This window comes from Paroedura picta, chromosome 5 (assembly GCF_049243985.1).
Source record: "Paroedura picta isolate Pp20150507F chromosome 5, Ppicta_v3.0, whole genome shotgun sequence".
Lineage (NCBI taxonomy): Eukaryota > Metazoa > Chordata > Lepidosauria > Squamata > Gekkonidae > Paroedura > Paroedura picta.
Genome location: NC_135373.1, coordinates 53561817 through 54138532, shown reverse-complemented (window position 1 = coordinate 54138532; position 576716 = coordinate 53561817). Strand labels below are relative to the sequence as shown.

General features: G+C 42.1%; 2 protein-coding genes across 11 annotated transcripts; both read right to left on the bottom strand.

Annotated features, from left to right (window-relative positions):
- Nucleotides 1-23641: 23641 nt before the first annotated feature.
- On the bottom strand, nt 23642-87997 carry HGF (hepatocyte growth factor). 5 transcript variants are annotated; one of them, XR_013231088.1, is made up of 19 exons: nt 87751-87997; nt 75776-75938; nt 69734-69846; nt 67617-67731; nt 65095-65237; nt 63257-63377; nt 54738-54856; nt 48124-48292; nt 43812-43939; nt 42539-42641; nt 41020-41159; nt 39986-40024; nt 38842-38938; nt 35853-35927; nt 32172-32315; nt 31704-31810; nt 30874-31019; nt 25749-29516; nt 23642-25636 (listed from the first exon to the last, which is right to left on the bottom strand). XR_013231088.1 is itself a non-coding variant. In XM_077338021.1 (18 exons), the coding sequence occupies exons 1-18, from the start codon at nt 87815-87817 to the stop codon at nt 29355-29357; spliced, it is 2151 nt and encodes a 716-aa protein (XP_077194136.1). In that variant the 5' UTR covers nt 87818-87997; the 3' UTR covers nt 23642-29354. The 5 variants fall into 5 exon arrangements, 4 of the variants coding, with proteins under 4 accessions (XP_077194136.1, XP_077194137.1, XP_077194138.1 ...); XM_077338021.1 differs by having other exon boundaries at nt 23642-29516; XM_077338022.1 differs by having other exon boundaries at nt 23642-29516; nt 65095-65222.
- A 66777-nt stretch (nt 87998-154774) lies between these two features.
- Nucleotides 154775-574531, bottom strand: CACNA2D1 (calcium voltage-gated channel auxiliary subunit alpha2delta 1). 6 transcript variants are annotated; one of them, XM_077338003.1, is made up of 41 exons: nt 574351-574531; nt 569791-569867; nt 484182-484263; nt 471763-471879; nt 367674-367733; nt 345736-345780; nt 320854-320983; nt 286073-286204; nt 261886-261955; nt 261448-261498; nt 258664-258763; nt 245107-245265; nt 237665-237775; nt 227016-227094; nt 226106-226155; nt 225346-225435; nt 221049-221117; nt 218380-218454; nt 217630-217704; nt 215469-215525; nt 210982-211053; nt 209362-209433; nt 205893-205954; nt 199580-199656; nt 196838-196898; nt 193580-193677; nt 193193-193274; nt 192743-192805; nt 191652-191755; nt 189815-189892; nt 188412-188479; nt 185969-186007; nt 183557-183628; nt 177431-177583; nt 177298-177350; nt 175618-175673; nt 175382-175511; nt 173844-173956; nt 171715-171797; nt 169018-169106; nt 154775-160993 (listed from the first exon to the last, which is right to left on the bottom strand). In XM_077338003.1, exons 2-41 carry the CDS (start codon nt 569841-569843, stop codon nt 160933-160935), a joined length of 3291 nt encoding a protein of 1096 aa, XP_077194118.1. In that variant the 5' UTR covers nt 569844-569867; nt 574351-574531; the 3' UTR covers nt 154775-160932. The 6 variants fall into 6 exon arrangements, 5 of the variants coding, with proteins under 5 accessions (XP_077194118.1, XP_077194116.1, XP_077194119.1 ...); XM_077338001.1 differs by lacking the exons at nt 569791-569867; nt 574351-574531 and adding an exon at nt 558581-559012; XM_077338004.1 differs by lacking the exons at nt 215469-215525; nt 569791-569867; nt 574351-574531 and adding an exon at nt 558581-559011.
- Between the last annotated feature and the right edge of the window lie 2185 nt (nt 574532-576716).

Sequence of the window (576716 nt, the reverse complement as noted above, 5' to 3'; positions counted from 1 at the left end):
GTCTCTTTCCCTGTGACTTAACTCTAGCTTACCATTTGAGAAGGCAAATCTATATTATACCATTTGTTGGGTTTGCAGTTTGTTAGTGTCTATACAAGAGCCATAACAGTGATATGTGCTGTGCATGGTCCTTAAAGGCATTACATGACAGGGCTTTCCTCCTCCTACATCATTGATTTTGACGACAGGGATAGGAACACAATGTGGGTAAATCCATCTCATTGCTGTGGGATGAAAGCAGAGCAGAAGGAATTTATCACAGAGCTAACATTGCAGCTAGAGCCCTGTGTCAGTTCTCTCCCTCCCTCTCTCTACATTTTTCTCCTGCTCCTTCTTCCTGTTTAGGGTGGCACACCTGTTTAGGGTGGCACACCAGATTTTACTTCTCCAATATTCTCACAAAAAAAAACAGTGAAATAGGCTAGGCTGAGAAAGAATGACTGGCCCAAATCTTCATAGTGGTATGAGGATTTAAACACAGTGCTCACTTATCTTGGATCTGGACTGTGGTAACAATGAAAACTGGTATGCCCTGAGCAGTCCCTGTGGCACTGCCTGCCCTTCAGGAGTCACTTGGCACTGTTTGCTCAAGGGATGTTTTAATCTCCTGGTCTTTCCTTCATTATAATTTTCTATTTTTATTTCACCCTACCTTTTAAGATTGAGTCAAACAATAAAGTGCTTTAAAACATACATGAACTGAAGATTTTTTTAAAAAAATCACACACACCCTATCCCCTTTGCCAAATAAAAGTCAATAAACTTTGCCTGAAAAATTCTCAGAGGAAAGTTTGCCACCCACAAAATGAATGGCCCTGCCAGACATAAATCCTGTATTGGCAATTACTTGTTAACAAAAACCTGATGTTTTCCAGCAGAGTCCCACCCAGCTTGTATGTGAACCTAACAGATACCAGAGTGTGACTCTTCCTGAACCATGCTGCTCAGTTTGAAAGGAGATCCTTGAAAATCAATGACCATCATTTTTTTCAATTTGTCATTGGCCATGTGGAGGTTGTGGTCTCATGTATACTATGGTTTTGCAATAGAAAGGTTTTATTTTAGGTATATGGACTGGTCTTATGACTAACATCCTGTATGCTCAGCAGGGCCAAGTGGAAGTACAATTACTTTCCTTCACTATTCTTTTTTTGAAAATTCAGTAAAATCAAGGTTGTGAAAGAAGCTTAATATAACCACACTGGGAAACAGATGAGTTCCATTCAGTTTGCAAGAAGGTTGTCTAGCAATATCTGTGAGTCTCTAATATTACTAAGCCAAGCCATGTGGAGAACCGGTGCAGTTTAGTGCTTGAAGCGTAAAACTATGATCTAGGAGAGCCAGATTTGAAACCCTCCTTGGTCATGGATGCTGGGTGATGGCAGGCATGTTACACACTCTCAACCTAATTTACCTAACAGGATTTTTGAGAGGTTTAAATGGAGGGGGACAAAGGTGTAAGCTGTTTCATTTCCCTCTGGGGAGAAAAGTGGGGCTTAAATGGAGTGAACAAAATAGTGAGACATACATCTTTGTGATGTCTTTCAATGCCTGTTCAAACTGGAACCAGCCATTAGACATCATTGAGCTGACTCACCTAAAATACTTACCTCCTTGCTTTTCGTGATGCCATTAAAATACAGCAATTTGCCAATATAATCCATTTTTCCAAGACCCTTTGGGGATTATAGAAGTCATTCAACAGGGCCACTGACTGACATGGTAGTGCTCTGCAGATGAAAAAATAAAAATAAAATAACTCAAAGTAGATTAAAGTAAATGAAAAGCCCTAATTGGGCCTGAAAATGGTCCACAGGGGATCGTAATGATCATTTATTTATTTTACAGAATTTATACCCTGCCTTTCAGCCTTTATCATGGTCAACAATGAAGTGGCTGAAAGATTAAAAACACATATAATAAGGACATCTTGAAAACCATTAAAACCAAGCAAAATTACATAATTCAGACAATTAAAACCAAGTTAAATACATACACTATTAAATAAAGCACAGACACATAAAGGCATTAATAAAAGAACAGGAAGGAGGGGTTACTACAGGAATGCAAATGAAACAAAATATCTTCACCACTGGTAGAAGACAGCTACAGAAGTGGACAGGCAACTCTCTCCATAGAGAAATGTCCAGAGTTTTGTTGTCACAACCAAGAAGGTCTTCTCCTGGGCTGTCACCAAATAACCTCAAAGGATAGGAGCACCCAAAGCAAATTTACTAGAGATAGAATGCTGAATTCTACTTCCAACCCGGAAGAAGGAGGGCAAAAATAGACAGACAACTGGTTGTTTAAAAAATGCTAAAGATTGAACACAAAAGAATGCAGTCTCTATGTAAAGAAGCCATGGACATGTTCAGCAGCACTTAGAGTAAGAAATCCAATACAAACGGACAGATTTATATCTGAAGATTTAAAACCAAACCACAGGGCCATTTATTTAAAACTGATGTATCTGACCCATCCATTCATCTTATTTCACCAATGAAAATAAAGTCATTCTTATGTTTCATGAAAAAGTGAAGAGTGAATTAAATGTCTTGGAAGAATTTCAACGGCTGAATTGTTGACCAAATTCTAATCAATTAGGTCTTTTCAAATTTATCATGGGAATCAGGAATGAGAAGAGAGTACTTTGTTTTACCACAGTATTCTTTTATAAATTTTAAGCATGAAATCTTCTACTTTATTTATTTACAAAATGTATAGCCATCCCTCATCAAGGTCGCCAATGTGGCTAACAGTTTGAAAACATTAATAAGAAAAAATGCATCTTAAAAACCATAACAAAAACAAGAACACACAATTCAAGCAGTTAAAACCAAGTTCAAATACACATAGTGTACAATAAAATATACATATATAAAACCAGCAATTGAATGCAGAAAATTAGGTATATCACGGAGTGAACACCAACTGCAACGAAAGTCTTTACCTTATGGTGGAAGACGGTAACAGAAGGGACAGTGAGGTTCTCTGGGAGAGTGTTCCAGGATCTGGTGCCACAACGGAAAAGGTTTTCCTGATGTATGTAAGGTTGAGACTAAACAGCATGCTTTAAGATATGTGGTCCACTGGATTGTTATGAAAATAACAAAATGTACTTGTGAGTCCTAACTGAAGAAGCTTTTTGAAACAGTCAACATACCTGGGAGTGCTGTGGGTCTTCATTTGCTTATAAAAGGACACTTATCTTTTGGAACGTTTGTCTCAGCAGCCAACATTTGGGACTTCATGAAAATCTCTACCAGGCAAGAAAAGATAACCTACAAAGAAAGTACTTTCCAAAGGCTTTTCATGAAGTGGGTCGACTAATGACTTTTACGGTTATCATTGATGGCTGTTAATACGGTTATCATCGATGGCTCTTTTTATCCTTTAGCTGGCAACTGGTGGAACAGGTTGTCCTCTCAGCCAATATGCTGCTGTAGGTGCTGCTGGATATTTTGCCTTGTTTATAACGTGTTTCCACTCTTGGTGATTGGTGGCAGTAGTTTGGCCTTATGGATAGTGAATCGCTGGTTTCTAAGATCTTCCTCAATCTATTTAAGCCGTGTTTTCTTTGGTGTCAGTCAATGGATCTTCCATTCAGTTGGTCCTTCTCGCCAGAGGAGTTTATGCGGTAATCTGCTGGTTTTCATTCTGCAGACATGGCCAAACCATTGCTTTTTGGATTTGTTCTTTAATTTGTGTCTGGTTGTCACATTTTGTTCGAATTGTCTCATTTTGATTATGATCACATAGACACCCAGAATCCGCCATGGCCATTGCATTTGGAAGGTCTCGAGTTTGTTTATGTCAGGTTTTAGTAAAGTCTATGTTTCTGATACATATAGGAGGATTGGCAGGATTAATAACCGGAAGATACAAACTTTGCTCTTGAGAGAGATGTTTGCCTTCTTCTAGAGGTACCATTTGACTGTGGCAAATGCTGGTGTTGCTTGGCCAATCCTATTGTGGGCTTCAGTAGTAGATGACACTTTTTTTTCTTGCACCAATGAGCCTAAGTATTTAAATTCTTTGGCTTGCTCAATTTGGGCTCCATTGAGATATACATTTTTCAGTGATCCATCTGTGGTTATGACTTTGGTTTTGTCCACATTTATTTTTAAGCTGTAAGATTGGGCGATGCAGGCAACATCATAAAGGACGTTAGTAGCCTCTGCATCTGAATAAGCAAATATGGCACTATCATCTGCAAACAATAGATCTGTCAGGAAGTTGTTTTGGCCATATTGAACTCCATGTCTATTCTGTAATATTTTTCTCATAATGGCATCAACTATGATGTTAAACATTAGGGGAGAGGCCACATCTCATTTGCATATTCTAGTCTGGATGGTGATAGTTCAGTTAGAATTTGCACTTGGCTTAGAATCATAGAATCATAGAGTTGGAAGGGGCCATACAGGCCATCTAGTCCAATCCCCTGCTCAATGCAGGATCAGCCCTAAGCATCCTAAAGCATCCAAGAAAAGTGTGTATCCAACCTTTGCTTGAAGACTGCCAGTGAGGGGGAGCTCACCACCTCCTTAGGCAGCCTATTCCACTGCTGAACTACTGACTGTGAAAAATGTTTTCCTGATATCTAGCCTATATCATTGTACTTGTAGTTTAAACGCATTACTGTGTGTCCTTTCCTCTGCAGGCTTGTTGAACCATCTTATGCTGCTTGGAGGAATGTGATTACTTTGGGGGGCACATCTTCAGTTTTTAGTACCTTCTATAGAGAAGTCCAGTGTACACAGTCAAAATCAGATTTGAGGTCAATAAATTGACCACCCTCCTCCTTTTGCAGCCAGGCTTCGGTCCATCCTTTGTGGAGTTGTTATTTGTTAATACATTATATATGTTTTGAATATGAATCTCCACTTTTTGTACACAGTATTTTGTATATTTCTTGAGTGTATCTGCAAAAGGAGGCAAGTGAAGTGGACAACAAGACACTGGGGAAAGCATTCTACATGCAAACCTCAGCCAATGCACAAAATACCCTAATACAATGAAGGCCAGTAGCTAACTCTATATTTAGGGCAGACTCAGCCTGAATAGTCCAGCTTAGCCTGAGTGTGTGAGAAATTTGAAGCTAAATAGAGTTGACTACAATTATTACAACAGTGGGAGACCACCAAGGAAGACTGATATTGCCACATGGAGGAATGCAACAGCAAATGACTTCTACTCATCTCTTGTCTAAAAGCACCCTATAGATTGGGTCAGTTGTGTCTCTATGGCATATTCTTCTACTAATTCTAATCCACAAATCTGATAATTGAAGATCCCAAGACTGGGCTATGAGAGAGCTAGTAATGTATAGTGTACCAGACTAAGAACAGAGAGGCCCGATTCCACCATGAAACCAGTGAGGTATAGCAGTTTTGTCGGACTGTTGGAATAGGACCTGGGCAATGTTGTTCTAATGTCCACTCTGGCACTAATGGTTCCTGAATGGCCTCGAGGTAAGCACTCTCTCATAGCCTAGCCTACTCAGCAGATTGATTGTAAAGATAAAATGGAGCAGGGGAGGAGCACATGCTCTGCCCTCAGTTCCTTGGAGGAAGGGCAGGATAAAGATTTACTAGATAGCCTAAGCCAAATTGGAAAGACTGCAAAAATGTATCTCAGACTTCTACTACAAATCTGAGCATCAAGCCAGATTAACTAAAAGATTCTCTCCCACTGGCTTTCTTTCAAGACATTTCTGGCCTGCTTTAAGTGGAAATGAGCTGAGACTCCAATCGCAAATGCATCAGGATGGATCCAGCTCACAATTTTGAGTAGAACTTAAATTTGTATATCAAATTAATTAGAAACTCTTGGGTGAGTGTTTACATTTATATTTACCACCATGGAGAAATTTTAAAGATCAGTAAACAACATGACTTTACTCCTTAATTTTGTTATATTGCTTCACATCATTTCCTTACTGAGCTGTACAGCACACTGATTTTATTCCATTTGCTTCATTTTAATGCCATCTGTACAGATTATGAAACATGAACTTTAAAAATCTGCCAGATAACCAGGTTCTAAAAAATGCATCATTTATCCAGTCAGGTTTTCCATCCCTGCACATGTAGCATCACTCCATCCAATTCCAAACTGTGCAGGAATAAGCACACACATGCAGGGGGTTCAGTGGCCTTGCTTTCCATGTCACACTGTCCCAATCACCATTTGAAAATGTCACTTCTAAACAACCCTGCACAATTCAATAATAAAAGTCACATTTTGCATAAAGCTGAAATTGCTTACTGCATTTCACGCTTGTTTCCATTAGTGTTAGAAAGCTTACCCTATTTTCCCCCACACCCTCCCTGCCTCCAGAATCCCCTGGGCTGGGCTGTGATTGAAAGGGGACAGATCTGGATCCCCAAAAGAAGGAAGTATCATGGATCTCAGATACGCATAGTCACTCCAGATCAGCATCCTGGGACACAAGCAGAAATCCAGCTCTGTGGCCCACCAACCACAGGTTGCCCCCTTCCAACAATGGAACTTCAGTTGCATCAGCAACCAAACCCCATGACCAACAAGACACTGCCAAGAGCAGATACTGGGGCAATTAACACAGGCTATTTGCTGTGCCCTAGAATCTGTGGAAGTCCCACAATGTTTGCTAAGCATTATATGATGTGGCACTGACAAGTAGAGATTTGCAAAAAACAAATGTGGCATTTTTTATACCAAACCAAACCAGGCAATAGTAGCCTCGAAGCCTTCTTTCCTCGTCTTAATTTGCCCCTCCAGAAAGCAAACACATTAACACAAACCAATAAAAGTGACCCCCCTCCCCCAAAACAGATTCCCTTATGAGGAATAGTGGGGTAAAAGTCCAAGTATAAATTTTAAAAACCTTTAAAAAGAAACTAAAACCAGTTTGTATTCCGCACACATTAGACAATGCATTTTGGAAGCAGATTTTCCTGTTTTACACAGGAAAATCCAGCTGCAAAAGCACATTGAAAGTGCATTATCCAGTCTGTGCAGAGGACCAAAAAGGAAAAAGAAGGCCTAGTAAGTGGTCTCTTAATTTACCCACCTACAAGCCCCACCCAGACACAAGCAGCAGGCCCAAGGAAATAATGATAATAATGATGACAATGATGATGACAATGATGATGATGACAATGATAATAATAATAATAATAAAAATAATAAAAAACAGAATTGAAACAAGAACAAAGAATAAACTAAAGATGGCCTGAGGGCCTTGGAAACTGCCCGCCTGCCACCTACCCAAAATCCAGCACCCACCAAGCCCTAGTAAAAGCAGAAACGAGAAGAGGAAAACTTTTTAAAAGATTGTCCTAAAATCAGACCATTTGAAATCTTCTCCAGTGATGATCAGAGATTGCCCAGATGATCCTGAAATAGTGCTCTCGATGCAGGCCAGGCAGAGGCAGGCAGGCAGTCAGAGAGCAGCAGTGAGTCAAGGCTGCAACCACATGTCTGTCCTCTCTCCCCCAGACTCAACTAAGCAATGGAGTCAGGCTAAGCTAGACTCTAACTTTTATGCCCTCTGACTATGCACAGAGGAATCTCAAAAAAGTACCCACTCCTGTGATTGGCCAAAGAGCAGTTTTTCCCCAAACCTGCTTTCTGGTATGGGCTGGAAAGTGCTAGATGGGGACATACCAATGGAAGCAGGGACAGCAGGAAGTTGGGAATCTTGGGATGTGGAAGGGGAGGATGCATATCATCTCCCCTCCAAGCCACTGCTGTCACCATCTTTCATTCCAAACTGAGTTTTGTGCTGTAGATTAGGCAGCAACTCCCCCATAGGCATGAGCAGAGCATGGAAAGTGAGCACCGAGACCCCTGATAATGTGCTGGGGGTATCCTCAGCTGGGCGAGGGGGGCTGTGCTCACTACCCATGAGCACTTGGCACAGACAGAAGTGAAGATATACTCCTGCATCTGTAAGCGTGATCTCTTCCACTTTCTCTTATGGTGCTAAGATTGGCTTTCTCAACCAGAATTTCATGAAAACCTGGGCTTTCTTGATGGCCCTGGAAGGGATTCCCAGACAGGTGGAAATTAATTATATATTTAAAATGTGTTAAGCATTCATTGGGGGATATGACCATATATGGTTATGTCAACCCCCACTCCCAAAATGGCCAATGAAGGGCCTGGAGGGGGTGGGAGGAGAAGGTCACCAGGTGGGAATGTACACAGCTATGCTTCCCAGTCATATTCTATACCACCATACTACTTCTGAGGTTTCTGAAGCCTGAAGACCATTTCATGGGTTTCTCAATGATAAGATTGTGCTAAGACCAGGCCAAGCAAGCACCTAACCCAATCACAGTCCAGGACAGCTGATCAAGTGGGTTTTGGTAAGTTACCAGAGAGGACCATTTCACACATATTGGATAACACACTAACTGCACTTTAGAAGCTGCAAAAACACACTGGAAGTGTGTTATCCAATGTGTGTTGAATGCGCTAGAAGGAAACTAGTAGGCAGCCAGGCAGGGAAACAGGCAGTCTGGAACAGATCAGTGCCCCCTACCTCCCAATAAGAATCAGGTCAGTTAGGGGAGGTTTCAAACCAGGAGAGCTGGACACTAAAACCACCCAAAGTAACTCCCTGAGACTGGAACAAGTCCCTGAATGCAGGTTGAGTGAGAGGAAAGGAGGTAGGCTGAAAAAGAGAACTGCGTTGGGGGGGGTCTAAATGAGAGCTGGACAGTACAGGGGTCATTCCAGCTACACTGGTCTATAAAAATCGCCCAAGGCAGGGTGGCTGGAGGAGGAAAGGAGGCAGGTTCTCAAAGACAGATTACCCCCAAGGAGAAGCAGGATTGGGGGGGGGGGGGAGAGTTCTGATGGGAAACAGGGTAATAAAGCTAGTAGTCACCCTGCCCAATTACACTGATCTGGAATCAGCCCCCTGATAATCACAGGTCCCCCGTCCCCCAAGGAGAAGCAAGCCAGTGGGAGGTTTTCAAATGGAGATCTGGGAGTAAATCACCCCAGTACCTCTGGAACAAGCAGGGACCCCACCCCACCACATAGAGAAGTAGGTCAGTAGGGATGATTCAAATAAAGGGCAATGAGCAGTAAAGTCAGTGGGCAGTCTGTAAGCACACTGAGGCATCCTGAGACCATGGTTGTTGGCATGTTGTGCAGAAAGATGGAATCACCAACAGATGGGATGGGAATGTAGTCAAAGAGTTGCAAAGTACTGGAAGAGTGTTGCACAACTGAACTCAGAGCTACCAACATGTGACAATCCCAGACTAGTGGGATACATGGATGCAGAATGAGCAAGGGATACTACACATGGAAAGTCAACTAGTGAACACTTATTCTTTTGTGGTGGTAGAGCAGTCACAGCTGGAGCAGCAGGAAGCAAGACACTGTGGCTGTATCCTCCACTGAAACTGAACATGTGTACTCAGCAGAAGTGTGCAGAGAACCCAAGTGGATACTGTGCCTGATGCAATACTTTGGGACAGAGGAACCCAAACCAGAGCAACTCTTTGAAGACAACCAAGGATTGTTGCACAAACTTGCACAGATGTGAAAGTCCAATTCACAAATTAAATACATGGATGTGAGGTATCACCTACTAACAGACGTCCGAGAAGAAGGGCTTGTTGAGCTGGAATCCTGTCCTATAGATGAAATTATTGCTGATGCACTCACCAAGCCACTTTCTTAAGAACAATTTTAAAGTCTATGTAAGAAGAATCTTGTGGACATTGTACACTAGACCTTAAGGGGTGTTGAAAAAGCCTTGAAGGCAACAGCAAGAAGAAGATAGGACAGTGACATTAGCCCCTTATTTCCTTGTTTGTCTCCAGATTGTTACTTTTAGGGCAATTTTCTGCTTCTTCTCAGAAGTTCCCTGCTCAGTCTACCCTCTCTCTTAGCCAGAGATATAATTATGAACCAAGGTCTACCTCTCCTCTTTACTATCCAGTATGTTAATTCCTAAATAAACCTTTATCTGCTTTTTAATCCAGCTGTGCACTGTTGCTGTGTGTTAATTAGCCTGCCAACAGCCAGAGTGGTGGTGGTTTTACTTCCTGGTTTGGAGCCTCCCTTCAAAACGTTCATGGTTCAGTTTCCTCAGTGGGAATCCTGAAAGCCTTTTACTCCCCTTATTGCCTTTTCCCTCTCTCCCCTCCAGGAGGCACAGCAGTTTTCTACAGCCTCCCACCAGATCCAAGTAAAAAAAAACACAACTTAGGCTTTTTGCCCACCATTCCCTTGCAGACCCCTCAGTGGCTGGTTTGGTACATGGTAAATGCTATTGTGTCTTTCTACAAGCCACAGAATAAATAATGCTGCCTCATACATAGTGTCCACAAATATGTCAGTTGTTCCTATATAAGGTCCATGCAGGTCTTTGTAATCCCGTAATACTCATGCAAGAGAAATGAAATAAAAACTGGACAGGGTAACATTGCTCTCCAAAGACAAAAGTATTATTCAACCCATCATCTGGAAGTCATATCTCTATAAAGACCACAACATTTTAAAAATAATGATAAGCATAATAGAGTTGACTGTTTCTAAGCTATAGTTTCAAGAACCATCGCAAACGCTGTACTCTAGGTCTTCCTAAGTCCTACTGTGAGACCCAAGCAGCTCTGGCAGACAAGTATTTTTTCCCTTTATATAACCTCTTAGTGCTTGTTGCTGGGTTTTCCAACAGTCTCAGCTGAATGCGGGGCCTCATTAAATCATCCTCCAGCCACTACGGAGCATCTCACACAAACTTATATTGTTCTTCCCACATGTACACACACACATGCCTTGCTGCCAACAGCTGTTCTTGGTTAAGTTGTTTGCATACGGTCGGGAGAGTAAAAGCTCCCAGAGCACCAAGCCATTCTGCTCTCCAGGTTTATCTCAACATAGGAATGTCAAGATAAAGAGATGCCAGCTCTCCAGCTTCAAAAGAGAATGGGTCCACGCAGCCATGAACACAGCAGTGCCACAGTCAGTGGCCTTGTTTTATAGGGGTGTGTCTGTAGCGCTGTTGATGCAAGGCTTGAGCCAATGCATCTGGGCAATGCTTCAGAGCACTACGCTGGCTTTTATTAGCAACTCGCAGCCAGTCTTAATAGGTGAAAGACACAAGGGCACATGCTAAAGCCAGAATAAGATCACATGTGCCAATTGCCCCCATTAGCCTGGGAGAATCTGTCTTTTATGGCCCCAGACCATTACACTAGATTCCTTTTTCTTTGGGGAATGCCTCTCACTGTCTATTGTCAATTTGAATTTCTAGAATTCTCATTGTTTAGGGTTCTGTTATGCGAGGTGTCTGCCTCTCTATCCCCCCTTGTGCCGACAGTTGTTCTGGCATGGATAGGAAGGGTGTTCTTCCAGGTCTCAGAATGAAAAGTGGAGAGGGTCACAGACCCTTGTCCCCAATCTTCCCTGGGCAGCACATATCCCAGAACACGGTGCCCTCCTATGAGAAGGTCATGGGGGACAGGCTGCCACCTTCCCATCCCCCACATCACCCGAAGGCTAGGCCAAGCAGGGAAAGTTGTAGGGGGTGGGGGAGGGCTGCATGGTTCACACCCACATCTCACAAAGGCCAGGCTGCTCAGGGAAGGCCATAGGGGATGGGCTGCCTCCTTCCCACTCACTCCCATCTTCCAAAGGACAGAGTTGGCAGGGAAGGCTGCGGGTGGGTGGTCTGCCACCTTACCACCCACCCCCAACATCTTACAAATGCTGGGCCAGGCAGGGAAGGTTGTGGGGATGGGGCTGCTTCCTTCCTACCCATTCCATCTCCAAAGAGCACACCATCCAGGGAAGGTCATGGGGGAGCTGCCTCCTTCCCACATCTCCCAAAGGACAGGCTGGATAGTAACATCTGGGGGGACTGCCTCCTTCCTACCCTTCTACATCTCCAAAGGGCCAGGCTGTGCGGGGAAGGCTGCTGCCCCCCCCTCAAACACTCTGAGGAGATCACACCAATGGCCAGCTGCAGGGCTATGGGGCGGTGATGTGGCCCAGATCCTGTTGGGGAGGACTACTTCTCTTTGCCTTCCTGTGTCAGCTGTGCTTCTTTTCCACCTGATACTAACACAGGAGGCAAAGGAAGCAGCTGTCTTCCCTCCCTTCCCTGGAGGAGATGGAGGGTGAGAAGAAGCTGAGGATGGGGAAAAGCAGCAGGGTCTTTCAGAGAGGGTGACACCTCTTCCACATGGCAAGCTGCATGAAGATGAGTACAGGTAAGTCCCACTATTGGCCATAATTGCAAGAGTGTTCTCTCCCTATTGATGGCACACTCCAGGGAGGGCCAATCAGGCTGGGAGTGAGTTGTCTGCATGCAATTTGAATTGATTAGCCATCATTGAGACAGTTCTGCCTCCCTATCTGCATGCAATTTGAACTCATTGGCCCTCATTGGGCCAGTGCTCTCACCCTATCTGCATGCAGTTTAAACTGATTGGCCCTTAAACTGACAGATTATATTATCTAATATAATAAATAAATAAAATAATAAATAATATTGGTGTCACACCCCAGAGACAGCCAATCAGGTAGGGAGTTATTGAGTTTTATTATGTTTAGTGATAAGCTGTCATGTGTATGTACACTATCAGAATCCTGGTTACCCCTTCCCTACTCCCAACAGAATTCTCTGATTGAAATACCATTTCATAAATGATTCTTCCTGTCCCTTCTGTGCCCATGCATGTTCCATGGGGCAATAAATTAAAAGCAAAACCACAACAAGGCATACAGAGGCAAGCAGGAGACACCAGTTAGCATGTGTTTCTGGTTCTGCTGAGTTGAGGCTACTATCCAGGACATTCCCCCTGTTTCCCTAATTTGTGAGTTCACTCTTCCCAAATTGCATTACAACATCAAAACCATCTTTAGCTGAAGCTATGATTATTCCATAGCTGTAGCCAGCCAGCCAGCCCAGAAATCTGTGTTTAGTACTGAATTAGCATCAGGAGACTTAGTGAGTATTTCCACAAACGGCTCTTAAACACATATCTGAGCTCCTCAAGCTTTTGAGAGGAAACAATGCAGTGAGCTAACTTTCCGGCCTGTAATTCTCATCATAATCTTACAAAGCATCAGTTTACAATTGATGTTTATGTGGTGATGCTATGTAAAGCTATTTAAATTTGTTCCCCCACCCCTTCGTTATGTATTTAAAAAAAATGAAACCTGAAGTAATAGCAAAGATGGAAATACTAACATTTATTTGTTATAATGATCTTCTAGAGATGGATTGTTTATAGGTTACTGATCTGAGTTCAGATGAGATATGGTATGCATTCACTTATAATCCAAAGTGCACTGAAATATAGCTTGTATGCACGTAATGTATTGTATTGTGTTATGTAAAAATGAATGCAAAGAAAACAAAATGGCAAAGTTTATGTGTCTGAAACCCCAGTCCTCCAAACACTGGTTTCTTTTTGATTTTTACATAGCTGCCAGGCAATATGACAAATTAAGCAAAAGTAGGCAGAAATTGTACCTGCTACTTCATGGACTGGCCTGAAGGATTCTGTTATTTTCTAATCAAAACACATATTTCTCAGAGACCAGGATACCTTTCCAAAGTACCAGCTCTATAGAGTATTCCCTTATCCCTTTATTCTTTCTTAGACACTAGGATATAAAAAATTTCCTTGTTCTTCTGTATCACCAGAATACAACCTCCCCTCTTTCCCATTCTTTCAGATGGATTCCCATTTTCTCTCACTTGTAATTAAAATTCATCAGGGAATTGTTTATTTCTATATATCCACTCATTCTGGCAAGAATATCTATTGAACACTGACCTAAAAACTCAGCCACTATAGTAGCTGGTTATCTAATGCTGAGTTTCAGCATGTTTGCATTTTTATTCGCATGTATACATACATACATACATACATACATACATACATACATACATACATACATACATACATACATACATACATACATACATACATACATACATACACACAGCTGTTCATTTGGTATTGGGATCAAAACACCACAGTTCCATAGTTTGTTTGTTTTTTTAAAGCCGTGAGACCTTACACAATAATGGAAGTTTCAAGTTAGAAATATATTACTAGCAAGAAAGTCCATTGCAACCAGGAATGCAATGGGCGCTAGGACCCAGGGGACACCAGGAGGTGCAGATCTCTCTCCCTGTGCCTCGCAGCAGGAGGCATAGCAGATAATTAGGGCTGGTTAGTAGGAGGGAAGAAGGGCTGGTGTGCAGTTTGGGGCAGCTCTCTGTCTGTCTGTCTCTCCCTCCGTTGCAGCAGGGGCAGCTCTCTCTGCATCTCTCTCTCTGTCGGGAAGCAATGAGGAAGAATGACACGGAGAAGGATTTCCTGCGAAAGACCTCTCGAACAGAGAGGAATCCTTTATTTATACATACACGTAAATCATTTCAAATAATCCCGCGAGGTAGCGTGGAGCAAACTGATAGGCTTCAAGTAATCCCGCAAGGTAGCGTGGAGCAAACTGATAGGCTTCAAGTAATCCTTTTTACATATGAGGCAATTGCTGTGCTGTAGTATCCTGATTGGTCTAGGTTAGATGCAGAGGTGCAGCCTCAGAGAGCGTGGTTTGCCAACGCCCTCAGGCCAAATCTCTACATCTCCCCCTTTTTTGTTTTAAGGCAATGATAAGCCCGATACATGTTTTGGCGCTGAAAAGTTTCATGGGATTGGCAACACATTACCCATATTTTATCACTGTGATTTTTGGGTGTCCAATTATGAAATGCCGAATTTTTTGCATGACAACAAAAACAGAGACCTGGCATTGTGCGCTGATATCGAAATTGTTGAAAGCGCTTAACTTGTGAAAAGTTCCCTGCAAATAACTTTGATTTGTCTACATTTTGTAATTCAGCCAGCACCATCTCAGGTGAATTAAAGGGAGTGGGGATAAATGACATAGAAGCTACCGACAGATGGGATTCATAGATTAAAGACACATTTTTCCCATGAAATTGAAACATATACGCAGCATGGCGGACCCAGTGATTAGGCACAGACATATAATGCGGAGTGGCAACCCCACTTGGTAAAAACCCACACATACAACATAACCAAATAACAACAGAATTAAAATGTAAGGCTGTTATAACAGCAGCAAGAAAGTTTTCCAGAGTTTCTGGAAGTCCTTGGTCCTTGAGTTGCTGCTCGGCTTGATCAGACAGGCCCTTTATTGCCCCCCAAGTCACTGGGAGGTTTGGATGTCTTCCCTCCCCGTTTTCTCTTGACCACGGGCTCCATCTCCTGCAGCTGCAGGTTGAACTGAGGAATTGGGTTGCTTAACCCCTGATGCCAACCATTAAGTGCAGGGCGGACACAACAAGCAGGAACCCACCCAGAGGGAAGGGCAACTGCTGCGTAGTCCCAGCCCCAGGTAATCAATGGGACTGGCCCGTACCACCTCGGGTCTGGTAAACGACGGTATTGATCCTGGGGCCGAGGAAGAGGGACGTCGGTCTGGAAATGATGCTGAGTCCTAGCTAAAAATTGAGAATTAAAAGAAATAAGATTAACATGATTTAGAGTAAACAAAGTACTTGAAAGCAGGGATTCCTTGTCTAAAAGGGAAATCCCAATTCCCCTTTTTGTTTTAGTTTGTCGAGCATGCGTTTCAGGGTCCCATTGGCACGCTCTACAATAGCTTGACCCGTGGAATTATAGGGAATTCCAAAGACATATTTGATGTTCCATTGCGTGCAAAACTGAGCAAAAGCTGTGGAGCAATATGAAGGCGCATTCTCTGTTTTTAGGGTGCCTAGAACACCCATGACTGAAAATGCTCAGAGTAAATGTGCATGGAAATGTTTTTCTTTTTCTCCTTTTTGCATGGTAGCAAAGATGTACCCAGAGTAGGTATCAATGACTACATGGAGATGCTTCCAAGGGGAAAAGGGTGGAAAAAGAGTGACATCCATCTGCCAAACTTGGTTAGCTCCAAATCCACGGGGGTTCACCCCAGTAGTCTGATTGGAGCATTGCGGACATTGGCGCACAATAGCCTGCGCATCTGCCAAAGGAAGGTGGAATCCCCTGGCTAAGGCCTTCGCATTCTGGTGATGAAAAGCAAGGCTCTCAATTGGAGACTGAACAACAAATGAAACAAGAGAATCAGCTCAAGCATTTCCTTTAGTGAGAAAACCAGGAAAAGGCTGATCACATGAGCTACATACATTGGAGCTGATCACTGTTACAGTGATTTTTGTACAGCTAAAAACAAACTTAATAGTTGTTCATCACATACTGGAGACAAATATGAATATTCAATTACAGATAAAAGATTACAGAGATACAAACTATCAGAATTTAAATTAAATTAAATTAAATAGTTGAGACTCAGAAAGACCAGGGCCAATACTGCTGCTGCCAGTTCCAACCGGTGGCTGATTATCTGCGGACCTGTAAACTTACTGTACCATATACCATCTGGTTGTTGCCAGGTTAAGACTCCTGGTGAGGGAGATCCATCGGTAAACACCGTTAGGCCATCTACTGGGACATCAGTAATAACCCTTTTCAAAGAAAATGACAACTGAAAACGTTAGAAACAAGATAGAGCAAATACTCATTTGGAAGGAAACCTGGAGGCTTAGAGCTTTCATAGTGCTCAAGCATTGGACCAAACAAATTCAAAGAACAGAAAGGACTCCATGAGTCATCTCATCTGTTGAGGGCTGGAATGGCTGGAGCGCCAAGAGAGAGAGCTAATCTCCACATATTCCTGTGACAAAACAAACAATTGACCTGTGAAAGATAAGGCCTGTCTGATATAAATCAGGTAGCCTGAGTCAAAACCAAAATGTAGGTCCTCCTTTAAATAGACAACCCAAAAAAATTGACCAACAGAAAATATTCTCTTAATTACACATTAAAAAATTGATGTAATAAAAACTGTGGACACACTCCCCAAAGAGGTTCTGTGCCTTGTTTTTACCCAAAAGGTAGCAAAACATAAAATAAAGACAAAAGGATTTTATCTTATATAAAAATTTCTACCTCCATCGTAGCCAGGCATTTCCCTGACCTATAAATATTACGCAGCTAGACAGCTCTGACTGATAAAGCTCTATTGAGGCATAGCAGCGTTTCAGTGAGCATACTTCCTAACTGCTGACCAAAAATTTTAAGACAGAACTCCACTCCCCCCCTTCTTCCTTGAAGCGGGGGGGGGGGGGGTCAGGAAACAAAAGCTAAAGTTCTTCCTGGGCTGTAAACAAAGGATCATTCCTGTGCTACGGAAAACCTTTTAGTTGGGTAGATTAGTGGGTGATAGGTAAGAAAGCAAGATAAGTTTCTAACTAAGCTCCTAGCATAGGAACTGGAAAAAGAGAGCCTGATTCCAAATCGCTAAACAGCACTCCTGCTACTGCAGCTGGAGGCTCTATCAATTACAGCCAAATTTTAAATTTTAAAATGTCTTTAGGTGGCTAATCATCAAAACCATTAAAACATCCTTTGCTATATTTTATAAGCCAATTGAAAACCACTGAGAAGATCCTTTCTCAGGCTGCCACCCATCTAACCTCAGAAGGTGAGGGTGCTCGAGCAAGTACCCTAAAATACTAATGCAGATTGTGGTTTAATGCATATCGCTTCTAAAAATGCTTGCGTATAAGAACAAGACCATATAAATCTGTAGAGAGATGGAAAAAACCTGTTCTACAAAATCTTTCCAAAGCACGTTGTAGAAGAGAAGAAAGCTGAAAAACTAGAGAAAATGCATACTTTGTAAGAGGAACAGAAATTTTAATAAGGTCAGTTACTAAGAATTAGTGATCCCTGATAAAGATCGTTGCAAGCATCTGGAGAATGTACAATATTTCCGAGGGCTTTACCCTGAGTCAAAAGAAGCTTGGTAGTCACCTATGCCAAAATCCCAGCGAGATTTTATCATGCTTGCAATATCTGGATCACGGCCCAAATCCTGAATAATGCATCTATTTTCTGAAATACAGTTTTCTTTAGCTAATTTCTTGAGCAATTCAGCTTGGGCTTCCTGATTATTAATCTGTGCCTCTGTAAGGTGCTTGATGAAATCAAGAAAGAATTCAGAGACTTTCTGCCTAACATTAGTGATCCCCTCTATCATTCCTTGAAAATATGTTGACTGTAAACCATTTTCCTTTATACCTTTGTTCAACTCACGCAGAATTGAATAGGGAATGGCTTCCCACGTTAACGGGATCTGCCTGTTTTCCCCTTCCCCACGTGGTTCCCCCCTTGTTAAAGGAAAGAACGCTGGGGTTTCTCCCTCCCAGTCCTCAGAGAGATCGAGCTGACCGGCCTGACGGGCAGCTTGAATCACGTTAACGATCTGGGAGTGGCCCCCAGTCCTTAATGGCTGCGAGGCGACAGGTTTGGGAGCGGTCGGTGTAACGGCCACTGGTAAGAGAGTGGGATAGGGAAGGGGTGAAGGTGCAATATCTTTCAATAGCAGATTTCCAGCTTCTGGATTCATGACTTCCAGCGCTTTGTGTACTTTCTGCCATGTCAATAAGATCAGCATGGGAGCATGGGGCTCTGCCTTTAACTCCCTCCCTATTTTTTCCCAGTCTCCTAGTCTTCTGGTCCCCGCTAAAGGGTACCACGGGCACTGGCAAGATACCTCTTGTATCAGTTCCCGGAGGTCCTTCACCGAAATCGCCTCTCCTGTGCACTGTCTCACTGCCTGTTGCAATTCGTCAGCATGCTTTACCTGTTCCTTAGACAATGATTCCCCCATACTCACCAGGGAGCCGTAGCTGATCGTGCACGAAGACTCTTTTTCTGGTCGCGGTGAGCACAGGGTCTGGAATCACGTCGGGGGTCACCACTTGTCGGGAAGCAATGAGGAAGAATGACACGGAGAAGGATTTCCTGCGAAAGACCTCTCGAACAGAGGGGAATCCTTTATTTATACATACACGTAAATCATTTCAAATAATCCCGCGAGGTAGCGTGGAGCAAACTGATAGGCTTCAAGTAATCCCGCAAGGTAGCGTGGAGCAAACTGATAGGCTTCAAGTAATCCTTTTTACATATGAGGCAATTGCTGTGCTGTAGTATCCTGATTGGTCTAGGTTAGATGCAGAGGTGCAGCCTCAGAGAGCGTGGTTTGCCAACGCCCTCAGGCCGAATCTCTACATCTCTCCATGGCAGCAGGAGCCATAGCAGGTAATTAGGGCTCGTGCTTAGGAGGGCTGGTCAACAGCTGAGGGCAGCTCTCTCTGTGTGTCTCCCTCCCTCCCACGGAGCAGGAGTGATAGGAGGGAATGAGGGCTCCTGTTTGGTCTGGCAGAGCTCTGTGTGTCTCTCTCTGTCTCTGACATGTCTGAGAGGAATGTGTCCAGGGAGGTAGAGCAGGAGCTGTAGGCCAATCAGGGTGCAGCCAGCATTGTCCCTATTCTAACTTGGACACGTTCCACCTCCTAGGCTGTTTCAAAATTATATAGAGGAACCATGGATAAGGATGGATTATGCCTTTTGGTACAAGGTGAAAGCAGCCAACAAATGGAATACACAGAATGTAACAAGTAATCACCAAATGAATCCAGTCATGTTTAATAAACAGTTTAGTGAGGGGAAACCTCTTAACAGGAGTGTGCCAGTTTCCAACAGGATAACAAGCCCACTTGTTTTGTCAAGACTTTGTCAGTGCATAATGTAATAATCTGTGCCCCCCCCCCCAAAAAAACTTTCACTACTTACAAAGGGTTTATAATAGCAATGAAGGGTACATTTGTGGAGGGGGTTATTTGAAGGTCAAATAATGACTTCCAAAGTTTATTCCAATGAGTACCTGGGACCTCAGATGCCTACCCACACACTGTCTCTTTCAACTTGAAGCTTCCTTTTTATCATTGAGAAACCCCTGAAACATTCTTCAGGCTTCAAGAAACCCTGGAAGTGATGTCAGCAGGCCACACCTTCCTGTCACACTTCTGGAAGTCACATGTCATCAGAAGTGACATCCCCCAGACACTCTCACTGCTAGGCCAGGAACAGGGCTGGGACAGGCTTATGCAACTCCACTGTCTCTCTGTCCTACCCATCCAGTTAAGTTAAATTGAGAGTACTTACCTTTCTAGACTCCAGTCACGACCCTGTGCTTCAAGCCTCGGCTAGCAAGGGTTTGCATGGCCAGGCCCTTCCCCTTCCCACCTCCTCCAGGTCCATAATTGGCCATTTTTTGAGGGGTTATATCACCCAATAAGTTTTTATTATTAAGTAAATGTGTATGTGTATGTGTATATAAATATAAATATATTTTTATATATAGTTAAAATATAAATATTTAACAATTTAATATAAAACATTAACTCCCACTTAATTGATGAAACCCTTCCAGGGGCCATTGTGAAACCGCTTTCAGAACCAAGTTGGTTCTGTCAAAGGGTTGTGGACTTTATGATTCTGTGATTTACTCAGAATTGTCTCTGTGAATAGCTCATTCACACATGCAAGTCACCACTTGGTGCTCCAATCAAGTGAACATTCATCAGTATCCCAAACAATATTGACAACCCATGTATATAGTCTATATACAAATCAGTGAACTGTGTTATGGGAACCTATGAATTTATTGGAATCTGTTTGCTAGACACCTGTCTTGGTTTTCCACCCATTCACTGAAGCATAATATGCTCCAGAAGAAACAGAGGCATCACCTTTCTATCTGCACCCATTCAGATACAGCTGCCTCAATTTATAAGAGGATGTTTGACTTGCAATGGCCAGCATTTTGTACCTGGCCCCAGCATCTCATGGCAGCCATTTTACTGTGATGTCTATTACTTATCCTCACTGTTCCCAAAATATCTCCAGAGTCATCATGACTGGCATCCTTGCAATACATTCTTATAAATATCAGGGAGCCATCACATGTTTCTTGGACTGATTTCACAGATCTTCTACACTGAGCTGCCTTTAAATGTGGAACAAGTTTCATCTCTTGATCATTAGTTACTTCTACAGCAGCTGCCAGTGGCAAAATTCCATAACTCCTAGAAGTGTTCCAAGTTAACAAAGAGAACCTAACCACTAACAAGGCACTGAAGTTAGAGAGAGAGAGAGAAAGAGAAGCAGCTGATATACAAGATGCAAAAGTGTATTTAACAAGCAAGTGTTGGCAGAGAAGGGAGAACAGATACGTTGCAGCAATGAAACTCAGATGGTGTATAATTTCCTTTCAGAAAATGGCTGTTGTTGAGGCCTCAAAGTGCTTGAAACAAGACTTTGGTCAAAGGCCAGACACGGATCTTCTAATGCTGACCACCTGGCTCTCCCATTACCATAAGTGCACATGAAAAGAAATGTGACAAGGATTTATTTAATGACATTTATTTATTGATTAGATTTTTAGTTGCCACTCACCCAAAGGATCTCACAACTTACAATATTAAAACCATATACACAAGTTTAAAATAATAAAAAGGATAACATATTTATTGTTAAAATTAAAATGTTAAACTATTAAAATATGTGGCTAGCACCATGATATTGTCAAAAACAACCCAAACTTAGATAATACTCCGAAAGCCAATCTAAACAATTTGGCCTTTCACATCCTGCAGAAACTAAACAAGTCCAGCAGGGAACTGGTGAATTTCTGGTGAATTCCACAGGGCAGAGGTCACAACTAAGAAGGCAGCTGCTGCACAACTGGAGTAATATGAGCTGACCATAGGATTGCCATCTTCAAGGTGGTGACTTAGAATCTCCCTCTATTACAACTGGTTTCCAGGTGACAGAGATCATTTCACCTGGAAAAAATGGCCACTTTGGAAGGTAGTCTCTAGGGCATTATGTCCCATTAAACTCCTTCCCTCTCCAAAGCCCACCTCTTCAGGCTCCCCACCCCCAAAAATCTCCATGTATTTCCCAACCCAGACCCGGTAACCCTAGTTGATCACCTTCTGGTCAGTAATGTGGCCTTTGCAATCTGGATCACCTGCAGTCCCCAGAGCATTTTCAGGGGTAGCCCCATGTAGATCAGTCTCAAGGTGATTATTGCATGAATCAAAGTGGTGAAGTCTGGCCCAGTCAAATAAGGGGCCAACTGGCAGGCCTGGTATAGGTGAAAAAATGGTGACAGTGCTATGACGGATCCTTGTTTATGACACATGGTCTGTTTTTATACCTTTCTAATAATAATATGAACCTTGACTTAAAGATTTTGAGTCCTTTTATCTTTTTTCAGTATGAAAATATTTTGATTATAAACAATGTAATTTTTAAAATCACACAACAGAATATATACCATGCTGAAACTGGTTATTAATTCATTTTAAATGTTATTTTAATTTTTAAAGAATTTTTGTTATTTTTTAGAATCTGGGTGGTATGGGTGTGCAGGTGGCCTTTTTGCCCAGGAGCCCATGTTGCCTCTCAGCAGTGGCTTCTGATTGCTCCATGCCTTCTGTCAGGAACTGGAGAAACACCAGTGTAGAAAGACGCAAGAGTTCCAAACATATCTGTACATTACCACTTTATTAATTTGACATTTCTGTACTTTTTAGAGGCTGGAGGGCTCCTCTGGGTGCAAAGCATAAGTGGAAGATTTTGAAAGGTTTCAGTTGGTGGTTGAAAGTGCCACCAAGTTGCAGCCTATTTATGTCAACCTTGAAGGGATTTCAAAGCATGAAACAAGAGAAAGCCTGCCACTGTGCAGCAGCTTGGACTTCCTTGATGGTCTCCCATCCAAGGCAGAGTCTGCACTTACTTTCTTTATTCCATTGTCAATCCTGTTGAATTCAGATCGCTTTGAACTCAGATCTTTCTCTCCCCTCCCCCTCCCAATTGAAACAGGAAAGTCTTTTGCACGTGGTTAGGGAGGCTCAGAAGGTGGAGGGGGAGCCAAGCCTCTTTCTTTCTTTTCTTGAAGGGGGGGGGGAGAGGAGCCAGGCAGGGAGCCTCTTTCTTTTCTTGGAGGGGAGGGGGAGAGGATCGAAAAAGGCAGAGGAGGGAGGAAAAATCCAGGACTGACAGAAATTGAGAGAAATTAGGGACTTCTCCTTTAAGGCAAGCATGTCACATGATGTGTAGCCTATCAGAGGTTCTCTACCACGAAGCTTTCTTTTCCAAATGGATATTGATGATTTTCAGCACTTCGAGATATCGCACAATAAAGGTAGGGTCACTCCGGATCAATCCTTCTTGCTGCAGAAAAAAAATTTAAATCGCCCCAAATCCAAACGGAAATCGCATTCTGTGTAGAGGGCAGGGACTGAATCGACCTGGGATTGGAATAAAAGCTCCGTGCAGTTAACATCCAAGTATCTAACCAGGGCTATTTTTTCTTATCTTCCAAGATCTCATGAGATCAGGTTAGCCTGGGACATCCAGGTCAGGGCAAATTAAAATGTTCTATCAAGTTGCAACTGACTCAAGGTGACTACGGCCAAGTGGCTTTCTACTTTTGTTTTTTATACAAGCCACCTCCATCCTTTGAAAGTTCACCTTGCTATTTTCTGAACAGGCAGTTCCATTCTCCAAAATGAAGGGAGGGGCTTAATTAATGGATTACTAATTGAGATACTTCTGTGCACCTGTGATACACTTGCTACACAAGTGCCACAGGACCAACAATACACATTTTCACCATTTCTATTCAACACTACCATTTCAAATAAAGGTATCATACAGCATTTTGATAAAAATATTTTATTATTAATAATAAAGATACAAAAATACCAGTTTTAATGCCTAGTATGCTCTTAGTTACAGTATTATTGGTAACTCAAAACTGTTGTGTTGACAGGAAACAGATCTGTTTATATAGAAGAATATTGAAGAAAAAGTCAAACATTTGCATTTACATTTACAGCACTCTTTAACTGGACTGGCACTGCCAAGAAGAAATTTTGGGGCTATAAACAACTTCTTCTACCAGTAGTAATGCACCAGAGGATAGGTAAAAGGAAAGATATTTTAGTATATCCTTGCAGCCAACTTATCTCATCCCCAGATGGCTTTCAAGGCAGGAGACAAGAGAGTTTGTCATTGCCTGCTACTACGTAACAAGAAACTTCAGCGGTCTATCCAAGTATTTAATGAGGTCTAATTCTTATCTTCTAAGATCTGATGAGACCTTGCTAGCCTGGGCCATCCAGGGCAGGATGATGTTTTCCCCCAGAAATGGTTGGAAGTAGGGATGGGTGATTCAGCTCAGATAATGGGAAAGGTGGCTGAATCGTGATCTGGTGTTTCAAGCCACCTTAAATGCATCTGCTTAAATGCATCTTCCCTGCCTCCACTTGCTCTGGCAGTGCCTGAGAAGAGGGGGGAGGGAAGAGCGGTGCTCCGAACAACTGATGACAGGTGTGCTGCCTGCTCCCTTTAAAATACTCCCCAAGGTGGGGGGGGGGATTTAAAAGGAGAAGGCACCATGCATGTCATTATCAACTTTTAAGTATACAGACACTCTCTTCGTGTCCTTCTCAGCAGAGGAGATGCTCTCCATTGCCAGGGAAGGGGGGGGGGGCGGGGAAGCATGCAGGTGCAAAAAAACCCTGAAACTTTTCGGATTCAGCAGAATTGATTCAGTCAAATGTTTTAAAAAGTGAAGAGGCGTTCGTATGTTTCAGATTCGGCTAATAGTTTCAGGCCAAGTCTGAAATGATGAATTTTTTGTGTGCACATATCTAGTTAGAAGAGATTAGAAGAGACTTCTAACAGTTGTTTGAAAAGAGAAATCCAGCTCTATTCTGGCATTTCTCTTAGGAACACTCTATGCAGCAGAGAGAGAAAATAACTCTTAAGTGTGTATGTGGTAAAAACATAACACACACAAAAATAAAATAAAATATCAGTTACTTTGAAAAAAATTAAAGTCCTCTTTAAAAACAGTTGTTGCATATTTTGAGTCAAATTCCACACACAAAATAGTTTGTTGGGTTCCAAGCAATAGGCACTGAATAACAATTTTACCCTTTCACAAAAAATCTCAGTGCCTTCTTTTTATAGCATGTATCTCATCCTCAGAAGTTCCACTAGAGAAAAGTTTCACCACAGTCATAAAATAGCATGGTCCCAATTCAAAGAAACCACTTATGTACATATTAAGGGATTTCATGTGCATCTGGAAGTTGCTTGGTCATTTTCACTTGTACAGCTGTTATAGCCAATTAATTTCTTTCCTAGGTGCAGTTTTTAAATTTTAAGAGAAATAGTACTCCCAATAACGATATCTTCCTTGACACCTTTGTGTGAGTGCTGCAGTTGTAACACTTGCATGGTAAAGTACCATTGGTACCAACAAGAAATATTCACAGGAATAAATGAAGCACACATTCTTTGCCAAATACAATTCATTCTCCCTGTCCTTGCTGTTCAAGTTCCTTCACTACACAAAGGAGATCAAGGCCAAGTCACAAATTCATTTTTCTGTCTCCAACAATTAATGTCCTCAAATCCTCATTTACATGCAAAGACATGCACGGAGGGGCTGTTTTTAAAAAGCCCTGAAGCCCCTTTGTGCTCACAGATCTAGATGGCAAAATGTAGCTCCACAAATGTTTAGTGGGAAACATAAATGGCGAGAAACTGATTTTGAAATACAAATTCCTTTCATGATCCTAAGTATAATTTTGAATCCCAGTCCATAACATGTAAAAATATTGTGTAAATCAGGGGTAGTCAACCTGTGGTCCTCCAGATGTTCATGGACTACAATTCCCAGTATTCCACTTTTAAATGGAATCTACAGCTCCCAATTGTAGTGGATGAACATCTGGAGGACCACAGGTTGACTACCCCTGGTGTACATCACAGACGTTTTCCTGCAGCTCACCATACCTTGGGTATACCTAGCACTCAGAGCCAGCAACTAGCTGTTACAACTTTCACTCAAGAGCCACCAAGCAGGAAGACTGTGTGGTTAATCTCTTACTAGTCCTATGATCATCTGAAAGTTCACCAGGAGCCGCTTTAAATCACCGATTGTGCATATTTATCTCTAAGCACCCCTAAGATAGCCCTAAATGTAAGGCACCCCCCAAGTGGTTATAAACAATAGGTTTTTAAAAATTATTTTGTGCAAATTTAAGATACCCTTCTCCTTGTTCTTCTTGATGGAGAAAATCTTGTGTTCCTTTCAAGTAAATAGGTATATTGTGTGAATGAACTAGGAGAAGATAAGGACAGAAAAACATTGTGTGACAAAGCCCAGAGACAGCCTAATAGGCAAGCAATTACAGAAGTGTTAATTATAAACTTTGTACATCTCATTCCACTGAGACTCTGCTCAGAACAAATATTTTAAAAATTCTTACACATTGTCTAACAACCTCCCCTATATATATTTATATATAACATTATACTGCCTTCTGCACAGCAGAAGTTTATATTTTAACATCATTATTTTTACACCGAACATAACACACATATAATACAAAATGCCGACACATAGTATAAAGAGTACATAATTTTTGAAGGAAAAAATACAAATTTTCATTCCAGCCTCATTTTAGCCTTCAATAAACCTCACTGTTACTTTTATGAATCTTGGTACATACATATGTTTTAAAGGGAGGGGATAACATTTTCGAAATATCTCACAACCTGAGCCATAACCCTGTTAAATTCAATTCAATTTATGTAGATCCAGCTGCACTGGTTGTAATAGCCCGGTCAAAGTAGCTTAAATCCAAGAACTTTGGTTAACAGAGTGACTGGCTGAAGAGGAATCCAAGCATTGCATACATATACAACATTACCTCAATTTAAATTCAGAGGTGGAAAATTTACTTTCATAAACCCAGAGCTGGAAAGAACTACCATCGATCTGTAGACAAAGACTTCCTCTTCTCCCCACATCGCCTTGACTAACCCATGGTTTAGGATTGTTGGTCGCCAGGTGGGTCCTTGAGTTGTCCTGGGATTACAACTGATCTTCAGACTACAGAGATCAGTTTTCCTAGAGGAAATAGCAGCTTCAGAGGTATAACTCTGTAGTTTGTAGTTTAAACAGAAGTCCAAAATGAAATCATCTTCCCACCCAGTTGCCTCTCAACTCTACACTTCCTTGACACAACCCTCAAATCTCCATGAATTTCCCAAGCAAGGGTTGGCAACCCTACATGAATTCCACGGGGTGACTTATTTTGTCTTCCTGATCACTGCCCCTCTTGATGAATTTACAGAAACCATGACCATTACTGAATTCAACACGTGTGTTTAATTTGCTATTCCTTGCAGAAGTCCTGAGAAGGTTTTAGAAAAATTAGTTAGGAAAATTAAGCATAAAAGAATGACACTAGTACACAGGTTCTTATACTGTTTGTGGCATTATGTTTCGATTGCAACTGATCCTTAGTGCTGGGTAAAAAGGGGCTGTTTCACACATTACATTGTTCAGGCATACATGCAAAAACTAATGCAATTCATGCAAAACTAACCAGAATCAAGATTGTTTTGCAAGTTCTACTGAGCACAGGATTGGAGGCAAAGGCAATGCATCTAGCATCTATGTCTTCCAGAATGGAATTGTAGCTTGCATCAGCTACTGCCACTGCATCTACTTGAGCCTCTGCTTTCCTACAGGTTTTAGTGTTTGCTAGTTTGAGAAATACAGGCAAAAGCATGTTGTTAATTGGGTAAAATTTAAACTCTCCTTTTAGAAAGCTGTGCAGTTATACATGCAGTTTTGGGAATTCTAAAATTCCACTTTTAAAGGGAATCTACAGCTCACAATGAAGAATATTAGAATGCATATTCATTTTTATAAAGCAGGTGCCTAATATTTCAAAACGAGTGGCAGCTAGCTACTAATGAAAATGTATTAATTAAAATATGTTCTCCCAAGGTGGGGACAAAAACACAGACAAGTGAAGCAGTATTTATGGAATAGTAAGATTATGCCCACACATTTAATTCATATGAAAACTGTCAAGGTGTACTAATCCTAGGACTGCTAATTCCATGCTGGGAGATGCATGGAGATCTGGTGGTGCAACTAGGGGATGTTGGGACAGGCAAAGTCAACAGCAGGGTATAATGCCATAAAATCCATACCCCAAGACAGCCTGGGAAACTGATCTCTAATCTGGAGATCAGTTGTAATCCTAGGAGCAATTCAGACATTACCTAGAAGCTCTTACTACTCCAGATAATTAAATATTTGTTAATAACCAGAGATTTTATTCAAGATCTAACTTTGAGTGATGGAAAGAATAATTTTGCATAGATAGTCATTTCCAGTAAGAGAAAGGATTTAACATTTCAGTTTAACTGAAATGGTTGGGAAATAGGTTCAGGATGGAAAAATAGAATTACTTCTTTACTCTGCGAATAATTAAACTGTGGCATTCACCGCCAATATAGATAGTGAATGCTAAGAACACATCTTTAGAAGAGGATTAGCCAGATTCATAGAGGAGGGGTCCATCAATGGCTACTAGCCATGGAGACTGAAGAAAGCCTTCAAAATATAACATTCTCAACTTTCATGAATTTTTCAACTATACCGAATAACTGCAATATATGCATCTACTGCGTGGCAAAATATGTATCAATTTCCAAAACTTCTTTTATAGATAACTGCTCTGGGAACTCCTCTACATGCTGCCCCAGTTGTTGCTTTGAAGTTCTGTAAACATTTTGATTGAACAGAGTTAGTCTGTCTGGAATGTGTCTGTTCATGAACCAGCATGAACCTCCACAAACAGCTAGAAAATTCATGGAAAGTTGATGCCAGTTACATTGCACGAACTTGAGTTTGCAAAGCATGAACAGGCCAAAATTCGTATCAAACTTGAGTTCATGAGCTGGTTCGTCCCCATCATATGTTAGTGGAGCCATTCACAGAGTCCTGCAAAATGTATCAAAAATTTAATTAAAAATGTAATGTTAATAATGGCTTCTCTAAGCTACTGTCAGGTTATGTCAGGGATTGAAATGTAATTAATTTAACTTTTAAGTGGGAGAGATGACAGAGTTCCAGATGATGAATTCATGCATCAATTAAGAGGCTTACATTAGGCAAGAGGAACATTTAAAATAAAAAATGCTGTTTATGTCTCATGGACAAGCTGACCTAACCAGCAGCATATATAAGAAACCAAACATTCTAAATCCACAGAACACATCATCGTAAAGTAACTGTACGCCAGCAATTTTTTGCTTTCCTATTCAAGTATCTTCAGGAAATAGGTCCCCCTACCTGCTTAAAACCACCGCTCAAATCAACATTTATATTAGCACACCAAAAGACAAAATGAAAAACATCCATAAATATCAACAAAACTTGACTATCAAGTAGTAGTTTTTTTAAAAAATTGAGGACTCTCTATTACATTTCAGTTTCATACTTCCCAAAAGGTTCCCATGACTGGAATTTGTTTTCTTGGATAAAACATTCAACTACGATCTGTACGTCATTAAGATTTTATGTATCCATCTGAAGTAGTAGGCCACCCGGACAAAAACTGAAGGTCGTTTGGCACAGCCACGCCCAGGAATGATAACTCCCACAACTATTTTAATCCTGTTCTGTTCGCAGACCAATGGACCACCATAATCCCGCTGGAATAAATAAAAAAATTAAAATAAACAGCATGCACACAGAGAGTTTTGTGAAACAAAAATAAAAATTATAGACTGTGTGGTAAGATAGAGCCTGAGGGATGCTGTCATGCAGAAGCAGGGAATGTCTGATTACAATTCAGCCTTACAACACTGAAATTAGAGATATTTTTCTGCACTGATGTAACATACTCTTGATCAGGGGTAGTCAAAACTGCGGCCATCCAGATGTCAATGGACTACAATTCCCATGAGCCCCTGCCAGTGTTCGCTCCTGCTCTTGATGATTGATCTTGGCCTGTTCATCATAATTCAGCCTAACCTACCTCAATTTGTACATAAGTACTGTCAAAACTCAACAAACTTATGGTAATTCGGATGGCTTTCAATGCAAATGAGAAACAAGATGGTTTGCCAGTGCCTACTTCTGTACAGTCTTTATTGGTAAAAGGCTGAACTGACACTTTTTTGTGTGATGGTCCTCCTGCTATGTTATCTTATGGCCTAAGGACACTGATAAGTAGGTACACCTCAGCCTTGCTATCCAGGCACAGCTCCTGTGAGTGAGGGGAGTCATGGGATCCTTATAGAAGGCTCTGTCTCATTTGAGCCCCCATGTGCCTTGTACTAGTGGAAGAACTATAATGCATTTGATGCATTTTTTAGTAATACACTCATCCCAGCCAAAGGTTTCTGCAAATAACAAATATTAAAATATTAGCATTAAAATGTATGGCTATCACCATATCACTATTAAATTAAAACAGCCCAAACATATGGCTACCTTATAATGACTGCTCTATTGCTTGCAAAGCCTTTGAGACGTTCAGCACTTTCCTGGTATGGTTAAGTGTCACACTAATTCTTCTCATGTAACCCAATATTTGGATGACTTTTATGTTCTTACTGGTAGTCTTGTATGAACTACTCATCTGGTTTTCTTTTAGGCTATAGCTGATTAATTGGGGATGCCCCTGGCATATGATAAAACAAAGGGGCTCTGTATGAATCTAGCTTACCCAAGTATCCTACTGGATTTGAATGTGGACTCCTCTCAGCTACCCCAGAAGAACTTGGGGAAAATGCCCACTCAGGGAGATGCAAGCCTTGTTACTTCAGCTTTGCTTGTTGGGCAGGGGTGGGAGTGGGGAGAGAAAAGTTGGCATGATCAACACTTCATAACTTGAAAGCCCTGACCAAATGAAGGTCTCAGAGGAGGATTTTCTAAGGTAAGGTTTCTTGGTGGTAAAGTTTACTGAATCTAAATTTCATGTTCCTTTAGATTTAGAGATAGAAGACAACATTTCAGATTTTACACACAAGCGCCTACAGAGTTTCAACATCTTTCTTTACTTACTTCACAAGTTCCACTGCCAAGACGCTCAGCTCTGGCACACATGTCTGACTCTTTCAAGACCATGCTTCCTTTAATTCCCTGATTACACTGTTCATTTCCCACAATGATCATATTTGCTTCTCGAAGGACCCCATCAAAAGAGTTGTCTAAAATTGAAATACAGATACACATTTCAGATACTTCCTCAATGAGAGGGAGAGATACAATCCCTTCAATTCTTCTTTATGCCATCCATGGAAACATTGTTCTGGTAACTACATCCTACCTTAATTCTGCATCTGTATTAATTCACATTTTAAAAATTCAACAGAGTTGGTTATATATTATTACATACACAATTAACAGCCCAATTTAAGAAAAGATAAATAGATTTATCAGATCTGCACTTCACCCTGAGCACATCTTAATAGTTAATTCTCAAAATTGGGAACTGTTTTCCTAACAAAGCTAATAGCCACCAGAGGGGAGGGATATAGATTGGGAAAACAGAAGGGGGAAGAGTTAATGCCTTGCCTCCAATGCTGCAATTCAGATTCAATTCAGCCACATTTCTTTGCAGCAGCTTTGATAGAATTTTAAAGGGATAGGGGTTACTGATCACACATTTACAGCTCAAAGTCCACAGATTTCATTGAAAGCTACTTCCAAATAATTATGCTTAATATCACAGCATTAATGAAGTATCCAATAAAGAAACCATGCTACTCAGTGAGAGAACATAATTTTATTTGGGGAGGGGAAAATTTACTTCAGTGCAAGGAAGTGGGTAGAGGTCTCATCATGCCTGCCCACATCCATCTCTATCTTCCATTTAAAAACCAAACTCTTACCTTCCGTATGCCCCCATCCATACACACTACAAGTGGTCCCTTCTGGAATAGTACATCCAGAAACAGATAACCTGATGATTCCCACAGCCTCACTGCTGACTGCTGGTCTACAAGCAGGAAAACCATATGAGAAAGGAAGAAGAAAATTGTTCTTAAAAACAATTCCCTTTAAAACTATAATTCATACCACAATGGAAGTGACAATATCCAGAACTACATTTCCTATTACATATAGTTTCCTAAGAAGATCAAAACTTAATTTTGGAAGACTGTATGAAGAATCTTACACCACAATACCAATTTATGCTATTTCCAGTTACATCCCTTTCAATAAAGCCAGTGGCTTAAACCCTTAATTCCTCATCCCTAACCTAAACAGAGTCTGAAGGTTATTGCATATTTTATCATCTCATTTTTTTATTTTGAAAACAAGGAAGGCAAGTAGTCCATACAAATTTAACTACAAACCTAGAAAGTTTCAGCAGTACCAAGTCCGATCCTTTAGGGCCATATACCAGCTGGGAGATGTTCAGAACTTGTCTGTGTTTTTCCTCAAGGGCTCTTTCCACATTATATATTCCAAGCCAGGCTTGATAGTCTTTCAGATTATGTCTAAGAAAAGCAGAACACATTAATGCTTTGAAAAAGTAGTATCTGTTCACATCCTCCTCCTTGGTTCTCTTTCCCTTGATTACCCAGTAATGCTTTCATAAACTAAATTACTGCAGCTAAATGTAAACGAAGCAGCTAAGGGCCTGGTCAATTTGAAGAGCTACAAGTGAGTTCTAACAGTTTCAGAATTCGGCCCTGAGAGCAGTAATACAGATAGGAGAACTGGGAAAAGTTGGCAAGGATGAGTGGTTGACCATGGGGTGGAGAAACCTGGGGGGTGACCATGGATGCCTCACTAACACTCGAGGCACAGGTCAAACAGGTAGCTGGCCAGGCATTTTTCCATCTCTGCCAGGCCTGGCTACTAGCGCCCTATCTGTCCTCTGAACACTTGGCCACAGTGATCCATGCAACTGTCACCTCCAGATTAGATTTCTGTAACTCGCTCTACACTGGCCTGCCTTTGGGCTTGATCTGGAAACTGCAACTGGTCCAAAATGTGGCTGCTAGGGTCCTCACAGCTACACCTTGGAGGGCACATATCCAGCCAGTGCTGAGGCAGCTGCATTGGCTACCAGTTATCTTCTGGATCAGGTTCAAGGGTTTTGGTTTTGACCTTCAAGGCCATCCATGGTCTGGGCCCAGTGTATTATGAGGGACCGCCTATTGCCCTACGTCCCCTGCAGGGCCTTACGCTCTGTAGGGGCTACCCTATTAGTCATTCCCAGTCCCAAGGAAGCTTGCCTGGCCTCGACCAGGGCCAGGGCCTTTTTGGTCCTGGCCCCAACCTGGTGGAATGAGCTCCCCGAAGAGCCAGGGGCCCTGCGGGAATTGTCATCATTCCGCAGGGCCAGCAAGACTCTTCTGCCAGGGTTTCGGTTGAGGCTGGGCAGCAAGAAGATCTAGCCCCCCTCACAAATGTGATGGTTGCATCTGTCATCTGCCCCCTCCCTTTCCCTCCTTAGGGGGTGTGGAATTGGGTTAGCTATATTGAATTTTGCCGCCATTCTTGTCGCAACTTTTGTATTAATTGTACTATGTTTTATTGTGCTTTTATTGTTTTAGGGGATTGTTTTTTATGTGACCTGCCTCGAGCCTCCGGGGGGAGGCGGGATATTAATAATAATAATAATAATAATAATAATAATAATAATAATAATAATAATAATAATAATAATAATAATAATAATAATAATAATAATAATAATAATAATAATAATAATAATAATAATAATAATAATAATAGGTAGACAGAGATTTCCATTCAGGCAAAAGAAAGAGGTAGATCTTCTAAAGAAAGGAGAATTTCTCTAGCCAGTCAAACAAGGAGTTAGCTCTGACAAGTGGAGAGATCGCTGATCTGGTGTGGTTAGAAAGTGTCTTTGGAGACCTTAACAGTCAGTTAAAAACTGAAGGCAAGTACTGGAGTTTCAAGAGAAGGGGTTTGGGCACTGAAAAGAGTGTACTAGGCTTTTAGAAGTGAACAGAGTAATAGAATATTCAAAGTGTGCTGGAGTGTTTGGAACACATTGGAAAAATAGCCCTTATGATACTCATTCTTATAGCAAGAATCATAGCTGAATGTAATCTTGGCCTCTAGTGAAAGATCAGCCCAATGGGAAATTGTCCTGGTAAATTAAAGGACCGATCTACCACTAAGCATAATGCTTTGCAAGCCTTGGGCAAGTCTTATTGCTTATAGACAACAGGGAAAAACTAGACCACAAGCAATTTTGTAGGTTAAACAAAGTCTATGTATACTACAGTCTCCTAAAATATCCCATGCTGCAAAGTTATTAGAAGATCTCACTTGCTATTCATAAATGAAGATAGTTTTTAGTATCATCTTAGGTGGCAATTTCAGAATTGCCACCTCAAATGCAAATAAGGCTGGGACAATATCCTTGAAATAGTAACATACCACACTAAGCAATCTGTACCTTTGCAGTCCACAATTATGGAGAACCAAACCATTTTCAAATGAAGTAAAAGATTCTTATATGCAGTTAGTCACATGGGTGTACTATGTTTGACATAACAGTATTGCAATCATTTCAAATCAAACTCTTCCCCCTTTCTATTGGCTTGAATCTTCTTGATGTTGTTTCTAATGAAAGCAATACATCTAGATTTCCCCTTCATTTGGGGGTGGGGCTGAGTGTCATCATCATTAATCCCATCAATTCAGTCATTATCTTCTGCTGCATTAACCATAAAAAAGACATTCTGAAATTTAAAACACCCTCTTGTGAAATAGACCATGAAACAACTGGTATAATAGGATGGGAAATGATTTGGATGGTAGCATCTTTAAAACTGGTGTGTGTTAACATATGTCATTTTAGAAACAAACAAACATTATTTCCAGCATTCATATACATGTCCTGGTTTCATTTACTTCCTAATTTTATTAGATATTTAATCTGCTTTTTTAGGAATAGTCACAGCACAGAATATGGTTCCTCTTATTATACTCTGTTCTGTCCTAACAACTACCCTATGAGAAAGGTCATGCTGAAGGATGGGTCACTGCTAAACCTCCATGAAATACAGGCCTCATACCAGGGATGGAAGTAAAAGGCCATCCATCCCAGCAGCCCTTCACCATTCTCTGCAACCTACATGCTGTCATTCCAGTGGGCTGAAGAGAAAAAAATCATCACCACTACGGCATCCACCTGGGAAAAGAGCAAGTTGGACACTGCAGGGTGGCGTTGGTTTTACTTTCATTTCTCTGCAGCCCATTTGCTCTCCTCCAAGCACCCTGGCAATCTTCACTCTGCCTCATGCTACACAGAGAATGGGAAATGGCAGAGGGAAGGAAAAGCTGATTTAAGTTGCAGCAGGGGTAGAGAGAGACAACCCTTCAGGCACAGACATACTCTGGTCATTAATAAGGTTAGAGTTACATATATCTAATGTTAATAGTTTGGTGGGATAAATGCAGAGTCCAGTGGCAGCTTTGAGACTAACAAAGTTTCAATCAATAGTTTGGTGGGATGACACGCTGAAGTCACAGGGTACTTTTGGCTGATGGTACTTGCAAATATGGTACTCCGCAAAGTGAGTCTCAAGGCTCCAATTACTACATCACATAAACATATTTCTTCCAAAAGCATTTCTTTGGTGGCAGCAGCCTGTAGCAAGCTTCTTAGAACGTTATTGGGTTGGATTCCAGCAACTTTTTTGTTCAATCTCATACAAATCCTCTCCTCCCCAACATGGCCGATGTAAGTCACCCTATCCCCAACGTGCTCTTTTTGATGGTAAAAAGGACCTCCCTTCCCCTTTTCAGTTTATTGAATCAAGTCCATTGTCATGTATTTAGATTCTTAGCTAAACAGATATTTGGAATTTGATAATTTTTTGCACTAATTCAGTTTTGTGATTGTTGCATTTGTATGTTGCTTTTGTTTGAAAAAGTATCAAGATGGAAAACAGATCCTTACTGCAAAATACACAAGGATACCTATTTGTCACATGTTGTCTCTACTAACAACAACAACAAAAAAAAAAACAACAAAAAAAACACCTTACCGAGAAAGAAAACACTGCCGTGCTGTCAAAACCCAGTCCTCCTTTATTAATGAACCTCCACAGATATGTCTGCTCCTGTAGGGCAACAAATCGGAACAGTTTTTACTAGCCACAACAGCCAGCATATATTTCACTGCATCTTTTTATCCATTACTTTTTGCTCTTCACAGACCTTTGACTAGACAAAGCTGGAAAAGAAAAACACAACTTTCTGGTTGCTTGTATTTTAATTTAATTATTTCCTAAGATTTATTGACTTTAGGGAGAAACTAACCTGATCATACAGGCGTCTGAGAGCCAGCTTGGTGTAGTAGTTAGGAGTGCCAACTTGTAATCTGGCAAGCCAGGTTTGATTCCCCACTCCTCCTCCACGTGCACCTAGCTGGGTGATCTTGGGCTCACCAATAAAGCTGTTCTGACCGAGCAGTAATATCAGGGCTCTCTCAGCCTCACCTACCTCACAGGGTGTCTGACATGAGGAGGGGACAGGGAAGGCGATTGTAAGCCGCTTTGAGACACCTTTGGGTAGAGCAAAGTGGCATATAAGAACCAACTCTTCTTCTTCTAACAGTGTGATGCTGGCTTCCTAGAAATTTTAATTTTGTTTTCAGCCTACACAATGGATAGCAATGATACAGACTTTTCACCTGAGCATGAAGGAAGTTTTTTTTAATTTCCTGTATGCATGCTATTATTCCTTTTCTGCAGTTTAACACCACAAGTAGAATATGGGTCTGGCAGTCTTCATCTAAATGCTGCAGCCTCTAGTCAAGCAGAAAGGCTAAGGAACCAGGTGAGCAAGACCAGGAATATGCACAGGCAGTCCAAGGCTTAGACTAGCTCCCAACCCTATGGCAGCTGCCAACAGGAGTGTTTTGCCTTATTGTGGTTTGGAATATCACCTCTGATGCATCAGAAAACATACTGCAAAAAATAAATCAAGATGTGATTGTGTCTATAGCGGCGTCATGATTCTTTTTGTGTGGTGCTTTATTAAACGCAGTAGAGTATGCATGCATCAGTAAAACAGCACCCAAAATTGTCCTGAAGCAGTGACAGGTACAGACCAAAAGTGATACTCTGTCATTTTTGTATGTTCACATCATTACCCATAATGTAAGGAAGAAAATGCAAGATGAAGAAACTGAACGCTTTGCTATACTGTACATGCTCCAGTTCCACAATTCATGTTCAGAATCTGCCTGGTCTCTCAGTTGAATTATAACCTTGAGATAGAAAATGCATGGCCGAATTAAATCATAGAGCAATAATGAAACAGAATGCTGAAAGTCATCCCCAAGAGGCTGGATTCAGCATAGTGAGGGCTGTTTATACTCAGCTACACACACACACACACAAATATTCCACTCCATAAGAGTGAATCTGGCTGCTCACATGACGCAAATGAAGCAAAGCAAGATGACTTTATGTTAAGCTGGACTTGGATGCCTTGTCTCCCTCTCACGAGCATTTTCTTGGTAATCTACCTTGGATAGGTATAGGTAGCACTGGTTGCCTCAAGCTGCAGGTAGAGAAATATTTTTTTGTTTCCCTTCTGGGCTGATCTCAGGAAAGCTGCTTATGAAGGAAGGACTTGCTTCCTTGGAATGGCCTGTGCAATGTCTGAATTTCCATGACACATCTGATGCCTGGCCTCACAGCCAGCAGATCTGCTCAGGAACAAGCTCCTCATGGATGCAAGAACAAGGCCAGACTGCCATGAGAGGTATGAGTGGAGGAGCTCATGAGTAGAATCCCTAAGGGGGCTTTTTCCTTCCAATCCTCCAGATAAACATTCCCAATCCACATGAGAAGGATGATTCCAGGAAGTTAATGAGATCTTTTCCTCTTTGTGGAAAAGACATTTTGAAAGAACAGTGGCAGAATTTATCAGGGGAAGGGAATGACAATAAGAAGTTCCTCTTTTAAGAAAAAAAAATTAACTGGTATGGAAACAGGCTACAATTTTTGAAGGCATTACCCACAACACTTGAGGCCCATGTAGCTTAAAATCTTGTTCCTGAAACTTTGGTTCAGGCTTCAACCCTGCAAAATCTTTAGTGGGCCTCCTGAGAAAGTCTTTGCTTTCATAGTGTAGGAGTGTAGTGTCAAATAGTTGCACCTGTGTCCTTGAGAAGCTTCACTCTATTTGCACTTACTGATAAGACAATTGGCGCCAGTTGTCTCCAATTAACTTGTTAGGAGAAATGGGCCTTGGGTGAGATGGGTCGACATTACATCACTTTGATTTAGGATTGGCTCCTCTAACTTGACATTTGTAACCCCATTTGTCAAGTAGTAAATTGTTACGCCGGAGATGATTGGTTTGTGTGCCAAGACCCCCACGTGGGGATCAGCCATAAAGGTTGTGTATTGTAACATCCAAAAAGTTATGAAAGTAAGTTAGTTAGTTCTGATTTGGAGAGAAACTTTGTCTGTGCCTTTGTGAACCTGCAACTTTGAAATTCTGTCTTATCATCATGCCATTCTTGTGAGTATCATGTGTTAGCTGGATATACTTTATAACGTTTTTGTTTTCTCACTGCCAGTGTATAATTATATGTGTGCACCTTAATAAATAACAACTTATTTTTTAGAACTGTGTCAATTGATTCTGAGACAAGCTAAGACACAACCTAGCCCGCCTAACTTGTGCCATACTACCAACTAAGCCTTTTGACTGTGGGACTGGTCCCTGGACAGGGTCAAGTTCCCAGGTAATTCCCTGACAGGCTCCAAGACTACCTCTGGGTCTTGGGTGCTTAGGGACCCGTTCAGAGGTGGTGGCAGACTACCAGCCAAGGAGGATAGACTATCTGCCTTCTTGGGTTTTGTAACTGTTTTGTCTTCTCGTGTGCCACCCTGTTCTCTAAAGTCTGTGGACTTGGCTTTGGGGACTGGGGTGTGACCACAGCCCATCTTTAATTCTAGAAGCTTCCTGCGTCAAAATTATCTTTTAAAAATATCTCCCAAAAGAGTCATGGTTTACCTGTATGTTAAACTAACCATCCATCCTTTATCAGGTTGAGTTGGGGTCCCATTGACAACTCTCAGCTGTTTTGTCGAGGCACAAGGAATGACAGTCGCTGAAAGAATTTATAAGTAACTGTTAATGCATATGATATTCTTCTAGATACTGAAGGCTTCCAGAAAAAAAACTTTCTTCAAATATTCCATAAACCAATGAAATTGCTACTTATATAGTCATCCAGAGAGCAGCTGGTAGTGCTTTCTGGCAGGTGGGAGAAGGAAAGATGGAGTAATCAAGATGTGGGGTTGACATTCTGCTACTGGTAGGTATTACGTTGAAACCAGCAGTAGAGGAAGGTATGCTTTTCATCAGTCCCCTGTTCTAATGCAGACCTATGAATAACCTCTCAGTATGTTCTTGGGGATCCTGTCCTCAAGCAGCAGCATTGTAGAGAACATTTCAGACTGTAGCTGGACAGGAGACTTAAGGTATTGTTCTGCTGATGGAAAATCCTCATTCTGCCATGAAGCCTATTTGGTGACCTTGGGCCAGTCATAGTGTGTCAACCTAACACAGGTCACAGAGCTATTGTGAGACTAGGAAGGAAGCTTCTGGGAGAAGGGAAAGGAATGAACTATATAGATTAAAAAGATAACATATTGGATTTAGGTAAATAAAGGACCATCTTACTCCCAATGCCCTTTGTAGGGCGCATTGCTCTGCCAATACCAATAGGTTGGTGATCCCTGGCCCACATGATGTTTGCCTGGCCTTGACCAGGGCCAGAACCTTTTCTGTATTGGCCCCCACATGAGGGAATGAGCTCCCAGAAGAGCTGTGGGCCATGCAGGGTCTGTAAGACAGAGCTTTTCCATCAGGCCTTTGATTGAGGTCAGGCTGAGGGGGACATTGTAGGCCCCTCCTCCTAAACTGTTCCCCATTATTCCCCAGCTGGATCACATTTTCTTTTGGGGTATTGGCAGCTGGGAGGGGGAGGGGAAGTAGGTAGGGAACAGGTTTGGGTGGGAGAGTTTGTTTATTGTAATACGTTTTGTTATTTTTATATATGTATTTGAAAATTGATGTTAGCCACCATGAGCTGGCTGGTCAGGAATGGCAGCGAAATCTAATGAAATATAATAAATAATAAATTAATACTTACAGTCTGAGCTGCTCATCATAGGAGTGGCATCTCCTTCACCTAGATGAACAGCACAGTTTAATCACACAGTGATGATTCTAGTTAAAAGCCCTTTGTTTACAGTTATGAAAGATTTCTGTGAACTGTAGGCATAATAAGAATATTAAAACATTACATTTTTCCTGCTTTGCTTGTGACATATAGAACGTTCAGTGCTGCTTCTAGAATGAATGTTTACAGACACATCTTATTACAGACACATCTTATTAGTGTTTACAGACACATCTTATTAGTGCTCTCAGACACCATCGCTTTGTAAAGGGTGTGAAGGCCTTTTGACAACAAAGACCTGATGATTCGCAGAGTTGTGCCTGAATTCAGTTAATCTGAACAGGCTGAACATCAGCATATCTTCAGAGAAAGGCTTCATAATGTGGATCCTCTTTAACTGAATCCACAAACCTAGACTTGTGTAATCTCCATAGTGATTTCTCCACTTGTAGTCTTATGGAATTCCAAAATGCAGTCTACTTTCTGATTTCCTCTTTTTCTGTTCACATCAAGAGATGTACAGATGTCAGTTTTTCAGATGCTGTATCCCTGTCAACACGCATCTTGGGTTGCATCCTGCAGATCTGTTATGCTAACACCAGCACTTTCCTCTGGACCCTCTTGGATCAGGGGAAGATATCTTGTGATGGGAAAGTCTCTTTGTAGACTGGATCTATGGCATTTTTTTTCATACCATTATACTTTGTTATCAAACATATTCACATGGGAGTTTACCAATGAGCCCTTAAAAGTATGACCAGGGCTACAATTACAGATTAGCACATACTTGGTTGTGACTACTGGATAATTACAGTTGCATGGCATTTACTGCATTGTAACCTTAGTCAACAACACACTTCTCTTTTTCATCAAGAGCCAAACTCTAAATCTGAATGGTCATGTTTGTGAGCTAGAATCCAGCACACCCCATGCTTACTAATGACATTCATAAAGCGTCCAGCAATACTTTAGTGACTGACACCTCTCCTCTGCAGAGTACTTACATTTTGATAGAGAGCAGTAGTCCCAGGGGACATGAGGATCACTTGTGTAGCACCATGGACCATGGGCGTCATCATCTGGATTGCGGCAGTAATTTCTTTTCAGTTTGCTGACATCTGGCTCCTTATATATTGGCAGATGCCTATAAAGAAAATATATTCCAAGGATACCACCACACTTTATACACCTTATGTTGCTAAACGTAATTTTTGATTAAAATTTTACTAAACTTTAATGAGCATTTGGGAGGTGATGGCTTCTAAAAATCAGTGTGTAGTAGTGGCTAAGAGGGTGAGAGCAAGGTATGGGAATCTTGAGTTCTGCTCCCTACTCAGCCATGAGGCTAGGTAGTGGACCTTGGGCTAGTCACTCTCTCTCAGTCCTACATATACTTCACAAGGTTGTGGCAAGGATAACACAGGCACTACTCTCAGTTCTTTGAAGAAAGGGAAAGATACATAAATGGTGCATAAATAAACCAGAAATGAAAGCAAACCCTGATGCTAAGTGGCCAGCTTGCAGTGGTGACAAGAGACAGGGCTTCCTCAGTGGTGTCATCAGCCTTACTATCTTTTAGGCCACATTTCTCTTTATTCGGACACTTATGGTGCACTTCTAGTCTGAAGTCTATTTTATGATTGTTTTATGTTCTCTGTTAAATTGTTTTACTATTGTAGATACAAATTTTATGCTCCAGGATTTTCACACTGGTTTCATGCCCCATATGGGTTCTTTAACAGTTATATTTTGAATGGCTTGCTGTTATTTATTTTTCTATTATATTGATTTTACTTCCTGAGCTACCTTAAGCCAAAGGGTTTCCATGAAAGGAGGCTTCAACAGTCGGACTTTTCTGGACTTTTCAACAGCAGGACTTTTAACTGAAAATGTCTTCTCAAATATGCCACAGTTCAACATGAAATTTTAAAATGTGATTGAAATAACTTGTTTTGTATATCAATTTACAGTTTGCATCCTATCCCTTGGTTCGGATGACAGAATCACTGGAAAGGGAGGTTATTTCCCTTGATTTCCCCTTCAACAGACTCCCACATATACACTTGACCCCATGCTACTAAAGAGGGCTTGACTACCACAAAGAAATGGTGAGGGGATCAGGTGGCAAGGGGAATGGGAAAGTTCCACTCCACAAGCTGATCTTTCTGTATACAAGCTAGCATATCTTTATTCTTTGTTCAGATTGATTGAAAAGGCAATTCTTAGCATTTGTCAGGAGTTTATCAGGACATTTTATAATACAAATAAGAAAACTAATCTTCAGACTTTTCAAAACTTAACAGTTTGAAAAGAAAGGGAGGAATCCAGCAAAAGGCGAAAGGACTGAAACGGTTCTATTAATCGACAACACAGCTGCTACAAAGGACTGGATTCAAAGGTTCCTCCATGGAGGCAACCATTCCAGAACCAAATGAGTACTTTTTAGCCAACATGAGATATTTAAATTTTCTATAATAATGGAGAAGGAAGTGCTATTCGTGTTTTAATTATTTTTGTACATACCTCATTAAATCCTGAATGTTTTCATCCCACATGGAGCAAGTTAAGCCAAATCTTGTCTGGGCCAGATTCCCCATATAATTGGTCCCATTCCCTCGATAGCAATCTACACAAAGAGCATTTGGTTAAAATGTTGTTAACAAGCCTATTCAAATGTTAGCTGCAAAATGGGGGTAAGCAGACCTATTTAGTTTTTAAATTTAACACAGAATTTAAAAGCTGTGCCAGTAAACACACAACTGAGAAAAACTTAACCCATCTAAACATATATGAATTCAAGAACTGTTTGGCACCCACAAACATAAATAAGTAACAGGAAAGTCAATAAGTAACTTGATTTTGCTGCCTGTTTCAGTTGTACTGGGAACTATTCAGTCTAAATTGTAATTTGTTGACTATGGACACGGTAAGGTCACCAAATGCATGAACATGTCTAAGAGCTGCCAATGCATTGTTCATTTTGCAAGTGAAATCCAGATGTTTTCAGCAGGCCTGCTTATAGGATAAAACTTTAGCATATTACAAAGAGATCCTGGATTTTGGCAAGGACTGAGAAATGCAGTTACAATAAGCAGAGGAAGGCACACACTGCTACTAATTTTTTAATCATAATTGCGGTTTCACTTAATATGCATCATTGCTTAACATTAAAGAAAATGTTGTGTTTGTCAAGATCTGTGAATCTGTTCCACATTGTAACTTAACTGTCCAGGTCATTTAGTGCTATGGAACTGAAGTGTATCTTTAAAAGGAAATGTAAGATGACATCATGACCTAGCAGATTCCTTTGCAGAGTTACTCCACCCCAAACTCAGGGAAATCCAGGCTTAGACTGACAGATCTTTTCATAAGATTGTATTGTTGGTCTGACCTTGCAGCCTCACCCATCTGTCAGGCACGTGGACAACCCAGGCATACAGGTGGACAACCCAGGCATACAGACTCTGTGCCCTTGGATTAGCTTCAACACACATAAATGCCCTTTGCTGTTGAAGCTTCTGCAGAAAATAAACCAAGCAACTTGCCAAAGACACAGAAGTAATTCCATCACTCCTTGCCCGGGCTCTTCTGTTTTAAATATGTCACAAACAAAAGAAATACAATATGTAGACAGCATGTCCCCTACTGTCTCACACTGCACACAGCTTAATGTTTCCTGTCACATTCCTACCAGCACAACAGGAAAGCAGGTCTCATAGCTACAGCCTCCAAGGATACTAACACAGCCACTGCCACCTCACGTTGGAATAATCTTACCTAGCTAGATCAGACTTACCCCGCTCACCCGGCAGATCGCATTTCGGTATCTGGTAACAATACCCAATGCGAATGTTCGGGTTGGTAGTAAAACACCAGGGTGCCTCTGCTCCATCTGGATTTCGGCAGTAGTTCTCTCTTAGGTCCCTATAAAAATAAGCATATTAGCATACGCCAGATGTACTGCTGCTGTTTCTCATTGCTTTTAGGCTATACATGGCCAATAATCCAAGCTGCTTGGCATACCCTTGTCACTGTGAAAGAGCAGAACAAAATATAGTATGCACAGACTAATAAAATCTGGCAATTGAAAATAGATGAAAATAGGAAATTTACTTTCAATAGACCTTGCTACAGGATTTCACGTGAAGGTTAGGAACATTTTCAATGTAACCCCTTTTCCTTGTAGGGACCTTACAAGCACTGTTGCTCCAAATATATTTTTTCCTATTATGAAAAACTGGGATCAGACACATCTGAAACCCATTACAAGTTCTGCTTGCAGACCTATGCCGACAATAAACCAGCACTACCTCTTCATACATCGAACGAATCTCTGGTTATAAAGAGAGGGTCCCGTTAGTTTTATCACTGATTTAATTAGGAAACTGAAACCTAAGAGTATGAGAAATGCAATTAGAAATCCTAGACAGGTGTCCCCATTTGAATTGGGTTCTATCCATTTGGGACTCTGGAAATACCTCTGTTAGTATTAAACTGTCAGCCCCTTCCCATGTGTTAGTCTCCATTCTTCTGAAAACTTCTCTCAGGTGCTAAAGAGTCTTCTGTTTCAAAGGGCTTTTTTTGCCATCTGGAATCGTGATTGATAACTGACTGTAGAATAGGTGTGCACCCAGTCTTATTAAAACAAAATGCCTCCATCAAGCAGTCTAATTGGTTTTGTAAGAAGTGCAAGGACTAGTTCTGACATCTTATTTCTCCACTCACTTTTTAAAAAAATAAGCATACAAAAACACCAGAAGCCCAACAATGTAGCTCTTTTTCTTGAGAAACAGCCGCTTCATAATACCCATACCTTCCAAAATTTCTGGGAACATTGCACACTGCACACCCAAACTGGGCTTTTCTTATGTTTACAAAATCAAGTCTTCCATCACTTTGACTAGCAAAGGCTTATTTTAACTATGGTCCATTTGTGAAGCCAGGATTCGATTTGTGAATGATCACTCAAATCCTGGCCTGTATCAACACATTCTGGTTTCATCCCCTTCTCTCTGCAGCTGTGGGTGGGGGCAGTGCTGGGAACAAGCCATATATCCACATTCACACATCACATTAAACCGTAGTTAAATTACATGGTATAATCCCAATCTGATTTATAGCTTTCTATGTCCACTGAAGTCAATGGGCTTCGAAGGGTGTAATTCTACTTAAGAGACCAGCTTCAAACGAGCTTCAGATTCTGGCTGACCATAGTTTTTGGGGTACCTTGCACTCAGGACAATCACACTAACCATAGTTAAATTAAACCGTGGTTCCATGTGATATCTGAAGTGAACTTCTTGTGCAAAATGAGAGTAGGAAAACGTATGGCAAAAGGAGAAATAAAATTAAGAACTTTTTAATGTTGTACAGAGCTGTCCACAGCACCAATTTTTTTAAGAGCCAATTTCCCTAGACAAGTTGGACTGAACTTCAACTGTTGTCTAACATTCCTAAAGCACTTAATCAAAACTCCCAAGAGATTCAAGGAAATGTTTTATCCAACAAAATGATACAGGACTAGTTCCCAAAGTTCTTCCTATGTATTTATGGCAACCCCAGCAAGGAATTTTCATGGCAAGTGAGAAGAAGAGATGGTTTGCCATTGTCTCCTCCTGCATTCTTCCTTGGTGGTCTCCTTCCCAAGTACTGATCCTTTTTAGCAGGGTTAGTCAAACTATGGCCCTCCAGATGTCCATGGACTACAATTCCCATGAGCCCCTGCCAGCATTCACTGGCCGCAGTTTGACTACCCCTGCTTTTTAGCTACCATGTGATCTCCCCTCCCAAGTTTATTTTTAGACAAGCTCAATAGTTTCTTAAGAATGAATTTTTAGAGGATATTCCATATTAGTGTTTGTTTTTAAAGCAAAATGTATTGAAATTGGATTACTATTTCTGGGGAAAGACAAATCTGGATGGGTCATGCTTTTCTTTATAGCTCATTACACATATGTGGCTGAACATCTAAATTTACTTTATTTCAGTGCCCACCCACTGATTACCTCAGGAAACCGTGTAATTCTCAGCACTCAAACTTTAGCTAGAATTTGACATTCCCGTCACCCAGTTGTAATGAATTATTTGCTCTGCATGTAGATTAATCTCTAATATGTATTTAAAAATTTTTAAATAGAAGAAGAGCTCCCAGAATTACAACTGATCTCTGGACTTTCTTTCCTCACAGCTGCACAGCAACAGGGGAATATCATTTTAAAAATCAGTGGGATCCTGATTCATCTCAGAACTGGGGGGCGGGGGGGGGAGTTACTTCTCTCATGCTACAATTCTGAGGCAAATTAGGCTTCCACCATTAAAAAAAAATGATGTTCCTTCACAGGTGCTGTATGGCTGAAGGTGGGGTTGCCAATCTTCAAGTCCATGAAGGCAGCAATAAGGATCTCCTGACTCTTGGATATATATTGATTAAGAACTGTAATGTCAGAAGATATTCATCTGTACTAGCCCCTTTGCCTAAAACCTGCCTGTTCCCTTCCCAGGATTTTATTAGTCTTCAGCCAGTCCACAAGTTGCTAATAAAGAGACAGAGCAGAAAATAAACTTCCTGGCCACCGATAAAAAGCTGATTGGCTGGATGGTTTTGTCTTCCTTCTTATAAAGTGGTATTATGACAGCATATCATAGAATCATAGAGTTGGAAGGGGCCATACAGGCCATCTAGTCCAACCTTCTGCTTAATGCAGGATCAACCCAAAGCATCCTAAAGCGTCCAAAAAAAGTGTGTATCCAACCTTTGCTTGAAGACTGACAGTGAGGGAGAGCTCACCACCTCCTTAGGCAGCCTGTTCCACTGCTGAACTACTCTGACTGTGAAAACCTTTTTTCTGATATCTAGCTTATGTCATTGTACTTGTAGTTTAAACCCATTACTCCGCGTCCTTTCCTCTGCAGCCAACGGAAACAGCATCCTGCCCTCCTCCAAGTGACAACCTTTCAAATACTTAAAGAGGTCTATCATGTCCCCTCTCAACCTCCTTTTCTCCAGGCTGAACATTCCCAAGTCCCTCAACCTATCTTCATAGGGCTTGGTCCCTTGGCCCCAGATTATCTTCGTCGCTCTCCTCTGTACCCTTTCAATTTTATCTACGTCCTTCTTGAAGTGAGGCCTCCAAAACTGCACACAGTACTCCAGGTGTGATCTGACCAGTGCCGTATACAATGGGACTATGACATCTTGTGATTTTGATGTGATGCCCCTGTTAATACAGCCCAAAATGGCATTTGCCTTTTTTACCGCTGCATCACACTGCCTGCTCATGTTTAGTTTACCATCCACAAGTACCCGAAGGTCTCATTCACACACAGTGTTACCTAGAAGTGTATCCCCCATCCAGTAGGCATGCTTTTCATTTTTCTGACCCAGATGCAGAACTTTGCCCATTTTTCCATTGTGTTCAGATCTCATTGAACTCTGTCTCTATCTTCTGGAGTATTTGCCAGTCCTCCCAATTTGGTGTCTTCTGCAAACTTGATGAGTAGTCCCTCCACCCCCTCATAGAGATCATTATCTTCAAGCAAGTGTCATAGCTCCTGTCACATCTGAGTGATATTAACTTTGAAGAGTCGGGAAGAAGTCTAAGATAATGTTCATTTTTCTCACAGCTAGTCTCCCTGACACACATAAAGCCTCACAGTGACAAATGCCTTTATCTGTTCCCTCTCCCGTTTATTGAAAATTCTGTCTGATGCATCCCAATATGCATCAATTATGTTTATGTGCAAGAACCACCATACTATGTTTCAAGGCACCATCTGTCACTGTGCATCCCACCCCACACAAATGCCAGTGTCTCAGGCCAAACACTGATGCCAAATTAAATTGCTCATGGACATCCATGAAATTAGGCCACCATGTCTGTGGCAAGAATTACTCCAGTGAGTGTGTTCATCAGTATCACTATAGAAAATTCAGCTACAGTTTTCTAGCTGAAAATTATGTTTATACTATACCATTAGTCTAAACAACTCAGGATAGTAATGGTGTTGCAAGAGAAATAGAAGGGCTCAATTTATTAAACTGTGTGAAATTACTTTCAAGACTATAGTAATTTTGGGCTGCTACCACTACCACCAGACCTTCTACTCACTTGCATTTATAGTTCTCAGGTGTGAACTGGTGTTGATGAGGAGTCTGGGAGTCCCAGCGCTGGCACTCAATCCCACTCCATATGGTGTTCATGGTTCCACGGTAGCCCTCCCCTTGACCTTTGACGCACTCTGTAGTTTCTATCACTGTCACAGGCACCACATCCCGAGCTAGAAAGATAGATACATTTCTGTGTGGTCAGTCAGATACAAGAAGAACATTATTTAGATGTTTTATCTACTTCTGCAATATTCTTGATAAAGATACCTCTTGAAGCTTATCAGCAGATTGCAGACAGGGCTCAGTAAGAAAAGGTTTTCCAGAGAGATGCACCACACCAGACAAAATTTTGGAATAAAAAACAGGCCACAGCATTTATTGATTACAATCCAAGGAGTATTGGCAAAGAATGTGGGTGCATCTTGGAAAATCAAGCCACCCACCTGCTGCTCGATAACCATCCCACAGCAGACATGCTGGGGAAAACCTGGAAGTGACAAATATAAGTTTATCACTTGTGAAAGTCACAAAGGTGACTTTCTCTGAGACTACTTCCGCATGATCAATTAGGCTCTGATTACGATTTGTTCGCATCCATTTTTGTCCTGGTACTGCATGGAATTTGGCCCCTTCTGGCAGGGTCCCAGGGCTGTACTAGGACTTTGCCCCCTCAATTGGCCTGCATCAAGGGAATGCTCAGGACCCACATTCCATTTTTTGCTGTGGGATCCAATGGGGTGTATGATCATTATGCTGGACCATCCCCAGTCAGGCATTCCCAGCTATTCTACCCCCCACCCCCCAGCATCACTTCTGTCATCTACCTTCAACCTTCCCTGGATGATTGGAAGTTTTCGCCAAGCGATAACTGACAAGTGAAAAAAATGGCAAGAAGTTTTCACTTCCTGTTCCCCAGCTATTGTGTGTTGACACTAGTATTGGGGCAAATGGGGGGGGTATGCCAAAGGTTTCCCCATGCAGACATGGGAAAAGATCAGAAGAGCTATCCCAAGGCAAAACAAAAAACAAAACAAAAAACCGGGGGACAGTGTGGCATAACAGCTGGGTGAGTCCTCCATGTGGGTAAGGTCTGAGTGATACCATTTGACACCTGCGGTGAGCCTGAGCACCAGTCTTGGCTGGTGGCTCAAATCCAAAAGGAGGAGGAAGACACACAAGCCCATCTCCCCAATAGGATCCACTCAGATGCACAAAGCTGCTAGCTGAGATAAATTGACACAGAGAACCAGTTTGGTGTAGTGGTTAGGAGTGCAGGCTTCTTATCTGGCAAGCCAGGTTCAAGTCTGCACTCCCCACATGCAGCCAGCTGGGTGACCTTGGGCTTGCCATGGGGCCAATAAAGCTGTTCTGATTGAGCAGCAATATCAGGGCTCTCTCAGCCTTACCCACCTCACAGGGTGTCTGTTGTGGGGAAAGGGAAGGGATGGCAACTGTAAGCCGTTTTGAGACTCCTTCGGGTAGAGAAAAGTGGCATATAAGAACCAAATCTTCTTTGTCATCTTCTTCTTTGTCTTCTTCTACAAACAAAGCTCATTAAAATGTGTGGGGAGGGTGATCTGCAAAAAGCACATTGCTGAAGTCCCCAGCTAGCATAGTTTTAGATGCCTAGGCAGGATCTAAATCACTGCTTTGTGAAGCCTGCCTCAAATCTTCCCACGCTTGACCAGGCTAGTTCCTGGACCTGGGGCTAGCCAACACAGTTCCCCAAGGCTCCCATCTTATCTTACCCTGCCAATAATTCAAGGGTGGGAAAGTCTCCTACTGACATCCTCCAACCCAATGAAGTCATGGTCATGTTTCTTTCCACCACCACACTCCCAGCTTGCTTATAGATTCTGCATTCCTTATCTTGCCTGCTGATCAGAATGTATGAAGACTCTGGGTGCACATCTGTTTGGTATATTGTGCAAACTGGAATACAGATTAGTATATGAATTTTAAAAGTCTGCCACAACCTCTTCATTAAAACAAATCACAGGTCAGCATCTATTCTAAAGTAATTGACCTCCCAAGTCTCTAGCTCCACTTCAGTCAAGATAACTACTGCAAGCAAAATTAAACATGGCCATCAGTGCCTGGTGGAAGAAGGTCCTAAATGTGCCAATTTGACCCCTATGAGAAAAAGGCAACACGTTTGAAAAGCAACAAATCCCATCACTTAATGGTCCAAAGACTTTGCAAGTTTCATTTTTGTGTTAGTAAGAGATCTTCATTTCTGCAGATACGGTACGAATTCTAAGTGAAGTTGTATATTTGGAAAGCAATGAGTCTCTCTGTCTCAAGACCTTTCACAGATGTCTCTGCAATCTGTACTCAGTCTGGTATGGACTGCTTGTAACATAATTCTGGAAACTGGTAGATCCTCTGATGAGTCAGACAAACAGAAACAAGGTTTGTGGGTTTTTACTACTTATATGTTTCAGATAAATGATTTCTTATTGGCCAAATGCTGAAACAGGAGTATAAACAGAAGCATATGACAAATTCTGCTCTACATAATGCAGATCTCATTCCAACTACAATGGTGCTCCGCTTCTATTTTGAATGTCAACTTTATTCTTATTTTTTGAATTCTTATAAAGTTTGAGAATAAATAAATAATATTTGCTCACAGGCAAGAAAAACTACAAGTTTTTGGGTACATGTCTTAGGCTCTCGTGATCTGTTAACAGGAATCCATTAACTGGTAGTTCTAGAGACTGAATTTGGTAATGTATATAACGTGCAGAGTATGTATTCCCTCTGTTCAACTATAGCCTGTGCCCTCTAAAAGTCTATTAAAAGTCTGGGAAACAGAATTTACATCCATTAGAATCATAGAAGAAGAATAGTCCATCTGAAGGCATCTCAAAGCAGCTTACAATCACCTTCCCTTACTCTCCCACGATGGACATCCTGTGAGGTAGGTTGGGCTGAAAAAGCTCTGACAGGACAGCCCTATCAGGGCTGTGACTAGCCCAAGGTCACCCAGCTGGCTGCATCTGGAGGAGTGGGGAATCAAACCCAGTTTGCCAGATTAGACGCCACCACTCTTAACCACTACACCAAGCCGGCTCTTTAGAGTTGGAAAAAGTGGAAACATCCTGCTCAATTCAGGATCAGCCTAATGAACATAAGAGGGTGTCTCATACCAATTCAGACTATTTCCCCTGAAGCCTACTATGGCCTAGTCAATGAATAGTGGACCTCCATGGTGTATGCCAATACTTGCTACCTTTGCAACTCAACATGCCAGAAGTAAACCCCGGGATCGTCTTCAGATAAAACATGGGCTCTGCTCCTGAGCACAGCTCCCCTTCTTTGAAAAAAATTAATAATTTGATGCTTTTACAGTTCTTTGAAATCAGCATCTCCATATCTCAATATCTGCAACAGCATATTAGTCTTCAGCACAAGAGAACCATCACAGTCTGGGCTGATTCATATGTCATGTCTAGGGTCATCGCTGGGTTATTATTTATTTATTGTATGACCTGTGTGCAGCATAGCCAGGAGATCCTAGGATGTTCTAGCAGCCAGGCAAGAGATGTTCAAAGTTGTTTTGCCATTGCCTGCCTCTGTGGCATGACTCTAGTGTTCCTTGGAGGTCAGCCATCCAAATACTAGCCAAGGTCAACTCTGATTAGCTTCCAATGTCTGACAAGATCAGGCTTGACTGGCCTATCCAGGACAGGTTCCTCTGTATAACAGTCAGATGTGATGTGTGGGTTCTCCTCAATCCCCACACATATGGTACCCTATTAGGAAGAGAGAAGAAGATTCAGTCTCCCCCCCCCCACCTTCTGGTGCTGTTTGCCTGACCTGAAATGGTCTGGAGGCAGCATTATTTGGCCACTGGAAAAACCTTTTGAGTATATCAGGGCACACAGAAATTTCCTCAACACAGCAAACTATTTAAGGCTGGGAAAACTGTGAGAGAGTATGTGCTAAAACTCCCTCCTCTATACACACTGTAGTCCTGATCAAAATCAGACACCATGCATGCAGAAATTGAGGTGAACCTGCAATTTACGTCAGCCTTTCACACCGGGCAGAGAGCTCTGCATAACCCCAACATGTGAATAATTTACACAGTACAGTGTTTTACCAGAAACGCAATAGGTTATGTCTCGTCTGAAGCATTTATGTGCTGACATCGTGGATGCTAGGAATACAACATAGTATATTCAAAGCAAAGTGATGAGGATATCCAGGGACCACTGCAGAGAGGGTTTAAACCCACTGCTATCACCTTCAGGGCTACTGCTGCATTCTTCAAGTACTGTGTAGTACTGTCCTATGCTGCCATCATAAGTTTTCGTTGGAATCATATAAAATATTTCTATAGTAACAGTTCAAAGTAATTTCCTTCCCCAGTTGTTTGGTGTAATTTCCTGAAGTGAGCCACTGATAAAGAATGCCCATTTCCATGAGCTGGTGAATTCCAAACTAATTTCTAGGACAAAAAAGGCAGCATCTTTCCTCTTAAGACTTCAGAAGTTTGCCAATATTTTTCAAAAATAATGAAATTTTCTATTTCTAAACTCTGTTTTATTTCTTCTTTCAGATATTACCTGAGTTAAAATATTTTAGTGGTCATTCTTTCGTGCCGGGATCTGTCTCAATTTGTGCACTAAAATTTGCTTCTTCAGGAACAGTCCCAAATTGCCCCCTCATTTGCCCAGCAGCTAAGGCATCCCTAGAAAACTGGATTTCACTTACTGAGTGTTTTAAAATACTAAATTGCACCTTTGTTCTTGTTATGCCCCTTAATCCCAGCATGACGGGAGGCTGCCTCCATCAGACTCAGTGCAGAAAGCATATTGCAAATTTCAACTTGGGAAATAAGGGGAGGAAAGCCCAGATGTGGAAATGCTAGAGTTGACTTGCAGTATCCAAGGGAAATCCAAAGTGAGGCTAAAACAAGGTGTCTCCTACTGCAGAACTGGTCTATGTGCCCTTCTACACCACTGGCATTCTGGGCATAAAGTCTCAGCAAGCCACAGAATTCACACACTGCCAAGTACACTGCTAAGCAATTCATTTATAACACAGCAGAGAAGGCCAGATTAAAAATGTTTACATATACAGGAAAATGTGAGCGAGACTGGGTCTTCCACTGGAACAGCTTAATTTGAAAGTCAAACATTCAGGTAGCATTAACTCCAGCAATAAATGAACCAGATGTCTGTATTCTCAGGAGGAGGTCTTTCAACACTGTTCCACTTTCTGAAAGTTTAAAGAAAAACAATAGGCAGAGCACAGAACAGTCACTTCTAACCCTTTTGCTACCTTAGTTTATCAGTAGGCCAACCACTTAACACAAGATTGCACAGACTTCAGCAGAATAATTTCAGATTTTTCACATATATACAAACACTTGCTTTGGCCATATCATGTGATCTAAGTCAATGAAGAGAGCAATTACGCTAGGATTGGCCAGAGATAAAATTAAATCAGGCCAATAAATAACATGGTGGTTAGATATGATCAAAATGGACACTGGCTAGAGCAGTATTCAACTAAAAGAAGTGGTGAAGATTGAAAAATGTGGCAACAGTTGAGCCATAGAATCACCAAAAGTCAGATATGACTGAATGGCTAATATCATCATCATCATCCAAACACCCAAAACAGGACAATTGTAACTAGATTGTTGCTCCAAACCTGGCAACCATTGGAGAGATTGGAAGGCAGGGACTTGGGAAGAGGCATGTGACAGCACTGATAACAACCAGAAATTAACAACAGGAATCACCAGAAATTCAGCGGTAAAACCATAAAGTTACGTACCAGCACTGAGCCCAGTGGAGGTTTTTTAATCCATTTGGGAGCACTGGGAACATTGATGGACAATGGTGACAATCAACCGGATGCCTCTCACCATAACAACTCTACATGTAAAACTCTCCCACCAGAAGCTATATGAACTCATCAGAACTGTGATGGAAAAGATCTAAACACAGTGATTTTCAATCTGTGTTTCTAAGAATTCTGGGAGTTCCTGAAGAATTCTGGGAGTTCCTGAAGATAGACCACAAGACTGAGTTCCTAAACTACAAAAATGGTGGCAGCTTGACTACCATTACAACCTTTTCTGGCAATATGCATCTTCAGGACACAGACCTATCTGTGGTAAGCATTTCCTAGAACACATCTTAAGTGAAATGCAAGCAATCTCAGCCACAATAAAATCAGAGTCCACTAGCACCTTTAAGACCAACAAAGATTTATTCAGGGCGTGAGCTTTCGAGTGCAAGCACTCTTTGTCAGCACTCGAAAACTCACGCCCTGAATAAATCTTTGTTGGTCTTAAAGGTGCTGCTGGACTCTGATTTTATTGTGCTACTTCAGACCAACACGGCTACCCATTTGAATCTCAGCCACGCAATTCAAGAGGCAGCCACTTTTCACAGATACTCATATCTGGTATGAGGGCAAAGGAATAAATACTCATAACCTGGAAAACAAAGGACCAAGTGAAGCAAGAAATCCACATGATAGTGCCACCCAAGCCTACCCAAAGTATAACTTGGCTACCATGTACTTTGGCCATAGCCTTACATAGCTTTGGGGAAGGAAAAAGTAAGGAAGGAACATTTGCTTTAAACTCACCACATGGTTTAATTGCACAAAACTCCCAGATGGTGTTGGGGTCGAGAGTGTAGCACCACGGTCTAGGCTTGTGATCTGGATTGCGGCAGTAATTATCATCAAGGCCTTTGTCAGGATGTCTGCAAACCACAGCGATAAGCACATCAGCCAAGTCAGCCGGGCAACACACAGAAGCACCAAACAAATTGTCACTGCAGAGGATTGAGAGTTGCCCCAACTGGAATAAAAGCTCACACATGCAAGTGCTGAACACCTACAGATGGGAAAGAATGGAAGCCATCAAAGCAGCTCTCACACCTGGGGGAGAACTTTTCCTATCGGCTTCAGGACATCAAACAGGGTCATTCAGCTAATTGACTAACCTCCCAATCACCTCTGGCCTGACACACACACAAAACTGACTTATTTTGTCATCTTCAAAGGGGGCCAATTAAGAGTGGACAACATAAACACATCCTGCCATGCCACACTCATTAAAGATTATAGTTCAACAGCCTCGAGTTCAAATGAGAATGCCATTTCAATGAACTCCTTGCTAATGAGAGCTCTATTTTTAGCTTTCAGCCTAGTAGGGGCCCTAATTCTTCCACCATGGCAAGTAAGAAAATGGAAACGTTATTTCCTTCCACCCTCCTTTATCTTGTCAGAATTTACCTCCTTTTAATTGTTGCAATTTTTGTCTTAATATTATTGAGAAAACTGAAGGGGATAAACACAAGACAGTCAATAACTTCTTAAATGAATAGCATGTTATTGTTTTTTTTACACGTATTATATACAATATCTTGCGAATGTTAAATTAGATTCAGTGCAGATGTCAACTACCTTTTGGAAGTGCTAGCAGATGTAGTCTTCATGAGGTGATTAATACGTGACTTCCAATGGCCTACTGAGGGATCTTTTATCCAAAGAACTAAAAAGCTACAACGAAATATCATAAGCCATTTGATCCAGTTGGCAAGGGGCCAGTGGTTCCTTTCCTGATAAAATGCCTTGGAAAGCAATGCCAGAGTATTTGGGGGTTTCCTTGCCACAGAGCCAAAAGTTATTGTGATTAAGCTCTTTGAATGTATTATTAATTGTCAAACGCTTTATCAACCAAAGTGGGAGAAAAGAGCAAGGATACAATCGCACCTTAAAGACTAACACCATTTGTGGCAGAAGTGAGCAGAAACTCATGCAAGCTCATAATAGGTCACAAATGGTGTTAGTCTTTAAGGTGCTACAGGACTCTTACTCTTTTCTACTGCTACAGGCAGATTAACATGGCTACCCATCTTGATTTATCAGCCAAGAAGCTAAACACTAAGGTTGAGACTGGTTGAAACAATGCACTTAGAATCATAAAATAACAGAGTTGGAAGGGACCTTCTAGGTCATCTAGTCCAACCCCCCACACAGTGCAGGACACTCACAACCCTATCGCTCATTCACTGTAACCTGCCACCCCCTTCAACGCTCCACAAACATTTCAAACATGCCAAAAAACATGTTGTACAAAAAGGTACATAATACATTGCTTTGCTACAGCTTGCCCAACATCAGCCACTGCTGCAGCCTTCCCATTGGCTATTTGTTGTATTATGTAAACCAAAAACATTTAATGATTCAATACTGGCACTCACTAGAAAGGTGTCTCCCTGTAGTCCTTATGACATTCTCATTCTCCCTCAGTGCCTGGCAAACTATTAGGTCAGAATAAATTTGTGCATGCCTGTTCTCTCACTGCTTCATGGAAGTTGTAGCTATTCCTTGACAAAGACTTATCACTTCTAGGGACACTATGTGAGTCTCACCCTGACAGCCAGCTTGGTGTAGTGGTTAAGAGCGATGACTTCTAATCTGGCAGGTTTGATTCCCCCCTCCTCTACATGCAGCCAGCTGGGGGATCTTGGGCCAGTCACGGTTCTTTCAGAGCTCTCTCAGGCTCACCTACCTCACAGGGTGTCTGCTGTGGGGAGAGGAAGGGTAGGTGATTGTTAGGTGCTTTGAGACTCCTTCGGCTAGTAAAAGGTGAGGTACAAAAACTAGCTCTTCTCTTCTTCTTCAAAAGACCTGCTCTGACTGTCACAGTGAATGTTAGAATGTATTTTTTTAAACTTACCAAGGCATAATTTACCTTCCAATTTATGCAGGAAAGCATATAGAAGTGACTACTGGGCATGCATCAAGCTAGTCAATGCAGTGTTTGAAGAACATCATGCAAAATTACAGCTCAGCAAGGGGCTCAGCTTGCATGTAAACAAGTCATTCAATTATGATCATTGCAAACGACGATCAAGTTTATGTTGAAGTTCTCAGCATCTTTGAAAATTATATGTTATTCTAGTTTGGATATTGTTTCTCTTCCTTGGAGGCTGACAGTCCCACTATTTGAAATTAAATATAATTTTCAGGCTGTTATGCTATATGCAAATTTATGGAAGAACACTCCACTGAATTCCCACAGAGGATCAGCTGACCTCCCAAACAGACCCCATTCATTGCCTGCTGTACCTGAAAGGCTAGGGAAAAATTGAGGACATGGAGGTACACACTAGCATCACACCATCAAATACAACAACAACAAAATGGAAGTGGCATCATAGTGTTGGGAAGGCTCTATTTGCAAAAAGAACTATTGCAAAGCCCAGACTGCCCCCTTTTTGTCATGACATCATTTTTGTTTTCCTCCAAAGGTGACCTCAGCATACAGGCCCACAGGCATCATTCTGGCATGCCAGTCCTCACCCCCAAAATATTCCCAGGGGTTACAGGGTGGCAAACTGCAGTTCAGAAAAAAGGAAGAAATAATAGTATTCATCTCCCACCCTCCATCACAGGCCAATGGTTCTTCTTCCCCTGTGTCCTTTTGTAATTACACTTTTGTTTAAATTCCAGTAACTGCATTTAATGTAGATATGATTCAGCCTCAGAACTGCTTTACACTAATGGCTCATTAAATTCAGGCCTCCCCTCTGCTTGTACAACTCAGAATGAAATTTAGGTGATTATTGTAATGATTTGGTCCCAAATAACTTGCACTGGTGACTAACATTTTAAATATATGCTAATTGAGGTCAAGATGTCTATCTGGGCCACAAATCAAAGCACTGGGCCACAAATCAAAACATTTAAAGGCAAATCTCCTGTAATCTACACAAATTATTTTATTAGAATCCAGAGCATCTGTTTTTCATTTACACATCCTGGAATAGTAATTTTATAGACGAATTATTGAGAGATCCCCAAACATTAGCAATGGTAAATCACGGATCAAACTCCACCCCACCCCGTGATGCTATTCAACTGAATGTTGCCCATATTTATCTCACATTATAAGCTCAGGATCAGGTAGCCACTCCTTCCTTAGTCACCATGCTCCCACACCAAGGACTGTTGATGCCACATGTTGTAGTACTTTTTGTACTAGCCCAGCTTGAGAAGGTGCCGTCAGCTAGTACAGCTCTCCTGGGGCCTGGTTCAAAAGATGTGGTGGCTTTAACTTAAAGGTCTGGGAGAAAAGGGATTTTATGCAGCTCACTAATGCATTTTTTTATAAAAGATATAAGGGGCCAGGGAGAAGCTGTGGTTAATGATAATAATGCACTTTAATTTTAAGTGGTAGAGCATATGCTCAGCACACACAAGGCTCCAGCTTCTCTGGTTAAAAGGATCAACAAGAGAATGATGTGGAAGACCTCGACCAGAAACCCTGGAGAGACACTGCCAGTCTGAGCAGGTAATTCTGACCTTGATAGACCAAGGATTGAAGCCAGTACAGGACTGCTCCATGCGTGTGATTACATTAGTCTTCTGTTGTTCATGGTATATGAACAAGATGTTCTGCTGTGTATATGCAGATTGATTACTATCATGCTGTAATGATCAATGGTTAAGGAAACAATATGTCCTCTCACCCTCCCACATACAAGGATCTGCGCATCAGTACCACAATAAAAGCAGTGGCACAATGGCTTACAGTACTCCATAGCGGTTGGCAAATGTATGCTAGCTGGAGGTTATTTCATTCCATGGTTATTTAGACGTTGATGGAGCTGGTGGTTTTACTTATGTAAGCCCCAGAGGAGCTAGTGGAATTGATTATATTCTGGCTCCATTTTAATATCTTTCTCACTTGAAGCATTTAAAAGTTAGTGATTTCATGGGAAGTGATCATCTCCTGGTCTCTTTTTCTACAGACTTCTCTTTGGAACATTGTTGTGTTCCAACCCAAAGCTTTTCTCCCCCCCCCCCCAATCAAAATAAAGTTTATCAGTTATGCTGGAGCTCTAACCCCAGTGATAAAGCTTGAATTATAATGGGCTCCTTTCCTTGCTGTAACTTAGGTACTTTAGGTCAGGGGTAGTCAATCTGTGATTCTCCAGATGTCCATGGACTAGAAGAAGAAGAAGAAGAGTTGGTTCTTATATGCCGTTTTTCCTGACCCAAAGGAGGCTCAAAGCGGCTTACAGTCACCTTCCCTTTTCTCTCCCCACAACAGACACACTGTGGGGTGGGTGAGGGTGAGAGAGCCCTGATATCATTGCCCGGTCAGAACAGTTTTATCAGTGCCGTGGTGAGCCCAAGGTCACCCAGCTGGCTGCATGTGGGGGAGCGCAGAATCGAACCTGGCATGCCAGATTAGAAGTCCGCACTCCTAACCACTACACCAAACTGCAAATTCTGGGAGGGCCTCATGGGAATTGTAGTCCATGAACATCTGGAGGACCACAGATTGACTATCCCTGCTTTAGGTAACAGGGTTCTGCAGTCAGTTCCCAAGTGTATGACTTGCATGAGGGATTAGAAATATTTAGACCTCTCTGTGTGAAAAAGAACCTTGGCAGGACATCATTGGAAGCCAAGAGGAATAGCTGGGCTAATGATGATTGTAGAATAATGAAGAGACATATTCCACAGGAGCATTGTGAATTCTGGCTAGAGGCAGAGAGAGAAAAACTGTGTTTGGTTCTCCAGCTGTTTTTCATTACTTGCAGAATGAAGCCCCCTGCTTGCAACAGACCACAGCTTTAGCACGCTTTGAATCCTGACCCCCTCCACATCCCTCTGTGTAGTTCTGGCTCCCACTTTGCTCCTCCGTCTGAGTTCCCACCCTTCTCCATCTCGCTTTTGCTGGCACAGAAATGACGATTCATGCAGGTGGCAGCATATTGTTTTGGGGATTTCCCACAGGGCTGGCACTCAGCTCCCAGACTGCTCAGATCTGCTTGGGTGTTAATATACATTCATGGAGGTCTGCAAAGTCTGCTGACTCCATCAGCACAATGTACAACCCAGATGTGCTCACAAAATTAGTTTTCAAGAACTGCCGTTTCCTTGGCCACATGTTCTTCATAGCCCTTCTGACAAATCTTTATCTCAACATGATCCAGTAAATATCTCCTTCACAAAGTCCTGCCTTCCTGGTATGCTGCTCAGCAATGGCATTAAAACCTCAAGCGCTAAGCTATGCAAAGCCACCACAGCCACAGATAAATGACAGCGTGTCAAATGTGGAAACACATTATTGTGGTGTGCATATTTACTTGGAGAGGACCTGGTCAAAACTCATTTTGCCAACTCTGGGGGCAGTAGTACTTTCAGCTGTCTCTGCGCATTAAGCACCATCAAGTCATTTCCTACATATTGTGACGCTTTGAATAACCTCCAAAATGTCTTCTCATTAACAGCCTTGCTTACTGAGGTCTTTCAAACTGAGGTTACATGTGACTAAAAATGGGGTGGGGGACCAAACACCCTGCATGAGGAAGGTAACCTAAAAGATTGAGACAAAAAAAATTTAAACTAGAATATGGCTAAGCACGCAGTTCTAATATAAACACATGCCTTATATATTTAATTATACATTCAAAAGCCTTAAAATGGCATTTTAAAACCACATTCATATGGTTTTATATGTAAGTACCTATGCCTAGTATATGTACAAATGTCTACCCCCGAAAAAAGGTTAAAAGGTACAAATGATGTCCTAATTCAAGAACTAAAGCCATATTCTAGTTTCATTTTTTCTTTGTTTAACCTCTTAGGTTGCCTTGCAAATTGAGGACCGTGTGTTCCTTGACTGAGTCAAACTACCTCATGTTGGATCTTCCTCTTTTCCTGATGATTTCAACTTTTTCCTAGCATCATCTTTCCCAGTGGCTCTTGCCTTCTCATTAAATGACCAACATGTGCAGTAGCCTCAGCAGCAGCCTGGAAAACCCAACAGAAACTCCTTCCCTCCTTCCTCCCTTTATTTATTTATTTAGTTGCAAATTTGTATGCTGTCCTTCCCCAAAGGCTCAGGACAGCTCATAACATTATGTCAAGACACAAATATATACATTAAAATCACTTAAAAATCAGTCCAGTTAATTGAAGTTAAAAGCTATATCAAAGTCGCAACCCCCTCTCTGATGGGAGGAACACAGCACATCAAGAACTTAATAGTTAGGACATGGGGGGCATCAGTATAATGTCTGCTATGACCTCATTTCCAGGGGGAAATGGAAGTGAAGTCATGTCACTCTAGGAAAAATCTATGTGTAACACCAGAAGCTTTTAAAATTTTACTTCCATCATGTCTTGGAGGTCTGGCAATCCTACTACTCCCTCAGAATCTGCTGCCTATATCCCATTAAACGTCTTAACAAATAACATGACCTGCCGTACCTTTTAACACCTCTAGAAAGGTATCCCCAGCTAGGGTACCAGAAAATTAAAGCTGTCATGAAGTAGGATTGCCAGCCTACAGCCAACAACTCCTGGGAGCAATAAAGAGGTAGAGTATGAATGTAAGTGATAATCATCATGGGGAACTCTATAGTAAAACCATCACATTTTTGTGAATGCTACAGTCTGTGACATCATTTCAGGTTTTAACAGAAGGAGCATCAACTCAGAGACATGATGTAGGTGCAATGCAGAGTTGTCAACTTTAACTAATAGAGATTGTGTCAGAACAGTGGTCCTTGCTTTCCCTTCACAAAGCAAATAATCCTATTGAGGGTACAGAGACTTCTCTGCTGAAGAACCCTCAGGAGACTACATTTCCCAGTGTATACTGGGAAGAAGGAACAGCTGGTAAGCCAATTAAATCTTCAGTATAAATATACACTCAAAACTTTCTATATGGCTCAAACCACTCACTTGGTCTTTTCTAATCATACGGAATGTCATCCTACCTTTTTGACAAACTTTTAATGCATTAAGTAACTAACTACACAGCTTAAATAATTTCCCCAAGTCATAAATCTATAGTCAAACTTTACACAGACTTCCTTTGAAAAACCCATAAGATAAACATTAGACAATTTAGCATGGAACCTACTAGAGTTTTTGTAGGCAGAGGACCAGAATATGAGCACACTAACAGTTAATTATTTCAGAAGTGGCTTGTTTAATGAAAAATTATGGCTAAACTCATAAATGTACTTAAATTAGTTAAGCGTTTTTGATGTTTGTCCTTTTCCAAATTGTTTGTAAAGAGATTTCCTGGATATGTCCCATTAAAACCTGGATCTCTCACATTAAAACTTAATGGGACAATAAAATTACCTCATATTTTAATTCCATGCTTTTAGAAGACCCAAATAAAAATGGCATTTCTAGTATCCAATTATTATACAGTTGGAGAACAGACAATCTACATTTAACATGCTCAGATCTGGCACAAATCTACTCCTAAACTTTATTAAAATGAATGAAGATACAAGCCAAAATAGTTTTGTTGGGTTTTAAGTTAAGCCACACAATGGCACGCAACCATCTGCTTTGGTTTCAATTTTTACTCATGGGGTGCTCATAGATTACATAAGCACTCCCCCAATGACCCAATCAAACCTGTGTATGCTCAACTGACATTTTAAAAGGATATAAAAAAATGGATTACAACCATTACATAATGTTTTAGGCTACAAGAAAACCCCATATATGCAGAGAAAGAAAGAGAGATCCCAAGTCAGTGTTCCAAAGCTATTTATGACCCTTCATAAATGGATTTTGAGGCATAAAATCTGAGCAACTGATCTGAAGTGGAAAACTGGCAAATGATAAAATGCTGTACTTTGCAGGTAACACACTGTGGTTACACAAGAATGTGCTTGCGGTGACAGACCTCCCCTAACTTCTCTTTCTACAGTAGCTCTCTGTGATGTCCCCTTCCCCCAAGGCACCATTGGCAGCTGCAAGACATCATTGAAAAAAAGCCCCTGGGGATGGGGGAGGAGTGATAATTAAGAACTGGGTGAAATTGCCCCTCCCCCACTCTTATGCAGACAGAAGCATCACATTGGAGCTAGCTGATGCAAGACCATGGTAGTGGCAATTTCTCCCAATTCTCCCTTCTGCTATAGCCCAGCTGCCTGGTGGCTTTTTGTTCACACAGGTTCCACAAAAGTGTCTTCCCAGAGTCACACAGGGCAGTTGTGGGGAAAAGAAGTGGGGAAAGATCCATCACCACAGGAACCTTTCACTCATGCATCCATTGGATCCAGCCCATTATTGTTACAAAGTAGGCTAATGGAGAGTACTGTTACCTTTCTGGACGATGGGAGTGCCTATGTGGCCTCTGAAGGTCCCAACGCTGGCATTCCTTGCCAGTTTCTGTGTGGTCCATGGGGCCTCTGTAGCTTTCCCCATTGCACATCATGCATTCCACTAAAAATTCAGAACAATGTTCATTGATAAGGTCACATATGGCACAACATTTCAGTCTCCAGTTGAGGATATAATGTATGCAATTCTTGCAGTCCTTGTTAATCTCATATGGTCTCCTTGGATATTAAAATTGTTGCCCATATAAATAAAAATATTACAGTGGTAACAAGTAATGCTTAGTCACACTTATCCTGATAGAAGAGCATTTGGTCAAGAGTTGAAACAAACAGGACTATACACATTATTAGATATCAGTAGCATTAAAATTCCCTGTGCCAAAATGCAATCTAAGCAATATTCCTGAAGAGTTTAAAGACCATGCGAAGAACAGATCTGCATTACTAACTTCAAATTAATCTGAACCGGAAGAACAATGGGTTGAAGCCAGATAAGTTATCAAAGAAAAATACACAAACTATTCCTGTAGCCAAAAGAAAAGTCCTTGTTAATTTCATATGATCTCCTTGGATATTAAAATAGAGTTGCCCACTCAGTTTTTCCTATTGCAAAATCAAGGGTTCCTTCTTATAGAAAATCCAAGTGATTTCAAAGACAAGTCAAAATAATGTTAAGATTAGTCCTAGAGATGGAACAGCTCTTCCAGGACATCCAGTACAACCATTCACTCTCTACAGGAAATCCAAAGCTGGAGCATGCCTGGCAGGCTAGCTTGAAGACTTCCATACACACACACACACACACACACACACACACACACACACACACTAGCCTGCAAGCCTGTTACAGCCAGGAATGTAATGGGAGCTAGAAGTGGGCCCTTCGATGCAGCTGCAGCCAGCCAACCTTTCGGCCGTGCACACGGCAGTGCGGCTGGTCATCCTGGAAGGCAGGGGGGTCCAAGGGCATCTGGGAGAGCCCCCCATGCCTCATGGGAGCCCCTGTGGTAGCTGGGATGCCTCCCCATCCCTGGCTAGACAGGGTGGCCATGTTGGGGTGCGGGCTTGGCCGGGCCAGCGCACCACATATCTGCTCCCCTTGACAGCCAGGCTGCATCTGCCAATGAGGCTCCTGGAGTGCTGCGTGGCTGCCTTGTGGGGGCAGGCACTCTAGGGGCCGGCCCAGTCAGGGAGCACCAGCATTGCTGGGCGCATCCTGATTGGCCCATGAAGTGTGTCCAGCCAGAAAAGGAGTCCGGACACACTCCACCTACCATGGCTGTGTGCAAATATATATAACTGCCACTGTGTTAAGGAGACAGACAGACAGAGAGAACGAGAGAATGAGAGAGAACGAGAGAGAGAACGAGAACATTTGGACTAGGGGATCAGCCCATAATTATCTGACATTCAATCATTTTCCAAAGCAGAGTCACTGTAGTATTAGATCTGAAGGCATTTTGAGAAATGAGTACCAAGTTTAAATTTCTACTGCCTCTACACTAGGAGGCTATTGTGGGATATCACAAATGTATTCTAGACAATGGTGATTCCCTCTTATATGCACAGAAGAGACAGAAAACAGGGAGAAGAAATAGAGTAAAAAGCAGCAGCCAGCTAAAAAGCAAGATGGTGAGAAAATGGTAACATGGTAATGGAAAATGGTAATAGAGCAGCCTAGGAATTTTAACAGCTAACACAGGTCAAAAGATTTTTTTACTATCCGAAATTCTTCCATTAACTCTGGACGGTTTTAGGTTGATGCACAAAAATGAAAAACAGCTACTATTCAATTGTGGGGTGCTCCTTCTGGGCATTACCTTCTGAACAGAGAGGAATGTCACAAACTTCATGACGAATCTTTGGGTTGCTTGTGAAACACCAAGGCCCCCCTTCTTCTCCTCGGGGGTTCCGGCAGTAGTTTTCCCGGAGATCTTTACCTCGATAGCTCGAAGGCAAAAAGCTAGTTTTAAAATGACAATCATTACAGTATAAGCGCATGCAGGCTTTCTTGCAAAACTTACTACCTTCTCAAACTGTCATGAACCTGATCCCTCCTTCATGAGTAGTTTGAATCACAATATTTATTTTTAAACTATAATCCTGACTATTTACATACATAAGGAGATGTACAAATCAAAGCTATCTGTCTAAAACTCTAGAACACAGCAGTACAGAAAAAAGCAGGGAATTATATCAAAGATTTAGGGCCGCATCAGCTGCAATTACAATTTCAATGCAAATCTGTACCGAGAATTTGTTTATCATTCAAATGGCCTCTATTTGTATTACATAACCAGGAATCTTTAGCAGCAAGCTAAATCTCCTGAAATCAACAAACATGTCAACCTGAATTCCATTAATGAAATGGTTAGTTACATTTAATTCTATCAAGAAAGGTGTAATCTACCTTAGTTAAATGAGCAGAAGGAACTACATTCTAACATTTAAATTTTATCTAAGAATCACAGTTTGGGTCCTGAAAAATCTCTTTCACTAGTGATGGGGAAGCATTCTGATGCTCAAAGAGTCTCTTGTATCAGGGGATGGCTCTCCCACTGCCCTGTCACCAAAGGGAAGTACGCATGCTAGTAGAACCATTTTTTGTAAGATCCAACAGCTTGCTCCATCCCTGAAGCTGTAGACTGAAGCTACAGCTACAGCTCCATCCCCAAAGCTGAAGAACAAAAAGTATACAGTCTAAGCTCTACCATCCACCATCAAACTTCATTTCTTATCTTAAACTTCCTTAAATGCTGAAACTAAAACATTTACAAATTAACTACTTTGATTGTATACTGACATCCAGCACACCAGCATTTTCAGGTAAAAATAGGGGTGACTTCTTTTCAAGGGTAGCCCATCAAACCAGTATTAATTTTGCCCTCTGCAATCATCACATAATTCTTTCATGACCTCTGAACTAAGGACAGCAGCAGGCAAGCTTTACTGATGGGAATTACATTTCATGTTTTGTTTAACAACTAGTATGCTCTTGCGTATTTGAGTATTACAGGAATTCCTCCCCCTCTCCTTCTTCATCAAGTCCTAAGCTTGTAAAGATAAGCATTAAATAAAAGCCAGCAACATTCAATCCAGACTGCCCTACATATATTATTTTCACATTGATGGCATTTCAGAAGCCCAGCTAATACTGGAGAAGCCTTCTTGTTACCCAACAGCAAATGACTAAAAGAAATAGTTCCTTGTTAGAATTCTGGAAAAAAAAGATGCAGTCATGGCTGTCAATTATCCAGATCTCTCTTGCTGTCTAGGGCTTATTCACACTTATTGATGGCCAGCAGGTTAAGTGCCTTGGAAATTTGAAAGAGTGCCATCCATGTTGGCCTTGCAGGATGGAGCCATTTATGTACAGTATCTACACAACTGCCATAATTCAAGCAACTGAGCTGGCTCAATTAAGCCCCCCCCCCCAACAAATCTTTGGCAAAAGCAAGACTCTGAAAGAGCAGGGTTAGATCCTTGGAGGTTCACAGGCCTCTTTAGAGGTTAGTGAAAGAGGATCATTCTCAGGAAAAGAATTCTGTATATTTTAGAATCTTGAAATCTGTCCAGCATGTATATTCCTCTGCCACTACCCCTGCAATAGCCTGATGATCACGAAGCATGCTCAGTTGCCTCCCAAGGGCCCAGAATGTGAGGACACATCAATTACAGAGTTGGAGGACAAAAAGAGAAGGCAAAACTGGCTACCGAAGCTCCTCACAATTCATAGTATTCACATAGAGAGAGAGACAGAGTTCTTTGCCATTCTACAAGCTTTTTATTTCTATTACAGATCAGACACCAGCAGAAGAGGCATTATTGTCAAGCAACCTTAAGTCTCAGAACCTCCCTTTTTGCAAAGGGCCAAAAGTTCACTTTGCTGTCTCTTCAGACATTTAAAGCAGCAACAAATAAGCATAGAGAGGGAGAGAGAGAATGGGTATACAAGGAGAGAAAAGTGGGGGAAAGTCCCAGTGAATTTTGTAGGATTTACTTCTCTTCCATTATTCCCTCTAATCTTGGTGAAGGGGGAGGGAGCTCATCAATGCTTAATGGAACAGAGCTAGGAAAATAACTTATCTAGGAATCCAGTCTAATTTTAACCCATCACTTCACTGGATAAACAGCCAGTGTCATTTTGCTGTGTAAGCAAACACTTGCTGAAATCCAGAAGTTATGGCTACCAAGAGAGGACACTGGTTGTTGCAGATGACTCAATGGCAGAGTATCTGCTTTTCACGGAGAAGGTCCCAGGCTTTGAGAAAATGGCTGCCTATGAGCCTGCTGGTAGGGAGAGCTTTATAAGAGTGGGCTCTTGTGATCCCATCAATCTTACCTGTGTTCATGAGGTATTGTGGAATTCCATGCCTGACAACGAACACCACTCTTTGTGACTGATATTGTTCCTTTATAAGCTGCTCCTTTACCAACGATGCAATTTCTAACATAGTCTGTTGGAGATGTGTCAAAAACAGAGGAGCTTACATTAGCAAATAGCCCACCCCTGAGAAGAGCTTTTCTCCTGGCACGAATGAATGCTTTCCTCTCAAAGGTCTTGGAGGGAAGATTCCACTGTATCCCATACCACGCGAGACTCTGTCCGTGTGGTTCTGGCTGCCCTGACTCTGTCTCACACATTTTGTTATATTGCCCCTTATATGAGCAGTGTCGGGATGACAGTTTTGTTGCTTTGCTGGGAAACAAGCCTTCTGTAAGTAAATCTGCTCTCTGACAAAGACCCAGAGGTAACCATTTTAGTTGCCAGAGTTTTAACTAAGATGATTTTATAATATGCTGCCTACCTTGTATTTTATCTTTTATAGTTTATTTAATCATTTTAAGACCTGTTCGGTTATGTAACCCCATGGCCTATTTTATTATTTTGTTAAAATTTTAAACCCTATTTTTATATGTCTTATACATGTTTTATGCCAATAAAAGGTGACTGACTGACTGACATTAGCAAATAGAGAGAAATTAATCCCATGCACTTTGTGTGTGTGTGTGTGTGGGGGGGGGTGCCCTGAGAAAAAGTCAAAGCATTTTTCTTTGTTATTATGTCTTTTGAGGGAATTAAAATGCAATATTTTTGGGAACAAGTAATTCTGTGCTTCTGGGGACAGCGAGGGATTTCAGCTTCTGTTTCTGAAGAATAGCTTGCAGAACTAAACAGGCTGAGCTCTTTTAGAAAGAGAGAGATTCCAAAGCAATTTGTGGCAATAGCATTTGTGTGTCTGCAGCCTGAATCCCAAAGGCCCACTGTGCAAGTCCTTGGTCTCACATTTATTAGACCCCCCCCCCAAAAAAAATGTATTTATGTATATATACCTCACCTTTTCCCCCATGGGGATCCAAAGATGTTAACAACATTATTTTCTAATCCCCCCAACAGCCCTGTGAAGTGTTAGGCTGAGAGTTCGTCACTAGCAGGCATCCATTGCCAAAGGGGAATTCAAACCTAGCCTTCCTAGAACCTATAAAATGCTAGCTCTCAGTCAAGCCTCATTTTGCCCTGGATGAAGGTGGGGTTTATTTTATTTTATTTCATTTCATTTCATTTTTATGTTGTCAAGTTGCAGCCAGATTACAGAGCCCTATATGGTTTTTAAAGCAAGAGATGTTACATGGTTTGCCGGGTCCCCCCTAGAGTAGTTGGAGTACCTGGAAAAAGAGAAAGACCCAGTCTCATCACCAGCATAGCACAGGGAATATCATCCCATGAGCAATTTCAGGCTGCTACCATAGAGTTTTTGCCCAAATACCAGAGCATTTTCTGGATGTCATTGTTGTGATGATGTCATTCTCTGTGCAATCCCAACCAGAAGCCAGCCAGCTTACTGGCAGTTGGAGGCCAGGCTCATGGGCAGAGCTCCCTGCTTCTACTGGGGGTGGGTCTGGCAAGCCTAGGTTTGCCATTGCTTGCCTTTGTGTAAGAACCCAGGTATTCCTTGGTGGCTGACTCTGCTTAGATTCCATAATCTGATGAGATCGGGCATGGGCTATTCAGGTCAAGACTTATTTCACCAATAAAATTTATTTTCAAATTACAGCTGTGTCAAAAATTAAGGTAATTACACATTCTAAAGCATACGATTTACAGGCAAACAAAATTCACCATCCCTACAGAATACAATGACAGGCAAATCAAATAGATTTTCTTCCCCATAGAGTCCTATTCAAATACAGTTGCCAACTCTAGATTGGGAAATTCATGGAGGATGTGATCTCAGTAGGGGAGGAATCTCAGCAGGTTATAATACCATAGAGTCTACCCCACAAAGCAGCAACTTTTTAACCAAGCTTTAGGCTGATTCTGCATTGAGCAGGGGGTTGGGCTAGATGGCCTGTATGATCCCTTCCAACTCAATTCTATGGTCTCTGTGACCTGGAGGTATAACTTTGGGAGATCTCCTGGAGACTGGCAATCCTACATTCAAAATTTAAGCAACTTACCTTTGTTTTCATAGAGGTCAAATGTGTTGTCTTGTTTGTGATGCACTCCATTTTCTAGGCCGGTGAAGGATAACCAATGGCAGCGTTTCACTACTTTATCAAATGCAAAGGCCCTGCACAAAAGCAAGACAAATGTGTGATAAGTCCCTAGATGGTTTAAGTTTATATGAGAAGAAAACAACTTCAGGCACTTGTGTGTGTGTGCTTCTTCTAGTAGTGGAAAGTGCTGTCAAGTCAGTGCCAACTTATGGCAACCCTTAGGGTTTTCAAGACAAGAGATGAACAGTGATTTGTCATTTCCTTCGTCTCCATATCAACTTCTTTGGTAGTCTCTCATGCAAATAATAATGGGAACCAACCCTGCATAACTCCTGAGGAGATCAGGTAAGCCTGGACCATTTAGGACAGGAAGAATAATATTATTTTAGAAGGAATAAAGCATAAACCCCAGCTGAATCTCGTGTAGGGCCTCTTTGTATCTGCCCTGTTGTTTCCTTGTTCAATTATGGACCGAGACCCCCGAATGGCCTGATCAGATATCATTGTCTGTCTATGGTAGGGAAAACAAAGCTCAACATTAGGCTTACTGGGATGAAAAACAAATATAAGAAACTCTACATCAGCCTTTCTCAACTTTTTTGCCATAGAGAACCCCCTGAAACATTCTTCAGGCTTTGAAAAACCCAAGAAATAGTGTGATCATGCCCACCCAGGACCCGACCCCTTCCCATCCCCTCGAGGCCCGTCATTGACCATTTTGAGAGCAGTGGGTGGGTCGACATAACCATATATAGTCATATCACCCAATAAATGTTTAACAAATTTAAAAAATAAATACAAAATTTTTAACTCCCAACCATTCAGGTAACTTTTCCAGGGCTGTCAAGAAACTGGGTGAGAAAGCCTGCCCTTGCATGATCTAATAGCACGTCACTAGTTACAAGCTATACTGAAAGGGGAAAAAACATTTCCAGAAAGATTCCTCTGGAGAAATCTATTGGCAGTGTTGTTTTGCCTGCATATGGTACAGAAATACAAGAGACCACATAAAGCAAAGGGGCTCTGGTGTGTGAAAACTGTGGTTGATCAGCTTAGGAAGAATCTTGGGATGTTCCTAGGCTCACATGCTTCTCTTCCTTCTTTCCCTCTTGCCAAGTTCAGAGACTTCCTGGTCTGAGAAAGTTCATGGTCAGGCTGAAAGTTCCAACCAGCCTGAAACAACTCACTATGATTTGTTCTCTTGCCTGTGATGGAGGACTGTGATGGAGGATTTTGTGCTGCTTCCACACAAGAATTTATCCTCATATGGAGAGCAGAATGCCCAGGATTAAAAGGAAATGTGCACATTGATGAAAGGGAGACCTCAAGCAACATGGAGAAATCTGATATTAGATATCAGTGAATTTAGATATTAGTGAATCTATAAAGGTAAAGGTAAAGGTATCCCCTGTGCATGTCTGACCCTTGGGGTGACGCCCTCTAGCATTTTCTTGGCAGACTCAATACGGGGTGGTTTGCCAGTGCCTTCCCCAGTCATTACCGTTTACCCCCCAGCAAGCTGGGTACTCATTTTACCGACCTCGGAAGGATGGAAGGCTGAGTCAACCTTGAGCCAGCTGCTGGGATTGAACTCCCAGCCTCATGGACAGAGCTTCAGACTGCAGTCTGCTGCCTTACCACTCTGTGCCACAAGAGGCTCTTAGTGAATCTATACCAACAGAGAAAAAAGAAGTGCTGCAAACAGAAACAGTGCTTCTGAGCACAGTGGACAACATACACATCTGCAGAGCCAAATTTCAAAAAGTGAACAACATCAAACAAAGAAGTACCACCAAGAAGACTTTTATCTAGCAAAAGCAAAAGCTGATCCCGAGCCTTCCATATGGCAAGACATAGCAAGAATGTCTGAAAAAGAAGCAGAGAAATGGAGAAAAGCTGCAAAAGAAGAGACTCAGTCTCTGATCAAGAACCGAAAATGGACACTTACAGAACTGCTTCAAAGAAGAAGACAGAAGGATACAAGTGGATCTTCAAAACCAAGCATGATGTAGAAGTGGGAATACAAAAATACAAAATCAGATTGGTTTCAAAAGCATGCAGAAGACTGCGATGAAATCTTCAAACCAGTGGTGAGACACACTTCAATAAGAATGCTCTTGCGCATAGAAGCAGCCACTAAGATGCATGTGGAAACAGAAAAGCCTGCTTTTGTACATGGAGTGGGGAAACTGAAGTAGAGCACTAAAGGAGTGAAGCAGGCTGCAAGATGCTGAAATGAGAAAGTTTATCAGATACTAACCAAGGAAGGATATGAGAAAGGCAAGGCAGTATATTGCTTGTGTTCAAGCTATCCTTAAAACTATTTTGCTCCCTTATATTTGGGAAACAGCCTCCTGGGATGAGACTGTCCAGGGACCTGTCCATCCAGTTCCACCCTGACTGGCCCTCCCCCTCCAGCTCCTACCCTCCTTGCCTGCTAGAAGCCTTGTGGCTGCAGCCTTCATTGTCGCCGATGAGGAGAGATGCAGCGGCAGAGCTTTGCGGCCTGCAGGTACGCTGCTGCAAGGAGGGAGCCGGGGGGGGGGGGAGTTTGGAACCTCCCTGCAGGCCACAAAGCCCTGTCACTTGCTGGCAGGTGGGGGCTTTCCACTCACCTTAGCCCGGGAAGCACTCTCACAGTGGCGAGAGTGCTTGCCAGGCCAAACGGAGCCTCCTGCGGCAGCATCGCCGGCAGGGAAGGGGGGTTTCCACTCCCTTTAGCCTGCTTTGTGGGCCAAAGGGAGCCGTGGACACCCTCTCATGCCCTCCTACCTGCCGCCCCTTTCAAAGCCCAATTTTTTTAATGGGCTTTGATACTAGTAAAGACAAATTGATTTACATTCTCTCACACTTTTTAAGGTTTTTTTTAACCACACCTTCATTAGCATTTGGCAGATCCAAATAAAATGCATTTTGCAGTCAGTTACCCTTCCTTTTTCCCTTGATACACTGATCAAAATAAATAACTGTATTTCAGAATACAGAACCAGATGTTGTTATACTGAGGAAGGCTTGAAGCAAATTCCATGCAACAATCTGGGGATTTAACCTCTTTCAAATTTCAGTAGAGTTCAGAAATATTTGAAAATATTTTGTCCAAAATTTCTTTGAAACATATACACAAGGGGAAGTAACTGAAATAAACTGAAAGGAAGCGTTTTGCTTTGGGCTCCTGTCCAATGGGAAGGATGTTCCTGGTTGCTGAGAGCTTAATTTATGAACTGTGATAGTTCTCATGGATGTCACTGGGAATTTCTATTCTGATTTCAGCGACAAGCCATGGGGAGCACCAGGGCTGTTCTGTATTCTAACTAATTAGGGATAGGAATAGAAAAGGATGATTTACACTGTCGACCATTAACTGCTTTGAAAACTTTCTCCTGTAGAATGACTGTAGTTCTCAGCACTCAGTGTCTCTACCCACAGCCACTAGTGTGTAAATCTAGATAGACTGGAAACATATTTAGTTGCAATTTTACTACAAATAATTCTAATTTCTAGCCCAGAAATCACCACATCCCTAGAAACTCCCCATCAGCTATTACATCCTCCCCAAAAAACCTCAGCCCTTGCAAAAAATGAATGTTGTTTGCTTCAGCATGACAACAGCAAGTGTCTAAATAGCCCATACCACAAGTAGCAATTATCTTCCATATCCAGTATCCATATTCTATATCCAACCAGGTACTCTTGGAGTAAAGAGTCCAAAGTATCCCTCCGTTGTGGACCCCAAGAATTGACTTATAATGATTCTGGTTCTGAACATTTTGATGATAAAATGTGACTGGAAGCCACTGATGAACTTATCCTCCATGAATTTATCTAATCACTTTTTAAAGCCATTGCTCAATTTATTTATTTATTTATTTATTTATTTATCATACTTATATACCGCCCTCCCCGGAGGCTCAGGGCGGTTTACATCATAACAGAGAACAATACATAAAACAGTCTGTAACATGTATAACTGATAACTAATAATTGTAACCAAAATAACAGCACAATATAACGGTATAACAATATAGTACTACAAACAGGTCCAGGGCTTATTGATGGGATTCTGAGGGGGGTGGTTTATTTATTGAATTCTGAGGGGGGGGTGGGGGGGGAGCAGGGGCCCTTGGTCGCTGTTGATTATGTCTGGTCTCAGCCAAATGCCTGGTGGAGGAGCTCCTTTTTGCAGGCCCTGCGGAACTGTTTAAGCTCCGTCAGGGCCCTGATCTCTTCTGGGAGCTCGTTCCACCAGGTAGGGGCCAGAACAGAGAATGCTCTGGCCCTGGTCGAGACCAGACGGACTTCTTTAGGGCCAGGGATCCTTAGCTGATTGGAGGCAGTAGAGCGTAGAGCTCTTTTGGGGGCATAGGCGGGGAGGCGGTCCCTCAGGTACACTGGGCCCTGACCGCGTATGGCCTTGAAGGTAATAACCAGAACCTTTAGTCTGATCCGGAATTCAACTGGTAACCATTGCAGCTGGTGGAGAATAGGCCGGATATGAGACCTCCACGGTGTTGCTGTGAGGATCCTGGCTGCTGCATTTTGAACCAGTTGTAGTTTCCGGGTCAGGGCTGAGGGCAGGCCTGCGTAGAGCGAGTTACAAAAGTCCAGTCTAGAGGTGACCGTCGCATGGATCACTGTGGCTAGATGTTCCGGGGCCAGGTAGGGCGCTAGTAGTTTGGCTTGGCGGAGATGGTAAAATGCCAGCCGCGCTACCTTTGTGATCTGGGCCTCCATTGTGAGGGAGGCGTCCAGAATCACGCCTAGGTTCCTGGCGGAGTAAGCCGTAGAGAGCTGCACGCCATCCAGGGTAGGCAGGCGCGCTTCATGGCACCAGGTTTACTTTCTTTGTAAGATGAACTTATATGAAGTTGCTTTATCAGTCCCTTTATCAGACCCTTGGTCCGTTGAGGTCAATTTTGGCTGCTCTGACTAGGAGCAACTCTCCAAGGGCTCCGTTCAGGATATTTTACATCACCAGCTAGTTGACTCATTCAACTGTGGAGATGCCAGGGATTCAACCTGGGACATTTTGCACGTCAAGCAGATGATCTACCTCCCCCTATCCCCTTCTTGCCCCCCCCCCACTACAAGAAATCCAGTTAATGATCACCACCAGCTCTCTAGATGCTCTCTTACATGCTTAGGAACGGAACAAAAATGGTGGCGGGGGAATTAGTAGTGCTAAAACTACAGGATCTCACATAGAAAACTTACTACACAAAAACAGTCACCTCTTTCCCCATTCATTACCCACCTTCAGAAAAGACAAACAGGACTGTATTTTAACTGCCTGATCTGAAAAGATTGTGGACACTTTAAAGAAGATTTTATTTTTCCTTTGACAATGAAGCTTTGCGGCCGCACTGCAATGCAGACTGCGCCATTAAAAAAAAATCATCAGAGCAGGAAATGGAAAGGGGAGGGCAGGTGCAAGGGCAGGACAACGCTAGTGAGACTGTCATGAGGGGTTGCCTCTGGTTGCTCACTGATGGGATGTGAGATAAAAAGTGGCCAAGCCTGGACAGCCTCAAGATGCAGGCAACGACACGTGGAGGGGGCTCTAAAACCCTCCAGGAATCAGAAGCTGTTCAGAGGCATACTCCTCATGTGGAAACAGTCTGAATTTAGAAAGATTGTGAGAGGAAGGGGAGGGAGGGATGAGCCAGTGCTTGGCTTTTGTGGCCCAGGGCAATGCCAATTGCCACTTTCAGGTCAAGAAGGAATTTTCCTCCAGGCTACATTGGCCCAGGAATCCTAGAGGGTTTTTTGCCTTTCTTTGGGCATAGAGCAGATGTCAGGTGGGGAATGGAGGAGAGGTAGCTCTGCAGGGGTTGGGACTTAGATGTTTCTGTATTTCATAAAGAAGACCCCTCAGTTGCTAAAACTGAGCCAAGCTTTCAAACACCACTAATTATGAGCATGCAACATGCAATTGAACCAGAGTTGCAGTCTCTCCTACACTATGTTGCTTCTGTAATACTAAAACCAAATTAAGACACTGCTTACTTGCAAGTGAACAAAAGTCCTTTACTTCTGCTACATCGCTTGGCACACTGTTCAGTGGTGTTTAGCAGCTTCGTCTTCACTTTCAGTGTCTTGTCTGTCCTCAGTAACATCATGTCAGCTGTCTTTCTGTAGTCATGAAGAACATTTCTTTTCCCCTTGCCTTCTGTGGAAGGAACCAACAGACAAATGGATGGATGAATGGATTCATTTATCCAAAAGAGAGGAAACTGATGTCATCTGAGAATGGACTTGCAAGCACATTATAATGGATAATGTGAAAGTGCTGCTTCCCCTTTGCAAACTTTTGGTAATGGAGATGAGGGGGGTAGAAGGGTACCATGGCAGCACATACTAGAGTACACTGTATGTACTACTGTTTCCTGGAAATTCTGCAAAGCTATGAAAACTTACTTGCAATAAATGAGCAGGCAGCTCATTTATTGCCATTAACAGAACTGATCCACAGAAATTGCCGCAATATGTTTAGAACTAGTAACCCTACTAAACAGAGATTGAGGATCAGACAGAAAGCTTGAGTCAGAGGTACTGAGAGAAGAAACAATAGAGAAAAGAGGGGTAGAGGAGCAGTGGATGAGGAAGAAATCATCACAGAAGATGTAGTTCTTTGACCACAGGCAGATTTTTATAGAGAACTTTAATTGTGAGGCTGAAGCACTAAGGACACGGGCCCAGAAGTGAATCCCACTATGTAACAACTGTCTTGTATCCAAGTCGGCCTACTTGATTTGATCCCTTGGTATCTCATGTTGTATGATTCTGCTCTAACTTATACAGGATTTGTTGGGGGGAAATTGTCCAGGGGCTCATGGTGGGTCTTGGTTGCCCAAGGGTTTGTTACTTTGATTATTTTGCATTATGATCTTGTTGCAAAGAAAAGTAGACTTCACTTTCTCAACATAGCTATGAAAATCATGTTAATCTAGAAGAAGCTTGGAAAGTTCAGTGCCAGCAAAATGTCATGTTACTGCACTTGAAATGTACTCTGGTTTCTCCTGTTGCAATATTTCCTTCCTTCCTCTAAAGCAGTTGTCCCAGTAATAAACCAAAGAGTGTCAGAATCAGTCAGATTACAACAGGTTTCCTAGAAGAAGAAGAAAGTTAGATTCACTCCTCCCACTGTCTCTTCACTATGGGCAATTTTAAGATCAGCATCCACTGAGTAGTGTTCCCAGTTCTGGATTGAAAAACACCTGGCAATTTTGGGGGATGGAGATTAGGGAGGGCAGGGTTTGGGGAGTGGAAGGGACCTCATCAGGGTAGGATGCCTTTGAGTTCACCCTCCAAAGCAGCCGTTATCTCCAGAGGGATTTATGTTGATCAGCCACCCTGAGCCGGTTTGCTGGATAGGGTGGTATATAAATTAAATACATTAATTGTAATAGATGGAGATCTCCAGGTGCAAGCTGGAGGTTGGCAAGCCTCTGAATAGAGATGGACAATTCATTTCAGATAAGCTTAAAAGTACCTGAATCAGTGCTGATTCGGATACTTTTCAGATGTATCCGAGTTGAATCGCCCATCCCCATAGGTCAAACTGTCCTAATAAGCCTTGTCTGAATTGCAATTCAGAGATTTCAGCAGTTTAAAATATAAAGGGACAGAAAGGAAACAAACTTTCTGGCTGTAGCTCATCTTTCCCACCATTTGCCCTGCTCCCTGAGAGACCAATGGCAGAAGCCCCCAAGGAGAAGCTTAGCCAGTCATTGCAATGCATTTTCCCAATGCAATTACAATGAGGTCTACAAAGCTTTTTGTAGACTTCAGCCAAATTAACAGGGGGGAGGGAGGCATGGGGAGGGGGCGGATGTTTCAGCCAATAGGGACAGCTGATTTGGGGGAAATGGCTCTTGACCAATCACAAAAGGTTGTTCTTTTTATAATCCTTCTGTTGGCAGAGGGCATAGAAGCAAGGGTCTGACTCCATTGCTTTGCTGAATCTGGTGGGAGAAGACTTCAGCTAGTTTGATTGAGGGGGGGGGGGAGAGTTTTCCTGATTTCCATTTCTCTTTTACTTTTTTTTTTGGGGGGGGGAGAGGGATGTATGGCCAAGTTCTGTTTTATTTAATTGTTGAAGGGAGTTGGATTTCCTGTTTTGGGGCATAAGGGGGGATTTAAGAAACTGGATTGTTTAAAAATAATAATAAATTTTGGGTTGACTGACTGGTCTCCAGTTTATTATTTTAGGTTCTATGTTGTGAACTGGTTTTTGTTTTTTTTTTATTTGTGTTCTCCCTTTTGGGTGGTGGCTTTGTGTTTCTTTGCAAAGGGACAGAAGACTTCAAACCTGCTGTGTTTGGTTCTGACTGGCGTGTTCTGGGTCTTTTTTCTATGGCCAGGGGAGTAGCTTTTTTTTCTAGCTTTGGCCTAGTTGTTGCCCTCCCAATTTTGGGTTTTCCTTTGAATTCCTAAGGTTTGGTTTTGTCAAGGGGTGCTGGTGGCTACTTAATCTGTAGCCAGTGCTTTTCCTGTGCTTGTGGTTTCAGGTTGAGAACAGCTTAGGTCAGGTGGGTGTTGTAAGTAGTTTATCTTTTTTTAATTTTTAAAATGGTTTTTTTAATCACATTTACTAAAATTTCAAGATACTGCTTCATTTTGTCCCCAAATACGCTATGGAGGACAATATCAAAAGAGAAAAGGTGACTTCAAAATTGGCTAGAGCTCTAATTGATTAAAAAAACCTAGCTGTGCATCTCCATTGAAAGACAGCTGTCCTTTTACGGGAATTTCAATTTAGTGGCATCACCCCAAGGGTCAGAAATGACCTGGTGCTTGCACAGGGGATACCTTTACCTTTACCTTTTTAAATTCTCAGAAGGGAGTGAGCTCCTGCATTTCCAAACAGAAAAACTTCTCCCAATAGATTTTGTGGTCAGAGAGAAGGTTAGTGAAGAGTGTTAAACTTTTTAAAAGGATTTGATCCCAGCTCAAGGTTAAGTTAGGTCATTAAAATGTAATCACTTTTCAGAAATAAAAAAAGAAAAGAAGTAGATACGGAAAACAAAATTTAAGGTGAGGATAGATTAGGCGTTCCTCAAAGGGGCAAATAACTTTTGGTTGGGAGGGTTCATAAAATAATTTCAGAGTTTGTCCAGACGGGTGGCAGTGCATATTATTCAGTGCATCTAACCTCCCCAGTACAGTTAGTGACAGTATGACCCGGTGTGACAATATGTGGGCCAGGAAGATAACACGGAGGGCCCATGGGGGGAAGGTCATGAAGAAGACTAGAGGGATGGAGGGGGAAAGCAAGGGGGAGTACTGAGGCCACCACCCCCCTGCACATATAACTGTTCCACTGGAAACCTTATTTCTCTGGCTATACCGGTAAAGAGTAAAGAGTCCTTAGAAGAGACCTGACATTGAGGCTACTGCTACTCCCTGTAAAGCTGGTGTGGTTGCTGGCATTGGACAGGGACCTACTGCTCAGGCAGTGGCTCTTGTGGCTATCATTACTAAGGTTTGATGCCAGATAGAGGAATTTCTAATCTGTTATTTAAGGTGAGCTTCAGGGGTATGAGCTATCCAGCTCTGGAGCTCACCCCAGGGACCAAGAGTTTTGTGGAGGAGCTGTTGAAAAGGTTGGATGCTCCGCCTACTACATCAGTTCCTTCAGGGTACAGCAGGTCCTCTGAGAAAGGACAGTGTGGGGAGATGTGGTGCAAGAGGGAGAGATGGTGGTGCACTCCCAGGGGCTGCCATCTCAACCCCTTCCCTCCTCTGCCATCTATTCCTGCCCTTCCTCTGGACTTGCTATATCTGCCCCAAGCACCTTACAGGACATGACTCAAGGGGCTCCCGCAGCTGCTGGTCAGTGTGGGGGTGCCCACACCTCCAAGATCTGGGAGCACTTCCAGTCTATAGAGGATCTATGCTTTGCAAAGTTCCAGCTCTGTAGGGCCCAGGCCAGTCTCAATGAATGGCCTCATGAACCACCTGAAGGAGCACCACCAGGCACTACATTGGGAGTGTGACAAATTACTCCTGGGCTGCTTAGATGCCTAGGTGGTCACCACCAGCCAGCAGGAGGGTGGGTTTTCTGTGACCAGAGGTCTCCCAGAGCATTAAGTCATGGAGCTGTAAACTGCTTTGAGACTCCTTTGGGTAGTGAAAAACGAGGTATAAAAACCAACTCTTCTTCTGCTTGCAGTCATTGGATCCCTGTTCTGGAGCAAGACCTCTCCTGTGGGGACTAGGAGGTTAGATTAGTTCTCCTGACAAAATGGCATTTTTAGAGGGTGGACTTTATGGTATATCATAACATCTGGGAGAAATTGAAGTCCCTCCCCAGACAATTTTCCATGGCAAAGCTGCCAATCCTGCCACTTCACCATGATGTGGTGAAGGACCAACTATACACACTTGGTTTCAGCCAAAAGACCAAGAAGTGAAGAAGGACCTATTCCGGCATCTTCTCTATGGACAATTATCATACCTCTAATGAGAGGAGATTGATGTCACCTCCACACTTGAAAGGAGACTGTGGGAGCATTATGGCAGGGTCTCAGTTAATTACTCTCAACATTCCACAATTTAGAACGTTACATCAGCCCATGAATCTCTGATTTTGACATACTATACTATGTCTCTCTCCCCCCGCAATTCAACACAAATAAATGGTTACCACGTAAACTAAGCGTGTAATTCCTGTTTAGTCCTTCCATCTGTTAAATATCTTCATTATGTGATATTCTAATATGCTGCTCATCCTCTCTATATATGCATGGACTGGTGAGCCAGTTTGGTGGTTAGGAATGTGGACTTCTAATCTGGCATGCTGGGTTTGATTCTGTGCTCCCCCACTTGCAGCCAGCTGGGTGACCTTGGGCTTGCCACGGCACTGATAAAACTGCTCTGATTGAGCAGTGATATCAGAGCTCTCTCAGCCTCACCTCCCTCACAGGGTGTCTGTTGTGGGGAGAGGAAAGGGAAGGCGACTATAAGCCACGTTGAGACTCCTTCTGGTAGAGAAAAGCAGCATATAAGAACCAACTCTTCTTCTACCTTTCATTTTAATTTATCTGAAGAAACATGCTTGCACACAAAAGCTTATACCCTGGATTAAACTTTGTTGGTTTTAAAGGCGCCACTGGACTCAAACCTTGTTCTAGGCAGTCACTAAGAAAGTGAAGAAAAATAAGATCTACTTTCTCTAGTCAGCCTGAAAGGAAAATGAACAGGAACGGATGGACAGACACACACAAACACCCCATCCCTGTTCAGGCTAACTAGAGAAAATAAGAGAGCTTGCTTTTATATATATAAAGAAACTGTATACCATTTCCAGATTTTTCTTGGAGCTCAGTAAAACTAAAGGTTTGCCAGAGGGAAAGGTTGCATCTTTCACATTAGTTGGTGGAGTGCCAATAGATATTTATCTACAGAAAGCCCTACTGAGTAGCCAGTAGTCATCAACTGAAGTAATTTTTTTATTAAGAAAAGAATTTCATTTGGTATTGGGTGTCTTGTTTCAAATAAAGGGTTGGGCCCTTAACAGTCACATAAAAAAGATGGCCACTCGTAGGCTATTAGCAGATGGATGAAACTTTACTGAGAACTTTTCTGCATGACCCCCCTCCTCATGCCCCATACGAGAGACAAAGCTATGGGGAAAATTTTATATTTTAATATTTGATTGGGTGTTTAATGCTTAATTTAAAGTTTATTTTGTACTTATGAAATCTATATGTATTTTACACCACTGTAATCCACCCTGAGTTTTCTAGGATAGGGTACAATATAAATTCCAAAATAAATACACCTATAGCAATACAGGGTTGGAATCACCTGGTGAATATTTCATTAATTGAAGTGTCAGCATTCTTGACAGATGAATGTCCAGTCTTTGCTGATAAACCTCACTCACCCTCTAAGTAGCTGGTTCCACTATCAAGTTCCACTATGGAGTTGCCCGCTTTGGAGGGAGACTTCCTACTCTGAACCTCCAAGCTCTCACTGCTGCTCCACAGAGCAGCAGAAGTGATGGAAGATATCAGCACCACACTGATATTGTGTCCCATGCAAGCCCAGAACTGATGCCACAGTGTCAGGGTGATGGTCTAGGATTCATCTAGAACCCTGTGGTGCATATTCTATCATGCATGGTCACTTCCTCCAAGCACCACTCCTGATCAGTTTACAAACCCCTGAAGCCTGGCAACAAGTCATTCTTAATATGGCTTTACCCAGGGGTTTGGATAAATCCTAGAGCATTGTCCTGATATAGTGATTTAACTCCTGAGTTCATGTGATGTTGCAGAGTTGACATGATGCTAAACATCTGGACTGTATTCCTCACATTTCTCAAAAGTTTCCAGAGCTTGGCTTGCAAAACTCTGCTTTGAATGTGTTCCAGTTTGTGTATATGATCCTTAAAGTATTGCACTCAGGAATGGACATAAGACTAATGTGCAATAGAGAGGAACTAGTACTTCTTGAGACTTGGATACCCTACCAGGTTTACATTATATAATCCAAAACACTCCCAGCACTAACAACATGGAGTTCAACATCAGCTGATTTTAATGGACACCAACCATGACAAAGATTACCAAGAACTGTCAACAGTTTGAACACTTCTGAAGCTGCCATTTGTTTTTCTCTCAAAAGCCCTAGCCACAGAAGTGAGTTAGAAACAAAGCAAAGATTTCATCTGGAGCCTGGCTTTCTCATTTAGAAGCATCTGCCTTCAGCAGGGATTACCAAGGCACCAGGCTGTGCCAGATAATGGCAGCAACAGACAACACCATTGCAAATCTTCTGTCTTACATGACATCTCCTTTTCATCTTCTTTCAGGAATAGGGTTATGTACTCCACTGCAGGATGATAGGATATCCTGCCAGGAAAGTTTGTTCCTCTGATGTGCAGTTAGAGCCTACAAAACAGCAGGCTTTCTGTTCTGAGGCTAGAGCTTACAGGGCTTCCTCCTAATAAAGAACTTTGCCCGTAATCTAGAATGCCTTCACAATAAGGATCACAGATATTCCCTTATGTGGGAGACACTGTGTCAAGGATTCTTGGCCTGAACTTCCTGGGTCCCCAAAGCTAGTGTGCACAAGAAAAAAATTCCTTGTAAAATATCTAGAATTTATTTAAATAATATTCAGAAATAATTTGATCTCTATGCAACACACCACTTAAAACCCCCACTTCAGAATTGATCTTTCAAGGGGGTTGGCAGAAAGCCCAAGAAACAGCTGAGTGATGGGGAGCAGCCTGTTTCCCATTGCTCAGCTGTATCAGGTTGTCTTCTGCAGTCTCTTTAAAGTGTTTGCAGCTTTTTCAGGGAACAAAAAGGTTTTTATACCCCACTTTTCACTACCCAAAAGAGTCTCAAAGTGGGGTTTCATGCACCTCAAGGATGGGAAACTGGAGCACTTGGACATATTTAAAATGTGCAGCCAAGATGTTCCAGGTGTATGTGGAGGTGGAGGAGCTGACAAACATCTTCCTTTCCTTTCTGCACAACAGACACCCAGTGAAGTAGGTGGCACTGAGGGATCTCTGACAGGACTACTCTGTGAAAACAGCTCTGTTCAGACTTTGACTAACCCAAGGTCACGCAGCTGGCTGCATGTGGAGGAGTGGGGAATCAAACCCAGCTCACCAGATTAGAGGCCACCACTCTTAAAAGTTTATGGAAGTTCATGATGGTAGACCCATCACAAACATCAGTTCACATCACAAATTGTGCAAAAATTGTGATAAATCTTGTTTCATGATTTGGTTCATGCCTACCCCTAGTCAGGAAGTGCGGTCAGCTCCTATCCCAGAAAAGGCATAGAGGAGAAAAGATGGCGTATTTGTGTGTGTGTGTGTGTGGGGGGGGTATCTTCGCATTATATCAGAGATTCAATTTAAAATTGAGTCAGCACTTGGGACACACATTTGGGCTGGCTTAAAATGTGTTACTATCTAGCATTTTGTTTATCTCACCTTCCTCCATGGAGCTTAGGGCTCTATACTTGATGGTGGAGTGGTTAAGAACAGCAATTCCTAATCTGGAGAACTGGGTTTGATTCCCCTTCCTCCACATGCAGCCAGTGGGGTGACCTTGGGCTAGTCACAGTTCTCTCAGAGCTCTTTTCACAGAGCAGTCCATCCCTGGAGGTCAGTTGGAAGTGGGGTTTCATGCACCTCAAGGGATGGGAAACTGGAACACTTGGACTTTTTAAAATGTGCAACCAAGATGTTCCAGGTGTATGTGGAGGTGGAATGTGCATGTTCCCCCCTCCCCCCAAAAAACTGTGCTGTTATGTAGAAGTTGCATTATGTTGACTCATGTGAAAAGAACCACATGAAAAGTGAGCATATTCCTCACAAATCCCATACCCTGAACCAGCAGATTCTCCATCCCTTGCCACAAGCTCTCCCTGCAGACTCTGTTACTCCTCTCTCCAAAGTGTTTACTACAGAGGAAGGAAATAACTCTCCAACACGCAGATCTGTTTGCTGACAATTCCTGTGAAGGTGTCAGTGTTCTGATATGAGCAGTGATGTACATGAGAATTACCAGAGTCAGGATGGGATTTGGAGTTCTCCCAGAATGATGGCTTTGGAAGGTAAACTCTACAGATCTAGGGATGGGCACAAACCAGCCCATGAACTAAAGTTCATGATGAATATTTGCCAGTTAACGGTTTGCAAATTGAAGTTTGTGGCAAGTCAATAAGTTCAGGGTGGTTCCTTGCAGTTCATGAATGGATATGTTTCCAGACTGTCCCCACTCAAACAAAATGTTTACCAAAGCAACTTCAAAGCATTATGTGTGTGTGGGGGGGGGGGGTGTAATTTCCTAGCCTTCGAAATACCAGTAGATTCCCTGAACATTTGATGTATATAGTTTGATCTTCAGAATCTGCACCTGACATTTCCTCCAAAAACAGTTTCCTGGATACATCTTTGATAGGCCATAACTCAGACCCCCAAAGTCCAATCTACACATCACTTGGAGGGCATGTAGAAGACCATAAGGGGGAAATCCCCTACAAGACTGATGTTTCTAACATGAACAGGGTCCATTCCTGAACATTCTAAACTTGCACCTGTAAAAATGACCACCTGTAATTACTCCAGAAAGCACTTTCTTGATGGCACCTTCTTAGGGGTACTGTAACTCACATCCCATAACTCCAAATACCATCAAACAGACCCCTGTCAGACTGGTGTCTCTAGCATGCCAGGGAGATGTTCTACCACATCACATCTGAACCTGACAGTTCATTCTTGATATAACTTTGCATGAGATTGGTTTCTGATTTTTCATTTCTCCTGAGATATCTTGCTGTAGAATTGATGGGAAATTTTATTCTACAATTAGGAGGACCTGTACTGACTTGCAGGGGGCATCTCTTTTCCCCCTCCTCCACTATTTCCTTCTTCTTTTCTCTAAAAGCCTCCATAGGCTTTCCCCCTTTTCTGGCTTTCTTTCCTTCCCATTCCCCGAAGCCAACCTACCTTTACCTGCCCCTGTCTTCAACTCTCTCTTTTTAGTTTTCCATTTTGGAAAACTAGGGCTAAGCTGGCAGCACTAGCTGCCAGATCAGGCCCAGCTTTGAAGCAGAGAAGACACAAGGGTTTGAGAGAGGCACCTCACTTTCTCCTGTACCCCCTCCCCACTCTATTTCCTCCCTCCCTTCTCCTGGGTGACCCCATAGACTCACTTTCTCCTGCTTTTTATTCCCTTTCACCCACTCACCAACCTATCTTTCATCTGCCCGCTGTCTTCAGAAATATTATTTGTTTAATTCATATCCTGATTTACTTCCTAAATGAGACTCAGAGCAGCTTACATTATTCTCCACTCCTGCATTTTAGTCTCAAAACAGCTCTGTAAGGCAGGTTATGCTGAAACTGTATAACTGGCCCCTGTTCACTCAGTGAGCTCCCAGAACAGAACCATGATTCATACTTGGGTCTCCCAGACCCTGGCTTGAAGCTCTAAGCACTACACCCCAATTGTTGCCTGACTGTGGCGTGATTCACAAGCAGAATATTGACCATGCTATGCAAGGGGGGCCCTCTCATGTCTCTGTTTTACAAGGGTGATCATCTGGAGTAGCTTCCCTTGCTACGTTTAAGAATTGGTGTCACCAATGTGTCTTTGAATGGTCATAAAAACTTTTAAGCAACCGCTGACAATTAAGATCAAGAATTACACTGCACATCAATCTATATTTAAAACAATACCTGGTATTATTCCCATTCCTTTTACAGTTTGAAAAGATTTACCTTCTAAACAAGGTAAACTTAAAGCAACTCTGAGTTGTTTGGAGTCAGCATGAGGTAAGGAAACTTTCCCTTTCTTAGCTGGGATAATCAGTGGATGGGTCATTACCATTGTGTATGCACAAGAGTAGAAACATACAAGGAAAAAAGAATGCTGCAGATCACACAAAATCACTACCCTCATAAGATTATCTTAATGACACAAAAACCCAAGAGAGTCAGGACCAGGGTTCTCGGACATGGTCCCCTTGGCAACCCACTGGCCACCAGTACTTCCCTTGGCACCCCCTGAGCTTGTCAGGAAGTGGATGGGGCCACTGTAAGGCAAGAGGACCAGTATGCAGGGCTTTCCTTAGCAAGTGCTTCCGTGCCCCCTTTCAGCTCCCCCCCCCCTCCCAGGGAGCTATTCCATTTGACTCTGCCTCCTGCACACACAAAAGTTAGAGATGCCTGCATTATTGGAAGAATGTTTCAGCAAGTTACTTGGTTGGTATCTGAGCTACACAGCTATAAAAATGACCTGGGGGTGGAGGAGCAAGCTCTAAGTCCGTCACACCCTCAAACCAATCCTATTTACAGTCCTATTTACTGTCAAACATGCATTCCTCTGTCTTCTTTGCATTTGTTTTCCCCATACTATGCCCCTCTTGTTTTATCTATTATTGTAAGCCAAGAAAAAAGGCCGGATAGCGACGTTTTAAAAAGCAACCAAATAAATGCCTATCTGCTCATAAACGGTCTTGTGTAGAATCCGTCTATCCCGCCACACGCAGCTCTGTCACCCGATGGTGAACTCCGGCGAAGAGAGGCAAAGCGAAAAAGAAGCGGACACTTTTGGGAGACCATCTTCTGCCCAATAAAGCCCGAAAAACAAGGACCGCCAGCAGAACCCCCCGCCCCGCACTGGCACCGGCGAACCTCCCAAAATAACAGCTCGGCTCATCAGCCGTCCCCAGTTGTTGATTGCTTATTGTGTGCGCTTCCTGCTTGCCGCAGCCCCCGGGATGTGATTGGCTCGGCGGGGAAACGGAACGGGAACGGACTGGCTCCCGAAATAGAGACCGCGGGCAGCCGCAAGGGCATCCTGCCCCGCGCCCCCCGGCCCCCCCGCGGCCTGGGCCCTCGGGGCTCGGGGCCCGCGCGTCGCCCTCGCGCCTCTCCGAAGTTGTCCGGCCGGAGAGGACAGTTGTTTCCTGTGGTCCTGAGCGCCGAGGCCAGCGCCGACGAACAAGCGACCCCCCCCCCCCCCAAAGATAAAAAATAAAGGGCGAGCGGACCCAGCCCGTCGAGAAGTCTCCCGCCACAGGGCTCCGCTTTCCTTCTGGAGAGCGACGACAAACCCACGCTCCAGTTCTGTTTATACGGGAGGCAAGCGAAGCCGCCGCACAAGCCAACGCCGGGGGTCTAAGTGCCATGCCCTCTCCCGGCTGGTTTCGCGGGGAGGAGGACGCGGCAGTTCTCCGGTCGTGCCCCCGCCAGGACCCGAGGCTTGGACGCTGCACCTCCCCGCGGGCTGCCCGGCGAGAGCCCCCTTGGCAGCGTCCTACGGGCGAGGGCGATCGCAGGGTGCCCGGGAGGAGGCCGCCTGAGGGAGCACAGCTGACCCCTTGCCCGGCGCGCTTCTCCCGTCCCCTCGTCGCCCGCCTCCTCCGGGGAGAGCCGGGGAACCGGTCGAGGGTTGGGGCGGGCAGCGCGCGGCTTCGGCGCCCCAAGTCCGCGCGCGACTCACCTGCCGAAGGGGCGGCCAGGGCGGCGTGCAGGAGGAGCCCCAGGGGCAGGAGCGTGGGGGCCCACATGGGAGGGGGAGGGCGCTTCGGGCCGCTTCTCCAAAGGCTGCCCCCAGGAGGTGAAGCGGAGATGCCCAGCCGGTCAAGCGAGGGAGCCGCGCCGCTGTGCAGTGCGCCGAGCCCGGCTGGTGGCGTGATTCCCTGGCAAGCGCCCGGTCCCCACTCCCTCTTTCGGTAAGAAAGGGCTTTAACAACTGCGCCGCCCCCCACCGCCACCGCCACCCCTCCGGCTCTGCCTCCTCCTCCACCCCCCGTATTTCGCCTGAGCCAACCCAGGGAAGGAAGGAAGGCGAGCCGGAGGGCGCAGGGACCACCGCAGACATCCCGGCCTGGAGCTGACCCGAGCGCAGAGCGGGCCCGACGGCGTCTGGGTTGGGGCGGCCACGTGGCCAACGAAAGCGCTCCTGCCGGGCTTTCGGGCTCTTCTGTGCCAGAGCAAAGCTCCTTGCACGACGAAAGCGAGCGCGTCAGGGAGGAAGTGCGCACACCTATGGTGCTCCTGGCGGCCAGAAGTGGAACTGTTATGGGCTCACGGAAAAAATGTCCTTCGGCGTCTTTGCCCCGGCAGCCACGCTCCTTGCCTGAAGAATGCTAGCGTGTCAGGGAGAAGGGCTCACGGCACCTGCTACCTCCTGAAAGGGCTTGAGACTGGGGCGAATCTTGTACTGGTTGCCTCCTGTTGAATGTAATGAATGTTTAATGTGTCCAAAGGCCTCTTCATCAGACAGCTGAGCCCCTGGGTTTTTCAAACAGGAGCCCAGTGGGCATCCTTCCCAAGAAGGGATTGGGCAAACAGCATCTTTGGAAAGTTTAACCATCAGGTGACTACCACCACCACCCCCTCTTTCTCGCACACACACACCCCAGAAACATTCTCCTGGGGGTAATTTATACCCCTAGGATCTTGTAACAGAAAGAAAAAATACAGTCTCATCTTCTTAAGCACTCAGAACTCTCTTCTAAGTGAGGGTGCCAACAGTGGCATACCTACTCTGTTTTACACCTGGGACAAGCAGGTGGGCGGGGCTTGGCAATGTAAAGAACATAGAATCTCTTAAAAGGACAAGTCTCTTTGGTTTTTAACCTCAAGGCCATTGGACATCCAGGATAGCAGTGGGATCAAGTAATGCACATGGCAAACTTGGCCCTTTGGGAAGGAAAAGGACCCCCAACCATGAACCGCTGAATACTTTCAGACTGGCTGAACCCACCCCCCCCCCCCCCAGCCAGTGGAACATGAGAAGTAGGAGGCTGCTGCGTGCATGCCGCATATCACTCTCAGTCACTAAATAAAATAAATTGAACCTCAAATTGTTTAACAATAGCTTTCGTCTGCAAATGTCAAGCCTTGTTACTTAAAAAAATAGAACATTCATTGCTTCTATCCATTTTACAGCCTAATCCCTTTTTCTTTTTACAGCTCATACTACGTGTATCCCAACGCTAAGCTCCCTTCTTTACCTGCAATAAGAGAATGCAGTGAAATTAGACCCAAGAAATCTCGGCTCATGTTTCTGATTGGGGCCCTTGCGACAGCCATTCATTAAAACAAATTTGGCTTCTGGTCTGGTTTGCTTCCCTGAGCGGAGTCCCACACCTGCAGTCAGCCCACATTTCCACACACCTGGCTGCCACCACCAGAGCCTGGAGCAGCATAGTGAAAAACATGACAGTCCACTGAAGGAGTTTGTTCCCAGCCGTCTGTGGCATAGGAGGGGAGAAGCTTTCTCTACCTGGGTCTAGATTCAGGAGTGCAGCTGTGTGTGTGTTGCAGCGGAACAAAGTTTGGGTCCAGTAGCATCTTTAAGACCAACAAATAAACACTATGGAAAATGTTGGAGATATAAAGATGCATTGGGTTCATTTTATCATATGTGGTTGAGTTGTGAAAAGATTTTTAAAATATTGGATTAATGTACACATGGACGATTGAAAAAATGTTGGATTGTACGTTTCCAGTGCATTCAGAGTACATGTTAATGAGTATAATACAAGATTCAGTTCCTATGAAGGCAAAAGAACTTTTTCTCCATGCCACTATAGCTGCAATATTGTTGGTTGTGCAAGGTTGGAAAATATGCCGTCGTGGATGGGTAAAATGGGAGGATTGTGCAAAATGGTAGAACTAACGTAGTTAACAAAAGAGCAATTGAAGAGTTTCAATAACATCGGAACTACTGTATGGAGTTTATTAATAAGTAAACCACATATACATCTACATGTGATTAAGTTGCTATGATTGATGCCGGGCAAGAATGGTATCTTAATTTAAGGTGTAACTTGTTTCAGAATAACTTGTTTAGGAGGTTGGACTAGATGACCCATGAAAGCTTATATCTTGGATAAAACTATGTTGGCTTTAAAGGTGCCACTGGATTCACACTTTGTTCATCCTGGGCCTGTGATGCTGCCTACCCAGGATTCAATGGCTGGATCTTGCTTAGGGCAGCATATTCACCATTTCCTTTCACTCTTGAGTTTGCTCACCTATGCTCCATGCAGTCTATCGATCTCTTTCATATCTCTGTCTCCCCCCCCCCTACACACACACACACACATACGTATGAAGCCAATCTGGTATATATACACCCCACCCAGGCACATATACAAGTCTAAGAGTAAAGAAAGCTCCATTGAAATGTAGCCTTTCCTGTAGTACCAGAGTTGGCAAACCCTCACAATAACATTGATAGCAGTTTCAGATTACTCCCTGGTTCTGTCTTTCATCCCATTCTCTCGCCAAGAAGCAACTGGACTGCAAGAGGAAAGGAAGCCTTGAATCCTTCATATTTGATTATTTGTTTAGATTGTTTAAAAAAAATTCTTTCCTGAAAGGTTCGTGGTGGGTTGCGCTTCAAAACTAAATCCACCCAAATAGAAAAGCAAATGAAACTAGAACCGTGTTTGACATGTTTGAGCGCCAGACGCCCAACAGAAGTGCATTTTAAAATTCCAACTAGAGGATCGCTGGCTTCATCCCAAAACTGCATCCATTCTCAGCCACAGAGCAGCCTTGCTGTGCAGTCAGCCCTTCGATTGTCAACAAAGAAGGCCACAGCCCTGCCAAAATGACCCCCCATACACAATACTTTCGTCCCTACCACCACCGCAACCTTAAACTGTACACCCAAGTGGCTAGAATCTGGGAATGCACAGCCAGAAAACAAAAACCCAACCAAGCCTTTTTTGCTTTTAAAAAACATGCATGCGCTGTTGCAGTTGTAATCGCATAGGTGCAGTGTCTCCTGCATGTCGTTCTGATTGCCTTGTTTGTAATTGTGTGATCTGCCTTGAGGGCTAGTAAGAAAGGTGGGTTATACATGGAATAAATGACTAAATCAGTGAACTGTGAAACAGAAGGAGGAGGAGGAGGAGAAGAAGGAGAAGGAGGAGAAGAACTATGCTAGCTGGGGACTTCGGCAATGTGCTTTTTGCAGATCATCCTCCCCACACATTTTAATGAATTTTGCTTGTAGAAGAAGACGAAGAAGAAGATGAAGATGACGAAGAAGAGTTGGTTCTTATATGCCGCTTTTCTCTACCCGAAGGAGGCTCAAAGCGGCTTACAGTCGCCTTCCCTTTTCGTTCCTCACAACAGACACCCTGTGAGATGGGTGAGGCTGAGAGAGCCCTGATATCACTGTTTGGTCAGAACAGTTTTATCAGCGCCGTGGCAAGCCCAAGGTCACCCAGCTGGTTGCTGGCTGCATGTGGGGGAGTGCAGAATGAAATCTGGCTCACCAGATTAGAAATCCACACTCCTAACCACTACACCAAACTGGCTCATACTCAGGGGGTACAATTACTGACAGACCTGCTCCTTAGCGATACAGGTTCTTTATCATGGATGCTTTAGGCTGATCCTGCACTGAGCAGGGGGTTGGACTAGATGGCCTGTTTGTCTCCTTCCAGCTCTATGATTCTACAGTATGAAGCTGGACTTGTTTTGAGCTATGTTGCCAGTAAGATCCATCTATCAACATGCTCACACACAAGCCAATTCCACAAAACGTTTCTGGAAGAGGGGGTCTTGTAGGCCATCTCTTGCTCAGTGCCAGAAATTGAAAGACAAAGCAGGCCCCCAGCCTTTGGCTGCCCACCCTCTGCTGGAATGCCTCCAGCAAGGGAGAAACCATCAGTTCTAAGTCACTGATCCTACTGCTGAACCTAATTTGCTGTGAGGAAGCTTCTCCTGACGTTCAACCCAGATCTTTCTTTCTGCAACTTAAGCCTCTGAGATCTAATCTCGCCTACTTTCCCTACTCTGCTGTTTGACTGATTTATATCTCCATGCCAGGAAAGGCTGCATGGGTTGGATTTCTGCTTCTCACACAGCTAGTGTCAAGGTGCATAGACCTACGTTACCAGAGCCCAATTTTGTAATTTAAACCAGAAACTATTTATTTATTATTCATTATTATTTAAAATTTTATCCCACCCCCCTCTTGGCAGACTCAGGATGGATCACAGCACAATTATTATTAAAATCACATGAAATGTAATTTGAATTAAAATTGCCTGATACTGCCCATAACATTCCTGTAATGGGTTTGGGAGAGGCATCATGTAAACCTTCCCAAGGAGTATAGTTGGCAAATACAGGCAGAGAGGCCCATGAGATCAGATGTTCATTATTAGGTCTCAAACATAGATCTGGTGGAATGGCTCTGTCTTGCAAGCCCTGAAGAACTCTCTAAGGCTGGGATAGTCAACCTGAGGTCCTCCAGATGTCCATGGACTACAATTCCCATGAGCCCCTGTCAGAATTTGCTGGCAGGGGCTCATGGGAATTGTAGTCCATGGACATCTGGAGGACCACAGGTTGACTACCCCTGGTCTAAGGTCCCACAGGGCTCTGATCTCATTTGACAGAGCATTCGCCCTGGCTCTCGTTGAGGCCACTTTGACCTCTCTTGGGTCAGGGAGCCAAATTAGGTTCTAGTCACAAGAATGGAGTCCAATCTTGTAAATTACACCAACGTACTGAATTTTCAAGTGGGTAGCCATAATGGTCTGAAGTAGCTCTGTTGGTCTGATTTGTAAGAGCTAGTTTAGATGGGAGACCACCAAGGAAGTCGGGGTCACTATGCATTGACAGGCAATGGCAAACCATCTCTTGCTTAGAAAACCCTATGGGGTCACCATATGTTAGCTGGGAATTAACGGCATTTTCCAGCATCACAATTTGCTGTCCCCTTACACACTGAATTATTTGCATTATTATAGTAATTAATGACAGGTTGATTTTTACATTTTTATCCCACTGTCCTTGCAATGAGCTCAGGGTGATGAAGATTGTTCCTCTCCTCCCATGATCCTGGGAAGGAGGACAGTCTTACAGTGATTTCACCAAGCTCAATTGCAAAGAGAATATTCCACCTAGGAGGTTACCAAAGAGCATTGGGAATTTTAGCATGAAAGAGTAATATTTTAAAGCTATGATGTAAGTAGAATAATTTTATTTATTTATTTATTTACTTTTGGATTTATATCCCACCTCTCCCAACAAGTCGACCCAAGGTGGTTTACAAATAAAAGCAATAATAATACCCCATAAAAACAATTAAAAACTAACATTTACAACTAATATCACGATGGCGGTACAAATTTAGAGACACCCACACACACAAATTACTGCTCCAGCCATTAGCCACTACCATGGCTCTCACTGGTATATACAGGTTGTGATCTTCCTGAATATAGGGCAGGATCCATAGATCATAACTCCAGGCACCCCTCCCTGGGCAGAAGAACTCCACCTTGCTGGACCTGCAGAACCTTGGTAGTTCCGTCAGGGCCCTTAGCTCTTTTGGGAGCTTGTTCCACCAGGTTGGGGCCAAATGGGTGTCCCGGGAACCCAAGACAACCAGTATATTCATACCCCAAAACTACTTTCAGAAAACTAACCAATAAAAATACAAGTGACTTTGAGGTTCCAGAGAATGTAACCATCCAGAAACAATCTGAACCCCCCACCTCAAAAAAAAATCTCAAGCATTTTCATGCATAGTTAACAAGGTTTCACAAATGCAGGATGGTGATGCAGCACATATTATAAGCTCAGAGAAGGGGAACTATTCCCAGAAGTCAATGGACAACTCAGGTAGTAAAACACCTGATTTATCAGCCTCTGATGTCTTGCAAACTCATAAAGAGATCCTAGGAGAGATTATCAGTGAAGTTTTCCTCTCTGGTTTTGCAATATACCATCAGGTGCGCAGTGAGCTCTAATTATAGGCACTACATGTGGGAAATAGCAGGAAATACAAATCACACATGTCCAAAATTAATAATACCTCACATTTATATGGTACTATCAGCACCTAAAGTACTTCAAATTTCATTTTCAGTGCCCATGCATTCTAGTCGTGTACTCTTTACAATGACCCTGTAAGGTATACCAGTAGTGTCAATGTTGGTAGAGAACTGAAAGAGTGGCTTGCGTGATGCCACTACATGCATTTCCAGCAGAGCTAATGTTTGAATCAGAGGCCTCTCCAGTTAACAATTCATTCACTTAGCTGTACCATACTACAGTAACGTTGTCAAAATAATTATCAGAAAGATACAGCATCTTGTCTTCCTTCAAGCATGATGCTGATTCTTGGGACAAGGGTAATCTATATATCTGCTTCCCAAGTATGACATCTTTATGCAGATACCTAAATCTGCAGAGTGGGGCTACATTTACCCAAAATAGATTTTTCAGGAGAGAGATCTCAGCAGAATATAAAGTCATAAAACCAATGTGTTCCAACTTGTATCATGTGTTTGTTGTATGTATTATTCTGCCCTTACTGCATTGCTTTCTATTTTTGTAATTCTATTGGTTGTATAGCTTAGTATAGCATGTCTAATACTTTTTGCTTTGGGTCAAGTTCTTGTTTTAAAATTCTAGTGCTATTGTAGTGCTTATTAGATGCCTCATTATACTTATTGCCTCGACTTACTCCATAGGTCTCAGTGATAAAGAGGACTAAACATAAAATAAATATTCTTTGGATTTTATCATCAAGAAGATGCAGGAAAGCATCAGGAAATACATCAATGTGTACTATGTGGAAGGACATCTGTCAAAGTATCTGGTGAGCTAGTGGTGAAAAGTGTTGGGTCTATACCGTATCATTGGCTTCTTTCTTGTTTCAAGAAGACTACTTAGGTCATTATAATGGTTGTTGGGACAGAAAGCATTTCCCACATTTTCTGTAATCCATTCTGGGTTCTGTCACTGTTAAACACAGAATCCAAAACAATGTCAGCAGGATAAACAATGTGATTTTCCTATGCTGACATCAGGCCGTTATGCAAATGAAGTTTTCCACAATGCAAATATTAAGCAACCAAGGTTAAATTTGAATGTGAGGCCTCCATTTTTTCTGAGAATTGACAGGAAAATGTTAAAACAGTAAATAGGTCCATAGGCAGCTAAGGAAGGAAGGAAAGAGGTGAATTATCTGACTGCCAGCGTCCTTCTCAGTTCTAACCTTTCATGCAGCATATAATTTTTAAATGAGAAACACCCATGTTTTAGCCTTTAAAGTATCTATGTCCTTTGTTATGGAGGTCTTTTAGAAGTCCGCAAATGTGTGTAAAACTAGCCATGGTTATTCAACATCAGGGAAACAAATCAAAATTATTTTCATTCAAAGTTTGAGCAAGAGCCATTCAGGAAGAAGACCCCATGCTTTGTGACCCACCAGGAGCCATTGGAATGGGAGTGGGGGGATATAAATAACATAATAAATAAAATAATAAATAAAAGACACAAAGGCAAGATCCCCCCTGGCTCATGGCTTTGCTTAGAATTTTGGAGGTAATATTTCATGGCTAAAAGCTCTCAATAGGCTTCTCTTCCATGAATTTGCCTAACTCTTAAAAAAAAAAACATAGCTGCCACCATTCGCTGTAATAGTGAATTCTGCTTATGCTTCACGTTCCTTTTTCCATTGTTCTCTCACATATTCCAAGACATCAGAGAGAAAGAGGGAGGGGTCTTTCTCTGAAGGAGCCCTGGTTCAAATTAGATCTCTCTCAAAGTCACCATCAGGTACAAATACATCTGGAATTTGATCCCTGGACTGAAAAATAACTAGTAGGTGACCTGTAATTAAGCATCTACATGTTTCTGAAGAGGTCTGATATGTGGTCCCGTAGGAAGCCGTGGTGCAGAAAACTGGCTCCAGATCTGGAAATCAGCTTATAATGACTACCAGAAGCAAAATGACTAATATTATGACTGTTATATATTGCTTTTCAGACAATGAATGCCGGTGGCAGGGCGAAACCACTTCTGTTCAAGGGCGGCACACAACTAAGTGGGAAATGAAAGCTAATATCCCAAATTTCAATGGGATATTAAACGCTAAAGCCTTGAGTTTTAAGGAATGGTGAAATTATTCTACTTAATATTTTCAAGGCCAAAGAGTATTAATTAAGACAGAGAACCACAAATTCTAAACATGTGTGAATGCAACTCAGACCAAAAAGATAGAAACACAATGTCAATTATACATTTATTTAGAGTGCAGTGTTACATTACACAGTCCCCTCTTCCTTCCATTTATCCTCAAAACAACTCTGGGAGAGAGGTTAGGCTGAGTGAAAATGAACTGCTGTCATCTAAGAAGTTTCATGGAAAGCATGGAGGGTCTCTCATTTGTCCTAGTTTAACCCAGAGATTTCAAACCAGGAGAACTTCCCAGGGGCTCCCTGGCCTTTCCTCTTTATCCTGCCTTAATTGACTCAGTCACAAGAAGCAATTCCTAGCATTGCAGTGAAAGCAGAGAACTGACCACTTCCATTGACCAAGGGGTGGTATTCTCACATGGTTAACACGCCTGGGAAAGAGGGCAGAGCCTGGACAGTTACTCCTGACTGTCCTTTCTCTCCCCCCCCCCCCGAGTCCTCCTTGGGTGTGACAGGCAAGTGTGGCCAGCTGGCATCACTTCTGGGACAATTCGAGAGCTCCTCAAAGCCTGAAATATATTTCAGTGGCTCCTCCACAGTCAAAAGGTTGAAAAGGGCTGGTTTAACCACTACACCAGGCCAGCATTAATCCAGGGTTTCCCCAAGTAGGCTTTATGCTATGGAGGCAATATCACCATATGCATGATTCTTGCTCATGTGTATGACTTGTTCATTCCCCCACTCCCTTACGGACCTTGATGAAGGATTCTTGGTTTAATTGGGCTTAAAAACTAACTCCAGTTTTCCATGACATATGAACACAGGCATGCATGTCAGCTGGGTTGGTTTTCTTCCAATGAGCCAGGATTCTAGGATTAAATTAATGTTCTATTTAAAAAGTACACATGGTTAAAGGAATCACATGACCACAAAATTGTTGTTTTGCTCACATATCACACAAGCACAAGAAGCAAAATGCATCCACAGTATTATGTAAGCAAATTTCTAATGTATTATTTCCAAAGACGAAGAATGTGCTATTGAGTTGCAACCCTCTCATGGCAACCTCAGCCTCGAGGTGTTCAAGGGAACGGATGAGCAGAAGTGGTTTGTCATTGCCTTCCTCTGCATAGCAACCCCTGTCTTCCTTGGTGGTCTCCCATCTTGATTGTGGCTGACCCACCTAGTTCTCAACCCCTGATGCGCTTGGGCCAAACTGGGTTATTGGAGCCCTGACATGGATGCCCAGGCTATTTTGATCTGACTGGATCTGAGAAATGAAGCAGAGTTGGCATTGGTTAGTATTTGAATGGGAGACCACCAAGAAAGCCCAGAGTTGCTGGGCAGAGGCTATGTAGAGGCAGGCAATAGCAAACCACCCGTGTTCCTCTTTTGACATAAGTCAGCTGCAAATTGACAGCACTACCCACCACCATCTCCAAAGCCTTCATCCTGGGGAATAAGATTGGGTCCCCCACCCTTGGCCCCCCAGGCTCCGGTGTGCAGAACTGGACAGTGCCCCGAGCCATTGGAGGATGGTCCCCTGTTATTGTTTGTTTGCTTGCTTATTTATTTGTTTATTTGTTTGTTTGTTTGTTTGTTTGTTTATTTATATCTATACTGCCATTCTGACTGATTCCAATGGTTTGTTGCGTAGAGAGGAGTTTTTATTATGTACATTTTATCTGTTGTTGGGGGGTTGTTAGTTTTTATTAATGGGGTTGTATAATTTTTATATTGTATATTGTTCTTATGATATTGTTGTGAACTGCCACAAGCCAGCTTGCTACGAGCAGTGGTATATAAATCCCACAAATAAATAAGTCAATAAATCTCAAATTGAATTCAATCGTCCAAACTATTGGTCTCCACAGTGTATGCAGCTTATGAATACCAAGCTACCAAACATCAGATACAGCATTTATAAATTCTGAAGGGGTGCAGCAGGTAAGGAGGAAAAGATTCATGTGCAAAGGCTAAGCTTAGTCATGATCAAAGTAGAACTGCATCAAAACCATTTATTTTAAGAGCACTTCTTGGATTTTGGGGGGATTCTCAGATAACAGTGCCTCACATCAACAACAGATCTAGCTGCTCCTGAAAAATCCAAATGGGGAGTGGGTACTGCATACCACCACATCAGCTTTTCCTGAGCTGCAAAAAGAGATAGGTTTTCTATCAGATTGCGTTTCTGAAATTGGATATTGCTACACATATGCACTTTTACTCTTTGGAAAATACAAAGGAGTTGTACAAAACATTAGAACGGTGCTGAAATCCACTTCAGAAATTTATTGCCACATTAATGTACTAGTAAAATGCTGTGTAAAAATTGCAACTTATTTTAAAACCTGGAATCATTTTATAGTTGGTCTGAATAGGAAATGCAGCTGTACCAAGTGTGGTAGGACAGAAACTGCCAGGAAGGCCACTCTAGTTAACCCTTATAGATCCAGAAAATGCCATGGATGTCAGCAGTAATAGGGAAACATTCAAGAAAAAAAACTCAAAATCGACCAAGTCAATAATTGCCACAATTCATTTTTAAGTATCATATTTTATTGTCCTAATAAGACAGAATCATAGAATAATAGAATCATAGATTTGGAAGGGGCCATACAGGCCATCTAGTCCAACCTCCTGCTCAACTCATGATCAGCCCTAAGCATCCTAAAGCATCCAAGAAAAGTGTGTATCCAACCTTTGCTTGAAGACTGCCAGTGAGGGGGAGCTCACCACCTCCTTAGGCAGCCTATTGCACTGCTGAACTACTCTGACTGTGAATTTTTTTCCTGATATCTAGCCTATATCGTTGTACTTGTAGTTTAAACCCATTACTGCGTGTTCTTTCCTCTGCAGCCAACGGAAACAGCATCCTGCCTTCCTCCAAGTGACAACCTTTCAAATACTTAAAGAGGGCTATCATGTCCCCTCTCAACCTCCTTTTTTCCAGGCTGAACATTCCCAAGTCCCTCAACCTATCTTCATAGGGGTGGTCCCTTGGCCCCAGATCATCCTCGTCGCTCTCCTCTGTACCCTTTCAATTTTATCTACGTCCTTCTTGAAGTGAGGCCTCCAGAACTGCACACAGTACTCCAGGTGTGGTCTGACCAGTGCCGTATACAATGGGACTATGACATCTTGTGATTTTGATGTGATGCCCCTGTTGATACAGCCCAAAATGGCATTTGCCTTTTTTACCGCTGCATCACACTGCCTGCTCATGTTTAGTTTACAATCCACAGGTACCCCAAGGTCTCATTCACACACAGTGTTATCTAGAAGCGTATCCCCCATCCAGTAGGCATGCTATTCATTTTTCTGACCCAGATGCAGAACTTTACACTTATCTTTATTAAATTGCATATTGTTCTCATTTGCCGATTTTTCCATTGTGTTCAGATCTCGTTGAACTCTGTCTCTATCTTCTGGAGTATTTGCCAGTCTTCCCAATTTGGTGTCATCTGCAAACGTCATGAGTAGTCCCTCCACCCCCTCATCTAGATCATTAATAAATATGTTAAAAAGTACTGGACCGAGCACCGACCCCTGAGGTACCCCGCTACTAACCTCCCTCTAGTCTGATGAAACACCATCAGACAACAACTCTTTGAGTGCAGTTCTTTAACCAATTCCTTATCCACCTAACTATCTGAAAATCCAGATTGCAGTCCTTCATTTATCCATCAGAACATCATGGGGAACCTTATCAAAAGCTTTACTAAAATCCAAGTAAACGACATCAACCGAATTTCCACGATCCAGCAAACCTGTCACTTGGTCAAAAAAGGAAACCAGGTTGGTCTGACAGGACTTGTTGGAGATATTGTCTTTTATAGCATTAGGAATAGAAAAGGGAAAACTGATATAGAGATGGACTCAGCCACATGACTGAAAACTTCACAAAATATGAGTCTTCATTTGTTTAGCAATCTTTCCTCTATTCAATACTAATGCTACACATTTGTCAAGGCCAAATTCCATTGCTATATCCTTGCTAAATATCCAAACTGTATGTAGTCAACTATCTTTGATCAAGGCCTGTCTTTGAAAGCTGGTATCCTAGGTCTGTGCTGTTGAGAATGAACATGGTATCAGGTCAATGAGAAGGAGCAGAGATGTTAGTGAGCCTTTTTGGAAAATTCTTCATTTGATATTAACTGTTCCATTTCTTCTTCATTCACTATCAACCTGGTGTTCCATTTACTCATTTTGGATTAATGCCATTACAGTTTTTCTGATGCCTATCATTTCTAGTGTTTTCAGGATCCATTTATAATTCTTGTCATCAATCCAAGCAACATTCAGATTGGCTTTCCACTTTAAAAATTTTGTAAGACCATTTTTTCGACCAATAACTGATCTTTAGTGCCTCAGCATCTTTTGAAAATTCCTTTTTGTTCATGTGGTATGATTGAATTGAGTTGTATAAATTCTTGAATGAAATTGGCTGCAATTCCTGTCAGTAAGTTTAAACATTGTTGTGGGACAGGTAATGGGGCAGACGTGCCTTGGCACTTCTCCTTTCTCTTTGTTCTTCAGAATGAGATATGTCCTCCTGCCAATTATCCTCTCATCTACTTTTCTGGTATGGAGCACATCATTAAGCTGTCGCACCAGTCATGGATGAAGACTAGCCAATGTTTCAAGCCAATAGCTGTGGACTTTATTTCTTCTAGGCACTGTCCAGTTTTCCACTTCTTCTTTTTTTCAGGCTTCCCAGAATTATCCATTATTTGTTTTTCTTTCAGTTTGTTTTCCACATCTGTGATCCAGACAGCTTTTTGTTGTAATCTTTCAAGTTTCCCCAGAGTTTTTTCCAGAAAACTGTTGTCTTTTCTTTGTCTAGTTTTACTTCTACTTCTTCATCTCTTTCTAGTGATTTGTAGAACTGTCTTTGTTTGGAACTTTCCTACCTGTGTTGCTGAATCCTATGATTGTATCTCTTGATATTCTTGTTTATTGCAACAATTCATAATTTGATTCCTTCTGCAACTTGGGCTATTGTTTTTATATCTAATTGATACTTCTTCCTCAGGTTTGTTTTCCTTCTTAAATTTCCTTCCATTTAATGTCTTTAAGGCAGGGATAGTCAACCTGTGGTCCTCCAGATGTTCATGGACTACAATTCCCATGAGCCCCTGCCAGCAAATGCTGGCAGGGGCTCATGGGAATTGTAGTCCATGGACATCTGGAGAACCACAGGTTGACTATCCCTGCTTTAAGGCACATAAATCAGAACAGCATTTGTTGACATTTTCCCCTCCAACCTGATTTGCCACTTTGGTTTCGCCTTACTATTATTATCTGCCTTTTCCTTAATGTCCAATCCCAGTGATTTTTGTTGTTGTTACTACAGCTAGCAACTATATACATCAGCTTTAATTTAATATTTGTTGTGGGAATTGTTTCAATTGCTGCACTGATATTTCCAATGAATCTTGCAAGTTGTTTCTTTGATGTGCTAAGCATAGGTAATTTTTGTCATTCTTCTTTGTTTTTAATATGATGTAAGATTTTTGCCTTCAGTTCCTCCTGTACAGAGGTGAGGTGATAATGTATTGTCAGCATCTCACTCTTAATTAGAGGACTTTCAAGAGCAACCTCATTTCTATGACCTCTTTCCTAGCTCATTTCATTTATTTCTTGTTCTCCATGTTTCTCCTTTGAGTGGCCATTATTCCTATTTCATCTAGCTTTATTGCTGTAAAAAAGTTATTTTGCATGATAAAATGGCACTGATCTGCTAGTCACCGTTCAGTGATGATAGAATTTGTTCATATTTTATATCTCAAACATTTTTTTTCAAATATCCACACTCTCCTTGCCTTGATCCAAAATAATTTAGTATAATGATTCTACTTTCTTCTTAAGACCTTTTTTAAAAAAAATGTGGTGGTTTTCCAGCTGCTGTTTAAAAGGTTAAGCCTGACTCTTTAGCAGAGGCCTATCTTCCATGGGAGACCCTTTCAGCAGCTGCATTGCCAATAACATAGCCCTCTGCCCACTAGCACAACAAGCAAGCATGGGGAGGTGATGGTGCTAGTGGTTGTTATTTATAATCATTCTTTCTCACTGGGACCAAGGCAGTTTACAAACATAATACAAACTTTTAGTCAATCAGTAAATGCATTACAAAATTTGTTAACACCAGGCAGTTAGTGAGTGGATTACAAGCTCTGATAACAATCTAACAGTAAATATTCACAAGAAAGCAAAATAATGTAGTTGGGCTAGGAATAGAGATTAAAAACCCAGATTATTACTGTTGTTTATTGACACAATTACACTGTACTATCCTTATGTTCTCCTATGTTCTATGTAAATCACCCTGAGCCATAGGGGATGGTGGTATATAAATATAATAAATAAATAAACACTTGCAAACATATATATTTTAGACAATAAGAATCAATTAGGCACATAACCTGTTTGTTTAGGGCGACAAGACAATCAATAAGAATAGAAACTGTCTGCAGAGCTGAACCATTACAATGCAGCTTTGCTCTTTCTACAAGAATGCCCTAATAAATTATTCCGCTTGGCACGTTTTGCAACATGATAGGATTCTCTGGATCCAATAATGCTCCAAATTCAGAACATAAGCTTCTCCTGGTTTCCTTGTCATCTGCACTCCCACCTTCACCCACGTGTGTTAGGTGAATTAACAATGAGAAGGTACACATTTAAAGTACTCTCACTTCTTCTGGGTACAGTGGTTGGCTGGAACCACATTTGGCGATGTGTTGACATGTCACAAATCTTGTCATCTGCTTCCTGGCTGGAACTAAAATTGCATCTCAAAACCACATGCAGTTAGGTTATTCTGGGACAAATGGGCTGCCTTTGCAGAAGTCTGGCCAGGGTTTGAATTAACTATTATACCTCCTTTGTTAATGCCCCCTCAATTTATATAAGCTTTCCAGTTAGTAACATGAAGTCGCTGTTTCTTCTTGCTTTTTTTTGCAGTTTATTTCTCATCACAGTAATTATCTGGCCTTCATTTGCACAAATGCTCAAATAAAGCAAAGTGAAACAGTCAGAAAATGCCACAAATTGTTACCTGTAGTAAATATTACCATGTTTTTCTGTAGTTCTTCCCTCATAACATTCCTTCTAGGTTTGTCACTAAGAATTGACTCTATTTCTGTAATGTTTAAAGCTCCCATTTGCCTCTCCCCTCTCTAAAAACAAAAAAACACAACTTTCAGCACTGCAATTAGGAAACAACCATAATAAAAACAATCCACTAACCAACAAGCCAATCAACAGCAGACCGGCTAGATCTCAAACCAGTCCATAAGCCAGTTGGAACACAAATGTCTCTGCTGTTCTTCTAAACTGCTCAGTTAAGCAGAGCTTCTTAAAGAGTATGTTTATTATATACTTGTTTAATGCCTAAAATACCTTCCAGCAAAAGCTTCCAAACAGTTTAAATTTAAAATTGGAAAAGCCCAGATGTAGCCAGGAGAAATTATCTTACACTATTGGATGTTTTCTCAGGAACTGACCTGTGAAATTCCTGGTTTGAGTAACTCTCTTGCATCCCCCTCAGGGCACAGGACTCGACGTTCAGAGAAGTAGGAGAGGGGTCCCTCAGATAGTTTCTCTCAGGCACTTCATAGTTGAGGAGGGAAAATGCCTCCATAGTAGACTACATGCTATATATGCAGAAAATCCCAGGTTTAATCCTCTTCACCAGCTAAAAAGATCAACTAACTAGGAAAAACTGCACAACACTTAGGGCCATTCCGCACAACTTAAATGTAGCAGAAGTCTTACCTTTGGTAAACACTACTAATTCAAGGTTCCACATGACATTGCACACAATCTGCAACACTTCTGCAACACTCCCGCAAAAAGTGCTTCGTTGTAGCGCTTTACGGGAAATCTAGAAAAATGGATTCCCCCTGAGAAAACCGCTACACTTCTGCGCACAAGGTGCAACACATCAGCGAAAGGCATGTGTGTTCTCAATGTAGCGGTAGAAAGAAAGTCCCTCCCCCGCTCTCGCCGCCGAACTTCCGGCGAAGCGATCGCCATTTTTCCCCCTTAGACGGGGAAAGCAATGAACAAGCGAAGCTTCTCCGGCTAAAGTCCCTCCACAGAAGTGATTAAAAGTTAAACAAAGCTCCCTACTGCAAGTGTCTTTAAAGTTCCCAAGCACAATACAGCCCCTTGTTTGACACTGCCCATAATTTTGGCCACAAATCTCACCCATGGGGGGGGGGTTAACTTGAGGAGCCTATAAACAATTAAGCACCAGCCCCTATGCCTGCGGAAAAGGTCTTTCTGATACATTGAAGGAACGAATATGCGTTGCTACAGGTGTTTTCGGGTTTTTAAAAAAGAGTTCTTAAAGGGAAACATGAGCACAACAGTTAATTGGCTGTTAAGGGATGGGAGGAAGCGTGGAAAAATATCACCTCCCCTATTGCGATTTCGGCAAGACCGGAAACTTGTGCGTTACGAGAACAGCGCTAGTGGGAGAGCCTTTTTTCGCTAGGAACAGCTGTGTGCGTTACCGCAATCTGCCGCTTTTGCCTGCAGCAGTTTTCAATAGCACACAGATTTAGCCACATTGCCCTTTGTGCAGAATGGCCCTCAAAGTAGACAATAATGCCCTGGGTGGATCAATAATTGGATTCAATACCCGGCAGTTTCTTATGTTTGGAGATTATGAATAGTAACTTACACTAGTTAACGTGTAAACAACCCTGAATATGATTCAGAAACTTCTGGATTGGTAGCCAGAATTATTCATAGAATCTGAAGACTCTATTGAGTCTGAAGTACAAGATATTAAAAAGTTAGGAAGGTCTGTTTTTGTATTAAATAGGCTTAATTATCAGCAGAGTTTAGCCTTCTTGCTTCAGGAGATATCTACACAAAGTTAAAGTTGTAATTGTTGTTAGTAAACAGGAAGATAACCATTGTGCAAACATTTTGACCCCCCATGTTGTTTTTTGGTACTTGGGATGGTAACCTGACATCTGGAAATTATTGGAGAAACAAGTCTGAAAAACTACTGAATAAATTTTACAAACAAAGGTTTCTGGGGTTTTGGTATATCTGAGGAGCAAAAATCATTTTCTGTACTCATTTATCTTCCTAAGCTGATCCATTTTAATTATAAACCACCATCTTTCTAACCTTTTACTTATGTTAATGTGCCATGATGAGATTCCTATTTATCTTGCTGTGATCCAGCACTGATGAGCAGGGTACAGGACTATTAGCAACCCAGGTTGGAGGCAGGACAATTGGTTCTTGCTATTGTATGGACCAAGATCTTCTCAGGATTAAGTCCCAGTATTCACAGGACCAAAATAATTCACTTAGATTTAATAGTGATGTCACTGAGTAGAAATTCTTATGACTTCTTATAGTCCTTATCTGAAGGATCTTGGGTGATGACCAGACTTTCTTACCCAAAGTGTCTGGCCATTTATCCAAACATACCAACGCTCCTGACTGGGCTAGAATTCCCAGGCAAGGGAAGAGGAGTAAACATGGCTGCTAACAAATGAATACAGTGAGGCTTATTAATGATTCAGATTCTATTTATTTATTATTTAGCACATGTAATGTATGTTCTGTAGCCAGGAGAGATCTTAAGATTGTCTGGCAGCCAGGCAAGAGTTTTTTGGAGGTGGTTCGGAAGTAGGCCTGTCCCTGCCTCATGGCCCTGGTATTCCTTGGAGGTCGCCCTTCCAAGTGCTAGCCAGAGCCAACCCTCCTTTGTTCGTGAGATCTGACAGGATTGGCCTTGCCTGGCATATCCAGGTTGGATGCTTCAGCTCTGCCTGTTAGTAAAAGAAGGGCAGAGTTTGAGTGGTAGCAACCTACCCTGTACAATAGGAAGGAAGAGGTCAAGTGGGCAAGCCCCTCTCTCACACATACAAATCCCCCATCACCTCCTGCGCACTCTCAAGCAAGAAGCAGGAGGGGAATCATCACAGTCCTAAGTTTCCAAGAGATACTCAGCAAAAGAACATGGAAATCATTCAAATGTCATTAGACTTATTAAGTACCATTTTGCTTTCATTTATTCTTTGGCTATTTCATGCAAGTGAGGGCTTCCACATCAGCCTCCAAATTTCAATTTAGACAAAACATAGTGGAAACTTACAAAGGTGCAGTCATAGAATCATACAATCATAGAATAATAGAGTTGGAAGGGACCTCATGGGTCATCTAGTCCAACCCCCTTCACTATGCAGGACACTCACATCCCAATCGCTCATCTACTATAACCTGCCACCCCTTTGCCTTCACAGAATCAGCCTCTCCATCAGATGGATATCTAGCCTCTGTTTAAAATCACAGTCATACATCTGAAGAAATTCTGCTATTCTTTCATCATGTCATTTTGCTTCCCTCTATTCTTCTTCTTCTTATGTTTACTCAACAGCAGCAAATCATTAGCGCTAATAAGTTACTGAGAAATCATTTCAGAAAATGATTTAACAAGAGAGGGAAGAGGCAAGTAAACAGACCAAACTGCGATCACGCAAAAAACTGTATTAATTTATTCTTCAAGGATATATTTTAATCTTTGCAGGGATTTGCAGATTACAGGGATTAAAAAGGAGCCTTTAGATGTCAGCTGTCATAAAAAGCACTCTTTTTAAATAGCTTTTCTCATGAAAGGAATATTCAGTCATCTTTCTTGTTGAAAATGTATGTTGTACTAAAGGGCGCAATAATGTATGTAGACATGGTAGCTTGAAGTCCTGAGATGTATGTAGATGTGGTGGCTCAAAGTCTCACCTCTACCCATGATACCCAAATCTCAAATGGTACAATGATGTATATAGACGTGGTGGCTTGAAGTTCTCAGATGTATGTAGATGTGGTGGCTCAAAGCCTGAACTCCACTCATGATACCCAAATCTCAAATGCTACAATGACATATTTAGACATGGTGGCTCAAAGCCCTGAGTCCAACCCTAACAGCCAAAGACCATATCATGAAATGATGCATCTAGATGTGGTGGTTCAAAGCCATGTGATATATATAGACATGGTGGCTCAAAGTCCCAAATGGTGCAATGACACATGTAGATGTGGTGCTTAGAAGTTCTGAGTCCAACCCCCCCCCCCATCTCTGAGCCAGTGCTGTCAGAATCCTCTCCAAAGATGTTCAATAATTCCTTGCTTCTGGATATTGCTAAAATCTCTGTTTCCTCTTGGGAGAACCCCAATGACAAAGCATAGGAAGACGGCTCTGAGACCCCTGCTAGGGCAAGACTCTAGGGGTAGTAGGCTGGGTTTGGTGTCTGGGGATGGGGAAAGGGCTTCCTCCTCCCACTTGCACCCTCATGATGTTCACAAGCAGAAGGGGCAGGTGTATTTAAATGTGGGTCCTCTGGGGAGGCACCCAGTAACTAAGCCCCAGTGATCAGCTTGATCACAGGGACTTGGGTAGCTCATATCCCCAAGTCCACCTAGCTACAACCAAGCCCTGGCAACAGAGAGAATATCTCAAGCAAGAGGATAGGGGGGGCATATAAATATGGGTCCTCTGGGGAGACACCCAAGCTAAGCACTCAGCATGAGCACAGAGACTGTGGCTCAGAGCCAAGAGTCCACTTGACTTCACACCCAAACCCCAGCAGCAAAAACAGATCACAAGCAGAAAGCAAATCAATGGCTCTGGTCTGCTAGCTCCACATCTCTCTCTCTCAAGTCACCAGCCAACAAACAAGAGGGAGGGAGCAGAGCTGACAAATATATAACCTTCTGAGCCCATAACGTAGAATGGGAACTCTGGGATTAGTGGCCAGTAGTGCCTGTTAAGGTTTGGAGAGCTCCTAATGGTGTTTTTAAGGCTGGGGAACTCTGCCCCTTCCCTTCCTTCTAGTTTTGTAAACAGTTTAATTGATTGGCACCAGTCTGTCTCCATTCAAGAATTGCCACGCACAGCCCTAACATTTTGTGAAAGTTTATGGCAGCAGAGATGCCATGAATTTCAGTTTGTGAGCCATGAACCAGCTAAAATAGTCAGTTCGTTCCCATCCCTCTTCTTGATAATGGAAACTCCATGTGCAGTGGAATATCAAAAAGGGAAATAAAAGGAGTCCAGTGGCACTTTATAGATTAACCCAATTTATACACACAAAAACTTTAGTGAGTCAGATCCCACTTCATCAGCTGAATGAAGAAAGCATTCAAAACACCAGCAGTGCACTTCATGCACTTGATAAATTAAGTCTGACTCAGAAAAGTTCTCTGTGTTATGTGTTATCAAGTCTTGTTCAATTTACAGCCATCCTATTATTTATAGCTCTCCAAATCTTCCTATCATTAGTAGTTTTGCTCACGTCTTGCATACTTAAGGCTATGGGCCTGGCTTCCTTTATTGAGTTCATACATCTCATGCAAGGTCTTCTTCTTTTCCCACTGCATACAAGTCCTTGTAGCAACATTGTCCTTTTCAGAGAATATTGTTATTTTGTGAAGTGAAGTATGATAACTTCACTGTAGTCTTTTTAGGTTCTAGGGAAAATTCAGGCTTAATTGGATCTAGAACCCACTTGTCACAGTATCTCCTCCAACACCACATGCCAAATGAATCGTATTCCTATCACTGCTGTTCATTATCCCATTTTCCCATTCATTTATAGTAATGTGAAATAACGTAGTATGAATTATCTTGCTCTACAGTGAGACTTCCTTTCTGGTTTCTTCACAGCCGCCCTTCCAAGTTTCATTTTCCTTCTGTTTTCTTGGTTGCAATATCCTTTATAGTTGATGACTGAGCCATGATATAGAAAATCTTCAACCATTTCAATTTGTTCATTGCCAACCTTTAAACTGTGTAATTCTTCAGCAGTCTTTGTCTTCTTAATCCAGCTTTGGCATTTTATCCTTTAACCTTCATAAATGGTCATTCCAAGTCTTCACTATTTTGTAGGCCTTTGGAAGTTTTGTTGAGCAAAGTCTAGAGCAGGGGTAGTCAAACTGTGGCCCTCCAGATGTCCATGGACTACAATTCCTATGAGCCCCTGCCAGTGAATGCTGGCAAGGGCTCATGGGAATTGTAGTCCATGGACATCTGGAGGGCCGCAGTTTGACTACCCCTGGTCTAGAGCTTGGAATGGGCAGTGCTATAGAGGTGCCAGGCCATCTCCAGCCTAAAGAGCTCAGTCCATATGGAGAAAATGGTTGCTTTGGAGAGGGGACTTCATGGCAGTATACCTTGAGATGCCAACCTTCAGGTGGTACCTGGAAATCTCCCAGTACTACAACTAATCTCCAGGTCACAAAGATCAGCTGCCCTGGAGAAGATGGCTATTTTGAAGGGGAGAGACTCCATAAAAGCATACTTGCAGGTGCCAGCCTCCAGGTAGCACCTGGTGATCCTTTGGTTGTACAATTGGCTGCTTTGGAGAGGGGACGTCATAGCATTATACTCCACCAAGTTTCACACACACACCAAATCCCACTCACTCCCAGCTCCATTGCCACAAAGGATAGGCAAAAGTCTCAGCCACAGCCAGAAGAAGGAGGTGGCAGAGGTCAAAAAATATCTCAGCTTATTCCACCCCTGCAACCAAGCCTGAAGGGGAGGTCCAGCACAGGATGGATTGGGGGACCAAGCTGCCTCCTGGGGCTGGATTTCCCCCACTCTCCCCCCTTACCTGCAGTGGTGCAGTGAAGCAGCAAAATGTCTCTAGCCCCATCAGCTTCCTAGCCATGAAGGATAGGCAGAGACCTTACATGCAGCCAGGAGGAGGAGGAGGAGGAGGAGGACATGAAACACCTCAGTCCAGCCCAGCCCAGCCGCATAACCAGGCCTGAAGGGAAGGCTCAGCACAGGTTGGATTGGGGTGCAAGCTGCCTCCTGAGGCCAGACTCCTGGGGGCTGCAAGTGCAGCTCAGTGCCTCCAGTCCCCATCAGTTTCCTGGTCATGGAGGACAGGGGGAGACCTGAGCTGGAAGCCATGACCAGAAAGAGGAAGAGGGGAAGGAAAATCTATTTCTAGCTTTGTCCCACTAATAGGACAAAGGCAGTCTGCAGACTGCCTTTCTTCTACTGATGGTATACCCCCCCCCGAGTGAAGGTCAATTGCCTCCAGTTTTAAGGAGTGGGTAGATTATTTAAAGTATTTTATGCCACCTTTCCACCCAGTCAGGGTCCACAAAACAGCAAACATGGGAAACATGTATCCCCCCAAAAAAGTGAAATCTATTAAATAATTCAATTGAAAACACATTTGAAACAACACTAGAAACAAGGTTTCTAGAATGAGAGCACTAGAAGGATCTGTAGTGTCTCTTCCTTTTCTGAATCCATCTTAAACACCTGACATTTCTTGTTCCATATATGGTTAAAGTCTTCATTTTAAAATGCTGAGAATCACTTTGCTAATGTGAGAAATCAAAGTGTTGGTCCAATAGTTGATGCAATCCCTTTTTTTCTTTTCTTTTTTGAAATTGGAATGTAGATTATATCCAGTCTGGAGGCCATTGTTTTGCTTTCTATATTTGTTGGCATATTCTTGATAAAATCTTGACGGACTGAATGTTTGTAGCTTGAAATAGCTCTATTGATATCCTGTCACTCCTGGTGGTGGATTTGTTGCTCCCCTCTCCCCTTAGCTTTTATGGGCTCTTCTTAGGAGAAATAAATGTAAAAATGTCCAGCTTTTAAATTTGACTTCTAATCTGGTTACTGTGGCCTCTATGGGTACCATATTTTAGAGTTCAAGCTCACTGGGATATTTTAAATTCCTGAGTGAGTGAATTACTAAATGTATCAAGAGCCAACCAGTCGGTCAGTCAAGTCCAAGTGCCTTTTACATAAAAGCAGAGAAATATTGGTGTAATTGATATAAATGTGGGGGGATTTGTGTTTTCATGTAGACACACAAACGAGAACCCAGCCAGTGTTTTCTTTTCTCCTTTAAATAGTATACGATGAGGCAAGGACTGAATTAAGAGATGACAGGAAAAAATATTTGTGCAATAAATATGTAGTACTTGAGTGAACACACAGTTTGAGAGAGGGATCAGGAATCCTGGTAGGATTTCACAAATCCACAATTTAGCAGGACTATTTTTTTTGCTTGAGATCCCAGGTGAACTCAGGAAAACACAGGCCATCTTTCAGCTAGAACTATTTTAGATGGAATGAGTCCAGACGTATAATGTTCACCCCTGTTTTCACAGTGTCTTTACAAACTGATTTATGCCATTTAACTCCAAACACAAGCCCATCTGCTGACATCAGGCTTGGTTGACCACAGAAATGACTTAGGGCTTTTAAAGGTCTCTCTGGTATGATGTTCAGTTATTAGTCACCATCACCCCCCAAAAAAGTCATCTGCAATAAATATAGATGTGATAGCAGAAGACTACAGGCTTTAATAGGACTGGTGCACAGGAACAGCACAAGCACTGGTATCGCCTCTCTCTAACATAACAATTCCTTTTGGACCACAATCTTCTGCTTACTTGGGAGACAATTCCACTGAAATCAGTGTGGAAAACCCTAAAGTGGCTGCAAGCATCAGTTCTGACATGATTTTTGGTGCTCATGACAGCACTTGAAGAAAAGTTTGCATTACAGAGGATTGTGCATACATACTCATATGCTGTATGAACACCAGACATTGCATTGGAATGGTTCCTTACTGAAGAATAATCCAATACACTCTTAGAGGTATTCTGTCAAGACACAAGCACCCAATAGGAATTTCTAATCCCTCCAGTTTGGGAATTTAAGGACCATGTACCCTACACAAATAAGCAAGTAAAGATTCCTTAAAGTTTATGCAGATTGTTGCTGCATGTTGCACAATCATCCTTCTCCCAAAACTGGTTCTAGTGGTACCTTCTTGACAAAGAATAAACACATTGCACAGAAGAGAAGGAGATGTGGCTTGAAGCTATGCCAATGCACCATCACTACAACATCAAGCTGGTATAACTTAGCATGAAGGAGCCACTCAGTTCCCTTCAGCCTAACCTACTTCACCTGACAGAGGAGTAGAGAATGTTGTTGCCAGGTTCTTTGTATTCCCACCAGGGACAAAAGTAGAATTTAGCTCAGTTTAAACAGACAAGGCTTAGGAAAAATGTGTCAACTTCAGCTGCCCTCTTCAAAATATTCACTTCCAGCTGATACTATTATAATGGTTGGTTGATCTACTCACCTCCCAGTCTCCATTGTGTCCAATATATTTTTCTTTTCCCAATGACTATAGAAACAAGCAACAACTAAGCTGGCTTTCATTGGGGTATATACCAAAACAAAATTTGAAATTCTCATGCAGTCTTTGAACATTTCACCCTAAACCAGTTTGATTGCATATGCCAAGGCAGCATTTTTTTCCCTCATCGGCTTTTTAGATTTGTGTGGTTGATCCAAGAAAATGCTTCCATGCCAAAATGCAATTAGTACCAGCTCATCAGTATGATCTCTGCAAATGCTCTTTGCATATCATTAACATTAATGCAATACGAATAATACCAACAGAAACATTCTTTGGGCAGAAGGTGAAATGGAGGAAATGATACCAGCTACCCCTGCACAACAACAAAAATGTTAAGGGAAATCTGTTAATTTTAATTGGAAGCGCACAAAGTAGCAAGACTCTGTATTTCTAAGAAACTGATGAGTCTCCAATACAGTTTGCTTTTATGTCTTTAATACAGGCAACCAACTGTCCATGTCTCTCAGCGTACAAGTGCCTGGCTTTCCAAATGAGATAAATGGCATTCCTTAAAGGAGACGCTGCCATATTTTAGAACAAAACTTATTTGCTGGAGTGATGAATCTAGACTGGAGCTCTCCAGTGCCTGAATACTATCCCATTCCATTTAATATGGGAGGATTACCACAATTCATGCAATATGCTGTTCTAAAGGTTAACAGGAAAGCATCCAATCTCTTTCCCAAATGTCAGCCAAACGCTTTATAGATTTCTTCGCATCCCCCTTCGGCAGCCCTTTTCATCAAATTAGTGCATCTGTCCCTGCTATCAGCTTTAAACCCTAATGATGAAGTATACATTCCACAGATACGGCAAAAGAATTATTTATCTATTTAAGAGGTAACAGTGAAGGAGGCATGGAATCAATGGAGCCCTAGATCAAAGCAAATGCACAGGTTCTACAAAGAGGTTGAATTGTTTTAACACAAAGGATACAATCAAACAAGACAGAGTAATGATGATGAAGAAGAAGAGTTGGTTCTTATATGCCGCTTTTCTCTACCCAAAGGAGTCTCAAAGCGGCTTACAGTCGCCTTCCCATTCCTCTTCCCACAACAGACACCCTGTGAGGTGGGTGAGGCTGAGAGAGCCCTGATATCACTGCTCAGTCAGAATAACTTTATCAGTGCTGTGGCAAGCCCAAGGTCACCCAGCTGGCTGCATGTGGGAGAGCACAAAATCAAACCCTTCTCACCAGATTAGAAGATATTAGGAGAAGTTGGTTTTTATACCCTGCTTTTCACTACTGTAAGGAGTGCCTTACAATCACATTCCCTTCCTCTCCCCACAACAGGCACCCTGTGAGGCAGGTGAGGCTGAGAGAGTCCTAATATTACTGCTTGGTTAGAACAACATTATCAGTGCTGTAGGAGCCCAAGGTCACCCAGCTGGCTGCATGTGTGGGAGCGGGAAATCAAACCCGGCTTGCCAGATTAGAAGTCTGCACTCCTAACCACTAACCACTACACCAAGCCACCACTCTTACCCACTACAATAACGTGGCTGCTGTGGAAACTGATCCACCTAGATATTGAGACCCAACTTTTCTACTGAATGCAGCTAACAGCATTATTCTCTCTTGCTTCATTTTTCCTCACAGCAATAACATCATGAGGTAGTTTAGGCTAAGAGAGTGTGACAGGACCCATATCACCCAAAGAGCTTCTGTGGCAGAGTGGAGATGCAAACCTGGATCTCCAAAGTCTAGTATGATCCTTTCGCTGCACACACACAAGTAAACAATTGCACTTAAGAAAAAAGTACACCTACAGTTGTCTGGAATTCAATGGTGGGCTCAACTGAAGACACAGGCTGTAGCTAAATGACCATGATCCCTTTTGTTCATGCCCAATGCTTTGGCTGTACCCAAGCCACATAATCTATTTTTGTGTATAGCTGGACTTTCTTCACCTTCACCTGCAATTTCTTACTCCAGTAACTTTCCCAAACCTGGGTCTGTTCTTCTGGCATTTCATCAGTGTTGTCAGGTTCATGGATGGAGACAAGCCCTCCCTTTTTAGCAACTGACAGCATATCCATGGAACACGGCAAATAGTGCAAGCAATGTGTCTCCACATTTAAAAGGAAGGCAGCAGAGACACGGAGGGTACAAAATGTCCCCTCCTTTACAAAACAAAGCAGGGTTAAGAATTTCCCTGAGCAGTAAGAGCCACTGTGGTGTAGTAACAATATATGGCAAGAATTAAGGAGACACCCCTAGTAGTAAATAAATAAACCATATATTGTCCATATATAGTACAAACATATTTGGAATTTATAACTTGTGTTTACATATGTAATGCATGGAAATCTACAAAAACAAAAGCAAAAGAAATAGACCACTAAAAAAACTCTAATAGTTCTGAAACTCTGTTTCAAGTGTTGTATGAAAGAACTTGAAAAAGTAACTAAAAGTAAATTTCCCCTGATGAAGATGAATGCAAAATATATCAAGGAAAAATGCTGAAAATTTGGTAATAGTGGAACAAAATAAAACAACTTATAACTCTAGAAAAAATAACTTATACCATAAGAATAATCTAAAGAGCTTGTCAAAGGAATGGATTTAATTCAGTCTGGAAGCATTTAGTGAAATACAAAGGGCATTTTTTCAGATAGCAATGTATGGGAGGTAATTGTGTATTTAGTTCATCATAATGTGTTTTTCCTCTTTTTTATGCATTTATGTTGGTTTTTGTCATTTTTTATTGTCTAATGTATTAAAACTAATTCATTAAAAAAAATAAGGATCCTTTTTCTTATGCACCCATTCTTTCATTCCCTTCATTTGGCTTTGGCACAACCCCCATTTCTTGCATCTCCCAAGTTTTCAGCAAGAAATAACTGGGGGCATGTTCCACAGCTGCCTGGGATCACTGAGTAGCTTGTCCAGGTTCTATAGTTAATACCACTTCATATGAATGTGTATAACTTGATTACACAACTCCTGATGATTCGGAGCTGAATGTATGAGCTGCACGTGCTGGAAAGTAGTATATTCAGTATGTGAAATCTCCTGTGTGCTATTTGCTCTATATTGGCTCCTTTACACACGAAAGCCATCACTTCATATTGTAGTAGCAGGGCCGGAGGCATGAAACTTTTCTTTTAACTAAAAGCAAAGAGCAAGCAAAGTTCTCCTGTTCCACATCACAGCAATCTGTTTCCTTTTATATAACTGAATTTGAATGTTTTTCTTTCATCACCTGATGTTGTTCTCACCTAAATAACTAAGACTTTTACATTCTAAGTAGACATTGAATTGTCTGCAAGTTCAGAGAAGAAGAAGAAGAAGAAGAAGAAGAAGAAGAAGAAGAAGAAGAAGAAGAAGAAGAAGAAGAAGAAGAAGAAGAAGAAACTACTTCACTACATCCTTGGAGTCTGAGGAAATCCTTACTTTTATAATTATAATTATATAATTCAAAGGCCACTCTTAACTGCCCTCCTGCAATGTCTTGAAACAGAATTTACACTGAACACAGTGATCTTGTTATTAAAATTGGCTATGTGAAATACATTTGGAGCAGAAGCAAATGGCAAATGGTCACCGAAATGAACAGCTGTATAACCAACATAATTAACTAGCAATGGTTTTCTGTTGCTGAGGAATGAATCTTTATGTGGTCCCTCATGGATACATTTGGGGGGGGGGGGTCCCTGCATGAAGAAAAACAGTCAGTCAAGGGGACCCAGCCTTTAGCCATCCTCCCAAACCCTCTTCCAGCAAAACAGGGGATCTGCTTAGGAGTGCCAACTCTGGGTTGAGAAAATTTCTGGAAATTTAGGGTCAGAGTCTGGGGGCAGAGTTTTGGGAAGGAAGGTTGTTTAACAGAGATGTGATGTCATGGAGCCCACCATCTGAAGCTACCATTTTCTCTTGGGAAACTGATCTCTGTAGTCTGGAGATGAACTGTAATACCAGAAGAACTCCACACAACACCCAGAGGCTGACAAGCCTAGATCTGCCTGCCCACGCTGTGTTCTGTGTTCTGGATGAAACCAGTCCCCCCACCCCAGAGCAAGTTATAGAAATCCAATTTAGAGGTGACATACTACTTACATCGCATTACAGTCACATTGGCACAAATAAAAGGTTTGTTCTCCAAGTACTTGGGAAAGAGAATTGTCATTATCCAATAGAGGTTGTAAGTCGCTGAACTGTTTTGAGTTGAGAGCTAGATATAACCACTATTCATTCATTCATTCATTCATTCATTCATTCATTCATATCCCACCACTTTCTGTAGACTGGCAGGTTACATAAAATAGATAAAAACAGATAAAAACTAACAATGTTCCATTATTGTATTTTTGGGGCCTGTCTTCCAACAGGTTTTCTCTTGCTGTAAGTTCTCCTCTATGCTTGAGAGATGGATAGAGAATGAGTCTCAGTTAGTTACTCTCAGCATTCCACAATTAAGAAGGTTAAGTCTGCCCATCAATTTCCTATTTTTAGACATTTCCTTATGTCTACTCGTTGTCCCTATCCTCAGCCCTCCTGTGGGCTGAGAGACGGCTTGGCAGCCCTACAGGATACGCAATTGCCAGACTACAGGTTGCTCTGGGGACACAAGAACCCAAGCAGCCCACCTGCCTCCTTTGCCTCACGCAAGAGCAAGTGAACAGTCAACCCAATGCCTTTTGTTCTGAACCTACAGCTTAAGTTTCAGGGCTCAAGTAATAGTTAGAAGTCTCTCTGTGAGTCCAAAATTTGAACTTTTTGCTTGACCAGAAATCCTAGCAAGTGCTCTCCTAAAGCAAGACAGTACATAATTGTTGTTGTTGTTAGGTGCTAAGTCATGTCTGACCCATCACGACCCTATGGACAATGATCCTCCAGGCCTTCCTGTCCTCTACCATTCCTCAAAGTCCATTTAAGTTCCCACTCACTGCTTCAGTGACTCCATCCAGCCACCTCATTCTCTGTCGTCCCCTTCTTTTTTTGCCCTTCTTTTTTTGCCCTCAATCGCTCCCAGCATTAGGCTCTTTTCCTGGGAGTCCTTCCTTCTCATGAGGTGGCCAAAGTATTTGAGTTTCATCCTCAGGATCTGGCCTTCTAAGGAGCAGTCAGGGCTGATCTCCTCTAGGAGCACATAATATATTTTGCCAATTAAGAAAAAGGTTACAATGGAAGAATCTAGATACTCAGACAGGCCCCTTAAGTATTATATATTCCTTGTCTCCCTTTATTCCTTATTCTCTGCATCTCTCCACACTGAGATGAAGTAACGAAGAAATCCCACTGAATTTGGTAGGGCTTATTTCTCTTTTTTCAATTTAACTCCCCTTTTTTCACTTCCCTCACTTTCCATCATAAGTTAGTGTTAAATGTAAATGAGGTTCCTATCCAAATGTTCCCCCTGATTAGGGTTGCCAGCTGAGCAGCTGGACAAGATCTGTGGTGGGGACATGGGAAAAGATATCACAGCAATGCCACAATGTCATTCCCAGCCTGCACATTATTTTTTACCAGAGAGTTTTGGTGGAATCCTAGAGCATCACACCAAAGAGCTGATGTAACTTCCAGGTTTGTATCACAAAACCTTTTCCCTCCCCCTTTTATTTCCCCATGACTCTATCCAGTGACAAGGATTAACCAGGTTCTTATTGCTGCTTCCTGATCACGGCACAACAGACTCATTCACATGTCTGTCATCAGTTGGCCTGCAGACATGACCTGCCATACAGACATCATTTCATGCTGTTTTACTCGTAAGCCTAACTAAGGTTTTTTACAGTTTTGTTTGTCAGTATTCATCTATGCCTTCTCCCTGACTCACCCATCAAACAAGCAGACCATGCCAATGCAATTCTTCTTTTTAGAGCAGTGAATTAGGCCTCATGGTGATCTAGCAGGTAATATCTACATTCTGTGGAGTCCTCTTGAACACACCAACTGCCACATAAATAAAGAGATTTTTTAATGGATATTTAAATCAACAAGGAATCTTTGATTTCTTTCCAGTGTTTGCTTTCTATACCCAACTATAACAAAGAAGTAACTGTTCCCATTATAGCCTTACAATTAGCCTTGCTGGTTAAGAACTTTGGCCTCTAATCTGAAGAACCGTGTTTGATTCCCCACGCCTTCACAGGAAGCCAGCTCAGTGACCTTAGACCACACCTACCTCGCAGGATGTCTGTTGTGGGGAGAGGAAGGGAAGGCAATTGTAAGCCACTTTGACCGTTTATGCACTGGGAACTTCACTGCCCCAGATCCCATGCAGGAGCACAAATTGGGGGCGGATGAGGTGCACCAGGCCAAATGCTCCCCCATGTGGGTGCAGGAAGAGGTGGCGCAACCTGCCATGACTAAAACTCCAGCCTGTAGCCCAGCATGAAACCCAGTATGTTCTTCTACTCCCACTTTTAGTTGATTATAAGTATGCAGAACTTGGAGGCTTGCATTATTGCTTTTATTTTCCCTTTAATGCCGTTCTCTTGCTCAAGAGAGTACTGACAGTAACACCTCAATAGGGCTGTCAATGAAAAGCAAAGTTAAAATTTTTAAAATATATAGTTTGAAATGTTCCCATGTCATTGGACAATGTAGTGATTGTTGTTGCTGGAAAAGAACATCCTCTGAGTGAAACAGCTGACCTTTTAATGTTCCAGTTTGCCACAGAAATGAGCTTCCTTTTGAAGGGAGACACTGCAATGTTGCAGAGGAAACATGACTATTTGGAAGGCGAATGCTGAGTAAACAAATAGTATGCAGAGGTTCCTCTTTCTTGAGGTTGTTTGATACTCGTGGCTGAGGTACCTCAGAGTTATGAAACTTTCTGAATTCAAATCTGACACATCCACAAAGTGAAAGATTGACTTGGTTAAACACAGCTTTCCTATAAGATTTCACATTTCATCAGTGGAAAGCTAAAAAATCCTCAAGTCCAACATATTTCATCCATGGGATATACCAGGAATTTCTATACTACTTTGTGATAGCCACTCTGCTCAGACCCTGACAAATTCTGATTTTCTTACTGGCAGATCTTTTTTTTAAAAACTTTCTTTGGTATTTATCAGATGTTTCACCAAATCAAGAAAATGGGATATGATTTTTTTAAATTACAAAATGTTTCTGTTGCCTTTAATAAAGTGCCACATTGGTTTCAATGAAAAAAAATGGATTGGGGGGAGGGGAGCATGACTTCTTTGTTTTCTATTCAGTTTGGATGAATCTTAAGATCCATCACACAAGGGCTCCTCCTTGTCAGAGTTCAAGAAGACCAGAGAAATATTCTGAGGACAAAGGCAGATAAAGCACTTTTCCACTTGTAACATATCTGTTCTCTGATTGGTCAGGATGAAATCTTCTATAGCAGGGGTAGTCAACCTACAATTCCCATGGCTGGCACTTCAGCTGCAGCATCAACCGTCTCTGCTGGCAGCCTCCCCACATCTTCTTCATAGGCATTCCCATTGGGAATTGTAGTCCATGGACATCTGGAAGACCATAGGTTGACTACCCCTGTTCTATAGGACTATTGCGGCAACATTTCAGGCACATAACAAAAAAGACCTCAGCTTTATGGACATCTCCAGTATGTAAACAGCAGTATTGGGCAGGCATGGAGAGGCATTTGGCACCCTAGGACAGGACAGGACAGGCAGACTTATACAGCACAGTGCACCCAAGGAGTGCTTGGCACCCAGAAAAAGGCCAGCACATTGGCAAACAAGCACAGAGCTTTGTACTTGGAACCACAAGGAAGCAATGGCACAGAGGGAAGCATTTACCATCCCGAGAAAGGCCCATGGCATGGCACAGCCACCATACATGCCTTGTGTTAAACACAATTTCCCTCCTCTCAGTCAGTGCTCAAACTGTGAGCATGAGTGCTCAAAAGAAAACAAACACTTAAATAATAGTGCTTGGTAGAAATCATATTTAACAGTATATGCAATGCAATGGGAGGCAAATACATATAGACAAATGACAGATGATCAATGAGTGTTCACTCAGGAGGATTCACATACAAGAAATCTGGACGCCCTGCAAATTTTCACAGGAATGCACAAGAAGTGACACTTGCAGGCAGAGTTCTGATCTGGCAGTCTCACATTAGAGTTACCACAAAAGGGAAAGGGAATAGGGGGTAATTTCACCCTAGCTAAACAGTGGCACTCACACATGAGCAAAAATAGCAAATCAATCGTACTCCTTTCCATGTAGGTCAGATGCCCAGTAGCATGCAGTCTGCAAAACATGAGGATCTATGAAACAGGGCTAGCAGTTCACTGGAGAGTGAAACTGATTTTTTTTTTAAGTACAGGCAGATAGTCACAGTGGAGGGAACACAGCAGAGACAAGAGCTAGTGGGAAAATCTCTTCTGTGATGAGACCTGTTTAATTCTGCTGATTGGAAATATTCCCAGTCAGTTTCATCATCTTCTGACAACCACAGCCCAGCTTGCCCAGTTTGTGATTTGACAGCCTCTGATGTTCTCATTAACTTGCACAAAGAAGTTACCTACCCAGAACTAACAATGCAGTCCTATGCAGAGTTACTCCATGGATTTCAATGGACATAGGTTGGAGAAACTCTACATAGGAAGGCTCGGTTAATATCCCGCAAATCAAAAATAAGGGAGACTGGAAAAATCAGATTTATAAATATGCTCAATTAACACTCTGTGTAGAAACTAAGAATGGAAGATAATCATAGACAAGTCATTTTGGAGAAAACTGCAGTGTTTATTGCTTATAGGAAGTCAGGTGATCATATATAATTAAACACAATGGATTTTAAAATATGTTTGAAAATCAAGAGACCATAAAGAAGAGTATTTGCATGGGTAACTCATCAATTACAATGTAACCAACACCAGAATAAAACCCATGAAACCCTGCAAACAAATTCTTTAAAACCTCCATCAAATTTTAAAGAAAAGATATTCTACACTCAGCCAGGCGGGGGGGAATCCGTTACATACTTATTGAAGTGACTTTGAAAAATTCCAGATACGTTTTTTCATGCATGAAATATGATTCTAAACAGGGTGTCTGCCTGTAAAATTAATGTAAAATAATCCTTTTAAACCTGTAGTGAATGTTTTCCTGTTTTAACTATAAAATACAATACATAGGGAGACAACACTTTCCATCACAAATCATAAAAGCACTGAAAATCATGATGGCACTAAAATTAAGTTAATGGTAATGTTCAACCAGGAACATATGAGATATGATGTTGCATGTATACATGTATCTAATAATTTGCAGGGACTGGAAAAAACCATGATACCATAATAATCTGAGACAGTGTAACTGAAATTTACACCATGTGAATGACATGAGACGTTAAGGAAGAGTATTCTGTGTTTTTTTTGGGGGGGGGCGGTTAATTCATATGGGTGGTAGTAGAAATATCTATAATATTACACTGCACACATTTCTACAAATGCATTCCATATTGAATCATATGTGAATGTCCCTCTTATTATAAATTATTTCCCCCTGAATTTAGATCTATCTTCCAAGTTGCCTTTTACATTTTTTCTCATCCAGGGGGCCTTTAGGGAGCACTCCTTTTAATGGATATTTTCCCCATTTCCTCCTCCTTAATATAAACAGTTAATGGTCATATACACATTTAGTTGCTGTATTTAGATGCTTTAGGTAGACTTTTTCACTGAACCTGAAGAAATGTATGTTTCTCCGAGTCTTAGGAGGGAAGATGGAGAAGAGAGATGGCACCGGCTTGCCAATAAATCTAGGAAAACAAATGCCAAGCTGTGGTCTATATATGTGGGCGTGTATTTGTGCACGCATGTATGCTATACGGCAGAACTTCAGAAATTTTCTTTGCTTTTAGCAGTCAGTCCAAACTTTTAAGGACCAGACTTCGTTTTCAGCCTTCAAAGTATTCCTGATTTAATGACCAAATTTCTACTGGTTGTTACTATAAAACCTAATCCTAATGTTTCCATAGTTTCTCACAGGTGTATTCAAACCTTTGGGAGAAATTGTTGTACTACATAAATAAACAAAGGCTTTTATCACCATCCTAGAAAGATAAGCCAAACCCAACTTCCTCCTCAGTCTCTCATTATTCCTTTATCCCTGTAAAAATGGAACTCTTTTTTTCCAATGGAAAATCTGACTGCCACTCTTTCCTCCACTGGCCACAGGAATTTTGCAGATGCACGTGGAACACAAGGCTTAGGGAATTGCATCCCTCCAGAAGGCAAAGTTCCTTTCTGGCACTGGGATGGAAGGGGCTACAGTGCTGTGCACTCAAGGCAGGAGCAACAACAGGAAGTTGGGATGTGGAAGGATGCTTTCCTTCCCCACACTCTGCATCACTGCTGATGGAGGTAGAGAGCCCCACAAACAGATCAACGTCCCTGGGGGCATGACCTCTTGGAGAGTGGGCTGCCTAGGGCTCTGAACCAGAGCACCCAGAAAACAGCAAGCCTTTCTTTGAGGATCCTCCTGATCCCCCGCTTCTCCCTGCTCAAAATGTGCTTCTTCCACCTCACACTGTTATGTCATCCAATAAGCCTCCAAACGTTGCCTACATTAGGAACACTGCCATCTAGGGGTTGACATGTGGGTATTCCTTGACAGCCTCTATGAAGCAGGTGAAGATGAAACCTGACTGGTAGGGAGACAGAAGATCTGGGGGTCAGGGAAGAGTCAACATCTGAATATGTGTGGTCTTAAGCTGGAACAGGAAAACAAATATCTTGAAGAGAATGCAACATTGTAGTAGTAGATAGATAGATAATCTGTAGAAGAATTTCTGGCCCTCCCCTCCAAACTTTTTACCAAGGCTGGGATCACACATAGGACTCCCATTTTACTTCCCAGGGCTTAGAATTATCTGCCTCCAGCTCCAATTTCCTGCCCCGGAGGATCTGAAGAACAGGGAGAAAAGGGGTTCCACACAGTGATAGTCCAGGCATTTCCCCAGAATTCAGCCTAGATTATTGCTTGGAAATGACATCATATCCTCCCCAAGCATCTAAAGTAATGTTGGGGATCCTATTCACAAATGCAAGAAAACAGTGATAGAATTATGGAATGTGGGATTCCAGCTTGGAAGTTTCTTTCATGTTAAAAACTCCATGCAAACAGAAAGTCAACACAGCACCAGGGAAAATCTTCTATACTTTCCTCCTGTACTAGTTTTGTTTATGCTGGGATCTTTTCACAAAGGGAATGTTCCAAAATACAGTCCTCCAAACATGTGTTCAGATATGGTGCCCTCAGCACTGTTCCATCATTTTTGCCAGTTCATGCCCTCACAAATCAAGTCCAAAACAACCATCACCAGAATGAGAGGTCTCTACAACCCCCCAAAATATCCTCAATATATGCATCAAGGACCGCCAGGCCTCCTGCTCTGGTAGGAGGCCTCCTGTCAGTAGCCACATTTGCTTAGTTTTTTACCAATACCAGCAATGTTGATAGCCAAATGGCCTAATTAGGGTTCTTTTGCCCAGCCCCAATTAATCCAGGAACTGCTGCTTGCAGGCTTCCCTCCCCCCTCCAATTGTTTACATAAACAGTAGTGACACATTCTTCTTCCACTTCTGTAGCCTTGAGATACGGACTATCTCAGCTACAGCATAAACTTTGGTTTTGTGAGAGAGCTTATCAAAAACTGTATTCCAGAGAGGAACAGGCTATTTTCTCTGCCTGGTAAGAACCAAAGACTTGAACCAGCAGGACAGACCAGTATGTAGAATTATAGCCAATCCTTAATAACTGTATGATCAATCAGAAAGTTGCAATCATTTTATATACCATCATGACAACAATGATGTCTACATCACAACAGCACTTCCTCAAGCTATCATGTGGATTTTTGATCTTCCATGGAAGTGCTGTCGCAACATTGCCAACATTGTTTGCCAGCCCCATTTGTCCACCCCCAACCCTGGCAACTTACCCTATCTCAACATGACTTTGCTGGGACTTTTCCCATTTGGCTATCTAAGGCAGAAGCCTCCATCCAGGCTTTTCCTGGAATTGTGAGTCAAACTCCAAAAGAGGCCCATTTCCCCCTCATGCTGATGTTGGGACTGCTGAGTTAACTTTGGTATGTTTGTATGTCATTATTAGCCACTCTTAAGTTTAAAAATCTATTAATTACACCCTTTGCCACATTCCAAATAAAGGTTATAATTTTAATTCTTGTACAGGTTTGAGTGGATTAGCAAATACTCTGTCACTAATAGTAACCCACAAAGACCAGACCTTTCCCCTCCTTTTCTTCTTTTTCTTTTTTTGCTGAAGACATTAAACTAAAGAGTTGCATTGGAATGGGAGCCTGAGAACAAACTTGGCACCGCTTTCCAGACATGTGGGACTTAACAAATATGCAAACTGCATTTTAGTTTACTTTTTCCTCAGCTACACATGTAGGGGCAAGATCCCAGTTATTTATGAAAAGTGCTAAGGGCAATCAGTAATATTTAATCCTCACATAAAGTGTTACATTTACAGTCCACATAAACATTAAAATAATAAAGCAGTGAATCATTCTATTCATAGTAATAAAACTGCAACATTGACTGCATGTAATTCAAGGAAGAATATCTGCTGAATTCCCCTTCCCCAAAATACCTGCCCACTGAGAGCAATTTATATTTCTGTTCTTGCATTGACTGAGAATGAAAGTGAAATGTACTGTATTTGTACTGGACCCAATTTGATTTTGTGTTTATTTCACAAATTGAATTCTTAACTATGTTTCTATGTCTTTATTAGGTTATGAAAGACAATCTTGGATTTAGTCTGAATTTCAAGAAATTATTCCTTTCTGTGAGGAAAAAAAGGAGAGGGGATTATTAGAGTACATTGTTATATCCCCCTGAAGAGTTGTTCTGAAGTCTCCAGATATAATGTTTGAGGAACAATGTTTTTAACCAAGACTTAATAGGCTTTTCATTGTAAACATTCTATTATATGAGATACAATTAGTAGCTCTGATTCTTTTCATTAGGAGTGTCATTATGACTCTTGAAGTCAATGTCAGAGTGCATTCCAGTTCCTGAACTATACGGAGCACTCCATTTACTGACCAAAGATGCTCTATAATAGCTAACTGTTGGGACAATTTCTGCTCTTGAATTATCACTCATGAACACTGAATGGTTTTAAAGCACCAATTAAAACCTGTCTACTCCCATTATCTTTCTGCTGATAACAGGGTCAGGTCTCCAACTAGGAATGTTACTTATTTTCTTCCAGTGGAAAGACCCCCACCAATACCTCACTGCCATTTGAATGAGCAGTGGGAGAAAACAAAAAGAGGAAAATAGCATTGCACAATGGGGGTATCAATTCCAGTCCAAGCCCAGGAAATGACATCACTGCATTGAGGTGATGGTCTAGGAAAATCTTGGCCTCTATGGTAAAACCATAAAGATGCTTTTATTGCTACAACATCATCTCAGTGCAGTTTAGTCTCTTCTGGTTTGCTTGGTGTAGGGCTTTTGTTGCTGTTGTTGTTAGAAGTGATGTTGCATGATTTCTGCCTCCCCCTACCCCATCCCAGAGCCCAGCAATTCTCCCACCACTTGATAGCCAAGAAAGGGCAACAGAAGTCAACAGGCAACTCTGCTTAAGGTTCTGTTTAAGCCTTAGAGAAAATTTGAGAACACACTTATTTGAAAAAGACTCATGCCAAAAAAAATCACAAGTATTATCATTTAGGCAAAATTAGCAAATTAGCCCAGCACATAATAATTTAACAAGAGATATTGCCTGCAGTGTAACTAATTTTTCAATTAAGTCATATATTATTTATTCCTCACATATCCTACTTAAGATCTCACCTGCTGAAATGATGGTACTTGAATGCGTGAATTATCAACACGGAGAGGTTTCAATTTTGCATTTAGACTCTAATTCGTAAACCAGCCAGAAAGACACCAAGAAACGTTTAAGATACATCCTGTTCCTTGTTTATGTGCCATTCCCCTGTTGTCATTTGCTCTGCAGAAAAGATCATGGTCCAAAGATTTGGGATTTTTTTGTTTTTTTGTTTAATGACAGCAGACTCTTCTCTACCTCACCTAGAAGCATCAAGCATATCATTGCTTTTGAAATTTACTACAGGTCCTTCCGTCATCAGATTGCTAATAGGCTGTTTAGAACTCCCAAGGGTCCGACAAAGGAAATATGAGTTGTGGGTAATTGCTACAGCTGGAATTGCATTGCACTTCTGAAGCATCTTAACATCATTCTCAGATGTGTGAATAATCCATTAGCAACCCGAGGGAATCATTTGCTGTCACACGGAGCTTCCTTTCAAGATGAAGCTCCCCTGCCCCCTCCTTTTTAATATTATGCTGAGAATCTGTGTTGTAAAAGTATGTTGTAATCAGCATAACCACCCTATAATTCTCACACACCCTGGTCTTGTCTTTGCATATACACAAAACTGTCACCTACTTCATCTGCTAAAGCATATGTATGTCTGTCAGCAGAGGGAGGTGGACATCAGTTAGAGGCTTCAAGGAAAGGTGAAGCACTATGTGTCAACACACTTTTCCACTCAGGAAACAGCATGCAACACTAGATGGCATGACCTTTGTTAACAAGGATCTCATGGAAATCTGCAGCCAGCCTGCCATTTATCCTGAGGACACTAAAGGTACAAGCCATCATTACATGCACACCCTGCCCATCATAGTGATCAATATTTTGCAAATTCAATGTAAACAACAGTTGCGAAGTGCCTACAAACTATTTACTGATATATTTCTCCTTTTCCCCACTCTTTAGATAACACAATTGCATTGTGCTCAGTTTATTGGCAATTTATGTGGTTTATGTCAAGAAGGTCTATCTTTTTCCAGCTATAGACATTCTGGCCTTGTTCTGTGATGCTCTTGCAGCATTTCTCAATGCTAGGGTTGAAATTACGTGCAACTCAAACATATATGATGTAACAGGTTAGATTTATTCTTCCAGCAGGATGTCTGAATAATCTGTTAGGACCTGAACTATCTCCAAAAGGATAATGGAACTTCCTTGTTCCCAGCATAATTTGCCATTTTTCCAGTTAAGGAGTCAACACGTATTATCTGTTTCCCTGTTGTACAGATTAGAACTGGAGGTATTTTGTCCTTAAAATTTGCCTTATTAAATTATGTAGTCTTAATTCCAAGCAAACAGATCATTACACTAAATATTTTTTACAGTCAGTGGCATATCCAAGGTATGGCATGTACCTTGGGCATTATTTTATGGGGAGGCACTACTGAGCAGTTTCTATTAAAGTCAAACAACGCATCATTGGATAGTGATTATAAGAACTTGAGAGACGTACCAGGGGGTGTGGCTTGTCTCTGGTACAGCCTTAGGAAGTCAGCTGGAGGGTTCTTCAAGCCAGCCTCATGCTGAGTCCAGACAATGAGGTCCTCCCTAGAACATTATGTTCACGAAAGTTCTTTTTTACTCACTGTGGAATTAAATTGGCAGTGGATGTGCAATGGTAAAAGGTGCTTCTAAAGAGTGGAATCATGTGAAAGAAAAATATGACGCTCTGTGTTTTCATAACCTTGCTAAATGATAAGCTTTGTACATTTTATCAAAATATCAAAAAAATTTCATCCTGCCCTTCCTTCAAGAAGCTCCAAGCGGTTCTGCCGTCATCATTCTCCTTGCATAACAATGGGCAGAGGCAACGTTACTGGCAGAAGAACATCCAGTATTCTTCACAGCTGAGGGGATTTTTGGTCTCTGAGTGCTGCATTGTACAGTGCTGCATTTAACCTTAAATTACACTAAGTCACACACTTAAACTGCTACATGGGGTAGCAAGAATGCCTCAGATAGGAATTGGGGGGGGGGGTTCAGCCTAGAATCCAACAGCACACACGCATACACATACACTGTCTAACTTTGTTATTTGTCATAGTGAGGTAAAGATTAGGAACTGAATATGTCATGCAATCTAAAAATATGTGAGAGAGTTAACCCGACTTTTTTCCCCCAAATTGGGGTGGTGGTAAAGTGGTGGCCACTGGAGAAACTGACTACCCACTAAAACTCATGTTCCATCTAAACTGCCTTTATCTGTGGTCAAGCAGTCTTGTGTCACTTGATCTCATTTCCACCAGTTGATCGCCCAGCTGGCCACAGTGACCTCAAGTTCCTTTCACTTCCTGTTAATCCACAATGAGGACAACAATACGCAAGGCGGATGACTCAACAGAATCTTCAGCAACTCAAAATGCCTCACAAGTTTTCCATTTCTGCAGACACTGGCCCTACACAGTTATGCCCCCGCTCTTTCTCTAACAGCCATGAAATCCAGACAACATCCAGGCACATATCCTTTCCCCTTTATCCCAATAATAACCTTGTGAGATAGGTGAGGCAGAGAGTGTGTGACTGGCCCAAGATTACCCTGCAAACTTCAAGGCAGAATTCTTCTGAGATCCTAGTCCAACCCTCCGTGTAACACCAGGCCAGCTGTAAGATATAAGCTCTGAGTAATGATCTTAGCTGCTATTGACAAATTAAGAATGCTCTGCCTTCTAGGAGGTGGTGATGGCTGAGTGACACATTAAACTAGCCATGTCACTGTGTTGTTATGAATTTTCAAGAAGGTCGGGGAGGGGAAGCTGAGGAGACAGTCACTCCTCAGTGTCTGAACTGACGGGAACCTTGACTACTTAGCAGAGTTCTATACCAGAGAGTCACCAACAAGTAGCCTGCTTTTCCTGACGTTGTTTCCAGTTAAACACACTGCCAGTTCACTCTCTGAATTTGGTTCTGGTTCTGCACAAGCAGCCGTAGCTTCTGTTTGTATGTTGGCCTGCATTTAACCAGGCACTGGAACAACTGTTAGGATGTGCACCAGACTGCCAAGCAGTGCTGCAAGGTGGGGAGAGGAGGTGACAGGCCTCACTCTCCACCTCCCAATAAGACTAGTCCTGCTGCTAGCCAGGCAAAGGCAAACATTTTGCTTGGATTCTGATACAGACATGCAGCATGACACAGGGGCAGAGTGGGGTAGAGAGATGCTCCACACTGGCAGCATCCTTCCTCCACAAACAGAACACACCCACCACCAGACCCCCTTAATATTAGTGCATGGCAGTCAGTGGTGTTATGTCTGTGGGCATTTGGCCACTGAAGCAAATGAGGGTTTCTGCCAGTCAAGGAACTAACTAATCAAAAGAACCTGATTGCTCTCCTTAGAGCCAATCCGATTGCTCTTCTTAGGGCCAATCAGATTGCTCTGCTACGTGGCATGTGAGAAAACAGGGGGGGGGGCAGGCAAGGAATGAGCAATAGCAATAGAGTCAAAACCTCTAGACTCCATTAACATTCCTCAAAAACCGCCGAGGAGGGGTGGCTCGGGACCTGTGAACCCTTTCCCCTTCCATTATTTCCCCAGAGAAAAGTCACACATAAACACTATGCATGACAGTTAGCCCCACTAGAAAAGAAAGTCTGGACAATGTCCTGTTGGCATAGAAAGGGGGGGGAGGAATAAGGGATGCCAGTCTCCAGGTGGAACCTGGGAATCCCCTGGAATTACAGCTTCTCTCCAGACTACAGAGATCAGATCCCCTGAATAAAATGGATGCTATGGAGGGTAGACTTTATGGAAGGCTTTCTCCACCAGGGTTTCATGAAACTCTGGTGGTTTGTTGATGGCCCTAGAAGGGTTTCTTGAATGGGGGGAGTTAATCAATTCATATATTTAAAAAAATTGTTAAGCTCCCACCATCCCCCACTGTTGATCTGGGGGGGGGGGAATGTGGACCTGTCAGTCCTTGGGAGAATGGAATTTAGAAAAGGCTCAGCCTACCTTGTTATTGTTGTTGGCTTCTTAGTTAACCTTTTACTGGGTTTAACTGTTCAGTGGGTGAGCCCTTACTTGCATTAGAAGAAGCCAGTAAAAGAAGCCAGTAAAAATAATGAGGGGACTTGCAAGGACCTGCATTTCCCAAATCCCTTTTGCATTTCCATTTTGCTTGCCTTGGCTGAGTCTTCAGCCTCTCCCCATTCCTTCACTCCTTTCCTCCTGCTCACCTCCCTTCCCACTTTCCTCTTTCTGTTTCTCTCCTTAGCCCCTTTCCGCTCAATTTCCTTTTTTCACCTTTAGTAAAAGGTGAAAGATTTATGCGGTCTGAAGAGAAATCAGAGTGACCATAATCCTTCAAGGATAACAATCAAATGCGGTAAGGATATATTTCTGCCCACAAACTTAGTAGATGATGACATCTCTGATCAGAGGAAAGTAAAATGGTCAAACCATACACAGAGCTTGGTGGACCAAACCCTCAATAATGACAAAGAGTTGTCACATCTAAAGCATCGCTCAAAAGTGGACTGTGATGTCAAAAGTGGACTGTGATGTCAAAAGTGGACTGTGATGTCAAAAGTGGACTGTGATGTACTATTGTGAATGGCTGGCAGGGTGGCGGGTAAGGCTCCCCCTACAGCTGTGCACAATGTGCAGGCTCCTTCCCCTTTTGGAGGGTGCCAGATGGGTGAAGGTGACTCTGCTCCACTACTAGAGTGGCTGTCTTTGCTCTCACTCTCCCAGTCTGAGGGGTCACTGTTCTGGGGTGCTTTGGCCCCACCTGGTTGGTCCTTCTCCGTTATCTGCACAATTCTTCCCCCACTCTTTCCCTTCTCTCTATTTGCCGTTTCTCTTCTGTAATTTCATTAAAGTCACTCCTCCTCTGTCTCCCTCTTCTCTTCTTCTGTCTTTTGCTCTTCTCTCCCTCCTCCTCTCCTTTCTTCTCCTCCTCTGCTTCTCCTTTCTTTCCACTCTCCTCCTCTCTCTGCTTCTGGCAATTCTCCTTTGCCTCTCCATTTCTTCCTCTCTCCTGCTACTCTTCTCCACATCTGTTAATTCTCCCCCTCCTGTCTATTCCTCTCAGCTTTCTCCTTCTCACCATCTCTCTCCAACCCCTCCCTCTCACAGCCCCCCTTTTATCCTCCCGTCCAGTCCCAGGGTTCCCGCATGCTGCCCCACTCCAAGTCTTCACCCCACCCACTTCCTTTGGCATCTTCCCAATATGCTTGGGGCTGGGCTGCCGTGGCATGTGCCAGTTTGACCATGCTCATCCTTGTCTCAGTTCCCACCCACGCCCTTGCTGGGGGATGAGCTAGTCTTGCTGCTGGCCAAGCGAGCCAGTGGGGTTGTCTCCTTGGGCTTCTGGAGCCTCTGACTGCCAAAGCTCATATTGGGTTGCTCCCTGTTACCCTCCCTTCAGGGGAAGTGCTGGGGCAGGCTTGCTGCCTGCTTGCCTTTGGGCCGGCATCTGTGGCAGCAGCAGTGGCAGTGGCGGGTTTGTTCTCCCTCATTTCCAGGTGAGTTCAGGGTCTGTCAGGCTAGCTAGGCTTGGGGGGGGCAAGTTTGGGCTCCTAGTCCTGGCCGGGGGTCCCGGGAGACCCAGACAACTATGAAAATCTTGTGGACCATTTAAAATCCTTATTTACTTATCAAAAGTATGCAAAGCATATCCTTTCCAATGATGATATGTGGTTTGATGGAGAATGTAAAAACCTTAAAAGAAAACTTTAAAGATGTATCAGGGAAGCTAGAAAAGCCAAAGATGATTCAACATTAACTCACTTAAGGAAAGTCAAAGCACATTATAAAGAACTTTTAAAGAAAAAGAATGAAGAACATTCAATCAACTTTTGGAACAGTTTGAGTGAGGCAGTTAATAGTAAAAACGAATCCCACTTTTGGCAGGAATATTACTTAAAGATATTCAAGAATAGTATCATGAATGTAGTGCCCCATGAGCCATTTAATTTATTACCAGCATGGCCTTCAGTGTTGTAAATGAGATCAAGGCACTGATTTTGTCACTCCCATCTAATAAGTCCCTTGGAGAAGACCTTATCCCACCCGAATGCTATAAAGTTTTCTCTGAGTGGTGGGCTCCTGTGCTTACAAGATTGTTCTCTCAGATCAATGGTACTGGCAAAATCTCCCAGGGGTTAGATGATGAGTATTAGTATCCCCATTGACAAAAAAGGTTATATAAAACAACCCCTGTAACTATAGATCCATCAGCCTTTTGGTGGATCCAGCCATCAAACTCTTAAATACTAAGTGTTTTCTTCACTGCTTTATGGAGTAGAAATATGGGGCTCAGGGGATGATATATTGGCCAACTTAGAAAGGATCTAATACCTGTTCTTGAGAAGAACTTTGGTGTTACCAAAGGAGTCATGTGCAGCTCCTATGAGAAACAAGTTAGGACTACCCTTGAATTATATTAAACTACTAACTGGAACTTACTCGCAGCAACGCAGATTCTCTTGGTAGAAAGAGTCTGCTGTTTTCCGTGGAACAGGACAAAGCCGCTCAAATTTTCTTAACCATATCTGAGCGCAATACTCTACCCCTGATGATTTTTTAGGATCCACAAACAATCTTTGTGAATGGATCTTTCATATGGATGCAGTAATTGACTGCAGTGCAATGGCTCAATCTAAAGTAGCACCATTTTTAAGTCATTTAAAAGAGACTACCACAGATCCCCATACCTAATGACCATAACTTCCCTAACACTAAGAATGGCATTCACCAGATTGAAATTTCATGCCATGCCGAACGCAGATTGCAGTGGTTGATTCCTCCATACCCCCTGTGTCTTTGTCTTTGCATTTCTGATATTCATTTATTGGATATGAGGACCTTCTTCACTATATTACTGACTGTTCTCTGTACAATGACCCGAGAATTAAATTCATTAAGAAATGTCTGCCCACTGCTAGGGGCATAGAGAAATCTGAGCACTTAATCCTCTTGCTATCAGATACCAACCCGCATATCTCCAACAGATTTGCCCTATTTGCTCTTGCCACTAAGAAGATGGTGTTTTCCCAATAATGTTAATCTTGATGGTGTATTTTAGCCAATTTTCAGTCTTGTGATTTAAAAGTTAACCCTTTTAATCATTTTTGCTCCTCTCTCCTTCCTCTCTTTCACTTTTTTTGTTATGGGTCCATCAGTATGCTGTAGTAATGAATTTATTTTTCTCACTGTTTATTACTGTTATATTGCTATTTATGGTTACCAACTTTCTCTGTATTGTTCCTGTTCCTCTATGTTTTATATGAATCACCGTGATTCTCAGGGGAGGGCAGTATATACATATAATAAATAAATAAATAAATAAATAAATAAATAAATAAATAATTCTGTCTCTCTCCCCCATTTTGACACACACTGAAGCTTGGAATCCTCAGAAATGACCACTGAGATCCTATGACATCCTATCACAAAATCTCAGTGGTATGTGTGAAGCCCCATGGTTAGGGTCCTCCTTCCCCTGGGAAATGCCGCCTTCTTTTTTAGATGTTCTTCCCTGAAGTCCCAACAGTAATCAACCAATTACCTAGCATAGATCTAGGCAGCCTTTATTCCCCAATCCCTATCTGAACTTCTGAGGGAGGATCTTCGGAATCGAAAGAGTCAGAATATTCAGAAATATAGAGGCAAGGAAAACAAGCCTGAGGTCAGTAAGTTTAAAAAAAATCACAGTTTTGTTTATCCAAAACAACTTTTCCATGTTTGTGAGGAAACAGCATTGTAGAATAAGCACATGGGGTGTCAGAGGTTTGAGTCTTCTGAGGCAATTAAAGTACACTACAGATGTTCTTTCCAATTAAAGGATAGTTAGATTAAGAAAACACAAAAGTTAGACAGTTGCCCCATTGTCGGTAAAATTATTTGTAAGGTTAGGCAGGCAGAGCCACTGGTTTTGCGCAGCAGAAATCTTGGGAAATACAAGAGAGGAGCTCTGTTTTGTTACGTTTCATCCCGCCTAACCAAATCACTGGAATTAGTGATAGATTCCTGCAGCACCGAACAGACAAAGTCCGCCGACCTGAAGGATGCCAATTGGCTCCAACTACAGAAGGGAAGTTATTCGACTGACTCTCTTGGGCTGGAGAAGACACTAAGCAGCAACCATCTGCAAGAACAAGAGGTGGCAGGGGAGCAGAGCTTTAATAAAGCATGCCAAATGACCTGCTCTGTGTGATGTTTAAGCCAGAACTAAATCTGAGTCCCTTTAAGAAAGTTTCTAAGTACAAGGATTTTCGGGGCAGATCCCCTGGAATTATTCCTCTTGTTCTTTCCTGAACACAACACATTATTCTGTGCCTTTATAAGAACCTCACACACACTCCCCAAAGGAGAGCTTCCCACATTCTTGATCATACAATTTCCCACTTTCTCAGATGTGCAGTTTTTCAAAGAAGATGTCTTGTCAAAACTCCGGTGTGCCTTTATTAATGTACTGATGGAGAATTGTTGAGTTTTGCCTTTTTAAAATGTCATGTAACTTACTTCCATAGCAATCCTGAGCAGAGTTATACCCTTCTAAACCCACTAATATCAATGGACTTAAAAGGATGTAACTCTGTTCAGGAAGGCTCTGTTAAATTCTCACTGACATCTGACTCCTAAACATTGCTTCCTCCTAAATGGCATGGAGGAATTCAGTGCTGACCACCATTATTCCAAAACATTTTTGCCTTGCAGACCAAGAAGCCAACAAACCCACATATCGGTGGAGCTTGCAACTTAACAGCTGGGTAAGGGGGTGGGAGCTCGTGTGCTCCAGCATCTGGTCACCAGCCTCCTCTTCTGTTTCCTTTCCAAACCTTACCCCACCACTCCGCACGCACCCCAGATGTGTCTTCCCCTCCCCAGCCGGCCGCTTCTTGTTTCTGTCAACCTAGGCACCTGCACTTCCCATCCCCCCCAAAGAAGGGAGAGGGAGGCGTGTTCGAGGTCAGATCATTGGAGGCAGAGATATTGCTTCTTCACTTCCACCTTTTTCTTTTTGGTGGCCTGCCGGTTGCTCTCCTCTAACTCGCGCTTTTTAGGTTGGGGAATCCACTTTATGCAATTCCCCAACAAGCACTTTAAAATGGATGATTTAGCTACAGGTTTGCTGCCTAGACGCTGGATGTGGGTGAAGTGGGCAATGTCATGCAGAGCACCCAGAATATGACGACTATCTAAGGTAAAGATTTTGCTACATTTAACGGGTACAAAAGGCCTACAGAGCAAGAGACCAACAATGAGCTCCAGTTGCCCCTCCAATAAGCAACTATTTGATGACCACTTACACCTTGTCCGTTCTCACCTTTCTCTACCTGCATCAAGAGTCTTGTCTCATCTAAGTCCTGTCATGGGCCATGGCCTCCCCTACCAGTGTTTTGTATTTTTTCACTTGAACCTTAAATGAGAAGTGGAGAAAGTGGATTGGCTTGTGAAACTGAAAGTGGGTGAGCTGACGTCACATTAGAGTTAGTAGAAATTCAGGATTAAGGTTGCAGCTATCTCTGCCAAAACACACACACACACACCTCCTATGCAACTCAATTGACACCCACCACTATTTCCCAACAAAAGATGCAGTGGAACGACATTAAAACTCTCTTTGGGAAACTCTCTTTAAGATTCCAAAGGGAAATCCATCTGCCTCCAAATAAATAAATATAGAAGAAGACATGGATGTAGAGAGATCCCAAGGTAACTGCAATGGAAGCCATCATAATTAATAAACAGTCCCAAAGCCAAACAATTATTTGGTTCTCATGTGCCTGCTGCATTCTTCCAACCCCCCCCCCCCTTAATTGCAAAATTCAGGAGTATGGAGCATTGAACATGCTCTGGGTTGCTGGTCACAAGGTTGTGTGAGAAGAGTTTCTCTGGCAGTTTCCACTGGTGCTGTGGACATCACTTAAGCTGTATCTTAAGGCTCCTGGCCACTGGCTTTGGACACACATGTCCTTGCGCAATACTCGATCAAGCTGCTTGCAATATGGGCAAGTTGCTGGGGCATTCCCTCATCTGCTGTTATGATGCATGGTTTTATATTCCTGCCTCATGGCTTTTGTTTTCGGCCTGCACTCCATTGTTGAACAGAGCATGTGTTTGCTTAGGTATCTCCTCAAAACTCTCAATATATCTGTGGCAGGAGCTAAGTGCCTCCTGCACCCTTTGTTCCCCTTGTCTCCCAAAGAGAAGATTGTTTCCCTCTTGTCCCAAGAAACATCCCATCCACCAGTATTCTTTGAACTAGAAATCATGGTGGGTCTTGTGCAAAGAAGAAATGTACTTCACTGGTGAAGAGTGAAAATGGAGGTTCAGCTCCATCAGTGAGTGCTCTTATATTGAACATCTTTTGTTCAAATCTACCTACTCCCACCCAGGAATGTTTGAGAATGGTGGGAGCTTGAATTGAGAAGGTTCTCTGATACTGTGAATCTCTGTGAGGTTTCTAGCCCATTGCCACAATAAGAGTCTTTGACTTGGTGCAAAGATCAGCTTATTGGAAGTTATGGGCAGATCCTACAGAATTTGCCAAGCCTAAGGAAAGATGCCAGCAGGGCCACTTATATCACCTTCTGTCCACCATCCCCCTCCATGTACCAGTTTGAGCAGGAAAAAATCTTGGCTGAGATCAGAGAATATCCCTCCACAAAAAAATGAGATAAGATCTTGTGCCAGAAAGGAAAACAAGTTGCAAAGAGCACAATTCACACCTCAAAGCATCATCTAAGGAAACAAACCTTTAGCCCAAAGCATTCTAACATCTAACCCAGCATAACAATACATAACAGGTAAAGAGGAGTATCAAAGATAGAGCATCTTACAAATGACAGGAAAAGCAAAACCTTCAGCAAAATACGGAATGATTAATGGCAGAATCAATGGTTTCTGACACTGTTCTGTTGTAGTCACCACACGTGTGTGGAAATTGATGGTGAAAGCATATTTGCAACTATTATATCCTCCCTCTTAGGTGCACAAGGAGTAAATGGCCATGCAGGATTCCCATAAAGTCATATGGAAACCATCCCACGATCATCATGTACTAATTTCCTACATAACATAATACCATAAGAAAGTCATAACAACTGTCTACTATTCTTAGATCATTGATAACAGAAAACAAAATCATGTCTATTTCCCATATCCAATCCAATCTGTTCATAAAACATCGACAAATATCTCAAAAGTGTCATAATATTCCATTAAGATCAGATAATGAATGACTGCACCATCATCCAAAACAACATGGAGATCTCTGGGGGGAAGAAAAGGGAGGTGGGGAATGAAAGCAAAACTCCTGTAAGGTGCCCCAGCCCATCCACAAAAACTATAAATAAAATTATAAATGGAAAACAAAGGTAAGGAACTTTGTGAACTGGCACTCACACAGAGAATGCTACATGGAATTGTGCTGCCCATTTTGCCACCACATTATAATCTAGATGTATTACAATGGCAATAAATGGGCATAAATAAATCACTACCATATTTGCTTTAAAAAACATTATTGTATTATCTGTGGCCAATGGAGGGGAAGGAAGGTTGTCAACCTCCAGGAGGCATCTCGTGTTCTGCTTTTCCCTTCTATCTCCAGATAGCCATGATCAGATTTGATAAACTTTCTCCTTTGGAGAGTGGACTATTTGGCATAAGGAAGGAGAGATAGGCCTTGATAACACATCACCCAGCTCCATTACCTAACTCCCACATGAAATGCTATGCCCTCACCACAACAGGCATACATGCTCATACTACCCGCCCTGCACAATTTGTCACTATATTATAATGAGGCTATATATTATTGAGGAAAAAAACTGTGCTTTAAAACACTCAACATTACATTTTTCTAAAATGGTAGATATCTTGTGGAGAACTTGGATAGGGGCAGGAAGTGGGGTGAACACCTACCAATGATGATGCAAAGTGGCAATGAAACAGGAAAAAAATTACAATTCTGGAATTCCTCACTTGGAAACTGCAAGTTACAATTCAAAGGGGGGGGGGAACTGCAGTAAATGAGGATTTGGAAACTGTGGGATAAGGACGTACAAAAGTTGGCTCTACTTCTAGGGAGACCAAATTTTGTGCCAATTTTTTGCATTGTTCATGCATTGTTCACACACCGTTTGGTCATATGTGAAAATGGTTTCAGTTAAAATTCCTAAAAATTCCCAATGTGTTTCACCAACTAAACTTTGTCTGGTGAATCTGTAATATATAATATCCATTGTTGTTCCTCTATATATTTCTGAAACAGCCTAGGGAGTGGGACGTGTCCAGCTGTCCAAGTTGGAATAGGGACAATCAGGGTGCAGCCAGCTTTGCCCTGATTGGCCCTGCCCCTGCAGATCCCGCCCTCCGGCCCTGGACTCTAGCCTCTTTGCTCTCAGATGCCTCAATGTCTGGAGCCAGCAGCAGGTGAGAGGGCCCTGGGCAAAGGGTTGTTGTGGAGGGCTAGCTAAAGAGGGCCTCCTGGCCTGCTAGGCTGGGCCTGCTCACTGCCTGCTAAGGAGTTCCGTCTCAGCCCTGCTAACGAGCTGCCCACCCCCCACCCACCCCACTTGATTTGGCTGAGAGCTGCTGCCCAAAGCCACCCTCTCAGGGCCTCTTCTTAGGAACGGGCTTTGAAGCTAGTACATAAATAATTGTGTAGTTAAAATTATATAAATAATTACAATTTTATATTAAAGGTTAATCTTAATCTTTTAACTTTCATCCAAAGCCAACTGAGTTCTGGACAGCCCCCGGACAGACAGGATTATAGAATCATCGATGCTGACCTGGATGGAATAGATATTGGGTTGGAGAAAGCTTGCCACTACTTGTCTTTTGGCTTTATTTTTAGCTATTGTATGTTTAAGGGTTTTTAAGGGGTTTATGCTGTATTTTATTGGTTTTATGTCGTGAACCACCCTGAGACAATTTGTCATGAAAGGTGGTATAGAAATATAAATAAATAAAAATAAATATAAATAAATAAATAAATCTTCTCTTATTTACTGCGAGTTTCTAGTGGTTTTTCATATGGTTGATATCTTACAACTGCAGCTGAGTTTTCCACAGAGAGCACTGGAAAGACCTTTTTGAAGAGTCCATAACTGAAGAAGAGTTCGTTCTTATATGCTGTTTTTCTTTACATGAAGGAGTCTGAAAGTGGTTTACAATCACCTTCCCTTCCTCTCCCCACAACTGATGCCCCGTGAGGTAGGTGAGGCTGAGACCTCTGAGAGAACTGCTCTGTGAGAACAGTACTATCAGGGCTGTGATGAGCCTACAGTCACCCAGCTGACTGCATGTGGGGAAGCAGACAATCAAACCAAACTTGTCAGATTAGAAGTTGCCACTCTTAACCACTACACCATGCTGGGACTCCAGAAATGTAATCCATTCCCAACTTGAAGAAATTGTAGAGGGACAGATGGCTGTGAATTTGGCATGCATAGCCTGCAAGGCATCCCTTCTATACACTTTTGAGCCTTCACCTGACCTTCCCCCAAAAGCTCTTTCCTTGGGGCATCTTTTGGGAGCCATAATTCTGACCTCCTAAATCTAATGTACACACAAGTTGGAGAGCATGTAAAAGAGCATCAGGAAGAGGCCCCCTGAGAGTTTGATGTACAGGATCCACTCTGTATCTATACACTCCCTGTGCCTGTCATTTCTGCAGAAAGCTTTTTCCTGGGGTCACCATAACTCAGACCTCATATATCCAATCCTCACCAATCTTAGAGGGCAAGTATAGGAGAGTTAGCCACAGATCACCTTGGTGTCTCATAAACTGCATTTTCCCAGTTCATATCCATCCCTCAGAGCACTGACATTAAAAAAATGGTGTCAACTCACCCATTTTCTTCTGTCAGCTTGAATGAGGAGACAATGGATGAGGTGATGCCCATTTCTGGAACTGCTGGGCTGAGTGGTCCCTTCAGTTGTGGCTCATAGTGCCACAAGTCTATAGAGTTTGGCTTGTTTTGGGGCCATTTTCACTTCCCAGTTCCCTCCTGGGTGCTCTCAGCATCCAGACTGAGGTGGAAATCCAGGAGTCTGAATCTGAGTCCACAAGAGCCTTCTTTGTATTTGAAGTACATGCTGCCATCTAAGGCTGGAACACAAAATCAGTAAATCCATTTCTCTGCTCAACTACTTTGGAAGAGTATTTTAAATCAAGGATCTGTAAAGCGTCATATTTTCCTTATCTTTAAAGTAGCCTTCTGGTGCATGTAAATTAGCTTCTAAATGTTGTGGAAGATCCCAACCATGCATCTATTGCCTCATGTCTGTTGTGATCCTGAGAAGAAGCAATTTGCATTGGGAATGTAAAGAGAAGTGAGAATTTCAGCCTGGTGCTAGTGGAAGCCAGGTGTTCTGGCCTGCCAGCTTCTGGCGTCAGGTTTCCTATTCTCAAAAGTTAACAAGGCCAGGGGAAGTTTCAGCCTCATTCCAATCCGAAGTCAGGTTTCCATAAAATTAATCAAGGCAATGTCATCCAGTCCAAGGTCAGGCTAGTAAGAATCGATCAAGGTAGTGTTGGCAATTCAGCATCTGCTGTACAGTTGCATCCACACCTACCATGTTTCTCAAGAAATTTTATAGTCACACTTCAGCTTTTCAGACACAGTCCTACAAAGACTCATCTTTGCTAGCAACAAATAGCTGGTGTCAAGCCAGGAGGCATGCACTTTGCTTCCTCTCCTATATCTTCATGCTCAGCATTCTTCTGCATTGCTCTAAAGCTAGACTTGGAGGACTGGGAATGGCCAGCTGACTTTCACCTGCTGGATCAGAGCTGATGATTCTGCACCAGCTCTCTTGACTTAAGTCCTGACATGCCTGCACCTCATTTCCCCTTTGATTGGCTTCAGTTGTCTCTGAGCTGGCTACACAGGGCCCTTTCTATTCTGAAAAATCCTCATCATTACAAAGCCCTGGCTGACCATAGCTGCATGGTACATTCTGATAAACACAACACAGCCCATGGGGTCTGCTGCCTTAACAGAAGTGCCTGTTTGCTCCCACTATTATGCATGTGTACATTTGTAAGTGAAGCACAGATTAGGGGTATGCATTTAACTAAACTGAGTCAAAAATACCTTACTGGGATTTTTCAGGCATTCTTTAAGCCCATTATGGATTCTTCTATCTGATTGCCCCAGCCAATACTCTCAGGTCTGTGTGCCATGGCAAAAGACACCCCCCCTTCCCAGATCCTGGGGACATTTTCTGCTGTACAAAGTTTAAGCTACTCAGTGTCAAGTCTCCAGGCCCAGCAGGGAAAGACAAGCAAGAAGCGAGAACAGTTCTGCAGGGAGTACATAAAGCATGATCAAGGAAACCAAATTAAGTAGCCAGGAAACAAACACAAGCCAAGTCCAATAAGGGCAAGAAAAAGGTCTGTAGTCAAGAGAGGAAAGCAGTCAAGGAAACAAGACCCACTTTTGCCTCTCCCCTCCCTTAAGCCCCACACACATCTAATCATGCACAGCTGCCTCAGTTTTCAGAGTGGATTCTGCAAAGCACCTCAGAGACCAGTTCTGCCCTGTGCAGTTAGTCTCATGCTCCTGCACCTTTCCTGTAAGGCCAAGCACAGCTTCCTATGCCATTCCAACTTGATCAGTGTGTGCCAACATGCATTTTTATATGTAATGGTTAGAATGTCAGCCTAAGATCTACAGAACTCCATGTTCAGTTTCCCCTTCTGCTATGGATGCTTGCTGGGCTATTCACTCATTTTCAGCATACCAGGGTTATTGTTAAGATAAAATAGACAATAATTATGTAGGCAACCTTTGATCCCTGTCAGGGAGTAGGCAATGTATAAAAGGAGAGAGAGAGAGAACACATAAAACAACCAGATCTATCAATGATACCCAAAGGAGTTTCTCTGAAACCATAAAATTCCATGTAAGAGTTACTACATATAACTTGCTGTAAAGTTCTCATAGAAATCAACAACAAACTAGAGCCACATTCACTAAAATTTCTCGAATTATTTGCTGATTAGAGACGTGGAAAGAGATAGACTTTTAATCAGTTCTATTTTTATGTGACACATCTAAAATTGTATCCTCCTTAGCAAAGAATTCCAAAGGAACACGTTCACATTAAAAAGTTGAGGGAACTTACAGGAAATCCCCCTCCCCCAATGTGTGGTCAGATTACTGACGTCAATCTAGTGTTCGTGTGTGTAGCTCAAAAACAGATGTCAGTTTTCAACTGCTTTTTATTATAATATGGCTTCCGAGCTGAGTAACAGAACTGTAACATTGGAATTGTAAATGCATTATCACAGCCTCTGTGTCAAGTAATGTTTATATAAAAATCTGAAGCTTATTCTTTACAAGCAAGGGCCCAGTCATCTCTCAGACAAGAGACACAAGGGGATAGCAAAGGCTGTTTTTATAGATAAAGTGATATTGGTACCAGTGTGCTTTGATGTAAGAAGTGTGACACCAACAGTTAATTACCCTGAATTTAATATATAGAGGGAAGGATCACAAGTTGAGTTTATTGGACTGAATGATTCCTGTAACCTTTGTTCATGTAAAGTCATAAACTATGCGATAAATGGACAATGCATGCAAATTATCTTCCTTCACATAATGTCAAGTTTGAACTGGTCTTCCCAATGAGGCAAAGCCCACTATGGTTGAAAGCAAATAATCTAAACTTCTGGTAAAATGAGTACCCAGCTTGCTGGGGAGGTAAAGCGGTAATGACTGGGGAAGGGAATGGCAAACCACCCTGTATTGAGTCTGCCAAGAAAACGCTGAAGGGTGTCACCCAAGGGTCAGACATGACTTAGTGCTTGCACAGGGGATACTTTTACCATTATTATTATTATTATTATTATTATTATTATTATTATTATTATATGGTTTAATATATGATGATGGCCAGACCCCAATCTGGGGATCTGTGTAGTTTGATCAATGTGAAAAGAGTGGCATGGACCCGTGTCCACCATCCAATGTCCATGGAGGATGTCCAGAGGTCATTCCTTGGGACCTTCCCTAACCTTAAATAGGTTACAAGCCTTTTGACTTCTGCAGCTGAGACTGGAGGTCAGGGTGGGACGTTTCCTGTATTAATAGGTGTAAGGGGCATGCTCTGCAGAATAGCACACAGAAAAATGGATCTCCAGGTATTTTACAGGAACGTTTTGAGCCATTTGATTGGAATCCACCTGAAACATTTCTCCAAAAGAATGAAGCCTGAGTAAGTGGGAGCCACACCACATTTAACACTCACTTTTGCTTTTTAATTAAGTTTTTGTACTGTTGTTTTAATATGTATAAGGCAGAAGTACGTATAAGGGCAGCTTTGTTAATGTGTGACAGCAGAATAATAATAATAAAGCACCCTTACGTTTCTCTAACTCTTTCCCATACTTTTCCTCTCCTTCATTTTGTCCTGCTCCTTTTATGAACTATAAATCTATCCCCACATTTAATTTTTCTTCTCTCCTCTCCTATTTTTGCAGTCTCAGTCATCACCAATCCTAGTTGATGACTTAGAACTTATTTAATAGTAGTATAGGAGCAAACCTTTGTTAATATTATGAACTGATAATATTATGAACAGTTGAATTAAGTAAATTGGAGCTTCCAACCTGCAAGAAGAAACTGGGTAAATAATTTCAGTTTTTAAAGAAGTTCTACTGAATGACTTTATGAACAAACCAATTAAACATAGATATTATATAATTTTCAAAATGCTTTGGTTGATTTGGTGTGGGGGGAATTTTTGCAATTGACTTTGCTGACTGTAATATTGTCTCATGCTAATTTTTGTTAGATGATGATTCATTATGTATGTGTTACTCTTCCAGGTAGAAGTGTAGGAATCATTTTCCACATTGACAAGTGTTCCTGTTAGGAATACTATTATAACAGGAGGCAGGTGTGCTTGCAACAATTTTCTGATTATTGTTTAAATTAGGTATTTTATGTAATATTGAAACTAATTGTACTTTTTGAATTTAGGACACAACCACAGAGGAAAGGAACTTGCAAACGGCAAAACATCTAGAAACTGTTTGGGCTGGTCTCTTGGTATAAAAATAAATCTTGTAATACTGATTTTATAATATAGCCTTGGATAGGTTTGTTTGTTAGTACTCAATACTGAGCTTATTTCATGTTGTAACTGTAATATTATCTGACACATTTATACTTCAGGATTATCCCAGTAATGGACCTCTCCCCAGATGCACGTCACCAGACTTAAGATGGCTACATTTTAGGTGAACAATTGCTTCAGATTTATGCTGTGTCCTTCCCATATTATCTTTCTAGATTAGAAGGAGCTATAAATCGAGTTTTGTTTATTAACTAGAGCATTTAAATGCCAGACTACTCAATTTTGCATTCCAACAGGCTTGTAAGAATTACTACAGTTAAAGTCATATAGCGGAAAAATTAAGCTGTCCATGAAATCGTCTTCCCTCATTCCATCCGTGCTACATAAATCTACAGACTGACAATGGAAGAAACAAACCAGAGAGAGAAAACCAGTTTCTTTTTAAAAGTGCAAGCTGTTTCCATTTGTTTTAAATAATAGCAAATAAACAGCTCCTAACAAGACATTTACCTTTAAATAAAAATGCAGATATTTTGTATGGTAGATCCTAAACTGGAGAAATAAAGTATAGGCACAGAACATTTTGCATTTTCAGTGAACTGCAGAGCAGTCACATCCATTTGAATTTTCCAGGCATTCAAGGTGTCCTCATTTTGAGGTTGCTCTTGAGAGTCTTTATTTTCATACCACTTCCAGTGTCCCCTCACCAAATGTTTCCCATTAAAATCAACATATCTTCCAATATGATTTTTGCATTAGTGGAATTAAACTGGGATTAAAATGACATGTGAATTTAAGTCTAATTTTATTTTATTTATTTATTATTGGTTGATGCAATATGTACAGACTGCTGATCAGGTTTAAGGTTCAGATTTGAGGTACATGTCCATCTTGCAGCAGGGAAGTTCTAAAGAGCCTTGTGTGGGGACACTGGGCCACAACAAAGGATGCACTGGCTGATTTGTTCTTGAGACTACTGAGAGAGTACCTGGGGGCAGAGGTCCATGAGGTATATGAGGAAGTGTTGTGCCTCCTCCATTCTTCCAACAAAGACAATGATTAAGAAGCTGGTACTAGGGACAAGCATGAACTAGGGAAATATGGTTCAATTTAGAGGTTATAGTGGACCTACAAACTGAACAATATACCATCACAAACTAAAAAGGTTTCATAAGAACACACACACACAGTATGCTAGAGATACAGAAGTCACAGGAGATTTCTAGCTGACTCTCCTCTCTCTGCCCTCCAGTTTTGGTGAGGATTGAATATATGGAATCCAAGTTATGGCCCCCCAGAGAGAGTGACCGTGGGAAAGTGCTTTCTGGAGAAATGAAATGCACAGTTTCAGAAGGTTCAGGGGTGTATAGAGTGGTCCTCAGGCATAATACTATTATCCAACTCACAGAAGATCTCCAGCTGATTGTCATCTACCTGCCATTCAAATCTGGTGAAATTTGGATTTACAGGGACTGAGTTATTCCCCCCACCCCACCCCAGAAGGTGTCTGCATCCTCCTTTGCTTCCAATTGAGGGAAGAATGGCAAAAAAGCAAGGCAAAAAGCCCAGCAGCACAGAATCAAAATACCCAAGAATCCCTGTAGTACAATTTCCAGAGATTTGCACACCACATTCTTTTGCACTGCTTTCTAAACTTAGGGATTTTAAAATCATTTGTTCAGCCTGCATTGCTGATTCCCAAGCCAACATCTGGGTTTTCCTACAGCCTGAGATGTATTGCTTGCTTGATCCTTGGTCATTAAGGAACTGGCAACTTGGAATGGGAATCGAGTCAATTATTTTTCTTTGCTATAATATTAATCGGTGGTATGACTCAATAGACTTCTTTGTGAAATAGTTTCTATTTCCTATTTTTCAATAGCAACTCGTATTTTCTTTTAGATCTGATTTAACGTGAACATGTCATATTAGTCTTGCAATGTCGTAATATTTCAAATAGCAACTTACTTTCTGGTTCTAGTATGCAGTGGATAACACAGTCTTATATTTTTTATATGGGAGAGTAAGAGAGTAATAGAATTGTATCTTTTTCTAGACAGTGTATAAAGCAGCTCCCATAGTGTCTATTTTACTGTAGAAGAAAACTTGAGGCTACCAATATTGGCACTAAAATACCATGAAAAGATACCTCCATCCTACCACACCATTGAGCAAAGGGTATTCATTCTTATAAATTATTAAAATACTTGAACCATTCAGTGTAGCTCAGGTTTGAAGTCTTCCTCCAGTCTAAGGAGTCTTCCTCTACATTGAGTGGCTGTTCCAGTAAAGAACCTGAACCTACTGTGCATCAGTTTTACTGGATGCCCTTGAATTCTAGTATTTAGGGAGAGGGGGGGAATTTCCCTCTGTCAACTCTGTCTACTCTATGCATAACTTCATAAATCTCTGTCACATCCCCGCTTAGTCATCCCTTTTCTAAACTGAAAGGTCCCAGACTCTTCAAACTTTCATTGTAGGAAAGGTGCTCCAACCCCTAATCATCTTGATTGCCCTTCTCTGTTCCTTTTCCAGCTCTGCAGTGTCTTTTTGAGATACAGTGATCTGAACTGTATACCTTATTACAAATGAGGCCACACCATAGATCTATATAGGAGAATTACAATATTGGCTGTTTCATTCTCAGTTTCTTTCCTAATAATCCCTAACATAAAGTTTGTCTTTTTCACTGCTAGTTTGACACTTTCATTGAGCTAGCCCCCTATGACCCCAAGATCTTTTCCCTTCTCAGTCTCAACAAGTTCAAATCCCATTAGCCTATATGTGAAGTTAGGATGTTTTTGTCCCAGTGTGTATCACTTTACACTTAACAACATTGAACTTTTTGCCATATGGTTGCCCACTCACCCAGTTTGCAGAGGTCCTCTTGGACATCTTCCCAGTCAGCCTTGCTTTTCACCATCCTCAGTAATGTTGTGCCATCTGCAAACATGATCACTACACTACTCACTACACTACACTACTCACCCCTAGTTTACTGTTATACTGTGTTATTTGGTTACAATTATTAGTTATCAGTTATACATGTTCTATAGACTGTTTTATGTATTGTTTTCTGTTATAATGTAAACCGCCCTGAGCCTCCGGGGAGGGCGGTATAGAAGTATGATAAATAAATAAATATGATAAATAAATAGTTTCAAATTATTTATGAAAAAACTGGCCTGGGTTCTGATCCTTCTAAGACCCCCTTGCTTCCCTCCATTGTGAGAGCTGGCCATTTATTCCTCCTCTTTGCTTCCTATCATTTAACTAATTTCTAATCCATGACTGCTAAATTTGCTCAGAAGTCTTTGGTGAGATATACCGAGAACACCACAAATAGTTATTGAATGACTAATAAGAACATCTTACAACCAAATTCTTTTAACAGTTTGATTACATATTATCAGTTACAATCTTTATTTAACAATCCAGTGACCCATTGGTCTTGGGCAGAACCAATTTTACAAATACCACACTCTGTTTCCATCCTTGCATAAAGGTCACTGCTGCCAGAAATTTAGTCACAGCCCAACTAATATCAGGATCCATGTCAGTGAGCAGGAAAGGCACTGGAAACAATCAGCTGCATCCCCAGATCTACAAGGTACTACTCAGATGCTATCCACCAAAACAACAACAGGGTAAGCATTTAGCTTAGCCAGAAAAAGGCTCTGTGATATTTTGGGACAGTCATTGTCCCCAAATAAGAGGGAATGGTGAATAGGGGTGCAATACCAAAACCAGCAAAGATAATACTCTATGACAGGGATGGTCAAATTGCGGCTTTCCAGACGTCTATGGAGCACAATTCCCATGAGCCCCTGCCAGCATGCCCTCCTCTATGAGCTCTGACAAGAGCTGAGTGGTGGTGTAGTGCCTCCAGTGGGCTTTCTAAGGACAGTCTAGCAGCCTGTGGGCCAACAGACAAAAGTAATGAAGGGGATATATCATCAGTGATTGCATATTGAACTGGGAGTCTGTTCCTTTTGCATGCTTAAGCACTGCATGAATGCAAGAATAGCTGACTACATCTCATCATGTAGAGTGGCCCGATAAATGTGGCAAATCTCTACACATGCCTGACCTTTCTGCGGGCTGCTTGCATGAAGACTTCCTGTACATTAGAACTTATCCATGTGAGGAACCATGTATAAACAGAAGGAGGGTTTTGGTGACCACATCCTCTGCATGACTTAGGAAATGAGCTAATACACAGTCACAAAACATTTGCACTGCTTCCATCAGATGTATGAAAGTACCTTTTCTCAAAATAGAGACAGAATATATTCAAGGCCAAATGTCAGAAAACTGGCCGAGAAAAACGTGTCCTTTGTTATATATCACAGATGTTTTAGGAACATGAAGACAAGGTTCAGGATCTTTCCTTTTTTCTTTCCAAAGCAATGTGTTTTCTTTAGGATGCTGCCAACCATCGTCCAGCCCAGGATGAATGACCTCAGCTGCATTAATCATGCATCCCAAAACCACAAGACAAAACACCAGTGAAGTCACCTGAAAAACATTCAGATGACTAGACTTTTTTTTTACACCAGCAGATGTTTTTGCCTCAGTTTTGTATGGGCCTATGTAAAATGTATGTAACTTTGGGAATTTCCAAGGGTTTTGTTCATGATAGCCATTTTGAAAGTAATCGTTTGAAGCTTAGAAAGAAACAAACTTACCCCATGTTTTCAGTAGATGTCTTCCTGCCTTGTCAATGATCAGATGACTTCAGAAAGCTACAACCAGATGCTGCAAGTCACTGATTTCGAGAATCATTGGTTGTGACTTTGATCATGTATTTTGCTTTTTCAGCTTTGCTTGGGCAAACGGTGAATACCACTGTCAAATACAATTTGGTGGAGCTGTCTTTGCAACAATGGGCTTTGGGTGACAATTGGAAGAAAAGCATGCATTGGCTATAGCCCGTTTATTTCACACTGTAAAATGAAATCACCTCAACTTTATAGTAGAGATACAGAAACTGAGTAGGTATTTCTTTTCAACTTTTAAGGGGTAGGAATTTTGAAAGCTGTCATGAAAGTCAATTACTCAGGGGAAACATAGTTTTACAATTCAGTAACCTACAACAATGGCTTTTTTTAAAAGCTGTATGAAAAAGATATCAATTTGCATGAGTCAGTGTCTTCTGGAAACAATAAAGATACCTATCATGCTATTCAATGTTCCACTTACCCCACCCCCCACCCTGGCCATTTCCATTAAGGTGATAGCCAGATACCATGATATAATGAGTAACATTTTTAAGCAGTACAAGGAAATCTTTCAAGCTGGATAACAATAAAGACCAACATGTTTTGCTAAGAGGACCTAAATGAACCACCAAAGCAGAGAGGGGCTACAGAACATTAGCGAACAGCCTTGTATGACCTGCAAACCATTTAGCCAAATGCTGGCTACTAGCCATGTTTTGTGACCTGCTTGGTGCTAGAAACTGGATTCATTTCTTTTTTTATTTTATTTTTATCCACAGGATCTTTAAGATAGAGCTGTTCTGCCAGACCCATTGGTTGAAGCCTAGAAACACCATCACATGCCTGGACTCCCTACTTGAGATGCCCCCCAAACCTACCTAATTACTAATAAAGATGCGGTTGATGTGCCCTCTCTCTGGAGAGAAGGAGGCAGCCCTTCTGAAATGGTTGGATTGACTAAATCAGGACTGTATATGTTATTTTATGTTATATTTATTATGTTGTGAGTTGCCCTGAACCCCCTGGGGAAAGGTTGCATATAAATAGAAAAATAACTAAATAAATATAAATGAACGGAGGCCATAGGTGTCAGGAAAGAGGCCCAAGGTCATCAGACGGTTGCATATAACTTTTCTGTTGAACTGGAACCAACAGGCAGGACTCATTGGTATGAATGAGAAAGGCACCCTGAGTGTCTGGCCTTATGGCAAGGTAGTTGGCCATGCAACAAATGGGGCAAGGAGACCCTGTGGGAGCCGACCACAACTAGATGCTGATGGTCAGCTTTGGACTGCTGCAGAGAGACCCTGAGCTCAGAACCCAGTAACAAGATGTCATGAAAACCTAGGACCTATACTGAATTAACATGGCGTAAGAGCTCAAGAAGATCACTGCTGCAAAGGCACAAAAAAGGCAAGTGTGAAAGCTGCCCTGAACAGTGTGCTTACAAGACTGGAATCCCTGAAATTGAAACTACTATCAACCTGTAACATTTAAAATCCTTCCTTAAACATGGAGATAATAACAGATGACCAGCTTGGTTTCAGTAGCTGAGGTAGCAACTGCTGATAGCAGGGAGTTGGCTAAAAGGATTTGCTAGTATCTCACCTTCAACTTCCTATAGAAGCCAATGTAATAAGAATTGACTTTAAATCTGGAGTAAAAAATTTTGCAACAACCCCTGCCAGGATATTTCATTAATTGAGCTACACAAACCTAGTACGTTCTTGGACGGTTGGCAAGGAAATTTGAAATTTCATGAATTAGGATATCCTTATGTAAATAAATGTAAATTGAAGGCAGACACTAGAATTCATAAGAACACAGAGAAAAATAGGATAAACTATTATCTGCTGTTAGACAAAATGATTCACACCTCTTTGGGGAAGTTGTTCATGAGGGATATACTCCCCATTAAATTATCATTTTTATCCCTAGAGTGGAAACAACACTTTATTGCTTTATTTACAACTGCTGTACAAGAAGCTAGATCTGTTACAACTGCAATAAGTTCACTAGAACGGCATCCTGTCTCAACAACTCATATAGAGAAATGAATTGTTAAGTTAAAATTAACAAAGCTTCAGGAAATTATTATTTACTTGCTAAATGCTGTTGTTTTTTTTAAGATAGATGAATCCCCTTATTTATCCATTTATTCACCTTGATAAATTCTTCAGGAATAATGCTGAAGTCTTGGAAAAATCTAGCGTCATTCCCATTTATTTATGAGGTCCTGAGGATAAACCCAGCAATTAATTGTCTGTCGTCAATTATAGGGATACTTTATGCATTGTATCTACTTTGGCTTCTATTAGGCTGGGCTGAAACTCTATCAATAATAAATCAAGAACAATATGGATTTGCATAGGGTAGATCAAATATATCCTAAATTATATCCTAAATTTTCTGGTACATAAATATGTTAAAAGCCATAGCGGGGGTCTACATTTGGCCTTGATTGGTTTCCAGGTTGCATTCAACAAAATATTACATGAAAAGTTGTGGTCTAAACTCTGAAGATATAATATAAATCTTAGACTTTTATTTTTTACTCCAGCCACATTATCACAACATAAGCATGCACATATGTTATAATCAGCCTGGTCATCTTACTGCAGTTGCACCGGTGTGTAAAGGAGTTTGGCAGGGTTGTGTGTTGGTTCCTGTGTGATTTAACTTGTATTTAAGTGACATAACAAATACTTTTTCAGGCAGAGAATAAACATATCTTTAAATCGGGCAATGACAGAATTCCTGCACTATTGTATACTGATGATATAATTATTTCATTAACAAGAGTGGCATAAAAAGAGCCTTGCAGGCATGATTTAGATACTGCTCTGAAAATAAAGTATGTATAAATATCAGTAAAACCAAAGTAATTTCCTTTTGAACTTAATAGCTCAATGAAAGGAGATTTTAAAATGAACAATTTCAGTCATATAATATGGGAGTTATTTTTATGACAAATTACACTGGATGTTGCATATTGAATCTATCCTAGTTAAGGCCAAAAGGGAGGTTGAAGAAATTTCTTTTTTTTAAATGATGGGATCACAGTATATTCCGGTGGCGCTCCCAATTGTTTACCACTAACATTACTACCCAGCTAGTATATGCAGCACCAGTTTGGGTACAAGTGACTGCTACTCCTATTGAACTAATTCAGTTTAAGTTCCTGAGAACAATTCTCAAGCGCTTCCTTTATGGCTGTTAGATTAGAAACTGGTTTTATATCAATTATAAATTTGGCATGTCTATTAGCATACAGATTTAGAATCCAACTTCTGTTCATCAATGACCAGAACAATTTTCTCCACAGTTTAATATGAAGAACTTGGCTCAACTCACCAATTTGCTCAACCGAATAGATCAGAAGTTGACCACTTTTGAGCTTTCCCAAAATTAATGATGTAATTAGCAATTAATGATGGTATAAAATATATAAATATAAAATATATTCATTTACAGGATAAATTGGTTAAAGCCCACAGGGTGTGCTCTCTTCTATTTAACTTGGATCCAATGATCCCACATTAAGATGCATGTTAAGTATCTATATTAACAGTTCCAAGATATTGCCATGTATCAAGAAGATACAAAAACATTCCATCTAATTGTAGATTTTATCCTTCTTCCGCTAACCTGATTGAAACATTTTGTTCATGTGTTTTTATCACTGCAGATTCTATGTAAGGCATATTTCAATTTACTGGTATCTCTGTTGGCTGATAAGAAAATGTTTCACAAGCAGAAGACATTTACAATCCTATTGTCAGGGGGGTTAAAAAACCCTCAATTTCTGTAGTGAAGATTTAAGTTCTTCAATGAAAATACAAGCAAACACCCAATTCATAATTTATTCAGTTTCTAATCTTAGAACTGTAAGCATCTTAACACCAATGATGTACAGAGAGGTTTTATGTAATGATTAATTTTATATTAATGTTTTTATTTGATTTTATCTGTTTTACTTTGCTTCTGAATGGCCTGTGGGCCATAATGACGATTGACTGATTGATTGACTGCCATTCTGAGTTGCTTAAAATAGCACAATTTTTCTTCTGCAATCCAGGACATAATGCAAATGTTGAAATAATATCTTCATTAATGAACACCCAGTAGACAGATGAACGGGACAGACTTATTACTGAAGCTATAAAGGGCATTTTGTTACTGCAATATAGCCAATGTGACTATTCATACCACTTAGCTTTTATACAGCACTTTAGGAGGGTGCAAATTAGGGACATAAAATCTTCCAGCCACTATTCAGATGCCACTTCATCATAGGTATTCAGGTACTGGTGGTGTAACCGCTGGTGTGCTGAGTGATAGGTTAATTAGTATTTGTGTAGAGTACATTTCTGTCTTAAAGGACTCAAAGTCTTATTGGACTCAAAGTAAATGTGAGGTGATTTGGATTTTCTGTGGGATGCTGATTCCCAGTTATTATTGCCAAGGGGTGTTCCACACCATGTAAGCAAACGTATCAAAGCGCCTTTTGCATTCCAGCTCTGCTTGTACCATAACCTCTTACGTTTTTGTGGACCAAGCCTTAGTTTAATTCCAGAACATGGCGGTTGTAAAACAAAATCACTTATAAATTCATTCACACTTCAAAAGACACGTTCAAATGCAAGCCATTGTTAAGCATCTTCAATTATTTTCTGATATGTTGTGCTTGCTTACAAAAAAAGCCCCAATGCACCTGCATGCTCCCTCAGTCCTTCAGTCCCAATCCTCTTTTTCAGTAAGTTGGGAGGGGGGTACTATAAATTCTGTTAGCCAAACATCTCCCACATAAACATTTTTCTTTTAAAACATTATTTATAGTTTGTCTTTCTCACTGAATCTCAAAGCACATTATGCATATGCACATGCATACATGTAACTGCGCTTCTCTCCCTGAGAAAAAATTGGCCAAGTTGCAAAAGTTGTACAGTAGCAAGGTGCTCAGGTAGGCTACAATGATCACTGCTGGGCCTGGCCAAGTTATTCAAGTTTCACAACGTTGTTGCTGAGCTATAGGCATGTGGCATTATATTGTGTGGTAGCCACTATGACACCAGAGTGAATTGCACAAACTGTATGGTGGCAAACTGCCCAGTGGTTGTTGCTGGCCCTGGTCTTGGGATAAGAGAGAACAGGAGGGAAGGTCAGAATAGCCCTGGAAAGGGCCCTCAGTTTTACTTTTTACTTTTTACTAAGATCTGAAGCCTGGCAATATTGCTGTGTATTAGCAACACCCCACAATGGCTACTGAGGGAAATTATTTCTTAAAGGTAGAGACCTGCTTTTAAAAACTCCTTGATAGTGCTTCTGCTTCCCCTCAAGATTTCAGATTTTTCTATAAGCCTAGAGCTTTCCTCAGGTGTATAGAAAGATCTGTCTTGGTCTGCTCACAGACCCTTTGCCTGGATTTAAGTATCCACATATGGGGCCATGTCAATAATTAAATATACTAATAACATTTTTAACAATCAAATCAGCAATGGGGAGATGTCTACAATATTCTTGAATTTTGGATATGATGTAAACTATCAAAAGGAGAAGCTGGAAGTATGTTTTGGGTGGGCACAAACCAACAGAATGGGGAGGGGGTTGTTTGCAGCTATACAATGTGAACAATGTCTTAAGAATAATGTTATAAATACAAACAGTAACCATTCAACAGCTAGATTGATTGCATTCAGTTACGAGAAAGGATATCACAATGAATTAACTCTGGCATCAGATTTCAAATGATAAACTTTTATTCTGAATATACTGTTTGTCCACAATAATTAAACACAACAATCTTTAGGATTACAAATTTTATAACAGTATTATACAAATTTTTACAAAATGTTTTGCTTTTATTCCTCATTTCAGGCTAGTCAAGTTCCACAAAAGTGTTAAGAACACAAGAAAAGGAAGAAAAAACCCTCTCTGCCCCCCCCCCTTTTTTTGGCCAGAATGCACACTGGACATTTCTGTAAATATATTTCCCAGAAGCATGACTGAGACATTTCAGATAACACAAGAAGATTAGTTTCATTGTAGCCAAACTTGAAGTTCAGCTGGCATTTCCACATGATGGTGTCCTTAGTAATTTTGTTTTCTCTTCGAGTTGCAAGCTTTAATTTTATACATCAGAGCTACAGAGATCACAGGAGGGCTGCAGCTAACTTCTGAAACTATGGACTATTTTTTAAAATCCTTTTTACAATAGTCTACAGCAATTATTAACAATATTAACATGGTGGTATGAAAAACAAACCAGCAACCCAGTGACATAGCCTATAGTACCGTGGGGGGGGGGGGGTGTTGCCAGCCAATGGCTGGCACCTGGCAGGAGACTGGGAGAACACAATGACATCCTTTCCAGAGTGAACCTGGAAGTGACATCATGCCCCTCATGGACACAACGGAAATGCTATGATTTTACCAGTTTCCACTGAATCCCGGAATGGTGATGTCACTTCTTGGTTCATCCTAGAAGTGGTGCCATGCTGTTGATGCAACTTTTGTCTTCTTCACTCTCCTCCCCCATCCTACTGAGTGGTGGCAGTGGTCAAGTTCCACTACCCTAGTCACAGGCCCAAAGTATTAAGAATGGCATCCAATGTATTTTTCTCTATTCTGTAGATACAATTTATCACAGATTTTTATTTTGGTTTCCAATCTGGAATTACCGCTTGTATTGGATTGCTCGGGATGAATCGATGGTTTCAAATGAACAGCTATGGAAATATCCTAGGCCTGGCTGGACTTTGGAAAGATGATTGCTGATCTTTCTTGTTAGTTCCCATGTTGCATTTGTACTGTCTACAATTTTACACTGAGATTAGGGCTCAAACTGGCCTGTTGGGAAGCAAGAATGTGTTCCAGTCTGGTAAAGATGTGTACACATGCAGCATGATATGCATCAGCGCCAGGTGGGAAAAGGGCATTTGACTCCTCACGCACCCTAGGTTTTCACTGATTGAAACCGGCTATTATTAGCAGCATTAAACAAGAAAAGGATGTGTCTCTTAAACAAATACCCATCTAAAAAACTGCCTTTCCTCCATTAATACCAGCATCCACAGCATGGGAAGCTGAGTTTTGATTACCAAAACTAAGTGGAATGTTGAATGGTTAAATGCCCATTTCCCATGTGGCCCCAATCCAAGTCATAGTTGCATGTGCATGTAAATCATAGGCCCAGGCTAATGGAGATCCATAATCTCCATCATGTCTATTTTGGCTCTTAGTTGCCAGGATGACAAAGGAGTTTTTATGATGAGGACTGGCAGCAGGGACTAAATTATAGCTCAAAAATATGGTTGGCCCTCACAAGGAATAAGAGGCTACTACTACAGTCAATTTACCATAAACCATAAGAACAAGTCAATAATCTGTTGAATTAATATTAAAACATGAACAGATATTAAAACATTCTAAATGTTTCTATTCTGTCAGCCTAACATGTAAAAATGATTCCATAAGATGATCATCGTAAGGTAAACTGCAGCCACCCTTGAAAAGAACTGAATTTCGCCTGTGACTGACACCTCAATGCAGGAGGTGTAGACTAGTGTGGGAAGTTGCCACATAATTTGGGCAACCCAAATAATGTGGGAGTTGACCATGGGGGAGCAGCAACCATGCAGCAAAGGAACCAATTGAAGATTTAGGACAGATCTTCCCAAGGTTTGAGACAGAGGGGATGAGGAATGAACCATTTCCATGTATTTTAAAAGATACTGAAAACTGTAAAACAGCAAGTAACACTTGGGTTGCAAAGGTCACTTAAAAAAGGGATACTGCCTATTTGAACCCCATAAGGCCAGTGCTTAAAGTCAGTAAAAGGAAGCATATACGAAAACTTACAAATGGCAGCAACACTGTTTGTTATCAAGTTTAAGCAATAAAGCTTCAAGCATTAGAAATATGTAAAGAGATCATACTAAAATCTTTAATGGTACAAGACCTAAAAATCTCCTCAGTCAAACTCGTGAAATATATGTTATGTTAAAAACCTGATACAAATGTGGATCACACTCAGTGTTTTGGCAGTAATGCTGGTTGTTCCAATGGAAAAGAAGGAGAGTGGAACTCTTCTATCCGCCAGCGACTTGGCTTTCTTTTTCATTCACAAAATAACTAGAAGAACAGGAATAGTGGACAGACAGACAATATAGTTGGGGGTTCATTGAGTGGAACATTCAAACAGCTCCTCTATGTACCTTAGTAGAGTAGGGAAGGAGTCACACAAACAGCAATATACTTTGTCATAAATGCTATATGCAAGAGTAATATATTATAATCTGAGCCTCTCCCACCACTTCTCGCTTTAAAAAGGATGATTAGCATCAAGCCTGGTCACAAGACACAGAATTCACATACAATTTGCAAGATCCTTAATCCATTCAATAGACATGGTTATTTTAGAGCCATACTTTTCAGTATTCATAGTTTCAGTGAAAACTTGGGAGTGGACTGTTTTATTCATTCCTTCATTCCTTAAATTTCTAGCCTACCTTCCTCCTTGGACTCAAGGCATGAGTCCAATAATTTGGTGTGCAAGCAGCAGGATGAACCTCCTGATTTCAGTAGACTCCTCCCTTCAGCCCCTTGTTACCCCCAGATAACAGGCCATTACAGAGCATTTACCAACCAACAGTATACCTGGGGTGACTGACAAAGGCCTCTAATGGGAATAAAGGAGGTGAGGAGGAATCCCTGTTCAAGGAGAAGGCATCCATTGATGGTAGTTTGGATCCAAGTCATAGTTACAAGGAAAATCTCCCCCTCTCTGTCTGGAAAAATCTCAAGGTTTGGATTCTTTTTCCTTCCATCAGTGGCCAGCTGCTTGTATTTTCAAAAGGAAGACTAAAAACAGGTGGCAAAAGCCACAGGCATGACTAAGCTGATGAATGGTTCCCCCCTTGGAAGAGGGTTTCTCTCAGAATGTGGCCCTCTGTTGAGCTGCCCCCAGCTATAGGAAGGCAGCGCAAGGCTACGAGGGGGGAAAGCCTTGGCAGACTAAATGTGGCCAAAGGTCTTATGCTGGTTTACCAAAAAGTAAATCAGATTGGCTACATGATGATACCACAAAGCTAATTCAGAGTGAGAGCACTTGGAGCAGCCTAAAACTTTTAGCTCTTTTTGAGCTCCCTTCACTATGGCAAAAAGTACTGCGTTTTTGGGTTCAGCACTAATATTCATCCTTGGAGCTGGGAACTGAATGGGATAGAGGAAGGAGTGGAAAGAGCTTTATGTGACCTCACCTTTAAGTGCCTGTTCAGATGTTATGGATAATTAGAGTGGTTTTATTATTAAAGTGCTGGGGTTAACAAAAGGGACTGATGTCTCAATCATGTCTTCCTGATCACTCTTCCTTCAGCATCTGTGTCCAGCTGATGAACCAAATGGAAACATTATTTTACCCCACAGAGGAATTCTGAGGGTACCCCCTTCTCAGTACCACTTGTTATAGCAATAACCTTCCAAGGCACAATTTATAATGGGGGTCAGCCAGCACAATGCAAGCTTACTACTGACATTGCTCAGATAATAGTGAAGTTCTACTCTATTTGCTGAGAAAGCAGAAGCCATGAAAGGCAGCACTTGGCATGCCATTAATCTCTCTACAGACTGAAATTAAGACAAATAATTAAAACACACTTGTCAAAATCTTAAATGTTAAACTTAAATGTTAAATCTTAAATGTTTACCACCTCATGAATATCATCTTCATAAAGGTAATATTTCTTGAATATAAAGAAATACCCTGACTTCATGATTGGCTAAAGGCAACAAAGCTCCAGCAATGGCAGCAGAAGGGGCGGAATCTTTCATGATCCTTCAGCCACCATTTTGAGATCATTCCTTTTCCTGCAGAATTATTTCCATCTGTTCTTTTACTGTAGACCACACATATCATTAAACAAAGGATTTTGTTCAGCTCTTCACACTTCTGCCATCTCTGATTTAAAAAGCTAGGATGGAACCAAGGGTACTTGAAAACAATTCAGTGCTGGACATGACAATAGATGACATCCACACTAAAACCATGTGACCAATAAAACTGATTTTTAAATAAACAGCTGCTATGTGCTAATGCATGCCCATTAATTTCCATAAGAGTTTGTATTAAAAGGTAAAGTCATTAGTCAGCATTTTGCATTTTAAAAGGTTGCCATCATGAAAACAAAATAATTGCATATTGCAGCTATCAGGAGAATTGCACAATATTAGCAAAGTTGTACATTCATTGATTTAGCTGTCTTGCAATACTGACTAGTTCTGAAAAATGGGGGAAAGGAGACTAATATATTCTATTCTGTGCTGCAGCATTCTATACTGTAACCAAATTTACCCAGTAATCTGATTTCTTACCAGATTTGTATAAAAGCTTTTTAAAAAAAACTATTCACAACCAAGTACCTTTACACATATATAGAGATTCAAGCCTTCCCATTTGTCCAGGTTTTGCTGCCATTTTGGTGAAACTCAGCATTCTTAGTACATTATTTTTATGGTAAAATAAGAAATGCTGGATGATTTACATTCAGGTACTAAGAGGTGCTAATTTTTTCAAGGGAAAATCTTCCCCAGGTACAATTTGGAGCAGACATACACTTCAAAAATAAGCTCATATAATTTGGTTTAGTTATTTTAAAATACATGTACAGGGGATTTTAAATGAGCATTTTTGTCTGTATAAAATCCATCTCTTGCAGCTAAATGTACTATACCCCTTCTTGGGGGTTCACATTGCACAGTATATTCAGATACTTGTTTAACAATATATAATTTAAGATTAAATTGCATCACACTGCAATATTTGGTTTTTCACACAACAAAATAATCACTCAGTTACCTTTTCAATAAACGATACTGTACCATCAAAAGAAAACACCCCCACCCCAACTTAAAAAATTAAAACAGCAAAGCAATAGCTTCATCGTCATGCAAAATACCCTTGGAAACCGACGTTCAATATTCACAAAGACATTTTTTATTCACAAACTTTTCTTCTGAACATTTTTGGAGGAGTTGGCTAGCAGTAAGGAACTGCTCTGTTGATCACAGGAATCATGACGAGGACGCCAAGAACTGTGCCGTGAGGAATGGATACCAAGTCTGAGATGAAAACCACCTTCTCTGTTGCAGTATAACACTCTTAAGAACCTTTCAGGATTCTTATCATTTCTTTTTTGCATTTCATGAACCTCATCCAAGCTTAGCTAATGATCCATTCAGAGTACTTTTAGCGGAAAATATATATATAATTCATCATAAGGCATTTTAAGTTATGGTGGAACCTCTGTAGATGCCTAGCCAATGTTCTCATCATTCAATAAAACCATTCTGGATGAAGCTGAAGTCTATTCTGCAATATGCATACAAATGATGTTGAAACAGACAATGAAATGTCAGTGTTATAAATAAGAGTGTTAAAATAATGCCAGGGTTTTCCCTAAGTATTGGATTTTAAGAATAAAGAGTGTAAGATTAAATAAACAGAAATCATGGGGGGGGGGACTTTAAAGGGGAGCCCTTTACAAAAAAAGTCTTCAAAACCACAAAAAACCCACATTTCCTCAATAAAGCAGCACACATAGAATTCAGTTCCGATGATCTAGATGATGCAGCATTCACACACATCTACAGATCTGACACACCAACATGCAGTCACGATGGGTGCCTTCAGAGTCTTCCCCAAATAAGGTATCAAGTAATGGGTATCTCCATTCATCTGCAGTATAAGCAGACAAGACCCCCTTTTCCACATAAAATGGTAAGGAGGCTAAGATTTTGGCAGGATCTTGATTGGTTATGCAGATTTTGGTTTAGATAGGGTCATAACTGGCAATATCTGCTGCCAGATAACAGCCAGAGCAGGATCAACTGTATTCCTACCATTGACCATAATGAGGGGCTGAGTCCAGAGACCCCACCACAGTCTCTTGAATCTTCCTGTAACAGAAAAACAAAACAAAAAACCAGTCAGTATTAGTCAAAATTTACTTAGAGGAAAATAGGGTTACAGGACGATTCTGGTGGCATTTGTAACATCTTGATAGGGCTGATTCATGAGGGTTGATTCATAGGGCTGATTCTTACCCATCTAAACAGGGTAAGATTAAACCGCTCTTTCTATAGATAGATTTTTCTATAGATAGATTTATAGATTTTTTCATGAATGGACTCAAGTTGAGCCAAGGTCTTCCCACACCGGAGACCCAGCATCTGATATTTGTCACATTCTACTTGCCACAACCTAACCGAGTCCATTTCCACTTCCAAAGTTTGGGCTAAGTAGATAAACACTTGCGAACTTAAATATGCACTGAAGCGTAATAGAACATGGTCATATAAAAATAATAACTTCACAAAAGAAAAACATAGTTGCAGTCTCTTTATAGTATTTCACCATAAACACATGCAGTTACAAATGCACATTCAAAAAACAAAACCAAAAACAAACTAGAGAACTTTAGGAAGTATCAATACCACAACAGTAGATTGAAAAATAACATGATATGAACATATGATGAAGAAGCCAGATTGGTGTTCCATTTAACCCAGAATCATCTACTCCAGTTGGCAGGTCTTTCCCAGCCTTTTCTTCCCAACATTTTTAGCAGGATATGCCAAGGAGTAAACCTGCTACCTACCACTTTTATCAGTGAAACAGTGTAGTGGCCATATCTGCAGAACGAACACCACAAGACTGCCTCATAAACTCCTCTGGCGAGAACGACCAACTGAATGGAAGATCCAACGACTGGTGTCAGAGAAAACGTGGCTTAAACAGATCGAGAAAGTCCTTAGAAACCAGTGATTGACTATCCATAAGGCCAGACTACTGCCACCAATCGCAAAAAATCCAGCGGCACCTACAGCAGCATATTGGCTGAGAGGACAACCTGCTCTACCAATCACCAGCTAAAGGATAAAAAGAAGAAAGAAGAAGTGGGAGAGCAAAACAAACCATGGATGGCTTACGAGACAAGCAGATCTTCTCATATTGGGAAACCAGATAACTTGAGAAAAGAAAGGGATTCTATGGCCCCGAAGACTCCCCCCCCTTTATGGGAGAATCGGTCTAAAATCATGGATAATGGAGTCAGTCTGGCTGCATGAGCTTCCTCACTAGAGCAACAATCTCACTAGAGAAGAAGAGGAGCCTCAGTTATGGCTCCACTCTGTACCTGAGGAAGAAGTCTTAGAAAACCCAGGAACAAATCATGGAAAGATCTGCTCTAGACTGTTTTTTAAAGAAGCTTTTCTCCCATATGATTTTCTTCTGTGCTACTTTGCTGACATTCATTTCTGGTGCTTATACCTGTTATGCTTCTGGGACAGAACATAACTCAGTAACATGTTGGGGTGGGAAGGGGAGACATATATGTTTTTCCATTGGACAGCTTTCATTAAAGAAGAGGCTGGAAAACCTTGTCATACATGGTCCAGGTACTGCAAGAGGCTCCTCAGTTGCCATAGTAAAAGCCACTGCACAGCCCCTTCAAACTAAACAACCACCAGGGATATGACAATTCAGACACACACCTTTCCCATGGGATTATTTAAACCTTCAATCTGGAGATCCCTGCAGAAGTATAATTCTTAACTTTCCTCACCAGTGATCCTTCATGGAGCTGTCACAGTGAGCTAGCCATGGTCCTGACTGCAAGCTTCACGTCATGACTCCAGCCACATCTTGCCACTAAATTCTTAACCTATACCATTTCTGCAATCTAAAATTGTCTGGCCTCTGGAGGAGCCAGCCCAGTGCATAGTTCTGTGCCCAATGATCCAAACAGTCCGCATAAGGCCTAAAGAACCTAAAAATGAGAGAAATTAGTAGAAAGGCCAACGCAAGGGTAGGCATAGGTTCAGTAAACTGACAACCTCCAGCAGCCCACTGAACACATAGCATATCATCAGAAGACAGCCCATATTCAGTGAAGAGGTGGCAATACTGATCCAAAAGAAGTGAGTGCTAACATTCTGCCAATATACTGATCCAAAACGAGTGAATGCCCAGGGAAAAGTCCAACAGTAGCAGCCCCAGTTTTGTTTGCTAGTAAACTGAAAGCGGATAAGAAGAGCTGTCTGCTTGTAAGAATTAGGACCTTGTCCTAAAGGGCATACAGCCAAATATTCCCCAGTGAGATGCACTGAGCAAGGCTGACCAGTTACTGCAGAGCTAAGCAAATCATACTCCCCTCCTTATCAGTCTTGGAATTACAAAGAAGCACGAGCAGGGTAGTTCCTTGCATGTGAATGTCACTTTAATACAAAGCCTGCTCTGATCCATCATGCCTTGATACAGATACAAGCTCACAGCAATGGAAGGTTCCCAAAAACGCCAGTGTCCCAGCTCAAGCGATACTCACCTGGGGCCTTCTTTGCGACCACCCCTAGGGGAGAAAGCCTCAAATTTGACAAAGGAGGGGAACTGAAAGTGCCAGTCAACAGGTCAGCTGCACTGTCTTTGGCCACCTTAGCAGCTACAATATCTGGGAAATCACGGACTGATTTTAAATTAGCTGAAACAAAGGGCAGGAAAGGGCCCATGTATGGAATGGAAACAGAGGAAAGATTCCACCAATCAGTTGGGATATCACTCAAGGAGCAAATGCAGAGGACCTGGGCAAATGGGGGTATATGCCAAACCTAGCCCTGAGCCTGCTAAGTGGGAATCATTTGGAACTGGAGGCAGCAGCAGAGCCATTCTATCCTCCTTTCTGCCACTGCTGGAGCACCGGCTACCCCCAAAGGGCTGCTGGTCACCACGGCCACGTGGGTAAGTGGGGTCTGCATGAGGTCCAAAGCAGCTGTCACAATGATGACTGAACTCACAGCAGGAGCACAGACACCTCCTATTCCCAGCACACTTTATGGCTGGAATCCTGTCTGTTACCCACTCTACAGACCCTGGAGGGGGCAAACTTTACCCTGACATATGCACCCACCTTTGTAAGCCACAATTTATCTTTAATAAATGATTATGAGAAGCCCACTTACAGAAAACTTCATCTTAGCTGATGGTTGCAACATCCCTTGCCAGAGCCTGAGCATGCAGAACATTGACAAATTGGCTGGACAGATGCCAACCTTGTTCTGATATTAAAAGGGCCCCCAATATGAAAAAAGTCCCACAGCCATCTAAGGGGTGTAAGCACAGTCACATGCTGCGTGAGTCTTTGGGTGCACTTTTAGATTTAGAATTTGAGTTTTGTTCATCAGTGATCAGAACAGTTTTCTTTACAGCCTAATGACTGATGCTCATAGTCCAACTTGAGTTAACCTGATAGACAAGGAATTGACAGTTTTGGTCCTTTCCCTCCTTTAAAAAAATCCATGGGCTAAGTAAAGCTGATATAGCAATCAAAGACCATGCTGTGTATCTCTCCCCCCCCCCCCCCCCCCACTATTCAACTTAGATCCAACAATCCCATAGCAATAGGCATGTTATCTAACAATACTGTTCCAAGTTATCACCATATGTTTATCCTGGCTAGACTTCACATGCTACCATCTGCATTCTTGAGAAGAAGATACAATAGCATCACATCTAACAGCAGAGTTTTCAGGTTGGGGTCGACTGAAGAACTACGGTATCTGTTCTTTCTTTTCTCTGTATTGAAAATACAGGCTGAGTCATGCTGTGTACAATTTACACATATTCTCACCCTTAAAAGACTAGTTATTCAAGATGCATGATGTTGAGATTTTGTGTAGGTGATTCATTTTAATTCATTTTGCTTTTCAGTAGGGATGAGCAGGTTCCTCCTGCTCTGTTAATTTTCCTGGATTCTGTCCTGTACTGCACTGTGCCTTCCTAAATTACAGCGTGATTAGGAGAAGTTCTAACATTAGTTCAGCAATCAGAACATACTTGCAGCATGATGCCAATTCTATTGGTTCACTGCAATCTCCTTCCTAGCCCGAACTACAGGTAGTCATAGCAGGCATCAGGAGAAAAAGACTAAGAAAAAGGGGGTTGTGTGGTTGTATGATGGAACCTCCTTTTTTGTACAGTAATGCTATATGCCAGAGCGCTTCAGTACAGAAAGAAAAAGAACCCTTACTTGGAAGCTGGTTTCCCTTCTCTTCCCACCCCAGTGTTCCCCCTCATCCAAGTAGATATGATGACATGGATGCAGAAGAGGGAAAGGTGGGATTCTTTTTTGGCTTGGATGGGATCTCTAAGCCAGGGTGCAATGTAGCTGCTAGGAGGCTCTTCTCACTTGAAAGCAAGTGAGGCTTCTGGGGGAGCTCATATGCTTCAAACGTTATGTTCAGGAAGAAGTGTCATTGGCACAGAGGACACTTTTACAATCTGAGGCTGCTCTAGAAATAGCCTCACTACTTTCAGTCAAAATGTACCCTCCTCTCCCAGTGTCAAGATGCGGGGGAGAGGGGAGATTATGCCGTTTGAAACAGAATTTGGCTATTACAGCCCAGCTTGCAAGGTGTGGTGAAGAAGGACATCTTAGCTAGCATGCTATCTGCTGACTTGTATACCTCTTGTTTCAGATGTTTTCTGCATCATAGTGTTCCCTAGCAAATTGAATCCCCAGCTGGTGCTCTGACTTTGGCCTATTATGCACGGCCGCTGAAACGGTGGCATGGAGAACGAGGAGGAGGAAGAAGCGAAGCAAACCGATTACGCACGGGACGGAACACAACGGCGGCAAAACCCAGAGTATCCGATTATGCACGCGGATACTGTGGAGCCGCTTCTGGTTGCACCCTGGTCCCGGGAAGCTCCACTTTCTTCCACATCTCGCTAATGTGGCTTTTTCGGCGGCATACGTTGACTCTGCGCCCGGTTGCCGCCTGCAGCGTGCATAATTGGTGATTTTAGCCGCTGCCATTCCACCCCGAATGTGGACTTTCCACTCCGTGCATAATGGGCCTTTGCGGCACCCGTTCTACAAAAGAGCATTTGTTTGGGTGATTTTTCCGTTGAATTCAGACCCAACATTCCCCATGTGTTCCACACTTCCTTTGAAGAGGGGCTGCGCAGCTGTTTTATCATGTACCCCATCAGTGATGAACCTCCTTTTTTTTGCACATGTACAGTAACACTATAAATCATACCTTTGTAAAAAGAAAAAACAAACAAACCTGGATGTATCAGAGGAAACAGCATGGTTGCCCACCTCCTCATTAGTCATCAACTAAGAAAATGGCTGGCAGTCATTGAACTGGATACACTAATACATGTCACTATTATTCAGTAATTATGAAACATGATAAACATGTTCAGCAATGGAACCTCCTTTTATTGCATATGCAGTAGCGTTATAACACCATAACACTGTCAAAAAATACTGGATGTGTTGTGGGGAACACAATAGTTGCTGCCATTTCTAGGATTCCCTACTCCTCTTTAGTCACCATCTAAGAAAATGGCTCTCAATCATCAAACTGGACACACCAATTCATAAAAACATTATTCAATACGAAGCTTGCTAAATGTACTGTCATGTAAAGAATCTCATTTTTTGCATAAGCAGTAATGTTATATCATAACATTGTAAATAAAAGAAAGAAAACACACTGGGAGCTATAAATGAAAAGGAGGTGGGAGAATGAAGAAATTACTTGAGCACAGGGCACCAAAACCTGCTGCTAAACCAAAATAAAAAGTCATAGAGTTGGAAGGGACCTCCAGGTCCAACCCCCTGCACAATGCGGGAACTCACCAATACCTGCCCACCCACAGTAACCCCAATTTCATGCACAAGTGATCCCTCCACCAAAATTTTTTAGAATCCAGCCTGGCCTGGAGGGAATTCACTCGCCCACAGTGGCAATTAAGGAAAGGAACTTAATGGATGAATAACTGCACAGAAAAATCAGTATGAAACCTTGCTGCTCATTTTGTCCCAACATTATAATGTTACTATATTATAATTAAAAAACTGAACCATAACACAAGTAACATTATGCTTTAAAAAAATAGCAGTTTGCTTAGGGGACAACCTGAGTGGAGGTGGAGGATCAACATGCAGGACTAAGGGTGGCTGGTAACACACATAAGGGTGGCTGATAACAAGATCTGAAATAAGGAATTCCTCCCTGGAAAACTGAGTTCAGATTAGAAAGGGGAAAAGTGGATTAAGGAAACAAGGGGCAACTAACTTTGAGCCTACCCCTGGAGAGCCAAAAAGCTGTGCAGAAAGTTTTACAAAGTTGGATTATTTAAGAATGGTGATGCGGAGGTTTGTACTTGTGTGGAAATGGTCTCAGTTCGAAAGCCAGACTTGCATGGATGCCCAAGAATTCACAGAGCCCATGGCTTTCATGCCTCTTCTTCTTTGTCTCACGTCAGTCATAGTCACAAGCAATAAGCAGATCACATCACATCTGCTAATATACAAGCTCCTCTCAGCATCCGGCAGTCACACTGTCTAAAGTAGAGTCTGAAGGGAAACCCTAGAAGAAAGCTAAGGCAGCCCAGTCTAGCCAGCCGCTGGATGACAATCCACTTAGAAATGCCATGCTTTGAGCTTCACAGAGAAAGTCAGCATTCAAATCACAGACATGTGTAACCTTTTGAGGTCTGTCAGTCTGACTTCCCAGTGCAGCTGCCATGCCCTGAGGTGGCCATATACATGCTAACATCACAAGCAGAACTAAGGGACACAATGTTTTTTTATACCATTAGGATAAGAGATGAAGAAGAGCTGGGTTTTTATACCCTGTTTTTCACTACCCAAAGCAGCTTACAAACACTTTTTCCTTCCTCTCCCCATAACAGATGCCCTGTGAGAGAGGTTAGGCTGAGAGAGCTCTAAGAGTACTGCTCTGCAAGAACCGCACCTAGAGAGCTGTGAGTAACCCACGGTCACCCAGCTTGACTGCATGTAGAGAAGTTGGGAATCAAACCCAGTTCTCCAAATTAAAGGTAGCTGCTCTTTAACCACTACACCACCTAGCTCTCATTCTGAGCCTTGTAGTTATGGATGAAGACAGGAATGGTTCTGAAGAATGTTTTTTTCCCAAGCAAGCTGGTGGCAGAGCAAGCCCAGGAGAAGTCAAGTCACTTCCTGCTACTGACACCTGGGAACAGGGCAGGGGCTATGGGTCCCGGCCCATATTTAGTAATCTATATACATTATTTAGCTAAGGAATTATCTCTATTTCCAAAAAACATAGGCCATTAACAATTAATAGTCAGAATCTCAGTCAAAGAAAGGCCTCTGTGAAAAGAAAGATGTCACGAACTCCTTCACAGAGACAATTTGAGTAAAATTTTCAATCGTATATGAATGGAAATACTCCCTCCTCCCTCTCTTTCCCTCAGAACTTCAGCTGAGTGTGTGACTGGTCCAAGGTCATATAGAGTGTTTCCTGGCTAAGTAAAGATTTGAACTTTGGTCTCCTCGATATCAGATCAACACTCTAACAGTTACACATACTGGATACTCAATATGAACCTCTAAATGAATCCACAGTAAATACTCACTTCTCTGATACCATGATATGAAATTATGGGAACGTCCCCTTTCTTCATTTTATCCTCACAGCAACCAGGTGGGATAAGTCTGACTGAGAGAAAGGAAGGGGCTGGCCCAAGGTCACCCAGGAGGTTCCGTGGCAGAGTGGGGACTCCCAGATCCCAGTCTGATACTCTAACCACCAAACCCCACTATGCCAACACAGGTAGAATTGAATGACCGAATTAGCAAACGAGAGGCTACCATATAAACTCTTCAAAGTGACAAAGAATCTTCCTTGCAGAGAGGGAAGCTTGCAAACTCAAAGCCCTTTCCCAATCTTTCCCTGAGGAAAAACACCACCTGAACAGGTCAAACACACTATTTTGTTTTCCTTTTTCAATAAAATAATACAGCAGTTTCCCCCATTCTCCACCCTCCCTGAAAATCGACTTAATATTGTTTTCTATGATATGCTAACAAAAACACTAAATTTTGAAAAACCAAACCAAAAACACAAAATAAGAGAAAGGAACTGACCATCCACACCACATGAAAAGTTGCAGAAAAATGAAGAGAGGAGCAGACGTCATGGCAGAGGCACGACTCGTTGTGCATATAGGCAGATCCTATTAGTAACAGGCAAAGTAGCAAGGAAAGGAAAGGAAAGAAAACACAGAAAGAAACACATACAGAGATGAGATCTCATGCAGTTTGCTGGCTGTTAGCAGAGTTAATGTGAGAGCATTCACCCAAGAGCAAAGAGTTTCACAGTGGGCACTGCAAAGTAAACTTAACCAATATATCACACTGTTAAGGTTACAAAAACACACAGTTAACACACTGAAGAGCACACCAAGCTAGTGAGCAAGACTCCATGTACTTTCACACACAACCAGACTTGTGTTGGTAGATCACCAAGATGGGTCAAAACTTCTTTCTCCTGTTGTTTTGCCAATTGCCTCTAGCATTCTAATGTCCTTACAGATATGTGAATTCATAAATTTGTAACTCCTCCTCCTAACTCTTACATTTAATGCTCTGATGTTTTAAAATAAAATGAATCTATTGACATATATTTCTTGACATTTCAAAAATATGTCTACAGCTTGTCTCGAGATTCTGAAATGTAGTTTTTTTCCCTCCTCAAAAACAAACAAAACCAGGCCTTGTTCAGTGTAAAACAATGTAAATTTCTGTAGTGGAAATTTTGTTTTGTCACCTGCATTAGGCTACTGATTAATCATAAGGTTCCAAGGGCATTCTCCACTGAAAGGGACCAAAGAAAAATCTCTCATCCAACTTGAAGTAGGAAGTGCAGGTCATATGTTTACATATACCCACTGACTTGGATCCCCCAGAGTTTTCCTGTGGATAGAGTGGCCTGAACCCACAGATCATTACTTTCTTGCATTTCCCTCCCTGCCACAGCCCCAAACGCCAGAGGAGGAAGGAAAGAAAATTGCAATCCATGGGTAGGAATCAGTTTTTGTGAAAGGAAGGAAGGAAGGAAGGAAGGAAGGAAGGAAGGAAGGAAGGAAGGAAGGAAGGAAGGAAGGAAGGAAGGAAGGAAGGAAGGAAGGAAGGAAGAAAGAAAGAAAGAAAGAAAGAAAGAATGGAAGGAAGGAAGGAAGGAAGGAAGGAAGGAAGGAAGGAAGGAAGGAAGGAAGGAAGGAAGGAAGGAAGGAAGGAAGGAAGGAAGGAAGGAAGGAAGGACTCTGGTAGATCCAATCCAGGCCACTGGACTACTTGCCCACAATTTCCATTCTGAGAATAGACCTTTATTTAAAGGACAGTATGTACACATGCTCTATTTTTTTAAAACCTACGTTGATGTGGAAATTATGGGATAACACAAAATCTTGTATGTAAATTCTTAACTGTGGCAGCTTATCATTGTACTGGTTTCACATTTCTACTACACTGGGTTTGTTACAGATTAAATTGGAAATTCCTTCCAGTTCCCCCTTACTACTGCTGACCTGCCTCATGTCATTTCTTCATCCTCCATGACCAGCATGTTGTGGTAATCATTGGGCTGCAGTGGGAGACAGCAAGTAGGAAAGTTCCATTCTGCCATTGGAAAACTTAGCCTGGATCCAGCATGTTAATGTTCTGTGGAATAGTCATCCCCTCTTTTATTGGAGGAAGAGGCACTTCAGTTGGAGGATAGCTGAGTGGAGTGCTTGTTAAATAGTACATTTTGTCTGCATTTTAATATGTGTGCCTTCATTTAATTCCCTTCTTTTCTTTTCTTGGCCATGAAACAGAATAACCCCTGCCCACCAGTGTGTGGGTATGTATACACACTCTCTCTCTGTCTCTAAATGACTGCACCTTTGCTAGGTCCAGCAAATGTGTTCTGGAAGAGCTTAATAGCAGCTCATCATACTGGTGCTGATAGGATGTTGGCATGTAATTTTACTAGTCTAGCAGCCAGATCTTCATATACATCTCTGCTAATATAACAGTTAAGGTGATCTGTATGTTACAAAAACAACAGAAAGGCCAGATGGCATCGACTTCCTTGAGTGGAGGGAGGATCTCTCATGCCCGAAGGCTGTTGATCACTTAATCCAAACCACTGTTTAGAGTGCAGTCGGCCATGAATTGGACCAAGCTGGAGGGAGGCAACCTATCTTGCATGAGCAAGGTAAACAGAAAGGCCTCAGTGCTGCATGTTTTAAAACCAACTTTTCAAAGGGTTGGATCTGATGGACCTCTTCCACTAGCAGTGTTTTTCTCAGGCACAAGATGCCTTCCCTGCTTGAGGGGGGAAGGCTCCCTATGCTGAAGGCATGAGGAGAAGAGCTGTTTTTTTTTGTACCCCACTTTTTACTACCTGAAGGAGTCAAAAAGCTTCTTACAATCACCTACCCTGGGACTGGCCCAAGGAAAGCACTGCTATTGGTGGAAAGATCTGAAGGATCCAAGCCAATGTTTGTATGAACAAGAACCACAGGAGATGGATGGTTGTTTCCTCATGTGTATGCACAGATGCTCCAACTTCAGAAGGAAAGCTTCTCTGCCTAACAGCAAAATTGAAATTCTGTGTGAAAGTACAGTAATACCGGCAAAGGCAACTCAGAAAAAAGCAGCTGCTAAGTTCACGTTCATCATGGCAACACTTGAAAAAGAGACACTGTGGTCCAGAGAGTCAAAAGTATGAGCAATGGGAGAGAGGCGACAGCAGTCGGGGCACTTCAAGGTGCTATGGATGGGAAGGCCAGAGCTTACCGCAGCATCATCGTCAAAGCAGACATCAGGTCCTTTCCTGTATCTGGGCTGCTGAACCATTTCACAGGGGTTAGGCCCCTCATCTAAACTTTGGTTAAGGAATATGGATAACAGACTGACACATTTGCTGACATTTAATTTGATAATCTTCACTTAATTAATTTTCCCTCATTTTTTTAAACATTCATAAATGATCTAAACTGAGATGAGAAACAAAGCGTACCTCAGGGTCTGAACTGCCAATGTCAAGAGTCCAAGACTGGAATACAGCCTAATTGAGCTACTATGTACTGGGCAGGCTTCCAAACCCCTTTCAGACATAGAAGAGAAGGGATTGTGGCATTTGGGCAACATGCCACCAAGTGAAGAGGTTCCAGAATAGCAAGACCTGGCCTCAGTGCTAATCACTAGACAATCTGCCCTTGCTTTGTCCAACAGAACAGCGTCTTTTGATTAATGCTGTCCTCTGTGTTCAGTTTTCAGGTCATCCTTAGCAGATGAATACACCCTTTACATGCTGATTTTGTTACAACTGCAATGGTCAGACCTTGACCAAGGCAAACTTGCATTTCCATGCTCTTCCCCCACACATGGAGCATGACTGAAGGCTCCCTTGTTTCAGAAACCATCTTGCCATGATGCACACAAGTGGTGACTGATCAAGTTACAGTTTATTTCCTTCCTTCAAACCAGGACCAAATTGTAGATGAAAGAGAATGGGGACAGTCACAGAAGTCCTTTGGGTCATAAAGGATGGAAGCAGCCCTACTTCAAATGCATTTCAGGAAGTAATATGTTCTTACTTCCTGGGTAAACACATTTTTGCACTTCCCTTGTAGCTAGATGTCTTGTGTCCATCAAACTTTGGCTTTCTGGATTGCCTGGAAGTATCTTAAGCATTTTGAGGTTTACTTTGCTTCCCATTTTTAACAAGTGACTTTCAAAATATTCCCCCTTTGGACCTTCCTGTTTGCTGTTGTAATATGTGTTAGTCAAATTTCAGAATTCTTTGAGGCTTATTTAAATCCCTTGCATTTGAGGAAGAGATGTTGAAATGCCTATCTCCAGCCTTTTCTTTCTATTGAGATTGTGTATGTACCAGTTCAGTATGTACCAATATTGGCATAACTGAAGTATTTGGGGTTGCACTCTGAGCTCGTGCTTTGATCTTCCTGTGACTGAACCAATAAGGCTTATTTCCCATCCACAGTTGAGCAAGAGAACATCCCTTCTCCCCAAATGCATCTCATCATAAACCCCAGTGCTTTTCATTCATTTTAACAGTGCCAATACTTATATATTAGGTTGCAACATTTTGCACCAATTCCCCACTCCCCAAGGCACAAGCACTCTGTACTAGTGAGTTAAAGGTAAAGGTATCCCCTGTGCAAGCACCGAGTCATGTCTAACCCTTGGGGGTGACGCCCTCTAGCGTTTTCATGGCAGACTGGTTTGCCAATGCCTTCCCCAGTCATTACCGTTTACCCCCCAACAAGCTGGGTACTCATTTTACCGACCTCGGAAGGATGGAAGGCTGAGTCAACCTTGAGCCGGCTGCTGGGATCGAACTCCCAACCTCATGGGCAAAGCTTTCAGACAGCTGCCTTACCACTCTGCGCCACAAGAGGCTCATACTAGTGAGTTACCTCTACCATAAAAGCTAATAAACGGAAACTTTAGGGCTTTGTTGGTTCTTCTAAAATAGGTAAGGAGATTAGGCGAGTAGGATATTCATATGGAGCACCCATGTGTCAGACCATTGGTCAATTAAGGTCAATACTATCTACTCTGAGCAGCAGCAGCTTTCCTAGGTTTCAAGTAGACATCTTTTGCCTACTGCTTGATCTTTTAAATCCAATCTGCTGAGGATCCTGGGTAGACTGGGTTGCAGCTCCTTCCCCACCCCGTTCTTCCCCCAAAGAAGCTTTACTGATACAATGCTATAAACAACTACTCCACGTTTATGTTGTGTGACAGGTCAAAGTGTGATGCACTTGTGACTTTCCTCCTCCACTATACAAAGGCTGTCACTGGAAAAAAAAATGAGAGGATGACATTCCAGTATACTTTCCATTTTGATCCTTTGCAAGGAAACCCAAATCCAAATCATCTCCAACTACAAAGGATACCTGGCTTTTCTGCTTGCATGAGTGGTTTTGCATCACAGTAAGGGCACATCTGTTTGCTGTCACTGATTATGAACACTAAGTTTGTATTGGAAATTTTTTCAGCATGGAACAGTCTGCGGGCAGAAACAAAATACAGCGTTAAGATGTTATGCTTAGTTAATGGAAAAGAGGCGGTAATAATCTTTGGGTATTTTCTGAGCACCAACAGAACACAACTTTGAAAGTTAATTGTTATAAAAAGTCAACTGGCATGTTTTATACAGAAGTCTGCCTTGGGGAAGCAAACTGTCTATGAGAGGCTGCTCCCACAAAAGAAAACGTAAGGATTTTTTGCTATCACAGTATATATGTATTCAGTTAATTTGTGGCTTGCAGTCTACCTTATGCTGAATCTATATGACTTACTCTTATCACCAGATATATCTTTCAGGCTAATTCCATGATATTTCTATCCATGTTATTATCATTCATTCAACTTGTATACCATCTCTTCAATGAAGAGACTTGACATGGTTCACAACAGTAGCAATAGAATAGTTAAAACCACATAAAAATGCTGAAATGAACAGTTAAATTATCAGCAACTAAGAAAGCCCCCTCTCAGCCACCGTCCATCTGGCCTGCAGGGTTGGTAATATGTGCCAGCAGAGGGATAAGAAGAAGGAAAGAGGGAGGAGAGAAGGGAGGCCTGTATGGTGTTAAACTGCCTTGGCTTCAACTGTAGGCCTGGCAGAAGAGTCTCATCTTACTGGAACTGTGATAGCTCTGTCAGGGCCCTGATCTCAGCTCGCAACTCATTCCAACAGGCTGGGGCCAGGGCCAAAAAAAGCTCTGGCCCTGGTTGTGGTCCTGCAGATATCTTTGGGGCCAAGGATTAACAACAGATTGGCACTTGAAGAAAAGAGTGCTCTGGGGGACATGCTGGGAGTCTGTTGGAGTAAAACTAAACCTGCATCTTGTGCTAACTCAAAAACTAACAAAATCTTATTCCAGCATCAACTTTTGAGTTTGTCAAATTCAATGAGTGCATCCTCGCTAGGAATTATTTCCCCGCAAATCAGTGGGTATTCGAAGGACAAAATTTTAACCTTGTGTTCATACCCAAATCAAACAGAAAACAACTAAATGGACTTCATTGATTTCTGTTCCTTGGACTAATTTTCCCTTTGTAAAAAGTGCTATAATTCTAATGCACCCAACAGCATTATTCAAAGATTACCTGATCTGCAAACATCTGGACCCTATTATGTATTAAGAACAATATATCCTATTATGTACACATGTGCATTCATATATCAGTGCTGTTGTATGATTTCATCTTGTTTTGCTTTGGAAGCTGCATCATACGAGTTCTGTGAAGCAGTAGCCTATGCATTTTCTAAATAAATAAATATATGTTTTTCTTTGAATACACAAGTAACTGAATAGTTTTTTAGCTTCCCTTTTAATAACTAAATAACACCTGAGACACTATTAAGAGAAAGCATTACAGATGCTGTACATATTTTGCAGCTCAAACGAGCGGGGGGGGGGCCTACCTTGAACAGTTTACACAGTCTAGGATGCCATTAAATGATTTATCCTCATTCTCAAAGAAGTACTGAGTTTGCACCGTTATGCAACTCTGTTTTGATGGGCTGGCACTGAAGTCTTCTTCCTCTACTTCCACTGTGAGAAAGAGAATATTTTCAAATATTTTGCCAAAACAGGCAAAAGCGAGATGACTTCTCTAGTTGGGGATCTTTTACTGTAACACACAGAATTTGTTACTCACTTGCACCAAGGAAACGTGGAAATGTCAGGCCCAAAAAGAGCTGTTGCAAGATAGACCTGAATATTAAAAAGAAAAGGAAACAGAAATATCACACATCACACATAGAGATAATAGTGGCAGATAACCAGAGCAGCAGAAAACTTTTATATTCCGTGTAACTCCAGTAGAAGCTCCTGTGGTGGATTGCACAAAAGTAATAATAGTAATAGTAACAGTAATAATAGTAATAATTTCTATTATACCAGGACTTGAAAGTAGAGGCTAGCTCTTAAACATGTATTTGTTCTTCCAAATTTTTAAATCTGAAAATGTGTCCATGTCTGGAATTATAATGGGGGATCCCTTACAAATCCTTACAAATTCTTTCCACATGAATATTTTCCTAAAGCTGATGCATTCTTGAAGAGCTGGTGCACTATTTTCCCATGATTTTTTTTCAGATTGGCAACAGACAATTGTGTGTGCACAGCTATCATGGTTCTTTATGTTCATTCACATTTCTTTTCTTCCCAGGTTACTGATATGCAAAATCACCTGTGCATACAAGAGAAGTCTTGATGCCATAGTGCTGCATTTGATCAATGAATATGCATTTGTGTTTGTATATCAAAATGGGGAATACAATATAGGAATTAACAGCTACAGCTGACAAACTGCAAAGGTACAGATTCTAGTTTTAATTTTAAAATTCTGCACTTGAATTTAGAGGGAAAGCAGAGGAGAATTTGGGTTAGAATAGACCCAGAGGACAATGAAACAAGAATGGGAAAAAATCCAGTAATCCAGTTTCCTGTTTTCTCTGCATTGATTCTTATTTGATCCTTTCATCAGATCAGTTTCTCTAAGGGCTTCCCCAAGCTCCATATCCTCACATTACAAGCCACATTTCATGATAGTATTTTTGAATGAAATAACAATTATACCAGATCTGAGTGTGAAACGCCAATTGCTGGCATGAATATATAAATATAAAATACTGGTTTCTGGATAATATGCATTCCTTCCCAGAATGATGATCTACATAGCCAGGGATATTGGTGGAAAGTGCCTTCAAGTTACAGCTGACTAAAGGCAATTCCATAGGGTTTTCAAGGCAAGAGATGTTCAGAGGGGGTTTGCTTGCCTCTACATTGTGACCCTGGACTGCCTTAGTGGTCTCTCATTTAAGTACTAACCAGGGCTGACCCTCCTTATTTTCTGAAATCTGATGAGATTGAGCTGCCATGAACCATCCAAGCTCAGGGCAACCAAGGATACTACGGATAGTTAAAATATTTTCAACAGCATCCTGGTAGATAGTTTTGTATTTTTGTTATGATAAAGTTTAATACAGAACAAAGACAGAAGAAGATATTACTGTTCACCTAGCTGATTGTTACACTTGAATACCTGGAACACTGCAGACTTAGTGGAGGAAATTCACCTGCTTGACTGTTTATGCACTGGAGGTTTCATGCCGGGCTACAGGCTGGAGTTTTAGTCGTGGCAGGTTGCCCCACCTCTTCCTGCACCCACATGGGGGAGCATTTGGCCCAGTGTGCCTCACCCGCCCCTGATTTGTGCTCCTGCACAGTTGCTGGGGCAGTGAAGTTCCCAGTGCATAAACGGGCCTTATGGGGTCTGATCAAGACCATGCTGATCAAATGTGCAATAAAACTTACTTGGAAAATTTCCACTTACCAAGCAGCTGCAGAGGCCCACCATCCTAGGTGTAAAAGATCAGCAATTGTAGGCTAGAAAAAAGAAGGGCATTTGTGAGTGCTACAAGAAGTTCTCAACACAATCAAATAATATAAGTTGGGAGGATACTGACCACATATGCAGAACGGAGACCAGCACCTTGTCTAGGTTCCTCTTCTGGGTCACACACTGACTGATAGTCATAAGACTTGTTAAAGGCATACAATGACATATTGATGAGATTCCGCATGAGGCCAGGGTCAATCTCGCCAAAGAATTTTCCAATCTAAATCAGAAAAAGTAGATTAAAAACAAACTGTATTGATATCCTTCTGTTTCAGTTTTTCAGCTCTCTGAGGCTGAAGAGATGGCAACCCCAAAAACGGCCTTCTTGGTCATGGCACCAAAACTATGGAACTGACTGGCCCTTCTATTGTATCATCTGTCAGTGAGCACAGACTTTTCTTTTTTATTTGATGCTCCCTCAGTGACTCTGACCCTCTTTCCTGTTCATGTGTATATGTATTTTAATTGTTTCCATCTATCTGTCTGTTTGTCTGTCAGTCCATCCAAGCAAGAATCTACAAGGAACTTGAGGGGATGGAGCATCCCATTCTCTCTGCCTTTACTTTGTCTTCCAACCCCTTTTTGACACTCATCTCCTCTTTCTTTTTCCACAAACTAGGTCAGTAGGGCAGTCAGCAATGACTCACATACACACATCTGCGCCTTTGCGAGCTTGGTGAGAAAGGGGAATGGTGACTCCCACACACCTCTCCAGTGTTGTGAGATGGAAGGGTAGTGATTAGCATTGCCCCAACCTGGATCTTTGCCAGCTGGACAGGAGAACAGCAACAACCCTATTTCACTGGCGTTGCCTGTTCATCTTCAGTTCCCCCCCCCCCTCAGTGGCTTGGGGAGAGCAGAGAAAGAATGCTTCTTCTCCCACCCTCCTCTTCTTCACATAGAAGCAAGTGATCCAGCAGATCCCAGCTTGGCATGGCTCTCAGGTTCCACCACCAGTGTGTCCAGGTCTGTCATATCTCTTGCAGCCACTAGGGGGGGTCCCCACAAGTTTGCAGAGACATCAGTGTGGGCCCAATCCATGGAGTTACATATCCACAGATCAGGTCTCACTTGGCTATTAGCCAAATATGTATGTATGTATGTATGTATGTCCCCCTTCAAGGATTGCTGCCTTGTTGTGGCAAGGGGGCTTGCGTAACTCAGTGAAGCTATGAGCTATGCCGTGCAGGGCCACCCAAGACGGACAGGTCATAGCTGAGAGCTCTGACAAAAGGTGATCCACTGGAGAAGGAAATGGCAAACCACTCCAGTATCTTTGCCATGAAAACTCTATGGACAGTTCCAATAGGCATAACGATATGACGCTGGAAGATGAGCCCCTCAGGTCGGAAGGTGTCCAATATGCTACTGGGGATGAGCAGACGGCTAGTACGAGTAGCGCCAGAATAAATGAAGCGGATGGGCCAAAGCCGAAAGGACGCTCAGTTGTGGAAGTAACTGGTGGTGAAAAGACAGTCCGATGCTGTAAAGATTTTTATTCCATAGGAACCTGGAACGTCAGATCCATGAATCAAGGCAAGCTGGACGTGGTTAAACAAGAAATGAGAAGACTGAACATCGACATTTTAGGAATTAGTGAACTAAAATGGACAGGAATGGGTGAATTTAATTCAGATGACCATCAGGTATACTACTGTGGACAAGAATCTCGCAGAAGAAATGGAGTAGCCTTCATAATCAATAAGAGAGTAGGAAAAGCAGTCTTGGGATACAATCCCCAAAATGACAGAATGATCTCAGTTCGAATCCAAGGCAAACCATTCAACATCACAGTGATCCAGGTCTATGCCCCAACCACTGCTGCTGAAGAGGATGAAGTTGATCAGTTCTATGAAGCCCTACAACACCTTATAGAAGCAACGCCAAAAAATGATGTGCTTATCATCATGGGGGATTGGAATGCTAAAGTAGGAAGCCAAAAGATAACTGGGATAACAGGCAAGTTTGGCCTTGGAGTACAAAATGAAGCAGGGCACAGGCTGGTAGAATTTTGTCAAGAGAATACAATGGTCATAGCAAACACTCTATTCCAACAACCCAAGAGACGACTCTACACATGGACATCACCAGACGGTCAACACAGAAATCAGATTGACTATGTACTCTGCAGCCAAAGATGGAAAAGTTCTATACAGGCAATAAAAACAAGACCAGGAGCTGATTGTGGTTCAGATCATGAGCTTCTTGTTGCAAAATTTAGGCTTAAATTGAAGAAAGTAGGGAAAAGCACTAGGCCACTCAGGTACGAACTAAATCATATCCCCGACGAATATACAGTAGAGGTGACAAATAGATTTAAGGAATTAGATCTGATAGACAGAGTGCCTGAAGAACTATGGACGGAGGTTCGCGACATTGTACAAGAGGTAGCAACTAAAACCATCCCAAAGAAAAAGAAATGCAAGAAATCAAAATGGCTGTCTGAGGAAGCTTTACAAATAGCTAAGAAGAGAAGGGAAGTGAAAGGCAAGGGAGAAAGAGAAAGATACACCCAATTGAATGCAGAATTCCAGAGAAAAGCTAGAAGAGATAAGAATGCCTTCTTAAATGAACAGTGCAAACAAATAGAAGAAAACAATAGAATGGGGAGGACCAGAGATCTTTTCAAGAAAATTGGAGATATGAAGAGAACGTTTCATGCAAAGATGGGTATGATAAGGGACCAAAATGGTAGGGACCTCACAGAAGCAGAAGAGATTAAGCAAAGGTGGCAAAATTATACAGAAGAACTATACAAGAGCGAGCTTAACATCCCTGATGACCACAGTGGGGTAGTTACTGACCTGGAGCCAGACATCCTGGAATGTGAAGTCAAATGGGCCTTAGGAAGTCTGAGCAACAATAAAGCTAGTGGTGGCGACAGCATTCCAGTTGAACTATTCAAAATCTTAAAGGACGATGCAGTAAAAGTGCTACACTCAATATGCCAGCAAATTTGGAAAACTCAGCAATGGCCACAGGATTGGAAAAGGTCAGTTTACATTCCAATCCCAAAGAAGGGCAATGCCAAAGAATGTTCAAACTACCGCACCATTGCACTCATTTCTCATGCTAGCAAAGTTATGCTCAAAATCCTACAAGCTAGGCTCCAGCAATATGTGGACCGAGAACTTCCAGAAGTACAGGCAGGATTTCGAAGAGGTAGAGGAACTAGAGATCAAATTGCCAACATACGCTGGATCATGGAAAAAGCTAGGGAGTTCCAGAAGAACATCTACTTCTGCTTCATTGACTATGCTAAAGCCTTTGATTGTGTGGAGCACAACAAATTGTGGCAAGTTCTTAAAGAGATGGGAATACCAGAGCATCTTATTTGTCTCTTGAGAAATTTATATGCAGGTCAAGAAGCAACAGTGAGAACTGAACATGGAATCACGGATTGGTTCAAAATTGAGAAAGGAGTTCGGCAAGGCTGTATACTGTCGCCTTGCCTATTTAACTTGTATGCGGAGCACATCATGAGAAAGGCGGGATTAGAGGAGTCACAAATTGGGATCAAGATTGCAGGGAGAAATATCAACAACCTCAGATATGCAGATGATACCACTCTAATGGCAGAAAGTGAAGAGGAACTAAAGAGCCTGTTGATGCGGGTGAAGGAGGAGAGTGCAAAAGTTGGCTTGAAACTCAACATCAAGAAAACAAAGATCATGGCATCCGGCCCTCTCAATTCCTGGCAAATAGATGGGGAAGAAATGGAGATAGTGACAGATTTTATTTTCCTCGGCTCCAAGATCACTGCAGATGGGGACTGCAGCAAAGAAATTAAAAGACGCTTGCTCCTAGGGAGGAAAGCTATGGCAAATCTAGACAGCATCCTAAAAAGCAGAGACATCACCCTACCAACAAAAGTGCGTTTAGTCAAGGCTATGGTATTCCCAGTTGCAATGTATGGCTGCGAAAGTTGGACCATAAGGAAGGCCGAGCGTCAAAGAATTGAGGCTTTTGAACTCTGGTGCTGGAGAAGACTCTTGCGAGTCCCTTGGACTGCAAGGCGAACAAACCGGTCAGTCCTAGAGGAGATCAGCCCTGACTGCTCTTTAGAAGGCCAGATCCTGAAGATGAAACTCAAATACTTTGGCCACCTCATGAGAAGGAAGGACTCCCTGGAGAAGAGCCTAATGCTGGGAGTGATCGAGGGCAAAAGAAGAAGGGGACGACAGAGAATGAGGTGGATGGATGGAGTCACTGAAGCAGTAGGTGCAAACTTAAAAGGACTCCAGGGAATGGTAGAGGACAGGAAGGCCTGGAGGATCATTGTCCATGGGGTCGCGATGGGTCGGACACGACTTCGCACATAACAACAAAATGTATGTATGTATGTGTGTGTGTGTGTGTGTGTGTGTGTGTGTGTGTATGAGTATGTATACACACACACATATACATCTATATAGCTAATAGCCATGTGAGAGCTGATCTGTGGATATCTAAATTTCAGGTTCCACCACCAGTGGGAACAAGCCTGCCACATCTCTTGAAGTTACCGGGGGGGAGGTGTCCTGTAAATTTTCAAAAACATCTGTGCAGGCCCAATCCATGGATTTAGATATCTGCAGATCAGCTCTCATTTGGCTATTAGGTATAGAAATGTATATATGTATATACATTATACATATATACACACGTATAATCAAGTTTTAATATCTTTATTGTTTGTCACCATGAAGACACTAAATTGGGTGAAAAGCAAGATTAATTTAAAAATAAATAAACAAATAATGTGGGAGACAACACTTTGGGTCCAATTATAGCTGGCAGCTTTTGGATGTTTTTCCTTTAGAAATATAAGCGAGTGTTTTTCATGCATATGTATAAAATAGATTGCAGCATGTCAGTGAATTATTACAAATATACCAGAAAGTTAATTTAGATAAAGGAGCAATGGGAAAGAGATTTCATGATTGGTCAAGGACACTGCTCTTAGAAGAATGAACTCAAAACAGGGTAGCACTTAGTATAATTCACTGGCTAAAAGACTGAGAAGAGGGAATGTCAAATTAAAACCTCATCCTAGCTACAGACTCACTAGCTGGCTTTTCACAAGCTACTTTTTCTCAGCTGCAGCCTCTGTCTTCATATTATCTGACATTGCAAAGCCATTAGAATGATTACTTTGACATTGTATGAGTGAAGTGCTCTGAACACTATACAAATGCTAAATATCAAATGAGATTGTAACATACAGCTTTCTGCCTCTAGAGTAAGTTAACCTTTTCTAAATGTTTCCTAGTCTTTAAATGATATACAAATATACTCCTTTTCTCTTCAGCCTTTGCATGAAACTGGTGCATTTTAATGAAATTGGTCTATCAAATTTTTGTTACTATGATTCGGGGGTGGGGGGAATGACTACCACCATTTTTTTTTAGTGAAAGAACTGGGGGGGGGGGGATTTGGAGGGCATGTGGAGGAGCATTTGGGGGAGATCCCGTATCTTGGATGTGGGACTGCCCAGAAGACCAAAAATGAACATGAAATTGCTTTTCTGTTTATTCAGTGCTTATCATGTCAAGAAGAACAGGCTAGTATTACTTGAAGATGAAGTAGATAAAAGAGAAGAATTGCCTTGTCATTTCTGGGGCTTCTGCTCACTGTCCCACACCACATGGTCAATATGGAGTTATTAGGAAATGTTTAGTCCTTCATGACTTGTGCCTCCCTGCTAAGAAGCCATAAGATAACTTCTCTGAGTCCAGAACATTTGAGAAATTCTGAATATTCAGGGGTCATTTAGCCTCTTTTGCATCAAGAGGAAGGATTTATTGTATGGGCATTTGGCTCACAGTGGTCTCCATCCCATTAGGTATGGCATTCTAGCAAAATGTGAGATGGTGAACATCAGTTAGAGCCAGTATAATACATATAAGCAGCTAAGTATCCTGTGGAGCTTGATAAGTCATCCTCCAACCTCCTCGCTTCTTACTAGCATTCTGATTGTACTTTGGTACAATAACAAAGAATTATTAGGGCAAATTCTCAGTGTTCCCCCTTGGCAGCTGTCGTGGTTTGGCATATGTCCACCCCTAAACAACACATACTGGACCTGATGATTATGAAAACTTGAAAACTTGAATAAAGCTGGAGGGATGGCATTATTTCCTATTATGAAAGCATTCTTGATCTGAAGAGGTTATACAATCTAATCTGCATTGCACTGAAAACACACACTTACCTCTTGTATATATTCATCCCGATTCGACATCAAAAGAAATCCTCCATCATCAAGAATAACACAGTCAACGTGCTACCAAAAAGGAGGAGGAGGAGGAGGAGGAAGGGTCAGTCAAGCTAAGTGAAAAACTAAATTGTTACAGAAAAAGTACAATCATGATTTATTGAATCTCAGATGCCCCAAATAGCCCAGAAAAGTTCTAGTCTACTATCTATGTAATTGCTGGGATTTTAGGAACACTGCAACAGATGATAAAGCTCATGCTGCCAGATTACTCATCTCTTATGAAAAGGCACCATCATCCTAGATTCAAATTGTCATTTGTTAATCCCTTCCTAAAATTGCACAGGGAAGTTGTGGAGATGGAAAAGTGGAAAGTACCAGCAGGCTCTGTTCTAAGACACAAATGACACGCAGTGACTTTGATTCAGTGGAAATGGACAACTTTCACCCATGATTGGTTTTTACACAGATTCAGGTGGGTAGCAGCTGTCTTGGTCTGAAGCAGCAGAACAATGTTTGAGTCCAGTGGCACCTTTAAGATCAACAAGGTTTTATTCAAGGTATAAGCTTTTGTGTGCACACACAAGGTCAGATCTGTATCTGACGAAATGTTCATGCACACAAAAGCTTATACCTCGAATAAAACTTAATTGGTTTTAAAGGGGCCACTGGACGCAAACTGTGTTCTGGTTTTTACACAGAAAGCATCAGATCTATGAACCTGCAATTGAATTTATAGCTTCAGCAGCTGTGTTTATCTCAAGCAGAAACTATAGATTTTAAAATGCCCTTGAGTATATTTTTAATGTTTGGCTGAATGGTGGCTATAATCAAAGGCAGATTCAATTGTCTAAAGAAAATAAGTATCTTTTTAAACCTCATGTGCAACATAGAGCTTTTCTGGCTCACATATTGAGGTTTTGTTTCCATTTTTATAGAAAATGTTACATAGGAGAAATAGGCAGAAGAAGACAATAGCACACTTACAGCAGCAGTGGACACGAAGGGGGGAAGAAATCCAGTAAATTAGTCATATTGACAGTGAAGCTTTACTCTGGCACAAGGAGCATTCCTCTGACAGGACTGCCTGTCTTGTCAGCAGAAGACTCTTTAACCTCTGATGCTAGCAGAATGGAGCCACAGGGTTCAATGCATTGCATCGTTGTGCACATTCAGGAAAGGGATATTTCTTTCTTTTACTCAGGAAAGTCTGAGGGTGAGAGGAGCAGAGAGGCCCCAAGAGCAGAAAAGGGCTGGACAACGGTCAGTAGAACCTTGTCAAGCAAAGCAACCTCAATCCCTTCTCTCAAGGGTTAATCTGTGTTATGTAGAAGGGTTCCATCTTGCAGGTACTCACAAAGGCCCATTATGCACGGCCGCCGAAACGGCGATTTCGGGTCACATGGAAAACGCGGAGGGGGAAGACGCGACGCATACTGGTTATACACGGGGCGGGGCGCGACGGCAGCAAAACCCAGAGTAACCGATTATGCATGCGCCGATCTGGGCGCCGCTTCTGGTTGCGCCCCGCTCACCCGGAAGCTGCGCTTTCTTCCGCGTTTCACTGACGCGGCTTTTTCGGCGGCATGCACCGAAGCTGCAGCCGGTTGCAGCCGGCTCCGTGCGTTATCCGTGATTTTAGTCGCCACCATTCCACCCCGAATGTGCGCTAAAACCCCCGTGCATAATGGGTCAAACAGAGGCTGGCTTCTTTATCACTTCCAAGGACACTGTTCTGACTGGGGTAACTGGCTGTGTGTGAGGGGGGGCAAAGGAGTGAGGAAGATGAAGTAATTTTCTGTAGGATTCCACTAAGAATGGATTTTGATTGGCCAAACTGATCGCTTGACCACAGACTGATCGCCTGACCAAACTGTATCTGGGCCTAATGATTGAGAAACTTTATGCTTGCTTGGATTTTCTTGGTCCACATGCTGATTTGCTGCAGCATCATAGGAGCAACTCTGATTGGGGTCTGCTTAAGCAAATAACTAAGGATGTGCCTACAGACTGAAGTTCAGGTAGTAAGCTGGCTTTCTTGGTTTTGTGTTCCTTGCCTTGAGAATCTTGTATTAACTAAACAATTGAATTTAAAAAAATTCTAAATTCTTTATTATAAATGATGATATATGCTTTTAAGCAATCGTCTAGTTATTTGTGCATGCTTACCCTGGGAACCCTTGGGGTTTGGCTAGGAACTCCTTGACACACCTCGAGGAGAACAATAATACCTTAATATCTGCCACACTTCAGAGTGATCAAAGAGCTTCATAGTCCACTGAAATCCTTGCAAGAACTACAAGGAGTCTGACCCAATGTCAAGTAGAAGGACCTCCAGCCAGAAAAAGAAATACCCACAAACAACTGCTTCCACGACCGCAAAGGAGTCGCTCCAAAGCACTTTCTTACCATGCTGTTCTTTTCACATCCGCACAATTCTCCTTTGCACTGAAAAATAAAAGCATAGCACATCTTATGAAACCTCTCTACAACAAAAGGAGAAAGACATTCAAAACCATCGGTGAACTAATACTGCTGGTGCCAAGAATACATGAAAAATGCACTTTGGCAGAACTCTGTATAAGTGGGAAATGAATTCTATTTTTAGCTAAAAGGAGAGTAGTTGGAGGACAGGGTCATGAGTGACATTTGAGAAACTATGTGGGAAAGTAGACTCCCTCCCCTTCCAGTATCACTACCTTTACTTTAGTCAGTCCCTCCTCCATGGCTGATTTCAACAAAAAACAGAAATACTATCTGAGGGACCGTCTCTCCCAATATGTCCCCTAGAGAGCACTCCACTCTTCAAGTGCCAATCTCTTGGTAATCTCTGGCCCCAAAGGTATCTGCCTGACCCTAGCCTGGTAGAATGAGTTGCCTACTGCACAGGGTTGTTGGGCAGATGAACCTGGATGCTGTTGCTGAGGTCCTTTTGCCTCCTGTTTCATCTGCACAACATCCCTGTGCAGTAGGCCTCAAGTGTTTCATCTCCACAAAACCTGCATGGGAGGCCTTAAATGTTTATTCCACACAACAACCCTGTCCACCCTTCAAAATAGCTGTTTCGACCTGAGGAGCTGATCTTTATAGTCTGGAGATTAGCTGTAGTTCCAGGAGCTCTCCAGGCCCCACCTGGAAGTTGGCTATCCCTGGGTTGGAAATATTCCTGGAGATTTGGAGGTGGGACTTCAAAATGGTACAATGCCTCAGAGTCTACCACCAAAGCAGCCATTTTTAGTTATTATTTATTTATTTATTTGATTTTTATGCCATCCTTCCATATGGCTCAGGGCGGTTTTCACCTGGGAAACTGATCTGCTAACCCTCGTCATTTTTTCTTGTCTTAGATATGTTCCATTGCATTGTGAAGTGATTTTTAGGGTACAAAATAGTTATAGCTTTTCATTTAAAATTATGTATTCCTTTGATCCTTGTATCTTCTCTTATTGTTGTGGCTAGGAATTCCAACACTAAGATAAATGGTAGAGGTAACATGGGACAACCCTGGTGTGTTCCTTTTTTTGAAGAAGATGTGATTTTTATACACTGCTTTTCACTACCTGAAGGAGTCTCAAAGCGGCTTACAATTACCTTCCCTTTTTTTCCCCATAACAGATCTGCTGCAAGGTAGGTGGGGCTGACAAAGTTCTTACAAAACTGCTCTGTGAGAACAGCTCTGTGACTAGCCCCTGGGCACCCAGCTGGCTGCATATAGAGGAGTGAGGAATCAAACCCATCTTGCCAGATCAGAGGCTATCACTCTTAACAACTACACCAAGCTGGCTCTTTGATCAAAACAGATTCTGTCAGTTTTCCATTTATTAAAAATTTTGCTTGCTATTTCAAATATATGCCTTGCATTCAATTTAAAAATTCTGGGCTGCAGTCCATATTCTGGCGTGCATTCAATAAGAAGGCCAAGTTAGATTATCAGATACTTTTTCCACACTCAAACATAGGAATGCATTTCCCCCCTAATTCACAAATTCAATTCCATCAATTAAAATTGTATATTATCTTCCATCTACAGCTCTGGAACAAATCCAGTTTAGTCAGTGTGTGTTAAATCTGGAATGCATGGTCTTTCTGCCATTCTCCTAGCAAACATTTTTGTCTACATTCAATAATGATACCAGTCTTGTATGACTGTGGTAGCAGTGCCTCATTGGTTATATATGCTTTGTGCTACATAGTAGGCATTATTTTTCCTTCTTTTATCTCATTTATTACTTTTTGTAGCAGTATCATTAATACTTCTTCAAAGTGATTGTAATGCACTACTGTTAATCCAGCTGAACACAGAGCTTTGTCCTTTCCCTTTTTTTAATGGTCTGGGAAATTTCCTGGAAGTCCTCCTGCAAAAAAATTGTAGTTGCTACCTGGAGCAGGCAAATTGAGACTTACTGGCCATATGTGGCTTGGCAAATTTTCCTTTCTGGAGCAATCTGTGTATGAACAAGGTTGCACAAAACAGGGAAAATCCCTGGCAAGCTTTACTTATGATTGGTTTAAAATACTGTTGTATCTATTAGTACAGATACAGGTCATGCTCCCATAAATGGCTGGAATAAATCCTTAAATTTCTGTTTGTCTATATAGTTGACTGAATAATTCCAGCTGGCTACTGAGCTGCAGATTAAGAACAGGGAAATCACTCCTTGACACCAGGAACCTGCAAATCCATCACCCAAGTGGTAGATCAGCTAGTGGAAGAGACTCTTGTGTCAGCAGAAAGCATGGTGAATCGACGGAAAATGCCATCTTTCATGAAATGATTTGACAGATTCTACGCATCTTTAAGAAATTCAGACATTTCCACAGATACTAAAAGGATGGCAGGTCAGTTGCTCACCTGGTTCTTGGTTGTGGTTTTGGTGAAGTTTTCCATCCAATTACTTATGTTGATTTTTACTCCCACAACTAACAGAAAATATATAAAATAAAATGTAACTATCCAACATTTCCAGGCATTTAACAACAAAACACATTTTTTACTCAATTGCTGGTTTAAAAAATATACATTTTGCCAAACTAATGCCCCCCCCCAAAAAAAGAACCCTAAATCTGTGAGGCCTTTAGTATGCTCAAAGAAAAAGTACACAGTAAAACAGTGGTCCCCAAAGTTTCTGAGCCTGTGGCCACTTCTTGAATTTTGTGAAAGGGTAATGGCTGCAAGTCAAATTAGAAACTGGTTGCTAAGTGGCATTGTACCTCTGGTCAAGCCAAGGGCACATATGATGCTTCTGCCCAGGACAAAGTCAGCTATTCACAATTGACAGGGGATGACCCCAAGTTTGTTGTTGTTTTTCTGTTCAAGATCCTTTGATTTTATCTCCAAAAATCAAGAATGAAACAGGCACAGAGAGGTGGGTTCAGTATGTTGTGGAGTTGGATGTGCAAACCCCTTCTCCAGGTATTTTTCAAGTTTGGGAATACTGAACCTCAAAAATATTGGTATTTACTAATATTCCTGAATTGGTATTTGTTATATTTCTGGAAATAATGACAGCCAATTTTGGGGGGATCCATGAGTCTAAACATTTAAAGCTTTAACAACCTTGAACTCAGACTTCACCCCAAACTGCATGCCTCCCCCATCAGACGAGCTGATCCTGCAGAGAGAGCTATCCTGGCAGGCTTGGCGGCTGAGTTGGGACTGTGCAGCAGAACTCACCAAGCAGCTCAGGCTGCAGAGAGAGTCTTTCCTTGCAGGCTTGGCTTGGAGTCTGCTGGTCATTCAAGTTTGAACCAGGCCACACAACAGAACCCAACAGGCAGCCAAGCCTATGGAGAAATCTCTGCCCACTGGCTCGATTTCACTCCCTCCCACTTCAAAGCAGCGGGAAGCAAACCGGGCAGTTTAAATGGCTGCCAGCTTGACTACCCACTGAAACCTAACAGCTGGTGGGCAGACCTGCCAAGCTGTTAGGCTAAAATGGCTCCAAGCCATTTGGATTTCACTCTTCAGAATTTGCCTGTGGTGGGAGGTCTCTCTTGGTACTGCACACATGTCTGGGACGATCAGCTGAGGCTGCAGGAGTTCTCTAACCTGCATTCAGCTTAGAAAATACCAAGAAATACTTCTAAGGGGCTTTTTTTTTGTTTGTTTGGGTAAACTGAATGCACACACCTATTGAAGACTGCTGCTATAAAACAAGCCTAGGCAACAATGGTTAGACTTAACAACAGTGGACTCTGCTGTGCTAATCAACCAGTCCCATTTCTTGGGGGAAATTCAGTCTTACTCCTTCCTACCTGCAGGCTTCAGAAGTTTTCCACCGACTGTTATTTTCACAGCTTTGCTTACCATAATGCCATCTTCTTCGCTACTTCCTGAGAGTTAGAAGAGAGTTTAATAGATGACTGTATAACAATCTTATGGTGCACAGCCTGATTCTTAATAAACTGACTTTAACATTGATGAACGTCAGATTGCAATTGGTCAGTATGACTGATTGCCATTTAAAGACTCCTTGGGACAATTCAAGCAACTATTATCAGTCAAAACATGTGCAAAGTTCATTAGTTTAACTATGATTTTTGTGTATCTCATTATTTTGTAAAAGGAAATTATTGAGTACATTTCTGGAGAGCTAAAGAGATGTTTAATGGCAGTAATGGGAGGTAATTTTTGATTTGCCCCACTTAATAACCAGAGGTTAACTACGCATATACTACGCATATACTTCCTGCAATGGAAGGAGACCAGGGTCTTTTGTTGAGGTTGGTATGTATTAATATCTGCCTTGGACAATACCAAATTCTCACTTACAAAGTGGGCATGAATGCACACTGAACCCCCTTCATCAATATTTGTATCAAAGGAACTTCGGTTTGGGCCTTTCACTGTAAGAGGTTTTCACTGCAGTTAGCAGTATAGTATCAGGCATCAGGTCACCCACCCTAGCATTCTGAGCTTTTGTTCAGGGACCAGCCACATGGTGTCCACATAGAAAACAGTTCAACTAAGACCAGAAAATCAGGAATCCCTTCCTCTTTTTCCTGTTGCTCTTTATTAAGGGAAGATGATACTTTGGGTATATGCCTCATAGTTGAGAACATTTATTGATATCTAAGTATCTTTCAGAATATTGGGAAATTAGAGTTGCTTACAAAACTCTCCTCATTCAAATTTGTCCCCAGACTTTGGGTTTAGGGGTTCTCTAAAATTTTTCCAGAATGGGATCAATGATGTTTGTCCACTTTTGATTTCCAGACATTGTTTGTACATCTTCACATGTGCAGAGTGCCGCAGTTTTCAGCATGGATAATTTCCCACCTTACTGAGGTTACCAATGTTCACATGTGCACACTGCCTCGAGGTTAGGGATTCATAAATCTCCCAGTCCTGGCAACTTGGGACTGGAGACATTTGTAAATAACATCAGCTTGTGATTCGAAATATAATTCCTTGCCAGGAAGAAGCTTTTGAAGAAAACCTTAGCACCAGAGAATACCCCAACCTATGAAAGTTAAATTTCACTCTGCTAATTGTAACATCCCACAAATCCTTTGGCATTATTTCTCGAGGCACAGCTATTTGTAACATGGGTAAGACTTGCCAGAGACAGGCTTAAACAATGACTTGATGTATTATTCCATCTATTTTCCATCTATTCCCAGCCTCTTTTGAAATTCCACAGGTGTGTAAATACCTGTATCCTAATGCACCAGTTACATTACTAAGGCTAACAATCCCACCTAAGGAATCTTCCTCCAATCTAAGTTGGCCCTTCTGTTGGAAGAAGGCTGCATAGAATAGAGGAAGGCTTTGGTTAGTAAACTGGAAGGATACTGCAGCGGAAGGTATAGGTCTTGAAAATTATTGCGGCAGAAGGTAAAGTCTTGAAAATTACTGTCGTATCTCCAGATGCCACTTCACAATACCCCCCCCCCCAGCCAATCTCACACACACCAACAGCATTCCTGTTTCCGGCCCATCTGAAAGTGGGATTTCTGTAACCCTTTCCCCAAACTATCCCATGCTCGAAAAGTTAAGCTGGACTGCACATTACTTGAAATCCTTTCATGTGAGCCAGCATTTCACTGAACATTGCTAATAAACTGTCCTTTTGTGCCTTTACCCACTTACTGTTGAAGAATGGAGCTGTGAAGACATAGTTTTCATTATCTAAACTCCTTTTGTAGAAACTGTCCTCATATGTTTCAGGATTTTCTGTCCAATAGTAGCCTGCGCTGAACATGAAAAAAAAAGTCTGTTTTCATTTTGATAGATCCAGGTGTGCAGCTGTGTTGGTTTGGAGCAGCAGAACAGAGCCTGAGTCCAGTGGCACCTTTAAGACCAACTTCTGAAGAATGCTTATACCCAGAATAGGACTTCTTTACTCTTAAAGGTGCCACTGGACACCAACTTTGTTCTTTTATTTTTCATCATAATTTCCATGTGTCTTAAGCTGTTTAAAGAAACAGCTATTACAACTGCAAAAGTTCATTCTCTTCAGTCATGTGTGTCCCTGGACATGACTCAAGATGCATGTGGTTCATCTCTCTTTCCTCCTGTACTCCTTTTGATATGAGTGCAATACAACAAGAAAATAGGAGATTCCTATGTTTTTTAAACATGTTTGCTTAGATTCTGAATGCTGAACAGACATTAGTTTGGATAATGTAGCCATACAGGCTGAGATCCAAAAAAAAGACACAACAAATCCATCATGCTTACAAGGATCAGGTCAAGAGTGAGGGTGGGAGGCCCTTGCAAGCAGCATGGCTGTTGGGGAGCATGAGGGGGGAATGGGCAAGGAAGAGGCCAAACTGGTCATTCCTTTATAGGGGCCTGAGCCACAGCTCTCTGCCTTTTTCCTTCACTCTTTTTTTGCATGTTTAAAATTGTAAAAATATCACAAATATACATTTAGAATTCATGGAAATTCTTGTCTCATAATATGCCCCTTATTTTAGACATCTAACGCATCCAAGGTGCAATACTGCTATCTTCTGGAAATTGTCACCTTTTCTATCATTGGATCACAATGATGTATTTTGGTGACTCATGTTTTCTTGTTCTGTATCTCAAGACTACAACTTCAATATGCAATTGCCAAGTACAAACTTAAATAGGCTTGCAAGAATGATGGCTGCAATCCTAGGTTCACTTATGCCGATCAAGTATATCTGAAAATCTGTTGTTGTAAGGCTTAAGGGGAAAAAATGGACCCTTACCTTCGTGGATACACTCTGGTGATCCCCCCATCAGTCACTACAAACCGTGCTGTAATTCCTTCACTATGGGAAAAACACAACCATTTGGATCCAAGTCACCAACATTTGTATATAAAGAGCATTATCCAATGTCCCCTTTTGTGAGCAGAATAATCTTTTGTTCACACAAGGAAGTCTGAATCCCATAAAGTTGCCATAGATCCCCTGATGCTTGGGAATAGTTTTTCAGGAGGCACAGACTCTTTTGAAGTTCTACTGCAGAAAACAGGTGGGACTGGGAAAGATCTGTTCCCTAGGTAGAACTCTGCCTATAATTCTTTGGATCTAACCCATAACACAATCACAGAATACTTAAATCTGCACATGCTTAAATCCAGTAACCTGTTTGGAGGATTAGAAATCCAGGTATGGAATTTTGATATTCTTTAACTTGATGAAAAGAATACTCACGGGTCCTGCTTACTCCAATGCTCTTGGACAAGTTCGCTCGTAAAACCAGCATCCAGTAAAACTCTCATAACCATATCATTGCCTATAAAAGGGGACACACATTTTGAACAAAACACCCAGTTAAAAAGAAAACTGGTAATATTTTACACCTGTAATGAATATTTAGAAGCAAAATAAATTTTGCAGCACAAAAATGATGCTAATTTGATAATGTTCAGAAGAAGAGTTTTTTTAAGAGCAATGCAGAGGGGCATTTTCTCCCTGAAACAACCCTGCTAAGGAGATTATGATGTCAAAAGATCACAACTATTCATCCGCATCTAGTCTAACAGTTTAACCATTATAACACATTGCCTGTTCAAGCATAATGAAATTGGCAGTACTTACATAAAGGGCTTTTGGGTGTATGTCGATCAATAAATTCATTGAAATTTAGAAGAAAATCAGTATTATTGTCAGTTATTTTTACAGGTGTACAGTAATCTCTGAGGAGAAAAAAAACCCAAAAATTATGTTAGAATTGCTTTTAAAGCATCTGACAACATTTTTCATGTATTCTGGCTATATTTGTCAAGCATAGAAGCTTCCTACTTTTTTAATTTGTGGATATCGCTGAAATTCTGACATAAGGTGGTGGGCACATTCACAAAATGGCTGCTGGAGGCAGTGGAGCTAATGGTAAAATAGCTCTAGAAGAGGTGGAACAAGGCACACAATGTCAGGTAGTGAGATCAAGAGTAATGCTGGTGGCACTAGTGGGGGACTGGCAATCCCGCTTGATGGCCACCATTGACGAGATCGCTCCCTGGCACCCTCTCCACCCTTATCTCAAGCTGGCTCCCCGGTATACCAGGGAGCCAAGGGAGAGAAAGAGGGAGGTGAGACAGTTAGAGCAAGTGTGGAGAAAGACTTGCAATGAGATGGCAAGAGCATGCTCATGAAGGCATATGAGATGGAAGTTAGGGCAGCTAAATGAGAGTTTTATGGTGCCTCTATTGTGTCTGCAACCTTTTGCCCAGCCCAATTATTCAGGTTAGTTTGGTCCTTTACCATCCTTGAAAAGGGGCGCTAAAATGTTAGTTGATTGGCACTTGGCTGTGAAGCATTAACAATTTTTTTTGTGGATAAAGTCTTGTCACTCTGCCGGGACCTTCCTGCCACTCTTGATACAGTAATGGAACTGGAGGCCCCTTGGCCACCCTGGAGGGATATGTTTGATGGCTTCAGGTGGCTCTCACAACCCAAAGTGGACAAGTTGCTGGGGTCAGTGAGGGTGGCCACCTGCCCCCTTGTTCCCTGTCTGTCTTTGTTGCTCAAAATGAGGAATCAGTGGATAGGAGGCTCTCTGGGAGATATTGTCAACCTCTCCCTGTCTTTCGGGGATTTCCTGGAGGCAGTGGTCTATTATTTACTGAAAAAACCATTGCTGGGACCCAGCCAGCTATCACCCAGTGTCGCATCTTGAGTTTCTGGGCAAGGTAGTCGAAAAGGCCATGGCGGACCAGCTCCTAGCATACTTGGATGAAACTTCAGGGCTTGACCTACACCAGTCTGGCTTCCATCCTGGCCATGGGATGGAGACTATGTTGATCGCCTTGATGGATGACCTCCAATGCCAGTTGGATCGAGGCAGGTCGGCCATACTCATATTACTCAGTCTGTTAGCTGTGTTTGACATGGTTAATCATGAGTTGTTGGCTCACCGCCTTGTTGGGGCCAGGATTCGGGGGACAGCCCTTCAATGGCTGTGCTCCTTTTTCCAGAACTGGACACAGAGAATGGCTGTGGGGGAGGAGTTATTGCATCCATATCATCTCCCTTGTGGGAACCCACAGGGGGCGGTACTCTCCCCCTCATTATTTAACATCTTTATGCGCCTTCTGGCCCAACTGGTTTGGAGCTATAGGCTAGGTTGTCACCAATATGCAGATGACACCAAGCTCTATCTCCTCATGGACAGCCACCTAGACTACCCCCTAGATACATTTGCTAGATGTTTGAAAGTGGTCACTGGATGGCTAGAGCAGAGTCACCTGAAAATCAACTCCTCCAAGATGGAGGTCCTGTGGCTGAACAGGAAGCACTTGTATCCACTCTGGCTGGAGTGCAGCTTAACATCACTCCCTCAGCCAGAAATTTGAGTGTGATTCTGGATACCTCCCTTTCAATGGCAGCCCAAGTCATAGGTGTAGCCCGCATGACAATTTTCCATCTTCAGCAGGTGAGGCTACTAGCGCCCTACATGCCCTCATACTGTCTGGCTATAGTGATCCATGTAATGGTCACCTACAGATTAGACTTCTGTAACTCACTCTATACAGGCCTACCCTTGTATTTGCTCTGGAAATTACAGCTGGTGCAAAACACAGCTGCTAGTTTCTTCACTGGTACATCTTGGAGGGCCCATATCCAGCCTATGCTGAGGCAGCTTCATTGGTTGCCAGTTGTGGGCTGGATCAGATTCAAGGTTTTGGTATTAACCTTTAAAGCCATCTGCAGCTTGGGCCCTGACTGAGGGACCACTTGTCTCCTTATGCCCCCCGCAGGGTTCATTCTGCGGGTGCTAATCTGCTCATGGTCCCTAGCCCCAGAGAAGCATACCTGGCCTCAACCTGGGCCAGGGCTTTTTCAGTCCTGGCCCCAACCTGGTGTAATGAACTCCTGGAAGAGCTGTGGGCCCTGACAGAGCTGTCTCAGTTTCACAGGGCTACAACCCTGATGCATGGGGGGAGGCACTATGTGGGGCCCCTGGAAGAGCAAGTACCGCATGTGCTACATGAATAAACCAGCCCTGGTTGTTTTACAGATTTTGTTCCTTTGCTACTATTATGTTCCCTGGTCAGCTACTGTTAATATTTTATGAAACTAGGTAATTTTTCATGTAGCTGAAGCATGGTATTCAATTACTGAATTGTCACCAGGACTGGTTACAGAAACTTATATTCTTTGACTTATATAATTAAATCAATCAATCAATCAATCAATCTCTGCTGAAGTAGTCTGCATCTACACAGTGAGAATTCTCCATTTTGCATTCAACATCACTGTGAATGCAGATACATGCCTATAGGCAATGGAGATCCCAGTATGCCAGGAGCTGGAACATACTGTGCATTGTCTACACACCATTTCCTTTGCCTTTTTTTCTCCTGCATATGGGAAGATGTTTTTTTAAAGTGTCACAGAGCTATTGTAATTAACAAGGGTTTTTTTTTTTTACAATGTTATCCTGTAATGCAGCAAGAAAAAAGGGCAACTGTATGGGCTGTCAAGTACATGTGGACCTTTTGAAAATGAACATTTTCCAATGCTGATGACATAATAACATAGAGTGCATCCTTCCCCAAAATATCATAACACATCAGGTTTGGGATAGAGGGGAAAGGACAACTGGAGCACAACTAGAGCATGTTCTCATGTGAATGATCCTCCAAAGAAGTCTTTAGTTTGGCTGCCAAACATCTGCATGGAAGCAGGCAGTCACCTTCAAGGTAACCCTAATTACTGTGTGTGTGAAGCTTTAAATTTAAGCATCAGTACCAACATCATAAATTCAGAATTATCTGGACAATTATCCCTGAGATTTTAAAAACTAATTACTAACAGTTTAGACCTCGGGTTTACAGTGCAGGAAAAAGGACCAACCTTGGTGCTAAAAATGTATAGCCAAACTCATCAAAACGATCTAACTTCAGAGTTTCGGTAACTACAAGGATGAAAACACAAGATCAGAAAAGTTAAATTAGCTTTTTATATTACAGAACTACCTTGATTTACATTTTTAAAAAATGAATGAACTCTACTTTCAGACTCATGGATAATGTTGGAAGCCCATTTCTAGGATTCACCAACACCTAAGTGATCAGGTGAGCATCAGTGGCAGAAAGTATCCAATTACACAGGCATTATAGCTATGTGATGTTATGCCAGTAATCCCAAACAGATATTTCAGCACACATGTTTGGATCGGGTACACAAAGTGGTTTCCCCTTGATAATTAATGTTATTTCTCCCTTAAACCAGAAATTGTGCATTAGCATTAGTGTGACATGAAACAATAAAGTAAGACGGGAAAGTTAAAGCTGGCACACAGTTCATTTTTTAAGTGTGACCATGTGGAAGCTGAACATTTGAATTCTAAGCTGAAAACAAAAAGCCTTGTGCAATTTAATCTTTGTTTTAAATTTTTACTTAGCATCAGTTCATTTCAGGGTTGCTTGTAACACAGATTTCTGAGATTAAAGATAATCAGACCTTCTTCATGAATCACCTGGGTTGACGAGATTAAACAGACAAGGAGGAAACCAACAATAAACTGAAAAGCATATTTGGGGAGGTGTGTGCAGGGGGATAAAGGACACCATAATATATACATGTTTTTCCTTCTCTGTCTTTGTAATACACAGTTGCCATGAAAGTGGAGGGGGGGGGGACCCTGAGATGAAGGATACAAAGGAACGTATCCAGAAGGAATGGAAATATAAGAGGAAAATATCAATGGCAGAAGGAAATTGAGCAACAAGAATATACTTGCCCTTTGGGACTGTGATAATCCATCAGAAAGAGAGAGCAGGAAAACAGAAAAAAAACAGGGTAAAGCAAAAGGGATCACAAACCAATATTTTATTCAACCAGCCCCTTGAATAAAAATATTGTGGCCTAAGAGAGAGCTCAGAGGTTCACTTTCTGTACAGCTGTTCTCTGGAGAAAAGTCAACATCTTGAAAATCTGAGTACAGGACTTGGCCATTGTTTCTTTCATGTTCCTTCTATATACTGTGGCTATGTCATGAATCTGCCTACAAGGTGGTATTTAACTCAGGGGGTGGAGCCCACCTACTAATTCAGCCTCTAGGCATCTATCGTCTTGCTTGTATTTTACAGGGGTGAGCCTGAGTTCAGAATGCTGAGAGATCACGCAATATAGTGAGTAGCTTGTCACACAGAGGCACTGCATCGCTACTAAGCAGCTTGGAAACTCCCGTGAACCAGGAGTGCCACAGGGCATGCACCGGACAGAACTGCTGCATTGTGCATTGTAGTGCTTGCTTGCTTGAGCAAAGTAACATGTTGGGAACACATATAAGGGAAGAAGGGAAGCATAGGGAAGATGGTAAGCTCTTAATATGACAGCAGACTGCTAAGCAAAAGTTAGACTTAAAGCCCTTAATGCAGACTTGTGCATGCTGACCTGTGAAACCAAACACAGGCCTGCCTTGAACCCTTCCAGGGGCCAGCAGGTCTTTGATACCGGCTTTGGCTGCAAACTGTGCAGGCCTGCCCTCACAATGTAATTTTTGTTAATTTTTGGGCAGAAGGTAGTAGTTCAATAGACAGCATGGGATTCGATCTTCATCTGCTGTCAAAATGTGTACAGCTGGGGAGGAGAGGCATCATCAACAGAGAGGTGGAAGGAGCTGGCTTAACCTAACCTTCTCTCTCTTTTCCCATTGTAACCTTTCCCACTGGTCATTTGTCCTCAGATGACTGATAGGTCTCCCGATAAAGTGTGGATAAGTGGTCAGTTGTAAGACTGCAGGGGAAATGTAGCAGGCAAGGCAACGATTAAGCTCCCCATCATCGAAGTCCCCTGGCCAAGTCCTTCCTGTGCTACCTCTCCTTTTCAAATGCCCTTCACACCCTCCTGCATGTTGAAGACACTCATGACAACCCTTTATTTAAAGCAATAGCTGAATTTTGCTCAAATGAAATGAGCAGAGTTGAGAATAGATATGGATAAATGCAGCAAAGCATGAAGAGTTAAGCTTTCAAATGTAACAGCTGGAAATGTTCCGTGCCATTCCTTTACATAGGAAAGGCCACCTTTAGCATTTCCAGATCATGATTCCAGACTAGACATAGATGGCATACACTAGTATCAGATAAATCGTGCAGCATTCCAAACTCAGCTACAGTCCAAACCTAATACTAATTCTTTCTTTTGAGCCAAAGGGGAATAGAGGTGTCTATTACATAAAGTCTTGGAACTACGACATACTAAACAAAACAGCTCTGCTGGACTGAAGACCACATGACTCAGATCTTGAAGGCGGGCTGTTTAAAATGTTAGCTACCAGACCCGTAAAAAGACAGCAACAGGGGATATGCCAGGCAATGATTCTATAGGCATAGAAGTAAGGAGATGAGGAAGAGAAAGTATTAATTGTGCAAGAAAGGTAGCAGAACATATTCTATTTCTGTAGAATATTTTTGTACCTTGCACATTGACACTCTTAGAATCATTGCTACGGAACTGGGAGCACATAATGGTAACAATAGAGAATTTCCAAATTCTTTTATGATTTTAAAAATGCTGCTTTTAAAAAAATGACCTTTTACATACTGTACTGTGATGTTCAGACTCTGGAGAATGTTCATGGTTACTTACACTTAGCCTGAATGAGTGCCTCATCAATGGTGGCTTTTATATAGTAAAAGCTGTAAGGTGGTAACACCAAGGCCAAACTGGAAAAGAAAGGACAGAAGAATCAACAATGGAGACAAACGCCACATTTCAGCTTTGTTGCTCCAGATCAGTAACAAATTAGACAATGAAATCTATTTTTCTGTTTTAACTATTTTAAAGAGTCCATCTCAGATCTGATTATTTAGTAACTATTTCTGTACAAAAACTTCAAGTGGCTTTTACCCACTTGTGTTTTCAAGCTATGCCATCAGCCCTACTCTCAAGTCATTTTTCTGGTGTACCTTTTGCCCTTCACCTAAGTATTTGAGGAGAACCTGCTGTTGAAGACATTTCTCCTTATGTTTTAGAGTGTCCTCTATACTTGAAGCTAAGAACCAGATATATTAAGAGATTTTTATTGGGCCAGAACTTTTCTGTAAATGTAGACAAAATGGTTTTCTTATTATCAGATGCCAATCCCTTAATCAGTTATATCATTATTTGCATTAGCAGCAAGGAAAATTCAAGCCAAATTTATGACATCAGACAGTTAAAGATCTCAATTCTTATTGTATTTTGTTACACATTGACTATTATACATATAGGAACAGATCTACATGGATACACCACAAGAACCTCAACCAGACATTTTAAAATCTTCTGCCCAAAATATACCTGGCAACCCAGAATGTCATATTGTCTCAGACATAGGCACCATCATGGTAGGGAAGTCTGGATAAATGGTTCAGTTCCCCAGACTCCCTTCCTGAAAATAGTGATTTGGGCTTGGGTACATGATCCACAATGAACAAAGAAGCAACAAATTCACTGAGCTTCTCTGTCATCTCACCATCTTCCATTAACAATCCCTTTATTCCTTGTCTATGTTGTCTCGCACATAACTTGGAGCCCTTAAGGTATAAAAGCCATTATTTTGCTGACCAATGATATTCTTCTCTGATATATATGAGGAGACAAACCTTGTTTTGTCCACAGACAGCTTCCTAAACTTAAACAACATCTAATCCAGAGCAATAACCTTCCTAACAACAACAAGCCTTTAATAGCATATAAAAGTACAATATAAGAAGGGAAAGTGCAAAAGGATCCACTGCTAGTGAAAACAAAGGCAAAGATCATGATCTTTGCTCTTCCTAACATAGATATGGGGGACCATGCAACAAACCAAGATGCCAACTCTGTCCCCGTAGCCACTCTATCAACACTATAAGTGGGCTTAACATCACCAGCCATACCATCTCAGGTTCACTCACTTGTTCATCTTCCAGCGTTATACACACCATCTAGTATCAGCAATCTCTTTCCACTCTCTACACTGGACAAATGTGTCAGTCCCCATGCAAGAGAATAAATGGACATAAATCCAACATTATAGACCAAGACACTGTAAAACCAGTGGATGTTTCAGAGTCCCAGGTCATTCCATTGTTGACCTAAGAGTGGCAGTCCTTAACAAAGAAACTTCAAGGGGAAATTATGTGAGGTTCCTGAATGATCCCATTCAGAAGTTGACACCCCCCCCCAAGGCTGAATAGGGACATAACATTTTAATCTCACTACAGATGCTAATTTTCTGCCCCAAGCATCTCCCCTCTGCTCTAATCAAGGTGATTACAATATGCATTGTACCTGTGCATTCTTTATAATACTACTCCCACCTTCTAGTGGAGATAAAAAGACTCAAATATCTCCATTCCTATTTGGGTCTGACAAAGGGAGCTTTGACTCTTGAAAACTTATACCCTGCATTCTACTGGTCTCTAAGGTGCTACTGGACTCAAATCTACATTCAGTCTGTCTTCTATTTAAATGTACCTTTTGTCTATGACTTATTATTTTCAATAGTTCTAAAAAACAATCACCACTTTTACAGATGTTTTCAAATATTAGTTTGAGATTCTCTCCCCTCAGAGATCCAATTTTTAAAAATTTAAATCACTCTTGATACCACCCACTTTCAATAATATAGAATGTAAGTGCCATTTACAAATAAATTCCAGTCGCTGTTTGAAGATATCAGCATTGAATCTTAGCTGTAGGAAATGGGCTTTTGATGACTTTTAGCCACCCAGCTGCCATTTCTACACACAGTGCAATCACTAATGATTTGATCACAACTTTCCACTAGTTCCCCTCAAGGGAAATCGAAGAGACTTTTTTGCCCTTAATAGCCATGGCTAAACTGGAGCAACTAATTAAAACCTATAATTAAAACCTTCCTCTTTCCCCCCCTGCCCAGGCAATCCCGCCATGGCCTGGAGAGGCCTTTGTAGGCGTCCTTGGGGTGGAGGGAGAGCTGGCAGGGATTCCCTTCCTCCCCTCACCCTGGGCACCCTGCTGAGGCCTGGTAAGGCCACGGCCAGGGTTGCTTGGAGCAGTGGGAGTGCTGGCAAGGACTGGCTCACTCTCCCCCCTCCTGCAGAATCACTGAGGTCTGGCAAGGCCACAGCTGGGGCTGCTTGGGCCAGCGGCTTCCTCCCTCCTTCTGCCTACCGGGCCCACAGTCCCAGGCCCTCCACCCTCCCTCACAGCTCCCACTGGCTTACTGCAGGCTGGCACTTCTTCTGAATGGAAGAAGTTGGAGGAGGATGTGGCCAGGGGCAGGACATCCTTCCTAATTGGCCATTTGTTGGATGGACAGCCAATCAGGGATGGGACAGCCAGGACAGCCTACCTGATGGGCAGTTAGGTGATGAGTCCCAACTCCTCCCATCACCCCTTACCATTTTATTTATATGTTCAGATCAGATGTTCAGATAAGCTTTTGTGTGCACTTCTTCAGATTACAAGACATGTGCCTGCACATGAAAGTTTTTGTTTGTTTGTTTGTTTATTGTTTCTATACCGCCCTTCCATATGGCTCAGGGTGGTTTACATACAACATTATAGGGGGATACATGGGATGAGTCAACATACAACATAGTCAATATACAACAATAACAATCCAACAGTGTTTCTAAACAACACAACTTCAGTGATCCCAACACTTAGCTAAACTTAGCTAAACCCCCTAGCGAGGTCAGACTGCTTCAGGCCATGGAGGGGATGTCTGAGGTCTGTGGTCTGTCTCAGGGAAATGCCTGGTGGAGGAGCTCCCTTTTGCAGGCCCTGCGGAACTGTGGGAGTTCGGGCAGGGCCCTGATCTCTTCAGGGAGCTCATTCCACCAGGTGGGGGCCAGGAAGGAAAACGCTCTGGCCCTCGTTGAAGACCAATGTGCTTGTTTGGGGCCAGGGATCACCAGCCAGTTGGCAATGGCAGAGCGTAATGTTCTTTTGGGGGTATATGTGGAGAGAGGTGCCACTGGATTCAAAATTTGTTCAAGAGTTTGAAGTTTGTCAATCAAACAGGTATTAAATGAACAAATTTGTATCTGATGCTGTATCTGAAGAAGTGTGCGTGCACATGAAGTCTCATACCTTGAATAAAACTTTGATGGTCTTAAAGTTCTACTGCTTCAGACCAACATGGCTACCCACTTGGTATCAAATGACATGAATCTCTCTGCCTCCTGTTTTGGTGATGAGGTGAGGATAAAGTCCACAAGAAACTGTGACAGGTAATCAAGGCTGAGATTCATTTTTGCATTAGTTTTGCAGGATCCACAACATTAAAAGAAACCCTACAATCCTGCTACTTTAAACAATGTGATGAAAAATAGAAATAAGTAGAGGACTATGAACAGGATTTCTGCATCAAGCCCTTTGGGCTGTGGGTTGTTTCTAGGGTGACCAGAACCCTGTCAATTGGGCAGCAACGTTTGAGAATAAAAGAAGGGTACCTGTTGGAAGGATTTAGGGTTGCCAGCCTCTAGGTTGGACCTGGGGTTCCTCGGAATTGTAGTTCATCTCCAGACTAAAGAGATCAGATCCAATGGAGAAAATGGCTGCTTTGGAGGGTGAACTCCATAGCATTATACAACACTGAGATCTGGCCCCAAATCCCATGCACTCCTGGCTCCATCCTGAAAGCCTCCACGTATCTCCCAGCCCAGAGCTAGCAACCCTAACAGGAATGCATGGGCCAGAAAAAAGGTTCAATGAAATGAAACAGAAACTGCAGTCTAATTTTGCATTCTGGGTGGGCTGCCAGATCTTGTTTTTTTCTATAAAAGTCACTGTTGCAGACTGATTGCCAGATTATTTTTTTCCTTGATCCTTTTTCATGCAGCACGCACATCTGAAATGTGTGCACCAAGGCTGTGTGTAGCTAAACAATCAGTTGGTGAACTTCCACCACTTCCTGTTCAGGCCCATATTAGTCTATTGTAGCAAAACAGAACAGTCAGGGGGAACCTTAAAGAATAGCAATATTATTCTTGCATGAGTCAGAGCTAATGTCTTCATATGCAATGAAAAAAGAAGATTTTTCTTCCACGGCATCTGTGGAAGTGACCACTGACTCACAAAAACTCATGCTGGAATAAATTTTGTTAGTTTTTAATGTACCACTGAATTTATGTTTTGTATTGTCACTTCTGCCAGTGGAAGGACAGTCCTGATTGCTCATCTTGAGGGACACAAAGAACAGTGTGAATGGTGAAGGAGAAGGTCCGGTCAGCAGTAGGGGGGATTAGTGAAAACTGGTTCCCTTCTGCCAGTGGAAAACAAGCTTTGGATGCCATGCAAGGTGTTTGTCTATGGCTAACTCACTCATGTCTAATTAATTGTACAATCTTACTAATTTGAGGACTCTGCGCAGATGTTGTTTTCCCACCCTGTTTTTTTTTTCCAGGGAAGTCCTTCTCTCCTCTTCATTACTGAATGAAGAAATTAGATGTCTGGGTGATCTGAATATAGGTTTCCTGTCCAAATCTCAGAGATTAAAACTGGGGATGGGCACAAACACCAAAAAATCCCGTTTGGTTCAGAGTGGCTCCTGAACTGAACCCCAAACTGAACTCAGTTCAAAGGCCCTAAACCCGCAATCTTGGTTTCCCCTTTCTCCCAGTCATGGCTGGGAAAAATGGGGGAGCAAAAAAGGGTTTTGCTCCCCTCCCCCCACTTTGGGTTTAATGGCTAACAAATGGCTAGCAGCCATCTCAATCTAACAGTGGGGTAGGTTCACCCATCAGCTGTGAGGCTGAAATGACTGGTAGCCATTTGAACCTATCAGCAAATAGACAAACTAAACTAGACAAAGGTCTGGTAAATGTTCGGGGAAGGTACCTTCCCCAAACAGTGGTTCAGGGGCACTGTACTGGCTCAAGTTCAAGCTGAATTTGAGTTTTTAAGTTTGAATTGATTAAAATTTGACCTCTTAGGACAGTGGAACGCAATTCTGCCTAAGTAAGAGTGCTACAAAATTCCACTGCCCTCCTGATTTGGGCATTTAAAAACATTTCTATGCCATTTTTTGACAACACAACCCAAGGAAAACAATTAAGATGTTCTTCAACAAATAAAAATATAGAACATGCAACTAAATTAAACAAAAGACAGAGCAGGAAAAACAACACAATATGACTGGATGGCAAGTTGTCTGATGAGGGCATTCTATGACCTTGGGTCCATAAAGGACAGAGCTGTTCCATCAGGCTTATGGTTGGGGCCCAGATAAACCATCAGGAATTGCCAGCCTCACTACCGGAAAATGATCTCCTCTAAAAACTTTAGAACCCCCCTGTCTGTTTAATTAGTTGGGGGTAAATTTAAGAATGATTATGTTTTAACCCGAAGCTGTATAGGAAAGGTGAGTTTTAAGAATAAAATAATTTTTTAAAAATTACCACAAAAAAGGCTAGTAGCCATCTCTAAAGCTAGAAGCACCTGAAACAGGAAGACTTTCTGTCCATGACCTCAGCAAAGGCCAGGAGCATCTAGGAGAATGTAGTCCTTTTAGACAGCAGCAGATCATATGGTAGGTCATAGAGAAGATTCCAGCTCTCTATGCTGAGCATTGTCAATCAGGATGGGGTATTGGCACTTTTCAAGAAGTATTAGGAAATGGCAAATGAAATCCTAGCATTAAAGCTGCTGCACTAGGCATCTTCTGAATGGACTGCAGAATGTAGTGCTGGCAAAAGCTGTCCTCATCTCCCACAACAGACCATTCTAGTGTCTGCTTTTTTAGATATACTCATCCTAAATCACACTCATTCTATGCAGAGTCACACCCTCTTACAATTACTGAAACCACTGTGCTCAGAAGGCTGCTAACTTTGTTTAGGACCAGAGGGTCAAAAGAAGCAGATCTCCTACCAGTAATAATAGAAACATTTGCCAGGTTGAAGGAATCACATTTTGCCATTCAGGTCAGCCAAAAAAAAATTATCACCTGTAATCAGTCCCATTCACAGCGGTCCATGTATAGGTTCGGCTTCCCTTGTCAATGTAGCGCTGCAAGACAAGACCAAGACAGATTGTCTCAGGTGTTTCCAGAAAACTCTCAGGAACAAATTTCTTGTCCTAATTCATTACAGTAAAATTTTACACACACACACACACACACACACACACACACACCATTGCACATTTTGTACTGAAATGATTTTAAAGGCCAGTCTGCGAATTTATCAAAGGAGCAGAGTCTTGGGCTGGAGACAGGAGAACCACATGCTCAGAACAAGGCGGGGCAGTCATGACACCTTTCTCCATAACTTTTGCAAGGTGCTCTAGCTCCTGAGGGAGGGGCAGGGATACATGGAAGTGAGAGCTTGCAGCTTATGGTAGCTGACTCAATGAGCTGCCAGAACCTTCACAAGCAGAAGCATCAAATGTTTGCAGTGCTTATCTGTAAAATGGGCATACACGGTTTTCATGAGAGCAGAATTTTTTGAAACACTATTTCATATCCTTGCATAATTGCCCATTTAAAAATAAAAACATAATCTAGGCTTAATTGCATGATGTTCATGATCCACAGGCAACCAGTTAGTGTTGCCAGGAAGCCTACAGTTCGGTTTGTATCTCTTCTTCTCTCCAGCTCTTCTCCGTATTGCCTATTGGCCCAATGAACAGGTTTTTCTGTTCCTTGGAAAAAAGTAGGTGGGTGATATCCAAATCATCCTAAGAAGCATTTTTTTAAAAGGCTGTCCCTGGGAGTGGCAATGCCTCGTGCAGCATCTGGCCTATCAAAGAAACACATTACTCAGCAAGATTGCCTTGAACACATTTTCTTCCCTATCAGGATACCTTCTGTCTTGCACCAGGTTTTGGTTATTTTCCAAAGACCTCCTCATTCTGGCATCTGACCAGTCTAGAGGTACACCTTGATCACCCTGCCTGGTCTCTTCTCTTTTGCCCAAGTGAGGAAGGGAAAAAAAGTTGGGGATCTGGTGGCCTGTGCTATAACTGTGGCCAGAATTGGTACGCAGATCACATCTTTGTCAACCTAAGACTAAATGTGTATCACTTGGGCATACTGAGTACGCCATTTCTCCTACCTATTTGTCTTATACTATTCAGTAAACTTTATTTTTGAATCCATTCTCTGGATTCTCAGTATTCTTGCAAAGGCATCTTGGAAAATTGTCACCAGAAACGTTAATACTACCTGTGTGGGTCACTGTCGATTTGGGGGCTTTTCTTTCTTTTATTTATTTATTTAGATTTATATACTACCCTCCCTTGCAGCTCAGGGCAGTTTACAAAGAACATAAATTGTGTGATACAGTACAACATAATCTGGTGTAGAATCAAGCCAGGCTCTTTAGCACAGATGGGTTTTCTTTCATATGTTCAGAGGGAAATAGCTGTTTGTCGGGTTCTTCCTTAGGCCTTAGGCAATTTAGTGTCAATCTGGGTTCAGTCTGAAAAGCTGGCCACATTCATTAGTAGTAATTCTGTGCTATTTATTATTACATTTCATCATACAAGCACACATATGTATGGGAATGTATCCTTCCCCCAAAATTCAGCTCTGAGGCTGGAGGAAAGAAAAAGAAGCATAAAATGCATTCCTGAGCAGAAATACGCCCTTATAAGCCCATTTATTTAAATTGACTTAGAACAGTGTTGACTCTGCTTAGGGCTGCACTGCACTGTCAGTCATGCATCCTAGAACATACTTTAATTGTATGCTAGCCTTGGTCAGCAGGGAGTTGAAATCAACATGACTATCATGGCATGTCTGCTAGAGCAATTGTCAGAACCTGTGAAAAAGAAGTCTGCTGGATTCTGGTTAAATATAGGTCTTGAGTCTGGTTAAATATGTCAGGAAAAAAACTTCATTGAATTTATACCATCAGATTTCTAAGCAAAACAATTCTTGTTATGTGAATTTTCCACTTTTTCCCCAGAGTTTCACAAATCAATGTTTAGTCAGAAAAGCAATGTAAACCAAAGAGTTTATTTTGCTCCCATTTAGTATTAGAGGAAGTTAGGGGGGAAATAAGAGAGGCAATAAAATATAATTATCCATGATCTGCAATGTTAGCTAATGTACAACACACACACACACCTCTGTCATGACACTGTCTTTTGTATGCCCACCATAAATGTATATAAAATATGGAGTGTTTCGTTCTTCAGCAGTAAATACAGGCTTCTGACATGTATCTCTGATGAGAAGAGATACAAGAACTGGACAAGAGCCAATGAGGAAGTATTTTGGGAGGAAGGAGCAGGTGGCCAGGACACAATGGCCAGGAGATGGCCTCTGCCTCTCCAACAAGCCCAGCCTTTTCCTCTCTCCCTTCCCCCTCCCTTCCCCCTCCCTTCCTTTGTTTCTTCCTGGGCTTAGCTTATGCCATGGCAATCCTGAGCTTAGCTCTAGTGCTATTTTCCAAGGCACAGGGTATCTGAAACATCAATCAAGAAGACAGGGCCAGCATGAATGCGAAATGCCTTTAGCTTTCAGTGAAATCCAACATTTAGGTGAGATGAGAAGATGTTGTTCACAGTCAGGCTTCAGACTCAGCATCTCCCATTTTAGAAATTATTTATGCACCTTTCCTATCTATGGAAGACCACACAGTAATGGTCTGTATCCCAGCTGCTATTTCTGCAGGAGCAAGGACTTCTGTTCATGGAGTGCTTTTCCTCTTCCCTGCAAGAGTCTGAAATCTGGATTTTGGGACATTTGAGGCTCCTAGGAGAAGAGGAAAGTGGAGGCGGGAATTGAGGTCCTTTTACCAACACCCACCCCACAGGGTGTCTGTTGTGGGGAGAGGAATGGGAAGGCGACTGTAAGCCGCTTTGAGCCTCCTTCGGGTAGGGAAAAGCGGCATATAAGAACCAACTCTTCTTCTTCTTCTTCAACAGAAATGCCAACTGGCATCTGGAAGGTTCCTGTTGGAAACAGATGCTGAATAAGATGGACCACTGGTCTAATCCTTCAGGACATTTCTTCTGTTGTTAGGTAAATGAGACTAGACATAGTTGGAGAACTGAAATGTGCTTCTCAACCTTATTCTGGATGGTTTAGGAAGTTCCAATATCAGGTATTAGGACTACCTGAGAACGTAACACTGGCCAATTAGCATTTGAATTTTTTGGACTCCTGATTACAAGCATAATGGTAATTAGTTATGATGAACAGGACAACAAGCATGTGTGTTGATTTCAGCATACATGTAAGTATATTATTTTATTCAATGTGGAATGAAAGATTGAGAGGTCACATGACAGAAAAACTTAAATCTTTACAATCGGTAAAGATTTAAGCAGTTCTTGCAAAGGAATCAGGGTAGTCAGATACCAACACGCACAAAAATGAATCAATACCCCATAATAGACAAATTGTTCAGGTATGAATATTTGCAACTTTTGCAGTCTTCTCAGAGATCAAACCTGTATGAACTTACCTCATCTTGAGACTTGATTAATGTTCTAAATGTCCTATCTCCACTTTCTCCATCTATCATTTTTTTCCGAATCTGCAGTCAAGAGAATTACAAGACTGAAGATGTAACAATACATTAAATAAATTTCACTGGTATTCAACAGGACCAAGGATTATTTCATAGACTCGAGGTGAAACAAAGATTTTAGACATTTTTTCAAACTTTACAACCAAGTTTAAATTCACCGCTGCCAATGATTAATTTCAACAATATCAGTGACAGTTTCCTGATTAGCATTAGCCAGCAGCCCTTCAAAGGAGTGTAGACTGAGAAAAGAGGGCCCTGTGCAAAAGGAACCCAGTTAAGTGTTCTGTATTCTTAGACTATTTAATTACAGATTATGAGCACAAGAAGGAGTTAAATTTAACTTCATCAGAGCTTAAATAAAACCCTTCACTGTTAGAATCCATGCTGCTCCTTGCCATGTTTGAGCCCCCCCCCCCCCCCAATCAAATGTGTAGGGCTTTTTGTTATAGTTCCTTATCTTGGATTCCTGATATCCATGGCAACTAGATTGCCACACACAAAAAAAGTCACAGATGTGAATTTTGGACAATAACAGATATCCCAAATGTCAGTTTTCTTCTCATGCTTTGAAAAGAAGGTGAGGGACTACCAAAATCAAAGGTCATCAATCACTGCAGAGCATGCATTCAGTGCTTTGTCCAGTGAATAAATTACCATACATTATACACCTAATCTCTCTTAGAACGAGAGCCCCGGTAGCAGGGCTTTGAATTGTTTCTTTCTGTCTCTTACTGCAAGTCACAGGTGTCAAGGCTGGGGTCACCTGCCTTTCCTCACTGCTGGCATGACTCAATTTAAAAGCTTCATTTCAGATTCTGTTCTCTCAAATGGTCTGGTCCCTATATAACTTGTTGGAGTGGGGGTATTTCATAGAAAACAGGACAATTTTAGGATCTATATTTTATATGAGGCCCAGACACAGATGGCCCAGGCAAGCCTGATTTCATTAGATCTCAGAAGATAAGCAGGGTCAACCCTGGTTAATACTTGGATGGCACACCACCAAGGAACCCCAGGGCTGCAACAAGGCAGGCAATGACGAACCTCTCTGAAGTTCTCTTGCCTTGAAAACCCTACAGGGTCACCTTACATCAGCTGTGACTCAGACCACTTCCACACCAGAGGCTGTGTGCTGGGCTGCAGGCTGGAGTTTCAGCCCGGGAAAGTTGCCTCTTCCTGCTCTCGCACAGGGGAGCATCTGGCCGGTGTACCTTGTCTGCCCAGGGATTTGTGCTCCTGTATGGGAGCCGGGGCAGCAAAGTCCCTAGTGCAGAAGCAGTGTCAATGACATTTTCCATCCTAGCAAAATGTTGGCGAGTAACCACCTCTTTGCTCAAGGATATGACTGTTTAGTAACACTGTCGGAAACCCTTAGCATGGTGTTAATCTACCCTGTTCCATTCATGAGCGCTCTGTGGCAAAAGGGAATGGACAATATTGTCATTCTTCCTTCAGAGAGAATAACTTTGTTAAAGCTTTGGTGACCTGAGGACACCAGGTCCTAATAATATACTTATAATAATAAACGACTGTTGAAAGTACAGAACAGCTTACCTGAACTTTAATGTCATTTTCTAGCTCTGCATCCAGAAAATCCAGAGTCACTGGCTCCTGAGATTTGGGATTCTGAGGAAGAAGGTGTCAAACCAGCAAAAAATAAGCATTTTTCTTGCTTTCATTCAGTTTAAATGGCCAAAAAAATTGCTTTGCATGTCATTTGAAATTAATTTGATTAATAAAACAGCAATCACTTACCTTCCTTGTTTTTAATTTGCTACAACAATATTAAATTCCCTTTAAAGTGAACTTTTAAAAAAGATAATTGTGATAGAGGTAATTTATTAGGAGAACAATTGGAGCTTTTCCCTCAATCTAAATTGTTTCATCAACATTGACCATGGAAACCGCAAGTGAAATGACTCGAATGGCATCACAAAGATAATAAGAGAGGAAAGGGGAAAGGAATGGAACTGCTATTGGCTGAGAGGAGCTGAGGATCCCAGGGAAAGGGGCTGCCTTGGGTGGAATAGATCAAGTGAATCCAGTTGATTAATTGCAGCTGTGTGTCTAAGGGAGTAATATAGAACTTGTTTAGAAAAAAAATGGGAGAGTTGGGGGAAAGGAGGAATGTATTAAAGGGGAAAAGGCAAATTCTAGAGAAAGGGGGAAAACCTACGGAAATATATACCAATAAACTCACAGTGCTTGTCTTTTGCAGTTAGTGTCTGAATACCCTTTAGATTTGTATGTATAGGAGAGAATCATTCTATGTAGGATACAGAACTCTTGTCATCTATTACCAGTCCAAAGCCTAAACACTGGATCAAGTGTGACAGTAACTTTCTATATGGACCACTTTTTAGGGAGCATAACTAATTAATTTACTTACTTTATTTATACCCTGCCTTTCTCCCCAATGGGGGCTCAAAACAACTTATGCTCTCATATTGTTCAACCAGGATTAAATTCAGACTAATACTTTGAAGTACAAATGTATATGGTAACTATTACTTACAAATAGCTTAATGTGTGGAAAAAACTAATATACAGAGAAATGTAAGGGAGTATCAAATGAGAGCAGTAATATATGTGGTTCCCTTTCAGGAATTAATATATGTGTAGTTTCTAAAATATTGCTGGACACAATTTTGAATGCTTTTAAAAATTAAATTGATTCCAGGGAATGCTCACAATTATGAAATAATTTAACTAAAAAGCTCAGTTTGGACATATTCATCTGAATTATTAGTTTCATTTTGTGATTCAGGCAGAAACAGACACAGCCATTTTAGCAGAATATGTATGAAAAAGAGATGGGACTACCTGGTATCTCTATAAGCTTTCCTAGTCAGCTGAACAAAGAGCCTCTTGTGGCGCAGAGTGGTAAGGCAGCCGCCTGAAAGCTTTGCCCATGAGGTTGGGAGTTCAATCCCAGCAGCCAGCTCAAGGTTGACTCAGCCTTCCATCCTTCCGAGGTCGGTAAAATGAGTACCCAGCTTGCTGGGGGGTAAACGGTCATGACTGGGGAAGGCACTGGCAAACCACCCCGTATTGAGTCTGCCATGAAAACGCTAGAGGGCGTCACCCCAAGGGTCAGACATGACTCAGTGCTTGCACAGGGGATACCTTTACCTTTACCTTTAGTCAGCTGAACATGAGGTAGAATATGGTAGGTTACTAAGACTGGCTTGCTATATGCTTTTAAATCAGGTTCACAAGTTACTGGAAATCAAAGACTGACCTTAAAAAATGAGAGGGAGGGAACTTTTTAGACTGATGAAAACTGATAGCATAAATACAAATTGACTGCCAACATATTTTTATGCCTAAGGATCTTATTCAATGAGACAAAAAAGTCAACTTCAGTGGAAAAAAATAAACGATAAAATAAAGTTGAAATGAAACACCAAATGAAAAAACACAAACCAAAACATAATTTCACATTTCCAAATTAAACATGAACAATATAACTCTAAAATGAAAAGCAAAGTAATTCAAAGAATTCATTTCTTACATGCAAAGGAATTCTATTAGGACCAAACCCTGGCAGCATGCAAGAAGGCATTGATGTGGTAGAAGCAGCATGGCAGTCCATGTCCCATTTCAATAAACAAAGCAACAATACAAAAGAAAAGAAAATGATAAAGAAGCCATAATATTAAATAAATCAACATGTGTCGAGTTAAGGAGTCTCAAATCTTAGGTAATCAGTGAATGCACACTGCATTAAATGTAATTTAATACAAATGCAACAGATGATCTCATTTAGAGGGAAATCCTTGTTTGTTTGTTTTTAACTCTTACCTACATATAGCATCTTCTGGAAAGTTATTTTACCTTACACTCTTACATCTTCCCTACTTAGTTATGAGTATGGTCTAGGCAAAATGACCAAAATAATTGTGGTGACTTTTTACACTGAAAATCTTGGGTTGACAGCTGCCCACTGGGGTTATTCGGGGATGGGGACAGGCAAGACTGCATTAAGTCAGTGTGAGACATCACTTCCACTACTATTAAGACAGGACATTTTTGGCAAATCCTAGAGCATCACACCCAGTGTCATGACATCACTTCTGTTTTTCACTGGAAATGATGTCATGTCCCAAAGTGATGCTGGTACAGCCCCCAATTCTCCCCTGACAGCCTGTGGTACATTACATACATACATTAGTTGCTTTGTTTACTATGCAGAAGTTATTATATTTTAAACACTTAATAAATTAATAAAATTATAATAGTTTATAAGAGAGGTTACTGAAGGAAATAACAATTATCGAGATCTTTTGCACAAAGCCCACTCAACTTTAGAGTGGCTTCATAGAAGAATTTCCTGGTGAAATGCATCTCTGGGCTCCATGTACATTAAGGAGCATTATTCCTTCCTTACGGCCTTGTAGGACATCTTTTGTCTAATGTAAACATTTTGACCCAAAAGGAAGTATACATAAAGCTTCCACAATTCGCACAAACCATATTAGAGTAAGTAGTATATATTTTCATGCTTTAATTATTTTCAGCTATCCTAGGTACAGAATATTTTGTCAGAAATATAGATAAGTAAGTGAATCACATGGCTGTGCTCCAGATCATATCATAACCATTTCTGATGCATGTCCTGAGTCCCAGTATGACCTTGTATCCAACAGGATCTAACAGCAGAGCAGAGCAAGACTTCCCTGCTCCCGAATTGTGCAACACCTGTCTGACTCGCCTGAAATTTTGTTCCAGGGAAGGCGACAAAAGAATCCCCATGAGTAACATGCAGGCAAAATAGTAGCCTGAAGTGCGTGGGGAGAATTGGCAGAAATTACCAACATTTCCAACAACAGAAACTCCCATCTCCATCATTACAAAGAAGTGGTAGTATATAGGTCATGGGGTTCTGCCAAGCTTTGGACTCCATTAACTGCTTCCTTCCCAGTTTGTTGGGGTGTCTCTACACAGAAATTTTGTACAGCTTGTGTTTCTTTGCATCCTATTGAACATGTGCAAAATATGTCTGAGTAATTCAGGTTACAACTGCCAAGAAACTAATCACAGAGGCAAGCAGTAAAGAGAAAGCATGCAAGCAAATTAATGCAGACTGTCTTTCAGCACAGCTATGGCAAACTAAGGCATATTATTTTAGCTGACCCTTGAGCTTTACGCGCTACAGAAGGGGAAAGAGAACTGGTGCAGCAATACAAAAAATGGGATTGCAGAAGGGCCATTGAGTCTTTTGGGGGGAAAGATACTTTGACAAAAAAAAATGCTGGTGCTTTCATCTCCCTTTGTCTTAAGCTGCATATATGGAGCTCCCTCTTTCCAGGCTGACTTTTGAATCAAGTTTCAATGCCGGGGTAGTGGTTAGGAATGTGGATTTCTAATCTAGTGAGCTGGGTTTGATTCCCTGCTCCTCCCCCACATGCAACCAGCTGGGTGACCTTGGGCTCACCATGGCACTGATAAAGCTGTTCTGACCTAGGAATGATATCAGCGCTCTCTCAGCCTCACCCACCTCACATGGTGCCTTTTGTGGGGAGAAGAAAGGGATGGCCACTTTGAGCCACTTTGAGACTCCTTCGGGTAGAGAAAAGCGGCATAAAAGAACCAACTCTTCTTTTTCTTCTTCTTTCTGACTTTTATATGGAAAACAATAAACATGACCAGCATTATACAGAAACTGCTAATTTGTAGCAACTACGCTACAATAAAGCCATCAAGCATTATGCAGGGCTTTGAAGTTCAGTAAAATACTTCTACAATGAATCATCTGCCTTCCCTCCCCACTCCAAAACCTAGAATTCTTGTGGGGGGCAATTAAGGAGAATTGGGGGTAAAACACAACTTTAATCCTCGGTTATTAGAAATGCATCATCAAAGCAACATCTTTCACAACCATCCACGCTAATTTTGCAAACTTCATGCTTTGGAGGCTGTCTGAAAAGGAAACACCCAGGTTAGGTTTCCCCAGGAAACTATATCAAAGCTATCTAATCTCAGCTGCAGCACTATGCAATTATTAACACACTAACAAGTCACCTCCATCCAATAGTTACCTGGACATGGGGTCTCCTTTTTCTCAAATTAATTTTGGGTATGCCCACACCAATGTGCTAAAGTAACAAAACAGTAATGATTCACATTTTCACACTGCAATTTGTGGTCTGAGATTACATTTGTGGTTAGTGGTTATAACCCAAGAGCAGTATCCATCTGTAGACCATTGGCAAGTATTGCTGGCTTTCTAAGATACACTGTGACCCTGTACACATTTTTGTCCTCAGTTGAATAACAGTACCATCCCAAGTAGAATTGTACCCTTCTAGCTCCTCTGAAATAAAAGGGTATTAAAAGATATAACGTTGCCTAGGATATCACTAGGGTTGTGTGTGGCGGCATTGACTGAGGGGAACATTCAGAAGCATTAAACCTCTGAATCTCAGAGCCAGGAAGCAATATCAGAGGAATTGGTCTCTATGTCCCGTTGTTGGCTGTCCAGTGGACCTGGTTGGCCACTGTGTGAGTCAGGATGCTAGACTAGATGGACCACTGGTCTGATGCAGCAGGGCTCTTCTTATGTTCTTAAGGTGGCACAATTTTTGAGGACTGTACCACTTCAGACCTTAAGTTTTTTTTCTTTCTTATTTTTGCTCTCCCAGGTAAAAATCTCCAGGCACATGAAAAGTTGGCACATCAAGGAGGGAAGTTCCAGGTTAGCCCTCTGCATGCTGAGCTTGTTTTTCACTTACAGGAGGCAATGAATAGAGGGACATTTCCTTTCTTGGCAATCTGACACAGCCCTTCCCATTCTGCTGCCTCAGTGCTCTGCTGCCAGTAGGCCTGAGACTGAAACAGGCAGTTATGTCAAACTCTGAGACGTAATAGCAGCCTTCACCTGGCATTAATAGGAGTAAGTGGATAGTGACACTTTTATTCTCATAGTATATGAGAACAAAAAGAAAAGCAGATGGCTTTACAACTGGGAAATATCTGACAGGGATCCATTAACCTGTACTTCTCAAAAGTCAAATGGATTGTAGTGATTTGACAGATACCCCTGCACATTGTAAAGGTTTATGAGGAGTGTTCTAGGGTTCATAGGCAGAGCATCCTAAGCAGTGATCATGTGTTTTGAATCATGTGTTTCGGACCTCAGCTTTGCCTTGTGCAAACCTAGCATGCTAAACAGACCTCTGCAGGTGTAAACTGCAGGAAAAAAATTGGTACTGGACTAGATACATTTCAAGAAAAATATACTTGCCATTATTTGACAGAATGGTATGGTTTATACCAAATCACCCCTCAAACTATGAAGATAAAAGGTGCCTGACAGAGATCCCCAGTGCTGTGCCCAAAGGTGTTATAGCACTTGCCCATACCTTTCCTGGCACGTGCCATATGTATTTTAGAAAGTGGGTTGAGAAAGGTGGGCTTTTGCCCAGCAGGACTTCTGACTGGCCACTGGGCAACTGACTGGCTGTGTCCACAAGTTCAAAAAAATTGAGGATCCTGAAATGGGTTCCAGGAACATTATTTGTTAAATGAATGAATGAATGAATGAATGAATGAATGCATGCATGGCTGCACAGACAATAAAGCCCCAATTAAAAACCCATCAAAATTAACATTAACACAACATGGCAGTAAATTAATCAGCCGTCCCTCACAGTAGTATGACTGCTGCTAGGGGCTTCAGAGGGACTGCATAAGCTGGCCACCACCAATTATATTCCAGAACATGGTGGTATATCTTCCATACATATATAAAGAAAGGAAGTTTTGATTGATACATATAACCCAGCCTTTCTCAGTTTTTTTACCATTGAGAAACCCCTGAAGCATTCTTCAGGCTTTGTGAAACCCAAGAAATGGTGTGATTATGCAAAAAATGGTTGGGAAGCATACCTGTATACATGCCCACTGGGACCCCTCCCCTTCCCACCTATAGCCTTCATCTCCCCCAGTTTGTGAACAGGGGGGGGGGAGAGGGAGGGAGAGAGAGAGAGAGAGAGAGAGAGAGAGAGAGAGAGAGAGAGAGGAAAACTGTCCCAAAGTTACCCACTGTACATCATGACTAAAGAGGAATTTTAGCCTGAGTTTTCAATGATTTAATCCTTTAACCACTGTACTGCGTGTCTATTCATGCTTCGTTTATTTTTTTGCCCGTTGTGACAAACTGAAGTAAAAATAATTTACAAACTAGAAGATTCTGCATACCTTTGGCTGAAGATTTGGATGAAGTAACACATAGCCATTGGGGTCAATTGCAAAGTAGTAACCATTTGGACACAACTGAGAAGAGAGAAAAAAAGCAATATTATATGTTATATATTGTGATGGTAATTCTGACCAGATGGAGAATACTCTGTAAGAAATATAGTAAGAAGAAATATTTCTGTAAGAAATATAGGCTGAAGCATCTGTTACGCAACAATGTTAGCATGGAGCTAATGTGTAAAAGTTTTCACTTTTTGATTTCTATTTTGGAAAATGGTAAGCAGTTCTGGAGACTAAACAGTTAACTTTTGACCCAATAAGTACTATATAAACAATATGCTCTAGTTCATTAGCCCTAAGGTAAAGATAAGTTCACTTAAGGAACTGTAAAAATTGCCAAATATCTACAGCACAGTGAGATAATGCCACCAGGCCATCAGAGGGGTGATTAGCTACCCTGCAAGCCTCGTTAAAAACAGCAGAACACAGCAATTGGCTGGAAGTTGGCTCCGGCTGGCACAGCAGTTCAGACAAAGTCCAGGAAGAATTGCTTTATGTGAAAGCAATCGTCTTCCTGAAACACTGATGCAGGAAAAGAAAACTCAGTGAAATAGCAGGGTGAAGGAAGGGCAAGCAATCTTTCATTTTTCAGCCAGAGGGACACAAGATAGACTGGAAGAGAGGTCTGTTCTGAACGAAACTCGGGTTTCAGGAAAGTTAAAAATAGGCAATTTGGAAAAAGAGACTTACTGTAAACCGTGGGGTCAGCTTCTTAATTTCTTCTAGTGACACATCCACTCCCATGACACCAAGTATCAACTGGTTCTGGCATAAGATTTTTGCAAAGGTTAGTTTAAAGGCAGTAAAGAGTGAATCTAAATATTGAATTCCTCTTTTTCCAATATAAAATTGCCTCCCGCCTGCTCCAATCATGGCTGTGGGGTCATGTTTCCACTCTACCATATGGAAACACTTCCACACCATTACCAGAGAAGCAGGGACACCCAACACTGGTCCTCCAGCATTCTCTAGAGGCACCTCCAGAGGATGCACTCCAGTGTGTCAGCACCAGAGGATGGAGTGGAAGTAAGAGGGAGAAAGAAGACACCCACTTCCTCTCAATAGGGGAGCAGGCGGAAACAGGAGGATGCCATCCTGTCAAGGAGGACCATGAGCTTGCAAGTCTTGCCTGCCATGCACCATTCTATGGTGGAAATGATCAAGGCCCAACACTCCAGAACATGAAGCTGAACCATCCACTTTACAGCAGACTTCTGGAGTGGCTGGCAGCAAGGCTACCTCTCCCCAACCACCCACTGGTAGCAACTGGACAACCTCCTGACTGTCAGGCTCAGGTCCCATGAGGGGACCGTCCTGCCATTTGGCTGCAAAACTATTCTGCTCCACATGCAGGGGGTGGATGCAGACCACATGGCGGCAAACATCTCCACTATGATCCAGAGTAGCCTGACGGCATGCTTAGGTGGCACAAATATCACCAATGGCTATATGATCATAGACACTGGCACCAACATAAAGGTGGCCAGAAGGTCTACACACCTCAAAAGCATCATCAGCCTGGCACACACTCTTCACCTGGACCATTAATGCACTGGAGGTTTCATGCTGGGCTGCAGGCTGGAGTTTTAGTCATGGCAGGTTGCCCCACCACTTCCTGCACCCACACGGGGGAGCATTTGGCCCGGTGCACCTCATCCACCCCCGATTTGTGCTCCTGCATGGGAGCTGGGGCAGTGAAGTTCCCAGTGCGTAAATGGTCCTGGTGGCGAGGGATGCTTTGGGGCTTGGGAATGTAAAGGCCACCTGAGGCACTGCTGACCTAGAGCTGAGATTGATGCTAGAAGCTTACTGGTGCTTGGATGGCCACTTCTCACGCAGCATCAAATCTGTGTGCCTCCTGAGGGAGAGGTATAGGAGGGGGAGGGGAAGGAGCCAAATACCAGCTCATCCAGGGTGTGTCTACCCACTGAAATTCCACATATGCCATTCTTGCATGTTTGATGGAGCAGAAGAACATGGTGCAGCCATGTCATCTCCTCCATGAGCATGCTATACAGAGAAGAGGAGCTCGGCATCAGCTTCAAGGACTAGCTCACTCTCTCCCAGGCATGCTATCACAGAGTATTCTGCTAATGTTATAGTCAGGGAATACCTCAACAAGCCCTCTTAAATCTCCAGCTTCAATTCACACAAGGTCACCATCTGGTCCAACCTCTCTAGAGTAGCCATGAATCTTCTGTTATGCCCTCCCACCAGTGTCCAGAGTGAGTAGGACTGGTAGACATTCTCAGTCCCTACCACTTCTGCCTGGTTGCAACTAGAGAGGATGAGCTATCCTTCCTTAAGGTTAAACTCCTCCTACTAGGTCAACCTGCTCTTGAACTGCCAACAGACTGAACCATGGCTTTACAGTCTCTCCCCACAGTTTCCTCCACATCTCTGGATGATATGGCATATGGCTCATATGCTGCACCCTTGGTGCTTCCATAGGCTGCCTATGCTGGGCAGGGTTGCCTCACAGCCAACCCAAAGACCATCTACCTCAGAACCAAACACCTCATGGACCACCATCTACCCCATCACAACATCATGCCTATTTTAGCAACAACATATGTTTTGTAGCACAACACTTACTGCATGGAATGACATCCACCTCAGCAAAAATTTACCCCTTCAAACATCTTGCTGTACAAGGGAGATCTCGCTTGACTATCCCTTTCCATTGTAATTGGACAATTCACAATCATGACAGATGGTCTCTTGTGGGACAAAGTTTTCTGCTAATGGTGAAGATCTGTCCAAAAATGTTCTTTACTTCAGCTCAGTGACTTGAGGAGCTTTGTATTTGTGCCTGAGGGGTGAGGGTTGGGACTTGGGGAATTGTGTGTTTGCTTTACTTCCTTGTGGTGTCTGGCTGTCAAGCTGCTATATGGGGCAGTTTTGGGAAGTCCCCTTTGAAAGTGTGATGGGAGGCAACTCAGTGAGATCTGCTCTGAGTCTGATGCCAATCCTAGTAATGTGTTTGATGCCTCTAGCTCAGTAGAGGGTCCATTCTATACTCTCCAGAACCCGCACCGGATACAGTGGTCCCAGATCCATCAAGATTCTTGTACTTAAGACAAATTACTCCCATTATAGTCAGTGTGAAAACATTTTGTGTGAATATGACACTATATAATTTATAACTTTGGTACATACAATCAGACCCCCACCCTGATTTTTGAGGACCTGTTTATGCTCACCAATGTTGCATTGTCCTTACATGCACAGAATGGTGGCCAGGTGTGTTGGGAGGATCACAGGTCAACTTGCTAACTCATTACATGATTCTGGGGGCCAAAATCATTATGACCCAACAGGGCTTCAATGGGACAACTTGATTACTTTCCACTGCTTACCTGATTTCCACTTTGATCTTTTGTCAAATTGAAGACAGGCAGAGTTCCAGAAATGACCAGGCCAAGTTCCTAGAAAACGATCAGAAGGACATTTGTCCATATTATGTGCCAAAACAGGAGGGAGGGATCAAGGAAAAAAGACTACAATGTAGTTAATAGGTCAGATCAAAAGAAGAGTGTTTATTTTAATAACATGTGGCTGCTTTTGAACAAGCATAGTAGAGAAGATTTACAAATATAGTAGAGAAGAATGATTTACAAAAAATAAGCACTTGATTATTAAACCATAGGTGCAAAATCTTTAGAATAGTTTTAATCATGTGCTTAAAACCCCTACATAATACATGTTCTTAGTTGTTAATGTGGAGACATACCCTCTTGTTCAAAAGTTACATCCAAGCATAAATAAATGTTTAAGCACAAAAAAAAAAATTGAAATTAACCTCTGGGACCAAGCAGACTCCCACTGCTGTACTGCAAATAACACAATTACAAAGAGGCAGCAGAGCCATGATTTCTTTTTGCTTGCCAGAGGAATGGAGTTACAGAAATCTAGTCAGGAAACTGTCTGTATTGTACAATGAATATAAATTAAAACCACCTCTGTAGCAGGCTATTGGACTAATAATGTTGTCTAATATCCACTAAACACACCCATTTATCTCAGGGGTCCCCAGTCCTTTTTAGCCAAAGGGCACCTTTGGATTTCTGATACAGCATGGTGGGCACAGCCACAAAATGACTGCCAAAAACTGGTTCCTGCAGGAGGCAGATCCAGCCACAAATTGGCTTTTGCAGGTTCCCTTAATTCACACAGTGAAGATCCTTTCACTGTGGTGGCCAAAGGAGTGTTTTTTTTAAAGGAACATTAAAAAAAAAAAATGTACTGCCAATCAAAAGTCTAACAGCCAATCAAAAGCCTTCCTGATTAAAAGTCCCACCCACTTTCTGAAAATACTTGGTGAGCATCAGGAAAGGTGCTGGAGAGCACTCTGGCATTGAAGGGCTGCCTATTGGGGACTCATGCTTTAGCTAATGTCATACACTAGAGGTGGGATGGAAGCACCTCCAGTGGGAGGGCAATTGAAAGGGCCCGTACTCTCCTAAGTCTATGCTGTCTAAGGCAGCACAAAAGAAATGATGGCATTTTTGCAGCAACCACAATTATGTTTCATTGGCAAGCAGAGCAGAGATAAATGGCAATATTCTGCTTGTGGTGAGTCATAGGAGTGTTCTGATTTTCTCCCTAATCAGAGACCCACAGCATGGTTTATCGTTGCTTTTATCTCTATCGAAACTACTAAACCCCTTGAAACAGGCTCTTCAAAACATTCTCTTATTCATATTATTCCAGATTTAGGATGCTACTTTCGTTTGGTGACATCACTGCAAGCATACTGGGATTGAAACAGTTATCTCAAACCACCTGAACACAATAAAATCAGAGTCCAGTAGCACCTTTAAGGCCAACGAAGATTTATTCAAGGCGTGAGCTTTCGAGTGCTTGCACTCGAAAGCTCACACCTTGAATAAATCTTTGTTGGTCTTAAAGGTGCTACTGTACTGGACTCTGATTTTATCATGCTACTTCAGACCAACACGGCTACTCATTTGAACCCACCTGAACCCTAAACCATGTTGTTTCTTTTCTTCCCTGATAGTTTAGTCAGCAGCTGTCTCACTGGAGAGATCTTTTTTTTTAAGTCCATCTCTCTCTTTTTTTGGGGGGGGGGGAGTTTCAGTGATACTGGAGGTCAACACGACCCCAGCACGCTGGAGACCTAAATGGCTTAGGCCTTCTGATGTCTTTCATGCTCTTACTGCAGCATTCAAAGCAGCAGGCAGAAAAGAAGGCCTTGCAGAAAGGCCGTGTGAAAGAACTTCCATCATCACTGATGCCATGTAAGAGAAAAAGGGAAGACATGGTTGCCCTGTTGGTGAGTGCTGGCACCCAAGGGGAATCATAGAATCGCAGAGTTGGAAAAGGCCTTCGAGTCCATCTAGTCCAACCCTCTGCTCAATTCAGGATCAGCTTGAAGCATCCAGGACAAATATTTGTCCAGCTGCTGCTTGAAGACAGTCAGTGAGGGGGAGCTCACCATCCGCTTAGGCAGTCGATTCCACTGCTGAACTGACCCCCCCCCCAATATCTAGCCAGTACCACTCTACACATAGTTTAAACCCAGTACAATTTTCACAAGCCAGATTCAAACTTTAGGAGGATTTGATCTTAATTTTTTTAAAAGAAATTGAGAACACCCAATTTTTATACATTTCACCTATCCCTAAATAACAACCCATTCCCTACCTTGCAATAATGTAAGGGCAGTAGATCCTGGGACAAGATTCATTTCTGCATGTTTATTATTTGCCTTGAACATAATCATACAATTTATTTTTTTAATGACCATGGAAAATTAAAGAAACATTCTTTTTGGAATTCATTATAATAAGAAACAGTGCAATGGCTATGTGTGGCAGTAAGTTCAGTCCATAGCCCTTCTCCTCTCCTAGTACATTCCTGCATTAGTGCTGACATTTAAGAACAGGATGTGTACGAAGATATAAACTTTCTCCATGACATTTCCAGTAAGTACTTCATCAGCAACTAAGGAAGATTGGTCAATGAACTTCTGAGCACTAGAGTTCTAATGACACAAAAGACTGACCCATGTTGACATATACATCTCAGAACGAACTTAGTACATTCTTCCTCTCCCCCCTCCCCCCAAAAAGAGACACTGTACATTAACCTTTGCAAGAAGAGGTGGAATTTCAAATGGACATGTGGGCATGACCTAGATATCGTACTCTATGACATCTAATGAAACGTGAGTAGCTAGGCCCTAATTGGCAAAACTCTTGACAGGAACAGGTGATTGCTGTTTCCTGTCCCAGTCTCTACTCTCCATATTTCCATTGATAAACTTCACAGACGGGAAGCTGTTGAGTTGTGCTCCTTTGACAACTGAAAGCTGGAAATCCTTGGCCCAACCTTCAGTCTTATTCAGATGTCAGATGAAAATGAGTTTGCAACTGGCCCATGTAGGACTGAAGATTTTCATGGTGGCCACATTCAGGCAACACAACAAACCTCTGCTTGGCTCATAAAAGACACAAATGCAACTTGTTTTCACATTCCTGTTCCTCTTTTCCCCATACATTGAGCATGGCTGAAATCTTCCTGGCTTGGACTTAAACTGCAGTCATTGTGGTGTCTGCATCTAGAAATCTGGGCAAGTTGGAGCTTTGTTTCTTCCATTCTAATCAGGGTTCTAAACAGATTAAGCGGTTTACAGTACCATCCTAAGCAGAGCTACACCCCCCTACATCCATTGACCTCAGTAGTACAGAAAGGCTGACATAGTACTTGGAGGCAACATCACAGGAAGCCCTTGGTTGCTGTGCTTTGTGTGTGGGCCCTTCTGAACAAACTATTGGCCCCTGTGTGAGAAAGGATGCTGGAGTAGATGGGTCTGATCCAGCAGACTTCTTCTTATGTTCACTGTTTAGTCCAGCTATGTAAACTCAAATACAAAATTGTTTGCTTCCTACTCCTCATATCAAGCAGATTGTGCCTCCATTCAGTGAATGTCTAGCAGAGGAAGAGGAAGTTACTGCTTATGTATGTGTATCTCAGATAGGCAGAGGGAAAAATGGACTCCTCGACTGTGAGTAGAGAAAGAATGGACAGGGTATGTCTTCCCTCCAAAGAATCTTAAGTTTAGGATGGAATAACAAAATCAAACATGGCAGATCCTTTGAGCTGCCACCATGGCTCACTGAATTATTTTCTTTACCCACCTCCAGACAAAAATTCATGCCTCAAGTAGTTAAAGAAAGGCATCTTCCTGCTATCACAGTTGCCATCTATGCAAGTGTAAGTCAGAAACTAAGTTTCACAGATGCATATATATTATTTTGCTTATTAGCCAATATAATATCCATTAATCATTCTTGCAATTTCTGCTGTTTCCATTGGAATAAACTGCCCAAAGCTATTTTCTTTCCTTATATCATTGCAGCTTACCTGTACGGCCTGCCTGCAATCCTTTTATCTTTAGTCACTTTAATTATGTTGCCATTTGTCTTTCCACTGGAGTCTCAGAGAACGTACTAAATCTTCACCCTGTCCTTCATAATATTAGCAGTCCCTCTTAGTTTTGTCTCTGCCACATGCTACAGGAGAATTGTTTTATCCACTGTTCATTTACACATTGTTAACCCGTTCAAACCATTGACATTATTTTATACTAAACACTTTCTTTTACTAGGTCATGCTAGCATACGATCATACCAGTGCGTCTAAATAAACATTGGTCCACTGGACTTGCTTGGCTTGTTGTCCAGCCAAAACCATTGGTCTCCCCAAAACATCCAAGTACTCCTGTTAAAAGAAATAAAAATTAAGTCAGTGAATGAACGATAACAATAAAACTTTCTATAATGTTCTGCGAACATCATAATTTATGCTGATCAGTCTTGCCTAGGGCTTTGTGAAATGTTTGAAATTCAGTATCTTTCTATTGCTTCAGTCTGTCACAGCCCAACGTGGGTCAGTAACCCTCAACAGGAACATAACTGCAGTCCCCATTCACAAGGATCTGTGAAATTTGCCACTCATCCAGCTCTTATCAACCAGGCAAGCCTGTGGTGTGGCTACCTCAAGGCTACCTTTAAAGAGACTGCACAACAAAGGGACATTTGGAATTCTGTGGTCCATTTCAACAAGGTTTACAGAGGCACGAACTGGTTCCATTCAGGAACAAACCTTCTGGTTCAATTTGTGCTTTGGTTCATGGTTCAAGCACAAACTGACATAAACCACATATTTCCTGTTTATAGCCATCCTTACTACAATCATGGCTACCCACCCAAATGCTCGCCTAACTGGGACCTTGGCCTGATCCAGTACAGCTCTTCTTGCTGTGTATAATTTACTCATCTGACAGTACTTTTCACACCAGCTTGGACCCTGCCAAAGAACAATTGAACAACACGGCCTTGGCTTTCATTCAGTGTGTTGCTGTCTGCTTTACCAATTGCTGCAAACATACCTGTGTATTGATTCTAATAGCACCAATGGAAGGAATTTCATAATAGTAACCTGAAATATAAAACAGAATGGAATGTGAAGCTTCAGATTTTACTCCCTGAAAGAGATTTTACTCCAGTGTCACTCAATACAGGCTAACATTAAAAATGTGTGGGTGGGGTCAATGGTCCTGGACTTTCTTATCCTATCATCACTTCCCTGGGAAAAAGGAAAAAAGTGCATAAAAAACACACATGTGGAAATGAGCCTAGAGATTAATTTGCCAAGGTCACAGATGTAGTGTCAACAGCAAATGGCTGTGCTCTTGGCCTGCCAAGTTCATAGCAAGTACCATCAATCATAACTGTCCTGACCCACCGTATTGTGTACCTTTTTGGGGGTGAGGGGTTGCTACTGGCAGTAGGGCCAGCAATTCCTAGCAAGCACCTCATGGAGAGACTGATGGATTTCTCAATCAAATAAGACACTAGGGGACATATGTAACTCGGTCTCTATGGTCATTTCTACATTGCAGCCAAACATGGCGCTGAACCTTAGACTCATCTCTCATTGTTAATAGCTAAACCATTGTCACGTCCTAGGAAATTACACACCCCAATGCATCAAAGAGGTTTCTGGAGCACTGCCAAGTGAAGCAGCCTCCCCAGTCCCCATGGATCCAGTCTTCACAGACATTCCAGGGCTGAAGATTCTGCCACATGGAAGCAAGTCCCGGGAGCCTAATAATATATGAGGATTACACTTTAGCCAACTCAGATTTTGAAGCAGAGAGAGGACTCTACTCAGTCACAGAATTAAAATTAGCAGGCATCCTGATACCAGCACTTCTCTATGATTGTTCCTGAATAAAAGAGGATCCTCTGTGTCATTAATGTACAGATCTATGATAAAGGAAAACAAACTTCAGATACCTTTATTTTGACAGGCCATCCACTGTATGGGTCCCTTGTCATAATTATGTTGACCAACAGAAAATGTAAAGACACGGACCTAGAAAAAGTCAAAAGAGTAGCTGAATATACCTCCCCAGGATAAGCACATCCCTCATAAATAGCACACTGCTTCTACAATACAGCAAGATAGATTTTTGGAAACAAAAGGGCTAGCAAGACAGCCCATTGCAAGCAGGAATGCAATGGGTGCTAGGATCCAGGGGAAACCGGGAGGTGCAGATCTCTCTCTTGGAGTCTTTATCTCCCTCTTGCTGTGAGGTGTGCCTCACAGCAGGAGGTATAGCAGGTAATCAGGGCTGGTTTGTGGGAGGGAAGGAGGGATGGTGTACAGTTTGGGGCAGTTCTCTCTGTCTGTCTCTCTCTCCCTCCGTCGCAGCAGGGGCGGCTCTCTCTGTGTCTCTGTCAGCAGCTTGGGGCAGCTCTCTCTGTTTCTCTCTTTGCTTCCCTAGCAGCAGGAGTGTTAGGAGGGAATGAGGGCTTGAATTCAGTCTGGCAGGACTCTGTGTGTTTTCTCTGTCTCTGGCGTGTCTGAGAGGGATGTGGCTAGCGTCCAGGGAGGGAGAGCGTGAGCTGTAGGGGCAGGGCAAATCAGGGTGCAGCCAGTGTCGCTGGCTGAACCCTGTTTGGTCCTATTCCAACTCGGACAGCCAGACACGTTCCACCACCCAGGCTGTTTCACAAATATATAGAGGAACCATGGATAAGGATGTGAGATTGTTTACTAGTAGGAACAAAATATCCACTTATATGGCCACCAGTTCTATGATGATACAGAAAATTAATAGTGAGCTAATAATTGATTAAGCAAGACTCAAAATTTTATAAGTGCCACAAGGCTGTCAATATTTTCTGTAGACAATTAAAAGTCACTTGGCCAAGTCTGCCAATGGACTTAACAATGATAGTACGTATTGAATGCTAAATATAGGATGCTGATCACAAAGGTTTTCTTAATGGCAAGAAAGTACTGGTCCCTTGGTGATGGCTCAAAAGGAAAGGAAAGTGCTCACCCATTGCAAGTGAGAGGAATGCTGAATTAGAACATATTGCTCTCTTTCTAAATAGTTGCTCCAGGTCATCAAGAATACAGAAAGCAAATAATATACATAGATATATGTCAACCAACCATAAGAGTTCATGTGGACAAAAGGATATGGTAGCCAGTTTGCACATTATACTGAGCCCATGTACATCTTGCAAATACATACACATAAGTATTAATGAGAAGCAGTTTGTGTTCTCTTTGCAAATGAAACTGAGGTCCAGTATCTGCATAAATGTAGGATTTAAATCACACATTCTGCTGTACACGCATTAAGCTCAATGTGAGACTTAATGCATGTAGAAAGAACAATCAAGTGTACACTACTGTGGTGTACCAAGGCAGGGCAGTAGGAGCACTCTGCCCAGAGTACAGGCCATAAGGGGGTGCATTGTTGTATCCCCAAAACTGATGGAAGGAGGAAATCTATTCACCACCGGGAAGAAGAAAAAGCAAGTAAGTGAAAGGAGGCAAGCCAGATAGAAGCTGCACAGCAATTCCCTGCTGCTGAGACTCCAGTTTTTTTGCAGCTATGCATCCCCTCCCCTTTCTGGAACTGGATGAGGGGGGTCACAGTTGGAAGAAAGGGTTGTCACGAGCCTGGCTGCCTGCCTTGCAGCCAGCCCATTTCTCACAGCACTGAACTCTGATGGCTTTCCAAGAAGCTGCCTCCTTTGGCAGGCTGAGCCCATGCTGACATGAGAGAAGCTGCATCTTACTCACACCAAAACAGACCAGAGGAGGAGGCAAGGGGATGGGAGAGGAAGGGAGGGAGAGACGGGGGACTTGGCAAGAACTGTGGCTGAGCAGAAATCTCTCTCTGAATCTGTAATTAAGTCTCTGATGGCATCCAATTTTGCTAAAGGTCAGTTCTGAATTAGCTTGGCCAGAATGGCCCTTGCAGACAGTCCAGGCAGGCCTCCCTATCAATCAACATCCTCGTTTCACTTCATGCACATACCCCAGTCCTTCTCAAGGCCTCCAAGCTTCTGTAAAACGGGCTGGTGAGTCTGATTCTGAGCAGGTAACACCCACCACGGCCATAAAAAGCTTCAGTCCTGGTTATTTCTTTAGGGGTACAAGGGAAGGATCAAGCGACAGCTCAGGTAACGCTTGAGAATGGGAATGGTGAGGAAGAAATCTCAGCTTGACTTTGGGGTTCAGGACAAAGGGGTGGGGGCAATTAGAGGCAAGGGACAGGATGCCCAGCTGAAGACTCGACCCAGGCAAACCCTACACCAGGGGTGGCCAAACTGTGGCTCTTCAGATGTCCAAGGACTACAATACCCATGAGCACCTGCTGGCAGAATTGTAGTCACAGGAATTATAGTCTATAGACATCTGGAGAGCCACAATTTGGCAACCCCTGCACTACACCTTGCTACCAGCAAGATCTTTCTTGCCTTTCTCAAATCCAGGGCATCAAACCCCCTTCTTGCCCATTGGTGAAATCTAAAAGCAGATGGATGACGGGCTTCCAGTTTTCTTTGTTTATCTCTGCTCTTCCTCATCCACCTTCTATACCTTAGCCTCTAGCACCATATGTGCTGCTGCAGCAATCTGGGATCCAGGCTCCCTAACCCCTCCAACCAGGTGATGGATCCTGGGGGCAGCTCCTTCAAAGTCTGCCAAAGGGGATCTGGGCAGCGCTGCCAGGAATGCGAGAGGGCAGTGCCTCCTGGGCACATAGAGGAAGGGAGTGTTAAAATGCAGTCTGGGTGGATTTAACATTAGGTATGCCACTGATCCAGTGTCCAGGGATTGTATGTGCATTCACTGTAACGTGTGAATATGGATTTTGTATACAGTGTACTCTTGATTAAAAAGAATACACACTGAATAATTTCCATGTTACATTCGGTCCATGTACATGAGGGATACCAGCCTCTCAGTCTGACTATTATACCAATTAATATACTTACTAATATTATTTTGGATGGTCTTTGAAAAGATATCACCTTCATCTATGTGCCTAAAAACTCTCAGCCTTACTTATAATAATTAAAATACAATCGTATTTTGACATCACATACGCAGAAAAAGTCAGTAGTCCCCGAGATTAGGAAATGCCTGCTGTATAGTTCTTCAGTATTTAATTACTGCCACCTAGTGGAACATCCAGGAATGTTCACCAGGTTTCTCTTTCTCCTTTCTAATAAAAACAAACAGGAAAGCCATAAGGAGGCAAAGACTAAAATAATTTTATTTCAAGAGAAGCTCAAGAGAACTAGAGTCCACTTTTTCAGATGTAATTAATGCCTATGCAATTAATGTAATTAAACAGATACAATTAATGCCTATAAATACAAATATCATTGATAAGCTGGCCTCCCTACATAAATGGACAAATATCTGTATGCCATCCAGAAATGTTTAACAATGCACTGTACCTCCACCTCCCTCCTGGAGAGAAGGAGGTGAATCTCTGATTGGTTTTAACATAATCTGACACACTTAAATGTTTGGAATGTTTAATTTATTGTTTTATCTTTGATGTGTTGTGAGCTGTCTTGAGTCCTCAGGGAAGGGCGACATTTATTATTGTGGTTGTTGTTATTGTTGTTGTTACTGTTATTGTTAGATTTGTTACCCGCTGCTATCAGCATGCCATCTTGTGGCGGGTTACACAATAAAACCCCACATGAATACAGTTAATAGCCCCCATTAAAATACAAACCCTGGTGGCGAAAAATCTACCCTCCCCCCCACAACAACTAGCCCCCTCTCCGTGTGCCAACGAGGGATTCTACAGTTGCTGGCGGTCTACCACAAAGCGACTGGCCTGATGCAGTCTCTCCTGGAGGGGCCCATCTGAGCCTGGCAGAAGAGCTCGATTTTACAGGCCCTGTGAAACAGAGAGAGTTCCCTCAGGGCCCTCAGCTCTTCCAGGAGCCCATTCCACCAGATTGGGGCCAGGACCGAAAAGGCTAGTTGTTGTTGTGGGGGGGAGGGGGACTGAAATATCATACTCGTATATGGAATTCAGGAATATTGATAATTTGGGGGTCAAATGTACCCAAACCCAAAAAATCCCCCCCAATTGCACACTCCATTATTTAAGCATAGGAATTGTTTACTGCAGCAACCAAACTGGTAGAAAATAACATACCGTCCTCCTACCGTCTTCTATCTAAGGTACTTCTTCTCCACATTCAGTTGTTGGCCTTGATAAGGTCTCACAACAAAGGAAAATATGCTTTTCAGATAATAAAATTACAATCTACCTTTCAACTTGATTGGATATGGAACAGCCAAGACAGATGTATCTAATAATATAAAGTCCATAACCTGTACAACCTGTCAATTCAGTGCAGTAATAACAGCTTCTCATTTAAACCCAGTTCTTGAAGGTTAAGGGATTTTATGTGCTGGAATAAAAATTAATGATGACCCAAGCCACTATATTTAAAGAAATGATAATAAATAGCTTCCATGGTCTTTTAATAACCTCATCTCTGCATTTTGTTTATTTAAAGACACAATCAGACCACCATGTTAGTTCACCAAAAAGCACTAAGCTCCACCATATCCCTTTCTGAACCTGTTCAAAAAATACTCCAGCACTTTAAAGATAAAAACAGAACCTCTTTTTGAAATACAGGGCTGGCCCTGCCCTGAAAGCACTTTGTTCATGGGGGGAGGATAGACCCAGGGAGCACAGCCACCTGCAACTGTGCAGGGACATATCGCTAATGCAGGTGCATTTGTCCCCAGTTATCCTTCTAAAACAGAGAAGAATAGTCCATGAGTAAGTCTGTTGTACTGTTGACTGAAAAGCGTTATTGGCCAACCAACGCAGAATCAGAGAAACCCAGAATTGTGGGACAATATGACAAAACACACCTATTGTACAACCTGAGAATCTAAGCCAGTGTCAAACCAGGGAATCTGCCAAGCCATACTGAATAGGAAAGTTGCAAGCCCAACAAACATAACATCAGAGAAACCAGCCTCTCAGTACAACCTGAGAATCTACTGCAAAGTCAAACTTTAGAATCCAGTGCAGACCTGACACAAACCAACTTGTGTAAAGAATACAATGTTGCAAAACCAACAAAGCAAATTTCAAAGGACACAATCAAAGCCCAAACAACATGGCAAGCCTATACCAAACCAAGGAAGAAACAGAAGCACAGTAAAATTAATTGGGGGGGGGGCATTCTGGGGTCTCAAAACATTGGCTCCTGATATTCTCTGTTACTCTTGAATATTTCTGGTATCTGCAAAATACCAATAAGGTATACATTTATCCCAATCTGTGATTTTCCTTGAAGGATCCATATCTGCTTTTCTTTTCCATATTTTTAAAAAATATACTTTTCCAGGGAGTCATTCCTATTCACCTCTATACAGAGGAAAGTGCCTATAATTAGAATCCAATGAGGCACAGTTCTCCTTAGTATTAAGGGAAGTGAGGATTCAGAAGGAAAAAAGGCTCAAAAATAGAAATACCAATTGAACCCCTATTTTAAACGTGTCCTGGGAACTGCACAAGGAACTGCAAAACGTACTACCAATTCCAGAACACCCACAGGTACACTCTTTATGCATATTCTTTGGCTCGATTCAGACATCAATTGAAACCATGATTTATTGTAATGGTGCTTAGGTCTCAGCCATAGGCCAAGTGGAATAACTCTGCCTTGCAAGCCCTGTGGTGCTGTTTAAGGTCCTAGAGGGACCCAATCTCCTTTGGTAGAGTGTTCCGCCAGGCCAAAGCCAGAGCTGAAAAGGGCCTGGGCCTGGCCGGGGCTAATTTTAGATCCTTGGGGCTAGGGATCCTAAAGAGATTTTATTCACTATAATGTAACTTTCTTTGGGGGACATAATGGGAAAGGCAGGACGGTAGATATGAAGCAGCTTCTAAACAGGCAGTTTCCCAAAATGTTCTCAACATTGAAATGGTCCCCATTTGCCACCTGCTGTGGAGAAACTCCATTATGCAACAACAACAGTTCCTCCTTTGTGGTTATTTTGATTTCTTTCATGAGAAAATAATCTCAGCGAAGCCATTCAGATCTCCAAACCACACTCAAAGCATTTAAAATGCAGAGCATATTTAAAATGTTTCTTAAAAAATGCTAAGTTATCTACTCGGTTCAAGATTCATGTTCCCAGTTGATAGGAGTGGTCCAGCTAATGGGGTCTTATGAAGTGAAAGACTTCATTAATCTGGGCCATTCACCGGATGACATTACACGCATAACAACCCATTAATTATATAAATGTATGAATGAGAAATAGACAGGATAAGCAATCATTCTTGGAAGGAAATGTGTTTCTGCAAAGTGAGGTATAGTCTAAATTCAATTATGATTCCTGCACAAAGAAAAGTTAAAATTTTCCTTAAGTCCTTGCAGGATGCGGTACATAACTTCTTCTTCAGGAAGAGGTGGGACCAGTGTTTCCCATATACTAACCCTTTGATTAAGTTTCAATCACTGTGGATTCAACAGCTCTTGAACCCAACTTGCTATAGTCCTGGGAAGCTTCAGCACTGACATTAAGGGTCAATTTCACCCCAGTCTAATCCCAACCGCCTACCTTAGAATCCATCTCTTTTCTCCCGCCTGGCCAGGTAGAGAACAGAGGGACAGGATTCTGACATTATTTGGATTTCTGCCCTGAGATATAAAGAGGTGAACTGGTACCCCCTTAGATGAGATGCTGCTTCACTCTTACGAAACTCACAAGGCACACAAGCAAAAGTGTCAAACTGAAACATCCAAATCCAAAAGCCATATATTTGTTGGGGTCAGAAACTATAGTCAGCAAGCCTTGTGTAGCTTTACATTAACATTTTGGATTAATATCACTCCTGATTCAGACTGGCAGGTTGTTTGAGGTTCTGGTAATGCCTTTGTAAGAGGTTTATTTAGCTGTCAGTGTAATTGCATAAACAATGAAATGGAACCAAAGAAGATCCGGTGAAACGGATTTAAAAGCTCGAGTTATTGCATACAAATGTGCTGGAGGCAAAAATAGCAGAAGAAGGATCCCTGTAGGAAACAACTCAACAATACACAACTTCCAGGTTGCATGAGCACTGGGGAAAAGCAACTTCTTAGAAAGGGCTACCGTATTATTTGGGATCATACTGTAAAAAGGTTGCTCCAGTGGAATCCAGCAAATCACAAACAAGATCTCAGCAGTGTAATGTTAGAGTTTCTCCACCCTTCCAATCAGAAGGGGAATTCTGTTATTGGTAGCCAGCAGTGCCTGTTAAGCTTTGGGGGGCTCCTATTGGTGTTTCCAAGGCTGGAGAATTCTGCCCCTTTGCCTCTTGAGTCTTGTAAACAGTTTAATTGACTGGAGACAGTCTGTCTGGAAATGTAAATAATTCATGAACCACCATAGCAACACAATTCATGAAATGTTTGTGCTGGGTACCCTTCAATGAACATCACTTTGCAGAACAAAAACCAGCCAAAATTCATGATGAACTTTACTTCATGTCCAGTCTATGTCCATCCCTAACCATGGGAATTAATTAAATTCTTCTGATATTATCAACTATAGGGTACAAGGCCCAGATCTATTTAACTTTCATGAATCCAGTGATGATTAAACATGCCCTGCTCTTTGTGTAAAACACACATTGCAAGAATGCCAGCTCAAGGATGACTTTCAGAGTTCAGTGAGTACAAATAATAATCCAGTTTATCTAATATAAAAAGTTTTGAGCTTTTTATTTTTGGCTTTGCTGTTCCTGTCTGTCAAACATTTTTATAAAGGTGTGCAGTCACACAAAGCCAGTATAGTGGTATACAGACTAGAATCTGGAAGACTCACACTCAAACACCATTCTGCCATGAAACTCAAACCAATTGCTCTTTCTCAGCCTCAGCTACTTCACAGAGTTGTGAGGATAAAAATAGAGAACCACATAACCTGGATCTCATAAGAACATAAAAAGAGCTCTGCTGGATCAGACAATTGATCCATTCAGTCCAGCATCTTGTCTCAAAAAATAAACAAACAACCAACAGGAAATACAGGTCAAGGCCTTCCCCTAATGTAGCCTCCTGGTACGGGTATTCAGAGGTTTATTGCCTAAGAATATGGAGGTCCCTTTGAGTTACCATGGTTCACAGCCACTAGTCTCCATTAATCTGCCCAATCCCCCTTTAAAGGTATTTATGCCTGTGGGCATCACTACATCATCTGGCAACAAATTCCCCTTCCTTGGAGGTAGACAGACATCCTTTTGCAGACAAAACATTTATATTCATTAAAGAATTCTCAAACACCTTCTTCAGAGACTGACTCTCCTTTTATGGGCCACTCATCTTCTTGTGATGACCTGTTTTGTGTTTCATTGTTATGTGATGTCAGGTCATAAAAGGTTTTCCAATGATGGCCGTGGGACTATGGAAGTGCTAACTCAAGCACATCTCTGATGGCTCTTAGAAGGGGTAAGGGAGGCTACTGGAACATACCCCTGAAGCTGCGTCAGTCTACCAGGTTCAACACTGTCCACTCAGACTAGCAGTGGCTCTCAAGGTATCCCAAGAGAGGTCTTTCACATCACCTGTTACCTGATCCTTTTAACTGAAGATGCCAAGGACTAAACCTGGGACCTTCTACATGCCAAGAGGATGCTCTAGCACTGAACCACAGCCCCTCGTCTCACTTGCTTAGGAAAGAAATGTGAGCTAATACGTGGGAGAAATGTGATAAAGTATTGCTTGGAGCCACCTCACTCATAAAATATAGCAAGTACAAATATTTTAAATAAAGTAAAAGAAAAGGCCAAACAGTTAATCCAAATGTATTACAATAATGATTCAGGTGGTCTTGTGCCATTCCTTTAAATTTTAGAGGGACTCCAGAAGACAGCCCAAAAAACAGCTGTCTGGTGGGAAGTCACTCTCCACCGTGCAGCTATTTCGGGCTGTCTTGTGAAGTCCCTTTAAAGTTTAACTGAGCAGAAACCAGGGATTTAAAGGGACTCCAAGTTTAATTAAACCCCTGCTTTAAATTAAACCCCAGATGCGTGGCCTTAAACTTCAAAAGAACTGCACAAGACAGCCCAAAAAAGCTGCATGATATGTCACCCTGTCACACACCTGTTTTTAGTTTGTCAACTACCTATGAGAAAGGGGGCGGGGTTGGTTCCCAAGCAGGTGGCTGGGAGATGCTTAGGATGGTTCTCCAGAAAATCCCACTTTGTTGCAGGCTCTCGTAAGAGTTCTGGTTCTAGAATACATTTTGAACATAGGCAATGTCCTTAAACTTAACAGGACTGAACAAAGACCAGAACTGAATAATGCCAGGACAGCGAAGAGAATCCGTCACAGTTTCAAAAGAGTCTGGATTTCACAGCCAAAATGGGAGTAGGACTTAGCTCACAAGTTAAGAGGAATTATATTTAGTGTATTTATATGAAATTCCAGCTATTTATTCCATATATTTATACGGAATGGAAAACCAAGGATGAAGAAAGAAGACATGACTCAAGCCCTGTTGACAGTACCAGTGGTGACTTTGAGCCAAGGCCACTGAACTTCCTCTTCAGGGCTCTTTAAAGCATGTGGACCACACTGAAACAACATTGCATCATTCAACCCTACATGTGGTGTAGAGGTGAAGAGCGGCGGCCTCTAATCTGGAGAACTGGGTTTGATTCCCCACTCCTCCATATGTAGCCAACTGGGTAATCATGCACTAGTCACAGTCCTGTTAGAGTTGTTCTCACAGAGCAGTTCTTTCAGAGCTTTCTCAGCCCCACCTACCTCACAGGGTATCTGTTGTAGGAAGAGGAAGGGAAGTCAATTGTAAACCACTTTGGGATTTCTTTGAATAGTGAAACATGGGGTATAAAAACCAACTCTTCTTCTTCTACATGTGTTGATTATTATGTTGACTTAGGGCCACTGAATCCATTGCTGTTCCCTATGACTGGGAGTAATGCACCCACAGCCTATGGCCTTGTACACTGGAGATGTCAAGATTTTTACATATGCATGCAAAGTATATGATCTGTCACTGAATGACAGGCTCTCTGAATAATGTTATGGCTCCCCCATGACCAGAAGGCAGTGTGTCTCCCTCACAGTATCCATGACTGCTGATAATAGTAAACAGCTGATTGTACAATTATCTGCAAGGCATTCAGAAAGTGGTAATTATTATGGGTTTATTCAGGTGCTCAGCTATCTTGATTTAGGGAGGCCATCACTGACAGTTCAAGGGATATGAAAGTGTCTGTGAGATATTCAAAGGGATTCCTGATGTGAAAAAGACATTGGAATAACTTGCAGGAACTTGATCCAAGGTTGGCACTGCTTATTCAAGTTTGACAAGCTACATTTCAGGTTTATAAACAAAAAGGTGCCGGCTTTTTGGTCTGCAGATCACACTGAATTACCTTTACCTTGCTTATATGTCAGCATATGTGTTGCTGTGCAACACCACTTTCAGTGAATTTCTTGAAAATAATCTGTGAGTTGCTTTCTCAAAACATTCCTTGATTTTAAAGCATATATGACCTTTTATGGATTTTCATTCAAGTCATAATAGGAGAGAAACCAAACACTAAAGTGTTTCCACAAATGAGCCTTACTTTTTTTTCCATGTTGTATTTGTTGAAAATCTCCTGTGCTTTTTCTTCACCACCATCAGTAAACAACATAATAATCTTGTTGCAGTTAGCTCTGTAGACACTCTGGCTGTGCTGGAAGAGAGACAGAGGCACGGACTAGTTAATGGTTCATCAAACACAATAAGCCAACCTGCATCTTTTAAGTACCAGTGGGCAAGTAAGGGGCTTGTGTATTTTTCAATCTTCATTCTCCCATATTTTCTGCAACAGGACAAGTTAATAGGAAGTTGTTTCCTTTCATATTACTTTCCTCAGCTTTCGTATTAAAGATTATGGTATGGCTTATTTTGGGCATTTGTACAAAGGAGAAAAAGAAATTCTTTGTTCCAAAGAACAAAGAGTGGTTGGATCCTGCCCATCCAGTCTGCTAAATTGGAGAGGTATCTTTGCTTGATGCAAAAATGCACCTTCACAAGTGCAATGGATCCACAGGATCTAACAATAGAGATATAAGCAAGCTAGAGAGGACACAAAAACATGCTTACCTGGGACTTAGAAGGGAGAACTTTGACCCAGATTGCCAATTTGTTTGCATTTTTATCTCTAGAGGTGCTTTTTGAGGGTTTTTTAAATAGAGGTGTGTGAACATTGGCTCTTTTGGTGTATTAGGAATTTGAGCCAGTTTGATGTAGTGGTTAAGAGGGGCGGCTTCTAATCTGGTAGGCCGGGTCTGATCCCCCACTCCTCCACATGCAGCCGGCTGGTCAATATTGGGCTAGCACAGTCCTGTTAGAAGCTGTTCTTGTAGAGCAGTCCTTTCAGATCTCTCTCAGCCCCACCTACCTCACAGGGTGTTTGTTATGAGGAGAGGAAGGTAAGGTGATTGTAAGCCACTTAGAGACTCCTTTGCCCTCCAAGTGATGTTTCTTTGAAGTCCGGTAGACATTTTGACTGAGCAGAGACCATCTGTCTGGAAATGTATCCATTCACAAACTGCCACAAACAGCTTGAAAGTTCATGGAAAGTTTATATTCACAAACCATGAACTGTCCCAAATTCATCATGAGCTTTAATCTATGATCTGGTTTGTGCCTACCTCTGTATAGAATATATTACAGAATTGGAATAGCACTTAGTTCAAATTCTTACTCAGACACGAATATGACTGCATAATTCTGCGCCAAGTCACTAGCTCTCAGCTTAAAATCACAGGGCTGATCTGAAGTTAAAATGGAGAAAATGTAAATTAAGCCACCATGAAATCACAGCAAAAAGGGAGAAATACTAAGGCAATAAATCTGAATTCACTGATAAACATTCCCTAATTTCTACCATGTCAACTTCAAAAAGTGAGCAACATTATAAAATTAAAAATGGGACTTTTAACAATGAAACACTTTAAAATTAAGAATAGGGCTTGCTGGTACAAGACATACTGAACCCACGGCCAAGATGTCAACTTCCATCCCAATTTTAACACCATCTCTCTATTACCTTACCAAATAAAGTTGAATAACAAAAGTTCCCAACCATATTATTAGTATGCATTTGATTCAAAGATAAAAAATTCATGTTGAAATAAAAAATGCATGGCGGTTCCATCGTGAAATATCTTGCTTTAGGGGTTAGAGCTTATGAAAGAAATAAAGGGAAGGGGGGAAGCCTCATAAATATTGTAAACCAACTGCCTCAACGTTGTTTAGATATAAATTCCACAGCGACATCACATAAGCTCCAGAAACATGGAGAAGGCAAATGTCCTGTCTGACTAGCATCGAACCTGCATCCTACCACTCTGCTCAGCTCCGTCAGGGCCCAAATCTTGACTGGCAGCTCATTCTACTAGGCTGTGGCCAAGATCAGGGTTCACCGGCTAGTTTGACTTTGCAGAGCATAATGCTCTTTGGGGAACATATTCAGCAAGGTGGTCCTTCAAATATTACACTGCTTTTTAAAAGACAGCTGCTAAGTACAAAATCCCAGAACATGGTGACATATAACTTTTAAAAGGAAATCTTCCAATAGAGGTAGAGGAGGAAATATAGCAATAGTATAGCAAAAGTATAGAAATATAGCAATATTTCTATACTTTATTTTTTCTAAACTGACTATCATTCATATACAGAACTCATTAATATGTACAAGTATGTGTGTATTCTCATTTTTAAAAAATGGTTTTGACCCAAATGGATTACAGTTACCCCCTCATTTCCATTGAATTTTCAATCTTTGAGCCCCACAGTTTTGGATAACCACAGAACACCTCTGGGATACCCTTGCTCGTCTGAACATCTTCAACTTTGGATCCTCTGAATCGATCCTGCTAACAGTGGAGTTTTTTTACATAACTCTTGCCCGAGGAAGACTCAAGCACTGGCAGAATGGCTTTGTAAAATCAATCTATCTGTCTGCCTGCCTGCCTGCCTGCCTGCCTGCATACGTACATTTGCATGTATTCAAAAGCAAAGGGCAGACATGCACTCAGTGGTATTTTATATCCATCTATCTAATGTGCTTTAAATCTTGCCCCTCCCTCTAAGGAATCCAAGGCAGCAAGCATAACTCTCCCCTTGATCATTGTACCCTCACAACAAATCTGTTCTGATAGAAAGAGGGAAAATGACTGGCTTGAAGCCATCCAGTGGGCTTCAGGACTGAGAACCGTGTTCTCCCTGACAGACTCTGTGACAAGAAGAGGAGTTGGTTTTTATAACTAGCTTTCCACTTCCTGAAGGAGTCTCAAAGCGGCTTACAATCCCCTTCCCTTCCTAGATGAGGCTGAGAGAGCTATGAGAGAAGTGTTCTGGTCCAAAGTCACTCAGCTGGCTGCATGTGGAAGAGTGGGAAATCAAATGTATAGCCCACCTTTCTGCCCTCAAAAGAGACAGTGAGGCAACTAGCAAATCAAAACATGCACAATAAAATCACATTTTATAACCATTAAAACCATCCTTCCAATAAAAATAATACAATAATACAACAACAACAACAACAACAAAAGTTGTCAGGCACCAGGTTAAAGTGTTCCTGTATGCCCAGGCTTCCAACTGAATGTTTTAGTCCATCATTTAGAATTTTATGGCTTATTTCCTGCTTGCCAATACTGATGTTTTAGTGACTTACTTTCAAGACTTTAGTGACTTACTACACTGCTTTGCAATTGATAACAGTTTTATAATTGGAATGATTGGAATAGTTTTATTGATCAAAATATTCATTTTGTTGAGCTGTTTTTATTGGATTCTGCTGGGCTGGAAATTCAGCTGCTGTAATGCCTTGAGCCGGTCTTGAGCCACTAATTCTGAAATGCCTCCTTCCTTCCCCTTTGCCTGCTCCTTCATTTGACACGGATGAGGATTTTTATTCCCATCAGTTGCTTTATGGTTAGTGTGGCTTTACTCACTGCTCCGTTTTACTGAGGCTTGCTTTAAAAAAAAAGAAAAGCTTTACGTTATGTCAAAAATCTCACTATTAAAAATGCAGCCGAATCTGCCAAAACAGTTGATGTTCTGCCTAAAGACGCTCTGGAGTAAAACTGTCATCTACAGCTTCTTGGATGTATATACCTTCCTGATCATTCACTGAGAAGGGGGGTGGACTAGATGGCCTGTATGACTCCTTCTAACTCCATGATTCTAGATGAAGACAACCTCTAAACCCAGTGTGACACCCTTAATCCTAGACAGGGACAGTTTCTGGGGCCTGGGGCAAAAGTCCAGGATGGGCCTCCAGCATCACTGCCCTGGGTAAGGTGAGAGGGTGGATGAAGCCACAGAGCTGGCTGGGGAGAAGGGATGTATTCAATTGCCAATAAAGTCCTTGGAAAGATGGCAGAAAAACAGACTGTGGACTGATATTTTTCTCCCTTTAATTAGAGCAAAAGTAAGATTGTTCTGCACCTTTTCATTTCAGGGTTCAGTACAACTTGTCAAAGATTTATCCACTGGAGAATCTATGCAGCCAGACAAGATATAAAATTGCCTGAGAATATGACCATCCTGTCTAATACATCAAACTTACAAATACCCTGAGGTTGCAGTTGACAATCTCTCTCATTCCCCCAAATCATTTCAGACTCCCAAATTTCCAGTCTCATAAATTGGACTTTGCTAATGCACTATTTTTAGATAAAATATAAATAATGTTCATTCCCTTTTTAAGTAGTCCTGACACTCTGAGAGTTCGTGTAGTTATCTTAGATCAGAAGATCAGTACCACCACCAAGAGGTTATATATCCTGTTGGGATAACCATTCTCAACAGAACACTCCAACCATTTTGACTTTTCAATTTCCTCCTGCCTATCTGCCTATCTGTCATCCCCTCAACCGATGGGAACCCAGTTCTTCTATCTCTCTCTCAATAGCAAGAGGAGGAGGTAGAAAGAGATGGGCTCGGTGTATGGACCACACAAAAACTGGAAACGTATCTTCTTTGCCTGAAGCATTGGAGGAAATGCTTTCAAGACAAGCAGATAACAGTTTGCCCTTTCCTTTGTTGTCAAGGTCTCTTCCCCCCCCCCCCCCAAACCCTGACAAGGAGTCAAAAATGCTGCAACTTTAAGACAAACTCTAAGCCTAGAGTGGGTATCCTTATGGATCTCTGGACAAAGCTGCTTGAGAATAATGTAGAGATCTTTGCATGAAGTAGGAGAGCCAGCGTGGTGTAGTGGTTAAAAGCAGTAGGCTCTAATCTGGAGAACCTGATTTGATTCCCCATTCCTCCACATGCAGTCAGCTGGGTGACCTTGGGCTAGTCATGGTTCTCTTAGAACTGTTATCATAGAGCAGTTCTGTTAGAGCTCTCAGTCCCACCTACCTCACAGGGTGTCTGTTGTGGGGAGAGGAAGGGAAAGGTGCTTGTAAGCTGCTTTGGGACTCCTTCAGGTAGTGAAAAGTGGAATATATAAATCCAGCTCTTTTTCTTTTCACATCATCCCTAAAATTCAGCCATGGGGACCTAAAAAAGATCTCCCAGAGCTGTTTTGAGGGCAGAGTTAAGCATCCATGGCATCAAAGTATCCTGTGTCCACCTATCCAAACTCTATCTAGGCACGAGCCTACATGTCTGGACAACAACTCTTCAAGAAAGGCAAAAGTCACAGAAGGTGACAGGGAGGCATCACCTCCCCCAGCAATTGCTGCTTCTATTGGAGCTGAAATCCTCCTGCAAAAGGGCTCATTATTCAGAATGAGCTTTTTGTCAAGATGCGGCAGAACAGTAGGTAGCAGCAAGCAACCGCCTCCCTTTTCAAATTTACCAATTTCTTCTTGGTGGCTTTATTAAAAATACTTAGTTGTACTTGGCAGCGTATTGGGTAAGTAATTTTCTCCTGTATGTGCAGAACATAACTCATTCTGGCAACCGCGGTGCTGGCACAATTATTTAGGAATGTTTGAAAACAAACTGGCATTGGTGGTAATTGGAAGAGCTTTTCATAAGACAAAAAGGTACATGTGTATCTTTCTTTGAATGGCACAGATACAACCAGGCAGTTCCATCCAGAAAACACTTCCTTTTGCAGATCATTGTGTGTTTGTGGTTGTGTGTATGTGTGTGTACAGACGCCCTCCCGGTTTGCCCCCTATGCCCCTCCCAAGGGCAGGATTCCCAGGAACCAAATTTCAGGGGCTCAATATGGTGCAGTCGAAGGAGCTAGTAGGGAAGTCCATGGGTGCTTGGACACCTGCCGTCAGGATGATACTGTTCACGGGACCTCGCTAGAGCAAGACTCGTATCAGCGGGCTCCAACTGCTCCCACCTAGTGAACTTGCCCGTGATTTATTACATCTTGCTTATTATTAAATGGACAGCTGCAATCCTTATAAACCATGTAATCTCTTAGTTCCCCCCCAAACCCAACTGCCCTGCAAAGCCATTCATTTTGATTTGTACAGAAGACTTTGCAGGAGCACTAAGCCCACGTGAGGACTTCAATCAGAGAAAGCCATTCACCCGCCCATCGTTCTTGCTTACATGAGCTACTCTTCTTCTGTGTTTTTATCACCCTGAAGCAATTGTGCTTAGCCTTGGCCACAAATTATGCCGCGGGGCTCCATCCATCACTTTTGACTGCAACTCTCCCAGCTCTTCATCTTCATTATTTCTTCACTCCCCAAATGGTACTCAATAAATGGGGCAAAGTGCTGAAAGAAGACAACGTCTGCCCCCCTGGCCCCCCTTGCTGTTTGCCAGCTAACTTCCAGCGGTGCCATCGTGTGCGATAGAATGAAGACGATCCAACAAGCCCGTGTGCAATTCCCAAAACAGACGTCCGGCCCATCACCGCTGAGGCGCAGTTGCCATGACAGAGAGCAAGAGAGCGCAATGGAGGTCCTTAACCTTTCCAGATCTATCATCCACTTTTAATCCTGAGGTGGCAGCAGGGACTCGGTAAGCAGTGAGCACACAGCATTAGAGCTATGTGACAGAGCCTCTGAACCGGTCTGTGCTAACAGGGAACTCCTGCACTGCTGAGGCACCTTGCCCGGCTGCCCTTCTCTGAGTGCATGCAAAGGGAAGCAGGAAACATGGCGGCAGCAGGTCCTCCCCAAACGAAATGAACAAGACAATGGCAGCTTTGTAGAGGAAAAAGAAGACGATAAGTTGGTTTTATACCCTGCTTTTCACTACCTGAAGAAGTTTCAAAGTGGTTTACAATCTCCTTCCCTTTCTCTCCCCACAAAAGAGACCCTGTGAGGTAGGTGGGGCTGAGAAAACTCTAACAGAACTGTTCTGTCAGAACAGCTACAAGAGAACTGTGACTAGCCCAAGGACACCCAGCTGGCTACATGTGGAGGAGCGGAGAATCAAATCCAGTTCTCCAGATTAGAGACCGCCACTCTTAACCACAACACCCTGGTGGCAAGGAAATTGGGAAAATGTGTATTTGTTGTCCTAAATCTATTGAATTAAGACGAGAAGCCTGCACACACCAGAAAGGGCCAAAACCTGGAAACAATCAGAGAGCAACTGGGTTAGCTATGAATACCTTTGCGTTTTGTTGGTATATATCCTATAGCAAACACAAACAGTATGAATAATAGGCATGTTCTTCAGCTTCTAAGAGGTGGCTTGGAGAAACTGTAGCCCATGCAGGACTTCCTGGCATACATGTAAGCTTACTTATATAATAAGGACCTGGTTTACCTCATTGTTCAAACTTGCCATATGTGCTGCAGAAAATACCACTGTAACATGAGAGCATCTGACATAAACCCAACAGTCACCCAATACAAGCCCAACTGCCGGCTTAGCTGTGGAGCTCATCAGGGGATCACAGAAGCCCATTGGTCTCTCTCAGCCACATCCATCTCCAGTGGGGAGAAGGAGATAAACAAATACATGTTCCAAGGATGGTCAATGTGACAAGTCCGTGTGGCAAGTCCGAGGGAGGGTGATAATCCTCAAAAAGGAAACGCCTCAGAGAAACGTCTGAAGAATGCACAGCTTTCTAACACTTACATTTAGCAGCTGCTCAAAGGCATAGCTGAAGCCCTTCTTATAATCCGTGATTCCTTTGGCTGAGATTTTATAGACTGCCTCTTTCAGCTTCTTCTTGTTCCTCACATTCGCTTGCACAAGGTGGTTAAAGCAACTGACATTCTGAGCATTTTCATTGAACTGTGGAGGAGAAAGAGAGAGAGTTATACTGTAGGTAGGACTGTAACATTTTTGTAACTTGAGTAGCTGACTCCCAACCCATGATGAATTACAAACTGTGCCTCTGTTTCAAAACTAGTTTCCCATGATGGCGGAAAAAAACATCCATGCCTAGAGGCATTATGCCTCTGACTGTGGTGGGTCACAGCAACTAAAAAGGGCAGCTATGGCCCTGGGCCCTGATTGTGGGCTTCCTACAGGTGAGCTGCTTGGCCAGTACAGATGGCAGGATGCTGGTTGGATCCAACTGGGCTCTTCATGCTAAGTTCAGACATCATGTCAAAGCATTGCCTAATATACCGAGTGTCACCATCTGAACACAGACCACTCCGCTGTCTATGGCTCACTAAACAAGGATGTGACATCAGAGTTAAGGCTTAATCCTACCCATGTCACTTCCCTTCTAAGTCCTTAAGAGTAACCTACTGAGCACAGAATAGTGTAACTCTGCTTAGGGCTACACAGCTATTCTTCACTATGGTTTCACTGGATGAGTGAATGCCAACAATCCTGGCTCAGTTCTCACTTATTCCTTAGCACCACATTCCTCAGCTGCTAGAAAATGTAGTGAACTCAGAACTGATTGAGGCAAACCAGGATCTGAGCAGTCGTCTGTCAGCTGAATCCTGATTTCATAAGCAATCCAGAGTTATAAATGATAGTTTCAGCTGATGCCTGAACTGATCCTGGATGCTCTTATGGGAGAGTGAACTGCTGTTCGGGGAGGTGGGGGGGGGGGAACCAATGCTCTCTTGGGTTGACAGGAACCAGTAATATGCCACTTGTATGCTGACCAGCATCTGCTATTTGAGTTCAAGTGTCAGCTCTATAGGTTTGTGGAAGCGCTGCACAAATTTACCAAGATGCTCAATTTTATAGCTGAGTAGAATTAAATGCAAACACCACCCAGTTGTCTGGAGCAGATGGATTGACATTTCTCACAAGCCCCCTTTTCTAATACATAAAACAAGCAGGTGAACATCTTCTCCAGCAGACGCGTCCCAAACTCGATAAATTGGTTGGTTCTTAAGGTCAGAGGATGTCTGGCAACCACAGCTGCAGGCAGCAAACACTACTCAGGACAATATTTCATTAAATTTGAGCATCAATCAACTACAGGGTGATGCTCTTGCAGTATAAAAGCCTCCTGGCCCAGCCATCACATGGTCTATCCCTTCCTCTGGTGGTAATAATATTGCAACAAAAATAATACTTCTGCTCAAGCACACTGGCAGTGCGCTGAGTGTCACTGAGGAGGGGTTAGTGTCTGTCGGCTATGCCTAGAACTTTGCTTTGGTTTATGTCACATAGGTTTATTCACTCGGCTACATTCAGGTAAAGGGAAATCGGATAGGAAAATCTTATATTTGTGTGGCATGGATGTTTTACAGGTATGCTCTGTTGTCAAGATTCTCCCTTTCTCCAATGGATCCAAAGAGGAGACAGAGATCCAGTCATTAGACTCTGAAGGCAAGAAATTATTTTTGAAAACATGTTGGCAGTGATTTGTTTTCTACCTCATGTGGTTATTCATCAGATCCCTCTTCAAGCCCAAAGCAATTCAAATCTTAAAAAAAAACCCTGGAAGAAGACAATGTTGTTGTACAAAGTTCTATTTGGAGAGCACCTTAAAGTTTACTTAAATGGTTTTATTTTACTCTTCCTCTCCTTCAAGCACCAACTGTGTGGGGAGGCAGAATACTAAGATAATTGAACCGAATAAATAATACATTATTCCGTTCGCACAATTACAAAGGAGAACTGCCTTGCATGTTTCAGACACTAGGTGGTAGTCATGTAAAATAAGTTTCTTTCATCCCAACCACGCAGACCACATCCTGAAGCTGGGAAACTACTGCCTTGTGTCTACCTCTACCTCCCGCTCCCAGGCTCAGCTTTCATTTCAAAAGTCCAGGGATAGTGAACATCATCATCATCAGTGTGTGTGTGTGTGTGTGTGTGTGTGTGTGTAAAAAGTACAACTTAACTATTGAGATTGCCAACTTTCAGGTGGAATTCTCCCAGAATTACAATTGCTCTCCAACTAGAGTTTCCCAGAAAAGACAGCTTCTTTGGAGGGTGGATTCTATGGTCTTATGCGCTGCTGAGGTTACTTCTCTCTACAAACGCCATCAGATCCTGCTTCTGAATCTCTAGGCATTTCCAAACTCCAGGTTGGTGTACTAATAAGAGACCGATTTTTTCCTTATCAACTCTCTTGGTGGCAAATACATCTCCCTCCCAGAATATTAAGTAATCCTGCATTCTCAACAGAGGCTTGCTTCATTGGGTAAGGGGATGCTTACACTTAATGCATTCAAAATATTTTTATAGAAGTTTCTCTGCCTGCTGCAAGCAGATTTCAATAAAAAGAAGCCACAATGCCAGTGTTAAATTGGAACCACTGCCAGGCATCCAAGTACAAGCTTCAGTGACACAGGAAGGCCGTTCCTGGCAATGCTCCTTTGCAGGTTTTCTGAAACAGGAGGAAAGACCAGGGCCGGTTCTCTAGCCAGGCCAAGCCACCACATTGAACATGTGGGGTGGCACAGCAGGGGGTTAGTCTTTTCTCAGCAAGGATTTTTTGTAATGCAAAAGCAGGCATACTTTCCCCACCCCCACCCCCAATATAACTTGGTTCCATTGAAAGTTTCTCTGCAAGTTATTTTATGTACCCACAATCTCTGAAACCAAATAGCAGAATGAATAAATAAACAACAATGGAAAGGCCCCTCTATAACTGTTTCAAACTTGTATGTCAATGCTTCAAGCCAGGTCCAAATCTGTTTTATCTTTGCACTGTCCTTGGTTAGTACATCACTTTCCATCATGGGAGAAATCTTGGAACAGGGTGTTTAATGTATACAATATTCCAGTGCAAATGGGAGTTAGTAGTTATGGGGTGGAAATGCGATTCATAAAAAGGTTGCCTGTCACTTAAAACATCCAACCTACAAGTTAACAACTTTCACCAAGAAAACAGAGTCACTTTGTGTGCCCTTCTCTCTCAGAAGAGAAAGAGACAGCTTGTCTGAAACCATGAAACTTGATTTTTTGTTAATAATTTTTAAAACTGATGATTTTATTGATGTTATGTGATGTGATGTAATTGATAACTGTTGTGAGCCGCCCTGAGCCCTATGGGAAACGGTGGCATACAAAGTGGAAAATGAAATAAATCAGGTTTCTCAAGGATAACCTCTGTAGCATCCTGAAAGCTGATTATTCCAGGATCCCCTTCCCACACACCCACAACAACACTGTGAAACAGTGCAACTAACCTGCACACCTCTGTGAGATTTTACTGAAAGAAGAAATTGACCGGATAGTTTAACATAAATATGGCTAGAAGAAAATGACCTATGTCTGTCCCAACTAACACCCCCTTGGTATGCTGATCTTTGCCAATCCCATACAGCTGGCCAAGGATTCCTTGAGTCCTTGAACTTCCACAGTCCTATAGGAAAAACTATCTCAGGCATTGGTGGCATGGTCTTTAAATTAGGGATTAAAGACGGATTAGGCATTCTTCTTGTGACCTTGGGGTTGTCACAGACTGTTTCCACACCAGAGGCTTTGTGCCAGGCTGCAAGGTGGAGATTGAGCCGGGGCAGGTTGCCTCACCTCTTCCTGCTCCCACACAGGGGAGCTTTTGAACCAGTGTACCTCATCTGGTCTGGATTTATGCTCCTGCATGGGAGTCGGGGCAGTGAAGTTCCCAGTGTGGAAATGGTCACAGTTCTGTTAGAGCTGTTTTGGACCAATTAGTTTCTCCCCCAAAACCAGTGTCCCATCTACTCCAACGTGCCTATATAACTTCTGGATCATACAGGCACGTCACCCTGCTTTTTTTGGGGGGGGGGTATTGCCCCAAACAATTGATGCACAGATCAGCTGTTTGTCGAGCTGTACTTGAATCACCCAAACCCAAATCCTAATACTGATGGTGAGATTTGGGTGATTTGGGTATTATCAAGTCAATTTAAACCGAATCAAAACAATACCACATTTTTTTCTTGGGACATATCCCTAAAGATGATCGACTGATGACTATTGCATAAACTTGACTTAAGCAGACCTTTAAAATGGAACTTGACCAAAGGGTATCCTTGTCCTTGAACCTGTTGCCTGCAGATATTTCTGCAGAGCTGGCATAACATGCCTACTCAATCAGGTTTGGGATACAATGCTGAGGTACAGGCAGACTTTCCTTAAGTGTTTCATTGGTGCAGAAAATCCAGGGTGAGGGAAGGCCTAGTACAGCTGTATGCAGAAAAGTTAATTGAGCTTGGCTGTGTAATTCCTCCTTGCAAATAATACTGATTTAGGGGAAAATCCCTGCTCTTTAAACTAATTCAAAAGGAGCATATTGCTATATCTAACAATCACTCTGGGAATACAGAAATTTGAAAACATACAGCTAGCATGCAGCCAGACTAATCAGATTTTGCTGCGGTTGATTTTTCAATCTTCTGGGGGTCGTTGCTCTCTTGCTCTGACCGTGAAGGCTAAAGCAGTTTGGTGACCCAGATGTATCTATCCATATTAAATGAGCAGCAGTGAAATAGATCTAATTCCAAAAGGCTTTGCCTTGTAACTAAATCCAGCTTTGCTGGTTCCCTTTGTGGGTGCACGTCTGCGTGCTCTGTAATAGGATCTTAGGGTTAATTCTGAAAAGCAGCTAAAGCCGAATATTGCCAGTCTTTTGAAACCCCAATATGTATTTTAGCAGCTCCAGCGTGCTAATACTTTTTTCAAAGGGCCCTTACCAAATCGAGTTGGAAGCTGTCCTAACTGCAGATTCTAGCATGCCTGCTTTAGGGCATTCCAAATCAATGCAAGATCGTGAGCAAGTACTGTGCTGTGTTAATGGCTTGTGTTTTATATTGTGAGTTTTTAAACTGCAAGCCACCTCGTGTCGGACTTTGTTGAAGCAGCATACACACAGTCTTATCTTCTTAATAAATAAATAAGTAAATGGTATATTGAATATTCAGCAGTATGCTAAATCTTGTATAATGTACTGACAAAGAGAATGAACGAGGAATTCTGCAGTTCAAATCCTGCCTCTGCCATGAAATTGCTGGCAGTGCCATCCTACCCTCCAAAATCCTCAGCAGAGTTACTCTCTTTCTGGTTCACTGAAGTAAAAGGACTCCAAAGAGTGTCATCCAGAAGGCTTTGGATTAGACTATAACAGATCTGGCAAGTCAATGTTGTTTCGGTTAGAGAGCCTATGCACCAAAAAAAGGAATAATAATAATAATTTTTAAAAAACAAACCCAAACCACCCAAATAGAATTGGGTACCACAAAGATAGAACAGGAACCAGGTTAAAAAATGAATTAAACAAAATAACTCAATAATCAGACAGTGCACTTAAAATACGAACTAAAAGCAAAGGTCTTAAATTTAGCATCTAGGTCAGGCTTTTTCAACCAGGGTTTTGTGAAACCCTGGGGTATCTTGATGGCCCTGAAAGGGTTTCCTGAAAGAGGGGCAGGAGGGTGGGTTAATTATTTTTAAATTTATTTTAAAAATTTGTCATAGTCTGAGGTAGAGTGCTTGCCCTTGAAAGCTCATGCTTTGAATAAATCTTTTTTGGTCTTAAAGGTGCCACTGGACTCGGATTTTGTTTTCTTGTGCTGCTTCAGACGAACACGGCTACCCACTTGAATCTATCTTTACAAAAGGCCCAAGTTACACATCCAGAAATTTCACCTAGTCTTCTTCTGAGACTTCCATCCAGAGAAATCTGATTTGCTTCTGAAAGTAGTGCACATATATAGAAAATATCCAATATATAGAAATATCTAAATCTATCTTATCCTGATCATGTTATTAGTATCTAGATATGTGATTGATTCATAACATATTCTGAGGAAGAGTGCTTGCACTCAAAAGCTCACTCACGCCTTGAATAAATCTTTGTTGGTCTTAAAGGTACCACTGGACTCTGATTTTGTTTTGTTGGGCCTTTTGCTAATTCCTAAAAGCATAGAGACAAAAAGTTGAAACCTGATTTGCATTTTAAAGTATTATTTGCTATAATAATTGATTAAGCAATACTAGGACCTTTGATAATTTCAGCATTTATCTTCACTGTAATTGTAGGGTTAATTTTTATTTGCTCATATTTTTGTCTTGTTTAATCATAGACTCACAGAATCATAGAGTTGGAAGGGGCCATACAGGCCATCTAGTCCAACCCCCTGCTCAACGCAGGATCAGCCCAAAGCATCCTAAAGCAAATAAAAAGAACAATTTCCTATATCGATAAAAAATCAAAATTTTTACATGTTTTCTGTCTGGTTTGCTAGTAAAAGTTCAAAGAACTGAACTCAGCCCTTGCTCTTTTGTATTATCAGAATTAAAGTTTGATAATAATCATTTCAGAGATAAATCCTGGAGAAATCTGCTGCTAACTGGAGTCATGGGAAAACTACTTTTGTGTTGCAATACAAAACAACATTACACATGTATCCCTTTCCATGATGAAAGACTGCCAACATTTTAAAACTGTATCTTTTCTAGCAATCTTAAACTGGACTCTCTTTGCAACATCACTCTCTTCCCCCAATATTTCTGTGGTTTGCTGGCTTTATTTCTTTGGCCTTATACTGTACATTATGAGCCTCTGATGAAGTGAACTCTGAGTCTCATGACATTTTGTTAGCTTCTTATGGTGCCTACAGGACACTCGCCTTAAAATAAACTCCATAAAGCAAAGTTTTGGTATTAGGATACATCATGCTTTGTAAAACAAAACAAAAACAAAAACAAAAAACTACCCCTCACTATTTTTATAACTATTAGAAGATAACTGTATTTCATTTAAGAACAGTTGGGAAGCTGATATTGTCAATTAGTGGTTCATGTTTTTAAAGAACATCAAGGCAAAAAATAATAATTAACACTAAATTGTGGGATAAATTTCTATGGGTTCCAATAGGACATAGAGACAACAGCTGAGACATCTTCCCTGCCGAAGTTAAAACACTAATGCCAAAGCAGAAATGGACATTCACTTGTGCCAACATTTTAAAAGTATATCTTTCCTAGCAATCTTAAACTGGACTATCTTTGCAACATCACTCTCTTCCCCCAATATTTTTGTGGTTTGCTGGTTTTATTTCTTTGGCTTTATACTGTGCAGATTTTACTTCTATTCTTCCTCCACCATGCCCAGGGGAGCTACTCCCCCTCCCCCTCCCCCAATTTCATCCCATAACAATCCTGTGTGAAAGATTAAACTGAAAAAGACTGAGAGAAGGAGGGCAACTGACCAAAGGTCACCATGTGGGGAGACAACAACATCTATAGAGGTAAAGTATTTCCTGTTTCCTTAGAGAACACAAGTCCCTACTGCTTCTTTGAACAATGCTAATACTTTATTTCTGCATCCAAATGGGTAAACATGAAGTTGCAGTTCCTAAAGTCTTGAGATCTTGAGCAGGCAATGGTAGAAAGCCTTTATAATTTGCCTACAGAAGTTCCCTACAGTATGGACTTCTCTCCCTCTATGGGTTTAAAATGGAAATAAACTTCTGTGGAAACCACAGCTTACCCACAATCATAAACAAATTATACTCTCTCTGTCAACATGAGAAACTGAGTCCCTAAATCATAGCACGCTGGGATGGAATTGCAACCCCTATCATCTACCACTTAGAGCTATCAAAGCATATAACCGGATTAGTGGGGAAACAGCTGTATTGTGCATACATTTAAGCTCTTTTAAACAGCAGGCTTCCTTTCCGCAACAAAGCACACTGCTTCAGATAGTAGAAATGCAAATTCCAGGGGAAATTAGAACATATTAATCCCTGACAGCCTTTACCGGCTTAAATATCTTCTGCAGCCTTTTCCTCTTTGGAAATAGCTTGCAAGGACACCATGAAAATAGAGAGCTAAAATTATTAAAGCATCTACCTCCACCTGCTCCCCTCCAGCCTAATGTTCTCTGGGAGTTTCCCCCTATCCTGATATGGCTGATTAAATCCACACTGCTCAGAAAATGACTGATAGGTGTAAATCTCAGGCAGCAGCATGAGCATTAAAGGACACATCAACAATACTGAATTTCTAAGATGCTGTTGGGGATACCAAAAGTATCTAAGAGCTGAGAAGAAGAGCTGTTTTTGTACCTCTGTATTTAGTACCTGAAAGAGTCTCAAAATGGCTTACAATCACCTACCCAACCTCTCTCCACAAAAGACATCCTTTGCGGTCATTGAGGCTGAGAGAGTTCTGAGGGAATTGTGACAGGCACAAGGTCACCCAGCTGGCTGCAGGTGGAAGAGTGGGAAATCAAACCTGGTTCTCCGGAGCAGAGTCTGCACTTATTTTGTTTTTTCCATTGTCAATCCTGTTGAATTCAGATCGCTTTGAACTTGGATCTTCCTCTTCTCCCCCCCCCCCCAATTGAAACAGGAAAGTGTTCTGCACATGGTTAGGGTAGTTCAGAAGGGGGGGGGGAGCCAAGCCTCTTTCTTTCTTTTCTTGAAGGGTGGAGGGAGAGGAGCCAAGCAGGGAGCCTCTTTCTTTTCTTGTAGGGGAGGGGGAGAAGATCGAAAAAGGCAGATAAGGGGGGAAAAATCCAGGACCCACAGAAGTTGAGAGAAATTAGGGGCTTCTCCTTTAAGGTAAATTCATCACATGACCACCTGTGGCCAATTACGGGTCCTCTACCACGGAGGAGAGCCCCGATTCAAAACAATGCGATTTGATAATATATTCAGGATTAAAAGTACTCTAAGATATAGCACAATAAAGGTAGGGTCACTCCGGATCAATCCTTCTTGCTGCAGAAGGAAAATTTAAATTGCCCAAAATCCAACGGAAATCGCATTCTGTGTAGAGGGCAGGGATTGAATCGATCTGGGGTTCTATACAGTTTACACCCAGGTTAAAGCTTGCAGCTCTTAACCACTACACCAAGCTGGCTCCCAGGAGATAGAGCTTCATATCACCAGTCAAGCAGAAACTAGGAAGCCTATCTCACAGGGTTATTGTGAGACTAAAGTGGCAAAAGGGGGGAATTACTTAATCTCCCCAAACTCCCTGATTCAAAAAGGAATTAAAATGTTTTAACAATATAATTTATATTAGGAATTATAACTAATCTATTATTTGTTAACCCAGTTTTGTCACATTGTTAGATGCTGTTTGTTATATTGTACATACTATACTGGTTTTGGTTTGCTGCTCTCTAAATAGCAATCCAGTTTTATTACATTATTATTATTATACTGCTCCTTCTGCATTGTTATTAATTCGTGTAATTTTCCTCAAGTCTTAACGAGAAATGCACGCTGTAAAGAAAGTAAAATAAAGAGACTGAGAACTGAGATGCTCTTAAAAGAAATAACTTGACTATACAGCTGGTATGACTGTTTTAAGATAGTCTTACATTTTTAATATTACATGTGAATTGTGTATGTATGTTTTTATGAACAATGTGAGAAGCCAACATGCTGGGAGGGGTGGGGTATAAATCTATTACCAATCAATCAATAAAACGATGGTGAGTTTTATTGATGCAATAATAGATGCAAGAACAAATATGGAATTTTGTATCAAATGTAGTTACCCTCTGAGACAGACAGACAGAACAAACTTGGGTACAACTTCCTAGCCACAAAGAGTTATAATGAGATCCTAAAAGCACTTTCCTGAGAGTAATCCCAATTAAACAAACCTGAATAGTATTCTGAGTTGATCTGCTTAGGACTGCTCTCACAAACTAGGGCGTTCTGGATGACTGCCAGTGATCCTGTAGGTTGGGTCGAGCATTATGAGAATTTATGCTGTTTTCTTGCACCATGAAGTTTATGGTCTGGTCCATACATCTATTTGGCAGTGATCCTCTTTACATGATTTTATATTTTATATTTTTATATTATAATCTATTGGAGCTGCCAACCCCCAGGTGGAGACTGGAGTTCTTCCAGAATTACAACTTATCGCCAGACAACAGAGATCAGTTTCCCTGAAGAAAATGGCAGCTTGGGGGGGGGGGGGGGGAGTGGATTCTATGGCACTATACTCCCCTCCTCAAATTTCACATTTCCCACACTATACCTCTAAATCCCCCTGAATTTCCAAATACAGAGTTAGGATGCAAAATGAGTAAAGCAAGTGCAAAGGGGCAGGTTTGATTTATTTCTTTGTTTATTAAATTTCTATACCACCCTTCCCTTAGGGTGGCTCACAACATATATATATAATATAAATAAGAGTTAAAATATGGCAACTAATTTTAATGGACCCCTCCAAGGCATGATTGTTTGATTAGGGGATACTCCATTTGCAGAACTTCATTCTGACGAATGCTTGCTAAGTTCTGTTCTATTGTAGAGAAACCATGGAAACCATCTCTGATATGCCAAGCCTTTGGGGAGAACTGCATGTTCTCTCTCATTATTATTATTATATTGTGAATTGTCACAGTCGTATATTTGACTGGGAGATGGTGTTCTGCAATTTGAGATCTAGCCAAGTTCTTGGGATTTACAGGGGTATCTTCATAGGATTCTTGCTGTTCCAAGCAACAATCTGTTCTGGAATGGAGTTGGTGTTGTTTGCTCAGTGCCCAGAATGTCCAGATGTTTTGTGAAACTTCTAGGCACTGTTCCAAGGGCTCCAATACATCTGACACAATGGTAACCTTCTTCTCCTAGAGGCACTCTATTCATATTTTGTGATCTTCCCCTGCTCTTTCTTTTTCTATACTGTTTCTCCTGGGGTTGCAGTCAATGATCCAAACCCCGTTTCTCATTTTTTCTATCAGCAGTGTTAAGCTCCACATCTACCATATATACTCATGTATAAGCAGAGTTTTTCAGCACAGTATTCAACACTGAAAAAGTCCTCCTCAGCTTATATGTGGGTATATACAGTATTTGTAATTGGAAGGCTCAAAGAATCTTTGTTTCATCACTCTCCATAATCCTTTCTGATTTGTGCTCCTATGAATTTCTAGCTGATGGTTGTTATTGTTATTAATAATTAATTAATTAATTAATATTATAATAACATTAACATGCTTCAAACTGTCCTGAATGTTTTTCTCCAAGTAAAACAGCAATGTAGAAATCAACTAACTAATGAGACTCAAGGAGATGCCTACCCTTGCATTTAATATGTTGCATTTTCCACATCAAAATGGGAAAATATTACTTTAAAATAAAACATTCCTTTGTAGCCAAAATGACTCTACCACATTTCTTGTATTTTGGTTGTAACTGCCTAGTATAGTCTCATCATGGAAGAAGAAAAGAATTTTCACTACAATCCCATTCTGCACAACTACTCCAATCAAGCATCATGGAATATTTATGCAAGTCCAAAGCTGGAAGTCATGTAAATTGAATTATCTTTCTGCGGAAGTGTGGGTTTTGGTCTGAAGAGGCAATAGATATGAATCAAAGCTCTGTGCAGAGAGCCACAATAAGAGATGCTATGTGCATCCTATCTGTGAGATTTCCCTTCCCTTGAGGATTAATGCTTCGACACAAACAATCCCCAGCTTCCATTGGCATCTGCCTCTAAAGCAATTTTTTTTTAATTACACAGACAAATGTACAAAAGGTAACGTTTTCATGAGAAGGAGTAATGTATAAATTATTCCAACAGTTTTATAATCCTGTTAGTACACCAAGGGAACAATCCCAAACAGGTATATTCAGAAATAAGTCACATTTTATACTGGGGGGTTGCTTCCAGAGAAGTGTTGTGCTGAATTCAGTGCTGAATTCTGTCCTCTAACCTATTTAAAAGAAAGATTCAGGGTGTTTCACCATGATGTAGTCAAAGACCGTTTATGTGAAGAACATTCAAAGAAAAATGGAACTACAGTAGCACACAGACAGAACTCCTCATCTCCAGCCTATTCCCTCTGTCTATGGAGGAGTGGTGAGCAGTACCTAGAGACAAAGCCATGTGTTCCTAGTCTCAGAAAGCCCTCCTGTTCAATGCCTACTTTACATATATTAATTTACTGATGATTTGCCAAATGTATAGCCCACCTTTCTGCCCTCAAAAGAGACAGTGAGGCAACTAGCAAATAAAAACATGCACAATAAAATCACACTTAATAACCATTAAAACCATCCTTCCAATAAAAATAATACAACAACAACAAAAAAAGTTGTCAGGCAACAGGTTAAAATGTTCCTGTATGCCCAGGCTTCCAATTGAATGTTTTAGTCCATCATTTAGAATTTTATGGTTTATTTCCTGCTTGCCAATACTGATGTTTTAGTGACTTACTTTCAAGATGATTCTACACTGCTTTGCTATTGATAACAGTTTTATAATTGGGACAATTGGAATAGTTTTATTGAACAAGATGTTCATTTTGTTGAGCTGTTTTTATTAGATTCTGCTGGGCTGGAAATTCAGCTGCTGTAATGCCTTGAGCCGGTCTTTGGAGAAGTGGCATACAGTTCCGCAGGGCCTGCAAGGAGGAGCTCTTCCGCCAGGCATTTGGTTGAGACCAGATATATATAATCAACAGCGACCAAAGGGCCCCTGCTCCCCACCCCCCCCCCTCAGAACACCACCTATACACTCTGGACCTGTTTGTATGTTGCAACGTTGTATTGTTTATTGGTTATACAATTATAATGTTATATGTTTACAATTATTAGTTATTATTGCACGGTTATTCAAATGTTTTATAGACTGTTCCATGTATTGTTATTATGTTATTATGTAAATGGCCCTGAGCCCCTGGGGAGGGCGGTATATAAATATAATTAATAAAATAAAATACAAATTCACTAAATGAACTTTAAATATAATTGACTGCTTCCTAAAAATAAAGAACTGGTGGTCTCCAAGAAAATACCCCAAGATCATCTGCAACCTTCTCGAGTTCCTGCAGCCAAGAGAGAGATTTCTCAGCAGATGAAAATTAAACCACTAACCTATAAGGATCAGGGTTGCTAACCTCCAGGCAGGGCCTGGGGATCTCCTGCTAGTTCAACTGATCATCAGACAATCGAGTTCAGTTCCTCTGGAGGAAATGGCTCCCCAATGCTACCCTCTCTCTGCTCTCCATATTTCTGCCACTACTAGAGTAGCAGTAGCTTATAACAATAGCAGCAGTATACTTACCTTTAACATGGACAGGCCTCCTGCCCCAGCACCCACCCAGAGCAGCTTGCTGGGTTTCTTCAGGTCCACAAACTGTTGTCTTATAGCAGTTCAGATCAGCAGCATAAAGCTGAGTTGACCCATTTCAGTCAACCTCTTCCAAATTTGCCTTCAATTTTAATAATATACATATAACAACCTACAGCTCAAGCACTTGTGTGCATGAGTAACTTTCAAAGTAAAAAGCAAAGTACTCACTGAAACAACGTTCACAAAATCGTCATCGGACAAGGTTTCTAGCATCTCTATCACGGAGGTCCGGATCAACTTCAGTGTCAATCCACTGACGCTGCCACTCCTAAAAAGAGGTTTTGTTAAAACATCAACTTGTCAATAGACAGACAGCAGTGGGCATTTTATAAAACAGCTCAGATTATTTTGAGATCCCAATGATCTAGTCACACATTAACTTTCATATGATATCTGCCTTAAACTAGATGGTTATCCATTTCCACATTGTACTAGGTAAGCTGCGCTTATACTTTCTATACATTCATCTTCAACTTACTAGGGGATTACTTCTAAAGAAACAGACTTGCAATGATATATAAAAATAATAATTTCTCTTTGCGGATGGCCAGCTCTCACACTATCCATGTTTATTCCTCATATATGAAAAATAGTTGCAGCTTAAAAAAAAATCTACTTAATGTGTAAACATTTTAAAAATATGGATTAATTTATGTACACAGTGTTGTGTGTGCATTTCTAAAGACATTTTGGAAGATGAAGGAAAACAATTAAAAGGCCTGATAAGTGAACATTTTGAAGTGAAATGGTATTTTATTCCATGTTATAGATTTATTTAGGATATAGAATTATATCCTAATTATATCCTAAACACTAATAAAGACACACTTATGCAAACTTTGTGAGAACATCTAATTGCCTTTCAAAGCATAAACTGCAATCACTACCAGGAAGGCAAAGTATAAATGAATCGAGCTTTGCATACCTAAGACAAAACATTATGTGAGAAATATCAACATTTAGCTCTTTTCTAGCTCCTGGTCACTCCCCATGACAAAGGAAGTCCCAAGGGAAGCAGTAGAAAGCTATCTGCATGCAGCCCAATCCTCAGATGTTGGGCTGCAGAGATCACACCTCCAATAACAACAAAACCCCTCAGAAACATATTTTAGTGTTAACAATGGACACTGGCAGCTTTGCATTTATCTTAGGATCAGACAACATTATTTTTTCATTAGTGCTGCAGAATGAAAACATCTGGCGGAAAAATAAAAAGGCACACCAGTAATTCTATATCCTAAATAAATCTATAACATGGAATAAAATGCCATTTCACTTCAAAATGTTCACTTATCAGGCCTTTTCCTTCATCTTCCAAAATGTCTTTAGAAATGCACACACAACACTGTGTACATAAATTAATCCATATGCAGGGAGAATAAATAATGCATGAAGAATACTAAGAGGGACAGAAAGCATCTGCCAAGTCAGTGGTGCTGAACCGGATTGAGGGGTTTGGCATACAATTCCAAGCCACCAAAGGACTCTTCTTCCCTCAGATTTCAATCCAGGGTCATCACACAGACTACTACCAAGTGCCCAAAACTGATGGTCAAACAGAAGGAAACAGTTCTCTCCAGTTTCCTGTTTTCAACTGAAACCCTGTAGGTTGCAAGTTCCAGTAGAAGAACTGGCAGGGAAAGGAAAAAGTTCCTTAACCCTTTCACTCCAAGTGTTTTTCCCCTCAACATAGAACACTAAGGGTGATTCCACCCCAATGGAGTCACTCCGGGGTGCTAGTGGTGTGTTACAGCAGAGCATCTACGGCTTCTTGTGTCCCAAAGGAGGACACAATTCAGCAGTGGACCACGTCTGCCACTAAAATGTGTCCTGATGGGGGACGCAGACATGGTGGCAAGGTTATGCCATGTGGGAAGATGGGGGTTGCAGGAAGGTGGGATTGTATGAAAATGCAATCTCACCTTCCTGCAAAAAAAAAAAAGCCCCATTTGGCCCTGCAGCACCACAAAGACCCATTATGCACGGGGGTTTTAGCGCACATTCGGGGTGGAATGGCGGCGACTAAAATCACGGATAACGCACGGAGCCGGCTGCAACCGGCTGCAGCTTCGGTGCATGCCGCCGAAAAAGCCGCGTCAGTGAAACGCGGAAGAAAGCGCAGCTTCCGGGTGAGCGGGGCGCAACCAGAAGCGGCGCCCGGATCGGCGCGTGCATAATCGGTTACTCTGGGTTTTGCCGCCGTCGCGCCCCGCCCCGTGTATAACCGGTATGCGTCGCGTCTTCCCCCTCCGCGTTTTCCATGTGACCCGAAATCGCCGTTTCGGCGGCCGTGCATAATGGGCCAATGCACCACAGAGCTGAGTGGTGCATTTTTTGCCCCATCCAGGCCTCTGGAGGATGGAGAGAAGTCAGACCTAGAAGGCCCATCCACACAGGCCTCCACTGGGCTAGGTCCCATTGGCCCCCAGAGCACTTGAGGGAAGGCGGAAAATATCCACGTTTCGTTAAAGCGGGGCAAAGGCAGCCTAATGCACGCCAGACCCTGGCCTGGCAGCAACATCATGTGGAAGTGGAGATAAGCCTTGCTTCCATATGAGCACCCTCCTGGCCTTTTCCATGCATGTGGAATTGGCTTTTTGGAGAACAGGGTCTGATAACAGTATTTTTTATTTCCTGACATGAAAGGCAACCAGGAGCATAATTCTGACAGGGAAAATGGTTGGAATGGAAAAAGAACGCAACTCCATTCCTCCACTTACATTTTCCTGCCATTTCTGAGACTGCTTTGGGGGTTTTTTCATCAGAAGTTGTGAAAAATGATGACACACATGTCATATATCTATTCAATTTATTTCTTCAGGAACTCAGATTTTAGCAAGATAGTGTCATAAAAATACTTTTCATAAGTCCTTTTCTTCCCAGTTTAAAAATCTTTCACAGTAGTTCTGAACTTTATTCACCCTCCCTCTCACATGAACATGGGTCACTTACGCATCCACTAAAATGAGCATATCTTTGGGAGATGCAGCTCCTTGGATATACCTGAAAGGGGAGAAAAAGATGAAAGTTGGAAGTTTTAAAAAATATCATGCCAGAGTTTGATTCCCAGAACTTAAGATGCCAAAAAACAAACAGAGCCAAAACAGACAAACAGACTTCTTGTATTTCAGGAAACAGTAATACACATAAACAAGTTTTGTTAACATTCTTTTTTCTCAGTAAAAAAAAAGCCCTTTTAAAAAGAAGGCCCTTCGTATCTGAATTTAACTGGAAACGTTTTTTTCAGGAAAAAGACATAGAGGAATCAGCTACATAAAAATGTGTCTAAATTTTGTTTGTTTGTATGTTTAATTTATTGCTCTATTTCTAAGCCACAGCTCCCACACCAACCAGCTCGCAGTCGCTTTTCCCTGGCTCATAACTGCTTACCATGGTCTTCTACGAACATCATACAGATCTATCTTGTTCTGAGTTCGACTTTTGTCTACCCATGGGGAGGCTGAAATATGAACAAGAAACAAGTTTATAACACCACTTTATAAATCATTCTCATTGCAACTGCTAAATATCACAATCACTTTAAACACCTGTAGTTTGCCCTGGTGGATCTTTGGCCTTCAGTAACTAAAAATGGCACTGAGTTACACCCCCCCCCCCTCCAAACTGACAAATACATGGCACACAGGACTATCATTGTTGTAAGAGCTAAACAGGATGCCTATCTTCCATCTCCACATAAAGGTAAAGGTATCCCCTGTGCAAGCACCGAGTCATGTCTGACCCTTGGGGTGACGCCCTCCAGCGTTTTCATGGCAGACTCAATACGGGGTGGTTTGCCAGTGCCTTCCCCAGTCATGACCGTTTACCCCCCAGCAAGCTGGGTACTCATTTCACCGACCTCGGAAGGATGGAAGGCTGAGTCAACCTTGAGCCGGCTGCTGGGATCGAACTCCCAACCTCATGGGCAGACAGCTTCAGACAGCATATCGCTGCCTTACCACTCTGCGCCACAAGAGGCTCTTATTCCATCTCCACATACTAGATAGTAAAAAGCAGGATAGGGGAGGGCTATAGGTTCTCCTGAGGCAGTTGGTTTCCTGATGCTGTAAAGGAAATGCTGTGGCAAGTGGACCTTAGCCCTGGATTCTCTTAGGCTCCTTAGCTGAACATGCAGTTCAGTGTATCAGGACTTGAGAACAACAGAGTCTATGGAACTGTGCAGTCTTGTCAGTGATTGCAAAGGAAGCTCAGAAAACAAGTTCCACAGAGATACAACCCACTCCCGTTCTTCCAATATGACTTGATGGCTGTAAGACAAAGGTGACAGAAATAAGATCTATTCTTCCTCCTCTCTCTTTCCCTTCTTCCCATTTGAAAAACTAGCATTACAGGCACATGGAGTCTTGGGAAACATAATTATCCAGGGGTCTAGAGCCTATGCCATTGGGCAGAGAATACTGTCTATGACTCCTTTATCCTAGGACATGGCTTTTATAGATGGGTGGTGGGAAGCAGACAAATAACAGAGATGAGATTTTATCTGGTGCTGCTGTCCTATCACATAGTAAAACTGGGAGCATTTTTTTAAAAAGGTGATGGGGAAGTGTGGGTTCAGGGCAGAATATTTTCCAACTGAAACTGATTTGAGTCTGGGTTCAAATTCAAAAGAACCTGGGTTAGACTAGCATTGAAGTAAGCCATTCTGAGTGAGGTGACTTTATATTAGGAACACGGTCAACTCAGTTCATATCTTGTTATCGTTTCTGTTTATGTCAACTGAACTCAATGCTGTAGAGAAGGAAAATCTGGTGAGAGGTTGTTACTTTTGATAGCAGTCCTGTGTCCTCCAAAATAGGTAGCTCTACCTTAATCACATGAGAGAACACTCCAATGAGACACATTTTCATTATCGTGAGATGAGTAACTATACCCTGGTTTCCTTTTGTAGTGTTAAATGGCTACCCATGAGGCTCATAATAAACAACATGAATGATATGTGTTCTACTGTAACTTGTGTTACCCAGCACACAACAATATGCCTCCAGTGTGATAATTCAGCTCAGGAACCAAAATGTAGCAACACTCAACCTTTTCAGATTGCTAACTTGATTAAAAACTTTTTAAAATTACATGTACACAACACAGTAACATGGTAAGCACCCTTATAATTCATTTCAATCACATTGAGTACAGCAACTTATACACAAATATATAACATAGATCTCAATTAATCAAGTGGATTATAAACACAAAGCATATTTCAATAGTAAGCCATAAAAATCATACACCATCCATTTTAAAATTTTAAAAATATGTTTTAATTCAAATAATGTTCAATATTTCTAGTTTTAATGATTCCTGTGGTTTAGTTTGACTCCGGTACATAAGAGAAGACCATTTTTGACACACACAGAAATTGTGGCTGTCTATCCCCTTTCCAAAATGTTCTAAATGAAGACATATTTCCCATCAACATTATATACCATTGTTTTCTAAACCATTTATCAGCGTCAGGTGCTTTTCTTATCTCGACAACATTCTAACAACTGTAAATAAATCTGCCAATAATTGCATAATCAAGTATATAATAAATGATGGCTACAAAGTGTTTCTATTTCTCAGGATGTATCAATACTGACTCCAACATCTTGGGAAATTTAACTATTTGTGATTGCTCACTTTGCATTAAGCTTCTATTTTTTAAGAATTGAAAGGTAATACTTCATCTTTGCATATATAGTATTTCTACATAAGACATGATCATACCATCCTTAATAAAAATGTATAATTCTGCTCATATATTTTCCCACACACATCAAAGTTACTATATTGAAAGGCCTTGGAATGTGGTGTAGAAATTGATGCTTGAAATTTTTGTTTTTACACTTCTCCCAGCTGTTTAAAAAAGCTGACTGGTTGTTGGTTTTGTCTATGCCTTCCTTCCAACCAAATCCAGTTATTTAACAGGCATGATAATCCAATCTGTTTAATCCCCTCTATCTTCTTAAGCTGATCTTCACTACACCAACAGGAAATAGCAACCAGACAAATGGCATCATAATACCTATTTATATTTGAAGCAGCTTTCCCTCCTTTATCACATGTTTGTTACACAGTTCGTGGACAACATCTAGAATTTGTTTTGTTCCAAATAAATCTCGTAACAATATTTGGATGTTTGGCAATGTAGATTTACATATTTATAATGGGAATGCTGTTATAATGAAAAGTATTTTGGACTAATTCCAGATTTTAAAACAAAATAGGGAGTATAAGTAACATCCAATATTATTTTTTGCTGTAGTAATAAAGGTAAAGGTGTCCCCTGTGTCTGACCCTTGGGGTGACGCCCTCTAGCGTTTTCATGGCAGACTCAATACAGGGTGATTTGCCGGTGCCTTCCCCAGTCATTACCGTTTACCCCCCAACAAGCTGGGTACTCATTTTACTGACCTTGGAAGGATGGAAGGCTGAGTCAACCTTGAGCTGGCTGCTGGGATTGAACTCCCAGCCTCATAGGCAGAGCTTTCAGACTAATTTATGTCCAGATTTAAAGGATCTCAACACCTACGAAAATTCCAGTCTGTTCTATCAAGCACTGTTTCCGCATCAATAAATACAATAACAGGGGCATTCTGCTACTTGGAACCAGATTAATCAAAAACCTAATGTTCCAAGTCATTAATATTATTTTTATTAATCAAGTTTGGTCAATATCAACATTATTTGCCAAGATTTTATTTAATCTCATGTCCAAGACTGCTGCAAATGTTTTATAATCTAAATTTAACAACAGATATGGGATGATAAGATACTGGTTCTTGCAGATATCTTCCCTTCTTTGGTATTACTGTAATCTTTGCTTCTGTCCAAGTATCCATAAAGTTACTTAATTCCAGCATAGTATAAAATCATTTAATTAAACACAGAACAAACATTTCTAGGCTATTTTATAAAATTCATTTGTGAATTCATCCAGCCCTAGGGCCTTATTAGATTTAAATTATTTTATAATCCCTATTGCTTCTTGAGTTGAAATTAGTTGATGTAATATTTCTCAATGTTCTATATCAAATCCAGGTATTTTAAAGTTATCTAAAAATACGTGCACTATATGTTAATACTATCTATGTATATAACTTTTTTTTAAGTTACAGAATATCTTCAGTGTTTTGCAAAACTGATCAATATCAGATTCTAATAGAAAATGGAGCCCAATATTAGGATATATTGTTTGATGAAGTAGGATGGAAAGAATTAATAGATTTGTATGAGTTATTTCTAAATGGAAATATAAACACGGAAAAATAATCAGTATTTTTGAAAAATGTATAAGGTATATTGTGATACATCAGCTTAATGTTCATATTAATAGTTCTGTAAATGAGATATGTAGTAACTTTCTCTTTTCTTGTAATGCTTTTTTTGAATAAATAAAATCTATTTTAAAAACAAAAACAAAATATCTTCAGTGTTTGTACAACTGTTTGAGTTACTATTCCACGTCCTGTTCTTAATTTCATCACTTTAATTATTTCTTTTTCTGCCAGAATTTTAGTTAGAAATTTTCTAGGCTTATTCCCATAATTAAACATAGTTGTTTGAGGTTTTAGTAACAATTTAGCTGCATTCAAGACATCATTAAATTTCATAACCTCTCATGTAAGCTTGGAATGAGTTCCAAAATGTCATATAATTAACATCCTGAGTATCATTAATTTGAAAGAAAAAAGATGTTTCTGGTTTCACCTTTATTCTGCAATAATAAATTATTCACCTTCCCCCCATTCCTTTTTCAGGGCCTCACTTTAAATATTATGTCGAAAAAGCAAAGATAACTGTTCATAAATAGCTGCACCTACTGAGATACCCTTGGCTCTTTTAACCATGTCTATTGTCAGTGAAGACATAGCCTATCCTAGAGTGGGAATCATGCCTATAGGAAAAGACAGTATACTCCTTCTTAGCTGGATTCTTAGAGCTAAAAATATTCAACATTTTCATATCCTTCAGCCACTTTTAATTATTTATTGAAATCTGAGAAGGATTTCTTGAAAAGATTATAAAAATGCAATCAAGTTATAATCAGCTTAAAGGAGAAATCATAATTGTCAACGATGAGAAGATTCTGTGCTTTAAAGTATATGTGGCCGATCTTTTCCAAGAGGTACACAATGTATTGGGAATGACAGGAAGTCATTACTGTTTAAGCTCACTACAGAATAAACTCTTAGGCTAACTTAGAGTTAGATCCAGTTTCATTTTGATATATTCATTTTTTTGGACCTATGACTCTGGTGCTGTCATTGTTCTGATTAAAAATAACCATACTACCTATGATCAATTGGTGGAAGGAATTTTATGTTGAATTCTGATTTCTTTATAGACTCAAGAAATTACCAATATTCAAATTTATAGTCAGACAACATCAGAATTCTCATGACTATTATTTCAAAAAGGAAATTCTACAGAATAGTGCTTGTATAATCCCCATGGGATACATACATCTATTAAAAGCCAGCTTCAGGCTCCACATGGAAAATTTCATCTGATTTCAAACTTGCAAATTGCCACTTGCTCTACAACCTTATGAAAAATAGATCATGTGTCGAACTACTTAAACCTTTTTGGTCTGAGTGACCATAAATAAATACTGATTGAACTACTTAAACCAGTGATTCTCAGCCTGGAGGTCAGGACCCCTTTGGGGGTCGAACAACCCTTTCACAGGTGTTGCGGCAGGGCAAGCAGCTTGGCTGGGGGGGGCACTGCCACTGTTGCTGCTCCTCCTGCAGACGCCCGTACTTGGCCGCTAGCCACTCCAGCAGTGCCTCCAGCGCAGTGCTGTCTCCCGCCAGGCGCTCCAGGTGGCAGTGCAGCTCAGCAGGACAAGAGGCAGAACTGAACTGAGAATCCCCGGAAAAAAACAATTTAAATACTATCATGAACAATGGATCTTCATGCCGTTAGTTAGTTTTGGTTTAATTTCTGTGATAGAACACTTGCATAGTTTTATGGCTTGGGGTCACCAGAACATGAGGAACCGTATTAAAGAGTTGTGGCATTAGGAAGGTTGAGAACCATTGATTTAAAGGAAGCAGTCTGCTATATAATTTGGGCAATTTTTTAACTACATTAACATTATATCTATTTTTCCCGGAAGGTTTGCAATTCTGAAGTACATTCTGCCCCCTCCCCCAAAACTGGATGAAAGGGAGCATGTTCATTCAAATGTTTCCATTAGGTGAAGGTTCATGAGCAAATTCAACCGTAAAGAAAAATAGGTTCCAAGCTATTGTTTCAAGGATGAAACAATAGTTTGCAATAAAATTTGCTTCAGAGACTTCTTGATTCCTACCACTGAACAATGTCTGCTCAGAAAAGGGCTTTTGTTACAGTTCTGATTACTAAACAATTCAATATATGGTTACCTTGCAAGTTTAAAAAATATTCATATTGTTTTCACCTTACCTCTTTATATACTAACCAGTTTTGGTAAAAATCTAAGCAATATGTGGCCCTGCTGCTTTGTCTATTGCAAAAGCAACTAATGATCATGATACAGAAAACCTTTTCCCCTCTAGAAACTCTTCTGGACTACAAAATGTATTTCCTAACAGTTAAACAAATCTAATTATAGAATAATGTACATCCAAATATACAAACTCAGGCATGAGCCAGTCCTAAATAAAGTTGCATCCTTCCTATCCTATTGATTTCAACAGAATTAGAAAGATGTAACTCATGCTTAATAGGACTACCTACTCTGGAATGCAAAATTCCTGAAGATCTGTGAGCAATGCCTGGGGAGGACAGAGCTCAACTGGGATGTGATGCTATGCCAGCTTCCTGCACTCAGAGGTAAGACTTTCCCTCCCTTTCTATTTCCTTTTGGTGATTGAGCCACCCTATTAATGTGTTTTATTTCCTGAAGAACTATGGCTGTCCCACCCTATGAGTATATTTTATTGCTGGACTCAGCCCAGGAACCTCAGAGGAGGATCAGAAGCCCACTTTAGCAACTTAAATGGCACTTCAGGCATTTTTAAAATTCAAAAATAACAAAATTGTTTATTTAATATAGAAGGGGGAAGTCAAATGTAATCAAGGGTTGAAATTTCTGAGGTAAAACCAGTACAAGCACAGACTGCAGTTCTTAAGCTTTTCACAGTGATTTAAATATTTATGTTAATAAGTTTTTGTTCAATGTTTTACCAAAACACTTCAGTATACTTCCTTTGAATAATCTCTAATCCTTATGGATTCCAGAAGGCTGGTACATTCTTTCCAGTACCCAAACCCATTCTCTTGAAACACCAGTATTTGTCCTCAATTTTTAACTAATGCTTCAGGTTTCTAAATGTTTCACACCAAATTAGGGATCTCTGCACTCTTCAGAGCTACATCTCTGTTTAACTGGGTAGGGAATTTTCTTCTCTCTTTAGATTTATCCCCTTTCCTTGGCCTGAATGTGAATCTCTGTCTACTTCCCAAACATCCTTGCCAATTTCCCTCCAGTTCTCTGTGCTAAACTACTCTTAGATATTGCTGAAATCAGACTCTCTCTAGTCAAGGCAAAAATTTGACTGACTCCCTTCTCAGCATGCAACTCTCAAGTCTCTCTGCTTAGCTGTTGCTAACCAATCAGATTGCCTGGAGCAGCCAGTAATTCAAGACTTCGTTTCTGTGAAGAATTAACCCTTCACAATACTTCAGTTTTAAAAAATTGCAATCCATCAAAGATGCCATAGAGGCAGCAACTGATCAAAGTTTGGGTTCCTCCATGGGACCGGATACCTGTAGTCTGATTATCTTTATGGTGTTTTATATTTTTATTATGTTTTATTTTTTAAACTGCCTCAGGCAGCACATAAATTTGCTAAATAACTTTTTAAAAAAAGGAATCTCCAGTTGACAAACAGTTATGCCATAAAATAAGGTACATCCTATCATTCACCTACAAATCTACAAGGCAAGAGAGCTATATTCTTTGTTAGATAAGAATGGAGACTCAGCAGCTTTGAAAATGCAGCCCAATACATTATTAAAAATATAGTTTTCATTCTTTGCAAATAGCAATCTGAAAATTTAATGCATTTACAGTTTTGTGAATAATTCCATTAAGTGACAATGAATCATTCCAGAGTAGGTAGTCCTATTAAGCATGAGTTAGATCTTTCTAATTCTGTTGAATCACTTAACTTCAATATAGCGTCAGCAAGTGTTAAACAGAAACGTGGAACACAAAGCAAAGTTTGGATAAAATAAAAATTAATCTCCAAAAAATAACTTACACTTCAAGCAAGTATTTATTTTGAGCATGCAAGCACACACACGTGGGCCAAAGCCCACTTTAAAAGCAGGAGCCATGAGCAGCCTCCCTGCACTAACACTCACTGCAGGAGGCTAGGAGCCAGTGACAACCCCCCCCCCTCCATCCCACTAATTGTTGCCACATGAGGCTGGGAGCTGATGGCAGCTCCCCAGCAGTTCTGGTGGCAGCTGCCTGTGGCAGAGCCTGGCCATGGTCCTCACCCCATGTGGAGGTGGGGAGGTTGGCCAGAATGGTAGGCGCCCCAGCAAGGGCTGATGGCAGTCCTCATACTGTGTGGAGGCGGGGAAGCTAGTTGGAACAGCAGGTGGCTATGGCTCAGGCTGGTGTTGCCCCTTACAGAAGCTGGCTAGAATGGCAGGCAGCCACAGTGGAGGCTGTTGGTGCTCCACATCCCACGCAGAGGTGGAGAGGCCAGCCAGAACAGCTTGCCTCCACAGCAGAGGCTGGCGGTGCTCCTTCCCTGATGCCGAGGTGGAGAAGAGCCTCTGATTGACCCTCAGTGGGGGAGGGCCCTCCCAGTGAGGGCCAATCAGAGGCCCACTGGTGCTTACCGACAGTGCTTTAGCTCCTCTGAGTGGCCCTGGGGGAGGGCTCTCGAGAGCCAATCAGAGGGCTGGCATATCATCAGAAGTACCCTGCACATTTTATGTGACATGAGCTATACATATATAGATATAGAATTGTATATATATATACACACATACAAACATACAAACATATACACATACATACATACATACATACATACATACATACATACATACATACATACATACATACATACATACATACATACATACATACATACATACATACATACATACATATATATATATATATATATATATATATATATATACACACACACACACACACACACACACACACACAACATACAGAATTGTACTAGCAGAAATAACATGGAGGGGACTGTCAACAAGCTCTAAAATAAATTCAAGCCAAATCTTTATATTTATGATGTAGTTGCTACTTGTAACACATCTGAAAGTAAATGGCCCTCTTGTTCAAATTTGTTTAATTGGAAATATATCAACCATGATATTTCAAGTCTTCTTCAAGGGCTTACAATGAATGGTTGAAATCACCCCAAAGTGATTGAGGCCATGAATGGTGCTGATTATAAGTTGCCATCTTGTCTTCTCATAAAAATAACTGCTGAATGTTCTGTCTGCATAACCGAGGCACTCTAGGTCAAGTGACATTTCATATAATCTGCATCATGCAATCATGATGCTGCCATTTTGTTATAAAGACTGACATTCTGTTTTAGTGGGACTGACTGACCACTGCCGATATTCAAGTATGATAGTTAGGAAAATTCAAAGCACTAAGTGAACAGTATGACTTCCATTACCAAAGCATGTAAATAATTTACATTCTAATCCTCAGCCTCTCTTTTTGAAATCAAGTAAACTCAGTTTATTTCTGAAACAACCACTGAATGATAGTGAAGAGGTCTTTGATTAGGGGGTTGGAGCACCTTTCCTATGAGGAAAGGCTGGAGAATGTGGAACTTTTCAATCTAGAAAAAAAAAGATGGATTATAGATGAATACACAATTGAAGAAATAAATACTTTTTTGTTATTTAGGTATTTTCAGCGGATTATGCTTTGGAGCTATCAGAAATTTCTTTCATTCCAAAAGGAGAAGATATATACCTGGAGCTATTCAGCTTTTCAACCTGAAGGTTGTTCCACGTGTTCCCCTTGGATCTGCAATCTGGATAAATATCATTACAGAGAAAAATGACATCCCACTCTCTCGGTTTTGAAAAAACTAATTAATATTCCTTACTATATTTCTAATGCTGCCTTGTGAGCAGAATCCTTGAAGGATAGAACATGAATCTGCTTTTAAACCGAGAATAAAAATTCTATTTTTTGATGATAGCCTACTAGTTCTTCTGGGAAAAGTTTCTTTCTATTATTAATTGGCATGACCCTCCAACATAATGGCTTGCGAAAAACACAATTCATTTTGGTTATAAAACACGTCTTAGTGATTGACCATCACAATACTTCAGTTAGAGACCACCATGTTTGTTCTTCTTTGTTTTCTGGTACCTACCAACTAATGCATTACCCTTTTATTTCTATTGTATTTTAGTCTCACAGTTTTGTAGGGCATTCTTATTTGCTAGGCGAAATATTATTCCTTTGATGGTTTTACAGGACTGGTTTACTGGCAAGGTATATGCTGACAGAATCTGCCCTTGTGGTCTTCAAATGATGGACACACCTTTTATATTATGCTCTCTATTTTCAACTCTCACCAATTACTATGTCATGCCATTAAGTAATCACATACTCTACAACTCTCAAGAAACGACTTTCTTCTTACTCAGAGATAATGATCCAAAATTTACATTGGCTGTGGCTAAATATTTATCAGTCTTTTTAACCCTTAATTCCAAATAGGATATCTAGACATTTTCTGCTGCTCACACTCATATTTCTATGGGCTTCTAGGCTTGAAAGGAAAGGAAGTTTCCTGATGCTGCCCGGGTTTTAAGGAACTGCTCTAACTGCCACACAGATACTTTACAAGCCTTCCAATATGTCATTAACTGGAAGCTTTATGAAAATCTTCTAGAAGATTTTCTCTGTAGGAAAGACAAGAGAATATAGTTCCTGGGGGAAGCAAAGCTAACCATCCTGGTTGCAGGGACATATTTAAGGAAAAGTTTGAGTTGGAGCACAGACTCATAACCAGGAGAGATGCATAGCCAAAATTGTGAAAAGTTTTATAGGTAAAAACCAGTACCCTGAACCAAACTAAGAAGCAAACAACTTCAGTAGATGTGTAATGTGGTTTGTGACGGGTACAACCAAAAGGAGAGGGAGTGCAATCATGTATAAGAAGGGTAACCAAAGAGGTTGGAAAAATGAAAAAGAGAATATAATGTTGAATGTAGTACAAATGTACAATACACCAGTATTTAATTTAATAATGCATGTAGATATGCTAAAATATAATTTAAAGCAACAATCATGTGGTTCAGTATATAAATACCTAATCTCAGTAGCAAGACAAATATCAATTCAAAAAAATACAAGTTCATTGTCTACATATGCAAGAACCAATGCCATATGTGTTTCAACACAAGGCTTTGCTCTGTGGTATAAATCCAATTGAATACTCCATTCATTTAACAATGAAATACAGAAAACTGACCATACAAAGAAAAGACCTTCCACACTCTAAGTTGTTCACTCATGGAGTAACATGTATCAAATTTTCTTGTAATCTAGCATGAGCAATTCATAAAAATGCAGAATATTTCCTTTGTCCATGGTCAGATCAGACATGCTTCATATTCCAACGGGGTGCTCAAGAACAGCCAGAAAAGAACTGCCTGGACCACATGATGGTTGCTTTTAATAATATTTTAGAATTTCTTTATGCATTATTAAATGATATACTGGTGTTTTGTATATTTGTACTGTTCAAATAGCCTCTTGTGGCGCAGAGTGGTAGCAGACCTGCAGTCTGAAAGCTCTGCCCATGAGGCTGGGAGTTCAATCCCAGCAGCCGGCTCAAGGTTGACTCAGCTTTTCATCCTTCCGAGGTCGGTAAAATGAGTACCCAGCTTGCTGGGGGGTAAACGGTAATGACTGGGGAAGGGAATGGCAAACCACCCCGTATTGAGTCTGCCATGAAAACGCTAGAGGGCGTCACTCCAGGGGTCAGACATGCTTGCACAGGGGATACCTTTACCTTTACTATACTGTTCAAATATGGAATATCTGTAGTGTACATGAATTAACAGTATAAGAATTCTTACAAGGGGGCATTGGAGGAGATGTGGATTTAGCATAGCTAGCTTAGGAACTTCCTGATGTTTCTCAAAAAAATCTTTAGTGTCCTCATTGGCTCTGTGGAGACTTCATGCTTCTCTGAGCAAACTTCCTCCCAGCTTGCCTCCACAACAGACTGAATGAAGAATGAACAGCGGTTAGTTAGTTAGACTGCTCTCTCTCTCTCTCTCTCTCTCCCCCCCCCCCAAATGTTGTAGCTCTTCATAATAAAACTATTTCATTATCTTAAGCAGACTGATGCTGTACCCTTCTTTACATGTTTAAACTCAACCAATATATACAACATTCATAGTTATATTTTAATTTCTTTTCATTGTTCCAACCTCTTTGGTTACCCTTCCCTGTGGCTTGTGATGCCTATGATCTTTAGGTAGGCAATCTATCAATAATTTCAGATTGTTCTCCTAACCAGAGAGGGACCTTGGGACTGCAAGGGCTGCCACTTGCAATGAGGGATGTGAAACTCTGCAAAAAACCAAAACAAAACAAATGCAATTTGATCTTACCTATGTGCAACTATGGAGGACAAAAAGGCAGTTAAATAGGCAAGGAGAAACATTAGGGAAACTAGCCAAGAAAATTCTCCTACCGCAGCAAGATTTAGATAAACAAGAAAACCACAGTTGTGGCACAGTAAAATGCTTACGCCAATGCAAGTCTAGGCTTTTTGCCAAGTATGCCATCAAGAAAGAAAACAAAAAACAAAAAGAGGGGTGTCTTATTGAATATATATAGTGAATACATACAGCTTACAGTTATATAGCTTGTATAATATTTAAAAGAGTTCATGTTACATGCAGGACTGTCTTCCTTTAAAATAAAGGATCCAATGAACAATGAATTGGCCAAGCTGAATGGAAATGACTGCCACAGAGAGACAAACCATGTAGATCTGAGCTCTTCCACAGCAGAACAATAATGCTCAGAAAATTTGAGGGCAGCAGGAAAAGAAGACCGAACATTTAAATGATTTACTCACTCAAGGAAGCCACAGCTGTTAATTTGCAAGGCCTGAGCTTAGCTATTAGTGATAGGACATTTTGGAGGTCATCCCTGGGTTTCCAAAAGTTCAAAATCAACTTGACATAATACACACACCTATTATTTTTGTAGTTTTTCTGATCCCTGGATGCCAAATAACATATGTGGAAACAATTCAGCCTGTGCCTCTTTCTCCTCCTCTGAGGAGTAGGGTGCCCCTGCACAAGGTACAAAGGAGTAAAGTATGCTTGGGAACAGCTTTTCTTTTGAGGCAGTAGTTTTAGGCTTAGCCTGCACTTAAGATAGGGTCTCGAAGCCTCCAGAGATCTATCCTTCTCCTGCTCTCCCCTCCCCCTACATCTCATCATTTTGATGGTTGAAAGGCTCACAAGCCTGTGAGGATCCTGTCTATACAATCTTTCTGGATAGGAAGCAACAAAGCTGCATCAAACTTGCTTGCTAAGGAACTAAGCCACAAGTAAAAAAAGGCTTAGGGTAGTAATGTGGCATGTAGTGTCTTAATATTCAGACTAGCACATTTGCATTAAACTTGCGACTCTTAGATTCAAATGTATTTCCATTGTCTAGTGGTTTTTGGTTCATCTTCCTAGAACTAGCGTGTCTTCTACTGGGGACTGATTTAGAACTGTATAAATATATTATTGATGGTTTTGAATTCATGCTTTTTCATGTATATTCATGCCTCACGCATCTGATTTGATTCAGCTTGTAGTCTCCAATTTGCTTTGGTGCTACATTGTACAATAGTGCCTTCCAAGAATCCACTTAATTCATATCAACAACACACTAAGGTCTGTGTCTTCCTGCTGACAGTCATGTACTCACTAGGGTGGCTGACACAAACAGAGATCTCCACTTAAGGACAACAACCCCATCATATTTACTTGTTCAAATAATTTAAAGAGGAGTATCTTCTATCTGAGGCACTGTGCTAAGGTTAAGAGCTAGGAGAGAGCTTTCTTCTAATTTCAGATCTTAGTAGCACAACACTATGGTCGTGAAAACAACAGTGGCTTAACTCCCCAGGGTGAGATTCCTCAGAGACCCACAACTTGATAATCTACATGAGGCTTTACATAAATAACTCAAGTTCTGCTCATAAGAATCCATGCCAAAGAGTTGGCTCCAGCCATCTTTTTTCATTTAATTGTTCTCAGTTCTTTTTCTTATTACTGTCTCAGTCCCATGTGGCATTTGTTCATGAAGGTCCCATGATCTTTTGAGAGTGCTCAAAGTGGTCTCCTTCCCTCCCTTTTTCACTTGGGAAAAAACTGGTTGGTTCCAGATGGATGACTTTCATAACAATGAAAAAATTATTCTAATGAATTTAGCAGTAATTATGCTTATAACGTGAGGTGAGATTCATCTTTCAGCTAAAATACTGAAGTGTGATCCAGAAATATATATACAATTAATTAATTAATTAATTTTAATTATTAATTATTATTTTTATTAATTGGCATTAATTAATTAATTATATACAATTATTGAAAATGTAGATTTAAAAAAAGCTTTGAAGAACTAAGGTAGACTGGATAACCACAAAGGCGGCATAGGAACAAACTAGTTCATTAGCAGTAAAGCAAATCTTAGAGAATAAATAGAATGAACGTGTTGCTGCCGACTGCAGTTGTATAATGAACTATTGATTTACAATTACAATCTAAATTACATCTGTAATTAAGAAGAAGAGAAACTAGGAATGGGATGTGAAATCGTCCATCCTTCAGCATCAAGCAAAATTTAATCAACGTTAGTTGCCTTTCCATGCTGGCTTTAGGCCAACACCCAGAAAAGTATTTTGGCTGATTTTTTTTTTAATGCTAAAATCTATCAGATCGGACTACTTCGTATGGCTAAAGGGATTGTACAATTTCCCCCAAATTGTCCTTTATGACATTCTCAAGCAGGTTCCAATAGAGGGCTGCACAAAGACTTGTCATGCTGTAATTTGCAGGCGTGAGGAGCCATGGCACATGCTGCTCATCCATTTAGCAATGTTAACCCCAGCTGACCTCCCCGCATCCATGTTTGAGTGGAGGCAGCAGCCAAGACAGAACTTTCAACCAATATTTACAAGTTAATATTTGCCATCAAACATCCTAAAAATCTGGTTCTTTTAAAATGCTTAACACAAAAAAAAAGAAGAAAAGAAGTTAGGCCACTTGTTATATGGATGTCACAAGAGACTCATAATTTGTTTCTTTTCATTTATTTATTATGTATCTTTAGACTGCCCCTCTCTGGCAACAGTCTCAAAGAAGCTGACAATTAAAATTCGGTAGATAAAAATATAAACCAATTACATTTTAAACAATCAGTTAAAAGAAAGACATGCTCCTTTACTAGAACCTGGGGACAGATGGATCAAAAGAATTTGCAACCTAGGCTTGGAAGAAGGGAGAGGGGGGAAACAGAAAGACCTAATTCAAGGTCAACAAGTGTCGGCCTTGGCTTCAACCATATGCCCGGTGGTAGAGTACCATTTTACAGGCCCTTCAGATCTTTGACAGTTCTAAAAGGGACCAGATCTCTGCTGGCAACTCATTTTATCAGGCTGGAGCCAGGGCCAAAAAGGCCCTGGATTTGGTCAAGGCCAGGCATACTTCTCTGGGTTTAGGGACCACTAACAAGTTGAAACTGGCAAAGTAGAGTGCTCTTCAGGGAGTATACCCAGCAAGGATCACCCTGAGATATGCCAGTCCGAGACTATGTAAGGCCTTAAAGGTTAAGACCAAGACGTTTAACCTGATCCAGAGCTTGACCAGCAGCCAAGGCAGCTACTGGAGAACAGGTTGAATGTGGTTTCTCCACTGGGTTCAGAGCCGTTTCCACCCAATGGTCTGGTTGGAAGCCAGAATGGGTCCAGAACCAATACTTAATCTAGATGTGCTTTAATGCAGCTACCCGCTTAACTACCATCCCCAAAAACACTAGGTGTGAGATGGCGCAATAGCTAGCTGGGTCCTAAAGATGGTTTCTTCAATAGGGGCTCAACCATAGTCTCCTTCAACCTCCCTGGCAACATCCCTGAAGACAGGAAAAGGTTTATTATTTCTCAGAGAGGTCTCCCAATTCTCTCATTGCCTGATTTAAGGAGGCATGCAGGGCAGGATTAAGGAGGCAAGTGGCCAGCCTCAAGCTCCCTGAAGCTCTGAAAACCTTCCTCTGAGGATGGCTAAAGGGAGCCTCCAGTTCTTTTACTTTATTAACAGTTGATGGAAGTTCACGGCAGAGAGACAAGACTTTATCCATGAAATAGCTTGCAAAAGCCTTACAGCTTAAAGCCAATTGACTATAATTTGAGCACCCTCCTTCGAGACTGTAAGAGACTGAATTACCCTAAACAGTTGAGTTGGGCATGAGCTTGCTGATGCTATGGAGGCTGAATAGAAATCCCTCTTTGCAGCCTTCCCTGCCATCTCATAGGCTCTCACAAGTATCCCATAGGATGATCTTGCTGCTTCATCGCAGGTTTTTCTCTGAACTTGCTCTAGCAATCTCAGCTCCAATTTCTTCCTTCTCAGCTCCTTGGTATACCAGGGGGCTGATCCGAGACAGGTACAGAGAGGGCACTGGGGAATGATCATGTTGATGGCTGCAGACATCCAGCTGTGCCAGTCATTGACTATGTCATCTAGAAAAACACTGGGGGGCATCAGGTCCTGCTGAGTATTAATGAATCCTACTGGATCCATAAGTCTCTGGTGGGCAGGCAAAATTAGTTCCCTATACAGGGAGGGAGTGAGGTACAGAGCCAGGCCTTCAGGGCAACGTGATTTGACAAAGGAACAAGGTTCACTGCTATCAGTATGCCAAAGATCACGTCCCGCTTTGTGGCCTGCTTGATTGGCAGGTCCAGTGACAAACTCTGAGAGCCATAATATCAACATGGATGATACCAGCTCCAGGTTCTGACTGGAGGTGGGTTCATTTGCCAGGACACTGAAGTCCTCCAATTCAAGCATCCTGGGATACTGCAACACTAAGGCCACCACTGCCCCCAAGGCTACCACTGCCGATAGGATATCTGCAAGTGTCAGGCAGACAGTACACCAACCATATAGCCCAGTCCTCGACTGAGAAACACCCCAGGCCAACACATTCAACTCCTGGGATCATTGGTGGTGACACTGTTCTGAAGGAGAAAACCTCCCAGACCAATATTGCAACCCACCCACCCCCACCCCAATGTGACCCAAATTCCAGCACTGATGGAGGACCGAATAACCTGAGGGAGTGACTGTTTCACCCTCCTTCAACCAAGTCTCAGTCACGCATGCCAGGTATACCTCATGTTTTGCAAAATAAGATTACAGAGTAGCAGTCTTATTATTGAGAGACTTGGCATTGCAAAGCATCAGTGTTGGAGTTAGGATAAAATCCTTTGCCCCTCTCCCTGAAACTCTAGGGATGGGATGAATGCTAGAAAGGGCCTCTTCTCTTCAATGGCCTTCTACCACCACCATACCTCCTGTGATTCCCAACAGTTAGGATCCCCAAACACTCCTTGGGCATTGTGGTTTGCAAAGAACCTACATACAGTCTCTCTGTGACTGCCTCTACATGCTCTAACTAGGCTACATTCAGTATACCACTTTCACATCTGACTGCAACATATAACTGTTCTTGGAGAGTTTTTACTCTGTTCTTGATTTACATGAATACTGAACTAATGAAAGTACAAACTGAAATGTTTTCAGTTCTTTAAGCCAATTCTGCAATTCATTCAATATTTTTGGTGAGGAAAGTGAGACAACACAATTAATTGATATTTATGTCTTGCACTTATTGGCACAGAGTATAATACTCATTGTTTTACAACAGGGCTAGTAGCAGGAGCTGGCATACCCACCGGAGGAACTGGAAAAGGGGGGCTATGGCCAGTAAACCAGTGTTTTTTCATATTTTCATAATCACTAAATCCAGTACTGGATGTCTCCTGCCTGGGTGATTAAAAATTCTCAATAGACATGGACAAGGTAGGAGCTCTGCAAATGAGAATAATACGACTCTGTAAATTATCAAAAACCAAAAAACCCAAAATGAAACAAAAAATGAAACAAAAAAACCTACCCTGGAAAAAAGCCTGATACAGACAAAATATATCTTCTAAAAATGAGAAAATGCTGAGAGCACTGCACAGTCAGTTAAAGGAAAGAAGGAAGAGAGGCAAAATTGGCTTAGAAATATACAGAATCCTGAAGGGGGAGATTTTGAGGGCTGGGCTTGTCAGCCTGCTTAGTTCCCTCCTGCAATTCTATGCTGTCCCCTTCCCCAGTTTGTACCATCGAACAGTAAACAGCCCTGTATCTTTGGGTATAATGACAATCAAACCTTGCGGCCACGCAGCTAGGAAGAGGGTCTTTACCTGCTCAAGGACTCCTTATAAACACAAGAAGAATGTAGTTGTACAAGTTTAGCCAAAAAGGAAAAAAGGGGAAAAAAGCTTAGTGAAGTCTGCATGTGTTCCAGGAAGTATGCCATGCTGAAATAGCCAAGTGTTTGTTCAAAGAAGGGGGGGGGGAGAATAGCACTGAGCCCCTATATAATCTTGGAGGGGAAGATGTAGCAGGATGGTGGTAGGATTTCAAGATGGTTTCCCATTTTTCTCCATCTGATCTCACACCCCAGCTTGTGTCTTTGGCATTTCTAACAGTACAATCCTTGGACCTCTTCCCTGAAAATAAATCTCAGTCAACTGACCCAAATGGGATTTTTGAGTAGTCTGCTTAGGTTTCTACCATGAGTCCCTGTGAATATATTTATTTTAACCAAGAAAAGTAGACAATAAATTTAAATAAGACAAAACAAATAAAAAGCTGTAGGATACACATGAGCATTTTACAGCTTTGGCACCCAATGATTAAACAAGGGAAGAAGCCCACAGCCCTGTTCTTAATAGTATACTGTTGCCAAGGGATACTGCATATATTAGGCATGTGAGGTCAAATCACTGAATGAGAAAGACTTTGAAGAAGCAGGAACATTGGGATTGCTGGGGGGAAATGTCATTAAAATGTTCTTGCCCATTTCACTTTTCTAGTCTAAAACATGTTAGTCATCTTGTTCATGGCACAGAACTAGGAATCCACTCGGATTCCTCACCCCACCCTGTATTGCATTACTTTATGTTCCTCCTTACACATATGTGATTGCTGTATTTGAAAATCTCAACGCTTCCCCCCAAAATAAGGAGAATCAAGCCTGAGGAAACATGATGAAATCGAGCATAGTTTTGGGCTGGCTCTTGTGTTAGAGAACAGCAGAAGCATGTGGGAAAACAAACAGTCTTTCTTCTGTACTTTAAACACACTTTTCTTCTAGCATACATTTTCGTGGCCTGTGCTGGGGGGAGGGGGAGAATAATCATTTTTTAAGTTTACACAAGACTCTTGTTTGTTCCAGTGGAAAGTATCACAGGGAATAACTGGTACAGTTCATCCCATGTGGTACCTCTTTCCCCATGCAATTCCTCCTTCCTGCATCACTGGAATGGCAGGAAGCAGCCATGTGAGAGAAGCAAGCATGAAAGTTCTTTGACATATGACCCACCAACCCTTTAAAACCATGAAACCAAGAACTCCCTGCCATACCAGTAGTAGCAAAAGATTACAGCCCAAGGATACACATCCCATGGATGATCTGGCAGTGAATGTCAACTTTCTCCTCAACGTTAAAAAGAAGCCATTGGGCAAGATTTGGAACACTGGGGGCACAGAAGGGTTCCGCCATTTCTCCAACCCAAAATATGTTTCAGAGCAACTTTCAGCCATGAGAGGAGTACAGAGAAGCAAGCATGCCCAATAGGGATATCTATCTTTCTCCCCCAGTGTAACTAACAGCATCTCTGAAGGGAAGAAAATTTTGGCAGAGGAAACAGGAAATCTTCTTCCCTCAACACTATGACCCCCATGCAAACTATGTCAACACTACCTCTCAGTGGCTGCTTAATCTGTAACAAAAATAGTAGTCCAGACTAGTTAGATTTTGTCAGACCTTGGAAGCTAAGCAGTATCAGCTCCGATCAGTATTTAGATAGGAAACAACCAGTAAATTCCAGAATGTGGAGAAAGGCAATGGCAAACATCTTCTGACTGCCTGTTGCCTTGAAACCCCAGCTGTGACTTGATGGCAAAAAAAAATTCTTATGATCTGATTGTAGGATATGCAACTCTTTTAAATAGAAACAGAGAACTGTTTGGGAGAAGGAATGAAAAGTGCAGAACACAAAAGCAATTCATTCAGAGTAGATTTTGTATGCAGTCTCCTAAAGGCTATGTGTAGGCAATCTGCAACATTTTCTTTCAAACTGTTTAGGGGTTTGTAGGATATCCAATATGGGGGAAAGGGAAGTATTTTTGACCAAGAATCAGGTCTGTGTTCTGAGACACACATAAACCCCTCCGCCACCAGAATATTTCCAACTAGATTTCAATAAAGTCAAAATTATGCTTGAAAATTATATAACTCTGTGCTTATTATTATGCATAAGCATAATTTAATTTCAACAGTTCATTGTGATCATAATGTTTTGGGTTTTGCTCATGTAAGATTGCAGTATGAAAATAAAACATCAAATTCTTCTAAGCCGCTCAGCAATGACAAGCTTGAACTGAACATGGAAAAGCAAAGATAAAAGCCTGACTACCAAATGTAGATTAGTTTGATCTATCGTATTTCCAATCACCACTTATGGCAGTGAAATTTGGATGATGAAAAAGTTAGACAAGAGGAAAATCGATTTATTTGAACTCTGGTGTTGGAGAAGGCTGCTGTAGGGCACTTGGACAGTAAAAGGAACTACTACAGCTCACTTACTTTTGCCATATCATGCAGTCCAACTCAATGGAGAAAGCAATTATACTAGGATTGGTCAGTGGTAAAAGGAAACCAAGCTGACAAAAAATGTGGTGGTCAGATATAATAAAAATGGACACCGGCCAGAACATTACAAAACTAAAAGAAGTGGAGTAAGATCAAACATTGTGGCGACAGCTGATCCACAGGATCACCAAGAGTTGGACTCAACTGAATAGTTAACATCATCAAGCGTGCACACAAAAGCTGCCACCTTATATAAATCTTTGCTGGTCTTATAGCTAGGGAAAATAATTATAGAGAAAGTGTTAGAAAAGCTAGAGCTCAATATGAGATTGAGCTAGCAAGAAATGCTAAACAACAAAAAAAAAAGGCTTCTTTAGTTACATTTCAAATAAGAAAAAGAGTAGGGATGGTAGGACCACAGAGAGGACAAGAAAATAAAATTATAACATATGATGAAGAGAGGGCTGAACTTCTTAACTCCTATTTCTCCTCAGTCTTCTCTTGTGAGGAAAATAGTGCTCAATGTAGCAAAATGTAACACAACATGGGGGATGGGAATGGTGGCTTAAGATCATTGTTGGGGCAGTCCACAGACACCTAGTTTCTTTAAATGAAACAAAGTCTTCTGGGCCAGATGAATTACATCCAAGGGTACTAAAAGAACTTGCAGATGTAATCTCTGAATCTCTGTCCATTCTTTTTGACACTTCTTGGAGAACAGGTGAGGTGCCAGATGATTGGGGGCAGGCAAATGTTGTCCCCATCTTCAAGAAAGGGAAAAGGAGGATCCAGGTAACTATTGACCTGTCAGCTTGACATCTGTAGCTGGCAAAATTTTGGAACAAATCATCAAGCACTCCCTGAGCAGCTGGAACTGAGAGCTGTGATTTCTAAGACTCAGCATGGGTTTTGCAAGAACAAGTCATGTCAGACCAACATTATCTCTTTTTTTGAGGAAGTGACTACCTTGCTGGATCAGGGGAATGCCGTGGACATAGTTTATCTGGATTTCAGTAAAGCTTTTGATAAAGTTCCACATGATATTCTTGTTGACAAGTTGGTAAAATGTATGGATCCTAATTCTAACAGGTGGATCAACAACTGGTTGACAGATCATACCCAAAGGGTACTTGTTAATGGTTCAGCATCTTCTTGGAGAAGAGTGACAAGTGGAGTACACAAGGGATCTGCCCTGGGGCCTGTGCTGTTCAACATATTTATAAATGATTTGGATGAGGGATTAGAAGAGATACTTATTAAATTTGCAGACAATACTAAACTGGGAGAGGTAGCAAATCCAACCAAATAGGACAGAATAGGAATACAGGATGATCTTGATAGGCTTGAAAAGTGGGCTAAACTAAATAAAATGAAGTTTGATAGGAACAAATGTAAAGTTCTGCATTTAGGTAGGAAAAACCAAATACATCAATATAGGATGGGGGAGACCTGTCTTGGCAGTAGGATGTGCGAAAATGATCTAGGAGTCTTAGTAGACCATACATTGAACATGAGCAGTGTGACTCATTGGCTAAAAAGGCAAATGGGATTTTGGGCTGTATTAAACGGAGTATCGTATCCAGATCATGGGATGTGATGGTGCCGCTTTATTCTGCTCTGGTTAGGCCTCACTTAGAGTTCTGTGTTCAGTTTTGGGCACCCCAGTTGAAGAGGGATGTAGACAAACTGGAGCGTGTCCAGAGGAGGGCAACAAAGATGGTGAGGGGTTTGGAGACCAAGACGTAAGAAGAAATTTTGGGGGAGCTTGGTCAGTTTAGTCTGGAGAGGAGACAACTAAGAGGGGATCTGATAACCATCTTCAAGCATTTAAAAGGCTGCCAGTTGTTCTCTCTTGCCCCAGAGGGAAGGACCAGAACCAATAGGATGAAATTAATTCAGAAGAAATGCTGTCTGAACATCAGGAAGAAGTTCCTGACAGTTAGAGCGGTTTCTCAATGGAACAGGCTTCCTCGGGAGGTAGTGTGTTTTCCATCTTTGGAAATGTTTAAACAGAGGCTATATAGGCATCTGACGGAGAGGCTGATTCTGTGGAGGCTCAAGGGCATGGCAGGTTACAGTGGATGGCAATAGGGTTATGAGTGTCCTGCATAGTGCAGGGGGTTGGACTAGATGATCCAGGAGGTCCCTTCCAAATCTATTATTCTATGATTCTATGATTCTAGGTGCTGGTGGACTCAAATTTTATCATCATCATCTAAGATATTTGTGCCATAAGTGCAAAGTAGTTGTAGAAACATGGACCGATATAGGAAGAATGGGGAGAAGGGTAGTGTTCAGAAGATAGTGAAATTCTGGATCCCAGTGCTAGGAGGCAACATCAGGGCAGACCTTGATCTCTTTGTTCAATTTCCTGGCCATCTGGGACAACTGCTTAACCACTGACTAGATGGCTCTCTGGCCTGATCTACTAGGACACATTAATAAAAAGGCAGCTATATGCATATTTCAATTAAATAATTATGTTATTAGATAAACACATCAATAGGGTGAATATGTTGTACTAGAATGTGCACATACCCCTTAATCAATAGACAAACACTCTCTTAGGTCAATGAACCTTCAAGCAAAATTTAACTTTTCTTTGCAGGAAGTAGAAATTGAAATACAATTTGATAGTTTCAGAATTCAGAATTGTACCAGATACTAAAATGCTGTGTAGCACATATCATTGTGCAGATGATCACAGTGAGATATGAGGTAATATTATTTCCTTGGTTTAGGAACATTCAACACTTTCTTTGGTCTATGAACCCTCAAGTAAGTTTTAACTTTTCTTTGCAGGAAGTAGAAATTGAAATACAATTTGATAGTTTCAGAATTCAAATTTATACCAGATATTAAAACGCTGTGTAACGCATATTCATTGTGCAGATGATCACAATGAGATACAAGGTAAAATTATTTTTTTAACAGAACACATTGAGAGTGAGATACAAGGTAAAATTCATTTTAACAAACACATTGAGCATCAACCTAAATGAAAATATATCAAATGAACAGAGTCTAGCAGTGGCCTAAAGACATTAAAATATACGCCCACGTAAATTAATTATGGTGATACAGTAATGAGATTCTCCACAGAGCAGAGCAGATGCATGCAGAAAAGAAACTCAAACCCTCTCTGTATTAATCAATTTGAACTCCAGTGGCACAGCCGTAAATTTCAGAGGTATCTAAGATCATTCATAAGAGGTAAACATTCCCAGTGAAACAGGGGAGCTTCTTCTTAATTGAACTAAGCATTATTACACAGCTCGTAGTGGCTCTCCAGGGCTAGAGAGAAGCACTCTCTGCCATCCTAATTTCCAGCACTTATTACAGCCAGAAAAAATGACTGCCTACACACACGCACACTTAAAAAATCATCACTAGAGATTCTTTCCCCTCTTTCTTTGGTGATGAGCTAGAAAATAATTAAATAAATATTTGGGATCTAATTTCTCCACTGGATTTTTGTTTTATAACATCAACTTCATACCCGGAAGAGAACATTTATAATTTTTTCTCTACCAAAAACAGCTCTTGATTTTTATGGAAGCTGTTGAGAAAGAATGGAAGTGCACTGGAGGCAATTTATGTTGCCAACTTTACCTGGATAATACCTGGCAAGGCCAGTTGCACTGCCAAAAACTTGCCACAGCAATGTTTGATCTTCTTCTCTGTTCTTTTTGAAGACATCATCAAGGGCACCTGTCCAGTTCAGTTCATTCAGTACTATGGTAGCTGCAGAAATGAAAAGGAAGATGGTGTTAACAAAGCTTCCCTTGTTTTCTGTTATATACCTTGCAGACATCCTCCTGAGAGAACTTTTGAAACAAACAAAAAGGTAAACTGTTCAAACAGTCTCTCCCTCCTCCATCAAGAGGCAACAGTACAAATGAGGTTTTCTTTAAAAAGAGTGCTAACAACAATAAATTGTACAAAAAATCTAATTATTAAAATTATATCTGCATTGTTTCACCATATGAAATAGGTTAAAAGGGACTGGTTGTAATAGAGAAATTATGGGGCTCCAGTTTTCAGATTTTATTTTGGACCAACTTGGTTGTCTACTAGGTTTGCCATTTGTATACTCATAATGCATCATTGACCCTAATTCCTTGAGAAATTGAGGAGCAAGAGAAAACATGGTTATAATAGTGAAGCTCTAGAAATTTCCCTATGACTTTATGGTCTTTACCATAGACTTTAAGAGAAGTTCCTAGAACACTGAACAGAAATGACATCATATCCTCCCAAAACTCTACCTATCCTACTGCCTACTTTTAAAAATAGGATTTATTTTCATCTTGTCTTTGGTGGGGCTTTCCAGAGTCTGTATCCTATTCACCGAGAATGCAACTATCACTATATTACCACAATGTATTCATATAAGAAAGCATCAAGCAGGACACTAGAGGATGTTCTGAGTCAACTGCAGAAGTTAATATAGGTCCCTTTTTCCAGAAGCTATGTTAAATTGTCAAAACACGTGCCAAGAGGAGTAAGAGAAAGGCAGAAGGGGAGAATACAGCAGTACATAGTAAATTAGAATTATAAAGTTGAGCTGAGACCGAAATCCAAGAGGGTGCTTATTATTGTAAGTTAACAGTGTTTTCATGTTTATGCATGTGATCATTTGCAGACAGATCAGCTGTGTGCACATTACTATTCATGAGCAGGGCCAGCCTGAATTAACTAGAAATACAAGAAAATATATATTCATAGTCATGATCAAATAAACACTAAGTGGCCATTGAGATTGAAATTCAGATTCCTAAAGCTGACCTTGGCCAGTTCTTGGGCCACTTGCACAAATATTCATATTAGTGAGAAACGTGTCATTTTTGTGCAAAGAGCTAGATGGCTTTATTAGACTAAGCACACTTCTGAACAATGCAACATTAATTACCAACAGAACCAACAACGAGGCTTAATTATGAGGCTGATAAATAACTATGGCTTTCATTCGGCTTTAATCAGCCCCAAATAAATCCTGAATATCCAAAAATAACTCACGCACACTAAGCAACAGCTGGCATTCAATTAATTGGAACAGAACAAGGTTTTATTTGTCAGATGGAGCATTATTGCTTTCCCTTTGTCTTTTTGGATGGTGTCTTGGTTGGATGTAAAGAGGTTGCCAAGCTGGCAAAATACACGTTCATTAACAAAGGATTTAAAAAGTGGGTGCTTAGCATAGGTAAACAAGCAAGAAACAAATATCCAACACTCTCCCAGTTATAATTTCATGGAACCTTTTGAACACACCATTAGTTATTCAAAAGAATTTTCATCCTCCATTAATGCTGGAGTCATAAGAAATTCAAACAGGAGCAATTGTGCTCTGTTTAGTTCTCTAGCAAAGATTTGCCAGCACAACAGCACTAAGATTTGTAACTGAGCTGCATCCCACAGCTGTGCTAATGTGGAAGAGGCAGGTAGAAAATGAAAAGTTAACATCTCATAATTTTAGGTAATTCCAACCATCTATCTGTGGCTAATGCAACAAGAGGAAAGTAGGCCATTAAGCTACCTTTTGCAAACTGAAAAGGTAAATGACCTCTTGGAACACTGGATATCCTTTTATCTGAACACTGGGGTAAAGCCTGTTGTATCCAGGAATACAATGGTCACTAGAACATGGCGGATGGAAGAGAAAGAGGAGGAGTTGTCTAGTCTGTAAAGACATGGGGTTGAATGTGTGTGTTGTGTGGGAGGTTGTGTGGCATGGTGACAAATGAGGGTGTAGGTATGGATAGATGGGTGTCAAGAACCTGTGGTTTAGAATGTTCGTGAGTGTGGGAGAGGACTAACCTTTGGGAATTGTGGCATAGTGGTTTCAGATTATCCATGTCTTCAGATACGTGAAGGAAAAATCAGACAGGAGACTCTTCTTAAGGGGAGATTACATGGCAACCAATTCCTCCCAGTTCTGTGTTCAACCTCATTTCCCTTCTTGTGTGAATTAGGCCACAGATACTGAAATGTGGCACAGAGTGGTAAGCAGCAGAAATGCCATCTGAAGCTGTCTGTCCATGAGGTTGGGAGTTCGATCCCAGCAGCCAGCTCAAGGTTGACTCAGCCTTCCATCCTTCCGAGTTCGGTAAAATGAGTACCCAGCTTGCTGGGGGGTAAAACGGTAATGACTGGGGAAGTCACTGGCAAGGCCACCCTGTATTGAGTCTGCCATAAAAATGCTGGAGGGCGTCACCCCAAGGGTCAGACATGACTCGGTGCTTTCACAGGCGATACCTTTACCTTTACCTTACATAAAAACACCCTAAGGTAAGAACTCTACTAAAATCTATTAAGTGGGGCTTATTCCCAGGAAAGGCACAGAAAAAGTCCTAAAATGTGTTTTGGCAACTAGTCAAAGGTTACATTTATCTGGGTTCTTACAATTTACAGTACATATAACCATCATACTTAAAACTGGGATGGGTATCCCAACTACATATTACATTACATATGGTCCTCTTCAGGGACTGTGGCATTCATTTCTCAGAATATTGTCAGGACAGTTCATGGCATTCATGATGAGCTGCTTTGTTGTCGGCAGTAATAGGATTTTTCATGGGAATAGGGCTGTTTGCCAGCTCTTGTGGCCATTTCGGCATTGGCCAAGATCCACTGGAGGGGCTATGCCTGCATGCCTGCCTTCCCCATTCTGAGGACCCCTTTAAATGGTTGTGAATGGGAACATGCAGAGGGTCTGTTGGCTGGCACTCACTACCAGGTGGTAAAGGAACTATGCAGTGGCTTGTGACCCTGTGGGATCTTGGGACTTGCCACTCCATGTTTGCTCCCTGAGCAGATGGGCTATGGGAATGGGATAGTATCAGGCAGCAGGTGGTTCACCCAATGCTAGATTCATCCCTATGCTGCATTACTACTTGTACTCAATGAAGCTATGGACTATTGTTCTCTCCAGTCATGTCTTTGGTGTTTTGTTCTTCTCCTTTGCCCTTGCTTCCTCCCCTATCCGCAGGACTGCAAAAATGGGTTCGCATATTCTTGCATAAAAAATAAGCACTAGTTTTCTCGTAATTTACAACTTGTTTATCTGACCAACAGTTCAAGCTTTTGCATGTTTATTCAGAAGTAAATTCCCCTGTTCTTGCATAGGATTCCAACCTATAACTCTTCCTATTGCATTATTTAATGCTTCTTTAGACCAGACAACATTGGCGTGCATTACAACTATATATTCTTTTTATTCTCATGCTCCTCTGACCAAAGGCATTGAACAAAGTCAAAAGAAATATAAGGCTGTATATTATTCAAGAGAAAAATACAGCAAGACTGATTCTACCAACCAGATCCCCTGAGAAGGGCACATAAGCATTCTTGTATGCACTGAGATGTTGTGTGTAAATGGACTGGCCTCACCCTGTGCACTGAGCTGCCAGACTGCAGGCACAAACAGAAAATGAAGTAAATGGACTGGCCTCACCCTGTGCACTGAGCTGCCAGACTGCAGGCACAAACAGAAAACGAAAGGTGTAACCACTTCCTATTGAACGATATAAAAGTGCCACAAAGGGCTAAAAGTCCCAGCTTCTATTCTGGGATCCCAATTCTATACATCTGTGCTATGGAATTCAACGCTAATTATGGTCCATCATTTTTGTTATCTGGAACTAGCCTACTAGACCACATCACTTATTCTGAATGTCCTCAACAGGCTGCCTATTTGTTCTCAGAACTGGTTCAAAGTCATGAACTTCATGACCCACACAGCTGAAGGAACACCTCATCTGGCATGTTCCTGCATGGAAGCCTTGGTTTACCACCAAGGCTTACTGTCAATTCCCCCATTGTCTCAGATATATTTTGGAACAGTCCAGTGTGATGGTATTTTGTGGAATAACTTTGTGGAAGAGAGAGAGAGAGTAGATGAAAATCAGATTTGATCAGGATGACTTTTGAGGCAGTCTGGGGGGGGGAGAATGGGTGAGTACTTTGCTGATGGAGCATCAGCCATTTACTTGCTTACTTCATTTATACCCTGCCTTTCTCATCAATAACAGCCTAAAGGGCTTACACAACGTTATGCTTACCTCCATTTTGATGTGGATTGGGCTGAGGTCATCCAGCATCTATGACAGATTGTGGATTTGAACCTGGTCTTTGAGATCCTAGTTAATACACTCTAACAACCATCTGTCATGTTTTTAGATAAAATAATAATAGAAAAGTTTTATGCTATCTCTCCAGAAACTTGCCTGAGGTAGCTTACAATATAATGATACAAACACAACATTAAAAGGTATTAACCTAAATCTAACATAATGTAAACTATCCTAGCATTTATATTTTATATTTGACTTTTAAATATTTATGGTAATTGCTTTTTATCAATGTGAAGCTATATAGTTTTATCATATTTGATATTTTAGTTACCAACCTTGAGTTCTGAATTGCTCTAGAGCAGTGGTTCTCAATGTGGGGGTCGTGACCCCACAAGGGGTCGTTTGTCCCTTTCCTGGGGGGCAGTGGCGGTGGCAGCAGCCACATGGCGCTGGCCTCCTCCATGCTGACTCGGAGTTCATGGAAGTCTTGGAGGAGGCCAGTGCCACAGCGAACACCATGGCGAGCAGGAGCAGTGGCACGTGCGCATGTGTGCTCACCCACGTGCGGACATCTGCACATGTACCACCGCTGCCCCTACTGTAGGGGTTGTGGCATTAAGGCAGTTAAGAACCACTGCTCTAGAGAAAGGCAGGCATGTAAACATTTGGAAATACATAAATTTATATTTGTTCCTTATAAATGTGGGCTATTTACAAACTATGAAATGATGCTGGGAACCATGATACTCACGTTACTTTTTAGTTTGCTCTTTATATATGATTTGGATTCATAATTGGGAAAATAACCTATCAAGTTTTCATCAAATCATAGAGTTAGAAGGGACCATACAGGCCATTTAGTGCAACCCTCTGCTCAATGCACGATCATCCTAAAACATCCATAAAAAGTATCTGTCCAGACGTTGCTTGAAGTCTGCCAGTGAAGGGGAGCTCACTACCTCCATAGGCAGCTGATTTCACTGACTGTGAATTCCAATAGTCAGTACCATTCTATGCATAGTTTGAACCCACTACTGAAGGTCTTATCCTCTGATACCAATAGGAATTCCTCCCAGCCCTCCTTCAAGTGATAGACCTTTAAAATACTTGAAGAGAGCAGTCATGCCCTCTCTCAACCTCCTCTTCTCATGGCTGAACATTCCCAAGTCCCCCAGCCTTTCCTCACAGGGCCTGGAGCTCCACACCTGTGTGTGTGCGCCGAGTTACGCACCGGCGCTTGTGCCTCCCCTTCCCCTCCGCGGCGCGACGCTGGCTGGGTCAGCCTGGAACAGCCGATTCAGCCGCCATCGCACACAACCCTACTGGCTATGATCTCACTTTCATCCTAATTCCACTAAAAACTTTAAAAAATGGGGGGGGGGGAGTGGGCTTGTACAGGAAATCATAGCCTTAACAACCCCGAGATTCAATTTTCGTTTAGAAATGTAAATCAATAAAACAATTCTCTCTTAAACACAGCTAGAAGAGCATTTGCTTTTGATGATTTATTCAGCACATGGGTCTCAGTCAGCATCGTAAGATTCACATTTATTTGAAAAGCCCAGCAGCTATTTACTATCTCTGAAAAAGATGTCTTGTACAATTCCTTAATGAAGCAACTCTGTCTGTACTGGAAGGATGAGAAAGCAGCTCCTCTGCCATTTATTTATATTTTTAAAAATCTAACGCACTGGGAGGCATAGCATTTTCATCTTATATTTAGCGAGGCTGACTCATTGATTTTTCCAAGACATATCATGTATTACAGTTATCACTATGAACATGCTAGATATTTTCAGTCAAATGTATATTACATGAGGATGTTCATTACGCGAACATTTCAGAAAGACTTCAGGTACGTACAGGTTTACCCATGAGGATGTGCTGACTTATGTATTTGCACAATATTTTATTTGTTTAAGAAATCTGGGGCCTGTCATTTCATTACAATACAGAAGTGCAAGATGAACAGAAACTAATTTCAATCCTGAATTCTTCCCCACTGTTATTTCTAATACCATACCCCAGAGGCCCCCAGACTCACTGAGGAGTGGACAGCACCACAAGGAATGGGCATCACCAGTTGCTACAATGATAACAAAGTCCCTCCCTTGCTCTTCCTTGGCCATGCAACACTAGTAAGTTTCTTTTCCCAACAAGGTGTTGACTCACTGGGTTCCTCATTACACTTCTATACTCACCCACAAAAGTTCCAGTCATCCTCAGTGCTGCTTTGGTCCCGTGATCTGTCTTCAGTTCACTGCAATTCCCTACAGCCCTCTGGAGGCCAAGTGCCTCTTCCTTCCCAGATAATTCCTCTCTGGTTTCTCCAGACCCTCTCTGTCCAACTCCCTTACACCTGCACTAGGACTGGTACGTCCCCTGAGACCTACCCTTCCTACACTGTCGAGTACTCGGCAATGTCCTCTCCAAGCCATGGGGACTTATAAGCAAAAAAAAAATCTACTTTGTGAGCCAAAAGGGTTACTAGCATTAAAGTTGTGAGTGGGTCTACATCTGACTATTGGAAGAAGTAGAGTTTCCTAGAAGATTATTACCATAACATTGTAAAAGTCTTGTAGAAATATTGGGGCTGGGGGGGGGGGATGACCATAACCATGTAAATACTCTCAGAATGAATTCTTCACATATTGCCTGATCCTTTTAACTAAAAATGCCAGGAGTTGAGCCTCTGTGTACCAAGTGAAGGCTCTTCCATTGAGCCACACAGCCCCTCCCCATGAAGCTGCCTTCCACTGAATCAGACCCTTGGTACTGCATACTCAGACAAGCTGAAGTTCTCCAGGATCTCAGGCAGAGGTCTTTCAGATCACCTATTGTCTGACATATTCAGCTGAAGATACTGGGGATTGAACCTGGGGCCTTCTGCAAGCAAATCAGGTGCTGTACCACACTGAGACAGTCTGGCCCTCCCCATACAGGACCCCTTCCAGAAATGAACATGCGGCTATCCTCTCACACACCCAGGGAAGATTCAAGTGGGTAGCCATGTTAGTCTGAAGCAGCACAACAAAACAAAATCAGAGTCCAGTGTCACCTTTAAGACCAACAAAGATTTATTCAAGGTGTGAGCTTTCAAGTGCAAGCACTCTATCTCAGACTATGAACTGACCCACTGTCATGATGGTCTTAAAGGTGTACTCACAGAAGGGAGGTCACCAACCAGTTATTTAAATGATCAGCCCCCCATTTTAGCCATAAACCAGCTGAAACCATCAAAACAGCCCAGCTGTCAATCAACCCCCAAAACTTCTTTTAAATATGGAGCTCTGCTGCAGCCAGTCCAGGATGCCAAGAATGGGGCATGCAACATACCTTGCCTGAAAAACTGTCAGTATCATGGATGCACACTCCAGCCTAGCCCTGCTCCAAGCAGGAAGGCTGCAACCAGAATGGAGGCACAATCTTCTCCAGTGAATTTCCTGCACTGTTCAGGGGGCTACACTAGATGACCCTTGGGGTTCCTTCCAGCTCTGTTTCCTCCAGCAAACAAGCAACAGCAGACTGGCAAGGGCAGGGCTATTAAAGAAGATTTTGCAGTGCTGCACATGATCTGGCTGAGAGGTCTAGGCAAAGACCAGAGAGCCAAAGCCCATCCCAGACATGGCAACTTGTGGGGGGGAGGGGGAAAGTAAGGCAGCAGAAATAGCTGGGCTTTGCAGGATAGGGTAATCACCGCTGCTGAAAAGTTACTTTTATATGAGTGGATTCAAAACCAAATCTGGAAGCGATCTTAGAAACATCCACATTAAAACTTGCACAAAAACACTCTAAAATGCATAGTCAATCCTACCCCTGCCCCCCACATCCACCCCCCCACCCAAACTAGACCCCTGCATCAGTTTTTAATTTGAATAAAAATATAACATATTAGATGGCTTCTGCTTCAGATCAACATACTCGCTTTGCATTCTCTACAGATGTCCCAATCTAGATCTTTCCTAATCCCCATGCTGAACATTTATGATTTCCCATCCCTCCCGACAAACCTCTCTGCTCACAGCACCCCACAAACCCCAACCCCAGGGCCAACCCACACTCCTCTCTGCCTTTCCCACACTCAGCTAGGGAAAGTAATGGACAGCCGGTTGCTGGTGGCCATGCACTCCCCTCCAGGGCAGCAGGGGAGAAGATTAGATGGAGCAGGGAGTGGCTTAGATGCAAGAGAAGTAGCTCCACATCCTGGCCCTGCTCAGTTCTCAGACTTCCAAGCAAAAACTTCCAATTCAGCACCAACAGGCGCCAAGCAATTTATTTATTTATTTATTTATTTATTTATTTATTTATTTATTTATTTATTTATTTATTTATTTATTTATTTATTTATTTATTTATTTATTTATTTATTTATTTATTTATTTAGGGATGTATATCCCACCACTCCCACAAACGGATTGTGGTGGGTCACAGTATGGGCAATAAAACACCCAATCCCCCCCCCATTAAACCCCAATAATACAACAACATATACAGGTGGCAATAAGAACTCTCCCTTCCCTCCGCCCATTCCTGAAATGTTAATGTCTTGGGGGTATAGGAGTTGACCAAACTGTTTGGTTGGCCTGGGGAGGTGCTAACCAAAGACCTGACAAAGCGCCCCATCTCGATGTTGTCCTGTGCTGAGCCAAAATTCTATGCGTAAGGGCTAAAAATCTGTGCACCAGGGCATGCTACTGCAGTTTATGGGAGTTACTGGCACAGGGTAAACTCTTCCTCCAGTGCCTTCCAGCTTCACATTCCAAACTCTGCCTTTGCCAGTTCTGAGCAAACTACTCTGGGGTTCCTGGGGCTTATAGGCACTCATTCCAGCAACCCCAGCATTTTGTTTCCAACCATCCTATTTGTCCCATCTCTGCTGCTCTTTGGTCCTTCCAATCCTCCACACTCAGACTACAGGCTGCAGTGGGGGCTGTCCTGTTGTCTCCAGCCCCTGCCTTCAGTCTCCCTGCCACTACTTTCTTTCCTTCCTCAGATGCTTCATCTTGATGTAGCTTCCTGCTCCCTTCCTGATCTCCCCATTGGCTTTTAATGCCCTAGCTCCTTGGGTTGGATCCCATCCTCTCCTTGGCAGCAGCAGACTAAATCCAGCTCAGATACATTTTACATCCAACTGAGCTGTGAGAGGCTCTCACCACACTGGCCAAGCGCTGTGGGACTGCCCCATTGGCCACAAATGGTGAGCTCTTGTAGGCAGTGAAGGAACCCCTTTGACTCCCAAGAAGTGAACCACTCTTAAATCAGCCAACTGATATCTGCAGTGAAACAACACTCAGTGGTATCCATGGGGAAATCATTCGATATGCCGCCTTAATGCCACATTAATCCATATAGCTGGCAGCAGATGCCACAAAGATAGTTAAAGAAATTGCTCCTTAAAAGCAAACTATAGTATCTGACAACATTTATTGAATCAAGCTGTTAATCTTTCAACAATTGCTTCAACAAGGAAAGTGGAAATTTGTTTTCATAATTTGGTTCCATTTCTAATGGAATCAGACATTTAAAGCTAGCGTCATAGTATTGGAAAGCAACTTAATAGGTGCTGGGGAAGGAAGGAGAAGGAGGGAAGGAGTCCAGGGTGACTGTGGACTGGCATGGAATGTCTGAGTAGCAAGATGGGGGGGGGGAGAGGAGATGAAGAGATGGGGGTCTTAGAACCCAAGAGGAAAGGAAGGATGCACTTAGTTAAGATCACCTAAAAATAGACTTATGCTGTTTGAAATGATGGGGAGGGGGATCTGCCTCCGCTGGGCAAGGAATGGAGGGGGCATGGCGGGAACGAGGGCAGGACAACACAGAGCAGGCTACAGCGCATTTCGCCCTCCATACCTTCTTTCCACTGTTTGCAGGCTGGTTGTTCTCCGGGGGAATCACACATTTTAGGATGGTGAATCCATGTTGTGTGATTCCCAAAGTCGCAAGTTAAAATGGTGGAAATCAAAAGCCAGCTGCTGGCCAGCCTCTAGAGGTAGGCAACGTTAAATGGAGGGGCCAGAATATGCCGCCTGCCTTTGGGGGCTGAACGGCTACATTCCTCATGTGCAGAAAAGCCCTGAGAACGACTCAGTGTATAACAGGGAAGACCCAATAGATCTTCTTGTTCATCTCCAAATTCCCATGGAAGTGAAAAGACCATGCTCCTCTTTCCTCAAAGAAGTTCTTGCTTGGCTGAAGCTGCCCTTCCAGAATGAACGTTTATTTCATCTGGTATCACCCAAGCACCATTCATTTTCATGACTGCAATTCACAGCTAAGGCTTTGAGTGCTGAACATATATGCATGGATCAGCCCTTTTCCCCAAAGAAATGACTGAAAAAAGCATTTGCCTTGTGCTCTAAAGCACGCATCACATAACTTTAAGTTCAGATTCTTGTTGGGGGAGACCAAACGAGAAATGATCCTGTCCATATTGTCAGGGAAACCCTCTGATTCATCTCCCAGAACAGGGAAGCAGACGGTATCCTCTTTAGGCAATGTGACAGAACAGCATATGCTCCGAGTGCAAAACTTTAAAGATCATCTCTGCAAAAGGCACGCACATCCTAAATTCTCATGGCAAAGAGGAGAAAAGCACAGAACAGCAGCTCTGCTGTTCCACCCTCAGGAAAGATCTGATCGTGGCTCTACTCCGAGCTTCTATTAGCCATGGCTATTTTTAGACAGCTGATGAGTCTGGCCCTTGCCTCGTACTGTCAGTGATGACAAGCTCCTGGGTATAAAGCCACCGATTCCAATGCTAAAGCTTATAGCTCTGCAAAAGAAAGAGATAAATAAAGGGGGGGGGACCCTTACTTCAAACAACAGATTTCACTCATTTGGCAAAATTCCTTTTTAATTATAGAGCTCCAATGCAAGAGTAGATGATAGACATCTAACTCTCTAGATACATAAATAAAGAAGAAAAATCTCTCATTCATATATATATATATAGAGAGAGACAGACAGACAGACAGACAGAGACAGAGACAGACAGAGGCATACAGAAATAGAGAAAGAGACAGAGACAGACAGAGACAGAGAGATTATCTCAGTCAGTATCACACGCACAATCATGCCCTCCCTTGCCATTGTATATCAGCAGCTTTCCAAAGAAAGATCTGGGTGTTGAAGTAGAAAAGAAAATGTTTTGCATTTTTGTCCTTCATTTAGGAGATGTATTCCTCTTTCCCCCTGCCCCAGCTATTCTAGGAATGAATCTCCCCCATATTTAAGCACAATCAGAACATATCAGAACTTAGAATAAACTATGGCAAAATTTGAGTGCCAGGTTTTCCTTAAGATGGTAGATGGAAATCGCTTTCCAGAGAGAAGATGTTAAGATGGAATGGAAGTTCTTAAAACTCGGTCCTAATTAGTTAGCAACAGTTAATTGCAACACTGATTACTGCCATAATTCAGAAAGCTATAAGCATATATAAATATCCTGTTTCTATTTCTCTAGATGCACATTTTAGTTCTGCTTGATATTCTATACCACCATGATGAAGCCAGTATTGGGAAAGTGGGCCTGAAATGTTCCTGGGAAAAAACACAACAAAGCAAGAATCTATATTCTATCTAGTGCAAAAGACAGGGCAGGCACTTCGCCAGATTCCCTGAAGCCCCATCTCATGCTCCTCCCTGGAGTCTGAAGAACAGAGCCAAACTGAGGTGACCAGAGATGGTTATAGATCTACTGGGAAATTAAAAGCCAGTAAGTCTCCAGGTCCTGATGGCGTGCACCCAGGAGTTCTTAAAGAACTCAGAAATGAGATAGATTACATATAAAGGTTAGTAAATCAAGTCTTAGAAACTGATTGGCAAAATAAGTATAACAAGAAAGACAGTCTTCCACAAAAGTGAAAGGTTTTGAATGATGTGAATTGTTACATTAATGTGTCATTGGAAGAAGAGCTTGTTTTTATACACAAAGGAGGCTCAAAGCATCTTACAAACACATTTCCCTTCCTTACCCACAGTGCTCTATGAGGTAAGTAGAGCTGAGAGAGCTCTGAGAGAACTCAGAGCCTGCCCGTGGAGGAGTGAGGAATCAAACCCAGCTTTCTAGATGAGAGGCCGCCACTCTTAACCATTCCACCACAATTGTTAACCGCTCCTAGCGGAGTGGATTAAATAATTCATTAAGGGCACCAAAGGTGGGCCCTGTCCGTGATGAGGAAGGGTACCCATAGGCCCCTTGCCCCAGACTGACAATTGGGAGGCCCAATCGGCAGGCACAAAGCGCCTGACGATTGGGCCCTCCGATTGTCAGTCCGGCACCAAGGGACCAATTGTGCACTGCGCACAGCGCAGCACGCAATTGGTCCCTTGGCGCTGGACTCAATTGGTCCCTTGGCGCTGGATCTGCCCCCTTCCTTCTTGCCTGCGCCCGCCCGCCCACCGCCACTGCTTGCCTTGCCTCCGCCACGGCAAGTCAACGCCTCGCCACAACGCTGAGATCTTGCCTCCTCGCTGCGACGACGACGCCTGCTGACAATGCTCCACACAGCCCCGGCTTGCCCGCACCACGGGGGGGGGGGGCGATGAGCCATGCTGAACCGAGCCACACCGCGTCATGCCCACATGGCTCCGCCACAGTAGGTCGCCAATTCTCCGTGGCCTCGCCTCATTGCCGCGCCCACCTCGCAACAACCCTCTACACGCCCCCAGGTCGCCCGTGCTGCGGCCGGGGCGGACGAGACGAGCCATGCTGCGCCACGTCCGCATTGGCCCCGCCGACTCCTGGGGCCCGCACAAGCCATGCGCTGCCACTCCGCCCCGCCCCACGGCCGCACAGGGCCCGCTAACTTTGAAGCCCCACTAGCACCCGCTGCATTAAGACTACAGCGAGCTTATTCACTAATATTATATATTCTAAGAACTCTGAACAGTGGCCGTTCCAAATTCACGACTCCAGGTGGCAGGACCCAAAGTACTACAAATATATTGAATCATAGAGTTGGAAGGAACCTCATTGGTCATCTAGTCCAACCTCCTGCACTATGTAGGACACTCACAACCCTATCGCTCATCCACTGCAACCTGCCACCCCCTTAAGCCTTCATAGGATCAGCCTCTCTGTCAGATGGCTATCCAACCTCTGTTTAAAATTTTCCAAAGATGGAGAACCCACCACCTCCCAAGGAAGCCTGTTCCATTGAGAAACTGCTCTGTCAGGGACCTCTTCCAGATGTTTAGACAGAATTTCTTCTGAATTAATTTCATCCCATTGATTCTGGTCCTTCCCTCAGGGGCAAGAGAGAACAACTCTGCTCCATCCTCTATATGGCACCCTTTTAAATCCTTGAAGATGGTTATCAGATCCCTTCTTAGTCATCTTCTCTCCAGGCTAAACAGACTAAGCTCCCCCAACCTTTTCTCATACATCTTGGTCTCCTTACCATCTTTGTTGCCCTCCTCTGGACAAATCACATAACAACACAGTTACATGGCAGGAGGGCTAGAAGCCAGAGTTGTAACTTCACCAGTGGTGAATCAGAACAATTCACAATGTTTTCTCTACATTAAACTCTTATGCGTGAAAAAGAGGGAGGGTGCAGGGCATCGCCACGTTCTCTGTATGTGCTATTTTCACACAAAAGCAACAACATATTTGCCCATAATAGTTGAAAAGGCAGAGCACTGAAACCCACCTGAGGGCCCCAAACTGATGACTTTAGAAAGCCATTTCTGAGTTTTACTTCTTAAGCAACACTAAAAGAGCATAGAGAGTAATGTGAGGAAATAAAAAATATTGATGATGAGTAAAAACAATAGGCAGTAGTTTCAGCCTGCCATTTCAATTTTGTTCTATCAAAAGACACCTTTCAAGGCACATGCGCTGCAAATTTAGGTCAGAGTGGTTCAGAATCACATATATCCCCAAGGCTACATTGCTGGCACTTTTAATGTATATTTCAATGTACATCTAGCACCCCAAGAGCTACTTGGGGATGAATGGTGCGCTGTAAGTCAATATATTGAACACATACAACTCATTATTTCTCTCTTTTGGCAGACCCTGTTCTGAGAATGTGTTTGAAATCAGGAATGAGGTAGATGTGGGTAGAAACTAAAGCTTATTCAAGGCAAAACTGAAATGCTGTTGGTGTCTAATACACTTTACCACGACTGAAGAGCCTGCCTGTTCTAGCTAGGATTACACTGCCTTTAAAGAAAGCAGGTTTGCAATTGTTGGTGTTATTAGATGTGATTCTGCATCGCCTTTAACCAACATTGTTTGAGCCTCATATGTGTCCCACTCCTGGAAAAGCAAGATTGGGCCCCAGTTACCCATACTCTGGCAATACCTGGGCTAGATTTACTCCCTTGCACTTTCTGCGGGGAGGCTTTTCAAGACCATGTGAAAACATCAGTGAATTCAAAACATAACTGTAAGTTAGTTGGGAGGCAAGAACAGGGGCACACAGATAAAGGCAGGAAAGGTGCCATCTTGTCAGTGTATTAAGCAAGCAGGAGGTATATAACCTTCAGGGCTCTGAGAGGCAATTAGAACACTCAATAATGTGTTAAGAGGAGTATCTTCTAGGGATTCCAGGTCTCCTTCTTTCAGACTACACCTGTCTGCCCAAATTAATCCTCCCAAAAGTGAAGAATGCCAGACGTTTATGATGTGCCTATGTGACCTGAAAGAGATGTTAGGCACATCAGGGACATTGGGTGGGTGACAGTCTGGTTTTCGGGCAAAACTTTATGATAGAAGCTAATTTTGCCATAGAGTTTTTGTCTAAAAGCCAGATCATTGCCTCCCAACATGCCCATGTCACTTGGAAAGCTATGTCTATGAACTTTTGGTTAAATATCCCAAGGCACAAATAATGCTTTCAGCTGACTTTAATGTTTGCATTGAAAATGGTAGCTTAAAGATTAAATGTAAGAAAACATGGGATAATATTCAGTCACATAATCAATAAACTTAGCTTTGTAATATTAGGGGGGATAAACATGGGGGATTCACTTAGTATAACCAGAAAGGCACAAGAGTGATCTGCTGCATACTGATATTTCCACCTCTTTGAGATAATATACTTTGAATTAGGGTCACTTCCGGAAAACAATCAACCACTTATATTGTGTATTTCTGTTTCTGAAAGTCTGTGGGATTGAGGGACATCAATATCTCATATTGAAATTACAGCTAAGATTGAGTTCAGATGGACCTATAAACTTCAAAATGAATTACAACAGGTGCTGGACAGTGAACCACTTTTTGAGATCAGAGGTAGAAAATTCTTGTAGCAAAAGACACAGGGATTGCCCTGACATTACCTTCATCTTGTCAGTTTCCAGTTGTTCACCTTTAGCCATTTAATCACAGCAGAATGGCCCTGGTTTTCTCTACTAGATCACCAGGTGATCTGGCAAAGAAGTTTTTCTGTTACTGCTCTCGCTAGCGCCTTGCCCAACAAGGCAAATTAGAGACCAGGCAATAATTCACCACATCATTCTTGTCTAAAGACATATTCAATGGCAACCCTATATCAAATCTTCCTTTCTCTTCATAATTTTAAATTCATGTAAATTCATACACCATCTCTACCTAGAAACTAATTTTACAAATGCACAATATTCATTCAGTCTCGATCATTTGCTAATCTTCTAAATAGTAAAAAACTCACCCCCCCCCCCCGCCATACTGATGTGCACTCAGGTTCATGATATATACTGATTTATCAGAGATAAAATGGCTGTATCTTATTGATGACACATTGTACAAAATGGCCACCCATCAAGCTGATCTAGTCTAGGTCTAAAACCTTTGGTCTGGGCCCTTCATGTGTAACAATGCAAACCTCTGTCCCTATATTCAATGTGGTTCTGTCATTTCCACATTACTAATCATGGCAATGAGACAACTGTCCCACCATTGGTATTTTGTTACCTAAGGTTTGTTTGGTCCTCCACTTTCAACAACTATTCCTGTCCATTCCTCCAGCATTGCCTGTTCTAATGAGATTATAGCTAATCAAGTAGAGTTTCCTTTTAAAACAAATACCCCCCCCCCAAAAAAAAAAAACACAACTCTCCAAAATAGTTCTTGGCACTTTGGGATAATGTTGTATGATAAATAATTATTGATTTATGCACAGCAGAAAGATTAGGCAGATAATGAATGGCAGACAGTGACATTGATATATTGTTAACCCACTTCGGAAGAACTCTCGATTCCAACAAGGGTCTTCTGAAACATAGTTATGAACCTTCTCAGTAATGATTGTTCTGAATGGGAAGTGAATAATGCTTTTATCCTTAAGGAAAGTCCCCCCCTTCCTTTAATGAAGAAAAAAGATCCATAAATTGTTAAGAAATACTCAAATTTTCCCAAGTGAAACGTCACAACCTTCAAAGTAAATTTACACTGCAAGGGGGGAAACAATCTTTACAGTATATAACTTCCACTTGTTTTAATGTACTGTGCCCTGAAGCTAAAGCTAGAACTTAATGTTTATTGAAGGGAACACAATCGGCATACTAATGAGAACTCCTGAAAGGCTTTGCAATGCTTTTAAGAGAAGAGGAAACTTAAAATCTATTGTTTCAGAACAGTTACTCTTCCAGTTGGGTGGAGTTACAGCGCCAGGGCAAAGCACCTGCTGGGCATACAGAAAATCCTAGGTTCAATCCCAGGCAGCCCCAGTGAAAAGAATTTCAAGAAGCAGAGCCAATCTTGTTTGGAGAACGCAGTTGCCAGATGGAGGTACCAGCAGTCTTCAAACTTTACAAATCCAGGACTCACCTTTCCTGCCAAACAGTATAGGCTCTGCTGAGCAGCAAGCAAGGAGTTGCATGTCACAACAGTCATATCACCAGAGAAGGAAGAGACGGTCCTGAACCTGACTGTGCTAAAAAGTATGTCTTTGCAGGGCCTGTTGCACCAGAGCCACTTTAAGGATTCACGGGGCCTTAGCAGAGCACAACTGGTGCTGTTACTTGTGCTGCACAAGTAACATTGATGCACCATTTCTAGGGATAGTTGAAACTTTGGCAACAACTGATAGCTTCACTTTGCTGAAAACATTTACTAGTATTATCCTGAACTCAGTGTGTGATGCACATGCTCAGTAACGAGCATAGCATGTGTACTGCCCTTATTTCTTTCTTGTGGTGTGCAAGCGACATAGTATGAAGACCCATAACAATCACAGTATATAGGCACCAAACTGTACAACATTGCAGGGGACCTGGAACCACAGGGCCCATAGCATGTGCTACATGTGCTACTAGGATAAACCACTTCTGGTAGACAGGAAGACTTTTGAATGCAGACTGTCTTTTTGGGCCATTGCAGGCATATCAAGTGAAGCTGATAAAATGCCAGTAGCATTCCCAAACTACAAAGCTGCTCATCAAAAGGAATCCAACCTCTTCCAGGCTAGGCTGTCCCCTCAATTCTCAATCAAAGATACCTCAGTCTTGTATGGCTGAAGATTCAGTCTCCTGGCCCTTATCCATTCCATTGCCTTCTCCGGGCACCTATTTAGGAGTTGACCAGACCCACCTTATCCACCATCATCTGTGTATTGGTGGCATCATACTCTAAGCCCCTGGTCATCCTATTACAGGGGGTTTGTGTACATTTGATTCCCCAGCCTTTTCCACTTTGCAAGCATCTTTGGAATTTTGGCATGGAGTGTTTAGTGCAAAAGATGAAAAGAAAAATGGACAAAAAAAGTACAGGTACACCTCTGGGAAATGTATAACCATCTTTCAAAAGCCTGCATGGAATGTCAACCAAAGTATTTCAAAAAGCACAGACAGGAAGTACAATAATTTTATGCACCACTTAAGAGGAATGTCAGTAGTTGGATTAACTGTTAATTGGGACATGAAAGAGAATTTGATAAATTCATTACTATTAAATTTGCCTATATGACTTTACAGGCCAAAAAGCTGTGTCTTTTAGCTTTTTAAGGATGAACTGGGACATTTTCACTACTCCTTGAAGCAAAAGGATAATGACAATTTGTTATAACTGAGCTCTCCCCCTCCCCCTCCCGGGGCAGAATGATACCCTGTAAAGTGCCTTCTATGGACATTATGTTGCCATACAGTTTGACCAGCATTCTTAAAGAAGTAAAATGTTTTTAACATTCAAAACTGAAAAGAAGGTATGCCAGTCTGAGAAATGCCATTATCACTTATTAATCCGGTATATTTCAGGTATGCAAACTGTTTGCCATATATTATCACAGTAATCCTTACCTGCAGCCCCACCATCAGGTATCAAAGGATGCCAACAGGAACTGCTGTAATAATGCCCAAAGCTGCATGGCAATAAAGGAGGTGGTATCGGTGGCCTACTCATTTCAGGCAAGGGAGTGCATATCTAGGCAAGTGATGGGGCCAACTCTGAGAAAGAGGCATAGCCAAACCTTGGACCAAAGACAAGCATGTGTAATGGTCAAGAGCACAGGACAAGACTGAATCCCCCCTCTGCCATGAAAGCTTCCCAGGTGACTTTGGCCCAGTCTATATCTCTAAACTACTGCAGAATGTTGCTGTGAGGGAAGGATTTTGTGAGCTGCTTTGGATTCCCACTGGGGGAGAAAAATGGTGTATAACAGTTAACTAAGTAACATCTCACAAAGACGAGCCTCCCTGAGAAATTTCAATCTGGGCTTCAGCCTTGCCCCCCCCCCCATGCCCCCTCCAAGTTAAATGAAAACAGGGAGAGGAAACAGACAAGTCATTTCTAGAATTCTAGTCTGCAAAATTCAGATTGTAGGAAACAACTTTTATTTTAAACACACATATGTGTAATGGAGAATATACAATAACAACCATTTTCAATAATAGGAAGCATTGGAAAATCATTTTAGAAGAACAGAAAGGCTCTATTTCACTTTCAATGCTCCAGCCGCTAGCTGTGGCCCTGAATAAAACTTTGTTGGTCTTAAAGGTGCCACTGGACTCGAAATTGAATCCCAGTGTGGTCCCTGGTGCTGTAGGAAGCATAGCACCTACTTCTGGTCAAGGACTCGGGACTGAAATTCACCATAATAGGATTGATCTTCTTGTCTAGGGGAAGAGTCATATTAGGAATCCCTGGAAGGGTATCAACATGGCAGCATGGTGAGGATTAAATAAAGGCAAAGTGAAAAAGCACGGATACTCCATAGGCTCCCTGCATGCAAGCACTGCCTTATGTAAGTCTGACTGGAAGTGGGGGGCAGGGGGTATGGCAAAGGTCAGGGACAGGAGCAGGCATTCAGAGAAGCACACTAGGTTTGTACACTGCAGAAGCAGGTGCTGGATGTGCATCTGAGTACTTGCATATAGGAAGTAATATTTTGGGAGGTTGGATAATGCCATGGAACTGGCAGGAAATAAAAATCCACAAAAGACATTTAAACTGGAGCTGTGGCAAAACTTGAAGCCTGCTTGTGGTACTGCTGTGGACCAGCCAGCACCAACAGAGTCAAAACATGATGCATATCCACAGCCAGTAACAAGTACACTGCAGGAGGAGACCATGTCTGAGCAGCCAGACATGGATCCACAACTATGTTCCAGACCCAATGACCTCACAGTCCCTCAACCCTGAGTTATTAACAGAGAGGTCGGCTGACCAGTTCACCTCCCCTGTCACCAGAGCCTCAGGAACAACATAAGAGAACAATAAGAGGGGAGCTGCAGCACAGAGGGTGAAGTGCCAGATTGCAGCCCCAGCTCCACATCAGCAAGGAGGATGAGTGGCTGCAGGAGGAGGGCTGAGGTGGCTAGTGGGTGGTGAGTGTGTTGTTAAAAGCAGCCAGCAAGGAAGTGGCTGTGTGGAACAACATGTCTACTAGTAACTGACTTTGCAGTCTGTATGTTAAACTGATTCTCCCATCTTGGACTCTGGACTGTATTTTGGAACTCTTCTTTTGGATCTCCCCTCAGACTTGAAACTGTGAGTTTGGACTAACTTGTACTTGAAATTTGGACAGCCATTCCAACAAACTCTGATGGCTAATTACTCCCATTGTCTCTACATGCTGTTTCTGTTAGCAGGATAGTTGCTAGGGAGCAGCACAATTGTCCTTGTGGTTTGAGCGTGTTGCTGAATGTGGAACTGTTACAAAAGGAGATGTGATTATGTGGCTGACTTACCCCCCTCCACTCCCCAAAACCTGTTGACCATAGCAGTTTCTTTAAGGCAGGGTTTGTTGGCTTCCTCTGGTTGATGTCACTTGGCCCCCTGTCTTTGGCTGCTGCACCTGTGGCAATAAAATCCAGCACTGCTTGCTCCAGCTCATCAAAAGCTCCTGAACTGTGTTAGTCTTTAAAGAACCATAAGCGTCTCTGGTTGTTGCAACTTGATTGTTAGGCCGCAGGTCTCTGTGCAGTGCACCCGAAGAAGTGTGTGTGCACAAGGAAGCTTACATCCAGAGTAAAACTTAGTTGGTCTTAAAGGTCCCGTTGGACTCAGACTTAGTTGTGCTGTGCAAAACGTCTTGTGCCTATTCAGCAAAGGATGGTTAGTTGTGGTGCTGAATATGGGAATGGGCCACAGTCAGTGGCAAAATATCTTGTGTACCTAGCATTACGTTTTATGGCACACAAAGCACAGCCTGACAAAGTGGCATTTATGTCAGATCTGGCCCTCATAGCAAATGCGTTTGACGCCTCGTAAAGTATCTGAATTACCATCTTGAAGAATCTGCCTGAACATCTCCCTAAAGGCTCTTTTTTGTGTGCTTCCACATTCTAAAGTAAGGGGGAAAGCTAGCATGTTTTCAAATGTAGAATGTCAGCTTCAGCCCTCTTCTGCCCAGTTTGTGCAGCACCTACTCTTTTGAGTTTTAGACATTAGGAAAAAAACATTGTTTTCCCATATGTATCAAAGGAGCGGCTAATTTTTGTTATCTTTCATTTCAGTCAGTGTGTTCTGACTTTCCCATTCCTCCACATTCAGGCAGCAGGATGACCTTGGGCTGGTCACAATTGTCTCTTAAGTCCTTCTGCCTCGTCTACCTCATAAGGTGTCTGTTATGGGGAGAGGCAGGGAATGGAATTGTAAGCTGCTTTGAGATTCCTTAAGATAGTGAAAAGTAGGATATAAACTCTTTTAAATGTTATTGTTGCCTTATTATTAGTCTGATATAATTTAATCATCAGTGACTCATAGAGAACACATTGTAATGAAACTACTAAAATATTCAACTGTACTCTCTCAGGGTCACTTCATAAATCGTCATAAGGCAGCACAGAAATATTTGAAATAAATACATAAATAATAGGATTCTGCTCATTATGGTTTTTGAGGCAGCCTAACAAATCCTTGAGGGAGTTCTCAGTTTGCACCTCCATACAATTCCCCAAACACAGCAATAAGGAATCTAAATTCAAAATGGAAGCTGTAACATCATCATCAATTGGAGCTTATGAAATTGGGGTAGAGAATAAAGGAGTCTCTTAAGGGATTCAGGAGGCTATTTGTATGTAAGTTTTTTTTCTTTCTACACTTTACAAATTCCTAACATTGTAAAAACCTGTGCATTTTTCATGGAGTTTTGCCAAATTTTGTTACAAAAAAACTTCACCTATGATTCAGATGTGACGTTAAAGGAACAACTAATATGATTAAAATGTGTGAAAACTGAAAACATGGGTATTTACAAATTATTATCCTATGAGTATGTTGATTGCTGGAAATGAAAAGTGCCACATGCCAGGACTATGGACTGGTATTGACTATATACATAAAAATACACCTGACAGCTGTCATTAATTTTTGGAATGGCTTAAGCCTTAAGTAATTGTGCCTTCAAAGGAAAATACTAGCTTACCATTTTATCAGCAATGAAAAAAAGTTTCCAGAATCAAACACAATTATTCAGTATAGAAAATGCATTAAATCTGCATGCTATGTTCATATCAATTCAGGCTTAGAAATGAGCTGTCAAATCATTATAATGATATCATGGTTGGTCTTTGCTAAATAATTTTTTATGATTGGCTTTTTGATCTATTATGTACATATGCAAAGGCATTCCTAGAGCTCTTCCACTAGACTTCAAAAGACATTTCTGTGACTTTATGTGAGGGATCAAAAGTTATTCGCCAGACCATTGGAGCTTATGGTTATTGTCCTCAGTTGCTGGGAGACCATATTAATAACTAATTGTCTTTGATCTCCACTAATATAATAGCCTGACACTATAGAACAAAGATGTAGCGTTATAACTTTTTATTATATTAACACAGTTAATTCCAGGAAAGCTTTGGACTTTCACTCAAGAATTCCTTTGGACTTTCACTCAAGTGTCCATCCAGGGCCCAGCAGGCTGCTTCGCCCGGCCAGGGACTCAACGTTCAGACTGGACTGCCAGCCCGCGCGGTGATTCCTCCGGCCGGGGTCCTCCTCCTCCTGCTTCTCCCGGCCGCAGGAGCGGCCTCGCCGCGTCACAGATGCGGCGAGGCCGCTCCTGTGGCCGGGAGAAGCAGCAGCCATGCTCCCGGGTGGGGTGGGGGACTCTCTGACTTCTCCAGGCCGCTCCTGCGGCCGAGAGAAGCCCTGGCCATGCTTTGGCCATACTACAACAATCAGTAAAGCAACAAATGGGGACGCTAGTCCCCAGGTATTACAACTCATCTCCAGGTAACAGATCAGGCCCCTCTGAGAAAATGGCTGCTTTGGAGGGTAGACTCTACAGCATTATACTTCATTGAGGTTTCTCCCCATTCCAAATTCTGTCTATTCCCAGCTCCACGCCCAAACCTCCAGGTGTTTCCCAGAGCTGGCAACCCTAGCACCAAATTGGGGGCCAGCTCTGCCAGTTTGGACAGTCTGGGAACTATGTGGCACAGCAAGCAGAATGCCCACAATTATCCCTCGCAAACAATCGATAACAACAATAGTTGGCATGGAGAGCCTGCAAAAGAGGAAAGACTCATAGAAGAGCTACTTTTTTCTTCACAGCCTTAGATTAGGCAGTTCAGTATCTATCCACTTTCATCTCTAACACTTTAATGGCAAAGAGAAACATTTATAGGATAGAAATTTCTGAGGGATTTATGGGCATAAATTTCATGAGTTACATGAAATGAAACTTGGAGGTAATAAACAAGAATGGATCCCCCCCTTACCATAGCTCACTGTTAAATATTGAGCTAGTATTCTGCAATGAAATTTCTCATTTACTTGCTGCCCCTCCTATTTCACTCACATAGGAGTTAATAAACTCTTCAGGACAAATTTTATCTCTGTCCTAAATTGTCAACAGGATCTTATTTAATCTCTCTATTACACTGCTTTCCTGCAAGTCAGGCCACCATTATGTAAGTGTCCCAAAATTTGGAATGTCTACAAATTAATATCATCCACTAAGCATGAACTAGTTATGAAAATTACTTTTCAGGTGATGTCAGAAGAGATTCTATAAGCAAACATTTGATGTAATTTTATGATACATTCTGACATGTACTGCTACAACTGTTACTGTTCAAATATGATTTTGTGGAATTATCTATTGATGAGAATAAGATTTATGAAGTAGTGAAGAAGCAAAAACTGTTCTCCTCTTGCATTAATATTAATATTTTGAAGAGCAGATCTATAAAGATTTTTTTTATGTGCAGGTTTTTTGTATGTATCTATTTAATGAAATTTCTGCCTCTCCTTCCTGCCTTCAAAAGGGCTATCAAAACTTATAATTATAATAAATCACAATTTAAAGCCATTGAAACCAAGCAACCCCCTCCGTGCACACACACAAAATTCCCACACATCAGGCCTGATTTATACTGCCATGGATATATCTATTGACAGTTCAACTCCTTTAGATGCATATAGTAAAATCCAGGCACTCAGAAGCCCCTGCTGCCTAAAACAAGGCGTCTCATGGCAATGAGTACCAAGCTACTGCTCAGTATAGGAAGAGAAATTTGTTATCTAGAAAATCACACTGGCTCCTACGTTTTGTACACACACACAAATTGCACTGAAATCAATAGGTAACAGGAATTTTATTTTTATTTTTCCCCTCCTCCATTATATCCTTCTCTGGAGGCTCAGGGTGGCTTACTGGAGGATTACAATATTAAGAAAATTAAATACTAAGTTTGAACTTAAAAAAAAAACATTAATGATCATATATATTAAATAATTAGACCACTTACTTCAAAGCTGCCTCCTTCCCCAAATGAAAAAGAGGGGGGGGGTCATAAAATATTCACCCAGATGGTCTTCAGCTAGATGAGCTGTAGACAGGGAGGCCAGCAAACTATAACATTGTTTCCAGACCTCAGCCATGGGCCTGGTGAAACAAGTCTGTCTTGCAGACTCGGCAGAACTGTTTACGGAATGGAATCTAAACATATTTCTTTAGAGCACAGCTCTGAAACAAAATTGGTACCAGAGGTTTAAGTATGAAATAAATGGCCAGGCTGTAAAAGATCTATTTGCCATCTTCAGTTATCCTCTCCCTGCCAGCACAGCCAGGTTCAATGCTAATGTCTCTGTAAGTTTTTGTCCGTTTGCTTCCACCAGTCTGTTTCAGAGGATATTGTAATTTGGAGTTTCATTATCTTGCCTTCAACTTCTGGATGGTCTGTCATTTTCTATACCCATCACAGTGAATGAACCAAGCAAATCTTCTACCAACACAACCAAGTTCCTAGCCTCGCTGCCCCTCCCACTCCCCCTTCATGCTTGCCTCCTTGTTACTGCTTTGTTTTTAGTCACCTAAAATGGAATGTTAAATATGCACAACTATAGATTCATACAGCCATTTCATGGGTAGATCCTACTCCTTGTTTCTTTATTAAAATAATTATATTCTACCTTTCTTTTCCTTATATCTATTTATTTTATCTAGGTTATTTCTTTTCAGGGTCTTGAGGCAGTTAACAATTAAAGCAATGAAGCAATATAAAAACAATCCTTTAAAAACAATCCATTAGTCATAAAAAACATATTCATAAAAATGGACAGAGATTATAAGAAGATGAAACTCCTAAATAAATGCTTGGGTTAAAAGATGTGCTGAAAGACCTAACCCTCCAACCATAGTCCAGATTCCATTGAGACCCTCAAGCTACCAACTTGTTCCTTCAGAAGAAGTGCAACCACTACAGGAAGGATTTGCAGTGCAGTTCCCAAGCAGCATCTCTACTGACCAACAGCACCTCAGTCTTCTCTTGGTTGAGCTTAACTTTATTGGAACTCACCTATCACATTACTTTCTCCAGGCAACTAGTCAGGACTTCCACTGACACACCTGGCTTAGCTGTTAAGAAGAAACAGAGATGGATGTCATCTGCAAATTGAGACCTTACTCCAAGTTCCCCAGATGACTTCTCTTAGTGGTTCCTTTTGGTTCAATTTTTGGAATCTTTGTTCCATCTAAGGAGCCTTCCTTCAATTTTAGAGGGAGAGAAAAGTTCCCTAGGGTGGAGGAGAAAATTGTGAGGAGTATGGTTTGATCTACTCCTCAATATATAGAAAATGGTCAAAAAGCATATAACTAATCAACATTTGGAAGTTAAGCAGGTCTGACTCTCCAAGTTGCCCAGAAGAAGAGTTTTGCTTTCCTTTGAGCTCCTTGCAGAAAGAGTGGATAATCAGTACAACTAATGAGTGAATGAACTAGATTCTATATCATCCATTCACCTGATCAAAACCTATTCAAAAGGGAGGATACATTCAGGCACATGAGAGGGGCTAAAACCATGGAAAATCACTCCGCTTCTAGTACTTCTAAGAGGGGAGCACTGTCACACGTGAATGGTATAGTGAGGCAAAGATGAAGCTGAATTACAAGTGACACATGGTGCAAATGAACAAAAGTCTCCTGAAGCAACCACTGTGACACTTCCTTCACTCAAGTGCATTCTGTCTCCCTGCCTCTTTCACTTCTCACAAGCTACACTTCCACCAGGATCACGCTGGATTTAAATTATGTTAAATCCCCGATAAATAATTAAGGCCAACTAGCCTGAACATTACTCCCAAAACCATTAATTTTAGGACAGAATGTTAAATAAATGAATAAGAAAAAATAAAATTCAGAATATTTGTTCATTTCTCTCAATGTCCAACCCAATACTGAGAAAACAGGTAAATTAGCCAAAAGAACTAAAAGTTCAAAATACACAACAAATTTTCCTTATCCTGTTGCAAACATCTTCTTTCCTAAGTACCTCACTTTTCAAAACCCCTATGTAGACTAACCCTTCTGAAAAGAAGGGGCCAAACCTCTCTCTTAAGGCTCTCTGGGCCTGATCCAGAATGCTGCTGCCATTTTAGAGCCTAATGCTGGTGATTTTAAAATATTACAAGAGGCCAAACTTAATCAGCCTGCAGCACAAGAGGCCAAGTTTAATCAGTTTCAGCATGAAGAATTTATCCATGAGCTGAAGTGCCTTCCTGTAGTATAAGAAGCCTTGCCAGGTTGCAAGATGCCCTTCTTTCAATGGGAGAGGACTTTAAGGCAACTGCCCACTCAACTGAAGAATGTCCAGTCCCCCATGCTGACCTTTCATGTACATTCTTAAAGCCCAAACCACCCACGATCAGGTAAAAAGAGAGACACAGACTTTGAGTGAAGGAGTGGTAGCATGTGAGCTCTATGCTCCCTAAAGAACTCTTAGTTGGGAACCTTCTATGCAAAGGTTATAATCACTTATGAGTGATTATAGATATTAGATATTATAGATATTTCATAGATATTAGACAAAACACAAATGACAGTAACACAAATGACAATGAACAACAAATGTTTATTTAACAAAAAATAAAGTAGTCAACAGGGTAAATATTTTGTGTGGATTGTGTCAGTAAATAAAGTGAAATGAAACACTGGAACTTACATGAAGATTTCTTTTCTCCACTATGGCAAAGTCATCCAAACTGGTTAGTCATGCTTCCTCTTGCTCGATGCAGGGCGATGCAAATTTGTGTAGACTTTATTGGCTCAGTGTGAGTAGGGTGCTTTGGCATCCCGACCCCCAGGTTGAGAACCCCTCCCCCCCCCCCGCAGGCTGCTTCGGGCGGGAACAGCCGCTTTGGACGCTGAAGCGCCCAACCCTAGTTACAGCACTACAGATTTCTTCCACTAGAGCACCAATGGAAAAGGTTATTGATGTTGCTGAAGAATTGGCAGAATGGACAGTAACGTTGACATCTGGGCCCTAGCTGAGCTACCACAATTCCACAGGGCCTGCAAAAAGGAGGTCTTCCACAAAGCTTTTGGTCAACACAAGTAAACAAGCCACCAACCATTAAGCAGAAGCCTCCATTAACTGCACCAACAGAAAACCGGAACCACAGTGCAGAAAAACTTGTTGACAGTTGAGTCTGATTGTTAAATTACACTGTTCGATACAAGTTTCACTGTTAAATACGTTTATATTTGAATTAAGATGTTTATTGTACTGTGTTGTTTTATGAAAGTTACAATGTAAACCGCCCTGAGCCGAAAGGGAGGGTGGTATGTAAATATAATCAATCAATCACTTGGAGTCCCAGGCCTCACACTTCACATGCTTTTGAATTAAATGGCTTAAGTCCTTTTTACCTAAGGGTTGTGAGCTGTGAGACAAGCCAAAAATAATTTAACCTAATATGCGCTGTCCTATTTAAGTAGACGCCCAGAGACCTGAACATGTTTTTGTTTGTGCCTTTTTAGGCTAGATGGTATAGGAAAAAGGGATGGTAGTACCAACTCAGTACTGATTCTAAGTTAACATGATAAGGGGAAGGATCCCTTCTGAGTACAACCAAGATCTTGAGAAATATATACAATTTCTTCCTGGTCAATTCAGAAATCATTTTTGCAAAAGTCATCTTGGCAATAAAAAGGGCATTTTCCAAGAAGGAAACTTTAGATTCTGATAATCCAAAAAGATCAAATGAAGGTTTGCTCAAGACCTGTAACACTTTAGGAACATTCCCAGTAGGCAATCTATACCTAATGGGAGGTGCCAACCGTATGGGGAAAACCTAATGTGCCTATGAGAGGAAAAATCTCTGCAGCCTGTCTTTTAAGATATCCAGTCTTAGAACATGAATCCAATCATCATGCAGAAAGGGAATGATGTTCTTGCAAATAGGTTTCAATGGAAAGAGCTTTTTTGGTACTGGCCTGCTTTTGAATGTCTGCCACATATGATTATAGAGATGGCTGGAAGCAGGTTTTCTGGACTGCATCATGACATCGACTACTTAATTTGGAGGGCCCAAACCTTCTGAATCCACCAGTTCAATCTCCGAGCTGTCAGCTGAAGTCAAATATGATCTGGGAGATGAAATGCTTCTCGTACAAGGAGAACATAAATGCTTGACTATCTCCATTGTGGAGAGCTTTGAGGCCCAAAAAATTCTGCACCAGAAGGTCATGAAAATAACCTCTGCTGCCTCTTTTGTTTGTTTGTTAAAGTCTCAACTGATCAATGTGGTTGGAAGGAAGATGTACGGCAGACCACTGGGTAAACGACAAGTGTGTGAATTCTCAACCTTTGCCCTGGGATCATAGAAACTGGTTAGAAACCTGGCAAGTGGATTGTTGTTCAATGTTGATCCAAGGTCTGAAAAGTGTGATTTTGCTGGAAGGTATTTTTGCTTAGACTCCATTTTCCTGGATCTAAATCCTTCCTGCTCAGCCAGTTGGCTTGGAGGTATGTAAGACTGTACACGTGTTCCATTTCAGACCTTCCAAATTTGTCTCTGCCCAATCAGACCTGCTCTGCATAGCTGTTAGGTTTGAACAGCCCAAACAGCCAGACCACACTGGACAAAAGTCTGATAAATGTTCAGGGAAGGTGCCTTCCCCAAAAATTGGCTCAGAGGCTACAAACTAGGTCAAGGTCATGCTGAATTTGGACTTGTTAACTAGCTTGTGCCCAGCCCTAATCATGGCTACTTTATTGTTCAACAGTCAAGGGGATGCCTCAAATGATTAACTCTTTATTTTTCATTAAGCATTTATGAGAAGGGGGTATGTTACAAAATATACATATAGATTAATTCTGTTCTTTAAAAAGGCGTGACAAGTGCTGAATGCTCACCAGCAACAGTTCTCCCACAGGGTTCTATGACTACACAGCAGCCACTCATGGGAAATTAGGTACTAATTACTCAGGGTGCAGCCATGTTGCAATAAATAGGTAGTCAGACGATTTTCAATGATTTGCACCAACCTCCCAGCTGAACTTAATTAAAAATAAAATTCTTGCATTTCTTTAATTTAGCAGGATCACTACTGAGTTCTGGATAACATCAGCTATCAAAAAAGACCCTCAGGTTTAAACTGCCATAGGCTGCACGTTGCTGGGGAACAGAAGACGCTAAACATGGTGAAATAAATGTGGTGAAAGTGGCACCAAGTTGTAACCAACTTACAACATGCCTGTGTATATTCAAGGCAGAAAATGAACAGAGATTGTTTACCATTGCCTGCCTCTATATAGCAACCTGCCATTCAATCATTAAATATGGATGACCCTGATTAGCTTTTAAGATCTGATGAGAGTTGGCTAGCCTGGGACATCCAGATCAGGGGGGGGGGGCTAATTTTCTCACAAAATTCAGGGAAACTGCTACTGGAAAGCAAACTGCGGTGGAAAATCCAGAATGAAAATGAAAGCCCAGTGCATTTGCACTGGAGGAGAACGGGCACCTGGTACAGGAGCTAGCATCATGGCATGGACAAGAGTGGCAGCCCATGGAGGAGGAAGAGGTGGCCGAGGTATGGCTGGTGGTGGCCCAGCTGAGCTGGGCCCATGGGGAGGTGGAGCTAGAGTAGGATGCGTGGCACAGTGAGCGGGCACACCTGGAGATGCTGGGCGCACAGTTGCAGGAGCTGCGCCACTGCTGCCTGGAGCCCAAGGCCGTTGAGCTGCGGTGCCACCTGGAGCACCCGGCGGAGACTGCACCACACTGGAGGCACTGCAGCCGAGCACAGGCATCTGCAGGAGGAGTGGCCACAGTGGAAGCGCCCCCCCCCCAGCCAAACTGCTCACCCTGCCATGACCCCTGTGAAAATGTTGTTTGACCTCCAAAGGGGTCCCGACCCCCAGTTGAGAACCACTGCTCTATAGGGAATGACTGTAAGAATCTCTCTTTCAGACTAGTGCACTCCATAGAAACAGGGATCAAACATTCCAGCACTGAATGCAAGATCCTGGCCAATGATGCATTGACATGAGAGGAGGCTATGGCTAAATGGACTCATGTAGATCACTGGAAGGAAGTAGAGACAGTACATGGTTGTAACCTGATACCCCCATAGTTTTTCTCCACTTGACTAGTTGGATGCTGAGGGATAACAGCCTCTGTCCCACACCCCAACCAACAGACAACAGACAAGGAACAGATTCAAGGAAAACAATCTAGCCAGGTAAACATTCAACACTTCTTTAGGGCGCTCAGTTCATACTGTGTATATAAACAACATAAAATCATTTTCCGCCAACATATCCCTGTCTTATCTCTGAATCAGCATAAAAGGAAGGACTTTGTCAATAGTTTAAGGCACTATTAATATAAAAGTATTAGTCACAAACAATGCTATCCTGAACAGGGCTACACCCTTCTAAGATGACTGAATTCAAAAAGGGTACCTTTACTTATGCTGCAAGACTCTAAATCAGGGGTCCCCACCAAGACCTTTTATGGTGCTCACCGAGTGTTTTTGGATGGTTGGTGGGGCCAGTTGGGACTTTGTCTAGCAAGGCTTCAGACTGGTCCCAACAGCACAAGGATTTTCACTGGTAAGAAGTGTGTATGGAAGAAAATCATGTTAAAAGACATCTTGTTAAACAGCTTCTACCTGATATATTGAAATATTAGTACTAGAGTTATGCATAACCTTAATTTCTGACATTTTTGGTTGGCTCCACCTCCTGTGGCAGCCATTTTGAGATTGTACCATTATTTTTGTTAGAATTTCAAAGGTGCTTACAGGCTCAAAAAAATTGGAGACCTTTAGATTAAATGGAACAAGCCTTCATGCTCTGGATTCAGTGGAGATAGGCTCCATATAGAAGTTACAACTGATTTAATTTTATTCCTTTAAAACATTTATAAACTGATAATTCTGTTCGAAGAGGCATCAAGTGTCTCACAACAGAAAATTAAAAATATTCCATTATGATAAGAAGTGAAGCAGAAAGCAAGGACAAAAAGGAGATTTATCAATCCTATGCATTACTTTCACATGCCCTTCTAAACAATTCAGACTGAAAATCACTTCGGAAAGTCAAAAATCATTTCCTATATTCTTAGGAAGGTCATACCTTAGTGTATAGGCATTACTGTAGAATCTGGAAACAGAACACTGGCAGTCTTTACATCTCAGTATGAATGGAAGAGAAGGCTTAGATTGCAGTACTGGAGTACCCATCTTAGGAATATTAAGAAGGATGGTCCTTTAAGTATTTAGGACCTATGTTGCAAAGGACATTCAAGTAAAAACCAACCACTTGAATCAAACTTGGAAACAAACAGGTGTTCATTTAAATTATTTCAAGATGAAAATAATGTGTTCAAATGAACTAACTCTAGACAACGGTCAAACTGCTGAGTAAGACCATTTTACCCACTAGGTACAATAAAAGAACAAATCCTACAGTTCCGCTATACATAGATGCGGATAGGGCAGGTCTCTGAAATTAAGGTGATTTGCACTATATGCTAAATCATTCAAAAATGGCATAAGAATGAAGAATATTATTTCCCCATTTTAGAATTTCATGCTGTTCATTTTAATCCTGTAAACTTTATCCTACATCAGTGAGCAGAGGCCGCTGCTTGGACCATGTTTATTTAAAATTCATATCCACTATTACGTGTCTGCATGGAAAAATGATACATGAGTGGGAAAGGAAATGTCAACGGGATTAAGCAGAGAAAACCTCGTGCATAACTTGCAATTTCTCATGCAGGATGTCAAAATGACACAGATTTGGAGGATAATTCTAGGATTTTGACTTTAATAATGCAAAAGTACATTGTAATTGAAGGATTAGAGTGGCAACAGCTCTGTTATTCTAGATATTTCTCATTTCATTTGAACCATTAGGAGAAATTCCATCACTTCTGAAAGGCTAATTTATGCAGTTTTCCCCATGTCATCTGAGAGAGGATTCATTGAAAAACACTTATTTAAAATATAAGTACGTTTATCAGTGACCTATTAGCATTTTTATTCTAATGATGCAAATTGCAGAAATATGGATGGATGGATGGATGGATGGATGGATGGATGGATAGATGGATAGATCGATAGATCGATAGATGGATAGATAGATAGACAGACAGACAGACAGACAGACTTTGGAGCCTGCAGGCAACATTGGAATTTTGCAACAGAACAATGGATGCAAATACAAAATGGCTGCCACAGGAGGTGGAGCCAATTGAACAGCTTCAAGAGACCTCAGGTGACACATAATTTTAAAAGTAACATTTCATCATTTCAGGCAGAAGATTTGCTTAACAGGATGTCTATTAAAATTAACATATTGTTTTAAAATATTTTCTTATATACACACAATTTATCTTCAGACAAATAATGAAGCCACATGTTCTGGCAGTTGCTGCTGAAAGCATTTTTAAAACTTTTACTCAGCCAGTCTGATTCCTTGCTGGAAAAAAGCCCCAATTGGCCCCATCCACTTTCAAAAGATCCTGGGTACCACAATGACCTAATTTTTCAGTTTCAAAATAAGGATTATCTGAATCATGTCTTTGTGCATTGTATATGTTTCTGAGAGGTTTACATGCAAGGAAATTCATGTGAGTGAACATGAAGCAGATAAAGAGCAACACAATCTCACTTTCTTAGTAAAAGGTAAAGGTAAAGGTATCCCCTGTGCAAGCACCGAGTCATGTCTGACCCTTGGGGTGACGCCCTCTAGCGTTTTCATGGCAGACTCAATACGGGGTGGTTTGCCAGTGACTTCCCCAGTCATTACCATTTACCCCCCAGCAAGCTGGGTACTCATTTTACCGACCTTGGAAGGATGGAAGGCTGAGTCAACCTTGAGCCAGCTTCTGGGATCAAACTCCCAGCCTCATGGGCAGACCTTTCAGACTGCATTTCTGCTGCCTTACCACTTAGCGCCACAAGAGGCTTGATCATTTTCTTAGTACATGCATGCTATTTACACTTACAGGTGTGCTTGAATAAGGCTACTATTTATTTAGTTAGATTTTTATCCTGCCGCTCCCGCCAAGCTGGTTTGCAGTGGCTAACAATAAAAATTTAAAACAACCCATAAAACAATCACAATACCCCTAAAAATTACAATTATAATTAAAGTGGAGATAATAAATGTAAAAACCCCTTTCCCAATCACTCATAGCTGTGGTCAGTAGTATGATCAAACAATTCCCTAGATGTAAATTGGGATAGTTGTTATCATCTGAGTCTGGTCTAATACCAAGCCCAGGAAACCAGGGGGTGGGAAGAATACCCCTTAGAACATTCTAAGGGCCATTTGTGAGCTACTGGGCCATGTTGATAACAACTGCTGTGCTACTACTTTAAGACTGAGAAACATTACATTTTTCTATAATAACAATAAACATCAGCTCTGACAACATTTGGCATTGTTACCTAACCTAGAAGCACCACTATGGATTTAAACAGTACGGCATTCCCTTGGAACACTATCTCTGCTTTAGGAACATTTCAAGCTTTCCCCCCATTTCCCTCCCTGCCTGAGGCTGAACCTCACTCAAGGAGAGCTGTCAGAAGCAGTTTAGCATTTTGGATTTACTGCATGGAAAGGCAACAGATGAGAAAATTTAGCATAGTTTCACAACCCATGTCCTGCTCACTGCTTCCCTTCTAAATTATCTTGGCTGACCTATGTATTTTCTCAGTCTCATTCTATAAGAAACTTAAAAGTGTGTTCTTGATTTAAAGTGGTCCAGGATAAACATCAGAATGAGGCACACACAAACTCAAAAATGAGAACATGCACACACAGCAGTGTGGCCTATAATACTCTGCAATTGTTGACATAATTCATAAGGTTGTGTGAAAGTTACAGAAAATACAAGTACTGGTGAGTCTTGCCTATTCACCTACTTTGACGTTACTTGAGCTCTATCTCTTCTAGTCAGCCTACACACAAATATGCAGTTTCTCTACAAGACCTCATCAAAGCATGGAGGTTGCAGACACAGCTCCTGGTTGGCCCATTCAACTGCACAATGATTCAATTGGAACAGTGGTTCAATTGAAACAGTGATTCCGAGATTCATTTGGAACAGCCAATCCTACCTTGCTAAGCCAAACAATTGACAACTATCTCCTTCAAGCACAGGGAAGGTAACAAGATTCTTTGAGTTGATCAATTACTTACAGCCTTCATATATATCTGTTGGTATGTGGACTGCTGCATTCTGATAGGAAGTTTGTCGACCAAAAATAGGATCCTCTTCAAATACTGGTTTGATTCTCTGACTGCTGGTTTCACTCTCATTTCTTCCAGGCTTAAAAATAAAAAAGTAAAAATATTACAACATATGTTTTGGGATGCTTAAACATCTACCACTTGGGCTCACTTCCTGTTAACCATTTGTAAACACACAGCTGTGCATATTTCAAGTTGGGATTTTTTGTTCCATCACCTTACATTAACCTACATTGATCTGGGTAGCCCAGGCAAGACTGGTCCTGTCAGATTTTGGAAGCTAAGCAGGACTGGCCCTTGCTAGTATTTGAATGGGAGACTTCCAAAGAGTTCCTCCAAGGAACACTAGGGGGTCATGACACAAAGACAGGCAACCACCTCTGAACATTCCTTGTCAGGATTTCCAGGCTCCATTACACATACCAAATGATAAATGATGAATACATGCATAAACCTTAATTTGCCATATCATTGCCCACACAGGCGATTTGTGAAGTCCTTCATAGCTGGCCTTGGTTTTTGCCATTCTGAATTATTTTGTGTCATCTGTAAGCTTGGCCATTACACTGAGTACCCCAATTCCAGATTATTTAAGGACAAACTGAGTAGCTGCAGCCCCAGTAGGGTTCCTTGAAGGACTTGCTGTTTACTTCTCTCTGTGGAGAGAACCATCCACTTATTTCTGTTTTCTCCTACCTGTCAATTAGACAATTTTAATTCAAACGAGGATCTGTCCTCTTATTTCATTACTACTAAAATACTCAGAATCCTTGGTGAGGTACTTTCTCAAAAGCTTTTTAAAGTCAAAGTATATAATGCCCACCAAATGACCATTGTCATTCTTGTTCATTTTCTCAGAGAACACTTTGTGGCCTGGATATATGTCCTTTACTTTCCAAAGCGAACACAAATGCAAAGGATTTATTTAACTTCTCTGCCATCCCCATATCTTCCTTTAGCATTCTTTTCATTCCTTGGTCCCATTCGGCCTATTCTCCAACAACTGTGCTGGTTACCAGTCAAATTTCAGATCAGAAGGTTCTGGCACTCACCTTTAAGGCTATAGGAAGTCTTGGCCCAGTGTACCTGAGGGAGCGCTCTCTGCCTACACCCCTCAAAGAGCTTTATGCTCCACTGCCTCCAACTGGGTGGTGATCCCTGGCCCCAAGGAAGCTCACTTGACCCTAGCATGGAGTGAGTTACAGTAATCTAGCCTGGAGGTGACCATTGCATGGACCACTGTAGCTAGGCTGGCTGCCCAAAGGTCATGCCTGGCAAAAATGGTAAAATGCCCGGCATACAACATTTGTGACCTGGGCCACCATGGGTAAGAAAGCATCCAGGGACAGGGTCCTGCCAATATTGCACAGGGAGGACATCAGCCAAGAACTGAAATGTTTAGTTACATGTATATTTTGCCTGGGCATCAGTGATCCTAAGGTGTTTTTTTATGCTGGGGGAGGGGGAGACCAAAGGTAGGACTGAGATTATACACAGTAGAGAAGAAAAACTTTTTTTTTGGGTACCCCACTTTTTGCTACCCTAAGGAGTCTCAATGCAGTTTACAATGACCTACCCTTCCTCTCCCCACAACAGACACCCTGAGAGGCTGAGAGTGCTCCAGGAGAACTCTGACTGGCCCAAGTTCGCCCAACATAAGGAGAAGTGGGAAATCAAACCCAGTTCTTCAGATTAGAGGCCATCGCTCTTAACCACTACCCCAAGCTAGCTCTTAAAACCAAAAAAGCATACCGTATTATATTTACATTCGAAGCTGAAATCTCACTACTCTGTCATATATGCAGTAACTTGACCCAATTACTGTTGTACTGTAACTCTGATTTGCGTAAGTATATACTGCACAAAATTCAATGTGTAGCCACCAGCTGTCTAAAATAATGAGCTACTTTAATTCTGCAAATGAGGCACCAACAATGAGTTGTTGAAGTGAAATAATTTGTCACACATGCAAGGCCTTTGATAAATATTCGAGCACAACCATTTCTTTCCTTAAATAAATGCCAGTGGCAGTACCACATATGTTGCCACAGAACTCTGCAAATATTGAATACTACCAACTGAGATAGCCCTAAGCAAAACATCCAAAAGGGAAGGCATCAAATCAGCATAATTCTCTTTGGTTCTTTCCCTACTCCTCTTTAAATAACTGGTTTAGAAAAAAAGGAGGGCAGGGAGTGATAATTATCCTGCTCTGATACACCTATCCAACCTTTTTCATGTAAGTATAAAATAAAATCCCTTTCTGTTCCACTGTTTCAGAATTTTAAAATGTTAAAGGGGGGGAAACAACCCTATCACTTCTTATTATATATTCCACATTTAATTGTAAGGGTTTTTTCATACTGGATTAAAAACTCAGTTACATTACTTGATGTTTTTTTCCCTCATAGTCACACAACTTCAAAGCATTCCACTGTTTTGTTCCTTCTCCGTTCCCCCCCCCCCCCCGACTTCTAAAAGCAAAAGAAGGTTCCTCCCACACTTTTTGGGTGAGAAAGCAAAATGTATTTGCAAAGAAAGCCTAAGCTGAGAATCTGAACAAAGTTTTTTCATTTCATTTTTGAGGCAATCTTCCTACTGAAGTCTTCCCAGGGAGGGGGGGGGGGAGATGGAGAAAGTTTTTATATTCTGCTTTTCACTACCTGAAGGAGTTTCCAGGCAGCTTACAATCACATTATTTATTTTATTTATTTTATTTATTATATTTATATACCGCTCTCCCTGTGAGGTAGGGTCAAGCTGAGAGAGCTCTAACATAAGTGCTCTGTGAGAACAGATCTATCAGGACTGTGATCAGGCCAAGGTTACCCAGCTTGGGCGTGCTTTTAAAAAGTTTTGTTTGCATGCTAACATTTCAACATTTCAGCACTGGAGAGCGCCTTTACTGGCAAAAGTTCTGCCCCCCTAGGCAGGCCCAAGTAGTGACCTATGTTCATGCCTTCTTATATTCCCTTTCTTGTTTTGATCGCTTCCTGGCTGCTCCTTGGCAGGACTGGTCCAGCACAGCTAGATGGCTGCTTTCACCATGGTGGATCCATTAACAGCAAGAAGCCCTAGTTCTGATATTCTCATCCTCTGAATTCTCCAGATTTTGGAATGCCAATCTACTTGGAAACATTTCCAGTATAGAACCAATACAGTAGGAACCCTTGATACAATTCTGCATTGCCTGCTTATGTACAAAATGCTGCATGCACAGTTAGAACAGCAGTTTTTGTCTTTATATTATCAATATTTCCTTGTGTCCATCAATAATACACAAAAGCAGTCTTGACATATATGAAAATGAAAATTATGTATGAAAATTATTCTCATGTATGAAAAATATTCTCATGGAGTGTTTTACCAGAGTACATGTGTACTGATGGAAAAAATAGAAAAAGTAACCAGGAAAGTACCTAAGTTCAAATCAAAGTAGTTTTGTGTGATCCTTAGCAATATATGGGAAACATGAGCTCATCAGAAAAAAGAAAAAAACACCTACACAAATACATTCAATCATAGCCACATTTTTGTAGTATTTTATCTACACACATAAATACACACATACACACATACACACACACATACATACATACATACATACATACATACATACATACATACATACATACATACATACATACATACATACATACATACTGATAATGAAGGAAAGATAAAGAAGGGGGGGAAGAGATGAAGGGATTGCAAAATATACATATTCCTGTTCCAGAATTATATTCAAAGGTTCTCCAGATCAAAATGAACAGAATGCAGAGCAAACCAGCGAAAAAGAAACAGACAAAAATAGGAGAAACCCACTCATCCGTAGCCTTTTCAATATGCCATTTATCTTCACCCTTTTCTTTGATTTGCTCTGTTTACTTGGACCCTCTTCTGTTTTTGTAGACAGCCTTCCCCCTACTCTTCTGCCTTTTGATTTCATGCAAGAACTAGCCTGCCATTTTAATGTACCCTACTATACATGATTTCGCCTGGTTTACTGTATTGTTAGGTTATTGTATCCATCATAAAAAAAATCTAGATTTCCCAAGAATCTAGGATTTTCCAACACAGTGCCCAAGGACACCTTTCCTGAGGTCCCTAGTTGTTTTTAAAAAGTGGGCCGGGCCAGGTGAGGCTTTTGCCCAGCAGGGTTTCTGAATGAGTATTAAAACATTCCAAGAGATCCTGTTAAACAGAACTTCTGGTAGAAATAACCAATTTACTATTAGAGGTGTGTATGACCTCACTCTGTGAGATTTTGTGATTGTCTCCACCTCTTGTAGCTACCAGAGAAGGGCAACAAAGAGGGTGAGGGGTTTGGGGACCAAGATGTATGAAGAAAGGTTTGGGGAGCTTGGTCTGTTTAGCCTGGAGAGGAGACAACTGAGAGGGGATCTGATAACCATTTAAAAGGATGCCATATAGAGGGTGGAAAACAGTTGTTCTCTCTTGCCCCAGAGGGATAGACCAGAACCAATGGGATGAAATTAATTCCAAAATATTTCCATCTAAACATCCAGAAGAAGTGTCTGACAGACCAGTTTCTCAGTGGAACAGGCTTCCTCGGGAGGTGGTTGTATGTGAGACAGGCATACAATTACACTTAATCATACAACTAAAGACTGTACCTTTGTAAAGTATGCATAGTTGCGAAAAATGTTATGTTGAATCTCTAGACCTGTTCTGGATCTCAGACACTAATAACCACTTGGCCAGTGGCCAGACATATTTTTCCTGCTTGGACAGCACCAGACTGGACAGATTCTGCTGTGTACCACACACGCAGACTTATTTAGCATGATTCCACACAATTAAGCATGAAAGTTTTGCAGTAGCATGTAAAGTAGGATCATGTCCCTGTGGCAAATATTTCAGACAGCTGATATCGCCTCTATTTTTTTGTCTGAGGGATAATGTAACTAAACTCACTTGCACTGAGGAAGGGTGCCTGCTTTCGAAAGCTCATGCCTTGCATAAATCTTTGTTGGTCTTAAAGGTGCTACTGGACTAAATTTTTGCTTTGCTACCTCAGACCAGCATGGCTACCCACCTGAATCACTTGCAAAGATTCTGGACTTTGGCACTGCTCCGAAACAGTGAAAAACAGGAAGAATGTTTTTATTGTCTAACAATCCTAATATTTTTTTTACCTTTGAATGACTACATGCCTGCTTAAAATACATTGCTAGGACCAACAGTGACCATGTTCTCTAGATAGAGGAAAACCCTTGCATACAAAGGCATAACTTTTCTCTCATTCAGTTTCTCAAAATAATCAAGTTTTATTTTTCAAAGATGTGAGCAACTGTACCAGTAAAACGATGTTGATATAAAAAAGCAGCCATAAGAAGAACTGTTGTCTAGTCCAGTTGCCTTTCACCTATTAAACAAACTTGGCTCTTAAATCTTTCAAATAATAGCTTAAAAACCACTAAGATTATACAGTCAAATATTTCTCAAGCACAGAAAACATTATTTAAATAACCCGAGGGGGGGGGGGAGGAACCTCCTGGAGAGACTTATCTAATACACCAATCACACAATGACATTATAATGACATAATTTTTATCAGTTAACTAAACTGTATGTTACATTTTTATATCTTTTCCAACTTTTTCATTGACAAAAAGCATCATGATGTTCATATATTGTAAGGGAAAGTAATCCAATGCAGCTGCGGATACAATTAAAACCTAACTCCAACCAATTTCTCTCCCGAGGCAAAAGCTGAAATGCAATCAATAATGGCACGGGGAAATCCCACAGGAGACATGGCCTGAAGATTAATTTTCCATCTATTCAAACCCAGCCCTTACTTATTGAATCACACCGTTACCTACCACCGTCAGCAAATCTCTCTCTTACTCCCATGAAATAAATCTCCAAACCAATTTATTCCTGCCTTGGTTAGCAGCTGCCATCCATTTCCTCTTTCATGTCAAAGAAAGATGGTCCTTAATTCATTTAAGTCTTCTGAATAGCTTGCATTTGAGTACATTTTCCAAATCAGTAAATTAAGCTTGCACTAAGGAAACCAGTCTCCAGATGGGACCTTGGGATCCCCTGGTTTTACAGCTCATCTCTAGGTGACCGAGATTATTTTGTCTTAGGTTAATGGCTGCTTTGGAGGGTGGGCTCCATTGCATTAGAATCATAGAATCATAGAGTTGGAAGGGGCCATACAGGCCATCTAGTCCAACCCCCTGCTCAATGCAGGATCAGCCCTAACCATCCTAAAGCATTATACTCCATTGAATTCCCTCCCCTCCCCACCCCAATCCCATCCACTCCTGAATCCACCCCCAAAGTCTCCAGGTATTTCCCAACCCACAGCTGGCAATCCTAGCTTGCAGTCTTGAAGTCTTACTTGACCTGGATGGCCAGCCTAATCTCATGAGATCTTGGAAGCTAAGCAGAGCCAGTGGTCAGTGGGTATGGGACTACCAAAGAAAACAGGGGCTGCTATGCAGAGGGAGGCAATGACAAGCCACCTCTGCTCATCTCTTGTCTTGAAAACCTCATGAGGTGGATCTTCGTGGGGCTACAGTTGTTTGTTTACCTCAAAAATATTTGACAAATGCTTTTTGCTAAAGTATTTCCACTGCTCCAAACACAAGGGCAGTAAGGGACATGAACTGCATTCACTTTCTATAATTATACATAGTGCTTCTGATTCACTCTATTCTAACAGCATGAAATCAAAATAATTCAACAAATTATTCAGTCCCTTGATTTTTGATGGAAATTTTTGACAGATCAGAATCCAAAAGTTTTTGGCAATGGGTTAACACCACCTTATGCACCTTCCATCATTATTCTGCTACCTCCAACACTTTATACAGGTGTGCTGCATACATGTGGCTGTAAAGTAGCACTAAAATTGCTTTCTTTTAACATTTAAGAGTGTGCAAGTGAAACTGAGGACAGTGGACAAACATGTTTCACAAGAAGCTTATCTCATTTGTCCATATTTCTTTCTAATGGTTACATGGTCAGGGGCTGAACTAATACTGAAAATGCCTTCTATAGAGCTCGGATTAGAAAGCTCATAGCCCGCAAGAATGGCTTTCAGATACCTAACACTGCTGGTGTTTTGCTTTCGCCCTAACTGTGCGCTTCCTTACTAATTATTATTGCTCAGTGGTTATGTGCTGTAAATTTTTTTTTTGCAGGACATGATCATGCTAAACCACAAAATCCCATCATTCCAAGAAACTGGCAGTTGACAGAAGGCAGTGAACTGTTACCCTCTGATATTTATGCAGAAAGCGAAGGTGATAAAAGCAGGTGAGATCGAGCTACTAATTAATTCCTGAAAGGCGCCCCCGTTGCGCTCTGAGTAAATATATAAAGCATGGGTGCCATTACAACTCTAGTAGACAGCACGGAAAAACTGCAAAGGAAAACGAAAATCTAAAATTGAAGGTAAGCCTAACAAGATGCTAAGGCACATGCCTGAAGCCAGGTAGAAAGGGGACTTTTCAGATCTTTAGGGGATCAGATCTTTAGGGAATATTACACGAGTTGTTATTTAAAAAGTTTAAACAAGTTAAAAAAAATAGTTATCCCGGACAGACACACCTCAAGTTCTAGTTTGAAACTTTTAAAAAATTGTCTAGTGAGAACCACAACTACTTAAGGAAAACTAACAATCTTTTTGTACAAGGAAATGTATTCAATAGTATGGCGGCCCGTAAAATCATAGGCTTAGCACCAATGGCAGGATTAGACACTCAGTAACAGAGCGGATACAAGGCAAGCCATTTGCTAAGAGATGATTTGAAAGTGCAAGAGTAGAGCTGACCTTTCACAGCTTCACGGGGCAAAAATTATTTCCACATTTAAACCATGGAATACTTAATATTCATTACAACCCGGGGAAGACATGATATGGATACAGAATTACTGTCTGAGTGGCCTTGAATAATAATAATAATAATAAATAATGCATAATCAAGCTTTGCCTCTTGGCTGAAGATATTATTGACAGCTTGTCTGCAGATTTATTTATGGCAGTACAGGGTATAATGAGATATAGCAATAATGTAGGACAAGTTTAGAATCAAAGAACAAGCTCTTTCAGAAACAGAATGAATGTTAGGACTTTAAAAAGTAAATTAAATGTCAGGAAATGGATACACAAGAGAATGCATTAGGCCCAAGTTCTTATATTCAGCACCTTCACTTGGTCAAGTTAACTGAACAATCAATGTATAATCTCTCCCCTAATAATTCCTGGTTTGTGGACACTATGACAGATTCCTTAAAACTGGTTCCATTGGCCCTTTGAGGAGGAGGGTGTTCCACCAATAGGAGAAAGGCAGTCCTCAGACTGACTTTGTCCTATTGACGAACACCTTCAGGCTCAAGCATCTGTCTGTCCTCCATGGCCAGAAAGCCAACAAGGGCTGTAGTGCATCGCCACGGAGCTGTGCTGCCATAGATAAGGGGGGAAGACCAGCCCCCAATCTATCCTGCACTGGGCCTTTCCTACAGGCCTGGTCATAGAGGTGAAGTACGGTGGGGGCTGGGTTGTTTAGTATTATCCACTACCACCTCCTTATGGCTGCAGCTCAGACCTCTGCCTGTCCTCCATGACCAGAAAGTTGATAGGAGTAGAGGCACTTTGCCACTGAGCCATGCTGCCACTGATTAGGGGGGAGAAGGCTGTATTAGGGGGGAGAAAGCTGTCCAGCCCTGGAAGCTTGTAGCTCAACCCATCCAACACCAGGCGTCCCCTTCAGGCTTAGTTGTAGGAATGGGATGGGTGTAGGTGTTTCATGTCCTCCACCTCCTCATCCTTCTGGCTGTCCTCTATGGCCAGAAAGCTTCAGGGGGAAGGATTGCCAGCTCTGGACTGGAAAATACCTGAAGATTGTGGCCATGGAGCTGGGAGTGAGCAGGATTTGGTGTGCAGGGGACCTCAGTGGAGTATAATGGTATGCCATCCCCCTTCCAAAGCATCCAATTGCACATTTGGAAGATCTCCAGATCCCACCTGGAGGCTGGTGTCTGCAGGTGCTGCTATGGAGCCCCCCCCCCAAAAAAAAAGCTTCCAGTTTCTCCAGGGAAACTGATCTCTGTGACCTGGAGATCAGTTGTAATTCTGGAAGATATCCAGGTCCCGCCTAGAGGATAACATCTCCATATCTAATGCTATAGAGTCCTCTTTCCAAAGCAGTCATTTTCTCCAAGGGGACATCACTTTAATATGGGGATGACCTGTAATTCCAGGGGATCCCCTGGTCCTACCTGGGGTCTGGCATCCCTACAGCACTGCCCATCCAAACTAACATACATGTTTGTACATATGTTTGCAAGGTGGGATCATGGGTTAAGATTCCATTCAAAGCCACGGAACAAGAATAACCACTTGCATTCTTGTTGGATATTGTAACTTGGCATGCAAGAGGATCTGGGAGTGAAAGAGTTATGAAAATGATCTCACTTGGGTATGCTTGGCTGTTGGTTCCAGCCTCTCATTGTTAAATATTGAGCCACTTTGATAATTGATTGGCTTCTGTTTCATCTATTATCAGACCTCTCTTCTTCTCTATCTTACACAGGATCATGGAAATGACCCTTTTTGAATGAACATGTTTACAATAAGTTAAATGTACCTACATGAATATGTCATGTATTATGTGCTTCTTTTTCCTAACAATTTCTTTCTCTTATTACCATTGTTTTCAGATCATCTTTGTTATTTGTTCGAACAGCATTTTAACCAGGAGACCTGGAAGCCTGAGGATATTGTATTAAGCTTCTGGGCTTCCAGGTCAAATGATTTTTTAAAAACCTTTAATCCATGGTCTAATTTTACATTTAACCCATGGGATCATGAGCTAAGATTTAGTTCAAAGCCACAGAACCAAACAAACCCCAAAACGTTTCTTGTGAAACCACTTTCAAGTATCAGAACAAAACACAATCCCAGTTACATTAAACTCCCAGATAAACAATTACCATGCACTGCTCCTTGCTACTTTTGCTTTAGTTTATATATATATATATATATATATATATATATATATATATATATATATATATATGTATGTATGTATGTATGTATGTATGTATGTATGTATGTATGTATGTATATATGTATATATGTATATATGTATATATGTATATATGTATATATATATTTCTCATAGGAAAGAACTATTGTATTGTATTGAGATGATGAATCACTAGCTTCAGGGCTGAATGTTGATCTTTAGCATCATGGCATAAACACCGCTTTTCTCAGGAATGCTTCTGGGACTGAACAAACACAGACTAGCCTTCAAGGAAGGCTTCTTTGCATAACAATTTAGAAACCCCTTAAATCTTCTTAAGATATAAACACAACAAAGTATTATTCGTAAAGTTAGATCCCCCCCCCACAGTGGAGGGTCAGGTAGGCAGATAGCTCTTGGCAAAGATGCACATTTGTGGGAGGGATGAAAAGAATAAAATGTATACAGATTTTAATACCAGAATAGGAACATTTTGGTTGAGCTTGTCACTGTGCATGACAAAATCAACTAGCCTAAGATTTAAGACCTGCTTCTTGGTACCATGGTATCATTTATAACTTGACAGATAACAGCCCAGTTAGTAACCACTGATTAAAAATCAAGCTTCCCTGAAGCTGGGAATACTGTGTATGTCTCTTGGTGACAACTTTGATACGTGCACAGGATGTTCATTTCTCCATGAAAGATATTACATATACCTGCTGTCCAAATAGCCAATGTCAATCAGACAGTCGGTGCCAGTTCATCTGCTCCTCTTCCAGAATAACAGTATTTACTATTACTAGCATCCAAAATCCCAAAGAGAAAACATTATCTGAGACTCCATAAATGAAAGAGCAAATTTAAGGGGGGAAACTGTTTTGTTAAGAGGCTTGAAACTGCGAAAAAGGAGTGTAGATCTGTACCACAGATGGTACCAGAAGGTTGTATATACATGCATGCCTTTTACAAAATCAAATCAATAATTCAGTACTATAGGCCAGGACAAACCTTTTTCAGATCTGGGGGAACAATCTCAAAAATTAAGAAGGCAGACTCATTTTTCCTGCCTTCAGAGTTCCATATTTTAGTGATCACATTTTATAATAATTATTATTATTATACTATCACAAAAACTAATCCTAGCCTCTTTTCACAGTTATTCATTTTAATTAAGGCTTTGACAAAAATGCTGTCATGCATAAATAAATACAGGGATCATTCTGTTGTCATCACACTTACACACATACAAAAAAAAAACCTTAATCCCTAGCACAGATATTTATTGTAGTAATTATTAATAATAATTAATTAATAAAACATATATCAAGTAGAATCCAGGGTTAACTTACAACTATGTCCAGGAGCTGTTAGATCCTGATGATGCCATTCTCCAGATGTATATCTTCAAGGCTCCAGCCTCCATTACTTAAGGTGTGTTAGTGCAATATGAAAGTTATCTTATGTCTGGGGGCAGGGGCAGAGCTTTCTGAAGCTAGCTGAATCCTTCTCTAATTATGGCCAGCAAGAAGGGAGGGAGAGTCAAAGCTACCAGGAGCATTGCCAACTAAGTTAAGAGAGAAAGAGTTTAAGATGGGCAGTTATGATTGTCTCTAACAGCAGACAATAGCACCTTAAAGCAGGCTTTCTTAACCAGGGTTTCATGAAAACCTGGAGTTTCTTATTAGGGGATATGACAATATATGGTCATGTTGACCCAGCCCCACTCCCAAAATGCCCAATGATGGGTTGGAGGACATGGGAAGGCGAGGGGCCCTGGGTGTGTGTATACAGCTATGCTATATTCTGCATGATTGCACCACATTTGGCTTGTATTTAAATGATACATTTGGCTTGTATTTAAAGCTAACCTTTCCTCATGCATCTTGGTTGCCAAACCCCTCACCATTTTCATTGCCCTGTTTGAATTTGCTCCAGTTTGTATACATCCTATTGTTGTCCCCAAAACTGAACACAGCACTCTAAGTGAGGTCTAACCAGAGCAGAGTAAAGTGATATCATCACCTCACATGATCTGGACACTATACTCCTTTTGATATAGACCAAAATCCAATTTGCCTTTTTCGCCATGAATTCACACAGCTGGCTCACGATCAGTGTATGGTCTACTAAGAATCCTAGATCTTTTTTGCACATACTACTGCCATGAAAGAGCTCCCCCATCCTATAACGATGTATTTGAGTTTTCCTACTTAAATGCAGAACTTTACATTTATCACTATTGAAATGCATTTTATTTATTTTAGCCTAGTTTTCCAGCCTGTCAAGAACATCCTGTATCCTGTGTCTGTGTTCTACTGTGTTTGCTGCCCCTCCCATTTTAGTATCATCTGCAAATTTCATAAGCAACCCCTCTAGTCCTCAAAGTTATTTATAAATATTTTGAACAACACAGGGCCCAGGACAGATTCCTGCAGTACTCCACTTGTCACTCCTCTCCAAGAGGATGACAAACCATTAACAAGCACACTTTGGGCGCAGTCTGTCAACCAGTAAATAAATCCACCTAACTATGATAGCATACTGCATTTTACCAACTTGTCATCAAGAACATCATGTGGGACCTTATCAAGAGCTTTACTCTCTTCAGAATAGAGCTGCTGCCTCATATCTTCTTTTAGGCTTTACCAAAGGCTTACCCATTCCATTTATGGGCCAACACATAGCAACAGATTGAGGTAACCTTAAGCCCACCCAGGAACTTCTGGACATTGTCACTAAGAAAACAAGGATGTGAGGTGCGCAGGGTAGCAGACCCACTTGCTGCTTCTCCGCTTTACCACCTGAGGGCCTCACCATTAGGAGTTATACCCAAGAAGGCCCAGGTGAATTTCAATTAATGTATCACCTGTACTATACAAAAGAAGCTTTAGTTAACAAGGCCATTGCTCCTGAACTTTGCTCCATACAGTATGCTTCTTTGGATCACACAGTTAATATAACATGGTCCTGTGGCCCTGGTACCTTTGGGAGAAAATGTGATATAAAATCTATCATCGGGATGTGCCCGCAGGGGCCGCGCATTCGCGGCCCAGCCCTGATTCCCTCTCCCCGCCCTCCCGCAGTAAGAAGCTCCCCGGGTCACAAGCTTGCGGCCTGGGAAGTTTTTTACTGCGGAGGGGCGGGGAGACAGAGCCGCAGCCACTGTTCCACACCCTTGAGGACAAGTCAGGGGTCACACTGAATAGGATAAGACCAAAGGACCTGTCATTGTAATGGGTCGAGATCTTGGTTCAAGTTCCCATTGTACCATGACCTCTCCCTCTCTCTCCCTCCCTCCCTCCCTCCCTCCCTCCCTCCCTCTCTCTCTCTCTCTCTCTCTCTCTCTCATCTTTACCTTTCTCATAGAATTGATGTAATGATAAAATGAAAGAGGAGACCTTCTTATGCCATGCTGAGCTCCTTGGAGAATAGGCAAGATAAAAATATAATTAATATGTAGACAGGTGGGTAGATAGATAGAAAGAGCTACAGAGGAAAGCCACATCCTCATGCTTTAGATATCAGAGCAGGTAAGAGATGCTTCCAACTTCCTGTTGGGAGGGTAAGTTCTAGCCCAAGATGGGAAGAGATGAACATATGATAAATGTATAAAAGAGAGTGATAAGGTGTAAAGCCAAACAAAACATATATCTGCTCACTGCAAAGGGTAAGGAGTCAGTGCAATTCTAAACAGATACATCCATTTACTTCCTTGGATTTAAAATGGTGAAACTCTGCTTAGGACTGCATCATAAACTTTCAATCACAAAGCTGCTACAGGCTGTCCACTCTCACAAAGCCAGACATATGTTCTACTCTATCTTCCGTCAGACATTAGAAAATGCACCTGAGGAGTAATGGCATGTTTATTTTTATTTATTTGTTTGTATTTATATTGTCTAAACCAGTAGAACCCACCAAGGTTTGGAAAATAAGGTAACCTCATGTTTTGGTGGTGGGGATGGTAAAGTTATGGTTACCAGGGCACATTTAGCAAGCTGTTACAGCTCTGTCAAATTGATTTTCGCTGCTGCAGCCACTCATTCCCACACATGTCTTGTGATGCACTAAAAAAATGCAGCCATCACTCGTACTATTAACAGCCGATTAACATCTGCACACACAGCCCTGTTCTATCAGTCACGGCTGCTATCCAGCATGCCGGCTTTCTGAAGGGAATTCTTTTCCCTAATAAATCACTCGTGCCAATTAGGGACATATTCCTTGCCAGGAGAAGCCACCGATGGATGGTTCCCAATTAAGCCCTAATAAATAGCAGCAAATGGGATGCTGGAAACTACTGCAGTTTTGGTTTGAGGTTAAGCTAAATGTTAAAGAAAAAGAGTAACAGAGATAAAGACAAAACAAGTCTTATATATATTCCCTTCTCCTATTTCACAAGACAGCACCCTCCCCAAAGAAGAATGTTGCAATTTAAAGGTTATGGAAGCATGTGAGGTTCCCCCCACCAAAAAATAAATAAATAGATAGATAGGAACAAAAAAGGCAACAGAGTCATACTATAAATTCAAAAGTATGTTATGGGCTATGACTGCCTGAAGCTATCATTTAACTAGCAGTAGAATGGCTAGAGCCCCTGACAATGCCATCACACTGAGGAGGTAGATGAATAATGCCATCCTTATTGGACAGTTCTCAAATAAATTCCCCTACACAACTATAGTTTTATCATTGCTACCTTGACACATAGAATTCAATTAATAACCCCCATTTAGGTTGAGATAGACAGACAGACAGACAGACAGACTTCTGAGCATAAAGGAATTAGTTTAAAATGGCCACCATGAGATAAAGTATGAAATAATTCAGCTAAGTGCATATAAATGTGCAAACATACTGTTAAAGCTAGTCCTAAGTAGTTATGGTATTGTTACTCACATATGAGGATGGCTGTTAAAACTAATTCCACAAGATTCATGGGCTGTGCATCATGTATAAATCCATGCTACTGGGGCATTATTGAAATCAGACAAATTCAGCAGGTGTGCATTAGAACGGGGACCAGGACCGGGACCGGTCCATGGATCAGTCGGTACCGGGCTGCGGCTCCTCCTCATCCTCCTCCCTGGCTGCTGCCTCGGGGGCTGCCCTGCCACTCTGCCATGGGCTCACCTTTGATGCTCTCCAGCGGACGCCATGGCTGGGGCTCCCCCTTGGCGTGGCACTGCACAGCTGTTGCTGGCAGCGCCCCCCAGCGGGCGGCGGGAAGCCATGGGCGCCAGCAGGAAAGCAAGTAGAGCAGAGGCTCAGGCGGCGACATTCCTTGGCAAAAGACTACCCCCCCCCCCAGGCCTCAGTAAAATTGTCAAGAGTTGACCGGTCCCTGGTGATTAAAAAGTTGGGGACCACTGCATTAGGAGGATTTGTTGTAGGATGAAAATGGGGTCCATGTCCTTCCCTCTCCTACATCCCTTGCTTCAGGTCCTCTCCAACTCAGTATCCCCTTAAAGGCCCTTCTGTGCAAAGATTTTTAAGCAGAAAGGTGAGATTTTAAACGTATCCCCTGTGATTCCCACAGCATTTGCTGGCAGAGGCTCACGGGAATTGTAGTCCATTGACATCTGGAAGGCCGCAGTTTGACTAGCTTAACCAATATCCTGTTTCTTTGCCAATAACCTAGCACAACCATGTCAGGCAGAGCTGAGAGTCATACACAGAGATAAATGGCAAAATGGAATCAAATCTGAAGGAAAAGTTTGTAGAATGAAAAATGAGAAGAAAAAAACAAAGATGCAAATACAGCTGTCAGGATAGAGTAAAATAGCACCCTCAGGAGAGGGATAACTAACAGGAAGTAAAACTAGCCCAGAAAGTGGATGGGGAAAATGAGAAGTGACTGTAAATTGAGACAAACACAAGGCTTAACAGAGAAAGACTGAAAATAGAGCTGGCAGAGATTAGAGATAGAGGAGGGAGAAAAGAGTTATGAAACTGCAGAGAGGAAGAGAAGGCCCAAATTAAAATGTGTGAATGAGGATAAGCAATTTTGGATACTGAAGAATTCTGCATCTCCTCATATCCCCTCCCATCAAAAAAATGTGAACAGCAGCACAGCAGGGCTGGCTTTGACATCTGCCAAAAGAAGTAAATTATGCACACAGCCATATGTCAAACAGAGAAGGATATCACTGGTGCTGAGAACACCAGTCAAGCATATTGTACGGCTGCAATATATGCACCTCAATGTGTTAGACAAACTATGTGTTTCCCACTTCCCAAAGAAGGGAAGTATTTAGCCAAAAAAGAGGATTTCAAGTTGTGTAGAAGCCATGGAAGATGTGCAGAAACCACAGAAGAATACCAGTCCAGGTAGAAGCTTCAATGTGACTCATTATCCTCTTATTTGGGAGGAAGGAAGGCCTCAAAGGATTGATGTATTATTCTAAGGAGCCTCCTATAGTTCATGAACTGAAGTTTGTGATGAGGCTACCATAACAAACTCCCAATTTTTCTAAAGTAGTTCATGGAGGGTCATGGCAGTTCATGGATAGAGCAGAAAGCAGGGAGTTAAAGTCAGTCACGAAACAGCATGGTGGCAGGAGGAGGCACTCCTCACCACTCAGCTGTTTTTCAGGCTATCTTATGCAGTTCCTGTAAAGCAGGCTTTCTCAACCAGGGTTTTGTAAAACCCTGGGGTTTCTTGATGATCCTGAGTTTCCTGAAGGGGTGAGAATTATTTTTATATATATTTTTTAAATGTGTTAAACATTTATCAAGTGATATATGACCATATAGAGTCATGTTTACAGTGTAAAGGGACTGCATAAGACAGCCCAAATTAACTGACTGGCAGTGAGCAGACTGCTCTCCATCTCTCAGCTGTTTAGGGGCTTACTGCATACACCATTTAAAGGGACTGCAGTCTTTTTCAGCCCAGTGTGTGGGTTTGGTTTGGCTACAAACCACGAACTGATATGAACCAATTTTTTCAATTTTGATCTCATCCCTATTCTGGACTTCCATCAGAATGAGTCATGCCAAGAATCTAGTTCGGTTTTAGATATCATAGATTTCAAGCAGCTTGGCTTTTTGAGTCTTGTGAATAAGTCTTTAAAACTGTGCTACAACCATATACATACTATATACTATGAGAATATACTTACCTATTGGGTTTGAGATCTCTGCATTAGTACAATGAACTTTATATTTATAACCTGCCTTTCTCCCCAATGGGGACACAAAGCAGCTTAGATTGTTCCCATTGCTCTGATTTTATGCTCCCAACAACCGTGTGAGGTGGATTAGGCAGACAGTGCATAAGTGCCCCAAGGTCATAAGAGCAAGCTTCCACAGCATAGTGAGCATTCGAATCCAAGATTTGCAGATCCTGATCTGACACTCTAACCACTCTACCACACTGGCTCTCTGAATCAATATATTTTAACAATGGCTGAAGTACCAAATTTTGAGAAATACTAGCTAAAAAAAGAATGATGCTAACTCAGATACCTGGCTCTTTGAGCCCGATTGCGCACATGCAGAAAAGGCTGGGATGACATCAGTATGGACTAATCCCCATGTCCATATGACATCACTGCCTGGCCACCACCCTCCCAGGCTTGGTGCAGATCAAGCCTCAGAAGCCCTGTGCTAAGGGAACACAGATTCTTCCACGTTCCCTTTTGGTGCTGCGCGGGCCAGCAGGGCTTCTCCTGTGGCAGACCCATGTGGAGAAGAGCCAGGCTCCTCCCTGCCCTACAGAGGCCAGCAGGGTCAAAAATGGCCCTGGTTAGCTACACGGGGGGTGGAGTGGACCAGGCCTTTTTTTTTGTATTTTGCTGGAAAGTGCACTCCCACCTTCCTGCAAAATAGAAAAAAAACCCACTGCCCCTCCCCAACAGAACCTTTTCTGCCACACCTCTGTCCCCTGCGGGAACACATTTTGACACTGGAGCAAATCCAGCACTGAAATGTGTCCCCTGTGGGAGCACAGTAAGATGCAGCATGCAGTTCCACAGCCACACATTGGCAGTAGCCCGGAGTGGTGCTGCTGGTGTGGAATCGATCTGACTCATCTAGCATGGGAACATCCATGCAAACTGCCTCCTTCCCACCCACCCCAACATATTTCATTTTAATCTCATAACATGAAGGCAACATGTCTGAAACCAAAGTCTTATAATTTCTGTATTTATTTTAATGTCTTGTTCTCGTCAGAGGAGCAAAAGAGTAAATTAAAAATCCCATGGCATTCTTAATTAATCCTATAGCATTTCTATTTAGACTTTGTGATCCAACCTCTAGCCATCTCTTGTCAGAATGTTCTGCAAAGAGGGGATCATTTGATCCTCATTGTCAAAGTTTTAAGGCATAAAAGTCATGTTACCAGCCCTAATTGCCCAGACTAGCTAGATCTTGTCAGAGCTTGGAAACTCAGCATGTCAGTTCTTAGATGAGAGATTACCAAGGAAGTCTGGGGCTGCTGCAGAGGAAGGCAATGGCAAATCATCTCTGTTCATCTCTTACCTTGAAAACCATGAGTCGGCTGTAGCTGCACATTTTATTTTACCTTTAGTCATATTAGAGCCTCACTTCAAAATGTCCGAAGAACATTAGAGACTCTTAACCATACAATTGCACCTACTTTTATGGTACTAGAACGGAGATTGTGTTTTCTTGGTTCATTACTGCAAATAATTGTTATTGACCAATACTGATTTCTGCCCAGCCAGATTTTAGTAAAAGAGAAGTGCGCAGACTAAGGCATTAGCTGGGTATGATTATCTCTATGTAAGTTAAACATTTCAGTGTCTCTTAACAGAGGCTGAAAATGCAAATATGCATGCAACATATGAAAAGAGCTGGAGAGAACTATTGGATATTATTGAACTTTGCTTTAAAAAAAACTACTGCAGGCGCAATTGGCAATAGCTCTAGGGTTTTAAATATTTCAAGCTCTGAAAAGCAACAGAGAGTTCAAAATAGTAACTTTAATTGGCATGATATTAAAGCTGTGCTCTGACTTATTTATCAACCGTGTTTCCCCTTGCAGAGTGACAGGTGCTATGGAATCAAGCGTTAATGGGGCAGATTTGCATTTTGACCCTTTAGATGTTAACTATTGCAATTCACTACTCTGCCTGTTAGACGTTCAATACTGACTGGGGACAAAAGAGTCTCTCCAGTTTTCAATTTGTCAGGCAAGGAGAACAAATATTCTTTATTCTTTTCATGACAACTTTGCTAATATACATAAAACCATGGTCCATTGTGAGTTACAAGGAAAAATATGGAATCTATAGCTCCATCTATAGCTCATCAAAACTTTTAAGACTCTGAATGCCAGCAAGTCTGCACGTACAAGTAAACACTTTTAACTGTTGTAGGACTTTTAGCGGAACATGTGAATTGCACTGCCTGATCTCAAGGCCCAGCTACACATTACCTGGAACATGAGACAATGGGCAGACATCTGATTTCCAGGGTCTCATTTTGGATGAATAAAATTATTTGCCATGTATTACCAAAAGGGGTGAAGTAGGATAGTTGCAACTACATTAACCAGGTTTCTGGTATAACTGCAAATGCAACCTGATGGTAGGGAAACTGGGATGTTGCCATATTCTGTTCTGATCTGATCTCCCCGATCAGATGTTCTGTCCAAGAGTCACCGACCACTGAGAACTGTTCCTTATGTTCTAATTGTGTAACAGTCTTCCTTCTTCAACTGGCTGAGATGGTTTCAGTGCTGATGAGGGGGATGCCCAAAGCAGCAGTACTAGGGAACTTCATCATTGATACCAAGGATGAGCTTCCCAGAAGGGCTCAGGATTACATGGTCACCTTTTCAACCATCCTTCTTGGACATATGTAGAAGGATAAACTAAATTCGGGGTTCTGCAATGTACATGAAACCAATAGGTTTGAGAGGAGGAGTTTAACTCAGCTATCATCACTGCATCACCTTGTTCTTAAGAACTTGCCTTAATTGCCCTGCTTCATCATCTATCCTGGTCTATTGAAGTATGTCGTCATTGGTTCTCCTGGACTTTTCCAGCCCAGTTACAGTGCAAAAGAGTGCCTAGATATACAGTATATAACCTTTAATGGCATAAAACTGAAATAAATACAAATAAGCACAACACAGATGCAAATATATATTCAAATAAATGCTTAGGCATGAATTGGGTATATTTTTCTATGAATCTTCAAGGCAGCAGTTAAATAACGAGCTACAGATAGAGTAACAGCCCTATCTTTGCCAGATAACAAATATAATAAATGGATATTTTATGAACATACTAGAAAGTGTAAAATCAATGAGAAAATAAAATATATGATATAGAAGAATATAAATCACAACTACATAAAAAATGAGTGTTTCCATCTTCACATTTCCACAAAGACAAACTCTCTGGTCAATCGGACTGTCGTAGGAGCAAGGCATTACATCTGTCCAAAAAGAAAAGTCTGTTTTTTTCAGTGACTTTCAGTACTACAACCACTGCATCTTCCAGGTCACTTGACAAGGACAGCTGCTCCATTTTGATAGTGTCTAAGATTCCTTCTAGTAGATAGGTTTTAAAATGTGGTGATGCGAGACATTTGCTCTATCCCTTGGCCTTCAGGGTTCTGTAGGAATTTATCTTGTTCCTCACACTATTTAACATGTACATGAACAACAGCTAGACATCATCCAGGGAACTGGATATGATATGCCATGACAGATAGATATGCTTCCTCTCTCATCAAATTCCAAAGATGCAGTAAAATGTGCTAAATGTCTAGCATTGATGGGATGAAGGTGAACAAACTGATGTTTAATCCAGATAACTAAAAGTGTTGAGAATTGGGTATAAAGTTGACATATAGACAGGTATAAAGTCTGTTTGGTATGGAATTGTAGCTCCCCTAAAAGAGCACATTGGAAGCCTTGGAGCAATAGAGGTGATAAGAAGCAAGGACAGAAATAGACTTTGTTTTCATAACAGCCAGACTGGACTATTACAGAGCTGTTTGTCCAAAAGCTTCAAGTGATTCAGAATGAGAACATCCAGGATACTCGCTGTGGCTTGCTGCATTTAATAAGTTACAGCAATATTTTATGATGATCTATGCTGTTTCTATCGGTCTTATACTGGAGATGCACAAGCTACTCTGAAGTAGCAGGTGAGCACATGAGTTACCTGTTGGGAACTCCAGCTCCTTTGTTTTGTCCCTTATTGGAGGTCTGACACCTTGAAAGTCTATTTCAGAAGGCTTCTGAATACAAGTGATGTTACCCCTAGGCTCTATTGGAATTTGTTTCAATATTCCATTTGAATATTCTATTGGTTTTTAAGTGTGAAAGGAATTAACGGTGACTTTTTAATGATTATATTGTACTTTAGCCATTTTATTCTGTGAGTTGCCTTGGGCATTTCATTCATAGAAATTAACTAGAAAAAATGATTTATATAAATGTTTAAACTGGGGTCAATTCACTGACTTTGACACATCTACAAACTTTTAAAAGAATATTTTAACTGAGATCTTAATTCCTTCAGAGCAGAGTAATGAATATAGATGAAGTTCTCAAATAATAAACAGTGGTATTAACTGTAATAATTGGTTCTTTTTGTCTCTTTTTCATTATTCTGTAACTAATTTTATCTTACAGACTTCCAATAATTCCTGCACAACTATTCACCTACTATTTTGTAGGGCAGAACACACAATGATCTTTAGGACTAACTACAGGTACATTGGAAATCTGTGATCGCATGTCTCAACGTGTTTTTAGACACAAAAACAGTGATGGAAGGAAGTGAATTGCATTTGACCACAGTGCTAGTTATGGGAGTGGGGAGTAGGTCTTTTTTGGTGTAAAGAGCGGCGGCCTCTGATCTGGACTGCCAGGTTGATTCCCATTCTTCCACAGGCAAGCAGCTGGGTGATCTTAGGCTAGTCACAATCCTGGTAGAGCTGTTCTCACAGAGCAGTTCTGACAGATCTCTTTCAGCCCCACCTACCATACAAAGTGTCTGTTGTGGGGAGATGAAGAGAAGGTGATGCTAAGTCATTTTGAGACTCTTTCAGGTAGTGAAAAGCAGAGTATTAAAAACAGCCTGTCTTCTTCTTTTTCCTGTTATTTTTTTTCCAATTAAAACCGCTATCCCTGCAGCATTAGCCCTAGCAGGAAAGAAGTTAGTCACCAAGATGGAGAGAGCCCATGGAGGATAGCAGTTCAATTTCATTTACAACTGTGCACACAGACATCATTACCCAGTACACAAAACCAATTCCCATATTCTGTTTAGGATTGCATTGTTTATTTATTTATTTATTTATTTATTTATTTATATAATATTTCTATAATTTATATAACTATATAATATTTCTATAATTTATATAACTATATAATATTTCTATAATTTATATAACTATATAATATAATTATATAATTTATATAACTATAATATAATATAATACTATTGTGCTCCAAAAAGAAACTAACAAAACAACTGTCTAAAATCCTGGTCACCAAAACGCTAAACAAATTCTGGGTATAATGACTAATGACAGAAATCTATAATTCACTGGACTTCCATTTTCCATTGGTTGGGGGGGGTGAGGAGGAGGGAGTGGCCCTGACAGATGTTAATTTTTGTGTTAGATTAGTCAAAGTCTTGGTTGGCAACTCATTCCACCAGGCTGGAGCCTGGCTCTGGTTTAGGCCAATCATACTTCTCTGATGCCAGGAACAGCCGGTAAGTAGGAATTTGCAGAGCACAACTTCCTTTGGGAGATGTACTCAGAAAGGCGGTCCCTAAGGTACACAGGTCCCAGACCACATAACGTGTTAAAGGTCATAACCAGTACCTTAAACTTGATCCAGGATTTCACTGGTAACCAGTGGAGCTGTTGGAGGACCATTCGAATATGTGCCCTCCATGGGGCCCTTGTAAGGCTCCAAGTTCTGGACCAGCTGCAGTTTCCAGGTCAAGGGCAAGGGCAAGGGCAGACTCACATAGAATGAGTTACAGAAGCCTAGCCTTGGGGTGACCGTCACACGGAACACTGTGGCTAGCTATGCTGGGGCCAGATAGAGCACTAGTAGCTTTGCCTGGTATAGACTACTTTCTTGGAGCTACTACAGCACAGCATCCAGAAACCTGGCCAAGGATTCAGGTGGAATGTTTGGCCAGCCTCTCATCAACAGATAAGGCTGGGTGTCCCCCGCATACTGGTGACAACCCAGCCAATGCCTCTGGACAGATTGAGCTAGCAGGTGCACGAGGATGTTGAATAGTATTGGGGAATGAACAGCGCCCTGAGTAACTTTGCACTGGGATATTTGATAAATTCACAACAAATTTCCCTGGACCTTTATTTTCACTAACTATCCACAGCATGCATAAGCAACTCGAACAGGTTTGTTTGACATGATCAATGTACCCTCTTTAATTATCTTACAGCAACAATGTCAAACATAAGAGTGATGCCATCAATCTTAAATCACATTTTATTACAAAGTGCAAGTGAGGCATGTTGATCAAACTGATTAATGCAGGCATGGAAAGTCTTCTATTAGTTTATAGACTACACACATAATAATGTGTTTAAACAAAACAGCAGGCTGTGTTATGTGAAGGAAAAGGTATTTTTAACCAAATACTGTCAAGATTTCAAAGTCAAATCCCTAACAATTTAAACTATATGTTTTAAAAAGTATAAACAACACTGGGAATTGCATCCTGCAACTTATTACTTCTATTCACAGTTTATGGAATATATATAATCCCCTCAGAAGCTCTCTGACAGGTGGCTGGGGACAAAATACTGTCCTCTTCATGCTCAAACACACCTGTTCTGCTTCCAAGGCAATTAGCTGCTTGCACCTGTATGTAATTTTGAACAGGGAATATATGCGGCTAAAATACTCCAGGCATGTAGGCCTGAGCAGCAGAATCAATATTCCAGTGCAATTTGGGCTTCGGTGCCTTATCTTTTATATGCCATATATCCTAGAAAACATTATGCCCACATATGGGTGAGTGGTTGTTCAGTGCCCTCCAGGTTGGGCAGGCATCCCAGAGGGCAGGAAAAAATTTCTCTTGCTTCAACAACTGGCAAATCAAATTACCCAAGCACAGCAAACACAAAGGTTCAGTTTGTGGGAGTTGTGCAACCTCTTTTTTTGAACTCTCACCTGAAGTCCTTCCTATGGAAGAGAGGAACTCAAAATATTCAGCTGTTAGTATCATAGAGTCCTAGAGTTGGAAGAGGCCATCCAGGCCATCTAGTCCAACCCCCTGCTCAACGCAGGATCAGCCTACAGCATCAGGATAGGCATCTGTCCAGACACTGCTTAAAGACTGCCAGCAAGGGGGAGCTCATCACCTACTCAGGTAGCCTATTACACTACTGAACTACTCTGAATCCCCATCCCCAATATCAAGCCAGTACTGCAGGCCCTATCCTCTGCTGCCAACAACATCACCTAGGCTTAACGTATGAACCGGGGTTATTAAATAAGCATGGTGTGGAACTGTTGCCTCTTTGCCATACACTTGTTTTATCCCCAGTCTCCCTCTGTCAAGAGAGTTCTCCCTCAAGGCTTCCAGAAGGAAACAAATGACAGAAGAAAGCAGTCTGGAAATCTACTGGGAAGGACTTGCAACCTTATAATCTTTGTGTCCTGACAAACATTATCTTAAAGAATTTTTACCCTATCTTTTCAAAAGGTACTTTAACCTATGTACACTTTCCACAACAATTCATTTTGCATATGGGAGATTCAAGACACAGTAAACATCTTAGCCCTATAGGGTGCCTTAGAAAACATAACGTAGTATATTTCCACAGTGCTACTTACATCATTGAGGTCGTCTTTTGCATTGTAGTAGACAATATCGCCCGTCTGTAGAAGAAAGACGAAAGACGGGTTATTTTTTTTATTTAAAAAAATCCCTCTAACAATAATGTCATATATATAACTCCCGTCATATGCAGAAACCCTTAGAGATTTCTGCTCCCTAACCTTTAGTACCAGCTTGACATCGACAGTTACAGAAACGTCACGCTAGATAAAGGAAAGGTTAATAAGCATATTATTTAAGAAATCACAAGGCTTCATAAAGAATTAAGATCCATCAAGCTGCACTGAAGTTGCTGTAGCAAAAAGACTGGGAGTGGAAAACCATGAGACATGTGGCTTCTAAATGAACCAACATGCATCATAACCACTCATTCTTTGTAAAAGCATCTACAATAATATTTTAGGTACCATGGAAGAATAAAATCTAAGAGGACTCTACACTTAGGTTTACAATCTCTCTTTTTAATGGAATAAGTAGAAGACTAGGCCGTGAATAGGACTGCAACAAAACAACAGAGTTAAAATAAAAAGTATACAATTATAAATGTAAAAATAGAATGAAATAATTCAATAGGAAATCAAAAAGGACATACAAGAAAAATATCAAGAACAGCAAGTTAAGAGATTAGGCATAGGGAAAGAAGGAAACTGGAAGTTTAAAAGAAGACACAGTAAATCCTGTCTCATACATTAAGGTTCATTTAATAATCAGGGGGGGGTGGAAACAGGCAAAAATAGCTCTGACAGCTGGACATTGTTTTGTCTTGAAGATGCCACTGGACTCCTGCTTAAAATAAGAGTTACCTGTCTGTTCAGCAAAAAGGAATAATGTTTCATTCCCTCAGCACCCATTCTGACAGGAGGCTGAGGTTAGCTGAAGCCACCTTAGTGAACAGAGAATTCCCTAAATGCATATTGAACAAAAGGATCTGGTAAGATGAAAACGATATAGCAACCACAAAAGAGAAAAAGGTAATACCTGGAATTTTTTTTTCAACAAAAGAGTAGGCAAGATTATCAGAAAGAGAAAGAGAATGAACTAGAAAAAGTGGCCGAAGAAGATCACTGAACAAAGCAAAGAGAAGCTGTAGATGAGAAGAAGAATAGGATGAGAGAAGTAAGACTGTGTAATGGGAATAAAGCAGTTGAGTAAGGGAGAAAGCATGAATCTACCATGGGAGATCTCAGGCAGATACTTACATATGCACCAAATATCTCCAGTCACTCTATAGAGAAACAAAGTAGTATGTGAATAAGGGAGGCACCCAATATTTATGAGACAAGGGGTGAAGAAATCAAAGAAATGGGAATCTAGAATGTACAGAAAAGCAGAACAAAAGGCAATGGAGTCTAGAATTTCAGAGAAGATATGAAAGAGGCTTGAGAAGAAAGGAAGCAGACAACTAACTGCAAAGTAGTGGAGATTCAAGGAAGAAGACAAGAAGAGAGTAAGAAATTGTCAAATGGGTTTAGGAATGTATCAACAAGGTAGAGAATTGATGCAAAAAATATGAATCAAGGTTGTAACTAGGAGAAAGAGCATGAAAATTACCTGATATAGTTAAAACAGAAGAACCTAAGAAAGATAGAATACTGATGGAGATTGAAAGTTCAAACTGACCACCAATAATACGTATATGAAGAAAAAGGAAAAGGACTCCAGGTCAGAAAGAAAGAATAACCAGGGAATGGGAGGTCAGTAGTTCACAGCAATCCTAGAAAGAAGAGCTGTTTTTGTACCCCACTTTTGAGATGAGAGCCAGCATGGGGTGGTGGTTAAAGAATGATGCACTCTAATCTGGAGAACCAGGTTTGATGCCCCACAGCAGCATATAAGAACCAAATCTTCTTCTTCTTCTTTTACTTCTTCTTCTACTTCTTCTTCTACTGCTGGCTTTATATCAAAGCCATGATGTGAAACTAGAGCTCCTTGCTTGCACATACACATGAACACATACAAGCTAATCAGCAGGACTTGTACCCACCTGGACAGGGTAACTGTCGAGGCCCGGACAGGGCCGCTCAAATGGCTCTTTAAAAATATAAGAGCCACTTGTGGTTATGATATTGATGATGATGTTGATGATTTAGGCCTTTCTTCCCAGAGGGGACTTAAAGGAGCTCCCATCATTCTCCTCTCCTCTATTCTATTCTCATAGGGAAGTGAATTAAGCTGAAATTGTGTGAGTAGTCCCAGGTCACCTGGAAAGCTTCCACAATGGCATTAAAAATCTACAGATATCTGCCTCTCCTATCTTCCTTTCCTCTATTACTGTAAAACTAAATTATTAAGGAAATTCCCTATTATATGACAAAAGTTTGCAATCTATCTGTGCCATGACCCTCTCCTGGCTGGTCATGCCATCAGCATTCTAAACATATTTTGTCAGATGCTAGGAATCTATTCTGCTACTGGTGGTATTTCCTCTTGTTGGACTATGCAAGATTTGTAGTGTGCATGACTGAACAGAATATGAGGAATATCCTACAAAGGGTGTCAGAGGAGATGAGTAATTAGCATATTCAGATCAGGAACTTCAGGACTAATTGTCCTGACTCAATAACTACAGCCAACTCAAATGCAGAATATAATATATATACTATAAGGTCAGATTTTCATCAGTTCTCATGATTTTATCAAATACCTTGGAACAGAACAACAAGCAAAGGAAAAATTGGCTCCTACCAGGTAAATACTATTTTATTAAGTCTTGTAAGACCCCTTGCTTTAATTTCCATAACTATGTCCTTGTGTATTTCTATATGGAGCAAGAACATTTTGTTCCCTTGTTAATTTGACTACAAAGGTTCATTGTTGATCTAAAAGACAAGGGAAACTAGCCTTCCTTCAATTTACCTGATAACTGCACTGCACCTAATAACATAGTTGGGGAGAACTGTTTACATAAGCCTCTCTCCCGCTGGTCTGCCATCCAAGTACCAACCTTGCTTAACTTTCAAAGCTGACAAAATTGGGTTAGTCTGGGCTGTAAGGCCTGCTATAACACCTACTTTTCCAGCAATCCAGACTTAAAGTCTGCAAGTTCTGCTTGAATACCTTTACACAAATGATACAGGCATTAGTAACTCCATTCTAAACTGTAGCCTTGAATGTTTGGTTCCAAAACACAAAGTCGGGAAGAGAGAGAGAGAATGGGAGAGGGCATGCAGAGTAGGGGGAATGAGGATTCAGACATTCCATGAAGAGGAGACAAAGGGTATAGTGCAGGAAAGGCCAATGAAAACAAAACAAAACAGCAAATGTTGTAATGAAGGAAAGAGCTGAGCATGCCCAGCTGCTTAATAATATAAGAATTGGTTTGCAAGGATAGACCAAAGTCCACCATTGCTTACTTCTCTTTGCAAGAGTACCAGTAACCAACAGATAGATCTGATAAACTGTCCTCGTTTCTTCTTCCTGATCTATTAAGCTTAAATTTACTTATTTATATTTTAGTTAAATTGTCAGAAGCTTATCATTATAATCAAGTATTTGCCTTCACTGGTCAGAGCACTAGAAAGTGGAAGGCTTTCTTATAAGTCAAAGATATAGAAATCTTGTTCAGCAGTCCTTGTTGATGAATGCTGAAAATTCTGGCCTGGAATTTCTCAAAAATATCAGGATGTTACAATCCTTTTCTGTCCCTGTGGAAGAACCTCTTCGTTCCTGGGGTGAACAGAAAGCTTTAGAAATCAGTCTCTGTCCAACATAGTCTCTGCTAAATCTCCCTGCAGTACAGCCTGTTATGTTCTGTCATCCTTTGTTAACCTTAACTGTAAGAACTTGGATTTAATTAAGAAAAAATAAATGAAACCTGGTTTATACAAATGAAGAATATGTTTTAAAAACTCCTGTAAAATCAGACCATGCCAAGAATGCAAGTTCAGCTGTTAGCAGTCAGCCCTCCTCTCACAAAGGGGCAGTATATAGCTTAAACAGGCAGAAACATGCTTCTTAAGATATCATCTCAAAACATCATAATTACAGGACACTGCCTGGCCAAAACTGATACAAAATGGAGGCTATTCAGAAACAAGTCTGGCCAAGTATTTTTAGAAGGTGAAGAGCAGCTGTCTATTCCCCCCTCCACACTCCAGAAAGATACATAACTGTAGGACAATGGGTCTCCCAAAATCTATTGACCCGCCCTTGGACTAATTTCATCAAGAGCCAACCTTACTTCTTCTGTCCCCATTTACCCTAATTCCATGATATTTAATCAACTCTCAGTTCTGTTCATCAAGCTCATTATTTTCCTGTCTCGTATTTGCAGGGTCATCAAGTGCCTTTCACGCCTTTTGCATAACTCAGAAACATCAGCTTGGCCCTGAGGGCCTAGATTGCCCTATCCAACAGTGCAGTGTGTGTGTTCTTGGAGCCATACCAACACCCTCACTCTGTTGGGACTTTTCTCCATGAAGCACTGGTCATTTTGCTGCTATCTCCATGACTGTTTTCCCTTCGAGAATGGTGATTATACCCCTCCCCTGAAATAGCTTTTCCCCTTTCCACCTTGCCTTCCCTTAGCTAGTTTTCTGTGTGTGTTTAATGTGTGTGCACTTTTTTGTTTAATTCTTTTATTTTAATAAAAAAAATCTTTCCAGGTGAACAGTAGTTACCCCTCTCATTCTGTCTCCTTTAAGCTTAATCTCCTTGACTAATTAGGAAACTACATATTTGGGTAACACAACAGCTAGATCTAGGAGTGACTATATGCAATTAGATGTGTTGTTGTTGTTGGTGGTGGTGGTTTTTTTTTTTTTTTGCCAATATGATTAATTTGAATAATCAAATCTCAGCCTTTGAAATTGCCAGCCTGAGTCTGTTCTCTCCTTGATGCTTATTTCAATACATGGAAGTTAGGAGAGCTAATCACCAAGTAGATGGGCCATCTCTCTCCACCCTCATTATCATGCAAGCATGAGAACACAGCAATTAACCTCTGCCACAAATTAATGTGTGTCAGAATGGTCACTGTCACAGCAAGTGAAGGTGAATCCCTGACTTCCACTGAAATATGCATATGTTGAACAACCAACTGTCATGCTCTGGATATGGCATGCAAGTGTATGTGTGTATGGGGGGAGGGTTGTCACAGTACAAAATTCCAGCTTGAGGACAGCTGTCAAAACCTACGGAATTCTACAGCATGGGCATTTTGTTGCAAGGTTTGGGGCTGAAAATGCCATTCATGTTGCTTCAGGATAAACAGCATGCTGTACAGAGCAGAGAACGTTCTGAGGGCAAAAGAGGAAGAGAAGAAATTCTCAGTGCACAACAGACCCTAACCTGTTTTGATCTGTCCCAGTCCTTTGCTCCAAGGGACAAGAAAGATAATCCCTGAAGGAAGAACAATAGCTTTAATTACAATAAAAATAAATAAAAACAAAGCTGCAAGCAGAAAGGCCAACATTCACTTTTGGAGAAAGATGGGACAGTTATTTATTATTCATTGTATTTATATACAATAAATAATATACAGTTCGTGGTATGCAGTGATGGAGAAAGAGGTAGTGGGCAGAAGGATGGATCCGTGAGGGATGGAAGAGAATTAGAAGGACTAGTGATGAGACATTACCAAGAATTCCAGCTTTCAATGCCAGGATACAACATGACCCCTTATTCTCTCAGGCATTCAAAGGCATACAATGGGTATAAAAAAGTTGCACATCCTTGTTCTTTGAACTTGCTCTAACAAAATGGTATGTATGTCAAACCCAGAGTGTGGCACTTGGTTGTTCAGTGCATACATATGTCAACAGAAGTCAGGGGTCCATCTTCACTTGCTGTGACAGTGACCATTTTGACACATATCTATCTAAGGCTTCTTTTGTGGGGAGACACCATAGAAAATCAGTGCAAAGAAATGACAGCTCAAGTTCTAGCTGTCACATCAGATGCACAATGGGGCCTGTTTACTGTGTTCACTGATGAACACAGAAGTGTGAATGAGCCCTGTGTTTATGAAGAATTGGAAAGCAATTAATAATGTGCAAGTATTAAAAATAATGCTATGTCATGGGATTCCCCAGGCAAACATCCAAAACAATAAAGGAGCAAGGAGGAAGAAAACATATAATTCCTATGTGTGGTTGCTCACAATGACAATTCAAATCAGGTTGAATACTGTATTATCCACTGGCTCTGATGATGATGAAATAATATTTCTCTTGGCAGATGTTTTTTCCTCCTGTCACTTAATATTTGCTAATTTCATTCCTCATCCATTATTATTACAAAAGGGTTCAATTCAAGTATGGCTGAGGAATCCGTATTTCAGCTGATGTATAATTTTTTTTATTTGTTTTCACTTATTTTATTCTGTATTTACAATTTTCTTATTGTGATCATCTGTTTATACTGTGACATATGTATATATTTTTTTTCCATTTTACTGTTTTAATGCTTTATTTGCATGATTGTTATGGCTTCAGTTTCAACAACAATACATTTCAATTCATTCATTCAACTCAATTCAATTCATCATAGTAGCCTCGCAGTTTATTCATTTTAGCTTCTTGGGAGCGTTCAGACTGTAATTGATCTAGAAACTTATTGAACTTTTTGACTATCCATGATATCTGTAAAACTCTCTTCCAGCATCAGATTTCAAAGAAATCAACTTTCTTTCTATAAGCTTTTTTCATCATCCAACTTTGACCAAAGGCACAGGCAGCAGATTTTGTAGGAAGGCAAGTCAGATTTTCAGCAATGAAGATAACAACAAATTAATTGATCCCTTAGAAACCTAGAAACTATTGCCTGAATCTATTTGTCATGCAACTCTTAAATATTGAACTCTTCAAATATTGAAGCACCATTCCCAAGTAGAAATGATATGACCCTCTTTCTACCCTTGCTCAAACTTTCAAACATTTACTACTTAATTCTCGAGCTCAGTTTAACAGGCAGAGCTGTACTGAGGGGAAATATATTCTCCAAAACTCCAATATTTGACAAGTACTTTAAAAAGTAAATAGACAGATGGGCGCACAAATTACACACAAGCAAAGATGTGTGTTTGTTGGGGGGGGGGGGGGCTGGCAGGGTGGCCTCCATGTCAAAGCTCTAGAAACTGTAATCATATCAAAACTCAATACTCTATTTTGACACCCCTTTTATCTATTAATGCTTCCTTTGAATCCCCTTGCTAAACATACACATACAACGTCTTAATTTTAAAAGGACAAGCAGCTGATCAGTTGGTTAAAAGCCACAGGGTTGTCGGATATCTTTTTTTTTTCAGTTTCATGTTATACAGTCCTATTTCTCCCACTACAGCTACACTCCAGGACTTGCTTCTCACCAGCCTGGAATAGCTATTAAATCTGCAGCTCCATCTGGAATGGAAAATGGCAGATAAAATAATTAGAATCTTACAGCAGCGTTAAGAGGTCTTTGGGGGTGCTTAGAAAGCTGGACGGGGGGGGGGGGACAGCATCCAATAAGCTCCAGTTAACAATGCAGTATGATCCTTATGCAAGGCAGAAGTACCTGCAAGGTGCTAATTAGTTCAATACCATCATGCATTGGGGAGGGAGGTTAATAGGGTATTGTTTGTTCATACAGGAAAAGGCATAGTTCATTTAGAATGGGTAATGCATCTGTGTTTTCATCCAATAGCAAAAAATGGAAGTGACAGAGAATCTGATTTATTTCTTTCAGAAGAAGGAAGTATCTCACTTCTAATTAGTTCCAAGGACAATATACTGTTGTGATCCATGAACCCAGCTGGTTTATGTAACTAATTTTGGGGTGAAAATGGAGCAGCTGAAAAGAACTGGTGGTGAGGAACAATTATATTTCACTCCCTGCCCTCCAAAAGTTTACTGATTTGTCACATTACCAGTGACTCTTCCTGTGGAGTTGATGGGAATGTCCCCTATGTACTAACTTCTATTAACAGTCCCATTTCCAGAGTAAATTAAGAAGTTGTCATTCAAAAAAAGAAATAGGAAATGGGAAGGCCCTTTTCCCCCCAAAGCTGCTTTTTTTTTCCTCCTGGAAACAAATAGCTTTTTTAAAAAACAACAATAAATAACTTCTTTGTCTAAGTGTTCAAACATTTATTCCTCCAATATTATTTCTAAAAAAACTATGTAACATGAATATAAACAAATAATCAATGCTTGTAGGGAATGTGTTAGAAAAGCTAAAGCTCAGTGTGAGCTTAGGCTAGCAAGAAATGCTAAATACAACAAAAATGGGTTCGTAAGTTATGTTCAAAGTAAGAAAAAGAGTAAAGACCTGATAGGACCTCTGCATGAATGAGAAAGTGAACTTGAACCAGACAATGAAGAGAGGGCTGAACTGCTCAATGCCTACTTCTCCTCAGTCTTCTCTTGTGATGGAAATTGTGCTCATTGTGGGAAATATGATGAGAGGTGGGAACTGCAGCCTATGATCACTGTAGGGCTAGTCCATAAATATCTGGTTTCTTTACATGAAATTAAGTCCTCTAGGCCAGATGAATTATATCTGAGGGTACTAAAAGAAATTGTAGAAGTAATTTCTGAACCTCTGTCCATTATTTTTGACACTTTTTTGAGAACAGGTGAAATGCAAGATTAGAGGCAGGAAAATGCCTCCATCTCCAAGAAGGGGAAAAAGGTGGACCCGGGTAACTACCAATCCATCAGCTTGACATCTATAGCTGCAAAATTTTAAAACAAATCACAGTAGGTCCTTGAGGAGCAAGAGTAGATTGCTATGATTACTAAGAGTCAACACAGCTTTCTGAAGAACAAGTCATGCCAGATTAACCTTATCTCTTTTTTGGAAAAGTTGCTTGACCAGGGGAATTCTGTGGATATAATTTTTGATAAGGTTCCACCAGGGCTGTCTTAACACATGGGCCCGATGGGCACTTGCCCCGGGGGACCCACAAGCATAGGGACCCCATGCTAATCTAAGTGAATTAAGTAACTTACCATAAATAAATACAACTATGCAGTCGTCTAGACTACTAACCTATAAAATAATATTTGCTGCAATGTTATTTTGTTACAACTGGACATTGTGATTTGTTTCTGATTAGTTGCTGCTGTACCGGATGTTTTAACACTAGTTTTGTTGAAGTGCCAATAAAATAAATATATGTTAAATATTATCAGCCATTTACTTTTTATTCCTGTGAGTGGTTGTCATAGGGGCCCCAGCACACTGTTTTGCCCAGGGGCCCATAATGCTGTTAAGACAGCCCTGGGTTCCATGATATTCTTGTTGACAAGTTGGTAAAATGCACTTTGGATCCTATTATTGTTAGATGGTTTGATAACTGGTTGACAGATCACACCCAAAGGGTGCTTGTTAATGGTTCATCATCCTCATGGAAAGGAGTGACACGTAGAGTGCCCCAAGGATCTGTCCTGAATCCTGTGTTGTTCACCATATTCATAAATGATTTGGATGAAAGACTAAAGGGGGTTCTTATTAAATTTGCAGATGATACTAAACTGGGAGGGGCAGCAAACACAGCAGAAGACAGAATCAGGATACAGGATGATCTTGACAAGCTAGAAAACTGGGCTAAAATGAATAAAATGAATTTCAATAGTGATAAATGTAAAGTTCTGCATTTAGGCAGGAAAAATCAACTGTATCATTATAGGATTGGGGATGTCTTGGCAGTAGTATGTGTGAAAAGGATCTAGGTGCCCTGGTTGACCATACACTGAACATGTGAACAGTGTGATTTAGTGGCTTAAAAGGCAAAGGAGATTTGAGACTGTATCTAAAGAAATATACTGTCCAGATCGCATAAGGTGATAGCTTTATTCTGCTCTTGTTAGACCTCACTTAAGAGTTCTGTGTTCAGCTTTGGGAACAATTGAAGAAGGATGTAGACAAACTGGAGCAAATCCAGAGCAGGATAATGAAAATGGTGTGGGGTTTGGAGACCAAGACATATGAGGAAAGGTTGAGGGAGCTTGGTCTGTTTAGCCTGGAGAGAAGACAACTGAGAGGTGATATGATAACCATCTTCAAGTACTTGAAATGCTGTCACATAGAGAATAGAGCAGAATTATTTTCTGTTGCCCTAGATGGTTGGACTAGAACCAATGGGATGAAATTAATTCAAAAGAATTTTTGGCTTAACCTCCAGATGAAGTTCCAGACAGTTAGAGGTGTTCCTCAGTGGAACAAGCTTCCTCGGGAAGTGGTGGGTTCTCCTTCATTGGAAGTTTTAAGCCAGAGGCTATATAGCCATCTGACAGAAATGCTGATCAATTAAGCAGATTGTAAGTGGGTGGGCAGAAGGGATTGTATCTGAGCTTGGCTCTTATGGCCCTTACTTGCATGCCCAGGAAATGGGCGGATCGCCACTTTGGGGTCAGAAGGTGAATTTCCTCCAGACCAGACTGGCCAGGGATTCAGAGGTTTTTTGTTGGGGGAGGAGGCATCATCTAGACATGGAATGGGGGTCACTGTGGGTGGGAAGGTAGTAATGAATTTCCCGCATTCTGCAGGGGGTTGGACTAGATTACCTTGGAGGGTACTTCCAACTCTATGATTCTATGATTCTAAGACAATAAAGGTGAATGAATGAATGAATACTTGTAATACTATATACAGTATCAAGTCATTGTGTAGTACTATATACAGTATCAGATCAAAACCTTGATCTGAATCCCGCACATAGCTGCTGATTACCATTAGAAAGTTTTAAAGTTCTCAGCCTAAATATGAATACAAGAGCTCCTGGTTTTAACTTGCAGTCTATCCACAAGGGGACGCAAGTTTGCATGTGCATTAATAGAAAAGGGTTTTAAAACTACCGGCATATTCTAATTAAAGTACAATTTAAAGATTTTAAAAGCAAAAAAATGAAAGCTAGTGGGAAAGCCTTCAGAAATGCCATTAAAATAAAGAAGAAAGCAAATAAAAGAAATAAGAAATGCAGTTCTTTTCACTAAGGTCCATGTAGGGGAAGTGGCTGGGTTGTTTCTCTCTAGTGCTTGAGAAGCTATGATCAATAAATAAAATTGATTTTGTGTACTTCCAATTCTAAATAGGAACTTTAATCCTCAGTTGTGTAATGACCATTTAGAAAACTGGCAGAAAATTCTATCAAAGAGGAATGGCAGGGATTTCTGTGAATAATCAGGTCTGTTACTGGAATAGCAGAATCCCATGTATCCAGGCAGCAGTTTGCATTAACAGTTAGTGCTGGATACTCAGTCATAATGAGCTGCGTTGGCAAGTACCTCATCAAACCAGTGGAGAAACGTCTAGCCTTTTCCCAAGAGATGCCATTGTTGTTGTTATGTGCGAAGTCGTGTCCAACCCATCGCGACCCCATGGACAATGATCCTCCAGGCCTTCCTGTCCTCTACCATTCCCCGGAGTCCATTTAAGTTTGCACCTACTGCTTCAGTGACTCCATCCAGCCACCTCATTCTCTGTCGTCCCCTTCTTCTTTTGCCCTCGATCACTCCCAGCATTAGGCTCTTCTCCAGGGAGTCCTTCCTTCTCATGAGTTGGCCAAAGTATTTGAGTTTCATCTTCAGGATCTGGCCTTCTAAAGAGCAGTCAGGGTTGATCTCCTCTAGGACTGACCGGTTTGTTCGCCTTGCAGTCCAAGGGACTCGCAAGAGTCTTCTCCAGCACCAGAGTTCAAAAGCCTCAATTCTTTGACACTCGGCCTTCCTTATGGTCCAACTTTCGCAGCCATACATTGCAACTGGGAAGACCATAGCCTTGACTAAACGCACTTTTGTTGGCAGGGTGATGTCTCTGCGTTTTAGGATGCTGTCTAGATTTGCCACAGCTTTCCTCCCCAGGAGCAAGCGTCTTTTAATTTCTTTGCTGCAGTCCCCATCTGCAGTGATCTTGGAGCCCAGGAAAATAAAATCTGTCACTATCTCCATTTCTTCCCCATCTATTTGCCAGGAATTGAGAGGGCCGGATGCCATGATCTTTGTTTTCTTGATGTTGAGTTTCAAGCCAACTTTTGCACTCTCCTCCTTCACCCGCATCAACAGGTTCTTTAGTTCCTCTTCACTTTCTGCCATTAGAGTGGTATCATCTGCATATCTGAGGTTGTTGATATTTCTCCCTGCAATCTTGATCCCAATTTGTGACTCCTCTAATCCTGCATTTCTCATGATGTGCTCTGCATACAAGTTAAATAGGCAAGGCGACAGTATACAGCCTTGCCGAACTCCTTTCTCAATTTTGAACCAGTCAGTGATTCCATGTTCAATTCTCACTGTTGCTTCTTGACCTGCATATAAATTTCTCAAGAGACAAATAAGATGCTCTGGTATTCCCATCTCTTTAAGAACTTGCCACAATTTGTTGTGCTCCACACAATCAAAGGCTTTAGCATAGTCAATGAAGCAGAAGTAGACGTTCTTCTGGTATTCCCTAGCTTTCTCCATGATCCAGCGTATGTTGGCAATTTGATCTCTAGTTCCTCTGCCTCTTCGAAATCCTGCCTGTACTTCTGGAAGTTCTCGGTCCACATATTGCTGGAGCCTAGCTTGTAGGATTTTGAGCATAAATATGCTAGCATGAGAAATTAGTGCAATGGTGCGGTAGTTTGAACATTCTTTGGCATTGCCCTTCTTTGGGATTGGAATGTAAACTGACCTTTTTCAATCCTGTGGCCATTGTTGAGTTTTCCAAATTTGCTGGCATATTGAGTGTAGCACTTTTACTGCATCGTCCTTTAAGATTTTGAATAGTTCAACTGGAATGCTGTCACCACCACTAGCTTTATTGTTGCTCAGACTTCCTAAGGCCCATTTGACTTCACATTCCAGGATGTCTGGCTCCAGGTTAGTAACTACCCCACTGTGGTCATCAGGGATGTTAAGCTCGCTCTTGTATAGTTGGTTCTGTATAATTTTGCCACCTTTGTTTAATCTCTTCTGCTTCTGTGAGGTCCCTACCATTTTGGTCCCTTATCATACCCAACTTTGCATGAAACGTTCTCTTCATATCTCCAATTTTCTTGAAAAGATCTCTGGTCCTCCCCATTCTATTGTTTTCTTCTATTTGTTTGCACTGTTCATTTAAGAAGGCATTCTTATCTCTTCTAGCTTTTCTCTGGAATTCTGCATTCAATTGGGTGTATCTTTCTCTTTCTCCCTTGCCTTTCACTTCCCTTCTCTCCTTAGCTATTTGTAAAGCTTCCTCAGACAGCCATTTTGATTTCTTGCATTTCTTTTTCTTTGGGATTGTTTTAGTTGCTACCTCTTGTACAATGTTGCGAACCTCCGTCCATAGTTCTTCAGGCACTCTGTCTATCAGATCTAATTCCTTAAATCTATTTGTCACCTCTACGGTGTATTCGTCGGGGATATGATTTAGTTCATACCTGAGTGGCCTAGTGCTTTTCCCTACTTTCTTCAATTTAAGCCTAAATTTTGCAACAAGAAGCTCATGATCTGAACCACAATCAGCTCCTGGTCTTGTTTTTATTGACTGGATAGAACTTTTCCATCTTTGGCTGCAGAGCACATAGTCAATCTGATTTCTGTGTTGACCGTCTGGTGATGTCCATGTGTAGAGTCGTCTCTTGGGTTGTTGGAAAAGTGTGTTTGCTATGACCATTGTATTCTCTTGACAAAATTCTACCAGCCTGTGCCCTGCTTCATTTTGTACTCCAAGGCCAAACTTGCCTGTTATCCCGGTTATCTTTTGGCTTCCTACTTTAGCATTCCAATCCCCCATGATGATAAGCACATCATTTTTGGGCGTTGCTTCTAGAAGGTGTTGTAGGGCTTCATAGAACTGATCAACTTCATCCTCTTCAGCAGCAGTGGTTGGGGCGTAGACCTGGATCACTGTGATGTTGAATGGTTTGCCTTGGATTCGAACTGAGATCATTCTGTCATTTTGGGGATTGTATCCCAAGACTGCTTTTCCTACTCTCTTATTGATTATGAAGGCTACTCCATTTCTTCTGCGAGATTCTTGTCCACAGTAGTATACCTGATGGTCATCTGAATTAAATTCACCCATTCCTGTCCATTTTAGTTCACTGATTCCTAAAATGTCGATGTTCAGTCTTGTCATTTCTTGTTTGACCACGTCCAGCTTACCTTGATTCATGGATCTGACGTTCCAGGTTCCTATGGAATAAAAATCTTTACAGCATCGGACTGTCTTTTCGCCACCAGTTACTTCCACAAATGAGCGTCCTTTTGGCTTTGGCCCAGTCGCTTCATTCATTCTGGCGCTACTCGTACTAGCCGTCTGCTCATCCCCAGTAGCATATTGGACACCTTCCGACCTGAGGGGCTCATCTTCCGGCGTCATATCGTTATGCCTATTGGAACTGTCCATAGAGTTTTCATGGCAAAGATACTGGAGTGGTTTGCCATTGCCTTCTCCAGACCTTTTGTCAGAGCTCTCAGTTATGACCTGTCCGTCTTGGGTGGCCCTGCACGGTATAGCTCATAGCTTCACTGAACTACGCAAGCCCCCTTTCCACAACAAGGCAGCGATCCTTGAAGGGGGAAGAGATGCCATGGGGTGCTCCTATTATGTTGGGCCACATATTAGATTTCTAAAGGTGGGGTCCCAGGTGGCACTTGCCAACACTTTTCCTGGCACGCACAAAGTGGGTTTTTTTTTAAGAAAGTGTGTGGGACCAGGTGGGTTTCACACTGGCCACTTGAGTCGGACTTGCTGTGCAAAGTTTTATAAAGTTGCCTTTGCATCTGCTGCCTCCTCAGCTCAAGGATCTTTCCTGTGTGAGTAAATGTAAGCCGACTGTCATGCAAGACTGTCGGGAACGGCCCGACTTGCAGACAAAGACCCTCTCACCACAGGCAGAGTAGCAGTCTCTCGGGAACAGGGAGCAGCAGCCACAGACCCGTACGCAGGAGAGACCAAGGAGGAAAGTGAAAAGAAAGGAAACGAGGAACGCCGACAAACTGGTCGCGCCTGGATCAAAGTGAGGGCAGAACAGATAATGCAGAACGGGCGTGCCCGGAAGAACTGGTGGGAGGTTCTTGAGGGCTCGGGAGGTGGGGACAAGGAGAGGAAGGAAATTTAAATGGGGCAGGCTGCGTCTGTGAGGAGGCGGGGTTCAGCATAGTGAGGAAACTGTTCTGAACCCGGGAGTCGTGAATGCGAGTAATTCAACAGGACTACGTTCTGAGACGCTGCCTATCCGGAGAACTACCTTTCCTGACCTGGTCTTCAGCTCCCGACATCGTGGCGAAGAAGGAACAAGAAACCCCGGACCCTGACAAAGACAATATGTATAAACAACACATTCATGTTAAAAGATATCCTGTAAAGCAGAATTTCTGACGTGCTGAAGAGTTATTTTGAAGAGGTGTTTTGTAATTACCACCTGTGGTGGCCATGTTGCAGTTGCACTCAACACCATGCGTCAGAATTCCAAAGGTGCCCACATGCCCAAGGAGGTGGGGGCCACTAATCTGCAGTGTGGTATGATTTAAACTTGGCTTCATCTGCTCTTTTGTCCTTTCTTCCATTGTAGAGGCTACTGTTTCCTTGCTTCTCACCACCGAAAGTGTTAAAATTTCAAGTGTCTAGCCTGGAAAACTGAGGCAAGCACCAATAAGTCAGCTGATAATGTGTCCATTAAAGATTCCAGCTACTTCCAGGGTCTTCAAACCACAAGGTGAAATATGGCTTTGGGTTAATATACTAAGATTGTCTTCTCCTATTATGAAGCTACTCAGTCACTCTGATCATCTTTGGAGGTCCTGCTTCAGGTGTGCCACCCATGTCATGCTAGAAGAGTGGCAACCAGAGAAAGAGTGGCAACCAGAGTGGCAACCAGAGAACCAATGATTGTGGCACTAAAACTTTGGCACTCACCATGAAGACTTACAAGCCAGCACTCTGGGAATGGCAGTACACAAATGTAATAAATAAATAAATAATAAATAAATAAATAAATAAATAAATAAATAAATAAATAAATTAATTAAATAGTCTACCTCTCAGTGCCAGTAGCCAAACATTCAAATGTCTTAAAATTTTATGTTTGCTGCCTTGAGTGAAGTGAAGGATGGAAGTGAAGGATGCATTATAATTATAAATATGTAATAAAAGTCTACCAAGGGCTAATTACTGTGATACAGCAATGGTAGTATTCAATGGATTTTTTTCAGCAATGTAAACATAGTTTCAAGCAGGGATACCAAAGCTAATCTGAACAAAGCCAGAAAGAGAGAGGAAGAGACAGCAAAAGACGAGTCTTCATACAATGGTAGCCTGCATGTGAGGGGAGAGGGTCTGGAGAGCTCCCAGAATTACAACTGTTTGCCACACTGCAGAGATCAGTTCCCTTGTAAAAATGGATGCTTTAGAGGATGTAAGATCTATATCAGGGGTAGTCAACCTGTGGTCCTCCAGATGTCCATGGACTCCAATTCCCATGAGCCCCTGACAGCAAATGCTGGCAGGGGCTCATGGGAATTGGAGTCCATGGACATCTTGAGGACCACAGGTTGACTACCCCTGATCTATAACAATATCTGTCTCCTGTGCATACACCACCCTATCCAGGCTGAATCCACAAAATCTCCAGGAACATCCCAACCCACAGTTGGCAAGCCTACATATGACCACCAGTCAACTGGTATAGCAAGGCAGTTAAAACATTGATTTAGAATGTAGGAAACCCAGGTTCAAATCTCCATTCATCCATGGGACTCCTAGGTAACCATGGACCAGTCAACCAGCCTCAGCCTAAACTATTGCCAAGGCTGTTGCAAGGGTGAAATGAAAGACAGTAGAACCATATCCACCATCCTGAGCGGAGGTTAAAAGATGACAGAAAGGTGCTTAAAACATTGCACCAAAATATCCTCAGGGACTCAGTACATCCCTCAATGCTATTGATTTGCTATTTACCACTGAACTTCAAAATATTTCCAGCTGCAAAACAATGATTCACTTTTTTATGTTTTTAATGAAAGATTTCTGTTGGGGAAGGAGCTGGTTCTGCCAGATAATCAGTTCACAGAAACCACTGTGGGCATCTTTTGCATACAAATAAGTGGGTGTCAAGTGGAGCAGAAAGGTCTGGCTTGTTAAAATTCAAATTGGATCCTGCTTGCGTTTATACATGTGTAAGGACAATTAATAATAAGGGCTCAACTGGAAGAAAATTGGTCTGGCTAACCAACCATTCCAAAGCAATCAAATGTGACATCAAATCTAATTGTGAAAGATCTAACTCTGAAAACAGCATTTATTTTGTGCAGGTTTTTCTCTTTCTCTCTCCCCCCCCCCCTCAAATTTTCATATGGTCGCCTGTGTCATAAAGCTATTATAAGAGAAACAAATCTCCACTTGTATCTCAGAATGTCAAGAGACCTAGCAGCAACCAGCAGAGTTGTCTTCAAACATCTGCATGTACATATGAGTCAAAGCTCTGTTAACACAGAACTTGTATTCAAATGCCATGCTTAGCCAACAGCTACTGAAAGCCGGCATTTTTCAACTCAATTGTCTTTTAACAAGGACTGGCCACTGAATAAACAAGGCTGGTGATTGATGCCATGGCAAGGCAGGCCAAGTGAGGCGGGGCGGGGCTGCGCCTGTGGCCTGAAGGCATCTGTGTAGATCCATCAGGGCACTTACAGTGGGGCTCCCTGGAATCTACTTAAGGCACCATGCAGGGAGCCTGGCCTCTCTGACACTGCATTTGCCGCCAGGACAGCTTCCCTCCCACTCAGCTTTTGGTTAATGTTTCGTTGATATTTTATATTTGTCACAACTGTGGTTGCAGGGCACGAGCAAGAGCCTTTGGTCCAGGGATCAGTCTGTGTATTGGAATCCTTGGTATGGTGGGGGGGACTCAATAAGAGTCCAGCTCACAACAAGTGAAGCCTTACCAGGCTGGGAATGACAGAGGGTCGGAACCAGGCGGGCTTGGTGGGCTGTCTGCACTGAGAGTAGCACCTTCCCCAGGCGGGAAACAGCACAGGCCATCCTCCTGGACTGTGGATCTTCTGTGGTTGCTACAGTGGTTGTTTCATGCTGTCTCGGCTGAGCACTACCTATTCCACCCTCAAACTGCGTGAAGCAGCCGTCACCAGGGCTCTATAACAGCCACAACTCAGAAGCATGCTGCAAGGCATCCTTCTCAACTACAGCCAATCTGCAGCCATAGCTCCAACCCATGCTTCTGACCTGATGCTTCCTTCACTGGCTGGTATCTTTCCTTTAGGCTGCTGTCTTTTGGTGGTGAGGGCAGAGAGAGCTGTGGCATCTTGACTCTTACCCGAGTCCAGCTTTATTCTCTTCTGGCCAGGCTGGCAGGAGAGCCCTGATGCTTTCTGGACCTCTCAAATTTACAATTCTAAAACACTAGACATTTAAATGTCCATAAGTGTTCCAGATTTTTTCCCCCAGAGAGTAAATAAAGACACAAGATAGTTCAAGACAATACTGGACACCTGGCATATTTTCTCATTGAGAGCTAGCATCTAATATATAACAGAAGCAGACTGTGTGTGGTGGAACCAACAACCGACAATGACATTTCCCCAACAACAGGAAAGGAGTGATGTTTTTATAATGCCACCCTGTGAGGGTAGGGATTCTAGACCCCAGTGGGACTTGGGGATCCCCTGGAATTACAGCTCATCTCCAGACACAGGTAATCAGTTCCCCTGGAGAAAATGGTTGTTTTGGATGATAGATTTCATAACATTACTCAACACTGAAGTCCCTCCCTGCCCCAAACCCCACCCACTTCCGGCTCCACCGCCAAAGTCTCCCAATATTTCCCAGTCAAGAGTTGGCAACCTTATGTGTGGGTGTTTCTGTGGCTTTATTTACAGGGACCTTACTGGTCTTCCTCTGCAACAGTAACCATGGAAGAACAGTGATTGATCTTGGATTACCTTTAAGTTTATAGAGAACAATGATGACACCTAATAGCTTTGCATGAATAGACTGTACATAAGATCATGCCATGGAATCATAGCTATAAAAACTCTACAAGGATCCCCGGCGAGTGGAAAGCATGGTCACCAGTCTATTGTTCTATCAGCTGACATGGCCTACTACTAATCTACAGAGACCCTGTCCATATTAATGCCATTCCAGTTTTATTTCATTAAAAATATATTTTATGCAAATGAAGCTATACATCTACTCTGCAAGACTGAACTTAACTGTGTTTGAAGAAATAAGAAAAAATCCCCCAGGCTGTCAAAAAGCTACATAGTGCCTACAAAAATCTTTGTTGAACTAATGAGTCAATTCTCCATTCTCCCCTCCCCAAAAGATTGTTTTTCCTATGACTCATGTGTCTTATGCTGAAGGGGCTCCTATTACCCATAAGCAAGTTTTGGTAAAGTAAGATTTGGCTGCATCTTGCACAGAAGAAGGGTCCTCCTCAATGTGCTCAAATTTACCCAGAGGACAAGGATTTATTGCTTGGGACCAAAGATGTTCTACAGCACTGATTCTATTTCAAAAAACTGCCATTAGGAAAATGAAAAACTGCAGGGAAACTAAGTTTACTGGACAGATCTGTGTGCAAACTAATTTAAGCAGGCATTTTCTTTTTAAAAAAATAGGCCACAAGAAAATGAAAGATTTTGTCTGGCTAAAATAGAACAAATTAAATTATGGGAGTCTTAATACGTTTATTCAAAATTTAATTGCATAACCTAATGTCAAGGTTATTATAATATACACAGTTCCTTCATCCCAATTCAAAAAGGAAAGCCAAGCTGCTTTATGACAATCCAATTTTTACTGCCAAAGAGGACATGCTTGTTGATACCAGATTAATGCCAGAGGTTCTTTCAGTACAAAAGATACTTTTCAGTAGAGGTCTACAAAATCTTCCCTGGTTCTGTATAGTTTTTATGTAGTTTTTATTCTGTTTTGAATTGTGCACTACAATAAATAATTACCATTTTTACATTATTTTATTGTACAGCTCAACCTCTGAGATCCTACCTAAGGATTGGAATGAGACACTACCCATTATTCTCATGACCCTCCGTGGCACCAAAACTGTTCATGGTTTTTCCATTCTTTTAATGATAATAAGAAGTCAAATATTCCTTCCTGAAGTTTTCTTGCTTAACACTAGCCTCTCCTCGGATCTTGAAACTGTAATCCACAATAATGAATGGGTTCACTCTATTGTCACCAAGGTCTCTTCCATTCACAAATGTTCTCCAGCTAGGCACAGCCCAGCAATATGTAGACAAAACGCTAGGATTGGTCAGAAGCCCCCAACAATGGAAGGAAGGTTAATTGGTCAAGTACAGATTTTTTGGTGAAAAGAATATACTCTCACCACCAAATGATCCCAATTCTATGCCCAAATGATCCCCCCCTCCAGAATTCAGCCTGGCCTGGAGGAAATTCACTTACCATCTCACAGTGGCAATCAGCAGTTCCCTGGGTATGTAAGGAAGGGCCTCAAGAGACAAACACTGGCACATTCCTTCTTGCCCACTCACTCATACTCTGTCAGATGACTATCTAGCCTCTAGTTAAAAACTTCCAAAGAAGGAGAAACCACCACCTCCCAAGGAAGCCTCTGGAACTTCATTCGGCGGTTAAGCCAAAAATTCTTTTGAATTAATTTCAACCCATTGGTACTGGTCCACCCCTCTGAGGCAACAGAAAACAACTCTCCTCCATCTATATGACAGTCCTTCAAGTATTTGAAGATAGTTACCAAAACACCTCTTAGTTGTCTTCTCTCCAGGCTAAACAGACCCAGCTCTGAAGAACCATTAGGCTAGATAATACTGAGCTATATGGGTCAGTGACATTGGCCTAGATTGTATTAGAATGCTCTGACCAGTATGTTGACTGGTATGAGTTTGTAGGAACCATATCATTCCATATTATTCTACCTCCAATGGCTCCAAATTTGCTTCTGGGACTAATTCAAGGTGTTGTTGTTGATCTTCAAAACCTTATGCAGCTTGAGACAAGCTGTGACAAAAAGGTTGGGTTCCACCTCCCTCTAAGGGCAACAAATGGCAACAGATGGAATATTGAGAGGGGGAGAATTTAAAAATAGCAGTTAAAAATTACGACCGTTTCTTTTAACATTGTTCCCTTTTGAGAAAACACAAAATAGTTATCATTAAGAAAGTGGTTTGAGCTCAGTTTATCTAGAAATTAAAACCAAGTAATAGCCAGCCTTGTTGTAATGCAGTAGATACCTCTAACTATGATAAAAATAGATAACTCTGAATGCTAGCTTAAATGCCAGTGGTATTCCACCAATATTTCCTCTCTTCTGCCATTCTCAATTATGCGCCCACCAAAGTTCCACCTCCCAGGAGGAGATGCACATTCCTCCAAAACTCAGACTCTTGTTTCACAGCAGTGCTTCATGGAAACAAAACAGGGGTCATGAAAGAATGAGGGCCGCATTAATAAACCAACACCATTCAATAGCCTTTCGACCCCAGGGTTTCGTGCTGGTCAAACTACCATGTAAATAAATTTTGGAAGCATATCACCTAGTCTGGAGGTTCACAAAGTATATTTATTTGCTAGCACTGTTTCATCCTGATGCACCTACATCATTCACTCCTTCTGCAGACAAAAATAAAAGCAAACTAACATGATACAAGCAAGATGTACCAATGGCAGCTGGTGGGGAATTAGAGAAAATCAGGAACAATAAACAATGAATAATTAGCATATTTGGATTTTTCATTCAGACTGGTGCCTAGATTAAATTAATCTCACTTCAAGCCAAAAATGGATTCAGCATTAATTTTAATTCATTCCTCCAGCAAAACAAGGACTCTACAACCAACCTCCCAGTGTCCAAGTTGGAAAACTAAAGTAGCAAATATTTTCAAAAGAATCCCATTCACAGGGACTGCATACATTTGAGGTACAACGAAGATTGTACATTAGCTAATGTGGAAAACTGACTATTTAAAAAAATAGTTAATTTTAAATGACAGAATTAAACCACATACAACCAAATGCTCACCGCAAATTCATCCTGCCACTGGTGCTCTTTCTGAAATCTTTCTGCTGCTTCCGCAAGACGCTAAAAAAAAACAAATGGGGAGAGATTTAGTTTTCAATGACTTTTTAAGGCAACATAACCTTGTAAACAATGATCATGTAAGTCACTTAGGCTTTTTCTAACCAAAAAATGCAGTAGAGCAAAGGGTTAAAATCCCCTTACCTTGCCTACTTGTTCCCCTACTTAATAAAGAGAACCCTGGAGGTGGATCTTGCAAAGAAAAGCAAATTGGGTCAAAAATAAAAACTGAAGAAACTGTAGAATGTAGTTAAGCCCTAAGTACAATGATAGTAAAAATCTATCCATGGTGTTATATGGCCTGTTCATGTGGACAAGGAAGTCATAATCAGTATCTAGTGATCACCAGCATGTGTGAAGAGTATATTTAATGACAATGTTAATATACAATACAATACAATCTAATGCTACTTTATGACAGGAGTTTCACTGTTCCTTTGACCCTGTTTATTCTAATAGTTGCCCCAATACTATCACACATAATTCCTTAGGCAAAATGCTTTCTCTCAAATAGGATGTGCCCTTGTAGCCACATACTACTCTTGCACAACTAATGGCAACAGACAATTTCTCAGAAGTATAGACCATAGGGACAGTGACATTTGTTTCCAGAGAACAAGGGCATCAAATGAGAGAGAGTGATCTGCCAGAACCGAGTACAAAGTCTTGCCTTGGACTGAGCAGATGTCTCACAATACAATCCTAAAGAAAGTTACTGTCAGTCCATTGGAGGAGGAAGTGTCTGGGGCTGTGGTGGTCTTCTGGATACCCCCTTCTTCAACAGGGCAGGGGCACTCTGATGGTAAAGGAAGTCACTGCCATCGCTGCTTTCTGCCACACCTGACATTCCTGAGAATGTGGAGGAAATTTCGGATACTGTGCTTGCTCTGCACTTGAACTTCTTTCCATTCAGGTTTGAATCTGTGTGTGTGTGTGTTTGTGTGTGTGTGTTTAAAAGGTATAGCTGTTCTCCAAACTGAAAGGGCTGAGAGAAGGGCTTGAAGTCCCCTACCCAAGCAGTAGGGCAAACAAAACTGGTTGGCCAGGCTTGGATTGCTCAGGAAGTGGTTCTGGAGAATTCTGCATAAGAATGCCCTATCTGAGCAAGCAAAGATGTGACCTAACCATCTTGGGTGACTTCAGCTCCACTGAAGAAGAACTACCACAGGCCCTCACATACACATTCACCAAAATCTTTTTGCCAATCTTCGTTGAATTTAAATAGACCAGCCCACTAAACCATAAAATTATACAACTAGTGTTAGCTCTTTTTTCTGTTAATATATCCCGTTATAAATATTTATTATATAAGCTATCAGCCCAATGTCTCTCTGGCATACAACAAAAGCCGAGAATACCTCAGGAATAGTGCTGACACAGACCTTTCAAATATTTCTTTGTAATATCTTATGCAATTCTGTGGATTAATTCTTCTTGACATTTCATCACATTCTCATATATGATTTTCTCCTAAGGTGTTTGACTCAGGAAAAAAAATCTCCAGATGTCAATAATGACAAGGGAAATGTCTATACCAGCTCCATTTCAAGTACAAAGTTACTGCATATCAGATCAAGCACCATTCATTTCTCACCTCCACACACAAAATTCAAGTCCATTTTTAAAATAAAATGAGGCAGAAGCTGCAGAAATTTGTTTTAATTGCACTTTGCAGAGTAACTAACCACACAGAGTTCTAAATTCACTAAAATCAACAGGTTAAGCCTCACAAAACCCCATTGAAAGGGACAGGAAGCTCTGAATGAAGTTTCAGGGTTTGCAGAAAATCTGAAAAACAGCCATGTGACCTGGAGAAGCTTGCCTCCTGCCTCTCAGATGTTTCGGGCTGTCTTGATCAGCCCCTTTAAAGTTTAAAGAGAGTAGCAGGGTGGTGCTCCCCCCCCCCCACCCATCATCTGTTTTTGGCTGCGTTCTGCAGTATCTTTAAAGACAGCCCCAAAAAATCTTTGTGTCTCTGAAGCATCCCCCACAGTTCAGCTGCTTAGGATTGTCCTTTGCAGTCTCTTTAAAGGGATTGTACAAGACAGCCTTGGTAAGGTATAACGCCATGTAGTCCACCTTCCAAAGCAGCCATTATCTCCAGATGAAGAGGAGTAAACGTTTAAATAAATAATGGTTTATTTAGTCTGGAAATCAGTTGTAATTCTGTGAGATCTCCAAAACCTTCCTGGAATTTGGTATACCTGTGTCAACATGCTTCCTAAACTGTGGTGCCCAAAACTGAACACAATATGCCAGATAAAGTCTAACCAAGACAGGGTACAACCGCATCAATAATTATCATGACCTCAACACTATCCTTCTGTTAAGGCAGCCTAAAAACACAGTGAGTTCTGCAGTTAAAGCTGCCTTTTTGACCACCTGGGTCCCACGCAATGAATAAAAAGCTTTGCCTTAATTTTAGCAGGCCATCTACATAGAGAAAGGGCTTCAGACACTGACTATTTGTTTGTTTGTTAGTTTGTTTATTTATGAGATTTGTATATTGCCATTCCCAGCAAGCGGGCTCACAGTGGTTCACAATAAAACATATCATAAAACGACATAATCCATTCTAAAGACATCATAACAATACAGTACGAATAATCCTCACAATACAGCAATTGTGGCGGTCACAATATAACAACAAGATACATGGCAGTAACCAGCTTTTGCCAGTGCCGGTTCTGTCTGATGGCCCCTTTCCCCCTTCTCTTGTCAGAAGCTGCAGAAATTAGAACTGTGCAATACTGTGACAGCCTGATACAGCAGGAAAACATTTCCAATGTGAAGGTAAGACGCAGCATGTTCTACCTCAAGCATGAAGAAAAATGAGCAGAAAGAAAATGAGGTCTAGTCTGGCAAATCTGTCCTGACAGCCACCAGCAAAGTTCTACAAGATCAACTTATCCAGTTGGAGGGGAAATAGTTACTCCATTTAACACATAACTTATCCTGCTTATTTTCAAGACTCTTTTTCAAACATTATCATGCTTTCACCAGAATAATTCATGGACCTTCAAAAGCATTCCACATTTACTTCCTTGGACTCTCTCAATGCAGGGAAGAACTGGCAGAACAAATAATTATTATTAACATTTCTATAGGAATTGGGGATCACCACTGTGGGATGGTAGGTGAATTTCCTCCAGGCCACACTGGATTCTGGAGATTTTGGTGGGGGATAATTTGAGCATGAAATTAGGGTCACTGTGGGTCCGCAGGTAGTTGTGAGTTCCTGCATTATGCAGGGGGTTGGACTAGATGACCCTGAATGTCCTTTCCAACTCTATGATTCTACAAGGTGAAATATAAATTTAATAAATAAAAAATGACAACAACAACATTTGGGGTCTATGTAGTCCTATCAAAAAGAATGAAAGAACAGTGTCAGCAACAGCATGGACCAGCACATCAAGAAGTCAGCTGGTTTGTTCCTTGTTTATCTGTCAAAAACCAGTGGCAGATGATGGTTCCGCTTCTTAAACTTATCCAATCGCTATAGATCTGATTCAGTTTTATTCAATCAACCATGCAAAAACTGCTATGCTAGCAGGGAGAGTCAGCAAGAATATGTAGGAAACTTATCTTTAACGGATGCCAGCTCAATGCCAGAGGCACCTTTGGAATTCTGGCACAGGCTGATGGGCACAGTCACAAGACAGCTGAGACAGGAGGCAGAGCCAATCACAAAACACTTAGGGGTAAGTAGTCAACATTTCAGGCCCTACTTTTTAAAAAAGAACACACTGCTTAGAAAACATTTTCTTGTATGCACTCAGCTTATCCTTAGTCACACACTGAAGACCCTTTTGCTGTGGTGGCAGCTGCAGCCAAAACAATCCCTTTCGATGAATCCACATGGCCAATCAGATCTCCACTGGCCAATCAAAAGTACTGCTGGACTGAAGTCCCACCTCTCTAAAATCACTTGGTGGGTGCCATATTGGGGACCTCTATTGTAAACTGTCACTGGAAAGTTTCTGGAGCCCTTTGTTTCAAGTCAGGCAATGGCATTTGATGGACAATTCTTCACTGTATACCAAATTATTCAGATTATCCATAATGACACACACAAATCCAACAATCAAGGTGTTTTTCGGGGTCCTAAGGTTTGATAAGTATTTTCTTTTATTTAAGACACCAGTGAGAAACAATTATTTCTTCTTGCAGTGTTTCTTAACTTTTTAAAATAGCATGCATTTTAGATATTCCCTTTTTTGCCAAGGTAAACAGTTGCAAAGAAATCTAAGCAATCTAGGATGACCACATAACAAGCAGACTAGATACCCATCAAGTTACATTGCATCCTAATACATCAACATTGTCTTTGGCTGATTGTTTAAGGCTCTGAACAACTTCAGATTCTGGGGGGGGGGGGGGGGGTGAAGCAAATTGACTCACATAGCACTCTATTCCAGAGAATAAAAACTGAATGCTCCACAGCTGGCAAATTACACTCCACTTTGCATCCCAGCTTGATTTATTAGATAAAAAGCAAACAAAACCTTGTGCCTCCTTTCTGAATCAAGATTGGAACATTCTCCATACTAATAAAAAATCAGGTTTGCCAATTAACTTTCCTTTCTGGGTATCTGCAGATGTGTAATTGTATACAATAGGAATAAACTGTTTCCATATAAAAGGTGTTGTTGCTGTTTTTTTTCCCCCATGGCACAAAGGATATTAATTATTAAAGGAAAACAACAGCACATTTTGGCTCTCCGTCACAGATGCAGAAAGTCTGGTAATCTAATCAGGATTAAACTTCATTAACTTTCTGCAAATCTAATTGCCAATATTGCATTTTTTAAAAACAGCTTGAGGTTTGCATATAAAAGAATCAAGACAAAAGGTCCTAACTCTATAATCTAAGTTACAATAAACAGTCTTATTCCAAACAAACACAATTAAGAATTGGGACACACTAGAATTATACTGAACCCTAGCAGAATAAAGGTTTGTTGCTGAAACAGTTTCCCCTAACCTGCTTGCCTAAGGAAGTTGATTCCTACATGAACAAGAAGTAATGAAATTATACCCACCAATGGATATGTGCACAGCAAGCAAGGTCAAGGAAAATAAGGCACCCCAAAAGCTGCCTTTCTTTTACATGGAGATTCTCCATTACACTATCATGATTTTCTTCAATATTTCTTACTTGAAACAATGCCAGAGCATCCATGTGATTAAAAAAAAATGATACAGAAATCAACTTTCCTGCTAATGCAAAGAAAACTACTTTTTGACCTGACCCACATAAGATTGCTAAGGCACATAGAGTAATTGCAAGGCTCTATTCTAATTGTCCTGCCTTCCCCAGCTGCTCCTGCAGTTAGCACACTAGTGCTCTTCTACACACCTATGACTCAGCAGGGTCATTCAGTTGTAGCCAAATACTTTGCATGTCTTATATAGCATCCAGCAGTTTGTCTTTCTCCAGGGTCCCACAACAAAGGCTGTTCACAGCAGAAGTAGAAGAAACTGGTCAGATACAGAATATTCATTGTACTATATGGCAGAGTCTCTGTTCCAACTGAATGTGCTCTCTTGAGCTACAGGATGCTTGGAAAGTAAGCCACAGTCAGATGGTTACTGGGAGAAGGGGTGGTTGTAACAGAAAGCACCAGAATGGTTCCCCTCTTGTTCACAACAAATGTGGGAGGGATACGTGCCCTGTTTTCATCTTTGTGGCTTCTTTGCAGTCATACATGGGAAAAGAGCAAGCTCACTTGTCCTAGGAGGAGGGTGTGGGCTGATCAACAGGAAACTGCCTGCAACACCTCTCTTCCACTGAAGCTTCCCTTGTGGAGTTCATGTTGAAGTAATGTTTGACAAAAGTAGATGGAGTGGACCAAGGCCCTCCAGGATGAGTCTGGCAAGGAAGACTGCCGAAGGTGACTGGGCCTTTGTCAAGTGAGTGTTCAAAGTTACGGGGCAAAGATCCTTAGCCTCGTAAGCTGATCTTGTAGAAACCACCCAGCAAGAGAGAGACCCAGCTGATGAACTCTGTCATTACCTGGTCCTCTTAAACGTACAAATTAACCACATGAGATAGGGCAAATCCCATGCAGAATCAGCATCTCAACTGGGTTGTAGGTGAGCACAAGACTGGGATGCTGAAATGCAGGAGTGGAACACGTGGGAAGCAAATCTCAATGGGACAGGGCTCAGAATGCCCATACGGGTAAGCATTTCATCCACCATCCCCATTACAGGCCTAAGATTCTGGGGAGTTAAAACAGAAAAAAATAAAAAAAGAGCAACATGGCACACAGATTGCAAAGCACTCATTAGCAAGGCTGGATAGATGGTACCTCCCTATCTGGTATGGGGACAGACTTCCCCAGCCTCTGTTGCTTAGGATAATTCTCATCTCCAGTCCCCTCAAAACTCCTGTCTGGCAGTCTCCCCCTAAACAGCATTTTCAAACTGTCTAACTCATAATGACAGCTTAGTGCTGAATGACATTCTGACTTTGCATTGTCAATCTGAGCCTCAGATGGGAAGTGTGACAAGAGACACCCACCACTTTTCATTTCAAGAAAGGGTGCTTTGTCCCTTAATTAAGGCAGAGGATGACAGTTCAGGGAAGAGGAACATGCTTCTCTGGCAAGGTTTGACATGGTGGCCACAGCTTCAATGAGATAATGTAATCGACCAAAAAAAAAAACCATACACACAAAATTCAAGTGTACCATTAAAACCTCAGGAAACTAAAGGCCTCAAAGCGGAAATCTACTACTTTAGTAAGAAAATAAGTTGGTAAGCAAGTGCAGCATATATTTTAACAGATTATCAGCACTCCCTGGTATATTTCTTTTAGCAGTATGGGTTAAGCACGATTAATGACAGTGTACATAGAACATCAAACCATGGTTAATACCAAGAAGAGAAAGGAGGGGAAAGTTGCACCAGATAAGAGAGGAGAAGAGGCCATTCCCCAAACTGAGAGAAGTCATAGGTTCTGGTTGGTAAGGGCTCCTCTGCTCAAAAAACAAACAAACAGAGATTCATCAAAGCCAAAGTACCTCCTGGAGTTCCATAAGTAAAGATTGAATTCATGAGCACCTAAAAAAATCCCTCCCGTAGCAAGATACCTGCAGTTGTTCTGTCCCAGGACACCCCTCATCCAGAGAAAACACACTGTTCGGTCATTCCTGTGAGGGCTTCAACCATTATTTATGTTGAATTCCTGCACATCTGGTAGTTAAAAGCCTGTGCTGGAGATGGGACTGGTTCTAGTGGAAACTTTTATCATCTTTGACCTTTGAAACTGCCCAAGCTTGCAGATCCTGTCTCTAGCCATGATTGATATCTTTGCTATTCAATTGGTACATTTATATAGTAATATTATAGTTATTTTAAAAAAACAATATGTTGGTACTCGCCCTAGCCCTCTGTGGACAGAACAGTTAAACACAAATAAAACAACATATTATCCCCTCCCCCCTGCCCATATCTTCACCCCCACCAGTGGAGTGAGGAGGTAGATGTTACAGCTTTAAAAAATAAGGATAGCTCTCAGTGACAGTGTTCTGGAAATCACATATTTCATCTGCCAGTTTAATAACTGGGGAAATAAAAGTCACCACAGCCCCTTATTCCTTTCACTTCAAATGACATCTCCGTGCAAATTAAAATGGGAGATGGAAGCTTTTCCAGGATACTAAGAGTGCTTTCCATGGCTACTTTTCATTTGGTAGAAGGCGTCAAAAACCTGCATTTGCTCATCCACATGCATTTAACAGAGGGCCTCGTCGATTATTTATTATGCAAAGTTCTTTTTAGACTGGGATTAAGATGTCCTAAAATTCCCAAGGGGACAATTCATCATAACACAATACAGAATGTGAATAATGGATGTTCACAATTGGCTCTGCTGACACAGGGGAGCAAACAGTGGGTGAATTGAGGTTGCAGGCTTGATATGAAGACATCGGACAATGTCGGCCAAAGCTGTCAATCAGCCATTAGATGGGGAAAGCATCATGAATATGAAATAGGGAACAAACAGATTGGCTTGGGCTGCCACATTTTTAAGAGCTAAAAGAGCTCAAGTTAATGAGCATGGGTCGCTATGCACATCAATTCAATCCTACTTCTAGCTATTGCTTGTACAGCCAAAGCAAAATTATTCAGAGGAAAAGCGTCTCTTCTAATGAGGCCCAGTACATTTTTTCCCAATGCCAAGGCAAGCTATTTCAGCTTTTATTTCCCACAGATGTTAAATGCAACAGGACTTATAAAGTTATATCTTACTTTCCCAAAATATAATAAATATATATAAATGGGTGTATCGTATTGGCTTTATTCTTTATGCTGACATTGGGGGGGGGGGGGCTTTACTGCATTCCAAAATAGAACCGGTGAATTTACTGAATGACCTTATTTCAGTGGGAACCAAAGATCCAACTGTCGGCTTTGGAAACACAAAGACAAAGAGAGGAAGCCACTGGAATAAATGAAATTGTTTCACGGGTGTGGTATTTTTAGTGTTATTGGGCAAAGTGAGAGCAGTGGGGTGGCTTAGTAAGGTAAGGAAACGTTGAACCAGAACATTCTACCCCTGCTGCTGGGGGGAGGGTGTTGCTTCATTTCATCACGATGCATTGTTTTACTAGGCTCAGCCGGAACTGATTTAAATCAATTCATTGTAAACAATTCATTTTAGTCATGATTTGAATTGCTGAGGGGGGAAAGCCTGGTATAAATTGCATGTTTCACTTTGTAATTCGCATATTTCCAGAATGATTTAGATTGAAAGTCTATTGGCTTGCTACTAAATAATCCTTTATGCTGCCAAGCAATGATCTCCCAGGCTAGAATACAGCATCGAAAATGCTTGTGGGCAAGAGGGCAATTGTGAAATCAATCCATTTCTGTTTCCTATTCTGTACAAAAGGAGGGATGCTAAGCAATTAGCAATGCAATCCTGAAAGCTAGTATGTGGACAGCATGTTTTCCCTAACAGGCCAAACCATGAGTGGCAGGGTGCAGGGCCATTGAAACCTTTTCAGCACAGGGGATTAGGCCTGGGCCAGCACTCCTCTGGTTGCAGGGCTAATCCCTGCATTCACATGACGGCGCTGACCCAGGCCTGTCCTGATTCAGGCCCTCTGTTGCCCCATGGCAAGGGAATGTGGATATTTCCATGTTCCCCTTTCTGCCCTGGGTGCCACTGGGGCCTATGTGGAGCAGGACTGTGTGGAATTTATCTTACATTACTTTCATTCCATTGGATCTGGTCCGTCCCTCCGGGGCAAGAGAGAACAACTCTGCTCCAGGCTGAGAAATACATCAGGAAAAAAACATCCCATTGCCATGGTCCAGACCAGAGAACCCACAGCAACTACATATAAATAAGAAATGTGTAGAAGATCCAAAATACACATGAGAGTTCTCTACTCTGAGACATACTCACAGATTGCTCCTACCTCATGCACCACTTCCTGATTACAAAGACTTCTCCATTTATTTGGGAGCTGTTTTCTACTAAATTTTCCCACACTAGGGCCTTTTAATAAGCTTGGGAGTTGAACTACTTAAAGGGCAGAGTAATTTTTTAATAGCTGGTTCCCAGTGAAGATAGGTTACTCATCTGAGGTGCATGATGACTTACTGATTAGAAATGGAAGCTGAACATTTAGTCCCATTGGGCTCTAGCTACAAAGACTGTAAAATTTTAGCACAGCTGGTTTCAGTATTTTGCCCGTTCATTAGTTCTCCACACAGCACATAAATTTCCAAACTCCCCCTAGAAAATACACATTTTGAGGCATGGGAATTAAACTCATATGAAAGTGGTCTGTGTCCCACATGTATAACATGATCCCCAAGAGCCCACCTTGAAGAACTAAAATACATGAACTGCTTTGGTTCACTAATATAATAAAATGAAGCCCTATCTTTCAGTGAAAAGAGGAACGTTTTTGACACTCCCACATCATATTCTGAGAAAGCCAGTGTGATGAAGTAACTAGATCGGGGGTAGTCAACCTGTGTTCCTCCAGATGTTCATGGACTACAATTCCCATAAGCCCCTGCCAGCATGGGAATTGTAGTCCATGAACATCTGGAGGACCACAGGTTGACTACCCCTGATCTATAGCACTGGATTTCAGGGAGGTAGAACAGGATCAAAATCCAGCTCATTGGGCTAGTTGCTATCTCTGAGTCTAGCTCAGATTTGAGAATGGGGGATGGAAGTCAACCAATGACAATCTGAGAAACTTGTGGCTGGGTGGGTTATGACTGAGACAGAGCCTTTATGTTAATGTCACTTCACAAAATTGATCAGCGGTAGATTCGGGACAGAATGAAGACATTTATACAATATTGGATCCATTGACTGGGATGTGGTCACAGTCACCAGCTTTAAAAATAATATTATTAGCCATGATGTAGAACTTCCATGTTCATAAGCACTGGTATCTACATAATAATGCATGCAGAAAACTAGTTATCCTGCCTATTCTATGTCTGCTCCTTCTGACCCCTACCACCCCAATCACTCCAGTGGCAATGTGATTATTGCAGACCATCACCGTGCAAGCCAGTGGGCTGCAGTGAAGAGAGACAAGGTGATCAAACTGACTACTTTTCTAGCAGAGCTGTGCTTGTGAAAGAAGATGAAAGGCAGCTTAAACTGAAGAAGACATGAGAGATCTGTTATGAGTAAGGATCTGAGCATTCTCTTTCTATAACATGAGAGATTACTGAGACCTTTGCCATCTCTAATTTCATGATGTGTGTGTGTGTGTGTTTTTTTTTAAGTCATTTCTCTCAATACAAACAATAGTAGCTGCTATTAGCCTTGGTAGGAGAAAAGGAAATCTTCCACAGGCTTATAAAGAAGTTTTTGTTTCTTTGTTTTTTAACAAAATTGCAAGGAGCCCAATAGTGCACTAATTTCAATACTCTGAGACTGGAGCCACTCTGCACAAGATTGCATTATAAACCCAGTCCCTTCCCATGACTCAGTCTAGGGTTTGATGTAAGGTGACCAGATTGTCCCACTTTTGGAGGGACATCTGGGGGTACCCGACAAATTGTACTTATGTTGAAATTTTAAAAATATATATTATAATACTATTTTTGCGTTCTATGAAACTTTTTGTTGCTCCATATAGACCAAACTTTTAATCAAGAACCCTCCCCCCCCCCCCCGGGTCAATGGTGTCCTGCTTTACCAATGTTAAAATCTGGTCACCTTAGTTTGATGTATGGTTTTCCCATACATCATGTCTGCTGGATTGGAGGGGGGGGGAGTTGGAATGCTCGGATCATGTGAATTCAACAAGTGGATAGACAAAGTTTAACACCAGGGTGTATCAACTTTGTTTAAAAAGATACCCTACCTCACTGAGGACCTCAGAGATGGAAGAGAAAGACATTCAGATGTTAAAGTAACCAAATCTCTCTGTGTCTGCTCTGCCAGTAATAATTTTAATTACCTACACAAGCGAGACGTTTTTCTATTTCTCTGGTATCAAGCATGGATGAAACCTTGGCTGAGAGCAGATTGGCCACTAAAGCCATCAGTAAAAACTCCCAGTGGTCCAGTGGCCACGGCGGTCACCTCAGTTCTATTCAGAACACTGGTGGCCTACATTTTCCCCAAGGTGCTTGTGGGCTGGTGGCACCTTTATCATACAGGGTGAGAGGGCTCCATATGATGTAGGAGGGCAGGTGCTGAGCTTCCATGAGCCAATGGGTCTCGCTTTGCATAAACCAACAGGAAACATCCACTTTCAGCCTACTCCACTCCCCTCCCTCCCTGTCTTGGGGGGAGGAAAGGACAAAAGTCAGGGCCCTCTTCCAGGCCTGTTTTGTTCTCCCAGTCCACCCCAGTCTGATTGACTTGGCCAAAAAGGTTAAAGCTTTCAATTAAAGTTTTCAGTTAAATCAGTGGTCCCCAACCTGCTCCCTCCCCCCGCCCCTCCCCGCAGTAAAAAACTTCCCAGGCCACAAGCTTGTGGCCCGGGAAGCTTCTTACTGCGGGAGGGCGGAGAGAGGGAATCAGCGCCGGGCCGCATGGCTGTGCGGGCGCGGCCTGCGGGCGCGGGCCGATGCCCTGCCGGTCCCCAGCCTCAGAAAGGTTGGGGACCACTGAGTTAAATGAAATATTTAAAAAATGTGCAGACTAAACTCTAACCTTTAATAAAGATGGCAAAGATTCGGCATCAAGCTTTTGAAGGAAAAAGCAAACCCGAAGCACATTTTTGTCTGCACATCCCTTCAGTACCATGCCATAAGAATAAGAGTACAATGCAATGTACAATAATAACATCCTTAATAAACACTAGAGAAAACTTCCAAGAGGTCTCTATACCATCCAGCTGGCAGATTAAACTGCAACCATAGCAACATTTTATTTTAATTGGCATTGCCACATAGTAAAAAGTACACAAATCAAAGTACAGTGGGGGGATAAAAAACAAATTATACCTCTTCGCATTTACATCACAAGACAACTGACTGCAGGTGTGTGAGTTTATTTTTTTTTATATAAGGTATGACACTGTATACAAACTTTGTGTGGATAAAAGAGCAAAATGGACCAAAGAAGGTGGTATTCATCATTTTGATATTGTCCGCATCAAAACTCATATATTTTCAGTTGCATGTTGACCTTTGATTGGCCCTTCTATGCAGCACTTATGGAAAGACTTGGCTTCTAAGTTAATTGAACAGGCTAATGGAGAAATTCTAAGCCAGAATAAAAATTAGTGCTAAAGCCTGCAACTTAATTTTATTTCAACGAAAGAGCTTCAAAATAATTACACTTCTATATGAACTCCAGTTTAGCCTGGGCCCTTCTAGAGCTTGCAACTATTTTGAATTTTAGAGATGTATTTCCACTCTATAAGGACTCCCAGACCATTTCAAATGCAAATATAAGTACAATAATAAGAACCTGGAGCATACCGATCCTATCCTGCTCCTGGGATAGGTGGGCTTGGTGATATGGGGGGTGGGCCCTCCACAGAGAAACACCCATCCACAAACTGCCCCCCTCCCAGGGAGCAGCCTACCATTGGTGTGCATGAATGGTTTTTCCATTCTTGGCCCTGCAAATACATTAACAGTTTAAGTCCTGGCCTCTCTCTCTCTCTCTCTGCAGGCCAGATAAAGTCAGCTAGGGGATAGTGTTTTTAACCATATCTTTAATTACAAAAACCTTTTTGTAAAGCAGCTCCTAAGGGAAATTCTAAAATATAATTTCTTCCCCGGTTATTGGGCCCATTACACACTTGCAAATAAATTAACAGTTTAAAATCCTTGTTAAATCCATGAATTCAGAGGTGGACACAGACACTGGTAGTGATTTGAGTTCTTTATTAGTACCCCAGGATGGTACAAGAAGTACTGAATTGAGCCAAATACTGAATTGCACAGACAACAGGACCTTCCTGCCCATGCACACTATTGGTCAGTTGCACTTTAAAGTGACGGGATCTAGCTCTGTATTGGCTTACTGCAGTGCAGATTTATGATCCTGCCTCAGACCTCAAGCTAGGGCCTCTGCAGGTTTACAGACACAACAGTCCTGGCCCTCTCTCTTTCTCTCAACTGGCCAGAAGAATTGAGGGGGTGGGGCTCATGCAACTGCCAGTTTACCAACTGCCTATGCTCCATGACATTTTGTACCCGAGGTCCAAATTCTAAAAGCTTAACAGAAATCAAATATAAATGAAAATGACACAGGTTACATTAATATACAGGGAAAAAAATAAAACTAAGGCTACAGCAGGTATATATCTTATTTTAAAACTAGGAAAAGAGCCCATTGTAACCCAAATACAATGGGCGCTAGAATGGGAAGGACAGGGCAGCAGGCAGTAAGGGAGGTAACCTTACAGGATCCGTTGTTGAGGGCGGGTGGCGGCGGGCGGCGGCAGCAGGGCATCCTTAGCCACGAAGCGGTCCCGTCGTGGGTGCCGTCAGGGCCGGGCTGCAGCCGTGCAGGCGTGGCTCGCGGGTGCGGCCCGATCCGCGGGCGTGGCTCGCGGGCGCGGCCCGATCCGCAGGCGCGGCTCGCGGGCACGGCTCGCGGGCGCAGCTCGCGGGCGCGGCCAGAAGCGTGGGCGTTAATAACTGTTAATAAGGGACGGGAGTCCCTGGCAGCCGCATGCATTCTGGGGCGGAGGAGGAGGAGACTGGGCTGGAAGGAGGTGGCGCTGAGGGCGGGGCGCACGAATTGCTTTGTGCTTCTGGCTTGTGCGTGGCGGGGGCAGCTGCAGCAAGCCGGCCAAATTGGACCCGGCGCAGCGGCAGGGGGGCTTCGGCAGCGTCTTTGCCCGTGGCGGCTGCTCGCTGCTCGCAGCTCCTCTCTCGCACTCGGCCGGAGGTGGCTGCAAGCGGCGGACTATGAATAGCAGGAGCGTGGGAGCCACAGCGTTATGGCCCGGCCAAGGCAGGGCTGCTCTCGCCGCCGCCGCCACTTGCTGGGGAGGCAAACAGGTAAGAAAGAAGGAGCGAAAGGGGGGAACGGCTGGGCGCGTTGGCTGTGCGTGTGTGGGGAAGCTTCCTCTGGGGCTGGTGGAGGAAGGCGCGTCGGGAGCGGGAGCGGGGGCCGGTGCCGTGCTGCAGGGAACCTCTTCGGCGAAGCCCCCTCCCCCAACGCCTCTGGATCCCCTCACAAGTTTCTTCCCATGGCCGTTTCCCGGGGACTGGCGGGGACTCCGTAGGCGGCGGCCTGACGCCTCGGGAGGCGCTTTGCGCCTCCCGAGGCGTCAGGCCGCCGGCCAAGGAGCAACTGCGAGCCGCGCTATCCGCGGCTCGCAGTTGCTCCGGCAAGGAATCGGAGTCCCTCCGATAGTCTGTCCGCGGGAAGGGGCCAATCGGCACCCTTCCTCATCCCGGACACAGCCCGCCTTCCAAGGGCTTACTGTTTTATTTAGTCCGTGGCGCCCGTGGCGCCACGGGCGGTGTAAAGATGGACAAAACCTACTTCTTTATTAAAATGATGACTGCTCTGCAATGTGAAAAAAGGGGTACTGCCCCATTCAAAAGGGTATGTGTGGTCAGCCTAGCTATTACCTGATGCTGATGCTGAGACTAAGGACCAGCAGGCAAAGATAAACCCATTTCCAAAATTTAACTGGCAACTGGGTAGGGTATGTGCAGTTTTTCGGTCTCTTTGCTTTCTCCCCCTTTCTTCATCCAACCTCTGTCCTGAGACCATCTCTCATTAATAGTAGCCAAATCAATAGGAACAAAAAGCAGATACTCCTCCTAAAGAACTACATACCTCATTATTATTATTTTGCTTTTGAATGCTATGATGCAAAATACTGTCTGGTATTACTTACTTATGCAGCCGCTGACATCCATGTTGTGAACAGTTCTGATGCACAGTAAGTAAACTAGGCAATATCCCCAACACATCATCAAAATAAATACTTTTGGGATTTGGGACAGTGCCCCTCAAGTATTTTTTTTTTTAAAAAAACATGTAACCCAAATGCTTGCTGTGTGAGTATGTTATGGACATGTCTCTTTCCGTGTGCCTCCACGGTGCTTGTAGGATACTGCCACTATTCTAATAAAATCAGAGTCCAGTAGAACCTTTAAGACCAACAAAAATGCTGGTTTTAAAGGTGCTACTGGACTCTGATTTTATTGTGCTACTTCAGACCAACACGGCTACTCATTTGAATCTGCCACTATTCTAGTTCTTCACAATTGTCCCAAAGCACCGCATGCATTAGAGAGGTGGCAAAGCTCATGAGGACAGAAAGGAAATGGAGGTCTGCACACAACAAAATAATCCTCATGACCGGCATGCATCTTTTACAATATTGCAGAGACTTTAAAAAAGAAGAAGAAGAAGAAGTAATTCTTCCATTACCTATTCATCCAGAGTCAAGGCAGGAAAAAAGGATATAAAAGGCACTTAGCAACACGGTGCAGAGACCTTTCAATTGCAATGGAGTGTGAAACCTGAGTGTCGTTCCATTTCAAAAGGATAATGAACACCACCCATGTATTTTCTAATTAGCACTTCAGCTCCACAACCTACACTTCTCTCGTTTCCCCCCGCTTTTTCTAGGAATGTGTTACATCTTTTAACAAAGCCCATCTTAAGAATGTTTTAAAAACAAGGCTACTATAATGGACATTTAGGAAATCCATTTCCTGCATCTTTTTTAATCCAACTTGGTACTAATCTCGCCATTTTTTGGGCTTCTTAAACATTCATGATTATAGATCACTACAGAGGCCTGTTATGGAATCCCCACAGTACTCTGAATTATTGTATTAATGTTTAGTTGCTGGTGCTTTAATTGTTCCTATTTGTGATATTTCACTGTTTCAGCCAAGTTGGAAGCTGCTGCAAAAGCTGGCACAGTGTATAGTGTAGAGTATAAATATTTTAAATAAAACAAAACACAAAACACATTCCTTGAAGCAGGACGGAAACATGAAGTTTAGACACACATGCCCCCACCAGGTGTTAAAGTCAAGAATCAACCCAGTGGAAATTCTGCCACCGAATACTAATAATGAACTCTGTAAGCTCTTGGTTTTATCTTGGTTAGACTTTTGCTGAGATTCAGTTGAGGTTTCTGGGGAAATTAATTTTTTGTATCACCAAGGACAATCAGTATACAGTTGATGGCAGTGTCTTGGCAAATGACAGGAGATTTTAAGGGTTATTTTATTTATTTATTGTGTGGCATCTGTGTAATATGGCCAAGAGATCCTAAGAGTGTCTGGCTGCCAGGCAAGAGACATTCAGAGGTGGATTGCCATTGCCTGCCCCCATGTCATGACCCTTGTATTCCTAGGAGATCGCCCTTCCAAGTGCTAGCCTGGGCAGACCTTGTTTTGCTTCTGAGATCCCGAGATATAACTATGGAGGTCATTTAAAAAAAAATCTTGCTCCTAATTTCTCAAGGATGGAGGACCGGAGACAAAGACAAGGGTTTCCCCACTGCAGGAGGGCAAAGGGAAAGCATAACTGCAGGGCTATTAATCACAAGTTTTGCAGACCTAACACACAGAGAGTATCTATATTTATACAGCTACAGGCATACATGAATAATTTCAGTACAGTTTCCCACTTTTGATGTGTTTTCATTCCTATTCATGCAATGACTGACTAATACTGGCCATCTTTTCGAGCAGATATACCCTCCAAAAAGTTATCTAAAATACTTAATGACAATAAACTGTTCATCACTGAGCGTTACCTAATAATTGACCTCCTGGGTACATTAAACACTTTCATCTCAGCCTTGAGACTTCAAACTGCCCAGAATATTCAATTATCTCATCAAAAAGGTGCTTAGCTATTAATAATGTTAAAGGTTCTGGAAATAAGAGGTGATGTGAATTACTTCCTTTAGTGCGGCAGTTTTCAGATTGATACAGGCACCCATAAGAACTACAAACTCAGAGACTGAAGCTGAAATAAAATGGGAAAGAGATTTGAGTTCTGCTGTGTTGTCAATGCAATCCTTAAGACAATTCAACCTCATAATATAACTTGTTCTGAAAAGTCCTCTTAGGAGCAGTTCTTTACAGCAATAGAAGCCTAGATAATCAGTACTTTTGACATATTAATTGTATTCAGTGTGTTAAACAGATGGTATGTCCATGATCAAGCTTCAGTGCCAGGACTGGACAGTGAGAGTCAACTGATGGGTATCTCATAATGTGAGAGCTCTCTTATGCTTATCATTCAAAAGCCATTTCAAGATTTTTTAAAAATGCCATTATCAAGCTTGGGATAGGGATTGGGAGGGGAAGGGACAGGGCATATACATTTCTACAAAAGTATGTAACTTTCTCTACACAAGTGCCCTGTGTACCCCTAAAATATATATGGCCAAGTGGTATGACAATGATGACACAGAAAAAAAATATTTTAAGGCAGTTGAATACATTGTCAATGCCTTCATGGCCAAATCAAAAGGGACTTATGATCAAAGACAGCTCACCAGTTAGTCAGCATGTCCTGCAGTCCAAGGGTCCTGCATCTGACTGAAACTGGACTGCCTTTTTCCTACTGGTGGAATATCACCTACTGAGGGCCAATTGTGGATCTTGTTTAGGATTCTACACACATTTAGGCAGGTTATTTTAAACACAAGAGTTCTCTCTCCTTGAACGAAAAAAATTCTAGTTCTTTCTCCAATACTTAGTTTATCATTCTAGCTAGTACCATTAGCTACTTAAATATACTTGGGATGCAAAAGTGGTCCTCTTTTTAAAAAATGCAACCTCCATCTGTACAATATTGCATTGGACACATATAACAGATCAAAACAATCTATAGAACAACATTCTATTCATGTCCTCTTGTCAATTTGCCCCTTTAAATAGATGCCTCTGTAATCATAACTCTATTCACTATTACTGGTACTAATTCTAGAACTAATAGTACTACCAGCATCAAGACTATTTATGTCAGATGCACAAATTCAGAAAGATCAGGACAAGTTTGACCCATGATCACAAAGCCATGCTGATGAGTACCTCAGATCTTGTAAAACGTCTGCCAGGAGCTTGTAGAGCGTAACCAATAAGTGTTTTTTGACAAGGAAATAACTACTGTTGTCTGGCTATATGCCTGCACAGAGCACAGCCAACTGAAGCCTCAATCTTATTTAGGGGACAAAGTAAATTTGTACAAAGTATCGGTAAGAAAGCAGTACTTCTCATCTCTTGCTTCAAGCCCCCATCCCCTATATATAATTCCAGTAAGAAATTTCAGTTTCACCCCTGCTCTTATTTGTAATCCTACCTCATTGACAAATTAATGGGGGAGAGGTGGTCAAGAAATCCAACCATCATGCCAAATCAAAAGGGACTTATGATCAAAGACAGCTCACCAGTTAGCCAGCATGTCCTGCAGTCCAAGGCATCTGATTGAAACTGGACTGCCATTTTCCTACTGGTGGAATATAACCTACTGAGGGCCAATTGTGGCTCTTGTTTAGGATTCTACACACACACACCCCTTCCCTTCAGGCCTGCTGTGAAGGAAGCCTCTAACAGCAAGGAACACATTTCTCTGTCTGTCTGCCTGCCTGTCAGTCACACTGTCATGGTGAGGGGCAGCCTAAACAGGGTGTCTGTGGACCATTTACAATCCTGCTGTGGTCTGCCTTTCTGCCAGAGGGAAGGTGCAGCCAAACCATCCGTCTCTCTTCTCCCCCCCCCCCCCAGACTTCCACCAGCCCTCATTGCCATAGCCTTGGCCTCTTTCCTCGCACACACCTCTTTCAATACACCCTCTAACTTTCATAAAACTGCATCACAAGATCCTGTTTCAGAGCCTTGCACACCTTCTCCTGTCCATAGAGACACAGAGAGATCCCACCAACAACAACTTTTCTAGGGGGTGAAGCTGCAAAATGACACTGGGGAGGAAAGAGGTAGGTCGCCAACAAGTGGGGAGGGGAGTGAACAATGGTAGAGGAGCAGCCAGAATCACCTTCATCCATGCAGGATGCTGGGAGGTATGGAGAGGCTGAGTCTGCAGTCCTCAAAGGCCCCAGTGCCAGCCAGGCCAGGATTGCCAACAACTGACAGGGAGACTCAAGGAGATTTGGGAGTGGATTCTCAAAAGGATACAATGCCCCATAAGCCACCCCCCAAAGCAGCCATTTTCTCCAAGGTAGTAGTAGTACCCTTTTGCATGGAGTACAAACATGAGGATAGTTCTGGCAGTTAGACTTTGTGGATAAGAAATAGTTTTGAAACAATTACAACAATTTTTAGCACCGGATCGTATAAAGTGCATTTAAAATGATAACTCTAATTTATGGCACTTCAGCTATCCTAGATAACGCATCAGCATCTTGACAATAATGTCATATATACATCACAGCAAAGAGCAGAAGATAATTCACAGTTGCTGTCAATTTCTTTTCAAATATGCTGTCATGGTAGATAATTTACAAAAGTTTAGTTTCTTAAATCTTACGTACTGGTCTGCCTTTCCCAGTGATTTATAATATAATCCTAAACAAAATGACACCCTTCTAAATCCACTGAAATCAAAGGGCTTGGAGTGGTATAACTCTACTTAGGACTTCACTGTTAGGAACTTTTGCACACATTTTAGATCTTCATTCATGGCATATCTGGAAACCCTAGACCGGTGGTCCCCAACCGGTGCCGGGCCGCGAAGGCCCTGTCACTGGGCCACGGCTCCCTCTCCCCGCCCCCCGCCCGCAGTAAGAAACTTACCAGACCGCAAGCTTGTTGCCCGGCAAGTTTCTTACTGTGGGAGGGGGAAGCAGGGCCACGCAAAATCACAATTTGCCCCTTCGTGCTGTGCTGCAATCCAGGGTGCAAACAGGGGTAAGCCTGTGTGGAGGGAGAAATGCGCAACAGTCTTGGTAGCATTTTGCACACCCTCGCACCCAAACTCCCCTCTCTATTTCAAGATCAATAATTTTTTTAATTTAAAAAATAGTGCGGTCTGCGTTGCTGTGAGACTGCAAAGCTAAGTGCCCACAATAAAAATAAAATGTTCTCATTGTGCTCATTAATTTTGGGATCAGGCACCCAAAACACATTCCTGTGTGTGTTTTCTGGCAGTGGGGTATTAATAGGGAAAGGGTGTGTGATGAAGCAGTCCTCTCCCTATTAGCTTGGCATCCATGCTCTGTGTTTTAAATCTTTACTATGAACACACAATCATCAGGGTCCAGTTACCATGGCCAGCCTACTACAGCTTCCAACTGTGCATTTGCAAGCAGGAGGTTCTTGTCTTGCTAAAAATCCCTGGAAATCTGTAAGAAATATTCAGAAAGATTCTTTTGTGAGAAGCTGAACCAAACTTCTGGTCCTTACCATCGTATAATGTGCAACCTGGAACACACTACCAAAACTTCTTGGTGGCCCATACTGAAGGAAAAACTTGGCAATTATGGGCAAACTGTCTTTTAGGAAAGGTTAGTTGCCATATCTGTGACTCATTAGAGGTTTTTGAGGACACCCCCCCCCCCGACCTCCAGGATGCAGACCAAAAGTCAGTAGTTAATGCTGCATATATCTGTGTATCTACAGGACCTTCATATCTGAGGGGTTACCTCTCCCACTACACCCCCACACCCCCACCAGGACTTTACATTCGAGTAAGCAAAATATGCACAGGGTCCCCAACCCTAAAGAAATCAAGCTGGCAGCAACCAGCGACAGAGCCTTTTCAGCCCTGGCCCCAACCTATTGGAATGCTCTGCCTGAAGGTATCAGAGCCCTTCCGGACCTTCAGCAGTTCCTCAGGGCTTGGAAGACAAAACTGTTCTGCCAGGCCTACAGCTGAAGCCAGAAGTAGCATCAGGAGCCACTGGCCTCTCTGCCTGACTCCACCAGACTAAAAACCTGTATTGCAGTTTGAATGTCTTACACCCCCCGTGAACGAAGCAATTTTAATATTTAATACTGTATTATTTCAATATGCATAATTTAAACTGTTTTAAACTTTTTTAAACTTTGAGAGTTCTACAGGGATTTGTTATTATATAAAGACAGAATATTTATTGTTTATCTAATTTTTATGCTTCATTAATTTTTTTAGTTGATTTTTATAATCCTCACAGTAAATAAATATGGTGCCATGAACATTACCTCCCAAGACCCAGTTGCAATTTCAGTTCTGCAAAAATACTGCTCAGGGCCACCCTGAAGAGATGAGTGAACATCTGGATGCACAAGAGAGTCTATCCAGATTTTAGCTCAGGTCAGTGTAGTGGTTAAGAGAATCAGCCTCTAATCTGGAGAGCTGGGTTTGATTCCTCATTCCTCCTTCACATGCAGCCAGGCAGGTGACCTTGGGCCATTCATACTTCTCTCTGAGCTCTCTCAGCTCCACCTACCTCACAGGGTATCTGTTGTGGGAAGAGGAAGGGAAGGCAATTGTAATATGCTTTGAGACTCCCTTGAGTAATGAAAAGCAGGATATAAACTAACTCTTCTCCAAACCAAGACCTGGTTTGGATTCATAGAATACAAACAAGATTTTATATATCTACCCACATACTGCTAGATTATATTGTGCTATCATTTTATTGGGGTACTCATTCTTGCCTTTAGATTTTCATGTGAGGATAAGACTAGGAGGTGAAGGACAGCAAAATGTGCAACAATATGAAGATTGAGCATAGCTTGTTGCTGAGTCTCTGTTGATTATACTTTATCTATGTAATTTGCCCTGGCCTACACAGATGAGGCTATCCAGAAATCATCACTAAGTAAGATAAGCAAGCTCAGCCCTGTGGATAGACACCCACCAAGGGAATGCAGGGGTGCTATGTAAAGGAACACAGTTATGCAACAGCATAAAAGAATATGTCAGGATAGTTTCTCAAGTCATAAGAATCCTTCCAAATCTTCCATATTTAGATACCAGAAGCATTGCCTACCCTCTATGCAAAATAATACACACATACACCTGCCTGTTTTTGACCCTCATTCTTATGCAACTGGTGAAATCTTTTTTGTTCAAAGGAATGTACGCTACAGAGCTCTCTAAAAGCCAAGCTGGAAAGCAAATGGCTTGTCTTTTGGAAATCAGTGTTTAGGTCTGACGTGCCTCTACACACTGGCCATTCAGCATGCTTCCTTTTATTCTATCACAATATTCATTTCTTATTTGAACCTATCACAATCCTATTGGCATTACTACTTTCTGGTCTTTGGGTGGGGTGGGGGCAGGAGTAGGGGAGAGAGGGAATGGCTTCCTAGCTTTGCTGCAAATTAATGTCAGTGTAATGTATCACTTGTATTACACTTGCTAAATAATGTAATCCTGGTGAGAGATTGCTGGATCTTGGCATGTCTCAGAGAATGAATTTAAAAGCTACTACTGTGAAGGGAAGAGAGGAAATCACTTGACAGCATCATCGTGTGAGTGCAGGATATGAAGGAAGAATTAGGAAAGTCATCTATTTTTTTTCCCTGAACAAAGTATGTTGCATAAATCCCTGGTAATTTCTATTCACACCAGGCACCGAGCATAAAACATCCAATTTGAAGCATCTGTCGATACCTCCGGCTGTAACAAAGCAGCTTCTAATCACAGGCTCCCCCTGACTGTAAGATTTCCTTGGGGAAACTCGATATATTACAGACTGGTGTTTGGGTGAGGAGGAAAAAAAGTTTGCTAGGAACCTAACAGGCAATGCCCAATCTTCTTTCTTTTAAATGCTTCCAAGTATAACTAAAATCTGTCAGCTAATGATGGAACCTGAGGGATTCAAAAGAAAAGCAACCTATAGTGTGGAAAGTGTAGCCTGCACATTTGTGTGCAAGCTCTGGGATGTTCTTCCGTAATTTTTAACACATGGATGAGCTGTGGTCACAGGCCAAGCATTAACAGTAGTGAAATACAATGCCTGCCTCCCTGATTTTAATAAAAGGTGAATTTATATATAAAACATAAAAAAGCAAGCAGTTATCAGACATGGGATTAAATACAGCATCCATGACCCATAGGTACACGTTTCTGAGTCCACCGAAGCCACTACTCATCTTGAATGCAACAGAAGCAATAAGGCTATTGACAGCTTCTGGAAAATGTTTCTGTCTTAAGGTCCCAAAATTTGCACAGAGACACCACAAAAATAATTCCATGCAGGCTGGAGCAAGTTTTAATTTGTATTGTTTTAGTATAATTGCAAATATGCCAAGAGCTAAGGAAAAAACAAAATAGAATACATGCTTTTATGACTTTTACTAGAAGTGTGACACATCTATCAGCAGAGACTGAAAATCAAAAAGGTCCTTTCACCTTCTGAAGGATGCCCTACCTAACTCAGAGTACACTTCCTACGGCTTTTATCTGACAGATGTTGCATGATGAATCTTGAGCCCTGTTCATACTTTTGAAAATCAGAAAGCGATCCAGGCATTTGTTGTCTGATCAGTAACTTCAGAGAGAGAGAGTGGATGCAGATAAAAGAGAGAACTTAATTATTCTAGTTTGGGTTCCGCTCAGGAAAAAGGAACTTTCATGTTGCAGCAGCAACTCAAGACAATGATTAACATCATATGTCCAAATGACTAAATGGAACAGATCTTTCTGGATGTTTTAAATCCACCAGCTTCTTGTGGAGTGGCAAGCTCACATAGAAAGCTCTCCTCCCACACAAGTAAATCTGTGTTATCACAAATCAGAAACAATTCATGGACCTCCATACTCTTGACCTAACTCAAAACACTGTAATCCAGCCTTTCTCAACTTTTTTACCCCTGAAATATTCTTCATGCTTTGAGGAACTCAAGAAATGGTGTGATTATGCAGAAAATGGTTGGGAAGCATAGCTGTCTACACAGCCATCCAGGGCCCCTTCCCTTCCCACCCTCTCCAGGCCTATCATTGGCCATTTGGGGAGGAAGGGACAGGTCGACATGACCATATATGGTCATATCACCCTATAAATGTTTAACAAATTTTAAAATATATTAAAAATTAATTAAATCCCACCCATTTGCTAAACCCTTTCATGGCCATCAGGAAATCCCAATTTCATGAAATCCTGGTTGCAACAGTCTGCTGTAACCCATGAAACTTTCACAGGGTAATCCAAGTGTTCAGTTACAAAAAAGGGGATCAAACTACAACATTTAACTCATCTTTAACTTGAATAAACCCAGTTTAATCTTATTTTAATAGTGAATCCAGTGAATCTTTGGATACTTAATCGGAGCTATGATTGGAGCTATGAACAGGCAAGACAAGCCTGAAAAGGGCACCAGGTTGGTAGGAAAATGTGAAAACTTTTTAAAAAATGCATTGGTTTTTTAAAATCCAAAAATGATAAAATGAGCGCCTGTAGCTTTAAGCAAAAGATTTCTTTGGTGTCTGCTGCTATGCAAACACACCATTCCATGCTGGGTTCTGTCAGTGGAAGGCAGGGAGAGATGGGAGGGACCTTCCCAGGGCCATTTTGGCCTTCAGGGGCACTCACTGGAACCGGGATAGGGGCTACTGTTGCCAGCTCAAGGCTGGGAAATTCCTGGAAATTTTGTGATCAAGTCTGAGGAGTCAAGGATTTAGGGAGGAGAGAGGTATCAGCTGGATCAGACCCTGAACTCCAAAGCAGCCACTCTCTCCAGGGGGGATAGATTTCTCTCATCTGGAGTTCAGCTGTAATCTGGGGGATCTCCAGGACCCACTTGGAGTTTGGCAAACTTAGGCCTGTCAGCATCCTTGGGGTGGCTTGGATCTTTTCTGCGCCAGGAATTTGGCCCAGCGCAGTGCTCGTCCAGTTGCGGATCCACGTTCCCTTGCTGTGGGGCAAATGAAGACCTGTGTCACACCAGGTCTGGGACTGCCCTGGACCAGCGCTGACATTGTTCGAAAGCAGAAATTAGCCTCACAACTGGATGTGTGCTATGCCAGGACAGATTCCTGGGGCGGGAAAGGTCGGTGATTTTGGAGCAGTCATATACTTGTGGCCTAATCTGCCTGACAGGGTTGTTCGGTAGCTAAAAAGAGAAGAGAACTGCTTTAGTCCCCACTGTGGAGAAAGACCATAGTATTCTTCTGTAGAGACTGCAGGAGGAAAGGAGAAGGAAATGATGCAGACAGAGGAACAGATAAAGGTTGGCTGTTGGGCTGGAAAGAGATATGGTTACCTATTCCAGCTTGGGAAATTCCTGGAAATGTGAGGGATGGAGTCTGGAGGTATGAGAAGGGGAAGAACCTCAGATGGGTATAATTCCACATGCTCCTCCAGGGGAGGAACCTCAGATGGGGATAATTCCATGTTTATTCCCAGGGAACTTGCACGGCCAGCCTCCAGGGGAAGGCTGGAGATCACCACCTAGATCACCCATTAACGCCAAAGAACCATTATGCGTGGGCCAGAATGCCCACGCTGGCGGCGGCAGGGCATCGGGGGAAATTATGCAAACCCCCGCCGCCAGCACAGGCATGACCCGGCGCAGGGCCACGGAAGGCACACATTATAGAAACACAGGAACTTCCGCAGCTTCTTCGATGCTGCAGGCGCCTGCAGGGGCTGGGGTGGGCTGGCGCTGTGCATAATTGCCAGTACCAGGACTTTTGGCCCGCCAGGCCCTGACCTACGGTGTCCCTGTAGGGATACTGCACACCCCTGCGGGCTCTGTGGAGCCATGGAGCCAGCAGGGGTGTCTCCCTGACCCCGGCAAAGCCCCCACTCCCCCAAGCCCGTCCCCACCTCTCTCCCCGGCTGCTGCCACTTACCCTGCTGGCCCCAGTGCAAAGTGCATTTGCGGACGCTATGTCGGGGCAGCTCCGCCCCTGTGCATTCACGGGGAACAGCGGGGCATCCTGCCCCATTGCAATGGCAGCGCAGAGTAGCTGCCGCTGTACATAAAGGGTCATAGTCATATAACACAAACCTCAACAAGCACCTTTTCTGAATTAAGTTGGCATGTAGCTCACAAGTCCAAAATGTCAAGTGCACATCCCAAGTGATTCTAAGGAAGGGAGGAGTTAATACTCTTAACCCACTGAAGTGGGAAAACTTGCATCCCAGTCGTATCACCACGAAAAGTTCTGCAGCCCTAGAAATTCAAAATGTCCAGAAATACTGCTGCCATGGGGGAAACAAGATTCCTCCCCCCTCTTTTTTAAAGGAGAAAAGGGAAATTGATTTATACTCAGTACTTAGTTTCATATCAAACTTTTACTCATACTATTACATTAACAATGTGAAATGAATTATTTATAACTTAGCATACAAAATTATACTATTTGATGTATTTATTGAATTTAAAGTATTAATGCCCTAGTTTTCAATGAATAAAACTAAAAGTGCACACAATATTAGATAGAGAAAGATGTAAGCTTCTATATCCTATGCAAATTTTAGTATGGGTACTTTAATTTGGGCTGTCTCATAGGAAGGAAAGAAAGAATAAAAACCAAACATTTGTAGAAAACAAAAGTTCATTATTGGACCAGAAACTGTCTCATAAAGTCACCAAAGAACCAGAAACATATTTGGATATTAAGTTAAACATTAAAACACTTACAACACTGAACTCTTTGAATGATGTTTTACCATCAAACACATTATAATAAGACTAGTAATCAAGCCCTAGGCACTGACCGTCTCGTGGGGGGTCCGTCGGGTGGTGGGGCCTCCCCCGGGCGGCGGTCATTTGGCGGGCAGGGAGTCCCTGGCAGCCGCGCTCTGCGCGACTGCCGGGGGCTCCCTCGGGCGGTGACATGCGCGCACGGGGCTGAGGGAGGCCCGTGGGCTGGGCGTCCACCTGGCCGCGCGCCGTGAGGGAGGGCATGGCGGCGGCGGCGGTGCCGGGGGCGGGCGGCACGGGCACGTCGGGCGGCGCTGTGGGGCCGGGCGCGGGGCCTGTGCCGACGTCTGCAGGCGCTGCAGGCGCGGCAGGTGGAGCGGCACGTCCGGCGGGTCTGGTGCGCGGCGTGGGGCGGCCCCAGCTGGGCTCGGCAGCGCTAGGCTCGGAGCTCCACCGCTTGGGCACCAGCACCTCCGCCCGCCTTCGCGCCGGCCGGAGCAGCTGCGACTCCGACGCGACTGACAGCGCCTCCCCGCCCACCTCCGCGCAGCTGCCGGGGGGTCCCTTGCGGCCGGGCTGATGCGTCGGAGGCGCTTTGCGCCTCCGACGCGTCAGCCCAGCAGGAAAGGGAGCAACTGCGAGCCGCGTTGCTGGGGCTGGGAATGGGAGGGATCAATCGGCAAGCGCTGCGCGCCTGCCGATTGGTCCCTCCGATTGTCTGTCCTGAGGAAGGGTCGAATCTGGACCCTTCCTCATCACGGACAAATCGCACCTTAGAACCCCTTAACCATTTATTTAGTCCGTGGCGCCCGCGGCGCCACAGGCGGTTTAAAGATGTTCATTGCTGGCTGCAGATTTATGTACATGTGCAAACAGAAACACTGCAACAACAGTATTTGCACCTTGGTTTCCAGGCTCACTTGGAAAATCCATCAGTCTTTGATCTTCCACTGGATGCTTCCCACTCCATGCTTCCATCAGCCCTAACAATATGGTGGCACAATAGCATAGGTAGGGAGAACCATTGTTGCTTGTACATGCTCTGAATTTGGTAGGAAATTGGTACTGCTGTGGTCTATTGGTGCAAACGTTATGCTTAGCTAGAAACTTCATTTACTTTTGGAGATGGAAGAGAATGGTTCCTGTACTCTGCATCCCTGTGTACTTAATTATCTGTGGCAATCATTAAGCAGACTTTCTTGTTTAACTGAGGTGATTTGACACATTTTTCCCCATATTATGGCTGGGAAGAATCTTGTTCTATACTTTTTTCACACAGGGCCAACACCTAGCAATGAGTCTAATAAGGGCTAGGTGTAGTGGCAGATGCTACTGATGCAAAAACTAAATTGCAACTCCAGCATATGCAGTCTGAATGGCATTCAGCCCTTCACTCCATCCTTGAAAAACCTCTGCCAATCAGCAGGTGGTGCTGTTGGGTCAGTGAGTCTTTTAGTAATCCAGGGGCCCCACTAAATGGACAAACCCTCTACACTTGAGAGCAAGCCTTGAAAAAACAGTGCCAACAGAAAAAGGATACAAAAGTATATTGTGAACTGCGAGGAATATAAACAATTTTAAATATGCATGTGTGCCAACCTACGTGAAGGTTGCAAAGGATTAACTGATAAATTATAGACGATGACAGAGTAAACACTGGTACTTTATTAGATTCAGAATTTGTAGCTTCTCAGCATAGCTTTCAGGCTTAATTTTCTCAATGCATTATTTAAACAGAGTCCTCTGGTAAGTACAAAAACTATTAGCACGCTTGCTGCAAAAATATTGGGATTAATTGTTGCTTATTACAACACACCATTATCTGTTACTTTGCTCATTATGCCACTCTCAGGAACACAACTCATAACAAAATAGGTCGCCCCCTGCTGTTTTGTTAAGCACTGTAGTTATTGTTCCTCTAAATTGCTACTAATTTTAAGTCTCTTTAACAAACTTTCAATGCAATTCACTGCAGACAATGCAAGTTGGAAAGTTTATATTAAAAAAAAATAAAAACCTGAAACCCTCAAAGCTGATTTAAAGGATGCAATTATGATAATTGGAGTGATTGTTCTACAAGAGATTAGCATTTCTGGGGACAATTTTAGACAAGTCTTTATTCCAACAATAAAAAAGCTAGAGTAACAACTCTCATTCTCACTTCCCTGTTTGCAAAATTAGTCCATATGTACAGAGTCTGGGCAATAAGATCCATGTTGTTTGCTCCAAATAGCAGCTCTTCGCATTTTAACTATCCAAGTCTAGGGGGATACTGGAGATAGAACATGTGACCTTGCATGCAAAACTGATGGTCTACCACTGAGCTGCAGCCCCTTCTGTCTCCACACATTGAAGGAAGATCAAGCTCCCCCAACCTTTCCTCATACGTCATGGTCTCCAAACCCCTCACCATCCTTGTTACCTTCTTCTGGACACACTTCAGTTTGTCTATATCCAACTGTTATGCCCAAAACTGAACACAGTAGACCCAGTGAGGCCAAACTAGAGCAGAGTACAGCAGTACCATCACCTCCTGTGATCTGGACATAAAGGTGAGGTATTTATTTGTTAGACTCCTCAAAGCATCTCAGGGCCACATAATTTATTCAGAACAAGAGGTAGGTTTGGCTGAGAGAGGAAAGATGGGCCCAATGAACTTCAAAGCAAGCAGAGATTTGAATATGGTCTCCCTGGAGCTAGTCTTATACTCTAACTACTACTCACACTATTTCTTATTACTTTGCATTCATTATACTCAGATAAATCTTTAACAGTTTTGAGGGTTTAAAAAAACCCTGAATAAATCAAAACAGAGAAGAAAATACCAAGGTAAAACAAAACAAAGACAAAAAAATCTTAATATGCCCCATGAACAAACAATTCATTCTAAGATACAAAACATTTAATTAGCTAGTAGAGTACAAATCTTGGCACTTAATGAGAATATAGCTATGAAAGTGAAATTAAACTAGACAGTATGTATGTACCATTTGAAGGTATGGTGCAGTTTATGAAGCATGAATGACCAAACTGAGCTACTATGAGGGCAAAGTAGATACAGGAGAGGAAATTAGCCAAGATAATTAGCAGCATCGTTCTAGATTCTGTAGAGCGTTGAGAAGAAAATTACTGTCAACATAAGCCATTCCTTAAAATATATCATTTATTTACTTTCCATGTTCTATTGCTGGGTTTTTTGGGCGGAAAGGGTTTGGACTTTAAAAAGCCAATGTGGTAATATGAGCTCACCAGTGACTGAAGGTTCCCATAAGCCAACAAGTGAGATCTACAACAAAGATCTAACAAGAGTTAGTATTGTATGCAAAATATACTATTGCTATTATAAAAGGTTCCAGCCATCATGGATATATAAGCATCTATTTAGACAAAGATATAGTTAGAGCGAAGGTAACATTTCCAATTGTTAAGGATTTCAGAAGTACTTTCCCAACCCTCTTCCACGGATAGTTCCCTGCTATACCTGCCCTCCCAAAGATAAATTCCTACCTCCCAAGAGCCTCTTGTGGTGCAGAGTGGTAAGACATGTAGTCTGAAGCTCTGCCCATGAGGCTGGGAGTTCAATCCCAGCAGCTGGCTCAGGGTTGACTCAGCCTTCCATCCTTCCAAGGTCGGTAAAATGAGTACCCAGCTTGCTGGGGGGTAAACGGTAATGACTGGGGAAGGCACTGGCAAACCACCCCGTATTGAGTCTGCCAAGAAAACGGTAGAGGGAGTCACTCCAACGGTCAGACATGACTCGGTGCTTGCACAGGGGATACCTTTACCTTTACCTTACCTCCCAATAAACTCCAAGCCATATTTCTCCTCCCTTCCTTTGCCACTTCCATCCTCACCAACATTACTAAAAGTAGCCCCTTCTCTCAGCAAGTCCCTTACTAAGAGACCTGCAGCATTATGCTATGGACCACCTCCTTTAATAAGGAACTTTCTTTCTTAACTAAGGAAGGCTGTCTTAATTCAAGGGGGGGATTTTCATGTACTTGCTGGCTGAAAAGCAATTGCCTAGCAATACATAATCTACAGCTCCTAGCAAGAGGGAAAGAGTCTTCATAAAAAGACACCTTAATTTTGGTTCCTCCCCACTTTAACCAAACCTGTTTTTTTTTTTTTCGAAAAGCATAATCCTGCTTTTATAAGTCCTGCAATTATATAAAATATTTTACCATTGTCAAAACCAGCTAAACAAAATTACGCTTCCACACACATGTAGGATTTTAGCATAAAACCAGTTTTATTACACACATCAATCCTTGAAAAAAATTATTTAAGTGTATTATTCACAGTTTTATGTGGAAACTAGGCAGAGTTTGGGCTTCCAATAAATTCTGATAAAAAAAACTTGAAGTCAATGTTTATAGGTGCGATTGTACAGTTATCTTGTAGGATATATAGAATGTTTATCTTATTTCATTTGTTTCCAGTGAAGAAGAGTACCCTGTGGACTTGAAGCCTGTCAAGATCCAATATGTTAGATATATTGTATTGTTCTCCCTCATTCCCTGAGCGGTAGGAAGTTCCACGATACCTTAAAAGCATCAATTTCCTTGTGAGGAGACAGTACTGGAAAACTTGGTGATTTTTTACAACATCTGTTCACTATTAGTATCAATGTACTTCATGCTTCCTGCAAAATTTCCCAAATGTTTTACTCTAGCAGAAACTTTTACATTTCACTGTAACTTTCCTTTAAGTCATTTAATGGCAATTTTAAGTGAATCTGTAGGTAACGGTATCCAACACATAGTTCAAAATCCTGCAAGCAATAATTCTCAAGAATAATTAGCCCATGAAAATATATGCTCAAGTGCTATTTCTCATTTGATCAGGTTCCCCAATTTGATGCCAATGGGTGCCATGCCACTACTAGCCACTACTTCCCCTGCCACCTACTGAGCTTTTCAGAAAGCAGGCGGAGCCATTGTAACGCAGGGCGTGGTAGGGTTGCAAAAAATGTAAATTTGAGGGAACACTGAACATTTTTTTTTCCTTCCTCAAAATGTTTCCTAGTATGAAGATGTTAATGTAAAGCAAGTTACTTCATGAGCAATGCTATGTACGCTGGAGACACATGCAGTAAAGTTTCAAGGTTACATCTATTTTCATTAAATGTCATTGTGCTGACAATTAATAGAGCCTAGTGTGTATAATAAAGGTAAAGGTATCCCCTGTGCAAGCACCGGGTCATGTCTGACCCTTGGGGTGACGCTCTCTAGCGTTTTCATGGCAGACTCAATACGGGGTGGTTTGCCAGTGCCTTCCCCAGTCATTACTGTTTATAATAAGAGCCTCTTGTGGTGCAGAGTGGTAAGGCAGCAGACATGCAGTCTGAAAGCTTTGCCCATGAGGCTGGGAGTTCAATCCCAGCAGCCGGCTCAAGGTCGACTCAGCCTTCCATCCTTCCAAGGTCGGTAAAATGAGTGCCCAGCTTGCTGGGGGGTAAACGGTAATGACTGGGGAAGGCACTGGCAAACCACCCCGTATTGAGTCTGCCATGAAAACGCTGGAGGGCATCACCCCGAAGGTCAGACATGACTCGGTGCTTGCACAGGGGATACCTTTACCTTTACCTTTTTACTGTGTATAATGATCAAATGCTACTGAAAAGGTTAACATTTTCATTGACATACTGAACTTACTATCCAACCTTGCTGACAGTACTTAGTATTTTATGTGAAAACTTTCTAAATTCATATAGTAAATCTCTTTTGTTTCTCAAATTTTATTGCCCTTTGATGGCAGATATACACACACACAAAAGATGTGCTTGGTTTAAGACAGTAGTCTGTGGCTCTCTGTAGCACTGACTATATTTGTAGTTTGCTTTGCATGACATTAAAATTATTCTTGTTTCCAAACATTATAAATATGCCAATTGTATATGCTGAGTTATAAATGGTGCTGGTTATGCTGCCAAACCAGCAAAAATACACTTAAGTACTGATAAAAGAATAAAGAGTGCACATATTGAATTTCCTCCAAAAATATTTCATCCCCCCCCCATTGGAAAAGATACCTGATTTCAATAATGTCTAGAAATATTTCCTCATTCTATAGTAACACATCATTAAGGCAAGTAATAAGAAAATTGAGGATTAAATGGGCACTGGGGGTATACATCTATTCCATACTGCTGTTCCCTGGGTTCTCACCAGTATTTGCTTTGAACTACAACAATTATGTATGTGGTTTCAAATCTATGGAGAAGTTTCAGAATTTTTCAAATGTCAAACTGAACCATGATATGGAATGAAGTCCTTTTCTTCTGATAAACTCAGATGTTGGAATTAGAGGGATGGGATCAGTGTTTGTTGTGGGGAATGAAGGAGGATTATTCAGAGTAAATTTCTGCACATTTCTTCTTCATAATGGGCTTATCTTTTCACCCTTTGTTCAGTTTATCTTTATGAGGTACACAGGAGCAGCCAAGATCAATTGCTTCAAAATATATTATTCTGCCACAAACCCCTCTCCTAGCAGATGAGTGCCAATGTGACAAACAATACCATCCCCATTCTGGGTCAGAAACAATGCCACAGATGTGTTTGGTATAACTGAAATAAAGCCCCCCTGGAATTGTACCAGACTATAAAGCCCCCCTGGAATTGTACCAGACTATCATCTGGTGCCAGGGCTATCCCTGAACTAATTAGCTACCATAAATAAAGTTCTTCGCATCATACCGAGCCCTAATGACAGGGATATACAGTTTGCCTTAGGCAATTCTGTACGTAATTAGGAGGGTTCAGAGCTTGCTTTCCAAAAGGCTAACCTTCCCAGGTCTGTAGTTTGTCTCTAGGCTACATTGTTATGTTCTTTCTTATTACAATGGAGTTTTTAAATCCCTTATCCTTCCTTGCCTGCTAATTACCTTCCTGAGGCCTCTGGTGCTCTGCTGTAGCCTTCTGTCCTACAATCCCCTGGTCAATGAGCCACCTCTGTAAAATATAAGAGATTTTAATTTAAATATCTGATGCCCCCTCTACAAACAAAGGAGATTTGCAGAAATGCAAGCTCTGTTCTCCAAGCAGAAATTTGTCTAACACTTTTTGGGACACGACTCTGGAGTTTTTTCAGCAACCACCAAATGAAGGAGGTCTATTTCCATTCTAGCTTCAGAGATGCACATTGTTCAACTCATGCAAGTGTACACAGAAGTCATTTACATATAGAGAAAGAAAGAAGAACATGTCATTAACCTGTAACTGACTCATGATGACCCCTTCCATGAGCCTTCCAGGCAAGAGACAAACAGAGGTGGTTGCCACTGCTGGCCTCTGTGTAGCAACCCAGGATTTTTGTGGTGGTCTTCCATCCAAATACTAACCAGAGCCAACCCTGTTGGTGTTTCCAGTTCCTGAAACACTCAAGCCCAACTGCGCTAATCAGACCACTATATTTACATTTAACTCACATCTTAACATGTATTTGGCCCAGATCAAGCCACACAGCTACTCCACAGTATAAATGGAGAGAGGTATCAGAAATGTAGTAGCATAACAAAACAACTATTTAGTCAATTCTACTGGGCAGTTGTCTGAATAATCTTCAAAAAGTAAGTAATACCCTGATCTGTGAGAAGTCATGGCAACATCACTTAAGTTTTGTTCGTTTGTTCAAGATCGTTGTAGTTTTAACAGGCAGAGGAGGAAAGAGAAATTGAGACTAAGAGAGAATAGAAAAGATAGCAGAAAAGTGGGTGAATAAAGACAAACCCAGTGGAGAACACTGGCAGAAATCAAACAGAGAAAGTGTTGTGTCTGTACATCTGCCAAGGACCAAGCTAGAGGTCTGAGGCAGGATCTGCAATTGTGTCAGTCAATGTCTAGCTAGGTCCTGACTGCAGGATCCACTCAGTTTTAGCCATAACTGACCTCTAGCGTATAGTGGTGGGAAGATCTCTTTGTTTGTGCATGTATATAAGTTGGGTTCTTTGGTTCACTTTTTGCCTCTTGTACCTTCATGCTGGGGTCACAGTAAAGAACAGAAATGAACTCCCAGTGCCCTGACCTCTGAGCCCATGGATCCAACAAAAATAACCATTTCATTCTCCTTTGGCAAATGGAGAAAAAGTGATAAAGTTTAAATAAATAGTTATGTGAGGGAGAAAAACTATGTGTACTGTTCCATTTGAGATGGTGGCATAGTCAGCTTGTGTGATTCCTTGCTTCACCATATCCCCAGAATATAGAATAGAATGCTTTATGCCAGGATTCTAGCAAAGAAAAGTCCCTCTTTTGCTGGGCAAGAATAGTGCTTGCATGGCCAGCTCCCATAGGATACATAGGAGTTCATCATTTTTACAAGAAATTACTCTGGCATTGTTGATAATTGGCCACTAGAGGGCTAAAAATGACTTCTCTGAGTGATGGATTCCTAAAACAGAGTAGCTTTGAAGTAACATGAAGCCAGCCTGGACTGACATGTTCTCCATACAAGGTGAAATCAATAGTAAAAAAACATATATACAAGCTCTTTTTTGAAGATGTGCAGTCATTTTATATGGAGGTTTATTAACTGGAGAGGGTCAATTTTCAATCAGTGGAGTACAGACTTAATTTGGGGGAGGTATTTAAGTTCTGGTGCATTATTGTAACGGGATAAAACAGAAGGCACTGCAAATTACCTTTCACCTATGAGTGAAAGCTTGTGCTTCTTATTTATAAAGTATTTTATACTTCCCAAATAGTTCTCAAAAAGAGATGAAAGTTGGCAGCCCTAGGTTAGGAGATACCTGGACACTTTGGAGGTAGAGCCAGGAGTGGGCAGGATTTTGGGTAGGGAGAAGCTTTAAATTAAACCCTAAAAATGTTTAAATCTGATTTTGGCTCAGTATTTCAAAGTGATCTATAGTCACTATACTGTGGGCAGTGGGGGGGGGGAAGAGAGAGAAAATTAAAATAACAGGATTGCTCTATGGGGTATGAATAATAAACAGTAAAAGGATTCGAAGCCGACCCAATTTTTGAATTATAATATACAAGCAATAGCTCAATCAGACTAAAACTTAACCAGTTACACTTTTCATTACAGGCCAGTAATTGCTTCATTTATTTATAGCTTAAAACTCAAAACCGCCACTACACACTAAATGCCAAGGAGTCCCAGCGGGAATCCACAGCATATTGAAAGGGGGAGAAGCATCATTAATACATTACAATTCACATCACATACTTCCAGTGCCTAAATATAGAGAAGTTTTTGGCTTTTCTTTTTAATAGCTGTGGCATTAAGAGCGAGATGGTGGCACAGAATACTTCTCATTCATTCAGTGGGCAGATAATATCTGCAGGTTAACACAACTCTCAAATGAAAGCCATCATATTCTGCTTTTATAGGTCATCAAATCCTCAGATTGCCCTAACTTTTCTGTCTCAGTGAACGATTTGTTAAACCTAACTCACAACAGACAACTAGGTTGCAGAACACACACACACACACTGTAACTCCTAAACTAGGATCAAGAAAAAGGCAAACATCAGGGCCAAGTGAGCTGAGATGTTATTGAAATTTGGCTTGAAAAGGCTGGGGAATAATTTCTCTAGTGGACAGACAAGCAAAAAGTTCAGAAAAATAGTGATAGCATTCCCTATCAGGGAATCTAACATGTATAACAATTAAAAACAGAAGGTTATAAGATACATCATACAACCAATCAAAACCAAACCAATAATATATGCATATGATATCTAGAAAGCAATGAAAGCAGAAGTCAAGAAAGTGTTGTCATTGAGGGAATGCCAGACAAAAAGTCTTTGACCTGCTGAAAGAAAACAGTGGTAGAAGGGAACCGATGCCTATCCCTGGGGAGGAAGTTATCATCAGGACCAATAGGGCCCTTTCTTGAGTTGCCACCCATCTAAACTGAGAAGAATGGGGCACCTAAAGCAGGATGGGGCACCAAAAAAGGCAACCAGATTAGTCAGGTAGGTTTCAAATGATAGCAGATGGCATTAAGGTATGGTGGCTCAGACCATATAGGCCTATAAAGGCACCTTGAATTGGACCGAGAAATAACCTGGAAGGCATTGCAGATGAGCCAAGATTGCAGTGTAGGCAGACTGAGACAATTTCAAACACATTAATTAGTTTGTTTTCAGATGTTATTGAGTTTTCTCTGCCTGGCGATGATTAGCACCATAGGTGGGCTATTACACAAATCATTTTTGTTTGGTGCTTCTTCCCTGGAACTTATAAAAGCAGAAAAACCCTAGTTTAGTTCTGTTTGTTTCCCCTGTGCTTGCTCAGATCCTAGTCACCATTCTCCAGAAGCAAACCTTTCCAGTCTCTGATCAGTTTCTGTGGAGATGTCTCTCAGCTCCTTCTAGCTTAGTATTTATACAACCAGACACTGAAATGCCTGCTCAGCACTTCAGACATGTTTTCAAATTGCCCAGCTTTCCTTGCATGCATTCAATAATTTAGAATGACCAAGCTCTTCAAAATGAAGCAGCATTGTTTTTAGTTGGGTAGTGCTGAATATTGTATTATTTCTGCTTTCCTCCCATTTGGTTGTTCCTGTGTCAGCTTTCATATCTGATCAGTAGTACAGGTAAGTTTCATAGACATGCCATATATCCACTTCAAGATCATTAAAGACATTCTTCAGTCAGAAAGAGATGAATACCGATCCCCTTAGATACCTCATTATATACCTCTCTATAATATAACTAGGGCAATCTCTACACTAATGTAAGTTGGGCCAGCTCAGTAGGCATACCCCCCACTTTTCCTTGTAATCAAAAGCCTTTATGGTCCATCAGGCAGTTTATATAGTGCCATGGAGCCAAGCAAATTTTAATTGGTCTTCTGTGTGAGATTTTTTCCAAGGCAGTGGAAGATACTCACTGTATTCCAAATGTGTTATAGGTCCTGCATGTCTTTCCTGTTCATTGTATCAGCCCCCGAGGCATTTGCTGGCAGGGGCTCATGGGAATTGTTGTCCATGGACATCTGGAGGGCCACAGTTTGACTACCCCTGTGCTAGAACCTGCCTACACGAAGTAGACAGAGGCACATCAGGGACATCAGAGGATGACACTCTGATTTGGGGGCAAAACTGTATGGCAGAAGCTAATCCCCCAATGTTCCTAGTGTGCATATATCACTTCCAGGTCACATAGGCATGTTGCATTAATTCCAGCATTTCTCCCTGCTCCCAGTAAGTGCATTCTCCATCTCCATCCAAGGTACCTGGCAATCCTATGAAACTCCCTTCATTCTTGTCAACTGCCAATACCATGATGCTTCTTCACTAAATCAGCTAGGGTTTAATTTGACTTTCTCCACTACCACAGCTAACACAAACACCTTCTTTCTGAAGAATCACAGAGAGTGATCCTAGGAATACTTTCCTGAGAATTAAGCCCCACTGAATAGACCTGAGTAGAATTCTGAGTAGACATCTTCAGGATTGTTCTCTTAAATGGGTAGGGCCCTCATAAATGGGTAGGGAAACTGGTATGCAAGTAAAGATTTGTAGCCAAAGTGGTTAGTGTTGGAATATGTTCTGGAAGCCCTTGGTTTGAACTCCCAAATGTTCATGAAACCCACTGGGTGTCCTAGACCCGTCTCATACTCTCAACCTTATGTTCCTTACCAGGATATCATGAGGATACAATGGGAAAGGAAGAACCGCATATACTGCCTGGAGTTCCTTGGAGCAAAAGTGGGATAAACAAGAACTAGAATTGTATTGTATTTCTAGAATGTTAGCACTAATATATATTCCTTTTTAAAAAAAGAAAGAAAATTTTGGCTGGAATTCAAACCTGCGTCTCCCAAACCTTACTCTGAACCTCTAACTGCTACACCACATCGGCTTTCATAGGATGGCTGCTCTTGAACAGTCATGAGAAGCCAGGTCTTGTTGAGACATGTGAGTCAAGCAGTATAAAGTGACCCAGTGGTTGCTGCCAACTCCATAGTGCCAAAGATCAGTCCCCCAGGGGGACTGCTTTACCAATTCATTGCTCTCTTTCTCCTTCCTATCCCATCACTCACTCTTCCCATTCCCTGCGTTGGTAACTCCCTCATCCCTGACACCGCAGGGCCCTGGGCAGCTTATTTCACCCCCTACCAACATCAACATCGTCACCAGCCTCAGCAGTTTTCCCAGTGCAGATGGGTGAGCTCATCCACAACATTGCAAGTCACAGTAGCTCACCCAGTGCAGCTCCAGGTGGGCCCACTCAGGCTCCTCCCCAACACTGCTGGTCTCAGCAGCTCACTCAACACAGCACTGGATGGGCCCACTGAAACTTCTTCCCCCATCTTTACTCACAGCAGTTTGCATAGTGCAATTTCAGGGGGACTGAGCCTGGTTGTTTTCCAGAACAATAAAATTTTCCTCTTAATTGGCATTTGTTCCCTAGCAGGAGGGCATTTTTTGGGCCTGCAACACTGAAGATCTTTTGGGTTAAATTACGCCACAGCTTTATTACTTTTCCAACAGGAGCACTGGTGTAGCATGGGAGGGATCCTCCTCTTACAGGCAGAAGATTGCAAGGAAGCCCTGGTCCCATCCTTGGGCTACCCCACCCAGACTTCAACCTGGAATATGGATCCCTCTGCCAGCTGAAATACACCAGGAAAGTGGCCAGCATGGGGCTCCAATGGGCACAGGCCTCTGTTTGATTCCCCCAGCCACCTGGCAGTGCGAGCCTGCATGCCTCCCCAGCCAGGGAGACACCTAGCTCACATCTGTGCCACCTCTTATGGAGGTCCCTATGATAGTGAGTCCTGTGTGCAGACTGACTCTCCCAAAAGGATCCTTCCAATGTCCAAAACTGCCAGCTGAGGAAGTGTAAACAATAAATACTGAATCCAAACTAATTTATTCAAGGTTTGAAGCAGCAGAGCAGATTTTGGGTTCAGTGGCATCTTTAAGATCAAGAGAGATTTACTGAAGGTATTCGTTTTTGTGCTCACGTACACTGCCTCAGATTTTATTAACCAAATGGGTCTGAGATGAATGTCAGTTCAGCTGGGCATTTTCTGTAAGAAGGAGCAGCTTAGTACTGATTACTCTAAGACGAACGTAGTAGTTTTTTGAACGAGACTTAAGAAAGACAAATGGGATATATCCTATAGAACAGTGTAACTACTTGGGGATACATTTTAATTAACAGTTGAAAAATGCATATGGGCACAGTTAAAATTATGGTTTCACAAACTACTCATGAGTTTTTGACATCTTGCTATGCAAAAGGTGGTCAGCTACTAGGATCTGTCCTTAAAATCTTTATGGGGAAAGCACAGATCCGAGATCTGGAGAATAGGAAATATTGCCCTATGAGAACCACTGCAACAAAAGCTTCTTTAAAAGGCTTCCATCACATCCAAACCAGCCATAGTAAAATGAGGAAACACCATTCCCACAATAGGCATTTACTGATGGGTTTCAAGAAAACTTTTATAAGCCAATCTATAACTCTCTTGTAAACCAGGATACAGCAATAATAAATAATAACTAGTCTTCTTATTGATATACAGTTATTTGAAAAGATCTTTGCATCTCCAGTTACTTACAAGAAATATCCTTTTTCCAAGTGTGGAAGCATTTAATTACTGGGATTCCATAAGATGTCTAAAGTTAATTTGGAGGGCAGATATCAATGTACCAATGAAAGGCAGGTTGTGTATGTCAAACTGGTTATATTGAAGAGTTAGTCTATCATCTGTTATATTGCCCAAGAGATGACTCCTCAGGAAATTTATCTTCTCATCTCTTTCAATGTACTGGCTGCTTACCATAGGATAACTACTACGAGAACTACTTTATTTTTATACTGGGCCTTTTCCGGTAGCCTCAGAGCAGATAACAACAAGACATATACAATAAGTAGTTTACATTGATAAACAGCTATTAAATGTTTAAAATACATTTAATAAATTTTTTTGTTAAACTGCCTCCTTAAAAACCGAATCTGTTGGACAAATTAGTGTTTTTGTGGATTGTTCTTTTGTGAGGAGGGAAGACAGTGTTTTCTCGATTACCTGGCCTCAAATGTAGGCTTGGCGGAATGGCTCAGTCTGTCAGGCCCTATGGAACTGTTGGAAGTGCAGGGGAGGGCCCTGATTTTATCAGGGAGACCGTTCCACTAGGCTGGAGCCAAGACCAAAAAGCCCCCAACTCTCGTTGAGACTAGTTTCATGTCTTTTGGGCTGGGAACCATGAACAAGCACTGATCACCCAATCTTAATGCCCTGGGGGGGAGGTCTATATGCTAAACGCATTTATTAGATTGCATTATTTGTAATTGTAACAAAGAAAATTGAGCCAATTTTGCAATAGAGGTTCAAAAATATTATTGATATGTTAATGTTATATTACTGACTGATATAACTCATATATATGTGCATGATTTCTGCATTTTACTAATGAGCATAGTATGTTTCTTAGGCTCTTCAGCTTTCTTGAGTTTCAGTGACTATTTTAACATGTTTTACAATTACCTTTGGCTATTATAATTCTGCTATTATACATATATTCAGATGTGGTGGGACAATAGTGGAATGCATACCTGGGTGAGCATATTGGCAAAGACCTGTATCATGTTTCTTTTGGTTCTCTTATGAAAACAGATCATAGATGTATGAGACAATCCTCAAGAGACATTTCTCAGAGATAGGAACTGTTATATATAATTTCTAAATGCAAGGAACCTATGAGAAATGGTGGTGCTGATTAGTAGAATGTAGTTTTTCCATGTTGTGGTCAGGAAGAAGTAAGGATCCCCTTATAAATCAGCTCCTCTATTAACCCAACCAACATCCTTATTAATTAGTATCAGATGGAGTTCACCTTCAGCTTGGGAAAAACCTGATAGTGATATGTTTGTTGCCTTTTTAGGTCATTATTGCCAGCTGGGAGTCTGAGACTTGTGTGTAACATATTCCCTATATTCCCCTGCAGGCATGACAACCTTTTGCTTGTCCCTTGGGCAATTGCACTCTATTTTGCAGAAACTGATAATTTATTTTTGTCATGAAACAATGTCTCTGACAATCCATCTGGTGTTTAGGAGTTGGCTATTCAACTGAAATTCACTAATACTGCAAAGTGAGATTACTTCCATTCATTTCATTTCTCCTGGGATGAACACATTTCACCTTGCCTGAATAAGAAAATGCTGCTCCAAACTCCAAGAAACTTTTTAAAGAATGCACAGAAGATGTTTTTCCCCAGACTAGTACAACAGAACTTATCCTCTACTACCGTTCATGCATATGATTGTTATTCCACAATCAGTCTCTCTCTCACAGAACCCAAAGCTTCCCATACCCCCCCACAATTTCCCAACATACAGTCTTCAGGGCAGACAGTTTCTTAACCATTTCCTTTCTGACAGCCACATGGTTCCCTCATATTAAGCTTTTCCTACTGAAGACTCCAAGACCTCTTTGCTAGGAATAGGACTGGAGAGGGGCACAGTATTGTTCCAAGGGAGAAAGTTATAGAGTTTCTCAACACACATTGATCTCCCATCTTCCTTATACCCTATAACATGGCCTTCTCACATGATTGCAGTTAGGTCACAAGCATCTGTGAATTCCATATTCTTTTCCAGCCCAGGCCACAACTGCTTTCAATGGGGAGTCAACATAATGAAATTCACCTGATGAAGATGGTTGGTTCACCTGATGAAGATGGAAAAGCACCTGGCATGCTACTTGATGTGATCCTCCACTGTAAAGCAGCCATTGAAGATCACCCACAGATTCCTGATAGAGCACGAAGTTGTCAGCTGCATCAAGACAGGGGAGGCGCACTTCCTCTTCTGGCCCTTTCTGCAAGATCATCTTTGTACTTGGATAGCTACCACTATCTATATCTAAAATAAAAATTTAAATCCAAGACTGAGACCAATTCCTACCCCTGATTAGAGCTGGGCATTAACCCAAAACTGAATCATATGAGTTTCTGATAGGAGCCAAACCACAAACTGAACCAGGAGGTTTGTTCATGAACCAAACTAGTTTATGGTTTGTGGCCATGCAAACCCTGTTGAAAGGGACTGAAGTCCCTTTAAATGGAATTTGGAGAAAGTCCAGAAAACAGTTGAGTGATGGGAAGCAGCCTGTTGTTGCAGCTTACCTGTTTCAGGCTGTATTGTGCGGTCCCTTTAAAGTTTAAAGGGAGTGCACAAAAAGGCCCAAAAAACAGCTGAGCAGTAGGAGAAAATACAGCCCAAAACTGCTGCAAGGTGAGGGGAAGATTTGCAAGTTCATGGAAGTTTATGAAGTAGATGTGTCACCTACTTTGGTTCACGATTTTTGATGAATTTTCTCTTGTGCTTCAGTTCATGCCCATCCCTAGCTCTGATTTCAGCCTCTAGTTGTAACGCTAACACTGATATACAGTAACTATAGGAATGGGAGAGGAATGGGAAGGCGACTGTAAGCCGCTTTGAGCCTCCTTCAGGTAGGGAAAAGTGGCATATAAGAACCAGCTCTTCTTCTTCTAACTAAGGCTATACTGGGGAAGATATGATGGTGCTTCCCAGTTAATGCCTACTAGGGAAAGGAGTAAGTGTCTTTATATTGCCCAAACCTGAACAAAGTCTGGAAAAGCCTAAGTAGCTTCACTGTGTTCTGGGCTGTGATCACGATTCCTATTACTGTGGAAAACAATAATCTTTCTTGCAGTTTGGAAATGATATGAAATTTCTTTCCTTCCTTTGAACAACGATAATATTCTATGTTTCAAGCAAGGAGTTGTGTGGGCTCAGCCTATTTTAAGCCATTTTGTTTCCCACATTCTATAGCTAAGGCCCGTTTGCAGCAGGATTCGTGACTCACCAGATTGCCAATCTAATTCAGTGTAGAAGTTCTTGTGTTTCTTTAGCAATGCTTCCTATTATTAAGGGAGCATAGTAAGGCCTACCATGCTGCCGGATCTGTGTGAAAGCACTTTTTGAATACTAGGAACTGCATAGTGTAACAATGCATTCAAATTAAAAGACAAGGCCCTAAAATTACAGGGGATTACATCAGTGGACCCTTACATTTGCCTGGAGCCATAATGAGTCCAGTGAGACTCATATACATCGAGATCATTACAGACTTAGTCCTTAATTTGCTCTGGATCTAATTACACAGATTAATTACCAAAACTACTAGGAATACTTAATGCCATGGCTTCCTCATCTCCGCTTCCATATGTTACCCTCTGTACCATGCTTTCAACCATTAATCCTGAAAAATCATGCACATATCAAATTGCATTGCTTTCTGGAACTGCAACAAGAAAGTCACAGAATTAATGCCTTATTAATCCTATTCTAAATGTACCAAGCTAAATAAATAGATGATAGGTTAGATTTTATACATTCATTTAGGAAAGGAAACACAACTTAAAGCATTGTAATAGTGGTATAGCTTGAACAAAAAAGCTGGCAAACAATCACAACTATAAAATGTATTTTATAATATTTTATAGTGTGTTTCAGTCCTACCATTCCTCCAGCATATCAACCATCTCAAGTAGACTGAGAAAGAATAAATGTCCCAAGAACACCCTGCAAGCTTCATAGGAAGCAGGTACTTGAACCTAAATCTCCCTCATCCAATATCTAGTTCAGGTCCCACATTCACTGAAATCTCACTAGGTTGCCTTAAGAAAGTTACTTCTACAGGGAGAAACCCATCAGCTCATATATATGTACTGCTGATTTAAATGAACTTTTTTTTCTGATCTAGAAGCTCCAAATTCCCTTTGTCAAATTTCAGTCCCAGCTCTCCAGACACTGTATAGATCTGTTTTCAGCTTTTAGTAAAGACTATTTTCTTTGACTAAAATTCTGTTCCTCAGAGCAGTTGTTCAGCTAAGCACAGATAGGTCTTCCCTAGAAGCAGGTTCCATCACATTGCTCTCCCTTTCTCTCTGAACCAGAATCACAATGAACTCCCTCCAGCACACAGCTACTATATCAATTCCCTCTCAGGTGTTGCTAGCCAATGAGAGTGTTTAGAGCTGCCAATCACTCCAGCTCTCTCTCTTAGTTAGAAATTTTAACCTTTTACTTACTCATTGCTATTGCTTCAGTACTTTGAACTTTATTGTTATTGTGCTGCCCATCCCAATGCCATTAGTAAAACACTGCACAAAAATAAGTTTTATGCATCTGGTCATGTCTAAAATAGTTTTTGCAGTGTTTTTTCCTGTATATGTATATGTGTCAGTAATGTGGAAGGTGGAGAGATGTACAATAGCTTAAAGCTAAAACAAACTGCACAAAATAATTTCAGAAATGCTCCAGTTAAATCAGAAATAAAATAAAATATGGTGACAAGCAAAGTTCTGGAAGAGAAATGAGTGCAGAAAATCTATTCAGCTTTCACCCCAAGCAATTACCATGGTGCGCTGGTATATATGAATGCAAGATAAATCAGTTCTAAGCCAGCTCCCCTTCTTCCCCCAATCTTAAATCTGATAGAGCCTTGAGAATAATATATCAATGAATTGTTGTGCAGGATCAAATGCTTACAGCACGTGAGTATTGTGTATGTTAACAGCAGGCTGTTACATTATTTGGCCCTTTCATCACTCACAATCCACATGGAACAGCTATTTAGATAAACTAGTCTTATGATAAACCTAAATTTCATATTCTGTACACTAATAGTTGCAGTAGATTTATACACAGATTAAAACTATGTTCTATAAAGGGAAGCTAAGAATATCTAAATAAATCCACAAACAACAACAAGGTTAGGGATAAACAAATACAGTATTTGTTGGCGTATAAGACTACTTTTCCCCTCTGAAAAACATGCCTCCAAGTGGGGGGGGGGGTCATCCTATACGCCGGGTGCACTTCAGTTGGGATATACATAGCTGCCCATAGTACTGTAATGTAATGTAACAAACTATATTTTGAGTGGAAATGTAGGGGTCGTCTTATACGCCCAGTCGTCTTATACGCCGGCAAATACGGTATGTCTTTTCCATTTGTTTCTTTATGTTGTTATTGCATTCTCTCATTGCAGCCTTTTCTAAAAAAAGGGGAGGTATTAAAATATATTTTTACAATAAGAACAAACATAGAAACAGCAATCTACAGCCCTGTACTCATTTCATTCACTGGTGTTCCCAACTTTTTAATATGCTATCATTATGCTATTGGTATACAACCAATGCAAAGCCAAGTGTCCGTTTTAACAAATATAATTCCATCAAATTTCATTAGTGTGATCGAAAGAGGGGAAGACTGCAATTTTATCCTGAGTGGAGATAAATGTTTGTGTCTGTGTTTTTAATTTAAAAGAAAAACAACAGCAGCATGCTTCATTTCTCAGTATCTTTAATCGGTATTAGACAAGAAGTTTTTAGACTTCTTTCCTATGGGTCCTTTGAAATTAAGTTGTGCTCTGTTCATGAAAACCATTGGCTTGCTATTACATGTACACTGAATTTCAATATCTAAAGTGGAAAATCTTGTTTTCAAATCAGATATCCATATATCCCTGATTCCAGCCCCAACATTATCTACTTGTTTAGTCTATGCTCAGATGAAATATAATTGGATAAGACATATGTTTGGGCTGAAAGCAGGGCTATGTAAATAGCTGATTTGAAAACAAGATTTTCCACTTTAGATATTGAAGTTCAATGTACGTGTAATAGCAAGCCAGTGCCAAAAACACTTTCTATTTTCAGAGATTTTGGTGCTTCATGCTAAAATGTCTGCATGATGCTTTACACTTCTGCTAGTGATACAATCATATACTTAATTCGTATTGTAGCAAGGAAGGTGCCATGGTACAGCACAACCCCATCAGATTTCAGATGCTAAGCAGGGCTCATACTTGGCTGGGAGACCACTAAAGAAGGCTCTGCAGAGGAAAGCTGTAGGAAATATCACTTCTCTTGACAGCCTCAGAGTTGCCATATATCAGTTGTGATTTGATGGCATATACATATGTACATTGCTTTGTAACATTATCCTTTTTGCTGTGTGTTCCCTTACTGGGTGGGATTTTCCATTTGCCTAGAACAGGAAGGAATGACAAATGGCAGAGAAGGGACAATGTCGATGAAGCAATAGCTGTCAAATAAATCCCCCCCCCAAAAAAAACAGCAACAAAGACTCCCTTCTACATCACCAAAAAAATCTACATCACCAAAAAATGCTAGCTTCTCTACCTGGAAATCAAAATACTACAACAAATCACCAGCCCTTGAAATGCTAAAAAAAATCCTGACGTTCCTATTTGTTTTTAGCTCCCATTTTCCCAGGAATTGCCATTATCAGGTTTCTGAAGCCTAGAATCTAAATGTGCCCAGTTTTGTCTTATAGGGGACCTCCCCCAGATGCTCCTCTACAAGCCCTCCAAAGTTTGGTGTCCCTAGTTTCCACGGGGTCTGTTCTATACACTCCTCAACCTCCTGAACTGGTGCTTGTCAAAATGACCGCAAGATGATCATTTCCCCATAATGAATTTTCCAGGGGGCCTCTTCTGGAGGGGGTACAATTTGAACCCTGTAAATACAATCCTCACCAAACTAGGAGGCAAGTAGAAGAGAGACAGCAAGAGATCCCCAGTGAGTTTGGTGTCACTGGCTTCCACGGGATCTATTATACTGGGTCATGAACCTCACGAACAGAACTGATTCATTTGTGCTAGAAGTTAGTGATGATTCATGGTTCATGAGCCAGGCACACCATGAACTGAATCACATTTTCCTGCTTGGTGCCCAGCCCCACAGGTAAGTTATAAGGTTATTACCACAAAGATAAGCTTATAAACTCTTCCACCTCTTCTTTCCTATTGCAGTTTCCTGAGCCTTCATCCCAAGCTGTTCTTAAGGGCATGGGACATTCCTTTGTAATTATGTATCTATGGACTTTGTTAATGTGAATTAAAAGTGAGATTTTCCCATACTGCTGCATCCCCCTCAGACCCGTGACCCTCCTGAACAGCATAAATAGCAATGTGGAGGGGGCTGGTCCTGGGTGAAGGCAGTACCGATCACCACCATCCCTTCTTTGGCAAACTTCAGACCATCAGAGGAATAGGTTACTGAAGGGTAGAGGGGAAATCAGCAGAAACTAGGTACCCTTATCCCACACAAGCCTTCCCTTTGCATAAAGAAGTCCTTATGGTCTCACCCCTTCTTCCTATTGCAGCCTGTTAAACTATCCCCAGCCCTAAAAAAAAAGTCATTATACTGAGCAGGAGACTCTCCATAATGATAAAATATGTGGCTCCAAATTCAAAGTAAAAGAAATCAGGGCAATCCCCTTGTACAAGCAGAAAGGTTGTCAATTCAAACAAAAAGTTCTTTGAATTCCAAGTGTACAGAAAGAAGTCAAAATGAACCAAAGTGTATAACTATTTTATATAGCTTAAAACAAACACACAAAAAAGACTTCCTTTGAAGTCCAAACCAGAAAGCTTTGGCACCGCACTGGTAACAGAATATGTTACAAGTAATTATGTATAATTATGTATAATTACTTAATGATAGATTCAAATGGGTAGCCGTGTTGGTCTGAAGTAGCACAATAAAATCGGAGTCCAGTAGCACCTTTAAGACAAACAAAGATTTATTTAAGGCGTGAGCTTTCGAGTGCAAGCACTCTTCATCAGACTACGATCTTCTTACATGACAGGGAATATATAGCAAAAATCCCTTGACACTCTAAACACGCATCCACTGCCAGTTGTTCATTCAATATAGTCTCAATGTACATAAACTTTAAGATTGATTCTACATACAGTGGCAGCCAACTTTTGGCAAACAGAGATGGTCTGTTTGGGGGCTTAAAAACTGCGGCAAGATGTGAAATTAAATTCAGAGTACATTCAGCACATGGTAACAACACTAAATAAAGAACTGTGATGAAGAAAGGCATACATTACTCTGCAATACACTCAACATTCAGCTGCATCTCTCTAAACTTGGGTAATGGATGAGATAACAACAATAGTGTGACACCAAACTGCAACTGCCTTGTAACAACTTTGGGACCATGAGATTTTCAAGGTAGGAGATGAGCAGAGATGGTTGCCACTGCTTTCCTCTTCAGAGCTGCTCCAGCTCGGTGGGATGGCTGTCTAAAAATCTAAGCTATCTTCCTCAATGCCCCTCACCCCCCAATAACCATGGACAGCCCTACTTAGCTTCTATGCCCTGAGAAGATTGGGCTGTGCAAACCAGTATCCTAGGTTTGATTTCCTTCTGCTGGAAGGCGTAACAATTCTTTCCTCAGCAGAGGTTTGGGCAAAAAGACAACCATGGAGGTGGTACCTCAGATTTCAGAACAAACAAAATCAGAATAAACAAAATCCAATAAATAATAATAATAATGAGTAGGACTGAAATAGCAGGTTTGACTGTGCATATCAGATGAGCATATTTTTCTGAATAATATATTCAGATAACCACATGCCTAAAATCAAGTAATAAGACTATTTACAGAGTTCACATGAGCATGAAATGGAGATCCTGAGTGAAGTCAAATAACCAGGACATAATCAGATCAGATTCCTCTAGGGGACAGTAGAAATTATATCAACTCTGCAGTCACAATCTCTGCATTCAAGCAAAAAGTTGTTCAAGATGCATTTTTAATACACAAGATTGTTTTAAAAACAGAGTTAACAAATTACGCCGCTATAAAAACACTCTAAAAGGCTTTCAGAGTTCACTGTAGCAATTACTCATCAACTATGAATAGAACTGCAATTACCATGAAAACCAACCAGGAAAGTGTGTAGGTGTGTAAACTAAGCAGGCTGGATTGTGCACACTAAGCTTTGATTCATGCTGATTCATAATATGTTAACATATCTACTTTTCTAGCATATTCCTTTAAAAGCAGCATTAATCCTTAACAGGGTTTAGTGCTCAGGTTTTCTTCTTGGATGATTAAACTCACATCCAGATTAGCAAATTCTCCCTGTGAAGGGGGTCTGCATTAGAGAACTATGAAAATCAAACTAAAAGACCTGCTGAATTTCACAGCTGTTGTCTCCAAATGATAAAGAAACAAATCAAAGTGTCTTAAGAGGCCAAAGTATTATCCCATCTAGAAGAACACCTGGATCAACTCTACACACTGCCTGGATCTCGGGATGTGGGGAGGAAGAGCAGCATACAGGTATTACGGTTAGTTAGTTGTTGTTGTTGTTATGTGCGAAGTTGTGTCCGACCCATCGCGACCCCATGGACAATGATCCTCCAGGCCTTCCTGTCCTCTACCATTCCCTGGAGTCCATTTAAGTTTGCACCGACTGCTTCAGTGACTCCATCCAGCCACCTCATTCTCTGTCGTCCCCTTCTTCTTTTGCCCTCGATCGCTCCCAGCATTAGGCTCTTCTCCAGGGAGTCCTTCCTTCTCATGAGGTGGCCAAAGTATTTGAGTTTCATCTTCAGGATCTGGCCTTCTAAAGAGCAGTCAGGGCTGATCTCCTCTAGGACTGAGCGGTTTGTTCGCCTTGCAGTCCAAGGGACTCGCAAGAGTCTTCTCCAGCACCAGAGTTCAAAAGCCTCAATTCTTTGACGCTCGGCCTTCCTTATGGTCCAACTTTCGCAGCCATACATTGCAACTGGGAAGACCATAGCCTTGACTAAACGCACTTTTGTTGGCAGGGTGATGTCTCTGCTTTTTAGGATGCTGTCTAGATTTGCCATAGCTTTCCTCCCCAGGAGCAAGCGTCTTTTAATTTCTTTGCTGCAGTCCCCATCTGCAGTGATCTTGGAGCCCAGGAAAATAAAATCTGTCACTATCTCCATTTCTTCCCCTTCTATTTGCCAGGAATTGAGAGGGCCGGATGCCATGATCTTTGTTTTCTTGATGTTGAGTTTCAAGCCAACTTTTGCACTCTCCTCCTTCACCCGCATCAACAGGCTCTTTAGTTCCTCTTCACTTTCTGCCATTAGAGTGGTATCATCTGCATATCTGAGGTTGTTGATATTTCTCCCTGCAATCTTGATCCCAATTTGTGACTCCTCTAATCCCGCATTTCTCATGATGTGCTCTGCATACAAGTTAAATAGGCAAGGCGACAGTATACAGCCTTGCCGAACTCCTTTCTCAATTTTGAACCAGTCAGTGATTCCATGTTCAGTTCTCACTGTTGCTTCTTGACCTGCATATAAATTTCTCAAGAGACAAATAAGATGCTCTGGTATTCCCATCTCTTTAAGAACTTGCCACAATTTGTTGTGTTCCACACAATCAAAGGCTTTAGCATAGTCAATGAAGCAGAAGTAGACGTTCTTCTGGTACTCCCTAGCTTTCTCCATGATCCAGCGTATGTTGGCAATTTGATCTCTAGTTCCTCTGCCTCTTCGAAATCCTGCCTGTACTTCTGGAAGTTCTCGGTCCACATATTGCTGGAGCCTAGCTTGTAGGATTTTGAGCATAACTTTGCTAGCATGAGAAATTAGTGCAATGGTGCGATAGTTTGAACATTCTTTGGCATTGCCCTTCTTTGGGATTGGAATGTAAACTGACCTTTTCCAATCCTGTGGCCATTGTTGAGTTTTCCAAATTTGCTGGCATATTGAGTGTAGCACTTTTACTGCATCGTCCTTTAAGATTTTGAATAGTTCAACTGGAATGCTGTCACCACCACTAGCTTTATTGTTGCTCAGACTTCCTAAGGCCCATTTGATTTCACATTCCAGGATGTCTGGCTCCAGGTCAGTAACTACCCCATTGTGGTCATCAGGGATGTTAAGCTCGCTCTTGTATAGTTCTTCTGTATAATTTTGCCACCTTTGTTTAATCTCTTCTGCTTCTGTGAGGTCCCTACCATTTTGGTCCCTTATCATACCCATCTTTGCATGAAACGTTCTCTTCATATCTCCAATTTTCTTGAAAAGATCTCTGGTCCTCCCGATTCTATTGTTTTCTTCTATTTGTTTGCACTGTTCATTTAAGAAGGCATTCTTATCTCTTCTAGCTTTTCTCTGGAATTCTGCATTCAGTTGGGTGTATCTTTCTCTTTCTCCCTTGCCTTTCACTTCCCTTCTCTCCTTAGCTATTTGTAAAGCTTCCTCAGACAGCCATTTTGATTTCTTGCATTTCTTTTTCTTTGGGATGGTTTTAGTTGCTACCTCTTGTACAATGTTGCGAACCTCCGTCCATAGTTCTTCAGGCACTCTGTCTATCAGATCTAATTCCTTAAATCTATTTGTCACCTCCACTGTGTATTCGTCGGGAATATGATTTAGTTCATACCTGAGTGGCCTAGTGCTTTTCCCTACTTTCTTCAATTTAAGCCTAAATTTTGCAACAAGAAGCTCATGATCTGAACCACAATCAGCTCCTGGTCTTGTTTTTATTGACTGGATAGAACTTTTCCATCTTTGGCTGCAGAGCACATAGTCAATCTGATTTCTGTGTTGACCGTCTGGTGATGTCCATGTATAGAGTCGTCTCTTGCGTTGCTGGAAAAGAGTGTTTGCTATGACCATTGTATTCTCTTGACAAAATTCTACCAGCCTGTGCCCTGCTTCATTTTGTACTCCAAGGCCAAACTTGCCTGTTATCCCGGTTATCTTTTGGCTTCCTACTTTAGCATTCCAATCCCCCATGATGATAAGCACATCATTTTTGGGCGTTGCTTCTAGAAGGTGTTGTAGGGCTTCATAGAACTGATCAACTTCATCCTCTTCAGCAGCAGTGGTTGGGGCGTAGACCTGGATCACTGTGATGTTGAATGGTTTGCCTTGGATTCGAACTGAGATCATTCTGTCATTTTGGGGATTGTATCCCAAGACTGCTTTACCTACTCTCTTATTGATTATGAAGGCTACTCCATTTCTTCTGCGAGATTCTTGTCCACAGTAGTATACCTGATGGTCATCTGAATTAAATTCACCCATTCCTGTCCATTTTAGTTCACTGATTCCTAAAATGTCGATGTTCAGTCTTGTCATTTCTTGTTTAACCACGTCCAGCTTGCCTTGATTCATGGATCTGACGTTCCAGGTTCCTATGGAATAAAAATCTTTACAGCATCGGACTGTCTTTTCGCCACCAGTTACTTCCACAACTGAGCGTCCTTTCGGCTTTGGCCCAGCCGCTTCATTCATTCTGGCGCTACTCGTACTAGCCGTCTGCTCATCCCCAGTAGCATATTGGACACCTTCCGACCTGAGGGGCTCATCTTCCGGCGTCATATCGTTATGCCTATTGGAACTGTCCATAGAGTTTTCATGGCAAAGATACTGGAGTGGTTTGCCATTTCCTTCTCCAGTGGATCACCTTTTGTCAGAGCTCTCAGCTATGACCTGTCCGTCTTGGGTGGCCCTGCACGGTATAGCTCATAGCTTCACTGAATTACGCAAGCCCCCTTGCCACAACAAGGCAGCGATCCTTGAAGGGGGCGGTTAGTTAGTAAGACCAGAAAAAAGGAACACAGAAGCAAACAGTAGAGCATATGTTCTTTTTTCAATACCTGGAAAAAAGATGAGACCTGTACTGGACAAACACAGATCAGCTACTGCATGCCATGCCACTGACTGCAATGAATCTTAAAGTCCTCCGTAGCCAGCATAATATATGCTGAATAGTTAATAAATATGCATATTTAATAAACAAAGACTGATCATTCTACTCGGCTTTTGTATTTTCCCCTTTCTTCAAGGGGTTTATCATGGTTTCCATGGGTTTATCCATTGTACTTAGAATCACTCCAAGAGAGACATGCAAACGGTCCGCCCAGCCCCATTTTGCTTCAATGCAGACTAGAAATTGGAACCACCACCTTCTGCAAGCAAGCCTAACATACTGAGAGATCAAGATGGGAAACCACTGTAGACCTACAACCCATTCTGGATGAAATCAGAGTCCAGTAGCACCTTTAAGACCAACAAAGATTTATTAAAGGCGTGAGCTTTCGAGTGCAAGCACCCTTCGTCAAACATCTGACGAAAGGTGCTTGCACTCAAAAAGCTCACACCCTGAATAAATCTTTGTTGGTCTTAAAGGTGCTACTGGACTCTGATTTTATTGTGCTACTTCAGACCAATATGGCTACCCATTTGAATCTATCATTAAGTAATTATACATAATTACTTGTAACATATTCTGTTACCAGTGCAGTGTCAAAACTTTCTGGTTTGGACTTTTTTTGTGTGTGTTTGTTTTAAGCTACATCTCTTATACAGGCACTGGAGAGCTGACCTTTTCTTGCTTACAGATAGCCTTCTAACCTAACAACTTCTCATCTGCAATGATAAAATTTTTAACAGTAGCATGTACTCTTGCATCAAGACCTGAAACAAACCAAGATGCCAACTTTGCTAGATCCTAGCAACACCGTCACTGGACTATGCTGCAAATTTGGTAACTCTATCTCAAAAAAACGCCCCCCCCCAAACCCTGAACACCCTTAGATCAATTTTCCCTTTATACCCTACTAGGAATCAAGCCCGCTGTAAGCTAAATACAGCGGGCGCTAGACCAGGGAGCCCCTGGCAGCCGCGCAGAGCGCGGCTGCCGAGGGCTCCCTTTGTCGGGGGCCTGACGCGATGAGAGACGCTTCGCGCCTCTCGCCGCGTCAGGCCGTCGGGCAGGGAGCCCCCAGGGGTTCCCTTTGTGGGCGGCCTGAGGCGGTGAGAGGCGCGAAGCACCTCTTGCCGTGTCAGGCCGCCGGGCAGGGAGTCCCCGGCAGCCGCGGGCTCCCTTGCCACCGGCCTGACGCGTAGGAGGTGCTTTGCGCCTCCCGACGCGTCAGGCCGCCATTGCAGTTGCTTCCTTGTCAGCTTGGTGGGAATCAGCCGGGAATCGGCTTCTCGCCTGCCGACTGGCCCGGCCAATGGTCTGTCCGGAGGAAGGGACCAATCAGGCCCCTTCCTCATCACGGACAAAGCCCTCCCACCAAGGGCTTAACGAATTATTTAGTCCGCGGCGCCCGTGGGCGCCGCAAGCGTGTTAAGGATGGCAGGGGTCATCATCCCCCAGTCTGCGGCCCAGAGTTAGAACAGTTAAGAAAGATATTATAAGAAAAAGAACAAAGCACAGACATCTTATATCTTTTATATTACAATATAGGATTACATTAGCTGATATTGCTACATTATAGTATTTCACCTCTAACCAAATTAAATTATGTCTACCCTCTAATCATTAGTCATTATGTTATATATATTCAAAGATCTATATTCTTTAATCTTAAATCCAGAAATTGTTCAGCTATTTGTTCCCTTTCTGGTAAAAAGCCAAAAAAAGGTCACAAAAGAAGGTGTTGATTTTTCTCTAATCCAAACAGTAAGTTTAACAATTTTAGCCAGAATTCTCTCTGCCGTTGTCATATATCTAAACAGAGTACCATGATTATTTTCCAGTTCATTTTGTATCTCTTTTTTTTAATGTGGGTTTCTTGCAAACTGTTTATTTCTAGTTTTAACTTTTTTAGGTGATAAAATATTTGTACTCCATGGACACCTGGAGAGCCACAGTTTGGTTACCTTTATATTCTATCACACTTCCATTGACCAATCAGAAACCCTCCTGGGCAAAAACTCCATCTGCCCTGGCCACTTTTTAAAAAACAATTGTTGGGACTGAGGTAAGATGTTGGTAGGCACCATGGTCCCCACAGGTACTTTATTGAATACCCCTGAACTAAAGTGCAGTCCTAAGCAGAGTTTTACCCTTACAGATCCATTGAAGTCATTGATCTTCGAAGAATGTAATTCTGTTTAGTTTGGAACTGTAATGATGACACCTTGCAGTGCTTCTTAAAACATATATCTATATGTTTATATCTACATATAAATATATATCTATACACACATGTATTCTGAGTGCACAGTGTATGGAGTAGCAATTGAAGAGAAGCTACAGTATTATATGGAGGAGCATCAGATCTAGATTCAAAAAGAAATTATGTTCAGCTTTAATAGTATCTACATCTCAATTGCATTGCAGAGCATTTGTTTCCACACTGTTCTAAATACATCTAGGGCTCTAGGCAGTCAGTAAAGGCATCATTTAAACAAAATGCAGAAAGAGAAGATTGGTGTGACCTAACGGCTGTCTTTGTCTAATCTCAAGCCACCCACTTTAATGGGTTGTCATGAATATTTCAGTTCTTAATTATACTTGGAAGCCTCGACCTGGAGAAGAAAAGAAAAGAGATAAAAGGAGCTAGGAGAACCAAGCAGCTTCCAACTGCCCTCCTAGCAGCTGAGCTCTCTTTGCTAAGCTATTTCCTCCTCAGTGCAAGATGCACCTGCTTCCAAAGCTGTGAAGTGTTTTGCTAATAAATCAGCTCTAGGATTACAGGCAGGGCTGGAGATGCAGAGCATTAGTTCAGAAAGAGCATCTTCTCCAACTACAGAATGCATGCTTACAGCACACATATCATTCCCCACCAAGCACAGTGAATCACAGCCCCTATCAGCAGGCACAAATCTGAATCCACCCTCTTTGACAAGATATGCAATAGGTAGAAAAAGAGAAAAAATCATCAAGATGACAACTTTTCATCTCATCTTCCCTCCTCCTGTCATCTTCTCCAATCAACTGTCGGTTTAAATTTCTAGCACCATTCATGGAAAAGATACTTTGCACTCACATGAGCTTTATGCGGTGCTGTAAAGTAGGGATGTTTGATCTTTTTTTTTCCTATTTGGTGACATGTTTTATTCAAAATTTCTTTCAGAATGCCACGAATAGCAATGCAATCTAAAATGGAACTTCTTGTGCCCATTCATTCCTTTTCAAAGCTCAGAAAGGAGAAAACACCAAGTTGATTACGGCTGTGAGGCAAGAAATCTCAAAGAGCAATTCTGAATGATGAGAGCCAGTGTGGTGCAGTGGCTAAGTGGCCTCTAACCTGGAGAACTGGTTTTCATTCCCCACTCCTCAAGCTGGGTGACTTTGGGCCATTCACAATTCTTACAGAGCTCTCCTGGCTTCACAGGCTGTTTGTTTTGGGGTGAGGAAGAGAAGGCAATTGTAAGCCACTTTGAAACTCCTTCAGATAGTGATAAGTGGTGTACAAAAATACTTCACCTTGTTTGGATTTTGGGGTGAGCAGCTTCAACTTAATAACAATGTGGCCAATATATTTTTATCTTATAAGCTGCTGGCTGTATTTTAAACTTCTAAATAAATTATGACGAAGCCAGCATGTCATCCATACATTAAAAGAGCAACTTGGGACCCACCCGGCCATGGTTTGTTGGCTTTCACAGGCATGGAAATATACAAGTGCACAAACAAACATTATTTAATAGACTGCCAGAATAGATGGGGTTTAATGTAGCCTGTGTTTAGGTCTTAAAGGTCATCAATTGTGCAGGCCATTGATAAAGAGAGAATTTTCACGTTCAGAAAGGTAAGCTGCCTTTGTATACAAGGGGATAAAAAGATGCCCCCAAGCTGCTGCTTAAATCTGTAAATGACAATGGCATTAAAGCTTTTCAGATTTGAAAAAATGTCTGTCTATTCCCTGCCCAATTCCTTGACTGATAAATTCTTAAAGAAAAATTCCAGTCTGAGCACACTTTTAAAAAATAAAATTCTTCACTGGATAGCTGTAAGCATGCCACTGTTTATCTCAGTCACACACAATCTGCAAGATGGGGATAATAATAATAATAATGATTTTTAAAAGATCATTTTTATATAATAAAAAATATGGTCACAGTCCATGCCTATGTAATTCAGTATAGTTTTCATTGCTTTGTTCATTGTATATATTATACCATCACGCTGCTTAGTTGATTCTGTCATCCAGTTTTGTTGCATTGCTGTTATATGCATTTTTGAATGTCATTTTAAAAATATAAAGATATTGCAAACAGAAAAAAATAAATTCTGAAGGTGAGAAAAAAAGGTGCGCAAACACTTTCCTGTATGCCATCTGTTGGGATGTCTATCGTGGTCTCTGTTGTACTTATAACAACATTACAACAGATCAGACCCACCCACCCCTAAAATACTTACCTGTGCTGTAATAGCTTTTTTAGTAGGAAGCCCAAAGAGGAATTGGGGGCAGGGAGCTGCTTTCTCATCCTGCGCAGAGTCTGCACTTTCTTTATTCCATTGTCAATCCTGTTGAATTCAGATCGATTTGAACTCGGGCCTCCCTCTTCCCCCCCTCCCCATTGAAACAGGAAAGTCTTCTGCACGTGGTTAGGGTAGTTCAGAAGGGGGGGGGGAGCCAAGCCTCTTTCTTTTCTTGAAGGGGGGGAGGAGCCAGGCAGGGAGCCTCTTTCTTTTCTTGGAGGGGGGGAAGAGGATCGAAAAAGGCAGAGGAGGGAGGAAAAATCCAGTACCGACAGAAATTGAGAGAAATTAGGGGCTTCTCCTTTAAGGCAAGCTTGTCACATGACCAGGTGTGGCCTATCAGAGGTTCTCTACCACGAAGCTTGCTTTCCCAATCCGGATTTGAAAAATATTGAGGGCTAAAACCACTCTAAGATATCACACAATAAAGGTAGGGTCACTCCGGATCAATCCTTCTTGCTGCAGAAGGAAAATTTAAATCGCCCAAAATCCAAACGGAAATCGCATTCTGTGTAGAGGGCAGGGACTGAATCGACCTGGGATTGGAATAAAAGCTCCGTGCAGTTTACACCCTGGTTGCCACTGGCAGGTAAGGAAGGAAGTCTTCCAGGCCACTACTGTCACTGCTGCTTACTCACTTCTTTCCAACAGAGTCTGGAGAAGTCTCTCCTTCCAGGCTATCAAGATTTCTACTCTGCCTTTCCATTACAGCAAATGTCTCCTCTCCCTCCTCCCGGCTTCTTCTTCTCCCTGCCTATCCAACTTCTTTTCTCTCCCACCCACCACCTTCACCCTCATTCACTCAATCAGTGCTGAGACTGCTGTTCAACCCCCTAATGGTGGCACAGAATATGCATGCACTTCTCTGGTTTGGGGGTATTAGAAAAAAATATTTTGAATATCTTGGGGTTCTCTCCCCTGCCTGCACCCGGCCCCACTGAGCAAGGTTATTGATCCACACTACTCTGGTGGCCAGGTTCAGAATTAGATAAGTTAGCAAGTTTCTGGGTTTCCAGAGCTTTTCATCAGGCTGCATGTTTGGTTATCCCAGATCCATTAGATGGGCTCACTAAAAGTCACAAGACACAAGAGCCCTTTGGTCTTGAATAAAAGCTACATGCAATCTTTGCTTCTCTCAGGCCCATTATGCACGGCCGCCGAAACAGCGATTTCTAGTCACATGAAAGGGGGGGAGACGCGAAGCACACTGGTTATGCACGGGAGGGGGCGCGATGGCGGCAAAACCCAGAGTAACCGATTATGCACACGGCGATCCCAGCACCACTTCTGGTTGCGCCCCGGTCACCCGGAAGCTGCGCTTTCTTCCGCGTTTCACTGATGCGGCTTTTTCGGCGGCATGCACCAAAGCTGCAGCTGGTTGCAGCCGGCTCCGTGCGTTATCGGTGATTTTAGTCGCCGCCATTCCACCCTGAATGTGCATTATTCCCCTCATGCATAATGGGTCTCATAGAAGCTCTGGCTATTCAGACAATGGGAAATGTTCTTGATGGTTTGAAGGGACAGCTCACTTTTCTAACAGCCATGAATGCCAAACAGCCTGTCATTAATAAGATCGGGTATCAAATGTATCCTCAAGCCCAAGCTTTTTATTATTCAGGCCACAGGCACTATCTTCACAGTGGCAGTTTAGGAACATTATGAAGCACCAGCTGACCTTGTGGCTCCCTGTGCATTCTCACACTGAACAAAACACTTTATCAATTATTCAAATGACAGCAGCACTCTCTGAACATTAACTCACAACCTGATCTGTAAGCAAGTGCTGGCCCATGGCACAACTGACACTCCACTGCCACTTGGCTTTAATCACAAGAGAAGCTTACGGCCTGTGATTACAGCTTGAGAAATCATAATGTAGTGATGCTGCAACCACTAGGATTTAAACCAGTTCATAAGAACCTAAGAATAGAACAATCGTCCATCTAGTCCAGCGTCCTGTTTCACACAGACCAAACAATCCTCTGAATGGCCAACAATAGGGCACAGAGCCTGAGGCCTTCCCCTGATGCTGCCTCCTGGCCCTGGGATTCCGAGGATTACTGCCTTTGAATGTGGGGGTTGAGAGACTTATTCTCCACGAGTCTATCTAATCCCCTTTTAAATTTTAATGTATTTTATTGGACTTTGTGAACCGCCACGAGACGAACCCTCGTGAGTGGCGGTATATAAAAAATGAATTAAGAAATTGATTGATTGATTAATTAATTAAGCTATTTAAAGCTGTTTACTTCTGTGGCCATCACTACATCTTCAGGCAGCAAATTCCACATTTTAATCACTCTCTGTATAAAGTAGTATTTCTTTTTGTCCATCCTGAACCTACTAGCCATCAGCTTCCTTAGATTACCTTGGGAGAGGGGGGGGGAAATGTTCTATTTGTCAACTCTGTCCACCCCATGCATAATTTTATAAACCTCTTTTCTAAACTGAGAAGTCCCAGATTCTTCAACCTTTCCTCATAGGGAAAGTGCTCACACACCCCACTCTCCTGTGTGCTTCCAAATGAGACCGCATCATTGAGCAATACAGGAGCATTACAGTATTGGCCCTTTTATTCTCAATCTTTTTCCTAATAACCCCTAACGTAGTTTGCCTTTTTCACTGCTGCAGCGCACTGGGTTGACACTTTCATTGACCTATCCCACTACCATTTCCCCTCTCAGTTTCAGCCAGTTTAGGCCTCATTAGGCTACACTTGAAGTTGGGTTTTTTTGTTGAATTCATTTGCCACATTGTCACCCAATCATGCAGTTTGTGAAGGTCCTATTTACCATCTTGAATAATGCCCTGTGCACTTGGCCACTATACTACTCACCCCTAGTTGATAGATAAATAAACAGTATCAGCCCCAATACCAATCCTTGGGTGACCTCATTGCTTACGTGCCTCCATTGTTAGAACTGTCCATTGACCCCCACTCTTTGCTTCCTGCCATTTAAAAATTTTCTATCTCACCCCCTTATCTCATGACTGCTAAGTTCACTGAGGAGTCTTTGGTGAGGTACTCTGTCAAAAGCTTTGTGAAAGTCCAGGTAGAATGGAGATAATTTAATTTTAAAAAAATTTACCTCCAAAAAAAATATTTTACCTTCAGGTATATAATGTCTGAGCCTCTGGTGGCGCAGAGTGGTAAGCAGCCAAAATGCTGTTTGAAAGCTCTGCCCATAAGGCTGGGAGTTCGATCCCAGCAGCCAGCTCAAGGTTGACTCAGCCTTCCATCCTTCCGAGGTCGGTAAAAGGAGTACCCAGCTTGCTGGGGGGTAAACGGTAATGACTGGGGAAGGCACTGGCAAACCACCCGGTATTGAGTCTGCCATGAAAACGCTGGAGGGCGTCACCCCAAGGGTCAGACATGACTTGGTGCTTGCACAGGGGATACCTTTACCTTTACTATATAATGTCTACTGGGTCACTTTTGTCTACATGCTCATTTCATAACCTTAAGTTACAGGTTTCCTGCATCAACCCAAATGTAATTCGGGATGCCTCCAAAATGTGTTGCTTTAAAAAAAAAAAGATATACATGTGACATTTTCCTGAAATATACATGCCATTTCTTCAAGAAATTCTTCAAAGTAGCTTAGAAGACAAAAATTTTAAAACATATAATAGACAACACAGAGAACAAAACATAAACATCAGATAACTAGTAAAAGGAGTTGTAACCGGTGTGTGGGGGGGGGGATGTGTTTCCTGAAGTGGGTTCCTGTGGAAATGATTCTTAAAATATGCTAGGCCCAAACAATATAGTGCTTCAAAGGACAAAGCAACACTTTGAGATATGCTGAAGCTGCCTTATACTGAATCAGACCCTTCGTCCATCAAGGTCAGTATTGTCTATTCAGACTGGCAGCAGCTCTCCAGAAGCCATTCATGCCAACCATTACCTGGCCCCTTCAGCTGGAGATGCTGGGAAACTGAACCTAGAGCCGTCTGAATGCTAAGCAGCCATAGCCTCTCCTCATTACCGCTGTCATCTTTGCCCTCACAATCTAAGGTCAGTCATCTTAAGTTCTCCAGTACAGTAGAACAGGATATGGCTCGGGTAATGTTTGATCCAAGAAATACTTCACTCCTTAACCATCATTGCACTCTTGCTCTTAAATTTATTCCCAAAATAACATAATGGCATTATTCTTTTGATTAACCTGATGTCAACATCTACCCTCGAGATTCCTATAGCATTATTACAACTGTGGTCTGCACCCTCACAACAACACACCCAGCCACTGTCACATTAAAACACCGGTGGGGTTTTTACCTGGACACATCTGCTACTTGCCCACTGCCAGAGGATGGGTCTCTACAATACTAACAACACTGGAACCCTCACGATGGGCTCAACATTTCTTTAAAAATAGCTCTGCTCTCAAAAATGCTCATTTCCCTCAAAAATAGACTACCACGCACTCTCTTACGGATGCTTTGGTTTCAATTTCAAATGAGCTGTACTTTGAGGACATGTGCTGCTTTTGCATGTGCACAGCTGGCAGCATTTGTTCTTGCACCCGCCAATTGGCTAGCAACTTGTGTTAGCATGTGGTGAGAATCATAGGTTAGGCAACACATGACATACAAAAACCATTTGCATGGTTGTCTAGACCAGGGGTCCCTAACAAGGCACCCATGCCCCCCCAACACCTTTCTTGATGCTCAGCACACAAATATTTTTCAGAAAATAATCCAGGCCAGATGGGGCTTTTGCCCAGCAGGGCTTCTGACTGGCCACTGGCAATTTAATTGGCTGAACAGATTAAAAGCCACTCTGGCTAAATAGAGCTTCCACTTGAAATGTAGTAATATAGTAATAATCTCACTCTCTAGGGATGCCACTCTCCAGCTGGGACCTGTGGATCCCCCAGAATTGCAGCTCATCTCCAGACCGCACAGAGAGGACGGAAACAATAAACTCGGCTTCCACCTCCATCCATTATCATTTTACAAGAAAAAGGCCCATGGAGATAATGCAGTTACTTCCCATACTAGCAGCAGATTTCCATGGGAACTGAATGCCTATATCACCTGGTTGCTGGTCTTTAAATGGTACTCATGTAATTGAAGATACTGATGATGGCAACAGAACAGACCCCAAATAATCACAAAGTATCAGTGGATGTGCCAAATGAAACATTGCAGACAACTAATGCAAGTGAACACTGTGTTCCAAAGAGCATTATTATTAATTTTCCTCCCTAACCTTCAAGAACAGAGGAGAAGATACAAGAAGATCCTGGATACTGGCCTAAATGGCTCTTGAATGTAAAGCAGTTTCACATAATAGAAATTGTCTTTAATGGTTCATAACCTTGGCACATTGAATGACTCCAGTTTATGAAGAACAGTTGAAAAGAACAAAAATTTCATGCAGACAAGACAAAGGATTAGAGTTAAAATATGCATATAGCATATAAAAACAGACAAAACCCTCAAAAGAAGATTCCAGTTTTTGAAAAACAATTTAAAAGAATGAAATTTCATGTTGACAAGACGAAGGATTAGAGTTAAAATCTGTATATAGCATATAAAAACATAGACAACGCCCAGTAAGGGGGGGGAACCCATCTCTAATGGGATTAAATTAATAAGAAACTTCTTGAAAGAGTCCAGGTAGAAAATAAGTCTTGCATAGAAATTCTACAATGTAGCAAGAACTATTTGTAAATATCTCTGGACAATTAACAGTTTACAAGACTCAAAGAAACAGGTAGAGCCTATTGACTGTTTTGCTTCAAAGGAAGAATGTCCTTTGTTGATTACACTGTTTTCTTTTTAAAAGAATTATAGCAATCACAACCAATGCTCTTAAAGAGACTTTGGCCATTATCTGTTGCATTTAATCTTGAATCTTTCCAATTTAAGACCAGCAAAGGGGTGGGACTAAGAGGACATAATTTCTAGGCTCAACTCATCCAGAGGGCGCCCCAAATGGGCTTCATTTCACTTTTACAGCAGTTCTATAATGCAGTGACTAGGGGTGTGGGTAAGTCTGAGCACAGCAAAAGGCCATCATTCTCAAGAATCAACTAAGGTTCCTTTTCTGCAAGCCTGAAGCAAGTCCTTGCCTGACAGGTTATCCTGCACCGGGATATTTGGTTAATATAGCAGAGTTTCGCACAGCCATAGAAGTGTGAATTATATTGCAAAAAAAAAGTACACTTTTATTCAAGAAGATCCAGTTCACATTCAGATTGCAATCAAAAGAAGAGAAAGAAGCCTAATCTAAAGAGAAACTTCCCTATCACAAATGGCCCACTTTTCCAGGAGGGGGGCGGGGCGGGTTATGAGTCCATTGTGGCTACAGGAGTAACTTGCAGATACATATGTCTCCATGGGAGGCCATGTGGAGAAGGGAGAATAAAGTGAGAAAGTAAGGGCAGCTCCCAGGTTAAGACAAAGGGAAGCATCCCGTTGAAGAAGATAACACCCATACACACTCAGATTGATGTAGCACCCCTCCAATGTCCAGTAAATGAATTCTCCCCCCCCCACTTCATCCTTTACATCAGCCTTTTACAACCTTTTGACTATGGAGGAGTCCCTGGAAAAAAAAAATTAGTCTTCAAGGAGCTCTGGAAGTGATGTCAGCTGGCTACACCCCCTGCGACACCCTGGGAAGTGACATCACCACCTGCATCCTTTGCCCTCCTTTCATTCCTTCCCACTGCCTTTACTACTACTATGGCAAATCTGCCTCATGTAGGCTGGAAAGAATGGCAGGAGCTAAGAAGGTAGCCCAGACGCACCCACCCCCCCCCGTCCACACCACAGCCAGCCCTTTGATTTTTATACTCACAGCCTACTCACTGAGCCCTCTGGGCAGAGGCAGCCAATTCCTTAGCTTATGGCCAAGTCTGTTAGAGCAGAAGGGGAAAGGCCACAGACCTCAGGGGTCCATGGACCCTGGTTCAGAATCCCTCATTTACATTCATGACAATTGAGTACTAAACTGTTTTAGTGGCTATACGTGTAGAACAGAAGTTAGAAATCCCAGTTCAGGCACTGGATCATTATTATGTTGGCAGGACATCTAAATCATCCCTTATAAAGTCTTCTTTGCTGTCTGACAAATGACTTCATATCAGCAGAACCAATCCCAGTGGTCCCGGTGCTTGTCATCTGGTACCACTGTACGGCACAGTTTGCAGCTGCTTTTGTGTTGGTAAAGGTACAAGCGTAGACTGAAATGGATTTCTTACTAAAGATTCTTACTAACGATTCATGGTTCCATGTTGTTTTTGTGAACTGTAAGATTAAGTGTGTCCTGTATTGGTAGGCATATATTGGTACACATAAAAATAAAATTACAAAATTAGACACATGGCTATAAGAGGTACAAGCTGTGCAAATGGATTAGATGTGGAGGGCATTTTTGGCAAGCATAGCTTGTCTCGAAAGACGACAGCTTCTATAGATACTGGATGCCTCCCCCGATCACTAAGCTTGCAATATTTAACAATAGTTTGAATTCTGAATGATCAGTTTTTCCACCTGCCAAAAGACTTACAGCAAGCTATGATAAAGCAACAGCCCTATCTATCATCTTTTTTTTTTTTTTGCTGAACTGTAGGTAAGACTCCCCCTTCAAGGATCGCTGCCTTGTTGTGGCAAGGGGGCTTGCGTAGTTCAGTGAAGCTATGAGCTATGCCGTGCAGGGCCACCCAAGACGGACAGGTCATAGCTGAGAGCTCTGACAAAAGGTGATCCACTGGAGAAGGCAATGGCAAACCACTCCAGTATCTTTGCCATGAAAACTCTATGGACAGTTCCAATAGGCATAATCACTGCAGATGGGGACTGCAGCAAAGAAATTAAAAGACGCTTGCTCTTGGGGAGGAAAGCTATGGCAAATCTAGACAGCATCCTAAAAAGCAGAGACATCACCCTGCCAACAAAAGTGCATTTAGTCAAGGCTATGGTCTTCCCAGTTGCAATGTATGGCTGCGAAAGTTGGACCATAAGGAAGGCCGAGCGTCAAAGAATTGAGGCTTTTGAACTCTGGTGCTGGAGAAGACTCTTGCGAGTCCCTTGGACTGCAAGGCGAACAAACCGGTCAGTCCTCGAGGAGATCAGCCCTGACTGCTCTTTAGAAGGCCAGATCCTGAAGATGAAACTCAAATATTTTGGCCACCTCATGAGAAGGAAGGACTCCCTGGAGAAGAGCCTAATGCTGGGAGAGATCGAGGGCAAAAGAAGAAGGGGACGACAGAGAATGAGGTGGATGGATGGAGTCACTGAAACAGTAGGTGCAAACTTAAATGGACTCCGGGGAATGGTAGAGGACAGGAAGGCCTGGAGGATCATTGTCCATGGGGTCGCGATGGGTCGGACACGACTTCGCACATAACAACAACAACAAAGGTAAGACTAGATTTATGTCAAATGTCATACCCAATCTTTGAGTGAGACCCAAAGCAGTTTTCATTGCTCCCCCTGTCTGCCATTTTATTCTCACAACAACCCTGTGAGATAGGGCCTGGCTGTGAATGTGTCACCAGAAACCTTCCATAGCAGGTTAGGGATCTGAGTATTAGAGAAACATGACAGGTTGCTTAAAAGCTCTCATTATATGTTGCCTATTGTGAAGATAATCTGTTTCTGAGAGTTCCGATTTCTTTTCTTTTTGTCTTTTTGCATCTTCCATCGTCCTTTGGGGGTTGGGGGTCTGTTTTCAAGTATACAGCATTATTTTCTAATGGGTTATGCCTATCATAAATAGAAACCCTGAGCATAAATTTGAAAGAACACAGTGGGAGTTGTTTTGAAATAAATGTATCAAGATAGTCTCATGCATTTCATTTTGTTTTTTTTTTAACTCTAGTGCTTCCACAATCTTCCTGATGCTGGTAGCCAATTATTCTAGCTTTATTCTCTGATGAGTTATGTTTTCCACAAGTGCACAGATAGATGGACAGGCTGATTCTTTTATTACTTTTACTAAAGATACAAACATGGTAACAGCAAGTCAAGTGACTGGTTTTGCTGTGCTATTTGGTTTCCATCAGGATCATATGAGGGTGGGTTTGGTGAAATCTTTATATGGGGACCCATGGTGGTTCTCAGACTCCTTGTCTCCAAAGAGAGGACTTCAGATCCTGCTGATGTTTCCGTCTACTAAAATCTCTTGTTTCTCCTTCCCCCGCTATAATGAAAAAAACTACACAAATATTGGTTCTATGAGTTCCTTTATCTAACATAGTTTTTGTTTCTGGGTAGTTTAAAAAAACACTGGAAGATACTATAGACAGAGAGAAATTGCACTGATTCCTGGGATTTCTCAATTACTTCAACTTCAGAAATATGTATGCAAGTAACCAGGCTGAAAATACCTGAGACACTGATCACAAGCTGTCTGGATGGCTTCATAGATACTTCAAAGAAAGCTTGAATTATAATATTCACCCAAGAGAGGCATAAATTTATATGACAAGAAGGCAGATGCAGAAACTTCTAGCCTGTGTTGTATCAAAACCTCCCATTTGTGAACTGGTGGGATCCAGATTCTCTTTTTTAAAACTATGCTTCCATATGAAGTATTCATAAAATTGGATTATTTCTAATTTTGTCCTCTTTAAATCTTTAAATATTTCAGTTTTAAAGCATTTGACCAAAATGCACAGTAAGAAGAAGAGATCAGTTAAGAATGGCCAACACCTATGCTGAATGTTCAGGCAGTGACAAAATGCATTCTGCACTAGGGATGGGCACAAACTGAACCATGAAGCAAAATTCATCACATTTGTTTGCCTATTTGTGGTTCACAAGCAGATGAGTCTACCATCATAAACTTCCATGAACCTTTAAAACAAATTGTGATCGTTTCTGGTGGTTCATGGATGGAGAAGAAAGCATGGACTCCCTTTAACCCTTTGTTTTCTGTTACCAGCAAAAGCTGCAAAAACAGCTGACGAGGAGGCAGGAAGGAGAAAAGCCACTGCCAGCAGACAGGAGGGGTAAAATGCCCCCTGGGAAATACTTCACCCCTACCTTTCTGCTGGCCAAGGAAGGCCATGGCAAGCAGAAAGGTAGAGGTGCAATGCCCCTGGGAGGCATTTCACCTGCATATTTAACCTTGTGGTTTTGCCCTTTCCCACTCCCCTCACTTCAAAGTGATGGGGAGCAAAACTAGAAGGTTAAATGGCTCCCAGCTACAAACCATTCAAAATGTGGTTCATGCCGATTCCTGTCCTGGACACTAGATATCTTTCCTCTTAAATCTTACCATAGATTTCAAGGCCATAACTTTCTTGCCCATGGGTGCTCCTGTCCTCCCCCTCCCAATTTTAGGGAGAAATTAAATCCTATCTCCCTGATGTTACAAATAACCCTCTTATTTTTAAGAATTGAGAAGCATGGTAAGGAGTAAAGGTGGCAGGAAGATACATTCCAATAAATGCAGTGCATTTTGAGTTTTACCATTTCCCAGTGGAAGAAAGGGATGTGAACACCCAAGACACTAGATGGCATCATTCTAATTTATCAATAGATATGAAATAAGTGGAAGAATTTGATTAAAATGAGATGAGATTTCCATACAACTGCCAAAAAACAGCATAAGGTAAAGCATAAGGTAAAGGTATCCCCTGTGCAAGCACCAAGTTATGTATGACCCTTGCGGTGACTCCCTCCAGCATTTTCATGGCAGACTCAATACGGGGTGGTTTGCCAGTGCCTTCCTCAGTCATTACCGTTTACCCCCCAGCAACCCACTTCAGGAAACACATCCCCCCCCACACCGGTTACAACTCCTTTTACTAGTTATCTGATGTTTATGTTTTGTTCTCTGTGTTGTCTATTATATGTTTTAAAATTTTTGTCTTCTAAGCTACTTTGAAGAATTCCTTGAACAAATGGCATGTATATTTCAGAAAAATGTCACATGTATATCTTTTTTTTTTAAAGCAACACATTTTGGAGGCATCCCGAATTACATTTGGGTTGATGCAGGAAACCTGTAACTTAAGGTTATGAAATGAGCATGTAGACAAAAGTGACCCAGTAGACATTATATAGTAAAGGTAAAGGTATCCCCTGTGCAAGCACCAAGTCATGTCTGACCCTTGGGGTGACGCCCTCCAGCGTTTTCATGGCAGACTCAATACGGGGTGGTTTGCCAGTGCCTTCCCCAGTCATTACCGTTTACCCCCCAGCAAGCTGGGTACTCATTTTACTGACCTCGGAAGGATGGAAGGCTGAGTCAACCTTGAGCCAGCTGCTGGGATCGAACTCCCAGCTTCATGTGCAGGGCTTTCAGGCTGCATGTCCGCTGTCTTACCACTCTGCACCACAAGAGGCTCTAAAAACAGCATGAAACTCTACAAATACTTCTGACAAAATTATTCACTTTTACAAACTCTTCGTTGTATTATCCCCAAGCCGGTACTCAAAACAGTGTACAAATACATCCCTCATTAAGATTACATAAAACTCAGAAACCCACTATTCATACAACCGCAAGCCAAGCCAGCCACTCAGATGCTCAACATCCAGCAGAGACCACAAAGGCATACAGACGGGAATCGGCAGGAAGGCATACTGAAATTGACCCAGATGCCTCTTGCTGGCTGGCTTTGTCATCCCATTCAGCAAGTCTGCCATGAAACTGACATTTCATGAAAAGGAAATCTCTCCTAAATTAGCACAGTGTGTTTTGTTTGTTTCTACTTTTTGCTTGCACTGCAGATCTCCTTTGGAAGTGTGTTCTGGCATACTTTTTAATAAACCAACATAATTAAGCAGGATCATACATACATCTAAAGACAAATCCCCAAGCTTCCCCTTCATCTTTTTAGATCTGGTAAGGCTTTTGCTGCCAATTGATATTTTTAGATCCCTTTTCTTGTGCCCTCCAAAAACACATGCACAAAAGAAGTGATGGCAGCTCATTATTACGGCCTTTATTTTAGTTCCAATGCAGGCTGGTATGTCACACAGAATGTACTTTCCATGGCCTCTGACTTGAACATCTGTGCTCCATGCACAAAATACACATAAGCCCACTGTAGACAAAAAAACCTGAAACCTATTAGAACAAAATTTAAATTTAGCCTGTGTGCAAACATGCTGCTGTCTGATGCATTTGTAGATGCAAGGTGGATTAAATGAATTCTTCTCATCAGTCACTTTTGTACAAGTACTGCTAAATAACCTGGTCCCATGGACAAGACATGCTTCATCATAAGCTGCCAGGGAGTCAGATCTGTTTTTATTTTCTTCAAGCCTACCCAGTACTGAATGGAATGATCAGTTTCCTACAACATCCCTACTAGAAGCAATAGAACAAAGTTTGAGTCCAGTGGCACCTAAGTCCAGTTTTATTCAAGGTATACACTTTTGGATACACACACATTTCCTCAGGTGCAATGAACTGGGAGCTAGCAGTCCACACTTACAAGCAGTCCATACTTAACATACAAAATAGTAAAAACATTTAACAGATTCCAGAATCAAACAAGGATTACAAGCTTAGGTTATAAAGTTACCATCTGTCTGGGTTCAATTCCTGGGGAAACGTAGTGAAGGAAATATGTCAAAATGGGAGAATGATGGGGAAACATATTTAATTGTGGAATCATGGAATGCTGAGAGCAGTTAGCTGAGACCCTGCCCTTAAGCTCCATTCATCTCTGCTCATAAAGGTAAAGGTAAAGGTGTCCCCTGTGCAAGCACCGAGTCATGTCTGACCCTTGGGGTGACGCCCTCTAGCGTTTTCATGGCAGACTCAATACGGGGTGGTTTGCCAGTGCCTTCCCCAGTCATTACCGTTTTACCCCCCAGCAAGCAAGCTGGGTACTCATTTTACCGACCTCTGAAGGATGGAAGGCTGAGTCAACCTTGAGCCGGCTGCTGGGATTGAACTCCCAGCCTCATGGGCAAAGCTTTCAGACGGCTGCCTTACCACTCTGCGCCACAAGAGGCTCTGCTCATACATTGAGATATATCTACAGCATCTTCCTCTGAAGTGAAGTGATGGTTATTCATTCATTGGGTCACCATAAATTGGACCTGAATTGGCACACGCAAGGAGAAATTCACTAGAGCAAGCCATATGCAATGTAGGGGAAAGAGAACCTTTTGATTGCTAAACTTTCACTTCAAAAGCCCATATCTGTGTTTCCTTGAGTGTGCCTCTCCTGGTAAGATGACTCCCCAGAAATACTATTCCCACTGCCAACATTATATAAACACAAATTGTATTTGCCCTCCAGATGATCAAGGACCCTGAATTTCTGTCCCTCTCATTCTGCCCTCCCTCAAAAGAAGTCTTCCCTGTTAACGTGGCCAATTTCCTCAGCAGACACAGGAGAAAATGAGGTGAATTTGTGTGGCTAGGGCATTTAAACAAAAAAGCAAACTCTAAAAGGTAGAGATGGCATGATGGTCTAATTCCATTTTTTTCCCAGAAAGATGTTTTTTAAAAAAATACATGTCTATTCTTGCTGACAGTATTGTCTGACAATAACCTACTATTAAGAATAGGAAGCAAGTTTTTTTGGTAGCCTTCAAGTGTCAAAATCGAAAATTTCAATGTCAGTTGCTACTGAGAAGAAATGACTTAAATTAAACAAATATGTTAATTGAGAAATTGAGTTAATTGAGTTAAATGTATGCTCCCTTGCTCCTTGCTTGAACAGGGCAGACAAGTGACTAAACCAACATATGAATAAAATAACATGGATCCCTTCTTGTCCAGACCAGTGCTGAAAATGAGAAGAGTTGGTTTTTAGACCCCTCTTTTCACTGTGGAGAAATCCCAAAGCAGTTTACGAACACCTTTCCCTTCCCCTCCCCACAGCAAACATCCCATGAGGTAAGTGGGGCTGAGAGAACTCTAACAGAACTGCTCTGTAAAAACAGCCTTAAACAAACCGCGACTGGCCTAAGGTCAGCCAGCTGACTGCAAGTGGAAGAGTAGGAAATTAAACTCAGTGCTGCAAATTAAAGTCTGCCACTCTTAGCCATTACACCACGCTGAAATCGTTGCAGAACTTCCCTGTAGTGAGAAAGCTATTTTTTCCTTCATAAATGTGCTTTTACATTCCATGTAACACTCTAATGTTAACAATTTTAACTTAAAATTAATTCGTTCAATCAAAACAAATTTCATGCAGAAGGGGAGAATGTTGCAAGTTACTTGGAGTCCCATTGGGATATAAATGAATAAATAAATCTCCTGCCCTAAATACAGAAAGCTGTCTCAGTTTGCTTCGGAATCTCCTGAAGCACCACTGCATCTTGCATCGACTTCAGTAAAGCTGTGGACATTACATTATCTCACCCTTGGTGCTCATGTTAGTAGACATGGTTCTCCCTTGCAGTGGTTCAGCTAAGCCTGGGCAGACCAGGATTCAGCTGCCATCTGCCACAAAGCGCATCGGATCTTCTGGGACCCCTAGCTCACTCTGTCTCTCTCAACCCAACCTACCACAAAGTGGATTGTGAGAACATAATGAATGGAGAGTTACACACTATTTGGGAGACGGACGAGATAAACTGCAATTAAATAGGGCATGTTCTAAAATTAAATCTTCAGGTACAAAATGGCACCATCTCAAGGACTGTGCGACAGGCTATAGGTACATCTGGCAATGTCTCCATGTACCACTGTTAACAGCAACAGCATCTTGCCTCTGGAGTCTGCCCTGATCAAACAGATGGCATCTATTCCAGCAGCAAAAATTTGCAGCTTTCACAAGGAAATTCCCAACCAAACAGTGAACCACACTGTATATTAGTCACCTGTAGAGAGTTGCTACTCAAGTAAACAATACTTCAGGCCACGATCAGCAGCATTCCTGCAGGTATTAATGTGCCCATAGCACTTAAGCCAACATCTCCCACAGGTTAGGGCCAATTAATCTGCAGAGTAAACCTCACTGCTTTTTAGACCGACATCAAAGTTTACCAAAAAAAAACCCCACTTTGTTCCATAAAAGCAGTTTTCCAATAACCACTGCCAGTTGTTCACCAGAAAGATCTACGTAAATCAATTACTCCTTTTCAAAAAGAAAAGAAAATACCAGTGCCAACAGAGTCTAACAGACTTTCACACTTCCCTTTTTATGTTATGGTTCCAGAACAGATAGCTCTGCTGTTCACACACAGTAATATCTCCTCCCAAATCAGCTTGCTTCCCGTGGCCTCTAGCTCCTAGGAGGAATTGTATTAGAATGGGGCTTTTCTGCATGACCCGCATATGCTTTTACTATTCTCTCTAGTGTGACAAGTACTATCCAGCAGGCATGAAAGCTGCTATTTTCATTGAGAACCTGCAATTACCTTACACAAGCAGCACTTCAGTCTCTTTAACTGATTACAGACCAAATGCTTTCTAGAGCGCACACAGCTGCAATTTGACAGGCCTATCAGAGGAATCTCCTCCACAGTACCCAACCACATGAGGAGTCACCGCATTTTGTATTAAAGGGCATCTGTTATTTTCATGCAATGACTTTGCAAAACAGTTTTAACACTACAACAGCCTTTAGTCTCTCCAATTCAACAAACACAAACTCTCTGAAATTTCACAGACAGGAAAAGAACACATTGATGAACGTTAGGAAAGGGAGAAGGCAGGCCAGTGGTCTGTGACTCTCCATTCCATCTCAAGTAAACCAGACTGCTTCTCCTGTTTTTACCATCCTACAACGCAAGGCACTACAGACAATATTCCCAAGTGGTCTCCCCTCCAGACACTGACCAGACCCAAATCTGCCCCACTTCAGTACAGTTACTATAGCATCAATATTCTCTGTATTGTGCAAGCTGAGGAAACTAAGAATGTGCAATGCAGAAATGTTTTATATATGTAATTTAAAGCAAGCTGTGGCGCAGAGTGGTAAAGCAAGCTTGTGGTAAGGCAGCCGTCTGAAAGCTTTGCCCATGAGGCTAGGAGTTCAATCCCAGCAGCCGGCTCAGGGTTGACTCAGCCTTCCATCCTTCCGAGGTCGGTAAAATGAGTACCCAGCTTGCTGGGGGGTAAACGGTCATGACTGGGGAAGGCACTGGCAAACCACCCCGTATTGAGTCTGCCATGAAAACGCTGGAGGGCGTCACCCCAAGGGTCAGACATGACTTGGTGCTTTCACAGGGGATACCTTTACCTTTACCTTAAAGCAAGCTGAAATGCTTGCTCTGTGGGCCAAGTTAAACGTGACAGCAAACTCATGTCCAGCACAAGGATGGGCTCCATGGATGTTCTGACACTTGAAAGAATGGGGTGAGAAGCTCCATGCAATGAACCCCAATAAGGATCAGGCTATCAAATCAATCAAACACCAGTAAGTCTCATGTCATTATTGATCTTGCCCTCTTCCCTCCTTCACACACTCAATTTTCTCTTTGTTTTCTTCTTTCATATTGAGCAGCTCCTCTATTTTCTTCTTTTTTGTTGGTCCATAGCTGCCCCACCCTTTTACATTATTATATATTTTCATGCTGGCCCAACCCAGGGACTTGACAGAACAGACAAAATCACCTGCTTACACACTTCTGCAATGGTACACAAGAGGCTTTTGAAATTTCAAAAAGAAAGAATATATTTTATTTAGTTTGGAAGCAAAAAAGTCAGGAGTATTCAGAGATAGAAGGTATGAGATGAACTAAGGGAACTTTGTAATCACACTAAATTCAAGACAATTTGTTGCCAATAAGTAGATGTTTCTACTTTTCCACGAGGTCTTTGAAACTGAGGAGAGAGGCTTTCTTTTCAAGGTCAGCTTAAATGTTCCAGTTCCTGAGTTTTACTGACTCCTAAGGTTTTGAAGGGAGGGACACACAACCCAAAATCTTTCTCTATATACCAACTAAGTGGTCACTCCTTTCAGAAAAGATATCTCCCTTTTAATTGGGCAGAGATTACATCTCTATACTAGAAGCTCTGTCACTTCTCAGGTTGGATGAGGATCTTCAGTGATCCTCCCACTCCTTTTGCCTCCATCCCAGTCCTGTCAGTGCTGATCTACCTCTTGTTTAACTGTTGGTTCCAAACTGCAATTTCTTAACATTTTCCACAGAATTGTTTGAACAGCCTGTTACTCAAAGGTTCTCAGACATTAACCCATGGCAGTCCATCCTTTTTCTTCACATCCCATCCTTTTTCTTCATTGCTTCAAACGAGATTCTCTCAAGCCTCCTGAACAATGAGTTAAACACGTGTTTCCAGTTTACATTTTTTCCAAGTTCTTATACAACTAAATATATACAATTCAAAATGTTTTAATAACCTGTACCTTTAGGTGTTTCTGGAGAGTGTATCAGCAATAACATTATCCTTCCCTCGTATACGTACAGAGTCAAATCTAAAGTGGAAGCAAAACATGCAGTACCAATTGTTTCCACTAATTCATCACATCAGGGACTCTAGCTTTATTCAACACACAAAATCTTACTGTTTTATCTGGTTTGGGCACTAAAATAATCAGTGTGACCCAAGGACTTTCTGAAGGTACAATAGGTCCAAGGTTCAACAAGTCTTTAACCACCTTCTTGATACCCATGACATTAGGTCCAATTACACCATAAAGTGAAAGAGCAATAGGGCCTGGTATCTCCAGTATCAATTTTGTGCCAATCTAACTTAGGTTATTCTTGGAAAGTTTGAAAAGATGAACTGATACTTTGTTAAGACCATCTTAAGCTACCACTGTTGATCTTTGGTTAGAGATGCTAAATTAACTTCACTAACCATGCTCCCCTTGGTTATCTTTCAACCGATTTGTTAATTCAAATTTCCTTCCCCCAACCCACCCATCTTTGGCCATAAAGACCAGATTCCCTCTGGCATGGTAAGGCTTTAACATTTTTACAGGAAACAATTTACAATTCCCCTCTTCAGCCATGACATTCAATAAATAATTCACAGTAGTTTACAGTTTTAATCATTGGTTTACAATTTTAAACATCCTTCTCAAGTTACTTCCAGTTTGTCCTTTTGCCAAGATTTCAACATGAGGACTTGGTCTCCTGGCTTGAAGACCCTCTCTATAGCTTTGGCATTGTAAGGTGTCTTTCTCCCCCTGCTGAGTTTGATACTTTTTGTCTGCAGCGGCAGCTCTCAGTTCTTGAAGGATTTCTAGTAGCTCCTGTAGATAGGTGGCTACATCTCTGCTTTCAGTGTTCCCTTGTCCTGCCCATGTTTCTTTTAGGATGTCCATCTGTCCTCTTACATGATGCCTGGACTAAAACTGGAAATTTCCTGCAGCATTTGTAAATATCCAAATAAAAGATGCTAAGCCTTTGATCCCAGTCATTAGGATGGTTCACTGTGTAAGTCTTCAACATGTGATTCAAGGTTCCACGCAATCTTTCATTCAGTCCATTTGCTTACATTGAGCTGAGGTGGTGAGAAGTTTATTTCCACAAGTTTACAATAATTCTTTCATCACCTGGGATTCCTAAATGTCCAGACACAGGTGTTTCATGAGCTGGATGTAGAAGTTGCCATCCGTATTTTCTTGGGATTACCAACTGTTTACATTTTTCCCAGAGTGCAACACATTTACAGTTCATAAACATTCTATACAGTCTCTGGTCTAAGCTTTTAAAGAGACAAAAGTTTTTCTATCATCAATTCTTATTTATTTTATTTATTTATTTATTCAGTTTATTGGCCGTCCCCCTCTGACAGCAGACTGAGGGCAGCTAACAACAGCAAACCCCATACATATAATAGATATAAAACCATTTACAAATGAGTATTCAAAAAAAAATTAAACTCTGTGTCACCACATTGCTTGCATGGGTCAGAATAATCCTGGATTAGATTTTCTATCCAGGTACCCCAGCCTCAGTTGTTTCCAGGTATAAGATGAGGGGAGGGGCCCATTCTGCTTGTCAGTATTGGCCCCAACCATATGACTAGTGGAAGAGTGCCATTTTGCAGGCCCTTTGGAACTTTAGAATTCTCGTAGGAATGTCTCTGCTTTTTTCCACAGTTCTTGAAAAGTATCATCTTGCCTTTGTTCAATGAGAAACTGCATCAGGGATGTTTGTTTATAAACTTTCTGATTCTTTCACTCTGACCTGTGCTTGTAATTTTTCTGCATAATTCATAAATTCTGTTTTCTTGGCAACCATTTGATTTTTTTAAGCCTGGTTTACTGCTCTGATGCATGAATCTGGTCGATTCTGCACCAGTAGCACCACTCTGGGGAGCCTCCGGAGTGTTGCGATGGAGCAGTATGCTCTGCTGTTTCTTGTGTCCTGACGGGATACATACACACACCAGGCCTGGGAGGGGGCTGGCCTGGCATCTGCATCATGTGGAGCTGAGGATTAGCCCCACTTCCATATCAGAGCCCTCTCGGCCTTTTCTGCCCATGCAGATTTAGCCTCTGAGACCTATTCCTGGTGACTACATTTAACAATTTAGCTTGTGAGGCCAGGTCATTTCCCAGTTAATTTCCAATTCTGGGCCACTAATTCCCTTGATCTCATGGTAATTGTAGTCCATGGACATCTAGGGACCCATAGATTGGCCATCTCTGCTCTAACACTTCAGGGATGTGCTCTTGTGCCTCTGGAAGGAAGCTGAAGGCAGATGCCAGAAGCACTGATTTTATCAACCCATCTGTATTGCCTTGAGATGTAAATTTGTTAGTTTCAAAGTTGCAGTCAAAAATGTGTTTTTCCTATATTTCCTCCAGGGGCAAAAAAACAACAGAAATTTGGAATATATGCAAAGTTGAAATATATGCAACACTTACTTTCTTATCAAACTGAAACTTATTTTACTGGTTTAATAACATGAAATGCATTATTTATAACTTAATTAGCACATAAAATTGTTTTACTTAGCATATTTGACATAGGATTCAGCCTTGAGATCCATATTCGGATGGAAAGGTGGCATAGTAATATTTATGGAAAGCAGAAGTATAAACATGGTTTTCTATATGAAAAACGAAGTATAACTAATACTTAGGAAAGTGTTGCAAACTTCAGCACCCTATGCTACCCTAGCACATTTATTTGCCATCTGAAATAAATAAAATAAATAAAAGTTGCAGATAGAAAATGAATTTTGTAGTAAGCAAAAGAATATGTATTATTTCAGTAGAAACTTCTTGATAGAGTTGCAACAGGTAGGACTGTTAGCATATTTGGATACTAAGCAAAATTTTCTAACTTTGAAATCAACACTTTAATAATGTATTATTATAAATCATAGAACCATAGAGTTGGATGGTGCCAGACAGGCTATCTAGTCCAACCCCCCTGCTCAATGTAGGATCTGCCTAAAGCATAAGTGTCTGTCCAGCCACTACTTAAAGGGGAAAAATATATTATAGCAAATTAGTAATTGTTGTCAAAATTATTTATATTTTTAGAATGGTGAAAATATTATATATGTTAGTATAAGAGGGTTCCCCCCCCAAAAAAAGTCCTAGATTTTTCCCTATTGCAAAAAGTGAAAAAGTGTGAGCACTTCTTTCACACTATACATTCTGAATATAAAAACCTTCTTACAAAAACACTATTTTACTCATCCTAAGAAAATTAATATTGCATAGGATCTACAAGCATTTCAAATATTCCTTAAATTTTTCCATTGAATAAAAAATCTGACTTTTTCAAGGTTTTTTTTTTTTTGTTTGCCCTCACATCTCTAGTTCAGCCTGACAGTGACATACAGAGGCCAGGAACTGCCTACTGCATTAAGAGCTATGTCTGCTTTGTCCTCTCCCCCCTCCCCCCCCCACACACCTTTGCCCCTTGCATCCTTCTGTAGTGGGAACACAATTTGCACTTCACCTCCTACTTCATATCACATAATTTCTGGTCCAGTCATGTTCACTTCCAGTCAAACCACTAGTTACACACAACCACCACTATTTGGCATTGTCTCACAATTCTTCAAATTAAATTAAACACATTCACAACCCGTAAGCCCCACAACCCATAAGTCTGCACATTTAAAAAAAAAACACCTGAGCTCAGCCAAAGCTCACTAAAATCAGTAACCTGGCAACAGCTAGAGTCACATGGTAGAAAAACAGATAAAACAACAAAACTCAGCCCAAAGCTTCTTGGGATGAGGCAGGCATGAGACATCACTAGAGAAAGACCTCTTTAAACTTCTTCCAGACAGCTGTCCCAGAGAATAAAAATACCAAGGTAAGGCCCAATAATTACACAAAGGGCAGGTGTACTGACCCAAAGGAAGGCACCTTTAAAAGAAAGCGCTAAACTGACTTAATTCGATGGCAGGTATAAGGAGATGCTATCCTTTAAGGATTCCAGAGCTTCAAAATGCACATCTGCACATTTCTCCTTATAACTCTGAGATAAGAAGGGCCAGAAATTCATTATTCTCTTAAATGAAAGCTGGGAAATAATACAGTGTTGCTACAGACTGTTATAATGCTATATCACCATGGTATTGCCATTTAAAAAAAAGGAAAAGCCCTCCGGTGACAGGGTGGAACTCCAACCACAGGGAGCTGGGGCAAGGAATGTGCAGAGGAAAATCCATGTGGATGCTTAACTGCTGTGAATGTCTCTGCATTCACAGCAGACGTGAGAGCTATGCAAAGAATCATCTCTTGTGAAAGCAGCTATGGGTTAGAAAAGATTGCAGCAATAAGGGTTGTGGGTCAAAGATATAGGACAGAGAGAGAATGAGGTCATGTCGATCCTTTTGAAAACAGAGATGCAATAAGGAAGCCAATGTGGGACATCTGAAAATAATCCCTGGTGGAAAATTTCATACCAGCTGGACTAGAGAACAAAATTTACCCTTGGTCCCTTTCTCATACAGATACAGTGTGAAAACGGCTATAACTGTTCAATTACAACAAATTACTTCAACCCAGTCTTCACTTTATTTCTGAGTGTAATCCAATTTGGCGTGGCATTTAGGGTGATATTTCTCAAGCCAAATTCCTGAAATACCAGAAAGCCAATTCATTATTTAGTCTCCAAGTCTGAAACAGGCAGGTGCTCCAGAGATGTCATTTTCATATCAGTAAGTGTTGTACCTCCATATTGATCCGGCAAAATAATTAGTTCTCCAGCAGCGTTTTACTTTAAGCTTTAGAACATGAAAACCATGGTGGGGAGGGGTGGGGATGAAGGGCAGGGAACAGAAAGAGGAGGGACAGCAAGAGAATACATGAACCAAGCCAGTAATTATCTTCTGTCCACATTAAAGATCTTCCCTCGAGGGCTACTATTCTCCATATTACAACACATCAAGCTCTGCTAATATTTCATTTCAGGAAAACTAAGGATGACAGTATCAGTCTTTATGCATCTACAGCCAAGCAACCACTACAGTCTGCAATGCCACACTATTTTATTGTCTTTTTCACATTCTTTCTAGCAAAAAAAAAAATCCTTTAGTGCTTCTTCCCCTAGGTAGTGCTGTGTTAGTAATGATTAAAACAGAAGGGGGTGTTCCACACACAGACACTCCATAATTTTAACCACAGGCAGCATTTCTCGGTGCACAATGGGGAGGGGGGAGTGTGCAATTTTATTAAGTCAGATCTCAGATGCAATATCCTAACAGTGAGTGAATACAACATGTGTGGGGAGGGAAGAAGTATGTCAGGTAGGCTAGAATCACAAAGGAGAACAGCCAAGATCATATGGACAGTCTTGCCTGAATGTTCCCAACTGGAACCAAGGAGAGAAGCAAGGATAGAAAATTGTAAAGCGAACCAAGCACAGGCTATTTGGTTGATTCTCAGGAAATCCTGAACGAAAAGGAGTACCCACTCAAGGGCAACAGATTATCAAGGGAGAATGGCACAATGATCTCATAGCCATGAGCATCCCATTCTATACAGCTTCCCCAGGAAAAATCACCCCTCTTCCGATCAGACTCAGTAGGGTAACGTATCTCTCCGATTTCCTATCAGACACAGTAGGGTAACATATTTCTTGGTCTAAGAGCAGCTTGAGGAAATAGAAGAGATAACCCCAATGCCCCAACAATACAGCTCCAGGCCAAATCACATGCTTGAAAAATATCTTCCCAAAATCAGAAAGAACACATAATGAAATAAAAGGATAAGTGCCTATACTGCAACTCTTGAATTACGTGCTGGGGATCATATACTATTTTGAATCATATATTAGGATCCATATCAATAAATCTAAGTTAGCTTTTCTCTACTTTTTGACAGTTGAGAAACCCCTGAAACATTCTTCAGGCTTTGAGAAACCCCATGAATGGCACGATTGTGCAAAATGTGATTGGGAAACATAGGTGGCCCAGGGCCCCTCCCCTTCCCACCCCCTTCAGGACCATCATTGGTCATTCTGGGAGGGAGGGAATCAGTATGATCATACATGGCAAATGTTTAACGATTTTAAATATGTATGTATGTATGTATGTATGTATGTATGTATGTATGTATGTATGTATGTGTGTGTATGTGTGTATGTGTGTGTGTGTATATATATATATTTAATTAATTAATTAATTAATTAATTAATTAACTCCCACCCATTCGGGAAACCCTTCCAGGGCCATCAAGAAATCCCAGGGTTTCATGAAACCCTGGTTAAGAAAGCCTGAAAGTCAACGATCAAGCTGGTTATAAAACGCCTTTAGAATTTATAGGCTTTATCCTGTTCTTCCTCCAGGGGGCTCTAGAGACCATGTATGGTTCTCCCCCCCCCCCTTCTCTGTTATACTTAACCACCAGGTGAGGTTGAAAGCAAACATCCTCCCAAATATGCGGGGATTTATTTGTCATTTGGTTTGTGGTGTGCCCAATTCGAGAACCATGAACCATCATGAACTTTTTGAGGCTTGGTTAATAATATGCTAGAATAGGTCCCTTGGCAGGCTAGATATATCAAATTAGCAGGAGAGCTCCAGTCACTCTCCTCTATCTGACCTCCAGGTGAGGATTAGACTTGAAGGGTCCAGGTTACAGCCCTCAAAATAAGGTGTCACCAGGCAAGCCTCTTCTGGGGCAATAAGTTTGGGAGGTTTAGGAGTGTATAAAGCAAACCCTGAAAGCTTGAGGCATCAAACTCACAGGAGATTTCTGGCTGACTTTCCTCTACATGCCTTCCAAGTTATTTGGAAATTGAATTTAGGAGGTCTAAATCAGGGGTCACCAACCTTTTGGCACATAGGGGATGCATTAGCATGCCCAATGCCTAGAGAGGGCCACATCTTAAACCCAAATGTAACAAAATTGTTAACCTACTTATTTAGCTCAGAAGTAAACATTCAATGGTAAGTGAAGAAACGTTAACTCTAATGCAATCCATTTTGAAACAATATTTTACTGTGGAATTCCTTTTATTTAGCTATACATGCTTACATAGTCAGTGTGATTTTTGTGGCTGTTTTCTGTTAGCCAAGGCATTGATGTCCAAGTCAAGGTTAGTGACAGACACTCTTAAAATGTCATGTAAATATTTATCTGTAAGCCTTGACCTACACTTCTATTTCACAATTTTCATCTTCGAAAAAGTTTGTTCACAGATGTATGTGGTGCCAAAGACTGTGAACATGTCTGCAGCAAATTTCTTTAGGTTGACAAATATATCAGGTAGACCAGAATAGAAACCTGACAGACTATTTTCTTTGTAAATGTCTCTGAGATTATCACTAGCTTGCAAATCAATTAGTTCCATCTGAAAAAAGTTACTTGCATCTTCTAGTACAACTTCAAATGGATTCTGAAACATTCTTATTTCCTTTCCAAGTGAATGGCCATCAGTGAATCTGTTCTGAAATTCTACTTGCAATAGGTTCAGTGCTTTAATGTGTCTTTCAGAATTGAATCGTAAATTCCCATCCTCAGATTTTCGTTCATTGCAGCATGAGAAGTTTGAAGTTACCTTCACTAACTTGCTTCACAAAAATGTGTAGTTTTGCTTCAAAAGCTTTCATTTCAGTATACATGTCACACACAAGCTTTCCTTTCCCCTGTAACCTTAGAGACAATGTGTTCAGATGTGCTGTGATACCCGTTAAGAAAGCCAAATCAAAAATCCATTCAGGGTCAGAAATTGCTTCTTGGCCTTTTTCTATCTCCTTAAGAAAGACATCAATTTCATGATGAATGTTGAAAAAGATATTTGAGGACTTTGCCTCTGCTTAGCCACCTGACTTCTGCATGGTACAATATATCCCCATATTCTGCATCTATCTTGGACAGAAAATTTTGAAATTGATGATGAGTAAGGCCATGATGCCAGATGCTGGATACAACAATATGCATCACACTTTCCCAATGAAGAACCTTACTACACAAGGTTTGCTGATGGATTATGCAGTGAAATTGCATGAGAAGTGTACCATTTAATTTCAATACCTCTTCATTGATTTTTTTTTGCAAAAATACCAGGCCTTTTACTGTTCTTTTCCCGCCTTTTCTTGCAAAATCAGACCTGACATCTCCTGAACCCATTCACACAGCAACTTTACCTTCCTTATTTACATACATAGCTTCAACGTGGTAATTCATGGAGAGGGGGAGTTAAAAAGCTGAGTGGTATGGGTGCCCGAGCTTTGCTGGCTAGCAAAGCACCTAGAATGGCCAAAATGCTATTATGAAGGATATACGAACAAAAGAGGGCTGACAGAAGGAACCATGGAGACCAAAACAAACAATGTTGCTATTGTCTTTTTTGCAAAAAAGGGACAGGATGAACAGCAGTAGATGATGCCTCTTCAGGCAGGAAGAACAGTATGGGTCTGAGGGAAAATGCCCTGAGGGTGATAGCAGCAGACAAGAAGGTTGGAAGGACACATAGAAAGAGGTCGGGGGGCTGCATGTGGCCCACAGGCCTCAGGTGGGAGACCCCTGGTCTACATTATAGCTACCCAAAGATGATGTCCCCAGGAAAACTGTCAGGCACAAGTTCAAAAGCAAGCTACAAACACAAATACACTGGGAACCTCAACCCTGCCACTTCATTGTTTACAATCCCAGAAAATGAGGGTAAGTCCCTTGCTTTCATCTGATGCTTTTCATCAGTCCTAAAAAACTAACTCCCTAGCACTGAACCTTTCTACTGTATCAAATTAGCATCATTTAAAAGCACTTTTGCAAATGGTTAAAATGTAATCTAGCTAAATCTAGTAGCCAGAAAGAGAAGTGGTTCCCCTGGACAGAGATTATGTGAAGGATCCCATAACTATAGTTCTATGAGACTTGCAGAAGAACAATATTCAACATAGCTACCAATCTGAAACTCTGTCATGATTTTAATATCTTTTGAAACAATGATATCTTTGTCACCTGCCCAAAACCAAGTCTATTTATATTCATTTCCTTGAAAACAGAATGTGAAAATTGAATTTCAGTGCCAGGAACAAGATCATATGGTATAAGCTCCCCTCCCCCAGTCAAAATATGCTATAAAAGAGGAGCTGTCTTATAATCACATACAAGTTACAGTTAGTTTCACTTTTTTTAAATGGTGTATAAAATGCTGTATAAAGGGGAATTGTCTCACATTCAGGATCAGCTTCTTGAGTAAATATTGTAATAAGCAGAATATACTTTTGGACGCTTCTCTAGGCTTTCAAAAGCCCTACACTTGACTGATATTCACTGTTCAAAGGGTACAATGGACACAAGTAAAACCTATATAAAACACTTCTCAATTTGGCCATATCAACAGAGCAGACTTCTCATAAAGAACAAGCACTGCTGGTAATAGAGTTAATTCAATAAGAGTCAAGCTCCCTGTAATTTTGCCATTGACAAAATGATAGCCAACGGAGCGAGCGGTAGCCTATGGTGTTACGCTTGCATGAGCATGCTGCACATTGAACAGCAAATAAACCTAGCGGAAGCTAGTTTCCTATAAGCACAGAGGCAATTAGGAAAATAAACTCCATGGAAGGTGCACAGAAGCAGCAAGGAACCCAGAAAGATGTCCATGTCACTGTGAAACAGTCACTTGACACAGATAGGTCTCAACAGAACTGCAGGGAAGAAAAGGCTTCCCTGCTGAATTGAACACAGCACACATTAAATAATGTATCAGAGGCTTGTAATAACCGATCTTCTTAGAAAAGCAAAGCCAGCTCTTATGCTGCAACAGCCACAGTCTTCTAGTGGCCTCACTCATAATATGGGTAGGAGCTGTAAAGTCAAGGCCTATTCATATCAGCATTTCTGCCTTAATGAATTAAAATGGCTTTTTGGGGGGGGGAAGGGAGCCTGGTGGAAGAGCTCCATCTTGCAGGCCCTGCTGAACTGTGCCAGCTCTGACAGGGTCCAGATCTCCCCCAGGAAGGTCATTCCACCAGGTAGGGACCAGAACTAAAAATGTCCTGGCACCAGATGAGGCCAGACGTACTTCTCTGGAGCCAGGGACCCCTAGCCAGTTAGTACTGGCTGAGCATAATGCTCTTCGGGGGATTTGGTTTCCTACATTACATGATTTTCATTAATTCCGTATTTCAGAAATAATATCTTCAAAGATAACTCTTCAATGTCTTATTTTCAGGTAAGGCTGTTCATCAATTAAATAAAATTCTTTAATAAGCTATAGTCTGGAAATTCCATTAAATAAATTATAAAACTAGTACCTTAAAATCATATTTATTTTTTCTCCCCTGAATTCTTTTAGTCTTTTTGTTAATTTTTCAAGTGCTGCCATATTCCTTAATTTGGCACATCACCTATCCAAGGAGACTCCTTTAGTATTCTTCCAACACTGAGTAATAAATATCCAAGCTGCTTTTAAAATAATTTTGGTAAGTGTTTTTTGTTTGTACTGGGTGTTTTCATTGATAAGTTGAGCAGAGCTAATTAAATAGTAGGTGTTATTTATTCCCATGTGATGCAAATATTGATTTCCAAAAATTTGCTTACTGGGCAAGACTATAACATATAAATAAACATCCCTAATTCACTGCAAGTTCTCCAACAATTTTTACTATTTTCATTAAGTGGGCTGGTTTGTGAAGTGAAATAACACCTATACTACATGTACTTGTAAACGTCTTAAGATTGACTTGAAAGGAAAGTGGTGAAATATTTTTTCCACTCATTAGATTTAGTATTCAGTTCTATTTCCCAATTCTTTTTAATCATCTGCACCAGAGTTTGTCCCTGATTTAATAATATCCTATATATTTTAGTAATTAATTTCACCTTTTCCTAATTGATATTTTAAATCAATTTTTCAAATTTGGTTAATGGTTTATTTATTTGAACTTTAATTTCTTTCTTTTGGAGGAAGCCATGAGCCTCTTATGGCGCAGAGTGGTAAGGCAGCTGTCTGAAAGCTTTGCACATGAGGTTGGGAGTTCAATCCCAGCAGCCGGCTCAAGGTTGACTCAGCCTTCCATCCTTCCGAGGTCGGTAAAATGAGTACCCAGCTTGCTGGGGGGTAAACGGTAATGACTGGGGAAGGCACTGGCAAACCACCCCATATTGAGTCTGCCATGAAAACGCTAGAGGGCGTCACCCCAAGGGTCAGACATGACTCGGTGCTTGCACAGGGGATACCTTTACCTTTACTTAAAATGTGATGTTTCAATAGCCATTTGGTCTCTTTATAAATCTAGTGCTAGCATTATATGGCAAATAGCTGGCATTACTATATTTATTTCCCCTGAAATACATTTTTAAAAGAATCCCAATTAACTGAATCAAAGGCTTTATAAAGATCCAGGGCTGTTAATGTGAATTATTTTTTTCTCTTTTGGAGTGAAAGAAAAGACTCAAAACTTTCCTAACTGCATCTGCAATAAAACTTTTAGGAATAAATCCATATTGATCTGAACTTACTAATGTTGTAATACAAGCCCTCAGTCTGTAAGCTAATATCTTAGTAAAGATGTTCTAGCCTGCATTTGTTAATGAAATCAGGAGATAAGATTCCCGAGATGTGGGATCTTAATTTGCTTTAGGTATTAAAATTAGTTTAGCTCCCAATCAAAGAGGAAGCAATGAGGATCCCTCCATGATCTCATTAAATAGAGGTAGAAGATTTGGGCTGGGGGTGCTTGTAAAACTTGTAAAACTCTGATGTGAACTCATCTAAGCCAGGCACAGAGCTGGCTTATAATGAGTTAATTGCCTCTTCTAAAGTTACACTTGTATTTAAAAATCCTTAAACTCAGGGTCAAGTAGGGCAGTGGTCCCCAACCTTTTTATCACTGGGGACCGGTGAATGCTTGACAATTTTACTGAAGCCCGGGGGGGGGGTAGTCTTTTGCCGAGGGATGTCACTGTCACCTGAGCCCCTGCTCCACTTGCTTTCCTGCTGGCGCCCCGTCCTCCCGCCGCCCACTGGCGGCCGCTGGACAGCACCAAAGGTGCGCTGGTGGCAGAGTGGCAGGGCAGCCCCTGAGGCATCAGGAGGACGAGGAGGTGCCGTGGCCCAGTATTGACTGATCCATGGACCAGGAGTTGGGGACCACTGAAGTATGGGAATACTCACTGAAAGACAATATTCATTACTTACAGAAGATTGAACCTGATTTCCTCTATAGATAGGATTGTCAGATCCCTTGGTCTAACAGGGGTACCCCAGTTTAAGATGAATTCTTCTCCCCCCCCCAAACCTGAAAGTACACCACAAATAAATGCAACCTGCCCAGAATGTGTTATTAGCTTTTAAGAGATGTTGGATGGAGGGCAACACTGGTTTTGAGGCAAAACTCTATTGTACCATAGAGATTTTGCCCAAAACCCAGAGTGTCATCTCCGATGTCACTGGCATGCCAACATCACTTCCAGGTGACATCAGCAATTGTGTTATTTTGTGGCATGCCACCCCCCTCCCTGGAATTTACACTCCTAATTCCACCCCCAGCATCTATGAAGGACCTGGCAACCCAATGTATAAAGATTATTATAAAACTATGGAAGGGAATCCACCGATACTTTCAGTATGTCTGTTGGGTTCCTCTGTGAGAAAATTATTTTGGGAAGGAGTGAGACAAGATTCTCATATTTATATTTTATGCAGTACATGAGACTCACTCCAGCCATTTGTGCAAGGTGAAGAGTACCTCTGAATTTGCTGCCATGTGGTGATCTCCCAAGTTACCGTGCTCTGCAGAAATTCTGTTCTATGCAATCATCTGTAAATAAGATCTCCTACACAGGTGGAGCACCCAAAAAATCCACTCACCTCACAACAGAGCCCTTACTATGTTTTTTAAAAAGTAATGAACCTGACATAAGGAAAATATGAATCATGGCATGCTTGTGTGAATAACATTATGCAGAATGTTCCAGTCAAAAGTTAACTCCCTTGAAATGTTCAGGCCTGTACAATAAACATTTAAATGTGCACACAGTTTTAATGGTTGAAATGGTGCTGTCAACAATGTGCTCAAAGCACAACATTTTTAATGCCCTTTAGAAATCTGCAGGAGCAATAGCATTATGGTCCCATTTCCAAAAACTGATCATATTTCTGAGATTTGTGAATGCAGGAGTTCATTACAATTAAAAAGGATAAAAGGGATTGTGTGCATGTATGCAAAAAAACAAAGGAAAAATGTCTTCACATAAAAATTGCCCAATCTTCACTGCCTGTCATATCACCAAATTAAAACTAGCAATACAGATACCATCACATTTTTAATACAGAACAAAATGTATTGCCTAGCAGCAGTTTTAATTACTACCAAGTACAAGGTTCCAGAAGTTTTTAATATGAATTTCTGAATTTAATGTACAATTGCCTTTTTAAAAACAAAAACATTGCTAATGAGAGGTGTCCACTTTAGGAGAGCTCTTTGATTAGTAGAAACTTCCATTGTTACAAACCTGGAATAATTATAATCATAACTGAAATACTGGAAAATGTTTATTTACATTTCTATTGTTGTATGCAATGAAAAACCATCAGGAAAGATTAATAGCCCCAGAAAATGTTGTTAATTACCATAATGCACACATCCAGAAGCACCACATTAACAATGCACATCTTTGGACACTATCATGCCATGTATCTCTTGCTGTAATGTTCCAACTTGTGATTCAGCCTTTTTTACTTTACCAACTAAATCTAAAGTTGCTCTCCCAACTACTTTAACCCTTCTGCATCAAGGCTCCCCCATACATCATATGCAAGGTATACAAATGTAAACTTGGATGAGAAACGACTAAGAATAATGTGTTTTCAGGAAAGAGAACAAAGCACATGACTTGTGCTGTGGCTCCATCAGCATATCATGCTTTCTGAACCTTCTCATGCTGGCTTCCTTGCAGATCAGGGAAGGAGACAGCTGAGTTTCTAGGGAATTTCTCCTTCTATGCTAACAACCACATCAAAGGTCAACCCTGCAAAGAAAGCTGACAGAGGCTGCCCTCCAGGAATATTTTAACATGGAAATGCCTGAAAACATGATAAAGGTAGCAGGTGGCCACTTAAAAGCTTAGAGGGGAAGGAAAGCTAGCTACATAAAAAAGGAGAAGAAAAGGCACTCTTGCTTGGATGTGCATTAGAGGTCCCTGAAGAGAGACAGCCAGAGAGAGACTTCTTCATTAGTTTCACAGCAAGACTGTTTCCTATGCATCTATGACTCTATGAGCAGGTCCAGTCAAATAAGGGTGGAAATACCAGGAAACGCCCCCTGCAAATTTATCATCTTACTTTAGGCTTGCAATAAATAGCCTGCTAAAGAATAGACTCAAGAATAGACTCAAGAAGCTCCTAGAAAAGGTTTTCTTCTATTTAAATGTACTACCAAAGACTTCATCTGTTGCTACACATTTGGACACTTCCCAGGCCACAAAAGCACAAAAGATTCCCTGGGCTTCTTTCCATTATAAAAGGTAAGTCAATATATGTTGTTCCAAGGAAAGGAACATATCTCACAGGGTTATTGTAAGGATAAAACGAAGGGTAATGATGTAAACCCATTTTGGTCCTCACTGAGGATGAAGGTATAAGTGAAATATATACATAAATATAAAATTATATCAAGATCAACAGTGTTCTGTGTGCACATGCCAGGTGGCATTGTATAAGGTGAGAAATGAAGTAAAGAAGCTGAATGTTGTGGTAACAACTGGCATGTGCATTGTGCTCTGCACAGAATCTGGAATTAAAAAACCCAAAATGATGGAGGATACCATCTATATCAGTCTCACTTCAGTATAAAAACTTGGAACTCCAAAATCTGGAGAGACAACAGGATAAAGAGAATTTTGGTAGTCAGGAAAAAGGCATGGTATATAAAATAAATATATGTACATAAATAATCATAAGATACAATTAAAATCCAAAATGTAAAGCAGTGGAAGAGCAAAACAATATGAAAATATGAACGAGAAGCAACACATTTTTATGAAGCTAGCGACTAAGTAGCTACTACAGCTATAAATAACCCTATAAACCAATGATATATTTACCATTTCTGAACTGTCTTACATGAGCGCACTCTGACACATCCTTGGTATGCCCATTCTCAACTGGATCATCTTGTAAGAACAAGGCAATCCGATGATGAACTATTGATATAGTACAAGCAACAACAGAACAAAAATACAACAATGTATGAATACAACAGAGACTATGGTGGGCAACCCCTCAAAAGAAATCTTGAGGGAAATTAGACCCAAAGAACCTAAAGAGGGATTGACAGTCCTCTAATATAAAGCAACTGAAGGGGGGGGGGGAGAGAGACTGTCTGCTCTGCTAGACTTAAAGAATAAAAGAAATCAAGGCCAAATATCAGTGGTACAGTAGGAACCTGAACATTTATTGAAAGCGAACTAAAAAACTCCTAGTATTTCTCAGGCAGCTTTGTCAAAGGAATCTCTAAATATGTTCATCTCCAACACTTTTCCCACAGCTGTGGTACAGAGAATTGAAATGAGAATTTTACCTTGTTTGCTTAAAACTAAATATGTTAGCCAGTTAGATTGCAGGGGAGGAGAGGAAGAGGAAGAGTTGATTGTTATTACCTGAAGGAGTCTCAAAGTGGCATGCAATTGCTTTCCCTTCCTCTACTCACAACGGACACCCAGTAAGGTAGATGGTGCTGAGAGAGCTCTAACAGAATTACTCTGCAAGAACAGCCCTAATAGAACACCATGCTTGCTCTCCTAACCTGCCCTACTACAGACCAGTATTTAAAAACTGTTAAGTTATTCATACTCACAAGACACCTAAAGATTTTCCCATTGTATCATTCCCTTTTTATGGATGTTACAGATCAAAACTATGATGCTACAAATCTTAACTCAAATGAAGCCCTTCCCAACTTAATTGTCTGTAACATCTTTTGCCAACAATGATTCTTCTCCTGACTTGCCCCCATATGCAGGACAAGGACAACCAAATAAACAAGCGTAAGAAAAAAATGATGATGATGATTTAATTTATTACCCACCACTCCCAAATAGGCTCTTGGCGGGTTACAGATATCTGTTCTGTTGGCAGTTCTGTTGAAAGCAGAGCCAAAGCTACTCACAGATTATCACTGAAATTTCTTCTGGCACTGAAAAGAGACACCTCATGATCTTTTGAGAGTCAGAGTTTAAATTGGTAATTTAGCAAAGATTAAACATTTAGCAAAGATTAAACAGATGCAGAATGACTTATGAAAAGTGGGAGAAGGGATGGTGTACAAGAGCAGTCTTCAACCCATGGGATGGGATTGTCCAGTGGGTTTCAGATTCCCACCTCCTGGGTTATGAGTCCCCACAGAGCAGCCATTCCAAAGGCCCATGCTTCCAGTGTGCATCTGCTTCTCTACAGGCAGGCTAAGATGACAACAGGACATTGAGGAGTGAGCATTCTGTGGTGAAGATTTCTTCATGGCACTCTGGGCCTTTGGAAACTTCATGACTTTGATACAACTCCCAGTCATTGCCTTGACTCATAACTCTGTGTCTCTCTCTTCCTGTCACCTGTTACATGGCTTCCAAACTCATTCTTGTAGTCCAGTGGGTTCTCCACACTTAAGACCACTGTCACCAGGGAGGACAATAATGCTGAGCAGATACTTTTTAATATGAATCTTACAAAAGACATAGGTAGTTTCCAGCACTGCCTCAGCAAATATTGGCAAATTTAAAAGGCAGTGTACAGGGGAAGGAGTGTACAGTTTGGGAAGGAGTTGACAAATTTAAAGGGCAGCGTACAGTTTGGGAAGGGTGTGACATCCCTTCTGGCTGATACTCTAGGAATTTCTCAAAATATACATGAAAAAGCTGACAGAGACATTGGGAAATTCCTTGAACAAGTCATTTTCTGGCCATTTCTTCTCCACCCTTCAGTTTCCTGAGAGAAGGGGATCGGTACTAATGACCCACTGAGAGCAGGCAGGCCTTACCGAACTGGAGAATTTTCTCTGTACTAGTTATTTTCTCTGTAAACATTCAGTCTTCTTTAGTCCAACAACACTGAAATATTCAGATATTCCTTTGCTGAAGTCTCTCTATGCTCAGGTCAGGTTAGCAGGTCTTGACAAGAAAATGTTATACACATACACACAATCTCATGTGATATTCTGCTTTACAAACCAGGAAAATAGTGCAACAAAAACAAGCCATAGACTGTTTTATATTTTTCTCTCTCGAGTCATTCATGTGAGCAAATAAAGGTTCAAGGTAAAATTGAGTCTTTCAACATGACTATTAAATTTCCAGCTCACAAAGATAGGCAAACGTTTTGTGATTGACTGCAATGTGGCATGGATCACCTCAAACACATTCTCTTTGTCCCTAACTGTAAGCAATCCCCAGAGAACTCCTACTGCAATAGACCAGCTGATAAATCTTTTCTTTTTTAGTTTCAAAAGGGTACTAAATACCATTCCTATATTGCTATGGACCTCTGCTACGGAAGATCAAGATTATGATTCACTTCTTTTTGACTAAACAAGATACTGAAAAAAAAACAATCCTTAAAATAGAATGAAGCTATACAACCTGGACAGAAATTCAAGACAACATGTATATTCACACTGATGCATCCTCATTCACCCAGCTCCAGTTTAATAATGTTTAAGACTAACAAAGCTTTATTCGGAGTATAAGCTTTTTGTGCATACATACTTCTTCTGATACATTGAAATAGAATTCACCAACCATTACATAAAGATAGTGGGTGAAGAGAATACTGTCAGGATGGGCCAATTAGAGCTCAGATTGGATTAAGGGAATTGGTAAAGCCTGTAAATATAGCCACAGTAGGATTAAGGGAATGGGCAAGACCTATGAATAGCAGTATATTAGCATACAGCCTAATAAAAAAGTTTACCAATAGATGTGAGAACTGAATGACATTAGCATGTGAAATGGCATAAGAAAACACTATCTCTGTTAAATCCTACGAGGTTTCATTGCCCTGACTATAGTTTCTATTAAAATTTTCACCCTGGTGTAGTTCTCAATATTTACAGGACACAAGAATATGTGCATCTGAATCATTCCTTTGAGAACCAGAACACAGGTATCACAGCATGATCTGGATGTTTTGATGACAGGGTGGGATCTGGAAGACTCATACTGATTTCACTGGATGACCTTGAGCCACTCACAGATTATCATGGGTTAAATTTTACAATGAATGCATGATGATGAACAGTGCAAGCTGCTTTCCTGTCAAATGAACAAAGGCCAGTCATGAAGATAGAAGCAACTGTTCTAGCAGAATGGCAAAGTATTTGTTAAAAACTAATGAGTGAAACAATGCCTCAATATCTTTTTTTTTAAAGACCACGCTGTCACCTTAAGTCAGAGGTGATGATGAGATTTTTTAATATCCCTGCCAAGTATCAACTACATCTTGAACCAGGATATCATTCCAGATTTACAGGGGAACTATACAATAGCAGAAATTGCTTAAGTTTGGTTCAGACATCACATGGCTAACTGTAAAACTTGGCTTGCAAGAGATCAGTTAAGCCCTGGTTTGCCCTGACAAATACATTCCATTGCTTTTATTTAAGCCGAGCACCTTCGTAGCCAGAGAGTGATGGTGTCACTGAGAAACAAGTCAGGTTATCTGTATTTATTTGCCAAGTCAGAGTGCACTTCTGATGAATGAATGAAAGTTAACCATCATCATCATCGAGATACTTTTTATAAGAAGGGAGGTGGGAAGAGGTGGGGTTGTAGTAGTGAGGGTCCTGGTGTAAAACTTGGTTCTGTAAGTTGTCTGAACTGATCCACTAAAAAAAGGACACAGAAAATAAACAAAAACGATGTGTTTGCCCAATAACATTATCCTTCAGAATTGGGGAGGAGGCTTTAACAGAAATGCACTCCTCAGCAGACAAGTTGGAGTGGGAAATGGTTTTCTCAGAGCAGAATGGTTAAAAACAACTGATACAGACAAGCCAGTAATCAACACCAGAAGGAAAGTAAGAGAACTGAAAACCTCTAGCCAGAGGGAGAAAGTAGATACCCAGCCCACTGAATGAAGCTGTCCAAAGTTAAGAGGAGTGTCAGGTAGCCACACAGTGTGTAGAGCGAGGTTAGACTGCCCAGAAGCATCTTCCCAAATGCCTTCTGTAGATGCCAGGAAATCGACATGGTACAGAAGGACATGGTTGCCATGGCAATCCTCCCAGCACAGCTGTAGTCGAGTGAGTCCTGGCAACAAATTCCTCGCCTAGCAACTGTGTGTGCTTCCAAAAATGACCCGCATCACTTTTTTCCTGAAAAGAATGGGCAAGGAAGCCATATATTTTAATATCATCTTGTTTTTGTTGATATTCTTGCAGTTTCCATCATGCTAAGAGAGGTTGTGTCCAACACTGACAATCCAACTGTATTTCTGGAAGTTCTGGTTTCTTTCAGTGAGAAGAAGGCAATTACTACATCTACAGTTCCTCTCTGTTAGAACTCTGTTTCTTCACAGTCTTCCAAAGAAATAATTCATTTGTCTCTTGCTTATCTGGACTTTCTGCCAAGCTGTTCAGGGTAGGACAAGAATGCAGCTCTCTCAATTTATCCCCAAAAAACTCTAGCAGGCATGTAGCACAGACAGAGTGATGACTCCAAAGGCATTCCGTGACAGTCATGACCACACATGTCTCCTTGCTTTAAGTGCAACACTTTAACCACTACCCATTAAAGTTTGCTCTCCACCCCAAAGGAGCAGGAACAGAGAACATGGTACATAAGTAAAGCCCGGCTGCAGTGGCCCATCTAGTCCAGCTTCCTATTACTCATGGAAACCAACCAGTTTCCTCTCAGTGTTAGCAGTTGGAGGTCTTCTGCCTCCAGATAAAAACATTTACCTTCTTCAAAAGATAAACACATTTCCCTTTTTGGATCAGTAACAGTAAGTTGGCATGTTTGCTTTCTGGAAATGCTGGCCTTTAAAATCTTTCCTCCCTAATGACCATACTTGCCCCATGTGATGACTAATCGATACTGTATCACTACTGTGTTTGAATGTGTGTAGAGTTTTTATACACAGGAGAATTAAAGTTTCATGTGTTTGGCAAGGATTGCTGCTGAGCCCAGTTTTCCAATATGTACCCCACCAAAAAACCTGAATTAGCCCAGTGGATGATATTTGGCAAAACAATATCTCTTATTACAATGGTGTGCTCAATAAGGACAAAGAGTTTAGCTGGCATTGTTGGAAATATTTTACCTAATAATGACCCATATGTAGAAGCATAACCTTGCATTCCACACTGATATACTCTGGAGCCTCTTTTTTCATATTTAGAATGTCATGAAGGATTAGAATCTTTGCTAGGATTCACCCCACTGCATGCCTCAACCCACTCATTGATTTTTCTTGGTCTTCACCACAATGCTGCTTTCCAAGGAATTTGATACAAGTTTCTAGGGCACATGACTGCGGCGAGGACATTAAGTTGGCAGGTCATGATTGGGAAATATTGGGACATTTTAGGGGTGGAGCCTCAGGGGGTGAGGTTTGGGGAGGGGAGGGGCTTCAGAGGGGTATATTGTTATAGAATCCATCTTCTTGTGGCCATTTTTGCCAGGTGAACTGATCTCTGGTACTTAGAGAGATCTGGAACTATCTGGAAGCTGGAAAAACCCAAGAGACAGCCTTTAGGCGCCATGCCAAGTGTACTTCAGTTGTGGCTTAGTGGCTGCCTACAGAAGGTCCCAGGTTCATTACCTAGTTAAAAGGCTGGGGTAAGGAGAAGAAGTGAAAGACCTCTGCCTGAGACCCTGGAGAGCTGCTGCAAAGAAGGAAAAGCAGACAAGCCTGAAATTGATAGTAGCCTTCTTCGTAGATGTCCAGGGTCCCCAAGATTATTCTTTTGCCTTTCCAGTAAAAACTATAATTTCTCTCCTGCTCAGTAGCTTTGAAGGTTCTTTTTTTAAGAGGAAGTCAAAAGGGGACCCCCAGATTTCAACTGGGGACTATTTTATCTCCACACAAATGCTCTAGAGGTGAGCATCCTTCCTGGAAGCCTCTCTCATCTCCTCACACCAAGCCTGTTTGCTAAAACACCAGGGACCTGTGATTGGCTGTGACTCCCTGCTGAGCGAGCACCCAAAGACAAATGCAGGCTTACATCTGTGTAGTGTAAGGAGCTCCCTTCCTCTCACTACCCCAGCATTTGCCCTGAAATTTGAATTTTCTCTTCTACTGCACTCCATCAAAGAAGCAACCTCCTCCTTCCATTTGTGGTTGATAAAATGCCTTCTGGGAGGAAGAGCGAGAGCTCTCTGCCACGAGCCTCCTTTGATGTAGTTTATGAGCCAAGAGAGACAATGCGGGAGCAACAATTCTTCACATGGCAGGCAGTCTCCATTCCACAGGAAAAAGAATGGACGATCTGCCGAAACAGTCCCCGGGCTATGCCAGTTAATTGGTTTCAAAGCAGCCGAGCTACGCCAACTGCAGCCTTGTCACATGGATAACAGCAAGCAGACATGTAGCTACTGTATAAAACACACACACCCGCACCACCTGGTCTTCTCCTCTCACTGGGCCCTGCTGATGTCAGCTCTCTAACACTACAAGGCCTATAGACAGAAGGGTGCCCAGTGACAGCGCAGTTTTGCCGCATACTGCCAGTCGCTGTGAGCGTCACCAGCCGATGAGACAGACGTCCCGGCATCTGTGAGCCGTAACTGAAGCACAAAGACAGATAAAAATCTCAGCTCATCTTTGGCACACAGCTGGTAGTTATAACTACCTTGTCTATCAACCAATTGGTGGTTCAGGTGTGTGGGGATGTTATGGCATGCTAATTGTACATGGCCAGTATGTAATACAGAATTTTTAGGACTCAGCTTAATCTGTTCATTTCCCACATAGATCGACTAGATGAATTGGCTGGAATGATTAATTAGTTCTCTGCAGCTATATTGTTGTCTTTGCTTTGGTTGCTTGCTCTCATTTCTTCCCCGAGCCCTTTCTTTTTGTCTACCTGTACTGGTCTCTAATTTTGCAAAAAATTGAATCTACAAGCATTTGTTTTTGATAGAAGCAGTATTATACAGAGCATACAAGAAGGAACTAGTCTCTCAACCTACTTACCCCCCCCCCCCCGGCTTCAAAGGTCAAATTCCATCACACCTCTTTTAATGAACTCTTTTAAGAGCATGAGGAGGCCCTAAGCCCAGGAGTCCCCCCCCCCATAATGACCCTCAAACTAAGGCCTCAAATAGATGTGCCTCAGGGCCATGACATGGGGGGAGGTGTAGGAGGGGCTCCTGTTCTCCCGGCCTGTGGGCCACTTTTAAAACCCCAAAATTCTGAAGTTTGGGCTCCTGAAAGTGTGTAGGGAACAGGTGTTCCTTCCAATCCACAAAATTGGCCTTGTGACATTCATAAACAGAAGGAATTTTATCCCTAAAATGGCAGAGACAACCTTGACTCAGGCACATCTAGCAGTGGTGACAGGAACAAAGAATAGTTGGTGTTATTTATTGGTTAAAATATGAGATGAGGATCTAGTGGGCTCAGGGTGAAATTCACACTTGGGCATGGGGCTCTCTGGATCCCCTTGAACTAGTCACGCCCTTAGCCTCATCTGTATGATAAGATTATTGTGACAATAACATGAGGAAGGGAGAACAATATAGGCTGCCCTGATCCTGCACAAGATCCTTACAGTCAGGAAGACTGACATGGATTATGCTCAAGAACACTGCAGCAACAGCGTCCCAGGCATCAGGAAATGTAACTATCAAGGGCTCTTGGAAGGAAAGCACCTGCTATGGGAAGAAAACAAGCTGGCAGGGAAAGGGATTATGTGCTTCAATTTGGCAGCTTACCCTGCACCCCACTTTATCTTGATGGGATCAGGATAAATGTATGTCTAAATGCTTTGTGATCTCATGTACTTTAAGCCTAAGAAATATACAAGGGAATGGATCTGGAGGGAAAAAATGCAAGTCAGAATGCTGAAATGAAGCACTGACAAACAGGGAGACTCCAAAGACAAAGCAGAACCACCTTGACAAGGAAGAAGGAAGTGCCTGGCATCTCTAATCTCTCTCACTGCTGCCTGGGATCAGATGGATCTTCCTAGATAACAAAGCATACTTACTCATGTCATGTAAGCTATACAAAATTGCTTCCTTCAGAGCACTTTTAACTTAGCTATTACCCAATTTGACAAAACGCAGAAAGGAACTCATGGCAAACATCCAAGAGTTCTGAAAGGACCCAAATGTTAACTTGTGGATCTCCTGACAAAACTATGCAATCTATCACTAAAATCTGCCTCCATTCCCAAAAAACTGGAGGGTAGCTAATCTTTTTAAAGATTCCAGAAGAGATCTGGGAATTATAGGCTGATAATCTAACAATGATACTGGGAAAGCTGGAGGAATCCATTATTAAGTATATAGATTATTACTAAGACAGAATTAGTAAGCACATTGATGAACAAAAAACAATAAGGAAGAATCAACATCGATTCTACAGGAAAAACTCTTGTCTCAGCAACTTTTTAAAGTTCTTTAAGGGGGTGAACATGTGGACAAGGGTGATGTTATTTACAAAGGCTTCCAGAAAGTTTAGATAAAGTTCCTCATCAAAGGCTTTAAAGTAAACTCAGAAGTCATGGGACAATTTCTCTTGTTGATTAAAAACTGGTTCATTAACAGGAAACAGAGTGGGTATACTTTTCACAGTAGAAGGACGTAAGCAGTGAGGTACCACATGACTCAGAACTAGGTCCGGTGCTTTTTAATTCGTTTATTAATGATTTGAAGTTGGGATTAAGCAGTGAAGTTGCTAAATTTGCAGATCACACTAAATTGTTCAGAGTAGTGAGAACTAGGCAGGACTATAAGGGGGACTGGGACCGGTCCATGGATCAGTCGGTACTGGGCTTTGTCTCCTCCTCGTCCTCCTCCCCAGCTGCTGCCTCAGGGGTTGCCCTGCCACTCTGCCGCTGGCTCACCTTTGGTGCTCTCCAGTGGCCGCCATGGCTGGGGCTCCTCCTCGGAGTGGCACTGTGCAGCTGCTGCTGGCAGCGCCCCCCAGCGGGCAGTGGGAAGTCAGGGGCGCCAGCAGGAAAGCAAGTAGAGCAGGGGCTTAAGGCAGCAGCGGCAACGTCCCTCAGCAAAAGACTACCCCCCCCCCGGGCCTCAGTAAAATTTTCAAGCTTTGACTGGTCCCCAGTAATAAAAAGGTTAGGGACCACTGCTGTAAGGAACTCAGAAGGGTCTGTCAATTCTTGTAGTAAATGAGGTTCAACATAGGAGAATGCAAAGTAATGGACATTAGAGCCAAAATTCCTAACTATAAATATATGTTGACTAGAAATTAAGCCCGCTGTAAATAGAATACAGAGGGCGCTAGCCCCCCCCCCCCCCGGTAGCCACCTTTCCCAGCTGGTCGGGCAGGGTGATCGCCAGCTCTCGCCCTGGCCAGCCAGCTGGAAAGGGCTTTCTCTCCCTCCCCCCCCCCCCCACGGGCAGCCGCCTTTCCCAGCTGGCTGGGCAATCACCGGCTCTCTGAGCCAGCGATCACCCTGGCCAGCCAGCTGGGAAGGGCCTTCTTCCCACCGAGCCAGCAGCGAATGGCGGCGGTGGGGAGAACTCTGTGCACGGCGGGGTCGGGAGGCAAGTGGGCAGGTCGGAAGAGGAAAGGGACAGCAACTGTAAGCCGCTTTAAGACTCCTTCGGGTAGAAAAAAGTGGCATATAAGAACCAATTATTCTTCATCTAAAACATAGTATTCTATATTTAGGGTAAATAATGACCCTATATATGTGTTTATTCTAAATTTTACCCCAGCTTTTTCTCCAATATATAACAGAAGCCCTCTACAAATTCTCTCATCTACATTAGTGTTTGAACCATCAACATCATTTGCTGGCATGCTCCTCAAGGCAACACCACAGGCTGTGTCCTCCTCTCCCTTCATCTTCCCTCCAGGTTTCTCTTCTTAAGTAACACTCTGAGATATTCTGGCCCCCAACAGTCAACCTGCTGTGATGCTTAGTGATAGCTACAATAACACAACCTCAGCCTTCAGGTCACAAAGATGAAGAAGACAGAAGCATGTCCAGATTTTAGATCAACAGATGAGCAGCACACAATGGTCATTTAAGGGAAAGCAAGCTGGAGGCTATTTCAAGATATTTTACATGTCAAGAAAATTTGAAAGACCACTAGTGTAAAGAAACTCTTCAGGTGTGACAATGGAGTATCAACAAGCATAGCAAAATACCCTGGAGGAGAACAGCAGAATGAGAAGCTAGCTAATGATTAACTGCCCTGAGCTGGCTTGCCAGGAGGGCGGTATCAAAATCAAATAAATACATTTTAAAAATTAAAAAATAATTAAGTGGTAAACTGGTAAACAAAGCAAAGCAGACTGAGAAACAAGACTGTGCTTTGAATGTAGTGACAAATCGGAAATGTTAAAAAAAAAATTGTTTTAGAAGAGGCGAGTTCTACTCATTGTATAGTACACGTGAAGCTGCCTCGTCATGAATCTGGCCTATCAAGGACAATCTTCTCTACTCTGACTGGGAGCACCTTTTCCAGGATTTCAGGTGGAGATCTTTTTTAAATCACCTGTGGTGAAACGCCTTACACCCCAGAAGTTATGCTAAAGTTATAATAATTGGGTTTGTATCCCAAGTATGCCTATTGGAACTGTCCATAGAGTTTTCATGGCAAAGATACTGGAGTGGTTTGCCATTTCCTTCTCCAGTGGATCACCTTTTGTCAGAGCTCTCAGCTATGACCTGTCCGTCTTGGGTGGCCCTGCACGGTATAGCTCATAGCTTCACTGAACTACGCAAGCCCCCTTGCCACAACAAGGCAGCGATCCTTGAAGGGGGAACTATACAAGAGCGAGCTTAACATCCCTGATGACCACAGTGGGATAGTTACTGACCTGGAGCCAGACATCCTGGAATGTGAAGTCAAATGGGCCTTAGGAAGTCTGAGCAACAATAAAGCTAGTGGTGGTGACAGCATTCCAGTTGAACTATTCAAAATCTTAAAGGACGATGCAATAAAAGTGCTACACTCAATATGCCAGCAAATTTGGAAAACTCAACAATGGCCACAGGATTGGAAAAGGTCAGTTTACATTCCAATCCCAAAGAAGGGCAATGCCAAAGAATGTTCAAACTACCGCACCATTGCACTAATTTCTCATGCTAGCAAAGTTATGCTCAAAATCCTACAAGCTAGGCTCCAGCAATATGTGGACCGAGAACTTCCAGAAGTACAGGCAGGATTTCAAAGAGGCAGAGGAACTAGAGATCAAATTGCCAACATACGCTGGATCATGGAGAAAGCTAGGGAATATCAGAAGAATGTCTACTTCTGCTTCATTGACTATGCTAAAGCCTTTGATTGTGTGGAGCACAACAAATTGTGGCAAGTTCTTAAAGAGATGGGAATACCAGAGCATCTTATTTGTCTCTTGAGAAATTTATATGCAGGTCAAGAAGCAACAGTGAGAACTGAACATGGAATCACTGACTGGTTCAAAATTGAGAAAGGAGTTCGGCAAGGCTGTATACTGTCGCCTTGCCTATTTAACTTGTATGCAGAGCACATCATGAGAAATGCGGGATTAGAGGAGTCACAAATTGGGATCAAGATTGCAGGGAGAAATATTAACAACCTCAGATATGCAGATGATACCACTCTAATGGCAGAAAGTGAAGAGGAACTAAAGAGCCTGTTGATGCGGGTGAAGGAGGAGAGTGCAAAAGTTGGCTTGAAACTCAACATCAAGAAAACAAAGATCATGGCATCCGGCCCGCTCAATTCCTGTCAAATAGATGGGGAAGAAATGGAGATAGTGACAGATTTTATTTTCCTGGGCTCCAAGATTACTGCAGATGGGGACTGCAGCAAAGAAATTAAAAGACGCTTGCTCCTGGGGAGGAAAGCTATGGCAAATCTAGACAGCATCCTAAAAAGCAGAGACATCACCCTGCCAACAAAAGTGCGTTTAGTCAAGGCTATGGTCTTCCCAGTTGCAATGTATGGCTGTGAAAGTTGGACCATAAGGAAAGCTGAGCGTCAAAGAATTGAGGCTTTTGAACTCTGGTGCTGGAGAAGACTCTTGCGAGTCCCTTGGACTGCAAGGCGAACAAACCGGTCAGTCCTAGAGGAGATCAATCCTGACTGCTCTTTAGAAGGCCAGATTCTGAAGATGAAACTCAAATACTTTGGCCACCTCATGAGAAGGAAGGACTCCCTGGAGAAGAGCCTAATGCTGGGAGCGATTGAGGGCAAAAGAAGAAGGGGACGACAGAGAATGAGGTGGATGGATGGAGTCACTGAAGCAGTAGGTGCAAACTTAAATGGACTCCGGGGAATGGTAGAGGACAGGAAGGAGTGGAGGATCATTGTCCATGGGGTCGCGATGGGTCGGACACGACTTTGCACATAACAACAACAAAATCCCAAGTATGCTGACAGCGTGCTAGCTGCCTTTTACCAAGCTGTCAAACACATAAGCAGGAAAGCAGAGTGGGCTTGACTAATCTCCCACAATGACTTTTCCAGCTCACCTGTTTACATGAGGCTGAGACCTGGAATGGTTGCAAAATTTCCAAGCTCCCACGCGAGTGGACGCAGAGGTTTACAAGGCCATTTACCACAACACCTCCTTCTGCACCATTTACCTGGAGATACTGGAGACTAAGCCCAGGAAATTCTGTACTGCCTCTGAGCCTCAAGACTAGCGCTTTTAGCCCAGCTGAATCTAACACAGGAAAAAGCATGCTCACCAAACGCATTCAGAATGCTCAGAGCCAGGAATACATTTTTTTACTAATGGGGAGAAAAGATACAGAACTAGTGTGTGTGTTTTCTTCTTTGATCAAAATCCTGCTCTTGGGTTCATACTTTCATCTTAAAAGATGAATAGTTCGAGCCTGTTAGATTCTTATGGCATATTCTGCTCTGTCACCACTTCTTAATGGGACTCCCTGGTAAGATTCAAACAGCCATTTCAAAATCACTGGCCTGAGCAATCCAAATGAGTACTTCTCAAGAAAGGTTACTACTGAATTGCTGCAATCTGCTGCAATTGGGGACCACACAGTGCAGTTTCGCTGAATGTCCTTCCTTTACTGTTTCAGATGTTTCAGAGAATTTCAACTAGAGACCACTAAGCAATTCTCGCACAACAGAAAAGAGATGATCAGATTTGCTACTACATTGTGACTTATTACAAGTCTATTCTTGGGGGCTGCAGGCCCCCATTAGACTTCCTCTCTTAATGGCCTGAGCAATTTTAGAACTGCATACCCACATAGCAACATATCAAAGCTGACTACTAAATCTTCAGGGAAGTACTTCTTTTTAACTTTTGCGGGGTGTGACTCAACCCCTGTCTGCACTCTAACCTAGTTAATTTCACCACTCCAATCCCTTGAACTGGGACTCCAGAGAATTGTGAGGAGAGAAATGGGGTGATCAGCATCCCTTTCCCCACTGAGGCCCCTTCCCTTTTCCTGATATGTTTCAACAGCAACCAAATAACCAGACCAGATCAGAGCAAGTGAATAGTTTGAGAACACAAAAGACCTGTAACTGTTAAGTCAGTCTGAACATTCACCTGTAACAAAATTGCAGAGGCACTTCACAGAGCATAACGACTCAAAAAGAATTTAAAACACAGTGTGAGCAACTCCTTACTTGTTAAGGAGCCATCCAGTTTTGACTTACCACTAGGGCTTTCGATCGGTTGCTCAAGAGTTTTTCAATATCTCGAGCTGCAACTTCCACCAGCCGTGCTGCGTTGTTAGCTTCCACGGTGAATAAATTTTGGTTTCTCCTGTATATCTACACACACAAAAAAAAATGAAAAGGAATCATGAAGGTTACAAGGCTATGTGGGAGAAAACCGGAGCTAAAAGCAGTTTTTATCTTGCACAGGGAAATATTTTGTATAGGGTAGAGAAAGAAGTGGATAGATTACAAGACAGAGAAGCACCATTCTTTGATGCTAAATTGCTGCGAGTTTGGAACAGCTATGCTCGAGCACAGGTGCTCCACAACAGTGAAGCTCTTACCACAAATTCAAATTCAAAAAACCTTTAATGGCATACAAAACATCATAAGAACAAGGGTAATTCATAATTATAATTAATTGATAAAAATTACATAGTCTAGATAAATAAAGAAAAGAAAAGAAGCAGTAACCAACTGTAGATTCCTCCAGAATGCCCAGCAATCAGTAATTTCCACCAATTGTAGGTGCCCCTGGTCTAGACCTGATTCTTGCCTAGCCGACTGTCCTTTTGTATCACAGGAGCCAAGAATTCGGCCACCGGTTCCGTTATTTCTGGGGACCTATCAGCTAACAAATGTCTGGTTATTCTGTTCATAGGGCCAGAAAGGTCCATCGTGATAGGGACGACAAGTCGTTGTCTAAGCATAGAATGTGATGGGCAATAGAGTAGAATATGTGGCACTGAGTCAGGCTCTAATTGGCAACATTTACAAAGTCTGTTCCCAATTGGTACATTGCTGTATCTGCCTGCTAGGACAGCTGATGGGAAGATGTTTAATCTAGCAAGCATAAAAGCACAACGATGGAGTGGGTTAATAAGACTTTGCAAACTATTGAATGAGAGAAATCTCTTATACTCCTTTTGCTGCTTTTGTTTCTCCTTTTGTGTTGCTCTCAATTTATTTGTGAGATAATAAATCTTTACAGCTCTCTCTCAAAGCTCTTACCACTAAAGCCCATCAACCCACAAAGCCTCACTACCCCAATGATGAGGTCACTTTGCACAACAAGAATTTTCTGTCTCCAGTTTATCCCTTGAGCTTTTCAACCTTCCATTCACGGAAATCTGCTGCAGTGGCTGCAAAATAAACTCTTGGGGCACCTTGAGGACTAACAGACCTGTTGAAAAAGAAGTTTCATGGGCTAGAGGCTACTTCATGAGATACGTAAATTAAACCTCATTCAGCAGTAGGTGGGAGGGAGACTGAACACTAAAGAGAAAGCCAACTCAAAATGAATGCAAAATAACACATGCTAGTTAGTTCTGATAAGCTATCGGACACCTGTAGAGCTACAAAAAGTGGCAAATCTAGTTAAGCCTTAGTTAATACTGTTTCAATCTGTTAAATTCTAATTCAGAAACTTCTCACTAGCCTTTCCCTTTCAAGTTCCCTTGTTAGAGAAGACTTTCCCCCTCCTTAATTATCAGAGGATTTACAAAACCTCTCTCAAGGTTTGCCTACTATAAACTGGGGTACACACGTTCTTACTATTCACATTAGCAACTAGCAATTTTTCCCAGACCATGTATGGGCAAGTATACAAGCACCGGTTCATTACTTGATCGCATAGCACAGGATGATTCAGCTGGTACATGCAAACTTCGCTAAAAGCATTTAGAGATGATAAGCACTGGTTTGAGATCCTTACCTGGCTCATTTGCACTGCCATGGCTTTATACCAGGGATAAGGAAGGAAGTTATCACTGTGTTTTTCCAATAGAAGAGGCCTTCTCAATCAGAGTTCCATAAAACCCTGGGGTTTCTTGACAGCTGTGGAAGGGCTCCCTGAACATTTATTTGTATATGACCATATAGGTCATGTTGATCCACACACCCAAATGGCCAATGATGAGCCTGTAGATTGTGGGAAGGGGAGAGGCCCCCGATGGGCATGTATACAGCTATGCTTCCCAATCATATTCTGCATGATCATGCCACTCTTGGGGTTTCTCAAAGCATAAAGAATGTTTCAGGGCTGCCTTAGAAGGAGAATGCCAGTCAGTATGTATGGAAAGAACAAGTTAACTAAAAATAGGATAAGCCACTGACCAAAGATAAAATTTTGTGGGTCTTTAGAGTGCCACTAGATTCTAAATTTGTTCAAACCCCCCCCCCATCCAAGTAAATTAAAATACAGGAATTGAATTTAAGAGCATAGGTCGGATAATCTATGTCTGTGGGTCTGTATCTATGTCTGTATCTATCTTATCTGTCTCTTGAGAAACCTATACACAGGTCAAGAAGCAACAGTGAGACCCGGGCATGGAATCACTGATTGGTTCAAAATTGAGAAAGGAGTTCGGCAAGGCTGTATACTGTTGCCTTGCCTATTTAACTTGTATGCGGAGCACATCATCAGAAAGGCAAGGTTAGATGAGTCACAAATTGGGATCAAGATTGCAGGGAGAAATATCAACAACCTCAGATGTGCAGATGATACCACTCTAATGGCAGAAACTGAAGAGGAACTAAAGAGCCTTTTGATGCGGATGAAGGAGGAGAGTGCAAAAGTTGGCTTGAAATTCAACATCAAGAAAACGAAGATCATGGCGCCCGGCCCTCTCAATTAGGCCCTCTCGGCACCTAATAACAACAACAACGTCTGTAGGTACCTTAAGGCTAGATGGCAAAACCGGAGTTTATTCATCCAACCAATGGTTGAGTTTACCCAAGAACGATGCCACTATGAAGTGTCACCGAGGCAGCACAAACACATATCTGGGCCCAATGCTGATTCACTGCCCAGTGTCCAGCAGCTTCTGGCACAACACAATGACAGAAAGAGGGGGGGGGAAAGGAAACTCAAAACAGAAGCTCCAGGCTACAAAAGGCAGGTCCAAAGGAAGGCCAAAGGTCTGAAATTACAGTGAATCAATTATACCATTCTGAGTGCTCTTCTAGTTCCAAATGCAGGAAAGTTGCTTCTATGAACTGCAGCCATTTATGTATTGCAGAAAATGGCATCTCAAAAGATGATAGAATAGCAGCCAGTAGGGCTGAAATCCCCTCAAAATCTTTTGCAGGCTATATTACAGAAACCGCCTTCCATGAAAATTTGGATTGCCAAACATTAACCCAGAATGGCAGTCAAAGCAGACAGAACCAAGATGACTGGCTAGTGATGCAATTCCTGGAACACCCCCATCCTCATCTTCTGAAGAAACGTCCAACATTTAAGTTTGGTCATTTCAAGAGACATTTCAGAAAATCAGTCACCTCCATTCTAGGAGTAGCCCTGCACTCTCTTTCTCCATCTTCTGTACTGGTACTGTTGCCAATATTTGTTATCAAAAATCCTGGCACCCTTACGCTAAGTGCCTCAGATTATGTGCAAACGTCCTCTGTACTTTCCAGCAGGAACAAAATTTGGTTGAACAAGGAAGTGTCAGAGCACATGCAGCATGTTCTTCCTCTCTGAGAACACCCATCTGAAAAAGGCAAACATGCCCACTTGGCTGCAAGCAACTTAGAAGCTGTATTTTCCCATCTTGTATAATTCAGCATACTCTCTTGCCTTTTCTAAATGGCCGAGCAGCGTGAACTGTCCGTTCTCCCATCTTCTAGCAGGCTCCATCCAGAGCTGATATGTAGGCAGGCCCTGTCTTCAACTCCCAACAGGCCCCAACAGTCTTGAGAGGCAAGACTCTCAAGATGTGATGTTCAGGGGACTTGGCTACCTTCGGCATTCACAGTTTCCAATTTTCTATATACAGGAACAAAATGGCAAATGGCAACTTGGAGTGGGATGCTATGTTAAAGCCGTCTTTGCTCATAGAAATATTAGGTGAACACATTAAATGTTAAGTGTTCATAAAATAAACAGATATTTGGAAGCACATACATGTAGGTATACTCAACACAAAGCTTGAATTGACAGAATATCACTTTGTATTAAGAATACTAAAACATTTAGCTCAGAAATGCCTGGCTTGGCATCTGCTAGCTCTGACAACCAAAAGGGTAGCATTCTAGCTGTACCAATCGACAACCCTATATGCTTTATCTCACTTGAGAGCCAGCTTGGTATAATGGTTAAGAGGGTGGCCTCTAATCTGGAGACTCAGTTACGATTCCCCACCCCTCCAAATGCAGCCAGCTGAGTGTCCTTGGGCCGGTCACAACTGTCTCTGAGCTCTCTCAGCCTCACCCACCTCACAGAGTGTCTTTTGTGGGGAAAGGAAGGGAAGGCAATTGTAAGCCTTTCTGACTCATTATGTATGGCGGCAGCTACGCAATGCTGCCGCCGTGCCATTGCGGTGGGGCCAAAAGCCCCACCATCCCCTGCGTATGCACGGGGGTGGAGCTCTGCCTGCTATGCCGGCACAACAGCCCCTCGCATGCAACACGGGGCCAGTAGCACCGGGAGCATTTCTAAGCTGCAGCAGCGGCTGCTGGGGGAGATTGGGGGCAGGGCCCCCCCACTGCATGATGGTGGGGAGCAGCATGCTGCTCTCCCACCATGACAGGGGCGAGGGTCACTCCTGTCAGCTCCACAGAGCCAGCAGGGGCAAGAGGCATCCCTACAGGGACGCTGTAGGTCAGGGGAGGAGCTGGGCCAAAACATCTGGCTCCTCCAATTATGCACAGGGCTAGCCCAACCTAGCCATTGCCTGCGCCCTCAGGAGTCCCAGGACTCCTGAACAACCTGCATTTCGTTAACGCGGGTCTTCTGAGGACCTGGGCCGGGCCCTGGATGGCGGCAACATCAGGCATAATCGGGGATTTTCCCCGAAGCCCTGTCGCCGCCATTTCAGGCATTCCGGCCCATGCATAATGGGTCACAGAGACTCCTTCAGGTAGTAAGAAACAGGGTACAAAAACCTAGCTCTTCTTATTTTCTCCTCTTCACCCCCAATTTACTATATCCTTATAACCTCCAGAACATTTCCTGCTTCACATACAGAGGCCAGGCATTAGTATAAATTTGCTACTCTTCAGCTGGCTACTTCAAGTTGCTCATCTGAAGACACTCCGGCCCTCTAATCCCAAAGATACCAGTTATAGCTGCCCCTTGTCCATTCACATTGTTCTAAAATCTTCAAAAAGCGATGGCAAAATCCTGCCACTTTTATACTGCCCTTGATGCATTTCACAGTGCTTCAGTTTGCCGGATGGATGTCAACAGAGAAGGATGCTTCCAACACCAGGGAAAGTCCCTTGGTTGTTGTTTCCTAATTGTTCTCCAAATGCTGCTTATTTATTCAGAGTTAATTGTCTGGAATGTCTCCTCCACAACACTACAAGGCTTCACAAAATGTAATAAAACTTCCACTGGCTGTGCAAAGAATCAGAATGATGGCTAGCAACACACCCTCCCCTCTCTGCTATCCATATCTTCAAGGATATCTTTTTATACAACTCACACAAAGAGCCAGTTACCTTGATTGCTCTTACGTTTACCATGGGGGAGATGGAATCTTGGATAATGAAGCAGCAGAGAGAATGTGAGAGATGAGCCATACAATAAAGAGCTCCTATTCTATTGAGTCTCACACAAAACAAACACTGCAAGGGACCGATGCCTCGCTGATCTCCCCACTGCCACCACTTGCAGCTCTCAACAGGGGGTAAATTTCAACAGCCCTGAATAATGTCGTTTTTCCAAAGATGTGAGATCCTTGCTTCTACACAATAACCGATCTTCAGAAAGGACACCAAACCATTCTCGGCCATGGAATGGTTTGCTCAACTACTAATCTAAAAGCAGGAATGTATTCTAAAAAGATGGGGATGGAAGACACCCAAAGGACATCTCCATTATGTACAAATTTGCCCTTTAACATTCTGAAACTAGGACATGGCCCCTGGAACCAATGCCTCAGAGATCTCTCTTTGACCTGCTCATTTAACACATTGCAACTTCCTTGAGAAATTCACCAGATCACTGCCTTAGTGCTGTTCCCATAATTATTGAAAGCAACTCTAATGTAGAGCCGCCTCATTTAAAGAAAGACCTCTCCCCTGCCCAGGTAGCATAGCTGCTTCTTGTTCTAAATAATCTTGCTGGTTTCAGCACCTTGTAGTATTGGACCACTACTAAGCAATAACAATTTTTATACTTTCTACAAATCATTTTCGTTTCTATCTTGGGACTTTTCTCATGACTCACAGATGTGAAAGCAGTTCTCCAAGTGTCTTAATGCTCTATAGGCCAAGATACTTAACACATAAAACTCTGTAGGCTATGTTGTACTGCTTGTCTATTTGAAGCTATGTATTTCTGAGAGAAAGCCTGGGGAAGAGAGCTAGCAAGATTCTCTGCATGTAGAGGTCTCTCGTCTCCAACTGCTACAAGCATGGAAATTTTCCTTCAAGTTGAATTCTGGGGGGCAGTTTGGGATCTACAGCAAATATTCAGTGCCTTTCATCTGAGGAAGCTCAAACACACACCTTTTTCCCCCTCTTGAAAAAGTCATTGGAGGACCTGCCTGGCTAATAGAAAAGTTGGAGATCAGAAAGAAGGCTTCGTATTTATAACATTGCTATGTAGCCTTAGAGTCCCTTGTGGCACAGAGTGGTAAGGCAGCAGACATGCAGTCTGAACCTCTGTCCATGAGGCTGGGAGTTCAATCCCAGCAGCCGGCTCAAGGTTGACTCAGCCTTCCATCCTTCCGAGGTCAGTAAGATGAGTACCCAGCTTGCTGGGGGGTAAACAGTAATGACTGGGGAAGGCACTGGCAAACCACCCCGCATTGAGTCTGCCATTAAAATTCTAGAGGGTGTCACCCCAAGGGTCAGACATGACCCAGTGCATACACAGGGGATACCTTTACCTTTACCTTATGTAGCAACTGTGCAGGGGTGGGTGGGGGTAGTTGCGAATCAAAGGCCTACTGATCCCCCAACAGTAACTGCTTGCTTTTGACCAACAGAGCAGGTACAAATCCATTCAGCAGCTGTTTGAGGTGTTTGGTGCAAACTAATCATATATTTGATTGGCTCCCACTGTTGAACATGGTATGTTTGAATGCCACACACATTCGCTGAACAAACCACAGCATCCCTAATTCTATTTTACCTTTGAAGGAGAAACTCATGTGCATCTTCCACTGTCAATTGCATGATGTTCACCCATCTCTTTGCAGGGGAGATAAATCCTCCTTTTGCAAGATTAGATGGGAAGTGTAGGGAGGAAAGGATCACTAATTTAACCACATACCTGTATACCCACGAGGTGAAAAATATAAGCACACTATAAAGGTGAAAACTATAAGCACAGGGTCTCATAACATGGGTCCTCAGGTTCAATAACACAATTCAAATGCAAGGTCAGAAGGCTGTCTAAGGTCTCAATCCAGGGTTCTCAATCACATGTTCCAGTGGAAGGGTTCAAAAGTAGTCCAAGGATCAGGAAACAAAGTTCCATAAATCAATCTCAAGCAGGTCAAGCAACTCCCATCAAAATCACAGATGCCATGATCCCATGCTGGTTCTAGTATTATTGCAGCCTTATATTAGGGATTTCCCTCAGATGTGGCTGATCCCTCATAGTTCCTCTCCAAAAGCTGAGTTAGCTCCTTTTTTCGTGAGTAGTGGGGGTCAGATTCTACAATAACTTATTGGTTTCCCCTGGCATTCCCTCAGCAGAGGAGAGGCCTCAGCTGTCTCTGCCTGGTCCAAGCCTCAGCCCTTGCCCTTCTCTGCTCCTTCATGAGATTGTGGGGGGGTCTGGCAGTGGGTGGAAGCTTCCTGGCTTGAGGGTTTTGCTAGATTGGAGGTTGGCATCAGTTCTTACTCACACAAATGGTCTGCCAATGCAGGGCACAGGGATAGGTTATCCTCCTCTGATGAGGACTCATCTTGCCACACTAAACCACAGTTGTTCATAACAGTGCCACATTGGGAGGCAATGTCTTAACTGACTTTCAGGGGCCCTAAATAAGCTCTTATTAAATGCCAAGACCTATCCTTATTTGCTTCACATACATTCACTTATGGTCCAAATCTTACAAAACATGAACCACAGCCCTTCAGCAATATTAAGTTTGACATGATTAGACAGGAAAAGATTACATCCCACACAGTTTCATCTTCATACACATGAAGTCTAAACAAAATGTCAGCTGTTTTCAAAGTACTCTCTCTCTTTTATCATTTAAATTAAAACAGACTCAAAGAAGAGAAGGGAAACTGCCCTCTACAACAATTTGCAGCTTCATGAAACTCAGTAGACATAGCTTGGAAGGAGCGTCGCTAATAATGAAGTGAGTAGATTTCTCTTTCTTCTTGTTCAGCATCACAATGACTCTATGAAAATGCAGATAGCTTATTTTCCTTTACCAGAAAACTGTAAGCTGAAAGAAGGGCTGCCTCCTTGAGGCCACATAAGGACAGGGTTCAGATATATTACAAACCCATGGATCATAAACCAAATATTATTTTAAACCATCATGTTAGGATCTGTGGATTGGTGTCTAGCAATGATTTCAAATTAGGATTCATAGCTGGTTTGTGAAATATGAATTGTGCAAGTCATTAGTTAAACTTGCAGTTTAAAAAAATCAAGCCATGGGTACTGGCTTCTGCTGCATTTTGTAGCTGCTTGACCATAGAGATAGCAGTATAGAAAAAGTCAAAAAGTCAAGTGGAACTTGAACTCCCATCTCCTCAGCCAACTTGCTGTGTACAGATGTCACACTAGCAATATGTGCCCCAAAAGAAATTACTTCATTTTTGTAACAGTTAGGATTTAAGGGTAGGTAACTGCAACTCTGCTTTCATTTTCCTGACTTCTGTGCAGGACAACATGGGAGTACAACAATCATCACAACACAGGTCAGCGGAACAGTGACTGAAACTCTCCCCATACCTGCCTCATTTCTGTAGTCTACATTGATAAACATAATTGAAGAGAACCAGGTAGAAGCCTTGTAGATATCGTACAGCGAGACCTTGACGAGAAATATAGCCTAAGAAGCCAGAACTTTAATAAAGTGAGCTTGGAATGGGCATGCCATATCAGCCCTTTTGGCTATAACAACCAACCGGGGGGGGGGGTGCATAAGCCAGGGGAGCCTGTCAGTTGGAGGGCCCCTGAAGCCTGCATCCACAGAATAATTATTATTAATAATAATGATAATATACAAATTGATTTCTCACTGCTCCCAGAATACTGGCTTGTAATGGGCTAAAACAGCAGAACCCCACAGTAAAAATATAAAACAATCTCCCTGTAAAACCACTAAGCCTTCCCAGACAGCAGCCACTAAACCTAGCCTTTCTCCCCCAGCTCCAACATCTCTCATCCGGTGCCTCAGGGATGTTAGGATATAACTAGGTAATAGCCTATTATCCTGGCCAGACTGAGGAGAGGCACCTGATCTTAACTGCCCCAGCCTCAACCAAATGCCTGGAGGAAGAGCTCTGTCTTGCAGGCCCTGCAGAACTCTGAAAGCTCCATCAGGATCCTTAGCTCTTCTAAGAGCTCATTCCAGCAGGTCAGGGCCAGGACCAAAAACGGGTCCAGGCCACATGCACCCCTCATGGGCCGGGAACCACCAGCAGATTTGCACCTGCAGAGCGCAAGGCCTTGTGGGGGGCAAAGGGAGATAGGTGGCTTGTATGCATGTTTAAAAATTCTAATGCAGTTCTGACTGCAGTAGTAGTAGTAGAAGAAGAGTTAGTTCTTATATGCCACTTTTCTCAACCCAAAGGAGTCTCAAAGCAGCCTTCCCTTTCCTCTCCCCACAATAGACACCCTGTGAGGTGGGTGAGGCTGAGAGAGCCCTGATATTACTGCTCGGTCAGAAGCTGGCTGCAAGTGGGGGAGTGCAGAATTGAACCTGGCTTGCCAGATTAGAAGTCTGCACTCCTAACCACTACACCAAACTGGCACAGAGGTCACAGGGATGTTGGAGCACAGGAAAGAAAACTCTGGGGTTTCGCCTATATATATATAAAATACAAATGACAAAATTGCATTTGTCATTTTAGCCACTGACTCTACTAAGATCCCTAGATACTTTTCACATGTGCTTCTTCCGAGACAGTTCCCCAATCCGATAACTGTTTATTTGATTTTTCCTGCATTAGGTTTATCTATCTATGTAAAAATAGAACCTCTTGTGTGAGAGGAAAGCACCTTTATTAGTGGAACTGATCCATGAATCCAACCCATGAGCCAATTCATTTCAGATGAGACATAACTGAGCACTAAAAGGGAACAGCAATTGTTCAATGTAGAAAAAGGTGAAAGGATTGGATTGAGGAGCTTCTCTGTGTGTGTGTTAAGCATGCACTCACTAACGGAGCTTTAATTCATGTAGGAATTTGCACACGGAAATAACTTCTATCCATTTCATCCTGAGATTGCAGTAGAAGGACAACAGTGCAATTCTAACCACACTCTCCAGGGAGTAAGTCCCACTCAGCAGACTAAAGCAGAATCCTAAATCGACCTGTTTAAGCTTGCATTATTAGTGCCCTGCCTTGATTTTCACATGAAGCACAGACTGATGTCAAAAATCGCAGACCTGACACAGCTCTCTGTTTGCATGTGGGGAGGCGAAAATGTGGAGGCCCTTGAGCACAACACTATGCATTTTCCTCCGGCAAGACATCTGGATTACACTTTAGCATGTGTTCATTTAAAATATTTTTATGCCACCTTTCTACTCAAAACAGTCCCCATGAGGCCAAACATCAAAACATTTCAACGTTAAAACAGTATTTAAAATGCATACAAAATAACAATCAAATAGGAACCCACTAACACACACACAATACAATAAGGTATGAAGGCCAACAACAGTTATTGAGGTAGAAAATATTTTGGGTAGATTAGTGTTCGGGTTCCTGCCAAGCAGAAGTCCTGAAATAAAGCGTGTCTTGCATTCTTTATCTGAAAAGTAGTAACAGAGTTGCATTATGGTTCCTAAGGAACGTGAATGCATCTATGCAAGGCTTGCAGAGGTCCAGAGATCTATGTCAAGATTTAGGCAGTTGCATCAGACTCTCTCTTTCCTTCAGCTTTTTATTTGTGCCCCCTCCCCTCCTGTTTTAAAAATTCTTTCCAGCTTGTTGCACTTCCTTGACATGCCCTACAGGGAAGGGAGTTTTGCTGTTGTCGAAGGCAGTAGTAAGTCCATGCCTTTTGCAGCTGATTTAATATGAGTTTTTCGCGACAATAAAAGATGTTCAGAGTTAGCACACAGACAGTCAATTAATGGAGATGCTGTGACCTCTCCTATCATATCTTCTTTGTACAAAAGAAATCTAATATTGTTCAAAAGCAGGCACTGCATACAGTACACAAGCCTGTTTCCAATGTCTTTGTAAAGAGAGCTTCTGAATGTTTGTCTTCACTTTGGAGCATATGTAAACACTCTTCTGGGTTGGGCTCTGTGTGTCTGTGCATGCGTGTGTTGGAAAGTACGAGTGATCATGAGTGTGGTGGAGAGAGTATGTTGGGGTGTGTATTGTCTCACATATGCATATGCACAACATGCATGCAAAGGGGTGGAATCGGTAAAAACTTGTGAGGGAGGGGAAACCCATTCCCACACATTCTCTGCTTCTCTCACCTTGCTGCCATTCGGCTCCATTTCTTCCAGCTCCCTTCACTCTCTTGCTCCCCTCCCCCTTTTCCCCCAATTGCCCCACACACACAGACACACACTTCTGTCATCAGGGTTGATTCGGCTGATCTGGCTGGCTAGGTACGTGACTCAACGCTCCCTCAATGCTCCATAAGCATCCCTCCTGAAGTTACATGTTTGGTGGAAGAGGACAACGGCCATCCCACATAGGAGTGTAACATTCTCGATCAAGGGGATGCTTGTCAAAGTCTGCCCCCAATCTCCTTTCTTTTCCCAACTTTGGCATCTTCTGACCTTCTGGTGGCATGCAATGTCTGGTGTCATTTTCGGTTGCTACAATAACAAAAATGCCACCTGAACATCACCACCACTACCCCGTACACACACACAATATTTTTAAAAATCTTCTCAGGAGTGGTTTAAGGATTTGTGAGGCCCATCACACCAGAGTTAGTTTAAGGATTCACGGAGCCCTAGCAGAGTACAACTGTGGTGGGAGAAGCCAGACTGGGACAGAGCCCCCGCCCCCCACAGTGGAACAAGGTTTCACTCCAAGTGTCCTTAAGAGGGAAAAGAGGAGTGGAGAGAGAGACTATGGCCCAGATCCATGGGGGTGAAGGCACTGTGTAGGGCCCCTGGAAGCGTGGAGCCTCTAGCACGTGCTACACAGATAAACCAGCCCTGAATCTTCCACAGCATTTTAACCTCCCCTCCCTTTCCTAGGTTTCATACATTTTCTGTAACCTTGCAGAATGATGCTTTCTTGTGAGCATTCCCATTCTGTCCAGCAGAGCCCGAGCAAGTGGCACTTACTTCCACAAGATTGGCCTCCCCACTTGCTGTTCTCGCTAGCTTGACGAGGTCCTCTTGCATCTTATCCACCCACAGCTTGATCCTGCAGGAAATATTAGAAAGGAAGGGAAAAGGAGAAAAGAAATGTCCTATCAGATCAATAGCAAAAAGCAAGGAAGATCACAAGCACAAATGCAGCCTGACAGATCATCTTCCAGGGAGAAGATTGATGCTGAAGCCCCTTTGATATTGCTGTGAAGCTGCTTGCTTTCCCACCCCCATTTCCTCCCCCTCATGCCCTCCCTCTCTCACACACTTGCATTTAAGACAGCTAAGAAGTGTATGCAATTGCTTAGCATCAAGCAGGGAAATAGAGCACAACACAGTATCTGAAAATGTCACACTGTTCGCAAATGTTTGGGCAGAGTTCTGAACCACACAGCACACATCACTTCTGACCTTTGGGGAAGTGTGAAAAGAATGCTTAAAGCTGATACTATTTTTGCGCTGATCACAGGGTAGCCGTTTCCCCGAAAGTGTTCCCCTTAAATAGGAAGCATGACCTCACGTAAAGTTGGGATTCCCCCTCCCCTCCTGTCACAAAGGAGCTATGAAGCAGTTTGCTAAAATAAGCCTGATGTGGCATATTCCAGGTGTGACTCCTCCTTACATGTAAAAGTTGACTTGCTAGATAAGACCAAAGAGCTGCCTAATCCAGAATTCTGCCTCCAGAAAATGTCAGCTAAATGGGAAACACGGCCCAACATTGTCAGGCATGCTATGTGCTTCACTCCACTCCCACTCTGCCTTTAAGGAACCTGGCTTGTCATGGTTAATACACAACTTTCATGGGTGCAACTAAGCCTTCTAAAAAAACCCTATGCAACTGGCTATGACCAAATATGGTCATCAGGTGTATACTAATTGCATGTTGCATGAAGAAAGGCTTTCTTTTTTATGCCCTAAGCTTACTAAACAACGGGCGACTTGGATTTCTTATACTGAGAGAGATCCAGGTGTCCCCACACATCATATATATATAGGGCATTTTAAACCTGCCTTTCTCCAAGAGTGCTCCCAAAGCAGGTTACAATGATACTAAAATGAATACAAATATCCAGGCCAGAGGCAGAGAGATGTAATGAAATCATAACCCCCACACAAGCACACATGGGATATTTTTCTACGCTTTAAATATATATAGTCAGACACTTCCCTTGAAAGTAGTTACCTCACTTTATACCTTTCCTGCTCTGGGATAGCTTTGCTTGAGTTACAGAACACAGCACTCTGAATGGATTGCATCGCAGTTCTGAATAACAGCACTGTGACATTGTCCTATTGGCTCAGTTCAGACTTTATTCAAAGCCATGATCTTATGTTAACTAGCTTCTCCAAATTGGATGAGGGTTGTTTTCTAGCATTCACATGAAGCTATGCCCTAATCGTAATGGACTGCATCCAGACAATCATGCTAACATTAGCTGGCACCAATGAAATTGTGGTTTCGGGCAACATTTGACGTCAGTCTCTTCCCCAATAATTCCAAGAATGGGACCGGCCTTTCCATTTTCAGTGGGCTGCTCACTAGTGATATACAAACCTCCAAGAAGGATTCTATAAACTGAGCTATTTTCCAAATAGAAGTTAGGTTACACACCCCAGCTTTCAGATGACTATTTTTGGGGACCTGATGGAATCTCCCAACTCCCATGAACTCAATCCTTCAAGCACCTTTTCCACTTGCATATAAGCAGCAGTGATGGCAGGGAAATCTCTGAAGATCTTCCCACCTGAGACAGCACCATCCCAAGGATCCAGGGACGTTAAAGATCTCCAACACCAGGAAAAATTACATTTCCAAGGATCTCTGGCACTGGGGAGGTTTTGAGGTCAGGCACCCAAAAAGCAGGTAGATCTTCCAGTGAAACTTACCTGCTACTACCACTAGACAGCTAAAGGAGAAAGTTAAAGGGAGTCCACTTTCAACTTGCTGTACTGTAACTGACAGAAACTTTTTCTAGCCAGAAGTCTCAAAGATCTCGTCAGAGAGAAATTAATCCCATCAAGAGGGATTAATGCAGCACTCTCTTCCCACTGTTATTCGATGGCTGAACAGTGCAGGCTTCAGCCCCCACATGTTACAAGAGATCCCCTTCCTAGATGAGAATTGCTTGCCCCAACTCCATTTGGGCTAAATTTGTTTTGACAGCCATTTTAGGATCAAGCAATGCCATACTTCGGAGAAGATGTATTTGAGACTCTCCTCATGCTATGTTGACAAGTGAAAAGAAAAGAAAGAAGGAAACCCGTTCTAACAACTAGAAAGAAGGTACATAATACCAAGGATTATAAAAAGGCACCACACTGTTTGAATTGATAAAGGTTACTGCAAAAAATCCAAAGACCATTTATAAATAAAAGATTACTTTTGTGAAAAATCCCAAAACAGACAGCATAAACAGTGAAGCAGTCCGAAAGTGACAATGTATATACAGCATAAGCAGTCAGACAATATAAACAGTGAAGCAGTAGAGATGGGAATAAACGAGCTGACGAAGTTACATTTGTCATGAATTTTGTTCTTTTTGTGATTTGCGAAGTGATGTTCATGAACTGAATAGCAGTCATGAACTTCCATTATTTTTGATGCAGTTGACAGCCACTCACGGAGGCTCATGAAGGGCATAAAATGGGTTTAAATGGCTCTGAGACATTTAAATTCCTACTTTCTGCTCTTCATGAAAAACAGGCTATTACTCTCAAGCAACTAGGTGGCCTTGATTGCTTTTACTGTCCTTGTTTGGGACAGGTTGGTAAAGCCTTCACCCTCCAAGCCTCTTTGTCCACTCTGCCTAGATGTGCTTGCCTTTTGTTACCTTTCTGGGAAAACCCCCCTTTCTAACACAATCAAAGTCAGGAAACCCTCAGAACCCCGTCCTGGACTTACCCTGAATTCTGGGGCTTGACATTTATTTTGCTGATATTCTTTTGTGCAGGGACCTATAGTTATCTTTCTGTCAGCCAAAACTGTGCACTGGCCCCTCTGGCTCAGAGGCTGCCAACTCCACTCTTCTCTGCTGGAATCAGCAGATCTTATTATTTTCTAGGGACCTCTGGAAGCTCTGCCTTAAGGTCCTCTACAATGAATCTCTGGATTATCTACACAGACAGTGTGCTCTACCCAGCTCAGCAGGCTGATTGGTAAACACCTTCTCTGTTCACTCCTTTTCTCTTAAAAAAAACACTCCTTTCCCCCTTTTTAAAATTGCCTTCTCTGTCCCTCTTTTCCTTGTAGCCATTCCTTGGCGCAGAATTCCCATGCTGCTACAAGCTTGGCTCACTTTTACTTTCTCTCCTCACGTGCAATTCTTCATACATACATCCTTCTGGACACAATTTAACTATTCTTCTCTTTGAGTATAGCTTTTCAATTCCTGTAGCACTATATTTCCCCTCAATAAATTCTAAACCTTGCTTTGGAAAAGACCTGGCTGTTTTGTGGTTACTAGTAGCCTATTAGGGGCACATAAACATTGCTTGCACACTAGCCAAGTAAAGATCTCCACATCATATATTCTGCTCACCCTCTCAGCAGTGTTCGACAAAGTCGGTCATGAGTTTCTAGCTTACCACCTCACCAATGCTGGGATATGGAGAAGAGTCCTTCAAAGGCTGATCTCCTTTCTCCAGGGTCACGGACAGAGGGTAACAATAGGAGAGATCATCAAGCCACCGCCAGCTTACATATGGAGCTCCTATGGGAGCCATGCTCTCTCCAATCCTATTTAACATCTTCATGCGCCCCCTTGCTCAACTGGTATGGAAGTTCAGGCTGGGATGTCATCAATATGAAGATGACACCCAGCTCTTCCTCCGGATGGATGGCCACTCTGATTCTCCCCAGAGGTATTAATCAGCTCCCAGGAAGCAGTGTTTAGGTGGCTCAAGCAGAGTCATCTGAAGCTCAACACTTCAAAGGGTATGGCTGAGCAGGAAGGGTCCAAGTGAGGAAGCATGTTTGCCCAATCTGGACGGTGTGCAGCTATCAGCGGCTGGCTCCACCTGGGACCTAGGCGTGATCCTCAATGTCTCCCTCTCAATGGAGGCACAGGTCACAAGACTAGAACAGCTGACATTCTGCCACCTTCACCAAGCCAAACTACTAGCACCATACTCAGTCCTGGAACACCTAGCCACAGTAATCCACGTGACAGTCACCTCTAGACTGGACTTCTGCAACTCACTCTAAGCATCCCTACCCTTAAACTTGATCAGGAAACTACAGCTGGTCCAGAATGCAGCAGCCAGGGTCCTCACAGCAACGCCATAGAGGTCCCACATTCGGCCAATTCTCCAACAACTGCATTGGTTACCAGTCGAATTCCACTTCAAGGTAATCACCTTTAAGGCCATACACGATCTGGGACCAGTGTACCTTCTGACTGCATTTCTTGGGGAGACAAATGCCAGCCTCAAGCCTACTCTCTGATGATTCCTATCTTCCAGGATCACCAAGCATAGGACTCTGCCCATTCGCCAAGGGAGAATTCCAATTGCCTATAAGATTGGGACCCTATTTCCCATCTGCTTGGAATCTGACACAAGTCACCTCATGAGTGAATGTATATAATCCTGGAACCCTTCATGGTACTTGAATGGAAGACCACAAAGTTAACACTAGATTTGTGTTCCCAGTAGAAGCCAAGAAATGTAACTAACAAAACCAATGAAATATCAGTTAACATTTTAAACATACTAAAATGCAACAACATTTAATTGAAATGATTGCATGTCCCAGTTACGTATTAGAAAAGGGATCTCTGATACTTATACTGGCCAATACAAACACAGATCAGGACACTTATAACGTCCCCCTCACGCCCATAGAAGATATGTTTGGGACAGTAAGCCTCATTGAATAATGGGACTTACTTCTGAATAGACCTGTTTTGGGTCACTCTCATACTATATGAAATAATAGTACATCTGCATTTCTGAAACCCAATTCTCTGGCACTTGCATCCAGATGTAAAATCTCATGACCGTTCTTCAAACACCAATCTCTTCTATGGTATGGTTTAAGAATGGTGTGCTATCACAAAGGGATGAAACACCTTCTGTTCATCAAATCTGTGATTTACTGGTGTTTATTTTCTTACGTGTGTCATGAAACAAGAAAGGGGGGGGACAAAGGCCTTCAGGGCACCCAAATGTTTGTCTGGTGTTTGGCTGAATGCTAGCCTGTGGTGTAGATCAGCCTGACAGCTCCTCTTGGTCAGAGTTTATTGAACAACAAGAAAAATGTCACACCAGGCGTGAAGTGTGGAGCCTTAAGGAGACAGCACTGGGGCATTTAGGACATCAGCTAAACAAAAGTTCAAGCGCATGGCTTCTCCAGGCTGTTCAAGCAGAACTGCCACAAAAACCCTGACAGAAAGAAAACCCAGAGGAAACACACAGAGAGAATGGCTCATTAAACTATAAAAACACCCACACACAAATCTTACACAGAAAGAGGAGAGGAACAGAGAGGTGCCTGCCAGTTCTGACTTGCCAGTGTCCAATAGGTTAAAATATTTCTTCTGGGTTCTCCTAAAATATACATTTTAAAATTCTGGGAACACATAACCGCAGAGAAAAGGAGGGTTCATTCATTCCCTCTCTCCAGGAGACATGTTGGACTGAAATATGAGTCATAGAACTGACTTACATGAGGTAAGCACTGTTCCTATTTGTCTACTGAGATTCTTGATACATCACCATGTGCTCAGGGAGAAGTGGGTTTATTGCATGGCTCTTCATATTTGACCAGGAGAAAGAACTTCATGCACCATCTTACCTCCTTGTACCCAACTGGGATTTTGATCCCTACCCCAGCAATCACTTCATTAGGTTTTCAAGGGAAAGAACTAAAGAAATGACATGAGGATGAAGTTTGAGAGGACTGTCCTTAATCTGTCATTTTTCTTAATCTCATTCAAATCTTCCTTCACGATGATTAATGCACCCCCCCCCCATCTGTAAAAGAGTTTCATAGCATGTTTCCAAACTGGCAAGCCTAGGGTAGTCAGCCAAGATCGCCTTTGGCTGGCAGGAGCAGGGGGTGAGAGGAGAGACTAAAATCAGCATCATGCAGAGCCATAATAGGGTCACATGACACCACCTGCCCCTGTTTTGCTCCCACTGCTCCATCAAGCAATAGAGGGAGACAGAGGCTGAGGGAAGGAGCTTGCCCACCACAGCAGACAGCAGATCACACTCTGTAGAACAGAAGTGTTTGCCTAACCACTCTGTTTTAATAAGAAGAGTTACCTCCACAGCCCCACCCTGCCATCACAGCCCATTACGGAAAACTCTGCCACATTTATTATGCTCCTATAGCTTGCCCTCCATTGACTGAAAAAGACGGTGTTTGGGTTTAAAGATAATTTAGGGGAAATATAGTTGCCCTGCTATATTTTTAACATTCTTAACCTTACACAGAAAGACACATTCTTGAGTCATCTGCACAATCACACATAGAGACACGAGTGTTCCTGACTTGGCTGAAGCAATCAACGAAAGTGATTTTTTTTTTTAGTTCAGCAAGGCCTCATTATCTCCAAATGAATTCTACCTAGATCAACAAATGCCAGCACTTTAAATGAGAAAAAAGAGCACCTGCAAATATCATATATAGAAGAAGAAGAATTGGTTCTTATATGCCGCTTTTCTCTACCCGAAGGAGGCTCAAAGTGGCTTACAGTTGCCTTCCCTTTCTTCTCCCCACAACAGACACCCTGTGAGGTAAGTGAGGCTGAGAGAGCCCTGATATCACTGCTCAATCAGAACAGCTTTATCAGTGCTGTGGCGAGCCCAAGGTCACCCAGCCGGCTGCATGTGGGGGAGTGCAGAATTGAACCCAGCATGCTAGATTCAAAGTCCGCACTCCTAACCACTACACCAAACTGGATACAGAATCAAGGTTGATACCAGTTAGTAAACAAAACAAACTAGGGAAGTAAATTTACAGCATTCGGTATCACATTGCCTCGGAGCACCGATGCTCACAGTGGGAGCTCCAAAGGATAGGGAAGTCCATACCAGAAAAAGAAGTACAGAAGAGAACCCGAGGGCTGCCTCCCCTGACCACCAGAAGGGGGCAGGGCAGTATCATTGCCAGGATGGGGGACTCCTGGAGATTTGAGGGTGGGGCCTGGAGATACAGGAGCTTCAGTGGTAGTGCAATCCCATAAAGTCCCCCTTCCAAAGCAGAGGAACTGGTCTCTGTAGTGTGTAGATGAGTCGTAATTCTGGGGGATCCCCAGGCCCACTTGGCGGCTGGCATCCCTATAAAGCCAGAGATTGACATGATTCTTGGGGAAATGACAGATTACTTTCCCCCCCCCAAAAAAAAATAATGCCAAGCAATCAAGCATTGGTTTACAATTTCTCTCATAACCTTGTGAGATTAAGCTCCCTTGAAAAGAGTAAAGGGAAGTCTAGGTTTACAAAAAGAATTAAGCAAACATTTTCCTGAGTCAGAGCTCACTTCACCAGATGCATGGAGGATACAACAGTAATAAGAGTTACACACAGCTGATGAAGAGAGCTTTGACTCAGGAAATGTTACACTGAAATCCTTGGAATGTCACTGGATTTTGCTGCAACAACCTAATACAGTACTTTCTATCACCCTGTGTACTCTGCTTACATTAAAAAGAAGTTTCCTTGCAGAAATTAATGCTGATTAATACTAAGCTATTACTCCGATACTTCCCTCCCTGTTTTTCCTCATTAAATTAATAGATCCATCTGCCCAGTACAAAATTATTTGATTTATACAATGACAAATATATAGTGCAACAGACTTAAGAAAAATTATAGTTTAAGCAATTCAAAATAGATGACTGTGATAAAGCAGATAAAAGAGAAGTATCTCATATAAACGAGAAAGAATTTAATTAAGTTAAGGTTCATTGATTGCCATTGTTTCCTGGAGGTGTTTCATTAAAGGCTCTTAAAATGGTTATCTATTTATTGCTTATATGGAAAAAAATTAATCAAATTCTCAAATTGAGCTATTACTGCAACGCTCTAAAATCCAGTTATTACTACTGATAGTTAAAGCCTCTGGAAATTTATCATACATAATGAGATTAAAGAAAGTTTCACTCTTTTAAAAAATGAGCTGTTCTTAATCTGGTTTGTATTTTTAAAAACGCTACCTGGTACACCAAGCATAGGCTATGGCCCAAATTTTTCTCCTACAGTGCAACCCCCCAAACTAAGTTTATACCTTTCTAATCCCAATATGGTTAGGAATATGTAACTCTGTTTAGGACTGCACTATTGGCCATTTGGTTATAATAACGAACTTTTTCTAACAGCACTGTTTTGGTCGTAACTTCATGAAACCAATCCGCAATTCAAATACATTTCAAAAAGATCAACTGGAGTTGCTTAAAATGTTGGAACAGAGGAGTCTAACCTCTGTGTTAGCTTTTTCTTCCCTCTTCTCTATCTTGATACAAAAGTCAGTTGCAAGGTTTGGTCAGAGAGCAGGATGACCAAGATACAGAACCTCAGGAGCCACTGCGCAGGTAAATGGTAAGGGATCTGTCAGATTGGTACGATAATACTGTAGAATTCATTCAATGACTCACGGAGAGCCACAATCACAATTACTCTCAATCAAAAGAGCTACATTTACTTTTAACCTGGAGTGGGAGGCCTGCACCTCTGGGATGCTTGCAGCTTACTCTTTCTTCTGGCAGCAGCTGTTATGAGACAGAAACCAGCTAACAACCACAAGCCCCAGCACACAAGGTCTTGTCCTCCTTTCCTGAAACATGAGGCAGGTGCTACATTGGGGATGGTGCTCAGTAGAGCCACAGGTGCCATCTCAGAGCCCCTTTGGCTTCTGAGCCACTGAATGATTATCAGTGCCTGAATGGCTGATCTTTCATTGAGTAGGATCCTGCATTGAGTAGGATTGGATTAGATGGCCCCTTCCAACTCTTTGATGCTATAAAGCAATTTTGTACCCAGGTGAAAACTTCCCCTCATTTCTGGCATTAGATATGGCCCCTTCTGATGAAGTTCTGGCCTTGACCAGGACAGCCCAGGATAGCCTAATCTCATCAGGTCTCAGATGCTAAGCAGGGTTGGCCATGGGTAGTATTCGGACTACCCAGAAGCAGGAAATGACAAACCACATCTAAACACCTGCCTTGAAAACCCTATAGCATCTCCAGATGCCCGTTGACTACAATTCCCATGAGCCCCTGCCCGCCACAGTTTGGCCACCCCTAGAGGGCTGCCATAAATCAGCAGTGACTTTATAGTACTTTCCGCGACCAATGGGGTTCTGAAATACAACTATTTACTTTCTTCTATAAAGATATGTTGTTCTTCATTCTATCGGTGGTGGTTTTCATGAGAGGGGGCTCAAGGGCCAATGGAAGGTGATTGAATTCAGGTCGACTTCAACCAAATGCCTGGTGGAAAAGCACCCTTGGGCAGGCCCTGTGGAACAGTTTAAGCTGACAATCACCTACCTTTCCTCTCCACCACAACAGACACCTTATGAGGGATGTGAGGCTGAGAGAGCTCTGTTAGAATTGTGACTGGCCTAAAGACACCCAGCTGATTGCATGTGGAGGAAGAGTGGGGGGGGGATCGAGCCCAGTTCTCCAGATTAGAGGAAGCCACTCTTAACCACTGCACCATGCTGGCCTTTCCTAGAGTGGCACGTGAGGGTGCCTGCACAAGGGTGCTTTTCCACCAGGCATTTGGTTGAAGTCGACCTGAATTCAATCACCTTCCATTGGCCCCTGAGCCCCCTCCCATGAAATACCTTTCTAGTGTTAGGACTCTATCTTTACTCTGCTCTTTCTAGAAAGGTATTTCCTTTAATACTTATATTAAAGAAGCACTGACTGAACCTGGTTATTTGTTGTTTTGTTGATTTACAAACACTCAATGCCACATATAACTTCCGTTGTTTGCTTGAGCCTTTTTTAGGCACTTTGCTAACTAATGAAGGAATCTGCCTGTTGCGCATATTCCATCACCCATGACCCTGAATTCCAAAGTTGGGCACAGAATTGAAAAGGTCAAGGTGAGGACATTAATCTGGATTTCAATATTATCTGCATTGAAGCATACTACCAAATATAGTTTAACACATGCCACATATACACAGCTATCACAACTGTGCTGGTGTTCCTTAAATATTGTAACACCAAGTAGAACATTGGTGGGAATGGGTAGACTTGGGCTAAGAGTCTACTTCAGATACCTTGAACCCAGTGGGCTAACAGCTGCTCCCTAGAGACAACAGTTGCCAACCCCAGCTTTGGAGATTCCTGGAGATTTGGGGTAGTACCTAGAGCTTAGCATGGATGTGATGCTGATTAGTTCACCCTTTGAAGGTGCCATTTCCTCCAGGGGAACTGATCTATGTAGTTGGGACATCAGGGGTTATTTAGGGAGAACTCCAGGTCATGCCTTGGGGTTGGTAACTCTACCAAACATGAAAAAAGGGAACTGCATGCATAGGCACTCAAAAGACTTGTCCTCTGTCCATTACAGCATGCAGCGTTCCTCTCCTCTCCAAGCTAAAAGAATGACAGTGAGCCTTATGTAATTGCCCTTTCAATCTGAAATCATGCGCCTTCATTAGGAAGATTGAAAAAGTCAAGAAATCAAAATGCAAACAAATTTCAGCACTCTTACTTCTGATGGAAACAGGCAGACTGAGAAGATGCTGGAGTGCAGGTTTTGATGCTCTCTGTTGAGATTAGCATGCCTATATCCTACCAGATTACAACTGATCCTAAAGTTCGGGTAGAAATACCAAGCCAATGCAAGACACGTGTAGATTAATATTCAGATAACACTAATTAGGAAGGTTTAAGAAATTAGAACAGGGGTAGTCAAACTGCGGCCCTCCAGATGTCCATGGACTACAATTCCCAGGAGCCCCCTGCCAGCGAATGCTGGCAGGGGGCTCCTGGGAATTGTAGTCCATGGACATCTGGAGGGCCGCAGTTTGACTACCCCTGAATTAGAATATACCAGAGTTGCAGTATAATCTTGAGCAGAGCTACCCCCTTCTGTGCCGACTGAACTCTGCCCTGGATTAGGTTAAGAAACCCTGGCACAAGCAATGAATTTCCACTGCCATCTTGTGACTAGAATGCATGGGTGAGCCACAGTAAATATCATTCTGCTTTGCAGGAATTTCTGTGCCTTTCCTATGCAAAGATACCTCTGGTGTGTGTTTGCAAGAACCTCTACAGCTTCTTTGGCGCACAAGTCCCATAGAGTTTCCCTTGAGTGATGGAAAAGTAAGTGCTGTTGAACAGTCTTCAACAGGCACAAAGCTGTACCAAAAGATAAGACCTCCCAACACACATTTGAGAGAGCACACTTTTATACCAGTTCTACAGTCCTTGCTCTAAACATTATGAAGAAATACAGCTATTTTAGCTAACTCTTTAATTAGGCAGCAGATTTATTGAGCGTTCGAAGAGCAATAATTTGCTTTTGTCACTTCAAATCTAGTATATCCCTTTTAAACGTACAAACAATCAAAACCCACTTGACAAGACACACACAGAGATGGAGATCTTTCACACAGTTTTTTATGTGAATCAGAAGTAGGACTTGGCACAAATAAACCATTAAGTATTGAAGGAAATTATCACTGGCTTTCTAATGGATAGCAGATTTGTCTCACAACAGTAACCCCTCAAAGCACTGAGATTTAAAAAATGCAATGGCACAATAAATTTCATTTTAATAGGCCTCCATAAAATGCTTAAATGCAGTTCTGCTGAAGTTCTTTATGCATGAAAATGTAATATCAGATGTGTTTAAGTCTACAACCTGACTAATTTGTATCAAAATGATCTTTCCTCCATCCCCACCCCCGAAAAATCTAAGAAGCAGAAGCAGCAGAAACAGCAGAAGCAAAAGAAGGTTTCTTCGAAGCATTACATTTAGCTGAAGGAGAAAAACAAGGAAGGATCATGATGACATTAAAATATGGCAGATCAGATACTAGCTAAGAAGAGATTACAGGTTTAAAGCTTAAAAGTATTTTTGAGACAACAACTCTGCCGGTATTCTGGATTAAAGTCATGGCAGAATACCCTGAGATTGCCACCACAGCACTGAAAGCCCCGTTGCCATTTCCAACATCTTATCTGTGTGAAGCGGGGTTTTCTGCAGTGACAGCAACCAAAACAAAACAACGGAGTAGACTGGACATAAGCAACACACTTCGGGTGTCATTGTCTCCCATCACTCCCAGATGGGACTATCTCGTTGCAGAGAAACAAGCTCAGGGTTCCCATTGATTTGTCATTGTCATAAGTTAAAATTTTCATGAAAATAAAATGTTCCCTATGTTCATTGTTGTGGCGTGTCTGTATCTTATTTTGAAGGGATGTTTAAACATTACCATAGCGATGAGACAGCGTTAGGGCAGTGGTTGAGAGTAGAGGAGTAAACTACCCCCCCCCACCAGGCCTCAGTAAAATTGTCAAGCGAGTGGTCCCCGGTGATAAAAAGGTTGGGGACCACTGCTCAGGATGACCAACAACAATTTAAGAGAAGGAAAATTTGCTGCAGATCAGAGACAAAGCTAAAGAAGAATCAGCTGAGAGCATCTCTCCTGCTCAAAGGGAAAGGGGGTGGTTAAACTGATGGTACACACTACAGAGTTACGGGGCAGTCAGAAAAACTTGGGCTCAATCACTGTTCCACACTTGTCTGTTTTATGAAGTTTCAGAAACTAGAGACCAAAAATAATTTTTATCTAATGTATACTACAGAAAAATGTCCTTGTCATTTGGACGGAAGAGCAGCGTGTCCAGGATCCCTTGCACAGGGGGACTCCTCTCATTGTAGCTGATTGATCTGTGGGTCTTCCATGTCATTTAAGTGGCCCTCATTGGTTTACAAATGGAGTTTAGGCCTACTTGAAGATTGCTTTGGCTCTGGCGGATGAAAAGTAATATTGTATTTTTCCCCAAATAAATGACTTTTTGCTTTTAGCATGCCACATTCTGTTGTCTAGGTAACTCTAAAATACTTTATATAACCCTTGGAGATATCAATAAAAACAAGCACATAGGAAAAGTGCAATAGCTGTTTTCCGAAGGCGCCATGCCGTACAGGGTTTTGACGCAGACAAGATTTGGTGCTCTTTGATAATTTTTCGGGCACAGTCTCAAGGGTGAATAAATAAAACATCTGTGATCAAAAGGTGGCACACTGCTACGCCATGGAGACACAAAACCTTTTATTTTTCAGTTGGTTATCATTTTAGAGGCACAAATACAAACAACTATTCCCCCAAACTCCCACACAGATTAGGGCCATTTTAATAGTTTGGAATTAATTGGAGGATTAATAAATATATAAACCAAGGCAGGAATAAACTATTGAAAATTCATCTTCTCTCTGCAATAGCATTACATGGCCATCATTCAGGGTGACATAACAAGCATGGTGACAGTGTGGTGTAGTGGTTAGAAGGGTCAAGCAACCTTTTATAATTGGGGAGCCCAATGATGTCAAAATTCAAAGAAAAAATCAATAAAGAGCTGTTACAGATGTAGCTCTGAATTTACTGCCCCCTTACCCCATATTTTCCTGATTCACTTTTCAGTTGCTTTTTTTTTTCCTCACAGGCATTAACTTGCAGTTTACAAGTATAGAATTCCTGAAATCGAATTTTGATTTCTACTTCCCTTTTGTGGTGTCAGCATCGTATGTACACTCCACCCCTTTGCCACCAAGTCTCCCAGACAACAGATTGGGGTTTTTTTAATGTAGTTTTGATTGCATTACATTGATTTTTTTTTACTTAATATTAAATGAGTAGTAAATCTTAATGTAGCTTTCTCCTTACAATTTCCCATCCATATAATTTCTTTCCTTTCTTAATTTTTTTTGGGGGGTGGGTAGGTTTTGTTGCCTTGTGTCTATATTGTTTCTCTTCCCCCATAGCCCCTGCTCTGTTTTTTATGGCAATTCACTTTTTTAAACATCTGAAAATAACCAAATTATAATTGATTTGATCATCATGGAAACGCAACGTGTGCAGTGTTTCCATTTTGCATGCTTCATAATTCTTGAATAACAATGATATGAATTGGTGTTTCCAGTTTGATGAACATGAATGGAATACTATTTTCTTTAGGAATCTTTGCTGATCATTTTCTTAGTTGGCAACCAAAGAGGAGTGGAGGACCTTTGAAATGGCGACCATCATCTGGCTTTTCTGATATGATATTGTGACATTACTGAACACGTGCAAGAAAGGAAGTTCCCTTGCTGAGAAAGGATTTGGCCACACAGCCACACAACCCTTTTTTAAAGAAAGTGCAGAACGCACGGGAAGGTTCAGATCCAAACTCAATACAAAACTTCCCTGAAATAAATGCCCTTTTCTGGAAGGGGCGCTGCAAAGTCAGAGCATCAGCTGGGGATTCAACTTGCCAGGAAAAAGCAGCCACACTGAGGTGGTGAAAAGGTCTGGATGCAAATCAGCTTCCGAGCTGCCCCCCTCTGCCTTCTTCCCCTTTAAAACAAAAAAAGAAAAGAAAAAGCTTCCCTTTCCCATTCCGGGGCTCAGAGGGTCAGAAGGCCACTACGCTTGGCTGCCCAGTCAATGTGTGTTACAATGACATGCTATTAAGGAAGAGCTGTCTGACATTTAATGCAGGCACCGCCCCTCCTCCCCCCAACCCAGACACATCCTCTAATTAAGCATCAACACAAACAAATCTAATTGAACAGATGTAGCCGTCATTACCCAGAATCAACCCCCCCCCCAGCACAGCAGAGGGGACTGCGCCTGCAATGAGGAGCCTAATTGCCTGATGGTCCCTATCCCCTCCCCCCACACCTCCAGAAAGATGTTACAAGCAGATCAAGACATCAGGCAGCTGTGGCACATGCCTTTTGTCACCCGCCCATCCATCCATCTTTCTTTGTCATGCCAGGGATAATGGAGGCCGGAACCAGAGCTTTGTCAGCTTAAATAAATAAGCGGATTCTTTTCCAATGAAGCAAACAGTGGCTGAGGCTGGAGTGAGACTGCAATCCATCTAGGGCTAAGGGCTGTTCAGAGGCCGCTCCTCAGAGGCTGGAGTGCAAACGGAGCCCAGGCACTCCTTGCCGCTGGACTGGGAAGCATTTCTTGTGCCGCAACAGTCTGACTCACCCCCACTGGACTTGCTTGATGTCCAGAGGGAATCAGGCTCTTTTTAGCAGGCCATTAAAATGAGCAGTAGTGTGTATGTGGGGGGGGGGGGGTGCCTGGCCCTTAAGTCACCTTTGGTTTTTCTTCTGCTGTATGCAAAAGACGTTAATCACAGATTAACTAGATCAAACTTTGCCCAGTTTTCTTCTGTTCCCATCCAACATAAGAGACCTCAAAGTCCTCACCAGGATCAGTTGCTTCACATGGGATGGCTTCTAAAAAATACTCTTTAAAAACCTTTCACTGATCCAGCCCCTTGTGTGAAGGCAAGATGAAGACCCTGCTAGCAGCAGGACTGATTCACAGGAATCCAACCCAAAGAGTTCAAGAAACAACAACTACTACTAGCTTCCTTTTAAAAAAATGTAGATGATGTAGCTTTCTTTGTTCTGACCAAAAAGAATAGTGCACCGTTAGCTTTTATAAACAATTCACAGTAACATTACAGTTAAAATTACTTGTAAAGGCCTTTTCAAGAGTGCACATTTTAAAAGGTGACAATGAGCATCTTCAAACATAGCCTGAAATGTGTTTTTCCACAGCTACTCAATATCATTTGTTTGATTTTGGCAAAATATTTAGCTGCATCCTTGAGGGTGTGGGGGTGTTCACTATCTTTCTTATCCTGCTTCTATTCTACTATTGCATTGCCGTTTGTTTTAAAATTACTTTTAATTGTTTTATTGCAGCTAGCTTTCTTTGATTTTATTTCTTTCATTGCTGTTCCACATCTACTTGATATCACTTGCTTCATTCATTTATTGCTGCCATTATATTAAATTGGACTTAACGGTTGGGCTTAATAATTTTTATGCTGGAACACCTTCCCCCCAAAAAACATAAATGTAACATATGCATAAAACAAAACATATTTGGAGCAAACAACTAGCAAACTAGAGGAATCATATGAACAATGAGGCAATAGCTTTGTGCACATCCAGCCCATATAGATATAATATGCACCTATTTACACTCAGTAGGAATGTCAAAAAAAGTTACAGTTTACTAATACAATCAGATTAATAGTTAAATATCACTATTTAATCAGAAAGGGTAATCAGAGGTAATCAGAAAGGGACAGGCTAAATCTCATGCCCATATCAGCTCCACTCAACAATAATATTCTACATTAATAGCTTTTTATTTTACAATAATTTAATTGTTTTTACCTTGTTATAGAAACTGCTTTGATAAAACCTGCATTGAAAAGCTGGGAATAAAAATGTCTAATTTAAAAAGACACCACGTTGTAAAACAAATTAATTTTTCAGCTAAAATTGCCAGGATAAACAGCATATCCTACATGAGACTTTACATATTAATCAATTTCATTGGTTTCCAAAGCCTTGATAAACCACGTCCATTTATTTACAAGACAATCTAATAGGGAGTGGATTGACTCAGGGAGCCAAATGATACTTACGCCAGATAGACCAGCATAAGGACCATTAATAGTGGCACAGGGCAATACTGACAGTGCCATTCCATTATGCCAGCACAGCTACACCGATGCCGATGCTCATCGTGTGGATGGTTCCAGGGATGTGACCACATTTAGGTAGCTCCCTGTCAGTGTGGGAACACCTCACAAAACAAGCACAAAGATGCACAACAAAAAACGACAGCATAGCTCATAAGTGGTCATTATACTACAAAAACATATCCCTCCCACTTTAGCAAAACCAACAAGACCCAAATCAGTTTAGGATGATGACCAAGGGTGTAACCAATGGTGCAACCAATCACCACCACTCCTGCGCCAGCCCCATCTGTTCTCCAGCAATTAATCATGGTTCCCCCAGCCAAGCCAGTCTCCCCATATCTCATGAGGTAGGACGTGCAGCATAGGGTGCTGTCTGAAAGCTCCCTGTCATGTGGAATTAGAGCACTGAAGCACCTTGGTGGCAGGAAAGGCACCACCGTATGAACACTTGGTGCAAACACCAGCAAGAACAACAAAGTCCACATTTCATGGCTGACCCCTTCCAGCTCTCACCCCAGACAAGTACCCCATCTCCTCAACCAAAGAACAAAGGGCTGGCCATACACTGATGGGTAAGTCAGTCAGCCAGGTAGCCCCTTACCCCCTTCCCTCCATGATCTCCAGTAGCTGCAGCAAGCCACCCTGTAAAGTGCAGTTCCTGCTCCCAGACCTGACAGCCAAGAGGGCTGAAGGAGCCTTAATACACCACCATTGTTCCTCTGGTACACAGTGATTTGGTATGTGGGAACAGGTGCTAGTGGAGGAGAGAGAAGCCACTGGCTGCTCACAAAGCTGGTTGGCTCAGCAGTTGATGGGGCTCCCACAGGCATGGAGCTTTGTGTGGGGGAGACAAACCCCACCAGGGCATTACGATACAATCCTGAACCCTAATACTCGCAGGGGCAGGATCCAATGAAACAGATCCCATATTGGTCCCTACAGTCACTGGTGGATTGGGCACAAGTGCCACACAGTTAATAGTGCTTAGGATGGCATGAGCCCATACTGGGGGGACAGAGTCATTTCAACTTAATGTCCACCTGGTACACTCCATCAGCCAGGGATAAATCTATCATATATTAATATATCTAATCCCAGGGTGCCCAGGCTCCTGGGTTGGGGGTCAAGAGAGATGAGGTGCCTCTAAGGGGAGTTTGTGACACCAAGATACCAGCATATAGCTGGACACATGAGCTGACTCTCTTCAGTCTTTTCTTCCTCCACTCTAGGCCACTTCTCCCTAACATGTGATATGATCAACCACCTCCCTTCCCTGAACCCCATGAGGCAAACTGCAGTGGTGGTCTCCATGGTCCTGAAGATGCAGGAATCATGTAGTCCCCTACTCGAACAACGAAGGGACAGGCAACACAATGGGCAGTCCAATCTCTTTAAACGGAACTGAGGCAGGACCACCAGACACTGGGGATAGTAGAGGTGGCAGGGGTGAACTACATTCCCTGGAACCAGGTGCCATGGCTGCAGATGCCCCCCCAGGCAACAGGAAGGATTTGGGCCCCTTGCCAGGGCCAGCTCAGACCATTCCCCCACCCTGCCCATTCATGGATGTGAGTAGTCATCAAAAGAGCCACCAAGAAGAGCTGGACACCTGCCAGGAGTGACAGAAAGCCTCCACCAGTGGCTGGCAATGAATGGATGGTCTGGCAGCATCTATGACAAGGTCTACCAGGCACCTGAAGTATTATTTGCAGAATGTGAAGGGCAAAGGTGCACAGAGTGGTGAAGCCCACTCCTTTCCCCTTATAACCATCAGGCACCCTAGGCTCATATGACAATGAGGTGGCTTAAGATGCCTAAAAAGCAGACAGCTCATGCTCCTCCCCGATCTCAAGTGCCTAGAGTGGGTCCTTTTAGGAGGGGCATGTGCTGCTGACAGCAAGCTAGACTCTTCTGGGCCATCCCTATCCACCCCTGGCACATGCCTGGTACTTGGCTCTGCCCCCTCCCTTGCCATACCGTCTTTGATCGGCTCTGTCTGCCCCGTCGCTCTCAGTGCCACCACTAAACTCAGCACTGCAGTTGCTATGGATGCTAATACAGAACACCCAGGAGGGACTAATAAAAAAACCTTGGCATTTGAAATGGCTGCTGCATAACGTTCTCCCCGCACCCCCAAGTAAACAGTGTCATGGCCTTGCTGTGACCAGCTGCCCCGGCAGAGGATTGCTCTACCCCCCAAACTGCTATGTTTTTTCCTCCAGAGAGCCTGCCCAAGAGAACATACAAACTGAAACATAATCATGAAAGTCATTCACAACTTTAAAAACTCAGCACTGAAAAGCCCAGCTAAGAACATAAAATCAGCATAAAATATGTTTTTTATCTACAGGACTGTCTTTTCCCTTAGGCTCCCCCAAGAGCACTAAGATGTGCAGAGCAACATCTACTGAGGACAACTGGCACAAAAGACGTGAGATTAATGTTGTTATAACCCTGTATATGTTGTTTTTATAAAATGTAGTTACCTGCATTTATTTGTATTATTGTATTATTTATTATTATTATTTAAAAGAAGCTGGTAATAGTTCAAACCCCTCACCACAGACAAAAAGAGCCTTGTAGCTCACTCAGTTAAGTAGTTCACCATATTCTTTTTCATCCCATGAGATGTACTGAAGCAGGAGGCTCCTGCCCTTGTGAGACATTCACAAAGGAAGGAATACTGAATTATGCAAAGAGTTCTCTTGCTCAATTGTGAGGAAAGTTGGGAAAGCAGGCTTCTCTCATGTGCCTATCATCTTCTTAATAATTACACATTCCCCTCTGAGACACACCTCAGGATTTTCTGACACTATCAAATGATGCTTGCATACTTCCTTCAGCTCTTTCAATAGTTGCAATTCTTCAATAGTTGCAATGTTGCTTGAGTATAGCTGCCTTGCGGCTATCGAAGCACTGCTGCTCTCATTTTCAAATTTGGAAGTCATATTTATTCATTTGTTTGTTTGTTTGTTTATTTATTTATTATGTGATTTATATCCCGCCACTCCCATTCCGATGACTTGTGGTGGGTCACAAGCTCCTTAATAAAAACCCCATTAACACTCATTAAAAGGACATTCAAAATACAATACCACGGTAAAAACATAGCAAACAAAGCGATAAAACAATCCCCATGCCCAGAAATCTCATAATCCCACTATAGGGGAGGGACAGGGAGGCCCTAGCTGACAACAACCCAGGTGCTACCACTAGCCCTGGGGAGGGGGGCATGATCTTCCTCACTGCCCAAGCCTCAACCACAGACCTGGTGGAAGAGCTCCATTTTGGATAGCAGAAAGCTCCCGAAGCACCTGCAGCTCACCTGGGAGCTCATTCCACAAGGTTGGGGCCAGGACCAAAAAAGCCCTGGTCCTGGTCGAGGCCAGGCATCCCTCTTTAGGGTCAGGAATCACCAACAAGTCAGTACCCACACAGCGTAAAACCCTGTGGGGAGCACAGAGCAACAGGTGGTCCCTCAGACGTGTGGGACCCAGACTGCGAAGGGCAAAAAAATTATGAAAGATTTATACATTTGCTCGTCATTGAGCTTGGGGATCTCCCCAAGCTCTCAGCCCCTAGCTGCATACTTCTACCATCTAATCATCCCACAACAGCGTAGAGCATTCATGTTAGCTAGAACTAATGCTCTATCTTCTGCTGTTCTATATGGGAGATTTCAACAGATCCCATATTCAGCTAGGTTGTGCCCATGTGGACAATGCTGTATAGAATCAATTACACACATTTTCTTCAATTGTCCATTTTATTCTTCGATCTGAGCTAAATTTCTTAACTCTCTGCTGTGTAAAAGAGAACTGCATCCGGATGAACGAAAGACTCAGTTTCTTTTGACATCCCAGAACCCTGATATAATTGAACCAGTTGCAAAGTTTTTATATCTTGCCATGAGAAATCGTGAATGTATTGTCTTACCCTAAAGCATGATCTTTGCCTTTGTTTTCACTAGCAGTGGATCCTGTTGCACTTTCCCTTCTTATATTGTACTTTTATATGCTATTAAAGCATATTTAATATTATTAAATTGTTATTGTTGACTGTGAAGGGCCTTGAAGGTCAAAAACCAAACCTTGAACTTGATCCGGGCCGCAACTGGCAACCAATGCAGCTGCCTCAGCATAGGCTGGGTATGAACCCTCCAAGATGTTCCTGTTAGGACCCTAGCAGCTGCATTTTGTACCAGCTGCAATTTCCGGGTCACTGCGTAGAGTTACAGAAATCTAGCCTGGAGGTGACTGTCACGTGGATCACTGTGGCTAGGTGGTCAGGCGACAGGTAGGGCGCTAGTAGCCAGGCCTGACAAAGATGGGAAAAAAGCCTGGCCAGCTACCCTCTTGACCGGAGCCTCCATAGTTAGGGAGGCAAGTAGGGTCATCCACAAATTCCTGGTCTGGAACATAATGGTAAGTTGTGTCCCAGGTCAACCAACCACTTCCCAACCCATCTTCTTCTACCCCACAAAAGATTCAGGACTTTGGCCATATCAATAGAAGTGCAATCATTGGTTTCCAATACCTACCCAAACCCAGAGCAAGTGTAATGACAGGACACCTGAGGACAAGTTACACGTCTCTGAAACGATGTCCTTCACCATGACTGACATATTGGGTGATACAGAAAACATGCCATGTGAAAGCATGCCCATGAAGCCAAGCATACTCTTTTCATCAGGCACTTAATCAAGCAAGCAGTATTCAAGGATCTATGAGAATATAAGGCCTAGGCCAGCCTTTCTCAGTCTTTTGATTGTTGAGAAACTCCTGAAATATTCTTCAGGATTCAAGAAACATCAGAAGTGATATCAGTAGGCCACACCTTCCTGCCACACTCCCAGAAGTTACATGTCACCAGAAGTTATAGCACCCAGACCCTCCCACCAGGTGTGACATCACCAGGCCACTCCCACAGCCCAGGAAGTGACAGCACAGAAAAAATTTCAGATGATTTGTGAACAGAACCATACCTGCACTAGGATGGCTACCAGTTTGCTCTTCTTCACCAAAAGAAGTTTGTAGTGAGAGCATGCAGAAACAGGGTTGGGGCAGACCTATGCTGCTCTGTTGCCTCCACACACACACCCAACACCAGAAACACGGCTGGAGTACTGTTTTCATACACACAGAGCAAGGATTTGTATGGCCAGGGCCCCTCCCCACCCCCTCCAGGCTCATGGTAATGTTGCCCCTCCTCCCACAGGGTGAGGGTGCAAAGGGGGAGACCTGTACAAATTGCAGGGTCTAGTTTAGCCCCAGCACTCTCCATCTCCACATTTTTAGTTCTCCAGAAACAGAGTTGAAAGCCCCTGTCTTTTTTAAAAAGCATATACAGGATGAGGCATGGATGGACAACGTCCTTTATGTGCACAAGTAAATATTCAAGCAATACTCTTATGGGCAATGAAAGCTTTCCAGTTTACAGAGAAGCAGACTCTGCTTTTAGAGGTGATTCCACAAGAAAGCAAATGTATTAATAATTCAAAGCCCATTTAAAATTTTTCTCCTTCTCAGAACATGGTGAGGTCATTATATACACACACACAGAAAGCAGGGTTTTTAACTCTATGATGCTTGTTCCAAATGTTCCCTAACATACAGGCATCACTATTTAAGTGCTATTGATTGAGCAGCTTATATACAGCATTTGTTAAAGTCACACAAAATTACTTTAATCCATTATCCTTTTTTTCCCAGAGAGTTTTTAGATGGAGAGCTCAGACAAGGGCTGGAATATATCCCTAATAAAAATTGATTCTGTTTGTTGGGACCAAGCAGCCTGGATTTTAAACCCAGACCTGTCCAGATGCCAAGGTCTTACATTCCAGTTATTGATTAATGTTTCAGATGTGCTTTGGAAACCACTACATTTTCCTCTCCCTTCAGATTAGGAAAGTTATATTATATCAATGTGGTAAATGTGACATGTGTTGTGGCAGGCTCTCTGTTGTGATATATGCCAAACTGAAAGATTGGACGGTAACAGAGGAAAGAGGTACCATGTTCTGTCCCCACCCCCACCCCCCGGCTATGTATTAATAATTTCAAAATAATTTATGAACTACCTTACCATTCTGAGCAGGTCAGGAAGAGACTTTAAAGGCAAACAAAAAAACCACGAACACTATACAACAACCAGATAAAACTTACATTCTGCCCAAAGTATAGTAAAGTCTTAAATATCTTAAAAACCACAGATCAACCAAATCCATAATCTGTGCAACAGGAGAAAGTGGGTATGAGACACTGAAGGCCTTCTCAGAAAGGTGACTGACAACAGGGTAGGTCTCCCTTCCACAATCCCAGCACAGCTATCAAAACAACCTCTGTCCTGAAGCCACCTAACATACTTGGTGATACAAGGAGATATACCTTTTATGATGACCTCAGCATCCAGGCAGATCTTCAGGGGAAAAGGCAGGCCTGGAGGCCAAACGCTATAACTCTGAATTGCAGAAAGCATCTCAAGAACCAGCACTAATTACATACACAATCAACAGCAGCTTTGAAGTACTCCCTTCACAGGCAATTCCTGCTAGACATGAGCAAAGAAAAAAAAAATTCGGACCGTTTGGATTTGGCCAGATCAATTTGACTGAAACTGAAGTCATTTGGTGCCATTGAAGTCAACGGTAGTATTAAAACCAATGGGAAATTTTCCCTTTCCGTCTATTCCATGGTCTGGGGGAATGGGGGTTTGCAGCTATGCAAACATTTTACGTCTCTACCTCAAACCCCCACCACCCCAGACGATGGAATAGACAGAAAAGGAAAGTGTTAAACTGTAAACTGCCCGATCTCCATATGGCTGAATTGCCTCAAAATCACAGTTTGGCGATTCAGCCAAGGCTGATTTGGGCGGTTCAACTATATGGGAAGGTTGATTTGGACTGGAATAATCCAAAAAGTGTCTGAATCAACATAGATGTGGGAACTTTACGGACCATCTAACTGAACCACACGTGCCAGATCCCTGCTATTCAGGCTACCGGTTCTTCCATTAAACAAAAATGTACATTCATCTACAAGTTTGTAAGATACTTTTGCAGCAACGAGATCTGTGTGAAAATCCAGTTCTCTCAGTCATTCATTAAGCAAAAGATCTTCATATCTTTTCCTAACCAGGAACAAAAAAAGATTATAAAGCTCCTTATGTCTCATTGGAGCAAATGGTTTCAGTTCATATTTGCAAAGCTTTTCAAAATAATCTTGATAAACTGTGGTACTGTATGTACATAGTCTTATTAAAAACTGGTTTCCTGATCCATTGTTCCTTTCTTTACAAGACAGTCTCCCAAGAGAGATGTGCCAATCTTCATTCTGTGTAACCAGCTGCCTCCTATGCAGACAATGAAAGGAGCAAAACTGGATGACCCATAGACAACCCATCAGTCTCAGCACACCTGGGGGACCGCACAGATATGCAGAAAAATATGACTTTATAAATTAACCCTCTCCACCCAAAAAACTCCAAAAATTGAGCCTGATAAGGAATGAATATTAAGTCAGCAGCATAGAATACTGAGAGAAGCCAGTGGAAGTATAAGATGGGGAGAGGGCATTAACCTGTCTCACAAGGACAATGAAAACTGCACAGTGATGACCAAGCAAAAGGAAGGGGACTGTTCTGCACACTAGTTTATCTTATCAAGAAGGCCAGACCCTACCAGCAACAGGGGGAAATAATGACAAGGTTTCCTCCAGCTGCCATGGCATGCCAGTCTGCTTCAAGAAAGCGCTCCAATGTATATCAACACTCTCCCCTGCAGCCATTAAACTAAAGGCAAACAACTAGCCCCAACTAAACCCAAAACGGAGGCAGAAACTGAGGTTCTCCCACCCTTCTTCAGAACCAGAGATTCTGCAGGAGAAACTCAGCAGGGGGAAAATCTTCAGTGGGAAGATGGAGATTCTGCCATTCCCATCATGAGAGAGATGCAGGATTAAATCCCTTTCACACCCTTCTCAGTCAAGAAAAACTTGCAAAGTATGAAAGTTACTCTGTTTCATGAGCTTTTTTCTGGCTCAACACAAATCAGAAAGAAAACCCATAGCTCTTGTGAGGCACAAGGACGTTTCTCCAAATGCAATCTCTTTTGGTGTAGTTGTGAAGCAATTTGTTTTCCTACCTTCCAATCCCAAAAGTCGAGGGCAAAACTACCTATTGAGCTTTGGGTATAAAGAACTATGGAGAAAAGGGATCTATCTCACAGTATGAGACCCACCATGGGGGAAAAATTTGCACCTCCTATAGCAGATCTCACCAACTAAAATGAGTGGACACTTCTCAGAGCCTCTTCCAAGAGCTTTTCCCCAACATCTGAAACAGTAGAGCAGAAGAAGCTAATGAGAAACATTCATTGATTTTGCAAGTGTCATGAAAGACTAAAGCTGTTATTTTCTGTGTACTTAGTGAGCTAGTCAGCATAGACCAATTACATGTCAAGTAGATGTTTCCCAAAAGGAGATGTTTCCCAGCAAGGGGAGGTTCTATTCATAATGTAGTCTTTGGATTGCACTGTCGATTGGTATTGAACATTGGGGACATGTTTTCTGTCATAGTCGTGGGAGCAACTTCCTTTGTATTTGTTCTCTCTCAAGAGTTGAAAAAGAAGGTGATTCAAAATGGGCACTGAAAAAGTTAACCTAGTGAGGCTGTTGTTATTGTTATTTTCATCTATTATCTATCATGTAACTCTTCTTCTTTAATATTTTATCAAACCGTTTTAATAGTGACTCATGCATTTAGTTGATTCTTCCAGCAAAACTTCTGTTCAAAACACATTTCGGGAAGAAAAATTCATTAGCATTATGAAATTAAACACTGCATGAAGTGCAAGTCCCCAATATCTCTTTCCATAATAAATTTTCAGAGTATCTACCATGTTTCCAGCAGGTTCACTAACCACTTGTACTTGGCTAGTCCAAACATAAACTGCCAGTACACAAAAGCCTTGTTCAATAGAGACTATGCCTGTCTATTCACAGGCCCATACAGAGAACTTGTCAGGAGAGGCAGCAGCCAGAGTGCGCATAAAACCACCCTTGGCTTCTAAGTGAGAAGAAGCAAGTGACCTACTAAATCTGAAACTGACCTCCTATTTATCAGCTACCTAAACAAGCATAAAAGGGTCCACCCTCTTTACAATGCCCTTTTGTACTGCCAGTGGCATTATATCATTCAGACTGAAAGGGCCAAAAGGGCAAACGAATTACAAGCCACTTGTCAAAAACTAACACAAAAGGGAGACGGTGAAAGAGTCAAGAGAACAGAACGTGGCTGCAAATCCCAATTTTTGGTTGTAACGAGTGCCTTCCCATGCAGCAGACCAAGGAGAAACTCAGTTGAGCCTTTGGCCAGGATTCCTAGAAACCCATCTCAATAAATCAGTCCAACAGCTGACTAAACAAGACCAGCCTTTAAAGCACCATTTAAAGCACTGTCCCATGGAAGAGGGTGGCCCTGCTGCTTGCTCAGAAGCCTGAAGCACTCTAAGGTTAGGGTCATCAACTACACAACATGCCCAAGGCAGGAAGAAGCACAGAGTTAATTAACCAGATTCAGAGCTGGTGAGGTGTCACAATGGGAAACCATCAGAGCTTGCTAGTGGGGGAATCTAGTGGATGCAAGTCAATGGGTGGTCATGGGCAAACACACCTTAAACAGAGAACATTCCTGCCTTGGAAGTGGAGCAAGAAGTTGAGCTTATTTTCATTTCTATGGACTTGATGCATTTGGATACAAGACGAAAGAAACAAAAGCAAAAAAATCTCCCTTAGAGTACATTTTAATGTTGTTTCAGGGCCAGTGAACAATGTACCTAAATCTCTTGTTAATTGTACAATCAATAGGTAACTGAAGATGCACAGTGTTCCCTAGTGATGCCAGTCCTCAGGTGGGACCCGGGGATCCTCTAGAATTATAGCTCATCTCCAGACTAGAGACTGGAGAAAATAGGTGCTTTGGACGGTGGTCTCCATAGCATTATACTCCATCCTCGCCTTAAAACCTTCCCTCTCCTAGCTACACCCCCAAAGTTTCCAGGTATTTCCCAACCCAGAGCTGGCAACCCTATCCCTAGTCAATTTTTCCTGGGTAGCAATACATTTGCAAACATCAGCCTGTTGTAGCGTCATACTTTTAAGAGTCCACTTAGAATAACTGAAGGCATTTAATGTCTGGGATGTGTGTTGGTGACTTCAGTCTCATTCAGATATTAGCAAGAATATCTTGCATTAAAGTGGAATGATCAGTGGTTTGGGAGAAAGTGGTTCAGTTCCTGTGTATGTGTTTGACTAAATAGGCTATAGCAAAATGATAACAATATTACAAGACAAATTACAGTCATTTCTCACAATATTTACCAAACTTTCACACAACTTTATAAATTAAACCATCCAAATAACAATTATGTTGAGATCAACATGCTGAAATCTGTAAAGACTATATTTCCCAAAGCTGTGACATACTTGTGTTACGCACAACAAATCTCTTCCAGTTCTGCACACTATGATGGGGTGAATCCAACTAGCTTTCCCATACATTCTCAAGTTTCATCCTCTCATTCCTGCCTCAAGTGGCTTTTGTCCATGCAGTTCCCAATCTTTTTAAGAGGACAAAGGGGATCCTTCCTCCCTTTTTGATCACCAAAAAAAGCTGGTTGGATCCACCATGTTAAACATGCACTGTGTGTTAATGCATTATCCTTTAGAAGTTTGCTTATGGATTTAACAGACTTCTATCCTGAATTATCCCTAATAAATAATTGTCTTCTTCCTCTGGCAAGAAAAGTAGTCTAAAAAACTGCAACATCAAATTGGAAATCTGAAATCCTTGTTTTTAGGGAACAGACTGGAATCTGCAATCTTTGTTTTTAAGGAACTAATCGTTCACCATCAACTCAGTTTATGTAGAGTTAATTTCAAGGGTATAGAGGATTTTCCTCACAAAGCAAGGAAGAAACATACATATGCTAATATTCACAGGGCACAATACCTCTTTCATAATCTTGCCTTGCTTTATTAACCCCAACTACAATTCCTGGAATAATTGGTAGGATATAAAATGGCAAGCAGCATTAAGCATTGATTCTGGCATCAGTTTTATTGCTTGGTCACTAATTCTCACAACCGCAGGCTCTTACAGACACTTCTAACAAGTTTGTCCATAATTACTGGAATGATGTGGACAGCTTCACAACACTATCCCGCTGAAGCTACGTGCAGCAACACCCAAGGCGAAAGAAATTGTACCATTTGTCTTCTTATAGGTCTTGCTTTATGAAAAGATTTAATCTGTGGGCTGAAATTTCCCCACTTCTCTTATCAGTGCAAAGACAAAGGAAATGTGTAGCAGTCTCACCTTTTATTAAGCTAAGTACATTGTAAGAAAGGCAATGCTGAATTTATTTTTAAGGCAATACTAAAAATAGTGATAATGTACTGCTGTTTAATGCATTATATTAATTTCTTGGATGTCCTAGGGTTTAGGTTTTACTGACCTGCTACTTTCTATGAATTACTATCTGTAGCTAGTTTATTTTCCTTGGCTGTCCAAATTGCAAATCTTTCAGCCTGGGCACAGTTTCCTGTTAGGTGGGCATGTTTTGTTGAAAGTAGCCAGAACCTCAAATTCAAGCAGGGAGAAGAAACTGCAGGAGAGGGGAGGGGGGATTGCATGCAGATTACCAGGCAGAAAATTCTACTCTTGTTTAAGATTGAATCCATGCTACTGTCATCATGGAATAGCAGCCATGCTGTGATATAGTAGCTCAGCATAAAAGAGAGGAAATCTAATGCACATTAAAGAGGTTGGATGTTCAATCAGAAGTGTCAACCTCACACTGACTTGCTGGAACCATAAAAGTGTTCTAACGCAAGATTTAACATGCCAGCATAAAATTTGTAAGTAGGTAAGAAATTAGACCAATGTCTACAAAATGAGCTTAACTGATTTGTTCCTTAATTTGAGGCTAATAAAACCAGGGTAAATTAATGACAGGTTTATCCACTAATGAAGAAAAAAAGCAAAAGGGCATTGTTCATTTTAATTTTCCTGCAGTTACTCTGGGAAAGATTCTGGATTTAAACACATATGCATGCAGTTCAGGGCCTACAGTACCTGTCTGTACAAACAAAAATTCAGGGACACATCACAGGGTACAAGTAAATGGCGGCTCCCTTTTTTCATAGGACTGTGAGACTCAAACAACTGTGATATCTGGTCATTTCGTACACTGAACAGGATTACAGTTTAGTACATCATAATTTATTTCCTTGTTTTCTAATTTTGTAATCCAGCCTTACTAGATTGTTTATTGCATGCTTAGGACTGTTTTCCTGCACTGTTTTTATATTTTGTAATCCCCCCTTAAATTTCAGCAAGAAAGGTGGTCCACAAATAAAGTAAATCAATGGGAACAAATCTTTTCTACACCATGCAATGTAGTCCTTAAGGACATAGATATTTGCGTTAGCTATCAGGGCTATAAACATTTCATCATCACCTAATAGCATTTCTTAGGAAAGAAACATTTTTCATTCCTAATTTACTTCTCAATATTACAGCAGTTCACATTTATTACTTAGTGGTTATCAAACTCTCTCAAACTGGGACACATTTCTAAACTTTCAGGATCCAATTGCCATTCCTTCCCCCTCCCCAATGTGAAATACAGAACTCACTCAGTAATCCATGAGCAACTTTATATTTATCAGTACATAGCAATATTTAGCAAACAGCCTGTACAAATAGCTTGTGGCCATTTCGTACATCACAGCGAAGCAAACCCAAATTTGCATCCGAGTGCACGAACACTCAACAGGCACAGAATCCAAATCACCACTTGCCTGTTGGAACATTTTTCAATGCTCATTTTACAAGTATCTGCAGGCCAACTGCATTCTGTATTTTTAGACACGCGCTGAAATCCTTAGGAATACATGTGAAAGCATAATGGGTAAAGAGACTTCCACAGCTTTTTGTGAAGAAGCTTTTTGTGAATCCTGTGGAAAAGATAAATGACCAGAAGGGCAGAGGCCAAGGCCAATTAACCAGTCCCATTTTATCCCACCCTTCCTCCCCCAGAACTCCCAGTGGCATGTATGCAAACTGGCTGGACTGAAAGACAGTGCCCGGCACTGCTGTGCGGAATGGCTCAGCCTTAGTCAACAGTGGCAGAGAACCAAGAGGAAATTGGGAGAAAGCCGAACCCCTGTGGCAGTGTAGTGCAGCACCCTGCAGCTAGCGTGAATCTAGCCGTTGGCTGGGATGTATTGGGGGTAGCTTATATCTGTTATTTCCCACACTATGTATTGTCGAAGGTTTTCACAGCTGGAGTCAACTGTTGTGGGTATTCTGAGCTTTGTTTCACCACTAACTGCGCCTGGCATCTTCAGAGGCAGAGCAAAGCAAAATGGGAATCTCACATCTTGCCATGTCCTACCTCTGTAGACTAAAACTACCAGATCATGGCCATACTATCGGCTTTTTTTAGGGAGGGGGGGAGGGGGAGTCACCAGACTCAAGCACAGAACACTCTCCTTTTCCACAGCAACTAGCAGTCTGAGTCTCTCCCTGCCCTCTACAACCCAGACTTGATATAATGAGCAGAACCACAGCGTAAGGGAAAGGAAGAGGGGGGCTTCCAGAAGTTGAACCCTCTTTTCTTTCTTTACAGATCTAGAGTTGTTTTTGTTTCTCCCCATCTCTCCTGGACTGGACTACCTGTCAGAGTATTTGGGGGTGGGGGGGGGGTCACAACCCACAGTTTGAGAACTGCTGGTAAACTGCCATTAATGGAAAGGGCAGTGGCTCTCTGCCTTCTCCAGTTTCAAAAATCAGGCAATAGGTGCTGTGAAAGGCCCCTGCTTGGGACTCTGGAGTGTCACAGCCCATCTAAGAAGACTAAACTGACCTCAAAGGACCAATGGGCTGATTCAGTATAAGGCAGCTTCATGATTACATGTACATGTAAAGGCAGTCTTAGAGCTTCTCACAGCCTTTGATAGGTTATAGCTTTTTCACTGCTTTTTAGGGACAAAAATATATTGGGCAATGAAATCATGGTGTTCTCCAGCCTCCCATGTATCGTGCCTTCATCACAATGTACACAGTGGGAGAAATTCCTTTGTAATCAATTGTGCTGTAGGCTACTTTAAGAGGACTGGATTTCTACATCACCTATTCATTAATGACGTTTACATCATGGAAAAAGAAGAAAAATTTTAAAATTCTGATGTATTTTCCTTCCTCATGGAAACAATTAGAACCAATTGAATCTGACTTATAGTGCTAAGATGCTCCAGCTTCTGTTCATATTTTTCTTCATCCCACCCCCAACTTCTTCCTCCTTTTAAGACGGCCATTGGTATAGCTATGTTGCGGCTGTTTTCTTTCTTTTTGTCATTTGGCTGTACTCAGATCATGAAAGCTGATGTAGTTTTGGTCCCACAGATACACAGTTAAGTTAAAGAAAGTCAAAGCCAAAGAGAGTGAAACAAAGAAGATAATATATTTAAGATTTGTAGTATGTTGGTCTAATGGATTTATTCAACACCAAGAGGAAAATATAATACTTCAATGCCTGCAAAAGTATTATTGATAATTAATTAAACAGTCATAAATAAAGGGAGTGGGACCCCTTCTTGATAAATTGTCCAGGCCCTTCTTCTGCCTTTAATGGACTGGGTTGTTCTCTCCACATCTGAGCACAGTGGAGCGGGGGAATCTTCCCAATCCAAACAGAACCAACAAACCCAAAGAACCTATGCAGAACCAGGGAACCTTAAGAGTCAAAGGACAAGCCTAATACAAACAATGCCAAAACCAGATAATCAAAATCAAAGTAGAGAATCTGACATATATCAACTTGCCCAAATGACACAGACCAACAGAACTCATTCCAAAGCACAGACCCCCGCCCTCCCCCAAATGATACCAAACCCTGGCAAGTAGACACTGATACACAATTAAGTTAAAGAAAAATAGTTCTCAGAATCTTAAAACACTGGCCACTGATATTCTTGGTTGATGATGATGTCATCCGTTCAGTCATGTCTGACCCTCAGCGATTCTATAGGAAAGTCTTCACCATGCACCCCTGTCTCTGACTGCTTCTTTTAGTTATTCCCGAATATTTCATTTTACTAATATCCCAAAAAATCCCAGATACCACCTGGAAGCTTAAGGGCCTTTTCGCACAGGGATCTTTGTTGCAAATTGTTTGCGGAATGAAAAATCGCCATTTAAAATAGTGGAATTCGTCGTTATGCATACCTGCCTTTGTAGTGGAATCAGTTGCGTTTTTTAGCGTTTCCCACAGGCTTCCGGTCTCGGCAGAAATCGCTAGAAAGGAAGCGCTATTGCCAAGCTCGTCCCGCCCCTGGCCGTCAAGCAGCCAATGGGCAGCCGTTAGCATGCTCCCAAACAGCCCCTTTCCCTTTAAGAAAGGTTTTTTAAAAAAAAAAAACGACCCATAGCAATGAATCTAGGTAGATTCGTTGCTACGGAGAGACCCATCCAGCTGCCTAATGTGAGCTGTCGTTTGATTGTATGATCATTTGCATGCTGCCTCGAGTGATAAAAAAAAATCCCCCCCCCTCTCACGGGCACGATTTTCGGCTGAATTTATTTGTAAAAAATAAAGGGACTTTATTTCAGCAAACGGGCTTTTCAGTTGTTTGTGCTTAGTGACTAAAGGTGAAGGACTGAAGCCAGGGAAGCCTCTAAACAGAAAGAGGCTCGCCGGTGCGTTTATCCCCGCTCGCTCGGAGAAAAAAAAATGGCGATCGCTTCGCCGGAAGTTTGGAGGAGAGAGCCAGGGGGAGGGACTTTGAAGAACCAGCAACAATGGTAACGCACAGATCTTTAGCGCTACTGTTGCAGATTGGTTGCAGGAGTGTATCGCTATCTGGAGGGTGAATCCACTTTTCTGGATTCCCCTGAAAGCGCCACAACGAAGCGCTTTTTGCTGATTGGTTTCAGGATTGTTGCAGATTGTCTACGACGTCGTGGGTTATGTCAAATTAGTAGCGTTTCCAAATAGCAACCATTCTGCTACTTTGAAGCCGTGCGAAATGGCCCCAAATATATCTGGAAATACCTACAAAGTGTTTTTCAGATATGTATTCAGACCAGAAATATCCAAATGCATTTTGCATGCAGGCCAACATATTCAACCCTCAGAAAAATGTCATAAATTTCAAGCATACCCCCAGCTCATTAAAAAATTGCCTGCATTTTCTTACAAGAGACTTCTTGAGAACATTCTGCACTTCCAAATGACATCCAGTAATATACATTTTAAAGGCCTTTTATCAATATACACAAATTAATCTTTTTTGAAACCACTGAGAAATGCAATTATTATCCAAGTCAAAGATGGGAAATCTAAAGTTGCAAGGTTCATTACTAGCTTCCTCCAGGCCACCAAGACAAGCTAGTTTAGGATTTGTAAATCTGTCTTCACAGTAGCTATTTAATTGGAACACTATATTATTATCTCCTAATTCTGTAAGATCCTTTAAGGGCATTTATCCTTCATCAAATGAATATTTCATGATTAAAATAAGAGCTCCCACCCCTTACATTAAGAACATAGGAATATGAGAGAAGCCATGTTGGATCAGCCAAATAGCCCATCTAGTTCAACATTCTTTGTCACATAATGGCCTAAACCCAAGTGCCATCAGGAGATCCACCCGTGGGGCCGGAACTCCAGAATCTCTCCCAAACTGTTTCTGCAGCTGCAAAAAATGCCACAACAGCCTCACTAAAATTCTGTAGAATAATAAACCTTTCACACAAAAATTGAGCTCTTAAGAAACAGATCCAAATATTTTCCTTGTTTGCCACATGGTTTGAAAATCCTCAGCAAACGCAATTTCTCCTTCTCCCCTAGGAGGGAATTCGTGGTTATTCAATGAGAAAGCTCAGAGTTCGAGTCTGACTCTTCCTCCATTCCCATCTTAAGTGATGATATATCAACTCCTACCAATAATATGCCTCTCCTCTCCCCTCCCCTGTGTATGTTTTAAAAATTTGGCCATGATTGCATTACAACGTGAATTTGCATTAACAACACCCATTTTCTGGGGATGCTCCAGAAAGTTAAAAGTCAAAATGGAGGACTCCACATCCCCCCATCTCCCCTCCAGCATCTAAATGAACTTTATGATTTAAGGTGTAATGAGCCACTGCATAACTTTCAGATGTGTAACGGCGGCCAATGTGCTTTGTTTTCATGCATGTATAGTGACTGAGTGTACATTAACATGAGACACCCCCTCTTGCTTGGATGACTCAAGTGCCATGGGAATAGAGAGTGTGTGTGATTTTAAAACAATACTTTTGATTGCCTTACAGCGCAAGTGCACTATTGCACAAGGTCAGGCCAAAAAGGGGGTCATGAGGGAGATGGATCCACCCACTCTCCCAAGAGAATGCAAAGCAAATGCCATAATTGGGAGTCCTGCCCAGTAACAGGAGAAAACCACATTAGAATCTACATTTAGAATCCAATGCGGTAAAAATGCACTGGAAAATCATAACCTCAAAATCAGTCCCACTGTTGTCCCTCAAGCACCAAGAATACAGAACATCACTGTCCCAGCTTCCTCTATACCAGGGGTAGTCAAACTGCGGCCCTCCAGATGTCCATGGACTACAATTCCCAAGAGCCCCCCTGCCAGCGAATGCAGGGGGCTCTTGGGAATTGTAGTCCATGGACATCTGGAGGGCCGCAGTTTGACTACCCCTGCTCTATGCCCTGTGGCTAATACCCACAATCTAACCCCCTCTTTAAGCTTTCTGTACTTGTAGCTGACACCTATTACTGCAGCAGTGAATTCCACACGTTAATTACTCTTTGAATAAAGAAGGACTTCCTTTTATCTGTCCTAACCCTACTGCTCCTTAATTTCACTGACTGCACAGTATTGTGAGAAAGGGAGAAAAGTACTTCTTTCTTAACCTGGCCTAGCCCATGGATAATTTTGTAAAACTATCATTTCACTCCTCAGTCATTGTTTCTCCAAGCTAAAGAGCCCTAACTTCTCTAAACTTTCTTCTTAGGGAAAATGTTCTATCCCCTTAATCATTTTAATTGCCCTTTTCCCAATGCTATAGTAACTTTTTTGAGGTGATATAACCAGGACTGTGCATAATATTCCAAACTAGGCTACACCATAAAGATAAGCAATGTCATCTGATTTGTTTTCAATCCTTTTCCTAATAATTCCCAGCAAAGCATTTATTTATTCATTCATTCATTCATTTTTATGGATCAGCATCTATACCGCCACTCCCAAAAAGGCTCATGACGGTTCAAAACCCCATAAAAACAATATTAAACTCCCCAATTAACCCCTTTGATGGCAAAACTCCCTCCCCCTTCCTGGCTCACAGATCAACTGGAAGCAAGCCTCAGGAGAGATCTTCCTAGGAGGAGCTGATGACCTATGTGAGGGACCCCTGATCTTCCTTGCCCTGGCTTCAACCAAAGACCTGGCAGAACTGTGAATGCTCCAACAGGGCCTGTATCTCTCCTGGGAGCTCATTCCACCAGGTAGGGGCCAACACCGAAAAGACACTGAACCTGGTCAAGGCCAGGTGAACCTTCTTCGGGCCATGGACCTCCAACAGATTCATACCCACAGAGTGCAAGGCCCTGCAGGGGGCATAAGGAGATTTGCTTTTTGATATGGGAACATCTCTATTGGGAACCCCTTGGGAGAAGGGTCTGGTAATGACAGCTGAAGGGAAAATGGGAGGAGAAAGAGGAAGTAAGTGCTGTCACCAGACCTGGGGAGGAAAGGCAACTTGATGAAGAGAGAGTTACAGGGGTCTCTTCAATCAGCTGTGGCATGAGCAGGACAGGCGAGAGCAGGGTGGTTTTGGGGCCTTGGCCTTCTCAGTGAGTCAGAGAAGGTGGCAGGCCACCTCCTTTGTTCTCCTCCCTCCCCGCAACCCCCCCCCCCAATAATTAAATGTCATAGCAAGGAGAGCAACAAGCTGCCCCCCCCCGCTGCCTTCCTTATTCAGTTTATTCCTCCCTTCTCCTTTGCTTCCTTTGCTTCCTTTCCAGCCTAGTAGCTACCCATAGGCAGGGCGGAGGAGGGAGAGAAGGAGGGAGGGAGGGAAGGAAGGAAGAAGAGCATATTTAAAGTGAGCTTCGGAGGTGGGGGGATGGGAAAAACCTGCTCTGAATGGCTGAAGGGGGAGCCTGCATATGACCCTGTCAATATTGATCCATTCTGACCATAAGTACTGCAAAAGTAACCCTCAGTGTTGATATAATATGGTAAAGCATTTTTTCATTTACTGCATAATGTGTCTATCCATTACCCAGAGAAAGGAAACCTTTAGGACTTTCAGCCTCAACCTGTCTCAGTACTGTGTAAAGAAGGGAAAAGGTGTTTAACCCTTTGAATTCCTCTCGGTGTCACTATTTCCAACTTGTCTCAGTACTGTGTAAGGAAGGGAAAGGGTGTTTAACCCTTGAAATTCCACCCAGTTTCACTCCTATCTTGTTATTAGCATTTTAAAAGAACGTGATTTTTGTTTTGGAAGGGCACATCTTTCCTCCCTTAGTGGCTCGTTATGTAAGCTCTGTCGCCTCTACCTGAATCTTTAGTTACACGGAGAACCTGGATTTAATTATTGCACTCAGATTGAGTTTAGTAATTTACATTTGACAACGTCTGTGTATAAACCGAATCATTAAGCATCAAGCTATGCAAGGGGTTGCAGTTCTTATATTGGGGGGCTGCGAGGAGAAGCATTCAAAGATGGTACAGCTCCCTGCAGCCTAAATAGTGATGCTACCATTTTATTCTGCTACATGTATAGAATACAGCTATCACAATTCTTGCAGGTTTGCTTAAAATTAAGCTGAGAGGGCAGGGATTAAAGGTAATAGTGGCTGGATAAGCCAAAATAATAAGTCAGAGGAAGAACACAAAGACAGAAAAAGTCACCGCTCTTAAAATCTTGTTTGGAGGTGAAATGGCTCGGCTGGTGCCAGTCAGTTCAGATTCCTGCAGCTGTGTGGGTGGGGATGAGAGGAAGCCCCTCAGGAGCCCAGGGCTGACATATGTCATAACAGATGTGACAGGGGTGGGTGTAAGAATTTACAGAGTAGGTGATTTGTTCAGAAAAATTTCCGGCACATGCAACTGAGCATTTTGTTAGAAGTGCATTGTTCAGGGAGTTTCACAGTTCAGTTCAAGGTTGATTACTTTTTCATCCGCATCCTTCGCGATGCTCCCATTCTGCGGAGAGCCTGTACGAAGTGTCAGGGCTTATAGAACATTGTGCCAGGTCTCACATAATCATTGGTGGGGAAGCAGGGGGGAGGGGGAAATCCAGCCCTTTTGCTGGCTGGGAATCTGCGGCTCCCCATGTGACCTTTATAACTAGAGACAGTGGCTTAGAAGCACTACTCGCCCCGTGCTGTTTGACAAAAAAATTCAAGAGTTATACTGACTGAGTCAAATGAAAATGCCAACTTGGGGAGGGGGGAGAGACAAATGAGCAAGACTCTCTGCTCTGCCGCAACCATTTTTTATCACACTCTGGAAACGTTTTGTGTTGAAGAAGAAGAGTTGGTTCTAATATGCCGCTTTTCTCTACCCAAAGGAGTTTCAAGGCGGCATACCATCGCCTTGCCTTTCCTCTCCCCACAACAGACACCCTGTGAGGGAGGTGAGGCCGAGAGAGCCCTGATATCACTGATTGGTCAGAGCGGCACTAACAGGGCTGCGATGAGCCCAAGGTCACCCAGCTGGCTGCATGCGGAGAATCAAACCCGGCTTGCTAGATGAGAAGTTGCCGTTCTTAACTACTACACCAAGCTGGGTCTTGAAAATCAAGCACCAATAGAGCTTATAAGGATTTTTCGAACAACATAGCCTTTGTTTGCATTTCATATAATTAGCGTGCTTGGCTTCTATTTTATGCATTTCGTATACATCACACACACTGCCAAACGGTGGCTCTCTGCATTTCAGCATCTATGAAAAGTGGACCTCGAGAACCAGTTCACACATGCAGCCTCATCACTTCAAGACTACCATGCGGAGCAAGGACTTTTATTCCTGAAGGAGCCCCATCCTGCCAAACACAGACACTGTGCTTCATTGTTTAATGGGGTAGACTGGATGATAATATTTCAGGTGGGCAGCCGTGTTGGTCTGAAGCAGCAGAACAAAGTTGGAGTTCAGTGGCACCTTTAAAGTATAAGTGTCTGTGTGCAAGCACACTTCAGGTATTGGAAGAGTGGTGCATGCACACTAAAATATCTATATCTTGAGTAGAACTTTGTTGGTCTTAGAAGTGCCACTGGATTCAAACTTTGTTGTGGATGATAATGACTATTTCCCAAAGTGTGGAGGGGAACAGGATCAAGAGCATGCCTGACATGCCTCTGAATGCTCATGCGCAGGTCATATTGTAAAACAGCCCACTCCCCAGCAGGCCAAAGACCCAAGTTACTAGCTCTTCAGTAGGTCCTAAGTTACTTGCAGCATACCCAGAACCCCCCCCCCAATGGAAATCAGAACTTTAAAACTCTACCGCCAGTAGTCAGGACCAAATCCTTCTAAGAGGCCAGTTCACATGTGCACTGGGAGTTCTGTGCCCCTCAGGAGTTGGGGTCCTTAAGTACTAAACCTAAACCAGGCAGAAATTATTTATCTATTTATTTTTAGATTTATATCCCACCTCTCTCAAGAATATCATCTCAAGGAAGGCTTACAATACTGAGTAACCCATAAAAATCCCATTAAAATATTAAAAATTACATTATCCACAATCAACATCAGTTATCAGTTATCAATATTCCCCCAAAACCAACTCAGCTGTGCCAACCTCAGGACCAATACCATAATCCTAGATGATGTAAATTCTGGGTTCTGCTCTTCCGCATTCGGCATGGAACACTTAGCATAGGGCGGGACCCGCAGTTCCTAACTCCAGTCAACACCCCCCCCCCCAGCTTCAACCAAAGCCTGGCAGAAGAGCTCCGTCTTGCAGGACCTGCGGAACAAGGATAGCTCCATCAGGAGGGCCCCTAGCTCTTCCGGGAACTCATTCCACCAGGTTGGGGCCAGGGCTGAAAGATGGATGGGAAGGCAGAGATTTTGAAGATACTTTGCTTCCCGCTTTTCATCACAACAGCTTCACTCATTCAAGTGGGGCCTTCCATGAGTGCCACTGTGCAGTCAGAAAAAATCAGCAGTTGCCCTTACATGCACTTTCTCTGTTGTTCCCTCTCCCCACTCCACTTTGTGGGGCCTGCCTGTTGAGGTTAGAAAGGCTCCGACAAACTAAGTAAAACTGAATTATACATGAGGGGTTTTTCTTTTTTCTTCCTTCCTTTCTTTTTTTACCTACAAGTAAGGAGCTTTCAGGAAATGGTTTAGAAAGATGCTATGGCAAAAGAATAGGGACCAAGGACTACGCTGCTATGATGTGTCATTTTAAGTATGCTCCTGCTATGTAATTACTGCCTCTTTTAATGTTTAAATGATTGAGCTTTGTTTCAAGTTTGCTTTAGCTCTTTTTCAGATTTTTGCTGGCTTTTAGATTTCTGTACACCAAACCTTATTACATAGTTTTATTGAGTGTCCCATGCTGTGGATTGCATTTGACAACCCACCTTGGACCTGTAAATAAATATTGGGATAAACTCAAAGAATGCATTGATTTGCTGGTTTTGCAAACTTGGGAAAGTTACATATAACCTATTCTTGAGTTTAGAGACAGATCAAAGACAGCTGACCAAGGACATTTCAGTTCAGGAAACAGCATGGGGTGAAAAGGATGCAGCACCTTCCTCACCCGCACCCTGCTGTTAGAATATGGTCCATGCATGCCCAGGGGGCATGAAACTCTTGACACATCTGTAATACAAAGTACTTCAGTACATGCAATTAAACACATTTTTCCAAAGCTGCAGCTTTTCCACAAATTATTTGCTGAGAGTGATGCCGCCAACATTTTCACGGGGTCCTTGGAAAATTACACACTCCTGGTTTCTTCTGCTGCTCTCTATCACTGCGTGCACTATCACTTTATTAACTGTCATCAACTTTTAGACATTATTATTTTACACTGCCCTAGCTGGGGAGTCAAGGTAAAGACAATAAGTCAGAAAAATCAAAGTGCTTCAGCACCATCTGGAATTAAATATTGCCAAGTACGAAATCTGGTTCTTCCGTTGTAGCTCCATGTCCTTAGGTTTCATTCTGAGGATGAAACGTAAGGCATAGGAATGGTGGGTTTAAGGAAGCAGCAGAAGGAAGAGACAGGAATAGCAGGTAGTTGTGAGTTCCTGCATTGAGCAGGGGGTTGGACTAGATGACCCTGGAAGTCCCGTCCAACTCTATGATTCTATAGTAAAGCAAATACCCTCAGGGAAGATGTTCCATGCACAAGAGGCAGGGATCAGATCTAGCATATAGGATCAATCACTTCCACTGTCAGGGTATATGCATTTCCCTTGCTCTCAATAAGAAGTACAAACATGGTGGCAAATCACAGAAGCATTTTTTTTTGAGATGCCACACTTTGGTTTTGCAAAAAAAACAAAAAAAATACTGCTCCTCTTCAACAGAAAAATGTTTTCATTCACATCAGAATTTCAATTCAACTTTATGTATGTCATTAAAAAATATTACAACTCCCACGTATAATATTCAACATGAGAGCAATTTTAAAGTGAACCATCTCCAAATGATAATTTTGAGAGGATAAATATCTTTTAAGCAATTTTCCATGTACTCATTCAACTAAGCTTATTCAAAATAGCCTAGGTTATTTATTTACAATCACACACTAATCCCACAAAACGTGGAGTTGCCCCCACTGAGGTGGAAAATGATATTAAATTACTGGCAATCACACAACATATTTCTCTTGGATCTATTATGCTGCCCAGAAACCAAACCATATCTTCCACAGTTGCATAAGACAGCTGGAGAGGGAGAAGGGAAAGAGAACGAAGAAGGCAACACCACCTTGGAAAGCAGATCCTTGATCTAATTGGTTATCCCACAAAGAGGATGGTGATGACAAGCTTCTGTGCATCACCAGTCATTCCTGGGTCAGGAAGTACTTTTGGCTCCTATATAAGCATGTAGCTCTCCCATTTCCCTACAAGAACAAGTTCACTAGTTCTCCATCATTTGCGTTACAATTGCCAAACTTTATAAGAGTAAATAGCATTCACTGGTTTGCCTTTTTGCAGTCCCAAATGCAATCTGTGGTGGCCACTAGTCAACTCTGCCTCTTCTGCAAGTGACATCTTATAATGACCTATGTAAAGGGGATGCATTCCGTTTTATGCCTCGAGATGCCACAGGTAAGGGAACATTCTCTGACAATTTCATTCCAATTGAGTGAGAAACAAAGCAACAACAAAGTTGAAAAAAAAACACGTGCACGAAAGAAAACAATGTGATTATAGGGGGAAACTACGCAAAGAAAGAAAGTAAGCAAAAAAACCTAACCAAGACAGATCAAATTGTGGCGCACATGCCAGTGTTACAGGGCATAACCTCTTGCCTAGAAATAATGATCTTCTCGGGAAGAAGTATCAACAGAACAGTAGCTCCTGCCTCAATATAGAAAACATGGCTAGTTTCCCCAGGAGACTGCTTAGGCAGCCTATTGGCAATTCCAGCACATTCTTCCCTACCACCATCATACTTCAGAAGGCATTTTTCCTAGAGGGATAAGCACTGAGGGCAAATTTATTACTTTTACAGCATAGAAACATTTCCCAGGTGGCAAGAACCTGTGCAGCTCTAGGCATGGTTGCACACCTACTTTTTATGCTTCGTTTCCAATAATCAAACCGTACATCATATGCCTAGACTGTAGGAGACCCTGCCATTAGAAATACCATGCCATTTTCCTCACTTGCATCATTCAGATCACCAGATATTACCAGAGTACAGTGAGATTTCAGCACAAGGAAGCAGCATCTACAGCACAAAAGCACCACTATCATTGGCTCTACCAATTCGATTAAACTACTAGATTCAAGACCTCATCCAAACTTTTCCCATACCACAGGGCCTCTCAAACCCAGTTTTCCCTGGCCTTGGTTCCAGGAATACAACACCTTACACCCTGTGAATGAAGGAGAATCTACAGTACAGTACCAATGTGTATGTATGCACTTATTTTGTACCCCCTGTTTTTTCTCAATGGAAACCTACAGCAGCTTACTTCATTCTCCTCTCCTCCCTCCTTTTACCCCGACAACACCCTTGTAGGTAGGTTAAGTTGAGCATGTATGACTGAACCAAGGACACACCTAGCAAGCTGCCATAGCAGAGTGGATATTCAAAACTGGGTCTCCCAAATATTTGTTTGGCACTCTAACAGCTGCACCATGCAGAGCAGATAAAATATAAAATAAAATCAGTTGTTTAAGAAAATAGACCAGATTTTTTAAAGTTTAATTTTATTTATTTTTCATGCAATACTTTTCAGGAAAAATCCATTTAAAGCTAGTTTTTGGTTTTTCATCATGAAATAATTATTATTCCTTAATTATGCAGTATGATGTCTGTATATTCATGCAATGAAAAAAAAATGAGTGAATTCTATTAATTAATTCTCTAAAAATAAAACCTTCATCTGGGTTGTAAAATAACAAACAGAAATAATGAGACTTCTTGTAGAAAACCATGATTTAAAATCAAGTCCAACTGACTAGTGATGTAGATCTTGATTTAATTCAATTTAATTTAAACCTGATACACTCTGGCACTATGCCAGTGGTATGTTTTACATAGTCCTAAATCCTACGATTCTCTGTTTGCTGCTGTGGCGGAACCAGCCCACTTTTGCCTTGCAGGCCCAGTTCCATCCTTGTCCACCCCCTGTTCTGGTTAGGTGCCAGCCCCAGGCAAAACAAACTCTCTGGGTAACCATCATCACCACCACCTGGCTAAAGTACAGGGTCACAGCTGGGAGAGCCAGTGCCCCTAGCTGCCCCTTTTACAAGGGTGAGGCCTTGGTATTCCTTGGTGGTCTCTCATCCAAAGAGTAGCCAGGCTCAATCCTCCTTAGTTTCCAAGATCTGATGAGATCAGGCTAGCCTAGGCTGCCCAGGTCAGAGCATGGCTCTATCTTGAAATACCACATTCCACCATCCAGAGTGGCTCTCTTCTGAAGCCCTCTAGGAATTTTAAACTTCACACGCTCTCATCGATAAAAATTATTCAGAGATAACGTATCTCGCAGAAGTAGTTAATGTTACCCTTAGTGCCACCACAACATCAATTAACACTCACCACCATCACTGTGGACTGGAAATCTATTTTCCTTTTCTTGGCTTTGATTTTGCCAACTTTCATTTGTAAATTTCATCTCCAGTTTGCAGATATTCCATTCACAAAGGTCAAAGGGATCCATTTCAATCTTCTCTGTTACAGTAGATTCTAAATAAATATCTAGCAGGGGGTTGTATAAGGCAAAGTATTTAAAATATCGCAAGTATTTGCAAGAAGCAACGCTGCGTGCAGCCTGTCCCAAGTATAGCTCTTACATCTCTGCAGTCCTATTTGAGGTTTACTACACATGCAGCATATGTAGGGGAGAAATGAACAGCACCTTCAAAGGGCAATTTGAAATATTCACTTGATGAATTGCTGAACTAGAGACTGAAGTTCATTTTCTTCATACTTAGCTATAAATATTTCCTCTCACTATTTGTGGGACCATTTTGTCAGTATGAAAACCATTTGTTCTAAGAGCTGTCCTGGAAATAACAGCAAAGACCAGATGCCAGAACAGCAATCCAAGGCTATAAGGGAACATAAACCTTCGCTCATACCCCACTGCTGTACCAAGGTGTGCCATTGCCACCTGCCAAGTGTTCATTCTTCACCCCAACCTCATAAACCCAGGGACAAATCTCTGGAATGAACACAACCAAAATACAGGAGCCCTTTAAGCATGAAAAAACACTGGGTTTCAACCTCAGCATAGCATTTTCAGAAAAGCAGCATAGTACAGTCCTCAGAATATAGATGGGAATGCTTCCACCAGAGACGAAATCATACATCCATACCTAACAACCTAGCCAATAGGCTAACCTGTCTCTCAAGTGTGTAGCTGTTCTGTATCACTGACCAAAACTGCCCATACGAAGCTCTCTTCTATGGAATCAGACCATGGGTCCATCAAAATCAGTTTTGTTTGCTCAGACTGGCAGCAGTTCTAGAGCAGGGGTAGTCAAACTGTGGCCCTCCGGATGTCCATGGACTACAATTCCCATGAGCCCCTGCCAGCATTTGCTGGCAGGGGCTCATGGGAATTGTAGTCCACTGACATTTGGAAGGCCGCAGTTTGACTACCCCTGTTCTAGAATCTCAGGCAGATATCTTTCACTTCACCTCCTGCCCAGTCCTTTCATGCGGAGATGCTCTGCCCATAGATCTTACCCAGCCTTGCTGAAGCCCAATCTGATCCTACAAAGTTTAATTTTCCATTTGAAAACCACTTTCCACCGTCAACAAGTGGCTCATTTTTTTCAAGCTACTTTATACATCACAGCCTATCAATGTTGCCACAGTAATAAAGCCTACAGATTTCTCAGTCATTTTACCCTTCAAGACATTCTTCTCAGCTAGGAGAAAATGCTTGTACAAAAACGGGGGGGGGGGGGGAGATTTAATTGACTATTGAGCTCCAAAGAAAATCTGTCTTCTACAGCCTTCTCAATGGACTCTAATTTACCATTTTACTCAGCAAAGGTGGGCCCCAGTTGGGAAAATAAACACCTATTAAGCAAAGGCTGTTGTATTTCTAGTGAATGTGGATTTCCACCCTTAAGGAGATCATGCTATTTGAGGATCTTACAGTTCTCCTCATGCCAGCCACCATGGCCACTGAGGAATTAACTAAAGCCTAGTTGGCCACCATAGGGACAACACTCTCTCTCTTGCGCGCGCGCACACACACACACAAAGAGGGATTGTTTGAAATGCACAGCTGCCTGCTGGCTAGACACTCAGCTACTTTGTTTGCTTCATAAGGGTCTCATTTTCTCCTGTGTAAGCAGGGTTCATAAAACAAGCAGCACACATTACACTCCAATTTGTTCCACCCTTCAGCCATCCCTGGCTAAGCTAATAATGTTACTTAACAACTGCTGCCCTCAGCATCCTGACTGACTTGTGTTTTAAGTTTCATCAGTTTGTGTCAAAACAAACAAGAGATTCAACACTGAAGCACATGCCTCCAGTTGGTGTGGGTGGGCCACGATAGTTTCTGTGCCACAGGCTAGAGATCAGCCATATCGGCTCTCCCCACTTCCCCCAAACCAAGGCCTGGCCTCTCACCTCATGCCCACGCTCCCCCCCCACACACACACACACGCTTCCTTCAGCCCACTTGGAAGCCTTGGCTTCTGCCAGTTGCAAATTCTCCCCTACATTAATAAAGCCACTCTGCACCACCAACAGGTGCATGCTCATGAGGGACAGACATCTGAGACCAAGGAAGAGCTCCGGATGTTGGCCCTTTCCCAGAAACTCACATGTGGGCTGGGCTCTGGAATCCAGGCATTATTTCAGCCTAAAGTCCATGACGCAGCTCCAAACAAGCAGACAGGCAGGTGGGGGACAAAAGGAAGTCCTCATCCCAAACGGGGCAGCTGGTCCCTTCTCAGTACTCTCGTATAACCACCTAGGAATCTCTAGTAGCCCAGGCAGTTCTGCCAACACACACATGTATACCTACTTGCAGGGTGATCTTGTGTAAAGCTGGCAATTGATTTTTCATAGGCATTCTATGTCGTGGCTCCTACATTGTGGAACAGTATACTGGGGGCTATCAGGGGCCTCCTATGCTTCTGTCATTTCTCAACATGTGCAAAACAAGGATGCTTTTTTTAAAGTACAGCACAATGCATTTTAAGGAACATAGGTCTTTAAGAAACATAGGTCTTCGGGTTGGGATTTGGATGAGATTGCAATATTTCAAATCTGCCAAAGCTATCCATTTGCAAAGATATAATGGAGACAGGAGAAGCAATTAGCAGAAGGAACTAGTCACAATGTTAAGTAGCTTTACTCAGCACTATATTCAGCACAACTGGAGGACACCCATGTTGCAATCTTATAAAGCCAAACTGGTGAATGGCAACTTCCAAGAAGGTAGCATCCTTGGGGGGGGGGGGTATCATTCTGGAATGCCTTCCACAGTAGGAATGCAGTCTGTGTTAGAACAAATTCTGATTACATAGTAGAACAAGATTTGAGCGCCAAAGTAGCAACTCACAAGGTTTCCAGGGGATAAACTTTTAAAATTCAAAACTTTCTTTATCAGATACAAGCCCACTTCAACTTGTATCTGATGACGAGAGCTTTGACTCCCAAAAGATTATACTCTGGAAATTTTGTGCATCTTTAAGGAGCTGCTGGACTTAAATCTTACACCTGATGACCCACAGGATTTCCAAAGGAAGATCCTTGAGTAAGAAAGCATAGAAACCTGATACCCTCTTCAAAAATATTCACCATCCATCCAAATGATCAGTTCAAAACTCTTAACTGGTACACATCCACAGAAGCATCCAATAGAATTTATATTGGCAATCCTGTCAGGATATTTAGTTTCTCTATAGCCCTTTCAACAATATTCAGAGTGCTTCACATATACAAATATGAACACATGAGGATGAGACAGACCATTGATCTATCCAGGTCAGTCCTGTCATGTCTACCCAGGCTGGTCATGTTGCAGATCGAATCTGGAAACTTCTATGTGCATGCCAGATACTCTATCATCGAGCCATGACCTCCATCACATAAGTACCTGACCTCAGCATTTCCTTAAAACATCGTGGTATAATGTTACTACTCACACATTGTGATGGATGAGAGAACCATGGACTATCTAAGGCTAAGCTTAGAGAATCTGCTGCTGAGGCAATATTTGAATCCTGCTGAAAGTTCATCTTAAAAGCTCTCAAACAAGCAGCACTATTTTGCTTAACATCTTAGCATAGCAGTACAGACCATGGCTTTACCATGGTCTTAGTTTGGCCTGAAGTAATTTTCCAGCTGTTGAAAGTGAGTAGGAAGACTAGTAGGAAGGAAGGGATATTCAATCCCTTCAACTACTGAATGGCTGTATGAATACCATTTAACCATGTGTCAGTGCAGGTAAAAATCAATAGGTTTTTTAAAATAGTTTTATTTTTTGTTTGATAAAATGTTTTTTGAAGAAAAATCTAATATGGCTTTCAATTTAAGGTACATTATATCCCTAAGGGTTTTTACCATGACATAAAAATTTATTTTTAATTATGCAGTATGAAACTGTATATTCATGCAATATTTTTTTTTAATCCATTTAATTCATTAGGACCCCAATGTTATTTTCTCCCAGAGGTTTCTATAAGATTTGGGGTAATTTTTCTACCTATAAGATAGCATCACAGATGCTTGTTTTCCAGTTCCCAACCTAGTAAACTGGAGCTAGATCATCTTGCAGTGATTCCATAATTACCCATTCAAATGGTAAACAACCAAACCATCATTACTTTTCTGATAAATGTTAAGACTCACCTGAACAGTTCTTATTCAAGTTATAAATATACCCTTCTTAAAAGGTTTGAGGCATTTGCCTAATATTGTGAAAACCCTCATCCATACCTGTTAGGGAGTCAGTGCAGGGCAGCTGATCCCTAACAATGAAGTCCTGGTTAACAGGACTACCACCTGTACAAAAGGACATTTGAAATCATTTGTTTATGCATAATTACCCACATTTAAATTTAATCCATTACAACTTTACTCTGCTCTGGTTCGGCCTCACTGTGTTCAGTTTGGGGCACTGGACACCACAATTGTAGACAAACTGGAGCATATCCAGAGGAGGGCAACAAAGATGGTGAGGGGTTTGAAGACCCAGACAGATGAAGAAAGGTTTGGGGAGCTTGGTCTGTTTAGCCTGGAGAGGAGACAACTGAGAGGGGATCTGATAACCATCTTCAAGTATTTAAAAGGCTGCCATATAGAGGATGGAGCAGAGTTGTTTTATCTTGCTCTGGAGAGATAGACCAGGACCAATAGTATGAAATTAATTCAAAAGAAATTCCATCTAAATATCTGGAAGAAGTTCCTGACAGAGTGGTTTCTCAGTGGAACAAGCTTCCTTGGGAGGTGGTAGGTTCTCCATCTTTGGAAATTTTTAAACTGAGGCTGGATAGCCATCTGACAGAGAGGCTGATTCTGTGAAGATTCAAGGGGGTGGCAGGTTACAGTGGATGAGTGGTAGGGATGTGAGTGACCTGCATAGTGCAGGGGGTTGGACTAGATCAGTGGTCCCCAACCTTTTTGAGGACAGGCGGCAGCAGGGAGGGCGATTGCCCGGCCGCGCATGTGCGGCCGAAATCGCGCATTCGAGGCACTGCGCGTGCGCAGCCCTGCTTCCCTCTCGCCTCCTCCCACAGTAAGAAGCTTCCCGGGCTGCAAGCTTGTGGCCTGCGAAGTTTTTTACTGCGGGGGGGGGGCGGGGAGAGGGAGCCGTGGCCCAGCACTGGGCCGAAGCCCGGTGGTTGGGAACCACTAGACTAGATGACCCATGAGGTCCTTTCCAACTCTATGATTCTATCTATATACAAGGAAACAGAAGAAAGCAAATGATATTTTCCAAGGGCTCAGTGTTTGCTGGCAAGAAGCACCCAACTTCTAAACTTTATAGACTTGCACAGGAAGCCTAGTTGTTCTCCAAGAGGCCTGCGGCAACCCACCACTACTGCTGGAACACAATAATGATGCAGGTCATTAAAAACCACTACACAAACCAATGTAGTACTCAACTTCAGAATCTTTCCATCTTACTATTAAGAATGCTTACCGATGTGCCCAGATTCAGAACAACCCCTCTCTTCCTCTAATGTACTGTTATTGGCCTTTGGCAAATAGAAGAACTGGTTTCTTATACGCTGCTTTTCACTTGCTGAAGGAGTCCCAAAGTGGCCTACAAACAACTTTTCCTTCCTCTCCCCACAACAGAAACCCTGTAAGGTAGATGGGGCTGAAAGAGCCCTGAGAGAACTGTTCAAGAGCTTTCTTGAGAATTGTGACTAGCCCAAGGTCACCCAGCTGTTTGAATGTGAAGGAATAGGAATCAAACCACATTCTCCAGATCAGAATCTGTTGTTCTTTAACCACTACACCATACTGGCTCTGTTTGAGATTTATTTATTTTTAAATTTATTGAATGCCACTCCCAGACCATGCCGGCTCATGGTGGTTTACAGTAAAACTGCTTGAAATTACAGTATTTGTGAGCTATTAAATGATGTTTATTTTCAAAATACAGACAATTCATGAACCCCCCCCCCCCGGTACCTTATTCTACCCAATTTCTAAAGAAAGAGAATAAAGAAAAAACACCCCATAAGTTCACTATGGAGCAAGTAAGTCAGGGTTGCCAGTCAAAAAGCAGAGTTTAAATATGCAAACAGGTTGCAGCATCAAGCTGCTTAAAATAAAAAGAGTTTTATTTAGAAGAGAAATAACTTTGTATATAAAGACTAACTAACTGTTGTTCTGTATTCAGTCTATTCTGTTCCGGAGGCAAGCAGGGAGGAAGTGTGATCAAAGGAACAGGAAGTTTCCAAATGAGCCAATCAGGACACAGAAGAAGCTCATTTGAAAAATATCCAGGAAGTCTTATTCTATGTTAAATATACATCTCCTCCAATGCCCCCTCTAGGATATTCCTCATATGCTGTTGAATCTTGCACACTACAGAAGATCAGTGCCAAGTTCTTGCAAAAGCTTATTTGTTCATACACAGCTCCACTGGCACATTCTCCCTTCTGGCATGGTTTGTACAACACATACAAATGCAGGTAGGACATGAAAAACAGTTCCCAATGTTAATAGACATTGTGTGGAAAGGGAGTCAAGCAGGCTAAATGAGATGCTAAATTGGTCTGCTGATTTCTGAAGCCAGCTGATGGCAGGCTTCTATATTTAGGATCCTTCTTACACCTGTCAACAGCCAGAGAGACAGACAGAGTGTGTGCAACATAGCAGGCAATCTTGTACAGCGTTCTCGCTGCAAGCTACTAAAAATATGCATCAAGGAAGAAAATAGAACAAATTCTTAGTGCCACATTTGCTGGGTCAACCAGGCTATCAGGGACCAGAACTGAAAAAAGCCCCAGAACTCCCATCACCTGCCAAAACATTCAAAACTAGAGCAATGGCCAGGTATCAATTCAGTAAATATTAAGCATTCCAGGTCCCAATCTCTTCCCAGCACTCAGAAGTTCAGGCCCTAAAATTGGCATTCTCAAAACTTGAGGCACATCCTTTGTATTTACAGTTGGCAAACTAGGCCCTTTTGCCATTCTGACAACTTGTTTGTGGCTTATCCTCCTGTTGTATAAGGGGAGTGAGTCACAAAAGGGGTCCTGAGCAAATTGTTCAAGGTCTGGAGACTACAGAAGGCATTGCCACTCACTCAGTCGGTAACATGGCAATGTCCATGGCCTTTCAGATTAAAGCATCAATTAATGATATTTGCAAGCTGTGACATGGGCATAATTGTGCAACCTTGTCAAACACTAAGAGATGGACTCCAGGGTGATGAGAAGAAGTACCTGAAAGTTCCAGAACATCTTCCTTAGGCAAAATGAGTCTTCCAACGTTTCATTCAAGAAAAAGCAAATTAGAGAACAGCTGTTCATGTGGGAAGCAGAAAGGTAGTAAGGTAGGGGCTCAGTAAAATGCAAAACAGTGAAGGCAAAATAGTCAAAAACAGAGTGACTGAATGCCACAATCTATTAAAAGGGACAATCAAAAACCCTATTCTGCTGAGGTTTAAACTATGAAAGTCTTGCAATATCTTATAAATGATTTAATTAGTCCTTAAAGGTATTACAAGACTCTGTTGTAAAATCAAATGTATCCCTCAAGGATGGGAACAGAAATCTTGAAATACATGAAAAAGTTAGCTTTGCATTCTAAAATTACCTGGGAAATATCCTTGAAACCAATCCAGTATTTAACTTCTGGCAATAAAAATAGTATTTTTTTTAAATAAGAAAAACTTTAAATAATTCAATTGAATTGTACCATGCAAAGATCACCTACCTACTCCTGCAAGTCAAAAGAAGTGTTCTTTTACAGAATGTTATTTCTTCTTATATATTGTTTAGTTCATCAGGGAATCCTTACTACTAGAAATGCACATCATTTTGATTTGAAACGTACCCTTGTAAGAATCATCTGGTAACCATCATTCCCACTCAACAAATGAGGCACTCTGCCTTATGGCTTTTCTGAGGTCAAGATTGCCCCAGTGTTCTGGCCAAATTCTGGCCAAATCCCTGCAGCTTCATCAGCTTTGCATGGGGAAATTCCTGAGGACATTTTGGTGCAATGGTCCGAGTGTCTCAGACCAGGATCTGTAAGACCCAGACTCAAATCTACTCACTGCCATGGAAGTTTGGGTGACCTCAGACCAGCCACACACTCTCAGCCTAACCAACCTCACAAGGCTGTTGTGGGATCAGACAGAAGAGAGGAGAGTAAGGGAAGCTACTGGGTCCCCACTGGGGAGAAAAGGTAGGATATAAATGTAGTAAACAAATGTGCGCTTGGGACACATGTGTATGCATGTATGGACTGACATATTTATACTGTCATGTATACATATGGAAGCATACATTTGCCCCCACCCAGACACGAACAAAAATCCCTTCCCACCACAACAGACTGAATGAATAAGCATGCAAGGCTGAAGATGCTATGAGACCCAAATGGGGACCCTGCTCCGTCACCCACACCTTCCTTCAGGAACACCCTTCTTCAGAAACTCCTGCCTGAATCCTGGAGAAATTCACTTTGCAGATGCTGACCACAGGAGCAAGGCCACAGGCACAACGAAAAGCCAAATTAATCTCCCCTCCCTCCAAAAATGAAGAAGTGCATCCTAGAAATGTGATTTGGTCCCAGGTCTAAGGTTACTTCCATTATGAAATAAACATTTCATAAGGATGTATTCAGCAGGCAAAAATCAAATCTCTTGCATTCTCCAAGCAATGTACAATTGTATTTTATACTACATTACAAATACACTCCACTGTATTTTTAGAGATGTCACCTTGATGCATATACAACACCTCTTGAGGAGTAATTCTGCAGCCTATCCTCAAATTTACCAAGCCTTACTACTACGAGGAGGGTTTATGTCACTGATCCTAAACATTCTACTCTCAAATGGCAGACTAAAACCCAAAAGGGGATAAAGGGACCTGGAAACTCTAGGAGCTGTTACTTTCCCCTCCTGCCTTGTATCTCTTTATCATACATGACAACAGCATTCGAACAGACATCAACATATTGCTAAAAGATGCAAGTGCTTTTCTTTAACACTGCCAGAACATGGATCTTATTATGCATAATATTATATACCTAATCGTTACTATTGAGAACCACTGTACAAGTAATGGTGGATCCAAAGGCTTGCACACACCAGCAAAGACTGGTTTGGATGAACAATACACCATAAACTGCTTCTGCACTGAAAGATTAAGCATAGCAGATGCATACAACAGGAACAAAGAGATTCTCTGAACTACTCACTTACACATGGGCACCGCACCCCCTACTCATGACCTTATACATGACTGGGAAAGATCAGGCTTTTCAACAATGCATACTCAGTTGCGCGCAGTTGAGCCCAACACAAATCTAAAGCTCCAGCATCATGTGTTGTTAAGCCATTCACTTCTTCCAGTTAAGAACAATGAGCCCAAATCCAAAGGATACTGGTTTTTCAAGTGTCCAGTAGGGATCCTGTGGCCAAGACAGGTGGCATCAACCTCAAAATCCCAGTCTGCATTCCCCAGCCTGCACCAGAACATACAAAGGATAACTTATAATTATAAGCATTTTAGAAGTCTCCAGCCTAATCTCTGAGGGAAACTTGTTTACATAAGATTTTGTACTGTAGTCTTACCACCTACCTACTAACAGTTATGAATAAAAAGACTGTTCATAGTGACTGAAAACGTGGGAGCATGAAAAAATCTAAGTTTGCATTTACCTTTCTGAGATGTGAAAACATCCAAGGCAATGTGCCTAGTATAATGTGCCCCTCCAATTCCACCTTCAATAGCACTGCCATCAGTAAGTGAAACACATGAATAAAATGTATGCCACAGAACAATATAAAACCAAGTTGCATGGAGACAAATAAATCCCCAGTTGCCAAGAACTTTAGTTTAAGGAGACAGAGGGAAAATGTTTTCTGCTGCATCCCATGATGTTAATATTGATGCATAAGGCAAAATGATAACAGCTTTCAGTGGATTGGGCAGAAAAGATGGCAGACTGAGTGAAATCCTGATGACTTCCTGAGCCTGGCACACACCCCCATCTGCTTCACAGATTTTTGGCTCAGTGGTACTTCTTTGCAGCCCACTATACAAGGTGGAACAAGAGCAAGTTCTATAAATAAAGTGCATAAGTAGGCTGGCTTTCCAATTAGATCCGGCGGAGTGTTTTGCAGCCCTTTGTAATTGCTCCCTTCTGAACAAGTGCTGTACTTTCAGCCAAGACAACAATCATTCGTTTATTAACCAGCTTATCCCAGGTGATGCCAGTATCGCAGACTGAGGCATGTGAGTCCCTGCTAATTACCAAGGATTAACAGGCCAATCTGGCAACTATCCATATTGCAAGAGAAAACGGGATCTCTGGCATTTCTCTTTCCTTAAGGCAATAGTATCACGGCCATCACCTCTGGGGTCTGCTGCTGCTGGCAGAAGCCTGGCTTTAACCCAGCTGGCAACAGCACCAGTGGTGGCTCTGGTCCCTTTCCATGTCTCTTGATGGCTGGGAGCAAGAAGGGGCCACTGGTTTGCCTTGGCATCTATTTCATTGTGCTGCTCTGCGCTCTCGCTCATGGTGCGTGACCAGAGAACTTGTCCTGATTTTAACGAGAGGCTGGACTCCAAGGCTCCTGGGTACATTTGAATAAGTTTCTAAACTCTACAGCCATAAAGGCACAAGCAACAAGAATGGGGAAGTGAAAAGGTAAGTCAAAGCAAGCCATCATGGCTGACTGAGAACCAACTCACAAACTGTTGTCAAGGTAGAAAAGTCACTATTATGTTGATGTTGAGTGGGAAAGAGCTTTCACGGACCGTGGACACTGCAAAAATTCTGTTGATTATCTTAAGGACCAATTTACCTCCGATGCAGAGTGGCTGCATGATTTAAGGCATTATTATTGTTATACATATGTCTTAGCCTGGAATTTTATTACTTGTTGCTGTATATCAAATCATATGCCAATAAAAGAATGTGAAAAGTCACTATGATGTGATTTTCCTTACACACACCATTTATATAAAACAGTATGAAAAAAATTGAGGGGGGAGGGTTTTTTTCAGAACCATACAGTTGCTTCACAGGATCACTCACACATACACACAAAATAGATGAAGTGTCAACTCAGCAGATCTAAACCTCCTCAGCAAGTTCTATCACACAGCTGAGCTACCTGTTGTGGCTTAATCTTGCCTACCCCATTTTATCCTCACAACAGCTCTGAGACAGATTAGGCTGAGTAGTGTGACTGGTCCCAAGGTCACCCAGGAAACTTTATGTCAGTGTTGGGAAGTAAACTCAGAGCCCACACACTCTAATCTTTATTCTATACTAGAACCAAAACCTTGACAATTATGGTCCAAGTCAAAAGAAGTTCCAAAAGTCCCCATCCTGCTATTCTTCCCAAGACACTGCTCTTCAGAAGGACTCTTGAGGCCTAGATGGTTGGTGTTCGTGGTTTTTTCCAGAAGATATCTCTTGTTTTCCTCATGTACAGTTTACTGCCTGTTTCTGTTGAGATGTTATTGTACTAGTAGAGGCAAAGCCTGTTGCACCCAGGAAAACAACAGGCACTAGGATGCACACCTGCACTGTGGCCTTCCTGAGGGCTGGCTACATGTCAAAAGCTCCTGCCCACCCCTGGACTCTTGAGGACCTGTCCCCAAACCTCAAGAAACATTGCTGACCCAGGGGTCACCAACCTCCAGGTGCAGCCTGGAAATCTCCCGGAATTGGAGGTCATCTGCAGACTATAGGGATCCGCTCCACAGGGAGAAATGGCTGTTTTGGAGGGGGGACTCTGCAATGACAATTCATCTCCAGGGTCCTGGAGATGAAAGGGCTTGCTTGGGAGGGGGGAACTCAGTGGTTCTGTGCCCCAGAGAGGTTGTGGGATGCCAATCTCCAGTTGGGACCTGGGGATTTTCTGGAATGGCTGGTCATTTCCAGGCAACAGACATCATTCCCCCTGGAAGAAAGGGCTACTTGGGAAGGGGGGACTCTCTGGCTTTGGATCCCATGGAGGTGCAGGGATGCCAGGCTCCAGATGGGAAACAAAGAGAAATGGTGTGTGGCAGTAATTGCTAATAACAAATATCCAATAATTCATAAATTGTCAAAGTTACATCCTTCAATGAAAATATCTGATTAAAAATTTGCTTGAAGAACTGAAAACCTTTGGGTCTGTACATTCTTCAGTTCAATATCAAAGTAAATCAAAAGCAGTTATATGTTACAATCAAGCATGTAAACATTGGCTGGCAAAGAACTTACAGAGGGTTTCTCAATTACTGCCTCTATGTCAGTTTTTCTCAACATTTTTACCATTGAGAAATCCCTGAAATATTCTTCAGGCTTTGAGAAACCCCAGAAGTAGGATCTCCAGGTCCCACCTGGAGGCTGGCATCCCTGCCACTGTTCAGGGATGCCAGCCTCTGGGTGGGACCTGGAGAACCCCCAGGATGAAAGCTTCTCTCCAGACAGCAGAGACCAGTTTCCCTGGAGAAAAATGCTGCTTGGGGAAAAAAGCCACTACACAGAGAGAGGAAGAGAATGAGAGAACACAGAAGACAAAATTATTCCTTGCTTCTGAAATTTCAAACCTTATTAACCACACAATCACCTCTGCATGTAGGAAATATCTGGGTATCTCCCTCCTTCGACTGCTCTGAGAAGCCATTTGCCAGAAGGCCCAAATTTAAAGGAAAAGAATCCCTTAACAGTCAATAAGCAAGGGTGGCCTTGGGCTAGTCACAGTCCTGTTAGTAACTATTCTCGCAGAGCAGTTTTTCTCAGAACTCTCTCAGCCTCACCAACCTCACAGGGTGTCTGTTGTGAGGAAAGGAAAACTATTATAAGCTACTCTTTTGGGCAATGAAAAGCAGGGTATAAAAATCAACTCTTCTTCTACTGGGAAGGTGCTACTGGGAAACAGTGTCTCCCCCCTCCACATGTCCCCATGGCCTCATGTGCTTCTTTGCCCTATCTACAGATTCCCATCTTCCATGCCATTTGTTTTAAATTTGCTTTATAGGCCTTGGGAAGATTGCAGCAAGACCAAGGTGGCATTGCACATGGAAAAGGAAAGTCTACATCTTCCCAGTCCCACCCACATCAGCATTGTTTTCCCTGCTGCAATTGTCTGAGATGGTTACCCTCCCAAAGCATTCCTGCATATTCAGATTGCAAACTGCAAATGACTTATTCATGAGTAAACATTCCCAGAACAGAGACTTTTCCTAGCTGCCCCAGGTCCCAGAGGGCCAGCAGAGAGCTGTTTCTGGGCCTCCCACAGCCCCCTTCCTCCAGAAGACACACAGGGGCTGCACCAGGAGCCCCCCCCCATGTCTGCCTACTTGAAAAAGGCCAGGACAGCTTACTAGCAGTATGCCCTGAGACCAGCTTCTCTTACACCCAGCAACCTTCTAAAACTGCCAGGGAATTATAGTTGGAGAGCTGACCCCTTATCAGCTCTTCCTGGCCGAGGGTTCCCTCCTGATCAGGGCTAAACTACCAGGGCAGGTCATTCCTGGCTGAGGGCCATCTCTTATTGAGGAAGTATTTCTAAGCTGGGCCAATCAGGTAGAGAGTAAATTGTCTGCATGCAATTTGAGCTGACTGGCCCTCACTGGCAAACTGCTCTCTTCCTATTAGCATGGAGGGCCAATCAGGCAGGGAGTGAGTTGTGTGCACACAATTTGACCTGACTGGCCCCCATTGGCAGTGTGCAATTTGAACTGATTAGCCCTGACTGGCAGAGTGCTCTCTCTCTCTATTGGCAGCACACTACCTGCGAGGGCCAATCAGGTAGGGAGTGAGCTGTCAACTTGTGCTTTATTATGTTTTGTGATGTGATAGTGATTGCACAAACTGATTTTTAATTTGTTAGTGGTTTGGAATGAAGGAGAAGAGGTATAAATCTTTTAACTAATTAATAAAAGGGCATGGAGTTAAACACACACACAGCTGACAGCATCTCACACACAAGCTTAATTTCTTGTCCTAAGTGACCACCTAAACAGATGTTAAGAAAATAGCTAATTAGCTAATCTACAAATAGAACATCTGGTCCATAATACAAAAGTGTAATGCTAGATTTCTGTATGAGTTCAAGACTACTTCATAAAATAAAAGGATCTTCCAATGATTTTGACAATGGTCCAAGAAAAAAACTGTGGATATGTATTTATTGGTATTATTTAATTTCTATACTACCCCTTTCCCAATATAGGTTCAGGGCAGTTCAAAGCACTAAAATCACATATAAGAGTAAACATATACAGTATTTGCTGGCGTATAAGACTACTTTTCCCCCCTGAAGAACATGCCTCCAAGGTCGTCCTATACGCCGGGTGCACTTCAGTTGGGATAGACATAGCTGCCCATAGTGCTGTAATGTAATGTAACAAACTCTATATTTTGAGTGGAAATGTTGGGGGGTCGTCTTACACGCCCAGTCGTCTTATACGCCGGCAAATACGGTATATATTAAAAATACAATACTAAAATACAGTTTAAAAACCTCCCTGCCCTCCTCACCCTCTTAGCTCCCTCTGTTGGCTACCCCGGATTGAAGATGGCAACAATAATAGGGAAGCCAAGGGAGAAGACAATGGAGCTTCAAACAGCCCTGGTCTCAACCAGTGGTCTGGTGGAAGTGCCATTTTACAGGCCTTGCAGAACTTTGACAGCTCTGTTAGGGCCCAGATCCAGCTGGCAACTCATTCCACCAGGCCTAGACCAGCACATATCCTTGAGGCTAGGGATCATCACAAGTTGGTGTTTGCAGTGCTCTCCAGAAAATATATTGGGAGAGGCAGTCCCTCAGATACACAGGGCCTAGACTGCATAAGGTCAGTATCGAAACCTTGAACCTGATCCAGAACTCCAGCAGTAAGCAATGAAACTGTTAGAAGGCAGGTCATATATGAGCCCTCCATAGGGTCCCCATAAAGACCCTCACCATTGCATTTTGTATCTGCTGTAATCTTTTATTTTTTTAATCACGGCTTGGAAAGCCAACTGAACCCACCCTGTTCAGAAGTACTTCCATTGTAAGTACATATAAACTGTATACAACATACATTTTATTTTTCTTCATATTAGCATTACATCCAGTGCATTTACAGCTGAATGTGTGATTTAAAGCCCACATTTTACCAGGGACTGATTCCTAGTTCCATTTGTAAAGTGAATGCATGTTGGCAGGGAGAAAAAAACTCTCACAATATTGCTTGGAATTATCACTCTCATGATAAAAATCAGTAATCCCCACCATTTTTAATTTATTTGTACATGCTTTTGTTGTTAGCTGCCCCAAACCTGTTCCCAGGGAGGGATAACCAATAAATCCAATTAATTAATAATGGGGACCTCAGGGACCTGGCACCACTATTCTCCACATTCCTGAAGAGTTCAAAGATACGAGAAGATCTGAGTCCCCGGGGTTAGTATGTGGAAGCTAGACAAGATGGCTGACATACCTAATAAAAGGAATTTTTCTGTACTCTGAGTTATGCAGAACGTAGTACTGCATGCTATGGACCAAAATGGGTTGACCTTTCAAACTGATGATTTTGTATTTGCACATGATTTCTGGACTTTTCACTTTACCTGAAGTCATTGTATGTGAAGTCAGTGTATGCAATTTTAATCTTGTTTAATATTCCTTTAGTTTGTCCAGTTTTGCATATAAAGCTCTTTTTCTTTATTGCGGATATCCGTCATGGGCTCTCCATGTACCTGGCTACCTGAAGTCAGACACTGGTCCCCACTTCCCAGCAGCTCCATTAGACATTTTTTTAAAAATAGATCTCCTGACATTACACCCTTTTCTTCTTCCAGTTGCTTTCCTTTTCCCCTAACTTCATTGTTTGCTTTCCTTTTCCCCTAACTTCATTTTATTGTTTCACTTCTACTTATTTTCTTTTACAAGGGTGCCAAATGTAAAAACCTCCATACCACATTATATATTCCTTTGTCCAAAAATGAAGGGACTCAGGGAGGGCAGTCGTGACCCACATCATAAACCATTCCATTGGTATCAGACCTAAGAAGCACACGTTGGGTGACTCAAGCAGGTTTTTATATAGGAGATATATAAATGCAGGAAATAAATAATAGCAAGTATAGCACACTTCCTCAATAGAGAGCAAAGATTGAAATGATCCCTGCAAGATTTAAGCCAAGATACCTCCCACCAAGGAACTGAAGCAGGACAACAACAGCAGCTATCTTTGACAGAGGACGTACATCGCTTGCATTCTCCCAGCCATTTTCCTATTTGGCACATGCCCCAGGAAATGAACTCCTGCAGTGTAAGTTGGAATTTAGAAAATCAATACTCCTCAAAGGTAAGTGGAATTGACTTTAAAGAAAGAGGTGCAGGATCTGTGCCCTGAACGCTTCAGGGAATCCAGCTACTGTGTGGCTGCTTTAAAAAAATGTTATCTGGCTATCCCTGCATGTTCACATTTTCAAACTCTGAGATTACCCTTAATTTGTAAGGTGGGTATAAGGGCATGTTATATGGATTCCAGAAAAGAACAGGCTCTCCCCATTTTTGCATCAATATTAATGTATATATGTATTAACTCCTAATCCTGGAGCCAACAACTTGCTAGCTTGACCTTCTACAGAAACAGAATCCCAAAAACATTGTTATAGATATGAGCAGATGCTCTGTAATTTAGTTGTGTAACAAATTCTTTATTTACCTGGAACATTAACTACAGAAGTTTACAATGAGTTTTCTTTAAAAAAAAAAATCCTTGTATTGAGATCAGTACACATAATTTGTGCCATGGATATTTACTTTAAATACAGATATGTACATTAAAATCCATACAAATTTGCTCATTTTTATTGTTGTATCCTGTCTTCAAAAGCCACTAATAGCCTGAAAGACAGGTTGGATGTGTTTAAAGCAGCGGTCCCCAATCTGCGGGCCGCGGCCCGGTGCCGGGCCGTGAAGGCCTTGACGCCGGGCCACGGCTCCCTCTCCCCGCCCGCCCCCCCCCGCAGTAAAAAACTTCCCAGGCTGCAAGCTTGCGGCCCGGGAAGCTTCTTACTGCGGCAGGGCGGGGAGAGGGAATCAGGGCCGGGCTGTGCCCGTGCGGGCGCAGCCCGATGCGTGGGCGCGGCCCGATGCGTGGGCGCGGCCCGATGCGTGGGCGCGGCCCGATGCGCGGGCGCGGCCCGATGCCCTGCCGGTCCCCAACCTCAGAAAGGTTGGGGACCACTGGTTTAAACAATATAAGCATTCTCTTATGCTAGGCATTCTCTTTGTGCAAAAATATTAATATTGACTTTGAGTATCATCTATATATGCTTTTGTTTTTAGGTAAAAGCTTCCTTGCCCCACATAATATAATTTGTCTTGTAGAAGGGGGCCATGCTTCTTTTTCTACCCAGCAGCCCACAAACACTAAAGTGATGTCAGAACAAGCACCTCACTTAAACAAAAGACAAACAATAGAATCTGATATCGCACACACTACTCTCCTGGGTGTCATATAATGCAATGAATGTAATATATTTTATTTTACACAATCTCTCTGGAATCCATGGGGATATCCTTATTGCTGTGGGACTAATGAAAACAAAAAAGTTACTTGGTGTGGGGTTGACTTTAACCTCACATTTCAAGGTACGAGGTAGGGGAAGATTTCTAATCTGTCTTACATGCTCAATGTTAAACCTTCTCATTAGCATTTTTTCCCATAAATACACAGGACACAGCACAAAAAAAAGTCAAATAGATTTTTCTGAATTCCAGTTTATCTAAGCTGACTTGTACAAGGCTTGTACTCATGATCTTCAGCGCAGTCTTTATTGTGAATGAGGACAGCTGAAACAGGACCATGGAGAGCAGCCTTCAAATCTCTACCTCTATCATAAAGCTCACCAGTTGGCTATTCTCTCCCAATTTAGCCTCCCTTGCAGAGCTGTTGTGGGGGGAAATGTGAAGGACTGCTGTTGCAGAGTTTAATGCAAGGGAATTAAATAATGATGTCAAACAATCTTGCCAATTGCTCCAAATTCCCTGCAAAGTCCATCAATGTTGTTATCCACATGCTGGGAGCAGGCACAGAAAGTGAAAGGTGGTACACCTCTGGCCACAGGTAGTGTCTACAGAGGAACTGAAATTTAAGGAAGGGAATTTGATGGCACAACTCTAACTCACTCCAGGGTACCAATTCCCACCCAAGTAACCATTCTGTATCAGGAAATCTTCAACAGTTGTTGTTTGCAAGAATCTTTGCATATGCAACAAGCATCAGAGGAGCTAGAACAGTTTACTTGTTGAGATACCTAAACCCCAAAAATACCATTTGTTTTGTGGGGTTTTGGATGCCCCTACATGGCCCTACGTTCCCTGTTCAACCTGCTTTGGAGACTGCAGGCAGTCCAGAATGCAGCTGTCAGGTTGCTGAATGGAATGTCATGGCCAGTTCATAGAATCACAGAGCTGTAAAGGACTTCCTGGGTCATCTAGACCAGGGGTAGTCAACCTGTGGTCCTCCAGATGTCCATGAACTACAATTCCCATGAGCCCCTGCCAGCAAATGGGCTGCCAGCAAATGGGCAGGGGCTCATGGGAATTGTAGTCCATGGACATCTGGAGGACCACAGGTTGTCTACCTCTGATCTAGACCAACCCTCTGCACAATGTGGAACTCACAACTCCTTGCCTACCCACAGTGAACCCAATTTCATGCTACCACCAAAAATTCAGAAGCTGCTGCACTGGCTACCAATTAGTTTCCAGATCCAATTCAAGGAGTTGTAATTGATCCTTAATGGTCTGGAACACTCACCCCTACATGACCACCTCTTCCATTACAACACCCCACACTCCTTTTAACCACTGTCTTGGTGCCTGCTACAGGGGTTTGGACACAAGATGGCTCAGTTAGCTGTCACCAGGAGAAGGGCCTGGTGACCATGGAGTATGCAATATAGAATGACAATTGTGCCTTGCCAGACTTGTTTAATTTCTACAGGGCATGCAAGGCTGAATTGTTTAGGTTGGCCTTCGGAGGGTAACCACACATTATACAGTGGTATGGTGGCAGCCACCATATTTTATAAACATACATTTACAAATATTGTAATGCTAATATTTTATATTTGTTATTATGTTGCTTTTAACATCACATAAGTCACTACAAGACCCTACAAGAAGTAGGTTAGGTTGAAAATATGCCTAAGTGCCCCCAGATTACCCAGAAAGCTCTCTGGCAAGAGTACAGATTTGAATCTAGACAAATGCTGGCTCTCTACCATGCTGGCTCTCTACTAACAGGTGAGAAAGAAGGTGGGTTTGGAGAGCCAAAGGGTTACAAAATCCTAGATATATATCTTGAACACTTGTTTTTTAAGATATATGTTTGGTACGCTAGGGCTTTGATAGCACTTTCCCAAGTCACTTCTACCTCAATTTAACTACTAGAATTATATTTACTTCTCACACTGGATGCAGACAGGGTCACACACATCTGACTGCCATTCACAAGGGAAAATCACAATCAACCAATGATCAGAGAGCACTTTATAAAGCCATCACTAAAACAGAATTGAGGGGATCCTTTCAAGGGCTGCCTGTTTTTTTAGGACCATCACACAGAGATTATAATTAGCCTTCAAATGCCAATCCCCCCAGTCATCATCAAGGCAATTAGTCTACGTATTAAGAAGCTATTAAAAGACCCTAACATAGGCCTACTTTTCCCTAGAGCCCCTGTAGGCAACTTCCTGCTTCATAAAATGCTAGGACAGAGCACACTCCTGTGACTAACACACTAACCTACAGATGTGTATCTACTGGCTTACTCTTGGGGAAGTGTGCCATAGATTGCAACCTTACTATTAGAGGGTGATTCCCTTGAAGGATACCAGACAGTGAGATGAGCACGGCACACTGGAAAAGAGAAGCAGTGTGAAATATTTCTAACTCGTGCACACACACAGTAGTTGTGCCTTGAACACTCAAAGTTGCTTGTTGTCTCCTGAGGTTTCTTCACATATATACACACACATGATATAAATATGGATAGGCAAGAGCCGGCTAACAAACTAAAGCTCATTTGAATATGGGACAGTTAGTTGTTCATGAAGTGAAGCTTCTGGCAGGTCAACTGGCTTGTTTAATTTCTAACATTTCTAGCAGTCAAGCTGTTAGCAGCAGTTGGGAAGCAGGTATGTTCCCAGAAAGACTCCCATGAACCAAACCACATTTGCTCAGTTCATGCCTATCCCTAGCTACGTATGAGCCAAGCTTAAACACAGTAAGTTGGCAAGGACTTGCAGGGTTTCCAGCCAGCCGTTTTGCTGTGATGCAGCTACTCATTTCCTCAACTCGGTCAACAAATGTCATATTACTATTATGTCAGAAGCCTTCCTTTACCGTCTTAACCCTTGCCTTTTATTGAACACTGAAAAAAAACATGGCAACCATATATGAAAAACTAAAATGCAACAAGGAAAATTACAACCTGAAAAAAGTAAACACTAGCCATATAATAGTCCATAAGACCTCAGAAGCCCTCTGCCTAGAATGGCAAACAGAAATGAGTTGCCAAGCACCTGGCAGGCCTCACAGTATCTGTAATCAATTTCCAGAAGGGTGGCTGAGAGAGAATAAGACTGTCATGCACCTTTCAGCCCTTTTTCAGGGTACACAATGTCCATGTTTGCTTTCACATGTGCAGGTTGAAAAGATCCGAGGCTTACTCCAGCAATCTGCTTACAACTACCACAGAGAGGGTTTGCAAGGATTAACACTCCTAATTCCCCCCACTCCCGGCCTCCGATCATCCTCCAGGGGAGAAGCCAGTATGACACCACCATGCCTTTTGTACTATAAAAAGCTGCTGCTGCTGCTGCTGCTGCGTGTGAGGCGGATGAATCAGATTCCCTGCTTACCTCCCCACCCACCCCTGGCTCAGGGAAGAACAGGGCTAGGCTGTCTTCTGAGGCAGAGGAATAACAGGAAAGATTCACAAGTACTGTCTGGAAGTCCAGGCATAAAGAAACAAACAATGCTTGTGTGCAGTTGGGAATGAGGGTTGCCCGGTCCATTCAATCAGCTGGCAGGGGATGGGCAGAAAGCTACCAGGGATGGGGAGGGTCCAGAGGGAAATAAAGTGACATTTCTACATCACCCAGAAATGTTGTGAGAACATCTGGGGTGGGGGGAGTAACACTCTGGTTTGGGGACAAAACTCTATAGTAAAATTAACTTTTTATCATAGAGCCTTGCCCCAAACCAAAGTGCCCCCCTCCATGTCCCTACCTCACTTCTGGGTGACACAGAAATATCACTTTTTCCAGGCTTCTTTCCTTCGGACCTTCCCTGATCCTTGTAAGTCCCTTCTGGGTCACAGTTTATTTTTCAGGCATCTTGTCTGATTTTTTTTGGGGGGGGGGGAGATTTCCCCCTGATTTCTCAAGCCCCTGAAATAGGGAGAGAAGAACCAAATGGGGGGATCTTCAGACCAAACAGGGAATGCTAACCTTACTGGGAACTGATGGCAAAGCCTCATTGCATCATGAATATTTTTATTTCAAGATTGAGACAGACAGATGTGGCAGATCCACGCATACATTTTTATTAATGGTTTCCAAACCTCTAAAAGCAAATCCATATTCAATTGTTATCTATATGCCACATGTTCAAATACTGATAGAGAGCTAAAGTCCTCCTCAATCCACTGATTTACTGGAGGTGGGCTTTTATCTTTTCAGATTAGTTGTAGTAAGGGCACAAAAGGTCCATTTTCACCAACCAGGTTGCTTGCCACTGACTGTCAGCAGCTCAAGAACTTTTGGATGCTGAGCTAGACCTGTTGCTCCTCAGAAGCTAGCCATGATAACAGCTTTCCTCACCCAAAACTCAGGATGATAAATTCCTGCAGTCAAACGCAACCAAAGCACCCATCTCTGTTCCAAGGCAGGAAGAGATATCTGGTTGGAAATTGTATGGGGGGGGGCACCTTTTTAATTGAAAATGTTTTTAAACTACTACTGTAAACTGCCTTGAACCACAAGGAAAGGCATGATTTTTAAATGTTTTAATAAAGAAATAAAAATAAGGCATCAGACAGCATATGCTCCCTCTAACCTTTATGCCCCAGCATAATTCTGTCTCTAAACCACCACCTGACAGCCACATCCATAGTGGAACCATCACCAGAGTGGGTCCCCAATGCCACAAAAGCCCCTTGAAATGCCTGTGCATCTGCAGAATAAACAGAAGTAAATTGAACATGAACTTGCAAAGCTGTCTTTTACACACTCAGCCCACTGGATCACAGTCACTCTTGTCTACGCAGACTGGCAGCAGCTCTCCAGGGTCTCAGGCTGAGGTCTTTCACATCACCGACAATCTGATTCTTATGGGTAATTCTTATGGGATTGATCAAGGGACCTGGAAGCAAAACAGATGCTCCACCCCCTGAGCCATGACCCCTGATAAACTGTATTCAATGCAGATCACTGAAGAAATAATAAGCAGAAAAAGCTGCAAATGCCATTTGAAGTTAAGACTGGGGGGGGGGGGCAATGTTACTACGGGAAACACTGGAGTAGAGTCTGCTTTTTGCCCATTCAGACCCACCACCACCCAACCCCAAAAAAGGAGATTCCACTGTCTCAGTTTAATAAATATGAATTGAGCGCTTGTTGCTGGGGCACAGTAAAGTGATAGTGGTAGAAATCACCTTTGAATGATTTCTCAGTTTCTGATATAGAAATGGCAATCCCAGGACAGCCCTCCTCCATTTACAGGCTGCATTCCAGCCTCTCTGGATGGATAACCACAGATACCTGCTCAGATAACATTAAACACATTTGGCAAACACACACTTTCAATTTTTCCTTCAAGGGACAGCCACAAAATAGCCATAGAACACAGGCAAGTGAAATTCACTAGCCTCAATCTCTAGACCAAAAAGTCTTCAGCTGGTCAAGGTACAGAGAGTTAGGAAAATATACCTCAGCTTTCATCTGGTGGGGGGGGGGGGGATAAGTGCACGTGTAGGTTTCATTAGGGCAACACTTGCAGGAGCAAATTTCAAATTTCATTCCTAAAACAGATTTGGCCCACAATAAATCTTTGTAGGATGAAGGCCAAATCAATATTTGGAAAAGATGTAACTTAGCACAGCCAATATTCATTTGAAAGATGTTAACTACAAAAACAAAACAAAACAGTCGTGTGCAGACATATTCAGAAAAAAAAGGTATTCTAACAATATTTATGAGCACTTCTTCCAAGTATATTTCATGTGCAGCCTGAAAAATAAGCTTCTGAATTACTGTAATTAACTGCAAAAGCATGCTGATTTGTTGATGCCATGTAATGTCAATCTCTTCCATAAACTCATTAGGATCTTTGTAAATAAAGGAGAGGAAATTATGCAAGAAGAAAGAAAAATCTCGCTCCTACTTATTCCTTCCACCCTCAGAGGATGCAGTGATACAGCCATTATTTTCAAGAAACAGAATCCTTGTCTAAGGATGGCAAAATAAAATGTCAGAACCAATCTTTGTTGAATAATACTTTATTATAATTCTGAAAGACTATGAGAATGTTCTGCGTAAAGAAGTGCAGGCGGCACATGGGAGAGGCAAGAATTCAATTCCAACATCCCAGACCAGCGTAGTAGATACTATTTACTTTATTTACTTCATCTATACCCTGCTTAAGAGCCTCTTGTGGCGCAGAGTGGTAAGGCAGCCGTCTGAAAGCTTTGCCCATGAGGCTGGGAGTTCGATCCCAGCAGCCGGCTCAAGGTTGACTCAGCCTTCCATCCTTCCGAGGTCGGTAAAATGAGTACGCAGCTTGCTGCTGGGGGGTAAACGGTAATGACTGGGGAAGGGACTGGCAAACCACCTTTGCTACAAGCCAGAGTAAGCAGAAACATTTTGGCCTGGTGCAGATTTTTCAGCACAGGGGCAATACGATCTCCACATCTCAAGCCTGGCAATAGCCAGGATGCCATGTTTTGAACCACCGGACGTTTCTTGATCCCATCTCTACTCTGTTATGCTTTGATTAGTTAGTGGCCCAACCATATGACTAATTGAGAGCACTGATCTATCAAAGTCACTGATTGGTGGTATCCCTCCAAGATCTCAGGCAGTGGTTTCTGACATCTCATGCTAGCTGGTGGGATGGATCCTACCCTATCCTACCACTCTGGGGCCTACCTCCAGCCCAAGGAGCCTTCTTCCAACTTAACTAGCCTTCCAATAGATCAGTGATTCTCAACCTTGGGGTCAGGACCCAAATGGGGGGCGCCTAGTCCCTTCCCCGGAGTCGCCAGATTGCTCGCCGCTACTGCGGTGGGGGCAATGGGCAGCAGCATGCATTGGTGGTGGGTGGAAGCAGCTGGCAGGCGGAGGCAGCAAAGCCATGGCAATGGCTGCCTCCATGCTGCCTCAATTGTTGTGCACATACTGCCACCACTGCTGCACCAGTCGCCACCAAGTTGGGGTCGCCGCGAAGGTAAATTTGAGAACCACTACACTAGATGAAGAAACACTTGTTGGGAGGAAGACTTCCCACACTAGTATGAATATTTCTTCTGTGGTGGTTTTTTAACTGAAGATACTGGAGTGAACCTGGGATTTTCTGTATATGATGCTGATGTTCCACAACTGAGCTGCAGCCCCACCTTGGCTAACAAATTTTGCCAGAGGCTAGCAAGATGAAGTCTTGATGGCAGAACATATGAAGACAGCATGAACTGAGTGACCCTCCATCCATCAGGTCCATTCCTAATGCAGAGGGAAAATAGAACTGTACATGCTGCCGGGTTTTCAAAGTAAAGAATTTGTGGCTTTCTATGGAAGGAGAGCTCAGTGTTAACAGAAACACCTTCCAGGAGAAGCACCTTGGTGTTCATCGAGAAATGCTCCATCTATCAGAACATAACAAGAGCCCTACAGAATCAGACCTGCCAAATCTAGCCCAGCAAATCTGCCTCACACAGTAGCCAACCAGTCCTGTGGAGAGCCAACAACAGGGCAGAGAGGTTGAGACTGTCACCTGATGTTGTCTCCTGGCTCTGGGGTTCCGACGTGTAGTGCTTCTGAATGTGGAGGTTCTCCTCAGTCACCATGGCTAGTAGCTACTGGTAGACCTATCCTCTATGAATCTGAATACCTGAACACTTTAAAATATGTTAGTAACATGTGGGTAGCTAGGCTCTGGGAGAGCCACATTCAAATCCATGCATATTCTGCCATGAAAGCCTGCTGGATGACTGTGGGCCAGTCACACACTCTCATCTAAAACATCTCACACAGGATAAAATGCAGAAGTGGAGAATGCTGAAAGCCGCTTTAGTTTCCCATTAGGAAGACATCAGGGAACAACTGAAGTTAATATAAATAATAAAGTGTGTGTGTGTTTTATTTTGTATCCTATCAGTGGATGGCCCCAGAGTGCTATAAGCCCAACACTCCAGGGAAGCAACTTACCCAGACTGGCAATGCTTTACCAGTGGTTCTTGCAGAAGCATTGGAACTCGGTGGGAGAAGGTTGCAGGTTCTATTCCTGCCAACTCTTGATTAAAGGGCCAGGCAATCAGTGATATGAAAGGTGTCTGCCTAAGATCCTGGACAGCCATGACCAGCCTGAGTAGGCAATATTGATCCTGATGGCCTGGTGGTCTGATTCAGTATAAGGCAGCTTCAGGTATGTGATTAAGGATCAGCCTCTGTGCCACTGCAAGACTGCACCAGCCAGCGGGAGTGGCCCTGCAGCCTCAGGGCTTTTGAGCCTTCTACCTTTTGACTGCTCCTTTATGATCTCTCCCAAGTACAAGTAGCCCTGGGGTGGTTTATGGTCTCCCAGTAAGGAGGAGGATGGAGGAACAGAGGGCATTTTGTGCCCTCCCTGCCAATACATACTGCTATAATACAGACAGACAAAAAATGAAGAAAGCTGTCCAATTATTTTACAGGACGCACATGGTAGAACATGTTCAGAATATCTCAGTGAACTGAAGCCACCCAGAGAACAAAGCCCTGCTCATGGCAATCTGCCAGCATTTCTCTTCTCGTAGTAGTCGCCTTTACATCGTGGCATGACGTCTGAAGGATTAGTACATAAAACAGTCAGGGCAACCTCTCGGGACTGGAGGGGGCTTTTGACTCAACTGGACAATTGACGGGCTGATTGGAATCTTTCTCGCATAAAAGCAACGAATCCAGCAATAAATTCATCATCCAGATAGCCAAGATGTGCAACATTCAGCCCCCACCAGAATAATCACAATACATTTGTTTGCATGGCCATTTTACTGTTCGCTGTGGCTTCAAGTAAAAAACAAGTTATATAAACCAATCAACCAGAGAGTCACCATTGACTTAGGTAAATGCTTTGTACCCTGTGGGGGAGGGAAGTCCTTGAAAGCCACAGGTGACTACTAGACTTGCCATTGCAAGAACTGGAAGCAACACTGTAAAAGCCCTGCCTGTTCCTTAATTTCTCATTGTCCAGTGCAAGTGTAGCCCCCTCAATGAGAGCTGTTTTCCTGCCTGTCTCCCCTTTAACACAAGAAACTGAAGTCAGAAAGCCTCAGCTGAGGTTCCCACAATGCCCTTGTCTGCACGTGAGGGCTGTACCCACGTGGCATGCGAATCACACCTACCAGTAACCCTAACAGTCTTTCACATTTAAAAGGTGTGTTTTAATCTAAAAGTGTGCCCTGACAACTTATGTGCAAAGAGATTCATAGTTACCAGACCTCTAGACAGACTGCAAAGAAAAATTTACTCACAAATAAGAGCTGGAAACCACCACTTATGCAAACAATCTGGAGATCTCACCCAGCTCCAGTTACAGACCATTAAAATATTTCTTCCTATGTAAATGCTCTGCACAGGGTGGCATGTCCACTGGTTTGAAACAGGGCAACAGTCTGAGACACTTTTATGGTTATCTCTTGCCAGACCCATTCAACCTAAAATAGTTCACTAGCCCCAGTAGTTCGTAGCTTTAATTACACTTGAATAATATTTAGGATGCTAATACTTTGAGCCTGGCTTTAATCAAGCGTATCTCTTGCTAAAGACTGACCAAATAAAATCCTTAGAATACAAAGCACTGAGACCATGTATAGCCTGCATATCCAAAAGCAAGTCTTACAATACTGGCAAACAAGCACAGCAATTTTGAAAGAACAGGAGCATGTCTGAATGATAGCATTCATAGCAGACAAGACCCTCAGCAGTTTAGCCTTAATAGGATACAAGCAAAGCATTTCTGGAAACAGTAATATAAAATCAGAGGTGGCAAGATACCTTAGCAACCTAGATTAATTCCCATAAGGACTGGGAAATCTCCATGCAGCTAATTGTTTGGATATAGAATGATGCAAACATTTAACAGGGCAATATTTAACAATCCTACACCCTTCTAAGCCTATTTAAAAGGTGCAAGTCTGCTTAGGTCTGCGCCATAAATGCCCTACTGCTTGAAAATACCTTGTCACCACTACTTCTGCATTTCCATGCAAAAATGACTTTGATAGCAATAAAATATCTGCTTTGAAATATTAAACTCAGCAGCTACACTGGTACAAGAAGAAACCATCCATGTCTAAAGAACGGGGGGGGGGGGGAATTATCAGTCCCCTGGAATAGCGTGCAGTGAACACACCATATTTCCCCCCTATACAAAGAAACAGGGTTACTGTCAAATCAGCTAATCAACATATTTTATTATTAATGTTATGTACCCAATTCTATCCACACACACCCCTGTGTTAATGATCACATTGTAACCACCTGTGGTTTGATGCTTCCTGCCCTGCATGCTGCAAATGGTACTCAAAATAGATGGGATAGGAGAAAAATCATGAAATGACACTAGCCACCCCCAGCATTCCTTCTCTGAGCTCCGCTTCCCTCAGATAGAAGAGGGAAATCTCCTCCCTGGTCATCTGTTACTGAAAACTATTATGTCCTGACAAAGGAAGTGTGGGGGTCATTAAGTGCGCTTTGAGCAATTGACTAATGTGTTAAAGACTATTTTAGAGACTTTAAAAAACAGCTTTGATAACAGTAACTAAAGATTTCACAGCAAAGGGACCTGATGGTTCTACTTCACATCCGCAAAAGCATGAGCACACTTGGAAAGGAGTCAGTCCTATTAAAGAGCACTAAATTTCCTCCTGAGTAAATATGCTCATCATTACTGCAGAATTATCAGTGTATTCACTCCAACTACCTGAATTGTAATGCTGAAAATTGCAAAAAATCTAGTTCATCACAGGGTAAGGTATGCTATTTTCTAAGATAAAATTCCCCGGCAGAGGGTTCCTTCAAAACTTCTGTTCTAAAACATCAGAGAAGTCCTTGTGTAGCAAATGGTGTGTTAAATTTTTGTGAATGAAGTGCTTTCCAGACTGAATTCCTTTTCATTATAAATGTGAGCACGGATTGTTTTAAGCTTTCTTTATTCTGAACATCCCTGCACTCATTCAACAAGACTACATATTTCCCTCATGCAGATTTGCAGATCAATTCTTTCATATTCCTTCATATACAAGCCATGAAAATCAGTACTGTGCGTGTAATGAATAATGAATGGTTTTTGTTGCTTTGCAGTTTATAAAATATAAATTTTCTAGAATAGAACCATGCTTCTGATTCAAAGCCTATTTTATATATGTTGCACATGCTGTAGATTGTTTTCTGTTCTACGCTTTTAAGTATATCTACTCAAACATTTTGACAGCAAAGTTAACTAAACAACATCCCAAACTTTAGTTTACAGGCCACTACAACAATTAGATAAATCCACAGACCATGTAAATGGAAACACAGGCTGAAGTGCCATGTGTGGCTAAAATGCAAGCCATGGACAGAAAACTACACTCTTTTAGAATAGAAACAGACACTTCCCCACAATTTTAAGCAAATATTTCTGTTTTCTTTTTCCTTTTAAAAAACTGTATCTTGGAAAGCCCTTCTAATCATGAAGCAATTGTTTGAAAAATAACATTTGCCAAGTATACAAATATATAAAGCAAGCAGCTGGGGGGGGGGGGAGTTAGCCAATGCTAAGCAGCTGTTATCATCAAATATGTCGATCCTAGTACATATTCCAAAGGATTTTGTTCCCCTTAAATATTCACAGAACATTTCTGATGCCTGGCTCATACATTTTCCAGCCTGAACTTTGACAGTGGCAATAATTAAAAGTTGGAGTCATTTTTAAAAGACAGAAAATATAATTTGGAACCAGCTGCATGCATTCTGCTTGCCTTTGGTTTGGGCTTGGTATTAGCCTCTCTGTCATGGCTACTACCTTTGCCTTCTTTATTTCAAAGGTACCTTATATTTGAGGATCTTTGTTCCTACTATGTGATGAACACAAAGAGAAACCAACCTAGTTATTAACAGAACAATCTAGCTGCACTTGTTACTCTTGTGTGTATGTTTCTCTTTTGTTTTACAAGCCATCTTCCAACCATCCTGCTGGCTTACCTCCCAACAGAAAGCGCCTTCCTCCCTCTTCTGAACAAAGCAATATTCTTACAAAGGCCACGCTAAAGAAAAGCACACCCACCAGAATGTCACTTCGGTTGTGCGGGTACTGTGCGCCCTGCATCTCGGCTTGCGCACCTTCCTAGTTTCCCATCTAATCACTGGTTCTCCCAACCCTGACTCCCTTTGTTGGAACGGACGCTCAGAAAGGCATGAGGATCTTTAGCCTAGCTTCAACACCTCTCTATTTGGTTCCATTTTTCCTTGCAGTAAGTGACCAGCAAAAGTTTTTAGGCAATCCATAGTCAATTACAGGACTCATCACTCCACTGGCAAATAAAACAAAAAGACGCTCATATTCTTAGCAGACGTTAACAGGACTGGGCATTTCATTTAAGGGAATGGTTACTGCTTTTGCCTAAAAAAACCCCCAAAAGGCAGAAGCATCCAACTCTTAATCCAGCCCCAGGAAAACAGGATCTTGACACCCACCAGCTCCTTTGCATAGCTCTCTCAACTTTCTCCCTCCAATCATTTGACAACACCCAGAGAACACACAGGGGAACTGGTGCTAATTGTCATAGCCAAGCAGCTAATTTGGCAAAGTACTAATGAATTTTTTCTTGCCACACCAACTGAACCAAGGCAGGAAAATAGCACATTCTCTCCCAGAGACGCAGGCAAATAACACCATCTCTTCTTTTTCTGCATAAAATGCGTTGCAATGACTCATTCACATTAAGATGCTTCCTGATAGTGGTGCATAGTTTTACAAAACAGGGCACTCTAAAGCAAAGCAAGATTATTCATCGAAATTGTTGCCAGAACTGCCACAGAGTTCCTGGCCCAGCCTTTAAAAAGGAAGCTATTTATTTTTCTTTCTGCCTTCCTTTCATAAGGAGAATGTATCCCACCTGGGGCAAGCTTTGCACTCATAACTGTCTGCTGCTTTCCAAAGGCAAGCCAGTATGCATGCAGCAGAGGCCAGCAAGCGAAATCCTCCAGCGCTTTAAGCCATGCATCATCTATCCACAGAGGGATTCTTTAGTTGTTGTTTTTCCTTCAGACTCCCATGTAACATTATGCTATTTTTTAAGCACAGCTTTAAAAAAAACAAAATCTCAACACAACAGTTCTGGGGTGCATTTGTGTGTGTGTGTGTGTTTGCACATGCGTGGATGCACACAAAACCACACAGGCACATAACACAAGCTCTGGGAACTGTCAAAACAGTCCTGCTGTATCCTTGGACAGCATCCAGGTTCCAAGGAGTGGAGAAACTCTGCCATGCAGCATTAACAGTTGCGACTTGAGGAGAGCCTATGTCAAGCATTTTGTTTCCCTTTTTTTAAGCAACAAGCACGCAAGTTTCGCCGCCCCCTTAAAAAAATCCTTAAAATTTTTTTAAAAGCAGCTGGCCCAAAATAGCCGGTCAAGTCACTCCCGGAGGATGTAACCGAAAACTTTCCTCTGAGGAGGGCCGGAGCTGCTGGGAGGGTCTATTTCGAGCTGCCGCCGCCGCCGCCCCTGCCACTGCTGCTGCTGCCTCGGCTCCCCCGCCGCGGGGTCCGGTTGCAGCCCGCCGGGCAGCCCGGAGCGGCTCTCTGGGGGCCATCCCGCCGAAGCGAAGCGAAGGAGCCCCCCGCCCCCCCCCCTCCACCCGCAGAGGGGTCTTGCCGGCTCGAGTGGCGGAAAGCCTCGGCGCCGTCCGCTCTCCCTCCCTCCCCCCCCCCGGCTGAAGCCCGGCGCCGGAGCTGGCGGCGGGACCTACGTGGAGGCGGACGGGAAGGGTCCTTCGGCGGACAGGTTGATCACCAGGGAGTGGAAAAGTGTGAGGCTCAAGAAGAGCAGCCAGCCAGCAGCCATCTTCCGGCTCCAGGAGCGATGCCCCCGCTTCGCCCGCGAGCGCCGCAGAACACCAGCCGCCCAGGCACGGCGCCACCAAGTTGGGGGCCACAGCCCAGCCCAGCTCCACAGGCAGGCAGGCAGGCAGGCAGGCCGCCCGGATGGCCAGTCCCGCAGGAGAGCAGAGGAGAGGAGGAGAGCAGCGGAGCAGCCCCTCAGCCGGGCGAAGCCACAGGCGGCGGCGCTGGAAGGAGGGCGGGGGCCGGGCGGCGAGGAGCAAGCGGCTCGCGCGGGGGGGGGGGGGGTGCGGCTATTCCGCCCGCCGCTCCGGCTTCGTCTGCTCCGCCGCCATCAGCGCTACTTTTTTTAAGGGAGCTCCGCTGCGGGGGGGGGGGAGGAGTGCGCGTGTGTGCTGGTGTGTGTGCGCGCGCGGCTTTCCTCTCCTGATTGATCCCCCCGATTGCTGGAGGGAGGAGAAGATGGGTGGGTGGGTGGAGAGGGCGGGCCGCCTCGCCTTCCCCGGGATTGGCAGGAAGAAGATCGGGACGGGGGGGGGGGGGGGCGCTGCACTCAGAGCGGCGGAGGCGGCGGCCGGACGGCAGGCGGACGTCCGCTGAGCCCTCGGGGCTGAGTGCCGCTCCAGGCAGGCGGAGGGCGGGGGCGGCAAGGAACTCAGTCTTGGGCTCTCGGGCGGCGCGCGGGAAGAGGAGGCGGCCGAGGGCTCCGCACACCACGGAGGCGCTGCAACAGGAGGAGGCCAGGGCCGAGACTGACGGCCGGGGAGTCCCTCTCGCTCGGCAACTGCTGCCCGGCGGGGAGGGCGCGTGAGAAGGGGCGCCCGAGTGTTCTTCTCCCCCCCCCCCCCGACAATTCCCCGCAGGCAGCCCCCGATGCCCGCCTCGGGGCGTAGGTAAAAGTGGGACCTAGAGGATTTCAAACGGATTGCCATGAAAACCACCTTGTGTCTTAGAATAAGCAGCGCCACAAAAATATTGCATCCACAGCCTTGTGGTGCCACAGTGGGGTAAAATATGGCTGAAATAGATGGAGCCTTATGATTTTTGCACTAGATCATCCCAAACTCACCATAAAATCGCCTGTCAATAGCCGCAGCAGGCACCACAAAAATCACAGCCCAGGGAATTCATGGCAGATGCCAGGGGACAAAAACATGGTTCCAAATCACAGATCCTCACGGATCCTGCATCCAGTCTTCCAAAACTCACCTTAAGATCACCTATGCAACCAATAGCCAAACAGTACAAAAATAACATAACCATGCTTGCATGGCAACACCACGAAGCATAAACAGCATTTCAAAGCATGGATCCTCAGGGTTTTTGCAGCCGATCCCCTATTCTATTGATAGAGCATACACCACAAAAATCACAGACCCAGGGCTTCATGGCCACGCAACAGAGCAAAAATATAGTTCCAAAGCATGGATCCTCACCTGTTTTGCATCCAGTCACCCCAAAGTCACCATAGCATCGCCTATTCCACCGATACCCTCAGCATACATCACAAAACTCATGGATCCACACCTGCATGGCAACATCAGGCAGCAAGAACATGGTTCTGAAGCCCAAATCCTCATGGATCCTCAGGGTGTTGGCATCCAGTCACCCCAAACTCACTGTAAGATCACATAGCAAGTCCATGGCCACAGCTTCACCACATGAAGGAAAACCACGGTTCTGAAGCACGGATCCTCATGGATCCTCAGGGTTTTGCATTCAGTCCCACCAAACTCACCATTGAATCTCTTATCATGGTCTATGGCCACAGCTGGCACCTCAAAAATCATGGATCCGCACCTTTGTGACAACACCATGAGGCAAAACCATGGTTCCAACACATGGAACCCCCATGGATACTCTGGAGTTTTACTTCTAGTCACCAACAAATCATTACCCAATCATATGTCATGGCTAAGGGCACTTTTAGCACCATGAAATCTCCAAATCCATATCTCTGTGGTTCAGCCAAGACTGACAGTCACTTATCTCCAACAGAGCTCAGGGTAGCAAACATTATTCTGCACTCAACATCCATTTTATCCTCACAACTTCCTACAAAGTAGGTGAAGAGTGGCCCCGTAACCCAGCATACCTTGCAACAACATGGAAGATGGAACCTAGGCCTCCCGGACGCTAGTCTGACACTCTGTGACTCCACTATGATGGTTCCCTCCCAATTACTGTTCCCATCTGGACTCCTACAAGTGGACCTTGCACTGTACACATCCCTCGAGATAGACAATTTGTCCATTGTTGTTTGCCACTCAGCCTACCAGGAACATCTTTTGTGAGTCTCCTGCTGTTCTGTACATTCTTGGAGGGGGGGGCTTCCTTGCAGAAGATTTGTTTGACACCAGTACAGCCATGGTGTGTGCGGTACCATCAGCATTAGTAACAGAGCAGGACTCCACCTTTTCTCCTGGGTGGCCTATAGGCTTTGTGGACTGTCCTCCTAATTGCTGGGCTAAGCTGGTGCCTGCTTAGTACCACTGGAATGGCACTCCTTACTGGCCTGTCTGGCCCTGGTTATTCTCCTGGCAAAGGGCCCAGTTCCCCAGTTTGATGTCTGGGGGAGGGGGAATGGGACTTCAACCCTGTTCAAGGGAAACTGGAGCTTGTAAAACAAGCATGAGTTGCTGCCCTCCTGACCCCAAACAGCTTGTATTCATGTCCAAATGAATGGGGGGGGGGGGGACAGGACTGATCAAAGTGTTAAGAGTGCCCTAGGCATGATTTTCACTTCCCCCTCCCTTCGACATACATATACAAACATAATGAAATGTCCACCGCTCTTTCCAAGGGCTGCAGACTCAAGTGTGTGATGTGTGTGTGTGTAAAGTGCTGTCAAGTTAGAGCTAACTTATGGAAACCCCATAGGGTGTACAAGCAGAACTCACAACTGGCTTCCTCTGCCAAGGCTTCCTCGGGGACCTCCTTTCCATGTACTGATCCTGCCTAGTTTCTGCCATGCACTCTGACGCAGGGGCAGCCTATGGTCCTTTATTTTGGCTCATCCCCATAGCTTTGGTGACCCAGGCAACTGTCTAGATTTGCCTAGTAGATGGGCTAGCCTGAAAAGGATGGCTGACAGTACATTTTAAAAATCAATTCATCTGGGCAGGAGAACCAAATGGGAAACACAACATCTGAATTAATGCCATTCATTCATGGCCTGAGAAATTTCCCACTCTGTTCCATCTCCTCCTGCCTCATAATTCCTCTGTTGCACATTAGGGTGGTTGTTGATGAGGGAGAGACAACTGGCTGCTTCTAAACAGCCAGGAGGGTAGGTGAGGGGGGGGGGGGACACCTTTCTTCTACAGGATCCCAAAGGCTGTTTCAGGCACATCTGGAGTGTCCTGGTGCACTCTGGGGAATGTAAGCCTCCAAGGCCTACAATCCCCAAGGACTTATCCGCAATGACTAAAAACTTTCCAGCAGCACCCATAACACTTTGTGGAATTTCATTTCTTTCACATTAAAATCTCTTGATTCAGGCATGGCTCTGAATGTGCTGCCTGTTCACTGCCTGTTTTGTGAATCCCAAGAAAATGCGAGTCCCCCCACCTCCCTCCCTGAATTCCCAGTAACCTAAAGTGGAACTCAAAAGTCACATTGGCTTCCTCCACTGTTTCCCACCTCAAAATGATGCCATTTGAGATCCAACCATTGCTGTAACTCTGCCGTTTAAAAACTTTTTTGATTATTACATTACATCATTGTTCCACAGTCGCACAAGCACAACACACACACCCCGCCTCCCATCTCCCCCTCCAGCAAGACTGAATGTTCAACAAAACACTCTTCATCAATTTCATGAAGGGAACCAAAACCCTGGTCAATTTCAGACTGGGAGGCAATGGATGTTGCTAATTTCATCCAGCAGCCTCCCCCAGCTTTTCCCAAGTACAGAAAAAATAGGCTTCATAGTTTTATTATAACGATGGATTGAGGATAACATGCACTATGTGAGGGGACGGGAGAGGATATTGAGGACACAGGATGCTTGCCTGAAGTGGCACACTTAAAACAAAGGTGCAAGCAGGTACCATTTCCCCCAAGCTGTCTTTGAATTTGCATTGCTCCCAAGAAGCTGGGGGGGGAGGGAGGAGGGATGAGCCACGCAGCATATGGAAAAAGGGAGCCCTTGGACACCTTTCCCATGGGAGGGGGAGGAAGGGAGAGGGAAGGGAGGTTGGCAAAGATAGCAAACCAGAGAATGGGGGGGGGGAATCCAGTGGATCAATCATTTCCAACATTTCACAAGTGCGTTACATCAAACTTGTGTTATTGCTCAGATGCCAAACCCCCCAAAAAAAGGGAAGGGGGCAGGATTAGCCACCCACACCTCTAAGAAAAACATGGGAGGCAGGACTAGCTTCCAGGGCCTGCGAAGAAAATGTGAATGGCACGGCACAAAACCAATTCTCAGTATTGCTGTTGGAAATGACATGTGCAGGGAGCCAGGCACAACTCCCAGAAACCAATACAAAGGAAACTCAGAGAATACAGACAACTAAGGAAAAGGTCCAGAATACACTAACTCACCAACCTAGAGGAGTTGATGGGGAAAGGCTTGGCTGCGGGAGCTTTCAACGTTCTGCAGGGCCTGCAAGACAGAGCTCTTCTGCCAGGTCTATGGTTGTGGCTTCTGTTTGACCCCCCTCAGGACAAAGACATTGCTATTTGAATGGGAGACCTGGAGTTATCTGCCTTCCTTGACTTCTCTGTGGGGACAGAATGGGGAATTAATGGTTTTGCTGCATCTTGTTGCTCTTATCGGATGTATTTTTTGTTTGTGGTTTTAAGGGGTATTTTATTGGGGTTTTTATACAGACATTTGTAACCTGCCACGGACCGCTTGGAAGTGGCAGGTAAGAAGTCTAATAAATAATAATAATAATAGAAATTGAATGAGAAGAGTCTGTCTTTGGTGAAGGGGTATTTTGAGGAATTAACAGTTGCTGGGAATGGTAAAAACTGTGCTGAGTAGGAAGAGAGACCCTCTGAAAATAAAAACTGCTGGGAAAGGCAAAACTACACAAAGAGGGGAAGTGCTCAAAATGATTTAGTAGTGATTTTAAGTCAGACAGACCATTTATGGTAGGGGTTTAGGAGCTTGAACTGCTAACTGTAGGAGAGAATGAGAATGCATAGTAAGTATACCTCTAACTCATCATAATTTAATTTAAATGTACATGGAATGTATGCTGCTATATGTTGTAGGTGGCCTGGAAAGTTTAGCCTGTAACTCCACCTTAGGGGGTGGAGGGGTGGGGTTGGGACTTGACAGATGGGGAGGGGGGTAAGATTTAGAAATGAATGCTGGAGTACATAGCCTCTTGTTTTCCCCAGCAGGGCCCCTGTTTCACTTCATTGCAATAAAGTTCTTTTTAAAATTCCTCTGCCAACTCAGTCTGCTCATTGCCTGATGCGTCCCAATTGAGTGCAGGCACAGGATTTTCATAACAGAGTGTTTAAGGTGCTAGGAGAACAGGGGCTTTGAGGGGTGGTCATCGGGGGACAGTATGACATCACTTCCCCAAAAACCTCTAGGAATGACATTACATTTCTAGAAGCTGGCTAAAACTGTACAGTTTCAGAAGTGATGTTATGCTGTTGCCTTTTATTTTACTCCTGCTACTGCTCTGATGGAAGCCAGGAATGTTAGCTGAGGATGGGGTGTCTCTCCTGCCCTAATTTTGGGGCCCCAGCAGTCCTACACTATGGAGAGCAATCCTCTTCTACCCAGCCACTTTCCTGCCTGTTCATAATCAGTCCCAGTTTGCCATAGGAAGCAACTTGTGTGGATTGGAGAAAACAGATACTTTCCCTCTCTTTTTGTCAGAAATGTCAGTTCTTTGTACATCCGAAGTCTCTCCCCCCCCCCCCCAAGGTCTGTTTAAGAAATCCAAAGAGCATAATCTAGTTCTATTTATCCACAGGAAATACTGGAGAGGTCTTGGAGCTGATACAACTTCATCTACTTTTTAATGGTCTCTTAACTACTTTTTCATTTCTCCAAGTTCTGCCTTTCAGACACAAAACTGCCTCCCCCTGCAAATTCTGTCATTTTGTTTTTGAACATTCTGCCTGCCTTACTACCAAAATGGCACTCCATGTGGTCCATAAACCAATACAAATGACTTGTTGGAATCCAAAAAATACACTCAGCAATAAACATCTAAAACACAAAAAAGTGATAAAGCAACATAAATAGTGTAGATCAAAAGAAAAATCCAAGGCAGAAATTTAGAACCTCAGCTCAAAAAAGGTGAGGGCTTACAGCACCCTTGATATTGTTCCCCATCATCTGACCTCTTGTAAGAGTCCTGGACCTCATGACATGGTGGTGGGCATTTCCTCTTCTAAAGTATCTCTACCACAGCTAGAGAGTTGCCAGGGCTTTATAAGCCTCCTCTTCAGCAATCCCTTCAACTGGAGGTGACCTTTGGGTCAAGGCACACACCTGTCATGAATGGAGTAATCCTTACTCCCTGACACCACAGTTTTTGTCTCTTTTTTTCTAAACAGCTATTGTGGTTTTTTTTGCAGGTACAACTGAGTTCTTACCAAGCCAGATTCACTCTCTGTAGGAATACCCATACCTGGTCAATCAGCCAAAGCAGGAAAAAAAAAAGGCCCTTCCTCTGGTCACCTCTATCTCTTGCTTCTCTAGCAACAGAACTGTGGAGAAGCAGGAGGCCATTTTAGGCAGTGGTAGGCAAGCAGGTGCAGAAACCACAACAGAACTCCCAGGTGCAGAAACAACAAGAGAACTCATGATAGAGGGGGGAGGGAAGCAACGGGATTGGCTGGTACCCCTGCTTGTGGCTGAGTCCATTAAGGCAGGAGGGGAAAAGACAAGGATCCACTCTGGAGCTCCTGCATACCTCCTCAGGGGTCCACAGACCCCCTAATTGGGAATTGCTGGTCCAGAAGGATACTATAGATTGAGACTGGTATCCAAAGATTTTGAGAGCTCCAGGAAAATCACACTTTTCAGCCACCTGGCAAAAGTCATTCTAGGGGGCAGAGAAAGTCTGGTCTGCCCTATAGGTAGGTTAAAAAATCTGGCCAAAATATCAAAACAATCTATTCCATCGACTAACTACTAGAGCTAGGTTGCTACCACTTTTTCAAGCAACAAACTAGGAAAAGTAATTTGCCTCTAGTAATGCAAGCAAAAAAAAAATAGCTGATGGGTTGCAGTGCTGGTAATGAACTAGGATTTCTTGATTGCCCTCACCTGAGTGTTGAAGGCTCAAAAATTAGCTCTGTCCCCAAACTCTCTGCTACTGAGGAGGAGAAGGAGAAGAATTGGTTCTTATATGCTGCTTTTCTCTACCCGAAAGAGGCTCAAAGTGGCTTACAGTCACCTTCCCTTTCTTCTCCCCACAACAGACACCCTGTGAGGGAGGTGAGGCTGAGAGAGCCCTGATATTACTGCTCGGTCAGAACAGCTTTATCAGTGCTGTGGCGAGCCCAAGGTCACCCAGCTGGCTGCATTTGGGGGAGTACGGATTCAAACCCAGCTCACCAGACCGCACTCCTAACCAATATACCAAGCTGGTTCTGTGTGACAAAGGACCAACCAAGACAGTTCAATAACAGCACTGAGCATTTCTACAAACACTAGCATGTAGAAAGCTCTTCATGGGGGTTAGTTTTGCAGTCTTTACCTCAGCTCCATAATTCAGGTCTGGTTTATGACTGAAACAGGAAGAAAATAATGCTAACTAACCTGTCAAGACTGCTGGGAGAATCTTTGTGAGGAGCCTTGAGTGTTCTGGGGAATGCGGTGTTGAAGGCAATGTCATCCTTAAGGCGAAATAGCAAATTAACAACTAAGGTGAACTTCCCTTTGCCATTATGCTACACGTACTCTAGGGCTCACTGGCCCTTTAACTGACCAGGAAAGATCCTGGAGGGCTTCAGCCCTGGAGGATGCTGGCAATCCAAAGGCAACATGGCTCACCTTGCTGCAGAGCCATTTCAATGTCCCAATCCACCCCAATTTACAAGGCAGCCTATATTCCTTTTATTGCAACCATAAGCAATACTTTGTTCCAGAAAACCTTCCAGCTGTTTGCCTGGGCCGCACAAATGACTCTGTGGGTTTTGTTTCAGCTTTATCTCGCAGGTTGTGAGATGTCTTCATCCTCTGTTTTTGCTCAGGAGGGCAGTATAGGTTTTTAAATAAAAATTTGGCAAGGGTATCCTTTCTCTCCAAGTAAGGGGGAAAATACAGCAAACCACTGACCTTGAACGGAGCCGAAATCTGCTTCCTGAGACAGCTGCCCACAATGTGCTCAGCCACATGTTAGGGCCAGTATTGTACTCTGGCCAGGAAAGGCAAACAAAGATTAAGAGCCTGTTTTAAACACATATCATCAGTCCTGTAATACAAGCCATGAAAGAGCAAAAGCGCCTCTGTGATGCTCTCTGTGTAATCGTAGTTCATATAACTGTCTCCAATCCATAAAATTTCAATTTTTAAGTGTTTAAAAGCATCGCATATTACCTAGAAGCTGTGGCTGGTGGTGGAGCTTAGACTTTGGAATGAAAGAGGCCCCAGGAGTCAGTCCCTACATCTCCAGTTAAGGGCTTTGTAATAAGACAGTGAAAGATTTCAGACGTCAAAGAATCACTGAACAGACTACAGTTACCCAGTAAGACTAGATTAACTTTTTCCCTGTCTTAATATACATTCTGCTATAGCTAGATGTACTTCATTCAGGTACACACACTGTATAATTTCAACCAATTCAAAGAGAGCAGTTCATATTCTGTTTTTGACAGATGGCTAGACAGTGGTCAGTTAAAGACAAGTTTACAATTTGCTATATATTATTATTATTTATTAAATTTGTTCCCCGCTACTCTCAGCACACCAATTCATGGTGGGTTACACGACTCCAACTCTTGGCAATCCTATGGCTCAACTGTTGCCTTCATTCATTCATTCATTCATTGTCTGCCACTCCCCGAAGTCTCGCAGCGGGTCACAGTCGTCTGAATAAAAGCCTTAATAAAATTCCCTTAAAACATACATAAAATCAGATTACATATTTACAGTTTTGCACCACTTCTTTTAGTTGTATCATGTTCATATCTAACCACCACATTCTTTGTCAGCCTGGTTTTCTTTTGCCACTCACCAGTCCTAGCATAATTGCTTTCTCCATTGAGTTGGATTGCATGATATGGCCAAAGTAAGTGAGCCAGAGTTTTGTGATTTTGCCTACTGGTGTTGGATCAGGCTTTATGCACTGAGGGCTGACTAGATTAGTGAAGGCAATGTTTATATGCCAACCAATACTGCCCAATTTCTTGATTGCAGTCTTGCTTTTTATTGATGACTGAGCCAAAGAACAGAAGATCTTTCAATTTCAATTTCTTCATTGTCAGCCTTAAAGCAGCCATTATTCTTGTTTTCTATATTCATCTGACATCCTGCTTAAGAACTTTCTACTTTCACCTTCATCAGTAGGTCATGGCAACAGATCTTTACGACATTATTGCAAAATAGCATAACAGCAGCCGCTAAGTTTTTAAAAGCCCTCTGGTGGCACAGCGAGGGGAAATAGAAGCTGATGGAGGAAAGTGCACACAAATATCCTACATGGATACTTCATTGCCGGCACAAATGCTTCTCCATTCCAGATGGCAATGACTGGGAAGCAAGGATGCTTCACTATGTAAATGCAGTTACAGAACATTTAAATAATCTGCATTTGAATTTTTTGCAGGTATCTCTGTGATAAGGCTCTTTCCTTAAAAATGGCATTCCCTCAAATTAATTTCTGCTTCATTTATAAATTCTGTATCTAAAGCAATACTATAGAACTTTCCTCCCATTAACCACTCTGAGTTTCATATGACAATGGCATCATCATAGAATATAAAAAGTCAGTCTTCCAGGTAAGATAATTGTAACTGGAATCTGGTTACCATAATTTTATGATTCAGCCCTCCATATTATAGGACAAAAAAGAAGACAGTCCACAGTTCATTTTTTTTCATGTTCTTGTTAAGTAGTAACACTTCTGCTGATCATGTTGCTTTCCCTTTTATCCTTAGTAATTAAAGACCATAAAGGAGATCATAGTATTAAGCAGTCCTGCAGAAATACCTACTGTTCAAAGCTGCCCAGCCTCTCATTACAAAGGCACTTTTGAAATTGCTTATAATTCCTCATCATTTAAGTGTATCCTTCAAAAAGCAAGCCTTAGAGGACATGAAAAATATATTTAGCCTCTGTCACTTCTTCTCATATTATTCCCAGCTTCATAGTTGCACCAGTTCTACTTTTTTAATTGAGACAAATATCTGCATCTCTTCATTTTGATGCATTCGCTCTAAATTAATTTAATAATGGTTCCTTCCCTGTTTCCTCTAAACTAGCATGACTTTACTCATTTTGGTAACACGTTATTTGTGCACAGATTGGACTATGCCAGCCTCCATCAGCACTGTCATGGAGTCTAGGGCTGTTGCATCCTCCAGTATTTCCTTTTTTGGTCTCATCCCAGGGATGGCACCAGAGTAAGGTGAGGTGGCTTCCTAGGTACATCCTGTGGCTTGAGCTTGCTTCCAAGCATGGCCTTGCCCATCTTTCCTTCCCTACAGACTCTGGTTAGGCTGCCCGCTTTTCTGGCTGTACAAAAAAAGGAAACGCACCATGGAGTACCAACACAACTAAGTAAGAGTTTATACAATATGGGGAAAATTTATCCAATGCTTTAAAGGCACAAACACAACACTGTAATACTCCAAAAGTGTGTGACTGTAGGAATGAGCCTCCGGGGAGGGCGGTATATACATTTGAAAGAAAGAAAGAAAGAAAGAAAGAAAGAAAGAAAGAAAGAAAGAAAGAAAGAAAGAAAGAAAGAAAGAAAGAAAGAAAGAAAGAAAGAAAGAAAGAAAGAAAGAAAGAAAAGCCACTGGAAATTCCAAATCCAAATGAGGCATTGGTGAAGCCTGTGTTTTGCTTGTGATTGCTTCCTCAGCAGACCCTAGCAATTATAATATAGATGCAAAAATGCAGAATAATATCAAACATGTTGAAACATGTATTCAATATTAAAAGGAAACATGTAAGACTGAACCTTACCCAACCCAAAACTTCACGGCACAAGTGCCAAGAGGCCTCTCGATAACATTCATGTCCTGATGATTATCTTCATGATTCTACAAAAATACAAGAGATGATGTTTACTAAACAGATGGTTTGACCTGCACAATATGACAAAATAGAAAATAAAACTGGCAGCAGTGTCAGGGCTAGAGGAGATAAACATAGAGTTTTGTAATGTCAGAATGATCTATGTCACATACGAAATGCATCTCTTGCTGAGCCTCCAGGACCATCTTCCAATACACACATCTCATACACACCTATCTGGCCATTGTTCTGAGTAGATTTGGCACCTGTGTTTCAGCAAATAGGAATGCAGGCAGCAGCAAGGCCACATATCATGGTGTCCCCCTCCCTCTCAGGCCCTTCTTCCTGCCTCCCTGCAGTGGCTGCCCCCCCCCAGCACAGAGGCTGGGGCTGAGGCTCGTTTCCTCTGTCCCTCTCAGGTTCCAATTGCGGGCTACATGATTGCCCTCTACCCAACTGTGGTCCCAGGCCCTCTTCCCTACCTCCCAGCTCAACCTCACTGTCTGGCTTACCTTTTGCCAGCAGTCCAGTAGAGCAGGCTGTCATTTCTTCCACTTGGAAGAAGGTGGAGAGGGATGGCCAATCCGGTATGCAATGAGTACCAACTCCTCCCAGCACCCCTGTCCCATTTTGTTTATATGTTCAGATATGTTATGCAGTATTTTGTTTCCTATATACTACAGAGCTCCCAACATGAGTTCATGTTTTTTAATAATACTGTTATGTGCCTCCTTATTCTCTAAATACTTCCAGAACAAAATTTTCATTTTTGTTCATATGCAGCTCTCTGCTTGCTATCCAATCTTTCTGGAAGCATAAAGCAATTAAGTACCTCCAAGGTCAGAGCTAGGCACTGTATTCCAAAAGTGGTTTACAAGAGGCTAACAGTGAAACCATGTGGAATTACTCCAATCTAAACCCAATGATCTCAACAGGCTTTGACTGTAGCTCAGCACAGGATTGCACTAAGTCTTTTTCAGCTGTTTGTTTTTCCTCTTTTCTCCTCGTTCCCTTGTCCTTCCTTGGCCTTCTCACCTTCCCTTTGATCCCATTTTAAAAGCTCCAAGATCTATCCATTAACATATGTCAATGGGAACAAAGCCTAGGAAGAAGAAGGGAGTCAGAAATAAAAGGATTAATAGACAGATGACAAAGTGAAGTACAGAAAGAGAAACTGAAAACAGAGGAATAAAGTAAGCAGAAGAGAAAGGAAAAGTCAATAAATAAAAGCAGTCAAAAACTAAAATCAACAGAAGAAGTAGAGAGGGTGAAGAACAAGGCCTAGCTACCAGTGGTCTATGCATTCACTCAATAAACAATATAGCAGGAGTCCCACAGGATGAATTATGGGAGCAAGCCAAGAGTGAGTGAGGGGACAGAGAATAATAGAAGAAAATAATAATTAGGGATAATTTGAGTGAATGAATAAAACATGAGAAATATTTAGAGATTATGAGAAAGAAATACCCCTTGAAGTTTTTAATAGAGGTCGCAATTTATATTGGCTTAGATACAGCTTATTGTCATTTTATTTCAGGAAGCAAAACCATCCTGAATGTCATTGCCATTGCAGACTTCTTGTTATTGTATTTATTTATTGCCTTTAAATCTTCGCTGACTTATGGGGATCCTGTAGGATTTTGGATGTGGTTTGCTATTGCATGCTTCCATGTTATGACCCTGGCATTCTTCAGAGTCTCCCTTTCAGATACTAGCCAGGGCTGACCCTGCATAGCTTCAGAGATCTGGCAAGATCAGGCTATCCATAAAATCTCTCAAGATAATATACCAAAAATATAAAACAACTAGCTTCAAAGCCCATTCCTAAGAACGGGCCTTGAAAGGCCCCACCCCAGCCAGGCAGCTTAAGGTAGCTTTGGGCCGCTTGGACTCCAGAGCAGCTCACAGCCAGATCAAATTTGGCGGGCAGGAGCTGTCCAGCTCGTTAGCAGGCCCAGGACAGAGCTTCTTAGCAGTCAGCAGGGTAGGAGGCCCTCGTTAGCAGGCCCAGCCTAGCCCAGGGCCCTCTCCCCTTACCTGCTGCTGTTTCCAGGCACTGAAGCGCATCTGAGAGCAAAGAGGCTAGAGTCCAGGGATGGAGGGCAGGAGCTGCAGGGACAGGGCCAATCAGGGTGCACCCTGATGGGCCCTATTCCAACTCAGACACCCAGGACACATTCCACCCCCTAGGCTGTTTCACAAATATTAAGAGGAACAATAGATAAGGATAATTTTATAGAGTGCAAGATCATATGATGTCACCTTATACTTAGTCAGTCCATTGGCCTGCAGAAGCCAGTATTTTATCCTCTGATCAGTACTGGATCTCCAGGATCTTTTCCATCAACTACTACTTGATTCAACTGGAGGTTGAACATGGGATCTTCACTGTGCCAAGTCCATGCTCTTCAGCTGAACACAAAGCTGCCTTACCTTTGGTCAGACATCACCTGTACTGTCTGCTGTGATTAATAAAAGATTTCAGAGGTCTTTCATAACCCCTGCTAGATGGCCCTTTTTTAATGTTGAAATACGCAAGATCTGTAGTGTGCATGATTGTGTACATATGAAGAATATTCTACAGGGTACGTTGGAGGAGATGTGTGGTTACCATATTTAGATCCTGGCATTTTCCAAATAATCTCCTCTTGTGTCCTAATTGGCTGAGACTTCCTGCTCCTTGGAGCCCACTTGCCTCCAGAACAGAAGAATGAATGTAAAACAGAATAGTCAGGACACTCTCGCTTTCCTCTATTTCTATACATAGTTATTTCTTTTCTTAATAAAACTGTCTTATTATTTTATGCAGCCTGGGGGTTTAATTCTCTTTGCAGGGTAAAACGCTGCCCATATTTTACTGGAGATGCTGAGGGCCGAACCTTGAACCTTCTGCATGCAATGCATACGTGCTATCACTGAGCCAGGTTGTATGCTGCCTTATAGGACTCTCTGGCAGCCTCTTTGGACTCTCTGGCGCTGATACTGTACAAAGCCATTGTACGCATATAGATCTGACTTCATGAGTGAACAAAGATCATAGCTGACTCTGTGAAGCTGATCTTAAGGACCAGAAAGGTATATGGTGTAAGAAAGCAAACACTAAAATATGCTCATTTCAGATTGTCTAAGGATTTATAAACCATGATCAATCCCAGCAGCCGGCTCAAGGTTGACTCAGCCTTCCATCCTTCCGAGGTCGGTAAAATGAGTACCCAGCTTGCTGGGGGTAAACGGTAATGACTGGGGAAGGCACTGGCAAACCACCCCGTATTGAGTCTGCCATGAAAACGCTAGAGGGCGTTATCCCAAGGGTCAGACATGACCCAGTGCTTGCACAGGGGATACCTTTACCTTTACCTTTATGCATAGAAAAGGCCTCTTGAAGGCTGGAAGTTTGGAACTTGCTGACACAGAAGACGTGAGCTTCCTTTCCCAAACACTCTGATTTTGTTGTTTAATTATTGTTCATTACTGGTCATTGCACTGTCCCATGCCATACTCAGCCATTTCCTAAAAGGCCTGTTGAATATCATTCCCTATTCTTTACAACTGGTTTAATTGTATGTCTTGTACAACTGAGCATTGTTTTTCTTTTGTTCACAGATTTGTGGTGCTGTTTAGAAATCTCTTGCTTTATGAAAAACATAGATTCATTGCTGCTCTGGGACTGAAACCAGCAGATGTCTATTGCATCCCTAGACTTGAACTGGCAAACAGTGGTCTGATTTACAGCCAGCAGATCCTTCTCCATAACACAGAAGATCCGACAGGCGTTCTGACAGGTGCCCTGTCTGGATTTAACATTTGGTTTGCCTGCATCCAGTCCATGCCTTTAGGCAGGCATTTGTGTGCAAGGTCCAACTCAATGAGCATAAAATGAAAAACCACAGTTTCCAAACCATTATATATGTGTTATGGCTCACAGTTGCACTGACTCATTGAAATGAACTTGTGTGCTACCAAAAGACAGATATATACACAAGTAACTTTTTGAGATAATTTTTTGCTTAAGGAATGGCATCCCCCCACTCACAAATCGAATACGCCCTTAAATATCAACCACTTTAACATTAGACTACAGAAATTAATCACATAAAGTTTCCTATTTCCTCTGCAGCATTCTACAATCCTAGCTTCAGTTATTCAGCCTCCCAGTAAAGACTTCACTGCCACTCCTTTTTTTCTTGTAGCGTGCTAAGAATTGTTATGGATTCATTCACAGATATTTTTGGCATATCATTAAATATTGAGTGCATGGAATATAATGGAATGTATGCTTAACCGATAGAGGAATTCTAATATCACTTTCCTGGGAGTAGGCGGTCCTGCTGAATAGGCCTGGGAAGGAGTCTGTACAAACCTAATTTTTGTTTGTTTATTAAAACATTTATAGCCTGCCTTCCATTTTCATTGCAGGTGGCTTACAATAATTAAAACATCCCCAGCAAAATGTGAAAATAAAAGAAGCCTCCAACCCCCCCCCCCTTAAAAGGTTCCTGTGGTTCTCACCCCCTCAAGTGTCCTGGCGGGCCTTGTTGCTCCTTCCAAGATCTCCAAGGAGAGGGAGGCTCTTGTCTCTTCAGGGAGCCCATTCCACAGAACTGGAGCAGTGACGGAGGAGGCCTGGGCTGTGGTAAATGCCAGATGGGCCACACTGACTGGTGGGATAGTCAACAGATTGGAGGTCTGATGCCCATGCTGGATGTGCAGAGACATATGGAAGGAAACAGGCCTTAGAGATCGCTCTCTAAATCAATTTGCCACGCCGCTGCTCTGCTCTGCAAGCAGGCACTTGAATTTCATAATTTCAGTCTTCTCTTCTCCAAAGCTCTTCTGACTGCTTTCTGGCCACATCAAAAAGTAAAAAGAGTTATACCTTATCTGATGCTAACTACAGCCCAATCTGCACATGTTGGATAATGCACTTTCAGTGCACTTTAGAAGTAGATTTTCCTGTTTCATGCAGGAAAATCCACTTGTAAAAGCACAATGAAATTGTGTTATTCAATGTGTGTGGAATGGGCTGCTCTTAGGGAAGCTATTAAGTCTGTGGATTCAGTAATCACAGACTCCGTCCTCAGAACAGCTCTTTTTATTTAGCAACTCCAGCAACAGACTACAACTACTGAACAGAGAAAAACAGGCAAACTCATGCATTTTTATACCTTTCAGGCAGCCAGATGCTGCCTCTGATTGGCTCTAAGCAGAGCAATCTGATTGGTCCTAGTGGAGCAATCCGATTGCCCCCTAAGCGGAGCAATCCGATTGGCCCTAAGAATAAGGTGACCAGAATTTAGGGGCCATAAGGTGGGACGTGCCGATGTCGCCTTTGGCTGCGGTGGCCTCCCTCCCTCTGATTGGGCTCACCTTGTCTCCCGCAAGCCCGTCTTGTGCGCCTGTGCGGCGTCAGAGCAGGTCAGGTGGGGGCCGAGAGCAGGCCTCTGCCTGGCGCGCCCGTGCAGGCCAGCCATAGGGCCAGCCAGGGCAGAGCGCTGCTGCCGGCCATCCTGCTGGCTGGGGGCAGGGAGGGAGGGGGCTCTGGCTGGCGGGACTTTTAACGACCTGTACGGAACCCGGGACGAAGACCAGGAAAGCGTTAGTGTCCCATGGGAGTCGGGATGGATGGGCAGCTTACCTAAGCAGAGTGATCAGGTTCCTTTGATTGGTTAGTTCCTTGGCTGGCTGGAGCCCTCATTTGCATCAGTGGCCAAATGCCCACAGACATAACAGAAGCCTCATCTCTAGGCTGCAGAGATGTTCCCCTGCAGAAAATTGAGGGCGAACTCTGTGATACTGTGCCCCACTGAGGTCCCTGCTCTTCCAGGGCTCCAAAACTCCAGGAGTTTCCCAATCTCCCCTCAACCCCCCTCCAGTGGCCAGGGTGGATTTGGCAACTCTAACTGGCCTCCATGCAGACTGACAGACCCAGAGAATCTGGTCAAGGCAAGTTCAGATAAAGGGTATGTTTCTGCCGACCGGGAGGATATCTTGCAGTGTGCAGAAAAATATGAAGCCCCTCAAAATAGAGGGGATACGTTCTTCCCCTCCCACAACAAAGTTTACAAAGCATGTAAAAGTACCGTGAGCACGGAGGGGAGGAGGGGGTGGAGCCAGTTGGATGGAGTGGCTGGAGATGTTGCCACTGAGGCCAGCCCTGAAGGCAGGGGAGGGGAAGAGGAACAGCAGCCACCACAGTCTGGTGATTGTTGAAATTGCTGGTTCCTTCCCACACACACAGCTGCCTCTGGGAAGAAGAGTAGAGAGCCACCAAGGTGTTGAAAAGTTTCTGGAACCTAATGTGAACAAAGGTTTTCAGAGGAGGGTGCTTTTGATGCTCTGTACTTTTTTCCCCCTTTGGAATCGGCTCCTCCTTTCTCACTTTTTCACTATTAATCATGGAGTTTAACATTCAGTTCTTATTCTTCCTCCTCTTTCTATTTTTACTGTCTGTTATACTGAGGCAAAGTTATTAAGGCCTCCTAAGCTTTAACCAGAGTGTTGTTTAAATGGCTTTGTAAATAGTTATTAACTATTGGTTCCTTGAATAGGTGTGTTGTACAGAAACTTCATGTTGGATTAATTCATACTCTAGTATTTATCCCTGAATAGCTAGACTGGTGAGTGCTGAGGTTTTACCCTGACAGGAGGGCTTCCTCACTAATAATGAGGGCATGGGCTGGGCTACAGAGAAGTGAATTACAATTTTTTTAATTTTAAAAAATTACAGCCAAAGCTTTCAGAGGCTTTGAACATTTCAAGGCCTAATTGTGCCTGTTCTCACATCAAGGAACTTTCCTTTGTGGAGATTCAGGATGGAAAATCAGTTCATGAAAAAAGGATTTCTGGGAGACATTTGAACAGATCAAGCACAGAAA

Excerpts from the sequence above, each read along its gene's own strand:
- HGF (XM_077338021.1), bottom strand. The coding sequence starts at position 87,817 with ATGTGGGCCCCCACGCTCCTGCCCCTGGGGCTCCTCCTGCACGCCGCC. Across the intron at positions 42,642-43,811 it reads CGATCTGCCGGGTGAGCGGG|ATTGCTATCGAGGGAATGGG; the intron begins GTAAGTCTGATC and ends CTCTTTGTGTAG. Across the intron at positions 31,811-32,171 it reads GTACTGCTGAAACTTTCTAG|ACCAGCAGTCAGCAGTGAGG; the intron begins GTTTGTAGTTAA and ends TCCTGCTTGTAG.
- CACNA2D1 (XM_077338001.1), bottom strand. The coding sequence starts at position 558,675 with ATGGCTGCTGGCTGGCTGCTCTTCTTGAGCCTCACACTTTTCCACTCC. Across the intron at positions 225,436-226,105 it reads CTATTAGAATCAATACACAG|GAGTACTTGGATGTTTTGGG; the intron begins GTATGTTTGCAG and ends TTCTTTTAACAG. Across the intron at positions 221,118-225,345 it reads ATGTTTATTTAGACGCACTG|GAACTTGGCCTGGTCATTTC; the intron begins GTATGATCGTAT and ends ATCGTTTTCTAG.